The sequence below is a fragment of the Nothobranchius furzeri genome, chromosome 7 (assembly GCF_043380555.1).
Source record: "Nothobranchius furzeri strain GRZ-AD chromosome 7, NfurGRZ-RIMD1, whole genome shotgun sequence".
NCBI classification, from domain to species: domain Eukaryota; kingdom Metazoa; phylum Chordata; class Actinopteri; order Cyprinodontiformes; family Nothobranchiidae; genus Nothobranchius; species Nothobranchius furzeri.
In genome coordinates, this window is record NC_091747.1 from 44,836,772 (window position 1) to 45,413,487 (window position 576,716).

Genomic DNA, 576,716 nt, shown 5'->3' on the forward strand with positions numbered 1-576,716 from the left:
TGTATCATTAAATTCACAAAAATTACAGAGTAGGGAGAAAATCCTGATGTCCTCTAAGGACCACAGTCTGGTCATGCTGCTAAATATAATGTGCGTACATAGATACTGGGTATGTGAGATTCAGGTTTATTTGCAACCTCCAGCAAAGTTTTCCCACAAACCTATCACGCCCATTTCTATTGGTGGTCAGACTAGGATCACTCACCAGAGAATTTGTAGTGATATCACGATAACTGAGGAAATGAGAGGCAAATGTATTTCCATGGCATGATGGCAAATTTTGCCGTGCTCCCAAAGCCCCACCTTTTTTCGAAACCTGTCAATACTGGACACCAAGTGACCTCAACTTGTCTACTGCTATTTGCCAGAGATTGCTGGTGATTGGGTGAAAGGACTCCAATAGGAAGCTGTGAAAAAAAGAGTGGCATGGCGACAGGTCAAAGTTTGAGGCTTAGCCACGCCCACACCTTTCAACTTTTGAAAAATCTGACAGTGGAATTTTTTTCCCTATAGCTTAAGAGTATATAACAGAAGTTTGAAGGTGATTGGTGAAAAGGGCGACTGTGCATCATTTTCCAAACAACGTCTGCGAAAACCACTAAATCGAGCACTTCGACCAAAATAGCCGACCTCCTGTGCAACTTTACGCTTGGCTCCAAGAGACTTTTTTGTAGGTCCTGAGACACTACATTAGTGTACTACATTTCGTAATCCTCAGTCAAAGCATGGCTTGGGGCTGACAGTTTTAATGGTCCTAGGGGGCACTATTTAAGAAAATAGACCCCACCCACCAGATTTTCACATCAGATTTTTTGGGGGGCCAGACTAGTATCACTCACCAGAAGTTTCGTGGTGATATCTTTAGAAATGACGAAATTGGAGGCAAACGTATGGCCACGGTGATATCTTTAGAAATGACGAAATTGGAGGCAAACGTATGGCCACGGCGGTACGCCTGACTTCGCCGTGCTGCCACAGCCCCGCCCTCTTTTGAAAACTCCCATAAAGTGATGCCAAGAAACTCCCACTTGTCTTGAGTTAACAGCTACAAATTTGTGGTGATTAAGTGAAATGGGGCGATTTGGGACCTATCACAATAAAACTTCACTTTTCTGGTCCTGAGGGGGCGGGGCTTGTGTGATGTCATCATCCGACCATTCAGTTTAGTTTGTGGCTGTATGTCAAATGACCACAGACATTTTTTTTAACTCTACTCTATTCAAGTATGAAGTTATAACCATTTATATTTTTTGGTGAGTAGTCAAACTTTGAGGCCTGGCCACGCCCCCTCAGCATATACGAAAAGTAGTTTTATTTTTTTCTATTTGATTGCCCATCCCTTCTGAGCTATTTCCCACAACTTTCAAGACAATCGTGCGAAAAATGATCGAGTAAATCAATCAGAAGCCGACCCTAGAAATGGCAAAAACAGGGTAAAAATCACCACTTCAAACCAAAATGGCCGACCTCCTGTTTGATGTTGACCATGGTTGCAAGAGGCTTTTCTGTGCAGACTGTTCTACAAGTGTACAAAATTTCATAACTGTACAACAATTTAAGGTTTATGGAGGGGGGTATTTTTCACATTCTAGGGGGTGCTGTGGAGCTAGTTTTATTGCAATATTTTTGGGACCTTTAAAATACAAAATTTTACACCAAACCTGACATGTGTACAAAAATTCCTGAGTTTTCGGGTATTTTAAGGCCTCCAAAAAGCCAATTTACTTGGTGGAAGAAAAATAAACAGAGCAGATACAAAAGGCCTTCGCAGCGCTTTCGCTGCTCGGGCCTAATTACGTGACTGCACCAAACACATAGATGTGGTTGTTGGTTCAAATCCCTTTAGCTCTGCCCCCTTTCAGCTCTTTGGCTCTAGAAAGCACATGCAATGTCTGATTGATGCCAAACTACCACAAAACCATCTTTGACTCCCTAAGAGGACCTCAATGGGATTTTTTATGTAATTGGTCACAGCGCCCCCTAGATAAGATTAGGAGTTAATTACTTCCTAATACAAGGTCAGAATGGCATTAAACTTGGCTTGTCTCATCATATGACTGCGCCAAACACATTGATGTGATTATTGTTTCAAACCCCTGTAGCTCCACCCCCTTTCGGCTCTCTGGCTCTAGATAAAACACACATCTAATTGATGCCAAAATAACAGAAAACCATCTTTGTCAACCAAAGCTGACCTCAATGGGATTTTTCTGTAGCATTAAACTTGGTCTGTGTCATCAAACCACGAGTGTGATAAAGATAGAGTATCCCCTAGTGCAGTGGTTCCTAACCTGGGGGTCCCGACCCCCACAAGAGGGCGCTAAAGCCTCTCAGTGGGTCACCAGGACCTCTCCACTTTAAGGGGTTAAAACTTCATTTATTACTTGTTTATAGCCTACATTTTGCTCACAATTTTTTTCATGAGTGAAAAGTTTACTGATATCAAGACAGGAAATAATTAGTACAGAAAAAGTAACACACTTTTAAGAACATTTTGCTCAGCTCACTGTTTTATTTTCAAGTGTCAAAAGTTCATTAAAGATAGGACTGGTTAATTAATCACAGCCTTTACAGTAAATAATCTAGTATAAACAGTAATATACACATTTAAGTACATTTTGCTCAGTGTATTTTTTATGTGTCAAATGTTTATTGAAAGGAATGATTGATTTATCAGTGTTTACAAGAAACAATGTGTTCAGAAAAGTAATACAAACTGTCAAGCACATTATGCTCTGTTTGGTTTTGTTCATGACTTTGTTCTGTACTGGAGCCTACTATTACTGTTATCTATTGAATCAAAGCTATTAAAATGTGCTTGAACAATTTTATCATTTCTTAATACTGTTTGTACTGGAAGAGAGAATGGGAGGGGATCGTCAAAAATTTTACTGGTAAAAAAAGGGGTCCCTTGGGAAAAAGGTTGGGAACCACTGCCCTAGTGGTTAGATGTGTAATTTAATGGTGGGCTCAGAGAAAATGCTGAGTCAGAGTGAGGTGCAGACGAGGAGACCGTTCGCGGTTTCTGGTGTCGGGGTGGTCGATGTTTATGTTCAGCAGACGTGCTTGGGTGCACCAGCCTGCCGGCCAGGCCAGAGCAGCGCGGAGCTGCCAGGGCCGAACGACGCTGCTTGCAGCTTTAATTCTATTTAGCATTGAAAGTCTGGATGGAAATCTGAGCTTAAAGATACATAAAGGAAGAATGGCAACTTGTGGTCAGATTAGGGTACTGCAGTCCATGTTTCAAAACAAACAAGTCCACCAAGGGTAACTATTGCCAGTTACGGCTCAGCACCAGAAGATTCAAGTCATACACTGAAAGGAGATAAGATATTACTTTTTGGTGACTGAAAAGTAGTGTGAGATATTTTTAGAGCCAGCTATTTTATTCTAATTCAATGTTAGCATTGTTAGCTCAACACTGGCCTCTAGTCTTCTTTACCAGATGTAAGAGTAAAACAAACTTTGTTTTACTTTCTTTTGCTTATAGTTTTTGCTTCTGTACTACCATTTTTCTTAGCTTCCATTTTTTCCACAAAGCTATACTCTTTGCTGGTCGGTGTCAAACTACAAATGCTGGTGCGGTGTTTGCCGACACAGACTTGGCAACCCTGCAGGCTCACATTTGATTGGCTCTGGAATCAGGAAGTTTGGAGGCAGGACAAAATGTGGGTGTTTCTCAATGCCAAGGAACCTTGCCTTGATGTCTTGGCCCCGCCCTGGTTGCCTAGGAGATACGTAATCGGGAGCCGCCAAGACGTTCTAATGTTCATGTTCTACCGAGGCGTGTGTTCTCCGTTTGTTAGCCGTTTAGCTAGCTGAGCAAGGATACATGGGAGGTGTCTTGTAGCCTAGCCTAGGTCAAAAATTACCCAGAATACACTGCGGTAATTCCAAAAGGATGGCAAATCAAAAGCCAGCAACCACTTTGGGGCAAATTTCAAGTTTAAAAGTAAGTCAACATATTTTAAATGTTTTTTTTTTAGATCCAAAGAAGTTATCTATGGTTGGTTAATTGCTTAGTAGTTGCAGCTTCGGTGGCTAGCGGGTAGTAACTCGCATATATATTTAATTTAACAAATATATAAACAATTTAAATATATTTATATTGAAACTAATAATTTATAAAATATAACGTTATCTCCCGTGTCACGTGACGTTACGTTACCGCTGTGGAAGCCGCCGTCACGTGATACGAGTCTGTTCCATTCAACCGTTTTCTTTGACCAAGGAAGGACAGTGTCCTCGTAAGTAAGGCGCCTGGCCTCGCAAGACATCGCCTCGCAAGACCAGGCGCCTTGACAATGAGAAACACCCTATGTAGCTTTTCAGCCTTTTTAACCCTCCCACTGTCCACATGGGTGACTCCGCCAGGAAAGTTGACCATTGAAAAGGATTGATGGTTTATCCCTTGGGTCCATGTGGCAGGGGTGAGGAGTGAGCACCACCTCACACCTGCCATATTGACCTCAAGGGATAAACCATCAATCCTGTTCAATGGTCAACTTTCCTGGCGGGGTCACCCATGTGGACAGTGGGAGGGTTAAAAGGAGAAAAAATGACAACCCTCCAGCTGGCTAAGAAGGAAATCTGTTTCAATGTAACCTTCCTTCCTGATTGAGACTTTAGACTGTTTTGGGATTATTTCACTGTAAAATTCTTACTCAGTACACCTTTAAACTAACTTTATATAATGCTTTAGTCTTAATTGCAGGTTCTTCATTCTCACTAGGGTAATGGGGAGCTAGCGTCTAACTCCAGTGGTCCTCAGGTGAGAGGTGGGGGACACCCCGGACAGGTCTCTAGTCCATCGCAGGGACACACAGAGACACTTAACACACCCACTCATACTTGAGACAATTTAGAGTCACCAATTAACCCACCATGCATGTTTTTGGTCTGTGGGAGGAAACGAGACTACCCAGAAAATAACTCACACGTGCATGAGGAGAACCTACCAACTCTGCGCAGAAAGTGTGTAATTCAAACCTGCAGCCTTTTCAGTGTGAGGTAACAAAGCCACCCCCTTTATTGATCCATTAGTTAATAATAAATTAACCTTTATTGATCCTCTTTGTGACATTTTTTCTCTGTATCTGACCCGTCCACGAAGAGCAGTGGGCTGCCACTGGTATGGATCTGCCAAGGTTCTGTTTGTTGCCTAAAGCCCCATTCCCACCTGTACCGGGTCGGCCCGGGCCGGGTAGCCCCAGTCGGCCCCAGCCTGGCCCGGTTGATTCCACACATCCTTGCCTTAAGCCCATGTGGGCTGATTCTACCCACCAATCAGAGGCTTGCTCTAATGGAAGGTGTGAATGGGCTGATTCTACCCACCAATCAGAGGCTTGCTCTAATGGAAGGTGTGAATTTACTGTCAGCAGTGGGCGTGTTGGCCCTGGTCGGCCTGAAGCAGTACCCCTCGGGAAGAGGGCCGAGAATGAGCCTTGGTTGGCCCGGGAAAATTCCAGGCCACCCAGATATGTAAACAACCTACGCTACCCGGCCCGGGCCGACCCGGTACAGATGGGAATGGCCCATAAGGATACTCGGGCACATGGGTTTCCGGGGCCTGGGACTGAAGCGCTCACCTTCTGATCAGTGAAAACCACTCTAACTGTTCAGCCACAACTACAGAGAATGTGTTAGAGATAAAAATAATCATTTTGATCAAACCTTGAGCCTTAAACCTTGAACTTTATTGTGTTGCATTTTTAAAGCATACATCATGACAGCACTAAGGATTAATATCGTTTCCATGAGTTTTATCAGAAAGGTCCCGTCTCCTCATGTGTAATAACAGGATCTGTAAGTTTGACCCAGAGTTTTAGTCTGTGGTTGGACCACATTCACCCAGTCAGCACATTCTGCCTCCGTAACTCATTCCAATATCATTCACTGGGAAAAGTACATTTTATGGAAAAACAGATTTCTGCCTGCTCATCTTAAAAACCCACTTTTTTATATTAGAGCAAAGCAAATGCAAAACCAGTGGGGTGAAAAGGGGGATTGCCACTGTGACAGGGCCTAGTTTGGACAACTTTAATTATCTTCTCAATTATTTGGTGGTAAACCCTTAGAAGTCAGGACTTGCTGCAGTAGTGAAGAAAAATAAGGAAAATATGATATTTTACTCAGATATTTAACACTCCTTTCAGACTGATTCAAGATAACAAAAGAGCATCAGTGTTTGAGTGTTTCCAAATTTTGATAAAAGATGATTTTTTTTTGTTCGCCTAAGCAAACTAAATCATAATAACCAGTCTACCACTGGACTAACGACTAGCTGGAGATAGGAAAATTGGAGGAAATTACACAAGTTATCATATGGAATCACAGCAAATTGTGATCTTTGACATTTTTGTGACAAGTCGTCACTGAAAATAAATTGAGAACGTTTTGAGACTTGCAACAGCTATTTTTGAAGAAACTGGTGACCCAAAATTTTATGAATATGCCGCAAAAGGATCTGAGACCCTGTCAAAAACTTTGTGAACATTTCAATATTAACCCTAACCCTAATGCTACCCACTAACCCGGCCTTTCAAAACTTTGTGAACATTTCCAGACATTTTATAATTTCTCTGACAATTGCCATTTGCAATTGGTCACCAACATTTGTAGCCCACAAAGATTCTGGTTAAATTATTTCAGATTTCAACTGTTTTGAGCTTGTAGTTATTACTAAAGTTTAAAAAATGTGTTCAATGCTATTTTCAGACACTTTTAAACACTTGATTGTCTCACACAGCCAGTTAACTCCATGCTTTGACTTTTTACTACAGAAAAGTCATCACTGACCTTAGAAGAGGAACAGATAAAAATGTGCTTGTTCATCCCTTTTCATGAACCAGACTGTGACAAGACCATATGTTTGGTCGTACTTTTAATCTCTATTCTTTACTCTAACAAACTGTGTCAGCACGATTGTTTCAGAAAACCAAACAACAGAGTCTCTAAAAAGTGAAACAACAAAAACAAAGACAGTCACATCTGTCGAGGAAACAAAGAACATCTGCGTTTATGGTGGTGGGCCTTCTCTTTTCACTAAGGAAGGGCTGGCGCAGCTTTGCTTAGAGGAAACCACTCCAAGTCATAACTCTCAAGTTGTCCACACCCCAGCAGAAAGAACCCACTGAAGAGTGCAGGGGCTGGGGTGACGGGGTTAGCAAACTGCCTGAGTGTCTATAACAGGCTCCATAATGGACTGTGGTTGACTCCACTGAGCATCTGTGGACTTGGTGTTTTATAGCCCGATCCTTATTGTGTCTGCAGTGAAACTCGGAGAGCGGGGGCCTGATGAGCTGAAGCAGAACCTAATGTCTGTCGCATTATTCCCTCTGTAAGAAAATATAAGATCCAGCTGAAGAAATAAAGCTGATGTGTAGGTTTGTTGCATTAAGAAATGCCTAAAGATTCTCATCCATGAAATGCTCTATTTGGGAAGACCAGAAAGCAGGGCATTACAGTCTATTCTACTGGTGAATAAAGCATGCATCGTCTCCGTATTAACCCGAAGGAGGATGGAGTGGGTTCTGGCAATGTTCTTTATATGATAAAAACATATCTAAGTAATATTTTTAATAAGAAGAATAAAAGTCGGCTCAGAATCAATAATTACAGGTTCTTCACTTGCTTAGATGGATTAAAAGACAGAGATTGTAGTTTTGGTAAAAGTTTCTTTCTCTGGGCCTTGGGACCAATAACTAAAACTTCAGTTTTGTCCTGGCTGAGCTGGAGAAAGTTTTCTGCCATCCAGGATTTGATGTCCACGATGCTGTTAAAAAGTGCATCTATTGGCTGTGTATCATAAGGAGACACGGAGATGTACAACCGTGTATCATCAGCATAACTGTGAAAGTTCACTCCATGTCTCCTGTTTCCTGATGACACCACCAAGAGGGAGCATATAGAGGTTAAAAAGCATTGGGCCTAACATTGAACCCTGGGGCACACCATGTGATCCCATGGACCCTAGAGGAACAGGTATCAATACTCACCATAAAAGTCCTGTCTGTGAGGTAAGATGTGAACCATCAGTGAACAGCATTTGAGAGGCTGGTCTGTTTTAAACGGGTTAAAAGAATAGTTGGTCTACTGTATCGAAGGCAGCACTGTAGATCCAGTAGAACCAACACAGTCGCCTTCTGGGCATCATAGTTTACTCTAAAATCATTTTAAATCTTTAAAAGAAATTTGTGCTATGGTTCACCCTAAAACCAGACTGAAATTTCTCTAGGACATTATGAATGTTAATAAAAATCATTTAAAACAAGCTTTTCTAAACTTTTGCTTAAAACTGGTAAGTTAGATACCGGTCGGAAATTGTTTGGATTGTTAAAATTTAAATTGCTTTTCTTCTGTGAATAGTGCTATATAAATAAAGTTGATTTGATTTGATTTGATTCTAAAGGGGCATCACCACCGCTCCTTAAAAGGCAGCAGGAAAGACCCCCCGTCTTTCATCAGAATTAAAATCTCATCTCTAAAAGAGTCATAAAATTGCTTAAGAAATCTAGTGGGAAATGGGTCCAACACACATGTGGTGGGCCTCACTGAGGAGAAAACTTTATCAAGACTTCACCAGTAAACATCCAGGGAGCAGACACTGAGGTGGTGGATTAAGTACCTGGGTGTTGTAGAGTTAACTGCATGCTGAATCACCTCTGTTGCTATTCAGTGGAGATTCTGAAAAATGACCAATCAGATTAACCTATGAAGCTTACATCATACATATAAATATCCCGGATACTTATATATCGATCTAAGTTTATACATCAACCTGTTTGATCTAATTTTAATCCAAATATTAATGTTTAATTTAGATAATTAAATTTAATAGCAAAAGTTATTTTGAATCAGAAGCTAGGATCTTTGCTTTCAAATAACCCCAGAAATATTAAACCTTTTCTGTGTTTCGTTTAAATAATGAGGCAAGTTTAAAAATGAAGAAATGTATTACTAACAATTTTAAACTGAAAGATTTGAAACGACAATCATAAACGACAATTCAAGGATGACAATTTAACGACAATTTTTAACAGCTTTGATATTAAACTTGTTTTAAAAGCAAACCTGTGGCTGAATGGAAGCTAAATGAAAAATACGAGTTTGGATGTGTGAGTGAGGTTATTAGAAGGTTTCTTTCACAGAGAGTTGGAAGCGTTCTGTATGAAAATGATGTTTTGAGGCTAACTGAGTTATTTAGAGAGAAAACAGCATCAAACACATTCTGTCGAGGTTTACCTCATCCAATCAGAAGACCCCCGTTTTGGATCCGAAGTGTCCAGGTGGAGATGGGTTTCCTCCAGGCACGAGGTTGGTAGAAAAACCTCTAGCACGACCAAATCGGTCCTGAGATGTCTTCTTGGGTCACTCGACTGGTGGAACTATTTGCTTCTCAAAGTCCGTAACTCTGAAGGAGTTTTTTGTCTTAACTCAGAAATCAGCAACTCTGGGTAGAGTCTTCGTTAGCTGGTTACAGTTCGTTTATTCTTGAGCTATTCTGGCCGGCGTGACTGAACAGCAGGTGGAGATTCAGGGACGGCCGTTCCCCTTTCCTCCGTGGTGTTGGTTCAAGAACTGACTCTGAAGCTGGTGATGGTTAGTTTTACCAAGCTCCAGGACACGTCCACTCTCTCAGGAATAAAGCTTTGATCATGCGTCAAAACCATGTGTGAAGTTATGTTTATCTGGACTCTGTGTTAGCTGGATAAGGTGAACTGACCTTCTGATATGCTGAACACATCTTTTACTGTCATCATAATCATTATTATACTTATTATTATTATTATTATTATTATTATTATTATTATTATACCCAAAGCATAAATTCATTTCATGTAATTAAAATACCTTTATACTGAACCAAGTGATCATTTATGAGATTGTGTTAAACAGTAATCAAATCAATGAGTTTTATTAATTATTATCTAATTATTATCATCGTTACTTGAAGTGTCCTCTTCCTGGGATGGAACAGCAGCAGATATGGTGATAGGTTCTTGCAGACATTGTGGCTCCTTGGGTTAATCTGTGGATTTAAAAGTACTGTTTGACCCAGCTTGACCCAGCTGGGTAAAAGTGACCTTTGCCACAAATTAGAGAACCTTCATCACGGTACAGTGTTTACCTCAACAGTAAGCTGAACTGGTCCAACAACCCAAATGCTCTGTATAAGAAGGGCCAAGGCTGCCTCCTGAGGAGGCTGAGGTCCTTTGGACTTAATTCCCAGCTGCTAAAATAATTTCATCACTTGGTTGTTGGCTCTGTTATCTACTCTGCTGTGGTCTGTTGAGGTGTAGGCAGCTCTGACCGAGACTTGAAGTGACTGAATAAACTAGTTAACAAAGCTAGCTTGGTTCTGACCTTCCCACTGGATTCAGTTGAGGAGACGTGTGAAAGGAGGATATTGGGGAAGATGACCTCCATCTTTAAAAACCCCTCCCACCCACTGTGTTCCACTGTGGAGACCATGGACAGCTCCTTCAGAGGTAGACTGAGACATCCCAGATGTAAAACAGAACGCTACCGTAGGTCATTCACCCCCTCTGCAGTAAGAGTGTACAACACCTCAGTTTAACTAGTACTAGCAGTATCCTGGTACACAATAACACCAATGCAATACTCAGAATGTTCAATACTTGTTTTTTGTTTGTTTGCTTGGTTGTTTTTTTTTTTGTGGTCGAAAGTTATAATACTAGCTTACTGCCTATGTATATACAAGTACCTTTGTTATTATTTCTCTTCACATTATTCTCTTAAGTGTTGGTGCTGCTGTAACAAATGAATTTATCCACTGTGGGATCAACAAAGTCTATTCTATTCTATTCTATTCTGTTCTAAAGAGCAATAAATACCCAACTACATCTAATAAACCAGGGCTGCCAACATTTGAACATTTCAATGTGGGGAATGTATAAATAACAAACAAATGAAACAGGGAAAAAAAGGTCAACAGGCTACAATATTCAACCCTGAAACTAATGTTGGCAAAATATTTTTTCTGGTACGAATTAGCCACCTACATGCTATATGCTTGAAATACTGTTCTTTTGTGAAAATAGACAGCTTTTTCCACATTTTATCAATTTTTTTATATGTTTTATTTACAATTAATTAACATTGTGGGGTTTTTACATAAACGTGATCACAGCATCCATTTTGCCTCAAAAAAGGGAATTAAATTATTTTCCTCTGCCAGGCAAAACCTAATAACCCCCCCCCCCCCCCCCACACACACACACACACACAGGGGAATAAAATAATATAAAGAAAATCTCACTCCAAGACTTGTCTGTTAAAGTTATAGACCAAAGCAGAATTATTCCTGTGATTTAAGCCAAAAGTCGTTCAAACACATAACAATAAAGGCAATGTCTGCAGATCCATCAGCTGCCAGAAAATCTCCCCCATCTGCCAGCCTGTCAGCATGAATGCTTCCATACCTTCCTTTACTTTCTTACCACTGTGAATAAGCAGGCAAAGGTGTCTCACAATATCACAATTTACTGCTTCAAATAAAACTGTCAAGAGGGGACAATAACACCCCATTAATGCTTCTGCATCCTAGGAAGTCACATGACTTCAAAAAACACACAAAAAGCATCATCTGTGCAGCTTTTTGCACTGAACCGAGCAGAGAGAGAGAGAGAGAGAGAGAGAGAGAGAGAGAGAGAGAGAGAGAGAGAGAGAGAGAGAGAAGAGAGAGAGAGAGAGAGAGAGAGAGACTCATATGATCGTTTTATGAATGTTTGAAATCTTGAATATAATACTAATTTAAGTTACTGTCTGTAATGTCTGTGTATCAGTGTTATTATCAAATCATAATGCAAATTAAAATTATTTAATATAATGCAATAAAGTGAAGTTATTGTGCATTTGTCCATAAAGTTACAATGTTTTTTTTATCAAAGTGCATCAACAAATACTGTGAAAACATTCAAAGATTTGTTTTTACGAAGCAGAAAATTGATCTAAACCAATAATCTTTGGAATATTTATGTTATGCATACCAATGCTCGACATAAAGAATCAAACCAGATGGTTATCCCACAGTGTCGTAAACTCAATAGCCTCTCGTAGTTGTTTTTATGTCCTTTTGTTGCCTTTTCTGTCATTTTTTTTCTAAGATTCCGCCCCCAGATTCATGCTGTGCTTGTTGGGTGGTTAGCATCATCTTACAAACAAAAACTTAGCTACGACTCACGCAGGATGCGGTCACAGGAGGAAATCTGTAATGGACACATGTAAGCCAGAAGCCACAGCGTAGCTGTAATCAACTGATGTGTCTTATAGAAGGTCAAAGCGGCAGGGGAAAAAATTAATGCTGAGCACAGGGTGAAGTGTGCTGTATGTGTGTCATTACCCCATCAGCACCTTTTCTAATATGTTATATTCATTAATACTTTATTGAAATCAATATTTTTACAGGTTTTTAGCTATAAAATGCACTCGCTAGTTGCCTCGTATGTTTAAAATATACGTTATAGTATAAATTATTAGTAGATCAATGTAGGGTGTGATTTCAAGTTAGAAAATTACGCCTCCTGGTGGTGCAAAATTCTTTGTGGGAAAACCAGTTTGCACAGCATCGCCCAAACACCAGGGGACGCGGTACAATCATAGCGGCAGTGCTCCCTCTAATTATTCGAAGAAGAAGAGAAGGCTTCTCAGCTGAGGAAAATGGCAGACGTTGAGCTGGACATCATGTCCAGCAGAATGAATAATGGAAACGAACACATGTAAGTTCTGTAATTCGGAGACAACTGAGGCTGGTGGCTGTGAGACTTAAATGCATTTCGGTGTCCGTTTTAAATGGAAATCGCTACATGTGCGGAGGATGAAAGAGTCGCAGTCTCACGTTGTTTCACGAGCGAGCTGAGATGCTAACGACAGGCTAACGCTTTCGGCTAAGTGTAATTTAGCTCTGCTAGCTTAAGTTTTCTTTAACGCGTAGCAAATACAGCGGCCAGGTTGTTTTGTTCATTCTAATTTGCTCATATACACAATGTACGCCTGAACACATTAGAAAAGCTTATAGTTTTATCGAGTTTGAATGTGAGTTAGCGAACAGGATATAGCCTGCTAAGTTTGCTAAAGACATTTAGCGTATCTGTGCTAATAGCCGAGCCATCAGTCTTGGCGGTTTGAGCTAACAAGTAGATCTGGCATGGCGTTAAGTGAGTGTATGATATGAATTATAGGATTTCTGTTATTAGTAACTCCTATGCTGTAAACAACTGTTAACCCCGGTTTAAAGTGAATTAAAAACATTACGTAACCTTGATCCTCATAATGTATGTGTTCTCACTGTCGAGTGGGTTAGCTTGAACTTTATTTACCTTACAGTTGTTAGATCAACAATGCTCGTGGTCCTGAATGTTCTGTTTTTGTTTGGAAAAATGCAATCAAACCAAGTTCTGCTTAATGTGGATCCAGAAAAACGTTTAACTAATGAAATTGAAGCTATTTGACCTTCTGTTAAATAGCTACTATGGCTTAAGCGTTCAATTAAATCCTTCAATCTAGAAAACATTTATTTTTCTGTAAATTACAGATAATGGTCACCACTGTCATAACCCTCTTATTATTTTTTTTTCTTTTTTTTATTCCTGAACAGAAAGCAAGATCTGGAGAGCCATGAAAGAAGTGGAAATGAAGACAGCGGGGACATATCTGAGGAAGAGGAGGAGGAAGAGGTAGGGATGAACAAGAGCAAGACCTAAAAATCACCAGTGGTGGTAATTAAGATCTTAACCATTCACTCTGATTCACTTGAGTGTTTACCGGTATCAATCAATCAGGGTTGTTTATTTGGTTATTTTAAAGTTAAGAATGGGAGAAAAAAAACATGAAACATATCTGACACATTAGTGTTTCTTATGTGGGTGGATGTTGTTTGGTGATTTGGGTGTTTTACGGTTTGAACCCATTTTTCTTCTAAGAAGTGTCGTCCTTGTTCCTTGGAGGAACGATAACATAAAAAAATGTAAAAATCCAGTATTACACAGTAATTAACTAATTTTATTATGAACACAGTAACTAAAACATTCTTTACTCTACTGATTTAAATTTACTTATAAATAATTCAGAATGACATCTAAAATATTCTTTTTTTTTTGTTCCAGGAGGAAGCTGTAAATACTGAGAAGGTCGATGAAGGGTCCAAACATCACAGCGGTAGTGGTAAACGCAAGAGGAAAAAACACAAGCATCGCAGCAAGCACAAAAAACACAAACATGTATCTGATGAAGACAAGGACCGTAAGCGAAAGCATCGTCATAAACACAGGAAACACAAACGCAAAGAGGACACCTCCCCGTCTGCTGCCGCCCTCTTTGGTTCCTCCACCCACAAGAAGGTGGAGTCGTCTCCCTCTTCTGGGAATCCCAGTCTGGATGACAGGGCCGTGCTGGAGGACCTGGAGAAACAGAGGGCCATGATTAAAGCTGAACTGGACAGTCAGCTGATGGAGGGCAAGGTTCAGTCTGGCATGGGTTTGATTCTTCAGGGCTACAACTCTGGGTCTGAAGAGGATGGAGACGCCAGGTTCAGGAATGGAGAGCAGCGTCTGAGGGGCAGCTCAGGTAAACCCATCTCTCCAAGAGGGGGGAAAAGTGGGAAATCGAGGCGAGACTCAACAGAGGTCAGTAAGTCCAGCTCCAAGCGTCGTAGCAAGTCTGCAGAGAAACCCGCCAAGGAGTCTAAGCAGGACAAAGGGACCAAAAGCAGTAAGGACGCGGGCGTTAAGGACAGAGGGCGTGGCAGGAGCAGGTCTAAGGACAAAAAACGCTCGGGCAGCACTGATCGGCCCAAGGAGAGACGGAAGTCTAGTTCTCCTTCCAACTTAAAGAACGAGAAGAAAGCCGATCGTGTTGATAAGCGTTCCTCTCCACAGCGAGATGACAGGCCAAACCAGGACAGAGCAAGTCGACGGTCCAGGTCACCAGTACGAGAACGGCCAAGCCGCTCAGATGCAGATCGGGACAAACGGGTCGCCAAGTCTCCGTCTAAGGACGCCTCGCTGGGGAAAGAGAACCGCTCCCCTCACAGACGAGGGCCTCACAGCCCTCCACGGAAACGCAGTGCTTCTCCTCGTCACCGAGACAGTCGCCATGTGTCGACTGGCGCCTCCGAGCGGACGTCAAAACAGAACCACTCTCCGTCCAGAACCAAGTCTCCCCCCAGAAGGGGCCGCAGCCGCTCACCGGACCTCAGGAGGAGGGAGTCAGACAGGCAGGACTCACCCCTCAGGTTCGTCACTCGCTGCTTCATCGTTAGGTGGTTATCTGTTTACCCACAAAGCATTTGTGTTCGGTTTAATGCCTAGGGTCAGAATACTGCTTCGTGGGACCAATCTGTGTTGAAACGAGTCGTTAAAATACAAATTAAAAAGTGAGGAAGACACAAAATAAATATTCTGACGACATTGGATGAAAGAGTTCTCCTCTGATCCTGCAGGAAGCGGCCTCGACCTGACGCTGGGCCCGCCAGAGACCGGTCTCGGGAAAGGAGTCCTAGGCCCGCCATTCGCCGCCGTGTCAGTCGCTCCCCTCTGAGGAGGAGGTCCCCATCACCACGGCGACGCTCCCGCTCCTCCCCCCGCAGACGAAGCCGGTCTCTGCTCAGACACAGGTGATGGTGACGCTGTTATGTGGCTTTAGACTGGAACTGATGACATAATCTTTAGTGTTCTGATGAGATTATTCATCCGCGTTGAAATGAACGACTTACAGATCAGGAGAGAGAGACCGGTACGGTCGGCTCCGCCAGTACCGACGCTCCACGTCTCGTGACCGGGAGAGGAGGAGGAGGCGCAGCAGAGATGAAGATAAGTTTAAGGGCAGCCTGTCGGAAGGGATGAAGGTGGACCAGGAGTCCTCAGAAGAAGACGTGTGCGTAAAAAGCGATCAAATCAGATATTTTATCACTTATAAAAGCTGTGTGAATGTTTTCATCCAGACCAGATATCATTTCTCTTCCGTGACTTTGGCTCTTTTCAGGTTGGAGGACTTTGAAGGTGAGGAGATAGATGAAGAAGCCCTCATCGAGCAGCGGCGCCAGCAGCGCATGGCTATCGTCCAGGTCTGGTCTCCATCTTGGTTACAACCACAGATAAAGATGGAGTCCCCTCTCTGAACCTTTCCTCCCTAACCCAGAAATACAAGGTCCTGAACGAAGACACCAACATGGTGTCGGAGCCCAGCAGCCCTCAGAGCAGCACGCGGAGCCGCTCTCCTTCGCCCGACGACATCCTGGAGCGAGTGGCCGCAGATGTGAAGGAGTATGAACGCGAGAACGTCAACACCTTCGAGGCTAGCATCAAAGCCAAGCACAACCTCATCGCCCAGGAGAAAGACGGTAACGTCCCCGTTAAATAACGAGTCCTGTTGGCATACAAGGCCAACTGAATGAACCGCGCCGTCACCTGTAAGCGAGCAAGGACGCAGCTACAAACGGTTCTGTTTATAGACCGTGACACGAGTCACCACAGCTGCCGCTGATGAGCACGTGCATCTGTGTTCAGCTCAAAGCTCCAGATGGGCTCCTCTCCTTTTATCAACCACAAATTTTACCTTCAATCTGAAAATTTCCAGATTATTTTTTCCGGCCACCAGAGCAGATCAAGTTTCATCCGATCGCTGAATGAACAATAAATGAGTTCATTTCCCTGCAGCCTGTGACACCAGAGCGGCGTTGAAGTAGAGGACTGTGTGAGAAATGCACTTTTGTCATGCAGGGGTTATAATTTTGTTTTTTCTTCTGTCATGTGTTCATTCAGTTGCTGGCTTGTATTCCAAAGCCTGGTTGTGTCTGCCTCCTGCAGCATGTTTTGATCTCTGCACAGTATGTGAATCAAACACATGTTCCAGATTTACTGTTCTAGGATGACGTGTGTGAGCCCCGGATCTCATCCTGTCTCTCTGGTTGCTGTTTGTTGTTTTTTTCCAGGAGCCAACCCAAAGAAGCCCTCGGCCCCCGACATGTTTACGGAGTCAGACGACATGTTTGCTGCTCATTTTGATGTAAGTAAGGACCCGTGTGGCATCCTGGTGCTATTTTGTTCTATTATAATGTTAATTAACCCAAAAGGGTGCGATTGAAACACTGGACGATAAGGAACATGTCCTTTTTTTCTGTTGCCTCTGCAGAGTGCCAGGATGCGAGCAGCCGGCGTGGGAAAGGACTTCAAGGAGAACCCAAACCTCAGGGACAACTGGACCGATGCAGAAGGATACTACAGTAAATCCTCCCTGGTGGTTCCAGTGCTTTACATTCTACTCCCATAGTAACCCTGTGGTTTGTTTGTGTTGTTGTTCAGGAGTAAACATCGGCGAGACTTTAGATAAGCGCTACGACGTGTACGGCTACACGGGGCAGGGTGTGTTCAGTAACGTGATCCGAGCCAGAGACACGGCCAGAGCCGGCCAGGAGGTGGCAGTCAAGATCATCCGAAACAACGAGCTCATGTGGGTCCAGCCATCCACACGGCCTGTATAAATGTTTGTCAGATCTTGTTAATTCTCTAACGCTCATGTTTGTGGTAAACAGGCAGAAGACGGGATTGAAGGAGTTAGAATTTCTCCGGAAGCTAAACGATGCCGATCCTGACGATAAGTTCCACTGCCTTCGCCTCTTCCGACACTTCTACCACAAGCAGCATCTCTGTCTGGTGTTTGAGCCGCTCAGGTACCCAGGAGAAACCGTCTTTGTTTACATCTCTCACCGCAGCTTTTATCTGATGACCACCTGCCCGTCTCACCCGTAGTATGAATCTGCGAGAGGTGCTGAAGAAGTACGGTAAAGACGTTGGACTCCACATCAAAGCTGTGCGTTCCTACAGCCAGCAGCTCTTCTTGGCGCTCAAGCTGCTGAAGCGATGCAACATCCTCCACGCTGACATCAAGCCAGACAACATCCTGGTGCGGTCTAACACAAGTCAACCTTCCAGAGTGCTCAGAACAACAGCCGCGTGTGTTTAACATCATTATGTTTGGTCCTCTTTCAAGGTGAACGAGTCTAAAACCATTCTGAAGCTTTGTGACTTTGGCTCAGCCTCACATGTGGCTGATAATGACATCACACCGTATCTTGTCAGTAGATTTTACAGAGCTCCAGAAATCAGTAAGTTTAAATTTTCTCCTTTTGTTCGGTTTCTGTTTCGCCTGAGCTTCACTCCGAGCGTGTTTCCCTCAGTCATAGGAAAGCTTTACGACTACGGGATCGACATGTGGTCGGTGGGGTGCACGTTGTATGAGCTGTACACCGGGAAGATCCTGCTCCCCGGATCTTCCAACAATCACATGCTGAAGCTGGCGATGGACCTGAAGGGCAAGATGCCCAACAAGGTAAGCTCGCATCATTTCACATCGTGTTTGCTGTTCAGCGCGTGATGCAACTTCCTGTCGTGTTTCTTCAGATGATTCGTAAAGGTTTGTTCAAAGACCAGCACTTCGACCAGAACTTGAATTTCCTCTACATTGAAGTAGACAAAGTGACTGAAAGGGTGAGAAGGTCTTCTAAATTCTGTTTCCCTGATATTAAAGTGATTTTTTATTAACTTTGACTTTTTTTTTTTTTTTTTGGTTCACCAGGAAAAGGTGACGGTAATGAGCACCATCAACCCCACCAAAGACCTGCTGTCTGAACTCATCGGCGGCCAGCGGCTGCCCGAGGACCAGAGGAAGAAGGTGATGCAGCTGAAGGACCTGCTGGAGGGCACGCTGATGCTGGACCCGGCTAAACGCATCAGCATAAACCAGGCTCTGCAGCACCCCTTTATACAGGAGAAGATCTGAGACCCTCCCAGAGCGGACAGGACAGCAGCGACCACTAAACCAGCTCTGGAGCGAAGCAGCAAACCTCTGAACTCTTGTTTCAGAATCTCACCCAGTTTTGTTCTTTCAGCAGGACTCTAATGGATTCTTTATTGTGTTTTATTGTAAATAGATCATTGAGATAGTAGCCATTCTGAGTTACACGCTTTGATTTTGTTTTTCATTGTATACTTCCCCTCATACCATCAAATGCAGTTACTTTTTAATTTAAATGGCACTGGAGTGATTAAAAGAAACTATGATTCCTGTAAATACTGACGAGTCTGTTGCATCAACTAAATCAAGCAGCAGACGAGGAAAGGTCAGAGTGCAGCATTTTTTTCTGACCACATTGCTCATAGTGGGATGATGCATGCTTTTGAATGTGGTGCAGCCCTGTGTTGAAGCTCCATAACTGCAGTCACAACCTGATCTGAAAGAAAAACGTGCATTTCTGATTAAGATTTTTAAAACTGGTAGAATTATTGTTTTTTTTTTTTTTTTCATTTTTTAACCCCTCGTCCAATTCTCTGGCTCTAAAGGCTCTCAGATTTAAGTGCCTCCTGTTTGAGCTTGGTGTGTTAAACACCAAACGATGCCACACCCGTGACTCTCCTCTAATGTTGTGTACATACAGTCTAAAGTCGCTTTCCTTCACGTATGTTTTTTTTTCTTTACATGATGTGGTAAAACCAATCTTGTGGATTACAATAAACAATAGTTGTGGAAACGCTACTGAAAGAGCACCTTCAGTATAAAACAGCTTTTTAGTAATAAATTGTTTCCTACTGTAAACAAACAGCTGTTTGCTTGTTTTTCTTTCAGACCTCATAATGAACAATATTCCCTGATCGGTCTTATTGAATAAAACACAGAGAAAGAAAAGCTTTTTAATGATTCCTAATGCCGAAATTCTAAGAATCATAATTTAATAGAGAACAGAATGTGTAAACTACATCAAGTTTGCAGAAGACAGATCAAAATAAATTGCCTCTGGTAGTAGTAGGCTTTATTTTGCAACATGGATGTTTTATCCCCACAAATAACAACCCTGGAGGAGTTCTGCTGTGTGGTGGAGTTGCTAATGCTAATGGTTAGCTTCTACTAGTCGAAATGTTATCTGCTTTTTCCTGGATGCTTAACCAACAACAGCCTTCCATCGTTGAGTCAAGATGGGTGAGTCCATGAGTGTTCACACAGTCATGCTGTCAGGCTTTTCAAGTCAGAGTGTCACCGTCTATTTTCTGTCAGAAGCTAATGCAGCAGATAGGTGTAGGAGACTATTTTCATGTTCAGCCTGTATGAAAATTGATTATAATCAGAAATAATCATTTAAAATGCTTTGATGCACACATTAAGGTCAATTGAAGTTTGGGTGAAAACTCTCAGTGCTCTGGGACCAGAAGAAGACAATGACAAAGTCCAATAGCAGTAAGGGACACGGTGGTGAAAGGAGATAAAAATGTCGACATTTTGAAGTATTTGCATTTACTGAAAATGTTGCAGGGGTAAGAAGAGTTTGCAAAAGTTGAAACAATCAGCTGCGAACGTTCTGATCAAAACCCATCAAATTCAAACTGACGGTATAAGTGAAAAATACCAGTTCGTGTCATGTAGAGGCCCACAACTTTGATCAATATTTTCCATTATGAAATGAAAAGAGCTCCAAAAGGGGGCGGGGTTTACCCCCCTGTTTCACCAAAATCCTATAGATTTCAATGGGTAAGTTTCATCATAAGAAGTAGTTACCAAATGTTACAGTTTGTGTGAAAACAGAAAAATCAGACTTCCGCTTCAATAAGTGCATAAAGATGAAAACATGTTTGATGAGGGTTCGTACTCACAGTAAAAAGGATCAAGGCTGCAAGAACTTTGCAGCATCAAAAGTGAAATCTCCATTTTCACTATTTCCCACTCTGGTGCTTCGCTCCATTACATGATTGCACTTGTGTTGAGCTCCTGAAAAGCATAATGGGAGTCTCGTTTAGAAAAAAACTCCTATTTTTCTCCCATTTGAAAGCAGAAGAGTGATGCAAGAGCTCCCTGTGCTTGAGTGGAGCAGAGTTTGGTAATAAGGCTTCTGATCGGAGCTGATGGGCTGTCAACCTCAAGGGGTTTGTAAAGACATGTAGGCTGTAGTGGGATAACCACCGGTGAAGGTGTCAGTGAGAATCATCTGGCACGCTAAAGCATGCTGGCTTTAATCTCAACATGAAGAGATGAGGACATGGCTGCCTTTAATCTGAATATGTAACCAAACAAGTCATTTATGGCCTTCAGATTCATGAGAGCAAGAGGTCAGGCTGGTGCTCTGCTACCAGCTGGGGGTATCACCGTAAAATGATCACTAGAGGGCGATAGAGGCATCTAAAAACTTTATCTGTGCGTTAGAAATATTCAAACCCCGAACCAGTGTCAAGGTATTTACTTTTACATTTAATTAAGGATTTCATATCACATTTGCAACAGATTTGATATGTTAGTGAGTTAAATGTATTGGTAACATTTTACAAAGAGTCCCCCTTTATTCGTGTTACTTAGTGCATTATTAAGCATTAATAAACAAAGGTTCCCTTTATTAACGTTCCTGGTATTGTTAACAATTAAGTGTCTTTAAGGTTAGGACAAGAGGCCAAAAGAGGTGTCTGCTAAGTAATACATTACTTAATATGGTTGAGCAGTTGTTAATACTAGGTAATTAATGCTTACTAATGCACCAAGTATCGTTAATGAGGGGCCCTCATTGTAAAGTGTATGTATTTTGTGAAAAAGAGCTCATATGACAACTTTTGGCAAATCAAAGTAATTTTCTTCTGTAAGACATTTCTGCAAACTTTATTCAGTTGATGTTTGCTGAATTTTATTTTTTTATAAAATGTTGCAGTAATTATTGTTTTTCTTTCTGCAATAGTTTTTTATGTGACAAAAGCCTCAGATGATCCCACATTGATTATTTAATACTTTGGTTTGCAGACAGGTTCATGGCTGAGTCTGAGCAAAGCAGGCCCGCTTCGTAACACGTCCACCGTTGTGCTGGTGTGTGTTTGATTTTCCACAAAGGTGACGTCTAACATCTTAGAGTGGGAGATCAGGGGTTCAATTCCTGGTCGGGTCATACCAAAGATTTTGAAATAATGGGACCCAATGCCTCCCTGCTTGACACTCAGCATTAAGGGGTTGGATTGGGGGGTTAAACCACCAAATAGTTCCCGAGCGCGGCTTGTCTGCAGCTCACCGCTTCCCCAGAGGATGGGTCAAATGCGGAGAACAAATTTCGCACACACACCTGTGTGTGAGAACTAATGGGACTTTAACTTTAAGATGGTCTTATCTACTATTCATCCAGAAGTTGTGGTTTGCAAACCTGAGCCATTCTATCATGTTTCTGTTCAGTCTTCTCAAATCCTAAAGTCGTCAACTAGTCAGAGTTAACATGCTAACTGAGTCTCTGACATGTGGATGTTGACTCTCTGAATGTTCTCTTAGGGGGACGGACTACTGTGCTGAATGAATCCCACATGTAGCGGACTGACCGACTCCTGATCATTTAAAAGGTTCCTTAAACATTGGTCGGCATCTTCCCTCCTTACTAAGGTATAGATATAGACGTATAGCAACAGTCTCATTTCTATATATTATTTTCAACGTACTTAGTTTTAATTATTCTGTTTCTGCTGTTTTAACGATATGGTGTAATGTTATATTTAAATTCTTCAGTGGTTGTTTTTACCAAATTGTAAACACTTAACCTGTTCTGACCTGTAGACCGCGGGAAAGAAAGAAGGTGTGCTTACTTTTTGTTGGCTTGCTGCAATATCTAAATATGTCAAAAAGAAGAACAGAGACTGAAAATATAATTTCCATTTTTATTAAAACCATACAAACATTTGTTGTCAGTTATAAAAGAGCGAAGCTGATCTTCTGGCGGCGGTAAAGCGCCGTGCCTTTGCCTGGGAATCTCTGCTTTCAAAGTCAATTCTTTATTGGTCCCAGGACACGCCGCACTCCCTTTACTAAGCCTACAGAAGAAGTCATTTATTTACATAATATATTTATATATATATATAAAAGGACAATAAATGTGAAAACTTGAAAAAGAAAAGCAGAATGCATGTTACAAATCTTCTGATAGTAAGACTTTTGTCATATAAATGTTCTGTTCCATTTATTTTTCACGTCTCACGAGACACTTTTACATGTTTAAGTTTGAAATTGTTTTATTTTCATTCACAATGGAAGATTGGCAGTGATCTTTCTTTTTACCGACAGGCAGATACGTTTAAGGCACATATCTCAGCAGTTCCCTCTTTCAAAGGAAACCAGCTCCACGTCTTTGAAACAACAAAACCTCATCAAAGCATGGCTACAAAATAACAAAAAGTACCAAAGAACAATAAAACGATTTGTACCTAAATTCTCTGAACGAAAGGTAAACTCCTCGATTTTCTGTGTGCAGTTACAGAAGACTGCAAGGCAATACTAACACGGCTGACAAAGTCACTGCAATACTTGATGGCAGTCCACATACTGAACTTTAAGAGCTTTGGAAAACAAAACAAATGATTTTCTATAGAACAAAACATATCATGTTGAAGCACTCAGTGAAATGCTGCAAACCTTGCCAAGTACTGGTCATTAGCACACATTAAAACCAAACAAGTACTCATATCAATTCATGTACAAATACATAAAGCACCAATTGTAGGACACAAAGTCCATTCGTGCAATCCAACAAACAGAATACAAAAAAAAGTTTTTAAAAACACTGTTACACACACTTGTGAGTACCTTACCAGACTAACTAGACCGAGCCATTTAGATATCAAGTAGACGACAATCTATGGCAGAAGACTTGGATGTCTCGTTCATTATTTTTGGACTGGCTCTTGATGAGAAATACCTCTTGGTAAAACTTGGTAGATGCACTGAAACGTTTACAGCTTCACAAAAGTAACATACAAACAAAATGACATCAAATGTAAATATAACACCCAGGAAAAGCTATGATATTTAAAGTTATCTTCAGGGCCTTTTAAATGGACGACACTGTGTCTCACCTGGAACGTCAAAGATTTAGTGTTGTTGTACCTTTGATATTAGATCGGTTGATACTTGGCACACGATCTAGTCTATGTACTTATATAGACAGTGTTTAACTTGAGTACATGCGTTTTTACAAATAGGATGTACAGCTAAAACAGTTACAATACACAGAATACTGATTTAGAGAGATGAGTTGTCCTCACCATCTTATTGTACAAAGAGAAGGGCTTCCAAAAATAGCCTTCATTCCAGAAAAGGAATATAACTCTTTATTACACATAATCTGGACACATCCCTGCTCTATGTGGGATGTCGCTTTCCTACATTAAAATCAAATGGCAATTACACAAAGTTCTCATAATTGCCATTTTTATTGTCTTAATCTTCACATACACCAATGTTTTCTCCTTCGTTTGCCATTTTTCGTTTCCATGGAAGGAGAAAGCAGAGAGAAGAAGCAGCTACTGCATGATAGCTAGGAACTTGCTTTCCTCAGCGAGGGTGGTGAGAAGGGAACTCATGTCTCCAATGGCCATGTTACTCAGGCCTGGGGCCACACTCTGGAAGGCAGCTGATGCCCGAGGGGTGGTGAGGCGTGATGAGGTCCTAGACATGCCCTGGAAGATGGAGGGACTCAAGACCCCTGAGACCAGGCTGCCTTGATCGTAACTATCCTCCAATATGGTACCAAAGTCCACATTTACCCCTACATCTAATACACTGGCCACCTGGCCATTAACTGTGCTGGTCACTTGGTCTGTACCTGGGGAGGGGAGAGCTACTGGGTTCTCACAGCCACCACCTGTATCTTCAGACACTGCCATGGAGTCCAACAAACTCTGGTCCTCCAGTACAGGGAATGAGGAGGCCTTGCAATTTGCAGGTTCGTAGGAAAGACAGTCCGCAAAGGCTTGCCCAATGTATTCAGGATCTGGATTTTCCAGTTTCAGCCCTGATACCTGATATGCAAGAGAACACTGGTCTCCACTTTGTAGTTGTTGGGATCCGTTTGGGCTTGGCTGAATTCCGCTTGAGCTCTCTGACTGCTGGGTCTTGACAAAGGACTTGGAACTGTTGATTGGTGGGTGAGGGACATGTACCAGACGATCGTGATAAGAAGCATTTCCTAGAAGCTGGCTATGGAGATTGTCCATGAAGGCCCTGCTAAGAGTTAGGTTGTTTCCAACCTGCCAAGAGGTATCGTTATTGTTCTGCTGGAAGCAGCTCTGTTTCATAGGTCCATTGGACATGTGGGGTTTCAGAATTTGGGGAAGAGGCCTGTTGCTCATCTGCAAGAAATTTGACCTGTCAAATGTGTTTGTAGAGTTGTGGCCAGTACCTCTCATCTCCATGCAGGAGTTAGGGGATGCCTCTAGCTTCACCCCAGGGTTAAGACTTTGAGACTGATTTTCCAGGGGGTAGCTGCTCTGGAAGTCAGTAGATACGTGCTGGTGAACCACCATATTTTGGAACTTGCCAAATGGTACAGATGTGGGTTCATGTTCTGTACTAGGCCACCTTCCACACTGTGGGTGGTAGCTGGGATCTTTTTGAGGAGACCTGTCAACACTTCCAGAGCTGACTTCATTCCATTGGATGGGAAGCTTACTTGGGCTGTTCCTCTCTGATATTTGCTGCTGTTGGAGACTGTGGGAACAAGGGAAGGTCCCATACAATGCTGAAGTCTGGTTTGGCTCCATTGCTGGGTGGGAGATGTCCCTTTGGGTAGAGGCTATTTGGTTCTCAATCTGAACATAAGAGCCACTGTCCATCTGAACCTGGGAGTGTAAATACTGCACTAGGTCATCGGGTAACATATCCTCATCCTCGAGCAATAGGCCTGCCTCCTCATTATCCTCCATGGCCAGAGCTTCTAAGGCTGCTTGTTCTGCAATGCTAGATGTGTTTGGTAAGTTCTGCATATTGCCCTCTGAGCGTGTGTAGTTTTGTAGGACGAAATTACGAGAGTCAGGTGTAGAATGGTGAGACAGAGGAGGAAGATGGTAGAGATTATTAAGGCTGTTGAAGCGTTGAACTGGAGGTAAACTGAACGTTTCAGGAACTTGTGTCCGAACTGGGTCGCTGGCCCTGCGGTTTCCATTTAGTGGTGCCTCTCCAGGATAGAATACCCTCCTTCTGTAACCTACGTGTCCCATGTACTCATTGTTAAAGCCACTACTGCCTTCACCACAGCGAGGTGGCCTTACAAGGGGTGGCAAACAGCGATTGCTGCCTCCGTCTTCTATCATGGCCATTCGAGTCTTCAAACTCATACGTTCCATGTTAGGTAGAGGCGTGGGAGGTGGGCCGCCAGTAGCTGCTGCATATTTGGCTTTAAGGTGGTAGTGCTGTGCTGGGGTTAAACTGAGGATCCCCCGTGACCCACCTCCTCCTCCAAAACCAACTCCCCCTACACTTCCACAACTCCCACTTGGGAGTATCCCTCCACCTCCTCCTGCTACCCCACCTCCATAGTGGCTTGCCTCGCTGGAACGGCGGGAGGCATCAGTGGAAATGGGGTCGTAAGAGCCAGTGGAGCTGAGGTTATGGATGCGGCGGTGGTGGGAAGCCAACATTGGGCCCTCGCTCTGGGAAGCCTGGCTGGAGCGTCGACTGGAGAAGCAGGGGGAGATGCCAGAGGAGCGCCTGCTACTGCTCAAATAGGCTGAACTAGTGGCACTGCCATTGCTGTCGCGCCGGTCTCTGAGCAAACTGAGTACCGTTAGCTCTGTGCTGCCCAGCTCAGCAGGAGCAGGTGGCTGAGGAGCAGACTCCCCCCACTGCCTGCCCAGGCAGGATCCTAGGGAGAGACATAGATAGAGACAGGCAAATTAGGAAAGTTAGAACAGAGATAAATAACCAAGGAAAATTAGGTGTGGTGAAAGACACATTTTAGTGGAATTAGAAAGCAACCAAAAAAGTAAAGTGGGGGAGAGATCCTTCAAACCGATGGGAACATTTGTTTGAGGGATCTGGCAGAAATCAGCCATGAAACATCACATTACATGCTATTCTCACTGATATGATGTACAGTTTGATATGCTTATGATATCATTTTCCAGAAACTTTTGTTTTGCCCGAACCCTTCAGCCAAAACTGGCTAGATAGAATTTGGGATAATTTGGTTCTGGAAAATCTGTCTACAGGTGCTTTGTAAAAAGAATCTGCAAGATGTAAGAAGGGTTATAATTTTTAAGCACATATAGAATGGCATGACAAAAGTTTTAAGTAAGTAAGTAAAAGTTTATTTATATAGCGCCCGTGATCAAGTAGATAAACTTACCCTTTCCCAGGATGCTTGGTAATGCAGAGCCTTTCGGGGGTGGTGTAGGGGACAGAGACCCCAGCCTGGGCAGTGCTCCATTCACCTGCTTCAGCCTCTCCATCTTCATGTGCTCCATCCAGCGCAGGGGGCGGCCAATGCTTCGCCTCGCCTGCAAGGTCAGCATGGCTGCAGTCGCCGTAGAGACCGTTGAGTCCATGATGGGGGACGGCTCCACCTCACACTCCTCCTCTGCCTCCTCTTCATTTTCCTCTTCCTCCTCATCCTCCTCCAGACCCTCCCCTGGCAAGCGTCCGGCACTCACAGCAAGCTGGACTCCACTGCTGGGATAGGTGCTGACGGGGGACTGGTCACTGCTGCATGTAGACTGACTGCCAGGGCTTGGCTGAGACGTCTGGGAGACCCAAACAAACAGGAAATAAGCGTATTAAACCTAACAAAAGTGTGAATATACAGTGTCAATGATGCTGTTCCAAAGCATGCTATTCCTGTATGAGGATTTCTACGGGATTCATTTCATATGTTGGGTTGAATGCCAAACATAGTTGACATCTGTTTTATTAATACTCTGGTAAGAGGTTTTGCACTATTACCATTATTGTTTTAATAAAGAAATCCATACTTGGTAACTTATAAATCTTTAGCCTGCTGCAGCACTTGAAAATAACCCCGGTTTCACACTGCAAGCATCAGCAGAACGGACCGGCAGCAAAGCGGCACCGCTTCAAATAGAATCCAATTATAGTCTATGGAGTGTTTCAAACCATCAGGCGTGTCCCAGAAGCGGCATACCGCACCGCGCCGCTAAAGATATGATCAAGTTCTATTTTGTCCGCGAGCCGCTACTGGGACACGTAAATTTCCACAGTTCACATAGTGCGAGACAAGAAACCACACACGGTTTCAGTGTAAAATCCCCGGTTATTTTCAAAATAAAATATAACGTTGCAATGTTATATATAACTTACGTAAGCACGTGTGACTGAACGGCTTTGTTTACCACCACTTTCTTTCGAGAATTGCAACGGCGTGATGCTTCGTGGGGGTTGTGATCTCTCGATGAGGAAGGATGGCGAAAATCTCGAGGAGCGGCCAAGACTCTCACGGTGTGAAAAGGACCGCTTTGAAGTTCGCGAGTGAGCCGCTCCGCTACTGTTCCATACCGCTGATGCTTGCAGTGTGAAACCGGGGTAAGAGTTTAAACAAGTTTTTCTCAAAGTTTGCTTTTTAAATTCCTGTCACTACTGTAGCCGGAGTTATGAGTGTACATACTTGATAGAACTGTTAGAATACAAATCTGAGATAGAACTTCTTTTAAAATCCTTCACAGTAAGAGCCCCAACTCAACAACAATAAAAAAATTAAAAAATAGGGATGTAAGAAAATATCGATATGGCAATATATCGTGATTTTTTTCTAGCAATATAACGTCGATATTCAAAAGCTGTGCATCTAATTTTTGGAAGAATTTACATGCAAACATTTGTGTATTTTCTTTTGGTGCAATTTAAATGCCAACTTCCAATTAGCAGCAGTGAGCAATGGGTTTTGTTTCCACCAATGAAATGTAAATCCCTCTATTATGGTTCAGATACCTCATATTATACATGTTAAGTATCAGTTTGGACGATAAAAATCGCTAATATCGTCTGACTGAATGTATCGCAATATATCGTGATACATTGCATCGTCTCCCATGTATTGTGATACATATCGTATCACCAGAATTTCACCAATACACATCCCTAATAAAGAAGGTATCTTAAAGAGTAAGCCACTTCCCTACCAGAGTCTTAGCTAAAAGGGGACATTGCCTGGCGGACCAAGAGGGAGTCTAGTCTGGAGGATTTCTCTCCACTTCCTTCACCAGAAAAAAAATTTTTTTTGGAGGAGGCGAGCAGCTCTGAGTGGTATGGGCTCTTGAGTTATTAAAACATGGGAACAAGTAAAATTAAAATATACTACCACCATAAATAATACTAATTTCAAAAATACATTTAGAAAGCTGTAAAAGCCCAATATTGCTGCAGCTTCTCTTGTTTTTGTTATAATTTCAGTTTGTAGGAGTGCATCCTGCAACATTTATCAACACTTTTTTAAAATACTGACAATTGTATTCAAGATGCATATCTTCAAATAACCATAATACATTTCCATCCCTGTGTAACAGAATGATTTTGAGTTGGTCTGACCCTGAAAGTTGTGTTTTTGTCTGAATGTTTACAAAAAGGACAGTTGTCTAATAATGTCTCATAGAACTGTCACAAGGCTTTTCAGCCTGCACAACAAAATGTATATAATCATTTCTTTATGCCAGACTGAGGCCGACAGTGGGTGAAAGTGATCAACAGGATGAGAAAACACCAGGATGTGTGATGAGAAATGGAGAAAAAAATTACACCAATTTTACAAATTCAATGTCACCTATCTCACCTGATTACCCACTGTCCTTAGAAAGGAATGGAGAGAAATGCCGAAGCATTGGATAGAGGAAAAGAGTCACTCGTTAGAAGATCTTGGAGAATTGTTAGAAGAATTCAAACAAATGAATAAAATTTTGTTTAAGCGTATAATAAAGTCTTACCATGGGTTTCTCTGTCTTGATAGACTTGACCTGCAGACATTCATCTTGTTTTGAGGTAACATGGTTGTACTCCCTTTGGTCCGTGTACCCACCCATGGGCAGTTGCCCCGGCGACCGACCGTGGCTGTTGCCCCCAGGTTCTCGCGGTTGCGTTGGCGGGCGAGGGTAGTCCCCGCGCTGTTTCTTGGTGACGTGCGCCTCTGGCCCGTGTACTGTCTTCACGTGCTTCCGTAAGGAGCTGGGATCCGTGTATCGTTTGGTGCAACCTGGGATTTTACACACGTAGGGTTTCTGAAAAACATAATAAAGCAGTTTGTTAAACAGCTGGTTAAGTTTGCAAACTGTGAAAAATGCATATGTTGATACCTCGTTGGAGTGCGTGCGATTCTGATGTTTCGCCCGATCTGAAGCATTGGAAAAAGCCTTGTTGCAGCCCTCGTGTTCACACACATAGGGCTTCTCACCAGTATGGGATCGTAAGTGAGTTTTGAGGTTTTCCAGCCGCGAGTAGGCCTTGGCACAGCCTTCAAACTGAAGAAAGAAAGACGAGAACTCACACTCTGCAGCAGCCTATTATAGTATAATATCATCTGCAAATAAATAAAGTGAACTGAACAAATATGCGGGTCCCTACTGTGCACTTGTGCGGTTTTTCCCCAGTATGGCGACGCATGTGGACCACCAGCATGTACTGTGCCTTGAAGGGCTTCTGCTCTCGAGAGCATTCCTCCCACCGGCACACGAACTCCTTCTTTTCTCCATGGATATGGTCGTTGTTTATGTGCTAATGAAAGAAAATGAGAAAGTGTTTCTGAATGCTAAGCTAATCAGTTTTTTTTTTAATTTTTTCTTTGAAAGCTAAGATGTAGTTTTTCATTTTCTTCTTTTCTCCATTTCTAATTTATTCAGCTGAGAAGTGCACAAAGGCTCGGGTGTCTCAGTGTCCAATATGAATAGGATTTCTAATAAAACCCTGTCACTTCCCTTCACTTTGGGCCCTCGTCAGTCTGTGACAACCTCTGACAGTTGTGCTGTCATAGCAACTTTCAGGCTGTGGCTTAAGAAGGAAGAAAGAAGGCAGAGAGGTGAGCAGACAAATCAAAAGTTAAGTCAAGGCTGAGATGCGAGGGCTTTACAAGTACTTTTTCCTGTGACTACCCGTTGGCCTTCCTCTGTCCATCTTTGTTATTTCTTTCACTAACGGTCTTGTAAAAATGGATGTAAAAAAGAAAAGGAGGTTGGGTGAAAGCCTACCCTCTAGGGATAAAGTCAACACCAGGCTCTCTTCAAGAGACAACAAATGTGGTGGCCTCTGAAGTGCCTTTCTGATGGTAGTTTAAACCCAGAGAAACACACAATATCCTGGCAGAAGGAAGCCAGCATTATTACGACATTCCTGAGCAGCAGAAAGGACTCTTTTGACCTGAGGGCTGGAACAGACAGCCGGACGGAAGGATGGGGAATACATACAGACCCAAATGCTTCTAAACGTCTGGGGGATTCATTATGCGTGCCTTTGTTCTGAAGACTGTTGAGCTATTGAAACAAAATGCAGGACACAACTTGACAAAGACCCCTTGCACCTCGTCATTGTGCATCGTGAGCACCCTGATCATCCGTGACCACGATATTCAACAGAAACCTCACTGGGTTCAACCTCCCAGTGAAGATAAAGGAGGATTATCAACAGGAGACACCGACAAAGTCTACAAACAAAAGTTCTATTGATGCTAATAGATCATCAAAGAGCCTCCAATATACTCAGCTGACGTTTTCCAAATCTAAAGTGACAAAACAAGACTAATTCCAGGGATGATGATTGGAAACTGGGCGATCATAGACGGTAGAGATGTTCCCTAAGATCCATCTTCTCCCCACCTTGGTCGGAGATTCGGAAAACCTGACTCTTCCCCCTCCTTGTCCCCCTCTCTGTGAGGGAATCCCTGTGGCAAGCGATCGGTCCGCTGTGACCGCCGTTCGATATCCTGAGAGCAATGGGAGAGGGCCGCAGTGTTGGATCACGCACCTACAGCTGGCACGGCACTCACACACAGTCACTGTACAAATGAAGGAGGTGGCTGACGGGTGTGATGCATTAGCCTCTGAGCTGACAGAGAGGGGGGACAGGCAGTATAGTGGGGGACGAGGAGCCTAATGGCATGATCTAATGGCAATTCTTATTGAATCAATAATCTCCATGCTGAGCAGACGGGTCCCGTTGGTCGGCCAAATCGACAAACAGGTGCTGATAACAGTGGCGCAGCAGGTTATTCATCTTCCCCCTGCCAGCTTATCGGCCAACAACTGTAAAAACGCCACCAAGATGGATTTAGGAGGGAGTTTCACGACAGGGAATGCAAGGACGCGGACACAGGGGACACTGGAGCCGCCTGTGACGCATGAATGGTGAACATCCACACAAACAGGTGCAGGTACTACCTTACTGGTTCGCGGCTTCAGCAAAACAACAAACTGGAAAGGTTTGTATGCTTTCTAAAACTTTATAAATTGCTGGTATAAAAATCCCCTCTGTGTTGGTTATGGTAACACCCTAGATCCAGCATTTCTTCTGCTATTCTCCGCCATTTGTTAACTTCAGTATCCATTTCCATGTCTCCTTATCAAATCCTCTTTGGGACGCAGCCTTCATGCATTAGGATGCAAGCGTGCATGAAAAGAGGGCCTGTTTACAAGGCAATTTCACAAAGCGATGGGACCCGCAACACCGTTTAGCTTTATCAAACATTGCCTAATAAATCATATGCTCTTTTGTGATGTCAGTTGCTGAGCTGCTTTGTGTAACGAGAGAGGGGGGGGGGGGGGGGGGGGAGAACTTAAAAAGGGAAAAGATGGGAGAGAGAGAGAGAGGGAGGGAGGGAGGAGGTATAAAAGGGGGGAACCGAGAATGGGTTAGTGAGGGATAGAGAATGAGAAGCAGGGGGCAGGGAGAAGAAATTGGCATGTGTAATTCAGCAGTCTTTTCATCTCAGAGTAAGATACTCTAGACAGATAAGAGGCCTAATCCTTCTCCTGATCAAGAAAAATCTGCATTTTACCAATTAAAGGCCTGTGCCAGCAGCCAAAGGGGAGGAGTCAGGCTGCGCCTGCGTTTATCTCCATTCAACACGGCGGAGGCGCACAACAGCAGACTCAACAAGGCTGCACACAACGAGCTCCAGCTCTCCATCGGAGAACATCACAACACCAGCTACGTGTTTGACCTGGATTGGAGGGGTTAACGGTTACGATGAGTACGCACAGACCCCCAACCACGAGACTTCAGTAACAGACTTCGTAAAGGTAAAGGAGTGGTACTTAGTAAAAGAGGTATCCCTAGAGGGAATTTAATGAAATTCTCATAAACGGTTGCATTTTCACCAAAAGTGTAAGCTACACAATATATTATTATTAGTCCGTGAGACAGACACCTTGTCTACATTTAAGATTAGGCTTAAAACATTTTTATTTGATAGGGCCTATGGCTAAAATCTGATGATAGCCCAGATCTGGACAAGTGGGGGAGTACAGGGAGGTCGAGTGTACAGTCGGTAAAGACGGCTCTTCCTTGCCCTGCCTCCAACATGCCTCCAACTAAAAGGCTAGGTTATCCAGAGTTATCTCTGTAGTTATGCTGCTATAGGCTTAGACTGCTGGAGGACACACTGACCACTTTCCACACTCTACTACTTTCTTCTACAATCTGCTCTTTAACTGTATTATTTCCTGCAATTTCAGCTGTTAACTTCATTTTCTCTCTGTTTTTCTCCCCAGAAGAAGCTACAATGGTGTTCTGCTGAGCTGTGGTGGCCTCATGGAGGGGGCCATCATCTTGAACACTGTTGCTAACCACTTAAACATTCTCCCTCTCCTGATAATAACATTTTACTTTCTTTGACTTTGGATGTGCTACTACTAGTTTACCAGTTTGATTATATATTCACTAGGATAAATACAATAAAGTTTATCTCTCACCAAATAGAATATTTACTAAGAAATCGCAATGTAGCCATAGAAACATTACTTGGTATATATGTTGTGTGTGTGTGTGTGTGTGTGTGTGTGTGTGTGTGTGTGTGTGTGTGTGTGTGTGTGTGTGTGTGTGTGTGTGTGTGTGTGTGTCTGTCTGTCTGTCTGTCTGTCTGCTCTGTCTTCTCGATCCCCAGAAAGTCGTGGTGGATGGCTGCTTATACTGAGCCAGGATTCTCTGGAGGTTTCTTCCAGTTAAAAGGGAGTTTTCCTCTCCACTGTCACTAAATGCTTGCTGTAGGACTGCCAGGGGATTGCCGTAAAGTCACTGACACCTGAGTTCCTTATATAGGAAACTTTTTTCTGATTGGCTTAATGAACTGACCTGTAATGGAATGTTTATTATGTGAAGTGCCTTGAGACGATTCTTGTCGTGATTTGGCGCTATATAAATAAACTTGAATTGAATTGAGGGCTGCGCAGTGGAGCAGTGGTTAGAGCTGTTGCCTTGCAGCAAGAAGGTGCATGCTTGGGTTCTCTCCGGGTACTCCGGCTTCCTCCCACAGTCCAAAAACATGACTGTTAGGATAATTGGTCCGTCTAAATTGTCCTTAGGTGTGAGAGTGTGATTGTTTGTCCTGTGTGTCTCGGTGTTGCCCTGCGATGGACTGGCTCCCTGTCCAGGGTGTACCCTGTCTGATTGCCCATTGACCGCTGGAGATGGGCACCAGCCCCCCCGCGACCCTATGTGGACAAAGCGGGTTCAGACAATGGATGGATGGAATTGAATTGAATATATTATCCATTAATGTTGCAGTTTGCCAAACATGAACATCAGTTGCACATTGGAAACAACGGGAAGACCGAACCAGTCAGATGTGAAACTTGCTCCCCAACAGCCCTAAAAGTCCCAGATAGATTCAAGCGTACTTCCTCATAACAGGGCCTGTTTCCGCAGCAAATGTCTACCAGAATAATCAGTTTAAGTCCTTGTTCCTGTGGTAGAAACACACACAGGTAAAGAAAATAATTAGCCCAAGGTAAGTCGAGCTACAGCAATAATCACCGTAAGACTTGGAGCCTTTATCCTAGTTTACGTGTTGGTTAGAAACGTGCATTCAACTCCGTTACTGTAGGTGGCGACATCCATCCGCATTCTTCTGGTTAGCTTATAGCAACACACAGAAAACAAACTTACAGTTTTTAATGACGGATCATTTTTGATAAACCTCTATGCAATTACATTATCATCGCTTCTTTTTTTGTGATTTATTTCAAAACCTGCTTTGCAAAAAATAAATTTACTCATGCAAAGAAAGTGAAAACATGCAGCTTCCATGTCGGTTTATCTGCAGCTGAGAATTAGTGATGGATCAATAGGAAAATAATAACGATATTAGAGAATTGTGGGAGTGTGGGGTTGGCCTCTCCGGGCGAGAAAGAAAAAAAGCCTACTTCAAGAGAGACATTAAAGAAACCACCAGGCCTTATCTGTAAAAGTGCTCCCTCTGAGGGGCTAAAGAGTGGAGGAGGGAGAAACTGGAGAAAAAATGAGAAAGAAAGAGAGAGAGAGAGAGGGGGGGGGGGTCGAGCTGAGAGGGAGAAGGAGAGGTATACAGAGTAGAAATGTAATAAATGAAATAAATATGGAAGGCTAAAATTGACACCCGCCTTGCTTTTGCTGACTGGGTAGGCCCGATAAGTGAGCCAAATTGCACAAATCTGATGTTTATCTTATCGGTAGGACCGTGAGCGCTTAAACGCACACGATAAAGGAAACGCCGTGGCGCGTCACGGTGAAGCGTGTTCAAGGGTGTAAAAATATGCATCAAGAGCACTACAGGCGAACAAGGTGGAGAGCGACAAGGGTGGTGTGACTCTTAAATCAGGCCAACCCCAAAGAAAAAGGCTTTTTAATCAGTGCACTCATTATGGGATTTGTAGGAAAAGGTGGCACAAGTGGAAATGGATCTTTGTCCAAACTTTGGTGAAAAAACAAGAGCAAACAAAACAAATGTAAGTATTCTCCTTTATGATCGCTTTTGCCCCAAAGCTATTTTAGAAAACAAGGGGGAAGGGACGTTCTATTGTTTGTTATATCGAAGCCCCCCTCTGTTCGAGATTGTGAAGAGAGCCACTGTGGTCCAAATACAGTACTGATCCTATTATTGAGGGGGTGGGGGTGTGGCGAGATAAGAGCATTTCCCCGTCCTCGCTGCTGAGTTAGAGGGCAGGGATTCTGGTGTCTCTACAAAAACTGAGAAGTGAAATGTCATAAATGAAAGAGAAGAAACAACTCCTGGTATGAAGTTAGAAATCAGGTTTTAGGGTGTGCAAAGCTTCACGCAGGAATGAGTTGCATCCCAGCAGCGACGACGGTCATGGCTGTAGTCCGTTAAAAAGCCACCCCGACCTCCCACTCCTCCTACTTTCCCTCATCCCACCTCCTGAAACAGGAGCAAGAAGTTGTCGAGATCCTCAACCTTTGAGCTGAGCCCTTCAAACACGGGAGGCAGCTCATTTTCCTGCTGAGGATATCAATTATAGATAGGGGTTACCATCGCAGCTGAGGATTGCAATGTCAAGACAGCAAACAGACATTTGTGGAGAGCTTCGGGATCTTTCTATCAGATGTGTGACGATAGGGTTTTCTTCTCCAGTGTGTATGTCAGCACTTATTGGTGTAATTTCGTCACTCGCCCAACTTCAATTTGGTCTCTCGTTTAGCTTCATGAGCAGTGTAGCTAATGGCGGTGGTGGCACCGCCGTGACGTTATTAATATTTCGCTTTAAAGCGAGCCCTCGGGGCGCGGGATGTTGAGGAGCATCCAGCTCCGGGCTTGTGTGAGAGTTCCGATAACAGACGGGGAGGGGGTCCGGTCCAGTGCTGGACACAAAGCTCCTGGAGGCTTAACCCGGCAAATCAGTTAGCACTGCCCAGCCGTGAGATGTTCACTCCAGCTTTTGAGCCCATTACCACTGTCCCTGGATCCGATCAGGAATCCGGCATTACTAACGTTCAGCGCTCGAGGCTGCCAGACGCGTGATTGGAGGCAGAGTCCAAAATAACAGCTTCTGTTGGTGCAGGGGTCAAGGTCGGAGGGAGGAAACAGCAAGAATCTTTGAGACGCTTTAAGAGCCTGCCTGTCTTGATTTATTTATTTTGATGTACTAAAATTGTGATTAAAAGGACAATTTATACTTGAACTTTTCTGATACAGGATGACCAATTTGGCTAATCACAAACCAGTATAACCCTTTGATGCATGAATTATGAAATCTTCAACCATGATTTTTTAAACAACTTTTTTCATTCATCTTTAGGTGTGAATGAAACAAATTTCAACAAATATTTTTGTAACATTTTGTTAATTTACAAATAATTTATTACATGTCCAGCTCAGTGGACAGCATGCATTCTGAACATGAAATATGTTGGCTTGACTTGCTGAAGCTCAAATGGAGGGGCTCACATGCAATAAAGTCTTCAACAGCTGTGCTTAATAGCAAAAATAAATAAATAACAATTTTGAGTACCTGTCCTCTGTAGTGACCGTTATGCATCAAAGGGATAATTATTTACAGAGCAGAAAATTAGATGATAAAGAAAGCCAATCTGTGTTTATTTCTTTATGTGATAAAATAAAGCATAATCAAACTAAATGAAACTCTAAAGGCTTTATAATGAATCACCTATTGATTTTAAACTGGAGGCATGTAGGGGTATGTTCATGCTGCCCTTTGCTTTATCTGGAACCCCTACTGCACACATGAAGCATCGGCGGCGTGGAACAGCAGCGGAAAGGTTTACTCGCGACAGTCGCTGCACTCCACCGGGGGAGTTTCTAATGTGCTCCTCGCTCGACTCGCAAGATCACAAAATCCCTCGAGTTTATGCCGTCCGCCATGAAGCCATACAGAAGGAAATCCCGTTTGACATCGCTGTTTGATGCCTTATGTGATGTTGTTCCTCTCTAAGCCGTTAAGTCACTTGTAGTGGCGTACATGACTACATATGAAATTACATCGCTGCAAAAGACTTTTATTTTGAAAATTACCAGGGGTTTGGTTTCCTGTCTAGCCCAATGTTAACTGTGGAAATTGTCGCGCCCCAGAAGCGGATGGCAGCAGAAATAGAACCCGGTCCTATCTTTCTGGGACACGCCTGAAAATTACCACGGCGCGGCTGGTTCGAGTCACCCCCATGATGGATTCTACTTTAAGCGGGGACGTTCTGCTGCTGTTCTGCGCTGCCGGTGCTTCCAGTGTGAAGTAGGCCAAAGTCTTTCAGCAGTTTTTAAGTCAAATTTCAGAACATGAGATTTTAGTTTGTTTTTTTTTAATAAGTTTTGTTTCTTTTGTCTACATTTATTGGTATTTTTGCCTTCTGCTCTTCTGGTATTGGTATCCCCCTCGTGTTTACTGGCTGTTTTCTTTGTTTACTAATGATGCGTTCGTTTTGTCCTTGCAACTCGGAAATCCTGACTTCCGAGTAGGAAAAACCAAATTAAACGCCCCGAAATTCGGGCATTTCATTTGAGACTTGGAGTGGAATCCTGACTTCTGACTATGGTGACCAGAACGCGGTTAACTTGGGTGTGATGTCATTCCCGCATGCACCATCTGCTCCTCTTCTTTTTTTGAAACCAACTTAATGGATCATTACTGCCACCTGCTGGACAGGAGTTTATTTAAATTGCAACAAAACAAAAAAAAAAAGAATCAAATAAATAATTGCTTGTTTTCAGATCAGTTCTGCATTGAGTAATGAGCTCTCCCACTATATATTATCCTCGGTTTCCTTTTCATATTATCTACGTTAGCTCCTAGCTTGTATGCTGTAGTTAAAATCCAGTGTGTCACAGGTTTCTGCCTCCCCGCTGACTATCTGACGGCATTCTCGGGTTCTACTTTGACCTCACCTCACACTTTTTTTGCCATGGTTTGTATGGTTTTCTGTAAGGTTGAACAGCTGTCCCAGTTTGACACTCAACACACCTGCTTCTGTTCTCACGCTCCCAGTTTCTGTTCATTCATTGCTGAATCAATGAACAAGTTCCCTTCAGCTCATGTCTCTAATTTCCTTGGTGAGTACCAACTTTGTGTTTAAGTTTATTTAAGTGAGATCTCTGGATTTCCTCACTTACCTGCTTCCCGTGCTTTTCCTACCTTTTTCACCTGTTTTTTTTTTCTTACAAGAAATCAGTCATTTGTTGCTCGAAGGACACTCACCTGTACCAGCTGCTCTTGGGTGTCAAACTCGCGGCAGCAGTTCTCCCAGTGGCAGTTGGTCTCGTAAACCACCTCCGGCTCCTGTTTGCTCTCATCCTTGTCCCCTTCCTCCTTCACCAGTGTCATCCCATCAGGATGGTCCTGAAAGTCCACCACGACAATGATAAACAAGGAGCAACGACCCACATATGCTATGAAACTTAAAATTGGAGAAAAATATGAACGCAAAACAGGTAAAGCTGTCATAAAATACACTTTTCACATAAAAGGCCCAGTTTAGTGGTTACAGGTCTCTGTGCTCCTGTGAATCTGGCCTTGTCTGGAAAAACCTGGAGGGAGGAAATGCAGATGTGAAAGCCCCTCTGTACACGAGGGGGGTTGTTATACGACAGGACCGGGTGCACGTTTGAGGACTCTCACCCCCCCCTCTTCCAGCTGTACGTTTCTCCATTAGCTCAGACATATTTCACTGTCACACGCTTTGGTAGAGCAGGGAGTCGGTGTGGGCTCCTACAGGAACGAATGGGGCGAGGCCTCCACCGGCGCCCGATAACTGACTCTAACGGGGGTTTCCTGCAGATGCACATGTTTACTGCTATCACTAGGTTTGTTTTTGCTTTCACTTCTCCCAGTTGCTTCAAATTTTGATTAAACAAAAGCACTTTCAATTTCCTTTTTCCGGAAGATCGATGGTTGTGTTACTTTGGAAGCTTAACCTGAATTAGGGGGGTTATCAAAAAGCAACAAACAGCCAGTAATAAAACTGGATAATTTATATGAATGCAGCATTCAGATCTGTGATTTTATCACTTCATGTCAAAAGGTGCGCGTGTGTTTGTTAGCAAGTATCTCATGAACAATAAAATGGATTTTAATCCAGCTTTGAGATAATAATCACTGGATGTACATCTGTACCTGACTAACTTTGCAGTCAGTGAGAATCAAGATGGCCACTATAGCCAATTAATATTAGAATATACAATAAAACTCTGTCAATTTTACAGATATTGAGCTAAAATATGGTGTGTAAGCTGCTGAGAGTCATATATAATGTATTTTATGAGCACCAATGGATTTCATGAGATCTGAGGTAAGATCAGTGGACTCAGTGGTCTCCTTTAAAAATCAGCTGAAAACTCACTTGTTCAAGATGGCTTTAGCGTGACCTTCACCACCACCCTCCCCTTATCCCGCTTTTCCCCGCGATCCACTCATTTCCCTCTTTCATATTCATTTTGTCTCTCCCTTTCCTTGCATTATCATTTTTCTTCTTACATTACACATTTTTTATCACAAATTTCTCTTTTTTCTCATTTTAAACAGATTTTTAACATTTTCTTGAAATCTTTTTTATACTTTAAGTTTTTTGTAATGCGCCTCATGATTTTGATCCTGAGAGGCGCTATATAACAGATTGTTTTCTTTCTTTCTTTAAAACATTGCCCATAACTGTTGTTTGTTATCAAAATTAGAACATTTAGTTGGAATTTAATGAAACTCTGGATGTAAATCCGCACCTGCTTGACTTTTGATGTATACTAGATACAAGATGACCACCAAAGGCACTAACCTAATAAAACACAAAAATGTCACAAATCCCGTCAGTTTAAAATATATATAATTATGAGCTAAAATTTGGCGTAGCAGCATCTAAAAGTCATCCACAACACATATTCTGAGTGCTAAAAGATCACGCTGGATCTTCTTAACCTTATTTTCTAAATCAACCTTAGGGGTCAGTGTGCACCAAGGATCTCTACACCTTTTCATTGATAAGTGAGATGAGCTCAACCTGTACACTGACGGCTCCTGGACTCGGCAGCTCTTCTTCAGGTTTCATTTTAGACCGTTTGTGGTGCATCGGGTCGCCGGTGCTGCTCACAGCCGATTCACTCGTGGGTTTAGTCTGCGGGAAGGATAAAAAACATTTGTGAGTTCATCACTTTTAATGACACTGTTGACTAAATAGATATCATTATCCTTTATGGTTTCATTAAAGTTTGATGCGATGCTGATGAGCAGATCCTTTATTTAGTTAATCAAGAAGACAAAACTACCAGGTTGGACTCATAATGGTTCCTTGAACAAGAGCTTGAACTGAGCTAATGGAAAACCGTGCTGTAAGTCAGAGTATCGCATTAGCTACTGTAATCAGAGCAATTAAAACCATCTCATGAACCAGTTCAACCAATGGATGGCCTGACTTTGGCCCTGGCTTAAATATACCCGTGGGGGAATTTCTGGGAGTTTAAAAAGAGGATAAAAAATGACCGTCTGGGAAAAGGAGACACCTAAAATCTTTGATATTCATTAAGATTTGCTTTAGTCTAGAAACAAACTGGATTGGCCGATTTGAATGAGGCTTAATTTTGATTAGGTGAAATTCAAGATCTTGAAAAACAGCAGGGCGGATGGGTAATAAACGCTGAATTTTTACTTTAAATATGGGCTCGCACGTAGCGTAAGGGCAGAGAAAAAAATAGAGGAAGAACCCTTTTGGATCCATCCATCCATGTCAATATTCCCTCTCTACATCCTTGTTCTCTCTCTAGTGATTAATGGATTCAACAGTGGGATTCTATGCTAACAAGCCCCTTGTTGTTTGCTGCAGGCACATTGGGGCCTGTGCTCGGTGGGCTAAAAACAAGAAACAACACAAAGTAGGAGGAAAGTCCCAGGAGAGGAGGCGTCCTGCCTGCACCGCGTCAGCTTGGCTCACGTAGCTCACATGCAACGCCGCTATCCATTAGGTGTGATGATGAATCGCAGAGATGCGGACCGCCACTCTCACCTGTGATGAATCGTTGGAGATGGCCGAGCGCTCGCTGGCACTGAGCCCGGACGGGATGCCGGGCATGGGTCGCTGGGTGGCGAAGGCTGGCGTTGGGTGAACGAGGGGCGGACTGTGACCAAAGGCTGAACCAACGATGCCCGGTTGGCGACCAATCAGCTGCTGGTGCACGTGCAAAGCCACCGGGGTTGGAGGGTAGGCGAAGCTTAACGCTGGACTGGAGACAGCAGCAAAATCATTAGTAGCAGATGAAATGAGACAAAAAAAAGGTTAACTTTAGTGCATAAAGGAATTGTTCTGGATAACTTTTCATCCCTGAGGGCGATCTGACAGGAGATGGTGTGGTAATGCTGGAACCGGGAAGACTGGCGGCAAATGAAGCTTGTTAACACACTGAATTATCAATTCGTCCGCCCATACCTCCACTGGGCAAATCATACAGATAATAAATAACTCCTAATCTAACCTGCAGTCGCATAAATAAAGCCACAGCTCTGAAGCTTATTAATTAGCAACCTGAGGTGACTTTATGAACCATGAAACTCTCAGATGCCAGCAAGTCTTTTCTTTTCTGAACCACCAGATAAACACAGAAACAGCAATGGCCTCCATTCATTCTCCTCGTTGACAATTTTCTCCACTCGCGACCCATATGTCTGCTGATCTTATTATGAGCCGAGTGGAAATCAATGGGCTGAGACACATTTGGGGGCCCATCCGCTTGTCATATCGCTCATCAGTCTGTTGGCTCTGGCTATTTGGGTCCTGTCACTTGGACAGTGGCTGAGAGTGCAGCGTGATTGATCAGGTTCTTCCTACAGATCGCTGATCAATGGCTGTGGGTGGGGCAATGGATCTTTGGCCGTCTCACTTCACCCCCCTCCCCCCCTCCCCCCACTGATCACTAGTCTTTTCTTTTGCTTCACTTTGCTTAGTTCTGGCATCGGGACGTGATGTATGTGATGGCTCCACGAGGTGTGCTGGATGAGTGACACAAGCCGCCAGGGAGGCAGGCCGACCGGCTGGCTGGGAGATTGTCACCCACACAGGGGTTTCTCTCACTCACACACACACACACACACACACACACACACACACACACACACACACACACACACACACACACACACACACACACACACACACACACACACACACACACACACACACACACACACACCTACTGGTGCCACACATTTACTTTATATATTAAGGTGTCACGCAGAAGGGAAAACTGTTGACGACACATAACTTAACAGAAAATGAATCAGTGGTATTAAAGTGTCTAAGACCGCTAAAACACTTTTCCTACGTTTCCCATAACACAGCTGGACTGAATCTTTCACAACTGAACCAAAATGAACTTTAGGACAACTTTGATGTCACCAGTTGTTTTGTTAAATACTGCTAAGAAACATTAGGTACTCTGTAGGCAGGAAACGGTTATATCTGGGCAAAAGTGATGAGCTGGGGAGTTAAAGGTGGAATATGGATCACGAACACCAAAGCGACATCTAGTGTGTAGAGGTTGTAACTGCAACAGATGAACAAGGTTCTCAGCCGTCGGGATACGGGTTCGCTGCTGATATGTCAAAGTTTTGTTGTAGGCTTCACCTAAACTCACTCTGGTTTTGGATCTTTCATGGTCGCTCCTCTCCTGAAGGATAACGTCTCCCGAGCTCAGAAGCAGCTGCTTGACTTGCCGAGTCCGCCATTTTCCACAGTGCCAGCCTCGCTGTGCCGAGCGGACTGTTTGGCAACCTGCAATGTTGCCCTCTAATGGCTGGTAGATGTAAACATAAACCCAGTGTCGTGCCCGTCAAAATAAATATTTGATTATTTTTAATTAAAATATAGCTTTGACAACAAAAGTCGTCATTTTAAATCCAACCGTTCACTGCATTTGCATTTTTTTACTGTGTGGGCGTCGGAACGAGCCCCACACAGTGAGAACAAACATCCCAGCTCTAAAGCCGATCTTCATCTACGTACATCACACATCACGTGATCAGGAAGCAGAAAATCCATGTGTTAGGAGATCGTTTTGGGCCGCTGCTGTAAAAAAAGTGAGGCGCGAACCGGAAAAGCTTCTGCCGATCACAATTCAACAACGGATTATGAAAGAATGGATAACGCTCGAAACGAGCGGATTCTTCCTGATGTAAGAGGTGAGTCTCCTCTTTGTTTTGGTTGTTTTGGTAGTTTTGGCGCTGACCTCATCCTAGCGTGCAATGTTCTGTGACTCTTAAAAAACAGTAAAAACGCTGAAAAACGCTGGCAGCGAAGAGCTTTACTGATCAGGAAGCGGCTAGCAGTGAACGAGTTAAAGGAAATACTACACCTCTAAATGCCCTGTGGAGGTTTTTTTTTTAATTTAAAATTTAGCTTTTTATTAAATTGTTCCATATTCAACCTTTAAAGCTGAAATTGAGTTTTAATCTTACGGCTCCATCTAGAGGCTGACAAAAGTATTGCCCCTTAAGCCCCTCTCCCTACTTCTAAAATTATGTCTGAAAGAAACACTTCTCATTCGTGCAACTCTAGCCCACCCACAGATTTATTATTTTCATGTTTTTCATTCATAGACTTGAATAACTCGTCAAATTGGACATGTGTTAACACAAATTAAGAAATGTCATCATCTCTGCCTCTGTCTATGTACTTCCTCAAACGCTCACACACATTCTGACATCTGTACGCAGGCAGATGTCTAACATCATGGGCTGAACGGCAGTCAAATAAATGTATCTCTTTTGTTCAGTGAGGTATATTTTTATAGATATAAGTAGAGATTACATACTGAAGGAATGTAGCATGAGCTAAGCAAAAGGTGTGTTAGGCAAGGCAAGGCAGCTTTATTTATACAGCAGTTTTAAAAGGAAAACAATGTTACTGTTGTGTTTGCTACCTGATGGCTCTGGCAGAGAGATGACCGTAGGAGCCGCTGGTGGAGGAGCTGGAGCGGGAGTTGTTGATCAGCTGGTTGACGATGGCGGTGGGTGAGTTACGGATCATGGCCTGCAGGTCGAGGCTGTGGTCGGAGAGTGGTGAGATGGGCAGTGGGCGCTTCCTGCTGGGCCGCACTGGGAGCCTTGGGCTTGGAAAACGGGAGCCTATGTGGTGAAGACAGATCAGAATTAGACTTCTGACAGCTGCAGTGAAAAGAAAGTTTAAAATATCTTGCAACGCTATTAATGTAATCCTTTTTGTTTATTCTAGACAAGCGAATCTGTTAAAATTTGAATATCTATTTAAAAAAAATCATTTTCTGTTTGACTTAGTCCAAACTCTATAACCCTAACAGATGACACTTGTGTCAATCATCAGACAAAAGGCTCGTCTCGATGAGTGTTCAGCTGTCACTTGATGCACTGCTTGCATTTCATCTATGAGAAAACATGCCTTTTATGTTGGAGAAATGCTCAAACTGTCTATGGTAATATTTAATCAAGTCCAATTTGACTCGTTATTCAAATGCAATCAGTGTTGACTGGAAAAAACTCAAAGATGGGTTTGAAAAGGTAAAAGGCGGAAACAGCACGAGCATTCTCTCTGCACATACAATGAGCCACGGGTAGAGATTAAAACATGACTTTTGTTGTCTTTTCACACAGAGATGTCACAAACAAGACAGAAAAACGGGGGGAGAACGTGCTGAGGGGATGTGGTGCTTTGTGCTTGAACTGACACAATGACTTTGTGACTCAAGACTTGGAAATAAAACATTTTGAGTTATTTCATAAAGGCAAACAAAACCAGCGTGCACAGCCCCGATACCACCCCCCCCCCCACCACCCCCCCTCCATATTTACGTCCCCCTCAATCCATCCATCTCCTAAAACGTAAATGCTCTATCCCTCGTTTGACACATCCAGCGATTACAGAGCACTCCATTCACATGGTAATCAGTGGGTGTGGATGTGAGTGTGTACCGGGGCTGCTGCTGTGGTGTTCTGGCATGCAAAAGGCCCGGGCTGCATCTGTGCCATGAACCTGTGTGCAAAGAATCACCCTCTATATGTTTACAGTGCATGGAGGATGGTATGGCTGCATAAACTGTCTTAATGAAACAAAAGTCCACCCCTTTTTAGTTTCAGGGTTTTATGTGTCAGGATATTAGGGAAATTATCCCGTTTTAAGATTATTTAAACAAATAATGAATGCAAAATGTTAAAACTGAGGTGGAAAACCCAAGTAAACACCGAATGCCTACATAAGATTTAAGAGGAAAAATTGTATCCAATAAGTACCGGTACTCTTGTTGTACTGGAGCATACAAGGGTGTGTTAACACAGTACCAACTGTTGTTGTAGCACCACTCTAGAAAGGAGTAAAAGGAGGAAGGGATATTCCAAAAAATTCTGCTCAGTCTCTGTTAGCAGTGTAGCGTTATGGATATGCTATTTCCTGCCCTTAACAGCTGCCCTTTGACACAGTGACAGTGTGCATAAATTGCCAAGGTCGTGCGCTTGCTTCTGATGTTTACATTCTAGCAAAGAAGACAGAAGAAGGACAAAGAACGCTTTTCATTAGTTAATCAAAGAACTTTATTTCTAATAAAGCTAATCAAAACAAATGTTGGTCAATAATAATCAGGTGACTGATCTGTGAAATCACAATGTTATGATTATGTGTAATAAATAACAGGACTAACTGAGCTAGACATCCTGATCCACATAAGGTAAACACATGACACATTGCTCCCTCATCCAATCAGAACTTCCTTTCTGTTGCTGGCAGAGTTATGTGGTGTTTACTTAATCTGTCCACTCTGATTTGCTAAGAATTATAAACAACTGAGTTAATAAAACAGAACAACGCCATTTTAAGTCAGTTCCAATGAAGCTCTTTAACGTAGTTCAACTTGGTTCAACGCAGTTCCAACCAAGTACTCGACCAGCTCTCAAATCCATCATCGCTAAGTGAAGTACAGACTGGCCAGCTGTATTTTCTACTTTTAAGCTGAGAACTGTCAAGCTGGAAAATTCTGTCGTTTTACCTACAAGACGACGGTTCCTTCAGAATAAAAGCTGAACTCTCTACGTGACGCTGACACCTGCCGTTGCTACCGGGAGTTATCCGTAGACTGGTTTGTCGTGCTGCAGACGCTGTGCTATCAGTTCCAGCACCAAAGGAGGGTCCGAGGACCTGGCATTCCGGATCTAACACGGGAGTCTCCAAAGGTACGTAGATCGGCATAGATGGGGTTTCATGTCTCTTCCTCCTGAAGTCCCTCGTGGTTAGTTAGTCAAAACAACATCTTACACTCAGACTCGCCTGCATCAGATGGAGATTCTGAACTGACACACACACACCAACACCTCAGCTCACATTCATCTTCATCCATCATTAGAGAGTTAGTCCTGGAGATTGTTTCGAATAATTATAAAATAAATATTCTTAAACATCCCATATTTCTCTTTTCTTGTCTCTAAGTCAATACAAATTGTTTGAATAAAATTCCCTGTGGTAAAAACAACCTCTTCTGATTCTAAGGTAAGGTTTACCTCTGTACTTTAATAAGTGTAAGAATATACCAACTATATTCCGCTAGAGCAGCTTAAAGCTAATGAAAGAGTTTATTGGAAGGATTGCAGGAGAAAAATCCTTCCCCTTAAGCTAAGGTGGTAGACTTAAGAGTTCACAAAAGCAAATCTGAACGAACAAGACTTATGAAGATAAGTAGAGATGTTCACTCATGATGCACACCACTGTGTGTTTGGAGGAAACCAAACACAGGATATCACCATAACCACCATGTATCCATTGTCAGCACCAAGGTGGAGGGTTGATGGTTTGGGCCATGATTTCCTCTGCAGACCAAAGTATTCTAAAATCAAATATAAGATCATCTTTCCAAAAGCCAAACAGGAGTCATAAGAGGTCTATGATCCCAAAATGCAGTAGAAAATCTACAACAGAACGTCTGAAAAAGAAAATAAAGTTCCAGACCTCCGGGTGACTGAATATTAAGGTGAGACCTCAATGAAGAGAAACAAGAACCTATTTAAAATCTGGTAAAGACAATTGAAAGAGGATCTACATATTTTTAACAAAACATGAGCACACAGAATATTTAAATGCACACTTGGAAGTTTTGTTTGCTTTTAGCACCCCCTAGTGTCTGTTTAGTAGAAGCAATAGTGAAACCTATCTCCTCGCTGTGCTTTAACACCTTAAGCTATCAACTGAAATGTCTCCTCAGCCTTCAATAGTGTCTACAGGAATGAATCATCACAAAATCAAACACATCAGCTGTGTTCATTTTCTAAAACATGCAGGAAACGTGCAGGAAGCAGACTGCAGCGCCAGGTATGTCAGCTCAATTTGCGTCAGTTCAACAGACCGGACCAGCACTCTGAAGTTGCAAATGTGGTATTCTGGCCACAGAGGGCAGTGGGGGTCTGAGTTACATTTCAATAACCATGTAAAAAGTCATTTTAGCACATGGTGGGTCAAGAAAATGATTTTAAAATATGAAAAAGTTGCCACATATGCCTGTAAACTAAAGTGCAGTTCATCACCAATGACTAATATTTCTGCAAAACTCCTACCAGACTTTGCTAAATGCTTTAAGCTAGCTGCATCTGTGCAAAGTGCAGCATCCACTTGTGGAAAATTGCAAGACAGTGGGTGGGAGAGAGGGGAGGAGGCTTAGCTTGGGAAAAGGGGCCCGTGTGCCATCGCTGCAAAGCCTCATGGGACCGGTGTTTATTAATGCACAGCCCAAATGATAAATCGGCCAACCCGGGAGACAGAGAGAGAAGCGTCCTGGCTCGTAGCAGGTCTGTCCCTCTAATTTCCTCTTGATTTATGGACGGGATGGCTGGTTACGTGCCGCGTCATTAATTTTGAAGGCCGGGGAGGGTTCAGATGGGCCAGACTGACGGAAATAAAAGTTGGTACCAAAAAACTGGGATTGGACCCCCAGCGACAAACCAGGGAAAGTCACAGAAGGAAAGGGCACAAATCCTCCTTCTGTGCTTACAGCCAGATTCTAAAGATGTAAAATGAACATGATAAATTATTACTCCTGTCAAGAAAAAAAGATGTAATTTTCTAACAAAAGAAGCCTATTTTTAAAACAAAATGTCCCGAGTAGCACAGGTCCCTGCTAACATGTTATTTTGTATGCACAGATGGTAAATGAATATTTAATGAACAGTTTACTAAACAACTTCATTTAATTGTAAACAGCTATAGAACACAGATGTTGTTAAAGATTTCAAACGCGTTTGATTTTTCATAATTTTACCCGATCAAGGAAAATAAAAATGTTAAATACAATAATAAGCAACCAACTGAGGCCGATTTGATGTAAATTATGGTTACATTTAGCTAATTTACAAAAAATAAATAAATAAATTAGAGTTTAAAAATGAATAAAGTAAAATAAAGGCTGTTTAGAAAAATAATTTCCTATTACCAAGGAAAACAGCACTGAGATTGGCTAATAAAGGCCACAAACAAACATAGTAGTGCAGACTTCAGTCACAGTGATCTATGAGCGCAATGGTGCTAATTAGGCAGTACCAACATAGACAATAGACCATTAAAGCACAAAAAGGAAGGACAGGCCCATTGTTTCATTAGTAGAGCTCTGGCTGACGGTAATTACGCTAATTTGGAAAATACTAAAATGGTAGTCCAGATTATCAGTGAAACCCTCCTGATAGACGTAGCTCTTTGTACAGTTTTTCTCTTCCCAAAATCCGACAAAGCTTTAAAGTGCTAATTCCTGCGGCGCAGGAACACACATTGTTGAAACGTGATGAGTTATTACCGGCAATGATCACAGGCGATTTTTAAGTGTGGAGTGCCGCATCTCTCCACTTAAATTTGTCCCTAATTGTTTTGTTTCAGTCTATTAATCTTAAAAAGTGACACAGAAGATAGGATTTCTCCAGTGATGAATGGTGGGACATTCCAATTCCCACTTAATAGCAATTAATTTTCTGATACCCGCACAAGTTTGGCTAGTTTTAATTAGTTTGTTCGGAGAAACGAGGGGAGGGGGGTTCACCCCGGATTTTCCATGAAAGCAGTGTCTGTCTCACTAAATACATTCTCATCAAAGGGAGAGGGGTGAGGCTGTCTGACCTTTCTAAGATTCAGTGTTCATTTAATTTCCTATTTACACTTGAAAATAACTCATTAGCATAAGTCCTTTGCACACAGTCCTGAGCTCAACACATTAAGACAATGGCTCATTTAAATCATGTCAAAGTAAAGTTGCGGGAGCCTCCTCGCCGCGGTTGAGGTGCAGCTTGATCTATATATAGGTGTATTGTGAAGGTGCACTTTAAGGGTTGAATTCCCGCTGGGGCCACCCACACACGAAGTGTGCAGGTATGCTCTCCGAAGACGTAAAGGTGCAATCCCAGCAGGAATAAATGTGGTGGGTGTCGTTTTTGATGTGTTTTCTGGCTTGAACCGAACATTTAACGTTTTATTCACAGACTCATTACATTTGTTCGTTTTTTGTTAATGTTATCTTGTTTTCCTGTTTTTCCTATGTTTTTTGATACATTTGTAAGTTTTTTTTTACTTAGTTTCTAGCTTTTCTGTCATAGTGCACGTTGTTGAAGGAGCTGAGGAGGCAGGCAGTTGAACTCAATCTGATCCTACAGCTGGAGAATTAACTGGAGGCTCTTATATACTGGGGGATGTGATTAGAAAACAGGGACAGGTGAGCTGATGAAACACTGGTGAGCATGATCCCTGACTGGGGAGGTGAAGGAAACAACAGAACCACAGAGACACAGATCGTTTAGTCTAGAACATTGTATCTCTGTTACATATGGAGGTGTACTGCTGCCGCCCTACAAATAATAAAACAAAACTGTCCTATTTTTGGTTTTCACTTTAGAACAAAAGGCTTTCACGTTGCTGAATTTATTGATGGGTTTTGTTAAAAATGCTCTACAAATATAACTTTTTTGTTAGAGCTTGATTGTATTGTATATTGTTCAAATGCAAAAATTAGTTTTTATGCAAACGTGATTATTTTTATGGTTCGAACAAAGTGATGTTTATTATTCGTATGTGATCATGTTTTACGTTCCAACAAGATCTTTTCTTCCCTCAATTATGATTTTTATGAATTTTAAGTCAATAATGTTCACTGTTTAAACAATAGCTCACAGCTGTGCTTTTTCATAAAGTATTCCCAAGTCTAAAATAGAGGCTGACTGATATGTTTTTTAAGGTCGATGCCGATACCGATTTTTAAAGAATGTCGTTGCAAATGGCCAATTATTAAGGCCGATATATATACATGTATATATGTATGTATGTATGTATGTATATATATATATATATATATATATATATATATATATATACACACACGTTTTAGCAGTACATTGATTGCGAAAGACAACTGAACACTCGCTGTGTGCAATATAAATTAAATAAGTCAATAAATCTCTTAATATTTATTGATCTTCAAATAAAAAACAAACTCAAAACATGAAAAAAATACTGTGTTTGGGTCTTTTCTTCAGTCTAGTTGTGGCATCAGTTGGCCACATAGGTGCCTGATTTTATTATTATTTATTTTTTTAATTGTCTTTTAAAAATAACTTCGGCCGATGGTCGATATAGAAAAAATGGAATATATTGGCCCGATATATCGGTCGGCCCTATAGTCTAAAATGGCATCTGTGAATCCTTTATGATACTAATTATTTTCACTTGCAGTCAGTCTGATTATTTAGGTCACCGAGCAGAACTGGGATCACTACTGAGTGATTTTATGGACGTTTTTAATCACGATGCTAGTTGGACCCATTCATGCTAAGCTAAAGCTAAAGGAGTACTGCCGGGTCAGGAGAATTACTGGCTACAAATAGTCCCCCCCCCCCCCCCCCCCCCCCAATTATCTAACTCTGGAAAGTATATTTGACAAAATTTCAATTTTAGGGGGAATATCTGTTTCAAACAGGATAGCTCTTTACCTTCCTACGCCCTTTTCTACTATCAGACCTTCTGAGTAATTTTATCGGACCTTTCCAGTATGCGCGTGTCTCCATTTCACTTTCAAGGTCAACCGAGTAACTGAACTAGGGTTTCTGCTCGAGAATAGTCAGGTAGTGTCGATGGGTGGTATTGTAACTTAGTGGAAAATGATATTGACACATATCGCCAAACAACCGGCATTTGTAAAACTGGAAGAGTTGCTGGTGAAGCTAAATAAATAGAAATGAAAATATGCTGTAATAATGCTGCTGTTAAATAAAAATGGTAGAAATCCCCCAACAACTCCATCATTTATAGCAATTTCTGGTCCTTGACTTTTAACCGCGGCACACTTTTAACATCACATAACTGCTCTACCCTGAATGGATTTAATTTAAGCATAATTTGACAAAAATAAACTTTTTAAAAGTTATTAATGTTTGTGGATGCCTTTTTACGCTGATTAGTGGAGTCACTCACTGCCGAAACAGTCGTGATATCCCGGCGTCTTAGCAGATTCTTGAAAGCGACGATTCTGTTTGGAAACACGACGACTGAGAGAACAGAGCTAGTCACCTTTCCCCCTTCCAGACAATTCCCAGAACTCCTTTGGTGGAAACGCAGTCCCTGACTAAGATGGAAGTGTAGTGCCCAGATCTCTTTCTCCACCTTTGTGATGATTTCCACCCATTGTCATGTGTGCTACCAGCCAAAATGTGCAATTGTAAAAAAAAAAAAGAGTAATACAATTCAGGGTGCAGCACCAAGAACAAGTCAGTTATAAAACCTTTCTGATCAGTGCAAACTAGCTAAAGTGATTTCGCAACAGAACTTTCAGCTGAACGTGTTAGCTCATATTAGGGATGTAGGGTTAGGGTATATGGCAACATATCGTGATATATTTTCTGTGATGCTATATTGATATTTTGGGAAGAATTTACCTGCAAACATTTGTGTATTTTCTTTTGGTGCAATTCAAACGCCGACCACTAATTGGCAGCAGTGTGCAATGGGTTTTGTTTCCACCATTGAAATGTAAATCCTTCTGTTATGGTTCAGACACCTCATGTTAAACATGTTAAGTATCAGTTTGGACTGTTGAACATTCCTACAATAAATTCAGACTAAAAAACTCACTAATAAAGTCTGACTGAATGTATTGCAATATATTGTGATACATTGTGTCGCCTCCCCTGTATAGTGATATGTATCGGGTCGCCAGAATTTCCCTAACACACATCCCTAGCTCATATTATTTTGATGTATTCAAATACGCAGACTTACTGTCCATTGCCTGCAGATACTCCATGTGCAGGGCGCTGCTTGCCCCGGCAGTGGACGCCACAGATGGAAGAAGGTCTGCCGTGTAAGGGCTGCGGTGGCCTGCCAGCAGAGCCATTGGGTGGTAGTATTCTGCTGTCAGACCTGTGTGAGGTGCTGGAACAGAACAAAAAAGGTCAGATTAGCACAAAAAAATACTGTAAGTACTAACACACAAAGCAGAACACAATTCCATTGATGGAAGATTTCGAGGAACTCCGGGTGCAGATGGTGGGAAACAACAGAGGAAATTTATTAGGCAGTGGTAGAAAGAGGACAGGGAGAGCACCTGCGTTGCATTAGAAAACTTGCACTCATTTACTTTGGTTGATAATCAGCTCAGCAAAACAGTAATGAGTACATTAGCAACACCATCAAGTTAACCAAAACAGCTGCACAGGGAGCATCACCTGAAGTGGAGAGCCTCACTGGGGACTACTGAATGCTTGCTCAGAGATTACAGTGAGTGTGCATTAGTGTTTGAATGATGCACTCCTGCAGAAAACAACATAAATTATCATCTTGCAACGCATTCCTTAAATAGCCTTTTCTCTCCACTTTGGTGTTCTTTGATCACCGGTGTGTGTGTGTGTGTGTGTGTGTGTGTGTGTGTGTGTGTGTGTGTGTGTGTGTGCGTGTGTGTGTGTGTGTGTGTGTGTGTGTGTGTGTGTGTGTGTGTGTGTGGTAAGCGTATGTGGGCTAACGCATCTGTTGGCAGAGACGTTTCCTGTGCATGTAGCATGCATCGGGCTGCAGTCTGCAGATATGCAGCCTGCTCCTCAACTCTGCTCTAAAGGAAAACAAAAGGCCTAAATCTTCCCCGATAGATCTGCACGCATTAAATGATACTGCAAACTATCCTGCCTCCACTCCACTATCTCCTCCTTTCTCCGAGCTTCCCTTTTCCAAGTCGTAAGTCCTTGAACCGTAGCCTAAAAATAAACATCTGGCAGGGGCCTTCCATATGCAAATACTGTAAGAAAAGAGAGAAGGAAAAGACTAACACTGAGGTTTTGGATGCAAATTTGGAATCAGACTACTGAAGCTCTTTCCCCCCATTTAATTTGTGAAATAAAGAGAGAGTAAATAAAGAAACAGTGTATGAGGAGATTTCCTCTCAAGTCTGGCCCGTATGGCTGTAATACACATCAGTGATTGGGTGAATGAAAGGGAGAAAAACATTTGTAAATTAATTCGATTTGGCTTTTATGTCTCCAGTAGAAGGGGGAGTTTCTTAATTGTCACCAGTGTTCCGCCTCAGCTTTGCTTTGCATTCAACCATAATGTGTCCCATTCAGTATCCGTGCACGGAAAGGAGCTTTGAGAATTTCCTAAATCAGAAATGTTGGCATTTGATTGTGATCCTGGGGGCAAAAGAAGGAGGAGTGGGGTGTGTGTGAGTGTGGCACTTGGAGAAGACATGCCTCAGGACCCGCTGAGCCACCGGGAACTCCTTCGGCATAACAATGGGATCAGGGGCGAGCCTACCTCTGAACTGGTTGTTGCAGAGAAAAGACAAGAATTAAAGCAGGAAGAAGAAAAAAAAGCAAATGTGTGGCGGCAGGAGGGTGGCACTAAATCCCACCCACTTTAAATCTCCATTAGATTCTGTTAATTAATTCGTCATTATTCAAATGTACTTTTTACTGGGAATGAAAAAAAAATCCAAGCATACTGAAGAAAGAGGCTTGCTGTAAGCGCAGTGATATACTAACAACACAAAAGCTGACGGGTTCATTAATCAGCGGATTGATTAAAGAAGTAATTAGGTGCCTCATTCACAATTCACAGCATTATGAATTAAAAAGAGGGGGATCGTGTGGTAGGTTGGAGGAACTATTTTGATTTAAAGCAATCTGAGCCTGGTGCACATTATGGTAATGGGAACCTGGAGGGCAGAGAGTCGGAGATCGAGTGAGCAAAGTGCAGGAGGAGGAGGAGGAGGAGTAAAGCTTCTAGTCCTCTCTTAGTGGTTAACACACCTGGATGAGAGGGAGTCGAGTGTGTGGATGTGCAGGAAATAACCCTGCAATCTGTCATTTCACAAAATACATTCCAACATCAGACGGAGAGCTAAAGAGGTGTCTGAAGAGCCAAAAGGATGATGGCTGATGATGTAGAAGCAAAAAAATAAAGGTTATTAGGCCATTCCAATAAAACGCAGCAACAGCTCAGGAGATTTTCAGGAGGAAACCAAATATTCCTGTTTTTATGCTCTCTTGAAGAAGTTTTCATTTTAAAATCTATCTTTTTTTTTTTTTGCTGTTCTATATCAGCGTGAATGTTACATCATGGTAAAAAAAATCATCAATCAAAGCTAAAGATTGGACAAAAAGTAATTCTAGTTTATAATAAAAGTGACAAAAAAAGAAATAGGTCACATTAGCAGGAATAAAGTTGATTTTGTGGATTATTCTTTCATAAAATAGGTTTTAAAAACTGATTAGCACAGCTTCTTAAAAATAAAAAAATATAAAACAAATACTTAAGAAAATGATTTATTACTGTATTTCATTTCATTTTATGCCACTTATAAATTCCATCTATTAAAAAATACAAAAAATATTTATTAAGATGTTGCAGTTGTTAGTTTTAACCCAGATGCAGCTGAGAATATTAAAGTTTAAATAAAAATAAATAAATCTAAAAGCAATCTTGATCCAGTATTTCTGTTAAAACGTAGAATAACTGATAATAAATCTAAAAAAATGAAAAAATTAAAAATTAATACAAATCTAGGGATTTTGTTATACAACATTAAATGTTCATAAACTATTTTATTAATCCCAAATAATGTTTCTTTTATCTTTAATGTAACCCTTATTGACATGAGATAATGAAATAATAACTTAAAAAAGTTCTTTACATCCTCGGTCACAAAAGTTAATCTATATCAGTGTTTTATATCCTCTACTGCATTCATTCTGAGAGCATCGCTGCCCCTGAAGCCCTGCACTTGAATCCACCCTCTGTTTGCTGCACATGACCCTGCCGCTCATTGAAGCGTCCTCCAGAGGTCTCCGACACGTCTCCGACTCGTCTCACAGATCAAAGGGATTAGCCTCGCTCCAACCTGGGAGCCCCCACCAACACGTTACGAGCCGCTCTCGTAACGGTCCGACCCTGACTCAGATACCATCTCGCCGACCCCTGGGTCTTAATAGAGATGGATCTGGTTGCCTCTCACCTGACCTCCTCTCATCTCAAACAAGAATTAAACAGAGCTGAGAGTTCTAATAACAGTCAGGGATCAATTTCAACAATTATTCTTTTTTTTAAGCCCACTGAGGTCACGCCTCTGGGTGTGTGTGGTTTTTTTTTATGTGCAAGTGTCACAGTTTACTCACCATCTGCTGGGCTCAGGCCCCGGGTGGCCGACACCACCGAGATGGAGGGGCTGCTGTGAAGGGAGCGGATGTAGTCCATGTATGGGTTAATGTAGGGGTGCGGAGGGTGGAAGGGTGACTCCGCCCCCACAGAGGGGTTCCGCTGGGGTGAGATCCGAATGAGGGAGATGTCGGAGAAAGCCGGGCTGCCCGCCAACGCCGGAGGCCTGGAGAGAAACACACAAAGGACATCGTAGGAGATGAATGACAACTCCAACAGATCTACTGAAAAATAATTTTACTTATACCAACACGTACAAGCAAATCTATGGCCACTTCCCTCCAGATCAGCATTAGATTGCTAAAACTGTAAGACCAGATCAATAATCTTTCAGATTTATTTGGTTTTTAAATTCAGTTGATATTTGACATGGATGTCTCTTCACATCTGAAGTCTTTCAGCTTTTCTGGCAACATGTGTCAAATGTAATTAACATTAAAGCTACAGTGGCAAATCTGCAAAACGAGCTAGCTTAAAACATTTTTTTCATTCACATTTGTCTAAAAACCTCAGCCAATCACACGGCTCGAACCAAAACCAATGATTGGACCATATGATTGTCATTTACCTGGGTCCTCCATTCATTACGCGCTCTCTTGTATTTTGCAACAGAACGCCACCGGTGTGAGAGGTTCGCCGCTCCATAATGTCAGAGAAGGAGAAACAGCCAGCTGTTACCACTTAACCCTAACCCTAACCAAACTACCAGAGTCCCAAAAAAAAAAAAAAAAAAAAAAAAACACCATTTGAAGATGTGGTAAACAAGACTTTTGGATGTAGAAAATAGAGATCGGTTTACTGCTGTCTCGTTTCTTTTGGCAACGCGCGTTCTCATATCAGGCGAAAGTGGCCTAGGGATAATTGTCGAAGGGAGGGGTGGGTGGTTGTTTAAAAGCTAGCTTGACCGTTGCAGCTTTAAATCCAAAGAAAGTACTAAGCTGGGTCAATACTTCTGAAAGAAATAAAATGGTTCAAGTTTTAAGTCCAGGTGGGTAGACAGGACTTTCATCCCACTCCAAAGAATACTACAAGGCTGTTCCTGGGAATGGGATCTCATATGGTGCATTTATGCTACGATCAGCTCCGTTTGGCCCTGGTAGAGTCAGCACGTTGGCGTTGTTTGTGCGGAGCCGACCACTTTTCGGGACCGTGCTTCCCTGCAGTTCATTTTGTGCTGGGCCGACCCTGCACGCCTATCTATGGACCGACTAGCCGACTGAAGTTATATTGCTACGTAGGTGTGCGTGTGAAGTTATGTCACAAAATAGTGCCCTACCAAGCCCAAATAAACAGCAACCTGGCACGTATTTACTTTGTAATGCTACTGTCAAGATGTCCGCCCACACGAATCTGTCATTGTTTTTAACCATCTTATCCCACTTGTCTAAAGTGACTGTACTGACACCAGCTTTTGTTTACGGTGGCGCTTATGAATGACACCACAGACTTTTCTGCACCACTTTAGCAGAGCCCATCATGTCCCTTGTCCACAACCGTGTTCCTGAGAAGGTTAGGTTAATCCAACCAGGCCATGCAGGGGAGGGCTGTCCCCACCTGGCCAGGCTAACCATGGTCTACATGCGACATAATGATAGAGATATTACAGCTACAGTCTTCAGTAACAAACTCAATCATCATCAGCTTGCGAAAACTGATTAGCCTTTGAGTTCAAGTAGATATAGCAAGCACACGTGACTCTTATTATGAAACGCTTTCAAATACTCCTGGGTGAATTTCTTTGGGAAATTAAAAGGCAAAACCAACTTGACTGGGAATGTTGCAGGGTTGGATCTGAAGCTTTTGGAGGGAATTTTTAACCCCCCAACCCCCGACCCAGGGAAAGGAGAATCTGGATGAAGTTTCTGGAGACCTGGAAATTTGGGAATCTTTGCTCCCTTACATATTCTGATAATAAATAAATGGGGAAATGATGTGTGTGTCTAGAAATGCAACACATTCTCACACCCCAAGCGTCGGAAACAAACGCTTGGTCAGCCACCCTCCACGTCGGACCCCTGACGCTAAAAGTGCCCTTTTTCATTACTTATGTACGAAAAGGGGTTTTTCCCTTTTGTAACTGCAGATCCCAATGCAGCGTAAAACTGACGTGATGAGATATCCGCTGATGCGGCACTGAACCAGCTCAGTTAACCGCACCTAAACCTTAACGTTTCACTATTTATAACCTTCCCCTCACCCTCATCCTAACCTTAACCCTCTTGCTACCTAAAACGTTACTCTCACTGTGATCAAGCATTTGTTTCCCATGCATTCTGACTCTGACAGTCAGAGTCTGACTGTCAATTTTCGTATTTGCCGCTCAAGGGGAACGTTAGAACATACCATCTGGCGAGGGGGAGGTTACAAACACCCTCTACTTTTAACCTCCACCGTGGTAGTTGAAACCTCCCCCTCGCGTTGGCTCGGTCCAAACTCGACCAATCACGAGGCGGCTCCCGCCGTTCACTTCATAGAGCCGGCTTTTAGAGCGATCGACACATCACTAACTTTTTCGCTAGCAAGATGGTTAAGGTTAGGATAGGGGTGAGGGGAAGGTTAAATAAGAGGATAAGGTTAAGGTGAGGTACAATGAGCTTGTTTGGTGCCCTGGCTGCGGACATCCCATCACGTCAGTGTAACGCTGCATTGGGACCTGCAGTCAAATAAGGGAAAAACCCCTTTTTGCACATAAGTAACGAAAAAGGACACTTTTGGCGTCAGGGGTCTGACGTGGAGGGTGGCTGACCAAGCGTTTGTTTTTGACGTGCTGGGAGTGAAAACGTGTTGAGAAATGTCAAAACAGTTCAAACTCAACAAAGGTGGCTAATAAAGACATTACTGTCCCAGATTAATCTGTTTGCCAGTGTGTCATTATAAGCTTGTTTGCAGACTCTCGATTGCATTCAGTCAGTTACATCGCCACATGCTACTGGTACAACTAGTCACCATCACTTCCAACCCAGTGAGAGGAAAACCTTAGTCAAGATTTAAGTCAGCACATTTAGGATTGCAGCATATTTCAATTCCACTGAGTTATTATGACGCACAGTGTTTGGAAAGTAAGCAGAATTAATTTATTTCTCCACAAATTGACCAGAAATGTCGTGTTTGTTTCGTCAGGTCTGAAGGTCAGGACTTTACGAGCATGGGTGGACCGACAGTGGCAGACAAATAAGACAGTAAGGCCGTCTTTTTCCCTCCCATGTGTAAGCAGAGAGGAGAATGCAGCATTCCAACTGCTCCCCACGCAGACATTTCCTCAGATCAAAGGCAGCTTTCACCACTGCGTCTTAATCAGAGGGAAACGTTAGACCGAGCTCACCGCCGGCCAGAGCGAGACAAGCAAAGCTGCACCACAATTCTCCATTCCTCAGATGGCTTTGAGCTGAAACCAAATTCAGAACTGCACAGGATGGATCCAAAATCCATCTGAAAGTCTCTCACTACATATTTAAATAGGAAAAATCTGCCTTGTCAGGAAATTAATTTGAATTGTCTTTTTTGAGTAAAATAAAGTTGAGAACAATCAAGAAAACTTCTTAGGAACCAAGTTCAAGACAAACTAATTTGTCTCCCTCATTATGATTGGTTAGGAGGGCCTGGAAACTCCATAATGATGGCCTTCACCACAAAGGCCTTCCCCCGAGGATCTGGTGAAATCCACATATCAGCCAGACATTAACAGGCTAAAAGATTAGACTGAATTAGCCCCTCTGCTCCTCTGCGGCTCCCCACTGGACCAGTCTGCTGCGACAAAAGACCCCAGGAGGAGGAGAGGATGGTTGGAGATGGGAGGGAGAGGAAAAGAGTGGGTTTAAGTGGGGGGGGACAGAAGGAGGGATGGAAAAGAGAAAGAGACCTGGCCCACGGTTTGTTTGGCGGAGTGACCTTGAACGAGGCCGGGGAAGTGGAACAGCCTAATTACAACCTCCGCCCTGTCCCCTGATCCCCTACCGGCCCCTTTGTCCCTCTACTTCACAGCCCCCCTAATGAAAGAGCTCAGGCCAGGGTCAATAATGAGCACCGAGGAGTGGAAACGACCGACAGACTCAGAAGCATGTAGGACACATGTGAGCTCAGCCACTCATACAAACTCATACAAGCTCCTCTGGAGCTGTTCTGTAATTAGCCCAAAGGGGGGCCGTTTTTAAGGCTTTCACTGTGTTCAGGTGTGCGATGAAGATCCCTCAGCTTGTGTAATCTTTGTTGGGAAATCTCAACTTTTCAACACATGGACGTTTTTTTCCCCTCTACCTCTATTTGATTTGTGTGCTATTTTGCACGGCAGCTGTCAAAAGAAATTCAAGATGAGTTTTTCTTTCACGCCTTTTCGACCAGGGCAACTTAAACACAAACAGGTGTGTGTGTGTGTGTGTGTGTGTGTGTGTGTTCATGATAAGCAAGTAATGTGCCTACATGCCACCATTTACACGCCTCATTTGCACAGAACACAACTCAGCAGCAGACTGAAGTTCACTTTGATGTCACACTGGTGAGTGTGTTTCTCACACATAGGTCAAAAACGTGCTTAGTCACCACGTACACTTTCTACTACAAATGGCAAAGTCACTGTCTCACTGGGTTGTGATGAACCCTTATTTGTTTGCAAACCCCTCTCGTGTTATTCACGCTCTACAACAGTGGAAATTTAGTTGGGAGTGATTCATGATGTGCTCCAGACATGCACTTCTTAACCCTACCCCAGACTTTCCATCGGAGCAGTGTGACATACTAGACGTGCATCCCACCGGGAGCGTTTCAGACGTGAACCGGCAGTAAAAAGCGCTCCACGCACCTGGCCCCAAGAGGTCACGAAATGACTAGAGAATTGAGAGATCACGGGTGATTTGGACAGTTCACGCGATAACTAGCAAGGAGAAAAATGGCAGCATGTGTCCAGAAAGGTCTGTGGTACGTTTTCTGTTTTGTTTTTTCACGGCTACAGATTTTCCCAGTTAAGCGTGTTGAAGGTTGCCAGTTGTTTTACATGGCTTCAGTGTTTGACTTCCTGTCTGACTTCATCTGAGCTGCTGGTGCGGCTTCTGTGCCGTGCTCCTCGCTGGACTCGCGAGTTTATGCAACCCGCCATTAAACCAAAACAACATTTCATATCGTTGTTTGATGTCAAATATCACGGCTATGCAATTCCAGGCCTCGAGGGCCAGTACCCAGCACGTTTTAGTGGTTTTTCTGGTCCAACACACTGGATTCAGTGGTTGAATCATCTGTGCAGCAGCTCATCAGAAGCCTGATTGAAATAAGGTGAGTTGAAGCACGGTTAAAACTAAAGCACGCTGATACCGACCCTCGAGGCCCGGAAATGAAAAGCTTTGTCATATATGATGTCTCCACTTCCAGGATTAAAGCCATGAAAAACACACCGCTGCACTTCTGGAACAACGCTGGGAGTAAATAAGCTGTTGGGTCACTTGTACTGACGTAATCTGCATAAATATGAAAATGCACGGTTGCAATAGTCTTTTATTTTGAAGATTACCAGGGGTTTTACACTGAAACCGTGTGATTTCCTGTCGAGCCACATGTTAACTGCAGAAATTGCTGTGTCTGAGATGCGACTCGTAGCAAAAACAGAACCCGAAATTTTCTTTAGCGGCACGGCGAGCCGCTTCTTTGATGTGCCTGAAAATGTCCGCGTCGCAACTAGTCTGAATCCCCCCCCATAGACTACAATGGAAGTGACGTTCTGCTGCCGTTCCGCGGCACTGATGCTTCCAGTGTGAAGTGGGGATTAGACACTTCGCGGCTGATGGAGACACGCCCATCAAGTATAATGGCGGCTATTAGCTGCGTCCTACACTTCACGGACATTATGCAATGCTTACACAGCAGGTGGAAAGCCAGGGCAATGGTTACGACTGCAAACATTTTGAAAGAAAGTTTTTCTCACATATTCTTTGAAAATGTTCTAAATGTAAGTAATCTGTCAAGGCGTTGCGGTGAAATCTCCCCGCTGATGCAGTTACTGAGATGGCTAGAAGGATGGAAGAAAAGGTGAGAGCGTAGGAAAAAGGAGACAAAACAGTTCAGCTGGAGCAGGAACAGAAGTCATGATGTGAACTACGTGTTGGGGAGGAAAGGGTGGATAAAGAAGAGTTACAGCAGAAAGGGAGCTGGACAAGGAGAGGGGAGAACAAAGATGTCTCAGGGGGTGTAGAGCCAGGTGTGAGGGGATTTGAGGAGGACAGCAGAGAGATGGATCATCTGGAGGAGTGCGGTGTGTCTCTGGAAAAAAAGAAAGTGCAAGGCCCGATCTCGGGTTTTTGAGCTGCTCTCTGCAGGGCCGTGATCATCTTAGCATCTGCCAGCATGCATTAATCAACGTGACAAATGGAAGTAATCTGACAAAGAGCAGCGTGTGTGCAGGAATGCTCACAATGTGTGTGTACGAGTGCTGTTTTAGATGCACCTGATTTGAGATTCACATCAAAGTTATACCGCAGGGTTTCTTTCCCAGAGTGAAAAATGTCGTCTTCACACCCCTCCACCTCTCCTCATGCTGCAGGTTTACAATCCCTATTAACCTGCAAAGAACACATCCGGCTAACACGGCACAAGGAAAGTCTGCACTTTCCACATATGGAAGCCATTTCCCTTCACGTGGCCTCGATTAAACCAGCCAGCACCTCTTTTTAGAGCACTGCATGTTTACACTGGGCGGTCTGCGGGTTTTAAACTGTCGCCTTACTTCACCAGATGAATACACACTTGACATCTGTAAATATGGACCCAAAAGATTTTGAGGTCTCACCGAGGGACGCGTGTTCATGCAAGCAGTCCTTGAATCTTGATTTCAAACCAGGCTAAATCAACACTGATAAATTTTTGGAAGAAAAACGTAAAACAAAACTTCTGCAGGGAAACTTCATTTGGGTAAAGACGGTATCATTGTGGCGCAGCACTTAGACATGGCGGCATTGTATGCTTTTCTGCTAAAATAGACACGATTGCGAAACAGTTTGCGGTGAAGGAAGAAATTGTAGTGGATAAAACATGCTGGAGATGTTTTAGTATGACGAGAACATGCCACTGGTTAGTGACCTGGAACTGATATATTTTCAATCACAATATAAAACGAATAGCTACATTAAAAAATAAAAACAATGACTTTATTTTGAAGGTTCTAAAAATATAATTGAAAACACTAATTGTTTCTAGAAATGTTTTCATCCACCAGTAAACCACTGAAAACCCAAAACGCTGTTGTGACTACGCTGCATCTGTTAGCCTGACCAGCCCTCCTATATGTGAGTATATAGTCTCGCCACGACCCAATGTCGACTCCCAGTCGTGGGACGGGGTCTATGGTTGCCTTTCAAACTGTCTCCACATGCTATTGGACAACAAACAATGTGATGTACTCACCTCTACGGATGTCAGACAACGGGGCAGGGCACCCTACTCTGTTGCAGAAGATGCAAATACATCCTTTTTCTAAATAAAGGACTTAAAGTTAGAATATGGAATATTTTAATAAAATGCTAACTTAAAATAAATAATACCTCCACAGGGCAATTAGAGGTGTGCAGATTGAATGTACAGTTTCTCCTTTGAAAGCTATATTTAAAAAAAAAATAATCAAATTTTTATTTTGTCGGGCATGACACTGAGTTTATGTTTACATCTACCAGCCACTAGAGGGCACTACTGTACTAAAACGTCCACGGCGAGGCTGGGGGTGTTTCTCTCTGTACACGGTGCTGGAACGAGTCAGCAGCATCGACATTAATATATGGACAATGGGTTTCCATAGACTCCAATAACAAGTTTTTCTGCTAAAATGGGAGGTGGCCACCACCACCATTTTGACCGTGTCACAGGTTCCGTCAAGCCCAGACAATTCCATAAAAGGGAAGAGAGGAGGAGCTGAGGGTGGGGCTGTAAGGCTGGGATCGACACCCGGTCGAACTAGCTACAAACTAACCTGAAGCTAACCCAAAGCTAACGCGGTGGTGGGAGGTAAGCTAACGGAGGTAGCAACCTAGCTACAACCGGAGTTAACTGTGCACAACACCAGAGCTTTTGAGTCAGAGATATGCCGGGCTGACCGCTGGGTAAAACCGGGTGGAACACAGAGGTCTCCGAGACCTCCACAAGCCAGCAGCCGCACAGCAGACAAGCGCCGCTGCGATCTGAGATGCGCAGAGGTGCCGCTGGGGAGAACCGGGTGGAAAGGTTTCCATCCCAGAGCTCCACAAGCCGTCAGCCCGCGCAGCAGACAGAAGAAGCGATCAGACAGAGATGCGCCGAGCTCCGGGGAGAAGTGGCGTATTTTGGCGGTTCTGGCTTGCCATAAGAACCAGCCGTCAGCCCGCGCAGCTAACAGAAGCCGCGATCAGACAGATGCGCCGAGCTGCTGGGAGAACCAGCCGTCAGCCCGCGCAGCGAACAGAAGCCGCGATCAGACAGAGATGGACCGGGGCAATTAATGCCACAGCAAGTCATTTTGTCCAACAATTGCACAAATAATATCCAAAAAAGAATACACAAACACACAGACTCAAAATCCCGGAACAGTTTCCAAGCCAGACCGAGGCTCGACTGAGGCCTTTCCACGGAGCTAGCTCTGCGGTCACGTGGGTCTGATGCTCATTAATTATACAGAATTTTAGGCTTTTAATACACTTAAACAGAAGAGTGAGAAAAAAATTCACCCCCCCTCAGAGTTGTCATGAGTGTAAACTAAATCATTTAAACAAAAAACATGTTTTGGTACCAGGCTGTAAACATGTTTATTTCTGCTGTGAAATTGGTATTTTTTACATGGGAGTCAATGAGGATTTGCTCGCTTCTGACACCAGCCCCCAGCGGATGAGGGTGGAACTGCAATTTATTTCACTTGCGGGTTTGACTCAGTGTCAGAGCTGCATTGTGGGGGCCTGGTCAGCAGTGAACCAACATCCCAACGGCTGTCAAATTAGTCCTGTTGTTGCAATACCACCTCTGAACACCAGAGTGCGCCAGAGTGTCCGTGTTCCATGTTCAACTTTTAAGTGCCTCTATCTGCTCTTGACTCAAAGAAAAGCCCAAATCTAAAAGTCCACAGTTGATTCCAATGTTGTTTCTAACAAGTATTCGCCATCTTAGTTTCACTTAGTCGCAGTAGCATCCCGCCCACCAAATCAATAGAGTGCTGTGATTGGCCAGCCACCAGACTGGTGGAGGTTTAAAAGGAGTGTGGCTAGACCAGCATGCAGAGCTAAATCATTTTGCTACTGAAAGTCTAGATTTCTAAGCTGGTTGTCTAACAAAATGAAGTGTAAGCAGAAAAAGGAAGATGTTATGTCTGATGTGCACAGATAGTAGGCTTGTTTAGTGGTGAGGCTATGAAATCATTGCATTTAGGACAACTATGTAAAAGTGTCGTTTTACGATTTTTTAAAACTCTGGAACCTGAAAGTTCAAAAAAAGTAATTCCTAGGTGGACGCAAGGCTGAAGTGATTTTCTTTGTATTCATAAACATTTTTACCATCTGGACAGAGCCTAATTTTAACAGAAAAACTAGTTAAAATGTAATTTTACGTAGGCCTCCAGTAAGAATCCTCTTTTTATTACAAGACCAGCAAACCTCAAAAGAAAAATTAGCCATAAACAATATTAAGCCCTAATTTTCTGAATCAAAACTGATTAGGGTTAGGATTAGGGCTAGCATGTAATAGTTATGAACCACAAATCTGCATCTGACTGCGTTGCTTTCCAAACGTTGGGGCTGAAATCAACCACTAAAACTTTTTGACCTCTAGAGGGACTAAAATGTACTGAAGTGATTGTGCACACCTGTGGCTGAGTGAGGTGGGATCAGTGAAGTGTCAGGTCCTCTCCTGGCTCAGGCTGACAGCATCTCACCACCCCATAGATACCCGCACCCCCACATCCACGTCCCAACCCACCCAGCCAACGCAGCACAATGCAGCTGCTGCTGTCGCCACCGCTCTGAGAGCCTAAACCAGTGAGAAGGAAAAGAAGGGCTCCTGACAGCGGAAACAGAAGCACTTTAAAGCTCCAAACCTTTTCACTGAGATCAAAGGGCCACAGGAACAGAGCCAGCTGAGACCCGAAGAGAGAGGAATGGGTTTGAGACGAGGAGAGGCAGACAAGACAGAGACCGAGAGACACAAACAGGGTTTCGAAGTTCTTCACTATTCAGTGGGAAAGTTTGAATTAAGTTCAAATCCCACCAGCTCTGTGCGACCTAAACTCACTGTATTTCATAAGATTATTTTAGTCTCTTAACAGTAAAACGTTATGTACCAAAAAGTGAACAAGAAAGCCAAAAATAAAACATTTCTTTCCAAGTTAACTTGTTTTACACTTTTCATGAATCACACAGTTTTAAGCATCAGATGGAGCTACATTCATAACCAGTGGTTCATCACAGGGACAACTCATTCATGATGTGTGTGTGTGTGTGTGTGTGTGTGTGTGTCCAGTACAGTGTAAATCCATCTATGAGAACTGACAAGCCATTGGTATGTAAAGATTTAATGGTAGAAGGTGGAAAACAGAACAATGTACTCAGTTTTTGTTCTGATCCTTGTTATTTAAAAAAATAAAACGATGTGTTTAGGTGGTACAAAGAAGTTTGGTGACTGGGACACTTAGCTTAGAAATCTAGACAAACCGTAGCAGTAGTCAAAGGTTTTGCTCTGTAGTTTGGTCTAGCCATGCTCCATTGGAGCCTCAGCAGGTCTCCCATTGGACTGATCAGTTTTGCGTCTTGCCAATCACAGCGCTCTGTTTGTTGGGCAGGCTTTGCACCAGAGCTGCGACAAAGAAAAACAGCAACTCAGGAAACTCATTTGAGACGACTTTGGCATCAACTTTGGATGGTTCCGACTTGGGCTTTTGATGGAGGTCCTAAAGTATTTTATTTTGACGAACTGTGTATTATCTTCTTCGATGGTGTATAACAGACTGCCCAATTGACTGATGTTCGTGACGATGACTACATCACGTTGTTGGTTGCTCTGATTGGTTGCGCTGACCAAAAGCTTGCCAAGAAGACTTCAGCTTTTTTCTCTGAGACTTACAATAAATTTCATATTATACAGTTTTTTCAGACGTCCTTTTTGGCCACTCATCTCATTCTACAATAAAATCAGTGACATCACTGCCATAAATGGTGGTGATGTGCTGACATCTTAGCAAATCCTGAAAGGTACAATTTTGTACAGAGCCAGCATATTTTCCCTGTCACCATCCCCCCTCTTAGAAATCTCCCAGAAGTCTTACTAGTGGAAAAGCATCTGGGCAAGCTTTCCTACAACAATTTAGTCATGAAGTGTCTCAATGTCTCAGTTTGTTTGCATCTTAGTAACCAACCCCTTGCAGAGCAACCCCACATTTCTGACATTTTCTGGAAACGGAATTGATTTTGTTTGCCATTTTCTACCGAAACAAAAGCAAAAGAGTGATTTAAAGTGACAGTGTGTAGATTTTACCATTCACCTCTGAAAATATCCATTGAAAATCTGTTGACAATGATTATAATAAAGGCCAATCATTGAAAAATATTGGCACCTTCGTGACATATAACCATAAAAATCTGGTATAAAATACATTGGCAAGGGTCTGACTCCTTGGGGGACGCCAGGTTGGATTCCATCTTTCCTTTGCTGTATTTATGATTTTGCTGGGGGGTTTTGACTCCTTTGAAAATTGCGCAACAACACTCTTTTTCCTTTTCTTGTGTTTTATTGGCGGATGGCAATCAACATAAAAAGATGCATTTTCTGCCATCTAATGTATTGGAGAGTGAGCAGAGTCATTAATCCCATATCCTAATTTGAGAATCACAACAATGCTCCAGAGGTTTTTTTTTTGGCTTTGTGGGCATTAGTTGGTAATGTCCTCACTTGAACTCAAAAATACAGCTTGCTTGCAATGATTTTGGCATGTACTGCCCCCTTTTGCCAGAAAACTACACACTGTCACTTTAAGGAAATTTAGAACTCCTTAAAACTTTTGAGACCTCTTGAAAACTTCCATGAGAGTCGCAACCACATGACATTCTGGCTTTATTAGCCCCGCCTGAGTCTCTGCTTTAATCTGTTTCTCCGATTAGGGAAGAGATCTGTGGAGCTGTTAGGGTCTGATGAGGTTGCCAGGCGTTCAGTGCAACTATGCTGCCCCACCACCACCAACCGGAGCTGCACGGTCTCTGTGTGTGACCCATTGACTTCAAAGGCCGGGTGGGTCCAAGGGGTCGGGCAGGCTTCCTATTCATGGACACATTAAGCAGGATTCCCTCTCGGTGGGATACCTCTAGAGGCGTGCCAGACATTCCCATACAGTGTGAAGTCCACTCTCTCTCACACACACACACACACACACACACACACACACACACACACACACACACACACACACACACACACACGCACACACACAAACACACACACACACTTTAAACCCCCTCCGTGTGTTTTGCTCACACTCACATTGTCTACATATAAGCAGCAGCGGGAACACACATGCACTCATCCTCGCCTGAATGGTGGTACATCCCCGTGGGCACATATCGCTTCCACGCCGCTGGAGTGATAACACACATTTATCAACAGGAGTCAGGGAGTGTGACAGTCTCAAGTCAAAACAACCGGGTCCAGGTGTCAGAGGCTCCACTTCTGTTTCCGTGTCCTCCAAAGGAACCCACTCAAGTTGGGTCAAACAGAAGGAGAGCTTGTCGTTTGAAATCTAGACTTTGTGTCTGCACCGATTAAACTTCATCAGACAAAAACAGAATCCCATCTTTGCTCTACTTCCAAATATCTTGCCGTTTCATTTTTTAAAATAAAGTTTGTTTGGCTTTGTCACGCAGCAGCACATTCTTATCCCCCACCCCCTACATTGCAATTAAATGTAATTTTCAGCCACTGAGATAAGAACGTCTACCAAAATGAGTACGGTGAAAGAAAACAGAAACATGAAAGTGAAATTGCACAAAATGAGATGACATTTTTTTTCTCCTGTAATTTTAAGATTTCAAGGGAACAAACACCAGCCGTAAAAAAAAGAAAGGATTTGCTTGTTCTTTTTTGGTTTCCTCCCATGCTCGATTCTGCCTTTTACAAATATGCCGATCGCTTTGAATGGAACGTTCTCCCTTCATCTCCGCTAAGCAAATATGTGCTTGATTGCTTTTCTTCTTTCAAAGCAACGCAGAGCACAGGTGGAATTAGTTCTCAGCCAGTGTTCTGAGTTCCTCTGGCATGCCTCGGGCTAGAGAGAAAACTAGAGGGGACTCCTGGGTGTTAGAGTGTTAAACTTCGGAAATCTGAGAGGAAGCACATCTATCTTTCTTTGTTTCTCCACCATTGTCTCAATGGCCCCGATGCCTGTACACAAACATCCAGCCGCCGCCTGCAGCCAAGCAGGGCTCACGTTCCACACCCCATCGCCTTTGCAGCCCATCAAGTTGGGTAATAGGCGCACGTTTCCATGGGTGAGGGTGCAACCTACTATTGAGAATGACTGTGACTGCACGATATCACCCCCCCCCCCCCCCCCCCCCAACCATCCTGAAGTGACCACTTCACAGCAAGCTGCAGAAATGAGCAGTGGCGCGAATAGGTCTGAGCAAATCCCAAACAATACATAGCACTACAAGACACACAGCTGGAGGTAGTTAATCCTTCAGACGGAGATCTGATGTACAACTAGAAGGGGAACAAAAATAAAAGGGGGCTGGGAGGAAGCGGAGGGGCTGAGACACAGAAGAAGAAGCTCAGGAGCATCAGGTACAAGACACAAGAATATATGTTGCCTTCTCAGCACTGAAAATCTCCTTCTCAAAGTGAAATCCATCACGTTTTCCTAACACATATACTTCTTCCTGCAGAAGAGGGGAAGGAGAGGAAAGCCGGACAGAAGAAAGGCAAGCGCTGGTGGGAAAGTGAACAGACACAGCCTACTTTATTCTGGCCATTTCATCCATCTTGTTGGGTTAATAAAACGTCTAGTGGAGCTCCTTGATATTTAATCATGAAGGGGGCCGCTGGTTGGTGCCACGCTCGGGCTTGATGAAGCTTTGGGAGGCTTAAACACAGACCTGTGGATGTTTTTCAGACAGACCCAGAGGAGAACATGTAGCGCTCAGTCCACTAAACTCAACTTTTATTCCGAATTTAGTAAAGAAAACCAATAAATTTAAACAAATTCCCGTAGGAGAGACGTCAAGGAAATGATGGACATGCAAAAACAACCGAATGCACGAGTGCACGGCTCCACTCAGCTCCCGCCGGACGATCTGGATGTCAAACACTTCACAAGATGATGCCCTCTCAAAGAAACACGCGGCATCATGGGAGACGGACACAGCGAGGGGGCTTTTTTATGGTCCGCACTTCAAATAGCATCATAAGATTAAACCATCGGCGATCACGCTATCAGCCCTAATGGACACCACATGTGATAAGCAAGTTAACAGATGGCTGAGGAGGGAATCGTCTCACATGATGCGAGTTTATATTTACTGATGCAGAGGGAACAAAAACAACGAGCCTTGGCTGCGTTATAAAGCATCCGGGTGATTTTTAACACGGTTGTTTTGGGTTTACTTCAATCATTCACGGAAGGTTGGAGCAGCAGCGAAGGAGAGAGGTAGGGAAGACGTGGAGGGATGGAAGGAAAAGAAGAGGATGGAAAATGAGTAGTGCTGGAGAGGATTTATGACCTTGCTCCCTTGTTCTCGTTACTTGCTGTAACTGGCCCCCAGAGTGGGATCGTAAGGTCTGGAGCCCGAAGATCAGAGTAATGGAAATTTCACATTTCTACACGGCTGCAGCGTGACGTCCGCTGGGAAAAAGTTCAACTTAAAATCTTTTAAAACACTCACAACATAACTAAGTTTGTATTGGGTGACATCTTTTAAATTTGTCGTTTAGATTTGTTTGATGAGTGGGAGGCGACGTGACGCAGCAGTTTGGTTCCCTCCTAAAAGCGGAGATCCCATCTGAGACAGGCAAGGTGCCACACCCACCAAAAACTCTCTTCTTTATGAAGAAATCATTACAGGATTTTCTGGAGCGCATCTTTTAATTTGGTTAATTAACTAGTTGACTGACTCTTTTAAATAACTGATCGTCTTTTGAGTTTGAATTCAATTTACAGAACACTTTTGGCTTTTTAAAAAAATAACATTTTACATGAAATAATTGGAGGAAAATGAACAGATACTGGAAAGAATGAGTAGGGTTGTACAAGATAAAGAACATCTGGTCTAATGTTTAAAAAGTCACTTTGGACCAACCAGACGTGAGAAATTTGCATAGGCATTTAAAAAGAGTCCTCAGACACTTAGAAAGCTTATTTTATTCAATATATGAGGTAAATAGATAGTCATTAGTTAATATACTGATACTAACATGTGACATAACTGATAATGAATCATTTATGTTGATTCATTAATTACTGTGACGCAGTGAAGACATTACTAAATCACTTTAGATAACATGGGTAAAATTCAGAGAGAAATGTCTGAATAGCAATAATTTTATACATGTATGTTTTTATTTTTTTAAACCTGGATATTTAACATAAAACAAAAACTGAGTATTACATTTCCAACAAAAAGACAAAGATTCTCTGAGAGTTATGTCAAATAACTTTTTAATAAAAAATAAAAGGGATAAAAATCCAAATCACCTCAGAAAAGCCTCGTGGTTTTCTGGTGAGACTCTTTCAAAATAAAAGCAGCCTTTCCAGTGATTCATGTTGGGGAAAAAGACAAGAAAATAAGCTGCAATAGTTTATTTTAACATTATGTGCGTTTTAAATTCTACCTTTAGTCAATTTTGTGATTTTATTTGATAAAAAGACAACCTAAATTTTTGAGAATTTCAAGTCTTTTAAATAAACCTACAACTTTAGTCTTGTTTATTTAGTAAACATTTTTATTACTGAACATTTTGTCTTTTTCCTCAAAATTCCAATACGGGAATTTCCAAATTCAGAGACAAATCAGGTTTATTCTCCTAAACGTATGACAATCATTTAGGAAATTTCTGAGATTTGTCTTTGAATTACACCCCTCCCCCCAAATCAGCCGCCACCATAGAAACACGACAAACTGATAAATGATTTTTTTTTTATTTTTAAGTGGGGAAATAAAAAGACAAACAATTGCAAACAAATGAAAAGATAAAACAAAAGGCTTAAAGATTAAGTTATTTCTAAATCATGTGTTTGAGCATGGCTGCGCGCGCACGCACGCACACACACACACACACACACACACACACACACACACACACACACACACACACATACACACACACACACACACACACACACACACACACACACACACACACACATGCTGGCACCTGCCTGTTATCTCTTCCCTTCAGACCTAGTTTTCCATTGTGCTCCTTGGGAGAGCTACAAATTGAGATCTCAAACATGAAGAGGGGGGCGAATGACTCGCGTGTAGAAAATCAAATCCACTAATGTGTAACATGTGCAAATTTGCAGGCCTCGTATTAGAGATTAATGTGCTCCTCTTTTATCAAAATGTACCCAATTTAAAGCGATTTTTCAAATTGCACTTGAATTTAACTCAACCAAAGACTAATTCTTAGGAAGAAAATATATTTACTGAAGAATCAATCAGACAGAAATTGATTTACCTACATAAGTTCTTATGTCAGGTTGGAATTAATTCAATAGATACTAAAAGCATTTAGAAATGCTTAAAAGGCATTAGTTATTTAATAACAGGCAGAGTTTTAGAGCTCCACATGCAAAGACTAAACCCTAAAATCTTTACAGGCCTTGTCAAATATCTGTTTTTTTTTCTTGTTTCCATCTGCTGGATCCATCATTCTAAAGTACACAGGTGCCTTAAAATACCACGGTCCTGTGCACCGGCAAAAGGGATAAAATATCTACACTGGCCATTTAGGCTTTTCAAACTGGTGTATTACAAAAAATAGATATACTGTAACTTAAATCTGCCCACATTTCTGCTTAGCCATTTATCTCCTTTCTCTGTAAATCCCGAAATTGCCTCAGAAAAAAAATGGGGGGGGGGGGGGGGTACTTTCCCCTACAGAGTGGTGCACAACTTTCTTTCTTCTGGTTTCTTTTTTTTTCCTTCTTTCCTGTGAAAATTGAAGAGGCTTTATGTTAAATGTGGCTAAAGTCAGCCTCTCCATATCAAACAACGCAGCGCGAAAATTACTGTGGCGATGATAAGGCTGCCAGATAGAGTGGAAGAGGAGAAGAGAGGAGGAGGGGGGAGCGAAGAAGGGAGGGAAAACTGAAAGGAAGTGACTCTACTCAATTATGCTGCAAAATTGGTATGACTGAATATTTTTCATTCAGGTGACTGATAGTATCGGTGAAGCTGCAATGCAGATAAATAAAGGAGGCTTCTGTCAAGAATAAACACCATTAATCATGAAGCAAGGGGCTGCGTGACCGCCTGTCCCCCCCACTCCCCCATCCCTACCCCCGACTTGCATAGAGGAAGTTAAAGGGGGAGGGAGGGGAAGTGCTACAGAGGGGTGACCCGTGAAGTCACAGCGAATGGGTTTTGGACAGTTATAGAGAGGAAGATGAAAAAGCGGCCTTCGCCTTTCTGCCTCTGCGTTTTGGTGACATGAGCCATATCTGGACAGAGATTATCAGATGTGATTAAGGAATAATCCAGGATTCTTGGTGTAATTTATGGCTTCACTTTGTATTCTGTTGTTGGGCGAGACATAATTTAAATGGGATATTACAAAAGGAGATGCAGAAAAATCACATTTTATAGAAAAAAAGGGAGATATGCCGTAACATTAGATAAAAACCAAAAACTAATTTATCGACCTAAATTGATTAATTTTTTATTTGAGAATAAAAACAACTAAATGTTACTAAATGGACAAAAACATCTATATGAATTGACAATTGCGTTCTAAGAGTATATAAAATTAACTTTTAATTGTTTAATTGATATGTGAAAATAAATGTTTTAATATTCTGTAAAATGTTAATGTCAAATATGCCCACGTGTTCAGAAATAGTAAAAAATAAGGTTTGGTGTATTTACCGTAAATAATATTGGTTTATATGGATATGTTTCATTTAGATGTTTTACATTTAACTATTAACTATTTCTACTGTACAATAAAATGGGCATAGTTACATTTATCACCATCAGTGTGTGTGAATGTGTGTGTGAATGGATGAATGATACACTGTAGTGTAAAGCGCTTTGGAGTCCTTACTCTGAGAGGCGCTATACGAGTGCGGGTCATAGTTGCTCATTCTGAGTTGACTCCAGTTGGGTTTAGAGATTGAGGAGACCCACCCAATATGGTGGCGACGCTGTTACACTCTCCGGGTGCAGTATGTAAGAATATAGTTAGAATTTTACAGTGAGAAAATCCCAAAAGAGTCTAAAGTTTCATTTTGGAGGGAAGGTTATACTGAAACATGTTTCATATCCAGCTGGCTACGGGGATTGTCAGGTTTTCTCCTTCCAAAACAAAGGAAGGAGGGACGTAACTACTGTTTACCATCAGTGAGTGTGGGGTTGCCGTGTCTCCTGCGAGCTAATGCTGCAGCGCCAACTATTGTAACTTGATGATGGATGGCAAAAGGTTGCAGTTGTAAAACCACAGATGCCCCCGTGGACCGGCGCTGACTATTTGAGCTGCCGTAGTGGCCGGTCGCCATCTTGGATGGGTCTCCATTCGCCCCAGTGCGTTCATTTCTACTGAGGAATGTGTTTAGCCAACTAAAAAAGACATCAGTCATGTGGTATGGCATGATAGTTCAAATATGAATATAATTATGTATAAAAAATGTTAATATTAAATCCCAACAGGTAGCCATAAAAGTCCATTGTGATCTGTTTTCAAAAGTGCACCGGTTGTTGCAACCGTTAACCGTACAATAAAATGGACATAGTTGCTCATTCTGGGTTGACTCCAGTTGGATTTAGAGATTGAGGAGACCCACCCAATACGGCGTCGACGCTGTTACACTCTCCAGGTGCAGAAACGGTAAAATAAAAGATGGAATGTGATTCTGAAAGACAAAACTCCGTTAACATTTCCCCTTTAGCCACAATAAATGCTCCTTTTGTCTCCCTATTGTGTGTGTGTGTGTGTGTGTGTGTGTGTGTGTGTGTGTGTGTGTGTGTGTGTGTGTGTGTGTGTGTGTGCATTGCAATGCTCGGCCTCATCCCATATGGAAGAAGGTGTTAAGATAAGACCGTGGTCTTTATGCTAAGCAACGCGCCGCTGCTCCATGCTTTAGATTGGGCGCTCTGACAACAATTTATGTAAATAACAGAAAGAAGACAGCACTTGGGAGGACAGCACATTTATTCTCAGAAGCTCACTAAAAGTAAAACTAAAGGGGAACAAGTCAGAGACCCTAAAACATCTAAACTCCTTCCTGTTTCTTCGTTCCTGAGCTGGATTTTGCACCGTGATGACAGAAGCATACAGCAGCTCTCCCCTGGCACCTGCAGGATACCTTTCAGTCAGGAGTGAGCCTGCAGCTGAACAAACACACCCCTGAATAAAATAACCACACAGACCAGGAACCTGGACACACTCTCTCCAAATCACCAACATATTTTAAGAAGTATGGAGCTTCTAAATTGACTAAAATATTACAAACGTGTTAATGATGCCGGCAGTCCCAAGTGGACTGAAATGTCCCTTTCCATGTAAGGACAAAACTTCAGAGAACTTTTTTCCTTTACATCTTCACCCGTGCTTACATTGACTCAGCTTCCTCTAATTCTTTTGCAAATTTGCATTCAGCAAGTGATCAAAAGGTTGCAAGTCAATTGCTTATCCCGTAAGAGTGTTTTGTGGTTTCAGCGGCCCCCATTCAAAGCACGAGGGCCTGGGACTCCAGAGTAAACTCCGCAGCCGATAATTGACTCGTGACGAATACCTCTGTTTGTTCTGAGTGGTCTCCGGGTGACCGGGAGCTGCTGTTGAGCTGCATGAGAGGGCTGTTTGGTTTTTCTGCACTGTGGTCAGCCAATAAAGCTGGAATGAAAGGAGCGGTCTTTACTCTCACCCCCCTCCAATAACAACAACAAAAAAAAAAACATCCAGCCCAGTTCTGCACAATGGTGGTGGCAGAGGGGACCAGAGCTCCCGTGGAGAGCCTACTCTTCACTGATCAATGTGTTTATTTAAGCAGGAAGCGTCTTCTTCTGGGGCGCTTTCTCTCTCCAGGAAAGTTGTCTCCAGGCCAGAGGGAAAACCGAGGGAAAACTTCTGGTTGGATTTGGATCAGAGCAGGACTGTGAGGCTTTAGCTAAACCGGATTCTTGTGGAAAGTCAGAAGAAGCTTGTTGTTGGGATTACCGTGAGTTGTTGAGACTCTTAACTGCTTTTCTCTCATGCAAACAAGTACGTTTTACAGAACAGCCCAAGATGGGACCCTTCTCCCCCCTCTTCTGAACCTGAGGCTTTAATATTTGCACATTGGTGCCTTCATCACAAGAATTCATAAACTAAGCGATTAACTTCTGTCTATAATTGTGCCTAGCAGGGGAGGTGAGGTAAAGAAGGAGGGGGAAAAAACAAAGGACAGTTAATTTGTGATTTCCGCTGCTCATTTGAAGGCAAATTAAGTGTCAAACAGCTAATACAGAGCATATTTCATTTTATGAGCTTTTAATTTAATTCCACCGCCTCATATCACTGGAGCCCGTTAGCAGCGCTGCTAACGCACGTCCTCGTCTGAAAACGAGGACCATAAATAAACATGTTTCAATTAGGCCCTTCACCATAATAGGATGTGATTCTGCTCATTTGCCACGTTCGGATGGTGGATGTGTCGTTGCGTTGGTGAGGAAACAAGCTGCTGGGCGTTCGTGGTGTTTTTCTCCAGCTTCGGACGCCCGGTGGTGGCTGGCTCGTGCGCACGGCGGGGTAAGCTGACTGGATTGATGGAACTGCCGCAGGGCCGACCCAACTGTAATTACAGGCCGTAATGAGAGGTTGCATGGGGAAGTACTGCAATAATGGTCCCTGTGTACTTAGGCATATCTTTGAGAAGGCTAATAACGATTAATTCTGCACACGGAGGAGAACTTGTCTTAAAACAATTCAATATTTCTCCATAAGCCGCCTCTTGTCCTCTGTTTTCCCTGGAACGACAGCTACACATTGACTGCCTTTATTTGCCGGGGCCAGGCAACATTACAGAGTGGAACGCATCGTTTAAGTCCTGGCAGAGGTTTGTTTTTCGGCTGCTCATAAACTTCAGCCACAGCTACCACTTATGTAAAAACCTGGGCGTGCAATTAACTCCCAATTTGCCATCAGGTGGTTGGCGCGCCTTCTCACTGAGGAATTCAAAGCTGCTTTTTTAATCAGGTGAACAATATTGCCTCTTCGCTTTGCAAGGGCTCAAACGTACGCTCCCAGATAAAGTGTATGACACTCAGCTCACAGAGTCAATTTAAACAGGTCTGGCTACGCAACAGCCGCCTTGTAATCGTGACAAATAGTTTCCCTCAACATGTCATATTAAAGAGGTCTAAGCTTTAATGGATTGGATAAAAAGGCCTTAAGTAGTGTGGCAAAGCACGACCGTATCTCCAATGACAGCAAAGTGAGCGTGCAGGTAACTCCTGTCCAAACAGAGTGACTGACGACACCGCCGCTGTGTAATTTCTTTCCCTTAATTCAATTCCCTGGTTCAGAGTTGTCCCCCACTTCTCATTTTTCTCCCCACCCCCCCACCCACACTCCCCGCTCTAACCTGTGCTCCATGTCGTTCCAAAGCGCTCCTGACGGATAACAAGCCCCGGTTGTTTGTTCGAGCCTGTGTTGCCTGTGCGTGTTCGCCCCATTATCTCTGCATAAGCTAAATGCTAAATTATATTTGCCATTTTGTTTGCAGTGACACGGGGCATCAATCACCTCCCTCTGTTTTTTTCCCCTTCCTTTTTTATTTCCTCCCTTTCTTCCCCTGCTGCAGCAGGAGACGAGAGGTTGAGAGGTGGGGTGGGCCGGAGGTGGAGGGGTGGTGGACATAAAAAATTCATTACGCTTAGTGGCACATCAGCAAGGGAGAGATATGACTCCTGGAGTTGGAGAAAGAGGGAGGGAGTTGATAATGATGAAGAATATCAAACATAATGCGGCCCAAGTAGCTGCCCCATCCAATTTGTCCTCGTCGTACGGTGATCGCTTCCTCCATGTACGCTGGTAGGAAACAAGGACAATGAAGCATCTCCTTGTAGTACTCGGTGTTTGGATGCAAAGAATACAAATGATTTAGGTTGGAAGGGAGGAAGTAGGAGTTAAAGATGTTGAGCAAAGTAAGCCGAAGAGCTTTGAAGTTTTCCGCTGACCTGGTGAGCACCGCTAGAAGAACTCCTGGGAAATACGAGACAGTAATTGTAAGAATTGTCAAGTCAGACCCGCCAAGTTCTCTTAAGCCAGGATCCCTCTGGGTTACTCCTGCTGGAGATTCATTGCAAATGTCATTTTGAGAAGGGATTTCTAAAATATCTAGAAATGTTTGTGTGGGTTTTCTCAAGTCAGTTGCAAGACATCTGTATGGGTTTACTGGTACGATGATTCTCTGTGAGCATCTGGAATCTGTCTGGAACCCTTCGTAATTTGATTTTCAAGAGTCATATAGTGCACATAACATGAGACCAATTTGGGAGAGATTGGTGACCAAATTGTGAATAAAACTAAACATATTTTAGACATTTGGTGACTGAAGGAAATCTATCACTGTGCAGCAAGTGTTGAGACATGTATACAATGTTCAAAGATGTTTGCAAGGGTTCTCAATTTCCTCTCAAGTCTAAAACCTGGGGCACACCGGAGGCGGACACGTAGGCGTCGCACCTGCGCCGTCATTTTAAATAGAAGCCATTATAGTGTTGCAGCTGTTTACGACGTTGGGGAGTACTTTACAACAGACATTACGACACGGAACTACTTGTCATCCCAGCAAAACCATCCATACAGCACAATATCTCAATCCAAAATGATTTCCTATCTCTGGCTCCTTCAAAGGCAGTTCAAAATCTGGGTGTTGTGATTGATGAACACCTGGCCTTTAAAGATCATGTTGCCTCTGTTGCTCGTTCATGCCGCTTTGCGCTGTATAACATATGAAAGATCAGACCATACCTAACACAACATGCCACCCAGCTCCTGGTGCAATCTACTGTCATCTCCCGCCTCAATTACTGCAATGCCCTTCTAACTGGTCTTCCAGCCTGTACTGTGAGACCTCTTCAAATGGTCCAGAACGCAGCAGCGCGTCTGGTCTTCAATCAGCCAAAAAGAGCACACGTCACCCCTCTGTTCATTGAGTTCCACTGGCTACCGCTAGCTGCACGCATCAAATTCAAATTGCTAACACTAGCATACAAAGTCCGAGATGGTATGGCTCCCATCTACCTGAATCCTCTTGCAAAGGCTTACGCCTCGGCCCGGCCGCTCCGGTCATCACAGCATCGTCGGCTAACAGTGCCTACACCACGCTCAGGACAATCCAGACTCTTCTCAGGCATCGTTCCACAAATGTGGAATGACCTACCAAGCACTACCAGAACAGGGGCTTCCTTTTCAATTTTCAAGAAACTCCTGACGACCCTGATCTTCAGAGAGCATCTCCTAAACTAGCACCCTCCCTGGACCCGTCCCCCTCTCTACCGTCCACTCCTTGTTCTCTCCTCTCTATGATTCATCATGCTGCCTCACTGCCACCTACGACTGATTGGAAATTGTTGTTGTTCTTGTTGTTATTGTTGGTGTTAGCCTCAAGGGCAACATGCCGATTTTCACTTGTAAGTCGCTTTGGACAAAGCGTCTGCTAAATACATAAACAAACAGAACGACTTTACAGAACAAACTCAACGCCCGCCGCAAACCCAGCCACAGTTTTGATAACTTTAAAGCACTATTGATCTTAAAATATTCTAGTAAATCGTGTACTTACCCAGTTTTAATGAATTCGAGTCTCACAAAACACGACGGCAAGTATGATCACGTATAAGCAATAAGCTCTCTGTTCTCAAGTCCCGTGCGATGTTGCGACTATTGCACGACTTTCCAAGAAGCGCTCAGCGGTGCGGCACGTCCTGCATGACCACTTGATATCCCCAAATCTCCGGTGTGCCCCAGACTTTGGGGTCCCGATTTCACATTGCCAGAAATGCTGAACAAGTTCAAAAAATTTGCAAGACAATTTTTTTGTCAAGTCAAAGCAGACATCTGTAACCCATCTATAAACCTTCTCGGTTTAGTTTCCCGGAGTCAAAAAGTGCAACAAATGTGACACAACTTTGAGAACACTTGGAGACCAAATTGCCAAGAAGACACAAGACATGATTGACGAAGTTTGCGACAATTTGTGAGTTTTCAAAAAGAGGTTCACTAAGAAACTTTATGAAAACACTGAAAACAAAATGGATCAATGTTGCTTCTTATATGATTGTTAGTAGTATATGCTCCTATGACCCATCCATATATTAAACCTGACGGCCAACACGGAGACACAGTTGGTAGAACTGTTGCCTCGCAACCTTTCTGAGTGGAGTTGGTGTGTTCCCCCCATATATTCCGGTTTCCTTCCACAGGGCCAGAAAAAATTCATTCAAATGGACATTTGTACTAATTCAGAGTGTTTTTAAGTTAAATTGATGTATTTTCTTCCAAGTTGCAGCCCAGTGAGATAATGGCCTTACTGGTGATTCTGTTTTTACCTGATTCGCTGAACAAGCATGTGACTGGATGTTTTGTTACAGGAGCCCATCTGTGTCTGTCAGAGATGGGTAGATGTCAGCAGGCACATTGCTTCCTTCTCTTGACAGGGCTTGATCACTGCTCTTATGAGAATCGTGCGCTCCCAGGCTCCCTCTCGCCCTGCTCTCATTTTCATGTCTCTGACACATGTTCATTTGCGTGTCTCTGACATTCGGATCATGTTGCGTATGCACAGGGCCGCGGCCTTTGATCCTGAAAGGCAAAGAGAGGGGCGCCGAAAGGAGGATGCTCCGCACCCAGAGGCAGAAGGAGGTTCTGGAGCTCCATTTGTATCGCTGAATGCTGTTGTGATCAGCAATAATTTTACTCGTGAGGCTGCTGGAGGAGTGAGTGTGACCAGTTCGAGAGACTTACACGTGAAGAGGGGGCATGGGGGATGGCTCGTAGATGTAACGTCCCTGGGTATGTCTGTCATCAATTGGCACCGGGGGATGGAAGGTAGGGAAGAACTGTGGAGCAGCTGTGTAGAAAGAAAAAAAAAGACTTTTCTTTATAATTTGCAGACCTTTTGGATCTTAAAAGACATTTCCATGTGAATTCTCTCCTTAGCTAATCTAAACAGCAGCTATAATGAAAGGCAGTGGTTGATAGCTATCTTTAAGCAGTCCCACCCAAATGAGACCTCATTAACCCTACCAAACTAAAAGCCACATAGCTCCAAACGGTTCGCTGAGGAAGTCTTTGTAAATGTCTCAAGGCTGAGGGAACTCAAAATAAACAGCAGTAAATAACCAAAAGAAAGGCAGCCAAATGGCACATTTCTCACCATGCCAAGCATAATATGGTTTTATACAAAGGATAACATTTACGCACAACCAATGAAACGTACGAAACTAGAACAAAAACATCCTTTTTCATTTGTGCGTTTTGTCGCGAGAGCCAGAGAGACTCCAGAGGCTTCTTCTACACCCCTGGATAAAACCTATTTGCATAATATGTGCTTTCAAGCTTTTCTCCGTTTTTTACTCAACTGCACTCCCATCAGACTGTGCACTCGTCGTCTAACCTTAGCTGCACTCCACAAACCCTTAAAACTAAAACCAAACACTCCACTGTTGAACAAGTCCAAACAAGCAAACCACGAGCGGGGATCTTGACTCAATTCTGAGTAGAAAAACAAAAAAGTGTAAAAGTGATCACATCTCATTCAGAAAGCACGTGTGGCTTTATTGCCTGTTTCTGAGGCCAGGCTGTGCCTCACCACCCCGAGGCAAAGCATATGTCAACATCTGTCGAGCTTCACGCTACAAGTCTAATGCTGCTAGATATGTTTTTATTTCTTGATTTCCTTGTAAACATTTGAGCCAAGTGGGCAGACGGCCAAGCGGCGGGGTGCCAGGCAGCTCTACGAGTGTTGGGCAATGACAAACGCAGCTGCATTGCCAGGCAGCGCAGCAGGTGTTGATACAGGCCCTCTTACCTCATCACTCACTCATTTACGGGGAAGTTTACAGCTGAAATAAAACTACAATGTAAAGGTGACTGGGTTTGTGTTGGTTGTAAGCTTGTGGAATTACAGGAGGCAAACTGATCATTTAAAATAAGCTAGTCTGAGCGTGTTGAATAAATGTACTGACTAAAAGAAATGCCTTAGAAAAAAAAATCAGAGTTGAACCATTCAAATCAGATTTTAAACACCAACTTAATGTTTTTTAGTTAATGCTCTTATTCACTCATTTAGTTTTTATAAATCTGCTGTGGTCTATTTTATGAATGAGTGCCTTGTAAGTTGTTCTCTAAACTCTGGTGCTCCTGTTTCAGGAAGTAAAAGTTACCTGGAGGAGTGGAGAGGAGGTACTTATTAGTATTCATGATATTTAGACATCTCTTCTGTTATTGGCTAACAGCAACACAACTCTTTTGCTGCCTCCGTTCGCTCTGTAACTTCGATGCTTTATCTCCATAGATAACGCAAGCTTGCAGGAGTTGCTAATGCTAACAGTTAGCTTCTGCTAGCTGAGACTAGGATGACCAGATTCTAACTTGCCAAATGTGGGACAGAGACTACTCCATGTGGGACAATGTGAAGTTCCAATGTAATGAGAAAAAAAACAAATATATATATATATATATATATATATATATATATATATATATATATATATTCTGCCTTTCAGCCCTAACATCACTTTAACATATACATAAAATTATTATTCTTATTATCATCATATATTTCTTGTACATATTTTATTTGAATTCAACATGAACAAGCATACAGCAAAAGCTTTACTATTCCACAGTTCCTCTCAAGTTACCACAACATAACTCAGGCTCTTTGGGCCTTCTGTAGTGGCTCTGATCATTTTAATAATATAGATAGGCCCACAATAATAAAAACATGCAGGTTTAAGCAGCTTTTCAGAGTTTTCATTGAATGTTTTCCACAACAGAATGACAGTAAAAGTACCGGTAATATTTTTTAGATCTATTTATGTTTGTTTTTAATTAATTTTCCACTAAAACCAGCATCTCATTGAAAAAAAAATCCATACTTTTGTGCTATTTTTTTCCTTAATTAAGAAACAAAACGATTTTTTTTAACTTAACAAATCTCTTCTAATTTTAGGTGAAAGAATAAATATCAGATTCTAATCTCTAAAAATTCGGGTCGAATCTAATTATAGTTTCTCAGAGTTACTTTTTGCCTCAAATGTCTGAGAATAAGTGATCAAAGCTTCCACTTATTCTCATTATTTCTTCACTGTGCTTTAAGGGGCTCAGCATGTACGTTGGTATCTGTAGCGCGATGAAGGGACTCTAATTTGTGACAAAGGTCACACTTTCCCAGCTGGGTCAGACTGTAACTTTTAGTTCCACAGATTGACCCAGGAGCCCTGATGTCTAAAGAATCATCCTTTATCTGCTGCTGTTCCGTCCCAGAAGAAGGACACCTCAAGTTCACGATAATAATTAAATAATAATATTAATAAACTCTTTGACTTTATTACTGTTTATTATAATCATCATAATTAATAATCACTTGGTTCAGTATAAATGTATTTTAATTACTGAAATTAATTATTATGCTTTGGGTATAATAATGATTACTGTGATTATGGTTTATAATGTGTGTTCAGTAACCCGAAGGTCAACTTCCACTTATCCATCTAACACAGAGTTTATCCAGAGTAAAGGGTAACTGCCATCACGTTTTTTGACTCATGACCAAAGCTTTCCTGCTCTGAGAGGGCGTGTTCTGAGGACTTTGTTAAACTAACTTCCAGCAGCTTTCACTTCAGTTCGTGAACCAACCACCATCACAGGAGGATAAGGGACGGCCGCCCTAACTCCACCTGCTGTTCTGTCACGCTGATAGAATAAGCTTTGAATAAACTGTAACCAGCTGACGCAAAAACTCCTCCAGAGTTATTGATTTTTGAGTTAAGTAAGACGAAACTCCTTCAGAGTAAGCCAGACGCTCGACACTGTGTACCCGGCGACATCTTCGGACCAGAGAGTCGGTTCCTCGAGTCTCCTCTACCGGACCGAGTACCCGGAGGAAGAAACCATCCTCCCTTGACCTCCGGATCCTCACGAAGGGTCGTCCTTGCTGGGTGAGGTAGCACACAGATTGTGTCTGATGCTGATTTCTCTAAGTAAACAACAGTTAGCTGCAAAACCATCATTTCCAACCCAGAACGTGTTCCTCTCTCTGAAGGAAACCTTCTGAGAACATCCACACGTCCAAAACTCGCATTTCATTTTAGCTTTCCATCCAGACACAGGTAAAGCTTTTAAACAAGCTTTAATATCAAGGCTGGTAAATTGTCATCCATGAATTGTCAATTTTAATTGTCATAAATTGTCATTTCAAATCGTCAAGTTTAAAATTGTTAGTAATAAATTCTTCATTTTTAAACTAGCCTCATTCCTTGAAATGGAACACAGAAAGGTATAAATATTTCTGGTTATTGAAAAAGCAAAGATTCCTAACTTCTGATTCAAAAATAAACTTTTGCTATTAAATTTAATTATCTTAAATTAAACATTAATCTTTGGATTAAAAATAGACCAAAAAATTGGTGTATGAACTTAAATCGGTTGTATAAGTATCCTGGATATTTATACATGATATAAGCTTCTTATGCTAATCTGCTCGGTCATTCTCAGAATCTACAACTGATAGCAAACAGTGTTGATTCTAGTATGTAGTGAAACCCTACAGTATCTGAAACTGCAGCACCTTGTCTGCGTTAGAACCTCCATTGTGTTAATCATGGACCTGTCTAATTACTGGAAAACCTGCATTTGGCCTCTTCATATCAGCCGAGACATGAAAAAATGACTCAAAAACAACAAAGACTGTCAAGTGTCTCTGAACACGTCTAATTCATGAGTTTACAGCATTTTCTCCTCCGTGCTCACGCACGCTTGTTTTGGTGGTTCGGGTGTGCTCCACACACGCTCCGATCTGCGATAAAGTCCCGCCTCCGTTTGATTGACAGCAACAGGCAGATTTCTCCACAGTTTCTTTTATGAAATTGAAACTCGAAACGGGAAACTGTCAACAATGCGGGACATGAGTCTAAATTTGCGGGACATGTGAAAAGTAATGAAAATGCGGCACTGTCCCACACAAAGCAGGACATCTGGTCCTCCTAGCTGGGACGTGCTCTGCTGTCACACTGCCTTCCCTGGCGCAAGCCAAGAATACTAATTTACAGTGTGACATAGATCTGTGTGGCATTTTTTCTACCAGCGGCTTATGCAGGAAATAGGGGTAGAAGACAATTTTCACATGCATGTAAATTTCAGAGCGGCTGGTGGTATTTCAAGAATAACAAGTAAAAAAATGTTTCTCGGGGAACCTGCTCTTTAAAAATATGTCATCAGATGACAAAGGTCTTTTTCCTAGAAAATCTGATATTTCCTGGATCTGGCTAACAGCTAGTCCTAGCAAAGCCATCTTACAACTGATCTAATTTTCAGAGCAGTCCATTTTTTTAAACGTTTGACATCACAGAGATTTTAGTACAACATTTTGTAACATAAATAATAGGATGTTCCAGCCGGAAATGCCCCATGTTGCACCAAAAACACTACATGTCTAAAAAACAAGATTCTATTCAAATAACCATGCAGCATCAAACTAAAAGGGATTTATGAGTATTTAAAACAGAACTCATATGAACTGTGATTCATTTTTGGATCACTTTAAGAAATCTTACTTTGGTTTTAGCTAGGGCTGCACAATATATCGAAAAATTATCGTCATCGCGATAACAGGACGTGCGATGGGCCCATCGCAAAGCATGTCAAAAATGGCGATAAATGTTTGGTTCAAACATTTCCATCCATGTCATACATCAACTTTTTGTAAACCAGCTCTGTTTTTTACGCGAAAGTATTGTTTGACCAATCAAATGTTGCCCTTCTGATATGCAGCCAATCAGATGGGTCCGTTCACGTAATACGCCCGCCCCCTACGTAGACCCTTAGGATGGGTGGAACGCAACATCCGAACTGAGTTAGCGGTGCCGTTCCCTTGTTTGTCATGCTGGCTCAGGTTAACGAACACACTTTGTGCTGAGGTTTCTGGAATCAGCGCTGCTTTCAAACGTGAACGTGAGTCCGCTCGGTGTCGTTAAGCAGCTGATAATAACCGGGCTGACTCCGACACGTGCCGGTGAACCAACCCACCTACCTCCATGTCGCTAGTGTTCCACCGGGTGGTGATGTTAGCCCCAGGCTCCGGTTAGCTTCCTGCTAAAAGGCTACAGCACTCTCCTCCCAGTCCCACCCTGCTAAAGAGGGCCTGGAAAAGTTCCCCCACACATCAAAGTGATTTTTCATTTATGAGCTTTTATAACCTTGTTCATCAGGATAGTTGATTTGCTGCTGCACATAAACTGTCAGTCAGAAGCTCTGCTAGCCGATTATCTTAGTTCAGTTTGTTAGCTTGTTATCAGAATCATAGTTGCAGTTTCATCATCTGAGCTGCTTTTTAAGATCTAGGTAAACTTGTTCAATTTGGGGTTAAAAACAAACGTTTTCACATATTTTCCATGTAGTTTTTTGCCAGTTCCTCTTCTGAAAGGTAGACAATTGTTTTTCTCTTTCCCTCAAAAAATCTGAATATTCTCCTAGTTTGGCCCAGCACAGTTCACTTCCCAATTACAGCAACAGCTTTATATCATAACCACATAAGTGGAGAAAATGTTCAGTAGCAATGAGAGAATTTGCTGTTGCATGTAAGTGATGTTAACTATTAATTAACATTTAAACTTACTTTCTGATTTTTTTTATTTATTCAGAAACCCTGGTAAGGGATCTTTTTCTGTATTTGAAGCATCAGAAAAAGTTTTATGGTGGAGGTGATGTTTTAAAGTCACTGAGAAACTGCATGCATGCAGTTTGTTGTTTTGCTGCTAATACAGTAGCAGGTGCAGCTGCATATTTTAGCAATAAAAATGTTATGTTGTAATGGAATTCATGCATTAGTTTTTGTTTGCTTTGAACCCAGAGCAGACGTCACACGCAGACGACATCGACACTGCATACTTTAGTATTTGTTCATTTATCGTGAGTAATATCGATATTGCAATATTAAGCACTGTCATTGAATATCGCAGGTTTTCCTAATATCGTGCAGCCCTAGTTTTAGCCCTTAGCTAGTGTGTTACCTCTGTTTGTAAAAGTTAAAGTCCCATTAGACATCACACACTGGTGCGGAGCAGTGAGCGGCAGCTGTGGCTGCGCTCGGGAACTATTTGGTGGTTTAACCCCCCCAATCCAAACCCTTTAAGCTGAGTGTTAAGCAGGGGGCCATTTTTAATGGTCTACTGGGATTTGAACCCTGATCTCCCAGTCCCCAGGTGGACACTCTACTACTAGGCCACTGAGAAGGTGTAAAGGGTTGTATCCTAACTTTGCCACAACTCGTTCAGTCGCTTTTTGCTTGAAAAATCTTTAAAAATAGATAAATAACAAAAGATGCAGAAAAATGTAAATGCTAATCTTTGACTCGTAGCTTTTAAAAATAAGTAATATAAAATGTGTACTTTTGTTTCTTACATTGCAATGATTCAATGTTGTGGTTGGATTATGGGTATTTTTTTAAATATCTTGTTCATACATAAGATGATGTATACTTTTATGACAAAAGAAAAAGAAATAAACCAGAGCTACGTTCTCCTGCCTTTAGAATGTAGAATCAACCAAAACACCAGATCTATTGCTTCACATGATGCAATTTCTAAATAATTTGCCCCTTTTCTGTTAAATGTCATCTTTCAATTATTATGGCCCCATTTTTTAACACAGACTTCCCGCCAAAACACCTGAGGGACGCAGCTTGAGTACTTTTACCTATATTTTTTAATTCTCCACAGGGCGTCGGGCAAAATTGTAAAGTTGTTTTAACAGGCGTCTGTGATTCCCTCGAGTAATAAACTGACTCTGACATGATGAATTGTTGGATAAAATAGCACATACAATATGACGCACATCAAGGTGGCCAACACTCGTAAACAATTGTGTTTTCTTGAGTGGATGCGTGAAAAAAAATGTGTCAGATGATCAACTACATGAGGACAAAATCTCAAGGGTTATTTGTTCCCTTCTTCTTTATAGAATTGTTCTAATTCAACCACGTTGGAGCGTTTTTCTGCATGGACGGCCTGTTTAAGTTCAAAGGAATGCTGTGGAGTAAACAACTACTCTGACTGCAGCTAGGGCCTACCGCGAGGACAGACTGCTGCACAACGCCACCTCTCAGTAAGACAGTAAGAAGCTGTGTGCTTCTTGTCAGTGTCCAAACCAACAAGCAACACTGCTCACGGCCATTTGCTAACACAAGGACGACACCACAGACCTTGCTTTTGCTCCGCCCACATGCTTGGAGACATCCGCGTTCCTGAGAAGGCTGTGTGAACCACAGACATCATGACGTGAACAAAACCTGAAGCGAGCCGAGCCAGCCAAAACTGGCCAGAAGTGAAAATGCGGCAAGTCATCCAGGTACTAAAGGGAAGCGGCCCCAGACCATCACACTACCACCACCATGTTTGACTGCTGATTAGGGTTGGGCATTGTTTGATTTTGAACGGTTCCGATTCCAATTTCTCGTTTCGATTCCGGTTCCTGTCGATTCCCAATTCTGATTCTTTCAAGACATGACATGCTTTACATGAACCAGCTAACCACAGGTCCTACTTGATGAAATAATCTTAACTTCAACATGAATTTTAATTCTACGAACAATAACATTCATTTAGACAAAAACATGTTTTGGAGAAAAACAGAAAAAGACTTGCAGCACCACCAAGTGTGTTTGTTTCTGACCACAACCAAAGTCTGGAAGCAGCCTCTGGGATGAGAGGCTAAATGTCTCCAACATGTCCAGACACGTCCAGCTGTCTTCAGCTAAAATGCTCAGGATGATCATGTCCAGGATGACTGAGAACTACACCTCCATGCTGCAGCAGCGTTCAGTCACAACAGGAAGTGAAACAAACGTAGCTGCTGTCAGTAACAAACTAACAGATTTTAAACATTAAAACTCTCAACAGTTCAGAAAGGAAATGAAAATGTTTACAACGTTGGGTGTGAATGATTTATTATTATTATTATTATTATTATTATTATTATTATTATTATTTAATGTGGCAGAAGCTGGTGTGGTCCACCACAGAGAAAGCTGCATAGCATGATGACTTTAATTATTCTACAGGTTATTGTTCAGCCTTCTGACGCTCCGTGTGTGTTTATTTCTGCAGTGAGACAAACTCACCTCACACCGTCCAGAGTTTGTTCTTTAAAGCTTCTATTGAATCCACCGTGTTGACGTATATTAACAAGTTTCCTCTACGCTGCAGGAATTAAAGTTTACATTACGGAGTAAAAGTTCGGCAGACGCGTTTGGTTTATATCTGGCCGCTGCATGCGGGTTGGGGGGGAGGGGGGCTCAGTGCTGCACAGACAGCTGGTGTGATCAGCTCTGAAAAACCTTGATCACAATTTGCAGATCACGTTTATTTTTCACGGAGATTGGCCGCGGATTCCTTTTCCGTCGGCGCACTAGGAATCAAAACTAGGAATCGAAATAAAAAACTTTTGAGTGATTCTGAGAAAAATGAACAGTTGGAACAATCGATGTTCGATTCTCGATGCCCAACCCTACGCTGATAACTTCAATCTCTCCCATGGATGCTTTTTGCCTCATTTCTTTTCTTTTGGATGGAACTGGAACTGAATCTAGTCAGTTCTTTTTTCGTATGCGGGTTGGTTTGTGCATATTTTCTCAAAAATATTTCCCCATCTCATCTCCAATCCACGGAAATATTGTCTTAAAAATCTGCATTGCTCATTTATGCCCGGAATTATCATGTGTAGCTACTCACAAGCGAAAAATAAACTCAGACAAACTTTTAGGAACCAAGCAGGGGTTTTAATCCCATGCTCACAGTAACAGAGATAAAAAAACCCTACTCCATACAGCTCTGGCAAGTATCTGACCACTCCAACTCTGTCTGTTTGATAGTTTTCTCCTGATGTTTTTTTGGCTCGGCAAACGTTGGCTGATTCCAGAGCTGTGGAGGGAGGGAGGGAGGGAGGGAGGGATGAGGGGATGCTGGGATGAGCTTGTAGCAGACGAGGGCAGAATCTGATCTGTTTACTCTTCACAGCTCCACTCCTGGGCATTCGGCCCTCGGCTGTCAGACTCGGAAATGAACCTTTCAGGTTTTACACCATGTGTTGTATACCAGCTCAGTGCTGGTAAAAAATTCATGTTCTCTAATCTAACGCATCCCTGCCCACATAGCACGAACTTTGTACTAGCCTCTGTCTTTCCCTGTGATTAGGGATGACTGCAAAGAATTAAAGCTGGGATAACTTTAAAGACTCCACCCATTCACCTTTTGCAAACCTTCTTTCCCACATCCACCACTCCTCGCGGAATTACCCAGACCCTTTTTGTTTATGTCTCTGGAGGTACTCACTCAGCGCAGCCCAGCTCATGAACTGCACTCGTTTTTTTTCCTCCCTCACTTCTCCAAATGGCTCTGCCGCACGGCGGACCATTCCGCTGAGGTTTATTTAAATCAATCTCACAAGTTTACTTTACCGTAGCCCTATCTAAATACAGCCTGCCACCTCTTTTACACCAGCGCAGCTCTCCATTAGCAAGGCAAACAGCCTGGTGTCACTAGAGGGAATGTATACAGTCACAAAGAACAGAGAGAGAGAGGAAAGTGGGAGAGAGGCTCCATCCTGCAATCCATCTCCAGTGTTTCCTGCAGGGACTCCTTACTGTTTACTCCTAGACTAAATTGCCCCTGCTCTTCTGGATGTTCAGGGGCATTCACGTCCTCTGATACGGAATGCAGCTGGAAGGCAAACGGGAAGCCAAAAGGCACACTGCGGCTTTTGCCTCTGGCCACACACCACAACGACTGAAGCGTTTCCAGAGGGTAAACTTTGGTTTTCTCTTGGAACAAATTCTTGCAGCAATTCCAAATTCTTCTAAACTATTTTAGTTGCATCAGAACAAAATTTTTAGTTTGACAATGTCCTTTCTTTCTTGGTCTTTTATGGGGAGGGATAGAAGCCATAAGGAAGTGACGACAGACGGGTCTTAATGAAAGGGCAATTAGAAGCAAACTTTGACTAAACTCATTAATTCTGATTCAACACCGGCTCTCCATGTTTGGGACCAAAAGCCAGCTTCATTAAACGGAGGACGGTAATTGCCTCGTCCTTTATTAGACGCCTGAAACAAAGGGAGGGAAATGAAACCTAAAACGCGGCATTCTCTCGGCGGTGAAGTATACCTTTTAGTTGTCACTTGCAATTCAGGTGTAGGTTTTGATAATACAAACAATTCATTTTCTCCCCTTTTTGTTGTCAAGTCAGCACTGTAAGTTAATCGTCTCGATGACTAAACCTGAGCTTCCTTCTCTCCTCCAGTTCACTGACTCTGCTCTAACAGAGCGTCACCCGCGACCGAGGATGAAACTCTTGACTATAAACAGAGCACTTCTCGTCGATGCTCTGCTGCAAGAGCACAAAGAGCCAGTGACAGATTGTCATAAGTGACAAAGGCGGAGTGAGAAAAGGGTTGCCGGGGCCTGCTCCAGAGGTTTGTGAATTGCTAATGTGGAACATATGAAGGCTGCTCCAGAGCCGTGACTGCCAGATTTCATTATGCCACCTCTCTCCGCGGCTCATGATCTCACCGCTTAGGCATGCTCGTCTGCTGCGAGGCCTGCGCTCTTCGCTGCGGCACTGCAACAGTTTGCGGAACGTCTAAACGACAGATACCTGCTGTTTGCACGTCTAAAAACGTAAAAGAGTCTGACTCCTCGTGTGCCTAAAAGGTTGTACTTTATTGCAATGAACATCAGGAACTTTTCCTTTTCCCTAATCCTGATATTTAGAGAAGTAGCACCCCACCTTTTTAAATTATATGTTCTTTTCCAGACTCAGATTTTTCATTTGAATGATTTTGCAGGTCTGGGCAAGTGAATGTAGCCGTTATTTAAAAATAAAACAAAAATAAATACATGTCAGTTAGTATTAGCCACATCTGGTGTGATTATTCTGGTAATGTTCGCTAAGTCTGAACGTTTTCCCTGAAGCTGTTTTTGTTTCCTTTTGAGTCAATTAAATAAACTAAAACAGACAATCTAAGAAGGAGGTTCCACAGACCTTATTGTGTACCTCTACGTCATTTTGAAGTATTGTGTAAAAGGTTTAAATAATATATATATATATAAATATATATATATATATATATATATATATATATATATATATATATATATATATATATATATATATATATATATATATATATATATATATATATATATAATATTGGCTACATCTGTTAAGTCCTTCTTGGCTCATGAGCTGATGGCTAATCCGAGCACAGCCACGATTTTTAATGAGCAAAAATATATTATTATGCACAAAATGTATTTCTGCCTTCTTAAAACTATCCAAATTTTCTAAATTCCACAAAAGTTGTTTACTCTCTCGGCCCGCCAGATGACACCTCCTTTGGGTGCATTTTTCTGACGGGAAGTATGGTGAAGTAAGAAGGGGGAGAGGTTTTCCACTTCTCTTTCTACTGGTTGAAAGTGGAATTACAAATGTCAAAAACAACCCTGCTGCAGCCTGATATAGGCAGGGGGCTACAGAGTGTGGTCCAATGAGAAGTTGCTCAAGTTTCTGGCTCAAGAACCACTGGAACCTGTTTGAAAGCAATAGTTTAAAGGGTAAAAAACTTGCACCAGTGGCAGACAGTTAAGTGACCACCCCGTAACCGGATGGTTGCAGCTTTGAGCCCTGTTTGCCACAATCGTTTAGTTCCCTTTGGCACGACACTTCACCCTCCTTGCCTGCAGGTAGTGGTCAGAAGAACCAGTGGTGCCTTGCCTCTGTCAGTGTGCCTCATGGCATCACCACCAGCGTGTGAATGTGTGTGTCCGTGGGTGAATGACTGCATTATAAAGTGCCTTGGGGGGTTGTAAAACCTTAAAAGGCGCTCTATCAAATACAGGCCATTTGCCATTTCAGTGTTGCTTTAAAAGTTGTTTTTGTTTGCTTCAACAAACAAAAAAAAAACTGATTACATCAAAATTTTACAGCTACAGATGTTTTTAAATGAAAATGTGTCACATCTGCCAAGAATCATGACTGTGAGAACGTAGCATGTAACTAAAACTGCACGAGTTTTGATTCCACTCATTTCCTCCACAAATGCAACACTGAAACTCTGATCACTATCAGGCTGGAGGAAGATGAGGCTGAAGATCAGTAAAAGTAGACTGGAAGCCGCCTCTCTCGTGATGCCAAAATCCCTCCTCTGATCAATGCCTTCGCACCCCGCCTCTCTGCACGTTTGCTTACACTGAGACCTCAAGCTGTTTGGACATGTAAATAACACTTTAGGAGACTGTTTAGCTAAGCTCAATGGGAGTTGCTGTTGACTTTCGGGGCGCTTTGCCTAATTACAGGTCCCAGATTGTTTCAGGTCTAATGGCCTAATTACCACTGTATAAATTAGCCTAATGTTCATGCTGTGCAGAGCTTTCTCTACTGTACCGCAAAGCAACACAGATAAAAACCGGCTTTTTTTCTGCAAGACGAAGGAAAATCAGCCGAGAGGTTAAACAGCAGAGGACTGCGAAGTGTTAGCTTGCCAGTCTGTCTGCCGTTCATCATACGCACCAGACTGGCAGATCACACTCTGCCCTTCCTCCTCGTAAATCAATAACTTTTTCCTCTCTTCCGCTGTGCTCTTCACGGCCCTTTGCTTTCCGAGTGTCTCACACCCTTAAACACAAACAGCCTCTGTGGGCAAAAGTAATTAACGTGGTGCAACAGAGACAAGAAAACGAGCGGCAAAAAGAGGAACCATAACAGGATTTTTGCTCAAATATGCATTCCTTGGCTACTCGCTGTCACAAGCAATTTGTAGGTCTCGACTGAACAAGAGGCCCAAACTTTCGCTTTGTGGTTTCTACGAGTTGATGCATACTCTTGCTGCTCAGGCTGATTATCTACACAATTTTTTCCCTTTTCCTTTGAGAACGTTGAGCTGTTCTCTGCCTCACCGATCAAAAATTTAAACAAATTCTTAAAGTTTTACGGAAGATGTTTTATTAGCAATCCGGCATCTGCAAAACATTTACCACCAAGTTCATCCCGGCTAACTGCACACCCGTACAAGGATTTCTAGATGAAGTGGAAGTAAGCATGCAAACTATTCTTCCAGGGGCTCCCAGAACCATCCAGTTCCCATCCATGCCCTAATTTTTCTCCTCTCTACAACTGTCTCCCATATGGATCGGGGAGTGAAGGTTATTTCAGAGGGCCTCTGTGGAGCACCGATCTATCTCCTGCATTTGCAGAATTTCCTCCAGATTGGGATAAGCTGGGGAGCAGAACAAAGAGCTATGCGTTGGCCCTCACCTCCCCTCTCAAACGCTCCTCTCCAGCCTCCTCTTCCCCACCCAGCTGGGGAAAGGCGCAGCAGTTTAGTAGCTGAAGCACTCCACTACCTCGTATCCTTATCTCTTACATCTGTCTATCTCCTTTTCTTCAAACTGTGATCACTCCTCGACAGGAGGGAGTTGATTTAAACCTCGAGTCGACGCAGGAGGACAGCATCACAGTTCTTTTGCTTCCACTACCCTTGTGTGAGTTATTCTGGTGGAAAACAGTCATCTCCAGGTTTTGATCTTCTTTGATAACTTTATTCGGCAAACTGGGATTGCAGAAAACAGTCTGTGAGTCTGCTCTATAATGATTTTTGGTACAAATGCATTAAGCAGTCATGACAGAAAATCCTGTAAAATCCCATATCGCATCTTCTTTTTGAGATGAACAAAGATGTGTGGTTGTTACTTATTTAGACAAAGCACATTAACTCAAAATAAGTCTCATTTTGAATTATGCATGCAGACCACTGACCACAGCAGATAGTTTTGTTTATAAAATGACATTTTAGGTTTGCCAGTGTTCCTCTGGAGATTTTCTAGTCTTGATTAAAGGAGGTAATCCATCACATCCAACTTTTTATAATGCTTTTTTTGGCTTAAATTATGTACAAGTTCTTGGTAATGTTATCAAGAGTTGGGTATAGTTCAAAAGTCTCCTCTGTGGTGCGTTCAAGGTCAGTCAGACATTCGATACTAGAGAAGCCTTTAAAGCAGGACACTGAAATCGAATAAAGGGAGTGATATAACGCTCTTAATGATGACGGTCCAAAAAAAGTGGCATTTGGTAAAAAAAAACTTAACAAATGCATAAAGTTCATAGAATTCCTATTTTGACACCAGATTATTGCAATGATATCTTCAAAAAGACAGAATATGATAAATTCCCAAGATTGGCAAACAATGAAGAAAACCTTGCCCCCAAACTTTGCAGCAAAAACATAATTTACAGTTTAAATATGGCTCAGAAAGTTTGAATTGACATGACATACCTGACTTTTTGATACCCTTTTCAATCAACATTTAAAGTGACAATGTGTAGTTTTTACTGTTAATTTCTGTAAAAATCAGCCAAAATGTTGTTGAAAATGTATTCAATGACACCCAGTTGTTGAAAAACAAATGGCAGCTTTGTAACATATAACCATAACAATCAGGTCTAAATGACATGAGAGTGGGCTTAAGTCTCCATGTTAGATGCCATGTTTCCTTCTACGGGAGCTCATGAGGACCAAACTCATTTATTGATTTGAAACAAATGGTTACAAAACTTGCATCATTAATAAACATTGTTGTTTTACACATTTACCTCTTCACTCGTGGCCAGTGATGGAAGGGAGTCTGGAGTGCTTTTTATTTTGCTTAAGTTTGCACTCCCCTGGGCTTTTTGACCCTCATGGACATCGGTTGGCAAAGTCGTACTCTAACACAAAAATACAATTTGCATGTAACGACTTAGGTATCTACTGCCCCCTATTGGCAGAAAAAAACACACAATGTTGCTTTAAGGTTCATGATTTTAAAGTAACAGTGTGTATTTTCCCTGGCAATAGGGGGCAGTAGATACCTAAATCATTGCAAGCAAGCATTATTTTTGTGTTCAAATAAGACGTCACCAACGGATGGCCATTACAGTCAAAAAACCCTGGGAGTGCAACCTCCAGCTAAATAACGAGCACATCAGACTCCCTTTCATCACTGTCAACAAGTGAAGAGGTAAATGTGTCAAACAACAATGTTTATGAATGGTGACAGTTTTGTAACCATTAGTTACAAATCAGTAAATGTGGTTTGTCCTCATGGGCTTCCGTAGAAGGAAACATGGCATCGCCCAGAGACTTAGACCAGCTCCCATGTATTTTAGAATAGATTTTTATGGTTATATGTTATGAAGCTGTAAATTATTTTTCAACAACAGGGCGTCTTTTAATTAATTTTCAACAACATTTTGATTGATATTTCCAGTGATTAATGGTAAAAACAACACATTGTCACTTTAAGAGTTATTACAACAAAATGTTCAAAAAATACTTACTTTTATACTTAAAAATTCAAATCCTGATCAACTCTTCTCACTCCCTCTCTTTTGTACAGCATATAAAAACCACACATCTAAATGTAGATATCTGTACCTTTGTGACTCTCCCCACTGTAGGACCCATGTTTTTTCTCAAATTTCCTCAAAGATGGAACAATCATGCTTCCAATGACTTAAGTTACATTTAAGCTCAAAATAGTCTTTCCTAAACCAGAAGTTAAGGGTCATAACTCCAACCAAAACGCGGTAGAAAAATTAAAATTGATATGATGACCGTCGAGAGCCACCGAAGGGTCCTATGGTGACTCTGACACGGCAGTGGCAACAGCAGCTTAGACATTTCTTTGGAGTGTTGTTTTCTTTACTCGTCCTATACATTTTGTTTCATACATGAAAAAAACGATTCCTCTTTTTTCCGTCAAGACCTCAAGGACTTTAGAAAAAGTCTGCTCAGAAAATACACGGCCATTATTTGGTGTGGCTAATAAAGCCATATGTCACAGAGAAAAGAGACCAGTGTCACAGCAGGAAGAAAAATGGCTCCTGGGCTCTGCAGGGTCAGATATGGTTTGACGCTCCTTGAACCAATTACCTCTAATAAATACCACAACATCTGGAACTCTCTGATTCTCCTCCTTTTGTCGTCTCTGCGGTACTTCGGTCGGTGTCACCTCACCCTCTCTTTCACCCTCTTCCTAACTCGCCTTGTCCTCTCGCTTCTTTAAGTTAATCCAGCTCTCTATTTAAAGCACATCCTCCTGATCTTTTTGCCTTTCCCTCCTCACAGCATCCCCAAAACAAGGACTAAGTTGTAATCCATTTACTGCACCCTTGTCAACAGATTCTAACCAAATAATCCTGAAAGACGTATAACGAGGCCTAGGCACTATCAAGGGAATGAGAGGCAAGAGGAAGCTGAATGAGCAGGAGAAGGGCAACGGCAAGAGGAGAGGGAGAGGGACAGGATAAGAACAGGAGCGTGAATGCAGAGAACTTGTGTCACGGCGATTTGAGTCTTCGTCACGCAGGTGGCGCCCAGGGGTTCCCTCCGTCTGGGCAGAGACAAACTGGGGCCCGTGTAAACCTTAAAGAGGATTAACCCTTCCGGAGGGCTTTAATGAGACCTGAAAGTGCCGAGCACCGGAGAGTCTTGCCGATTGAGCCGTACTCAAGTCGTGTCCCAATGGCCAGTCAGCCCAGTGGCCCAGCAGCGCTCACGCAGTCGTGCAGCTTCCCTGCTCACACACATCAAAGCAGCCCAGGAGAACCCCGAGATGGGAGGAGGAAAAGGTGGGAGGGTGGAAGGAGAGCGTGTTAGAAAGGGAGAGGCGGGAGCGGAGTGAGCTTGGATGGAGGAATCCCTTATCTCCTCCTGAGAGGATGCTGCTCTGTGGTGCGAGATTGTCTAGAGCTGCCACCTGTCCCAGGCATCTTTGAAGGCAACACTAAAGCCTGTGATGGCCCTGACCTCCTTGAGCTTCCATTCTTTTATGTCTCTCTTCATTTTCTGCTTTGTTACCCCCCCTCCTCCTGTTACTTCCCCTCACTCCTCTGCCTCCCCACAGCCGTGAGTCCCTTTCACTTTTCTCTGGGGATATCTTACATTTCACCAGGCTGGTAGAAACATTTTAATTAAACTGTTCATCAGCCTCTTGTCGGTGTTGAACAATAAGCACTTGTGACCCTCCAGAGAAAGGAGTCAGATACGAGATGTTGGCTGCAGAAATAAGGGTGCTTATCTGCATCACTGTGGGAATGCAAATACAGAGAGGAGTGATGAGCTTCGGATACACGAGAAACAAACACAGAGAGGTGATTATCCTACTGGAGACTAGAAGGTAAACTTTTGCAGAAAGCCCCAGTGGGCATTTATTCTTGTAATGTTATCTTTGCAAGCAGAGTTAGCTGTACTTTATTCTCTTTATGGTGGACAAATCTTCATTTCAGGCTATAACATCAATAAAGTACCATTGTTCTTACATCTCTGCAACTTGACTGATTAAGCATTCACACTGGCAGATGTTGGGGCAGTCACACAAAGACATGTGGAACTGCCTTCTGGAAATTCGTCTTAAATCTTCTCAGCCCCTTCACATTTAATCTTGTCATTGTTAACGAGGACTGTCGTTCTTCTGTATATTAAGTTCACACTTGCGAGCCCCGTGGTAAGAGCAGCACATGACCCTAAGATGGTATGAAAGTGCATTCCCGATGCACTTCAAACTCTGCTTAACCCTCTTAAATCGTCAAGCACTACAAAGCACAAGCATGTGAGAATATTGCCTATCTTAGAGCATAAGATGCCTCTAATAAGCTGTATAAAAGGGGATCATCTGATTATCCCTGGTGCGCTGGACCAAGGGGCCACAGCAGAGCAGAGGCCTGTGTTGTTCTTTCTTGATGAAAGGAGGTGGATGGAAGGGATCCCTCTCCGTTGCCTGCAGTGTGCCTCAGGCTTCTCTGTGCCGGCGCACCGCTGGGGGACTGCACCGAGCCACCACGCTCAAAAACCCAATATTGAAACAATCACAAAGACAAACACTTACCCTTGAAACAGGCACGTGTCCTCACACCCCGGGCTCCTCAACAGTTCTTTGGGGGAGGGTGTTTGAACCTGCTTCCCAGAGACTTGTTACATTTAAACTAACAAGAGACCGGGAAGTTTGTTCGCAGAATGCAAATTCACAAGAGCCTTGAAACTTTTTTTTAAACATACAGAGATTTCCGCCGTTCTGACACATACAAAGCTCGTAAGTGGTCAGTTTGATCTGAGCTACAAAGAGCTGTGAATAACTGTGGAGTCTGGAGTTATATTTGAGTGGATCACGTTGAGTTTGGTGACAGCTCACTCACTCAGTTCAGTGGTCAGCAGCATTATGATACAGAGGCTGATACACCCACGGCCGAGCAGACCCGAGATCAGCTCAGCACAGCAGTTTAGAGTTCACCATCGGACTCCGAACGCTCCCCACCACACTTGGAAACCCTGAGAACAGGATTCACACCACACCCGAGAATTCCCAGCAATTTTTCCCAGAACACATGACCTGTACGATCCGTGTAACACCCCCTCTTTGGACATACTCGTAGATAAGGGTTACTTTCACTGCCTCCAGCTTAGTTACTGAGATCAGTCAAGGACAGCGAGGCTTTGGTATGGGGATTATTGAGCCCTGGAAGCAAGATATGGGGCTACATCTGTTAAGGAGCTAAACTGAGCTGATAGGCAGCAAGTCATCACAGTTTGAACACACTTAATGTGCCCAGTCTACCCCAATCAGTGACCGACTGTATCAGCGATAAGGTCTATACAGTTCCAGAAGAACTTTCTCTCTACTTTCATCTACTTGCCATTGTTCTGTTAAACATTCTCTGGTGCTTTTAGTAGAGTTAAAATGTTGCCACGAGAAATAAGAAGTCTTTAGTGCCACCATGGATTTGCTTAGCCTAGCAAAGAGAGGAAGAAAGGAAAACACTTTAAAGAAGAGGATCTCCTTGGAGGAAACAGCGATGCTCCGCCAGCAAGTGGGCCGACTGTTGCTGCGTGACCACTGGTCGGCTAATCGGAAAACAATGTAAACAGATGTTAGTGCTGCGTGTCCCATTCATGCTTCCAAACAATTAAGATTTTAAAAAGACTTCACTCTCATTAATCCTAATCTCAATCCTTTTCTTCTTATCCCGCAGCAAAGCTGTATGTATTAGCGTTGTGGTAAGAAGGATATGGACTCTTATCCAGTGTTTGCCCAAGAAAAGCAGCTAAGACTCAGGCATTGCCACGATTAGCTAGTGCTAACAATAGGAGTAATGTTTCCTTGGTGCCTCCTCTTTGCTGTGGTGAAGTGGGTGTAAAAACCAGAGTAAACACAGTCTTGGGCCAAGGACATAAGAGGAGTAGGAGATTGCAAGTCTGGGTGAATAGAAGATTTACCCAGAGTGCAGACCCCTGAGGATAAACCCCCTTTGCTCTCTTCTCGTTTCTCAACTCCCACACCTCCCAGAGCTTCGCCTCTACGTTAACGACCCAGTGGCCAGGTGTGGGGAGGCTGCAGGTGCCATCACATTTAGGAACATTAAGCACTGACACACACCAGTGCTAAGAGTAATCGGATTTACCTGGCTGCGTGCTGCCTGGCGTGGCGCTCTGTGCAAGCACAGCACAAAGGCTTACTGCCCACTCTCAATCACACACATGCGCACACACACCTGGGATGAATTTAGGAGGTGACAAAGCCCTCATAGAGAGTGGCTGGTGGAGTAAGGGCTGTGTGTGCGTGCTTGAGTGTGTACGGAAGCAGAAAGCAAAGAAGCCAACAGCTTTTTACACCTTGTGGAGCAGGAGTGGTGACAGATGCTAGAGGCCTCTGGTTCAAAGCTGCTGAAAGAGGTGGGGAGAGCCGAGGTTTAAGGAGACCCCCCTTTTGTTCTGCTGACCCTCAGACCGCTGAAGCCCATTGGGACTGAGCTCCAGTACTGGGTTCAATCAGACAGAATGGGACTGCCACGGGACTCCTCGTGTCCTCAACACCTGGGGCTGGTAGGTGTTTTACACAGCTCATCTCAGATCATAAGTCTTCCTGAGCACAGGAAAAGATCTGAGACGTAACAGAGAAGCATCAATGAAAGGCACAGCCAGACGCCAGCCAGACTTTGTGAATTTTATTGCGATTTCATATCTGTGTAGAATAAGCCAATACAAGTGACCTAACAGCTTATTTACTCACAGGATTGTTCCAGAAGTGCAGCGGTGGGTTTTTCACGACTTTAATCCTGGCAGTCGAGAGGTACATCATATGGCTGAGATACTCTAGTGTGTACTGGCACGCAGCGATGGTCACGAGTAAACTGTTACGCTCCGCTGTTGCCTCCAGTGTGAAGTAGGGGTCAGAATTGGTTTGAGATTTGACACTGGCTCCAAAACAATACCAGTTCATGTACCGTAAATCCTCTACTATCGGCATGTATTCCATTACATTAGCCGGTCTCGCCGTCAGCGGGGTAAATAAAGGCCGGCTTTATGGCACAAAACCAGCTGCAGTTTTGACAACATTAAGTACTATTGATCTTAAAATATTTTAATAAATAGCGTACTTACCCACTGTTTAATGAATTACAGTGTCACAAAACACGACGGCAAGTCTGATCACATATAAACATTAGAGTAATTTCCCACTTTCTGTTCTCAAGTCCCGCGTGATGTTGTGACTATCACGCAACTTTCCAAGACGCGCTCAGCGGCACGTGCTGTGTGAGCACTTGACTTCTCAAAATCGTGGTTGTGACGCGGCGCGTCCGTCTCTGGTGTGCCCCAGGCTTCACTTACTTTGTTGACTGGGTGTAAAAATGCCCAAATTCCGTGCGATCGGGACAAAAACAAACGTGTTTTTTTTTTGTGTCCCAAAAGTAGTGCGCCACAAAGGACTTAACTTACTGAGCAAAGACGGAATGGTGGATCATAATCTCCGGCTGCAAGATAAGCAGAAATGGAATGGAAAATGCTCCAGTTTGCAGTGATCACTTCACCACGTTTTTTATGGCGTTTTATTGAACAGCTTAGAAGAGCAGCTACAAAAACAGCAGGTAAACAGTTTGATACTGTTTTCACGTGTCCTCACCGCAAATAGCTTGTAGAGTGCTAATGTTTTTAGCAGTTAGCTTAGTGTTGTAACGTGGAACTGCGGAGGAAGAGGATTAAACTGTTGGAGGATTTGTTTTAATTTTTTTTACTTCAAACCAAACGAGACACGAACGGTTAAATTTGGAGCGGTAAGGCATCTGTTGCCTTTTATTGTGAATCAATAACCTAATTATCACCAAGTGTTTACAATGCACTACCGGCATGTTTGCTACCATGCTGGGATTTAGCCTGAAACAACGTGTTTGTTGTAAATGTTCTATATGCATATGCACGTACAATGTTAACTGTACATTTTCAATAAACAAACCTAGTGCTTTCTAGGTTCAAACAGACAGAAAATATTGTTTTTATTCATTCTACTGGTAGTTTGTTTTGGTCAAATTCGAATTGAAGTCTGCCTCTAATTCTGGCCTCCTTCCAATAAAGGCCTGAACCAGGTTGCGCTTGAGTAAATAAAGGCCCGGGCCTGTATTAAAGGATTTATGGTATTTATTTAAAGTTGTTCTGCAGCTAGCAAACAATTACAAGCATTTTTAAAAAGTGTGCAAGTCAAACCAAACTCACACTGGCAATAGTTGCAACCCCAAACTTGTGTTGACTGAGTAAAATCAAAGAAAAACTAGAAATTTGTGTTTCTAAAGAGAAAACTAGAAACCAAATCTACGTGGCACTTCCCTGTTCTGTCTCATATGACTCCTGTCACCAAGCCGTTCAGTCTCAGTATACAAAGAAATCCTCTTAAAGCTTTTGGCCCCTTTGACGTTTTATGCTGCTTTTGAACTCTCCATTTCAACTGACTTTTCTGCATGACCCCAAGCCTCGGGGTGACCTTCACCCCTCCTCTTTTCTCCCCCCCCTGTGGCTGCAGTGGTCTGGAACCACCAGAGCTCCTTCACACATCCCCACACACCAACACAAAATGAGAAGTGGCAGTGTTGCTGAGTTAGGTCAGGATGTAATGCGCGGTAATGTCCTGGCCTCGAGGCTCCTGTCCACAGCACCATGGCCTGGTTTTAAGTAACCATTCCCTTAAAGAGGCACCTTGGTGACGCTCAGGCACCCAAGCACAAGGGAGCTGTGGCTAATGAAGTGGCTAAATAAATAGAGTTACAGTACAAGTCCGGGGTCCGCTGGAGTTTTCATTACTGCCGGTGCTTTCAAATGCTCCTGTCCAACTCTAATTCAACAGCAAAATACCCAAAATAAACAAGCTATCACATCAAATTCTCGTCTCAAGGCAAGGTCCTGACTACACTGGCTGCTAAATTAACCTCCAAACCAGCCTCTGAAAGCATCTTTCCTCTGTTCTTTCTTCCAACAAGCACACACAGCTTCGCTTTTACCCAACAACTGTTTACCTCAAATCATCTCCACCACCTCAATAGAGCCACAGCTCTACCCTCAACTCGCTCACCAGAGCTTCATCTGCGCTATAGTCTTCTCTTTCTCTCACACAGCTTCCGAGTCCCAGAGAGAGAGAGAGAGAGAGAGAGAGAGAGAGAGAGAGAGAGAGAGAGAAGGAGGCAGAGTAGGGGGTGGTGAGGTTTGACTCTGCGCTGCTTTTGGGCTTTGAAGTGTGTGTTGATGAGAGAAAGTGGAGAACTGTGTTCAGACAGGCCCCTAATGAGGGAATTAAGAAGCTACGCCGGCCATTCCCCATACTAACTTCCCAGGCACCAACCAAGACAAGCATGTGTGCGTGTGTTCACAAGTGTGCGTGTGTGCACATGCAGAGGCGAGTCTAAGAGAAGGGCTAATCTGTCAGACTTAATCAAGCATCTAAAAGTCGTGCCTCTCACCTACAGTACAGAAGCAAAGCTGGCCTCAGCATTCGAGGTGCTACAAACACGTCCTTGAGCTGTGAACTTTCTCAACTTCGTAGATTTAAGTTACAGTTTCTAGATAATGGTGGGATAGTGAGTTATTGTTGAAGCGACTTATATCTTACCTGGAGGAGATAGCTCTCACAGCCGTTAGCCAAGATCAAAGTGAGTAACTGCTGTCTTTAAACAACTCCACATTCACTGCCCTGCTTTTTCCAATACATTTACTTTGGACTCTGGTAGAAATTAATGTCTTGTGAGTGATTTTCTGCAGGAAAAACCCTCTGGTACTTCTGTTGCAGGAAGTAGAAGTAAGTCTGAGGAGTTAGGGGAAGAAAATGGCAGATTTTGAAATCTTTCTCATTAATAATCATGAATTGCAAACAGCAACACAACTGTTCCACTGTCTCCGTCGGCTTTGCAACGTTGATGTTTAATCTCCACAATTAACACAACCCTGAATATTTACCACCATGTTGTAGAGTTGCTAATGCTAACAGTTAGCTTCTGTGAGCTGAGGCATGCTCTGCTGGTGATGGGCGAAATGCATGAGACGCTGAGACGTTCTGGACCACCCTTCACCTACAGCTGCTTTTAGAAGACATACCCTGCTGGCAAATCAGCGTAGCTAACACTGCCACCATGGTGTGTCTTACGAAAGCGCCATGGCGGCACGGCCATGCCAGACTTGGGAATGCGTATTATGCCTTGGCGCAACAAAGAGTGGTGTCATGATCACATGCCGGCAACAATATTGAAAATGAAAGTAAACACGGACAGTAAGTTTTGCTTTTTCAAACTGAGTCAACTGAGACGGCAAACTGGAGCAATGCAGAGATGTGGGAGCTTTTCTTTGTTAGATCTGGAGCTCAGATTTCTAGACAGTTCACAGGGACTCTGGAGGACACCTTAAGGAGCCACTTGTTAAAAAAACTTAAGGAGTGCAGCTTCAATCGCAATAAAAAGGAAGTCAGGTTCTAGCTAAAGGGAAGTCCGTGACAGCGCAGAGAACCATGCCTCCTTTTTACCACCAGAGCATAACCATTTGCGAATAGCACACGATTGCGCCACTTAAACAATGACCAAAGGATCCCAGGTGCCGGCTCAGCTTTGTGGAAAATTGGAGGTATTTTTTAATGAAAGAGGCCTGTTGCTTTGGGAAGATGCCAATCAAAGGTTTGAAGCTAACGTTTGGATGCTAACATGAGAGACGCGTCTGAGTGAAATTTGAATGTAAATTATTTCGGATTGTTAATGCAATACTTGTTGTGGACCAAATGTCCTGGATGTAAAAAGACCATTCTTGTAGGAGATGGCTCTACACGGTTTATTATATGAGGCTTTGAACAGTGACGTGGAATTCTTTTTCATTTCTGAGTAAGTTGAAAAAGGTGTTTACGATGTCTACACTGGCTGAATCCTTGATTGTAATACATCATTGGAATCACAAGAATCATAGCTTTCAAATGATGTGTAATATCTATGTATGATTAACAAGTGTTGCAAAAAAGATGCAGATTTGACATATAAGCATGATGATAAAAAAATAATTGCAGAAGGGCTTGGCTTATCAAGTTAGAAACGATTTTAAATAATCTATTTCAGTCTTGACCTGGCATCCTAGGACCAGCCGACAGCTCAGGTTACGTCACAAGTGAACTGTTTCTCTAAACAGGGGTGATTCAAAGAGCCATCCAAAACAAGTAAGACATAAATTTTTCAGAGGCTACCAATAAATGCACACATCGAGTTGAAGAGAAGTCAGTTTGTGAGTGGGGAATCCGTTTGCTCCATGAAGTTTGGCTAGTAATTTGATCTGACAGCAAATCTTGATTTTGAGACTGAAAAATGGAGGTGTGAAACTACAGAGGACAGAGAAACTCAAAAACACACGGAATTAAAAAACGGATGACAATAAAGGCTCTAATGGGCTAAACCACAAGAAAATCAAAGTCAGCTAACTTGTAAGATGAGTGTGAGTTGTACCTCTAAATATTACCTGAGTCTAAGAAGATTATTGCCATGGAAATACAAGGTGACTTGAAAAGAAGAATTAATAATGCTTTAACTTTAGTTGCCCGTTCACTTACGATAGTGTGAGTCTAGGTAGCCGTTACGAGGGTCCATGGCGAACAGTGTTCCCCTGTAGGGCAGGGCATGGTCGGTCAGGTGGGGCAGGGAGCCGTGGAGCTCCTTCTTGAGCAGGGATGGGCGCTCCTCTGTGGAGGTGGAGGGCTCCTCGTTTATGCTCCTGTCATGGGCGCTGGGCGTCTGGGTCTGGGAAGTGATGGCATTGCGCCTCTCACGGTGGTACGGCGTGCCTGAACTCTCGTCTTCTGCACATGCAAGAAAACAGAAAGAGAGGGAAGAAGTCAGATTCTGGAATATAGTGTGGCCTGGAGATCAACTCTCCACACCTGACATCTACAAATCATGATAAGTGTAAATCTGACAGGGTTTTGCTTTTCACAGATGTGTAAGTTCAGCAAATGACCATCATGAAACTAAAACTCCACATTTTTTATCTCACACAGCAGAGAATTGGTGTTCCTGCTCTAAAATCACCGGAGCCTGTCTAATTGTTTCAGAGTTTGCATCTTAAGCATTATTCTTTCTTTTGTCAAACAATTTCTTTCTTTTTCCATCTAAAGGGGAATAAAAGAATTGGTGTTTCTGAACTCCACCAAAAAATCTCACCCTTTGACCTCAGGCACGACCTATGAACTGACATGCACAAAGGTCAGCTAGCCTACTAGTCTTCCCAGCAGTTTGATGGCACCGAGACTGTCTCTGGAAGCAGCATGGAAAGTTTAGGAATCTTTTTTTTCTTCCAAATTTGATTAAAACTCATTGAAAAGCATGTCAATTTAAATAAGATCATAGTTTATTCTAAGGTTTGTGTGGGTTACATTGTAGTTGCTCCTCTGTTAGGTATCGTTTTGGCAACATGAGGGACAAAAGGAACAAGGACAGGAAAAAGAGCACAATGGTATGGGCTATAACCCCCACAAGGGCCACAAAGAAAACAGAGAACATGACATTTCACAAAATACAACAAAATCAGAGCATAGCCTAAATAAAACACCAAACAGGAACTACAGAAAAGGTGAGCTCGTAAAAGGCATTTTTTACTTTTATTTTTGTTTTGTCAAATGTATTTTTTATTTTTTCAGTTTCGACATAGTTTCTGAATTTTTTCTAAATATGTTGAGGCAGATTGAGGTGGTTTTTTACTGGTCAGATATTTGCTTACGGTTAGGAATAATAATTTATTTTGAAATACTTATCTGAATTTATGTTTTCATATAATTTTAACTAAATGTTTTTTTATGAAACGTAGGTTAAATAATGTTACCTGTTCTGAAAGGTTTCATTCAATTAAATGTTTGATATATATTTTTAAATATTTTTTTCTTTTTTGTTGCATTTTGCTCCTCATGACATCCTATCCAGTAAAAATTTTAAGAGTCGTTCATTGCGACAACGAGAACTACAAATGTACTTTTTAATGAAAAAAATAACATTTCATTATTTTAAGTATTAATTTCAGACCAAAAAAACTCTGAGAACGGATTATTTAACTTTTTGTTGTATTATAAAGACTCATTCTAGAAAAAGTACTATTAATTGCTCTTGAAAGTTTTGATTCAAAGTGCAACAAGTTCAGAACAGTACAGACTTGTTCTCTTTATAAATATATACAAATGTCCAATTGATCCTATAATTTTTACCCTAAACCGGCTCCAACCTGCCCTCATTTTTATTTTCTATGACTTCACCATTAGGAGTCTTGGTCATGAGTCCAATGTTCCTTCCTGAATTAATACTCCTCACTGAAACCTGGCAAAATGCCTTTGCACTGGCGCCAGAGGTTCTGTTGTATTAGCAGCCTGACGATGTGAGGTGCCCCCCCCCCCCCCCCATCCAACAGCATTGAACTACCAATTAGAAACAGAGCAGAGGGCCAGATTAAAGAGCACCACCTTAAGCACTAAAAAGGGCCGCCATAGCGCTGCCACTTCACCGAAAAACAGAAGCGATCAGAAAGAAGAAGAGATTGAGCCTGAAAGACGCAGTGAGAGTGCAGGGGGAGCAGCTTGAGGGTTCCCACTTTTATTCCCCTCACTCTCCCACATCTATTACCTGCGTCTGGGCCAGCCGTGCCCCGCCGCATCACTGGCAGTGGATTCAAGGATGCTTAAAGCGGAACTGACAGCCGGAGAGGCAAGTCACTCTCATCCGCAGGAAATGACAGTGTCAGTTATGATATAAGTATTTAATCCTATACTGCACAGCCAGTGATCTTATTAAGGGAATAATGCAACTTATACGGTTAAAGCTGGATTAATAGGTCTGCGCTTGCAATGTGCAATATTAACATGAAGGGATTTTGGAATTGGGTTCATCTCCTGACATGGTTTGAGGAAGTTGAGGCTGTAAACTCTGCAGAGAGCAGGCTGCAAAGGGTAAAGCATGTGTGTAGCACAGACGCCTGCTGCTCTTCCACTCTCACAAAATAAATCTGTCCAGAAAAGTCTACAGGCTACAGATTTCTGAGCTTGCTTTTTTCCCCAATTTTAAAAATATACTAAATGTTTAATGAATGGAATCCATACAGTGCTTTGAGATTAAAATGGCTTGAACTGCTTGGAAAAACTACAGGAGTTCAATAGATAATCCACACATCACAGTTTGTTTGCTGTTTTAATTTCCTCCGGTCACAACTTTTGTCCCTTTCGACCCACACGGCTACTCAGACATGGCTCTCCGCTAAGAGAGGTCAAGCGGCAAATGGTTCAATCACAGCACTGTCAAAGTCCCACCATCCCCCTCCAGCTGCCGTGGCAAGCCCCAAGGAGGAGGTGGGGGTCATCACACTACCATATACCACTTTCAGGGGCTTCATTACTTCAGTTCATAGGATCTTAAATGGTTAAACAAACACTCTGCAGCACAAGGGTCAATTGAGCTTTTCTCCAGCAGGTTTTTCTTTTTCGCCACTCGTGGAAACGTTTTTGTACCGTGTTGAACTTCTGTCAAAAACTGAGCTAATGAAGACAGAGCTGAGGTAAAAACATGCAACTCTGAAAAGTTCAAGCCCGTTATGCTTAATTTTTACAACTCCTGACCATCTGCCCAACCAATCCTTTCCCTTTTCCCTTCCTTCATTTTTGATTCCTCTTTTATTTCCCTCTTTCTTTTCCCAAGGTTGCCGCATCCAGTCCTCCTCCAGTTTGCAGGTCTATTCAGCCCACAACACAAAAGCAGCAGGCCGGTCCTCTGTGGACCAGAGGAAAGCATGCCTTAAAAAAAACTGAAAAAAAGAACTATCCCGCTCTCTCTCTATGGTGATTGAATTTCTTAACATCTTTTCAAAAAGCGCTTAAATGCCTGGAGGCGAGAGGAAGAAACAAGCTAATGGTGGATGGGGAGCACTGAACAAATTTCAGAGCCCTTTCCTGCTCGCGTTTGAGGTTGAAAGCGAGCTCTTGCCTTTCAAGTTTCAAAGTCCTCCTTCCTCCCGCAGTGTCACTGAAGGATTTGAAAAGAAGGTAATTGTGCTCACTGCCGTCCTGATCAGAGCACACGCCCCAGCTCTAGTATTTCAGGAGCTTTCTCCGCCACTATAATGGTACCTGGTACTTCATTCCTGCATTCTTTCTCCCTTACGACTCTTTCGCCTGTTCCCTTTAACCCCTCTACAAATGCACCCTCTATTGCTCCCACTCTTTGGTTTCTATCCCTCTTTTACCCCCAGCAGGGCAGGCCACTCATTAAAACCTAAAACGCAGGTTTCTCCCCTCTTGTCTTCAGTCTCTATTGTATGATTCTGGATAAAATTTCTTTGGAGAAACTTCCTTAAAATGAAAGTATAAAAGAGTGTGTATGCAATGGCAAAGTGAAATGTCGAAAGCGATAATGAGATACGAAGTGGGGCCAATAACCGTGGAGTTGGGCTCTGGGATAAGAGGGGCTAAAGTTAAGGGGTCCAGCCAATTTTCAGAAATCAAAAGTGAAGAAAACTGTCGGTGATGTTGTTTTGAAAGAATGTTCAAGAGGCAGGTTAAGAACTGGGATTGGTGTCCTCGAGTTAAACATCCAGTTGGCCAAAAGGCTCATTGGATGCTACAATTCTCCCCAGCAGCCCTGAAAACCAGAGGAGGTGTTGTAGTCTCATCCAAAGCCAAGACATAATTTGTATTCCACCCTCTAACTTCTGAAAGCTCTGTGGCACAAACAGGTTTTGGCCGGGGAGCACATGTAGAAGCAGCAGAGGGGATATACAGTGAAATCACAAAACACTCCTTCAAAGCCCCTCTCCTCCCGTGCAATAATCTCTTGCTCCTTTTTTTTCTTTCTCTTGCAAATCAACTCCAGGGAAAGACTGAAGACTCCCCAATTAACAATGAGAAGGGGGGAAGAAAAATTCCAGCAGCTGGCTGGAGTTTAATAAGAGCACCTCTCCAAGCGGCTTAGGCTTACGTACCTGATTCTCCGGCCCTGGCACGGACGTTAAAGACAGAGGAAATCATTCACGATTAGCACAGGCTGATACAAGAGGGACTCTACCAAATCAAAAACAAGAGCGCGGGGGATTAGCGCAATTGTGTGAGGTATTTTTCTGATCAACTCCTTGGCTGATCTGTGCTACAAGGAGCTTTTACTGCCTTCCTCTTAACTGGGTTTAGTCATGTGGAGGTTACTGGGCCTTTCTGTACCTTTCCTTAAAAACTTCTTGAAAACTACACCTAAATGTGACAGCACAGAGTACTTTGCGTCCCCCCAGTCATCACGTCTTTTGGAGCTCTAGCAAATACAAAGTTCATTTTCTCTAAACTTTGCAGTCGTGTTTGATTCTGCCTCTGCAGAGAGAATTCATAGAGGTTGGCATTTTTTTACACGCCATTTGTGATTGATGTTTGGCAAAATTGTACAGAGAGGTCTGGATGGTCCCTTTACTGGTTAGCCATCTATTGTCAGCTAGCGTTCACAAATACCGTCCTCAATAATCATCCAGGCAAATTTGATGACTCCCATGTCTCAATTTGGCTCTTGGTACACCAACCCCCAGCTCCAAAACCTGCAGTCCCAGCTTGTTCTCATTGCCGCTGGGGGTCTTCAGGGACGCACCCGGAGCTCAGCATCTTGCAGTCCCAGGCCCCAGGCCCTGAGGCTGGGGAGGGGCAAATCAAAGCCTGCTTGACTCCTTCCTTCTTCCCTGCGCTCACCTCAAATCAGCCTCACAGCGGGGTTGTGTCTTTCCCAAGCCTCTGCCTGGCCCTTATTCACCCATTAGGGGGGACAGGCCCACCATAGAGCAGTCCGAAACCCCACGACCATTTCATCAGGGCCACATTGTGAGGGAGCAATGAGCATGGCAGTGAGAGGGCTGAAAGCCTTGACTCTAAAATGCACACTGATGCATTTTTGACCACTGATAGTTACAGCTTTTAGGGTTTTTTCCACTCAAAGGGCATCTTGGCCTGCATTCTTTGATGAATCAAACGCTAAGAGATGCATTTGATCAAGCCTTCAAAGCAAAAGATGCGATTCAGTGCTCTGATTGGCTTATGAGCTGCATTAGCATCACCACTGAAGGTCACAAGCCAGCTATCATCAGCTGTGACCTGTCAGACATTCATAACGTCCACTGTAACAATATGAAATGATTGTTTGCTGGGGCACAGTTGTTTCTGAGTGGGGACCGCGAGTCTTGTAGGGTGAATCTGGGCATGACGCCTATGAGACCAGAGCGAGACAGCTTTCCATTGGGCCTTGGTACTGGAATCCTGCTCCTGACACCACAGTGAATCGGACCAAGCCTGTAGCACTCAGATTAGGAACGCCTCGCCAAGAGAAATGGATTTCCAGCCAATGCAAAGCAGCGCCGCGCCAACCGTTTGGATGGAATAGAAAAAATACAGTAATTTCAAACCCATGATTCATACAATTTGATCTTCCCATCTGCCATTGGAGGGTGATTTAAACTTTTAAAAGTTCTAAATAGATCTGAACATTTGTTAAATACATATTTCTCATTAAATAAACATAGTTGCAAATGTTTAAGTGTGTTTCCTGCACCGAATTGAGACATAAATTCCCCTATTAGGATGGTTTGCCTGCACTTAGTAGGAGTTGGATAATTAGACACTTCAAAGGCACCTGCCCACCATCCCAGAGGAGGCAGGAAACACCGCCCCTCGCCCCGTTTAAAAGCATGTTAACTCGTATCTGAGGCTAGCAGGCTAATTTAACTTTTGACATTTGATATCTGAGGAATGAGAGGGATCAGCCATTTAGCTGGAACAGGATTACCCTCCCGCACACCCCCTTCCCTCCCACCTCATCAACCCCCTCTAAACCCCACCACCACCACCACCATCACCCCACCCTCAACCAGTCAGACCGGATTCATTAATTTTCCTGCAGCTAAGCAATTTATCAATGACTAGTGAGCGTCTAAGTCCGAAGTGGACTCTCTCTCTCTCTCTTTCTCTCTGACTTTCATGGTGATTAAGCCTGTGGATGTTCACATCTGTCAGTCTAATTTACAGCCAGATCCTGCTGCCGGTGATTGCTTCTCATACCTGCTGCAACTCAGTATACCAAGGTAAAGCTTAAAAAACAAAAATATTTGAGGTTTGCTCAGATAAGAACTAGACCCATTTGTTACAAAAGGGTCAAAGAAAAAAAAATCCCTCAGGATGGAAATCAAATATCTTAGCCAATATCTAAGGTACAACATATTCCTTCACACTGAATGCAGGAGAACTGTCTGGACTTCGTACGGCTTCCACGAAGATCAAAAATTATTATTATTATTTTATCTGGATGCGGAGCTCTGGAAAGTTTTTTTTTTAATTCAAGTTCAAGCCGTATGACTTATTGTTCCATTTTGAATTTTAACAACATTTTAAATTTATTCAGGAATTTTTTTTTTACATTTAATCAAAGCATTTAGACTTTTGAAAATAACATTAAAAAATGTAAGTAATGTTTGACTTTTTTCCGAACATTTCTGCTTTATTATAAAAATATGTCAAAATTTTTCAGGAAATTGTGAGTTTGTTCATGAAATAATGTCTAATGGTTTTGAAATTCAATTTGGAAAAAAATATTTAGAGTTTTTAGACACTTGATTTTGACCTTTTGTGAATGTTGTGACTTTTTCTCTAAAGAACATTTATGTGTAAATAAAACTTTTATTTTTCAAAATTTCAACTTTAATCTCAACATTTTGACTTCATTCTCAAAACTGAAAAAATAGTCTCTTACTTTTTCCCATCTGAATAACCTTAAAATTCCACCACGCTAGTGTTTTAAAAAGGATATATTACGCAAAACTCACCTTTTGAATATTTTTGTGCTGCCATACAGGCCGCATCTAAACACTCCAAACATGAATAAAAATGGTCCATCTATTTTCTGTCAGTGTTTGGTTTTAGGAATTATGTGCCTAAAACAAGAAGTTTCAAATTTTCCCCATCTGTGATGTCACAAATGGGACAATAGAATAGAACTCCTTCTCACATGGAGGAGAGAGCTGCTGCTGGAGGTACAGCAGCTGTACTCTGAGCCCCTCCTCGATATCATAGCTTCTCAGCTTGTAGTAGCCTGAATGAGTAGGCGTGGCCAGCCCAAGCTTGTTTTCGTAAAGTGATAAAGCCCTGAAATCGCTCATTCTGGAAGGTACTGAAAATATTTTAAAAAACTGCCAAAATCCCTTCATGTGAGAGATTTTGTACATATTTTGCATCGATCATGGAGTATACCTGTAAAGAAAAATTCCCCTTTTTGGTTAAACTGCTGTTTTATTTGCTGAAATCATTCTTTTCAAAGTAAATTTGTATGAAATTTTAACACTAAATTGAACATATTTAAACACAGTCAGTGATCTTTGACTTGTCACACAGGTAGAGAGGCACTGGGAGTTAACTCACGCACATAAATTTACGTTTGTCTCAGTTTAACGCCTTCTGTTGGATGTCTACATTACAGGTCAAACCAGAGGCTGCACATGAGTGTGACGGATCTGGGTTAAATGAACAGCACGCCTGGAGCTTTGATGCTGCAGCTGGTAACGCTTACAGTTACTAACCCGTCACATTTGGACATCAGGCCTTTTTACCATAGAGCATGACAATAAGAATTCCAAACTACAAGCCAAATGCTATAAAAATAACAGGACACAAATGATTCCTTCATTCTCTTCCCACGGCGAGGGCTTGTTCCAGCCATATATTAGGTTACTTAGAGGGAAAAAGATCCTTCAGAGCTGCTCAAATCAATGCTTAGCTCTAAAACCTGACTCAGTCATTATATAAAATAACACAAGATCATTTCAGGGGGTTTGTTTAAAACACGGATTTTCCTCGTAGAGAATCTTTTTATGAAGTATTCATGCTCTAATATGTTACACCTGACCGTTACAGGAAGTGGAAGTCTCTGATGGCATCAAGTTTATGTCACTTTGCCTTAAAATTTATAAGAATAAATAAGTGTTGAATTTCTAAAATGTTGTGGGACTTAATAAAACATTGGAGCTTTTTTGATCAATCAAAAATTGCATTAGAGATCATAAGTAAACAAAAGTTCACCAGATAAGAAAACTTTATCAAATTTTTACCCATTTTGATAGTAATTTTAAAAAGCAGTGGAAGGAGAAAAAGGGGTGAAAGGATTAAGAAGGTATATGGTTCTTCTGAATCATAAATACAGAAGAACTACAAAACAACAAAGTTACATAAAGTCATGCAAGAACCAGAACTGTACTGAAAAAACATCTCAAAACTTCCGTTTCCAACGCCAATAAACTGTAAAGTCCATCCGTTGTCTGTCAGTGTTTGTTTTAGGAATTAAATGTCCGAGCCTTCCTAAAAGTCCCCATTGTGACATCACAATCAGGGAAATGAGCATAGAAACCACCCTCACCTGTCGTGCCCCAACTAACAAAATATTTGAGGACCTGAGATGGGGATCGAGGTATATGCTGCATTTTTACTAATCAGTGCGGCTCAACACGTGGGTAGTACTTCCGAAACGGGCCGGGTTTAATACATGACCTGTAGCCATAAACATCTGACTAGGTTGGTGACCCTTTGTAAGACTCTGAGCCTGGAAAAGTATGCGGGTAGCATACTCCACCCCCTAGCCGGTCAGTGGACATCAGCCTCTGATGATGCATCTTCAGCGACCAAGGGCCAGTAACTAACGAAAACGACTTTCAGCTATGCTGAGATGAGTCGAGCTGCACTGAGTAAGTACCATCTTTCTCCGCTGGCTGGGAATGCCTAGGATTTTCCCCGGAGGAGCTGGCTCAGGAGACGGAAGTTTGGGCTCTCTGTTTCCTCTGCAACTCAACTCCGGATAGGCAGAAGACAACAAATGGACGAATGGATGGAGAGGCAACACAGAGCAATCCCAATACTACTAATTCATGTTCAACGCCCACATCCAAGCAAATATGGAAATAAATCTTTGGGAGTGTGTGACCCACTTTGAGACAGAAAGCCTTTACCTCGTTTCCACTGAGTTATTTAATGTTGGTTGGTTTGGTCCAGAATGCTATGGAGAACCTCAGACAATACACTCTGGGTGTCTGAGGGTCCTTTCATTGATCTTTGGACTGCTTTTCCACTCTTCTTCAGTCCATACCACCTCATTGGACAGACCTTAAAGGATGAATATGGAACAACTGAAAAAAAAGCTATATAATTTTTTTAAGTGACAGTGTGTATTTTTCCTGGCAATAGGCAGTGGTAGATACCTAAATCATTGAAAGCAAGCAGTATTTTTGTATTGGAGTAAGACCTTACCAAGAGATGCCCATTAGGGTCAAAAAGCCCTGTGGAGTGCCAACTTTAGCTAAATAACAAGCAGATCAGACTCCCTTCCATCACTGGCAACAAGTGAAGAGGTAAATGTGTAAAACAACATTTAAGAATTATGAAAGTTTTGTAACCGTTTGTTACAAATCAGTAAATGCATTTTGTCCTCATGGGCTCCCGTAGAAGGTAACATGGCATCTAATATGGCGTATTTTAAACCTGATTTTCATGGTTATATGTTACGAACCCACCAATATTTTTCAATGATATTTTGATGGATATTTCCAGAAATTAACAGTAAAAGCTACACATTGTCTCTTTAAATAATACCTCCACAGGGCACTTAGAGGTGTGAAGAATGAAGGTACACTATTTTCTTTCAAAGCTATATTTTAATGAAAAAAATTATCAAAAATTTCATTTGACGGGCACGACACTGGGTTTATGCTTACAACTACCGGCCAATAAAGGGCACCACTGCAGGTTTCCAAACAGTCCGCTCGGCACAGTGAGGCTGGCACTGTGGAAAATGGCGGACTCGGAAAGTCAAACAGCTGCTTCTGAGCCCAGAAGATGTTGTTCTCAGAAGAGGAGCGACCATGAAAGATCTACAATCAGAGTGAGTTTAGGTGAAGCCTACAACAGATGGACCCAAATGAAAATGTTCACGTATCAACAGGGAACTTGGTATCCTGACGACTGAAATCCTTCTTCTGTTGTTGCAGCCACAACCTCTACACACTAGATGTTGCTGTGGTGTTCGTGTTTTATACTCATAGCCTGGCCAGCCATACTCGGCCTCTGCAGAGAGCAACATGAGGGGCGGGACTAGCCAGCTCAAAATAACCAATCACAAAAATGGCAGAAAAGATGACTGTATCGCGCGACGTTTTAGTTTTATTAGCTGTAGTCAAAGATGGCGTCTGGTGACTGCACAAACGTCTTTCTTTAGAAGAAAGACTTTTAGATCTTCCTGTTGCGGTTTTAAAGACAAGTCCAAGTCATTTAGAACAGAGAAAGAGCGCAGCGAACTCCTCTTCAGATGCCGTCTTTGTTGTTTATGAGATACTGAGTGTTGCTGTGTGTGACGTACGCTGCTCAGTGCTGATTGGCTCGGTTAGAGTTCCCAGGGGGTGGGGTTATTTGAATGGGAGCGTTACCGGGCCCTTTGCTTCACATAAGGAAGCGTTGTCATGGCTGGCCAGGCTACCATATTCACCTTTAAATGTTAACAAATACTGTCTGAAAGTCATTTATTTATAACCAAATGTTAATTAAGTCCAGCACAAACCTAAAGCCAGACCCAATAAATGCATCATCCTTCAAATGACCATCCACCAAATATAATACGTACTATTTTATGTAACAAACTGTTTTTTTTAGGTTCAAACAAATAAGTTTCTGTGGAAGCAGAGAGCCTAAAGAGCTGTTTGTTTTGTGTTTAAGCAACCCTGGCTCATCCTTTGAGTTGGGTGCCTTTTATGCCTGATTAATTCACAGGTTAAAGTTAAACAAAGAAATGATTGATTGATTGATTGATGATTGATTGAAAACAAAAAATAACAAGCCAAAGTTCCTTACAATTCTTTTAAAAGAGGCCAATTTCTCAGCAGAATGAATGAAAAAGAAGCTGTTATAATTATTTTTAAATAAAATTTACAAAATTTGTGTAAAATGAAGATTTTTTTTTTTTGCTTTAGAGGATCATTTTGTCAGCATCTCGTGTCTCTGGTCGTCTATAAAACCTTCTATTTAATGCTCCTTACCTTTTCATCCCTGTTTTTTACTTGTCATACCTCATGTTTCAACACTCTCCCTGTGGCTGTCCCTGCCTCTGTAATAAGCTCCCTTCACGTGTGACCTCTCCCGTCACCCTGACCCTGATCTGTAGATGTACGCTCGCCTCTCACTAATCTCTGCATGACTTTTTCATTCAGCTTGGCTGACTTGATGCCTTCTTGACCTGAACCGGAGCGATGGATGGGATTCACCTGTTGTCTCCATCATTACACCCAACTTCCTGCATCATCTTGTCTTTTTATCCTCCTGCTAATTTATGTTAACTCATTTCTCACAGCTCTTCTTCTCTCCGGTCTTCTCCCATTTCCCATGCATTTCCCAAATCTCCTCAATCTCCCTCTATCTGCCCTTATCCGTCTCCCACAAATTCCCCTTTCCTATCTCATTCCACTGCCTCCCTACCTCTTCTACCTCTCCCTCCCACTTGAGCCGCGGTGGGACAGTTGGACTCACGCAGCTCCATGCCGAGTTGCTCCAGAGCCAAGCCAGAACAAAGGGCCCATTGAGCCGAGCAGAGACATAATGTGGGCCGCCTCTGACTGCGCCGAAGATGAAGTCATGAGGTCGCTGAACAGTTAATAACACCGGTCCATCCTGCAGCTGCACCGAATGTGTGCAGGAAGAGTTTGAGGAGCTTGAGAGAAGAAGAAAGCATCTGCATGTTTGCATGAGTCAAAGTGTTCCTATCTCAGCTTTTAGGACAGTAATGAAATACGCCACAATGCTGAGAAATGCCCTCAATCGTTTTTTAAATACCACAGAGGAAAAACAAAACCCAGTTGGAGAATTGCACTTCTCGTCCTGGATTCGCTCCAGCTCTGGTGAAGAACTCCCACCCTTCCACCCCTCCCTTTTTTCTTTCCTCATTGGAGTCTGTCTGGCGCGAAGTCTGACATGAGACACATCTTCCCGGCACTGGAGCTGTCGCTGCGAGGCCCACACTCCGAACATCATTAGGCTCACGGCTCCAGGTGAAACCAGGCAAAAGCTGACAGAGGTAGAGGAGAGGCTGAGGAAGAGTCGGTTTAATCTCGACACCGCCGAGCGGCCGCGGACCGTTAAAATGCCTCGACAGGACCACTCGCTCGTCGAGAGGCCTCGGGGATAAGTTCTGCTTCGGACAAGAGGGGGGAGGGGGACAGGATAATGAAAGACAACTATGCAATTAACATTAGCAGGGCTTGCTCAAGTTTGGATTGCTCAGCAGCCCCCTCCCCACACACACACACACACACACACACAGACGCACGCCTTCCTATCTCGCTGTAAGCAACAGACATTCGTCTCCCCGCGAGTTTCTTTGCTACACATCTGAGTTCAATTCTCTGCCTGCCCTCGCTCTGAAAATCAATTCCCCCCTTTCCTCCTTCTGCTCTTTTCCTTCAGGTCTACGCACAGACCAGGGCAAGGGGATTAGGCTGTCCCTCCCCACGTCCGACCAAGAGAACAAATGCTTCTTATCAACTGCAACCCCACTCTCCCGCCCGTCCTCTGCCATCGAGGAAGAAGAGGCCGCGGATGCGTTTCTGGGGCCTTTCACACTTAGAGCCAGAGCTATTTACGAAAAGCCCCGGGAGGATTCGTGCTCAGCACCAGCGGGTGGGAAGAGCAGAGAGGAGAGAGTTGCTCCCTCTCAACCTCTGCTTCTAATCAATCACCAGAAATCACTGGCATGGTTTACGGCCTTTGATCCTAGCTCCTCTTTCTCACTGCGAGGGAGAGAGAGAGAGAGGGAAAGGGGAGAGGGAAAAGGGTGAGAGTCAAGGCCCTGGGGGGGGGGGGTCTCGGGGTCAGGGGAGCGAGGTTAGGAGGTACGGGGCCTTTTACTCTCTCAAATATGAAAGCCTGTGAAGTTCAGCCTGAAACATAACGTCTGTTTTAGATCATTTTAATTAATTCTGATGCATCTGGATAATTTACTGGATATTAGGCAAAGACACATGATTTAATTTCTAACTTATAGTTTCCTAAATTAATTTGAAAAGAAACAGAACAAAATGAATCTAAGTAGCTTTACTTTGACACCTCTGAGTCGTGTCTCAAGGTGAACATAGACATCTGATATTGATCAGCACTCCTTTGTTTCTGATCAAGCTCAGCTGCATTTGCTGCTTATTCAGTCAGATTCATACATCTTCTGAGGTGCATCCATAACCTCTCGACATAATTTCCAATTACACAACATTGGTATTCGTATGTGATCATAAGATTTGTTTTGCATTTAAATGTAAAGTGTAATACTCGGACTTGGGATGTTCTTCTTTAGTGATGTCTGATAGTCTAACTCTTAATTTCCGATATGGAATAAACCAGTACCATATGTGGTACTCCTTCCATTACAATAATAACTAATAAGAATATTAATAATACCACAGATCACCTATTGTGCATATTTAAACTTGAACCTATATCTGTGCAAAATACGACAGCTACTTCATTTAAGTTTGGTCCGGTGTACCAAACAGACACAAACATCTCAGAAACTCTGTCATATTTTCACATTTTTATTGACAGAAGTTGCAGAAGAGTTTGCTCTATAACATGTGCATGACATGTAAAAGTTGTTATTAAAATAGTAAAAAAAAACAAAACAGATCACCTCCAAAATTTTAATGCAAATAAAGTCAGATAATATCAGACATTTAGGATGTAACTCCGATTAGGACTTGACTGTTTTGGGACCTGGTTTAATTAGATACTTGCATTTTTTGGCATATTTCCCAATTTAAATGACTTGAAATGTGCATGTTGTGGGACTTGAATTGACTCACGACTTTTTAGGGACTTGACTTAACTTGGGGCTTGCATATTTTAAAAAACTGATAGCATGCATGCCTCCTGCTGGCAGGAGGCCCCCGGGTCGACCCAGAACACATTGGAGAGGTTACATCTCCAATCTGGTCCGGGAACGCCTTGGGGTCCTGCCGGAGGAACTGGTGGAGGTGGCTGGGGAGAGGACGGTCTGGAGCTCCCTAGTTGGGATGCTGCCCCCGCGACCCGGACCCAGATAAGCGGAGGAAGACGACAACAACGACGACGATTTGACTCTGGACTCAAAAAAAACTTGAAACTTCCTTGTGACTTGCAAAACACCAGTCTAATAGCAGGGAATCTACGGTAGACTAGAAATATTTTCAACAAATAAATGAGGCCCAGCAAGTAACTTCCCAATAAAATATATTGTCTAACTAAAAATGAAGTTACGTTTTAGTTCTTAGTACTATAATGTAATGACATAGTGTTCTTTTAAATTTTTCCTTATTTGTCCTTGCAGATGACTTACTTGCACCAAATGTTCACCTTCATGTAAAAGGGCAACTGGGCATTTTTGGCTTGCTTGTAGCACCCCTAGTGTCCGTTTGTAGAACTGAAACCAAAATCTATCTCCTTGCTGTGCGTTTGTCTTTCTAACGCCATAATCTGATGTCTCCCCAGCCTTCATTAGTGTCTACAGGAGTGATTCATCACTAAATTAAACACATCAGCTGTGTTCATGATCTAAAACATGCAGAAAACGTGCTGGAACCAGACTGCAGCGCCAGGTATGTCAGCTCAAGTCCCAGAAGAGTGGCCCGCCAGTCTGAAGTTGCAAATGGAATATTCTGGCCACAGGAGGCGATAGGGGCTGGGTGGGCTTTCATTAACCTTGTAAAGGGTCCTTTTAGCACATACTGGCTCAAGAAAATTAGTTAAAATATTAAAAAGTTGCAAAGTATCAATTTAAAGCAGAAATCCAGAGTCTTTCTCAGAAGGCATCATCTAGAGGCAGAGACATGTATTGCATTCCTATTTCCATAACTACTGAACGCTTCTCGTTCGTGAATGTGCATCTCTAGCAGGCCAGCTGAGCAAAACACACATTATTTCACATCATCCTGTTTATTTGTATACGTATGTTTTTAAGACTTTGTCCATAAGAAATGCCGGCAACTCTGCAGCTATCAAGGCACGTCTGCAAACGTTCGCACACGCTCTGTGACTGACATCTGTAGGTAAACAAATGTCTATTGGCCAATGCTGAGCGCTCAATTCAAGTTGCATGGGGCAAGGACAGGGGGCGGGCTTAACAAAAAAACAATTGTCATATTGCCTACATTATATCACAGTGCAGGGTAAGACTATTACTGATTTCTAAAAGAATCCAACATATCTCATGAAAGGGAGAAAATCTTCATTGTAGTTTTAATATCGACAGAATTCACAAAAGCAAATTATGCTGTAAAGTTGTCTCTGCAGACTATTGGTAGAAAATCCACACCTGGTACAAATTTCCACTTCATCTACTCAGCAAATCTCCAGCACTGGTAAAAAATGTGAGGGTGAGTGAAGACAACAGGGAGGGCGCACAACAAAAGACAACACTGTAAATCCTCCCGGCAGGATCAGGACACTTGCTTTGTGCCTCCTGGCAGGTGGGAGGCTACTGATGCCTGCCGACAAATGGACAGAATGGTAGAATAATGAACTGGTGTTTCCCTGCTTTACTGGTTTATGAGTTTATGGGGGGCTCTGGTCACCACTAAGCCTCTCTGAGGCAGCAAGATCCAACAGAGCAGCAGATTCAGCAGGATGAAGACAGCAGACTCAGATGGTCTCACTCACAGTGAGCTGTGTGGTTAACAGGCCGGTCACGGCTTCTGACCTGACGACCCTAGACTCTCAGGCATCTTTTTTAGCTCTATAAAATGATCCTGGGTTCCTTTGAAAACACCAGAGTGATGGTCAGAATGAACCCTCGGAGCTCGTTAAATTTAAAACTTAGACTGAAATGTCCATTTGAGATTTATATCCTGCTTTTATGTCAAATAATAATATTAACAAGGACTTATTAGACCAGGAAATGGGTAAATTATCAATCACATCCCTCTGTTTCTCTTTTATATAAATCCCTTGATCAGAAAACTCCCCAAACCCCTAGAATAACAACCTGCATCATCAAACCCTGGTATTTTTGTAAAGATGCTATCTCTTTTATACTGTATGCTAACAAGTAGGATGAGCACTGCCCAAACAGAGCAGACTCAATTCCACTGCAGCTAAGCTCTGCCGGCATCTTGTGTGCCTATTCCAGCAGCGAGGGAGCAGAGGGGGCCCAGCAGGCAGATCTGGCAGTGCCAGACATGAGGAGGCCAGAGTGGGATGGACAGGGGCCGGGCAGCTGAGGTTCCCCTCCGCCCCGCGTAGCAGCGAGGCTAGGCTAATCCAGAGCCTCGGGCCCCGGAGAGGTGGCTCTGCCAAAGTCCATCTCCCTGCTGCTGCAGGAAATTGCCTTCAGTGCAGAGGTCCATGAAATACTTACGGCTCACCACTGTCTGTGTGCACGTGGTGGTTTTACTAATCCACAGGTAGAACGTGCAAAATTACACCCTCTTCAGAATGTTCTATAATATATAAAAAGGGGTTTTGTCTCTAAAAGCCTGCAAGCCTCCGTCATGGTACTGTTTGACCCACAGGGCCAACCAGAGCTCCCACGAGGTCCCTTATACCTCCATCAGTTCTCATTAGTCCCAACACAAAATAAATAAAGCACAAATACCGATGATGACACAGACCACCCTTAAGTAGTTTCAAACTGATTATTAAAAAATGCACAAAGTGTGTTTTCTGTACATGTGTCCAATCCAGTTAGCTGCTGTGGATTCATGCTTTTAAATGACATTTATTTATATATTTGTATTTTTCAGAGGTCAAAGGGCAGCGGGAGCTAAAAGGTAGAGAACAGAGGTGGCAGCAGGAGGATGGAAGAGGAGGAGGAGGAGGACATGAAGCAGGACATAGTAGAGAAACAGTTGATTATGAGCCCCATCAAGTGATCAATGATTTCATTAATAAGACGGATCATGCGGCTGTCACAGCTGTGACACGGGCTGAGGGATGATCCGATTTCCCCCCCTCAAGCCTCCCTCCTCTCCTCTCCCTCTCTGTTTGTCCAATACTGCCACCGACAAGGGAAGGGGGAGAAGGGGGGATGGAGCAAGGTGCTGGTGAGGAGGGTGGGGGGAAGAGGAGGGAAGGAAGAAAAGTGAAAATCCATTTTGAAACCCATTTTCAATTAGGGGTCCACAAGCTGTTATCACAGGTGTCCCAGAATGGGGGCCCGTAAGTGAAAATGTCTCCTATCCGTTTCTGAAATGAAACCTTATCTGGGAGGCACAAAGATGGCGGGGACAGCGTATCTGTAAATTACTTTCCATCCCTGCTGTTAACGGGAACTTTATTTCTGTCAGATGACATTCCCCTCTATTTACTGTTGATCATTTAAATGGGTGCCTAAAAAGACGGTGGCCCCTCACTCATCCTCTATCTCTCCACCCTCTCTGCCCATCAGAGCGTATTCGTGTGCTCTTTTCTGCCTTAAACACTTTAGTCAGGCTTTCCATTTGCTTTGGGATTTCTCTGCTCACATAAGTCGCCCTTTAAGGCTTAACTTGTTTGCTTCTGTGACCCTTACCGTTGCCCTTTTTAACCATCAACACTTAAGAGCGTCCTAACTCACCCACTTCACAACACGCTTCACAAAGAATCTGTGTAAGAACAACACTCCCCGACAGTTTTCTGGACTAAATCAAGTTTATGTCCTCCACTTGTTTTTTGATCTCCCTCCAACCAACTCCAGAATCCTCTACCATTTTTCACTCTACGTCACAAATCACCAGTCCTGTTTTAGCACCAAACTGTCCCATGACGACAGTATTTATTCAGCCAAGAGGCAGGGAAATCTACAACACAACAAAAGATTCAGGGGACTTAGTGGTCCACCTGCTTTCTGAATGATGAGGATTGGTGGAGGGGAGGAGAGAAGTCCTCCTTCCCTCCCTCCCTTTCCACCGATTCAACCAAAACTCCTCCTAAGGAGCACCGATCGCAGCATTGCCGCGACCCAGTCGGCTCTTTTGAGCTGTCACAGCAAGAGGAGGGGCCATGGAGATGAATGTAAGAACTCTAAATCAGGTTTCAATAATTACTCAAGTTCGGAATAAGAAGCAGGAAAACAGGGAATCAGAGATTTACTCGGCTGCTTTCAAAAGACTAGCGAAACGTCCACCACTCCACTTGCCCTTCCTGATTATTTTCCGTTTTCACAGCTTATCGTACACCACGGGGGCTTCTTGCTTTGAGATTTTGCTTGACGGGGGGGCATATTTCACCAAGTCTTTCTGAGGAGAACCAGTCGCCGGGGTTCCACAGCTGCTCACAATTACCTTTTGTTTGGACGGAGGCAGCAGGGCCGGGGCTATGGGGGTTAAAGTTGAGGGGAGTGTAGGGTTACACCTGAAAAGAGGTTAAGAGTTCTGGGGGTGATTTGGGAACGTGCTGTAATTATAACCACACAAAGAATGTGTAAGCAATATTATGAATAAGATCTGAAAAGGAGACTTGATCTACCGATTGTTCTCTTTCGTTGTGGGACTACTGTCATTTTTTGGGATGTTGTCCTTCTGGCACGGCTGATTCGGTGTAGCAGACAAGGTTTTCAAGACAAACGGCATGCTGTTCAGAGCCATAATTACAAGGACATTACTAAGAAAAATCCACAGTCACCGAGCCAAATTACATCCATGCTTTTTCCACAACAAACTTTTCTTCCTTTCTGCACCTTTAATGAATAAAACAGCGCTGGCCATCTGGGAATGAGTTAGAGTGAGTGTGCTCCCAAGACGCTTCAGGATGCATTACCTTACCCACTTCCTGAGATAACTCCCATCTGGAGGCCAAGTCACAGCAGCTTATTTACCATTTCCCGGACTGTTTGTTTCCCGTTCACACATGGGGATGATGGTGTTTGACATCAGCGGAGTCAGAAAACACTCGGTCAAGTCAACAGCCCCGGCTCCTACAGCAAACTCTCCACATCCAAAACCTTCCAAATCCTCTCACAGCTAATGAGCACAGCTGCAGCTTAGGATGTGATGATCTCAACACTGGTTTTGTTATGACTTGAGCTTGATCCTCGAAGGCTTTTGAGAAAAAGAAAAAAATTGCCATCTAATATTTCCCTTTCCAGCCACAGATTTGAGAATAAAGGGCCGATTGATGTTACGCTTAATGGACTGCAAGCTCTGTGCCACTTTTAATGGCATGTGTTGAAGACGTCGCTGTGTAAACATGCCAAAGTTGCTAACCAGTGAGCGTTGTACGAGACCCACGATGATTTGTTAGAATTTATAAAATGTGCATGTGTAAATCTTCTAATCACGCTTTTGTAAGTTGGCCGCGGTTACATAATGAGAACACAGACAATAAAAAGATTCTTTGAGCCCAGTGAGAACAGCTTGAATGTGTTGAGTGAGTAACTGGGACCTGTTGAAGACAACTGTGCCTACAGAGGTCAGGATATTCCAGGGAGAAAATTATTCAATCCTTTAAACCTTTGACTTAAAGAGCAAGTCACCCCCTACAAGAAACTTACTTCACTCCCACTTCATGTTTGAAAAATGCAACAAATGCTGTTGCTTGGCAGACCGAGAGGGCGGAGCTGCTAACAAATACACACACAGGCTCACAATGGCATTATGACATCATGATGTACCAGATGACATCATAGCATACCTCTTAGCCAATAGCGGTGGCAGATTTAAATTCAAATACAGTGCAGAGTTTTTCCCTGATGACGGCACAACACTGACAGTTTTAGGCAGAATACTTGAATTTTAACCAAGAAGCACTGAAGTGCCAAATTATTGACTACACGTGTCTGCAGCATGATTAGACACTCCTTTATATAGTTTATCAGCAAAAAAAGTGATTTGGGGGTGACTTGCTCTTTAAATAAAGATGACTGGTTATTTTTATTATATTTCTTCTCCACGATTTCCACAGGATTTCAGATGCAAAATGGCAGCAACAACGATCCAAACAGCTGGTCCCACAAGGTTTAAAAAAATCACTGTAGAACTCCAATATCTTGCAAGATTTCAGTAGTTTACAAGATAAGCAAGGAGAAGGATGACAGCATCGGACGGTTCACAGGTAATGCTGCTATTTATTTTACTAGTTAAGCAACTGGAAAAATGCAAGTGTCTTTTATTTTGAAAGTTCCTGGATGGTTATTATCTGGGTACCCTGAAGGTTACGTGATGCTTAAGCATCCAGTGGAAAACCAGGGTTTTGTTTACTCAAATCTCCTTTTTTTTTGTACACACAGTAACTAGTTTTATGCAAATGCTTCTAATGATCTAAGGAGAATAAATATCAAAGTATCATCAGCGTATGGTGATAATGTTTGTTTATAATGTCCAATAATCTGAATAAAATGATGGGTTGAGGGATGATGGGTACCATTCGATGTGGTGCTGGAGGCCACTGCTTTCTCGCTGACATCCGTGCGGGCTGATGAGCCCTTCGTAGCGACGATTGTCTCCACCCTCTTCTTCTTCTCAGCTGCTGAACTGGCCTGGGACTGAGTTTCCATGGCGATGGTTCATTCCTCAATACCTCATGGAGACTGGGCAACTGGTGAAGAATATGAACAATGAGGTTAATATCACAAAATTTTAACACAAACACTGTGGAGTTTTCTTTTCAGGCCCAGTCCTATCCACTCCACCAACGTATTCATCAGCATACACAGACACACTGATAAAACTGCCCTCACTAAAATAATATCCAGGTTCTTATTATGATTTGCCCCTTGGGAAACACGGTGCTAGTAATGCTAGCGTTAAGCCACAGCCGGATAGTGACCTAACAGTTAAGTTGCAGTAGTAAATGAAAGCTGAAGATCATCATAAAATAAAATACATCTTCCGTGTTCTTTACTTTATTTTGACAAATACCCATGACAGCGATCGGGCTCAGAGTGTGTCACATCTAAAATGGTCCGGGTTGACACAAGGCTCTGTTCTCAATCATTCTGTTAGATGAAATGTGATGATTCTACAATATCTCTGCGTTGGCTGATTGCCTACACATTCAATTCCTTCACTATTTTATATCAAGATAAAATAAACAACTTAATGTACACTTTTAATTGCATTCATTTCAAATGCCCCGCTTAGAGTTGAGCACTTTATCAATAAAGGCCTTCTAGACAAGACTTCTGCTCTGTAAATATTGCGAGGTAAACTTCAAATCCCTTTTTCACGATGCCCAAAGCAGAGCACGGGTCAGTCCAGCAGCTCACCCTGATATATTTTCATTCAGACCTGCTGGGCTCTGTTCTGCTCACCATGGCACTGATCTCCTGCAGCACTAACCATGGTTAAATACCCAGAACTTAGCTTGTCTTATTTTCAACTAAACTTTTGACTTTTCGTCAAAAACCAACAACAGCTCAATAAAAAGAGTAAGGCCAGGACATCCTGACAAGGTTTTATATCTCAGAATAAACGTGAAGGCAGCTTGTGGATAAACTGATAATCCTACTCTGGTACTCGTTTTCCAGAGAGAAAGAAGAAACCTTAAGGGGATGCCACAGAGAGAGAAAAATTCACAGTCTGGGAAAAAAAAAAAAAAAAAACAACGGTTGTTTGAAGGCCCCTTTGGGAATATCATGGTGCCGGGCAATTTTTCTTTCAAAGAATAAAGGTGGTTCAAGTTAATACTGTCTGTGGGTTTAGAAGGGGTTCAGCCAAAAGTCTAGCAGACATGTTGCTCAGTTCAGCACCTGAGAGGCCGTCTACGAGCTCAAATCCATCTAGGTCATGTAGGTCTTCTGATTACGGATGGTGATCCAACACAACCACTCATTTACACAAAGTACAGGACAGACACGGTGATTCATGGATAACTAGTGGAAATATTTAGTCTGACAAGAATTTTCATTATAATAAACACCAGCTAATTACCCAGCTGTGCTGTTTAACTGTCCTCCACTCTATAAACATGCACGGATACAAAGGCAGTAAAGTTAGCTAAAATGCTAAAAGATTTGCGCTACAGAGACTAGAAGTAGGGGGGATGTTTTTTTTTTTTTTTTACCAACTCCCAAAGGAAGGAAGGCAAGGGGGAAGTGTTGAGGGGTAAACTTCAGACAAACACTGTGGGCTTTGTTTGTTTTTTCCCAAACCCCTGAAAAACCACAGTCTGTCATCCATTCTGACCCGACAACAACATCTGTAAGCAATTGCTTACAAAAGAGAGGGAGAGAAGAGGAAAAAATAACAACGAAGCAATTACACCCCGACCAATCAAAAGAGAATTAAACAAGAGCTTGTCCTGTAATCACTCCCGCATGAATACATATGTAGCAGTCGTCCCCAACCAAAGACATTTTTGTCCTGCGTGCACAGATATAATCTTAAATCACTTCTGCATGTGTTTGATAAAGTGACGGCTTTCATTTCTGTGCTTTTTATGCTGTTAATGGTCTGAATGTGTGTGTTGCGTGTGAGTCTGCAGGTCTGTTGGTGAGCTCCTGATGCTTGGCGCTATTTAGAGACTCCATCATTGGCAGACCTATAAACCTGATGTAGTGTGACTTTGAATAATAGCTCAGATCTTTTAAAGAAAGGATTCTTCAAGATTATGGACCATTAATAACCTATTTGTTGTAAATACAACTCAGAGAAACCTAAGAAGAATTTAAGACATAAACTGCACAATCCTTATTAAAGTTAAAGTCCCACAGTCATCATCACACACTGGTGAAATTACATCTCCCTATGGGGAGCAGTGAGCTGCAGCAATGGCTGTGCTTGGGAATTATTTGCTGGTTTAACCCCCCAATACAACCCATTAAAGCTGAGTGTCAAGCAGGCAGGCATTGGGTCCTGTTTTTTTAAACCTTTGGTATGACCCAACTGGGATTTTAACCCTGACCTTCCACATCTCCCAACAGTATGAAGCCTAATTTATCTTCTCCATCTGTGTCGGAATGGACACACGCAACGCCATTATGCGTCAAAACAAGAGCCTTTGACAGGCTTGCGGAAGAAGACAGAGACACACCCCAAAAACTATCCGTCGAGCAAGCTTGTGATTGGTCAGGATGCTGCTTCCTGTTTCATTCGTCAACAGCACTGTCTTTACTGCGTCAAAAAGTAAAGAGATATTTAGCGGCATACACGGAACAGATTGAATAATGCATCGCGGAAAAAGTCTGTAAATATGAAAGTTTATTCACCCGTGAATGAAGAAGTTCAAAGACATGCAGCAAGCGTTTTACTCGTGCAAAAGACGAGAAACGTGAGTTTAGACGTGCCGATCGCGTGGAGAGGTGGAGGGGAATGAGGGACAAATTGGTCTGTGATAAAAAGTCTCTGAAATACATTAAAACACTCATGGACCGCATACGTGACTGTAATGGTGGCAGGATACCTCAGAATAGCGCAATGCCCTCTGTTGTCCTGGCGGGGAATTATTTTGTAACACTCCCCAGCTGACTGAGAAATCTGAAAGCAAAATGTCTGTCAATGTGTGTGAGTCTCTCCCTCACTGAGCTGATGGAGAAGTACAAATCAGGCTTTAGTGTTGCTGTGTTCACTTCCAAGCCACTAGCCAGATCAGCTAGTGCCCTACCCGCATGGGCGGAGCGCCGGCTCTGCACTAGTTACCTTTTGTGGTTTTATTCACATCTGCCATCACAAAGCTGAAGCTCGTTTGTCTTTTAAATCCTTTTTTTGTTTGTTTTTACATAATTTTCTGAATGCTGTGACCATTTCATTGCTCATTTGGCTGTTTATATCAGCGTGTGCAGCACAAACATTTGCTTGAACTAACTTTCAAGCATGCTATAACGTTCAAAAAAACAGATAAACTATTTTATTTAGCTTAGCATCAATCATTACTAACTTCTCTAATGGCTGTGTTTTGGAGATGGCCTGAAAAAGTACATAAAATGAACAAGGATTGCTAATTTTCTATTAACATCTCATGAACTTTGAACCCTCAAAATTGTTTTTGGTTGGCACTAGAGGTGGACAATGTGGCCCACCCCTAGTTGGCACCAGCTGCATTGCAAGGTTGTAAAGGGGCTTGTTCGGAAAGCGTGCTACAGTTTCTACATGGGGGGAGGGGGGTACAAAAGTAAGATGAACAACAAAGCTGTCAAATGACAACTTTACATTGTCTCACTACTGTTGTGGTTTTGTCTTCAAAGTTTATCAGCCCCTTGTGGCCTGGGGCCCCAAGTGGTATCCTGCCTTGCCCGGCGGCACACGGCGCCTCTTCTTGGAGCACTTCCATTTCTGACCAAATATCATTTTTCTGACTAAAAAAACAGTGCTTTGTACAACTGGTGGATTTTTTTTTTTTACTATAAATTGGTTTTAGAAAGCAGTGCCACGGGATTTTTGAAATACTCAGTATGGGTTCAATGTTTGTGCAACAGCAGATTTACATAGTATGTCTGTGTCCATTACTGTGTGCTGTGTTGTGTTCGAACCCAATTATGTTATTTTTTATTTGTGGTTTTTAGTGGTCGAAGGTTACAATACTAGTTTACTGCCTATGTGTATCTACATGTATCTTGTTCTTATTTTTCTTCAAATTAATATTTTAAGTGTTGGTGCTGCTGTAACATGTGAATTTACCCACTGTGGGATCAATAAATCCTATTCTATTCTATTCTATTCTGTTTTCCCTGCCTAGACTAGCTATTAGATCCATTCAGAACTGAAATCTTTCTCTCCTAACTGGAGGTTCCTCAAAGAGTTTTTCCAACAGTTAACATATTAATTGTTTATAGTTGTTTTTCGCAGAACCCCCTGGAATAACGCTTTCAGCAAAAACAGTGAAGAAGGAAGAATTAAGGGTTGCGTGTGGAGCACGTGTCTCCTTGCCGCCCCCCAGGTGAGTCAGGCCAGAGAAGAAAAAAAAAAAGAAGAAATGTAAATCCGAGGGTGAGCATTGGGGTTTGAGTTGAGGGGGGAGGTTGAAGAGAAAAGCGGGGCATTCCACTGGTCGGGCAAACATTCAGGAGTCCAAGCCACTAAAGCGTGTCTGACGGGCCTTTTGTGCTCCACAAGGCAGGCCACAGTTCCAAAGCAGCAATTAAAAGCTGGACCTTTTCACCCATAATCCCTCTGACCTGGACGCCTAAACCCATTTCTGCAGATGTTCCCGTCTCTGTTTTCACCTGTCAAGTTGCTCATTTCTGTCTGAAATTTACCAACACACAGATGCATCAATGAAGACTTTAGTAGACAGGAGGATTCTTCTCCCTCGCAAAAGTCCCTTTTACTCTAAATTCCAACCCAAGCAGGTAGAGTGCTGTTGTTATTCAACATAAGGCTAAATTTTATATTAATGTATTTTCTATAGCACATCTGCCCTACAGAAGTGAAAAAGAGGGTGTATCTTTATTTGTGTTCAACTGTAATCCTTCCACGCAGACAAGGGAGCCAATTAAACAGGTTTAAACACCACAATTTAGACTGTTCCCTTAGAAAAAATACTTATTTCATAAGCACATTAAGCAAATCAATTTAACATAAATTACACGCCTTGGTGACAAAGGCACTGAGTTGAAAGTCATCTGCAAATTGTAGACATCAAAGTGAAACACAAAAATAAACTTTTCCCTTTGAAACAAGAAAAAAAACCTTTCCTAATGTAATCCTAAAGAAGTGTTATCAAAGAAATAATCACAATTTTAGTAATTTGAAGCTTTATTTTACGGCACCAACACAGTCTGAAACTGCTGGACATTTCAACATAAACTATTCAAGTGTCTTTTTAGATTTGGCAAGCCCCCCTCACAGGCGGGGTACTGTATTTGTGTTCATTTCATTAGGGTGACTGTTCAGTGTCGAGGGCCCCCTGAGGGGGAGACTGGCAGCGCTGCAGCATTCATCATCATTACATCAGCGACCACCGAGATCCGCTATCTTAGGCTTATCAACGCTGCACAAACGCACCGCAGAGCTGTGAGTTAGAGGGGAGGGGAGAGATGGGAGATGTAGACGATTGAGGAGCAAAAAGAAGTGGGATAAGGGATAAAATGAATGGAGAAAAGGGAGGTGTGTGTGTGTGTGTGTGTGTGTGTGTGTGTGTGTGTGTGTGTGTGTGTGTGTGTGTGTGTGTGTGTGTGTGTGTGTGTGTGTGTGTGTGTGTGTGTGTGTGTGTGTGCACGTGTGTGTGTGTGTGTGTACGCGTGAATGAATCTGCGTGCACCTCGCCGTGCCCCTGCGTGCCTGCACATGTTTCCCTGTGTGTCCAATGTGTGTTTTGCACAATTTGCAGCTACGCCAACAATATTAAGGGCTCCTTCACAGCTGGAATGACTAAAACACTGTGAGGCCAAGAAGGAGAAGAAGAAGGGGAAGGAGGAGTCAAAGCCCTTCAGCAAGATTAGCTGAATCTAGCAATAAAACACAAAATGCTTCCATTGAGTATGTTTGCATTGGGTGAAACGTGAAGAGATGAGACCACTTAAACGGGACATATGAACATTTTCTTAAGTTATAACAGCTCTATGATCAATACTATGATGTACATAGTCAACCGGTTAACCGGTTATTTGCTGTTAATGTTGTAACCGTGTTTAACAGTTTTGCCCGGTTAACTGCTTTAAGTCTTGCTGCTGCGCTGGGGAGTGATATATTTTGTGCCACTAGAGGGTGCAAGAGCATCACCATCAAAATATGTTTACTGGGTAACCACAGAAGAAGAAATGAGCTCGTCACATGATCTGACAAATGTGCTCAAACATGAAGCGGTTAGCAAAGAGCACAGCGTGGGAGCAGTGTATTCTTAGGTATTTCATTCTTGGAACACAATAGGCCTCACATCAAAACCCTGAGCTTGGCAGGACGTGGTGCAGCAATCTGAACCGAGGCCAGCAACAGGTCAGTCGGCCATGACGCTCCTGCTTGCGTCTGACTTCTAATTTGTCCAGTAAAATGAAGACATGTCAGTGTAATTATTTAGTTCAATGTAAGGAAACTTTTGTTTAGTTTAAAGCGTTATTATTTATAGACTGGCGGCAAATGTTTGTGTGCGTCGGGGGGAGGTTGGTTCCGGTTAACCAGCTATTAACCGTGAAGGGGTGTCAATATCCGATTAAGGAAATTTTGGAAAACGTGCATCCCTAGTCAATACACAACATTTTCATGAAGATCGTTGCACTAAATCTCACGCACATAAAGCCATTTCAGCAGCTTTGTTTACATTTTCAGTACCTTCCAGAATGAGCCGTTACAGGGCTCTGTCACAAGGTGGTGTTGGCTACACCCATCCATCCCCCACTCAGCTCGGAATAGAACAGCTGCTCCTCCAACTGCAGCTCTCTTTGTTGCATGTGAGAGGTCATTCTATTTAAATTCTCCATTTGTGACATCACAAAAGGGGACACTTTGAAACAGCTTGTTTCAGGCACATCATTTCTAAAACCAAACACTGGGAAAAAAACAGATGGACTGGTTTTTTTTTTGTTTGTTTGTTTGTTTCAAGTTTGTTTATAAAGGCAGTAGAGCCCTACATGGCAGAACAGATACAAAAGGTGCATTTTGGATAATGTGTTCTTTTGAAGAGACGGTGACAGTGTGCTCTGGTTCTACAATCTCCATGCAGGTCTTTTTCCCAAACTCTATACGATAAAATGAAACACTTGCTAAAGCCAGTTTGCTACTGGGTTGTGACTGTTTAAGGCATGAATTAGTCAGATTTTCAGGAACCACAATGATTCAGTAGCCGTTTTTACAAACCTATGCCATCTATTTACCGCAACGCCATGGTGGCATCAGGGAGTCTTAAGTTATTTATAATTGGTCAAGACCGTGGCGGTAATGTGGCAAAATCGTGTCCTCTTTACAAAAGATTACATGATGGTGGTACAAAGGGGGTATGGGGGCGGTCTCTGCAACTGCTGCAGACTTCCTTTTATCTTGGACATAACTTGCTTTTTATTGCAATCAAAGCCGCAATTGTTACTTTTTTTTTTGGACAAGCTGCTCCTAAAGGTGTCTGTCCTCCACAGTCCCCGTGCAATTTCCTTTGATCTGAGCTCCAGCTCTAACGGCGAGAAGCTCCTGGAGCGCTGCATCGCTTCAGATCATCTCTGCTGGTTTTGTTTACCAAGGCAGAACTTACAGACTGTTTTTACTTTCATTTTCAATATAGTTACCGGCCAGAGCTCGGCAGTAACTCCCCATGTGATCATGACACCTCCCTCTGTTGCACCAAGGCGCAATCGCTATTTATGTGACAGACGATTGCTGCAATGTTACCACCAAGTGAGGCAGAACGAAAGCCGCAAAATTCGCGCAACGCCATGCTCGCATGTCGAGTTTATACAATACACCTTTGGGGTAATATTACACTTTATACGTTGTGTAAAAAGGAATAGTATGTAAAACATGTTTGCAACAAGCTTTACATTCTGGTCAGGTCAAATGGGGTATATGAGGTGAAAGACTGTGATAGTCAAGCTAAGTGTCTTAAATTTGTTGCAATTCACCCAAATTTTATTTCCTAAGTTGTTTTACATATTTCTCACTTTTGCACCTACAGACTATAAAGATGGTAACCGACTGAGCTGCAACTGTTACAAAAAGTAGCTGCAAAGGAAACTCCAAAAATGGTTCCCTTGCAAGTTGCACGTCCCCGTTTCCAATCCCTACCAAATTTGGCTCAAATTTCTCACCCTTTCTGACTCAGAAACTAAATCGAGAACAGTTCCAGATTGATTCCAGATGTGCAACAACTCTGAAACAGTTTCGAGAGAACGTTTATCTTGCCATTTTTTAATGTGGTCAAAATTTCAGCAACATGAGAATAAAAATGTATGCAACTTATGCAAGGAAATCAAGAATCCTTGCGAGTAAGGTTTGAAACTCCTTCACAAATGCTGTTCGCAACTTATTGCCAACAGTCGCAGGCGAGTGAGACGCTGAGTTAATCTTGACCCCAGAATGAAAAGTGGAAAGCAGCAGAATAGAGACTTAGTGGCTGATGTTTACCATTCACCAGATGGCTCTAAGTTTGGCGTTAGCTTGTTGAGACAAACCTCTCAAAAAGAACCATTTAGGAGAAATTAGTCACAGCTAGCCACACACACTCACACATAAAAAAATCATCAGTTACACACGTAAAAATTGGTTTATGGCAAGCTTTCTGCATGGTACGAAACTGCTACTTTTCTGATTCTAAATCTATTACGTGCCTTTAAATTATCCTCAACCATGCATAACTTCAAAAGTTGATATATTCGCTGTTGAATCAATGAAAAGTCCTTTCAATCTAGCAGAGGTACTCATCTTTGTTTTCAAGAGCACCGTTCAAACAAGAAGGTGCACTATATGAGATTTTAAAATTGAAAGCCTTTTCAGTGCTTTTATTTTTTCCCAAGGACAAACAGCGCAACAACACAGACCGCTTCAGCGCAGCTAATGAGATTATCCTCCTATGCGCTTTGGTCCCCGAGACCTCTCCACTTCGGATGCTTTGGAGGGCTGGTGAGGGACCCTGTGCATCACACAGCAAAATGAGATGAGTGCATCTTACATTCCCGTGAAACAGACCCACACGATGTAATCATAATGCTTACACGATGCCCTGTTTGCACTCCCTAACCAGTAGATAAAGACCAAATAAAGCACACTCCACAATAGAAGTCTTGCTCCTTTTCCCCACAGCTTTCTGCTCATTAGCTTGTTTATTTATATAATTCAAATTTGCATTTGTTTGTGAGCCACTTGCACGTTGCGAGTGGGGCTGTGACGGCTGAGACAATGGGTAATACCAGCAGCTTTGTGGCTGTGGTGGCCCAGTTATCGGTTTCTCCCCTGCTCCTATTTCTCTTCCAAACGCTAAAACGTAGAGGCTTTTGGTGGATCAGACACTTTTCCTGACTGTTGAGAAGAAGAAAAAGATGCTTGTTCAGCCACTTACTGAAGGCCAACGTAAACAAAGCAACCGATTACATCAGCAAATTTAGGAAAGGTCCTCAAGAGGAAAAATTATTTATCCAAAGATTTTTTTTCTTGTGTGTGTTCCTAGAACTTTTTAAGTTTTCCTAATATCGACTTGAATCTAAGGCTTTTCTTGAATTTCACTTCTTGGTATCTTTTTTGTATCCGACTTGCAAACTGCAGCAGCCTCGCGTAGCTAAGTTTTCCATCTGAGTAGCCCCTGCACATGGTAGATCCAGGATAATGGGATCTGTATCCTGTCACAGGGCCTCTCAACTGCAAAGAAAACAGTTCTGTGTTTGCGGAGGCATTCTTCATGCGAGGCTTTCGCTCTGCACGATGCCACAACCGCGAGCATGACAGCAACATCCTTCGGCGCGCTCTCACAGCAAAAGAGTACATGGTACACCGTGGGCTGCATTGCTTGAAAGCACTGTTTCTGTGTAATGTGTGTGTGCATGTGTGAAAATGGCACAGTGTGTATAGGAGTATCAGCCGCTCCATACACTCCACCGTATGCAACTGCAATCACTGCGTGCAGGAGATAAATAAGAGAAGGGACCCGAGGGAGGGGATGAGCGGGAAAAGAGAAATTCCTGTAGTGATGAAAACCTCACACACGCATATTTCTCTCTGCCTCCTCCTCACACGTGCGCTCAGAAAGGGATCAAGCAGATGGATGGTCCTGTGTAAGCGTGGTGGCAGCAGGTACGGCTGACAAAAGGCCTTCTGCTTTGCCCAGGAGACTAAAGACTGCACCACTCTTATTCTCGAGGCCTTAGACGGAGTTTTTCTGAAGTAGCTGAACACAAACCAGAAGCAACACAGGCTACAGGTTGCGCCAGATTCTCTAATAAGTAACACAAAACTGCTAAATTTAAGTAGTGTTAACTTAAACATGTACATAAGACACGTTAGTCTTTGGATATGGCTGGGTCCCTTAATTGGAAACAAAATGTTTTTTTTTTTTGTTGTTGTTGTTGCAGTTCAAGACTTACAAGAGAGTTTGTAAATGTCTCAAAATGTTTGCGAGGTGTCTCAGTTTCCTCACATAAATTGCAGGACCTTGCTGTTGTGTCACTTAAATTTTTAAATATGGTATAAAAAGAAATTTCAACATAAATACTCTCAAAATATGAGCAGATCTGGGGAACTCCTCTTGATTCCTTGATTAGTTTTGTCTCTAAAGGTGAAAATGTGAGACAGCTTTGTAAAGGGTTGATGAGCAAATTCTAAACAAAACAAGCCATCACTGCAAACAACACTGACATTTTTGTGACTGAATAGGGTTTATGCCATGGGCCCCTGGTTTGTGTCCTGGCTTTTAAGCCAGCTGAATCCCGTCCAGGTCACAGTAATAGTTACGGCATGTTGCAGGTGACCGCTGCAGGGTCTGCCGAGGATAACGGTCACTAATGTACACAGGCTAATTCAGGCCACATCTAAACACTGAAATAAAAGAAAGACAAAGGTTTTCAATCCTATGTGACCACCTACATTTAAAGGTAAGTTAACAAGCATAAATGATGATTCATGCTAGCTTTTTAATAGCCAACGTTAGCTTAAAGAGGAAGCAACAAAACTAGCTATCAGTTGTGTTAGTGTTTGTTATCATGGCATCTGCCCTACCTGCCCAGACCTTACAAGATAACTTTCACAAAGGTTTCTTATGCAACCAAGTGTTTTTTTTTTGTCTCCAATGAGTCGCTGACCGTCTAATCCCAGTGAGATGGTGGCTTTAATTGATAAGACAAGTTCGCCATGCATTTGTCTTTCCAATATTTTGTTTGTACTTCTTCAAACTTTGAGTGACACGAGAACAAGGCCTTGCAACTCATAGGAGAGAACAAGGAACCTTTGTGTATGTTTTAGTGCATTTGCAGCCCACAGAGGTAGACTTCACAAAGGTGTTGTGAAACTGAACTCCTCACTTTGTTCTTCCCTTTTGCTCGCTCCGCCTCCCCTCCTCCTTTCTATCTCTCTTTCCTTTCCTTCATTCCACTGTGTCACTGGAATAAGTGTTGAAGCGGAATGAGTCAGTGCCGCTATGTGATTAATGAGAGGCTCCAGCGTCTCCGGGGCCGAACACTGAAAACAGCCAGGGGGCAGCGCGATAATGCACAATAATAAAGCCAGCAGACAATCAGCCAGGCAAAGCAAGGCCTATTAGCTAGCCCCATCAGGACGGCTAAGTGAGAAATTAGCCCTTCCCAAGCTCCGCCACAATTCATCAAGTGCTGCCCCTGAATCCTCCCTCAAGAAGTCATAATGTTTACTTAAAGACTGGCCTTGATGCCCCAGCGGCAAGGTTTATTGGCTCTTATTAATTCCCGACCCGGTCTTTGCAGCCGTGCCATTTAAAGCGAATTAAAGGGGTGAAAATTGGATGAGATGGAGTCGTCTTGGTGTTTTGCTCTAGCGTGATAACACCGGACCTAAACAGAAGGAGAAAAGAGGGAAAAGAACGAGGAGAGAGGGCAAATAAATCAGGATGTAAAGGAATGCTGAATGAAGCGGTCCTGAAATGTGCCACAGTCAGTCAGAGGAATGTGTGGAGAGAAAGAAGGGTGTTGGGGAGGGTGGAGGAAGAAACGATGGGTTTTTCTTTAATGCTAGACTTCCTGTGTGGATGGGAGAGGATCCAAAAGGGTAGAGCTGGGTCACACATTCCAGAGATGCAGATATGAATGATGTTGTTTTATCTGTGCTTTCTCATTATCTCCCATCAGATGGCATTAAAAAGTACCTAAAAATAAAGTTAGCACCATAACTCAGTCAGTGAGTGACAGATTCAGGAGTTATCTTGTGCTGAACTGAAAATGTAGCAGCTAAACTACTTTTAAACAATGCAAAAAAATACTGGTTAGTCATGCAAACTACTGAAAAAGTCACGTTGATGCTTTAATATCAAATCAAATAATTGGAGTTTTTGACTTGGGACAAAATGAGCGGTTTATTCAAGAAGCTTTATCATCATACCTGTAACACTAACTGTTTCTATACTGTAAATAACCAGCATTAGAGCCTCTAATAGTTGCCGTGCTGTTGATGTTTCCAAAGTTGTATCCCTAAGTTGATCAGGAAGAGCTTTATGCCACGGTGCATTGGAGCGCTGAACCTTGCACTGGTCTGTAAGTGGAGTAAGGAGTCTCATCTGTGTGAAGTCTGAGTCTGTGTTGTGGGATTGACAGCAGGTGAGTGTGTTCTATAGAGTAATATGGAGTGTACCGCGGCGGAGGAGTGAGATCAAAGACAGCGGGAGCTCAGAGGGAGTCCTAGAAACTTCCAGCTCCCTGACGGCTCTCCCCACGGCGGCGCAGGGGAGACAACTCTCTACCTTCACTTTCATATCAGCCACAGAGCCCCCCCATTCATCTGCACAGGCTTCGAAAGCCTCACACACACACACACAGACACACACACACACACACACACACACACACACACACACACACACACACACACACACGCACACACGCACATACACAAGTAGTCTCAGAGGACTCGGAAGTGCTGCCAAACCTGAATCCCACCTACAGCAACACTCCTACACATGGAAACACCACACACACACACGTACCTGCACACTGTTGCTCATCAGAAACAGAAAACACACAGCACAGTTTTTCTGCTTTTGAAAAGCTTGAATTTAGAAGAAGACACGTGCGAGACAGGCAACTGAAACCTGACTGATTAGGCCATTTTTTTAGAACTCACAGTGATGATTTATGAAGCTGATTTTGGCCGCTAATATAGAAGTTATGTGATGCAGGGATTTAGCCCTGAGGCTCAATGCAGATGAGTATATTTTTACTCATGTTACAATTTGTTAGGGGTTTGTTATGAGTCCAGATCAAAGAATAAAGAAAAACACTTTGCATGGCTCTAAAATGTAAGGTTTGGGCAGATTTCGCCCAGGAAGAGGATCCATTTGAGAAGTGTCCTTGGACAAAGCACTGATTCTCAGTGTGAGAGTGTGTGCGTTAATGGGAGTCGAGTGTCGTACCAATAAATTCAACCATCTTTGAAATTTGCTGGTGTTGTACTGAAAAAAGCACCTCTGTTGTAGGAAGTGCATGGGCAGCAGGTGCGTCACGTTTAGCACTTATTGACATAAATGCAATAATAGATCTGAAAGTGGAATCCAAAACTAAATAAGAGCCATCTAGTGGCCGGTTTCTGTACGCGTTTTAAGTCCCGCCCCCTCCATGGAAATGAATTAGACATTTTTCAACATTAAACATAAAAATACAACTCATGTCATGCATTCCAGGTGTGCTGATGGTTAACGTAGTCCTCGTCTTGCAGCATAATGTTCAAACATTAGGTTACTTAATAGATTTAGCTCTAATTTTGACCATGATTGAGTGCATGTGTACCGTTGCTTCACTTTGCAACAAATATTGGCCTGCGTCTTAAAATGTTTTGACACCACTGCTCTTTGGTCACTATACGTTATACGCTTTGCAATATAAGGTGCGACTGATCCTGGTTATTTTAGAGATGGCCAACCAATTTACCTCTACTTATTACAATATCGTGCCACACAGCATAAGCTGCAGATGGTTCAAAAGGAATTTTAAAAGATGGAAAATAAACTATATAAACTTCAATAAAGCCTAAAACAAAAAGGCCCCCTGAAAGTCGCTCTTGTAAGGAGTTGCGTACCAGACTGTCATTAGACAGGCAGCCCCCTCAGGCCGAGCCAAACATCTGGGTGTGTTTACTCATTTCAGCTGTTAGCAAGGCCACTTCAAATAAATCCGGGAAGCATAACGCCACTGCTAAGCAAACAGGCTCAACACTCGCTGCCTCACACACTCGCCTCCTCGTGCCATCTCAACCAGAGCCTGGTTGGAAAATAAACTAACGAGAAAGAGGAGGAGGCCTTAATTGGAGTGTTTGACGGGTGCCTGGGGTTAATTGGGAAGCATAGAGAGCAGCTGGCTACGCGGTGGAAGTTGAGACAGGGATAATAAGTTCACCCTTTGCAGGAGAGACAGTTAGTGATGAATCAGATCAGAGGAACAGTGTACCATAATCATCTTCGCATCTCCCGTGCACCACCGCCTGACAAGCAGAGACAGCCTGGCTCCAAGCTACGCAATCTGGTACCTTTCACTTGAGACTGGCAGTCACCCCGCGACACTTCACACACACCTTTTCTAACTCACTCCGTTAATCACTTCCAGTAATTCTTACCTCCAGCACACAGGACCTAGTTTATCAGTTAACCGGTCGATGTATGTAAATCTCCCCAACAATGTGTACTAATGGCTTATTACCCTGCGTTAGCCAGTTTGCATTGATCTGTACGCCGGAGGGAGATGAAAAACTGGAGCAGTTCATTGCTTATTTGTAGCAAGAAGGAATCACATTCCAGCTTGTTTCAATAAAAGACAAACATTAACATAAACCATCTAAAACTTTCACCTCCGCTTCTTCCGTGCAAGAAAAAGGAGGGAAAAAAACTTTCCTGGATTACGAGCTAATCAGGCCCAGACGGGATGGGTCTGAATAACTCTCCGAAGTGCATCTGTCTCTGCTGATTCTTTACCCGAGAAAACTACTTTTCAGGAGGAAAAACTGTTAAGTCCGTGTCTATAAAGTAAAAGAAAGTGATTCTGGTAGCAGTAAAGGCTTTAGATGTAACTTTAAACCTTGTTCTTTCTGCGTTGAGGGTGGCTGAGGGAGCGTTTGGGGGCTGAAGGAAGCCCAGGTAGAGTCGTAAGCAGTAATGGGAGGAGACAGGGACTTAGGGCGCCACACAAAAGCCGGGCTTTATAAATAATTCCAAAAGCTAAAAGGATCCCTTGTATGTGAAAATCTGTGAAATACATTCACACATGAATGCGCGCACACACCCACAGACTGCCACCAGGGGGGAATAGGTTGTTCACACCCCTCCGCTGGGGCTGTTGTGGGTCTAACCTGCCTGAATTGGCAAATTTGTGGGTAATATCCTTTCTTGCATAGGTGATGCAAGAAGGAAATCAAGTGCAGAAAGGTCCATTCCTGCAAGACACACATTTACACACTCAATCACTCATAATGCGGGGCTGTGCAGCGCACCGAAAACCTGTCTTGTAAATCTCTTTGTGAAAGCAGCTTTTGGGGGTAGACAGGGGCTTACACCGCTGAGCCCTGAGGTAGAGCTGCAGACTCCACTCCCTCTAACCCCCTCCATGGTCTCCTTCCCTCTCCCACACACATACTCTGTGCCCTCATGTTCTCACTTTTCCTCTACCCCACATTTCCTTCTCTTACTTAATGCCCTTCCCTCACCTTTTTTTTCCCCCAGTTACTCCCCCCTCCTTTTCCTCCCCTCTGTCCAAACCAGGCTCTCGAAGCGCGGGTCCTTAGCCCCTCAGGCTCCCGTTGTGTTGTGGTGACTAATGTCCTGCCTTTGCTCAGACAATGAGTTTGAGGCTGAGCCGGGAAAGTGTTGAGGAGGGAAAAAGACTCTCGCACCTTTGACAAATGGAACCCTTCGCACTCCCGGGCCCACTGAGGGAGGCTTTACAATGTTGCGCGCCACGCTCCACGTCCTCTGAGGGACGGCTGCAGCCCGCAAAGCCGCATCTGGGGGAACATAATGAATTCTCTGGGAAGTCTAACCTGGCTTTCTTCATGAATAAGATATATTTCCAAAGCATGTCGACCCCTCTTAATAAAAACACCAGCCTGGCAGGAATGGCCAAAGCCGTTTTAGGGCCTTGTGTACACGTTAATATTTCTGTTTCTCTATAAATTTTTCTCGGGCCCACTTCTTTCCAGGACTGTCACGGCAAGGGCAGGCCTTGCATTTTTCCTGGAAGGTAAAGCAGCAGCGATGACAAACTCTCATCAAAAACATCTCGAGTCCCTCTCTTTCAAAGAACTCCAACTCTTGGATGCTCCCTCCTCTTCCACCCGGGCCCCCCTCCACTTCCACCCCATGCAACCCTGAAAGGAGCCGGGCTTTGTCTGATGAGCAAAGAAGAGAAGAGAAGAGAAGAACCCCCTCCTCCCTTAAAACTCAACCCCAAAGCCCACCGCCCCTCTACAAACCCCATTTCTCACTCCCCGCGGAGTATTGTTAAAACACAGCCCCCCTCTCTTTCCGTGTTCCGGGCTCTTAAAACAGCGTACTTTGCATGAGAAAAAACGATTAGTCTTCAAATGCTGCGCTGTCAATGGAGGGCTCTCTTAGGCTGGGGCTGAAATTTGCTCAGATAGTAGAGTTGCCCTTTTGTTTTTCCAAGATGAGGCATTATTAGAGGCAGAGTCTGTTAGCATTCATTACTGAAACGAACACACTAAAGGGGATTTATACGGGATACATAGTCCCCCCTCTCCTCCTCCTTTTCCAGATTGCTTCGAGAACACAGAAAACAGAAATAAAAGGGCCAAAGAGGGGGGGGGGGTGGAAGAGGTAGCCATCTACAACATGTTTGGAGAGTAAATAGATTGTCTGGGCTTCTTTCAGGTATTAACCTTGGGATTTACTTTTGGCATTCAAACAATGGACACCTCCTTGACCTCCACTCCGGGATGCAGCAAGGCTCGAGGATAAAGCCAGTATCTCCCTGGGCTGCAACTGTTGGGGACTAGTTGAAGGCAAGAATGAATTGGTGCACACCGTACTTCTGCAGGATCTATGTCCTGTGGGACATATGATGTAACTGCAAGCAGATTTCAAATATCACACTAATTTTGGGGGACACAAAGTGTCTCGATTTGTTTGGGAACTACCTTCGTTTACGTGAAATTTAGTCTCCAACCCCTCCCAGAGTTGTCTCGAATATCTCAGAACTTGTGGAAACTAAACTGAGAAGAAATTGAGAAGTGTTCACGAAGGGTTTCAGACTCAGACAAGGAATTTTTTTCAAATGTGTTCAAAACTCCAACGATGGAAAGCTAAGGCCCCAAGCTGAGACTCGAGTGATAAATTTGAGATTACTCAAGTACGTTTTTAGATATTTCAGAGTCCCTTTCTCATTTTGTCACCAAAAGTCGCAGCCTAGTAAGACGCTGGCATACCTTCTAATAAAAGATAACCAGCAAACACATTCTCCATTACTGTGAGGACATAATTTGGGTTTAGATTAGTACAGAAAGTACATTTCTCTTGCTCAACTGAGCCAGTTGGGGTAAAAAGAAGAAAAAAGCGTGGCCTGGTGTCACACATCAAGAAAAGGGGTGGATGACAGATCATTGTTCACAGCAAGCGGCCAGTGTTTGAAAAAAAAGCCCAGACCTCCTCACGGATGCCACAACCGGCTCTTATCAAAGCTGACACAATACCACATCTGCAAAAGCAGCCACGGACCCAGGGAAGCCCAGGAAACTTGTCCGTTTGGGCGCTCAACTTTTTTTCCTTCACACACAAGCAGATGGGCCTCAAACCGAAGCACTTCACCTCGTGCTGCTACACTTCACACCACAGATTTAAAGACATTTTTACAGCGTCCAAAGCAAACAGAGGAGGGGATGAGTGGCGGCCACATGCAGGCTCGACCAGCCCCGCTTGCTATTCGCCGGTTTGAGGGGAGAAAAAAGGAAAGGCGGAAAAGCTTACGGGTTCTCTGGATATTGGGAATAAAATGTACCACCCTCACAACGGTCCTTGTGTTACGCTGTCAAGCGCAGTCATGAATTTAAATTATTTAATAAAACCCTTTCCTTTTTTTCTACTTTTATGACCATTTTATGTGTCTCGCTCAACGAGAGCAGGATAATTGTCACCAACAGTTTCCGAAGTTCACCAGAAAAATAACTGCAATCAGCTCCGGCTTTTAAAAAATCCATTTCAATTTTATAAGCAAAATTGTAAAAAGTTGTTTTGAATTGAATGAAAAAAGGAGAGAAAAAGAAAGCCAGCATGCATTTCCAGAGTTGGTGACAGCAGGGACCGCTAGTTGCAGAGCCCCAGAGTGTATTAAAATTCCTGAATGTGAGTAATATACATATCTAAAATTGCAGTTTGTTATCTCGAGTCTCATACCCCCTTCGTCCCACTCTCCCCCCTTATCCAAAGACATCACCGTGGCTTGAAAGGTGCCTTTAGCAGGCTCCTTGAAACAGGCGGCGAGGGTCCCGCTCAGGGACAATGATAGCCGAGGTGGAGGGGAGTCAGGGGAAGTGGGAACACATAGCATATTAAATCTGCTGGCGGAGCTGGCTGGTCCACGCACAGAGCCAGAGTCAGATCTGAGGCATGCCCTGAAGGGATGGCTGGGCCTGGGGATTAGGAGGCCAAGGAGAAGCCCTCGTACACCCGGAGACCCCTGCACGTCTACGCTCGTACGCAAATGCATCCAGACATCTTGACGTGCCTCAGGTTTGCCCCAAGTTTTCACACACACTGACACACACTTGTCCCCCCTCCCAATCACTACCTCTGTCTGACTTGTCCTCTCTCTCTCTCTCTCTCCCTACTGTGTCTGTTTCATTTGATGTCAGCATATCAAAGTACCCAATCATCAAAGGAGGAGATTTCTTTTGGGGGCCATCTATTCAACTAAATGCAAAGGGAAGCAACAGCTAATCACACACATTACACAGAATTACACCAAACTTTCACTGGTCAGGTGGGTTCGAACATACTCCCTCACTCATAATTGTCTCCGTTTACACATCTTCTCAAAAACTCACACACCAAACTCCTCTTCTGTCCTCATTATCCTAACCAACTTTCCTTTCATTGCACTTGTTTTAACAAAACATTTGCCACCTCTTTGAGAGCCTCAGATTGCAAAGTTAACACAACAAGACAGCTCATTAGAGCCTCATGCATACAAACCAGATAACAGGTATTCTTCTGGCAGGGTTTTGGGGAAGAAGACAAAAAGGCCCGAGGATAGATGCTCCATTCAGCTGTGAAAGCAAGGTAAATAAAGCAAAGGGCCATGCCTCAAAAGCTAATTGCATGTCATCTCCGTGCATTAACATGACAGCCTCTATTCCGCCAGGTCATAAGGTCACAGGTGGCCTGGGCCAGTGTCACTCTATATGCATAATGCTGCTGAGCAGAGAGGGCTTAGATAAAAAATAGAAAAGGAAAAGCATGCAGCCGCTATCAGACAGGCTGATTCCTGCAGAGGGAACGTTATCCGCGAGCTCCCCGTTCCAGGCAGCAGTGATACATCTCATTCCTTCAGATCAGCATCCTGGAACAGCTTTGCATGTATCCTCCAAGAACAAAAACGCCCCTTTTGAGTAAAAGTGCATCAGTACGGATCCATTCTTCTGTTAGTTTTGTAATTGCATAATTAATTATAGATGCGACTAAAATTCTAATTTATTTTGTTATCATTTCTAAAACAATAAGATGCTTTTAAATATCCTTGTGTTGGAATGCATTAACATTGGGGTAATTTAGCAGTAAATTAAAGAAAAATCAATTGTGTAATATTTTCAGTATTTGTAAAATTATCAGTCAGGCATCTTTAAATAATCTGTCAGCACTGTAAAAAATATATGTATATAGACATTTTATTATTGTAATAGTGGATTTTTGATTTTTAAATATATTTAATTACTTGTATAATCAGCAACAATGTAAAATTAGGGAGGGAAATTAAAATTTGCTTTAATTTAAATTACTGAAAATTTTATGAATTATAGATCAGCCCAGTTTTTTTTTAATGATTTAAGGCCAGACTCTTTTCCTTATTTGTTTCCATGTTAGCTGAAGCCAATAATTATGGCAGCAATAAATCCAAGTGAATTGTTTGGCTACTTTAAATAAGAAATTAAAAAATCATTTGATTACAGTTTATTTGTTGCTTTTTAAAAAATTGCTGCAATTAAGATTTAAAAGGAAAGGTCAAACTGCAACGCCGAATGGTGGAACCTCCTCATAAAATATATTCAAAAATCATATTTCCATCTCTCAGTTATTCCATTCGTCCACTTCTTCTGGAGGATTCATTAATAAGTCTTCAAGAAAAGGGGACAGGATTTATTTGAGCCGTACCGCATGGCTGAGCACTTCGGACCCTCATAGTTTTTGAAACCCGAGAGCAGACAAGCAGATAAAATGTGGAACAGCTGGCGAGGACAGGAGGGAAAGTTGCAAACAAATATCTGCACATGTGGAGAAGTTTTTCAGGGGGGATCACAAACGTTCTAGGATCCACGACACAAACTTCTCTTCTCAAAATGTAATGCTTTTAAGCTGCAAACGTCACTATAGCTGTTTAATTTTGTGTGCTTTAATTATTTTTAAACTGATCATAACATTTTTTATAATCACAAACATCCCAGCTAATTAAACTAAGATACAGTAGAATGATGGTATTTTGCGTGGGAACCCAAACCCTAAATCAGTGCCCACATTGACCCCTGAGGGGCCACAGGTCCCGCCTCCTTAAATGTCTCAGAACCTGTAACGTGTCCTTTAACATGCCACTTTGTTCATTTTCAAAAATATTTTCTTTAAGCTAAATGACCAAAACAAAATGTAAGGACACGTTATATTAGATCATTTGTGGAGCAAATAGATCCATTTAAACACATTTTAGTGTCAAATGTTTGCTCTTCATTTTAAATTCATGACTACATTTTTTTAAATGCTCGAATTATTTCTGTTCTATAAACCAACATTAAAATCCTTTTTTCTTTTTTTTTTTTCTTTTTTTAGAATTAAGTGTAAATCATGAAGGTCAGGAGACATTCAGAGTAAAATATTGTCTGAACACACTCCTGTATCCTCCCACTAACTGTTCCTGTGTGTGTGCCGCACTCCTGCGGGATCAAACAAATCAATAACAGCCGCTGAAATTTGATCACACATGAATATGCCCCCCCCCCCCCCCACCCCCCCCCACCCCCAAAATCATGCGCCTTTCTGGAGGTAAAACTCCAAAAATTTTCACGCCTGGACAAAGTTTTAATTCAAAACTTTGCACAAGATAGTAACTTTTCAATGTGCTCCACTGTGTTATAAAACATACACGTTTAAAAACACAGCACAAAGAAAGTTTTGGCACTTTTGCGCAAGTTTAAATACTTTTTGGAGACACATGCAGCCACATTCCGGACAAGTGTCTATTATGCGCTCGAGTTTAAGACTTTCATTGTTGCTTAAAGCTCTAAAAGTTCCTGCTTTGAAGCTAAACTCCATCATTTTGAAATATGAAACCTCTGCATGTTTCACAAAGTCTCTGGCTCGCAAAAGTTAAAAAAAAACGCACTAAAATTCTGCTCCATTACGCGTTTGCGCCTTGAAAACTTACTTCTTCCTGGATGGTTCCTCCTCTAATTCTTCACTTTTTATCTTCTTTTGGAAAACAAATCTGCGTTCTTCTGTCCTCCTCTGCTCTTCTTGAGTTGCAGACGTGCCTCTGGAAGTTGTCTTGGACTTTTCTCTCTCTCTCCCTCCCTCTCTCTCTCTCTCTCCCTCTCTCTCTCTCACTTGCTTTTTTTTACGCAGCAACTCCAAAGCGGCGCAGCCAGAGTTCTTCCTCTTGTCTGTGTTTCTCCTCCTTCTCACAGTTTGCTGTGTTCAGACAGCAGACTAACACGCTTCTATCTGCCGACAGATGTGCGTAAAAACAACAGAAGCGTCAGAGAAGCGCGTGCAGAGTTCTTATTACATTTAGTGCATTTTTCCGAGAGGAGAAAGGGCGAAGAAGTGTGGGACTCCAGCTGCTCCTTCCCCCCACTTGACTCCTCCCTTCGGATTGCTCCCTCCTTTACTCGCTGCCTCCCTCCTTTTTACTTTGTGAACCCCTTTCTTTCTTTCAGCCTTTTCTCCGAGGCACAAAAAAAGTGTTGTAGTCACAAACCATAAGATTTTATTCCTGATTATATGACTGATTTTAAGTTCTGTAAAAGTCATTTGATAGAAGTAAATCAAAAGTTCCAATAACGTCAACAAAAGTGTTTGTTTTATGCAAAACAGGTCAGAAACAAAGTTTAGATATAAGGACTTATCTTTTTGTTTTGCAAGCGTGATTTCAGCAGTTCATGCAATAACAAGCTAGACAGACATGTATTCACAGGGTCTGGTTTATTTTTCTGTTTTGTTAACTTCGGCTAAAATGTCACTGAGTGCATAGACGTAATTTTGGGGGGGAACGGGGGGACATGCCCCCCCCCCCCCCCCCCACTCCTTCCAAAGTCAAGTTTTGACCCCTGCACTTTTTACCATCCAAAAACAATATTACGCTATATTAAATCGACACTGGTTGAGCTCTAGGACCAAGCAGAAAACAACCGTTAGTGTTGAAACCTGTTTCCCATTAGAGCATACAGTAAAGATCCCCCCCCCCCCCGTGCCCCCCCCCACCACCACCACCACCACCACCTCCACTTCTAAAGTGAAAATTACGTCCATGACTGAGTGTCTTATACTTTTAAAGTTTGCAGATGTTTTAACTGCTTTTGTGTTAGACTTCCTGTCTGGCTCCATCTGAACTGCTGAAGTTGATGCGTTCTGGGAGCGTAGCGCGTCCAAAAATAGACTCGAAGTGTACCTCTAGCAGAGCGACGTACGTAAGCTTATGGTCTGCGTACAAAACGCGCCGCTTTGCTTTCGGTGGAAATGCACCCGTCTACTCTAATGGCTGCTAATAGAGCTTGGGATTGTGTCATCATCACTGATGCAGCTGCCATGTTGGCGGGCTCTGAGTCCTTGCTTATTGCTTGTTTCTCCAGACTACAGCACAATTTGTCTAGGTCTAATAAGATATCTTTCATTTGATCAGTTATATTACGCAACCACGGTAAATCGTTGCTGTGTTTTGGGGTGCAACACGTGGTCGTCAGGAGAATAAAGGTGGAAAATTAGTTAACTTTCACTGTGCTCCTGCTTGTGATCGGAGACCACGTATCTAGCGTAACAATGTCTCGTCGGCTCGCTTGGATCGCAACTGTAAGGCAACCAAACATCGCCTTCGGAGTATTTTCATTGTGGCAAGTCTTTGGTGTTTGTTTTTTTAACATAATTTATTTGCTTAAACCACGGCGTACACACACAATACACACATACCGGTACGTATCGGCGCTTACACATTAGCGTTGACATGGTCGGGTTTTGGTCGTGCTGGATGGCGCGAGTTCGGTCTTGAACGAGCGGTGTAGCATTCACATATAAATCCCCAAGCCTATGAGAGGGGTTTATTATGCGCGGGACAGTCTGCGGTGTCCTCCATAATAAGGTAAACAAAGGCGGACATGAGCTGTGTTGCTTTTGGAGACTCCGAACCACAATATTTTATTAAATTGCTGTGTGTGTCCTCACAATCTTGTGCCACACACACACACACACGCACTGTTTTCTCCCATGAGCAGCTGTCTGCTCGCCAGGGCAAGCACTCCGTTGCGGAGAACAGGAGCGTACATATACACACACACACAGTTATTCTCCTCCGGTTCCCACACTGATCGGCAGCTTCGGAACGGCAGCTCCTTGCTACAGACAGTTTACTCAACAGCATCCAGCATGAAAATGAATCGCGCATGCAGGAACCCCCCCCCCCCCCCCCCCCCCAGCTCATTTTTCTCAAAGATCGGAGGTGGTAGACATAATTTCAGCCAGCCAATCAGTCTGTAGTGTCGCCTCGGTCTCAGTCTGACAGCTGGGCAGAAGGTCTGAGAAAAAGAGTCACCTCAGCCCCCAAAACACAAATGTGACCTGTGTGTGAAACCGAATTCCGGTGCCATTCCGTACCATTTGGGGCCGTGCTAACGCTAATGTGTAAGCGCCAATATGTATATGTGTGTATGCAGGCACACTGACACACAACACGTCTCCTGCTACACTTATTCTGTGGGATGACACTTTGGTTGTTTTCCTAGAAAAACCAACAAATGAAACATTTACCTCTCAACCTGACTTTTACATACCCAAACCCTAACATTAGCCCTCACACCACAAACAAGATAGCCAAAAATGCACATTATGTAGAGCTGCAGCAGCAAAAAGTTGTTGTCAGTGCTCCAGTCTTGTTTTTTTTTTTATATGGATCCAAACCGTATAAAATGCTGATTTTGTCCACATACCGGTCCCCTGGCTTCTCTCGGTATGTTCCGACATACTGTTTGTTTTGCCCTCGTAAAGCCATCGACATGCCTGTGCACATCCCAGAATGCAACGCATAATCACATGTGAACCCGAGACCTATTGCTTCGCACTAATCTTTGCGCGAGGTTACTTGGCGCTTATACGTCTAGTGAAAGGCCCAGTTATAAGCAAGGCAACTTTTCCATAGGTGGGGGTGGGATTTAAAACCTATAGAAATATTTTCTTCTTCTTCTTTTTACACTGAAACTGGCCAGTAGGGGGCGCTTGATTTTATTTATTCTTCAGCTCTTGCATTCAGTTCAAATATTTTTATTTTTTGATAGTCAAAATGAAGAATAATTGTAAAATTGGAGCTGGAAGACGTGCCAGTTTAAGTGGCAGCAACAGCCAGTAGTGCCTGTATGGAAAGCCACATTTTTTGTAACATTTGAAATAGGGCAGGAAAACAAGTATTTATCATTTTTAAAATCTCTGACTCTGACCGATATAAATGTTCCCATGTCAATAAATTTGGTAATAAAAAATGAAAAGATGTGTAGGTTTGTGAAATTCATGTTCCTTTTAACACTTTTGTGACAAGTTTAGAATGTGTGTAATGTACAGCATTTTCCACTCAATAATTGTTATATTCACCAACATTTTCTTGTAACAATTTATTCACAGTGAATCCTAATCATGTCTCAATTTGTTTACAAGTTATTCTAACTTTTTAAATGCAATTTAGTCACTAAACTCTTGTGACTTTTGTCACAACTTTTGATTCACAGAAGATGGGTTCTAGATCGGTTCTTTGATGACTGTTAGGAAATTTGCAAGACGGTAACTGACAAGGAAGCTAAAGTCTAGTTTAATACTTGCCCGTCCACAGCAATGCAGATATATGCAACGTCATCATCCGTCAATGCATGCGTGGGAAGATGACGGAGACATGCCCAACTTTTCCACTCTGTTGAAGGATTTAGAAAGCGCAAGCCTGTAAATGGTCATCAGCACGCCACTTCCTTTAATATCATCAACAGCAGTGAGTCAAAAATATAAAAACGAGTGCCAAAGATATCTTGCAGTAGACATGCGGCAGATGAAAGAGCGTCTAGCGGAAGAAACAACAATACAAACATTTATACAGCCTTAAATGAAAGAGTTCAAAGATGTGCAGTAAAATTTTATAAAATGTCTGAAATACAAAATACAATACAAATACATTCTAGTAAATATGCAACACCCGTTTGCACAATGACAATTGGAGATAGGAATCAGACCCCCGCAACTCTGCACGGACAAGTGTGTGATTTTGCATGGGAGCTGTCAGAGCTTAAAGCTGCTTTAGCAAATTAGGAAAAATTAGCTTCAAATCTTTTTTCATGCATTCAAAACCTAGCTTGTTTGCAGATTTGCTATAGCAGCTTTAATGGTGTGTTTCAGTTGTCCTCGGAACTAATTTTTCCAAGATGTTAGCTGGAAATGACGCAAGGAACTCAGAATTCCAAGCTGCAAGCTCATCGGTTTCAGAGTACCCCGAGATCCCAGATTTAAAGATGGCTGCGCCCGGTGCTACCAGGAAGTAGTTTTTGTCTTCATTTTTTTCTCACTTATTTTGTTCTGTTTTCTGTCTTTTTGCTATTTAACAGCTCCGGTAAGTTGTTTATTGTTGTTATCAATAGTTACATTGTTGAAAAAATTGACCGGTGTTTATGGTTTTTACTTTTCCTGGCGTTTATATTTTTTACATTTGATTTGTAATGTTTACCTGGTTGTGTGTGGCAACTGTCGAAGGATGTGTGTGCCACTATTATTTAGATGCGGAGGATACTTGGTTATTTAATTCTTTTGGTTTAGTACACAACAACACTAGTGACATCCATTTTTTCCGAGTTGGAAGCTGGAACGCAAAACGAGCCCGTTACGTAATTTCCTGCTTGGAAATTCCGAGTTGCAAAGAACACTGGAACACACAACAAGTCCTCACATATATTTTTAGACCATTTGAAACTTTATCGTGAGTTCTGTTCTCTATTTTTCTCCTGTAGTCCAGTGAGACACTGGTATAGCTTATCTCATATACTCCTGAGCAAATAATCTGATTACTTTATCGTTTATTAACAATTTAAAAGTCTGGACCAAATTCTAAGATCTCAAGGGCCAGATTAGGCACACTAGCCACCAATTTATAATTCATGGCATTGAATTATAAAAGCACGTTTTGTATTATATTGACTAAACACAAGTCCCGGTGCTTTTTTTACAGACATCATCCTCTGAACATTAACAAAATTTAACTCCTGTAATCTATTTATGAGGCCTGAAACGCTCTCCTGCGGCTCACCCTTTAAGGAAAGCCGTTCCAGTAGGGTTAGGTGTAATCAATATACATAATCAATACACAGGGAAATTATGTGATAAGAGAGGTCTTTAGGGTGTTCATCCAATCAATGAGGAGGTGGGAAGGAAAATCGCCCGGTTAATCCTTTAACCAGGATTTGAATGGGTGTGGCACGGGTCAAGTCTATCAAGTCGCAGTAAGTCTATTCATCTCTATTCTGACACGTAACCAATTAGACACTGTCGCAAATAAAGAGTTTAACTTTATTTAATTTGAATTGAGTTTAGTAACTGATTACCTGATTAAAGTGTTGTCTGAATAACAATCACTCATTCATCTTTGTCAGCATTCATGTCTCTACATGTGGTGATGGATTTGTTGAGGAACAGTTCTTATAAATATCCCAATGCATCATGGGAGGTGTAGTGTCAGGTGTCATCTCAGTTCAATAAAAAAATCCACTCATTGAGACAGCTTGGTACCCAAGAAAAATAGATTTATGTTTTTTATGGGTGTTCTCATAGATAGGTGGCCAAATGAGAATGTGTGCGTACAGGAAGTGGAGCAGAAAGAGGAGACGGTGAGGTGTTCTGTAAGGCACAGCTAATACTCCTGTCAGTTTGTCAGGCGGTGCTCATCTGGCCCGGACTACACAGAGATAAAGTCCTTGTTATGAATCTCTCAAAGAGAATCCAAGGAACGTGGTGTGGAGCTGGGGGGGAAGGAGGAGAATAGAGCGTTTGAGGAAAGGGGTGAGGGGGGTGAGGTGGGAGAGAACAAGAGGGTAAAGGAGGAGGAGGGAGGAGGCGCACATGGGCATCAGTAGGGTTAGCGGCTCCCGAAAGTATTTCATCAAAGAGGGCCAGGATCCTGGGGATTGAGATTCTGCCTGGAGGCAAGTAACCATTGGTCTCCCAAGAACATATTCCAAAGTAGGACTCGCAGAGCCAAAGCACACATCAAAAGCACCTCTGCAGCCAAAGTGATTCTGGAGGAGAAAGAAAGGAGTTCAGGTCCCGTCCCGGCCCCCTTTAAGCCCCAGATCTCACCCCAATTAAGAAGGAACTACTGTTTGTTCCAGACCCTGAGATCTGCAGACAGGGAGGTGAAACACACTCACACGTGAACACATCTCTCTCATGTTGTCACCTCTCCTCCTCACACACCAAAATCAGAAAAAAAAAGGAATCCAGGATCCACATCTGAGCTGGTTTCCTTTAACGTGACCAGCTGATGGAGCGCGTTTCCAGTTTCAGATGATCTCACTGAAATTATATGTTTGGTTCGTGTGTTACAAGAGCAACAGTAAATCAATAGCTGGCAGAATGTTGTGTAGGCATTTGGATTCTTGCCTTTAATTTTTCGCCATTGGACAGATGTCACAGTGAAATGGATACAGCAGAATGAGCACACGATATCCACACAGATGTGGCCCAGAGACAGACGCAGGCTGCATGAAGGAGCACAATGAAAGAGGCTGCTGGTGTTCACATCAGGGAGGAACACACACTGCAGCGAATCAGGAACTTTGTCATGTAAAAGTGATAAATACAACTTTTCATTGTTGTTTTGCTTAAAATCAACCCAATTCAAAAGACAGAACACAACAATTGGTGACATTTTTGATAATATTCTAAACATTTTTATTTCAAATTTGAAAAGATGAATCTGCAAAATTCATTTGCAACTTTTTGACATCTGGACAAAGCACCAAATGAACATCATGTTCATGATTAAATCTGATCCATTTAGTGTTGAAATGCTTTGAGTGTCACTCCTAAAATCTTCTTATTCTGTTTAATGGGTTTTGAAAGAATAAAACATATAATAATAACCAGAAAGGTGGTTTCTGGTTTAGTAAAAAATTCTTTCAGGGTCCAAAGCGTCTCTTTTCACTACAGAACAATATAATATAAAATGTCTCCAACAGACAAATATCTAAAAACATAAAGAATTACCAAGCGGGTAGATGACAATAACCATCTGTATCTTAGAGTGATAGGATTTTAAATGATCCAACCCTTTAAATTGTTAAAGAAATTCTAAATATTCATGGTCGAGATTTACTATATACCGTATATATATATATATATATATATATATATATATATATATATTTACACAACAAACATTGCTTGCATGTGGGGGTTGCCAGTCACCCAGTGCGTTTACATGTGCATCAGAAAATCAAAGTTACTTCTTTTTTTTTTTTTTTTTTTTTTTTTTTTTTTTTGCTGCATGTAAACGTGTCAATGTGGCTGAAGGCGAACTGGTTCCAATTTGGCTGAAGCACCCAGATAATGCAGTAGCAATCTGAAGTCATTCTGCTTGTAAACGGGTCAGCCGAAGTGAACCAATTGGCTGCTCGCGTTCCGGAAGTTACAGAAGTACCACAAAGTAACACGCGTAACACCATCAAACAGTGATCTGTGCTGCAGCGTTGTTGTTGTTCTCTATTCCTTCAGCCATTGTGCATATTCTGTTTCAACTCCATCTGCTTCGCTCCCGCTTTTGTTTATTATGGGGTGGGGTGGGGTCCAAATGCATGTGTCTCACACTCAGTGAGTGAGAGTTGGCAGCCCTGTTATTTTTTAAATGCAATCATTAACTCTGAAATTCACGTCCACGCTGAACATGAACAAAGCTTTCGACCCGTTTCCTGCATTAGCTGCCAGTCGGAAGTAGACAGGATACACTCAGGTCAAAAAAGCCACGCGGCTCTACGTCACACTGTTAGCATTCATGGAACCGTCCACCTTGGCATGCAACTGCCAGGGGCGGATTTAGGACTGAAGAAGATCCGGGGCTTAACACACACGCGCGCGCACACACACGCGCGCGCACGCGCACACACACGCATGCGCGCACACACGTGACACGCACTAGTCAACATCATATATATTTGTCTTGTACCACATAATGTTTAATCTGAAGCTACATATTCAGCATATTCAGGGCAGAGTATTGTTCCTGTTAGTGTTTAGTGTGAGATGATAGTGAATATTCCCTTTCTTTCTCCAACAACTTTACCTGATAGTAAGCTAACTTTAGGCAAACCAGCAGCACAACAAATATTTTCAAATAAGACTCACAAACCTGAGTCAACACCAGTCTCATCAGAGCTGGGGTTCTGTCGTTGTACTTTTGGTCTAAAAAAACGTCCTTATATCCATCTTCACTCATGCGTTTCAGACAGAGACTGCAGAAGCCAGCTGCTGAAGGGCTTCTCTTCAGTCTCAGGTAAACTGTATACTGACTAAGTAGCCTAGTGGTAGAGTGTCTGCCCTGAGATCGGGAGATCAGGGGTTCGACTCCTGGTCGGGTCATACCAAAGATTTTGAGAAAAATGGGACCCAATGCCTCCCTGCTTGACACTCAGCATTGGATTGGGGTTGGATTGGGGGGTTAAACCACCAAATAGTTCCCGAGCGCGGCGTGTCTGCAACTCAGGGGATGGGTCAAAATCGGAGAATAAATTTCACCACACACCTGTGTGTGTGACGACTAAATGGGACTTTACAAACTACTGCCAGCTGCGCCCTCTCTGTGTGACTTTGGTACTGCATGTTACTTCCGCGATTTAGATCCGGGGCTTCAGCCCAAGTAGCCGGGCCTAACGCCGCCCCTGGCAACTGCAGAAGGCTGTCTTGATTTAGCATCCAGGAGAAAGCAGAGAGCATCTCGGCTAGTAGAAGCTAACCGTTAGCATTAGCAACTGCACAACACGACTGAACACATTTGGTTTGTGTTATTTGTGGAGATAAAACACCAACGTTGCATTTACCCAAGAAAGTAGAGCAAACAGAGGCAGCGGAATAGTTGAATTGCTGTTAGTCAGTCAGTGGCAAGAAGATCACATGAATGACATTAAGACCCCAAATTCTGCCGTTTTCCACACACTCCTCCAACTTACTTCTATGCAAAATATTTATTTTTCTCACACAAAATGACTCACAATACATTAATTTATACTAGAGACCACAGCATTGAGATTATAATTAATGCTGTTTTAAAATGGCAGCAACCTACTTTTGTCTTGGCCGTTAGCTTGTCAACACAGGGCGCGTGTTAGTTGTTTGTAACTTTTCCAGAGAATCTCACTTCAAAATTCCTGAACTTTGACATCTAGGGAGTTAGTTCAAGTGTTTACATTCCCTTGATCTTACAACTGCAACTTAGCTAAACCGCACGTGACCCAAACAACCTGAAATTCTGGGCTGTTTTCTCGGATTTTAGAGGCCAAAAAACCACGCCACAAGGGAGCGCTTCAGCAAACAGCAATCTACTGTCAAGAGTCTGTTTCACATCCTTCAAAAGGTTGTTTTCCAACTCGCCTGATGTTACTTTCTCCCTGTTCTGTCTCACATGTACTTCACCTGTGCATGCGCTCTGAAAACCTCACCCGTTCTCTCCTTCCTCCCCCACGGCGGAGGTATCGGGTGGCTTGAGTGGGCCATTAGTGTGAGTGACTGATAAGACTCTTAGCTCCCAACAATCAGTGGAAGGGGGGGGGACTAGGAGGATATTTGCAGTTATTTTGAATCCGTCAGAAATAATAAACGCAAAACTATTTCCACTTGGGCTACTTAAGCAATTTTGCCGTGATATTGTCCCACAGGGATTTCATGTGGATTCCAAATGACAACATAATAAAACCACGACGCCCGCGCCCCCTTATCAGACTGGATTAAAAGGGAATAATGAAACAGAGAGGGGTTTTGAGCCTTGTGTGGTATGAATATGATTATCTAATGGACTCCAATGGAAAGGCATGTTAATTCGACTTTAACGTGAGACCTTTCCCAGACTATCTGCTGCCCCTGGCTCCTTCTAAGACCCCCTCCCTCGCCCATTTCTCTGCCTTTTCTTCCTTTGAGTTCAAATAATCATTCTGCCTTCTCTTCTGAAGTCATTATGCCCGTCGTCTATCTGTGTGCGAACATGGGAGGATGATAAATCCTCCCGTTTTTCCACACTGTTATTTTTTTTAAATTTGAGACAGATTGGACTGTGTTGGCCTCATAGCTCTCAAGGCAATTTATCAATATTCAGATTGTATTTTTTCATTGGAGAATGTGGGTCACTTTCATACAAACTTAGACCAAACTTTCTGAGGACGCACTTCAATTCATTTTACACGGTCTGATATTATAACTGGGATTCACAAATCACATTTTAATATATGGAAGGGATTCCCTACCTTTTAAATTTTTCATTTATTTAGTCTTTACATTCTTTATTCATTGAGGTTTTTATTTTTATTTTTTTCATCTTCAAAATTTGAAGCACAATTAATGCAGTTTTAAAGCCGTTGTAGCTTTCTTTTCGACACAGAATAAAGATTTAAGTCGTGCAAGCCTTGCTGTCAATATTCTGTTAAGATGTCAGAAACATATCACTCGTGTGTGTTTTTTGGAATAGATTCTGACTGATTAAACCCACCGTTTCTTTTGATCAGCTAAAAAAGAAGGTCCCTGACCAGTTCAGGCCCAGACTGGGGGGTCATCATTAGCCCCATTAGCGCCGATAACACTCCTTGAGCAACATTGTTGAAATCTATTCTTATCTACTGAAGCACAGAGCTGTATTGTGGATCAGCGCAAACATCCTGAGAGCAGACCGAGCTCCCACAGGACTCAGTTAAAAAAAAATAGAAGAAGAAGAAGCATCAATATTTCATCAAACTACTCTTTCTTTCTGGTCCAGATCAAAGCCTCGACTCCCACAGTCCTACAGGTAGAGATGGCTCTTTTGTTTTTGCTCCTCAGGTAGAGCAGCAGTCAGACTCGTTTGGAAACGCTCAGCCCATCCATCTCCTGGCTCGCTGTCTTGGAAGAGGAGGTAAAAGGCAGGGTTGAGACCATGAGGGTGAAAACATGTTCCAGAGATGTCCAGAGATTGAACTTTTTAGCCTCTCAGTGCTGGGTTATTTCCTGTTTTCTCCCAGTTTTAACCACAGAGACAATAAAGAAGCATGGTGTTGCATTTTTTTTTCTTGACAAGGACTGAAAGCTTTAAAAAAACACATTTTTACCATTATTTCAACATTAGTACAAAAATTAACTCAGTGCATTTTCTAAAAAAAATCATAAAAGTTCTTCAATTAAATCCTGTAAATTCTTTGGGATTTTAATGCTTTTGTGAAAAGGATGTAAACTATTCTACATATGATGTATTTAATGCTTTAAATATGCAGTGTGTAACAAATGAATGCTAATGCTTTATTATTCATTCACACCACCATGATGTCGCATTTTTAAGTCATTATGGGAAATTTAATAAATTTAAATTAAAATGAAAATAGGAAATTAAAGATTTCCTATCAGATTTGACCTTTGAAAGTGAAAATTGTACATTTTGCTGCTGATAGTGAAATTTAAAGTGACAGTGTGTATTTTTCCTGGCAATAGGGGGCAGTAGATACCTAAATCATTGCAAGCAAGCAGTATTTTTGTGTTGGAGTAAGACCTTACCAATGAATGCCCATTAGGGCCAAAAAGCCCCGGGCAGTGCAAACCTTAGCAAAATGACAAGCACATCAGACTCCCTTTCATCACTGGAAACGAGTGAGGAGGTAAATGTGTAAAACAACAATGTTTATGAATGGTGAAAGTTTTATAATCGTTTGTTACAAATCAGTAAATGCACTTTGTCCTCATGGGCACCGCCGGATTGCTAGTTGGCATCGTTTATGGTCGGAACTACAACGGTATCTGATCGTCTTTGAACCTCCGACATTCATTCTTGATTACTGAAAAAATTCTTGGCAAATTCTTTCGCTTTCATCCGTCTTGCGCCGGTCCAAGAATTTCACCTCTAGCAGCACAATACGAATGCCCCTGGCGTCCGCGACGGACGAAGGAAACATGGCGTCTAATATGGCGCCTGATTTAGACTCGCTCCCATGTATTTTAGACCTGATTTTCATGGTGATGTGGCAGTGTGAGCGTCCTGTCAGTGTCCCGATTGATCATGCTCCAAGGCTACTTGGCCATGTGGATGTCCCTTTGGCAGTCTGTTTAGTGCGCGTGACTCTCACCTGGGAGTCTGGGGATCAAATCCCACCCGGGCCCTCGTTTCTCCACCTTGCCACAGTTATATTGTAATGACCCCGACTCGTTCTCTGGTTCTTTCGGTTATTTATTCTGGGTTACTGTCGGCCATAACCCATGCCTTACAGCTTAACCCCCCTCAAAAGTCACAAGAAACTCAACAATAACTCTGTTGTTCCCTCCAGAACTCCCGCACTCTCAACCGGAAGTGGAACTTCCCCCCAAGAACACTCACTTCAAAATAAAAGTCCAACATCAACAAAACGTAACCCGTTACAATATGCTACAAATTTGCCAACATTTTTCAACACCTGGGCATCATTTAATTCATTTTCAACAACATTTGATGGATATTTCCATAGGTTGGTAATAAAAACTACACACTGGCACTTTAAACATTTGAATGGCAAAAACATTAATCACCATTAAAAGGGGAACATAATGACAGTGTTAAATTTTATAGAATATTATTTTATCAGGTGTTTTACGATGAAAGCAATATACCGTATTGACCCGAATATAGGACGACCCCCCCCCCCCTTCTAAAAAGCTGGCGCCCTCTGCTTTTGCAGTCGTGTAACGATCCCAGACAACTATCAGCATGTGTCAATGGTTAGACCCTGATTATAAAATGACACCATATTCTTACATTATTTTCAACGAAGAAAACCTCATCCTATATTCGAGTCAATACAGTAGTTTAGTCTAGACACGCATTATCAGTTAGCTCGCCAGTCCTGTAAAAGGGAGACACTATTTCTCTGAGCAGGCAAGGTAGTAACTATTTAAACCTTTTGCACAGAAACGCAGATCAGAATGGACAAAAAAACAAAATAAACAGCAGAAATCCTCGCTGGAACTAGCTTCACTTGGACTAGCTGTTAGCTTGTCAGTTCAGTCAAAACTAATCTGTATTTCTCCAAACTGAGGTCATTCAACGAGCTTTCGTGACAGGAATTGTTCATCATGTGATTCTTTTGACGTAAAGCTGTTACTTTATGCTTGATTGACCCTGCTTTAAGTGGTAAAGGTTTGCACCTGCGGAAATACTGAGCAAAACTGAGACGGGCTACTGATTCAGTTCCTAAATTTTACATTTTCTCTCTCAGGTTTTAAAGACAAGTAGTTTTCTTTCCAGCATGTACAGAGGCATGGCCGTGAATAAAGTAAACTATATTTTGAAAAATAATCCCAAAAAAAGCACAAAAGAACACGTTAGTGTGTACAGGGATTTTTATGAAAAATCTCAACGCTACATTGTGTCTTTAGCCTAATAACTTATAATGAAAGCATCAACAGAATAAATTAAAAGCAAAGATTACTATTCCTTTTATGACATTAGAGTATCACACAGATTGTGTTTTGGTTTCTGATGATGCATTCGTCCAACAGGAAGTTCTTCAGAACCAGGAAAATGAGTCCTGTTGTCTTTAATAAAACTCTATGGACTATTTTGAGGTGTGTTTTGAGTAAGAGAGCAGATAGCTTCCTGAATACCTTACCTCTCATGGGACTGATAAGCTAATGGCTAGTTAGACTGCATCATAGAAATTCAGAATTTCAGAGTGGCTGATTTAGTTTTAGTTGTTTTAAACCTTAACACAGCTTTACTTGACTATTGACAGTTAATTGTTTATGCTAACTAACCATTGTCTTGTCAAGGCTGTAATGTTTTAATAATGTTTACACTGAAACATGTGAGGATGGACAAAAATCAACACTTAGATAAAATGTTAATTTATGATTGAGTTTAGATGTCCTCAAACAAAAATACTTGCTCAGTTTTTCTTAATCTGTTCATTTAAAAAATGCTTTTGTTTATTGGTACAATGATGTTTGGGATTTTGATGCTTGTAATTTATGGTTTATGCTCAATTTAACTGATAGATGCTGGTTTTGTATTGTGTGCAGTAGCTTTTATATCCAGAAATCCTCAAACTGGGCCATGCTCTCCAGGCCCGATACAATCAGATCCCAACCAATTCCATGTTTGTTTGATCTGGACCTTTGGTCCTGCCAGTTTTTAATAAATATTGAAGTCAAACGAATATAGGATCATATTTTCTTTGCTGTTGTTGTAAAGAAATCTGTAAAGAAATGCAGAAAAAATGAAAACAGGATGTTTGAGCTCAAAATGATAAATGGCTGATGCATCGCTGGAGTGTGTTGTGGGAATAAACAGCTGCACAAAACCAAACTCACTCTTCTGCTTTTCTTGTAGATGTGATTTATGTCCGGGTGAGTAGATTTATGAAGGATGCTTCTGAAAGAGTTCTTTTAAAAGGATGTTTTTCACGAATTAGCATTAAAACTCTTTGCTTTTCATTACAGGGGTGTTTCCTCCTCCCTCCATCAGCTGTGCTTTTCTGTTTTCCTCCTCGTCTTCTTCATCCTCTCATCATCACCGTCAATCTGTGGCTGTCACTCGGAGCTGGACAGTGACTAACGACACTCCCAGTCAGTCAAACACTTATCACCACACAGGTAACACACAGGCCTGGAAATGACTGACATGAAATGGAAACGTCTCTCATTCTGTGGGCCCGGCAGCTGAAGTGAAATATTAGCTGTGGGAGAGATGGCAGGAGATAAGGAGCTCTCCGTTTGGGCTGGGATTGTGGAGGTCCAAGTTCTATTACGTTTCTTTTCTGCTCTGCCTCTTTTATACTGTTTTTTCTTACTCAAACTCATAAAAGCTGCAGCTTTAATGAGTAAAAGGCACCCTGAGCCAGTGGGTCACTGTTGACACACAAACCAGCACCCCTACGGCTTTTTATTGTCCACCAGAACCAGGCTGTATGCCGTCTAAAACCAGCCTGCTCTGTGTCACTGGGTCACACAATCTTACCAGCTCACTTCTGTTAGTCAAAAGTCCTACCTTGATCCAATGGCGGTTTTAAACGGGGGCCCACAGGGGCCTGGGCCCCTGTAGAACCGGCCCTGGCCCCTGTTATGGCCCCTGTGCTGAAGAGATCGGATTTTTTTTTTCGCGCGCTGCCTCGGAGATGGGAACTAATGCGCTGCAGCGTTTCACACGGAGCCTTTAGAGCGCAGCACACTCTGTGGACAGAACTGTTTACCCGGTGGATTTTTGAATAAAAGATTAAAAATAGTTTAAATGGGACCCGAAGAAGTTCTTGAGGACGCCAAACGGAAAAGACGCTAAGAGAAGAAGGTAAGCAATACAGTTTATTTTCCTGACATCAGTGTTTTGATCGTGGTCGCGCGTTTCTGTCATTTACTTTTAAGTTCCTAACTGAGTCTATCCACAGTTAATACTGATTTGTTGTTCCTTTGTAACATTAACTGTAAAATAAAAATGAAGTTGCTGCATTTTAAGCCTTAGACACGTTGAGATTAGGTCACAGTATTCACTTATCTATGACTTTCTCGCAGCACTGACTGGAAGCATCAGCGGGACGTTTTGTCCTTTTTTTACCGCTGTTAATAAAGAACAGCGTAGACAGAGAGAGGATGAAAGTCACGAGGGAGCTGAGAAGCAGGATGAAAGAGAGAAGGAGGAGTTGGCTGGAAAGGAAACAGAGAGGTCAGAGGCTGTCCAACCTGAGAGTGAGGAGGAAGATGTAGGCTGTGAGGGAGAGAGTGAGGAGCAAAAAGAGGGACATCTTCTGTCATGTGCACCGTGTACACTACCGTCAGGTTTGTGGGTGTTGAACAACCCCTCTGTGATTGCAGCTCATATTGTGTGTAAAATGCATTTGAGGCATGCTGACTCTGGACCAACATTTCTGTTGTTTATATTTAATAAATATATAAAATAAGACTCTGAATTAACTAATTATGACTTTTATCCTCATGCTAACATTTATTTTCTTTCAGATATCAGCAAGTGCAAGGATGACCCACCTACTCAGCATCATTTGAGGACATTTCCAGTGACATTAATAGGAGACAGAAGACGCAGCTTTCAGCCAAGCTGGTATGAAAGTCATCCTTGGGTTGAATATTCTGTTACTATGGACTCTACTTATTGTCATGCATGCAGACATTTTAGCCCACCAAGTAGCGCAGGAAGTGTGTTTGACTCTCAGTGTGGATTTAGGAACTGGAAAAAAGCAACAGAGAGGAGGGGGTTTTCAGTACATGCAAAGTCTGAAAGGCATAAGGATTCAATGATAGCGTGGAGGGACTACCGGAGGGCTGTGAAAGCTAACACAACATTGGCTAATATACTCGACAAGGAACACAGTAAAAAGGTTAAAGAAAATCGTGAGTATATCAAAACAATTGGTGAAGTGATTATGCTTACGTGTGTGTGTGTGTGTGTGTGTGTGTGTGTGTGTGTGTGTGTTGACTACAAAAAGCAAATTGTATTGTGCAGATATTTAATTTGTTTGAATGTTTATTTTTCATATGTACATTTCATATAATCTTCAAATAAAGTCACAAACTATAATAATCAACTAGAATTTTTTTTTATAATTTATTTAAGTCTCGTGTTGTGGTGAAGCATTCAGAATTGTTATCTGAGTACCATAAAAACATGCCAGTTTTACTTTCACAAGTAAACCATTACTGCATTCACTGTAATAGTTTACTTGTTCATTGTCTTTAATTATGATTTTTTTTTCTTGCGCCCCCATGAAAAAATACTGGCCCCACTGTGGCCCCCCTGGAAAATTTGGTCTAGAACCGCCCCTGCCTTGATCCAAATTCTTCCTTTGTTTCACACACCTCCTTTATGCACAAGCAGACTATTCCCCCTGTGCAGAAAGATAGATGGGATGTTCCTGAACCACAGGTGCTGCTCCACTTGTGAGTCTCCTGCATTCATCTCTGCACAGCTCAGATCTGCACACACTTTTTAGGTGACTTCCACCACACCACACCTCAGGATGGATCTTAGGAATGAGAATATGTTGCAGAAACAAGACGAGAATCAGAACTTTATGAACAAGCATGCTCGATTTGAAGTTTGAACGCCACTAGATGGAGATATAGTTTCTTTCCTAACCTGACTGGGGACTGCAGGTGAAACAGCTCTGCTGTGCAAACTCCGCCATCTTGTGGCTGAAATACTGGAAAACCAGGACAAAAACAGGAAATCCTGCTGAATTCCCAATAAGTTGAAATTTGTGGTCATTTTAGGACAAAATTCCACTTATTTTAACAGTTTTCTAGACTTTAAACACTTCATGACTTGTGATTTTTTTTTCCGTCCGGTATTTGTTCCTGATCATCTTCAAGGAAAAAATTTAAACTCTCATCCATAATTCTTCATTCAAACTCATTTGTCTGCATTTATTTGGCTGAATCTATATTAAAAATCCACAGTACAGCATTGACACTAAGAGCTGAATTTAAAAACAATACAGCTTTCCTGAAAAAAGGCATAAGGAGAGTCTTGAAATCAGGTTTTGGGCAAAAACAATAAGAAATCTTTTATTTATTTATTTTGTCACAAAAAATTAAGCATGTCAAACTGAACAAATAATGAAATGTGTCTAAAAGGCATTTTTTGTCATCATAAATTATGATAATAATAAAAAATAATAAATAATGTTTTTATTATTTTTCATTTCTTCAAATAAAGCAAACATAAGTTATTATAACAAATAATGTATTTATTGTTCCAGTTAAAAATAAAATAGTGTATTATACTTGTAAATTTTAAAAATATTATTTGGGACATTTTCAGCATATTTACACTTTTAATTCCTTTAAATAAGAAGAGAAAAACTTTAAAATTAGTTTTTAAACCTTTTTTATATATCTTAAGCAACAATTACTTATTTGATTTACTTTTACATTCAAAATGTAGTTAGCTAATAGTTATCTTTCAGACCTATTAGTCATAATTATTTATATATATATATATATATATATATATATATATATATATATATATATATATATATATATATATATATATTAATAGTATATATCCTTAATAGACTGATTTGCTTATTTAAATGACTTCAAATTATTAGAATCATCAACTCAAGTTTGTCTTTTTTATTAACCATCACCTGGAACCTAAATTAGTTCAAACAATCTAATAAATCTGAATTCATGTTTGGAACAAATCACCTCAGACCCCACTATATCAGTTGCAAATACGTCCATCGGGACAGAAAAGGACCGTCTAATGCGTGTTCTTCTATAAAAGAAAAACCTCCAATGACTGAATAAATACACATTATGAATTTCTTCTTTTAACATCTTGCAGATTATCACGGTCTTACACAACAAAAAGCACATTACTTTGAATTATTTTGAAACAACAGCAGTAAATGATGCAATCCAACATGTCACATTTTTGCTTTTTCCTCTTTCGTGAAAGGACTATGAGTTACACTTCTCCCTTGCATGCATGACATCTCCATGTGACTGATCACCTGGAATATTTTGGAGAATCTGTGATGTTGTAATGCATATTCATCACATGGAGGCTTAACAAGCTCAATGGCTAATGTTTCCCTCAGTTTCTAGATACTGATATGTTCGGCGGGAACATGTTGACTTGACTGATGGTTTCCTGTCGTGTGAGAGAGAAGCATGGAGGAGGAAAGTAAATAAATGTGTCTGTGGTCTCACCTGAATTTAGCAGGTTGGAACAGCCTGTCTGGTCACAACCTCAGGGACCACAATAACACCTCAGCTTTTGTTTTTTGTTCCTTTCTGCCTGCCACCTGCCTGTTTGGTTGCCTGTCAGTGTGTGATAAAAATGCATTTTGTTATGATAAAATCAGTTTGAGCATAGATTTTTTTTCATGTTACTGCTGAAAATGGAAAAGGCTGATGCTCGTTGCTTGTGTGAGCGTTTATCTGTTGCAAAGATCGATTTGCAGGAAATTCAAAGAATGCACACACATCTACAGCTGATCAACTTTTTTTAGTCAACCCACCACTAATCAGCCTTAGCAAACACAAACGTTGCTACAACTCAGTCAATATTAAACATATTGAGCACACACACACACACACACACACACACACACACACACACACACACACACACACACGCACGCACGCACGCACACACACACACACCAAGAAGTTTGTTTTCTGACTTTGTGTTGACTTCCATTCATTTTAGTAACTGCATTTATGCCTAACCCTAACCAGTGTATTCCAAAGCCTAACCGTAACAAAACCTCAAATCACATCTTACCACTAAACCTCATTCATCCATCCATCCATTTTTTTCCGCTTATCCGGAGTCGGGTCGCGGGGCAGGAGCCTAAGTCGAGAGACCCAGACTTCCCTCTCCCCAGCCACTTGGGCCAGCCCTTCCGGGGGAATCCCAAGGCCTTCTCTGGCCAGGTGAGAGACATAGTCCCTCCACCGTGTCCTGGGTCTTCCTTTAGGCCTCCTCCCGGTTGGATGAGCCTGGAAAACCTCACCAGGGAGGCGTCCAGGAGGCATCCTGACCAGATACCTAAACCTCACCCCTAAGCCTAAAACATGGGGTCCACCATATTAGGACCACGTTTTGGTCCCAATAAGGCCCATCGTTCTTCAGAAAATTAGTAAATATGGTCCTAAGTGGGATACTTCAACAAGTACACACACACACACACACACACACACACACACACACACACACACACACACAGGTACATTTCATCATAATTATGGACAATACCATCTAATAGTCACCATTTCACTGTTCTTGTAGATTTCTATTCCTTTTCTCTTTCTTTTCCTTATTTTATGTCGACCCAACTGTCTTTTCTGTGAATTGGTTGTCTGTTTGTTGTGTACTGTTGTCCCTCCATTCCCCTACCTCCGTCTCTTTTCTCCTTGCCTGTCCGCTCCGGTGCGTAAGCAGATGCGATCTAACACGCCACAAACATATTAATGCTACTGAGCAACAAGAGGAATATCCGACATCGCTCTTGCTGAAGAGTAAAACTGCTCTGGCATGTTATGGCACCCAGGTCAACCATTCTGACTGCTTCAACCGCCAGGACAGGACAGGTATTAAAAAAAACATACTGAGCTGAAATTTGATTTGCAAGCAGCTGAGAGTCATTTGCATCACATGCTCTGATCGCTAACAGCTCACTCAAGATCTTGCAATTTTGCATGAGATTAGACAAGACATTGTTTTAAATATTCAACCAAAACGCAAAATAAGATCTCAAAGTTCTGGTATGATAGGAGGTGGATTCTTTGCATTGTTTTAGACAATGCTAAGCCCTAAAAAGTCTCTTAGAAAAGTTGTTTTTGCAATTGTAAACTGTTCTTTGAGACTCTATATAGCATATGCAGTTTTGTTGGGGCTCATGATGACATTGGAGCCCTTATAACTGGCTAAACACAACCCCATAATTAAGGCCTACCACAAAGAGACCCTGCTCACTCAGCCAGCACATGAGTATTAAAGGAGCTGCATGCTGGTGAAAGAACAGGAGTGTGGACAGTGAAATGAGCGAGTGATGAAGTGACAAGTACCACAACGTATGAGTCTATCAGGTATTCATTCATAGTCTGAATATTCCCAGTGTATGCAAGAACGTGAGTAGTGCTTCAACGTTCTTCTTCGTTCCTCTTTTCCAACAGAAACGTAGCAGCTCCTGCTAGCATTAGCAGTTGTCCGAGCTAGCGTTAGCAGGGCTGCCAACTCTTACGCATTGAGTGTGAGACACATGCATCTCTTCACACGCTCTCATGCCACACCTGCGAGCTCGTGCTGAAGAATCACTCCCCCAACAGCCAATGCACAGAAGAACAATGATTTATGCGCACCACCGCTCTCGTGGACAACATGGGGGGGGGGCGGCGGCGGTCCGCAACCCCACCTCCTCCTGCTCTCACACATGGAAATGTTCAAACGTTGGCAGCCCTGTGTTAGCAGTAGCGTAGTTTAGCATTGCTCTGCAGTTAGCATAACTGCAACCAATGTTTATACGTTGTTGACGCCGAAGTGGGCTGCAAAGTTAAGCTGTTCTCAGAATGAACCTTTTCTCTGTGGTCATTACAACATTGAAAGAAGGTCAGAGACAGCACAGACTTTAGGAATGCTACATTACACACCCCAAGCTACATCAACAACAACAAGGAAAATATGCTTTTAAATTTTGGGTTCCCTTTAAATATCAGTTTTACATTTTGAGGATAACAAAAAACTCCACCACACCAGTTTAAACATCCGGCTGTGAATATTTAGCATTTTCTCATTTTCATCAGATATTTATGCAGTTTTGCAAGATTTCATGAACAACTTTCATTCGAGAAAGAAAAGAGCTCATCATAAACCCAGCAAATTCTCATCATTTCTGTTTCAAACAGCAGTCTCCCTTCTGAACAGCGTTGTGTTGATTTGCATGCACTCACCTGTGGATGTAAGCATTAAAGCGTGCCACTTTTCCTCAAGTTGGCGAAACTGAAATCAACCTAAAGTTGCCCCAGTCTGTCTGCCGTTTGTCTGCGCTACAGCCGTTAAGAGGGGACGTGTGTGAAACCTCTCTCATGTCAGTTTAAATGAACCGCTGCCAGCCTTTACTCTGAAACTGCCAAGTCATAACCAGACAAACACTCAACAAGTAAGAGTGTCAGCAGGTAGCATGGCACAGACGGACGGCGGGAAGGACGTCTAGTCAGACTGAAAGCGTTGTGGACTGGAGCAGCCACAGTCGAGCGTATTTCCCACCACACGGAGTACGTTACATCAGTGAAAGCAGACGTTCTCTAAATTAAACTGTCAGTCTACATTCATTAAAATCTCATGTTTGAGTCAACCTTTTTCCTTCCTGTTAGTGTTTTGCTACTGAGGACAGGACAAAGGTGTAAGCCACGGCAAGTTTTTTTCTCTCTCTTTATTGATTGTTTCAAACAGGAACATCAAAAGTTTTTCTTTTTATTTATTTATTCACTCTACAGTCGCACACGATGAAACAAATGTAAAAAAAAAAGCACAGTATTTACATTTTTTACACTTTGTACAGAGATTCCTGAGGATTATTGTGACTGTGAGGGTGTGAATGAAAAGAGTCTTCAGAGAGTTTTTGCCTCCAGGGATGTAAACATGACCGTAGCAATTAATGCATGAGAAAGGAAATTTAAAACATGACTAGTAGGTTCAGGTCTCAGGTGTAGTATTATAGAAAATGGGCCGCTATATGGAAAGGGCAGGAGTAGTGTCAGTATCTGACATGACAGAGGGACGTTTGGGAACTGAGTGTATTTTACTGAACCCTCCTTTGCTCAGACCACCAGCGCACATCTTCACTATCCTCAGGAGGTCCTCTCTGAACCGAACTCCAATGAAGACGTACAAGAACGGGTTTAGGCAGGCGTGAGTGAAGGCCAAGCTCTTGGCAACCTGTCCGGCTACATCAAAACCAATCACAGTTGGGCAATCGGTGATGGTGGTGTTGGCCGCCTGTGTGGCCTCCACAATCAGCAGGGCATTGTGAGGCAGCTGGGAGAGCACAAACACAAACACCACGGCGAAGATGACGCGCAAAGCCTTGTGCTTTTCAAAGTTCTTGGCCTGTAGAAGAGTGCGAATGATGACTGAGTAACAGAAGATCATGACTAGCAGAGGAAAGCAGAAGCCCATGCAAATCTGCAGGGACAGGACCAGGATCTTTGTATGGTTAAAGGCATTGTTCCAGTAGACCAGCGTGCAGGAGGATTGCTGTTCCTGCTCCTCTTTCACCTGCGCAAAGATAAACTCAGGAAGGGCCAGCAGGGTGGAAACCAACCAGACACCAAGGCACGCAAGTTTGCTGTAGAACAACCTCTTTTTCTTTAAGTTCTGAGCCTTGGTCACTTGTACGATTGCGATGTAGCGGTCCACACTGATGCAAGTGAGCAGCAGCATGCTGCTGAAGAAGTTGATCTTATAGATGGCCGACACGGTTTTGCAAAGACTGACCCCAAAGTCCCAGCCCTTAGTGGCATCAACAGCCCAGAAGGGCAGCATGCACAGGAAGAGGAGGTCAGCCACAGCCAGGTTCAGCAGGTACACGTCGGTCATCGTTTTCAGGCGATTGCGGACTGTGGTGTATATCGTAACCACCATCAGGTTACCCACAGAGCCGAGGATGAAGATGATCCAATAGAGAGGCGGTTCGTACTGGCCACGAAACTCCCTGACCCAGCTTCTGTCGCACAGACCTGAGTCTTCAAGTGGTTCATAATCTGAGTAGTTAGGGTCCTGCAATGAAAACACAAATATGTTAAAGAAGACATGTGCAACAAGCTTTTCACCTGACATGAATTCTGTTGTATTTTCCTCCCTTTCCTCTTTTAGTACATCAACGTTTTTCGCAAGTTTCATGAGAACCTGCTTCTGGTGGGAATATCGTGAAGTGACATCAAACGTTGTCTGCCTGTGACGCACAAGCTAACCAGAGTGCTGTCAGGTGCAGCTGTTGTGTCTGTGTAGGAGAAACCGCACAACTGCACAGCTTCCTGCTGCGATCCAAGCTTGAGGGGGTGAAGGATCCTGAGGGGCTCCAGAAAGGGGCCCGCTGTAGAGCTCAGTACCCCAGCAGCACTACCTTTAGATGTAGGGCAGAGATAAATGAGGGGGGGGGGCCTTTGGTTTTTACAAACAATGGAAAACTTGATGCTGATGCAGCTGAGACTCCAACTATGACATTTAAATGTTCTGCAGATGTCTTCTGTCAAATGAATGTCAAGTTTAAACCGGAGAAAGTATTTCTGCACATATTTTTATCTGCTTCACTGCGCTGAAACATCCATCCATCCATTTTCTGAACCTGCTTGTCCACGTAGGGTCACGAGGGCTGGTGCCTATCTCCAGCGGTCAATGGGCAATCAGGCGGGGTACACCCTGGACAGAGAGCCAGTCCATCGCAGGGCAACACAGAGACACACAGGACAAACAACCACACACACACACACACACACACACACACACACACACACACACACACACACACACCTAAGGACAATGTAGACAGACCAATCAACCTAACAGTCATGTTTTTGGACTGTGGGAGGAAGCCGGAGTACCCGGAGAGAACCCACGCATGCACAGGGAGAACATGCAGACTCCATGCAGAAAGATCCCAGGCCGGGAAGCGAACCCAGGACCTTCTTGCTGCAAGGCAACAGCTCTAACCACTGCGCACTGAAACATTTTAAACTTAATTTTTCCTAATGAATCTTGTATTTTAGCCTTTTCACTCAATGAGAAAAATCAACTGTTTCTTTTTGCACGAACGTTGTCATCATTTTCAACACAACTAAAAATACTTTAAGAGTCATACTTACAGTTGTAAGAGAAGAAGTGGATAGGAAATAGGTAGATTCCTCCATTTGACCTAAAAAGAACCAGAGACTGATTAAATGAGACAACTAGCAATACATGAAAATGAAAACAAATCAGCACAAGCGTGAGTGAAATCTTACTTTAGAGAAGAGTTATTTACCTTGTTTGCAGGAATGTGAGAATGAGGAACCTTGCAGTGTGAGTGTGACTTCTTTGTCTGACTCCAACAGCTGTGAACTTTACTCATCTTCACTGGCTTATATGGTTTCCCTTTGACCAGAAAAAAAAAAAAAAAAAAAAAAAAAAGAAATCACGTGCTAACACATCGCCTCATCTAAGCCTGAAGAGAATAATAGCACATTTGTGGCTACTGGCTACTGTTAAAGCAGTCAAAGTTTGGAAAAGCAGCAAAAACGTGTTTGAACTGGACCTGTTTACCTCAGCTATGCTGCTGCTTCTATGAAAACATGAAATGACTTTCAGACATCCCTCTGTGAATCATGAGGCATCAGCTACGGGGTAACGCAGGTTTTCAACACATGAGTGAAGCACTTAACTTCACAGATGATTGACTTGTGAAACTAAAAACCAGGACGTGTGATTAAAGCCTTGAAATAGAGGTGAAGATGTTGTCATCTTCTGAGTTTCTCACTCCATACATCAGTAACGGCTCTAGGAAGGGGTACTTAGCACACCTTACCGGAAAATAAGAATTTAAGCATGATTTAGGGTTTATTTAATTGTTTTGTCGCTATAAAAACATTTGATGAATGCAATGTTGAAGTCAGTTTGGTAAGATTAGAAAAAGACTCTTAAAATAAAATCTTATTTATTTTATTATTGCTAATCTAAAAGTAATTACAAATTAAAAGTGGTTTGATTTGATTAGAATGATTGGTAACGCTTCCTTTTGCAGTCCCCTAATAACTAAGTACTTACATAGTAATTACATAGTAAGTTAAACTGTATTATTGTTTCTGAGTTCTTAGTTATTACCATGTAACACAGGTTCAATTAGTTTTACTTTTATTAATCCTTCCCAGTAAATACTGTGTTACACAATAATTAAACTTTATTACAATTACACACTTTAATTATAATACACTTTAAATTACTATGTAATTACCAAGTACTTAATAAGTAATAAGTAGTAAGTACTTAGTAATTAGGGGACTGTAAAAGGAAGGGTTACTGAACTATTTTCCATTTCTAGAAGGATTTGTAAGTAAGTAAATTTTATTTATATAGCACTTATCACAGACATAGAATCACAAAGTGCTTCACATAGATCAAAACAAAATAAAACAAAGTCATAAAATCATAAATAGATTAACATCATAAAATCAAAATGATCTCAAAACAGAAATAGATTAACATCAGAAAAAATAAAGTCATAAATTAAAAAATTTCATAAACAGATGAAAGATTAAAAATATGAGTTAAAAATAAGAAAATAAAACATTTAGGTAAAAGCAGCTTTAAATAAAAGGGTCTTTAGCTGTTTTTTAAAAGTGTCCAGACTGTCAGTGCTGCGTAAGGATGAAGGAAGATCATTCCAGAGTCGGGGTGCAACAGTCTGGAAGGAACAATCACCTCGACTTTTGTATCTGGTCTTTGGAACTTCTAGAAGGTTCTGGTGTGTGGACCTGAGGGCTCGGGTTGGAGTATAAAGGCTTTAGCAGTTCAGTAATGTAGGGGAGGAGCTTGACCATGTAGAGCATTGAAAGTTGTAATCAGGATTCTAAAGTTAGCGGGTAACCAGTGTAGCTCCTACTGTTGATGAAACATCAAGTGGAGGGACTAGAAGTCCGCTTAAGCTCTCATCCTAGAGGGAGAGTTAACTGTATTAAAAATGGTATAATTTAATAATAGGAAAAGGTCATTATACATATTTCTCCAAAAGCAATGTCCTATGGTTTGAACTTATGGCCGAATCTAAAATTCACAAACACATGCTGTCACAGACCTTTGAGAGCTTTTCTGTGGAGGTTTGTTTGGTAATCTCAGTAATAAAGGGAAATAAATAACAGAATCATGTCATCAGGCTGACCACAACCGAATGAAAACAGCCTAAAAGAAAGTCCCTGTTTTACCAACAGTGTAGTGAAATCTGTTTCAAAAGATAAAACAAACAAATACAATAAAAGTTTGAGATGAAAGCTTTTCGTGTGATTTTTCTGACTGCAGATTGTTTTAGGACTGATTTGACACCCGTAAAAGGCCTGAGTAGGTTTGTACTCTCTCAGTTTCACTTCCCGACCTCACGCTCTCTGTCGTGAGGATTAGATTCAACAGGATGAGAACGTGGGACATCACCTCTTCAGATTTCTACCAATTTCGGGTTGCGTTTCTCGGTTTTGATCTCAGTGACAGTCAAGGAAACGGCTGTGTCATGAACAGATCTCTGTTTACATTCTGGGAAAAGATCTGAACAATGAGAAGTTTAATTCACAGCCGACTGCTGATTTTCCAACGTGTGGGATTACAAACAACATTTAAAAAGCAGAATAACAAACTGAAAAACCTTCAAATGCAAGTTTCACCTGTAAAAAGAAGATTACAGAGTCATGTTTGGTCAGTCCTGAAGTCAGCTAACGTCTTAATGGCCTCGGGGGCTGCTTGTCTCTTTACTGCTCCCTGCTGGAAAATCCAGCAAAGACCAGCAGGGTTGGTTAACAGTTGTTTCAGGGTTGGTATGCTGGTCCAGCACACAATGCCGGTTCAGCATGGGATGCTGGACCGGCCTTTCATGCTGGACCAGCATACTAGATTGTTTCCACCTGAGCTTCAGTGACCAATGCTCCCTGCAGCCACAGCTCTTGTGCCAGATTATCTTCTAGCTTCAAGCAGAACTGACCACACTCAGTCACCCATTCACACACTGGTGATGATGAGCTACAGTGCAGCTACAGCTGCCCCAGGGTGCACTGATGCAGCATTCTCTGGAAGGAGCCGGGATCAAACCTGCAGCCTTCTGGTTGCTGGACAACCCACGGAACCTCCTGAGCTACTGTTGTCCCTTTGTCAAGTCTAGAAAAGTCAGGTTTTCTGTGCTTAATCAAGTATGTCAAGCCTTGCCAAGTCAGGCATGCTGTTTTGGAGACAAGTTAAGCTAAGAAAGCAAAGCCAAGCTAAGTTAAAGTTAAATCAAGCCAAGTCCTGTTAATCCAAGTCAGGTTGAGTTGAGCCCCATCACGCTAATCCATCCTGTTTTTCCTGCAATAAATAAACATTTATTAATTGCTCCATTCTGTGTGTCTGCTGAATCCTTCAGTCAAATGTCCAAAACTTAAAAAAACAAATTTGTCATGACTTATACTTGTCAAAGCCATTTTTGGGTTGGTTGGCCATCTTGGATTGGATTGAATCTAATGGAAAATCAGTTGTAGACGTACACCCAGTGATTATCTTTTGAGACTTTCTATTTAAAGTGTATCCAGAGGTTCATGAGACATTTTATTAACAGACATAAAGGATTGACTCCATCAGGTAATGCCAACGCATTAAACAAACATCTCATTGTGACAAGGACTTCTTCGACGTGTATGTTTGGCCCGGTTCACACAGCTAGATATTTAAGTTACCGGACAACCTTAAAAAGATGAGAGACCACACAGGTGGAAGAAGATCAGAGATATCTGTGTCAGTTGTGTGGCGTGCAGCCTCACGGCAAGAACGACACAACACATATGAACCGATTTCACTCTCCAACATTCTCAGTTCAAATAGGAAATCTTGCAAAACCTATGGGAATCTGAGGAAATCAAACTAGAATTCAGAGTGAACAAACATGTGGAGGACGGAGAGGAGTTGGAGTCCCCTCACATTTTGTTGCATGCTTCAGTTCGCTCTGATTGGCTAGACATCACAATCAACATGCAGCACACTCCTTAGTCCTTGAAATCAGGCTACGTATGATCATTTGAAACCATGAATATCCCTGATTTGTGATCGATTTGGTCCCAATGTGCTTAAGGGCGGACCAGAACACCTAACAAATAGTAGGAATATCTGACGGGATTATCTTTAGAGCCCTTACAATAAACGGGAACGTCCTGAAGATTATCAGAAGGGAAGAATTGGGTCAAAAATGGTCATCCTGCAGTGTGAACCAGGCCTTAGCTGCTACAACAGCAAAGTAGTCATCACTGTGTCGCCTACAGGTTGTGCAGAACAGCGCAGCCAGGTTCCTGACTGGGACCAGGAAACGGGACCACATCAGTCCGGTTCTGGCCTCCATGCACTGGCTTCCGGTTTGCTATCGTTCACACTTCAAACTCCTCGTCTTTGTTTTTAATTTCTTCCAGGGTGGTGTTCTCCCCTATCTGGCCACGCTCCTGAACAGACATTCCCATCACGCGCTCTGCACTCCTCTGACCAAGGCCTGCTCATTGTTCCTCGTTCTAGGTGTCGTACTCGTGGGGACCGTGCTTTCTCAGTCCTAGCACCGTCACTCTGGAACCAGTTGCCACCCTCAGTTAAGCTGTCCCCATCTCTGCCAGTCTTCAAGAGTTGCCTAAAAACCCACCTCCTCTGCTTGGCGTTTCCTGATTGTGTTTGAATTTGGCCCTCTTTTATGTTGATTTTATTTCACAGTTTTCATTGGTTCACTCTATCCCGTGTTTTACACATTTGTCCTGTACTAGAATGTTTCACCTTTTTTTGTAATTTGTAATCTGTAATTTGAATTGCTTTTATTTTCTGATTTATTCACTATATTTAACTTTCTACTGCACCATGTTCAGCGCCTTGGGCTTCCTGACAGGGTTGCGGAAGGTGCTTTATAAATAAAGCATTGATTGATTGATTGAAGTATTAAGCAAAGATCTCAATCAGTTAGTGCTCAGAGTATTTTTTGGATGAGTCTTACACATTAAGCCAACTTGGTGCTCGATAGCAGTAAACTTTACTGAGCTGAAGTCATTTTTTAGTTTGCTAATGTCAGTTAGCTGTGACAGCCATCTTGAATCTTGATGTTTGTCCAATGATTACCAGAAGCGACTAACACCTTTTTGCTCGAGAACACAAAATGTGTCAAAAAGGTTAAACTTACCAACCCATTTTGTTACCATCATCACTTCTGGCAGACACATAACCTCAAATTATATTTTTAACAAGGGAGATTAGGAATGAAAAGCAAAAGCAATAATGTTCAAAAGTCCCACAGAGCCCGTAGACACACGGAGAGACGTATCAGAGTTTGAAGACCTGAGTTTTATAACAAATGGAATTTCACAGTATTCTTCCTGAACATTTTCTCTTTTACTGAATAGCAGATGAAGCATTATAAAGCCATCAATCTGTTCCTCAGAGATCTGATAGTTGCTGACTGTATTTTTCAGTCATTATCACGCTGATGTGCAGGGGAATACCTGTCTCACAATCAGATGGTTATCAGTGGAGTGGACGTATCGTTCTCGGTTCCAGAAACCCAGACTGGCAAAATCACTATCATTCCAGTAGCAGTTACTGCCTCTTCTTTGGAATTCTGTAACAGGATGTTGAATAATTGAATCTTTTTTCTTTATCATGGGAGTGGGAGTTGGTAGAGAACTAAAGCCTAAGAAAATCCCAGATCTTGTCTCGAATTCAGCTCATTTAGAAACTCTGGTTTTAATGTGCCGTTAGTGATTGTTCATTCAGCTCCGAATGTGGTTTTGAAAGCACTGAGATTCCTTTGAAAACCTCAGCACTGATCACAGAAGCTGTGAGAACATCAGACCATGAACAATTCTCAGAGGTGACAACGGGTGAAAGGCTTTAGATTAGTCACCAGCATGAGGGGAGAAAGGCTGCCTGCCTCGATCAAACAGGGTACAAACAGAAATTTCAGGCATTAAGAATATACCGTCGGTCATTTTCCTCTATTTCTTTTTAGTGAGTGAATTACTGGTTTTGCTGTAAAGCGCCTTGGGGGGTTGTAGAACCCTAGAAGGAGCCCTTTAATCAGAGATGTTTAGACCCCACCCCCTTTTGTCAGTCCTTATACCAAAGTCTTTCTTGGTTTACAATGATGCATTTAAAGAAAAAGATTTCAAAATAAAACCCACATTTTTATTTTGTCAGTAGGGTAAAGAGCCAGAAACAAAGACAAACATCAAATCGCAAACAGCAAGTGATTTTGAATCAAATTTATATGAACAAATCAGTGGATTTTGGTGATGTTTGTTAAACCTATCCATAGTTCTTAAGGATGAATTGGCTTTACAGTGCAGGGCATCCTTTGCTCTTACTTGTAGCTCTCTGTTATTCCTCTTGGTTTGTTTTCATTTGATTTTAAGTCACCCTGGTTGTTACTTAGTATTGCAAAACTTTGCAGAAACTCCTGGCAACCAGGACAACATCTGCTTTTTGAATCTGAAGAAAAGCCAAACAACGCAAGCTTCTGTCCTGCAAGTGAAACTGAGAAAACCCCTTTGATGCCTGCTCTGAGAGCAGAGAGCTGCTCTGGATTGAGTACGATACGCTCACACGTATTAACTGGCGCCCCATATTGTGGGAAAGTACTGTTAGTGTCACAGCTTTCAGAACGCCAGAGAAAGCGTTTGGCTCTGAGAGAAGGCTGTCACCACTTCCTGTACCTTCTCGCTGTGATTTATTTCATGCAAAGAGAGAAAAACTGCTAAGCTGTTGCGTGCAATCTCACGTTCTCATCAGCGCCCCCCTCCCCGCCACCTGCCCTGCTGCACACACACATGCAGATATTAATTCATGCAAACAAACACAAGACGCCATGATTCTACCGCACTCCACTAATGTATTTCTGTAGAGGTTTTGTGCATTAATTTGGTTCTTTGCTCATCTTTTTCACTAGTAAATCATGCATGCGTCTCCTCAGCATCATGCAAATCTATCACAAGTTTGAGCCAGAGCGTTGTGGCTTTTCTGAGTTTCACTGAAAACAACCCAGGCTCAACGGCTGCCTGACTATTGACCACTTTGTACTTTAATCTGTCGCAGTCTCAGTTCACATGTTGTCTTTGTGAAGCTGTTCTCATGCAACAAGTGAGATGTTAAACTGTACAGCACGTGATCTGCAGGTTGAGAGTTTCACTCCGATCGGTTTTACCTCATCTAGCTAACTAATGAAACAAAAACAGCTCATAAATGAGGGAAATACTCTGGCCTATTTGCGTAATTTCCTCTCAGATTTAGTATTAGATTACAAAAAGAAATGTCACAACATCTCTGCTTGTAAAAATAAAACTACATACAGGTTTGAAGTTTTATAGGTTGGAATTTAAAAACGTTTTATCTGTAAAGTAGCAGCATGAATGAAGATTTAGGGCCAGCTTGTTGTGATGCAATCAGCTGATTTGAGAATTCTGTGTACTTTTGCAGCATGGCGCCCCCTTGTTGAATCCGTCAATTATCTAAAAAGTCTAATTGAGCTTACTCTTTATTGTTTAAGCGTTTAAAAAGTCTTTCTGGTTTGTTTAAAGCTCAAAGAAGAGCCGAGACATTTCTGATGAAGGACACCAAAGCTGCTACTGGCAGACAATCTAACACCGGCTCAGACTAATTTGTTTACATTTTGATGCTTATGTTTTTTTTAACATGCTTAAAGAGAACCAAGACCAATAGAAGATGCTCATTTGGGCCACCATGGCAACCACACTGACGAGGCTCAGACAGGAACACAACCTCAGATAAACAGCTGCTGTGAGAAAACTAGAAGTTATTTTGAAACAGTTTCTGAACAAAGAGCAGCAGGAGGGTTTGTTACAAATGCGTTTTTTATGCTTTGGTGTTTTTAAGTTGTTGATATGATGATTTAAAATTTCCCATTTCCCATCTTAAGTTTCTTAGACCTCTAACAGAATTAGTACATTCCTCAAATTTCCGCTCAATTGAATTCTTTCAAAATCTTCCGCCACCCTGTGGGAGATCTGAGCACTGCAGGACATAGATTACAGGGAGCTGTTATAGCTCAATGAGGTGCAATAAGTCAGAATTTTACTGTGAAATAATCACAAAACAGTCTGTTTCAATCATGATGGAGGAAAGGTTACACTGAAACAGATTTCCTTCTCAGCTGGCTGAGTGGCTGCCAGTTATTCTCCTTAAAAAAGGCCCAAGAGGGATGTAGTTTTTGTTTACAATCTGTAAAGCCGGGCATACACTGTGCGATTTTTTCACTTGTAGCATTCGGCTTCAGCTCAAACTGTACGACTTCCTTGCAGGGCTGATCTCACGAGTCATGTGCTCACACTGTACGACCCAGTTCTCGGATGCGACCTGACTGCTCACACTGTACGTCTGGTAGCAACACGTTGAACCTATGCTAAAAATAGTAGTTTTTACTCAACACGTCAGACTTTTTTGTCTTGTTTTGCCTGTTGTCCTTCAGGAGTGCTGCAGGAGGACACACAGGGATTTATGGGGGTTGGATGAGGAAAACGAAATAAAGAAAGTAAATCTGTGTTTTGTGATCAGTTTAATTTGACATGAACACGACAAACATGCTTTCTTGACAATCTTTGTGAGTAAAAAAACGTGTAAAAACAAAAACGAACAACGTGTGTTATTAGGGAAATAGCGGGCGAGCGGTGTTGATGCAGGATTGCGCATGCGCCGTGAACGGTTCTGATACTTTTTGGGTCGCATCTGCTTGCAGCGCTGCTTCAACAGTGCGATACCCTCACGAGGGACGAGCGAAATATTAAACACGCCAGAAGTCCGTGCGACCTCACGATTGCTGATCGGTAGCTGGTCACGTGGTGTTAATCGCCTCTCGTAACCCCCTGTACACTACACGGCGCTCGGCGCAAAACTCGCCCCGATCTCGTGGATTCTCGCAAGAGTGGAACATTGGCTCAAAAAAGTGAAAAAGTCGCACAGTGTGCGCCCGGCTTAATCCCGCCTCCATACTTCCTGGTTCCAGAGACAAGTATGTGAGTGCGTGGGGTTGTTAAGTCTGTGCCTGCATACACTGCTGCGCCAGTATTTGTAATTTGACACCAACCAGCAAAAACAAGAAGCTTTGAGGAAAGAGTGGACGCTAGGTAAAGGAGTGATCCAGAATTTATTTCAGCAGTAGCTTGTCCAACAATCAGAGGCTTTTAGAGAATGCTGCTGTTGTGTCCTTGGGCAAGACACTTAACCCACCTTATCTGCTGGTGTTGATCGGAGGGACGGGTGTTCATCAGCCTCCGTCAGCTGTGGCTACAATGTCATCATCACAAGTGAGTGTATGTGTGTGGGTGAATGACTATGGGGAGTTGGAGAACCCTAGAGGGCCCTATACAAATACAGGCCATTTACCATTTATCATAACCCTCAGCACCGTTTGGTTGTACTCTAATATCGAATACAGAAAGCTAGAGGCAAACATTGAACTAACAGTGAATTAGAAACAGTCGACTCTTAAAACTCTCAAGCAAATTTTTCGATTACCAACAACTCGATTCTGTTCATAACTTTTATGGACAGGATTTCTAGGTGCAGCCAAGGTGTTGAGATGATCCGTTTTGGTGGCCTGAGGATCAGGTCTCTGTTTTTTGCAAATGATGTTGTCCCGTTGACTTCATCAGAACGTGATCTCCGGCTTTTGTTGGAGTGGTTCACAGCCAAGTGTGAAGCAGCTGGGATGACAATCAGCTCCTCTAAATCCGAGACAATGGTCTTGAGTCGGAAAAGGGTAGAATGCCTTCTCCAGTTCAGGAATGAGGTCCTGCCTCAAGTGGAGGAGTTAAGTACCTCAGGGTCTTGTTCACAAGTGAGGGAAAGCTGGAGCACGAGATCGACAGGCAGATTGGTGCTGCGTCTGCAGTGATGCGGGCGTTGTACCGGTCTGTCGTGGTGAAGAGAGAACTGAGTCAGAAGGCGAAGCTCTCAATTTACCGGTTGATCTACATTCCTACCCTCACCTATGTCCACAAGCTTTGGGTAGTGACCGAAAGAACAAGATCTTGGATACAAGAATGAGTTTTCTCCGCAGAGTGGCTGGGCTCTCCCTTAGAGATAGGGTGAGAACTTCGGTCTTCCGGGAGGGGCTCGGAGTAGACCCACTGCTCCTCCACATCAAGAGGAGCCAGTTGAGGTGGCTCGGGCATCTGATTAGGATGTCTCCTGGACGCCTCCCTGGTGAGGTTTTCCGGGCACATCCAACCGGGAGAAGACCTAAGTGAAGACCCAGGATACGCTGGAGGGACTATGCAGCAATTGGCATTTTTTGAAATTGGGAGTTTAAAATTTACAATTTTGAAGCATCATTGATGCTGATTCATGTATTTCCCTTCCATTCTTCTTCACCAGCAACTCTTCCAATTTTACAAGTGCTGTTTGTTGAGTTACAACCAATCAGCATTAACCACAAGACCCGCCAAGAGACTCTACCAGACCATTTCCGACTACAAACAGTTCAGATGGTCGGTTGGTCCCCGAAATGACCTGGAAAATGGTCCTTTCTCGCCCCCCCGATGACACGAAGACACATGCATGTTTTTATACTCTAGAATGAAAACACACTATAAGCATCAAGAGTGCTTTAATTCTTACGTACTAGCACCAATCAAGAGGAAATTCACTCTGAGCAAAACTATTTTCAGCCACACTTTTTATTACCCCATATTTTACGCAATCCAAATAAACACATCTCGTGTAACAGTAGATGTGCCACACTCTACAAGAGCATTTCTGTCATGAAAGTCATGTATATACAGCAATACAAAAAATACACAGATTCCACACAGAAAATATCCTATGCCCTGTAGATCTACATGTAAGAGCAGGAAGAAAATAGAATAATTAATGCATTATACTTTACGCTCTGACTTCCAAAGTCATCACAGATAGAAATTAAATGTGAAATATTACCAAATGTTTAGTCAGCAGAATAAAGCTAAAGTGACATCAAACGGCCAAATAGACTACGGTGGTTTAGATTTTGATGACATGTCGCTAAAATAAATCAGTGATTAATTTTATAATGCTGATTAACACTTCACAGTTCAGCAAAAGGAAAAGGCCCCATTAAACAGGAAATACTGGCAATTGCATAGAGCACTGAGGGAATCTGGTAGCTACTGAAGGTGAGTTCAATGTTCAAACGGAAAAAAGCTAAATGTCCTGTATCCAGTTCTGTGTGACGCCGGGCTTCCTGCTTCTGCTCATAAAGCCAATAAGCACAGAAAACTCCAGATAAAGCAAACATAAATGTTGTCTTCACAACACCGGAACTGATGGTTTCTTGTCCACAACACAGATCTGGTCCCATCTCACTTGATGATATGTGGAGAACTCATTCGTCAGGCTCATACCTGAAACAAAAAGCATTTCGTCTGACCAATCATGTCTATGAAATACGATTGTAATCCTGCATGGATATTTTTCTAATGCTACACACACTCACTCCTGATTGTTACTGATGAAAACTCACTTTTGCAACCGTTTCCTAATTTCTTTGATCTGCTCGTTCTTCTTGCTTAGAATCTCCTTCATGTTGCGGTACGCTGCAGTTTGCTGGAACTTCTTGTCCAACTCCTGCGCACAAAACGCGCAACCATGAAGAAAAACGTGAAGAACTGGACCGAGCGTATCAACGTTAATATCATAACTGGGGAGTGTAGCAGATAACCTCGACATTTAATGTTAGCTGTGTGGCTGTTACAACATGAGAACACCGTGTGTTCTTTCAGGCAATAAAGTATTTACTGTAGTCAGCCTCCAATTGTGCAGGTTCTCCCGCTTAAAAAGTTGAGAGAGGCCTGTGATTTTCATGATAAGTATACCTCAACTATGAGAGACAAAATGAGAAAAATAATCCAGAAAATCACATTGTCTGAATTTTAAAAGATTTCTTTGAAAGTTATGGTGGAAAATAAATATTTGGTCTTCTACAAACAAGCATTATTTCTGGCTCTCACAGACCTGCAACTTCTTCTGTAAGAGGCTTCTGCACTTGTCACCTATACTAAGGGCACCTGTTGGAACTCGTCATCAGTATAAAAGACACCTGCCACACGCCCAACTCCAGAAACAAAATTATAGACCTGCACCAGGCTGGGAAGACTGAAAGTGAAAGACATACAAGACCACTGACAATCTCCCTCCATCAGGGGATTCATGCAAGATCTCACCCTGTGGGGTCAAAATGATCACGAACGGTGAGCAAAAATTTCAGAACTACACGGAAGACCTAGTGAATGACCTGCAGAGAGCTGGGACCAAAGTTACGAAGGCTACCATCAGTAGTGGAGTCCTGCCATGTTCCAGCCTGCTTTAAGCTGTCCACCATTGTTCCTGTGCCTAAGAAACCCCATGTCACTGGACTGAATGATTACAGGCCTTTGGCGCTGACGTCTGTAGTCATGAAGTCTTTTGAGCGCCTGGTCCTCCCTCATCTCAAGTCCTTCACCTCCCCCCTCCTGGACCCTCTGCAGTTCGCATACAGAGCTAATAGGTCTGTAGACGACGCCATCAACCTGGCCCTCCACTTCATCCTGCAGCACCTGGACTCCCCGGGAACCTACGCTAGGATCCTGTTTGTGGACTTCAGCTCTGCGTTCAATACCATCCTCCCCGCTCTGCTCCAGGACAAGCTCTCCATGCTTAACGTACCCAATTCCACCTGCAGGTGGATCACTGACTTCCTGACGGACCGAAGGCAGTGCGTGCGGCTGGGGAAGAATGTCTCCACCATTCAGACAATTAGCACAGGATCTCCACAGGGCTGTGTACTGTCTCCTCTGCTCTTCTCCCTGTACACAAACTGCTGCACCTCGAGCCATGACTCCGTTAAACTGATCAAGTTTGCGGACGACACCACCCTCGTTGGGCTCATCTCTGACGGTGATGAGTCCGCCTACAGGAGGGAGGTGGAACGGCTGGCGTACTGGTGCAGAAGCAACAACCTGGAGCTCAATGCTCAGAAGACAGTGGAGATGATTGTGGACTTCAGGAAAGTCACAGCCCCATCTCTCCCCCTCGTCCTGACGGACACCCCCGTCACCACTGTGGACTCCGTCCGCTTCCTCGGAACCACCATCACACATGACCTTAGGTGGGAGCCATCCATCAGCTCCCTGATCAAAAAGGCCCAGCAGAGGATGTACTTTCTGCGGCAGTTGAAAAAGGCCAAGCTGCCGACCCAGATGATGGTGCAGTTTTACACGGCCATCATTGAGTCCATCCTCACCTCCTCCATCGCTGTGTGGTACGCTGGAGCCACGGTGAGGGACAAACATAGACTGCAGCGCATTGTGCGCTCCGCTGAGAAGGTGATTGGCTGCAGCCTTCCATCTCTCCAGGACCTGTACGTCTCCAGAACTCGGGGGCGTGCAGGTCGGATTGCAGCTGACCCTTCTCACCCGGGACACAGACTTTTCGAGCCGCTTCCCTCAGGCAGGAGGTTACGGTCCATCCAGACCAGAACCTCCCGCCATAAGAACAGCTTCTTTCCATCTGCCGTTAGACTTGTAAATAGCTTATAATCACACAACCATGCTCGTCTTCTGTACTCGACACTACGTCACGTTATCGGCCATGTTACCACTACCTGCCTTTTTTTATAGCTGAATGTTTTATGCTAGTTTTATTATATTTTATTCTACTTATTCTATTTCTGAAATTTATTATTCATGTTATATGTGGCACATTAGTACCGAAACAAGTTCCTAGTTTGTGAACTGCTTGTTCATTGACAATGGCAATAAACCTTTTCTGATTCTGATCAGAAACACACCACGCCGCGAGGGACTCCATACCTCCCCTGCCAGATGTGTCCACCTGCTTAAGCCAACAAGTGCAGGCCTGTCTGAAGTTTGCTGGAAAGCATTTGGATGATTCGGTAGAGGAGTGGGGGAAAGTCATATGGTGAGATGAAACCAAAATAGAACCATTTTGGTAAAAACTCTACTTGTTGTGTTTGGAGAAGAAAGAATGCTGAGTTGCATCTAAAGAACACCATACCTACCTAAAAGCATGGGGGTGGAAACATCATGTTTTGGGGCTGTTTTTCTGCAAAGGGATTAGGATGACTGGTCCGTGTAAGGAAAAGAATTAATGTGGCCATGTATCTTTAGATTTTGAGGGAAATCCTCCCTCCATCAGCAAGAGCAGTGAAGATGAAATGTGGCTGGGTGGCTGAGTCGATGATCCCAAACACACTGCCTGGGCAACAAAGGAGTGACTTTGTAAGAAGCATTCAAGACCCTGGAGTGGCCTAGCCAGTCTCAGCTCTCAACCCCGTTGAAAATCTTTGGAGAGAGTTGAAAGTCCGTGTCGCCCAGCGGCAGCCCCAAAACATCCCGGCTCTAGACATCTGCATGGAGGAATGGGCCAAAATACCCGCAACAGTGTGTGCAAACCTGATGAAGACTTACAGAAAACATTTGACATCTGTCATTGCAAACAAAAGGTATTTCACAAAGTATTGAGATGGAGTTTCGTCAATGACCAAATGTTTATTTTCCACCATAATTTGCAAAGAAATTCTTTAAAAATCAGACTATGTGATTTTCTGGATTTGTCTTCTCATGAGGAGTACCTGTGATGAAACTACCAGGCCTCTCTCATCTTTTTAAGTGGAAGAACTTGCACATTTGGAGGCTGACTAAATATGCTTTTGCCCCACTGTATCTGTCTGAGTCACTATGATTAGTTTGTTGACTGGTTAATAAGACATATTGTCATTTGTTTAACGTTAGTCATTAAAGCAGGAATCCAGATGTTTTTCTTCCTCAGAAGGCACTATCTATAAGCCAAAAAATGTATTGCACCATAAGCCCTGTTTCCTAAACCCATGGCTACAGCTGGAAGCAACGCCTCTCGTTCATGAATTCCTGAAATGGGTGAAACCCTGGATTGCTGCTTTAAGCAGGAATTACATATGTACGTGTGTTTCATGATGACTCTGGCTAGCAAAGGACAAACACTGATGAAGTTTGTCTGATTGTTTGAGGAAAGTGAGCTCCGTGGGAGGAAATAACCTTTCTAAATGTGGACTTTGGTGAACTATTCAAAACACAAAACCACAGAATGTAAGGGGGAACCCCAAAGAATAAACAAAATGACCTCTCGAAGAACTGTCAGCTGTCTGATCTTATGATGTGAGTGATCGCTTGAAGTTCCCTCATTTCTGTGGTAAAAAGAGGAAGGCTATTGTGTGCTTTGGCATGATGTACAAACAACTTCATGACACCCATGCTGTTGCATCCAGTCTGCAACAACCTGGCAGACCAGCTAATTTATTTCCAAGGAGCCAGATTGTGTTGAGCTAATTTACCTTCTCTGCTAAGGCCAGCTGCTCCTGCACTCGCAGAAGCTCGTGTTTGGCCGAGATCAGGTTCTCCTGAAGATCCTTCTGGGATGCAGCACTGGCGCTCAGAGATCTTTCATAGTCCTCTTTCAGAGCTGCTACCGTGCTCTCGAGGCTGTTGATCTCCTGGGATTGAGTGGAAAACTGGAAAGGCAGAAAAAAATAAACTTGGGTCTGAATCTCAGCTGAAACAACCCGATGGTACAGAATCTACGGCAGTAACGGTAAAACCAGGTGGATACATACCAGTTAGGCCAAAGTTAGAAGATTGGAGCAAAAAGCAGCAAGTTTGAATGAGATAATTTTTAAGGAAGTTCAAATAATATGAATTAAACTGAACTGGAACATAGGCGTGTTTTGGAACAGTACCTTCTGTTCACCTTGCACCTTCTGGAGGTCTTTCAGAGCTCTCGCTGCCTTTGTTTTCTCTTCTAGAGCACTCGTGGCCTGATAAATGACACCACAAAGGAAATAAACAAAACTGAGAAACCACACAGCTGGTTTATACATTTATACGTCCACTTTTATACCTGGGACTCCAGCGTCCGGAGCCGGGATTTCAGTTTGTCATTTTCTTCTTGTAGTCTTGTTATTTCCTAACAAGACAATAAAAACAGTGATTCTACTCAAGGATTTTAATACAGCTTTAATCAGTCTGTGCTGCTTTTACTTGCCTTATTAAGGAGTTCGGACACCCCACCTTCATTAAGCGGCGCCAGCTTGGGTTTAATCGTTTCCTGGTTAATCTGAGACTGAAATGAAGAACGGAAAGCTGAGCAGAGTACTCCTTGTTTATTTCTCTTACTGTATCATAAAACCTCACGTTAACCTCAGTGACGTGCAATTCTAAACCACACTTGTACAGATGAAGCCCAGGTAGCCCGACACAAAAACCAGCCCAGAATGCAACAGGGTTGCTGCACGCATGCCGATATGCTAGAGTAGTTTGATTACCGACCACAGCTGGGTGTTAAGCGCACCTTGTTGATGGTTTTAAAATCCGTCTTCTCAAATTCAGCCACTTGCTCTAACAATTCCCTAAAAATACAAGAAAAAAAACAATCAGACAAGAAAATAAACATTAAAAGTGACTTTATTGTGTATATTGTGAGTAAAACTGAACAATAAATCAATAAGTGATTTCTGCGACCTGAGCGTCGATGTTTATCTTTGCAAACTACAATTCGGTGGTCATGAATGTTTGGAAAACAGAAACTGTGAACGCCCTTTCTTTTCCTTGATGGCAGTTAGGCTCTTGTTATAAGATACAAGACTGTGGTGAGCAGAAGTGTTCCAGCAAAGCTCGTGTGTGGTTTTAAAAAACCAGCTGAAGACACGTAGATTGTGACACAGGGCGTATTCTTAGCTTTAGACACCTATTCAGTCACGTACAGCTGTGTGAGAGGAGAGAAAAAGGGCTTTTAGGTTGCTTATCCGCCCACCACATGCATAAAATAAACAAAGTACCGGTACCTTTTTTCATAACGCGCTGTTTTAAAAGGTGGAGGGTGACGGAGGTCAGATGTTATACAGAGTTCAGAAATGAGGGGAGAATGTTTTTTTTGCACTTGTACTGAAGAAGTTTCCAGTAATACAAGAAGCCAGAAGTTAAATGATGTTATGAACAGAACAAAAGGGTATGACCTTTTGTGCAAGATGCACATGAAAAGTATTTATAATTTTATATATTCTTCAAATCTCTAGAAAGCTAGCATGCGGTTTGGATATCAAGATGGCCTTTTTTAATCAAATCTAATATTTGGTCTTATTTATTTCTCTGTTACGTGTTCTTGAGTATATTTTTAAACCTGAAGCACGAATATAAAGAAATGTTGTTGCAAAAATGTCAAGATTTTGCCAAGAATCCAAAAGCGATTAATGGTAAATGGTAAATGGCCTGTATTTGATATAGCGCCTTCTAGAGTCCTGGAACCCCCCAAGGTGCTTTACAACACAATCAGTCATTCATCCATTCACACACACACATTCACACACTGGTGGGGATGAGCTACGATGTAACCACAGCTGCCCTGGGACGCACTGACAGAGGCGAGGCTGCCGAGCACTGACGCCACCGGTCCATCCGACCACCACCAGCAGGCCCAAGGACACAACGACAGCGACAGACTGAGCGGGGCTCGAACCTGCAACCTTCCGATTACGGGGCGAGCACTTAACTCCTGTGCCACCGTCGCCCCATGGAGATGCACATGTACATCTCCACGTTGCTCAATGAGCTGACTGAGGGAAAAATGCGTTCGTGTTTGGGAATAACGAATAAAAATAATCAATTTACCAAAAAAACTATAAATAATAAGTAAAGATTGAAGAAATAACTTAAATTTAGACGTGGCATTTTGCCTGCAAGATTATCTTATGAGAAATTAGGAAGTTACTGTTGTTTTAATTCAGATCTTTTAAAAGAAATAACATTTGGTGTGATCTTGTAACATTACAATCTCAGCTATCATGAAATTTTTGTTCAGTATCTGTAAAAATGTGATGAGTTATAGCAATTTTTTTTAGCATTTAACTGAGTATTTTTAAGCTGAAATTAATAGTTTTTGCTTTTTCTTTTTTAATGGACACGCAGCTTGATTTAGTCCCAAATTTACAAATGTGTTATTTTATTCAACATTCAGAACTATTTGCTTTGCTAAAAAATGGCCTCAAGCCACCGGGTGAAGATGTTCACCTACTCGCATGAGTATCTATAGAAATTCACAAATGAAACTATAATTTTAATTTGCTGGAAAGCTTTTATAAACAGATTTGTTGTAATAAGATTTATTTCTAATAACGGATCACTAAAGATTCTTTGAGAGCCTTTTATTCGCACAATCCTGGCTTTTAGTTTTTTTTTTATCACAGCATGCTAATAAATCTTATAGAAAAAAAGTAATTTAAGAAAAACTAAAAGCATTCTACCAAAAGTCTGAAGATTTTACCTCAACACCCCAAAACAATAAAATTAGAAATCACAGCAGGAGTCTGCATGAACTAAAAGATAACATGTTTCTATTGTAACCTAAAGCACGGGAATTGTGACAGCTTGTGGTTATTACACAATCTAATCTAAAAAAGTCCTGTTGTATAAGTGTAATGGAAGAAGTGTTAGTGCAATGGAAACTTGAGTTAAACACAGGTGGATGAGTGACCTTTCTACCTGGCAAATGGCATGTTGGAGATCTGAATCTAAAGAGGAAGTCAAATACAGTATGGTACAAAGTGGGGCAGCTTTTTTGTTCTTGTAAACATAAAGAGTTCTTGCATTATAGTATTTTTTTCTTGCATTAGACTGAATTATTTCAGAAAATAAGTACAGCTAGTATGAGAAATACAAAAAAGCCACTAGATACAGTTTCATTGAAAAAAAGAACAATTATCGCCTTTTCAGACTTGTTGGTTTAATATGATGCATTAAGAAAAGTAAAATCTTATACTTTAGGATGACTATTAAACTTCCGATTCCCAAACCTGTTCTCCAGTTCTGAGATGTCACTCTGGAGTCGGAGGTAAAACTTCTCAGCCTGGGAGAAAAGTTGCCTGAGCAACAGCACGTTAGTGTGGGCTGTGTTGATGAGCTCCATCTCCACCTCTCCACGCACCACCATCTGCAGCCCGTCCATCATCTCTCTAACCTCATCCACTGTGAATGTCTCTTCCACCAACCTTCAGACGCATTAAGAAATGCTAATAACTGAAAAGGCATCACATCTTATTTCTATTTACACAAAATCAGATTAAAGGACGTTTACACAATGACAGAAAAAGTTACACAAAATCAGATTAAAGGACGTTTACACAATGACAGAAAAAGTGATCATCACTCACCTGCTATCTTTGAGTTCCTCAAAACATGAGTCAATAGTCTTGAGCCTAAGGACCCTCTTTGAACGGGCAAATCGCATGTAATTAATAATTTCATTCTGGTGATGTTCATTGAATCCAAAGTCAGCCTGCATGGAGACAAGAAAAACATTTGGACCCATAAAAAATGTTTCAGAAATAGAAGATACACCAAAACAATCGATGTAATAGTAGCCACAGTTAGCTTATCAGCTAACTTGAAGAGGATTTTCTCTTGCCGAGATGCCACAAGGCCTTATCAAGAGAGCTGGCACGGATGGAAGTGCTCGCTAACTTTAGCTCAGAGGGAACATAACATAACATAACATAACAGCATTTTGACATCTACAAGCAAATCAGGTAGCCAACACCGCGATGCCCGGCAGTAGCTAATTACCATGATGGCTGTGTAGCTTGTAGACCGAGCTTTTCCAAAGGAAATATTGGTTTTCTGACTCTAATTTAGACAACTCTAGGAACAAACTAAAAGCTTTAGACAAAATATGTTGACTCGGGATGTAGGAAACCCTTTTCTGTGTATTTTCAGCTCGTTAAAGATGCTAAATTGTCGCTATATCATAGCTATAAGATTATCTTGCAGATCTGTTAGCTTAGCTTTTTAGCTAAGTTTGCCTTGAGAATGCCTTGGTAACGAAACACAGCGTCATTGCCTTGGTTACGAGAGGTGCATTCAAAGGCGCTACGTAAATCACGTGAAAAATGTAGAAATGACTAAAAACGGAAATTCTGCATCGAAAATGTTAGATATTCGTGATGGCTACGTTTGCAATACGTTTATACCGGCATTTAATCATAAAATGAAGCTTTAAGTTATCCTTTGTCAAATGTGCAGCTTTTCCAGCTAAAACAATCGTATGATTTGTTTTTCGAGCATTAAATGTCTCATAAAAATGTGCTAATTTCAACCAGATCTGGTTGTTTTATTGTCTTATTCACTACGCTTTCTGTTTTCCTGGGTGCAAACAATGATTTCCACAATAAAGTCATGTTTGTTGTATTAAAGATCGATATTTTCTAATTCTGCCTCTTGCCGTGTTCTTAAATCGTAAATGCAAATGTGTTCTGAAACATTGTATGTCAAAACCTCCGATATTTTTTTATGGGAGGTTTGTTGAATTGTTTTATTACAAAGAAAAAAATTCAACTTTTCAATAGTTTTTCTCCCTTAGTTCATTTTAGTTTTTCAGAAATCACATATTTCTTCTGTTCGAATTTATTTATTTATTTATTTATTTTTTATTTTTTCATTTATTTTTTTATTTCCAAAGTTAAAACACGTTTGACAACAGGTTGTTATAACACTGCTGCACAGAGTAGCACTGACCAGAGGAAGGCAGTATAGAACCAGAAAAATTGGAGCTACAAAGCTCGTTATTCATAGGGCACGTTTGAAAACTTTCATATGCTGTGATAACAACTATTGGCAGATAATGCCAGTGACAGCTCATGGAGAACAATTTCTGCAAATCATTAGCCCAATTTTAACATTTATGATCCCATTCAAGGTCTGTTTAGAGTCTTTCCTGCAAAAATTCAATTGAAATCATGTGAACCTGATCAAACCTTGAAAAATCTTTTCATCCTTGCTGAAACCTAAGGAACTTCCTTCTCTATCTTGTTAGGAGAAACCCTGGGGGGGGGGGGGGGGGGGTAAATGGAAAGTTTTCTTTTCCACATTTCTCTCTAGCTGTAATCAAATTAGACTAACAGGCAGCGCATGGTTTGTCACCCAATCAGACAAATGCCTTATGACCATTCTGAGCTCTTCCACTCAAGTTTAGTGTACAACATTAGTGAGTAACAGGGGCCAAGATGTTTCCTCTTTACCTTCAGTCGCGGTAAGTCATTTACATTTTGAGAAAAAGGCTCAATGCCATCATTTAAATCTATATTTGGAAAAGTTGCAACTAAAATTACTGCTGCATATATAGGTGAACTTTATGAACTTTATCTTAGACTGTGATTGTTACATTTCAATTAAAACACCAATAGGACATTTGGGAAGAGGGCATGATGGAATTGGTTAATACAGGTTATTTTCAAGAAACCAGTTTTGATATTTGTTCCAAAGTGAAAAATATTCTATTTCTTCTAGTGTCCCAATCAGCTGTGTGAAAAGGAAGGAATGTGTTCATGGGCAATGAATAATTTGTATCTGACAATTTGGCTTAAGGTTGTTCATACATCTGCCCACATGAAATGGTGCATGTGGTCAGAATTTTAATCTTATTAGACACGCATTTTTATAGCATGAATGTTGTGTTTTGTGCTTTACAAAATTGGATACAAAAATTGGGGAGGAAATGCAATACATTATTAAACCCTTTACAGGCCTGGTTGGGTCTTTCATTCTCATTTTAGCTAAGTGACTGCCACAGTTAGGTTAATATTGACAATATATGGTGTATTTTCAATTCCATAATAATAAATAAATGTTACTGTTTATTTGTTTCCTTAATTTGTAATTTATTTGATTTGGCTCAAACTAAACCCCAAAAATATATGTTTCTTATTATTAAACCAGCTTTGATCTAAAAACAGTGGTGTTGTTTGTGTATTATCATATTTACTTTATCATAAAATAAAACATATGTTTATTTTACTAAAGGGGACATATTGTTGGGCAGCAGTAGCTCAGGAGGTAGAGTGGGTTGTCCAGTAATCAGAGGTTTGCAGGGCCAATCTCTGTTCTGCCAGAGAATACTGCTGTTGTGTCCTTGGGCAAGACAATTAACCCGCCTTGCCTGCTGGTGGTGGTTAGAAGGACTGGTGGTGTCTCAGCTTGGAAAGCCTTGCCTCTGTCAGCGTGACCCAGGGCAGATGTGGCCATCAAGCTCATCACCACTAGGGTGTAAATGTGTGCGTGAATGGATTCTTCCGGAATTGCGCTGCTCTGGGCGGCTTCATGTTGGAGAAGCTGTTGACTATATGGACGTTTTGCCTTTTCTTTGGCATTTTTTCTTCTAGTTTCTTAAGAAAAACTGTATTTTTTCCGGACACTTTACTTTTCTGTTTCTGGTGCTGTGAAGCTTGGAGGATTTTTACTGCTTTTTTTAAAGCTTTTTTCACTTTTTGAGCATTTGTTATGATGCGTAACCATGGCAACAGTCTGGTTTACAATCGGGAACAGCTGATTAACATGGGAAAGGCTGAAATAATACCTCAACTGAAGCCACAAATCCCAAATGAGCTAAAACGCAAGAAGCGTGGGTGCAGAGCGGGAGCAAAACGGAGACAGAGAAAGAGGAAATTCAAACCATCTCTTCCATCGATCATAACGGGCAATGTGAGATCACTGGCCAACAAGATGGAGGAACTCCAAGCCCTTTCAAGGACTCAGCCAGAGTTTCGGCAGTTTCGGAACCACTGGAGGAGATAATGCAAAGAAGGATTTTCCAGAGAATCAAGAAAATTATGGACAACCCTGAGCATTCTCTTCACAAGACTGTCCGACAACGGAAGAGTGTCTTCAGTCAGAGGCTTCTTCAGTTTGGCTGCAACACTGACCGCTACTGGAGATCCTTCCTGCCAACAGCCATTGTAATGTACAATAACTCTTTGATGACTTGATTATTATTATTATTCTGAGCTACTACAACAATCAATTTCCCTCTGGGATTAATAAAGTATTTTTGAATTGAATTTGAATTGAATTAATGATGCTCTGTTGTGTAAAGTACTTTGGAGTCCTCTGACTCACAAATGCTCTATAACAGTGTAGGTCATTTATCATTTATATTATGCAAACTTCTGCTTTTGCATTCTTTGTGCTGCCATGTGGGTCTCTACATCCTCTATAAACACTTCAAAACATGAAAATAATCTGTTTTCTGTTAGTGTTTGGTTTAAGGAAAAAGGAGCCTGAAACAAATCATTTTAAAAAGTCCCCATTTGTGACTTAACAAACTGGGACAGTAGACTAGAACTACCTCTTATGCAAGAGGGAGCTGCTGCTGAAGAAGCAGCGGCTCTACTCCAAGCCCATCCCAGATATAGGAGCTTCTCAGCTTATAACATCCTGAGTAGGGATTTGAGTGGGCGTGGCCAGCTTTATCTGGTTTTCTGAAAGTGACAGAGAAATTTTGGAAGGTACTGGAACTGTCAAAAATAAAACTACTGAAATGACTTTATGTTAGAGGGATTTTGTGCAAAGAACCAAATTAACATATTTTGGATCGTAAGTTAGGATAAAAGGTCCCACCCAATGCGGTCTCTTTCAGTCATTTTTAAACAATATAAGCCTCATAAATATGGGTTTATTTACAAATATTAACTAAATATTAGTGCTTGAAACTTAAGAGCAGAAAGGGTTAAAGAGCTGAGGCCAAAAGAACCGTCTTTTATCTGAACTGAGCCAAATGAACCAGGTCCCAAAGATAAGACGTAAATCCCCAACATTACGACTGAGCTGTTCTTGGATCAGATTTGACAGTAACCGCCCATTCAAACACAGGAAGTAACAAAACGAATACTGATCTCGGGTCAGCTCTCAGGGTAATCCCACCTCCATACAAACCAATCAGCTGACAGCCGCATGACAGGCAGGCCTTGCGGTTGCTCAGTTGAGCGCTTTTGGTATCGGGAATATGGCAGCGTCCTGAGTCCCGTAGAGGGGGGGAGACGGAGGAACCGAAGCGCTGGCCGAGCCTAGAGCACGGTGGGGGGGCTGAGGGTCGACCAGGATTACCACCCATTAGCGATTTCACAGGTAAATAGCACGTGCCACTTTTTGTCTTCTTCGTGTTTGCTTGATTGAACTCTTATGCTAATACCTAATTGATGTGCTAGTTAGCCGCTAATTTGTGGCTAACCCAGTATTGGCCTGCCACAGCCTCTTAAAATAGCATTTAGCAAACAAACGCTGATAACAAAGGCGTTTGGAGTGTCACTGTAGTTGTAGTGAGGTCGCGCTTAAGTGTCGACATCACAAGAGAGCGCTTGTGTTGGTTTTTAGCTAGCCTGTTCACCGTTAAGGCCTGCTGCAATGAAACAGAATTGGGCTAGCCTCCTGTTTGCCAGGTAACGTTCATGCTGGATTTACTTGACAGCGCGCGTCCACACATGGGTTACGTTTTTATTCTCACCACGATTTGAATTTGTAGCTTGTTGTGTGAACTGCTTGTTGTCGGCTGTAGTGTTCACGAAATCTAGACTGATGAAAGTAGGGTTCCTGTGTGGGTGAATGGTTGCTGCATGTAATCGACAATGAGTAAAATAACTTAGTGGCTGCTTTTCCACATATAGGAATTAATGTTATGTTTTGTCATTTTAATTTTGTACGATTCCGGCAGCTTTAATTCACTCCCACAGGTGCTTGTTTTGTGTGTTTGTTGTACCTTTACACCAGCCCAGGTATCATGAGTGTAAATGTGTTCACTGGACATATAAATACATTTTAGGGCCTTATACTGATGCAAAAGCACATGATAGTCTGATCCTTGCCCCCACACTAAAGCTGAAGGAGTTTCCAGTTATCTTTAATTGTTTTTTAACAATGTTTAGATGCTTTCTCATTAGTTTACATTTGTATGATTATACAATTTTAGTAACTAGTCTGGGATTCTAATCACATTTATCCACATTTAATACTTTAAAATGTTCTCTCTTCTGTAGCATGGTTTGTCAATTTTTTATGATTTTGCAAGAATACTTTGAATTCAGGGGGAAATATATAGAAAGGGTAGTCACGTGGTAATCCTGGTATCTAACTTGGATTTTTTTTTCAAAGTCATCAAGGCTATTTGGTTGCAGTAATAACACTTTTTCAGCTGTTGCTTCAAAAGCATTGAGTCACAGTCCCTACCTTACTGAATTGCATTGCATGTTGTTGTTGAAAGCTTTATTTTTAATAAAGACTCCCTTTTTTTTAAACATTTTAAAACATGTATAATTTTTAAAGGCTCTGTTGCAAATGTGTTTTTTTAAGTACCCAATACACCTTGGTATGTTTAAAAAGGTGAGTAAAAGACGATTGTCATGCTGCAATTTATTGCTTCGTTTGCACACTGGTATGGAGAGGAAGGAAAACCGCTGTTGGATTTTTCCAGGATCCTGGCTCTAAATGCTGACACACAGGTTCCCCATGTCACTATGCAGCTGCCAGCAAAATACTAGATGTCAAATAGAAGTGACAGTTATTTCCCACCATTCCTTCAATTTAAGCGTATTACATTAAAGAAATGGTTCAGAATGTTTATACTGGGTTTCTGTTCAAAGGTTATGAATAAGTAATGTTACATCTTGTCAACAGCTCTTTGAAGAGCCTCAGTTTGGAGGAACAAAGAGTAAAGAGCAGTCACTTTGGACCTGGAAATTAATTAAAATATATTGTGTATTAAAACATTTTAACCTCAGTGCTATATTGCTGTCTTTTTTTCTACAATCATTCCAGCATAAAAATTATTTTCTAACCAGAATTGAAAATGATAACTAGCTTGATACTGTATAAATAAGAAAGTAGAGTAAAGTTTTATAAACTAGTACAAATCGTGCAAGATCAAACAGGACTTCACAGTAAACAAACATGGCAGAGAAGGAGCGTGCTGCATGCTTCCGTCACCTTGCTTTCTGATTGGCTACACGTCACATTCAACAGGCAGCACGTTTGATTGTCCCCCGTAGGGCTGGATAATATAGAAAAATAGTATATCGACAAATTTATTTGAAATTTTGATCAATTTCGACAATTATTAAAAAATATTGTAAAAATTATATAAAATATATTTTACGTGCAGCCCTTGCCATTTTTTATTTTTGGTATTTTCATTTTTTTCTCCACCTCTTCTCGCTGCAACATCTTGCTGCCTCATGCTCTGTTTTGGTTTGAGAGGGGAGGGCCTGGTGACATAGCGTGCCCAAGTCTGTGGTTTTGATTGGCTAGGAGTGAGTCTAGTATGCTGCTACCTGATAGGTTATTTTGAAAAAAGGAAACTTTTTTTATTGAAGCTTTATCTACCCTTTTTTTTCTATCGCACCACATGTCTATCGATAAATATATTGAACTATTGAATTATCGTCCTGAGCTAGTCCCCCAAAATCTGACCAAGACAATCCAACACTTTTGATAGCCCGAATCATCTTTAGTCATTATGGCAGTTGTAGGGATGTCCCGTTTCGATATCGATATTGGAAGTAATTTGATATTGGCCCAAAAACACTGCATTGGATTATATTGGACTGCATCAAAAATCTCCGATACAAGCATTTTTTTAAGGTTCACAATTTTGCAACCAAAGATTTTTTTTTCATGCTTACTGTTGCTGGCACTTGTTCTCCTATTGAGTAATATCACTTGATGAAGCCTTTCATAAATTCCACACTACGAAATTTGTGCTGATACTGTATCGGATTGATATTGGGATCGGTCAGTACTGAAGGCAGCAATATCGGTATCATATCAGAAGTGGATATAATTGTATCGGGAGTCGGGACATCCCTGTAGGCACTTGTGTGCATCCTTAAGGATTGGGGCAAAAATCAGCATAATTTACATGCAGTGTGAACCGGGCCTACGGCACCACCAATCCACTTTAGAGCTGGTCCCATTTTAGCTAGCCTTCAAACAGTTTTTCCATCAGAAACCTGTTTCAGATTACCTGAATTATCCCTTTAGAGGCCTAGTTTGTTTGTTTGCCGGATCGATTTGTCCCAAGCTGCATTGCCGCTGGACTGTGGCATGTTGTTGTTTATTTTTAAACTAAAATTAGAAACCCAAACAAACAACCAAGACATTGTCAAACATATTATCTAGAGCTGATACTTAACCAGTGTCTTGATTGACACACGCTCATCAGGTTGACTGTTGTACTGTTTTATTTTTGATTGTTTCTATTTCGACAGGTCGTGCCAATTTTTCGTCCTAAAAGTAGAAAATGTCTTTGACTATAATTGTGTACAGAGTTTTGTGGCTTAGTATTTGGATGGGAAACTCTCCCTCAGAGCAGAAAAATGTAGAATGACCATGTGAAGTGTGTGCCACCATGCGTTAGAATGTATACGATAAAAAAATCATCTAGTAATGACTTGAAAAAATCTGGTTGCATGCTTCTTGTGGTAACTAATGATATAGTACTCTCCTTTAACAAAGGTGTTACCGATAATCCCTATTTAAAAATCTGATTCTGTGCTTTAGGTCCAGGGAGAAGATGAATGTCGTCAAAGACAACAGAGACCTGGCCTGCTTCTACACCACCAAACACTCCTGGAGGGGAAAGTAAGAGCCCAACTTCATTATTTTTAAATAGGGTTATTATTTTTTGCACATTTGGTAATAATTTACATGGTAAAATTAACCACAATTCTTATATCAGGTTGGAAAATTCCTGAAACCCTGACTCAGTGCTTCCATTGTGATGCCTTCCTTATCTTAGCTGAGGATAAGAGCTTCTCAGACTGCTGTCTGCAGCTACGGGATCAATGTGTTTTGCTGCACTTTTTGGTGAAATGTAACTCAAAGAAACCGATATGGTGGATAAAAGCAAACCTTTTGTAAGACATAATCTGTTTTACCCAAAAATTAAATTGCAAGCATCTGTTTTAACTAGTGTTGGATATTTTCTCATCATAAAATAATGGCAAGGCTGATGTATGTTGAGTATAAATATGCAGTGTGTTGTATGATTTCTCTGCAGATACTTGGAGGCACTGGGTGCTTTTAGAATGAACAATATTCAGTTTGAGCATTGAGTCAGTCGGATCAGATTACCAATACCTGCTTTCTAAATGTCTTTGACCCATTAAGGGCTCACATTGACTTCAGTTACTGAAGCGGGGCTGCCGAGCATTAGCGATCATCACTGGTTCACCGTGCTAATGCGTCCTGATGCATGTGGCAGGAGCGAGCGTTGATACATGACGTGTGTCTGAGCTGCTCAGGGATGCTGTTTCAGACCCTCTTGGTGGGTTATCTGAGTTGTTGTGATCATTTACCTGCTAGTAGTAGGTAATGTAGCTCTGGTGAACTGCTGGTTTGAAGAAGAATTCATTAAATTCAGTCATAAAGTTGAATCTTATTACAAAGCTGTTGGAGAGGACAAGAGTTTATGGCCATAAAGAGAGTTCTACTGGATAAACCACCCACATCATGGAAGCCAAAATCTCATGGCAGAATAAAGTAAAGTATATGCCACAAATGTCCAGAGACAAACAAGGTATTGTCTTTATTTTTATTTTTAAATAATTATGCGTGGCTGTGGGGCACGAGTAGCCAGGGGAGAAGCACTGAATGAGCGGAGGCAGCAGTGAGGAGAACTGTGCCGCAGATCAGTTCTACTGAGAAATAAACACGTGTGAAACAGATAAAATTCCAGTGTAGTGTGTGGTTCTGTGTGTGACCCTTGTTAACTGTCTTGTTACAATAATTATACAGAATGCATTGTATAATTGGAATGGGCAGCCTTTGTCGTTCGTTTGTGTTTCGGGTTAGCGTGCTCGTCGGAAGAAACCGAATCTGTTCATCTCCAAAGACGAACTGTCATGGCGATCCTTAAACATTAACCCACACAACACAGAAGACATACTGTTACTTCTTCGTTGCGTCAGCTGTGTGAAGTCCAGGCAACCATTTCTGAGGACTGTCATCCTCCACAGCTCATTAGCTATTTCAAACAGATCTGGTAACTTTGCGCTAAACCCCGTTAACTTTGAGATGTTATTTGTTTTAATCATCTGCACATAGATGTGTTAGATGATCTAAAGTAATAATATCTAAATTGCTAGGTTTTATTTTGTTAACTTAAACCATGGAGATGCAGATCCAGATAATGGCTGAAGATGAAGTTTTTGCCGTCCAGCGTTGCATGGATATGCGCCGTTACCCAGATGTAAACAGGTGACCCTTAGCACCTACGTCACCAAATCACATGGGTCTACTATGAAGAACGGCAAAAGCATAGTAAACGGTGAACAAAATGATTATTGATCAAAGCAAAAAGTAGCACCTGAGAGATAGTATATATACACACAAAAAAAAAAAAAAAAAAAAAAAATATATATATATATATATATATATACTATTTTTATTTATTTTTTTGTCATCGCTTTTTTGCTATGTTAAGCATGGCTTAATATTAAAAATAATAATAATAATACATCGAACTTATATAGCACGTTTTAGGACACTCAAAGATGCTTTCATACACTCACATTCACACACTGCTAGTGATGGTAAGCTACTTGAAGCCACAGCCGCCCTGGGGCGGTCTGACAGAGGCGAGGCTACCATTTGACGCCGTCGACCCCTCTGACCACCACAAACACAGGGAAGTTGGGTGAAGTGTCTTGCCCAAAGACACAACAGCAGAATACACCTGGCGAGAGCGTTAATTGAGCCCATGACTTCGATCATGAGGCAACCCGCTCTACCACCTGAGCTACTGCTGCCCCCAACTAGTTCAAGCCCAGTTCAGTTATTGGAAGAAGTTGCAAACCTAGGTGGGGCAACAGTGAAGAAAAGTGGCAACTGAGTTTATTTTTTTGCCAGTTTAGCCTGGTCTCTATTAGTTTAGTAGTAGTAGTTCACAGGTTTTAAGTCCTACCCCATTATTGGCCCTAATGACCAAATTCTTGCTGTGCAAAGTTTGGTCTAGGAACGCTCCATTGGAGCCTCTGCAGCCCCAGCAGTGTTCTGGCTGGCCAATCACAGCTCTTTAGAGGGGTTTCAAACACAGAGAGCTGTGATTGGTCCATAATGGTGGGCCAATCATAGCGCTCAATCTGCTTTGCGAACTGATCACAGTGCTTTATCTGCTTTGTGGGCCAATCAGGGCCCTCTATTCGTTTGGTGGGTGGGATGATGCAACATAGTGGAACAAGATGGCAACAGCTCGTTTGAAATTACTTTTATATCAATTTTGGACTATTTGGACTTGGGCTTTATAAGAATCAGGAGCAGAAAGATGTATTTCAGTTTTTTTTTTTAGAAAAAAGGATGTATTTTTGCCTTCTTCAACAGCTGACCGCCTCAATTACCGACAGCCGTTGTGGAGAGTATGTCACTTTGTTCATTGTCCAGTAGCATGCAGAGATCATCTGAAAGACAACGTTAGAACCCGCCCCACAACCGAGAGCCATCAATGGAGCGTTGCTAGGCTACAGTTTTTCCTGTCAGCATGCGAAACAATCTACGTGACTCAGACTTCAGCCTCTGATTGGAGCATTGACAGAAAATCTCATGTGTTTTATAAACAGTACTGTGAAGCAGAAGTAATAGCATTTTCAATTTATTTTTGTCATTGTAATTTCCTATAGGCTTGAACTAAGTGTTGTTTAGAGTCGTTTTGGTGACTTGAACAAAGTTGTGAACACAGCTGGATGTCTGAAAGACCTAATTACATCCTCTTAGTGCTGTTTGAGTGTTGTTTATGGGTTCTGTCCTAATGGCGTGTTTACATTCATTTCTGCAAAAAGACATGTTGACATTTTGCTTGCATCAAGTCTTTTCTCCATTCTTATTCTGGTAAAGTGATATATTTAACTCTCATCTTCTCTGTTTGTGTTGTGTTGGATTATGTTGATTTTCCAACATAATCTTGTGTTGCGGTCATGCACTCCAAATAAAAAAGAAGCTTGGGGTATTGGTGAGGAATAAGGAGTCATTTTCTGAAAAAGGAGAGGTGGTTTTGAGGAGTTCCGTCCAGGAAGTTACCCAATCTGATATGTTATGACACCACGGAAGGAAAGAAGAGCTCTAAAGATGTGGCGTGCTATATGACCAAGTCGAGAATAAAGTGCTCCTTATCAGCAGCACTTTTAGTCTGTAAAGCTTCTTAATTTAGATTTTGGTTTTTAGAGTTATTTTATTTTTTATAACGATATCCCTCAAACAGTCCCCTTTAAGTCAGGATGGATGTGCCTTATTTTATGTTTGGTGTGCACGTTGTAGAAGGTGATTTTCTGCTCATAAATGTTTCCACTGGGCTCAGATGGACAGTAAACCAGAAGCATGCATCCTCGGTACTCTACATTAGTTGTTTTGTGATGTCTGATTCTACGTCTAAAACAACAGCAGTACCCATGTTTATCTCTGTTATGCAGATCTAGCAGCGTCTGATGAAGCTATCACGGGTTTCTGCGGGCTGATTTACATTTCTTGGCGAAAATGCAAATCTGAATCACTGCAGTGTGGTTTGTGAAATATTCACTACTGTGACTTGAACAAGTTTGCTTGTAACTCAGTGAGTTATTAGCACATTCTCAAACCAAACAGATGTTTCTAAAGAGGATTTTGAGGATTTATTCACATCCTGGTTAAGTTTGAATGACAAACTCTGCATCCAGTAAGTGCATGAGACGAAAGCACGGTTCGAGAACAGCCTTGCAAACTCACCAGTTATGGACATTAAGATTGTGTGTGTGCACTAAAATAGATTGAAACAAAGTCAGCCCAGAGTGAATGAATAATTAACTAGCTTGGTGCTGACAGTCGATTTCAATCAGCCTTTTGGAACCAAGGTCAAGACACGAAGAGGGCTCAGGGTCCCTGGCCCAACATATCTGTTTGGTAGAGAAGCAGAACTGATGCTGAGAGGAGTTGATCTTAAAGAATGGGATGTATTAAAGGGATACTATGCACCTTTGTCATATTTTTAAATCATTTTCTTGAGCCAGTATGTGCTAAAATGACCCTTTTCGGGGTTGATGAAATGTCACTCAGAGCCCTGCTGCCCTCTGTGGCCAGAATACTGCACTTGCAACTTCAGACTGGCGGACCACCACCTGTGGACTTACCTGGCTTGGCAATCTGCTTCCATCATGTTTCCTGCATGTTTTCTATTACTTTTGTGATGAGTCACTCTTCTAGACACGAATGAAGGCTGGGAAGACATTTCAGAAGTTAGAGTAAGATGTTAAAAAAAACAAACGCACAGCTAGGAGATAAGTTTCACTTTTGCTTTGACCATAGATTATTAATAATGGACATTAGGGGGTGCTAAAAGCAATCAAAACTGCTTAATGTACTTTTAAACAGCCTTGTGCTCTAGCTTTATTTGTATATTTAGCTGTGTGAGTCCCTGCTGCACTAAAGTGCTAGTTAAAGGCCTTGGATTTTTTTTAGGAAGGCATATCGACCACCTCTTTTACTGCCACAGTTTTGAACTAAGATTGTCTTATGTTGAGAAATCATGTAGTTGGAGTTTTTCCTTTCAGTCCATGAGTGCACCACGACCCATCAGCAATGAAAAACCCCAACAATCTCATACTGTAAACGACATGCTAATTAAGGCTAGCAATAACAGATTATCGATGTAATTTTCTTGTTATTCAGAAAATTTAAAAATTAAATTCTGAATATTTGCCTGAGAATGACCCCTTATTTCTACTGGATTCAAAGGCATCACGTAACATCTGCAAAGTGTAAAAGCAACCAGTAGCCACCGTTCGAGTCAATGGGTGTGTTTCCAAGATGGGGGAGCAGTCATGAATCCTACTTATTCTAATTGCTTACAAAACATCCTGTAAGTGCCATTAAATAGACCAAACTGATGCATCAGCCAATGTGTCATTTCTGCCGTCAGTTCATTAGTGATGGTTCCTAAAAAGGAAATGGCATTTGGTGTAATTGTAGAGAACAGAAGAGCTTGAACTTCACGCTTCATCTGCGAACGCTGCTTGTCCTGTCTATGCTTCACTCAACTGCAAATGTGCATTATGTGTGAAAATGGTTCAATTATATATTCTTACACTTTGCATCTCAATAGTGTTACGAGTTCGAGCGCGTTGTTACCCGAGCTTATTGAGGATGTGCTACAAGGAAAGCAGTAAAGTCGGTGTGTTTTATGTGCAGCACTGATTTATAGAATTAGAACGTTACAATAAAATAAGCCTGGATAAATCTAGCTTGTTTTGTCCTTTTTTCTGCTTTACCAAAACCCTCAAATGACTATTTTTTTTTAGAAACTGCAGATTGTTAGAAACTGGGATAAAATGCCAGCTGGAACTGCTGCCAAACCACAACCTGCCTGTTAGCTCACAAGCAAACGTACACATCTTTCACGCTTCCTTCCTACATCGCGTGAAGCCCCACTTTCACAAGTTTTTCATTTAATTAGCGGCTGTTGTATTTAAGTGATTCTGCTCATGCAGCCTATCAAACTGCTTTTGTTTACCAAATCTCCATTAAGCATAAAGAAGACAGTAACAGATATATATTTTTTAGAATGAACGATGAAAGTAAGAGTCAGGTTTGTGAGATTTGACTATTATCTTGTGCCTCATCTCATTTGTTGGCTTAAAAATCCAGAGCTATGTGTGTTTATATAACCCAAAGGAGGTTTGAAGTTCGTGATGTTGCAATGATGAAAGGACCCTGCTTTCCATATTCACGGCTAATATTGTGTGAGTGGCTGTTCTGCTGTAGGTGTTGCTTCTGTACAGCTGGTGGGCTGTGTTTCTGACTCATCCCGTCTTTGTGTTGCAGATACAAGCGAGTCTTCTCAGTGGGGACACATGGCATTACCACTTACAACCCTACCACACTAGAAGTAACAAATCAGGTCAGTTTGTACAAAACATTCCCCACAAGAAGCTCTGATACACCTCCTTAGCCTTAGTGCCTCATGTAGGGTTGGGCATCGTTTGATTTTGAACGATTCCGATTCCAATTCCTCATTTCGATTCCGGTTCCTATCGATTTCTGATTCTTTCGAGACATTCCATGTTTTAAATGAGCCAGCTAACCACAGGTCCTACTTGATGAAATAATCTTAACTTCAACATGAATTTTAATTTTATGAACAACAGCATCACCTTCATTTAGACAAAAACACGTTTTGGAGAAAAACAGAAAAAGACTTGCAGCACCACCAAGTGTGTTTGTTTCTGACCACAACCAAAGTCTGGAAGAAGCCTCTGGGATGAGAGGCTAAATGTCTCCAACATGTCCAGAAACGTCCAGCTGTTTTCTTACCTGCAGCAGCATTCAGTCAGAACAGAAAGTGAAACTTAAACGTAGCTGCTGTCAGTAACAATCTAACAGATTTTAAACATTAAAACTCAACAGAAATGGTTCAAAAGGAAATAAAAAATGTTATTTATTATAATTATTATTATTTATTGTGGCAGAAGTTGCTGTGGTCCACCACAGAGAAGCTTCTCGAGCATGATGACTAACTATTCTACAGGTTCAGCCTTCTGACACTCACGCGCGCGCACACAAACACACACGAGTGTTGGTGAGTGGCTGCGTCTGACTGCTGACGCTCCGTGTGTGTTTTTATTTCTGCAGTGAGGCAAACTCACCTCACACCGTCTAGAGTTTGTTCTTTAAAGCTTCTATGAAATCCACCGTGTTGACGTATATTAACAAGTTTCCTCTACAGCGCATTTTTCGCTGCAGAAGTTAAAAGTTTACATTACGGAGTAAAAGTCTGGCAGACGCGTTTGTTTATATTTGGCCGCTGCGCACCGGATGGAGAGGGAGCGGGGACTCTGTGCTGCACACAGACAGCTGGTGTGATCAGCTCTGAAAAGTGTTGATCACAATTTGCAGATCTTGTTTATTTTTCACGGAGATCGGCCGCGGATTCCTTTTCCGTCGGCATTCTAGGAATCTAAACTAGGAATCGAAGAAAAAAAAACCTTTGAACGATTCCGGGAAAAACTAACAGTTGGAACCGGTTCCAGTCGCTGCTCGATGCCCAAGCCTACTCCTTAGCCTTAAAAAGTGTTAATTGGCCTTAAAAAAGTGTTTATTTCTAAAAATCATAATTTTTTATGTTGTAAAATAGCTCCAGTCTCCTAGATTTTACAGCACTTCCTTCTAACACCATTTCAGAAGTCCCCACACAGCTGTTAGTTTCATTTTAGACTTTTATTTTGGCTGAAATACTTGCTGGACTTGATTTTTGGAATTTGCTGGTGACGTTTGCACTAGTAAATAACACATAGATCCATGTAAAGAACCTTCTGGAGTGGGGGCACACTTATGTCTTCACTGCTTCTTCATCAGCCTTTAGTTCATCTGTCTCGTTTCTCTGAACGGAAACTGTTCAGGGAACCGTTTACTGTAGACAATGGTGATTATTTATAACTAACACACAAACACACTTCTGAATAACTGAAATATCACCTTAAGGGGTTTAGAACGTTACTCAGTGCATGCTAAAAATTAGCTTTAAGCTATTAGAACATAACAACAAATACAAAGAATTATAACAGTTATTGGTTTGTAGATATGGACGACCTTAACTTCTAAAACCTTTTACTCACGTGTGATTGTTTCTGTTTCCAGTGGCCTTATGGAGACATCTGTGGTATCGGCCCCGTAGGAAGAGGTCAGGGGACAGAATTCAGCCTCACATTCCGCAAAGGCAGCGGCAAGAAGTCCGAAACACTGAAGTTCTCTACAGAGCACCGGACAGAGCTGCTCACAGAAGCACTGGTCAGGAATAAAACTCCCCGTAGCTGCACCTCTGGCAGCAACATTCACCTTAAGTGCACGATTTTAAATGATTTCAGATGTTTATTTTTACACTATTTTATGGTCCCATGTCTGTGGTGTTTGCTGTGGTCACTTATTATTCAAATCTGTTTCATTTATTTAGATAATTTGTTGTTCTGAGAAAATTAGGTCAGTTTATTTGTTTATAGATCTAGATGTAGCTCTGAAATCCGTTCTGATGATTGCATAGAAATGATGAACGAGCCGACCGATCTTTCATGGTTTTATGTTTTTGTGATTTATTTACAGAGATTCAGAACAGAGTTTTCAGAGGGAAAGATAACTGGTAGGGTAAGTACTGACGTCATAAAATTGAAGAAAATTGCTTTAATGTTGTATATCGGTGTAATGTATGCAGTCAAAAATCATCTTTTTAGGACTTAAACTGGTCTGGTCTTTTCAAGGGCTTCAAATTAAATAATTGAAATTAAATAAATTAAGTTTCTTATAAATTCATTTTTTTTTAAATACTTGCCAACGTTTTGTTAATTTATAGACCAACTGAAGACCAGATTGTTTCCTTAATTAGATAAATAAAATCTTTTCTATGCTCAAGTGTTCTAATGTGTGTATCGTGTGTATCGTGTGTATCGTGTGTCACAGCGTTACAACTGCTACAAGCATCACTGGAGTGACACACGGAAGCCCGTGAGCTTAGAGGTAACGCCTGGTGGCATTGACCAAATTGACCCCCACACCAACAGAGTGGTGTGTTCCTATGACTACCGGAATATCGAGGGCTTTGTGGAGGTCTCTGATTACCAGGGAGGATTTAGCATCCTCTACGGTGGCTTCAGCAGGCTGGTACGTTTGCATGGATTCTGCATTTATTCACCCGTACGTTACAAAATGAAAACATTTTCTTCATTTTTACTTTAAAGCACCTGTTTGCCTCTGAGAATCGAGATGACATCATCCGCAGCGCTATAGAGCACGCTGGAAACTTCATCGGCATCACGCTACGTTTGAGGAAGGAGGCGCTGTCATTTGAGGGTTTTGTAACGGATCGCCTGGGGAAGTACAGCTCCGACGATAGCATCACTTCTCTGGCTGAGTTCGTGGTGCAGAAGATCACGACTCGACACCCGGTCAGAACCCGCTCCGCTTCGTTCTTCTTCCATCCAGTTATTTTTTATATTTGGTGCAACAATTTAATTCAATTCATGTTTGGATTTTTTCCAGTTTTAGACATGAAGTTCAGTTAGATGTTCCAAACACATTTTGATAACTACGTTGTGTACCCTTGATAGGTCAGTGTTTAGGAATTAAAAGCTCAACTCAAATAAGTTTCCAGCTTCTCCCTCCTACTGGTTGAAAGCAGAATTACAACAGTCATAAACAGCCCTGCCACAGCCGGCTGTAGCTAGGGCTAACAATAAGCTAATGCTAACACAATCCAATGTGCTGTGCAACATTGTTTTTGTAATGTTTCAGTTTTTTTTTACTTATTAGTTAAATATTCAGGATACTCAACAACATTTGATGCCTAAGAAGGTACTTTTGTGCTTTGAAAGGTTTAGATGTGACCTAATTGTGTGTTTGCCGTTTCAGCACAAGCACACATCTTTGGAATCGGCCGTTTTACCTTTAGTAGTTGTGTGTTCTGTGTTTTTAATCATGATTAACATCTTGGTCCTGGTGTGTTCTTTTCCAGGAGCCAGTAAAACGAATTTTTGCCTTAACAGAAACATGTCTGGTGGAGAGAGATCCAGCTTCGTACAACATCGTCACAATCAAACCCTTCGGAGAGGTGAGTTGGAGTTCTAATATAAAGTCACAGTGGTGTCAGACACTCTACTCTGGTTGTGTTTGAATGAACAGATCCAATCTGTGCTTTAGTTGTTGTTTACCTTCATCTCATCTGCTTTCAGGTGTTTGCTCTCATCTGTGATGTAGACAACCCTCAGGTGTTTACAGTGGAATTCATCCGAGGTCAGATCAGGAAGTACTCATCTACTGAAAGGTACACAAGCATTCATCTTTCTTTCTTTGCACTAGCTCTGTCATTTACAATGTATACCAGATAGGTTTACTTGTGTAAAAAATTAGCTTTGTATTTTTAATTCTGTTAGTTACACATCGTCCTCTTCCTTTAACGCAAGTCATCCGTGATGGGTTTGGCTGAATTTATTTATCTGCATGTCTGCAGGGACTCTCTGTTGGCCAGTCTGCTCGATGGAGTCCGAGCTTCAGGTAACAGGGATGTGTGCGTAAAGATGGCCTCCACGCAGAGAGGGCAGCGGTGGGGTTTACTGAGCATGCCCGTTGATGAGGAGGTGGAGAGTTTGCATCTCAGATTCCTGGCAGCACCTCCCAGTGAGTTGCAGCCTTTCATCTGATCAAATTCTACTCATGTGCATCACTAAGCAAAGGTCACTTTTTATTTTGTTGAATGAATAGAAAGTAATGCAGCCTGTAAGGCAAAAAGTGAGTCTGAACTGCTGTACTGGACTTAAACCAACACTTAATAAGTTTCCCGCTTCTCCTTCCTGCTGGTTGAAAGTGGAACTACAAATGTAAACAACCCTTCTGCAACAATGCCATCTGATACTAAACAAGCCACAAGGGCTACAGAGCCGAGTCCCATGTGAAGCTACTCAAGCTTCTGTCTCAAGAACCTCGGAAACCAGTTGGAAAGCAATAGTATAAAGTGTTAACGACTCTTTAGTGTTACTTTAAAGTCAGTATCTGGTCTGACCACCTTGATATTTTTGATCAGAGCTTGAACCATCTAAAGCGGGGGAGTTTCCAAAATGGCATAATCCATTTTTAGAGGTTCTTGAGTTTCCTAATGAGGGTCCCAGAGGTTACGAGAGGTTCTGACTAGATATAATCGGACTCACCTCGACGCATGGCTCTGGTTCCGTAAGCAGTTTCCTTGAGAGGGGTTGGACTTTCTACCACTCTGGAGTTGCTCCCACTGAGAGGTGCCGAGCAGGAGTGGGCATACTGGTTGCCCTCCATCTCAAACGAGAGGGTAGCCTCCCTCTGTCTATGTGTGGGGGGAAAGGTCCTGATGCTTGTCTGTGCTTATGCACCAAACTACAGTGCAGACTACCCACGCTTTTAGGAGTCCTTGGAGGAGGTGCTGGAGAGCGCTCTTTCCGGTGACTCCTTCGTTCTGCTGGGGGACTGTAACGCTCACCTGGGAAAAGACAGTGAGGCCTGGAGTGGTGTGGTGGGGAGGAACAGCCCCGCTGAAATCAAGCTGTGTTTTGTTATTGGACTTGTGTGTTCGTCATGGATTGTCCATAATGAACACCATGTTCAGACATAAGTGTCCATATGTGCTCTTGACACCAGGATACCTTAGGCCAGAGTTTTCCAACCCTGATCCTCAGGGCACACTGACTTGAATGTTTTCCTTGCCTCTGCTTCATCACACCTGATTTACATTGTCTCTTCAGGAGGATCTCAAGTGCTGCAGATACCTGTTAATCATCCATTCATTTAAGTCAGGTGTGTGGCAGCAGGAAAACACTGGTGTTTAAAAGGCCAACATGGAAAACATGCAGGACAGTGCACCTTTAGGACCAGGGTTGAGAAACGCTGCCTTAGGCCGCAGCTCGATGATAAACTTTGCAGTTGTTTCATCTGATCTGTGACCGCATGTCTTGGACACTCGGGCGAAGAGAGGGGCAGAGCTGTCAACTGACCACTGGTGAGTTGGCTTCGATGTAGGGGGAGGATGCCGGTCAGACCTGGCCTGCCCAAACATATTGTGAGGGTCTGCTGGGAACATTTGGCAGAGTCTCCTGTGACATAATCTACATGTTTTTTGTAGATTTTGAGAAGGCGTTCGACCGCTTCCCTCAGGAGGCCTTTTGGGGGGTACTCAGGAGTGTGGGGTACCAGGCCCTCTGATACGGGCTGTTGGGTCCCTCTGTGACCGGTGTCAGAGCTTGGTCCGCATTTCTGGCAGTAAGACAAGCTCGTTTCCGGTGAGAGTTGGACTCCACCAAGGCTGCCCTTTATCACTGATTCTGTTCATAACTTTTATGGACTGGATTTGTTGGCACAGCCGAGGTTGAGGGGATCCGTTTTGGTGGCTTAAGGATTGAGACTCTGCTTTTTACAGATGATGTGATTCTGTTGACATCATCAGACCGTGATCTCCGGCTCTCACTGGAGAGCTTCACAGCTGAGTGTGAAGCAGCTGGAATGAGTATCAGCTCCTCTAAAGTCGAGACCATGTTCTTGAGTTGGAAAAGGGTAGGTCAAAGGTAGGGATGGGTACCTTTGACATTTGAATCAATCCGGTACTAATTCCCGGTACCTACGAATCGATACCGGTACTTAACGGTACCAATTTTCGATACTTTTGAGTGTTTATTATTTTAATTCTCTTTAATAATTAAATATATTTTTTTCTCAATATATAACCATATTTGATATATATCACGATAAATAACATACAACTGTTTGTATTTTAACATCGTCCTTGTAGTTTTATAAGCTGATAATTAAACTGAAGCAAACATCTTTACTGTGAACTAAATTTACTGTGTATCTTCGTCTTTTTTCATTTGATTTTTCCTACTGGGAAGTTAGAATTTCCGAGGAGAAAGCGAACGCACCATTAGCTGATAACAATGGTAGCAATGGAAGCTAACATATCAAGCTAACGTTATCTTAAACAGTTTATTTAGCTGCTGGAGCAGATTAAAACGATGATGCCTCACACTTAGATCGTTGTCACTGGTTTCGTCTTCACCCAATCACCTGTCACATTTAGTAAAGTGAAGCCAAACTTTAGAGCGTGTTCATGTTCTTCTAGTCGGGAATTCGGAGTTCCGAGGAGAAAGCGAACGCACCATTAGCGAAACGGAAGCTAACATATCAAGCTAATTATAATTACCTACCGGAGCAGATTAAGATGAGGATGTCTCACTTAGATCGTTGTCGCTGGTTTCATCATCACCCAGTTGCCCATCACATTTAGTGAAGTGGACCCAAGCTTTAGCCTGCATTCTTTCTACCATGCTACTCTGTTTACAACTGGTTCGCAGCGAGCGATGACATAACGCTCTTGCGCATGCGCAGCTGTCTTGGCAAGTTCTTGTTATGATGGACGGGTACCGAAACAAGGCACCGTTTGAAATGACGTGAATCGGTGCTCAGTCGGTACTATGGAATTCGGTCGGTACCTTAAAAAGTACCGAATTCGGTACCCATCCCTAGTCAAAGGTGAGGTCTTGCCTCAAGTGGAGGAGTTTAAGTATCCCGGGGTCTTGTTCACGAGTGACGAAAAGATGGAACGTGAGATCGACAGGCGGATTGGTGCTGCGTCTGCAGTGATTCAGGTGCTGTACCGATCTGTTGTGGTGAAGAGAGAGCTGAGCCGGAAGAAACGGCTCTCAATTTACCGGTTGATCTACGCTCCTGCCCTCACCTATGGTCACAAGCTTTGGGTAGTGACCAGAAGAATGAGATTGCGATTACAAGCGGCCAAAATGAGTTTTCTCCACAGGGTGGCTAGGCTCTCCCTTAGAGATGGGGTGAGAAGCTCGGTCATCCTGGAGGGGCTTGGAGTAGACCCGCTGCTCCTCCACATCGAGTGAAGCCAGTTGAGGTGGCTCGGGCATCTAGTTAGGTTGCCTCCTGGATGCCTCCCTGGTGAGGTTTTCTGGGCACGTCCAACTGGGAGACCTAAAGGAAGACCCAGGACATGCTGGAGGGACTATATCTCACAGCTGGCTAGGGAATACTTTAGGATTCCTCTGGAGGAGCTGGCCCAGGCGGCTGGGGAGAGGTCTGGGTCTGCATGTTTAGGCTGCTTCCCCCGCGATCAGACTCCGGATAAGCAGCCAAAAATGGGTGGATAGGTCTCAGAGCTTTTGAAAACAGCCAAAGAATCTTTGCAGGTGTCAGGAGTTTGTTGGTAATGAATAGCCAGGAAAACTAGGATTAGTTGCAATTAAATGGACACATAATTGGAACACTTTGTGACTCTCCAGTTTGCATGCAGCTGTGTCATACTCCCGGCGTGACCTGGTCATGTATAAACATACTTACTGATTCGATATCATTCCAAGTGAACCATTGCATGTTTTGTTGCATTTTTGTCTCCAGCTGATTACAACTTGGTGAGAAACCAGCTTTCATAGTCCTGTCTTTCCTGAAGCACAATCTAGAGCCCATGTTTGGATGTTGGCCCTTTTTTGTTTTCTTCTGTCAGAAATAATTCCCCACTTCCTCAGTGATGTTGAAGTTTGGCCTCTGTAGAGGTTAATCTATGACTCGCAGCGTTGCATTGTGTGACTTCCCCGTTGAGTATGCTGGTACTGTATTAGAATCATGAATGAATAGAAATCCACTTGGTTTCTGTGTGGAGAGATGAGCAGAAATGAAGCAGATGATTCATAAAGATTCCTACAGTCCAGGTGCTAATCTCTTGGGTTGTGTTTTCTGCTTCATGCAGGTGGAAACTTTGCTGACGCGGTGTTCCGATTCAACGCCAACATATCCTACAGCGGAGTGTTACACGCTGTAACCCAAGATGTGAGTGTGTTTGGCGTCTTTAGAAAAATCCATCTGACCAGTTTGAGCACGAGTAAATTCTCATGTCTTCTTATTTAATTTGTTAAAATGTAGGGCCTTTTCTCAGAAAACAAAGAGAAGCTCATCAACAACGCCATCCTGTCTCTGTTATCACAAGAAGGCGAGCTGCCATCTTCAAACTCTGAGCTGGAAAGCCATTTTCAGGCCATTCGGCGCTTGGTGGCCTCCAAGGCTGGCTTCCAGGCCTTCACCCAGCTGCCTAAGTACATAAAACATGTCATAACACTTTTATTTCTCTTAATAAGGTGTAGTTTACCCGAGCTGCTGGTAACAGGCATGCTCTGTCATTCCAAGGTCTGGTCATGGGTCTGGACTCATAGATGCAACGTAAATATTAATCCATACATCTCAGTCTGCCCTCTGTCCGTCTGCTTTTCATCTTCACCTCTTTCATCTTTGTGCTGTTTCATCTCTGAGCCGAGGTTACGTCGCTTCACTTTAACTGTCTGCCTCAGTTTAGGCTCGACTCTAAACGTTTTATCTTTTCATTTCGTCTTCAGGCCTTCGGGGTCACTGAGATGTATGAGAGGATCTGTTATTTACTCTTTACTCCTTGTAGTTTGTGAAGTTAAAGAGTCAAAATTGTTTGTTCCCGAAGGATTCATTGCACGTGCAGCTTGCTGTTTCTCTTACAGAATCAACTTAAACGCTTTTGAAATAAAAGAAACATCAAGTTACTTTTGAAGCAGTGAATAATTTGTGTTTCCAACCCCAGACCTCCTTTTTACGTTAGTCTTTTGTTGTCTTTGTTGATGCTAGAGCAAGGTTTTCTTCATGTTTAATTAGTATTCATTTGTGTTTTAGGTTTAGGGAAAAATTGGGAGTAAAAACGGTCAAAGCTTTAAAAAGGAACAACAACGGTGTGACTCACGCTGCTATAGACACACTGTGTGCCCTTATGTGTGTAAGTATCACCTAAGTCATCTCCTACTGGTATCTGTTCTTGGACTGAGATGATTCCCTCTTCTTCACCTCCAGCCGATGCACGATGATTATGACCTCCGACAGGAGCAACTGAACAAAGCCTCTCTTCTGTCTTCCAAGAAGTTTCTGGAAAACCTTCTTGAAAAATTCATCACCAATGTGGTAAATCTCACTTTTTGTTTCTGTTGGAAAGTAAAACAAGCTCAACTTTGTTTTGAAGAAGTAGTTTTAACATTTTTCTGACGGTTTTTATTTAATCTGATTGCTTCCCAGGATCATGGAACGGGAGCTTTGGTCATCAGCTCCTTGTTGGACTTCTTAACGTTTGCTCTCTGCGCGCCCTACAGCGAGACCACTGATGGGCAGCAGTTTGACATGCTGCTGGAGATGGTCGCCGCCAATGGGCGGACATTATTTAAACTGTTCCAGGTAAGAAGGTTAGGAGTAGGGGTGTAACGGTACGCTAAACTCGTATTCAGTTCGGTTCAGTGTTTTGAAGGGCTCTGTTTGATTAATTTCCTGTCAATTATGATAATATGTTTATTTATTTAATATCTGACGCATCTTCTATAGTGAGCAGAACCGGGTGTCATCACAGGCTGCTAATATAAATGGTGTCTTTAATTATTTCACAAAGTATTTGCGCCACAGACATATCTACGTAGATGCCCGTGGACTGGCGCTGTCTATTGGAGATGCCGTGCAGAAACTCGCCAATGGTCTTTTATCTGCTGCACTTAAATCACGCAAGTGTGTGAAAAATTCATTATTTAATGAAACAAATAAACCGAAATGGTATGCAAGTGGGCCGAACCGAACAACCCCCGTGAACCGTTACACCCCTGGTTAGGAGTAAAGAGATGGACAGTCACGATTACAAACCACAGATTACTATCGATTTGATTCTTCCTTCCTTTAGCATCCCTCTATGGCAATAGTGAAGGGAGCAGGTCTGGTGATGAAAGCCATCATTGAGGTTAGTGTCTGACTGGGATCTCATTTCTTAACCTTCCCACTGTCGTTATGGGTGACCCTGCGAGGAAAGTTGGCCATTGAGCAGGATTGATGGTTTATCCTTAAAGGTCCACATGGCAGGGGTGAGTTGGTGCTCACTCCTCACCCCTGCCACGTGGACCCAAGGGATAAACCATCAACCCTGCCCAATAATCAACTTTCCTCGCGGGGTCACACCCATTAGGACAGTGGGAGGGTTAAAGCTCTTGATTTTTGATGGAAATGAATGGATCTTTGTTTAAATTCAGGAAGGAGAAAAGGAAATAGCCACTAAGATGCAGGAGCTGGCTTTAAGTGAGGGGGCTCTGCCGAGACATCTCCACACATCTCTGTTCACCATCAGTGCCGACCAGCGGATGCTCACCAACAGGTACGGCTCAGTACTTTTAGACCGTTAACTCATTCACTGCCAGCCGTTTCCTGATCAGAAAAAGCCTTTCGCTGCCGACGTTTTCAGTGTTTTTCCTTTTTTTTTTTAAGAGTCAAAGAACGTTGTGCGCTCTATGATGATGTAAACGCCAAAACTACAAAACAAAGAGTAGACCCACCTCTTACATCAGGAAGAATCCACGAGTTTCGAGCTTAATTCAATCTTTCATAAGCCGTTGTCGAATTCTGATCAGCAGAAGCTTTTCTTGTTCACGCCTCACTTCTTTTTACAGCAGCGGCCCAAAACGATCTCCTAACACGTGGATTGTCTGCTTCCTGATCACGTGACGTCTGTGGAGATCAGCTTTAGAGCTGAGATGTTTGTTCTCACGGTGTGGGGGCTCGTTCCGACACCCACACAGTAAAAAAATGCAAATGACGACTTTAGTCATCATTGGCAGTGAATGGGTTAATGAGTTGTTGCTGTGCTTTCGGACGTAACTATGCTTCGACTATACGAGGAGTTGTGGAAACTGCAGCTTTTCAGATGGCATCACATTAAGCCAGCACCATGTCACATGACTCTTTTGCAACCAGTTTTTGGTTGATTGGTGCATAAAACATAATTACAAAGCAGTCAGATCATTGTGCAAATTCTTTTTTAGTTGAGTCACACAGTGTCCTAATTAAATTTGTTTCCTCCTACAGTTGCATTCTGACTCTCAGAAACAAAATACAAAATGTTTGAGGTGTGTGTGTGTGTGTGTGTGTGTGTGTGTGTGTGTGTGTGTGTGTGTGTGTGTGTGTGTGTGTGTGTGTGTGTGTGTGTGTGTGTGTGTGTGTGTGTGTGTGACAACTATCTCCATTCACAACGATCAAAACCTGTTCAGAAATCCTGCAATGTGAAATTGATGCCCTGCGATGCACACTAGCAGCTTAAGAACCTTCATTGATGTTTTGAGATCATTCGTTTCAGTCACACTTAGTAGGGAAGGGTAATGTGTCCTGAAAGCTATATTACGATACAATCTGTGCTGTAATATTTACGATGATACATTAATTTCTTCTGTTTATATCTTCTGGAGCATTCTCACAGCAAATACACTACCTACCTGGTCAGAAAACAAAGTCGCCACCTGGATTTCATTAAGCAAATAGGGCTGAGCCTCCGATTGGATAATTACTACATCAGCTGGTAACAAGTCATTTAACCACAACTGGTGCAATGATCTGCTTCTTATTTCTTAAACCATGTGGAAAGACACATCTGGTGGTCGTGGAAAAGATGTTGGTCTGTGTGAGAATGGTCAGATCATTGGCATCAAGCAGAGAAAACATCTAAGGAAATTGCAGAAACAACTAAAACTGAACTGTCCAAACTGGAAACGAATAGTGGGGAGGAACAAATGTGGCTGGAAAAATGTCCTGAATTACCATGTTCGCTTACACATCTGGTCAAATCAAATGGAAGAAAAACAGTAGACCTCAGGGCAATGTTTAATGGTGAAAGTTAGCCACTGTGCTACAGGTACAGCCAATGTGCCATGAGCATAGCAGTCGACTGCTAGGACCACAGCTACTGTGCTACGTGCAGCCACGTTAGCATAATATGATCGAGCACGAGTTCAAAGTACACCAAAGACATTCGTTAAACATAAAATATGAATAAAGTTTCTAACTACTTAGAAATTACCAAAACAATGTTTCTCAGTTGAGCATTGACCTATTGCAAAACCACAACGTAAAGGAGTCCGGCGTCCGGGCAGTGGGTGCTGTCACAGCAACTCGCAGCTAAAGCCATTGGCTGTTCTCGTATACGGGATAACAGTCACAGACATTAGTGGCTACGGGCACACGCTGGTGGCTGTGGCTACAATCAGCCCTACTACTTATTTTTTTGGTGGCGACCTTATTTTTGGCCTGGCGTTGTACATTGGAGTAGACGTAAGAAAGAACATTTGTATGCGCAAATCTTATTTTAAAAAAGCAAAACCTTTCAAGCATTTTTTGTTTTATGATCTTTTTTCAAAACATGTAACAGAAAAATTCTGATAAAATGAATAAAGATGAAGAGGTTCTAAATAAAATATAAGTTAAATGTGATGAGAGCACAAAATTATTTAAAGTGAAAAATGCAAAAGCAGAAATATAATTTCTTCCTGATTCATTTTGTTTTATTATCGTTTGCTCATAGAAGTTGAGTGTTGCTTCAGTGGTGAATACCTGCAGGTAAAACGATGCTCTGCTGTGGTTTTTGTCTACAATATTAAAATAAGGTTGGAGGTTTATCCTTTTTCTCTCCCTTTTGTTGAACCGTGCTCAGATCAGCTGTGCTCATGGGCAGCGCTGAGTTAGAGTGGAGTCAACCATTTTAATAGATGACAAGCAACTAAAACTGGATGGAAAGCCGTTCAGACTAAATCGAAGGCGAATCCAAAAAGTGCAGACAGAAGTTTTTAGAGGATGTTTTTCTGCTCAACTCCTTAAACCCCCTTGAGCCTCGTCTCTAATAGCACCTTCCTCCTCCACCCGCTCCACGTCTGCAGCTCCAGCTGCCATGCTTTCATCTAAAGTAGATGCAGCTTGACAACATTCATCTACATGTGTAGCGGTAGGCTGATGGAGTCAAACTCTCTACCGTGAACTGTTTATAATGCCCGTTACAAACAGTGAGCTACTGATTTTACATGTATATAACCCGGGGGTCGGCAACCCGCGGCTCTGGAGCCGCATGCGGCTCTTCCATCCATCTGATGCAGCTCTCTGTGCTTGTAAAATAATGAATGGATATTTAAATAAAAAGCTTTATATTTTACTGCATTAATTTTACATCTGTATGCCAATTCTAAATGTAAAGATTGTCTGCGTAAGCCTGAACAGTTCCAACCCGGTCTTACTGTGAGACACGCTTGTGCGTAATTATATGCGCTTTCTGAGCTGAAGAGGATGTGAGATTCTGGGATTCTCCTCAGACAGCTCCTGGATTCGTCGCCACATTGGAGACAGGAACAAGCACTATTCAGCCAAAGTTTCATAATCAGGGAACATTTTCTAAGTGACACGTCTCGCTTCAGCCGGAGGAATCTTCCCGCATGGTTCTGCGACGTGCTCCAAGCCCCTCTCCACATCTTCAGCTCGCTGTGGACCTTATGTAGAGCACGCTGAGCAGTGTCCAACTCAGATGTTCAGATGGGAATCTTTTCTTGAGTGATTTAGCTACATCTGCGATGTGCGTAGAATAAAGTGTCAGTTCGTCTGCATGCGTCGGGGTAATTCTTTCTATTCTTTCTCCGTCAAAATAAACGGTCAAATACGGGAACTGTCCGGTCAACCCAAGCCCTGCTTTTAACTGTTCTGTTTTCTTGTGAAAATTGTTGCAAAGAGATAAAATTTAACTTGATTAACACCAGAGCCATATATCCGTCACTGTAAATGAGGGAAAAACAAAATGATCGGATCCTTTTCTGACCTTCCCCACCTACAAAGTTTAATTACAACTATCAAATGTGACAGAGCCTGGATTTGGATTCTGAACAGTCTAAACATGTTTTAAAAAGAAACGTATGACAAAAGTGGCACCTGCTCAGTAAAACCACCAACAGGGTGAAAAATATCAAAATATTGTAGGCAGAGACGGGCTACAACTTCTGGATCCACGTTATATAAATCGTTTTATTGATTATTGTCTTATGAAAGATAACTTTGACGTACACGAGCGACCGGTACCGGCTGCTGTCACCTGTTGTGATTGGTTAAATCAGCTCTCTGCTGTCTGAGGGTAGGCCATGCCGTGGCTGCTGTGGCTCCCAGTGTTTTCTTTACTGTGGGAAACGGGTAATAATGGCTCTTTGATGGGAACAGAGGACATGCATCAACTCGGTAGCTCACTTGTGCTGTTTTTGTATCAGACAACTGAGTCGTCACCTGGTGGGACTGTGGACAGCAGAGAACCCTGTGGCCACCAACCTCCTAAAAAGGATCCTGGTGAGTTTCTGTCAGCTGAAAGTTATCTGATGATTCTCTAAAAGCTCTTGAAAGAAGTGACACTGATGTGTTTATTTTAAGTTAAGTCTCTTTCTTATTCTAATGTCTTGTTTTCCTTCATGCTTGCAGCCAACAGGTTTGTTGGCGTACTTGGACAGTTCCGATCCTGTCCCAGAAAGAGATGTGGACAGGATGCACATCCGTGACAACCTGAAAATCGCTTCGGTACTCGAGCAAACATCTGTGCGTTTCTGCAGAGTAGCATCGTGAAACTTGACTTTGTGTCTTTGCTGTTGCGTCCTGCAGGACCAGCTGAATCGCAACAAGGTGCCTGAGTGGCAGCGGATCGCAGGTAAAGCAGCCAAAGAGGTGGAGAAGTTTGCCAAGGAGAAGGCTGATCTGGTGCTGATGCACTGGAGGGATAAGATGGGCATTGCTCAGAAGGAGGTGAGGACTTATTTTTTCATGCTAGATCTGATTAACTTGATCTTTAAGCCAACAAACGGCTGCTTCTGCTGGGTTTGTCTGCTCAGGTGTGACTGTTGCAGCTCCAGCTGTTGTTGGGATTTTTCTGCATGGAAATCATTGTCTGCTCTGACACCGACTGAGAGTTTCACTTGATTTTGCTTTTGCAATATGTTTCTACTTGGATTTCTCTCTGCAGCCCTTTGTGTGCAAGTGCAAACTGCAGCAAAGTGTTTCGATTTTAAAGTTCCGCTTTGTCTTTTTGTGTGTGTGTGTGTGGGGGGGGGGGGGGGTCTATTTATATTTATATTTTTGATCATTTTTTGCAGAAAAAATTAGTGGTTTGAGTTTTTTCATAAAGCTTTGGCTCACTGTTTGCCGTTTCTGCAACTTTATTCTTTTATCCATAAAAATCTGATCTAAAATCTTAATTCCACGTGAATGTTCTCTGTCCGTCCTGCTTTTCTTTTCAATACCTTCACTTGTTGTGATTTGCTTTGCTTTCTTGAATGTTCCTCAATCATTTTTGTTTGCTTGTTCCAATCACAAACTGCGTTTTTGTTAGCTAATTATGGTAAAGATATCAACCTGTTTTATTGTAAAGGACTTTAATGTAGTAGTGTACATGTTTATTCCCACGTTAGTGATCTGTGACCCTTGTTGTGATAGATGAGGAACAGTAATGTCTCTGTCTCTGCTCCACTCTCCCCTTCTCCTGTCTGCTCTCTCTGCTGTCAAACAATGCAGCAGGACAGAAACAACTTGGTAAGTAGGACTAACTGGTGGGATTCCTCCTTTTTCTCATTTCTTTCCCCCCCAACAAACTATTTTCAATCTTCACGTCACATCTTGGGTGGTTTTTTTTTCTTTTTCTTTCTTTATAATCATGATTTAACATCCTCAAAGAGCTGGTTTTACATATTATTCAAATCCGAGGTTGATTCCAGGAAGCATCAGTAACCAAACTGGATATTTGTAAGTTCCTGATGCAACCTGTTAGTGAATAAATGACCGTGTTCAGTCTGGGGCGTCTACTGTAAGCAGAGATCTATTTACTAGTGTTGATGCTTTTGACCTGGAAGCGTAAATAATAGTTGAGGAGCAGCAAGACAGTTAAAGGCATTTAAAGTATTTTGATTTCTATCTTGTCTGCAACATTTTTGGGGTGTTGTTCCGTTTTTGTACTTTTCCTGTCCAGAAAAGTTTTTGGGTTTTGTGTTCATGTTTTCTAATGAAGCCATCTGTTTGCCCTTTCTTTACGTCGCTCATGTTGTCATCGTTTTAACTTCACATCTCCTCTTCATGTCCTAATCTGGGAACAAAGAAGGATGGTAACAAAACTTTAACCAGCTCGAGGGTTTGTGTTTGATTTCAGAATCCAAACCAAAAGCCCGTCATCCTGAGAAAGAGAAGGCAGAGGATTAAGATCGAATCCAACTGGGAGCTTTTCTATTACAGGTAGAAGGTTCAGGAGGACATTTGGCTGTTTTGATGACAAATGAAATGAGCACAAACCTGAACTTTTAGTCCTAAAACATTCATTTTGCTTCACTACTCTCCTTTTGCAGATTTCAGCTGGACCATGCACGCTCCAACCTCATCTGGAACCTTAAAACTAGGGAGGAGCTGCGGGATGCCCTGGAGGGGGAGATGCGTGCTTTCAGTGTGAACCGTGAGCTCGGGAACGCCACCGTCATCTCCTGGAACCATCAGGAATTTGAGGTTTGTCCTCAGAACATACAATAATCTTCACAATCACTGGAAGCCCACAGAAACATAAAGATTTAGTGTGTTTTCTTGCTGCAGGTGAAATACGAGTGCCTTTCCGATGAGATAAAAATAGGAGATTATTACCTGCGCCTGCTGCTGGAGGAGGATGAGAACACAGAATCCAGCGCCATCAAGAGATCGTAAGATTACAGCGAAGCTACGCCGGCGTTTTTGTTCTGCACCAGATCCAAAACAGACTTCTTCTTCTTCTCTGTGCTCGTAGATACGAGTTCTTCAACGAGCTCTACCACCGCTTTCTGCTCACACCCAAAGTCTCGATGAAGTGCCTGTGCCTGCAAGCGCTCGCCATCGTTTACAGCAAGTGCTATGAGGAGATCGGTCCCTTCACAGACACAAAATACGTTGTGGGCATGCTGGATCGGGTACGTGCAGGCACGCTGTCAATGCACACGCGTTTGTTTAGATCCGTAAAATCTAACCTATGTTACAGTGTACAGACAAGCTGGAGCGGGACAGACTCATCCTGTTCCTCAACAAGCTCATTCTTCATAAGGTATGCTCTAAAATGAAGGAAACGTGCATAATGTTGTTATCTAGACCACATTTTTTACTCTTTAGTTTTTTATTTGTGCAGAAAAATGTGAAGGAAGTAATGGATTCAAACGGAGTTCGTATCATGGTCGACTTGCTCACTTTGGCCCATCTGCACACCAGCAGAGCTACTGTTCCACTTCAGGTATTAACTACAGCTTGTTACAAATCAAACACAATCAGTAGTATTCAATAATCCAGAAAATGAGAACATCTTATATCTCGGGTCTTTAACGGGACAGACGACCTACACTGCTTTGTGTTTTTCTGCAGAGCAACGTGCTGGAGGCGTCCCCGGACATGAAGAGGGAGGGGGAGAAGGAGTGGTACTTTGGGAATGCGGACAAAGAAAGACGAGGACCGTTTAGTTTTGAGGAGGTTTGCTACACTTTCTTGATTTATTGTTGGTTTTGTTTTTGTAAAACCACCTAAAGGTGTGAAGAAGTGTCTTCAACAACATCTGATCATGTCTGAGCTTATATAGTCCAGTACAGATGGTAATCTGAGGAGATATTTTTAGTCATAATCTGGAGTGTTCCCGTTTGTTTTCTCCTCTCCAGATGCAGGAGTTTTGGAACACGGGTGTCCTGAATGCTAAAACGCGCTGCTGGGCTCAAGGGATGGATGGGTGGCGCCCCCTGCAGGCCATCCCTCAGCTGAAGTGGTGCCTGCTGGCAACGGGACAGTCGGTGATGAACGAATCGGATCTGGCCACGATGATCCTCAACATGCTCATCACCATGTGCTCCTACTACCCCAGCAGGTGGACGCCACGGCTGCTATTTTTGTTGTTTTTCTCGTGTGACTCATACTTACAGCTCTTTATTTACACCCAGGGACCAGGACAATGCCATCATCCGACCTCTACCTAAGATCAAGAGGATGATCAGCGATAATGCCTGCCTCCCACACATCGTTCAGGTAAGTCTGTTGTACTCCAGTGGTTTTCTGGGTAGAATGATGGGGGATTTAATAGTTTCCCTTGTTTTTCTGCATTTCCTCCAGCTGCTGTTAACCTTTGACCCCATCCTGGTGGAAAAAGTTGCCAACCTTTTGTTCCTGGTGATGCAGGACAACCCCAATCTGCAGCGCCTCTATCTGACAGGAGTCTTCTTCTTCATCATGATGTACACCGGCTCCAATGTGCTTCCTGTAGCGAGGTACCTGTTGAGCGCTGACACGGGCATTTATGTCATTAACATCAGTTTCACCTTTTTGTGATGGCGTGACATAATGAAGGCTTTTAAAATATTTGGTCTCAGACGTGGATTAGAGCTGATCTAGATGATAAAATAACGGGAGGAAGTTCAGATGTGGAGATATAAGAATCGTGGAAAATCTTGGATTTTTTATTTATTTATTTTTAACTTTATTTTCACTTATTGACATCAAAATAAAAACACAACTAAATTGCCAAAAGCCAAAATGAAAAAGGGGACAGAAAGAAGAAAAGCGTATGTTATCTGCCCCTTCTAACTAAAATAACATTAATACAAATGAAACAATCATGATTCTTAAAAAATTTGAACAATATAGTCTCTGGACTGGTTGGCTGACACAACATCAACCCATGAATTGATAAAAAGAGAGAAAACAAGTTACACAGAAAGAAGCATCAAGTTATATATACACATATGCATACATAGACTTGTTCCCTTTTCCCCTTTTTTTTCTGATATTCACTAGTTTGTAAGAAGACGGTGAAAACTTTGAGAGTAAAAGACCTAAAATAAACAGAACTAAACAAAAAATTATCTTGGATTAAAGTCATAAATTCACGAGGACATCTGGATACTCTGTAAACTGCAAAGGGTGAATTTAGACATTTAACCCTCCCACTGTCCTAATGGGTGTGACCCCGCGAGGAAAGTGTACCATTGAGCAGGGTTGATGGTTTATCCCTTGGGCCCACGTGGCAGGGGTGAGGAGGGAGCACCACCTCACCCCTGCCACGTCAATCCTGCTCAGTGGTCAACTTTCCTCGCGGGGTCTCCCGTAAAGACAGTGGGAGAGTTAAGAAACCCTTTCAAAGTAAAAGCATGTGCTAATTTATTATAGTTGGTGAAGGTTAATAAAAATACTTTGTTCAACAAAGTAAAAGCATGCTTCTTCTGGATTGTTGGAGCTAAAATGAGAAGCAATAGATTGTGACTCCACCAGAAACTTGTTGAAGGATTAAACCATTTTTAATCTCATGATTTATCTTCCTGATATTTTAAACATCAAAAAGCAACTCTTTTTCTTTTGTTTTAAAAAAAATTCCCCTGAATTCAACTAGGGTTGTCACGGTATGAAAATTTAACCTCACGGTTATTGTGACCAAAATTATCACGGTTTTCGGTATTATCGCGGTATTTTTTAAACGGTGTTGCATATGTTCAGAAAGCATTGATAGTCCTGTTCTACACAAACTGAAATAGTTTTGAAAAGGTGTAACAGTGTTTATTAAACCTAAAATAACACAAAGCCTTAGCAAAAGTGCAACTTTTCACAAGTAAAGGAACAAATAGCTTTTTTTTCTTGAACATGTTACAGTAGTCAGTGCAGGTTTAAATTATACAAATCCAAACATTCAAAACATAAACAATATGTAAACAAATCAAAGAAACACCACTTGTTTTCTCATTTACTTGTTTTCTTCATTATCAAAATGAAAATCTAAAACTCCAGTCCACGCTTGACTTGAGCGCTGTACAAGTCAACCTTAAAAAAATATGTATTTAAAATAAATAGCCACTTTAAACAAATTACTAAAATAACTACTACACTATGTAATCAAATCCAAATGTCCAAGTATAAATGGCATTGAATAAGTAAACAAATCAATGACAAGGAACTAATTGTATATTTCTCTTCACCATCAACAAATAAGATGCTTCATCCAGCAACAGGGTGTCCGTGACACGGTTTAAATGCTGGCAGAGGACGCTGCGGCTGCAGTATATAGTGACTCGTTGCATTCTCCCTCAACCAAAAGTCCTCACGTCATGCATTTCAGCTAAAATGCTAACGTTAACTTACCTTGCACTGGCTGTGGAGACGTGGGTGATGGTCACGCAGATGTGCCATGAGATTCGAAGTGTTGCTGCCTTCTGCAGACACTTGTTTCCTGCACGTTCTGCAAACGGGATAGCAGTCTTCTATTAACTGTCCCTCAGCATTTTTCAGAAATCCAAAATATGCCCATACTTCCGATTTAGTCTTCTTTGAGGGCTGATGGATGTCCTGGGCGCTGCCGTCTCCTCCTTCGGCCATTATTTCAGCTTCAAAGTTTTGGTGCCGTTGCAAACTAAAAAGTGCGTGTGCGCGCCGCGGGAACTTCAGCTGAAGCGACGGTGGCTGGTAAGGGTCACCGCGCCGAAACCGCGGCCACGGTAAACCCACCGAGATAATTTAGTTTTTTAAAAACTGGACGGTTATTTTTATTGTCAACTTTTTTACCGGGGTTTACCGCCATACCGGTTACCGTGACAACCCTAAATTCAACCTTATCGATAATTTCCGGAAATCCTTACTCGATGCAACAGTCGCATCAAACATTCTGGCAAATTTAAGACTTTTTGTTTTTATTTGTTTTTTAGTAAATTCATGAAATTAAAACTTAAGAAATTACAATTTAATTCCAGTAAATTAGTTTCTTTTATTGGTAAGCTTGACCTTTTTCTTACAAATACATAATTTTCAATCTTCAAATAATAACGTTATTTTTTTTTTTCTGTTTTGTTTTACAAACATTTCCAGCTCCATTTCTGTTCCTTGATGTTTTTCTATCTGACCAGCCTGGACACATCATACCTGATGTAACACTTAATATTTTTGTGTTCTCCTCAGGTTCCTGAAGTACACTCACTTAAAACAAGCCTTCAAATCGGAGGAGGTGAAGCTCATTTCAAACCCACTCCGAACAAATAAAAGCCTTCTGAGTCCAAAGAGATAACTATCTGTTGTGTCTCCAGTCCAAGGGGCAGGACATTGTGCAGCGCAGCATTCTGGGACCCGTGTTGCCTGAAGCCATGGTTTGTTATCTGGAGAACTACGAGGCTGAGGGCTTCTCTGAGATCTTCCTTGGTGAATTTGACACGCCTGAGGCCATTTGGAGCAGTGAGATGAGGTGTGAAGTGGCCTCAGTTCTGTAACATCACAATGCTTTTGAAGCTAAAAACGTTCCTGCTTAAACTGTTTCAGGCGGATGATGATAGAGAAGATAGCAGCTCATATAGCTGACTTCAGCCCCAGACTGCAGAGCAACACGCGAGCGCTGTACCAGTACTGTCCTATCCCCGTCATCAGCTTCCCTCAGCTGGATAACGAGCTCTTCTGCAACATCTACTACCTCAGACACCTGTGTGACACCATCCACTTCCCCAACTGGCCCATTCGAGATGCTGTAGGGTTTTCTTGACCTTTTTCTGCTACACCTTTGATTTCTCGAACAGTTTTCCTGATGGGAGGTTTTTCTCTCACAGGTGAAGCTGCTGAAAGACACTCTTGAAGCCTGGAAGAAGGAGGTGGAGAAGAAGCCACCGTCCATGTCTGTGGACGACGCTTACGAAGTCCTGAACCTCCCGAAAGGACAGGGCCAGTGAGTAAAGAAGCTGCTGTTTAACCTCCAGACTGAAAGTGCTGCTGCCACTGAGTGCTTCTTTTTAATGACTTCAGGCACGAGGAAAGTAAAATCAGGAAGGCTTACTTCAGACTGGCTCAGAAGTATCATCCTGACAAAAACCCAGAGGGCAGGGTGCGTATTTGACCCGTTGCTGCAGGAAGCGCTTGTTTAGGGTTAGAGTGTTCTTTAATTTGCTTTCTGATGTCTTTCAGGACATGTTTGAGAAAGTCAACAAAGCTTATGAGTTCCTTTGCACTAAATCGGCCCGAATCGTGGACGGTCCGGACCCGGAAAACATCATCCTCATTCTCAAAGCCCAAAGCATCCTTTTCAATCGACACAAACAAGGTGGGTTTAAAGAATCTACTCCTGGCGTCGCATATTCAGCCAATCGTGAGCTTTCCTATGACGTTTCCACAGAACTGGAGCCGTACAAATACGCCGGTTACCCCATGCTGATCAAAACCATCAAGATGGAGACCGACGATGAGCAGCTGTTCTCTAAAGCCTCGCCTCTCCTCCCGGCTGCCGCCGAGCTGGCGTTCCACACGGTCAACTGCTCGGCCCTTAACGCTGAGGAGCTGCGCCGTGAGAGCGGCATCGAGGTACGCACCGTCGAACCAGCCCTGAAATATTTTAAAAGAATGAAGATGTGAGTTAACAAGTGAAAAAACTTGTTTTAGATCTTACTGGAGGCTCTTTCTCGGTGTGTGGCTGTATTAACTGCATCCAGCCGGCCTGAAGACATGGCTGTACAGGTACAAATACTCCCGCTATGACCTTACGTTTGCGTTTCTTGTTGGCAACACTTTCTTCACTTTTCTTCATTCCAGGTGTGCGGGCACATCTGTAGGTGCTACAGCGTAGCGGCTCAGTTTGAGGAATGCAGGGAAAAGATCATCGAGCTTCCCAACATCATCCGAGACCTCTGTCACATCCTGTACTACGGAAAGGTGGGGATCTTCTTGTCTGTCGGCACAGTCGTGATTTTAGTTTGGTCAAGTGTTTGTGCACAGCTGTGACTCATTTTCTCACACTCCTCTCCTCCCAGGGTCTCCCGAAGACGGCGGCTCTGGCAGTTCAGTGCGTTAGCTCCTTTGCGGTGGACTTCTTCCTGCAGACCCATCTGTTCCACGCCGGTGTGCTTTGGCACCTGTTGGTCCACCTGTTCAACTACGACTACACGCTGGAGGAGAGCGGCGTGCAGGCCAGCCAGGACACCAACCAGCAGGAGGTCGCCAACAGCCTCGCCAAACTCAGCCTGGTGGCTGTCAGCCGCCTGGGAGGCTACGCTCCAATGCCGGGCACCCCCGATGCGCCCCAGACCAACGGCATGGACGGCACCCCTCCAGAAAACCCAACTGTACGCAAGAGTTTAGCCGCGATGCTAACGCCGTACATCTCCAGGAAGCTGGGATTGGGATCTCCCGCTGAGGTCAGCTGATCAGACGTCTGCATGTTCTGTAAAATGCAAACGCAGCTTGACCTGTTTGGTGTTGCGTTCAGGTCCTGAAGCTGCTGAACAGCAACTCCGAGAATCCGTACCTGATCTGGAACAACGCGACTCGAGCCGAGCTGCTGGAGTTCCTGGAGGGTCAGCAGGAAGGAAACATCAAGAGAGTGAGAACAAAGACCCGGTGCTGTTTTGAAAACCGCTCGTGTTCGGCTTTTCACCTCCTGTCGTTTCTCCTCAGGGTGAAAACGATAAAAGCTTTGGAGCAAATTTTGTGTTTGATGATCACGGCAAAGAGCTGATAGTCGGGGAGATTTTTGTCCGAGTTTACAACGAGCAGCCTTCCTTCCCTCTGGAGGTGAGCTCCACAGACCTGCTCTTTATCCGTTTTGTCTATAAATGTGGTGACCGTGATGTCTCTGTTCAGTTCCCCAAAGCGTTCGCTGCTAGTCTGCTGGACTACGTCGGCTCCCAGGCTCAGTACCTCCACACTCTGCTGGCCATGAGTCACAGCAACAAGGTGGAGTCCCAGCAGCACGCCGAGAGGCTCAACTTTGCTGAGATGGCTTTAGAAGCTCTCCGTAACGTGATCAAGAACAACCCGGGTGAGGCGCCACGTTGATGGACACCTCGTTTTATTTAAACTTCCTCGTTTTTATTTTCTAATCAGACTTTTGGTTTAACTCCAGGCTCGGAGTCGGAGTGCATCGGCCACTTTAAGCTGCTCTTCTCCCTGCTGCGTGTTCACGGAGCCGGCAGAGTGCAGCAGCTGGTTCTGGAGGTAAGGATGACTAAATCTCAGCTGTGAATACTGGTGTTCCTGGATTATAATCCCACTTGTTTCTCTCTCAGGTCGTCAACACGGTGACGTCCAACCAGGAATGTGTGAGCAACATTGCCGATTCCCTGGTGTTGTCCAACCTCTTGTTGCTGCTCCATTCACTTCCCTCCAGTAAGAAAATCCAAAAGTATCTGAGCTGACGCCTCTGAGCTGTGATTTACCTCTGAGCTGTGATTTAGACGATCTTTTGTTTTCTCTAGGCAGGCAGATTGTGCTGGAAACCCTCCACGCACTGACTTCTAACACAAAGATCGTTAAAGAGGCGATGGCCAAAGGTCAGTCGTTCTTTCAGCTCCTGAAACATTCACACCTGTCATGAACTTGATGAGATCTCTCTGTCCCCCAGGTGCTCTGATCTATTTGCTGGACTTGTTTTGTAACTGCACACACCCCCAGGTCCGCACACAGACCGCTGAGCTGTTCTCCAAGATGACCTCCGACAAGCTGGTTGGACCGAAGGTCAGCCTGGATGCGCGTCCTCGAAGCCTCTGAGAGCGTCACACCTTCACTAAATGACCCTCGTCTTTGATTTCTGACTCACTTAGGTGCGTTTGACTCTGATGCGTTTCCTCCCGGGCGTATTCATGGACGCCATGCGAGATAACGCTGAGGCTGCAGTGCAGATCTTTGAGGGAACGCACGAGAACCCTGAGCTCATCTGGAACGACACCTCCAGGGAGAAAGTGTCCACCACCGTCAGAGAGATGATGCTGGAGTGAGTCACACAAGCTGAGACGGTTTAACCAGCTGTTGAGAGCAGGAGGTGATTAAAACGTGTTTGTTTTATTATTTAGGCACTTTAAGCAGCAGAAGGATAATCCTGACGTCAGCTGGAAGGTACGTGTGACATCACTGTAGTTTATTGTCGGTGTTTAGTGTTGCTCTGCGTTACAATGACCTTGCGTGTCTCTGTGCAGCTGCCAGAGGACTTCACAGTGGAGTATGGATCTGGGCAGGGCGAGCTCGAGGTCGGTGGAGTTTTCCTACGGATCTTCATCGCCCAGCCTGGCTGGGTGCTGCGAAAACCTCGGGAATTCCTGGTTTCCCTCTTGGAGACTTTGAGTGAGCTGCTGGAGAAAAATAACCCCAACGTGAGCCTCAGCGACACAAATCATTCTTGTTTTTCTGAGTTTGTTTACTCATGTATCTGCTACGTGGCCTTCTACAGGGTGAGGCTCTGGAGACCATCACCACAGCAGCAGTTTGCCTGTTCAGCACTCACAGCCACCTGGCGGATCAGGTTCCTCCTCTGGGTCACCTGCCCCGCGTCCTGGCAGCGCTCAACCACAAGAACAACACCGTGCCCAAGAGCTCCATCCGCCTGATCCACGTCCTGTCGGAGAACGAGGTGAGGCCATAAAAACCATGTTTGCTGTGCAGCTTTGGCCAGACACTCATTTTGAACCTGACTTGCAGCTGTGTGTGCGTTCCATGGCGTCTTTGGAGACGATCGGCCCTCTGATGGCTGGGATGAGAGTCCGCGCCGACATGGCCGGACTGGCGTGTGAGGCTCTCAACCGAATGTTCCAGAAGGAACAAACGGAGCTAGTGGCTCAGGTAAATCTGTCAGGTTTGGGTTATGCTTCCATTTTGTTGGACTTTCCCTTCAATAACACATCTAGTACCTGATCCACAGGCTCTGAGGGTGGAGCTGGTCCCATACCTGCTGAGGCTACTGGAAGGAATCGGCCTGGAGACGTTGGAAAACCCTTCAGCTACCAAGGCTCAGATCGTAAAAGCTCTCAAGTCCATGACTCGCAGTCTCCAGTATGGAGAGCAGGTCTGGATAAACGACCTCGTGTCATCGCAGCAACAAAACAAAACAACGTCTGTTACTGATTAGAAAACTTTTTCTTTTCTCTCTTTTGCAGGTAAACGAAATTCTTGCAAAGTCTTCAGTCTGGAGTGCCTTCAAAGACCAGAAACATGACCTTTTCATCTCAGAGTCCCAGACTGCAGGCTACCTGACGGGTAACTAACCAAAACATCACGAGTGTGGCTGAGAGCTGAATCCTAACGCTTTGCTCATAAAACCCTCGGCTGTCCTTCTCTGTCTTTAACTTCCTGGCTCTGCGCTTCCCTTCCTCCTTGCCCTCTCCATTTCCTCCTCAGGGGTTTCCACTCCGTCTCTCCTGGCTGCCAGCAGCCCTCTGCGAGGCGGGCTCTAGACTCCAGAGCCGGGGCCTCACAGCCCTTCTCTCTCTTGCTCTGATGCAGGTAGACTCTCACCTGACTCCTAGTCCCTCCTTCTTTACGTCCTTCATTCCATTTTCCATTTCTCCCTCTTCATCTCACCGTGCCGAGCAGATCATAACCACCTGAAACTCTCGTTTACATCCCAGTCGTGGGAATTTAGTGTTTACCGCTAACGCAAAGCAAAATCTTAACAGAAAAATTCCGTGTCTGGATTATTTTTTGTGTTTATTTTGATTAATTTAGTAATTTTTTTGTCTTGGTTTGGGGTGATGCTTTCTCGTGCTTTCTGAAAATTCAACAGATTTTTAACCCAAAAGGTCCTCAACAGCCTTGTTTCCTAGCGTTCCACCCGTCTGGCCTCTGTCTCACGTGTCTCTGTTTGGCCTGCAGGTCCAGGAGTTGCGGGTTACCTCACAGCAGGAACTGGAACCACAGTATTGTCCAGCGTCCCACCCCCTGTGGACAACAACGTCGGAGATCAAGGCTGAAGGACACCCCTCACACAGTCCCGCTACAGCTCCCAGACTGCCCTGCAGTTTCACCGCCACAGCTCGGAGAAGGACTGATCTGCTCCCCAGAAGAGAGGCAGGGGGACGACCAGTGAGAGCAGTCCATCCCAGACTGTCACCAAATTCTCCACAACACCACCTGCAGCATCACTCTTCTTTCCTCTGCTTAGAAATGACACTCAAGTCTTCATTGATGCTTTCTTTTAACAGATGACCATGTTTTTGTGCTTTTTCTTTGTTTTTGTTTTTTTGACAGAAAAAGGTTTACTTTTTGTATGAATATATTTTTTCTCTAGAATTTTTTTCCGTCATGAGAAAGAAAAGAGAAGACCAAGACTTGTGATGGAAGCTGTTGTCTCCTCTCCATTCATATCCTGACTAAAACACCTGGTCTGAGGAGAATGGGCCTAGTTTGTGCACTTGACATTGCTGATCTCTTAGATAAACATTTCCATGTCTGTGTTAAAGAATTCCATCATGAAAACAAAAGAAATGAGAAAATGAATCCCTAACGTGTCTCATTCCTTCCCTCTGACTGAAGCTGGTTGTTCTGGTTTTGTCGCACAAACCTGCTCTAACATTTCAGCCTTTCATTCCTCCCACCGGCTCTGCTCACTCTGTGAAAGATCGTCTTATTCGCTGCCTAAATCGTTTTAAGTAATTCTTTCCCCAGAATGCAAAAAGCACTAGATTATTTATAAGTCAGAATATTAAATGAATAAAATAACTGAAGGAAAGGAGAGTCTTCTGACACGAAGAATGACTTTGATTTTGAATCTATGTGAAAAACTAGTGCAATTTGTGAAATGTTCAATGTAATATTGCATATATAAACTTTCTATATTGAATGTACATTAAAAAAATCAGTCACAGTTGTACATAAAATTTTAAGAATAAAAGGGAATCCAAAGTGGTGATCTGTTTGTTCTTCATGGTGATTGATTTCACGTTCACTCGTGATGACAAAGATAGGTACGATATAAGATAAAATATTATAAACACTGCAGAGACGTCATTATTTATGAAATATACGTTATTTTCCTGAGCCATTACTTCAGCCAAGAAATAAGATGCATGGATTTGATGAAACCATGCTGTCTCATGCAGTCCCAAATGTGAAACACACACACACTGCAGCATGTTAGAATCTTTTGATTGGCTAATTTAACTACATTGAACTGCTTTTGTAAAAATGTAATCTCTTATTCTGGAGTAAAATAAAGAAACAAACTAAATCATCACATCTCTGTGGCATCAATAAGCATCTTCTGAGTTCAAACAGGGATGGAGCACAGTGTTTACATTTGAACAATATCAGGATGTTTTAACCCACGGAGGCCTGCAGGTCTTCTGTTTTATGAGCAAAGCGCTGAGAATCCGCTTGTTATGAGCGCTGAACGTTATTTTGGTGCTTCCGTGCGGAGCGGTAGGGAAACATTTCAAACACGGAACCGAGCCTGGTTACCGAACCGAGCAGAATTCGGATGACGTCACACCGGTGCGCGAAGGTGCGGGTTCCAACCCACAGGAGAGGAGGGATAGAAGAGGTAAACAGCGAGTGGATCACAGGGACAGAACTGATGTTTTAGAGCAAAACTGCGGTAAAAATGGCTGTTTGTCTTCATTATCTAGATTGCCCCCCCCCCCCCCCCCCCCCAACCCCTGAGACGCGGTGCTCATGCAGGCGTCCCTTTCTGTTCCGACGCTGCTACACGTAATATTTTTAATTTATTAAGCCTACAGTTTATTTTTACTCAGTAACGGATATGATTTAAAATGTAGCTAATTAAAATTATTTTTTAAAAACTTACTCAAGTAAAAGTACAGATTTTGAAAACGACTTAAAAAGTATAAATACACAAAAAACCTACTCAATTACAGTAACGTGAGTAAATTGTAATTCGTTACATTCCACCTCTGCCTTTGTGTTTGTCCCTTTAATGACGTCATAAAGGGCGTTGTTGTGTCGTGATCGCTTCAGCTCCATTACCAGTGACGTCAGACTCGTCGCTCAGTCCACACGTTTACAGCGGGACGAACAGATCTACTCTTTACTTTCAACATGTTATCGCCTTTTAGAATGGATTTAGTTCATCTGAACAGAAAATTAAAGATGGAGAGGTTTAAAATACAAAAGAAATATGAAGATTTAGGAAAGCAAATTCTGAGAGAGCAAGAAGACATTTCTGCAGAGAAACTCAGGTTAAAAGAGAAGCATTCTGCGGAACAGAAAAAGCAACATCTTGATCTAATTCTTGCATTAAGACAAGAAAAAGATGCGGTTTCTGCTAATGATAAAACAATTTCTGAACAGGGCTTTTTAATTACAGAGCTCCAAGATGAGATCAAACCCCTAAAGGATTATAAATTAGGGTGTGATACGCAGGTAGTCCATATGTACCGAGCAATTAAACATTTTTCACCCCGTACCATAGACAATGAAGAACTGCAGTTCAATTCACCGGGTCCATCGAGTAAGATAAACACGTTTACTGGTCTTGAGAAGAAAAAATATATTTCAGGTCATTTAATAAAAAATCAAAGAAAAATTCAGGAACTTGAGGACACGCTAGAAACCTTGAAAAGTCAAAGGCGTATAGAAAACCTTTTGTTAAATGGAGAAGAGAAAGATATACAGGCTTGGTTGGATGCGGACATAACCTTCGATGATTGGAGGTTAAAAAGGTTAAAGCAACAAAGACGGTTGATTCCCCAGGTGACTTCGATGGAACAGAACACGTTGGCTCAGATGGAAAAATATAACCAGTCAATTTGTGAAAAACTGGCACAAAGTGAAGCTTTCTGTGAACGATTAACAGATAAGCTAGAACAGCTCAATACAGCTTTAGCAGAAACAAAACAATTATTATCTGATTATAAGCAGGAAGATCCAAATCAGGACAAGGATGAGAAAATGGCAGCCTTATTGGAGGGGCTAAGTATAAAACGTTCTCAGCATCCATTTCCCTGGGATCAAAAGTCTGAAGAAAGTAATGAGCCAGAAATTAGTCAAGACATAGAAACAGCAGGGGAAACCTTAGAAACAGCAGGGGAAACCTAACTCAATAGGTATAGTGGAGTGGAGCCTAAAATCAAAGGCACACATTGAATTTATACTAACTAGTGGGAGGAGCCGGGGAGGCATATTTACCGAGTGGGTGGAGCCTACATCACCCTAATATTATGATTTCAGCTTAGTGTTAGCGTCGTTCTTAAGCAGGTTTAGCAATCAGTTTCAGCAAACATCATTCAGACAGCATTTCTGTAAACATGATATTTGTCTAGTCCTAGTAACATTACATTAAAGTGAGAGTCAAGGCATGGGTGGAGACATATCTCATGCACACTTCCAGTTAGGAAACGCTTCTGATAGAGGCGTTGGCTGGTGGATGGAGAGCAGCGCTGAGGCAGTGGTAGACGCACTGTCGGAGTTTCTCAGTCTAAAAACAAGTTGCGAGCACGCGCTCACACAAGACTTACCACTCAGGAGAAAAGCAGACAGATTCTGCAGCATTCATTTCCTGTTAACCGTGATCATTAGATGAAAAAGGGGAGAAGGGCATTTTTTTCAAGGGTTTAAGCAGCTAGAAGATATAATCTTATTTACATTTTACATGAATCGTAGCGTGCCAGAACAGAGCGTGGAGTCTCTGACATAATCTGATGGCACTGTTGGAATTGTCTTGCTCTTTATAATAGAAGATACAATCTTATTTACATTTTGAGAGACTTCTTTATCCAGGACTCCCTTCAAAGTCATACCACTGCTGGACTTTTCATACGGCATCCCTAAAACAAGTGCCATGCACTCACTTACGTCTTCCACCCTAGCAGACACGACACACTTATAATCTCCCATGGTCTGCATATATGTACAAATTTAAGGCAGCATAATGCATAAAACCTGTGCTGAGGCTACCCGATACATTTCAGTAGCCATTTCTTTAAAGATGCCTTCAAATTCTGTGCCTGCCATACCAGAAATCTGTATTTGCCACTGATCTGCTCTGATGTCAGATATATATTTTAGCAGTGTTGGTATGAAAACATTCCTCCCGAGGGAAACTGTATTTTCAAAAATAACTTTCTTCAATGAGTTCATTTTCGGTTTTTAAAAAAGGTCGTAGGCTCTTAAGGTGTTGCTGGCTTTACCGCTTGCTGTTTATGCCCTCTGACTTCTGACTTGACTAATTAGCTATGATGATGTCACAAAGGAACGCATTCCAGATGAAGTGAAGCACTTGTCGTGTTAGTGTTGTGGGCGTTATTATTATTATTATAATTATTATTATTCGATTATTATCTCACGCACGCAGGCACTGTACGTAGCACCGCACATCTCACGTGAGAGTGTATGTATGCATATGTCTAAATACATGTTTGTATGTATGTATGTACGTATGTGTTTGTAGTCATGTAAATATTCTCCTTTTGTGTTAATTTGGTATACATTTTTTCTCCTTTCTTGCTTTACGTTATTGTCACGTTTAGGAGAGAAGGTTGGACCCAGGATGCGGGGTCATGAAAGTCTCGGGGGCCGGGGCGAGGAGGGAACAGGAGGCAGGGTCATGAAAGTCTCGGGGACCGGCGACGGGGAACCAGGAGGCGGGACCATGAAAGTCTCGGGGGACGGGGAACCAGGAGGCGGGACCACGAAAGTCTCGGGGGATGGGGAACCAGGAGGCGGGACCACGAAAGTCTCGGGGGACGGGGAACCAGGAGGCGGGACCACGAAAGTCTCGGGGGCCGGCGACGGGGAACCAGGAGGCAGGGCCATGAAAGTCTCGGGGGCCGGCAACGGGGAACCAGGAGGCGGGACCATGAAGGCCTAGGGGGCCGGCGACGGGGAACCAGGAGGCGGGAGCAGGGAAGTCTAGGGGGCCGGCGACGGGGAACCAGGAGGCAAGGCTATGAAAGTCTCGGGGGCCGGCAACAGGGAACCAGGAGGCGGGACCATGAAGGCCTAGGGGGCCGGCAACGGGGAACCAGGAGGCGGGACCATGAAGGCCTAGGGGGCCGGCGACGGGGAACCAGGAGGCAGGGCCATGAAAGTCTCGGGGGCCGGCAACGGGGAACCAGGAGGCGGGACCATGAAGGCCTAGGGGGCCGGCGACGGGGAACCAGGAGGCGGGAGCAGGGAAGTCTAGGGGGCCGGCAACGGGGAACCAGGAGGCGGGACCATGAAGGCCTAGGGGGCCGGCGACGGGGAACCAGGAGGCGGGACCAGGGGAAGTCTAGGAGGCCGGCGAAGGGAAACCAGGAGGCGGGAACAGGAAACCCTGGGGATCGGGGGCTTTGGAGGGGGAGGCCGAGGAAGGGACTTCAGCGGACGAGGAAGGGTCTCTGTAGACAGGGACAGAGACTGGAACACGTGAGACAGGGACAGGGACTGGAACACGTGAGACAGGGACAGGGACTGGAACACGTGAAACTGGGACAGGGACAGGGACTGGAACACGTGAAACTGGGACAGGGACTGGAACACTTGAGACTTGGGAGACTGAAACGCTTGAGACTTGGGACGTAGACCTTGAGATAGGAGACAGGTAGACGTCGACTTCAGAGCTGGAGCTGTTAACATCTACTTCTGTCGACTTCGAGACAGGAGGCGGGGAGACAGCGACTTCAGAGCTGAAGGCGGGGAGACGTCGACTTCAGAGCTGGAGCCGGAAACGTCTACCCCAGAGCTGGAAACGTCTACCTCAGAGGCGTCGACCCTTGGACAGGAGGCGTCAACCCTTGGACAGGAGGCGTCGACCGGAGCCTCTTGGATGGACTGGACCGGAGCCCCTTGGACGGGCTGGACTGGGGGCTCGTGGACGAGCTGGACTGGATGCGCAGTGTCCTACGGGACCTCCGCTGAAGCAGGATGCGATGCGTCCTCCGGGACCACCGCTGGAGCAGGATGTGATGCGTCCTTCGGGACCACCGCTGGAGCAGGATGCGATGCGTCCTTCGGGACCACCGCTGGAGCAGGATGAAGCTCAGACGCGGGTCGCAGAGCAGGGGCCTCTTGGGTAGGCCGCACAGCTCTGGCGTCTGATGGATTCATGAGTCTTGGCTTGGGCTGTAGAGCAGGGGCCTCTTGGTTCGGCGGCACAACTCTAACTTAAGATGGCTTTATGAGCTCAGGTTTGGGTTGCAGAGCAGGGGCCTCTGAGATAGGGGGCACAACTCTGGCTGTAGATGAGTTCAGGAGTTCTGGCTCGGGCTGCAGAGCAGGGGCCTCTTGGTCAGGCAGCACAGCTCTGGCTTCAGACGACTGGATGAGTTCAGATTTGGGTTGCAGAGCAGGGGCCTCTGGGTTAGGCGGCACAACTCTGGTCTCAGGAGACTGCTGGTGATGGCGATGACATCTGCGACGAGCACGGCTCCTCGGAGGTGCGGGGATAACGCCGTAAACGCCCACTGGACCTGGTGGAGGTGTGGTGGCTTGGCCCATTGGAGGTTCCGCGATGGCGCCGGTCGAAACAGACGGAAAAGAGGAGTGACAGCCCACCGGAGGTGGAGAGGTGGCGCTGTCAGGACCAGGTGAAGGTGAGGTGGCTCGGCCCATTGGAGATATTTTGTAAGATAGGACTTTTTAATGCCTCATTTACTAAAGTACTCTACTGCATTGTTATTTTTATATTGTAATCAGTGCAAAAGGTCTGTTTATTGTGTATAAATTTGTAACACGGCCATAGACATGATTAGCACACTGCTGTTTGATTTTTGCAACAAAAAAAAAAGTATTAGCAAAAAAACTCCGATATTTTTTTTTCATTTTGATTGTGTGCCACTGTAAAATTGCATGACATTTGAATAATAAGCAATTAAATATGTACAGGTTCTCTAAAGAGTCCCTTTTTTTTTACATATGCATGATCATTTTATTGTGCCAGGTGGCAGGTCCCAAATTTCTTCAGGAATGTTATAGTTATTATTATTATTAGCCACAGAGGCGATGTTCTACTCGGACAGATTAGCAAGTAGGACCGGAAGTTCCGTGAAAGGCGCGAACTGTCAACAATTAGCTTAAATTTTCGTACTATAAATTATTTGTATATTTATTTAATGTTGTGGCGATTTTATGCCGGTTTGTCCTAAAAAAACGAGTTTTACATTTTTTCTAAACATTTTCACGTTGTAACCGGCTAAGTTAGCAGCAGCCATTTAAAACTCAACATCGTTTGTTATAAAAAGTTAGTTTTTACCGAATTTAAGTAGAAACGGAAATGTCTTTATATTCACTACCAGCCGGAGTCCAACCATAGGAGGTGAGTATAGTCCATGTTTTTAGTTATTAGGCTGATATGATCAGGCTAAAAGTGAACATTAGCTAGTAACTTAAGACTTATTACAGCTGAAGCTTTAGTCTATAAATAAATTCCTGTAATTTTAGATACTGCTTCCATCAAGTGGCAACTGTAACATACTGTGTTTATTCCAAGTTCAACATGCTTAAAGGAAACAAGGAATGCCTCTTAGTGAAGTTTGTGGAAAGTGAAGGATCTCTGACAGATCATGCCACCAAAGCGTATGAGGTAAATCTCACTGCCTTGCTTAATGTTTGTTTATTTATTTGCATTTAGTGATTCTAATTCTGTCGTATTTTATTCAGGCCATTTTGGAGCTGCAGTCTGAAAAGTATTTACAAACCATTAAGGAAGAAGATGTGCTGCAGATGAAGCAGAAGGACAGGTCTCTGTTTGTGTTGAGCAGCTTCACCTCTCCAGCTTTCCTGCACTGTATGCAGGTCTGATTCCGTTTGTCACACTCTGAAATTATAAGTCCTGTTGGGATTATTGAAACTCTTTGAGGAAAACTCTTCTTTTGCCTCCGTTTGTCCTGCAGCTTGGCTGCAGAATCGTGAGTCCACTGGTGGTGCTGTACTGCTTACAGAATCAGCGCTGTGTCCCCAAAGCAGAGAAACCTGTGTATAATATGGCAATGGCTGATGTGACCATTTCCTGCACCAGCCTGGACAAAGCAACACGGGTTAGTTAGTTAGTTAGTTAGTTAGTTAGTCTTCTTAATGTAATTTGAAGACTGTTGCTTTTATTTTCTAATTTGTGTTTCTGCAGACAGAAGTGATGGATCTGGTGCAACTGATGGGTGGACGGGCCAGTCTTGATCTCAATGTGTTTGTCACGCACCTGATTGCAGGAGAGGTTGGAAGTAAAAAATACCTGGTGGCTGCCAACCTGGGTAAACCCATCCTTCTGCCCTCGTGGGTCAAAGCCTGCTGGGAGAAGACCCAGGATAGGTGTTCAGCTTGATTAAACTAAAAAATAAAAACGGCTAATTCTAAAGGTTTTGTTCTAAAACCACCTCTTTACACCATTTTGTTCCCAGTCTTTTAAGGTATACAGACTTGCCAGTGGAGGATTATCTGTGTCCCGTGTTGCTTGGCTGTACAGTTTGTGTGACGGGCCTCTCCAGCCTGGAGCGTAAGGAGGTGCAGCGGCTCTGTGAGCAGCACGGAGCTAAATACACTGGCCAGCTCAAAATGAACGACTGCACACACCTGATTGTTAGTGAACCAACTGGTAAGTCACTAACGGCTTTGGGGAACTTGTTGATTTATTACAAACCCTCTAAGAATCCGTTTTATCGGTGCTCCAGGTCAGAAGTACGAATGCGCCAAGAAGTGGAATGTTTACTGCGTGTCTGTAAACTGGCTCTTTGACAGCATAGAGAAGGGTTTCTGTCAAGATGAGAGCAGGTACGCCGTGGACCGCCGTTCATCAAAAACCTCCGCACCGCACACCTCTACTCCTACTGGCACCAGCAAGCGGCAAGGTCGGCTGCTTGCCACGCGTCTTTTAGTTATTTAAAAATTGAGCATCTTTAATAATCACATCTGCATTTTGTCTCTAGATGGTCCGTCTCTGCTGGGCTTGAGCAACATTTCTGTCAGTGCTAGCGTTGGGGTAAATGACACTGCCCTCACCAACTCCACCGTGAGTCGTGTGGAGACGTCGGACCCCGTAGATTGCCTTGATCTCACCGTTTGTCCTGTCGATGATGTTTTGGATGGCTGTAAGGTAAAAACATAAACTTTTTTATTCTCTATAGTTATTTTAGTCAATTTGAGGTGATATTATTGTTGTTCTATTGCTGCACAGCTGTATCTCTGTGGCTTTCCGGTGAAGAAGTTGGAGAAGCTGCGGCGACTTGTAAACGCTGGCGGAGGTCTGCGCTTCAACCAACCCTGTGAGGAACTGACTCATGTGGTGATGGGAGAGCTGGACCAGGAGCTCCACAAGTTTCTCTCTAAAGCCACTTATAGGTAGAAATAATAATGTCTGGCTGTGAAACAAACAGAATGAACGTGTGAATGCTGGTGGTGACAAGCCTTACAGATTTACTGTAATTTACAAATAATTCTTATTTAAACAATAAAAATGTGCTTTAAACTTTTAAAATGTCTTGTTTTGATCTTTTAAACAATCAAGGTATTAAAAAATGTATTCCTAAATAAATCAGTATGCTTTTTAGGGTTAATAAAACATTTGATCTTTTGTTTGATCTGCAAAAACCGGAACATAAAATAAACAATTCTAGAAACGTGAAACTGACCTGAAATAAACTAGGTGTGTTTTTGTGATTCTCCAGGCCTCATGTGGTAACAGTGCAGTGGCTGCTGGATAGTTTCTCTAGAGGCGCTCTGCTCCCAGAGGAAGGATACCTCCACCCTGACTGCCTTCCTCCTGCTGCAGCTGCAGCATCCGTGCCACCTCCCAGATCATCAGCCGGACCGCTTGTTCCCAGTCCAACCACTCCCAGGTTAAAGACGGCAGATGAGGATCTGCTCTCACAGTACATGGACGGCGACCCAACAGTTGGTGGGAGTGTGCTTTTGCAGGATTTATTCTGCATTAGATGTGGGGGTTTTTAAACAAAGTACATTTTTGTGTTTTAAGTTGACGTGCCACCACCAGGAGGAGAGAACAGGGAGTCCATAAGCACCGCTGCAGAGCCCCAACCCGAGTCGTGGGAACCCAATCATACCAGAGCAACGCAAGACTCGACCCAGCAGGAAGGCCTGTTTGCCGGCAGGTCCTTCCTCCTTGTGGGTTTCGATCCTGAAGCCGAGGCGCAGTTCTCCGTGCTGGTTTCAGAACGAGGAGGCAAGGTACTGCCGGCCCGCACTCGAGCGGTGGCGGACTACGCCGTGGTTCCGCTGCTGGGCCGCTCGGTGGAGGCCACGGTGGACGAGGTCGTCACGGATACATGGCTGGTAGCAAAGGAACAAAAACTTTTATTTCTTTTGAGACTTTGGCATTTTTTATATTAAAGTTTTCCTGTTGTTGATTTCAGGCCATGTGTGTGGAGAAGGAGTGTGTTCTACGTCTGTCCGCCAACCCTTTGTTTGTCCCCGTCCCTGTGAGGGAGGGACATTTTCCTCTAAAGGACTGCGTCCTCTCCGTCAGCCAGTTTACTGGAGCAGAGAGGGAGTCCCTGGTGGAGCTCGCCAAGTACCTCGGAGCAAAGTACGACCACTACCTGCTCGTTGTTTTCTGAGTTTAACCTGATGCATCATAGATCTGAAATGGGACATTTGCCTCATTGCTTCATAAACGAATCACTGATGACCCCCCCCCCCCCCCCCCCCCCCCCCCCGCTGTAGTGTGCAGGATTATTTTGTGCGCCTGGCCAACCAGAAGAAAGGGATGCTGGCCAGCACTCACCTGGTGTTGCAGACTCCTGAAGGCACAAAGTACCAGGCAGCAAAGAAGTGGGGGCTCCCTGCTGTCACCATGCACTGGATTCTGGAATCCGCTCGTACGGGCAAGAGGGCGGCGGAGGAGAAGTACCTGGTTGACCTACCTCCTTCTCCAGGTTTTTCTCTTATTTATTTATTTTTTTGGTTCGTTTGAGAACAAAACCTGTCTTTGCTTTCCCAACACCTCAAATGTCCCTCGTTTGTAGAGAGAGATGAAGAGAGCTTTGTGGGCGGCTCCCAGAAACCCATCCTGCCTCCGCCGCGTCCACGTTCCCCTGAAATCCCTCTGCTGGGTCCGCAGGGCGGGAAAGCCGTCACCCCGCTAGACCTGGGCCGCTTCCAAAGCAAAGTGTTTCGCTCCGTGCTGGATGAGATGAAACCCGAACAAAACCAGGAGGACAGTAGAAGGAGGCGGCCTCAGAAGGAGCCTCCTCTGCAGCTGGACACGCCATCTCGGTTCCTGAGCAGAGATCAGCTCTTCAGACCGTCGTTTAACGTCGCGGTCAGACAGCAGCAGACATCCACACCGAACATTCCAAACTACAACATGTCATAGGCTGGGTTTTATTTTTGTAGGATGCACTGGGAGCTTTGGAAACGCCTGGTGGGCGATCAAAGCCAGGAGAGAAGGTGGAGACGCCGCTGACTGATGTCATCAACCGGAATCTGAAGGTGGCTCTGGCCAACAGCTCACGTGGGAACATGTCAGACCTCCAGGCCGTCACCGCCAGCCCACAGCTGGCCAAGACGACAGAGAAGGAGGTAAATATGTCCTAAACCTGCTTTTGGTTCTGCTCTTGAAAAGGTTGGAGTTTCTCTTTCAGCACCTGTAACTAATATAAATGTGATTCATCATCATTTTATCCCAAAGGCTCCAGAAGCAGCAGCCAGACCTCTGACTGGTGTTGTGATCTGTGTGGCGAAGAAGCTCAGCAAAATGCAGAGCGAACTAAACGCTGTTGCTGCCTCGCTGGGAGCTGACTTCAGGTGCTCGGCCTTCTGGGAGTTTTTAGTTACTAACCTGATGGATGTTTCTGTTTTAAACAATATAAACAAATGGGGCTACACTGGGACTATTACTGGGATAACCAGATCGTTCAAAAACACCTTTGTTTTTCAGATGGGCTTGTGATGACACGGTGACCCACTACATCTACCAGGGTCGAGTGGGGGACAGCTCCAGGGAGTACAGAGGGGTGAAGGAGAGAGGGCTGCATGTGGTATCTCAGTACTGGCTGCACGCTGTGAGTCTCAAAAATGTTTAAAGTCGGCTTTATTCAGTAAAGTTTTGTAAAAGTCTAATTTCTGTGTACAGATTTTTGATTTTGACACAAATAAAACACTCGTGTGTGTGCGTGTGTGTGCGTGTTTGCGTGCGTTCAGTGTGCCGAGGAGCAGAAGCACGTCTCAGAGTCTCTGTATCCGTTCACCTACAACCCCAAGATGAGCCTAAACCTGAGCCAGGTGCCCAGCAGCTCCCAGAAGTCTCCGCCTTTCCCACGAACACGGCTCCGAGACAAACTTGACAAGGTAGCATTGGTCTAGTGTTGCAACTGATGTTTTCCATCTCATGTCTGACGGTTCTGTTTGTCCCGTCAGTCTGAGCTCCCCGCTGCAGGAGCAACCTCAGCTGTGAGTAACGGAGGCGACGATCACGATGAGAAGAGAGGTGACGTGTGTCCGTCTTCTAGCTGCTTCTGCGTTTATGACGAACCACGAGGTAACAGAGGCCGTTTCACGTTTCAGACATGCTGGAAATGGGGGAGACCCTGCAACGACAGCTGCAGGAGATCATGTCCGCCACCAAGATAACGACGGGCAGACGCACGTCTGTGAGACTGGCTAGAATGGGATCAGGAGGTGCTGATTCTGGTCCGAACACACCCGACGTGAGCCGAGCCAGCCGCGGCGGGAGCAGACGGACCCTGGAAGCTCTCAGGTGGCTTTCTGTTGAAGCTAATTAAGATATTTCTATGTGAAACTTTAGTGTTTACATATTTTCCCCCCAGAGTTTCCAGAGAAGCAGCCCTGGACATCAACACGGAGCCGTCTCAGAGCGAGCAGATCGTCTGGGATGACCCAACGGCCCGGGAGGAGCGGGCGAAGCTGGCGGATAACTTCCAGTGGCCTGGAAGTCCGTCGCAACACTCCGAACCTCTCACGGCTGCTGCTGCACCTGCACCCCCTCCCTCCGCAGAGACCAGATCACAGTTGAAGGACTCCATGACGGACTCGGAGCTGGTGGAGATCGGTAAGATCCGTGAGACATACACAGAACTAAAGAACTGAGTGTTTCATTAGTTTTCCAGCTTATTGAAGCTTCATGTAATGTTTGATACGAAGCAACGTTTTCACGTTTTACCGGTTTCTAAAAGCTGAGGTCTTGTTTACAGTAATGCAGCTTAAAGATGCATCTCACTGTTCTCACACAGCTGCTTGTGAGGTTATTAACCAGCAGCTGGGTCAGAAGGTCATGACCCCTCCACCAGAGGAACCAGAGGAAGACATCCTCACTCCTAGAGCTCCTAGCATCGCCTTTCCCCTCACTAAACCAGCAGGAGCTCCGGAGCATCAGGACGAGACAAGAGAAGAAAAGCAGCCTCCCAGATTCCAGCTGTCCTCCCTCAGTCCTCAGGAGCGCATCGATTACAGCCAGCTGATAGAGGAGCTGGGTGAGTCCCTCAGAGCTCCAACCTGGTCACAGAAACCAAAAGCAGGAGATGGAATATGATTTTTATTTTAGCTTGGTCTAGTTCGTGTCTCCTGACCAGGTCCAGTGTGTCTTAGTCTCTCTGTTCTTTGTCCTACTTTAGGTGGTGTTGTCCTGGACAAGCAGTCCTTCGACCCCAGCTGCTCCCACATCATCGTAGGGACTCCGCTGCGCAACGAGAAGTATCTTGCAGCGATGGCTGCCGGTAAATGGATCCTGCATCGTTCCTACCTGGAAGTCTGTCGCTCCCTGGGACACTTTGTCCAGGTGAGAGTCCGCCTCAGTCCTTCACCAGTAAAACTTATGCTAAGCACAGCACTCACTCTCCTTTGGTCTCCTGCTGTGGGGCAGGAGGAGGAGTATGAATGGGGCAGCAGCTCCATCCTGGAGGCTTTACCCTCCATCACCTCTCAGCAAAGGAGGCTGGCCTCGTCGGCCATGCGCTGGAGAAAAGCTCTGCAGGGAAGCTCTGAACAGAAGGTACATCCAGACCGGTTCGCTGTGTCCTCGCGGTGCTAGACACGGTGTCTCACCTGGAGAAAAATGTGTTTTCCAGGGAGCTTTCAGCGGCTGGAGCGTGATGCTGAACATCGACCAGAGTAGAGAGTCCGGATTCAGGAGGTTACTGCAGTCAGGCGGGGCCAAGGTCGGTCATGGCGTTTACATCCCAGACACAGAAGATGCTGCTTATTGGAGGCAGCACTGATTTAATAACACTCTTATTCTTTCAGCAGTATTAAAAATGTTTAAGTAATAAGCCACAAAACAACTAATTACATTTTTACAGTAAAGAAAATCATTAATATGAACATCCTGAACTGGGAACCTCTGTTTCTTTATGTTTCCGGACCTCTGGGCTCAGTTTTTTGACGTGGAGTTTCTCTGCAGGTGCTGCCAAGTCCCTCCTCATCTCTATACAAAGAGGCCACTCACCTGTTTGCAGACTTCAGTCGTCTGAAACCTGCAGATTTCAGGGTGGACGTAGCAGAGGCGACGGCTCAAGGGGTGACATGCTTGAAACCAGAGTACATCGCAGATTACCTGATGCAGGTCCGCTCCGCTCCCCAGTTCGGGTCACGTGTAGTTACTGTTACAAGTTTTTGCAAAGAAACTTCTAATTCTTGCTGTGGTTTTAGTACACGTACAAATTATACATCAACATGTAGGTGTTTGTCTCATCGCTGCAGGATCTATGGTTTTCTCTCACATCCCTTCAGAGAGCACACACCCTTATTTCCACGGACTTTGTTCATATTGTAACTCAAAATTTCTTTCTAAACAAAAGGTGAAGGGTTGATTCAATGCATCACGTCTCCTACAGAAAACAAAAAATAGACGTGACCATCAGCGCCTTGGAAGTTCAGGAATTATTCCAATTCAACGTTACGTTTTCCTGCGGAGATCGCTTGAGGCTGACTTGGCCAGATATGTAAGCATTGCGTAATGTAATTAGCTGCCATTTAAATAGATGGGTGCTGTCTACTTTTTAATAATAATAATAATAATACACACGCTTTCATACACTCACATTCACACACTGCTAGTGTAGCCACAGCCGCCCTGGGGAGGTCTGACAGAGGCGAGGCTGCCATTTGGCGCCGTCGGCCCCTCTGACCACCACCAACACAGGCAAGTTGGGTGAAGTGTCTTGCCCAAGGACACAACAGCAGAATACCCCTGGCGGGAGCTGGAATCAGACCCATGACCTATGATCATGAGGCAACCCGCTGTACCACCTGAGCTACTGCTGCCCTAACTTTACGCATTAAGCATCCAGAAAAGCCGCCAAGCTACGCAGTTCAGACCGGACAGGAAGTCGAACATGAAAGCCTTGCAAAACATTAGGACAAGTAAAAATGAAGCAAAGTCACATGCAGCTTTCCAGTTTCCTGTGAAACCTCCGTAGCTGAGGTAAACGGAGCCAACAGAAAATAAACAACAGATCTTCGATACGCGATGCAGTCTCCGTGCAAAGTAAGGCTGCACAATATACTGCAAATATATCGTTATCGCGATATCAGCATGCGCAATATGCATATTGCAAAGAACAGATGAGTATTGCAATGAATGGTCAGCTCACATATTTGCTACACATAATAAATTATGTCAATCAAACGAAAGCATGATGTTTTTTTAACAAATCAAATGGAGCTCTTCACCCATTGGGCCAATTGGGTGGGTTCTCATAGGTTAGATGCCCGCCCCCGAGGCGGACGGCACTTAATTTTGATGGTTAGCAAACTCCTGAGTTAGCTTTGTTCTGCTCTTCCTGCTGATTCTGCTTTTCCCGGGATCCACTGATCGCCTTTTCTTGTTATTTTCTTTTCCTCACATCTTTTGCTTTTCTCATTTTTATGAATTTTTTGTCTTTTTTTTTATTTCTTTGTTTTTGATTATTTTTGTTCCTGAGTTAAGTTTTTATTTATCGCAAGTAATATCGCCATCGCAATATTAATCACTGTTATCGCATATGGCAGGTTTTCCTAATATCGTGCAGCCCTAGTGCAAAGGCAGCTCAGTGGCCTAGTGGTACGAGAGTCTGCCCTGACCCTGTCTTTGGTACGAGTCTGCATACCAAAGACTTATACCTTCCCATATGACACTCGGCATCAAGGGTTGGATTGGGGGATAGTTCCCGAGCATGGCCGTGTCTGCAGCTCACCGCTCCCCACATAGATGGGTCAATGCAGAGACAACTAATGGGGCTTTAACTTTTAACTTTACCACAAAATCGTGTGTTGCGTTGCAATTCTCTGTTGGATTCGTGACCTCGTGGGACCAGCTGAGCTGAACGCTTTTGCTACTGTTTCAGGTCTTAAACGCTCCCCTCCATGGGGATGGAGCTCACTCTAATTTCCCTCTGGGATTAATAAAGTATCTTTGAATTGAATTGAAATGCGTCTGTTACGTTACGCACCGCTTACGTATCCAGTGGAAAGCGGGGGTTACTTTTTTGTTCCTGTCTGCCTCTTGTTAAATTGTCCACTTGGGAGCAAACGCCACAGGAGTGTGGTTTCCATGGTTACCCTAATGAATCAGTGGCAGCAACATTAATATTTTTACTTGGGGTTAGGTCAGAATTTCTCCAGAAATATTCTAGTTTCTTAATTAATAAACAGTAAATCAACCAAATGTGAGCAAATGTGCTGACTGCTCAGCAACTATAGAAAACATTTTGAGATTAGCATCAGTAGTTGAGATTATCTGAGCACAAATTATGTCTAAAGTGTATTTATTTAATTCAGAACAAGGGAAGGTCAGAATAACCACATTTTGAAGCTTACTTCCCAGGCAAAAGCTTAGTTATTGTTACAATTCATGGGATTTAAATTTCTTAATCACTTTTACATAAATGTAAAGAAACTTGTTTTATTTGTTTTTATTGTTTCCCCTTTAAGGAGCCGACTCCACCTCTTGAGCTGTACCTCCTGAGTGCACCTCCCTCTGAAGAAGCATCATCTACTCCGTCATGTAAACGCAAAGCATCATCCGACACCTCCAGGCTGAAAAAGAGCCGTGTGAACTGAAACACGTCGACTGTAAAAAGAAATTGTTATTGTCTTGTATAAAATAAAAAACATTCAGCATCTGTTTTTGTCATTTTAGATTAAAGTACTGCATCTGCTGCTGACAGAGACCAGTGGTGATGTGGGGCTGGAAAATGATGAGTCATGGTTTGTAACAGGCTGCAGGGTGGTTTTATGGCCTGTAGGGGGAAGACAAGCATAAATTATCTAACAGGGTGTAAACATCTTTTTTAAGTGTTATTTAAAAAGTTTTGGCTGTGTAAGTTTCAAAATAAAGAAGACAAGTGCATCATAAATAGAATTCATCCCCCTTTAACATTTTCAAAATAAAATCCTAGCCTACACATATTAGAGCTGTTAGACATTTTTAACTGAGTGCACAAATGTAAACATTTTTTGTGATCATCACCCACTTATTAGTCAGACGATGTCCATGCAGTAAACAGCAGATGTTTGCCCCACCTGTGTTGTTCTGTGGTTTTAACAATGTGCCGTTTCATGTCAGCGTGCCGGCTGAGGTTAGCTATTCCTGTTCCCTCCCATATGGACGGATAAGTCTGCTCAACCCTCCGTCTCCACCTCCTACCAACAATCTATCAGCTGACACCTTTGCCTCATTCTTCACTGGCAAAGTGGCAGCTATAAGCAAACAGTTTATTCAACTGGCCACTCCTGAACATTTACTACCACAAACTCCTAGCCCAACCATCTCAAGCCCTACTGCTTCATTTTCCTCTTTTTCCCCTCTCACTGAGAACTGTGTGTCCAAGCTTCTCACATGCAGCTGCCCTACCACATGCCCACTTGACCCCATTCCAACTAAGCTGCTCCAAGCTATTGCTCCCACAGTAGTCGCAGCAGTCACACGTGATCAACGCTTCACTGACATCCGGTACATTTCCCACCTTTCTCAAGCATGCTCAGGTTAACCCACTGCTTAAAAAAAACATCTCTTCCTCCAAATCATGTGGAGAACTACCGACCTATCTCTCTCCTCCCTTTTCTGTCCAAAATCATTGAAAGGGTGGCCTTCAAGCAGATCACAGAATACCTCTCACAAAACTGTCTGATTGACCCTTACCAATCTGGGTTCAAAAAGGGACACTCCACTGAAACTGCTCTGTTAGCAGTGACTGAATCCTTAAAAGAAGCTAGAGCGACAGGCAAATCCTCAGTGCTTATCCTGCTCAACTTATCGGCAGCATTTGACACTGTCAACCATGGCTTCCTTTTGTCCACACTCTCTACCATGGGCATCACAGAGAAAGCACACGCCTGGTTTGAATTGTACCTCACAGGACGATTATTCAGTGTATCTTGGCTTGGACAATCCTCTACCGTGCACCATCTTGCCACAGGAGTCCCCCAAGGTTCTGTACTAGGACCTCTTCTCTTTGCCATATACACCACCTCACTGGGCGAGATCATTCGATCACATGGCTTCTCCTACCACTGCTATGCAGACGACACAGGTAGCAGAAAATCCATGTGTTAGGAGATCGTTTTGGGCCGCTGCTGTAAAAAAAAAGCGAGGCGCAAACCGGAAAAGCTTCTGCCGATCACAATTCAACAATGGATTATGAAAGAACGGATAAAGTAGAAACATGCGGATTCTTCCTGATGTAAGACGTGAGTCTAGCCGCTGTTTTGGCATTGACATCATCATAGAGCACAATATTCTGTCACTCTTCAAAAAACAGTAGAAACGCTAGCAGCAGAGGGCTTTTCTGATCAGGAAACGGCTGATAGTGAATGTTTTAACGAGCTTCTGGATACCATGGTGACTAATGGAACACTGGCAGCAGCTTTAACATTTCTATCATCACACTTCAAATATAGTTTTTGTTTTAGTTCATTTGGATATTTCTTTTCACAATTCTAGTTCCACACATTAAACCAATCAAATAGAATTACGAGCACTGATCAACTATTGGGGTTATTTTGAGATTAGGATCAGTATTGAAGGTTTTTGAGCACAAATTATGCCTAAAATGTAATTTTTGTTTTAGTGTTTTGTGAACCAAAGCAAGAAAATATCAGAATAACTACATTTAGAGGGTTTCCTCTCAGGTAAAACAGTTTTTATTAGGTCAGGGTGTGAGGAGAGATTTCTGTCTAATTATTTATCAACAGGTGTCCCATTCAGGTGAGCTAATTTGCCCTCAGTGCTGTCTGGCAGGAGTCCAGGAGCTGACTTTTATTGACTCTTCAGCGTTACATCACTCCCGTGTGAGACACCTGAAAGGCTTGAGTTTCACCACGACCAGGGAGGGAGGAAACTCTGCTGCAGCCCTGATTAAAATTCCGTACACTCACCACTTTAGTCCTGTTTGTGGGTGGCACTGGCGTCCTGCGCACCGTGCGTGCGTAACGGAGCCACCGCGGATCAGCGTTTCATCACCGGCGGCCGCGGGATCACGGGGGAGGGAAGGAAGAGTTGCTTCATGTCCGGCTGGTTGTGGCGTCAGCGATGTGGGGGATGAAAAGGGGGGCTCACATGATGTCCAGAAGCCCGACGAGGGGAGGCGCCATGCGCATTTAGTGCAGGTCTCACCCGAGCCAGCAGCTCGTCTCCGGGGCTCAGCTCGCGTCTCCAACCGGCGGATGATTGTGACGTTTCTCGGCAGGGATCCGGGCAACATGTGCGCCTGGATGGTGTGAAGTCCGTCCCCGCAGCTCCAGGACTGAGTTTGTCTCGGATACGCCAAGTACCCGACGTTACAGAGCACCTTGTGTCATAGGTGGGTACCTACTTCATCCTCAGCTTACTGATCCCTTTTTTATTGATCATGTAGAGGCTTTTCCAGGAAATTGTCAGTGACTGAGTCAGCCAGGAGAGGTTTGAGCATTAAATCATGAAGCTGCAGAAAATGTATCTGCATCAAATTCAGACCCTATCAACGGAGAGTATCCCAGTGTTGTCCTGGACAACCTGGATGTTGGAAATGGAGGAAAAAAAAATCCGAAGTTGGGATGCTGATCTGGAAGATGATGGGTCTTTTTTACGTTATTGTGGGATTTCACAAATCATGTCTTGACTTTTGATTCCTGTTAAAAGTTTTTAAGAAATTTAATGATTATCCTCAAGCGTCTTTCAGAAAACATCATCAAATCAGACAAAATGCGAACATCTTAAATCACCAAACATCCCAGTGTGGGACCTGCAGCCCAGAGTTTTTTTTTAAAGTGGACTAATTGAACCTGCCAGCCACCATCAGGAATGTTTGGTCCCTGGTTCGCCTCTCAAACCCCCCACTCCTTTGTTCTGTTGGGGGGGAAATCCTCCAGTGCCATGTGTGCTGTGGTGGGGGAGGGAGTGGGGTCATCTGTAACTGACAGCTTCCACAGGGCTATGAGCTGCCATGCTGTTATACCATGAATGGGTATTAGAGAACATATGAGGGACGCTCTCAACACTAATGGAGACATTTATGTTCATGCTCAGTGACCATTAGACCAAAGGACTTACAGAAGAATGTATTTATATGTTGCATCCAAAGATTCAGACTTGCATGTAGATCTATATTTCCACAGACTTTAGCAAAGTTATAGAACTGGCTGTTTGGTTCCATTATTAATAAACAGTAGAAAACACACCTGGTTACAATGCTAATTGCTGGAGCTAAAATATTAGTTTATGCTTGCTAAATTGAGTTATGTTTGACATTTATTTAGGTTTAACTAAAGAAATGGGAACAAATGGTCATTTTGAGAAATAGGCTTAAGTTGTTGGAAGATGGGCTGTCACTTGGCTAAAAATTTGTCAAAAAATATCAAATTCTAAATAAAATGGAGAATCATTGCTTGAGAACAAATGGCCGCTTGCATGCAAAACATAAAGAAATGTCTCTTGGTTTTTGTGCTGCTAATGATGTTATTCAGGAATGAGGTGATTTTTTTTTTACATAATTACAAACATTTGTATTTTTTAATGCTTTATTGGATTGTTGAACCTCGGATTCAGGAGGAACAGTGTGATTTTTGTCCTGGCCGTGGAACACTGGACCAGCTCTATACCTTTAGGAGGGTCCTGGAGGTTGCGTGGGAGTTCACCCAACCAGTCTACATGTGTTTTGTGGATTTGGAGATGACGGTCGACCGCATCCCATGGGGGGTCCCTGTGGGGGGTACTCCGGGAGTATGGGGTACCAGGCCCTTTGAAACGAGCTGTTATGTCCCTGTATGACCGGTGTCAGAGCATTGCTGGCAGTAAGTCAAGCTCATTTCCAGTGAGAGTTGGACTCCACCAAGGCTGCATGTTGTCACCATTTCTGTTCATAACTTTTATGGACAGGATTTCTAGCCACAGCCAAGGTGTGGAGGAGATCTGAATTGGTGGCTTGAGGATCAGGTTTCTGCTTTTTGCAGATGATGTGGTCCAGTTGGCTTAATCAGAACGTGATCTTCAGCTTTCGCTGGAGCAGTTCGCAGCCGAGTGTGAAGCAGCTGGGATGAGAATCAGCTCCTCTATATCTGAGACCATGGTCTTGAGTCGGAAACGGGTAGAATGCCTTCTCCGGGTCAGGGATGAGGTCCTGCCCCAAGTGGAGGAATTTAAGTATCTCGGGGTCTTGTTCACATGTGAAGGAAAACTGTAGCGTGAGATCAATAGGCAGATTGGTGCTGCATCTGCAGTGTACCGATCTGTCGTGGTGAAGAGAGAGCTGAGTCAGAAGGCGAAGCTTTTGATTTACCGTTCGATCTACGTTCCTACCCTCACCTATGATCATGAGCTTTGGGTAGTGGCCCAAAGAATGAGATCGTGGATACAAGCGGCCAAAATGAGTTTTCTCCGAAGAGTGGCTGGGCTCTCCCTTAGAGATAGGGTGAGAAGCTCGGTCATCCGGAAGGGGCGCGGAGTAGATCTGCTGCTCCTCCACATCGAAAGAAGCCAGATGAGGTGGCTCGGGCATCTGGTCAGGATGCCTCCTGGACGCCTCCCTGGTGAGGTTTTCTGGGCACGTCCAACTGGGAGAAGACCTAAGAGAAGACCCAGGACACGCCGAAGTTTCTCGGATGATGAGAGAACGCCTTGGGATTCCCCAGGAGGAGCTGGCCCAAGTGGCAGGGAGAGGGAAGTCTGGGCCTCCCTGCTTAGGCTGCTGCCCCCGCAACCTGCCTCCGGATAAGCGGCTGAAAATGGATGAAAGGATCTCTGTAAGGAGCTTCCTAAAAATGCAGCCGGAAAGTTTAAATCATTTGGAAGTGTTTTGGGGTGAAAATCATAACTTTCACTGTGGGTTCGTCAGCCTGAAGACTAGTTTATGCCTCTGCATCAGCTCCACGAGGGAGAGACACACGTGCATTGACAGAGAAGTTTTGCCCTCATACTTCTCCGTCTCCTGGGGAGTGTTGCAAAGCAATTTCCCACTAGAACAACAGAGGGCGTGGCGCTGTTCTGGGGTATCCTGTCATGCAACCGGTCCAAGATAGTTGTGTTTATAATGTGTGTGTTTTTTTTTTTTGTATTTCAGAGATTTTTTAACAGACTAATTTGTCCCTCATCCTCTTCATACGCTCACCACCTCTGAACCCACATTTCCCATCATTTTCATCCACAAATAAAACACTTGCTGCGTATCTTCATACTCCTCCAGTCACGAGTGAATAAAATGTTCATATTTTAGAGTCTTTCCACGAGGTATTGTTCAAGCTGCTCCGTGTGTGCCGCTAGATATCGGCTCTATATTTTTTTGAGGGTGCAATGGCAAATTTAAAGGAAGCGGTGTCCTGATCAATCTTAAGCTTGCATTCTCCATCTCGTTCAACAGATGTTTAGAAAAGTGGGTTTGACTCCATCTATCCTTGCGAGCCTGTTGGAGTGCCCTCTCAATGGCGAATAAAGATGTTGCATGTCTCTGTACCGACGCAGAAGCAGAAGCATAGTCTTAACTGTTAGCACAACAATCCTAAACTCTCTTTCTTCCAACTGAGGCTATTCAGGAAACAGTAAGGTGGTCATTTTTGCAGAAAAATACTCCTCAAGGTGACTAAAATATCTCTTTAACAATCTTAGCCTCAGTGACTAACATTAAAATTATTTACCTTGTAGGAATTTCCCCTTTCCTACTACAAATTGCTAGCCTGGCAAGCCAGACTAAATGAATGTAAATAAATGTATGCAAAGCAAGAATTTGGTCTAGTTCACTAGGCTAACAAATTGCAACATTTCCCACAAAATATGGAAGCTAACTTCTGTTTGAACACGTCCCTTGGTTTGATATCTGTTGCCAGCTTTGGGAGGAATCTGTGGAGTGTGTAGTCGGTAAGCCTTCTCCCCAGCTACTCTGCTATCAGGAAAAGTCCACACTAACAATGGAAAAACACCCGGAAAGTATCAGCGATCCCATCCAGAGGGGCGGACCTCTCTTTACAAGGACTTATCTTGGAATTTGCAGGAAAAGGGGAAACTGTGGTTTGCGACTCTTGTGGCTGAAAGTCCAAGCTGATGGGAAAGTGTGAAGATGGAATGTGGCTGGGACGGTAAGCTGGTTTTATTGGTGTACGCAGGCGTCCCTCATGACTGGTGGAGAGTGGTACACCAGGAGGTGAGATGCTGCCCCCGTGGGCCTCTCACGCTTCACACTGTGTGCTCAGGATGGACTTTGTGCTTTCTTTTCCTGAGCCTGGCAAAACAGCAAGTGGCCAAAGCGGGATTTTTACCTAAGCAACCACAGGGAAAGCCAGCTTGTGCTTGTTTTGTTTCCCGTGTATTAATGCAGCGGGGTGTTAACGAAGGCCCTCATCTTTTTTAATCCCCAGAATGGGCTCAAGCTGCAAAACAAGAAAAAGCTCCTTAAACGGATCATTTAGATCATTTAAATGGGAATTCTGTGGAAATATTTTGACAAATTATTACTGTATCCGTTGTGTGGCAGTTAGAACAACCTCAAATTGGAGAAATAATTTAATTCTGACTGTATTTAACTTTACATCTAGTCCCAGTAGGGTCAGGTCTATTCAGTTCAATTAAAAAAAAAAGGTTTTTTTTTATCCTGGAAAGAAACATGTAGAACCTCAATTTTAATGAATCATTTTAAAAAGCAGAAATCACAGTTTCTTCTCAGATGGCAGCATCTAGGTGGAAAAGCGTATAGCACTTGAAGTCCCTCTCCCTACTTCCAACACCTCCAATTCGTGAACACACAGCTCAAGCGTGCTAAAACACATTGTTTAATGATTATTATTCCCACTTTATGCTGTTTATTCTATATATAATTTTTTTACAGTATGGTTTACTCATTTATTCAATAGATTTGCACTGTCAATCCCCGTTAAAAAGAAGAAAACTTATGATGCTTCTGTTCTGAGATGCAGAAGTGGGCTGAAAACAGCAGGATTGTTCATTACTATTAATGATATGCAGTAGGGAGGAGCGAGTATCTGTATCTGTACTCAGAACGGGCGGGGCCTAAACCAGAACTGGGCGTGGTTTAACCGGACGTAGGTGGGGCTTCAATTGGCACGTTACTTTAAGTCTGAAATTGATATGGATTGATCAGAAGTTACTTTATATATTGAGTGTCTAATATGCACCTACCTCACTTCTGATTGGCTAACAGGTCGCGTTCAGCCATGTTTCAAAGTCACTATCACTGCTCTCTCTCCTCGCTGCATAAACGTGCCCTTTTGTGGGCGAGCACCAGCCAAGATGGGCGAGGCCATGAATGTAAATTTACAGTGTGACATAGAAATGTGAGGATTTTCAACAGCTAGCATTTCACCATCTATTTTCTATCAGAAGTTAATGCAGGCGATAGCTGCATGTTCAGCTGCATGAAAACACAGAGTGACCGATTTATAATCGGAAATAATAGTTAAAAAAGTTTTTTCTCTGGATTGCCGCTTTAATTAAGTGACAAAAAATAAACGAGGAGGCAATGTCAAAATTAAAGTCAAAAGAAATGTTTTCTGGATTTATTGCAGAAAAACAAAACAAAATACCCTTTCCAGAATAAAGCGTTGCTATTTCAATTCCTATTTCTGTGTTTTTGAAAAAAAAAAGTGTAACTTGACCAGTTTAATCCAAACCTTTCTTCCTTATTTTTAATCTCCTTGGTGTCTCTAATCCATCTCTGAGATTTAATCAGAACTTCTTAGATGTTTTATATTTCATTGTTTTTAATTTGTTATAAAGAGTTGAAAAAGCCGCCATAAATGGCTGTAAACCCACCTCCCTACACCAAGCAGTGGCCACAGGAAGTGCAGTTAGAAGAAGAGAAGGGGTGTTGTAATGAATCATTATGGTGATTAAAGAGGGCGATGGGCACGGGGAGATAAAAGCGTGGAGGCCATCGGACCATGAGGTGTTTACAAGGGGAATTCCTGACATTCCCCCACTGCAGCCATGCCACTCTGATCTGCATCTCCACCCGCTGATGGTCAGGAAGGACCCAAAAGGAAAGAGTCCTGAGGGGAGCTGGTGTAGAGGTGTTATGTAAGGTTATAATGTTAGGTTGGCTGGGAGTAAGGGAAAGATCAGAGAGGATAAGGGCTCAGCTTAGACCTAAATGCATTTTTATTGTATTTTATTTATTTGGGGATTTATGTCATATTTATTATTATTATTATTATTATTATTGAAAGTAATTTTAAAGTAAGGTGAAATAAATGTAGCATCTTGATCCATAATCTCTAAAACTTTTAGAATTGTTTTATTTTACTATTTTTATTAAACGGAATGCGCACGTAAAACTTCACAAACAATAAAATAATAAAAGCAAATAGAGGTGTTTTCATTAGAATAACTTGGTTGTTTTATTATAGGAAACAAGCAAAAAATATAGTTTAAAAAAAACACAAGAATCCTCATCTAAACACGTAAAAAAGATATTTTAATAAAATCTAAAGTATTGCCTTTTTCTGGTGTGTTCTTCATTTAAATGTTCTATTCCAGTTGTGCTGTTTTATTAAAACCGCATTTAAAGTTGATAAAATCATTCTAGCAGGTTCTTTTCCTTCTGTGGTCTTGCAGCTTTTGTACGTTTAACTGCAGATATTCCCCCGTTTAGTGCCAGCATGAGGTCGTTCTGATAGAAAGGCTTGTGGATGAAGTCGGTGAGATCATGCTCGTTTAAGGATGAGCTGATCTACTGAGCTGTAGGAGTGAATCATAGAAACCAGTTGAATTTCAGATATTTTAACAAACGCATTGTGATTTTTTTTAAACGGCTGTGTACAAAAGAGTCTTCTGTAGGTCATAAGGCTTGGCTTAACTTCACTCTTTGATGGTTATTAGCTGTCCGTCACGTTTCTCCTTTACAGCGAAGATAATTAGTGATGTGAGAGCTCCTTTTATCCAGTTTTTATATAATACTTCCAGCATATCCAGGTAGAAATGTCATAAAAAATGTGCCTTTACTAGACAGGCTTTAGGTCTTGCATCGATTGGTTCATGTATTGTTATCAGATGACCATCTAGGAGGATTATGGGGAGGCCTGGTGGGAGGAGAAGATGTAATCCTGGGGGGGATCACCCATATAAACCCTAGAAAATGGGGGTTGGGGCTTCTGCGATGGAGAGCAACACTAGCAGGTGTCTGCTTGACGATTACAGGGTCTCAGGCTGGGCTCACCTACAAGGATTACTCAGAGCCTCTAATGGATGTCAGAATGATGCCAAAACAAAACCAGCATCCTCAGAAAAGCTCTGGTTTCCTTGGCAACTTCATCCATTTGAAATTCTGTAATATCACCCAAAAAAAAGCACAAAGATCTCTTCATTTAGGCTGTTTTGTTCCCACAGGTGCCTCTAAGTGGATGCATAGGTGTTTTGCTTTCAAGCGTTTTTGCAGATGGATCAAACCAGACCTGTCTGATGGAGGCTGCAGATTAAGGTGGCACCATATGCTGAGGAACTCCATGCTGGAGCTGATTATTGGGCTCTTATGTCACCAGCAGCAGCTAATTAATGTGGTGGTCCGACGTGACAGCTCGGCTTAAATGCAATTTCATCTTCACTTTACCCCTCCTGCTCAGCAAATCCAAGAATTCTTGCAGTTAAGAAAATGTTTTAATCATCCTGCAAAGCCAGAGTTTTGATATTGCGAGTCACTTTATATCCAGAGGAAGAGTGTCACGAATGGAAACGGAGTTTATAAACCTTCTCTTGTCTTTCTGCTCTGTGCTCCTGACACATGGCTCATTTCATGGCTGCTGGAGAGCCGGATTGATGAGGCAAAGAGTAGCGCAGCTGAGGCTTTGCTTGTAGTCCTCAGCCGGTTCATGTGAGGTAAAAGAAAGTGCAGCAGGCGAGGGAGAAAGCCGGAGGATTTAAGACCAGAGAAGTCCTACTGCAAAAATGCTCATTGTCCAACTGTAAAACACTGAAAATGTACAGTTTTTATTTGATATGAATCAATTTCATTTAAATTTTCCTTGATTTTTTAACTATTTCGGTAGGACTCACCTTTAGTTACGGACACAAAGTGAGACTTTTGTGTCTTTGCTCAACATCTTCCTGCTGGTGATGGACAGATTCTGGTTTTGGGGGCCAATACCAATTTTTGATTCTTGCACGGTGAACTGCAGATACCGATCATGGATGAGTTTGATTGATCTCACAGAACTATAGATTTCCTCATTTCTGGTTAAAGGAGTCATTCACTCATTATTTCTATACATTTGCTGTGTGTGTCCTAGCAAGAATAAATGCCTTGTGAATTGTTCTCTGTGGGGGAAAATGTGTGGCACTCCAGTTTTAGCAAGTAGAATTTAGTGTGTGTGTGTGTGTGTGTGTGTGTGTGTGTGTGTGTGTGTGTGTGTGTGTGTGTGTGTGTGTGTGTGTGTGTGTGTGTGTGTGTGTGTGTGTGTGTGTGTGTGTGTGTGTGTGTGTGTGTGTGTGTGTGTGTGTGTGTGTGTGTGTGTGTGTGTGTGTGTGTGTGTGTGTGTGTGTGTGTGTGTGTGTGTGTGTGTGTGTGTGTGTGTGTGTGTGTGTGTGTGTGTGTGTGTGTGTGTGTGTGTGTGTGTGTGTGTGTGTGTGTGTGTGTGTGTGTGTGTGTGTGTGTGTGTGTGTGTGTGTGTGTGTGTGTGTGTGTGTGTGTGTGTGTGTGTGTGCGCGTGCGCGTGTGTGTGTGCGCGTGTGTGTGTGCGCGTGTGCGTGTGTGCGTGTGTGTGTGTGTGTGTGTGCGTGCGACCACTCCACCTACATTACATCTCTGCTTCAATTGAACACCCTCACAATCCTGCTACTACCGCTACACGCTGAAGCAAAAATCCCACACTTGCGCACACACACGCACCGCTCCTGAGACACACATACAAGCTCAAGATGAAAATAAACATTGTTTGCTAATATTGGCACAGTTTTTTTTATTGGCCCGATACCCATACATTAAAGAGCAAGTCACCCTCTACCAGAGTCTTAAGCCTGGGGCACACCAGAGGTGTCGCGCTTGAGAGTTTGAGGAGTCAAGTGGTCACACAGGATGCGCCGCGCTGCTGAGCGCTTCTTGAAGGTCACGCGATAGTCACAACATCACGCGGGACTTGAGAACAGAAAGCGGGAAGTGACTCTACCGTTTCTACATGATCAGACTTGCTGTCATGTTTTGTGAGACTCCATTTCATTAACAGTGGGTAAGTTTGCTATTTATTTGAATATTTCAAGATCAATAGTACTTTAAAGTTATCAAAACTGCAGCTGGGTTTGTGCCGGCGGTCGAGATTGTGCCGTAAAGCCGTTCCACGCCGTAATGTCTGGTGTAAAGTACTCCACAATGTTGCAAACAGTTGCGGCGCTTGAGATAGAACTGGCGCCTATCTTCAGTGCCTCGGCGCTTCTGGGACGCGGCACGGCGCTCCCCGTGTGCCCACTCTCATTAACTATACTGACTTCTATTTAAAATGACGGTGCGGCGCGTCCACCTCCGATGTGCCACAGGCTTTACTCTACTCCCACTTCCTGTCTGAAAAATGCAACAAATGCTGTTGCCAAGAGGGCGGAGCCACCAACACACACACACACACACACACACACACACACACACACACACACACACACACACACACACACACAGACACACACACACACACGACATTGTGACATCATAATGTTCCAGCTAACATCATAGTGTACCTCTTAGCCAATAGCGATGACAGATTTAAATTCAAATGCAGTGCAGAGTTTTTACCTGAAGAGGGCGCAACACTGACAGTTTTAGGCAGAACATTTACATTTTAACTAAGATGCACTGAAGTGCCAAATTATCGACTGCACGTGTCTTAAGCACGATTAGACACTCATTTATAGTTTATCAGCAAATAAAGTTGATTTGGGGGTGACTTGCTCTTTAAACAATGACTCATCAGCCAGTATCGATATCGATGCTGATATAGTGTGCAACCTTAATCGTAAATGTTGAATTAACCCCTAACTCCTCATGCACTTTCAAAGAAACCGCCAGTGCTTTTCTGTGTGAAATCAATGTCTCAGACTCGAAGAGATACAGGAATTTAGATTGTGTTTGTGTTTTGATGTATTTTTGTCATCTGCTTGTGAAAAATGAGCAATAATGTCTGTGAAGGTTCTCAGTCATCCAGGTCATTGTAGTCTAAGGAGTTTTGAAAGAAAAGCACCTGTTAGTGTGTGTGTTTATCTATCTGTAGTGTTGCCTAAATATATTTATAAATGCAGAAGCGCAGTAGCTTGCTTGCGCGTCACGACCCAGGCACAGTGAACTTGTTTGCCTGCATGAGAACCAGAATGAAGACGTACTTCTGATAAACTCAGCTGCTGATATTTCACCGTTGCTTCAACCACCTCTGGGAGATTCCCTCAAAGATGAACCCATCAACAGTTTTTATTCCCAATCCGAGGACGTTTCCCCCCATTCATCTCCTCTGTTGTCTTGCGGGTTTGCGTCCCCTGAGAGCTGTTTGGTAATCTGAGACAGCCTCACTCCTGAATTAATTTGGAAATACACAAAAAAAAGAGTAAAATTTAGAGAAAAATAAGCTAAGAAGTGAGATTTTGCAAATGTGTTTCTGGTGCTGCTGGTTAGTAGTTTTGGCAGCCTCGTCACCATGGAGACGGTGACATTATTGTGTAGGGAGGATCTCGTAGTGAAAAAAGGAGCAAGAATTTGACAACAAAATTCAGCTGGACGGGTCGTCCGGCCTTGTTAACGATGTTTTCATGGCCTGAGATCATCGTGCCTCCCGAGTCGTGTTCACACCAAATTCATCGTGTTTGATGGGAAAAGGGATCTGCTGTGATGAGCTAGATTAGGTCACTGCTGAGGTTGGCATAGAGACAAACTTTTTTTCCTCTCCATACTGCTGCTATTTTCACATTTGCAGTTTTATTTTTCAATTAAACTTTTAATCTCAAACATAATTTCCTCAAGGTTTTTATGATGCGCTAAATTAAAGGAAATAATGCAAACTTTGTTAAAACTATAGAGCTGATAAACTAAATGATCTAATGAATAGTTTGAAATGTCTTAGTAATGTGCAACTAACCAAATAGAAAAAATGTGTCATGTTTTAATTAAGATGACTCAATAACATCATGTACATCATGAGCTGCAATGTGATTCCAATAAAGGGATGTATTTCTATTTTCAATATAAGGTTGCAAAAGCAGAATTCAAAGGCAAGAGCCAGCTCAAATCATGATACGATCAACACCGTGTTTGACAGATAAGATGAAGCTTTAACATTTGATTTTTGTGGAGTTTTCCCTTAGAGTTACACAAAAAATTCTCATTAAAATGTATTATCTAACAAAACTATTTCAACAAATCTTCCTGGTTTTGCCTCCTTTTTTTCAGAAGTTGAAAAACGAAAGGAGAGGGTATTTAGGAGGGGTTCTGAGATAACCCTTTTTGAGTGTGATGCCAGTAATGCAAGTAATTTTTATTTGATTTCTAATCATTCTCGAACACACACACACACACACACACACACACACACACACACACACACACACACACACACACACACACACACACACACACACACACACACACACACACACACACACACACACAGTATTTAGTGTTTAAAAAATGATTCAGATTCAAAAATTTTGTTTACCAATTGATGGTATTGGTGACATTTTAGCATGCAGATAAGGTGAAAAACATTTAGATATGGGCCATGAAAATCAACACCAAAATTTGGCAGCACATATCAACCATCAGCTGACCATGACCTCTAGATGTTGTCATCGGTATCGGCAATAGAAAAACCAATATCGGTTGACCTCTAATCCCTATATGGGCTGGTTGAGATCCACAGTTTGGTTGAAATGGTTTCACAACAAATAGCTGTGTTCTAACAATAAAATACAGTCAACAAGAGCATACAGGAACGGCTTTCTTTAAAACAATTCATGCACAGTTTTCATATTTGTGGTAAGGACCTACTCTGTCACCACAGCAGCTTCCTTTGCCCTCCCCTGGGTGCTTTACTTCATTTCTGACTCTTCCACTGATGATAGCTCCTGCAGCTCTGTAGAACATGTTGCATCATGTCCAGCATCAGAGAGAGAAGCTGCAGAGGGACAAGGGTAGAAAGACCTGCTGATTCTTCCCCAGCCAGATCCACCTCCCCTCTGAGTCGAGCGGTTGACATTTAACAGCTAGAGCTGTAAAAAGGCCACCAGAATGTCATCAACACTCATTTAGTGCGGTGCCTCCCAGAGGTGGTTTTTTCACAGCTGACCAAATGTAAAGTCCAACAAGATGCCAAGGCTCAAATGAGGTGTCAACAGATGCATTTGTGGTAAAGTCTCTTGTTTGTTGTTAAATCCATGAGGAGGAGAACACAAACAGACTCGAGAATCAGCTGTAATTCAGACATGTGAAGTGAAAAGTTTGAATCCTATTGTATTTAGACCCTTTGCTCAGTACTTAGTACACACTTTGTTGAGCTAATGCAGCCACGAGTCTTCTTGGTAAAGATGCAACAAGTTTCTTACACCTGGATTTGGGGCTCTTCCTTTACTCCTCACAGATCTTCTCCAGTTTTGTCAGGTTGGACAGTGAACATTGGTGGACAGCCATTTTTAGGTCTCTCCAGAGATACCCACTGGGTTTTAGTCAGGGCTCTGGCTGGGCCATTCAAGAACAACCACAAAGTTGCTGTGAAGCCACTCCTTTGTTATTTTAGCTGTGTGCTTAAGTCTGGGACAGATGCACGCAACGCCATTATCTGTTCTTGCGAGCCTGCTGGAGAGCCCTAGCAAGGTCGGACGGAGTCGAGCACTCTTTTCTAAACATCCAGCCGCTTGTGATTGGTCAGGACGCCGCTGTCGTCTCCAGTGCCACCATTGCTCCCTCAAAAACATGAGAGCCGAGGATATCTAGCGGCAGACATGGAGAAGCTTGAAGAATACCTTGCGGAAATACTCTAAAATATGAAAGTTTTACTCCCCCGTGACTGGAGGAGTGAAAAGTTACGCAGCAAGCGTTTTATTCGTGGAAGGAAATGACGGGGATTGTGGGTTTAGAGGTGGCGAGCGCATGAAGAGGTGGAGGAGAATGAGGGACAAATTTGTCCATGTTAAAAAGTCTCTTAAATACAGAAAAACACAATATAAACACGTTAACTTGGATCAGATACATGACAGGATACCGCAGAACAGCGCTACGCCCTCTGTTGTCATGGCAGGGAATTGCTTTGCGACACTCCTGAGGAGACGGAGAAGTATGAGTGGGAATTGTCTTCGTTCCTGCGTGTCTCTCCCTGTTGGAGTTGACTGAGAAGGATAAATAAGCCTTTAGGGTCATTGTCATGTTGGAAGGTGAACCTTCAGCCCAGTCTGAGGTCCTGAGTACTCTGGAGAAGGTTCTTGTCCAGAATATTCTTGAACTTGGCCGCATTCATTCGTTGCAACCAGTCCTCCTGTCCCTGCAACTAAAAACACCCCTGCAGCATGATGCTGCCACCGCCATGCTTCACTATGGGAACTGTATTGGACAAGTGATGAGCAGTGCCTGGCTCTCCACACATACCTCTTAAAATTAAGGCCAAAGAGTTCTGTCTTGGTCTCATCAGACCAGAGAATCTTATTTCTCATCATCTCAGGGTCCTTCAGGTGTCTGTCAGCAAACTTCATGCAGGCTTTCGTGTCTCTTGCACGGAAGAGAGGCTTCTGACGGGCCACTCTGCCATAACACCCTGACTGGTGGAGGGCTGCAGTGATGGTTGACTTTCTACAACTTTCTCCCATCTCCTGACTGCATCTCTGGAGCACAGCCACAGTGATCTTTGGGTTCTTCTTTACCTCTTTCACCAAGGCTCTTCTCCCCCGTAGCTCAGTTTGGCCGGACGGCCTGCTCTAGGAATGGTTCAGGTTGTCCCAAACGTCTTCCATTTCAGGATTATGGCAGCCACTGTGCTCTTAGGAACCTTAAGTGCTGAGATGTTTTTGTGACTTTGGTCAGATCTGTGCAAATTCACAATTCTGTCTGAGCTCCTCAAGAAGTTCCTTTATGAGTGTCACAGCAAAGGGTCTAGTTAGGTCCATGTGATTTTTCAGGTTGTCTTTTTAATAACTAAGCAAAACTTACTAAAATTCTGTGTTTTTCTGTCCATATGGGGTGCTGTGTGTATGTTAATGAGGAAAAATTTAATTTAATTGATTTTAGAATATGGCTGCAAAATAGAGTGAAAAATTGACGGGGTTCTGAATAGTTTCCGTTGCCACTGTACTTCCTGCATTAGCCGCTGATAGACGAGGAAACATTCGGGTCAGAAAAAGCCACACAGATCTACATCACTCTAAAATTTGCATTAATGGCTCTTGACGGGGAAGGCTGTGTTAAATTTTGTAACCAGGAGAGAGCGGATCACTTCTCGGCAAGTACAAAGCTAACCGTTAGCATTAGAATGAGTTCTCGCTTGTGTTTTTTGTAGAGGGAAAATATCAACACTGCATTTTTTTAAGAAAGAAAAGAGAATGAAGGCAGTGGAAGAGTCGTATTGCTGTGAGCCAATCAGAAGCGAGATGTTTGCATATCATGAATAATGATTAAGACTAAATAGTTTTCTGCCCCCCAGTCGTGACTCACCTTTGCACACAAACCTCAACCACTGAATCCCCTAGCTCAATATCTGCATAATGTCCTGAGTTGTAGCCACTTTTGTGTTTAATAATTATGGTCAGTTGTGGCGGCCATCTTGAATCAGGTTGACCCCAAAAGTTAATCAGTTACAGAATAATGTGTATTCACTCCTTTCTGAGAGTTTCATTAAAATCTGATAAGTGGTTTATGATATATTTTAACACGCACACACACGCACACACACACACACACCTTTTGCCTTTTAGCTGAAGGTTAACACAGCTCATTTATTTGGCTCTTTTACTGCAGAATTTAGAATAAACTAGTTTATTGAATCTTTAAAAATGTTTTTTAAACATAAAACAGTGTCCAGATATTTATATTCTGAGTCGATCAGCTTATTTTTTGTTATTACCCCTGATGGGCTGATGGGTATAGACATGATGATGCTGTGTACTTTTACGCTGAAATGGAGCAACCTTTGCGTGTTTTGCTTTCTTACCTGTTTGAGGCGAGACCAGGTGGGCGTGGATCATCATAGATCATTTTAGCTTCATCTAAGATGTTAACCTCTTGTGTGTGTGTGTGTGTGTGTGTGTGTGTGTGTGTGTGTGTGTGTGTGTGTGTGTGTGTGTGTGTGTGTGTGTGTGTGTGTGTGTGTGTGTGTGTGTGTGTGTGTGTGTGTGTGTGTGTGTGTGTGTGTGTGTGTGTGTGTGTGTGTGTGTGTGTGTGCGTCATCCAAACCATGCTGAGTCAGATTTTTTTCCTCTGCTGTTGAATTATATATTAATTCATCTATGAGTGATGAATCAAAGCTCCTCGTACTCTGGTAATTAAGCTTTTGTTTTTCCCTGGAAGGCATTTTAAATAGTTGCACACAAACGTCTCACAACGGCCCGCCGATGACGTCCAGAACGGCGTTGATAATTAGCAAGCTCAGTGGTTGCACTGATTCCTTTATTATGCCTCCACCAGGCATCTAGTAGACACATTTGATGGATGTTTGAAACTAATCCTTGCAAAATCTACTCTTGTTTGTGTGTTGCTGCCCAACACCTATACGTTCATCGTTAAGGAGCTTACAGCTCCAGCTTAATCCACTTACATCACACCAAACATCAGTACCAATAACCAGCGTCTTTGTGCAGCTCAACGGGAATCCTGTTATGAAGAAACAAATATTCTTCAGCAGGTTTCGGATACTTTTCAGCTTCCCTAAAGTGAGTCAGAGTCATTTGCTTGGATTGTTCATAGCAACTCAGCCAGATGCTGCAAGCAGGGCAACAATTATCCACCCAGATTAGTTTCAAAATGATTATTTTTGTGCTCAAAGATTTCAGAGGTTTGAGTCACAGACGACGTGTTTAATCAGGCTCTTTCAAACTGCGAGCAGTTTCAATGGCTTTATGTTGTTTTTAGGAAGTGCTGCTAAAATTAGAACTGAATCTGGTCATACTTTAATAGATCTGATAATTGGGCAAAGATTTGACACTTTAACTTTTCTTCTTGGGTGTTCTTTTGAGAAAATTAGCAAAAAAAAGATTGTCATAAAATACCAAATTTTGCCACCACTTTCATCAGTAAGTGTGTTGAGTAATGACATGAGGTGTATTCATGGCTGTGGTGAGCGGGCAGAGCAGGCATCGTCTGGCCTACGCAGCTGATGCCACCACACCACCCCTCTTCCCCCCACAGGCCTCTGTGTCTAGGTGCAGTTTAAAATTGGAAGTGGGCACCGGCACCTGGGATGAGGCTGAAAGATCCCCTTGCCAAATGCTGTTGTATGTGCTTACTCCCAAGGCCCTAAGTGTGTGTTTGCATGGAATGTCATTGGTGGAAGTGTTTAATGTGCAAATAAAATTGGGGGCAGGCACACACACACACACACACACACACACACACACACACACACACACACACACACACACACACACACACACACACACACACACACACACACACACACACACACACACACACACACACACACAAATTAACACTATTATACACGTGTTTGAAGCCATTGTGCAACAAAGCTCTGCCTGATCAATACTATCCAAATCAGTCATTTGTTATTCTCTCAATCAATTACTAACCAAAACCTCATGCTTTATGTAAAACATGTTTTATTTAAACATCAACTGATTTTCAGAGTACCAATCTTTTAAGGATGGGCAATGAATCAATAATGTATTGTTATTAAAATTTCTGACCCTTATCGAGATAATTTTTCCCATGTCAATAAATTTGATCATAAAAAAATGAATAGGTGTGTGTAGGTTGGTATTGTTCGTGTCCCTTTAAGAAGCTGTAGCACCTTGACGTAACATGTGACAGCCGTATCTAGTGGATAAATCTTGTTTATGAGCATACCTGTAGTTATCGTCCATTTATCGTTATCAAGGTGAAATCCTCAATATATCGTGATGTATATTTTAGGCCGTGTCGCCCAGCCCTGCAATCTTTACAGAAAACATAAAAAGCCCTATAAAAAACTGCACATAAAATATAATAAAAAACGATCTTCACTTATCACTTAGCAGTGGTTCCCAAACTTTTCAGCCTCTGACCAACAGATCTTCCTTCTTATTTTGACATTATTTAGAAATTTTTAATTATATTTGGAAAGTTTTAATTTATATATACATAAATAAAGCTCTTTTTAAATGTCATATTTTACTTTTTATTTTTATGATTATGTGGCTCACTTTGACTTCCATACAAAACGCATCGGCATCTGCCCCTTTTACGGCTATTTTTTTACATTGTCGCTAAGTCTGTCAAGTTTGCGGTGTTTTTACCATCATTGCTACATCCATCACGTCCCAAAGAAGGTTAATCAAACATTAAACCAGACGTTTGGAGCTTGTAAGCTCCACCTCTCGTGCAGCACCAGCTGTCTGATGCTGCACGCTGCAGCAGCATCAACCTTTCCAGCTGGATGAGTGAATTTCTTCATCAGAGTCAATATTCTGCTTCATAATCTGAGTCAGTCATTACCAGATAAAGAGGTCAGTCAACAACGACCAGACCTGGATGGATGGTATACTGTCATATCTTCATGATCAGACAACATCAGCCCCATGGCCGCAGAGGGGCTGGAGTCATTACAGCAGTGCCTGCCACTGCTCCCTTTCCATCAAACTTTACATGTCTTGCTCCAAACCAAACAGCACCTCTTTAATCACTGTGGTGACTAAAGAAGAGGTCACCCCTGTGTGGATAAAAGACTCTGAAACAGTCCCAGCCACAAACTCATGGTATTTATTCTTGCTGCGAGTGGCTTATTAAGCCTTGTGTTTTTGGAGGGCTGCTCACACAGGAATAATTCCTCCCGTTCTTGTTTTGTTTGTGTCGAGTGCTTCCGTCCTTGTCTGTTATCCTGATTAAAACGGAGACTCGGCGTGTGATTGTGTCAGCAAGCAGCAGCTCCTGACATTAATCCTCCTCAGAAAAGGTGGGGGATGGAGTCAGAGTAGAACAGTACAACATCATTGGGCTCATGGTCAGACATCTTGGATGTTCAGGACGGATGTTGCTCTTCTTGTTCGCCACCTGGGGCCCATCCTCCCCTGCTTCACTGCTAAAGGAAGCAAGGTACAATACTGCCTCCAAAAAACATCCTTCGTTCCTGCCATTGTCATCTAAAAGGGGGTTGTTTCTAGAGGTTAAGAGAGGGATATGAGTAGTCGGAAGAGACACGTCATGGAGTTTCTGTTGTTTTCAAGCCGTAAACTGAAGCAGGAAACGCCACAGTGGAAACAATACGTGTTTCCTGCTCTGCTTTATGGTACAGTATGAGCTTGCTGCATGTCCTCTATGGACATTCCTGAAGGTGACATGGGGCTGTACTTCCTGTCCAACTCCAAGCAAACAGCACTTGTTGCATGTTTCTTAGATTACAAGATGGTACGTGTACAGGAAAGCATTAATTCCACTCCCATTTGTCAAATATTTGCTCGCTTACGTCTTTCATTTGCAAAATGTTGATATTGTTGTGCAGCGATGTGATTATTTCTGTCATGGTCAGCTTTCCTTTTCAGACTCAAAGGATAATCCCATATTAAAAAATAAATAAATAATAAAAAAATTATATATATGTAAAAAAATATAAAATATATATATAATGATATATATTATTATACATATATTAGTATATATATAATAAATGTATATGTATATGTATATATATATATATATATATATATATATATATATATATATATATATATATATATATATATATATATATATATATATATATATATGTACACTCAACAAAAATATAAACGCAACACCTTTGTTTCTGCTCCAATTTTTCATGAGATGGACTTAAAGATCTAAAATTCATTCCAGATACACAATATTACCATTTCTCTCAAGCATTGTTCACAAATCAGTCTAAATGTGTGACAGTGAGCACTTCTGCTTTGCTGAGTTAATCCATCCCACCTCACAGGTGTGCCACATTAAGATGCTGATCTGACATCATGAGCAGTGCACAGGTGTACCTTATACTGCCCACAATAAAAGTCCACCCTGGAATGTGCAGTTTTTTGCTATACTGGGGGTCTGGGGACTCAGAACCGGTCAAGATCTGGTGTGACCACCATTTGCCTCATGCAGTGCAACACATCTTCTTCACAGAGTTTATCAGATTGTGAATTGTGGCCAGTGGAATGTTGGTCCACTCCTCTTCAATGGCTGTGCGAAGTTGTTGGGATATTAGTGGGAACTGGTACACGTTGTCGTATACGTCGGTCAAGCACATCCCAAACATGCTCAACGGGTGACATGTCCGGTGAGTATGCTGGCCATGCAAGAACTGGGACATTTTCAGCTTCCAAGAATTGTGTACAGATCCTTGCAACATGGGGCCGTGCATTATCTTGCTGAAACATGAGGTGATGTTCATGGATGTACGGCACAGCAATGGGCCTCACGATCTCATCACGGTATCTCTGTGCATTCAAAATGCCATCAATAAAATGCACCTGTGTTCTTCGTCCATAACAGATGCCTGCCCATACCATAACCCCACCACCACCATGGGCCACTCCATCCACAACATTGACATCAGCAAAGCGCTCACCCACACGACGCCACACAAGCTGTCTGCCATCTGCCCTGAACAATGTAAACCGAGATTTATCCGTGAAGAGAGCACCTCTCCAACGTGCCAGACGCCATCGAATGTGAGCATTTGCCCACTCGTCTGTTATGGCGACGAGCTGGAGTCAGGTCAAGACCCCGATGAAGATGACGAGCATACAGTTGAGCTTCCCTGAGACGGTTTCTGACAGTTTGTGCAGAAATTGTTTGGTTATGCAAACCAATAGTTTCACCAGCTGTCTGAGTGGCTGGTTTCAGACAATCTTGCAAGTGAACCTGCTGGATGTGGAGGTCCTGGGCTGGTGTGGTTACACGTCGTCTGTGGTTGTGAGGCCGGTTGGATGTACTGCCATATTCTCTGAAACGCCTTTGAAGACTGCTTATGGTGGAGAAATGAACATTCAATGCAAGAGCAACAGATCTGGTTGACATTCCTGCTGTCAGCATGCCAATTGCACTCTCCCTCAATGCTTGTGGCATCTGTGGCAAATGGCCTGTATTTGATATAGCGCCTTCTAGTCAGTCATTCATCCATTCACACACACATTCACACACTGGTGGGGATGAGCTACGATGTAGCCACAGCTGCCCTGGGGCGCACTGACAGAGGCAAGGCTGCCGAGCGCTGGTGCCACCGGTCCCTCCGACCACCACCATCAGGCAAAGGTGGGTTAAGTGTCTTGCCCAATGACACAACAACAGCGACAGACTAAGCGGGGCTCGAACCTGCAACCTTCTGATTACGGGGCGAGCACTTAACTCCTGTGCCACCATCGCCCCGGTGGTCTAAGTGATGGATGGATACCTATATATATATATATATATATATATATATATATATATATATATATATATATATATATATATATATAAATATAGGTAATGCGGTAGCATTCTGCATGTAAACGGGTCAGCCAAACTGTACTGATGTTCAAACGCTCGTGTTTCGGAAGTGACGAGTCCATGAAAGCGATCATCTGAAAACACGCGTAACTCACAGAACAGTACGTAATAAGCTCTGCTGCAACATTGTTGTTCATTCCTTCAGGCACTGCGCATATCCTTTTTCAGTTCCTTCTGCTTCCTTCACGTTTGTTTACCGCTTGTGTTGCTATAAGCTACCTGGAAAAATGCTGACATGAAAGGGTGCATGTCGCCACCTACTGTACTGGAGTGGAACGAACATTATTTGAGAGGTCATTCTTCTAATGTGCATATAAACTAGGATAAATTCTCCCAGCTTATTACCATAAGATCAACCTGATCAACTTAGATATCAGTCAGTGTGCATGTAACTGCACTGACTGTAGTGATGATCTTATTAGATGTCCACGTCTATTGGCTTTTCACTTCAGGAAGAGGCATCCGTGTGCCATAGCTTGATTAGGAATAGTCCAGTTCAATTTGACTTCAGTCAGACAATAATTTGGTTTTTTGACACTGCATTTAAATGCACTAACTCCTCAACAAGACCCCGAGATACAGCAGCTGAGGTAGGACGTACTAACCCAACCCAGAGTTGCCAATCCACTCTTTTCTGTTAGCGAACCATGGCCTCAGATCTGGAGATGCTGCTTCTCAACCAGCGTAAGAGGAAGAAATCCTCACAACCAGCCACGCAGTTGTCCCTCAGATTCAGGACTATAAATAAAAGTCTCCAATTATTCACAGTTCTAGCTGAAATCAGCTCCATTCACTTTTAATCCCAGACTAGTTTGTCGCTAATGAACACAGAAACACCCTGAAGGTTGCCAACCTTCAAATTAATAACTATTATTTCCCTGGATTACATTATCACAGATTGAAATTGAGTGCCACGAGATTTCAAACAACCATTACACAATACTCTGAAATGCTCCTTTGTCTTTCTCCATCCAGCGTGATGAAATAACGTTCCACCCTGTTGGGTTGATTTAAAGGGATTACCAATGTTTTTATTTAGTAAAACCTAGACGAGGACTGTCTCTGTCTCAGAAATGTTGGTTTATGATCTTGCAACACCCTTTTTTAATACCTCACCTTCACAGCGCATTCGATTAATTCCATGTCCGTGCACAACATTTTAATGATGTGCATCACCCAGACATGAAGCTGATTGCTTTAAACTGTCCTTCTCTTCACATCCATCTCTTCAGGGCAGCTCATCTGGATGAGAGGGCAGCTGAGTTCAGTCCGTGTCACAGTTTCCTCTAGTGGGAAGCATTTTGACAAATGGTGCCCCTCCACTTTAATGTTGCAGCAGCACTCTGCAGTGCACTAATAGAGCTTCAGCCAAAAGTTTATATCAAAGCCTGGGCTGGTGTTGTTGCTCGCTGTGATTTAGCGACTTCTTCTTCTTCCTCTTCTTTTGGTGTCAGAAGGTAACTGTGCTTTCTGTTGGGAAGCCAGAGGACAGATATTGGCTGACGGCACCCTTGGCATTTGCAGTTCTGTTGCTGTGTCACGTTATTTTGCTTTTCTGTCTCGATTAGAAATCTCAAGGAAAGAATCTGCTTTTATTAAATATCTAAAGCTCAAAACACCTGCTGGTTTGGCAATCAAAGGAGAAACAGATTGAAAAGAGATTTCCTGCTGTGAGCTCACATGATTTTATTTCAGGGATGTTTTTGCACATTTCTGCTGGTGGAAAAGCAAAAAAATAAATAAAAATAAAAACAAACTTTCATCTTTTATTCTTTCTTTTGTGCTCTGATTCAAAGAAAGGTTCAAAATGAATGTAACGTGTAATTTAAGTAGAGTGATGGCATTCAAACTCTGGTGCAGCTTGCATGAATTAATAATAAGACTTGGTGCAAAAATGAGCTGAAACTTCAACAAATTCAATATTTAGCCTTTGAGAACAAAAGAAAAAGGCCCAGAAAGAACTTTGGTGTAACTCACGTTGAGCATTATTTTTCTCCTGCTCATTTAAACCTTCCCCAAAAAAAACACATTTTTTTCCACCATCACCTTTTTTGACAGACAGTAGGACGTTTTAACTGCTGCAGACGAGCTGTTGGAGAGAGGACGTCTCCTTTCCTGCTCTAACAGGAAATCTGATGTTGTACTAACCTCCACCCACGCCAGCGGATTTGCTCTGCCAATCAAAAGGTTTTCTGCGCCGTGTCTTCAACGTTCACTCTCGTAAAATACCAATAAGAACAAAAATGATTGTTGGGGTTGTTGAAGGACTTGGAAGGAGCTGGATCCTGCCGTAGTGGCTTCCTGTGGGAAATCAGGTTGAAAGAAGATTCATTTAATTTCAGCGGTTTGTTAATAAGTCAGGCTCTTGATGTCAAATGAGCCATATAATCTACATTTAGGTGTTCGAAACCACATGCAATGAGCTCTGGTGTTTTTATTAGAGGATTCTGACATTAATCTGCTCTGTGATTGGATTTCATTGGTAATTAGGTGCTCATTGGTTTATATTCATGTAAATATTTGTTGCTGAACACGCTTAAAGGAAGTTAGCTTAACTGTAACGTTTGGTTTTGCAAACAAAAGATCTTAGACCCTATACACATGTTGCCGGGTTTCCCACAAAAGGCAGATATTTTTCTACAGTGTAGCGGTCATCCACATGAAAGTGAAGATAAACGGCACAACAAACATTTATTTTCCAAACCTCTGACCAAAGTGGAAATTTGCCAGTTTTGTTGAGTTAATGTAGTTTTAATTGGTCTGAGCGATGGATGGATATTTTCAGAACACCTTCAGGAAATGATTAATATTACGGTTATTGAAAAGCAAAAATAACATCGTCAGCATGAATTCCTTGTTGTTTCTGCCAATATAATCAAGCAATTCAAAAAATTATGCAATTTTGTGAATTAGAGCTGCTTTTAGATGGCAGTGTTCCCTAACCATTAGCCTATCAATCCTGTAGCTGGTAAATTACAAACTACAGCAAAATAATGTTGTTCAGGATGGTAGAAATAGTAATTATTTAAACATTTACACTGAAACATGCTTTGGAATGTCTTGGAAAAACTAGCATAGACCAGTGCTGGTCACCAGTTGTGTTTTAGTGCTGGTTTAGCTGCTGGACCAACATGTGATGCTGGTGATTGGATCCTGGACCAGCAAGCTTGACCAGGGTATAACAATAATTATTGTTATTTCTACATAACAGTACAACACAGTGTGTTATTCAGAAAAGTGTATATTATTGTACACACTCACTGACATTAAGACGAGTGTGGCGATGAGAGGAAAAGGCGCTGCAGCTCAAGGTTTTCCTCCAACCTCGAGTCTCTTGTGGTAGAACTTTGCAGAACATGAAGAACCGCTCTTCATGACATCTTCCAGCCTCAAGGAATCAAAGTAGCACAGAAACTGTATCATCCAGCTAATGCATAACACAGAGATCGCCTCAGTCTGCAGAAATCAGCAGCAATAATCGGGTATGAATCTGAGCGTGAGTGAAGCGATCATTTCTTCTGCGATTGATTAGGTCACTGACTTCATCAAAGCTCTTTCACCTGTTTTCCTGGTGTAGGGCCAGAACTTTGACTCCCATTACATGGAGGATTATGTGCTTGTTATTGGTTTCTGTGGTTTTATTGAGCGGTGCTGGTCAGATAATCAATGAGGGCAAAGCAGAATAAACCAACTTTACGTATCAATTACCCTTTTGGTCCAACAATGCTACATGGAAAAGGCCCCTGAAGATCAGCCCTTCAGGAAGAATTAGATCTTTCCCCCTCAGGTGTTCCAAATGTCAGACTTCTTCATTTCTTTTCAAGGCTGATGATCATTACACCTTGTCACCCGTTTTCTGATTCTTTTCTTTTTGCTTTTCCTCAATCATTTGTCATGTTCTGGGGGAGGTGTGTAAGCCAAGACGAGCAGAATCAAACCCGAACACAGATGGATGGGGACAAATAATGTTTTATTTTGGAACAACAATAACTAAAGGCGCACTGGGAAGTCCAGTGGACTGGGGACGGGAATGCAGTGTCTGGAGGGGAGAGCAGAGATAGGTGAGTCCTGGGAAGTAAGTCTAAACTGAATAGTGCAGAGTGAAGGGGTGGAATGGAATTGGGGAGGGAGGGGAGGTAGTGAGCCGAGGTAGATCCAAGAGGGGAGTGCTCTGAGCTGGAGAGGGAGCGTGGGGTCGAGAGAGAGCGGGTCGGTCAGGACGGATGGATGGATGATGAACGCTGCAGAGCAAGACGGTCCGGAGTCCCATGGAGTTGGGTGAGTAATCCTGATGTAATCGAGAACCTGAGGAGGGTGAGCCAAAAATACACTAGAGTAATCTGAGAAAACCTGGAGACTAGAACAAGGGCTGGAAACTACCAAGCAGTAGCAATCATCCGGCGTCGAGCTGTGTTCATCGTCGATCTGCTGATTAGCAGATCAGGTGCAGCTGCCGCTCCCTCTCCTGCAAACACAATCAGAGATATGTTGATGAAGAGAGAGTACTCACCCCGGCTCACGACGTCATTTACTCTGTGTTATAATATTTTTATATTAATTTCCTTGAAATTTTTTTATTCAAAAGCTGCATTCTGAATGTATCACCCTGAGCCATTTTCACCTAGTTTGGAGCAATGCTGCCTTTAGATTCTGTTTCTGGAGGAGACATGTTGTGGTTTTATGTTACTCTGAGCAGCAGTCACTCACTCAGTCAGAGGGTCACATCAGAATGAAGGAGAGACACGGTGGGAGTGGGAGATGGAGAAAGAGGGAAGGAAATTTACGACTCAGACAACAGCGAGGGTGAGCTGCATCCCAATGCCCGCTCTTCCTCTTGCCATAAACTCTCAGGAGAAGGAATAAGGGTTGTGCAGAGATTTGCAGGTATACTCCAGGTACGTGACTCTGCACCGTAAATATCACGTCAAAGATCATCCCCTCGGGTGGGTTTGGACATAAACGCACTCAAGTGCAAAACGGGGAAAGAAATCAAAAAGCAAGAAAACTTAGGAAAACTTAAAGAGCAAGTCACCCCCTACAAGAAACTTACTTCACTCCCTCTTCATATTTGAAAAATGCAACAAATGCTGTTGCCTAGCAGACCGAGACGGCGGAGCCGCTAACAAATATACACACAGGCTCACAACGACATTGTGACATCATAATATACTAGTTTACATCATAGCATACCTCTTAGCCAATAGCGGTGGCAGATTTAAATTCAAATACAGTGCAGAGTTTTTACCTGACGACGGCACAACACTGACAGTTTTAGGCAGAATATTTAAATTTTAACTAAGATGCACTGAAGTACCAAATTATTGACGACACGTGTCTGCAGCACAATTAGACACACATTTATATAGTTTATCAGCAAAAAAAAGTTGATTTGGGGGTGACTTGCTCTTTAAGGAAGCTTCCTGTGAGGGTGAAATGAAGACAAAAATATTTGAGAAAAGGACTGTTGCTTGCAAAAGAAATAATCAGAAAATGCAGTAAAGCCTCAAGAAAAAGGATTTGAGTAGGAAAATCTGTAAATGAATATCTGACAGTTTAGAAAGCTTTTTAGTGATGGCGAAAACTCAGCATAGTCTTCAATAGCCTTTGTGAGAAAGTGAAACAATAAAAATATGTATTAAAAACACTATTTCAGAAATCGAATCATCAGGCATGCACAGCACGTCTGAACTAGCTCAATTTGCCAGACTGCAGAACGCCCTAGTGTGAAAACTGTATAAACAGCCAAGTCATGCTTTCTTGATGACTCTTTTCACGTTTGACAAACCCATGTCGTTTGACTCAGTGGGATTTTTTACTGACTAGGGCGAGTTTTACACCAGGAAGGACCTGCACACTTTTACTGACTCTGCTACAATTTGCAACAGTCGTGCTATTTTTCTTATCTTTTTTTTTTTCACTAAACCTCTTTTTCAGTTGCAATTGAGCCTCAATTTAGCTCCACAGTTGCTTCACTTCTCACACTTTCTACCTGTCCAAAACCAAATTGAGATCCAACTGAGAAAGGTTCGAGACGGCTCGCTGATGTGGATGACATGACTTTTAGAGAGGAGTTTGTCCTGCAGATCATTGTAAACTTCAGTGACTTGACAGCAAGGGCCTGTGGCTCGTGAGAGGAAATCGAGAACAGTTTGAGACAATTTGGGAACTCTTTTGTGAATGCCTTGTACAGTTTTCAGCCCCAGTTAGAGACAGACTTTCTTTTCTTTCTGGACTTGGCTTTTTTGTCTGCTGGACTTCATTTTGAGCCTAAACCACTGAAATAGTAAACTTTTCTTTTCACTTGACATCTTTACTGACTTCCAACATCTTGACCTCTACTGACCCTAAAGAAGTGCTGACGTTTCTCCTCATGGAGCTGATATCTGGCGTAATTCCATCACCGAGGCTGGTGTGCACAGGAATACTAATAGTTTTGCTTGTAAATGGACTGAAGCAGCTGTGTGATCAGCAGGACTTCTTGCTATCTCCATGCTGGTTCACGTTCTTTTGCTGAATCGCTTATTCACTGGTTTGTGTCGATCTGCTCAGTAATAAAGGAACCGGTAGTGTGGCTCTGCTCCCTCTCCACTCCACTGCTGAATTCTCTGAGCAGGTTTCATTCTTCTAGAGCCACAGCAACATCGCTGCTATGAAGTAAAGCTGTTAGGAAAGCCTTACACAATCTGCATATTCCCATGTATCCCAAAATGATGACACTAAAAAGCAGCTTAACTTCAGAGGTAACACCGTGACAAACCCACACATCTGTGGCGCTGCCTTCTCTGTCACCAACTATTGCAAAGTGCATCCTTTTCATTGCAAAACTGTCCTGTTTTTTTTCAGCGCAGGCACATGTAATATGTGAACCTGCAGGGAATAAAGCTAAGATGTGGATTAGAGCTGACAGCTCGCTCCCTGAACGCATAAATCGATCCGCGTAACGCTGGAATCTGAGACATTTGAGTGGAATTCAGCAAACGTTTCTCCAGTCAGAAATATATTTATTTATTTTCTCTTGTTTACACAAGAAAGTTAGTCAGTTATTAGGAATCTTTTCATTCAAAAGCTTCAGGTGCAAGATGAGTTTTAACCTAATGACCAGATTCCAGTGTGCAAAACCACTCTGAAGAACTCTGATTGCATCATTTTCAGCCAACAAAAGAAGCACTTTGAAGTTGTTGCATTGGTGAAAATAATGTACATTTTAGGATTTTGTTTCATGAATATGTCTTCAATTTCCACTCTTTTATAACTCTTTGAACTCTGGTGTTCCTGCGTTCGTCTCGGTGGACGCAGAATGACTTCTGTGCAGTGTTTTGATCCTTTTCTAACCATTCTGCCACTGGAAGGAGACGGTGCGCCCCAGGGCTGCTGTGGCTAACTCCAGCAGTGTGTGAATGTGTGTTTATGGTGCATGATTAGATGTGTAGTGAAGCACCTTGGGGGGTTGTAGAAACCTAGAAGGTTCTATACAAATACAAACCGTTTTCCAAAGAGTCTGAAAACTCCTCATGCTTCTCCGAGATCAGAAAAAGGAGACAAAATCATCGACATAATGCATGAAAGTAGTCTCAATATTTATTTGGAGGGCTTGATGTGTCCTTCCAGTTCCGAGCAACTTTATAGTTCAAGTCTTTTCGTAATCTGTCTTGTAAGTTACGTATTTGAGATAAAACGGGTTCCATGGCAGGGTGTCCTCACGGAGAGGAGGAGGTTTTTAAATTTGAAGCTACAGGGAGCCCCTTCCGGTCGGCTCATGAGTCCTCTGGATGAAAACAAAAAAGAATGTAAGTGAACGGGGCTTTAAAAGTGATTTTCTGGTCCAATTTGCCCTACGCCCTGAACCACACATATGTTGAGCTTCAATGTAAAGCTTCAATGTAAAGGGAGACTAGGCAATATTTGATTGCTTTTAGCACCCCCTAGTGTCTGTGTAGTATAACCGAAAGTAAAACTTTCCTCCTCGCTGTGCGTTCGTCTTTTTAACACCTTAATCTAACTGCTGAAATGTCTCCTCATTAGTGTCCAGAGGGGTCACTAAATTAAACAAATCCGCTGTGTTCCTGTAAACCCTGTAAAGGGTGATTTTTTTTTCATATTTAAAAATATGAAAAAGTTGAATAGTGTCTCTTTAGATGGAAAAATAATTATTTGTGTTTCAACTATGTCTGTAACGTACTTTGAGATTTCTTTGCTTGTAAAAATTCATAATTAAAAAGATTACAAATGACATAAATTACGTCAGCAAACTCTGCACTTCCCCAGTGTAGCTGATATTTTCCACATGACCAGATTTATTGTGCTTTTCTCCACATTTATTGCTTCTTCTTTCATCCAGCTAGAAGGATGTAAAGCTCGCTAAACTCAGCCATTTTTCTTCTTCTCGTCTGGTTTAATGATGTAGTTTCACACAAAACCTAAAGTAGCTATTGCTGCCTGTCAAAGTTTATTTCTTGGCATCAAAATGTGTCTTTAATGTTCACGGACATCATTTGTTAAATCCATGGCACAGAAAATAAGTTATCATTCCATAGACTCCCATTCTTTTTTGGCAGTATAGGAGCAGTAGTAGGCTCCCTCCTCTGCTCCCCTTTTTCTTCTGGAAGGGCCTGAAAGTCATGCCTCATACCGCATAAGCTCTTCACCAATAACATAGCTTCAATGCACACAATATACAGATGATTAAACCCCTTTTTGTTTCCTTCCTCCTCTTCCACAGACTGACATTAATACAGTTAAGGTCTAGTTAGCTTGGTAAATACAGCATAAAACAATTATCTGCACTAAAACAATTATCTGCACTATTATTTTTTTATATTTAAATGAAAGTTTGGTTACAATTTTCTAAAATGTAAGAAACGATTTAGTATTTACCTTTCCAAAAGAAACTTCATCAGTTTTGAGCCCTTATAGATCACCAAGCATTAATCTTTTAACTTCTACTGAGTTTTGTAAACATTTCATGGCAAGTTTTGCAGAAAGATTTTTAAAATGTTAAACTTAAGATGGCGGTCTTAGAAGAAATATAAATTATGAATGACTGCCTACTTAAGAATGTAGTACAGAGTCAGATTGTCACATTCAAGCACTTTAAGTTTCTTTAAACTACGTACCCCAGCTTTAATAAAACGTTTTTCTTGCCATTTCTTAATTATATAAATTAATTGTGTTTCAGAGGGGATTTTAAGTGCGGTAGGTGCAGAAAAAATGTTAAAATCATTACAAATAGCAGTACTCACTGTAATTGAGATAAAAACAACAAAAGGATAATTAATAAGGATGTTTGTGTTGTCATACTGTCCTTGTTCAATTGTGCGTGGGTAAGTATTGTGTAATTTTACGGAACAATTGATGGAGGTAAAATCAGATCTAGTGATGGAATAAATCTTCATGTTGTGACAGCATTTGGTACCAGCCACGTGACAGCTAGGGTGCCTCTGCTTTAACAACAAGCTGGGAGCCTAATGTTCTTTTAATGGCCGGTGTGTTGCTGTAGTGCGATTAGGGCCTGATGGGAGGCGAGCGTGCTGATTGATAACCTGCACAGCTCCTGCCAGCCTCCGTGACACAGCAGTAGTCAGGTTCACCATCCTCAGATATGCAGTGCAGCACGGTTACTTCTCTTTGGCTCGGAGAAACGGCGCTAGCTCCTGCTTTAATTTGGGCCTGTTGTTGCATCCAATCGATACTTGTAATCATGCAGTTGTTGTCTGTATCCCGGCTGAATAATTAAGCTATCAAAGCCCCTCGGGTCTGGTGGTCTTTGTGCTCACCCTGCTAGTATTCCTGCTTCCTTTTGAGGAAAATGGCTTTTATTCAAGATTTAACGAGTCATTTTACCAGCATTCATGTTGCACAGTGCAGCACTGTCTCGTGATTGATGCCAAGCAGTTTTGCAAGTTCACCTGCATCAATAAAATCCCAGTCTGCACCACCAAGTGGGGCGTCTTTGGGACTTTTAGCACAGGAAACATGACGAGAACCTGCAGACCAAGCGCTATGAGGGAATGTTTGCTGATATCCATTAAAGGATGAAACTACATCAAAGGGAGCACGGACTCAGTCTGGCTCTGTATGTCCACTGGGACTGCTGTGGAAGGGCCGAGCAAAGATATTTCAAATAGAGCTAAACTCTGTGAGATCCCACACATTCATTGCTGGGACACGATTAATTCAGCAGCAGGTTTGTACAGGGTCAAAAACATAACTTTAAAAAGATAGTTTGGATCTTTCGAAGTGAGATTCTTTGGAAAGGTTTGGAAAAATGTATGTTTTCTCTGTTGAACTGGCTGAAAGAGGAAAATTCGTACCAAATTAAAAAGCTAACTGCTAGGCCACTAGGTGATCCTAATTCTATCATCACTCGCCGTTAGCTTGTTAAAAACGAACTACAGTATATCAGAATTTAAGGGGATTACAGCGGACCTTGTGCGTGTCTCCATTTCACCAGGCTGTCCCAAAAGGAACACGTTCCGGATTTCAGGAACCAACCTTGTACCTGAACTGGGATATGTACTCAGAAATGTCTCCGCAGAGTTGTTGGGTGGAATTTGCGTTTAGCTCATTCTGATTGGTTGTAACTGAAATGATATTAGCACACGTTGCTAAACGACCAACGTTCGTAAAATTGGACGAATATTAAGTGTAATGGAAGGAAAATAAAATTTTTAAAAGTCTGTTTCTAAACTCCAGACTCCCCCAAAAAAAAATCCCACGTAATTCACAGCACTTTTTGGTTTCCTGCAGAGCGTAATAAACACTGGCGCTTCTTCTAATCACTGAACGCCGCTTTCCCGGTTCCTCGGATGAATTAAATTATAGCATGTATTTGGGCAGGATAAAACTGTCTTGTATTTTGTTATCAATGTCCATCAACACCTTTTGACGCTGATCAGTGATGTCACTCACTGCCAAAACAGTCGCGATATGCTGACGTCTTATCAACGTCCCGAAAGAGTGACTAAGAGGACCGAGCCATCGTGTTTTCCCTCTCACCTTCTCCACCTTCCAGAACTCCTAGCGGAAACACGAATATATTATACATATTATAATAACCACTCACAACATTCTCCACAGAAAGTAATTAGAAAAGGTCTCAGTTTGTTAAAACAGAGCCTTTTCTAAAGGATTTGCGGCTTCATTTGCAGTTTTTTAGTTGTTTTTTTCCATCTGTAATTTGCTTAATGTGTCCACTTATCTCCAAGGCCCAGCTGTCACACCTGTCTTCATTCTGCTGTGGAAAGGTCCCACCGTACAAGAGAAAGATAAAGCAACATGTGAGAACGCAGCATCCAAACCAGATATGGGGGGGGGGGGGGGGGATACTCAGAGGAGTTGATATCAGAGGTCCAGTTATCAGTCGACACTGAGAGAAAAACATTGTGGTTCACACCGTCATCATCGACTCCTACACTCCCTCTTTTCCTCCTCCCTTTCTTTCTGTCAGGCTGCAACCACAATGGGCAAGCAGCCAGCCTCCTGGCACCCCCGCCCCCCACCTCCGTACACGACAGCAGAATTGAGGGAAATCCTAAATTAAAAGCATTGTTGTCCCTGTAGCTGGTGGCCACAGAGCAAATCCAGTGACAGGCTTATTTCTTTCTGCCTTATCGGACGACCTTGGCTGTGGCCTCTAGCCTGCACCCCCACCCCCTCCCTAGACACACTACACAGAACAGCGGTCCGTGAACTACCAGAACTGGGGACCTGTCAGCAGGAAGGCAAACACAAAGCACCCTCTGACAAGCCGATTGTCCCTGGATTTCTTATTCAGTCTGCTGGGAGAGAGAATTTGTCTGCCCCCCCCCCCCCTCCAAAAATCGCTTTGAGCCCTAAAACGTCCTTGTGAATGAATCTGAATTTACTGTAATGTACCATTAAGGTTGCCATGGTAATGGCTGTCGTCTGCATGCATGCATGCCAGTTGCCATGCAACTTTTTCCCTCTTCTGCGTTTAGAAAGTGTTTCACAACACGTACTCATTGTTTTGTCGGTTTTATTGTTTTTGATTGGCCAAGGGCTGAGACAGACGATTCCCCTTGTTGTTGTTGTTTTCATCTTTTATTCTAATTTCACGCGGCTTTAGTTTCATGCACATTGCGGACTCCCATCTGTCTTCTCTGAAGCACACGGTCATGCTTCATTCTCACTTTTCACAAGAAGTTTCAGCAGCTCAAAAAATATTTTAGCAAATGGTTTTTCTTTTTTACTTTGAGCCAAACGGTCAGACCAGAAGTTTGTTTGACATTCATGCTCTGAAGTTTAACCTTTTAAAACAATTGTTGCCAATCTTTATGGGTTTTGACCCTGCCCCCTTTTTGGGAACCCCTTCTTTAGAAGATGTTTGAAACTCCTGAGACCCTAAAGTTTTAGCCTACTGGGTGTGATTTATTTTCCTAACTGAGATTATTTGGCACTCATAAGCATGAAAATAACATTTATAATTTTAATATTAAATAAAAAGATGATCACATATGTCCTAAAACATAAAACTAAATGTTTTAAAAGTTAAAATTCAATATTAAGTGTCTTTAAATAATAAAAACGGGTCTAAGTTGGTGAGAATATCCTACTATAGTGTAAAAAGACTATGTCCCTGTTGCATCTTCAAAAAATAAAATAACTGAGCCTTACTCCGGAGTGTCGTTGAAACTTGTTTACTGAACCGGCTATTCAGAACATGTACAGAACATCAGCATCCATTTGTTACTTACTACTCCCGGACACACTCTTCTTCTACTGTTCTTCCAACATCATGTAACACAGAGCCTCTACTGCCTCTCCTTGCCTCACCATTGTAACAACACCTCTTCTATTTCTTGGAGATGAATAACAGGAACCTGATATGTAGGCATCTGTGAATAAGAACTATTATGCGTACTCAGATATTTATATGAGCAACTAATTCCTCACGATACCACATCTCCTCCCCCTTTAAGTCCAACTCCACCGTGATCTACAAAATAATGATTTATCTAAAGAATGCTTAACAAACAAGCAACACGTAATCATGGTAACCATCCAACCTAACATATATTCACTGATATCAGAACACTGTGTTGCTCTATTCCTGGAAGATCTCACACTATCTAACAAAGTCCTTTAAAGTCTCTGGTGGACGTCTCTCTCGCTGAGAACGTCGCAACACGGGTGACACGGAGGGGTCTCCAGGAGCCGGAGTCTCCGGAGCATCAGGCAACTCCGATGCCGTAGGTTGTGGCGATGTCCCGGTTGGCCAAAAGCACTCAGGCACTGCTTCTTGGTCCTGCAATGGCTCCACCTCCCCGTCCACTGTACTGGGCACAGTGTCACTGTACTGGGCCACTCTTGCTCTCACCTGATCCACGTGCCGCTTCATAGTTTGACCTGATCCAATGGTAACAATGTAAGACACTGGACCCGATGCTCTCACAATGACTGCAGGAATCCACTTCGGGCCATAGGAGTAGTTTCTGATGAAGACCTGGTCTCCTGGTGTGAAACTCCTCAGTCTTTTCTTGGTGTCATGATTTTCTTTCTGTTTCAATTGTTTGTGCTGCACTTTATTTTTTACATCAGGCATGAGCAGGTCCAAAACTGATCTGAGTCTCCGTGACATCATCAACTCTGCTGGTGATAAACCAGTAGTGGCGTGCGGCGTGATGCGATAACTGAACAGAAATCGAGACAGTCTGGTTTGCAAGGTATCACCTTTGACTTTCTTCATCCCCTCTTTAAAGGTCTGTACCGCCCTCTCAGCCAGCCCATTTGAAGAAGGGTGGAAAGGAGCAGATCTCACATGGTCAATTCCATTCTGTTTCATGAATGACTCAAATTCAGCACTGGTGAAACATGTTCCGTTGTCTGAAACTAACATTTTAGGTAGCCCAAACACACTGAAACTCTGGCGCAGTTTCTCTACAGTCACCTGCGATGTCGAGGATTTCACAGGGTACACGTCCATCCACTTGGAATGAGCATCCACAATGATTAGAAACATCTCCCCGAGGAAAGGCCCTGCATAGTCCACATGGATTCTGGACCATGGGGACTCCGGCCACTCCCACGGGTGCAATGGTGCGGTCGGTGGTGACTTATGGTGTTTCTGACACTCTTCACATGCCTGCACTTCTCTTTCAATGCTCTCATCCATCCCTGGCCACCATACATAAGACCTAGCCAAGCCTTTCATCTTCGACATACCTGTATGAGTCTGGTGCAGGAGTTTCAATATTTTGTCTCTGCCTTTGGTGGGAATAATTACTCTGGCTCCCCAGAGCACGCAACCATCCCTCACACTCAGTTCCAGCTTCCTCTGTCGATACGGTTTTAAACCAGCATCGGTCTGAACGGGCCAACCTTTTAAGGTGTACTCGTGTACTTGTGACAACACTACATCCTTTCGCTGTCCATCGTTTGATCTGTGTAGTGTCCACCAATGTGTCATCCAGTACATCCATCATTAAAACCTGCTCAGCCATTTCTTGCTCAGATGTTGAGTCAGGTACCGGCAACCGGCTGAGCGCATCCGCGTTTTCATGGTGTTTACCTGGCTTGTACTTGATGTTGTACTCGTAAGCACTCAATGTCACGGCCCATCGTTGTACTCTTGGTGAGCCCATCTGAGGTATAGGCTTCTTTTCATTAAACAGTGAGATTAGAGGCTTATGATCTGTGTAAATCGTGAAAACTCGGCCATACAAGTATTTGTGAAATTTCTTGATGCCAAATATCACCGCTAAGCCTTCTTTGTCCAGCTGAGAAGACTTCCTTTCAGCAGGAGAGAGTGTGCGTGACATGAACCCCAAAGGTCTCTCACTTCCATCCTCCATCTTATGTGACAATACGGCACCTACGCCGTATGGGGATGCATCACAGGAGAGAACCAACTCCCGGTCAGCAGAATAATGAACTAACACCTCTGCTGAGTTCAACAGGTTCTTGGATTTCTGAAAGGCTTCCTCTTGTCTCTTTTGCCATGTCCACCGTACCTCGTGTCTCAAAAGTTTATGTAAGGGTGCCAGTAGGGTTGCCAGGTTTGGAAGGAACTTGTTATAGTAATTTAGCAACCCTAAGTATGCTTTCAGTTCAGTGACATTTGTGGGGGTAGGTGCATCCCTGATGGCTTTAACTTTCTTTTCCACTGGGTGGAGCCCCTGAGCATCCACTATGTGCCCCAAGTACTCCACTTCCTCTTGCATGAAAACACACTTGCACCTCTTTAACCTCAACCCAGCCTCCTCCAACCGGGTCAACACCTCATCCAGGTTTTTTAGATGGCTTTTCTCATCCACTCCAGTCACTAAGATGTCATCTAAATACACAGCTACCTGAGGTATCCCCTTCAAGAGACTTTCCATGGTCCTCTGGAATATTGCTGGAGCAGAGGCCACTCCAAAAGGCAATCTGTTATACGTGAACAGCCCCCTAGGTGTGTTTACTCTCACGTACTTTTTTGATTCGTCATCCAAGAGGATTTGCTGGTAAGCGTGGCTCATGTCTAATTTTGAGAACTGCTTACCCCCGGACAGTGTGGCAAACAAGTCCTCCATTCTGGGTAGGGGATACTGCTCCAGGGAAGCCACTGTATTTACAGTAAGCTTGTAATCTCCACACAGTCTTATTTTCCCCGTGGGCTTCAGAATTGGCACTACTGGTGCCGCCCATTCAGCATATTTAACTGGCGAGATGATGCCTTCTTTCAAAAGTCGATCTATTTCCTCGTTGACTTTTGCTCGCATAGCATAGGGAACAGAACGTGGACGGAAAAAACGTGGAGTGGCATCACCTTTCACATGAATCACAGCTTTCATGCCTTTCAGGGTGCCCAGCTCCTCTTTGAATACAGCCTCATGTTCATTTAACACCTGCTGAAGTGTTTTTTCCGTTGTTTGGACTCGGTGCAGCTTCCTGTGGTTACGACTGTTTTTTACTTCATTCCAGTCCAATTTAATTTCCTCAAGCCAAGCGCGACCTAGCAAGTTGGGGCCGTCGCCTTCGACCACCACCAGAGGCAGATGTTTTTTCTGCTGCTTGTAATTTACACTGACTCGTGTTGCACCAATTACCTTAACAGGATCCCCTGTATAAGTTTCCAGCTTGATTTTGATGGGCTGCAGTCTAAGGGGCTTAGTGTTTTTTCCCGTTTCTCTGAATGTTGCTTCGTTAATGACTGTTAGGCAACACCCGGTGTCTATTTCAAAGTTCACCCTTTTTCCATCAATTTGCATATCTACAGTGTAGGGGTCTACTTTCCTCAAGTGTACCACACTGCCACGCCCTAGCTTGTACACTTTTCTTTTGTGCTCTTGACTGCACTTAACACAGTTCATCGTGAACGAGTCATCTTCAGAGCTGTCAGTTTGGCCGTTATCTTTTTCCTCGCACACTTTGTGAGTACTGTAGTGTGAACTCTGCTTTCTGTCTTTCTTTACATATGTCGATGCATACTTTTTCTGGTTCAGTTTAGTCTTGCTTCTACAAGCTCTGGCTATGTGTCCCACTTTACCACAAGCATGGCATTTTTCTTGTTTGTACTTACAGTCTGCCGCTGTGTGCTTAGTTCCTGTGCAACGATAACACTCCTTGCGTTCTCCTGTAAAGGTACGACTCTCCTGTTGTCCTTTGCTGAGGTTAAAACATTTTGCTGTCGCCCCTGAGGTTTGCAGATCCTGTGCATTTTTATTTGCAGTCTCCATGGCTACTGCAATTGACAGGGCCTTGTCAAACGTAAGATCTACTTCTGACAAGAGACGTCTCTGAATTCTGTCATCTTTAATTCCGCACACGATCCTGTCTCTCAACATCTGTTGTAACGTGTTGCCATAGTTACAATCCTGCGCCAGGCGACGCAGCTCCGCTACGTATTCCATGACCGTTTCATCCGGCTTGCGGGAGCGAGAGTCAAATTTGTACCTTTGCACAATTTCACTGGGCTTCGGGTCAAAGTGATTTTTCATCAGCAGTACCAGCTCTTGGAAGGTCTTGTCTTTGGGTTTGGCCGGACTGAGAAGGTTTCGCATCAAGCTGTACGTCGCTGCTCCGACGACACTTATTAAGATCGCTCTTTGTTTTTCTCCATCGTCGATCTCGTTAGCTGCGAAAAACTGCTCGAGTATTTCCGTATACTCATCCCAAGTCTGACTCTTTGGGTCGAACGCTACTAGCGTACCAATTGTAGCCATTTCTGCTTCGAGGTTACTGGCTTCTATTACCAGCCGACAAACTTTTGCATTCTTTGAAAAGCTAGCCAAACCTGTAGCGGGCTCCGTCACTTTTTTTTCTTCAGACCGGTCGAACCAAACTCCTTCCCCCTAAGCGTCCTCGTCGCCAAAAAGATGTTGCATCTTCAAAAAATAAAATAACTGAGCCTTACTCCGGAGTGTCGTTGAAACTTGTTTACTGAACCGGCTATTCAGAACATGTACAGAACATCAGCATCCATTTGTTACTTACTACTCCCGGACACACTCTTCTTCTACTGTTCTTCCAACATCATGTAACACAGAGCCTCTACTGCCTCTCCTTGCCTCACCATTGTAACAACACCTCTTCTATTTCTTGGAGATGAATAACAGGAACCTGATATGTAGGCATCTGTGAATAAGAACTATTATGCGTACTCAGATATTTATATGAACAACTAATTCCTCACGATACCACAGTCCCCCTACAGGGTCAGCTCAGCCGAGTATTTTTTTTCGTCTCATGAGTCTGTTTTCCTGTCATCTGTAAAGTAGAGGTTGCATCTTTCCTTAGTCTGAATGCAGAGCCCACTTCCTGGAGGAATCCTCCTGTTTCCTTCCTGTTTCCCAGAACTGAACAAAACTCTGCGTTTGTGACTCTACTGTCAATGTGCATGAGGCGGGACTTTAACAGTGACTCAGCCATCCGATTATTATCATCCTTAAAGGGAGAATAGGCAGTTTAACTTGCTTTTAGCACCCCCTAGTGACCGTTTGTAGAAGCAAAACCAAAACCCATCTCCTCGCTTTGTGTTCGTCTTAACACCTTAATCTAACAGCTGAAATGTCTCCCAGCATTCCTAAGTGTCTAGAAAAGTGAATCATCACTAAATTAAACAAATCAGCTGTGTTTATGATCTAAAACATACAGGAAACATGCTGAAGCAGACTGTAGCACCGGGTAGGTCAGCTTGATTTTTAAGTCCCCAACAGAGCGAACCGGCAACTGTGAAGTTGCAAGTGGAATGTTCTGGCCACAGGAGGCGATAGGGGCTGGGTGACCTTTCATTAACCATCTAAAGGGTCATTTTAGCACAAACTGGCTCAAGAAAATGATTTAAAAATACCTAAAAGTTGCAAAGTATGGCTTTAACTTGCACTGCTGCTCAGAGCTGAAGTGGTATTCAGCCACTCAGCAGGAGTCTTTCATGCCCCGCTCTGCTCTGTGATAACAAGTCTAACACTCCTCCGTCTGTGTGTCATCTTTCTGCTGAATCCATCTAACCTGCTGGTTTAAAGACAAGCAGACAAGCTTGCACTGATGAGATGTAATAAAGGCCAAAAAAAAAATTATATACATATATATATATATATATATATATATATATATATATATATAGAGAGAGAGAGAGAGAGAGAGAGAGAGTATATATATATATAGAGAGAGAGAGAGAGAGTGTATATATAGAGAGAGAGAGAGTGTATATATATATATAGAGAGAGAGAGAGAGAGAGAGAGAGAGAGTATATATATATAGAGAGAGAGAGAGAGAGAGAGAGAGAGAGAGAGAGAGAGAGAGAGAGAGAGAGAGAGAGAGAGAGAGAGAGAGAGAGAGAGAGAGAGAGAGAGAGAGAGAGAGAGAGAGAGAGAGAGAGAGAGAGAGAGAGAGAGAGAGAGAGAGAGAGAGAGAGAGAGAGAGAGAGAGAGAGAGAGAGAGAGAGAGAGAGAGAGAGAGAGAGAGAGAGAGAGAGAGAGAGAGAGAGAGAGAGAGAGAGAGAGAGAGAGAGAGAGAGAGAGAGAGAGAATATATATAGAGTATATATATATATAGAGTATATGTATATACTCTAACGCCCCTTTAATGTTGACCTTCAACTCATTGCAGTAAAGAAAAGAAACAAAGGGAAGCAGTGAAGCTCTATAGGTAAGAGGGTGATTTGAGGCTGAAACAATTATCTATATAAATGTTAAAACAGACAATAATGTTATGTTTGCTCAAGCTGCATTCTGCAGCTTTGTCATGTTCACGGTGCTACAACCGACCCTTAATGTCAGAGCTGTACACATAGGACCCCCTGTACTTTACTACTCATCCTTTTGTTACAACTCAAACCACTACTAGTTAATACGTTTTTATTTACTGTGGAATAGTTATCACAATGTGCTTTATTGTCCTAATGGTTTTGGTGAAGTACTGCACTTAATTATCTCCTATTTTTTACTGTTTATTCAATACTTTTACCAAAACGTTGCTGTTTTATGTTTTATAATGCAATTTATATAAAAGGATAATTTTACTAACTTAGAGGCTCAGTCTCCCTTTTCTGTTGAGACTCAATAAATTTAGTCAAAAATATATTTATTTTTGACTAAAAATGATCTATCTATAAATGATCATTTTTTATTTAAACGTTTATTCGCTAATAGGGATGTTTATTGGTGAAATTCTGGTGATCCAGTACGTATCACGATACAGGGGAGACGATACGATATATTGCGATCCATTTAGTCAGACGATAGTAGCGATTTTTTTTCGACTGAATTTATTGTAGGAAAATTCAATAAACAGTCCAAACTAATACGTAACATGTTTAACATGAGGTATCTGAACCATGATAGAGGGATTTACATTTCAGTGGTGAAAACAAAACCCATTGCACACTGCTGCCAACTAGTGTTTGGCGTTTGATTTGCACCAACGAAAAGAAAATACACAAATGTTTGCATGTAAATTCTTCCCAAAATTAGATGCATGGCTTTTGAATATCAATATAATGTCACAGGAATTAAAATATCACGATATACTGCCATATCGATATTTTACATTCCTGTTTGCTAAATATATATATGTTATTATTTAGTAGTTTTTTTTTTATCAGTTGCATTTTTGTTTTCTTCAGTTTAATGTAGTTGTATTTGTTGGATCGGAAAGTCCTCTGTGCCTATACTCTTACATTAGTTGCTTCACATATTTCCAGCCATTAAAATCGTGTCACAATGAATAAACTCAGATGTGGTGTGTTGTGTTCTTGTTGATTTTATGAGACAAACAGCTTTATGAAAAGATCGGTGCTTTTGCCATCCATCCTTGAACGTCTCCAGACAGACAGATCTGCCTGGAAATGAAGCAAATTATTATTATTATTATTTTTTACATTCATGGCAGATCTTTCAGACAGGTGGAATGAGAGGTGTTAAGGTCTGTGTGGCATTTACATTTTCTTTATTAGTTTGTGTTTGTTGATGTTGGACCCAGGTGCTTTTTGGGGTGAAACAAGGTTTGCGTGACCTTTAATTTAGCAGAAGGCCGCCAGTGAATCATTCTCTGCTGGTATTGGTACTTCATGACAAAAATGCAGTGGTTGTCTCTGAAAAACACTCACGGGTTAATGTTTGATGAACCATAAGTGGTTTTACAGAACCACGTCTGAATGTAGAAGCCGGGTAACGCTGCGTCATTCATCTCTTCTTCTGTGAGGTGTGTCGTTTTTCAGTCTTTTCTGTGGAAAGGTGTCTAGATCTAATCATGGTGCATCACCCGTAACCATGACAATTTTAGATTTTGATATTGGAGTAATTAGTTTAATCACACCTCCCTTTTTATTCTGCAGAGAACCATGAGCACTGTGGAGGAGGAACCGGATCACATGATACCATGAAGACACGTCTGCAGGTCCTGCGCTGCCAGCTGCTGAGTGAGTTGATTTGTGGGGAAGTGACTGACGCAGTGGTGGGAGCACTGAGATAGCCAACGTAGTAGTTCATATTTTATATTTTAAAAAATTTACATATTAGTTCAGACTTTTGCCTCTTTCCTAAGTCTGTCAAACATCCAGGCATTTTCTTTAAATAGTCATATTCCCTAATCAAATTTAATGAAGCTAATATCACACATGAGGCTGCAAACATGCCCCGTGTAGGTTTCAGCAATTTCCAATTGTTTAGAATTTGATTGTAGTTGCAAACATTGTTAATAATTGGGCCATTTTTAGACTCGCTCCTTTTTTTCCTGAGTACCATAAAGACTCTAAATATGATCTTATCACATAGTCCTACTGTGTGTGGTGTGTTAAGAGTGCTCTGGTCTTCTCTGAAGCCATTCCTTCCCTTCCAACAATCTTAAGGATGCTGCCGGTTACCGTATTGGCTCTAAGGATAATCTTATTATATATTCCTGCTGTGTGTGGTGGGTTAAGAGTGCTCTGGTCTTCTTGGAATCCACTCCTCCCCTTCTGACAATCTTGAGGATGCTGCCATAATGGCTATAAAGATAATCTTATCAGATATTCCTAATATGTGTGGTGTGTTAAGACAACTTTCAAATGTGTTGGATTGTCTTGGTCCAATTTTTAAGGACAAGAGAGAATGCTACTTGTTGAAATTGACATGTAGCTGGTAATAAAACAATGTGGTTGAAGGATGCTGCATGCTCCTCCTCCACCATGTTTGTTTATGCCAAGTCCTGTTTCATCTTGTGAGATATCCTGCCTGACAGGGGAGTGTTTGTGTGAAACAGTTTTTTGTGTAGTGACCCATGACAGAGAAGGCAGTTTTTGGTTTAGCATCCAGCAAACAGCAGAAAGCATCTCTACTAGTAGAAGCTAACCATTAGCATTAGCGACTCCACCACATAGCAGAACTCCTTCAGGCTTGTGTTGTTTGTGGAGATAAAACATCAACTTTGCAAAGTCAACCGAATAAATGGTGGAGTCGCATTTCTGTTGGCCAATCAGAGGCAACATCTCCAAAAATCAAGAAATAATAATCAAACAGGAGCACTGGAGCCTTTTGCCCACAGTACGACAAGGCATTCATTCCTTCTAGAGACTGCTGCAAATGTATTAAAAAATGAGTAAAGATGAACTTTTATGTAAAATTTGTGACTCCGGGGCCATTTGTGGCCCCCCAGTTGCTTTTCTGGAATGGTTGAATTTTATTTTTCCAGCAACCTGTTGATGTAGATTGACACTTAATTAAAATAATTTGTCTAAATATTATTGATATGAGGCCTATTTGTAGCAGTACAAATTTAAAAATCATCATAAAACAATGTTTGCATTTACTAAAATTAATAAATCAATCACAATTTACTTGATGACCTTTGTCCTCATCTTAAATAGCTTGGACGCCACTGCTTAAAATGCTTGTATAACAAGTTTAACACGCTTGAATCACCCTCAATATTGATGCAAAATACTATTCCTGAACATTTTACAGTCTGTGAAAAGATCTCCAGACTCTGCAGTTTGTAGACTAGATATGTAAACCTCTTACCAGTTGTCAGCTTGTGTTTAAAATTCACAAGCTCTGGAAGGAGATGCACGAATCTCTGGCAGACTACCAGAGAAGAATGTCGCATGAATATGGAAGCTGGAGGTCAGACTGAGAGCCACCTCACTCCAGGACAGTTAGCTAAAACGTCTGATGGTAGCTGGTGTTCACCCCTGAACACCACCTGGGGCAGAGGCGCCACAGGCGGTCCCTGACAAATCTGCCTCAGTCCCTCTGAGGAAATCAGCCTGGACTGCTGTGAGCTGAGCGCTCTAAGCTTCTGCAGAGGTGAGGCGAAGTCACGTTGAAGGAGTTCGGAAAGTATAAACCGTGGATTAGCCTGGTTTAAAGTTAATATCGCAGCCTGAAAAAGCCCCAAAAGTTCTTTGTCCCTTTCATGTGTTCATTTCAGCTGTTTTTTGGGTTTTCCTCAGGTTCATTACACTTTTATTAAGTTTTCCTTTTTACACAATGTGAAGCTGAAGACCCACCTGAGACCCTGTTCTCCTTTCTCCCCCGTGTGACTGCATGTCTTCAGGCTGCAGTAAGACTAGAGATGGAAGAGCGGAGACCTGATCATTTATCATGTCACGTGGCAGGATGAAACAATCCTGTCATTTCTTTACTTGTGTTTTTATTTTACATTTTTTCTGTACTAATACAATCTTTCAACCTTTTCTTCAAAGTGTGTTTTTATTCAGCTCTTAAATATTAAAGAAACCTTTGTAAAGTGTGTCAGTGAGAAGAAAATACATCAAACTTTTTAGTCAACAGAACGTTGACATTCTTTGTAAGTAGAGAACTAGCGTAGCTCGGTGCCTGAGTATTTCCCCCAGATTCCAGACAACTTCCTGTTTAATGTCTCCCCTTCCTGTCAGATCTGTAGCTGCTTTGACAGCAGCTAAATCGCGACCAAAGTAAACACTGTACGGACACTTTGTTGTTCTCGTTTTGGTATTCTGATTCCCAGATAAACACGTTCAAAGCCACTGTAACCTGACAAACAGTTTCTGAAGCATTTAAACAGGAAGCCATTATCCTGCTTTGCCCTCTTATCTCCAGGCTTACATCTGTAGATGTTTCCCCGCCTCTCTCGGCTTCTACTCCGCCTTTCAGTCACCACACCCGTCCAGGCCTCCTCCAGAAGTCCCAGACGTCCACAGGATGTGCCGTATCTGTCTGTATCCACCCACGGGGGCAGATGATTTACCAGAATGGTTCACACCCAGGAGCAAACCAAAGGAATCTTACCGTTTGTGTCCTAGCTTACATGATAATGTTTGGGAGCTTGACTGAAACAGATACAGTGGGTACAGAGAGTATTCAGACCCCTGTAAAATGTTCACTCTTTGTTTTATTGCAGTAAATTATTTTTCCCTCATTATTACACACAGCTCCCCATATTTACAGAAAAACACAGAATTTTTTAAATGTCTGCAGATTCATTAAAAAAGACAACGTGAAATATCACATGGTCCTAAGTATTCAGACCCTTTGCTGTGACACTCATATCTAACTCAGGTGCTTTCCATTTCTTCTGATCATCATTGGAGAATGCGATGAAGTACAAAGATGAATGCGGACAAGTACATGGATATTCTGGACAAGAACCTTCTTCAGAGTGCTCCGGACTTCAGACTGGGCCAAAGGCTTACCTTCCAACATGACAATGACCCTAAGAGCACAGCTAAAATAATGGAATGGCTTCAGGGTAACGCCGTGAATGCTAATAGACAGTGTGACATAGATCTGTCAGGCTTTTCTGAACAGATGTTTTTCTATCTATTTTCCATCAGAAGCTAATGCAGGAAATGGGGGTAGAAGACTATTTTCACATTCAGCCTGCATGAAAAACTTCATTTTCTAATGTAATAAGTAAAAACTTGTTGGTCTTTAATAAACCTGATCTTTAAATGTTAAACATTAGGTATACTGAGAAACCGTTTTTACATAAAACATGAAGCGTCTTGGTGGCTTAGAATTAACAATTAGCAATAACAACTCCACGCTTGTGTTATTTGTGGAGATAAAATGACACCGTTGCGTTTTTTAGCCAAGAAAGAAGTGCAAACAGAGGCAGTGGAATTGTTGTGTTGCTGTTAGCCAATCAGAGGCGAGATGTCCGCATATCATGAATATTAATAAATAAAAATGCAGATTCTGCTGTTTTCCTTCTTTTACTCCTCTGACTTACTTCTGCTTTCTGAAACAGGAGCCCCAGAGCTTTTTTTCCACTGAAAATGACTCACAAGGCATTCATTCATATTAGAGACCACAGCAAATGTATTGAAAAAAAAGAGTGAATGTCCTCTTTAATGCTTAATACCACTCTAAATACAGAAATGCTTTAGCGTTTTGTTAGAGAAATGGTTGCTTTTTTATGCTTGATCATTAAATCGTGAGACAGAAGAGCCTGCTAATTCATTTAATCAGGTCTTGAGTTGAATTCCTCCCACTCTAATCACAGTTTGATCTACTGCTGCTGAAGGATGAACGGGTAGCAAAAGAGCATTAAGATTATTTCCTGTTTTTGTTATCTTCATAGAAAAGTCAGGGACCATACCAGACAGCATTGTGCTAATTGGAATGAGTTTACTGAATGGAACTTTGTCTGCCCATCTTTAAATCAAAATGTGATGTAAACAAGTTGACCCTAAATGCCCAGAGCCCTTTATAACTCCTTGATGATTGTTTATTATTTATCCATTCACACAAATTCATTGGGAGCCTATTATTGCGTGCAACATGCAACACTTGTGCTACGTTGTCGCCACACCCGCCCTTTCACATTGTAGAGGGGTCAGTGATTGAGCAGCTGACCTTCTGTTTGGTGGATAATCACTCCATGTGCATCAGTTAGGCTCAAATGTGACAGAAAATATTTGTTTTTGTTGGATAAATAGTTTCGAAACATTCAAAGAGTAAGTTACCCCCCATACCAGAGCCTTACTTCGCCCACATTTCCTGGGAATGAGGAAAGCGAGCGACCCTGAGCCATATCGTTTTGTATTGGCACATTAGTTGCCCAAAGCCACCAGTGCCGAGCTGTAAACGCTTCCAACTTCAAGGCCCTTTGGTGGAGTGGCTGAGACTCTGTTGCTTTTATATCCCACAGAGGCAGTGCAGTCAACATCAACAATCACAGTTAGGCAAATAGCAATGGCCGACAAAAATTCAAATGTAGTACTGTTAACCTGAAGAGGGGCCCACACTGAATGTTTTAGGCACAAGATTTATCTTTTAATTATGATGCATTAAAATGCCAAAATAATGACTACACATGTCTACAAACACCAATTTATACTGTTTATTGGCAAATATGTAAATCTGGGGGTGACTTGCTTTTTAAGTCAAGTCAAGTCAACTTTATTTTATTTAGCTCTTTACAGAGCATAAAAGCTGACCAAAGTGCTTAACAAGCCAAAATGAACAGAAGTTTCCTATAATGCTAAAAATAAGATAAAAGTTAATCAAAAAGTAAAAACATGACAAAAACAAACATATCAAACTGACATAAAAGCGAATAAAAACAGATGAGTCTTTAAAAGTGATTTAAAACCCGGCAGTGAGGAAACCATCCTAATCTGGATTGGGAGTGCATTCCACAACTTTGGAGCTGCTACTGAGAAAGCTCTATCACCCCTGAGCTTTCTCTTCATTATCGGCACCTTCAGGAGAAACTGGTCGGCTGACCTCAGTGACCGAGACGGGGAGTGAGCAACTTAAAGTTCACACAGATGCTGCGGAGCAAGGCCATGTTCAGCTTTATAAGCCAATAAAAGAACCTTGTACTGGACCCTAAAATCGACAGGCAGCCAATGCAGCGAAGCTAAAATTGGGGTGATGTGTTCCCTCTTTCTCGAACCCAATGATGACTATGTTTAAACAGCCTAATCTACTTGATTGAACAGTCATATGAACAGAACATGGACTAATAACTGCTACAAAAGCCTAGATGTCCAAGAGGAGAGTTAGTGCGTATTAAAACACATTTTCTTTGTTTGTTTGTTTGTTTGTTTTTATGAAGTAATGATTCTTGGATAAAAAAGGTCCAAATGGAAAACTATTGCCGGATTTCTTAATGCAAGTGGGGGTCATAGCTACAAATTAATGGGGGGTGTTTTCTGACGCTTCATATACCACCACTGTGTTTTGCCGTCATTCTACAATGTTTACTTGCACTGACCAGCTAGGCCTTCAGAAGGCAAAGCAGCTTTATTTATGTAGCACATTTCATACACAAGGGCAATTCAGTGTGCATTCCAACAAGCAAATACATACAAATCAATGTGACAGTACAATTAAAACACACACAAATGAAATTTTGATTTCAAAAATTAATAAAAAAAGACAAAGCTAAAGAATGGGCAGTTACAGTGCAGAACGAGGATAAGAACATTCATTCGAAGGCTGATGAAAACATGAGGGTTTTCAATTTTCATGTAAAAGTTACTAGAGTTAGGGCACATTTGAGGTCATAGGGAAGCTGATTCCATCTGTGTGCAGCATGATGGAGAAAAGCAGCTTCACCCTGTTTGGTTCTGACCCAGGGTTCTACAAGCTGATTGTTTCCTAAGGATCACAGAGCCCTGCTGGGCGTATATACAGGAAGGAGATCTGGCATTTGGCCCTATGTCATTGAGTGACTTATAAACTAGTAGAAGCACTTTGAAATCGATTCTGTTGAAGGGTTGAGAAGCGTGCGTCATTAAGAAGGCGTAACAAGTGCGTACAAAATGTGATAAAATAATTTTAATAACTTGTTTTTTCTTGATTATGTTGTGATTGTGTGTTTGAACTCAACATACAAATGTGATTAATTGCACAGATCTAAGCGGTAGTGAGTTATTTTGTATGTATCTATTTAGTTATTCACAGTAAAAGATGATAGATTAGATAAAAATGGACAATCAGATGGGCTGGTAGATTATATATTACTAATCATTAGGTAATGATTAGTTCATGAACACTTGTGCATTTATCAAATGGACGGATTAATCAGTCTATGATTGGTACCGACTGTAATTTTGCATGAGCTCATAAAAAGCACAAAATGTAAAAAGACATTCATCACTAATGTGTTGATTACTGAAGGCACTCGTGCATGACATCACACTATTACTCACTAGTTATCAGTACTTCTAATCCCTTTGAGCGAAGGATGCATTACACTGAATACCAACGTATAACTTCATTATTTGTTCAGTAGACTCATAGAGAAATAAAAGGTTTACAGAATCGTGCAATAATCAAAATTAATGTTTGGAATCAAAAAGTTGAAATAGATCCAGATTCTGCGGTTGTGTGAGAGACCGCTCACCTGCTGTAATCTTCTGTGAAGCAGTTTGCAGTCACGTCTCCTGTCAGCCTACTGATAAAAGGTTCTGTCTGCCTAAAGCTGATGGATCCGGTCCGTTTCTGCTTGTCAAAGCCTCAAATTAAACACTCCAAATACCTTCAACTAATCTCCACGTTTATGGTCTGTGATTACTTTGATTTAAGCTTGTCAGGCTTTATTCCTCAAAGCGTGATCACAGAGGTGGTGTGTCCTGGTACGATGGGCTCATTGGTATTCTGATGAGCTGTGTAGATGGTCATATTCTTTTGCCCTGGGGGATTTGTTGGATATCCCAAAGAGGTTTCTTTGATATTGAGAAGTGGTTATGAGCAGCATTAATGAGGCTAAATGTGGTCCGTAGAGGTTTAGCTGAGTGGTGACAAGGACGTCTTTAATTACTGCCTGTGGTTCAGGGCCCTCGGCTTCCAGACCAGCAGGTCTGCAACTTTTTTTATGAGATTAAGCAACATTATGGACAAAACTGTCTTTTTTTTAATTTAAAAGTGTATTTATTCATTTTTTTCAATCAAATTTACAGCCAGAGCACCGGCATGGGGTTACATCTTCCTCATGCGAAATTTTACTTTAATACATTAAATCATTTGCACTTATACTTTTGAAATATGCTAAAAAATAAAAATAAAAAGGAAAAATAGGACTTCAGTTTCAGTATACAAGATGTAAAGGTGAATTACATATAGGGATGTTCGAAATCGCCATTTTTAATGATATCTGATGTTCTGATTGGTTTTCGATGTCAATATGAACCAACAACCCGCAAGCATGAACGAAAAAAGGTCAGCTAAAGAAATTTACGTAACTAACACTGCAAGAGCATACTAGAGACAATGTGTAGTTTTTACCATTAATCTGAAAATATCCACCAAAATGTTGTTGAAAATGAAATACATGATGTCCAGTTGTTGAAATATATTGGTAGCTTTGCAACAAATAACCATAAAAATCGGGTCAAAGAACATGGGAGCGGGTCGATCTGTAGGCAACGCCATATTAGATGCCATGTTTTTATATACGGGAGCCCACGAGGACAAAATGCATTTACCGATTTGTAACAAACTGTTGCAAAACTTTCTCCTTTCATAAACATTGTAGTTTCACACATTTACGTCTTCACTTGTCGCCAGTGTGGAGTCTGATGTGCTTGTCAATTTCCTGGAGGTTGCGCTCCCAGGGATTTTTTACCCTAATGGCCGTCCATTGATGAAGGTCTTAGTCGAACACAAAAATACTGCTTGTCTGCAATGATTTAGGTTTGCACTCCTCCTTATCACCAGGGAAAATGCACATTGTCACTTTAAGTATTGATTTAACAAATGCATACATATTTATAGTGACTATTGAATAAAAAATAACAAAGATCTGTTTAAATAAACAAAAAGGTAAAGCTAGACTAAAACATTTAGTTAGGGCATGTCACCTTGGTCACTCTCTCGCCAGATCTGTGTGTTGTTTCCTTCACATACAGTAATGCTTTTTCCCGTCATGCTGCAGAGTAGAGAAGACCGAGCAGCAGCAGTTCGAAAACAAAGATGAACCATCACATTGATGGATGAGTTTCCAGCTCCTGTCTTTGGCTTTTTGTCTCAATTTTGAACTGAGCCAGCTTTTCACCGACCATGCTCAGTGCAAAGCTTGCTTCATAGACAGGTTGTTGGGACACACGGTGGGTGTACCGTGAGGTGACCCTTGGGAGGAACGAATATCTCATGTTCTTTAGCGAGTTGCCCTCCCCTCAGGAATGAACATGCTGCTGGGAAACTGCAGAAGCACTGATAACCTGCATACCTCACACAATGAGCTAAAGCATGATTGATTAAGCTGGAGGACTCGTGACTCACAGCACCTGAACATTATAGAAAATGCAGTCACAGCTTGAGAGTGGGGACAAAAAGTACGGCAGAATTTAATCATCATCAGTAAATATGCTGGTTACCATTCCAGCAGTGTGCGTTTAGATGGAGTGACCACCAGTCTGGCTCATGACATTGAGTCTAATGTTGAATGATGTGTGGGACAAAGCCTTGTCTTCCGGCTCTTGGAGAGTACAGATGCTTTTTTCTCCTCTCTCTCCCTCCTTATCCCAAGGCTCTTTGTCCTGTCTTGTGCTCTGCACTTTCTGCATTTTTTCTGGAAACTGGACATTATTAGAAATGGATCTGGTCAGTTGGTCTCTCAACGCAATTGATACAATTTTTTCAGTGATGAGAACGGGAGAAGAGGCTCCCGGATGCCCCTCTGGGACAGAGCCAGCTGGGTATATCATGGACTCCTGGAAACTGTGGAACCTGATATGCCTCTCTCCACTGTCTGTAGAGGATTCTGAAGATGTCTGGATATTCGTGGTTTTGGTGTCTGGGTTCCTGCTGTTTGGCCTGAGCGGTTACCTGGCTTACCGGAAAATTAACAAGCTTTCGAGGAATATTGCCTCAATCCCGGAGCTCAGGGATGGAATGCATCGCGCTGTGAACGCACAAACTCATATAATTGTCGAGATGAGTCGTAAGCTTGGAACTCTGGCTGAGAGTCAGGCTCTGGCACAGAAGGTGGATTCCATCAAAGACAGAGTTGTTGACGGATCAGCACGGATTGGGATAGATTAATTATGCCATTATTGGATCTAGAGGGGATGATGACCAACAGAACACTAAGGCAGAGGGGAAGTTATCTCTGTCTGTCCCAAAACAATCCTTATCTGAATCTGGTGCCCTTGGAGCCTGTGAGGCTGAAGTAAAAACTCCCCCGTCAGAAGAAATGAGGAATGCGGCTGTCGCTATGGTAACTCTTTCTCCCTATCCCAGCCTGGGCGGTACTGTGACCGGTGAAGGCCGTGGAACCATTTCTAGTAGTCACCGTGCTCTCTAACCCATTATCTCCCTCCCCGTCCAAACGGAGGTGAAACACGCTGCTCTTGCGGCTGCAGGCACTGAAGTGAGGAGAGTCCCAACCCTACGTCCCCACCTAGTGGACACTTATTCTCACAGACTTCAGTTGTTACACAACATATCTGTCTGAGGTGTTTTTTTTGCATAGCAAAGCTCCCCTCTCTGTCGAGGGTAACTCTGAAGTGCCTTTTTTGTTCCCTCCCCTGACTCTATCCTCATATATACCCTCTTGATCTGTTATGGTAGCGCGACTCGTGTTGCGAATGACCACAGTCACCAATTCTTGTCATGTGTCTATGTATGTATGTCTGATCTCAGAATTGTGTGTACTGAAACTCTAATATCCCTCTGGGATTAATAAAGTATTATTGTATTGTATCAGTGCACAGGATCCTGCTTTTCAACAAGATTTTTTGATGTCCCAGAAATCATCATGGAGGACTCCAATGAATGTCACTGACTTTCCATTTATCCAAAATAGTCTAATTCAGCAGGTTTCTCTCATAAATTGCTCCTTACTCCATTCATCTTGTGCAAAATACAACCAATTGAAGTCATTAGTCAGATAAATGAGGGTGTATCTCACAGTACTAGAACTTTGTTTTTCTCTGTGGTTTTAGCGTTTGCTATTCTTAGGTGATCAGCTGGGTGGTAGAGATAGCAGGAAACAGGCTGGCTGGTGTATAGCAGCTGTTTTATTCTCCCTTTCCTGTAAACGATATATAGGAGAAGGACAAAGACGGCGCTTCAGGTCAATGTCACCAATAAATTTGCTTCTTCATACGTGTAGAAGGGCGATCCAGCCTTAGCTTGCCTGTTTGCTCCTTGCATCATCAACAACTTTTGTAGGTTTTGTGGAAAAAATGGCACGTAGGACTACAAACCAACCCGCTTGCTGCTTGCTGACCAAGACAAATACTGTACCTCCTTCATTCTCAGCTCCTATTTCCCTCAAATGTCCTAATTTTGTGTTTTCACTATTTCTTCCCTTCTGTCTATGCCTGATGAAACACCTCTGGCCTCCTCCACACATTTCCCACCCTTGCCATTCTTCCCATTTCCCATTATTTTTATCATATTTTGTAATTGCTTCAGCTAAAGATGTCTATCATTCTCTTTGACTGTTGCAAACATTTGCTGTGGTTCTGTTTTAATGCAAGTTAACCACAGATTTTACACTGATTGGAAAATCTGCATTCACCATCTGTCATATGAAATAATTTTGTTGTAGTGTTTATGTGCTCTGGCTTGTTTTTGGCATTACCTTAAAATCAACATACTGCACTTTGCTGAGAATACTGCTCATGAAGCTGCAAGAGCACAGCTCTAGTCGTCACAGGTCATCTGTGGAAGTAACAAACTGCCCAAAGCAACATTTTAAAATGCATTCTTGCAAAGTAGTCTTCTTTGTGGATGCAAATCAATAAGTCATCCCTTTAGTTTTGTGCATTGTTTGTGCTTTAAAGGTATCCTAAACTTTAAAACCACATTTACCTTGTTGTAGAATAGGCAGCTAATGTAGTATACCAAAGGGTCTGTGCCATGTTTGATCTGTTTTCCTGTGATGTAATGGTAACGGAGAAACGGTTCGTTCTGAGAAAAGCTGGATAAACACACCATAAGCATAGACAGACACTCTCTTCATATAAACTTTATTAGTTAAAAAACAATAATCAGTTTATATCTTTGACCTCTCAGTAATTTATCTTCTAACATTTTCATATGTGTCACTGATAAGCTGAAATATTGTTCCGTGACCCATCATGATAAGATAGCTGGATCCTCCAGAAGACACTGAAAGCCTGATAAACAACATTTACAGGCCGGTAGTACTTTGGTTGGGCCGTCTGTCGGTGCCGGCAAACCTAAAAGTCAGCATTTCCCCTTTTCTGATATGATCTTTAATAAAACATGATTCCACTAAACTGCAAAGTCCCATATGAATATTAAGCTCTATTTCGGCTGCATATCAGAGTGAACCCACATGATTTATGCATAACTTCTGATCACCTGGACCAATCAGGTGAGCAAGTTCCAAGAAGATTTAGCTGGTTAGGTTCTTGACTCATCGGTGACAGCAGGCATGACAGCCGACTCGGATGTCCTGTACCATAAAGCATCATATACATCAGAAATCCAAGACCCTTGTGTGTCTTATACTTGGATTATCTTTTCATCTATATTTTTATCTCTTCATTCCACAATCACTTTTTAAAATCTCAACAGGCAATATCCTCCACATTTGATCCAATGTGACTATGATTCATGTCATCCAGGATCAACCAAAGCTTTAGCGCCTTTGAAAGGTTTGTTTTTCCTCCTTTATTCCCCTCTTGCCTGAAAGGAACATGTCATAAAGGAACGAGAAATCGTAAATCGACAAGGATTTTGTCCCCGCAGACACAGCTTTGCCATTGGTTCCGTGGATTAGACATACGACAGACTTTGTTAATAGAAGACCAATCCCTGACCCTGCGTCACAAGTCTGTGTGATGGAGGAAAAACCATTAATGATTCAGAGGTTGAGTTTGCTTTGAGCTGTAATATTTGCTATAATAAACACAAAAACAGTGCGAGAGGCTAATGTGTATACATATCTGTATACATACACTGCCCGGCCAAATTAAAGGTCACACACTAATATTTCATCAGACCGCCTTTAGCTTTGATTACGGCACACATTCACTGTGGCGTTGTTTCGATAAGCTTCTGCGATGTCACCAGATGTATTTCCCTTCAATGTTGGATGAATGTGTCACCAAGATCTTGCGTTGATGATGGTAGAGTCTGACCGCTGCACAAAGCCTTCTCCAGCACATCTCAAAGATTCTCAATGAGGTTAAGGTCTGGACTCTGTGGTGGCCAATCCATGTGTGGAAATGATGTCTCACGCTCCCTGAACCACTGTTTCACTATTTGAGCCTCATGAATCCTGGCATTGTCAACTTGGAAAATGCCGGTGCCATCAGGGAAGATAGAATAACCTGGTGATTCAGGATATTCAGGTAGTCAGCTGACCTCATTCTTGGAGCACATCCTATTGCTGAACCTAGACCTGACCAACTGAAGCAACCCCAGATCATAGCCCTGCCCAGGAGCGCAGATAGGGTGGGGAACGGGGGGGATCTGCCCCCCCCCCCCCCCCCCCCAATTCAGATCGACCCCAATTCGTCCCCCCAACTAAAGCCAGAAAGAAAACAAAATCGGAGTTTAAGCGCTTGAAGCTCCCTTTTCAATTACATTGAATGCAGCATGACGTAAACAAACACTGACTCCAGAGGCGCCAAAGTGGTTGCTGCTAGGATGCAGGATGAAGCGAAAAAGGCAAGCAACGATTACTGCATATTTAAAAAAGACCAACAATGTAAGTAGGCGGGACCGATCTGTTTATGCATGTTGGTTATAGATTCAGTACGTTGTTGTCAGTGTTGGGACTTACTTGTTATAAGTGCCAAAGCCTCAGTGCTGACTTTAACAAGTCTCATCCACAAATATGATCCCTCGTGAAGTTACTACTTTACACCAGAAGATAGTGGAGATGTGTAACCTTCAGGCTGAGCAAAGTTTGGGAGTTTTGAGAGCTTGAAAAACGCCTCCCGCTGAGAGGCTCCCAGTCGGGGAGAGGAGGAGATACGCACAGCATGAAGAGTGCAAATGCAGGTCTGGTCTTTGTTGGCTGATCACTTTGTCTGGTCATGACTGACTCCGATTATGAAGCAGAATATTGACTCTGATGAAGAAATTCTCTCATCCAGCCGGGACGATTGACACTGCTGCAGCATCAGACAGCTGGTGCTACACGAGGTGTGTGGAGTTTACAAGCTCCAAACGTTGGGTTTGATGTTTGTTTAACCTTCTCTGGGACGTGATGGATGTAGAAATGATGGTAAAAACACCACAAACGTGATAGACGTAGCGACAATGTAAAAAAAAAGCCGTAAAAAGGGGCAGATGCCGATGTGTTACATATGGAAGTCAAAGTGTGCCACATCATCATAAAAAAAGTAAAATATAAAATTTAAAAAGAGATTTATATATTTATATATAAATTAAAACTTTCCAAATATAATGAAAATTTCTAAATATCGTAAAAATACGAAGGAACATCTGTTGGTCAGGCTGAAAAGTTTGGGAACTACTGCTCTACGTGATAAGTGAATATTGTTTTTTTTATATATTTTATGTGCAGTGTTTTAGGGCTTTTATGTTTTCTGTAAAGATTGGTATGCTGAAAATCATTTAATGTTTTGCATAAAGCATGAGGTTTTGGTTAGTAATTGATTGGAAGAATAACAAATGACTGAATTACATAGTGGGGCGCCTCTGTCAGTGCGCCCCAGGGCAGCTGTGGCTACATCGTAGCTTATCACCATCAGTGTGTGAATGTGTGTGTGAATGGATGAATGATACACTGTAGTATAAAGCACTTTGGAGTCCTTACTCTGAGAGGCGCTATACAAGTGCGGATCATTTATCATTTATAGTGTTCATCAGGCAGAGCTTTGTTGCCAGCGTTCCACTGCATAACGGCTTCAAACACGTATGTAAAAGTGTTAGTTTTTACATAAACCATCGGATGAAATTACACAAACTGCCTGAGCTCTAGTTAAGGCGCTTGCAATAGTTTGTGCATGTGTGTGTGTGTGTGTGTGTGTGTGTGTGTGTGTGTGTGTGTGTGTGTGTGTGTGTGTGTGTGTGTGTGTGTGTGTGTGTGTGTGTGTGTATATTTGGGGGAGGGTACATTGGAACTTTGTCCCCCCCCCCACCCCAGTTTGAAAATCCTATCTGCGCCCCTGGCCCTGCCCCCACCGGCTTGCACAGTAGGCACTAGGCAGGATGGGTGCATCACTTCATCTGCCTCTCTTCTTACCCTGATGCACCATCACACTGGAACAGGGTCCATCTGGACTCATCAGATCAGTTTTATTTATGCGTTGGACAGTTTTTTTACCCAGTTTTATTTGTTTCTGTATCTCCTTAGATGTTTCCTCTGCTTGATGCCAATAATCTGACTTTCCTCACACAGACTAACATCTTTTCCACGACCACCAGGTGTGTCTTTCCACATGGTTGTTTAAGAAACGAGAAGCAGCTCATTGCACCAGTTGGGGTTAAATAACTTGTTGAAAGATAATCACCCATGCAGTAATTATCCAATAGGAGGCTCATACCTGTTTGCTTAGTTAAATCCAGATGGTGACTTTTTTGGGGGGCTGGGCATTATATATTTTTTGTCCCCTTCAGATTAATCCTCTCACCTCTTTCTTCTTTCTTCTTTTGAGAATAGAAACTTGGTTTCCATGGTAACATTCAGATATGGTAAGCTGAGGTCAGTAGCTGGAGACTCTTTTTTTTCTGCCTATTTTGATTTGGAAAACTTTGAGCAAAATCATATTAAAAGCAAAAATCACAATTTTTTAATACTGTAACGAAGCCTTCAATCAGTAGTGGTTAAAACCAATTACAGAATCTCTGTAGCCAATATCTAGATGTCATGTTTTTCAGAATATCTAAAAGATGACCCACTGTGTGACATAGTCATAATGTTATGAGCCATCAGAGAGATGTGACGTACTTCAGCACCTTTTAACAGAAAGACATCTTCCTCATTCAAAGATGGCAGCTGTGTGCTTAATGCACGTTTTAATCTCAGTGGCAGACTTGCTAATGTGTCGCGAGCTGCATTTGACCGTGTCAATAAATGATCGGAGCAGAGGGAAAATGAATAAGCTCTTCCATGCTCATCCCTCCTCCAGCTTTCATGCTGTCTGGAGAACCAATAATCCTTATAGGCAGCTGCTAATAGCTTGTCACTATGCTGCCTCTTTATGCGATTGATCTCCCCAAAGCAAAAGTGCCGCATGGCTTTAGCATGTTAAGTAGGCCATGTTGACACGATTGGTGTAATAAATGTAATAAATGTGCATGTAACTCTTCTTGAGTGGCTATTGATAAAACTAAAATGAGCAAAAGTATTGTTCATTATTATTCATTCATGAAGTGAAATGTCTTAGTTGCTTTTTACTTTATTATCTTGCAGAGTCAATAGCGCTTCAAGGATTTTTAATGCCTTTCTGCACAAAAAATATGGTATGTTTTTATTTTTTATATCTGCATCCAAAGTCATTTGTTGTGTCCCTGCTGACACTTCATGCACCCACAAGTTCACACAATGGAGCTTGTTGAGTAAAGTAAGTAAAATTTTAATTAAAGCAGGTGGGTGATTACAATTATCCCCACGAAGGAATGCAGACAGATGCTGTGAAAACCCGACCCCCCCCCCCCCCCCCCCCCCCCCGCCTTCGGATTGGTGGACTTCAGCCTGGCGAGGTCATCAGCTGGAGGAATGTGCTCTTCGCTTCTCCCAAGATCTCCCTCCCACCTGTGACTGTACAGTAGATGAGTGCCTTAAGCCGGGCGTACACAGTGCGACTTTTTCACTCGTAGCACTCGGCTTCAGCTCAAACTGTACGACTTCCTCGCAGGGCAGATCTCACGAGTCCTGTGCTCACACTGTACGACCCAGTTTTCGGATGCGATCTGACTGCTCACACTGTACGTCTGGTAGCAACACGTCGGCCCTAAAAATATGCTAAAAATAGCAGTTTTTACTCAACACGTCAGACTTTTTTGTCTTGTTTTGCCTGTTGTCCTTTGGGAGTGCTGCAGGAGGGCACACAGGGATTTATGGGGGTTGGATGAGGAAAACAAAATAAAGTATATCTGTGTTTTGTGATCAGTTTAATTTGACATGAACACGACAAACACGCTTTCTTGACAATCTTTGTGAGTAAAAAAACATGTAGGAATTAAAACGAACAACATGTGTTATTAGGGAAATAGCGGGCGAGCGGTGTTGGTGCAGGATTGCGCATGCGCCATGAGCGGTTCTGATACTTTTTGGGTCGCAGCTGCTCGCAGCGCCGCTTCAACAGTGCGATACCCTCACGAGGGACGAGCAAAATATTAAACACGCCAGAAGTCAAGAAGATTGCTGATCGGTAGCTGGTCACGTGGTGTTAATCGCCTCTCGTTACCCCCTGTACACTACACGACGCTCAGCACAAAACTCGCCCCGATCTCGTGGATTCTCGCACGAGTGGAAAATCGGCTCAAAAAAGTGAAAAAATTGCACAGTGTACGCCCGGCTTTAGATGGCATCTCTCGCTGGGGGAAACAGGATCCCAGCCACCCAACCCCCAGCCCCCACCCCCCATGTTCGTGCTTATACCTATATATGTTTGAGGTGTTTTTTTGGAGAGCAAAGCTGCCCTCCCGGTGGAGGGTAATGCTGAAGTGCCTTTTTTTCCCTCCACCTGAACCAATCCTCATGTAACCCTCTTATCTCTATTAAGGTAGTGCGATTCAGGGTTGTGAATGACCACAGTCACCAATTCTTGTCATGTGTCTTGCCCATGTATGTCTGATCTCTGAATTGTGTGTACTGAAACTCCAATTTCCCTCTGGGATTAATAAAGTATCTTTGATTTGATCTTTGATTAAATGCTGAGGAAAATAATGAATACAAGACGCAGCTTTGCGACTATTTTGGACACCTGAGGGGATCTGAATCAGCTGTTGTGTTGCACTCATGTTCAAAATAATGGGCCATTCCCATCTGTACCGGGTCGGCCCGGGCCGGGTAGCCCCAGTCGGCCCCAGCCTGTCCCGGTTGATTCCACACATCCTTGCCTTAAGCCCATGTGGGCTGATTCTACCCACCAATCAGAGGCTTGCTCTAATGGAAGGTGTGAATTTGCTGTCAGCAGTGGGTGTGTTGGCCCTGGTCGGCCTGAAGCAGACCCCCTCGAGAAGAGGGCTGAGAATGAGCCTTGGTTGGCCCGGAAAAATACCAGGCCACCCAGATATGTAAACAACCTACGCTACCCGGCCCGGGCCGACCCGGTACAGATGGGAATGGCTCATATGATGCTGGAGGGACTTAGTGAATATCTAATGGAAACATGCATTTAAAGGAGTCATACACTCATTACTCAATTAATCTGCTTTGGTCAAGTATGAATTAAGTCCTTGAGAGTTGTTGTCTCTATGTAAAAAAAATAGCTCTGGCACTCTGGTTTTAGGAAGTAGAAGTTAGTTGGAGGAGCTGGGGGCAGATAACAGCTGTTCATATTCATGATACGTAAACATCTTGCCTCTGATTGGCTAACAGCAACACAAGTCTTCTGCTGCCTTCATTGGCCTTTCTTGTTCAGGTAAAAACTGCAACATTGATGTTTTATCTCCACTAATAACACAAGCATACACTAGGAGTTCTGCCATGTTGCGGAGTTGCTAATGCTAACAGTTAGCTTCTACTAGCCAAGACGAGCTTTCCTCTCTCCTGGCTGCTAAATCAACACAGCCTCCCGCAGTTATGAGCCAAGATGCATAAATCCATGAATGTTCATTTTAAAGTGACTCTGCGGCTTTTTCTGACCCAAACATTTCCTTGTCTGTTTTCCTTCTGTGGCTAATGCAGAAAACGGGTGTAGAAAACTATTTTCACATTCAGCATGCATCATGTGAAACTCCGAGTGACCAATCGTATTTCAAAAAGGACACGCATGCGTTTCTCAATGAAAGTGCCCCCATGTTTAATTTACTTAAAGGAGTGTAATTAACTCATACAACTTTTGTTTGTTCACCACATTTTATGCTATAGACACTAATGACTCCTACAATTCTCATACAATCCTGAAGATCTGGAAAGGCAGATTTATTTATTGTCTATGTAAAAGTGCATGTTGTGTTAATGACAGAAGTGCCCAAAGGGTAATAGTGAAAAACAATTGGGCCCAACATGGATCCTTGAGGAACTCCATGGATCACAAAAGCTGCTGAAAACTAGTTCTATTCCAATAAAGAAAGATCTATTTGTTTTAATGTTTTCAGAACTGAAAACAGAAATGTAGTCTTGCTCTAAATATGTCAACGCTCTTTCTGCAGGTGTTCTGGCATTTTTAGCCCTGCCAGGAGGAGTGGTGGTGTCAGCACAGGAGCTGTTCTTCGGCCAGACATCCCAGGGTTCTGTTAACATGGCAGCCACCCACAAGAGCCTCCTCTCCCCACCCAAACCTTCCCCAGTTTACTGGCACCAGGAAGGCTCCAGCAGTGGGGAATGGTCATCCAAAGGCACACAGCCATCGGACATCATTCTTCCTTCTGCAGGTCTCCCTTTGCTTCACACAGCCCTGGCTCCTCACATCCATGACATAGAAACTGTCACCCCAAACAGCGATAGCCATGTGACTCACCCACAGGGGCCCAGGTGGAATACTGTGAACCAAGGCCTTGTTCATGCATTTTTCAGGGTACCTCAAATCCAAAATCCAGTTTCTGTTAGCATTAACCAGGCCAGTGGCAGACCTAAACTTTCCAGCACAGTATTGCCAAATATGTCTGTTTTATCCAACTCCGGATCAGACCGAGGGGAAACACTCATCGCAGATCACAAAAAGCCGCAGAAACAACCAGGTGATCCCAAGAAGCCTTCCTCTCTCGCTTCCCGCTCCTCCTCTTCAGTTGATGTGTATTCTGCACGAGGCCTGAAACTCAGGGAGCATGCTGTAGGGTCCCCAGAGCTGCCTGTACACCACACCATCTCTCTGCGGGAGGTGCATGCTGTGAACGAAACCCCCACTGCGCAGCTGCTGATAGAGTCGAAGGACGGGTCTGTTTCTCTGGTTGCCAGCCCATCGGAAAATTTTACTTCCACTGTTCCCAACATGGTCCTATCAACTGAACCTGACCTCAGTTCACAGAATTCAACTGACAACCTAACCAACCAAACCGCAGCCACTGAGGAGGGTGGTGGCACTGGCACTGCGTCGGCAGGGACCCAAAAGGTGAACGTAACCATTCCTGCAGGGTTGACCTCTAATAGCAGCCCATTTGAGGAGACACCTGCTCAGGGGAATGGCTCTGAGACCCTCTCCACAGCCAGTGGGAATATCCAGGACCCAGTCACAACCAACGAGCCCTGGACGTCTGGGAACAGCTCTGGCTCTGCTGGCGACTCCCCACCATCCCGAGTAACCATCTGCTTGAGTCGGATGGACATCGTTTGGATTGTTCTGGCCATAAGTGTGCCTGTGTCCTCCATCTGTAAGTCATAAACAAGATCAAACACACAAATCCTTAATAATAACTCCTGTTATTCTTTGTATTTAGTTGAGTTTAGACACTTTTGAGGATGAAATCTACAATCTAATTCCCTTTTTTTTTGCTATATTTAACAAATATCCAGTGATTTATGATCATATCTTACACTTTCCTGGCCGCCTTTGTTAGTTATCTTTCATGATGCGCTTTGACAGCAGACACTTCCTCTTCTGGATGTCATCTCAACACTGGGATGAGTTTTGGCTGAGAGTAGAGGTCGCACCTGAGGCAAAACACTTCTGTGCATTCCTGATCTGTTTCTGTTTCTTACCCTCTGCTGTTCTTTCGTAGCCGTCCTGTTGACTGTGCTTTGCATGAGGAAGAAGAAGAAGTCGACGAGTCAGGAGAACAACCTGAGCTACTGGAACAACGCCATCACCATGGACTACTTCAGTAGACATGCTGTGGAGCTTCCCAGAGAGATCCATACTCTGGAGAGCGAGGTACAAACACCCCAAGACCCTATCACACGCTGACGCGGCGGGACTTGTTTCAGTATCCGTCAGCAGAATGCTGCTAATGAGTCTGGGATCAAGAGGATCCAGGTCCAGTCCTCCCTGTCAGCAAGCCCCGAGGCCTGCTGAGAACACCAGCATGAACTGTTTCTTAGACGAGTGTTAATTTTTGGTCTCACTGTGAAAAAATTATTTATTATTGACTTTGATTCAAGATCCATTTTAGGGTTTAGTTCAGCTTTTTTTATTTACTCAACACTGATGTATTAGTTTATTCAACAAGACTGTTAAATTTTATATTCCTGCTCTTAATGTGAAAAAAACTAAATGATTCAACTGAAAATTATCCTAAATCCATCCATCATTTTAATTATTTATATACCCATCATGTGTTCTAGTTTATTATTTCCATTTACTTTTTTTGTCAGTTTATTATTTCTATTATTTGCAATGAGGTGCAAATGACTATAATTATGCACAAAATCAAATTTAAATACACAAGCAGCTTGTGAGAATAAAGTTTCAACATTGAATTACAGTCACGTGAGTTTATGTTGATAAGTCTCCAAACTTTGCTTTTATTTTGAAGGGTCAGTCAGGGGCTACATCCTTGTTTTGGTGCATTGCAGCGCCATCTGCTGGAGGAGAGATGGATTTTCTGTTTGCATGCTGTTCCGTTTTTTTTTTATAATCCTCTTTCTTGGAATTGTTTTGTTTTGTTTCCTGTCTCATTCTTCTGCTGTTGCTCACTGTCCGCTCACTGCTGCCTGCGAGGTGTCAGGAGAGAGAAGATGAGGTTGGATCTTGTGTGGGATGCTGCTGGTGACAACCAGGTGTTGTTTCTCCTCTCTGTAGAGCTGAGCTCTCTTCCCGTAGCCCCCTCTGGTGTTGTGGGTTGATGACAGCTCTCTCTAGACGGGTCCTGCTCGTAAATCCAAACATGGGCATCGGTTTGATTTGATTAGACCTCGCAGTAAAACAAATCCTTTTAGTTTCTCACACCTCCTTCGCCCAGCTCATTGACTCACCAACAGCCCCCTGCTTCACTTCTGCTGCTGCTTTCTTCTGAGTCATCTTTTGTTTCTGCTTGAAAAGCTTTTGTTTTTCTCTTCACAATCAAGCTTTATCCTATATCTTAATAGAAAAACACAGGAGTATCAAAAGTACGTCTTTCATCCTGCTCTCTTCCCACCTCCTCGTAGCTCCTAGAGATAGTAGACCACTGCAGCAAGATTTTACTGTTTTGCCTCATGCACTGATTTAATTCAGTTATTTTCTGATTCACAGGAGCATGAAACTTGTCTACCCCCTAATGGAGACTACAGTGGCAGCAGTGTGGTCCTGGTTAACCCCTTCTGCCAGGAGACCCTCTTCATCAACAGAGACAAAGCTTCTGTCATATAAAACCACTGCTCTCCTCCTGCTGTTGTCTTATTTTATAAATATAAATATATATATATGAAGTAAATGTGCAGAGAGCTGGACTTTATACTGTATACTACAGACACAAATCGGAACAAAGAGCGACACAAAGACACTATTTGCAACAAGGATGCACCTGCGTATTTTTCTGATGTACATTTTCTACAAAAGGCTTAATTGTGATAAAGGTTTCTATTTTGTCTTTATATAAAATGGAGTATATGTGGTTTTCGTTGCATTACAGTGGCTCAATGGTAATTGCACTCTAGATGTTGCCACATGAAATCTGCTTTAGAAAAAAGAAAACTGTGCTTTAAAACCCTTACAACTGTCTTTTTGTAATTTTGTTTTATTTTGAAATTAAACCCCAAATACAAAAAGCCTGATGAACTTGAATTTAGCACCAACATATTTAAAGGGGGTAAGAGAAATGTGTGTAAATATGTTTGTAACATCAGGGCCTGTGTTTATCAGACGGGAAATGTGTTTAAAATGTTGTAAAACATCAAGTTTTTCAAACAAATTAAATTAAATGTGAATATGTAAAAAAATGAATCTTCTAAGAGCAATTCGTTAACTTGTACATTTGCTAGGAAAATTAATGATTAGACATAATTTCTCAAATCAGCCCAGTTGTTCCTTGAATAATAGTTTTAAAAACATCTAATTTTATGATTTAATTGTAATGATTTTAAGCTTTTGAAATGTGGTTTTACTCAGGAAATTGTGATTATCTATATAAAAATGTGAAAAAAGATTGTGTAATAAGCTTATTTTAATCTTATCAAATATTTTAATAGAAAGATTTAGGAGATTTCTGGAACATATTTAGTGCAAATTTTGTATAAAATTTGAGAAAATCAGAAATAGTTAGATTTAAATGACAAAATAAAATATTTATTAGAAATTAGGTTTTAAAATTTATAAGCAAAAAAATCTGCCTTTGGAAAATAATGACTTAAAATAAATAAACTAACTTTTTGGCAAAAGCATGAATCAAATAAAAATGAGAAAAATTAAAATTTTTATGCTTATTTTACTCTTAATCATCCAAATAAAACAAACAATGCCTGTAATGTGTATTTATTTTTGTTTAATTCATCTAGAAAATGGAGTTGATCAAATTTCTGACTAGAATTTTGTTTTATAAAAGCTTGAACTAATTGGAAGTGATGGATCAGTTTGATAAATACAGGCCCAGTTTATGTTGATTAATCTGACCTGAATATTGGAGTCATTTCTCAATAGTCTGAGTGAAATGTCTGATCTAAAATAATTTCCACCCCGATGCGTCACCAGCTTCTCTGAGGGACCACATAGATGTCTTAATTCCTTATGTTGGTTGGCCGTGTGTGTGTGTGTGTGTGTGTGTGTGTGTGTGTGTGTGTGTGTGTGTGTGTGTGTGTGTGTGTGTGTGTGTGTGTGTGTGTGTGTGTGTGTGTGTGTGTGTGAGAGAGAGAGAGAGAGAGAGAGAGCCCCCCCCCCCCCCCCCCAGCCAAAAGTCATGGTTGATTTAGGTCAGTTTGGTCGTGTTGTGATTGTGCGTCCTCTTCTTGTACGTGCCTCTGATTGTCTGTCTTCTATGTGGAGTGGCTTCTGGTTCTGTCCCAGTGTGAGATGGTTTCTCACCACTGTAAGAAACAAGTAGAGCAACCTTGCTTCTGTAACGGTCTCTCTCCATAAATGTGCTGAATAGCTGTAGATTAGTCTGTTAGGCTGTGTTGACCAGTAAAATGCCAAGACAAATAATGTCTGCTGAATAATTGCTGTGAGCACATGAGGTGGTTGAATTTTTAAAAAGTGTGTTTGATCATCTAGTTTCATTATTTATCCTGTGGTCCTACTATCATCTGATTCACTTTCTGTAGTTTCATTCAATAATCAATGCTGCCTGCCTCTGTTGTTGCATTTTCTGCATTGCAACGTGTTCTGAAAGCTTCGAGCCAAAACAGTGACACTGAACAGGATCGCTCGTGCGTTGGATGCTCACAGCTGGGCTTGTTGTTTTGCATGCTCAAAGCGTGAATATTTTACAAAATGTTCAGCGGAGCAGTGTTTAACATGGCGTTATTTTTTGTACTGTAGTATTACACTGTACTTTTTACTGCTGAGCAATAAAAGAAAAATATCTTTGACTTTTTTCTTCTATTTTGAGAATGTAGTCATCTTCATATCATTGCAGAGAAATTGATATAAAATCCTAAACACTCAAATTAAGCAGACTGAGTTACAGTGAGGAACTTAAGTATTTGAATTCACTCTGATGTTGAAAGTTTTCCCAATTAGAAATCATGGAGAGGTCTGAAATTCACATTGTAGGTGCATGACCACTGTGAGAGACAGCATTTTAACAAAACTCAGGAAATCCCATTTTATGATTTTCAAAGAAAGTATTTGTTGCACTGCTGCACCAAAGTATTTGAACACCTGAGTAAATCAGTGTTTGGTACAGAAGCATTTCTTTGTAATTACAGAGGTCAAACATTTCCTGTAGTTGTTGATCAGGTTTGCACACACTGCAACAGGTATTTTTGCCCACTCTACCACACATATCTCCTCTAGATCTGTCAGGTTTCGGGGCTGTGGCTGAGCAAAACTGAGTTTAAGCTTCCTTTAAATATTTTCTATCAGATTGAGGTCTGGAGACTGGCTAGGCCACTCTAGAACCCTGATATGCTTCTAACAGAGCCACTTCTTGGTTATCCTGGCTTTGTGCTTCAAGTCATTGTTATGTTGGAAGACCCATGGTGTTTCTCAATGTCAAGGCACCTGGTGGTTCCTGATGACATATCTCCTAGGCAACTGGGACGGGACCAAGACATCAAGGCGAGGTTCCTTGGCATTGAGAAACACCACCAGTCATGACCCATCTTCGATGCTCTGACTAAGGGAAGGAGGTTGTTGTTCAAAATCTCACAGCCCCATTCATTTTCTTAATACGGTGCAGTCGTCCTGTCCCTTTTGCAGAAAAGCAACCCGGAAGCATGATATTTTCACCCCTATGCTTTACAGTAGGGATGGTGTTCTTGGGATGCAACTCATCATTCTTTTTCATCCAAACACAACGAGTAGAGTTTAGACCAAAAAGTTATATTTTGGTCTCATCTGACCACATGACTTTGTCCTATGCCGCCTCTGGATCATCCATGGTCATTAACAAACCAGATGGGCCTGGACATGTGATGACTTGAGCAAGGGAACCTCTCGTGCTATGCATGACTTGAAACCAGACGGCGTAGACTTCTACCAACACCAACTTTTGAACTGTGGTCCCAGTTTGCTTCATGTCACTGACCAGCTCCTCTTGTGTAGTTCTGGGCTTATTCCTCACCTTTCTTATTGTGACAGTGTGAGCGTCCTGTCACTGGATCTCAATTGATCATGCGCCCTGGCTACTTGGTCAAGGGGATGGCCCTTTGGCAGACTGGTTAGCGCACGTGACTCTCACCAGAGAGTTTAGGGATCGAATCCTGCCCGGGCCCTCGTTTCTCCACATTTGGCATTGTTGGCAGGATCCATGTAGTACAGTCAAGTAGGTCCATGGATTTGAAGTTTGTGGTACCCTGCGTGGGAGCACGGGGACATGTTCGTGTAAAGAGGAGGGAAGATGTGATAGTGTGAGTGTTCTGTCACTGTATCTTGATTGATCATGCGCCCTGGCTACTTGGCCAAGGGGATGTTCCTTTGGCTAACTGGTTAGCGCATGTGACTCTCACCCGGGAGCCTGGGAATTGAATCCCACCCAGGTCATTGTTTCTCCACCTTGCCACATTATCATCAGTGATACCCCACCAGGTGAGATCTTGCATGGAGGAAGACCGAAAAATTGCGCTAACAGTTGATCTATTTTCTTCGTCTTCGTCTTCCTCCGCTTATCCGGGTCCGGGTCGCGGGGGCAGCATCCCAATTAGGGAGCTCCAGGCCGTCCTCTCCCCGGCCTTGTCCACCAGCTCCTCCGGCAGGACCCGAAGGCGTTCCCGGACCAGATTGGAGATGTAACCTCTCCAACGTGTCCTGGGTCGACCCGGGGGCCTTCTGCCGGCAGGACATGCCCGAAACACCTCCCCGGGGAGGCGTCCAGGAGGCATCCTGACCAGATGCCCAAACCACCTCAACTGGCACCTTTCGATCCGGAGGAGCAGCGGTTCTACTCCGAGTCCCTCCCGAATGTCCGAGCTCCTCACCCTATCTCTAAGGCTGAGCCCGGCCACCCTACGGAGGAAACTCATTTCGGCCGCTTGTATCCGCGATCTCGTTCTTTCGGTCATTACCCAAAGCTCATGACCATAGGTGAGGATTGGGACGTAGATCGACCGGTAAATCGAGAGCCTGGCTTTCTGGCTCAGCTCCCTCTTCCCCACGACAGATCGGCTCAGCGTCCGCATCACTGCAGACGCCGAACCAATCCGCCTGTCGATCTCCCGATCTCTCCTACCATCACTCGTGAACAAGACCCCGAGATACTTAAACTCCTCCACTTGAGGTAGGACCTCTCCCCCGACCCGGAGGTGGCAAGCCACCCTTTTCCGGTCAAGAACCATGGCCTCAGATTTGGAGGTGCTGATCCTCATCCCAGCCGCTTCACATTCGGCCGCGAACCTACCCAGCAAGAGCTGAAGGTCAGAGCTGGATGAAGCTAGGAGGACCACATCATCCGCAAACAGCAGAGACGAGATTCTCCTGTCACCAAACTCGACACACTCCACACCACGGCTGCGTCTAGAAATTCTGTCCATAAAAGTGATGAACAGAACCGGTGACAAAGGGCAGCCCTGGCGGAGTCCAACCCTCACTGGGAACAGGTCCGACTTACTACCGGCTATGCGGACGAAACTCACGCTCCTCTGGTAAAGGGACTGAATGGCCCTTAACAGAAAGCCACCCACCCCATACTCCTGGAGCGTCCCCCACAGGGTGCCCCTGGGGACACGGTCATAAGCCTTCTCCAAATCCACAAAGCACATGTGGATTGGTTGGGCAAACTCCCATGCCCCCTCCATCACCCTTGCAAGGGTATAGAGCTGGTCCACAGTTCCACGGCCAGGACGAAAACCACATTGCTCCTCCTCTATCTGAGATTCAACTATCGATCGGACCCTCCTCTCCAGTACCTTGGCGTAGACCTTTCCAGGGAGGCTGAGGAGTGTGATCCCCCTATAGTTGGAACACACCCTCAGGTCACCCTTCTTAAAGATGGGGACCACCACCCCGGTCTGCCACTCCCTAGGAACTGCCCCCGATGACCACGCAATGTTGTAGAGACGTGTCAACCATGACAGCCCTACAACATCCATAGCCTTGAGATACCCAGGACGAACCTCATCCGCCCCCGGGGCTCCGCCAGTGTGTAGTTGTTTGACTACCTCAGCAACTTCTGCCCCCGAGATCGGACAGTCCATCCCCAGGCCTCCCAACTCTGGTTCCTCCTCGGAATGCGCATTGGTGGGATTGAGGAGCTCCTCAAAGTATTCCTTCCACCGTCCGACTATAGCCTCAGTTGACGTCAGCAGCTCCCCATCCCCACTGTAAACAGTGTGAGCGAGTTGCTGCCTTCCTCTCCTGAGGCGCCGGACAGTTTGCCAGAACCTCTTTGGAGCCGATCGATAGTCTTTCTCCATGGCCTCACCAAACTCCTCCCACGCCCGAGATTTTGCCTCGGCAACTGCCACTGTTGCACCCCGCTTGGCTATCCGGTACCTGTCTGCTGCCTCCGGAGACCCACAGACCAGCCACGCCCTGTAGGCCTCCTTCTTCAGCCTGACGGCTCCCCGAACCTCTAGTGTCCACCAGCGGGTACGGGGGTTGCCACCACGACTGGCACCGGCCACCTTACGACCACAGCTAGCAACAGCCGCCTCGACAATCGCAGAGTGGAACAAGGCCCACTCGGACTCAATGTCCCCCACTGCTCTCGGGACGTGGTCAAAGCTCTGCCGGAGGTGGGAGTTGAAGACCGTCTTGACAGGTTCTTCTGCCAGGCGTTCCCAGCAGACCCTCACTATGCGTTTGGGTCTGCCAGGTCTACGCGGCATGTTCCCTTGCCATCTGATCCAACTCACCACCAGGTGGTGATCAGTTGACAGCTCCGCCCCTCTCTTCACTCGGGTGTCCAAAACATACGGCCGCAGGTCAGATGATACGACTACAAAATCTATCATCGACCTGTGACCTAGGCTGCCCTGGTACCAAGTGTACCGGTGGGCATCCTTATGTTCGAACATGGTGTTCGTTATGGCCAAACTGCGGCTTGCACAGAAGTCCAATAACAAAACACCGCTCGAGTTCAGATTAGGTGGGCCGTTCCTCCCAATCACACCCCTCCAGGTCAAGCTGTCATTGCCCATGTGAGCATTGAAGTCCCCCAGCAGGACAATGGAGTCCCCTGATGGAGCACTATCTAGCACTCGTCCCAGGGACTCCAAAAAGGGTGGGTACTCTGAACTGATATTTGGCCCATAAGCACAAACAACAGTCAGGACCCGTTCCCCGACCCGAAGGCGCAAGGAAGCTACCCTCTTGTCCCCCGGGGTAAACCCCAACACACAGGCAGAGAGTCTCGGGGCTAACAAAAAGCCAACCCCAGCCCTCCGCCTCTCACCCGGAGCAACTCCAGCAAAGTAGAGTGTCCAACCCCTCTCCAGGTCTCGGGTTCCAGAGCCAATGCAATGTGTCGAGGTGAGTCTGACTATATCTAGCCGGTACCGCTCAACCTCTGCCACAAGCTCCGGCTCCTTCCCCGCCAGCGAGGTGACGTTCCATGTCCCAAAAACTAGTTTTCTTGTCCGGGGATTGGACCGCCAAGGCTCCCGCCTTGGTCTGCCACCCGATTCGCATTGCACCGGACCCTTCATGTTCCTCCTGCGGGTGGTGGGTCCACAGTTGGACGAGCCCATGTATCCGGTTCGGGCTGGGCCCGGCCGGGCCCCATGGGCGAAAGCCCGGCCACCAGGCGCTCGCTCACGGGCCTCAACCCCAGGCCTGGCTCCAGGGTGGGACCCCGGTAACCCTCCGGGCCGGGTACTCCGACTCTTCGTTTTTACCGCCATGAAAGATCCTTCGAACCGTTCTTTGTCTCACCCTTCACCTAAGACCAATTTGTCATGGGAGACCCTACCAGGGGCACTAAGTGCCCCAGACAACATAGCTCCTAGGATCATTAGGGCACTCAAACTCCTCCACCACGATAAGGTGACGGTTCAAGGAGGAGTGATCTATTTTCACCAAGCTAATTTGAAATTACCCAGTAGCCCTTTCCAGCCTTTTGGAGGTCCACAATTTTGTCTCTGATGTCTTTTGACAGCTCTTTGGTCTTGCCCATGGTAGTGGGTGGACAGGTGACTTCAACAAGCTCAGACAGGTGCTAATAATTTAAATTAATAAGAGGAGTAGAGGTATGCTTTTAAAGGAAGAGTATGTTACCCTTCCTTTAAAAAGTTTCTTTGTAAAGAGCCAGAGCCCGAAGTCTTGCTGATTGCCAGTGTTAATGTGCAGAAGTGTTACTTGCAGGAGTGATGATAAATAAGGCGGTACAGTCCCTGCTAGTGATTGGAATGTGAATACAAGAAACTTGACCTAAATGCAATGCTTTACCGGTAGCCACTGCAGTCTGTGTAACACTGGAGTGATGCTCTCCCGTATTGACATACAGAGAGCTGCAGTAGTCGAGTCTGGAATGCAGACACGACAATTTCAAGGTTCTTTTTGGACAGCTTAGGCTTAATCCATGCAAGGTGCCAGAGCTACAAAAAAAGCAGGATCTCACTACAAAGTTCACCTGTGCATCAAAGGTCAATCCAAATCCAATCTCACACCAAGACCAGTTACCACATTTTGTTCAAATGGAGCCATTGATAAGAGATCTAGGCCCCCATGGTTGAGGGCCATTAGAAAAAATGATAACTTCAGTTTGGCTCTCATTGCAGCTTAAAAAGTTGGCCGACAACCATGAATGCACATCTTTTACGCACTCCACCAAAGACTCAGTTGAGCTAGACAACCCCTTTTTTTTAATAAATCTGGCAGTAGTCGGCATACAAATTAAAGTCAATACCAAACCTGTGAAAGAACATGCCGAGTGGGAGTAGATAGATTGAGAAAGGTAGGGGACCCAGAACACATCCCTGAGGAGCCCCCCTTTCACCTGTTTCTGAGACATATCTGTCAAGTCTCCCGTTTTGGCCGGGAAACTACCGTATTTTACTTTGCTTTCCTGCTGCCTTCCCAAATTATTATTTTCCCGTAATTCTCCCGCATTTTTAAAATTCCTCTGCCTCTCTAAAATTATCTGTAGCCTCGCGAGAACTGGTTGTCGCGAGATTTGTGCAGACAGCGGGAACATAACAGGAACAACAAAGGAGAGCGAAGATGGATGGAAGTGAAGAAGGCATTCTTGCCAAAAAATCAAAGAAATCGTGTAAATATCTAGAAAAATGGGACAGCAAATTTACTTTTCTAAAGAAGAGCAGGATGGGACAAAGTCACACTTTTTGTAAGATTTGCAGTTGCGACTTTAGTGTCTCCCACGGGGGAAGGAATGATGTCAGTCAGCATGAGAAATCAACCAAGCACAAGCGCTGGCTACAAGCACAGAAACATGCCCAGGCGATGTCGGCATTTGTGACTAGGAATACCACAGAGGCTGACCAGGTCATAAATGCGGGGGTTAAAATGGCAATGCTGTGTGCCAAAAACAATGTTTCTTTCACCTTCTGTGACGACTTCAACAAGTGTGTAGCTGAGATGTTCCCGGACTCTGCTATTGCATGAAAATATTCTGCGGGAAAAACCAAATCTACGCAACTCATCAAAGGTAAGTTGATTCAAATTAAGTATAAATATTATAAAAGCGTATACATGTTCATAATCATGTCCAGCAGGCATATTGGTGGCAAATTGTTAGCTAACGTTACTGGGCACTCACTCAACAGGTGCCATAGCAGCAGAGCTAGATGATGAGTTGGCTAGAACATGCCGATCGCAGCCCTTTTCATTGATGTGTGACGAGTCGAACAAAAGAAAAACGGACAAAGAATTCGTCATCCTGACCAGACTCTACGATGAGGCCACTCTGCAGGTCGCTACAAAATTTATGGAGATGCCCATATGCAATGTGGGAAATGCAGAAAATCTGTATGAAAAGCTGAGTGAAGCATTAAGGTTGGGGAGCTACACTGTGTTGTTGACGTGTGTAGTAATTTGCATTTAATTATAACCTTACGTTTAGTGTAAGACATTTTATGGCATTTTTTTCCTGTTTCCAATAGAAAAAGAGGAATTCCATGGGAGAACCTGATAGCCTTTAACTCTGATAATGCCAGTGTCATGAAAGGCAGACACAACTCTGTTATCAGCAGACTGAAGACCAGCCAGCCCCGCGTCCAGGACCTTGGCTGCATCTGCCACCTAACACAACTGGCCACTGGCTGTGCCATCAAAGCAGCACAGGTACCAGTGGAAGACATCCTGGTTGGGATATACACTCACTTTGATAAAAGGTAAATTCATACAAATAAATAGGCCTGCAGTTGATACTCTTCAGACATACACATACATTTCCAGCCACTAACTAAATAATTGTCTATATTACAGTGCAAAAAGATGTGAAATATATAAAGAACTTGTAGATTTTACCGATTCAGACCACCGGAAGCTCCTCAGGTACTGCAGCACCCGATGGCTGAGTCTGTTAACCTGTGTCCAGAGAGTGTTGAACCAGTGGGACGCACTGCAGGTAAGGATGGTAACTCCAGCAGATACATACAGTTTACTATTCTATGTTTTCCTTTTATTTAACTATTGCCACCCTGTTTCCCTATGTACTCTAGGCCTACTTTAACAGTCATGAGGAGGTGGAGAGGCCAAAATACATGATTTAGCCAGCCATCTGCGTGACCCAGTCATGAAGATCTACTTCATGTTCCTCACTGCTGTCCTTAAACCTTTATCTGATTTTAATATTGCCTTCCAGGTGGGTGTCAATGTTATTGAATGTATGTGTAAATAATAATTATAATTAAATGTGATTTTGCTAATTGTAGCATTCTTAATTCACTGTTATTTTATTGTGACCCATGATATTTTCTACAGTCAGAGGGAGTAAAAATTGACAGACTTGAAGAGGAAATGTGCAGGCTGATCAGGAGGATCCTGGGCTACCTCATACCAGCCAGGGCCATCGTAGATATTCCTCTCAGGGAGGTGGAGTATGGACAAGGACATCAGTTGGCTGATGAAGAGTTCTTTATTGGAGCAGACACAAAGGCCTTCATGAAAAGCGTAGAGCTTCCCATGTCCACTGAGAAGAACATCTTTCAGTGAGTATATTACCCAGCTGTTTTATAATGGTCGTCATCAGTATGAGAGATGTGTGTACTGTGCCTAAAATGCTGCCACTAATGCAGTTTTTTACTCTTACGCTGTTGTAGATCTATGAGAAGATTCTATGAAGTAGCGCTTCAGAAGATGTTCTCCTCCTTTCCCCTTGACCATCCACTCCTGAGGGACTTGAAAGTGCTGGACCCTGCTGCTCGCCTCGACATTCCTCCAGGGACAGGTAGATGTTAGGGCAGTTCTCCATCGATAGAATGATTGAACTGATGAAATATTGCATGGTTTAGATTTGCAACACTTTCTTTATTTTACAGTGGAAAGGCTAGGGGCCATGTTCCCTCAGTTGAGCCTGAGTGAAGATGGGCTGAGAGAGGAACTCATTGACTACCAGGTGACAGATGGCAAGCAACTCCCCCAAGAAGACAACATTGACAGATTCTGGGGCCTGCTAGGGAAGGATGTGAGGTTCAGTGAGCTGCCAAGATTAATGAAGGCTTTACTCTGCATTCCCCACAGCAATGCCAGTTCTGAAAGGGTGTTTAGTATGGTGAGGAAGATTGTTACAGAGAATAGGAGTCATTAGACAACAGCACTGTTTGTGCTTTACTGTCATGTAAAATAAAATAAAACCACTCTGGCCCAGCCTACAAATACACTCCTTCCAAAAAAGTGTTAAAGAATGCAAAATCTGCAACATATTTGTATGATAAGTCATTAGTGAATGTCAGAGAGCCACATGAGTGAACATGATGCATCTAAAGAAAATGTGTAATGAAAATAAAATGTAAATGTTTCACTTAAAGACAAGCAATGTGAAATAAACAGGAAGTAATGTGTTGACTTGTATATAAACTGAAAAATGTAAAATCAATAAATATGCTTCATTTACCCTTTTGTGTTTTCATTTAGGCTGTATTATAACAGAATGTTCACAACATTTCAATGTCAACAAAGGTAGGCTGATCAGATTCTGATCACCGAATTGTAGTAAGTGGTTGAAAAGTGGTTATTATAGATTTTTTGTACACCTACCTTACAATGTAAGAGATACTAGAGCTCGGTTGTGGTGGTGGGTTGGCTCGCTGCGGGTGCTGTAAAATTTCCCTTATTTTCAAATCCAAAACTTGACTGGTATGTTCTGAGATGATGAGTGATTACCTGTAGGAACACTCCTAGTTCTACCAGTCTGGTAGGACTTCATCCAACTCAGAGCTGCTCCTGAAATCCCCACACACTGATCTAGGCACTCCAGCAGGACCTGATGGTCCACGGTATTGAAGGCTGCAGTCAGGTGAATAAGCAGTAACACTACTACTCCCCAACATCAGTTGCCAGGAACACATCATTAAGCACCTTTAAGAAGGCAGTTTCAGTGCTATGCCCAGCTCTGAATCCAGACTGATGCGGTTCTAGGATTTCATGGGTGACTGAAAATAGAGAGCTGATCATAAACCACCTTCTCCAGGATCTTAGAACAGAAAGGAAGGTGCGAGATTGACCTGTAACTGGAAATAACTCCTGGGTCCAAGGCTGCTTTCGTGAGCAGGGGCTTCACCACCACATGTTTAAAGTTGTGAGGCACAAGGCCATGATTGAAGCTGCTGTTTATGTTGGACATGGAACTAGCACAGGAGAAACCTCTTTAAAGAACCAGGCAGGCAAGATCTCATACAAGGAGCCTGAGGGTTTCGTTCTGGAGACCAGTTTCAGCACATCAAGCACAGAAACTGCTGTAAATGAGTCAAATGTTGCTGATAGATGGGATTGAGCCAGGGGGGGAGGATAGTGGATAAAATGTTAGAGAGGCTCTTGCAGTTGTGAGTTTCTTCAGAAAAAAACTGGAGAAGATCTCACAGCTGTCAACTGAGTCATCCACAGTGCTAACCTCCCCCCCTGGGGCAAGTGCTGAACTCAGAGTTATAAAGAGTACCCGCTCTTCACCTGAGGCTGAAGCGATTATAATATTAGAAAAATAATTCATCCTAGCCCTCTTAGCTGCCTCATTGTAACAAGCTAGCTTGGACCTAAACAGCTCTTTCAGCCCTCCAGCCTTCGTGTCTATTGCGTCTTGTTTCCATTAAAGTCCAACGTTCAGATTTTTTCAGAGACTTGACAATGGTGAGGGGAGCAATCTTATCCGAGACTGACGTACATAACAAGTCAAAACGATCACAGAACAACTCTGGGTCAATCGGGGCTGAATACAACAATTACCACTTGTTAGGTAAATGTAGCTAAATAATGTGTTTGAACTTTTGCTTTTGAGGAGGAGATTCATTCATATTTTTTAATATGTTCAAATGTATCATTAGCAGTTATTTCATTTAATAAAAGTAGATATGTCATTTTTAAAATGTATTTTTACATTTTAAACACTTTTTAATGTAGTTTTTTAACATCTATTTTTTTAAATATATAAAAAAAATTTAGTTAGGATTGATGGAATAACATCCATAGATTTATTTAGTTCATTTTGTTAAGTGACAATTTCACACAGGGTTTGACAGTAAATAATGCAGCTTTAGCTGTGCAAATTGGTCTTTTAGCCATTTCTAGTTTGTAGTTCTTGGAAAACATTGAACTGAATTAAGAAAATCAAATCTACTAAATGTAAAAACATATTTCAAAATGTAACAATTGATTTAAAAATACCAGTTAAAGAAATGTTTAGGCTTAATTTCAGTAGACTAGTTCATAAAACACATAGCACCTATCTGAAAATTAAAAAGGTTGAGAAAAAGTCTAAATTACAAATTAATATTCAAAAATGAGGGAATTCAAAGTAAGATAACAATATTTGTAAATGTAATCATTTCGAAATGTGATGTTATGTATTTAAATTTTTTTCATGTTTATTATTTTCTTTTGTTAGTAATAAGTTGGTTTAAGAAAACTCTGGTTAATACTGACTCATACATTTATTTATTTATCTGAAACCTGTTTAATAAAAGTTATTTTAAAAAATGGGGGGAGCAAAAATCGGTGAACACATCCGGTTCGGAGTGGAAGTGCTTCCGGGTGAAGGTAGAGGTTTGTCGACTATCCCCTGCATGGCATGGTTGACAGGATAGCCAACGATTCAGACGGAGAACCGGGGCGTACGCTTTTAATCAAGCTCTTTTAAACGTTATACAGTTAGAAATAGGAGTAATCTAATTGTTTCTTCTCGCCTGAACAGCTGTCCTGACTCACCGAGAGCGGAAATTCTTATTTGTCATTGCTCGGTTAGCCGACTAACTAACGCTCGTTAACGTTGCTCTTTGAAAATGGCGGATGTTCCTGCAGAGAAGAGTCTGGACGATTTCTTTGCCAAGCGCGACAAAAAGAAGAAGAAAGAGAAAGGGAAGGGGAAGGAACCCGCCGCCGGGACAACCACGTCGGTTGTGGTGAAGAAGACAAAGAAAGAGAAGGAGAAATCGACAAAAAGCGAAAACCAAGATGCTCAACTTGAAAAGGTAACCGATGCTAACTCTAAGGTAACTTTTTGCCTCATCAGCGTCGGTAACCTATTGCCGGTGTTGGATTTTGTTTCCTGGTTTGAATCAGTGCGTATGAGTGTATTTGTGGCGTTTTATGGTTAGATGTAACAACTTAAATTGGGTTTAAGTGAGATTAAACGCCGGTTAGAGGCTAACATATGGTTGCTAGTGGCACACAATGTGACAGGTTGCATAAATTGAAATGACACCCATTTTAAACACTGATTCATACTTGTATTTAGTACACCATCTCCTAAAGCCTCTCCATTAAAAATTCAGATGACATAATTTAGTTTTATGTATATTTATAGTAGGAACTTCCGAATCCTGGCTGTTTTGTGGCTGGCTATGAAGGCCAAGCTGTAACACTTTAAACTTGTACTTTTTCTTTTAATATTAACAACATCTAGAGGTCCACCGATATTGGTTTTTCTCTTATCGATACCAATGCCAATATGCAGAAGATATAGCCGATGTGTGCCGATTTTCATGGCCGATATCTAGACGTTTTCCACCTTGTTTTTATGCTAAAGTGTCAAAAATAACAACAGTTGATGCACAAAATTTCTGAAGCTGAATCAGTGTTTAACTTTAAGCACTCTGTTAAATTATAGACCTAAATTAATTTAATTTTGAGTATTTATTATACGTATGTTATTGGTGAATGAAAAAATACATATAAAGTAAATTCAGCAACAGGCAGCCTGTGGATGTGCCTGATTTTAAATCAGCTTTACTAGGGACAAATAGACCGATGTATTAATAAAACTGTAAATATCAGCCCGGTATATCGCTTTACCTCTAATAACAACTGTGGTTTGTATATTAAAGGAGTCAGTTATGCTTGCGTTATTAAAATGCTGAAGCAGTTTTGTTGAACATTGAAAATGTTGATGTTCCCTTCTTAAACCTACTTGTGATGTTTTACTATAGATGTGCATGGAGTAATTTATTTAACTTTCTAGGAGGATGAGGAGTGGAAGGAGTTTGAGCAGAAAGAAGTGGACTACAGTGGGCTTCGGCTCCAGGCGCTGCAGATAACGTGAGAACAAAACATTATTTTGCCTGATTTAGCCCTGCCCAGCATCTGCACCTAATGACAGCCACATGTAGTTTTACAGAAGCTGCTAGTGTGTGTAGTATTACACATAGATCATATTCCACTGTTGGAGCTTTTCATATCTGCTGTACTTAGAAACACATTGTGTATGTTATGTCCCTGACAAGGGGTGTTAAAATGTGAAGGAGGGGGCAACATAAGAAATGCGACAGTGGAGTTAAAATGGGTTTAATTGTTATAAAAGGTTAAAAAAAAAAACAAGTGCAAACAGATGGTGAGCATTGCTCTACTCCGTCTGACTACTGAAAACTGTTACTTTCTACATTTTTGCACAATTAAAGCAAAATCTGCTTTTTATTATCACAGATATTTTCAACTCATTTTTGTCAAATCCACAGATCTGAAAACTAGCTGTCTCTTGAAAAAAAAATCATAATGCGTTAAGATTACATTAAAGTGACAGTGTGTATTTTCCCTAGCAATAGGGGGCAGTAGATACCTTAATCATTGCAAGCAAGCATTATTTTTGTGTTCAAGTAAGACCTTACCAACGGATGGCCATTAGGGTCAAAAACCCCTGGGAGTGCAACCTCCAGCAAAGTGGCAAGAACAGCAGGTTCCATTTCATCACTGGTAATGAGTGAAGAGGTAAATGTGTATAACAACAATTATTAATGGTGAAAGTTTTGTAACCATTTGTTACAAATCAGCAAATAGATTTTATCCCCACGGGCTTCCGTAGAAGGAAACATGGCATCTAATATGGCGTTGCCCAGAGACTTAAGCCCATTCCTAATACTTGCACTTGCACCCTTCAATTGTGCGTTCCCGGCCAGGGTGCGAGTGCGTAGGGTCTCCCGATTCTCAAGTGCGGAAGTTGACCACGCCCCCATTGCACCCTTAATCTGCACTTCACCCAAGTCTGCAGCGATGCGGACCTCTGGCAAGTGTATTACCCACAAGTCATTGCTGCAGGAGAAAAGGCTCAAGTTTTTTTTTTCTGAAAATATGCATTTTGTAATGAAATTAATTCTAGGATGATTAGTTGATGCGCTAAAACTTTTAGACAAAGCAGCAATAAATGTAAATTGATTTCAAATTACTGTTTGGCTGTTTGTTTAAAAGTTGTTAATAAAGGTTTTTGAAAAAAGTATCACAGCGACCAGCATCCCGGCATGCGTTGCGATCGATGACGCAATGCTCCCTGTCTCAATTCGGCAATTATTTGCCCACTTGTGTACTACGCACTCGAAGCCTTTCAGCGCAATTTCTCCAAGTGCACTTTGCTGAAGTGTGCAGTGCGAGTAGAGATTGGGCCTTAGACCCACTCCCATGTATTTTAGACCAAATTTTTATGGTCAATTTTGTGAAACTGCCGATAATTTTCAACAACATTGCATCATTTAATTCATTTACAACAACATTTCGATGGATATTTCCAGAGATTAATGGGAAAAACTACACATTGTCACTTTAAAGATAGTAAAAATCAGAAGATCTACTTTGTGGTGTGATCTTAAAAATGAGCTTTGTTAGAAATAAATTAGACTGTATGTGCAAATCGGTGTTGGTACATAGGTCTCATACGATCGCTTTTTTTCCTACGAATTATGATTTTTCTCTTTTCAGAATGAACATTAAACAGAACAGAAAAGGAAGTAATCCAGACAGGAAACAAGATTTTAAAACAATTAAATTGATTTAGAAGAAGAAGAAAATATCATTTCTATAGCACCTTTCAAGATAAAAATCACGAGGCGCTTCACAAAAACAAAAAATTTAAAAAAGCATTTAGAAAATGTTTAAAAATATATTTAAAATGAGCAAAAATAGGCAATTGTGATTTAAAAATGTTAAGAAAGAGAGAGAGTGAACAGGAAAAAGGGAAATCAGTGGATCCTGAGGAATGTGGAACAGGTGGGAAGAGCAGAATAAAGAGAGAGTGGTGAAGAAGGTCATACAAAAGCCAGCCTGAACAGGTGAGTTTTCAGCTGCTTTTTAAAGGAGTCCACTGATCTCAGGCTCAGGGGGAGAGAGTTCCAGAGTCTGGGGGCCACAGCAGCAAATGATCTGTCACCTTTGGTCTTAAGCCTGGTGCGCTGCACAACCAGTAGGCTTTGATCACTGGACCTCAGGGACCTGCTGGGGGTGTAGGGACTAAGAAGATCACCAATGTAAGATGGTGCTTGTCCATGTAAGGCCCTATAGACCAGAACCAGGATCTTGAAATTAACCCTGAAGTTGACTGGCAGCCAGTGAAGCTGGAGGAGAAGCGGGGTGATGTGGGTGTGTTTGGAGGACTTGGTCAGAAGCCGAGCACAGGCGTTCTGAACCACCTGCAGACGGTTCAGGGAGGTTCTGCTCAGACACGTGAAAAAAGAGTTGCAGTAGTCTAAGAGTGAGGAGATGAAGGTGTGGAGAACAGTCTCAAGTTCAGAGCGGGACAGAATGGGACTCCGCTTAGCAATGTTCCTGAGATGGAAGAAGGAAGAGCGAACAAGAGAACTGACATGAGAATCCAGGGTGAGAGCTGGGTCAAAGGTCACACCAAGATTCTTGACAGAAGGTTTGGTGTGAGAAGCAAGCTGACCAAGAGAGTCTCTGACTTTGGGAACCAGCTTGTCTGGGGCACAGATGAGGATCTCAGTCTTATCTTCATTCAGCTGTAGAAAGCTCCCAGCCATCCAGGTTTTGATAGAGTCTAAGCAGGTGTGAGCTTGGACGGAGAAACCGCGTCTGGCGGGAATGCGGAAGTGGCGCCCAAGTCGCCAAACAAAGGAAGAGAACCTAGAAGAGCACGCCAATGTGTACTAGATAAACCACTCTTTAAGAGAAGTCTTATTCTCACCTGGATTCCTGCTCGTTTACCTCTTTTCCGCTGACGTTTTCCCTGGACCGGATAAACATCACAGGAGGCTCACAGGTTGGGATTGTTGTTTGGTTCCGGGCCAGTGCGCCACTCAGATAAACAAACAGGAAGGTACGTCCTCGGTGCATCTTGGGCGATCGTGAACGAACGGAAGGACAAAAGTGTCTGGCCATCACAGGAGATGGTAGCAGGGACACTACCGAAGAGGATCGCAGACAGGAGCAAGGTGGAAAAGAGGAGGTTAGTGGAGAAAAGGTGGCCGGTGACTGCGGCTAAGCCAAGCACAGGCGCCATCTTGTTACCGACCGGAAGCCAGCCAGCATTTAATAGCGAAACTACTCGAAACATGTGGAACAAAAGTACAAACATCTTAAAATTATAGAAATCGTCGTTTTTTTAATGACTGGATTAACCCTTTAAATCATGAAATAATGGCTAGAGCAATATTTTTATCGGTTAATCTAACAACTATAAAGTCATTTGTTGTAATTAATTATGCAACTACAACGCTGCAATTAAAAATAAATAAAATTGGCTCATGTGATCTGTAGATCCTTCACCAGAGGGCAGAAGAGGACAGATAAATCCTGGCTGGCTGCTTTAGGAGAACTGTCCTTGAGCTCTGGGTTGTGCGGAGAGAAGAAACCGATCTTTGGTTAAATGAGATGATTTCTGCTACAGTACGACGGTGTTTGAGCCTCCTCTGGAATGAGAAGCATCTCTTTGTCCTGTTATTGATTTGTAACAAAGTGCTCAGTGTTTAAATAGGCTTTTCTTTAAAAGTAAACACTTAAATAAATCTGCTGCGAATGGTTGTTGTTTGTAGGGATGAAAAGGAGGATGAGGAGTATGAGAAGGAGGAGGTAGGAGAGGACGGAGAGATTATTCTGGTTAGTGGAGACAAAATATCTGGTCCCTGGAACAAGTCTGGTGGTGCTGCGCCTCCTCCTGCTGCTTCACCTGTGGGTGAGTCGATCAGTTTCAGTACTCGGTTTATTTCTTTAACTAAATTCAGGATTTTTGATGCGGACAGGAATTAAATCATCATTTATTTTCTGTCTAATTGCCTCACAGAGGAATTAGAAGTGCCCGAGTCGAAGCCCGCTGGAGTGTATCGACCTCCAGGAGCTCGACTCACCCCCAGTAGACGAGGGCCCACCCAGGGGCCTCCTGAGATCTACAGTGACACACAGTTCCCCTCTTTACTGTCCACCGCCAAGCACGTCGAGACACGCAAGTAAGCCGACACGCAGTGGGAATACTTTGCTCGGCGTGCCTTTGAGATGTGTTCTGTTGCAGCTTTGATGTGAATCATATTTGTGTTTCAGAGACAGAGAAATAGAGAAGACCTTTGAAGTTGTAAAACACAAAAATCGTGGCAGAGAAGAGACCAGCGGTGCTTCCATGCAGCAACTGCAGCTGGACAACCAGTACGCCATCCTGGGGGACAAGTAAAGCTGCTCCCCGCCGTCCCCTGGCCCCCTCCAGCACGGTCCTGCTCGGCGCCTTTAAGGAAGTCGAACTCCAGCTGTGTGGACTGCAGTCCTAACCGAGCTCTTCCTGCCAGCATCACTCACACACACACACACATCTATCACACACAGTACCCCTGCAGTGACACTCCCTTTAATTAACACATCCAAAAAACACATCTGGTTGGCAAAAGTAGAGGACTGCATGTGAAGGGGCTGACAAAAAGAGAGGGGGGGGGGGGGGGGGCGCGCAACTGAAACGGGATCGGCAAAGTAAATACTAACCAACGACGCAGCAGCAGCAAGTGGAGGCATCGTCGTCCTGCGTGGATCGTTCTCAGAGCTGCTGTTGAGTAAATCTTCTCTCTGGACTTCAACGTGCTCCAACAAAGCCACAGAGGATCAAAGATGACTTTAGGCAAGATTATTTTACAAACTTCTGTGAGAATATCTATTTTTTTGCAAGATGGCTACAACCCAATCGCACGTGGTCGTTTTGAGGTGTGTTTTTGAGTTGCAGTTGTTGCTTTGGGGATGTGGATTGTACCTGAGCAACATAGCTGGTGGTGACCATGTGGACTGAGCTTTTCTTTTCATTTCTTGCTGTGGTGATAAAGGGGGCGGCAGCCGACCCCTTCCTCTTACATACCCATCAGCCTTCAGGCTCTTTCATTTAGACACCTGAAGCGTTGCTTTCTTTCAGACGTTGATGATGACACTGCAAAAATCCATTAACAAGCAGCACTGGGTTGTGTTTGTCATTAGTATTTCTATATAAAGTGGCCTTACTAATGGAGAGAAGCTGTCATCTGATATGTTGTCTGATTGGCTGGTGCCTGTATCTGATGTCACCAACAGAAAATCACTTAAAAGTAAAAAAAAAATAATAATCTGAGCAGGAATGGAGTTGTTGTAGTTTGCCAGATGCTTACAACTAATAACCGTCTTTCATATCCACCGTTTGATTTCTGCTGCCCATAATTTCCTCTTCATACATCTGAAAAGGAATTATTAAAGCTTATTTGTAATTAGACGCATTCTCTTTGGCTAACAGATAGATTTACTTGTGTTTGCCATCAGGTAGCCACAGATATCACAATGATGGGAAGAGGAACCACTTCTCTTGACTGCTTTCAGTTCAAAACTTAGTTTGCTGTAAAGTAGTCACGTAAATGCAGAAGTGTTTCTTCTCTTGAATCGTTGCTTTTCCTTAGAATTATCTAACTCAGCCTTTGGTGAAGTTGTGTAGAACATGAAACGTGTGCAAGCCGGCTCTGCAGAAAGTTCCAGCCTTCGCTGAATGCATACCACCACCAAACAGAGCGAAGTGTGACAAGTGATTATTAAATGGAAAGTAATGTTTGGAAATCTAAACTGGGTTTCTGTACTATGTATGCTCTCCCCATGAAACGTTTAAGGTGGACACAGATCTGTGATTATAGAGACTAGCCCCACCCAAAGCATTTGTGAAAAAACTAGGTTTTCTAGTGTCATTTTCCAGAAAAGTTCTTGTTCATTAGTGAACTCAAGGCTTGTGTCGTCCTGTTCCTCGCACTAAAATACAACATACCTGATTCCAATGTGGTCTGATGTCGTCAGAGTAGGCGGTCCTTTCCTCTTGTCTTCGCACATCGGATAAATAAATAAAGTTACAACTCTTAAGAGGAAAATGAAATCAAATGATCTTATACCAAGCTTATTAACAAATAAAAGTCTTTTCTCACACTTGTGTTTAATCTGTTTTTTTCTAGATTGACATTTTATCTGATTTTCTGCATTTGAGATGAAGAATCCCAATAAAATACTTGTAAATTCTTACACACACCCCTGTTAATATTTTGAGAATGTGTTTAATGTGAGTTTGAATCTGATTTTTTTTCCCTCTAGGGTTGCAATGATTAGAAAATCTGGTGTTATGATTATAGTCTCAGAAATAATCACGGTTTCAAAATACTGAGTTTATTTTACATAACTGATTTTACACAGCATCAACATATATATATTACACCAATGCCCAACCAAGGTACATGTATGTGTCTTATGGACTTGGAGAAGGTGTTCTTCAGGGGGCCCTCTAGGAGTATGGGGCACCAGGCCCCTTAATACAGGCTGTTGTTAGGTCCCTGCATGACCGGTGTCCGCCTGGTCCACATTGCCAGCAGTAAGACGAGCTTGGTCCCAGTGAGAGTTGAACTCCACCAAGGCTGCCCTTTGTCACCGATTCTGTTCATAACCTTTGTGGACAGGATTTCTAGGTGCAGCCAAGGTGTGGAGGGCATCCGTTTTGGAGGCCTGAGGATCAGGTCTCAGCTTTTTACAGATGATGTGGTTCTGTTGGCTTCTTCAGAACGTGGTCTCCAGCTGTCACTGGAGCAGTTTGCAACAAAGTGTGAAGCAGCTGGGAGGAGAATCAGCTCCTCTAAATCCGAGACCATGGTCATGAGTCGGAAAAGGGTAGAATGCCTTCTCCGGGTCAGGGATGAGGTCCTGCCCCAAGTGGAGGAGTTTTAAGTATCTCGGGTTCTTGTTCACAAGTGGTAGTAACTTGTTTCTTTAATCACATGGTTCAAAAGAACAATTCTCTTATGCTCACAGAGGAAGTGTTTACAGCAAACCACCTAAAAGCCTTTTTTAAGATGACTGCTTAACACTTTAGTGACGTCTTATTAAATTTACAAAGTTTAAATTCTAATTATGTGGATGTTTATTGGAACAATAAATCACACTGGATCTGTTTCATAAAAATAATTATTAGCCATTTTCCCTCCTAAAAATGAGTAAATAAACCTTATTGTAAAGCACCTTTAACATGAATCAAACCACAAAGTGCTTCACAACGCAACACAATTCAAGTACATTAAGTACAGAATAGAAAAGCAAAATAAAAATTGATATAAACATAAAATCTACTCATATTTAAACAAATAAACAAGTCAGAAGACAGAAAATAATATGAAAAACAAATGTCAGATTTTATTAGGTATTTCTATTTTTTGTCCAAAACATAAATGGCATTAGTGACAAATTTGTAAGTACTGTTTAGAATTAGAGATTTATTTAAAATCTTCTGTCAAAGATTCCCATCAGATTCTGTTTGAAACTTTCAACATCAAGAGGATTTCTCACATGTAATCCTTGATTTTATAAATGCTTCTTACCCCCGTTTCCCTTGTTGCCTCTTCATCTGGATTAAGAGGGAACAGAAGATTCCCGTAATCAAGTGGAATCACAACACCTTTCTACAGTCAGATGAATAAAAACATCACGTAAGACTGACATTTACCCTGTTCTTCTCACACACACTGAATTATCTGAATAAATCATCTTTATAAAGGTTCAAATAGTTGAAATAAACCAGGTTTATTGGGGCAGCTCAACAGGTTGAGCGGGTTGTCCAGTAATCGGAAGGTTGCAGGTTCGATCCCAGCTCCGGACAGAGAATTCTGCTGTTGTGTCCTTGGGCAAGCCACTTAACCCACCTTGCCTGCTGGTGGTGGTCGGAGGGACCGGTGGCGCCTGTGCTCGGCAGCCTCGCCTCTGTCAGTGCGCCCCAGGGCAGCTGTGGCTGCATCGTAGCTCATCACCATCAGTGTGTGTATGTGTGTGTGAATGGATGAATGATGCACTATAGTGTAAAGCGCTTTGGAGTCCTTACTCTGAGAGGTGCTATACAAGTGTGGGTCATTCATTATTAGAAGCAAATTTTAAAGAGCTGTATTAATATTTTAACACTGCTGTTTATCAGTGTCAAAGTCCAGCTGCGTTTGCCCAAAAGATCAAAATATAACTTTAAACATTTTAAATCATGTTTGTGTGGAATCTATCATATTGTTTAAGGCAGCGGGAACTCACCAACAGTTAGTTTATTGCCTACATTTTGATGTTTTAAAGGTTTCCTACCACTGGTTCAGTAGGTGCTTCGGCTGAAGGGAAGTTTCCATTTTCCTGACCAGATAAAAATAAAAATAAGCATTGCGTCACACAGATGTGAGGTTATTAAAAATAATCTTCCTATTCTTCAGTTAATTCTTACTGCATTTACCACCAGAAACACAAGTAAAACACAATTTAATGCACAAAATTCAACTAATAAAAACATTTTTTTGGGAGATGAAACTGAATAAATGAAAATCAAATGTTTAATTTCAAATACAGATCGAGGTTGATTTAAATATCTCAAAGTGTCATCAGAGGCGACTCACCATGGTTTGGTTGTTTGTAGAGTTTTGGCCTTCCATTGGAAATAAAACTCCTGAACAAACCTGAATATTTATGGTGAAAATAATTAAACACAGTTACAGTACCTAATTGGTTGTCAAATTTACCAAACCTTCTTTATCACTTTCTGAAAAAGCCCAACTTTTAAATGAACCTATAATTAGCATTGCACAGCATCAGTGATGTAGTTAATGTGATGTCAGAGAAAAATTAATTCTACATAAGATCGATAAGATTGATTAAAGATTAATATAATTTTTAATCTCAAATTAGTTTGGTACCGCATTTTGATCAAATTTTAGTGAAAAATAAAACTATGATAATAAAACATACGAAAAGCTAAACGAGACTTGATTTATAATGTTCTCTACCTGTTCGTCATAGAGCCATCCCACCAAACACAGCAGCAGAAGTCCCTTCATGTTGAGTTGCAGCTTGTTCTTCTCATCCGTAGGATCAGTTTAGCAGGCTTAATCTGATTTCTGCTTCAGTTTTAGTTTAATGTCAAAGTTAAGCTCACAGATTTTTTTTCTTCACTATTGATTTTCTTGTGACTCTCCTGAATATCAGAACATGCATTCACTAGCCGGGGCTTCTCCACAGCCATTAGGAGCCTGTGCTTTATATGGTAAATGTTGAAAATCCACGCCACCTCTACACCTGTAGGAAGAAATGTTACAAATAACTTATGTAATGAGTTAAATTTCATGTCATTTAATAAGCCATAAGACATAGGATTCCATAGGAAATATGAAATCAACCTTATGGATCTGTAGGTACTGTTTAACCAGAAGATTGGAACTTTTTATTGCAGAGATTAGATAACCGCTTCGTATTCACTCAGAGACAACAGAAGAGAGAGTCAAGTTTAGAAGTTTAAAGATTTATTACTAAACAAATTAAACTAGACTAACTTTAACACTAAATGTATGGTGTAACTAAGGTGAATGAGACGGAGAATGGTGTAGTGTGGAATGTTGCTAAGAACCAGCAAATCCGAAGAAACGATTAGTTCTGATGGGAAGTGAAGGTGATGTCTTCGCGCTAAGCTTTGGTTAGGAGATTCATAAACACATTCGACGCCATTTCGTCGGCCTACATACCCTTTTGGAAGTCCCCGTTAGATCAGGAATGTCGAGGTCCAGCTGGACCCTCTCTGGAACCGAAGCCGGTAGGAAAAGCAGCGGTTGCCGACCAGACCAGTCTTTGAGATACTTCCGGGTCACGACGGTTTTGTTGGCATCTAGTGAGACCCAAACTGGGTCGTGATGGTTCAGCTTTTATTCTGAAAGGAACCGTTGCAGCAGTTGGAGCAGCAACAGCTTTTATCCAGCTTGTCATTGGTTCTTTTAGCTGAAGAGGAAAGTTATGGATTGGCCACTCTTGATCAAGAGTCGCTTTATGGCTGATTAAAACTGTTTTATAGTGAAGTTTACATTTATTCAGTACAGTTCCCCACACAGAGAGGACCATAAACATGTGTGTGCCAGCCTGATCCCAGGCGCGTTGTAAGTAGGCTCACGGGGACATGTGCCATCTTGGTGAAATTATGGATGAGTTGGCTTTTAAGTTCCTCAGTTTAAAAAACATAATAATCATTTAAAATTTCTCAGAAAAAAATTTAGAATGGTTATAAAAGCACTTATGTGAAAGTGTTTGAGCACAACTCTGCCATAGCTGTGGTTGTAATTCAGTTCATTTAGGATGAATCAGCTGATTGGGGGTGTTACAGAGGAAGAGTTTGGGAGGATAGAAAGCAGAAAAAGATTACGTTGTTTTTAAATAACTGCTGCCCCTTTGCCCTACTTCGCCTCTGGGTGACTAAACATATGTCAACACTGTTTGTTTTCCAGTGTTCTTTCAGAAAAATTTAGCACTGTTGTTGTTACACAAAGTTGAGTTTTAGGGTTAAGGTTTTCCAGATGGGAGCGAGGATGTTTAAAAGAAAATTTAAATAATAGTAGCTCTTTTGCCTTTGAAGCCCACATCTTTGCAAAAACAAAAAAATCATGCCAAAAGAATCGAGAGCTAGTTTGACTGAGTACGACTCTAAAACTTGTTGGAAAATGAGGATTTATATTCTTGGTGTGTAATTTCACTCGATCAACACTGCGCCTCATGCTGGAACACTGAGGAAATCCCAGTAATGTGAAGAATTTTAAGATGGCCAAAACAGCTTCAAGCAAAAATGTCAGGAGCTGGTATGGTTTTCCATAATTCCTCTGGCTCAAGTGTTTTTATTTCAGCGTTCTCTGTAAAGATAAAAACGTGCACAGTAAGTTAGACCAGATTACTTTACATTGTATTCTTGTGGTAAAAACAGCAGTTTCTTACCTGGAGCTCATATTTATTTGGCGATTCAGTTGGAAAAGCAGCATCACTCTTAAAGGGAGGCCAATAGGAAAAACCTTTTACCGAAAATATTTAAAAGTATATGTTAGTTGTTACCTCCAGCTCCTGCTTTACATACTGTGGGAAGAAACATACTACAACATCACCATCAGTGTGTGTGTGTGTGTGTGTGTGTGTGTGTGTGTGTGTGTGTGTGTGTGTGTGTGTGTGTGTGTGTGTGTGTGTGTGTGTGTGTGTGTGTGTGTGTGTGTGTGTGAATGAAAGTAAAGCATTTTTTATTTATTTATATGCTGTTCAGTATCCAGAACATCGTTGCTTTAAACAGAAAACACTCAGACCATTTTAGGGTTCATTCAGATCTTTCTTTTTTCCTTACATGCCGTCTGACTTTTTGGGATGCTTCACTGTGCTTACCGACCTGAAAATGCAAAGAATGACTCTTTAACTGGCAGTGGACCTAACCAATAATACCCTCACACAGACAGTTTGGTTTAAATTGTTGAAAAACAGGGAACAGAATAAAAAGTAGTTTAATACAACAGAACAAAGCACAGTTGATAGTGTTCATGTGGATGAAGACAATTAAAACAATGTGTCTGTTTATTTTAAATATGTGATCTGAACTGCAGCTGTAAACAGATCAAACCGCCTGCTGACATTAAAAATATTTAAGATTAAAACAGGGAAATGGGTGGCGCCTCGACTCCCTCCAGTGGAGTAAAACAGCTATCGCAAGGCTGAAAATGTAAACAAAGTATGGAATTTAATCTGAGAATATAAAACATCAACTATGATGTTTTCAGTGAATATCTGCTTTAAATGGTGCGTGTATCAAAATTCATATTTGATGTACACAATCATCCATGTCGTAACAGCTCACATGGACTAATAAACTCTAATATTGTGTGGGTTTTAGGTTTTATACAAGTGAAACTTGAAAAATTAGAATATGGTGCAATAGTCAGTATACTTCAGTAATTCAGCTTAGAGCCCCCCTGATAATTTTCAAAGGGGTGGCCAGATGGAGCCAGAGAAAATTTTGGGGGTGGCACACCAGACTGGTCCAAGTGGCAACCCTAGGAGAGTTTAGCCTGTGGCGATGCATTGCATGCTCCTTTATTCATTTTCATTAAAAACATGCATCCAACACAATTACCTCAAATTTAAAGAACACAATTTTTTTCAGAAAAAGACATTTCAAACTGTTATTTGGAATGTTATTTTAACATTTATTGTAGACTTTTTAGAACACTTTCTTCAGAAAAACATCCCCAAAAACTAGGGATTCAAAATTTTGTTTTGAAAATGGTGAGCAGGAGAAACATATATACTTATTTTTTTAAAAATCAGATTATTTATTTATTCTTTAATTGTATATTTTATTGGGTTTTACATTTATGTCTGATTAAATAATATGAATTTATAATTTGTGTGAACATGTATACGATTCATTAAAGAACTTTGGTCTCCTCGGGTGTGGCCAGTGGGTTGGGTAACAATTATCTAGGCAACCCCTTGGGGGTGCCACTGACTGAGAGACCAACTAAAGCTCAGGAACCTGTTGCAGGTGTTCTGCTGCCTTTCCGCTTTGCTGATGCTTCCATCATCACCAGCACAGTTTTAAACTTGGAACTATTTTATGACAAAGCACAAACATATAATATCTAAAACCAGAGTGAGTTTAGGTGAAGTCTACAACAGAAGGACCAGATGGCTGAAACCTTCTTCTGTTGTTGCAATTACAACCTCCACACACTAGATGTCGCTTTGGTGTTCGTGTGCTATGATCCTCCTTTATGGAGTGTTTTCTTAGCAGTGTGCTGCCAACAGTAGCTGAAGATTTATGTTCATGCTTCATAAATTAAGACATTAAGAGCAGATTCCTGGCGTAGCATCACCTGGGCTGCCCCTGCTGCAGAGGGCGCTCCTCCAGCATTGAAGTGCATGGATAATATCTCTTTGAAGGATAAAGTTTCATTAAGGACAAAAGCTTTTGCTGTGCCGGCACTATGTTAGATACAAATGTTAATGTTGACAAATTTTGGGAAATACATGAACTATATATATATATATATATATATATATATATACATACATAGCATTTGGGTAGCATATGCAGCATTTGACACCATCTCTCACTCAACCCTTCTTAACTGGTTAGCTTCCCTTGGTATCACCCACACCGCTCTCGCCTGGTTCTCCTCCTATCTCACTGGCCGCTTCCAGTCTGTTCAAGTAAAATCCTTTTCGTCTCACCCTGTTGCTGTTTCCGCTGGTATCCCCCAGGGCTCTGTCCTTGGACCTCTCTTATTCATCATCTACGTTCTTCTACTTGGCCAAATCTTTCGCAAATACGCAGATTCCCTTCGGCCTCCCTGTCCAGCTGTCTCCTTGAGATAAAATCATGGTTCTCATCAAACTACCTGAAACTCAACAGCAATAAAACTGAAATTCTACTCATAGAGAAACCCTCCACTCTGAACAAATCTCACAGCATATCAATCAACATAGATAATTCCTCCATCCTTTCTTCCCTAATATAAAGAGTCTTGGTGCCATCCTTGACAACACTCTATTATTCAAGCCCACATCAACAACATCATTTGCTCAGCCTACATTCATTTATGCAACATCAACTGACTCCACCCCTCTCTCACTCCTCTTGCTACAGCCATCCTCGTACACAGCCTAGTCACTTCTAGGACTGATAACTGTAACGCTTTCCTTTTTGATCTCCCCCATAAATCCCTTCATCGGCTCCAACTTCTCCAAAATGCTGCTGCACGGATCATCACTCGTACCCCCTCCAGAGATCACATCAGCCCTGTTCTTCAGCGTCTTCACTGGTTACCTACTGAACACAGAATCTCTTTCAAAATCCTGCTTCTCACTTACAAACGTATCCACTCTCGCCCCTCCTTACCTCTCTGATCTCATCCGTGTTGCTGCCCCATCTGGCTTCCTCAGATCTTCCTCTGCCATTCACCTTGTGGTTCCTCCTGCTCGTCTCACCACCGTTGGAAACAGAGCTTTTAGTCGCTCTGCCCCTCGGCTCTGGAACTCACTTCCTCCTGACATCCGAAACACAGACTCCCTCCTCTCCTTCAAATCCAAACTCACCTGTTCAAACTGGCTTACACTGTCTAGTCCACAAACTCTCCACTCTGTAACTGATAGTATATTTTTTGTAATTCTATTGTTTAAATGATCTTATTCTTATTTTTCTGTAAGTTTTGTCATGTTTTTGTGAGGTGACCTTGGGTTTTGAAAGGTTCCAACTTCGCGTTCCAACAATGAAACACAAAACGCAGGGGCAGCGTGCTTTTGTCCATGCTGCTCCGACACTCTGGAATGCTCTTCCTCTTTCAGTGAGGCTGGCACCATCCCTCCTCCAGTTCAAGTCGCCACTTAAGGCTCACTTTTACGACCAGGCATTTTTAAATCCCTGACTTTTATTATTTTACTATGTGTCTTTTTATTGACCGTGATTATCTGCCTTGTTGTGTATTTTATTGTTGACCGTGTATTGTTTTATATTGTGTTTTTACTTTTTATTCTGTACAGCACTTTGGTCGGCTGCCATGCCGTTTTTAAATGTGCTTTATAAATAAAGTTGGTATGGTGCCTACAAATTAAATGCATTATTATTTTAACATGTGTTTAATGGAGTACATGAACACTCATTTTATTCTGGCCATTGACCTAACGCAATCCAATTTATAGTTTTGTAGTAAAGGCTGTGTTACGCAGAATTCCTTCCCCCAGCTGTTATCCTTGTAATACTCCAAGCTTCAAGCTAAACTTGAACCACAGACTCATTTCTATTTGAGAAAGCTCCTTAAATGAGAAGCTTCAAGAACAACAAACAAAAGCCCTGTGGCCTTTTTGTGCAGAAATGCACCAATAACGTCCAAATTTGAAATATTCTTCTGCGACAGAACATACTTTTTTCTAAATGTGTCTGGCAGTGAAATAACAGGTTTCACCTGGCAACAGGTTCCTGCAAGTTTGAAGCTGCATTCCTGCAACGGGAGTTTGGGATGTGGTTTGGGTGAAATGCAGATCACAACAATCTTATAACGGTAACTGAGCGATGCAATAATCTGGTATCTCTTTGAGAATTGCCTTCTGCTTCTTCTTTCTCATTCTGCTTTTCCCTTTGGGGTCCCCATGGAGAATCATCTGTGAGACTTGCCGTTTTGGAGTTAAAATAATGTTTTATAAATTGTTCTGAACCGTTTGGAATTTTTGTTGATGTGACTAAAAATGACAACTCACTGAATCTTTTCGAATGCGATAAAAGACCTAAAAAAAATGCTCGTGCAGCGTTTCAGTCTTCTTTTTCTCAACAATCTGCCCTGCAGGTTTCCTGGATTTTACTGCTTTCAAATAATTGATGTAACATGTTACTACTAGATAAAAGAATAGGAATTTACAGAGAGTCAATTATTTGAATTTTTCCAGCAAAGCTGAACATGATAGGGCGTTCCCCTCACCTCAACCTCACACACCTCCACCTTCTACAATATAAAAAGGCTCGACTCTGAAGAGCGCCACACCCTGTAGACGGACTGCTGTTGGACGATCAGAGCTGTGAGTAACAGATTGTTTTCCTACAGTTTGATTATCAACCTGCCAAGTCTATTAGATGAACTTTTGTTTCTTTTTTCAGAAAAATGAGCAGAAACTTTTTATCAAGACTGGAAGAACTCCACAGAGGAGACAGTCTCGTGTCCAACAACGGACAGTGGAAGGCAGTTTTCCAGGTAAACATGTATTTAGTCTCTTTTAAAGTGTATTGAAGCCTGTTTACCTCAGTCATCCTATCTGTAACGTTTCTATAAACAGTCAAACTATTCCACTTGTTTCTGCAGGAGGATGGGAACTTTGTCATCTATGGCTGGAAGCCTGTGTGGACCTCAGACACAGAAAAAACTGGTGCCACACAGCTGATCATGCAGGACGACTGCAACCTGGTTATGTACACCCAGCAGGACAAACCGTGTTGGCAAACCAACACCCATGACTCCAACTGCTCCAGATGCCGCCTTCAGCTGACCGATGACGGCAAATTGATCATACAAAAGAAAGATGCAACGGTCTGGAGCTCTGCCAATTCCAAAGGCATGAAGTGAGGGAAGATCACTGAATGACCAAAAGCTTTAATCTGTTTTGTATAATCTAACAGTTTGCACGTACGTTTCAAATCAGAAATAAAAAACTGTTAGTCTACTTTTTGTTTTGTGCCGATTGAATCAAATGCTATAATTATTAATAATAATGTAAATACTGTATTACATATTCAAAAGAGCAGAATGATAAATTGGGCAATACTATGCAAAGGACCATTATTGCAACTTCGTATCAAACCACTTCTGGTCTTAAAGCAAGCAGATGGAGTATTATATGGAGATAAATTAGAGTCAAAAGGTCTGTGCAACTTTTGATTTGTAACTTGTGTTTATTTTTTTGGGATCAACTTCAGCTCCTACACAAACATACCATTAAACACTCATGAATCGCTACGCACGGACAAAACTACACTTTGGCACAGATCAGTTTACAAATACACAAATGGTCTGAGACTCTTTAGGCATGCATGGTGTGTTTAACTCATTCGCTGCCAGCCGTTTCCTGATCGGTGAAGCCCTTTGCTGCCAGCGTTTCTAACCGTTTTTAAGAGTCACAGAACGTTGCGCGCTAGGATGATGCTGACGCCAAAACAACCAAAACAAAGCGTAAACTCACCTCTTACATCAGGAAGAATCTGCGCGTTTCGAGCTTTATCCATTCTTTCATAATCCGTTGTTGAATTGTGATCGGCAGAAGCTTTTCCGGTTCGCGCCTCACTTTTTTTTACAGCAGCGGCCCAAAACGATCTCCTAACACATGGATTTTCTGCTTCCTGATCACGTGACATGTGACGTATGCGGATGAAGATTGGCTTTAGAGCTTAGATGTTTGTTCTCACGGTGCGGGGGCTCGTTCCAATGCCCACACAGTAAAAAAATGCTAATGACGACTTTAGCCGTCATTGGCAGTGAACAGTTGGATTTAAAATAACAACCTTTGTCGTCAATGGCAGTGAATGAGTTAAAAGCTGGGTGAAAGCTGGGAAATTGTAGTATTTCTAAACTTAGACTTACATTTGCTTTTAATATTAAATTTTGTATTTAGACATCTGTGCTGAAATGAGCCTTGCAAATTTAATGAGGTGCATATAAAATAATAAATGGTGGAGCATTTCTTTGACTGGGAAAAGCAGCAGTGATCCTTTAGCAGGAGCTAACGTCTGTGAGCTAAGCTAACTTCCTGAATAATTTAACTAGCAGAAATCAAGCAGATGCTAACGTCAGGGAAAACAACAAAAAAGATCAAGAAAAAAGAAAATTTGTCAGAACGTGTTAAAAAAATGTGCACAGATTCTAAAAAAATCCTAAATGACCCGATTTGACTTTTTCCACTCTGTTATGACGTTGACTCGTCGTGATGATGTGGGTCCTGTTTTTGTCGTTGCTGTCATGCTGCTGCCCTATGTGGATTGTCTAGGCACCACCACTGTCTGCTCGGCTCCTCGTGCCAAGATAAATCTCATTAACAGAGAGAAAAGGCTTGGAGGAACAGGGGCTGCGCTCACAGGCTCTCTGTGAATGTAAACTGCTAAAAATAGAAAGAGAGGGTGATTACTACAAACTGGATCTGTCACTAGACCTGAACTTTTAGCCTGCACTGATTGTTTCATTCATACTCTATGGAGGTTAATTCACAAAAAATATATATTAATGTTGAATATCACATTATTTGCAGTTTGCATCTCTCCTTTTCTTTGTCGCCACTCCTCTCCTCTCATCTCCTTTTGAATTTTTTAGCCTCTCATCATCCAGATCAGCTGTGAGTATTTGAACATGATGCAGCCTTGTTCAATGCAAACAAGCTCTGAAGTTTCCTTCCTTCACTCTTTACAACCTGGTGTATTTCACATAATAACCACTAGCTGTGTTTTTAACTGGGAAGCTGCAGAATAAGAAATGCGTCGATCCAATACTTACTGTTGACTGGGTACTTTATATTTCCTGGAGAGGCTCGAACGGACACAAGCTTTAAATCTGTAACAAGTTTTAGATTTTAGCCTGTAGGTATAACCTTTGACCCCTTCACATTGCAAATTTATTTAATCTCTGTGTAGGAATTCTCTCATTTATGGAAAAGATTTAGTGAAATTGACACCAACTAAATGGTGTTTTGTGAAATGCCAATCCACTTTTTATTTCACCAACTTGCCATAATAGTCAGGATTTAAATCATTGTTTTATTTTAAGAACTTTAACCGTAAAACCAGAAGGACAAAGGCTCGGTGGAGCATGTATTAGTCCCTAAATCTTTTCGGCACATGTCCGACTTAAAAATAATTATAAAAATGCTAAACAAAAAAAAATTGGGGATATTTTAATTGAATATTAAGCGTTGTTACATTTCAGGATCAATACCATAATGGTGACATTACTTCAAATCATTATTTATGTACAGTATATGTACTAAATCTTACTGAACCAAATGAATAGAAATGCAAAAAATAAGATAATTCTCTCCATTTTGTCTTGTTGTGGACATTTTTGGTACTTAAAGAGCAAGTCACCCCCCAAAAAACTTTTTTTGCTGATAAACTAAATAAACGAGTGTCTAATCGTGCTGCAGACACGTGTAGTGAATAATTTGGCACTTCAGTGCATCTTAGTTAAAATTTAAATATTCTGCCTAAAACTGGCAGTGTTGTGCCGTTGTCAGGTAAAAACTCTGCACTGTATTTTAATTTAAATCTGCCACCGCTATTGGCTAAGAGGTATGCTATGATGTAAACTGGTACATTATGATGTCACAATAATGTCATGAGCCTGTGTGTGTGTGTGTGTATTTGTTAGCAGCTCTGCCTTCTCGGTCTGCCAGGCAACAGCATTTGTTGCATTTTTCAAACATGAATTGGGAGTGGAGTTAGACTCTGGTAGGGGTTGACTTGCTCTTTAAGGATAAGGTATCCAGTTTTATTTAATTTGTTTAGATGACATAATCTACAGGAATCCTAATGAAAGATACATTTCTGTTATATATATATATATATATATATGTGTGTGTGTGTGTGTGTGTGTGTAGTTGTATAAATCTGTGGCTTCGAATTTATTATCAAAACAGACAAAAATATCACATTTTTAAATCTTATCAACATGAAATTATTTACCATTTATATTTTAAATATTTGAAACCACAGATCTACTTTCAACTGCACAGCCTTTACAAACAGTTTCTCCCCAAAAATGGGGCCCTTTTTGTGGAGTAACTTGAGCCCACTGAAGGTAGTCAAGCAAGACCAAACAAATACAAAATACCATTCTGACATGAGCTCTGTTCTGGTTTGCAGCTTCTAGCGTTGACCTTTTACCCTTGCTTCAAGCCTGAAGTCATCTTTGACCCCCTCCCCTGATTTTTCTCCTGGGTTTAGATCTCTGATCTTGCTTCTTAACCCTCTCAGGCTCAAAATAAGTTCTGATAAAAGGACAAACGACTAAGTCCTTCAGGGGTACTTCTAAGTTAAAAAATGCTCATGAAATGCATATGTAGAGCAACCAGGTAGATGGGGTTTAATGTTGCAAATCTGCAACGCCTGCCTCCAGAGGGTTAATGTACAAAGAGTGTTTTCTGTTTTTATTCGCAGCATAGGAACCATCTGCTTCACTAATCTGATTCAGAACCAGGCTTTCTCTGTGCAGTTCTCCACCTAGAATCTTGAGTTTATTTACGAGACAAAACAGGTCAAAATGAGATGCATATGTTAACATTACATAAAATGGCTATAAATGTATGATTGTTCTAGACAAAAATGTAAAATAACAATTTTTGGACAGATGTGAAATGCAAACAGAATTCTAGTTAAAAATAAGGTTTAATTTATTATTTTTATTTTTTTATATGTGTGTGTGTGTGTGTGTGTGTGTGTGTGTGTGTGTGTGTGTGTGTGTACAATATATTATGTTAATATACTAATTGTAAGAACAATAGCAATATTTAGCTTAAAAAACACACATTTACGCTTTTTGAACATTTTTATCTTTGACTTTTGTCAACTGTTGCCACCGTGTGACTGTTTTGTGTCATTACAGCAACTGTATTAGAAAAATATAAACATAATTTTTTCCTGCTTGATAAGCACTGAGTAAGGGAAGCAAACAAATTCAGACAACAACATATTAGTGTAATAATATGAGGTAATCACATTAATTCATTTGTCACAATTAGCTAAAAGAAATAAGAATTAAAATACTGTATGAAGTAAAGAAGGAGCATCTTGATGCATAATGTCATATAACACATTTGAATCGTTTTTTTATCTCTTTCTTTAAAGTATTATCTTGTACAACCTTGCTTCTTGGTCTAAAATATTTCATAATGAAACTATGATTCTGTGGCGCTTTAACAGCATCTAATCGCAGCAGCAGATGCTGTGCGCAGACATTAGGTGTTTTACGGTACTTGGCTCAGTCCCTCTGCGCACCGCTCCTCCTGGCTGGCTCGCGCGGATTCTGCAGAATGGTGGAAGAATGCGGTCTTCTCCGTGACTACTTCGCTACCTGTGGCTGTAAATGTACGCAGTGGACGCTCGGGGGATATTTATTTTTCCTAACCCTTCGCCATCATGGGGTTTAAGTGATTTAAACAGAAAACTGCTTCGTCTTTTGCCTGCATGCTTGGATGTATTTTTTCCACAGACTTCTGAGTTACCCTCACGTGCACACTTGTAGTTTTTATTTAGAGGGCGTTTCCTGCCGATTGAAGAGCTGTGCGCGACGTTCTCAGCTTACTCATTTGTCTGCTGGACGTTTTGAGAGCCGAGGGGGGCTGTCAGAGCTGCTGGTGTAGTCTGGAGGGGGGTGGCCAGCCAGCTGCCTCTGCGCTACCGCTCGTCTCGCCTCCCCCTCCACAACACGGGACAAGAGGAAGACGAAGGGAGGCAGGAGGAACCGGAGTGGAAATCTGGACTCATACGGCGGTAAAATGACGATGTCCGTCCCGGAGAGGAAATCGGGCTCGGAAGGGAAGGAGGAGGAGAGCGAGGATGAGAGTGAGATCCTGGAGGAGAGTCCGTGTGGCCGCTGGCAGAAGCGGAAAGAGCAGGTTGGTCTGCAAATGAGATTTCTGTGGTGTCTGATTGACCGATTAATCGATCAGGCTGCACTCTGGTCATGCTGGACCCGCGATGTTATGTTATGCAATGCAGGAGGACAGGGCCGACGTGTGTTGGTGTTTTCACCATTAATCTCATACCGTGACACAGCTTAGCCCACAGAAAATCTATTTCAGACTAAATACAGAGAGGCGCTGAGCTGATCAAGGCCATAGACGGAGGAAAAACATTTCACGTGAAGCAAAAATGTCATTTATCAGCAGACTCGATCTGTTTCTGCCTCACCATGAAACCACACAAGCTTCCACTGCATCATTAAAGCGCACAGAAAAGGAGACGCAAATTAATACATACCAGGTTAATGTTGGACAACATTTTTCTATTTGAACGTCACTTTTTATAGACCTATTTTAAGCTTATTTTCCTTTTATTTATGGTGTAACTCAACTTTTACTTGTATTACCTACGTCGTCTATTTGGCATTTCATCCACAAACTATGAAACTTCTGCAGGGATTTAAGATGAGAAGAAATGTTAGAGCTCTTGACAGTGGCTCATTAGGATCACCATGGTAACCTGTGGTTCTCACTCCTGGAGCAACTCTAATGAGGCAGATAGAAACACAGAGTGGAAAGATATAAGTTCTAAAGTGTAATGAGTGAACTGCAGATGGATATTTGATAGACACAATAAGTCCTACTGGAGTGCGAGAGATTGTGTTTAAAACAAAACACATTTGTTTAAACTTAGTAAAATGTGTATATACTTAAAGTATGATGTTCTCACATTTTAGTGCATAAATTACTAAGTGACATCATTGACTGTCAGTAGAATGGTCTAAGGAGAAATCTCCTAAAATCATGAACTGCATGCTTTTATATTTAAAGAGACAATGTGTAGTTTTTACTAGAAATAAACCATCAAAGTGTTTTTGAAAATGAATTAAACTGTGCCCAGTTGTTGAAAAATAGTGACAGCTTTGTAACATTTAATCATAAACAAAATAAGAATCCGCACACTTCAATCTGCAATGTAGGAGTTTATTGGTCAAGCTTTCAGTCAGAGACCTTCATCAGGAATTGTATTTTCACAATGATTAAGGTCTCTGACCGAAAGCTTGACCAATAAACTCCTACATCGCAGATTGAAGTGTGCGGATTCTTATTTTATTTATTCCACTTTTTGATCCAGCACCTTTCCCAGACGAGCGGTGACTCCTTCTACTTTATTTAACATACAATCATAAAAATCAGGTTTAAAATACATGGGAGTAGGTCTAAGTGTCTGGGTGACGCCATGTTTCTTTCTACGGGAACCCGTGAGGACAAGATGCATTTACAGATTTGTAACAAATGGCTACAAAACCTTCGACGTTGTTTTACACATTTACCTCTGATGTGCTTGTCATTTTACTGGAGGTTGTGCTCCCAGTGATTTTTGACCCTAATGGCCACCCGTTGGTAAGGTCTCACGCAAAGACAAATCAGTACTGCTCCCTATCGCCTATCGGGAATATATACACATTGTCACTGTAAGCTGCAGTGAAAGAAAATTTACAAATAAATATGAAAAAATGCTGATAAAATACTAATAAGGCAGCCTGAATGCTGGCAACATCTACTACTGGCCATCAAAAATGCAACAAAAATCAAAATGAGCTAAATAACAGGCATTAATAGTTTTATTATCACATTAGACAAATAAATACCAACAGGGGTTCATTTTGTGGTATTTTCACTAATTGTCTGGGTGAAAATGGAGATTATGTTCTTAACTCATTCACTGCCAATGACGACTAAAGTCGTCATTTGCATTTTTTTTTTACTGTTTGAGCATCGGAACGAGCTCCCGCGCTGAGAGAACAAACATCTCAGCCCTGAAGCCGATCTTCATCCGCATACGTCACAGATCACATGATCAGGAAGCAACATATCCATGTGTTTGGAGATCGTTTTGGGCCGTTCCTGTAAAAAAAGTGAGGCGCGAACCGGAAAAGCATCTGCCGATCACAATTCGACAACGGATTATGAAAGAACGGATAACGCTCGAAACACACGGCTTCTTCCTGATGTAAGAGGTGAGTCTCCGCTTTGTTTTGGTTGTTTTGGCATCGACATCATGCAAGCGTGCAACGTTCTGTGACTCTTAAAAAAACAGTAAAAACGGTGAGAAACGCTGGCAGCGAAGGCCGTTAGTGATCAGGAAACGGCTGGCAGTGAATGAGTTAAAGAGCAAGTCACCCCCTACCAGAGTCTTACTCAACTCCCTCTTCCTGTTTGAAAAATGCAACAAATGCTGTTGCCTGGCAGACCGAGAGGGGGGAGCCGCTAACAAATACACACACACAAGCTCACAATGACATTGTGACATCATATGGTACCAGCCAACATCATAGTGTACCAATTAGCCAATAGCAAAGGCAGATTTAAATTCAAATGCAGTGCAGAGTTTTTACCTGACGAAGGCACAACAATGACAGCAGGGGTGGACCTTTAAAGCGCCCGAGCGCCAATGGCGCTAAATTTTCTCATCGGGCGGTAAATACTTGACGACTTACCGCCCGTGTGGCGCCCAACCCTTGTTCGTCATTTAAACACTGGCTTTCACCTACATCATCTCATCAGACTGAGAACAGAGACTTACTTAAACACCCTGTAAATCATCAGACAAAATATGAGCCACAAATCTGTAAATAGGTAATCATTAAACTTCTTAAACAAACAGCTGGAAACAGGAACTGCTCCTATAGTGTCCAAATCTGAAGGATAGTTTTGTTCTGTCATATATTTATGGTTTTTGAGTGTTTTTTTTTTTGACCAAATAAGTAACTGATGTAGTGACATGTAGCTTTGGGAGGTAAATAATTCCCTGATTCGTCTGTATGTATGTGTGTGTGTGGCATGTTGACCTTGGAATAAAAACCTTCCATAAATTATCCAGTAACTCCTTTATGTCAACAGCGTCTGTGCCGTTCCCAGCTGGTGGGTCCGATTGCTGCATCGATACAGATCTTAAAACACTTCGAAGCCCTCTAATGTACTCATCTGAATGTCTCAGTGTTGTGAGGTGGTGGGTGTTGTCTCCTCTAACGGTTCCAGATAAACCAGAGGATTTAGTTCTAAGATTATCTCTAACACACACACACACACACACACACACACACACACACACACACACACACACACACACACACACACACACACACACACACACACATTCAAGGCTGCTGTACTTTTCACCACCATCAGGTGCTTTCACCTTTAAATGACGACACAGACTGATGAGTTTCCACACATTGATTACTCATCTGTCGCACTTTCATTCACCCCTTGCAGAGTGCATTAGCCATGTGATTCGTAGCTGAAATAATCTATATTGGGATTAAAAAAGTGTTGTGTAAGGAAAAGACACATGTCTAAAATCAACCAAAGCATTCCATAAAGTGACCAATTAGCTCAAATTTAATCTGGTTTTTATCTTTATGGTAAGAAAACACGTTTTTTTTGACAGAAATGTATTTATTAATTATGCTTTTATTTTAGAATATTCAAAGAATTACCTTAAAATGATGCAAAACAACCACCATATTCCCATGTTTCAGGCAGATCTTTTGCTGAAACTGAGACTCTAGTTTCTCAGGTTGTAGAAATAAAACCAGGAAAGCAGACATATCAACTATTGTGTGCCGAAACCAGCGAATTAGTATCAGCTCTGCTATGTGAAAGGGCAGCAGTAGCTCAGGAGGTAGAGCGGGTTGTCCAGTTTTCAGAAGGTTGTAGGTTCAATCCCGACAGAGAATTCTGCTATTGACACTTAACCCACCTTGCCTGCTGGTGGTGGTCGGAGGGACTGAATGGGTTGTGAAGCGCCTTGGGGGGTTGTAGAACCCCAAAGCCTGATTTATACTTTTTCGTGAGCTCCGCAATGGACAGACGCACACGGAGTGTCGGAAAGGTTTTCACATGCGAACTTCTGCGCCGACAGCGAAATTCACCCGCAGGACAACGTAGCGCTTTTCTGTGGTATCCTGCCACCATAACACTCATGTATCTGGTCCACGATAGTGTATTTAACAGTGTTTATATATTTCAGAGACTTTTTAACACAGACAAGTTTTCCCTTTATTCTCCTCCACCTCTTCATGTGGTCGCCACCTTTAAACCCACGTTTCCAGCCATTGCCGTCCATGTTTGCTCATAATTTTGTACTCTATCAGTCATGGGTGAAAAAACGTTCATAATTTCTGACTTTTTCTGCGATGTGTTCTTCAACCTGTTCTGGTCTGCCGCTAAATATCTTTTTACTTTTTAACGAGGCTACGGCAGTGCTGGTGGAATTTACAGGAAGCGGCGTCCTGACCAATCCAAAAATTGCGGTCTCTGATATTTTTGACGGATGTTTAAATTTTTGGGCATGTCTCCGTGACCCTCTGTGAGCCCGTCGGAGAGCCTGTCGGAGAGCCCTTGCTTCGTCGCATAATGGCGTTGCATGTCGCAGACGGAGAAGTATAATTTAGGCTTAAGACGGCGCTATACAAAAACGGGCCATTTACCGTTAGGAATTCCACATTCTTTCCTCATTATTTTTTTACGTTTGTAGTTTCTTTATTTTCTGTTTTTTATGTCTGATATCTGGGCTTAAGTTAAATTTGACTAATCAGTTTAACCTTGTTTGGTTTATCCATAAAATAGGCATAATTCAATTAAATTCCACAAAACCATCTAATTTTCTGGTTACAGTCACACAAAAAAAGAAAAGCTGAATTGCTTTATTTTTCATTTTAAAATTGGAAATTGAGTAACTTTTTTAACATAAAGCTTTATTTCTTTGTGGGGACAGAGAGAGACAAGTAAATTTCATCAGTGACGGATCTAGTCTACCGGGGTCATCGAACCATTGAGTCAGCACTCAGGACATTTGAGTAACTTCCTCCCTAAACAGTTCGCTCAGCTGGTTTACTCTGAAAAGCTGTTCAGGCCGTATTGATTTTTACGCCGGGGGTTAAACAGCTTTGTTGTGTTGCGTAACCTGAAACTCACCAATACACAAAAGCTGTGGAGACCATCTTTAACTTTTTTTTGCTGTTGTTTTCCCTGACAGAGTACCGCAAGATGACACGATGCATAAATCAAACTAGAGTTGGTGGTTTAACACATTTTTTTCTCTCCAGGGGCCAGTTAATTCAAATGGGTGGGCAGAAGTAGCACAGTGGTGCTAAAATGTAGCTCTGCTGCACTATGTGTAGTCTAAAAAAATTTGTTTGAGTTGCAGTTCCCAGTTATGAAAAACAGCACTCATCATCTGAGTCAAACAAGATTGAAGACATTCAACATTGAGATTAAAAAAGATGCTGCTGAGACAGAACTGTGGAAGAAAACAAGTTTTTTCCTCATGTTGTTCTTTGATCGTTGCATAAACAGCTGGAATGGGAAATGTTCTGGGGTCTCATTTATCAAACATTGCGTAGAATCCTTACTAAAACCGTACTTAAGCTCAGCAAAAAAAAGTACTTACGCCAAGTAGGTTTGTGATCTATCAAACATGGAGTACGCACAGCTGCACGCAATCTCCGCTTCATAAATCGGAGACTAATGAGAATGTTTCTCAGCTGCATTTTAGTCACATCCCGCCCTCACCACGCCCACTTTCTGCCATAAATAGTCAATGCAAAGTGCCTTGTGGATCTCATGCATATACATAAGCCGGCTTGTTGCAGCATTTCGATCACGACCGCAGATCAAGGAAGCGCTATTTCACAAGCAGAAATTCAGGTACTTGTGGGTGAGGTGGAGAAATGGAAGGAAGTGCTTTTGCAAAACAAATAAGAGAAAATCTGGAGTGGCACAGCGTTGCTGAAGCCGTCAATGCTGAGTTCTTCAGAGAGATCTGTGGCGGATATAAAAAAAATGATCCGATCAGGATTCGATCCCCAGACTCCTGGGTGAAAGTCACGCGCGCTAAGCAGTCAGCCAAACGGAGATCTCCCTTGCTCAAGTAGCCAGGGCGCATGATCAATCGGGTCACAGTGACAGGACACACACTGTCACAGACGCATGCCATTCTGTCTCAATCTGTCCCCCTGCTGATATTCTGCATTCTGTATTCTGCACTTCACGCTGTGTGTGAGTGTGTGTGTGTGTGTGTGTGTGTGTGTATGTGTGTATGTGTGTGTGTGCTGCTCTAAAATAACCAGTAAGGCCATTTGCCTGCCTGTGTGAGAAATGCGTTTTAAAAACATTTTAATATTAATAAATAGAATATTAGCATTTGTAACATTACATAAAGGGGTGAGAAAATCACCATCATTAGTAGGAGTGCGTATTGGCAAGAATCTAATATATCACAATAAAGGGAGATTATACAATATATCGCGATAGTAAAAGCAAGATGATATTTGCGATTTTTAGGACTGAATTAAATTGGAAAACTCTGGCCAGACACTTTCAAGACACATCCAATGATAGAGGGAGTCTAGATCACGCCCATATACTTCTGGATCATGGGTCCCTGGAAGAATGAAAAAATTAATTCAAGTCAATGGGGCTACAAATGCTATTTTCTAAATCCGCTTGTTATGTGCCATGGATTTCACATATGATGTTGCATTTTGATACCAAGAACATGCTTATTTTCAAACAGAGGTTAACGTTATTTTAGGTTTTGTGTGAAAATAAGTTCAGGACCACAAATGCGCTTCACGAAAGTGACGTCATCGAAAAAGACACGAAGAAAAACAGAGGGAAAATGGCTGTAAGTTCAGCAAACTTTAAATTTTCAGAAGGAAAGACCACTGTAAATATGGCCATTTGGTAAGTAGCAGCTACGCAGGGGAAGAAGAGATTCTGTGGCGACATGTGCCACGTGTCAACGTCTGATTTGTAGTCAGACTAATTACGAACATTTACAAGCTGATAAATCTCAAAGTACATGACTGGCGTGGTCGACACATCCATCATTACTTTTCATTTAAATTGCAGTACAACATATGTGTGATCCAGGGTGTAAGGCAAAATGGATTAGAAAATAGCATTTTTAGCCCCCTTGACTCACATTAATTTTTTTTCGTTGTTGCGGGGACCCATGAGCCGGGTGGGGGGTGGGGGCTTAGGCTGCCTATAGCGAGATGGCCTTGTTCCATCTGAATGAATGCGGTAAAAACTACTGCCACCTAGCAGTCGGAGTTTGAATTGCACCACACACAAAAATACATTAATAATAAATGCACTGCTTTTCAATATCAACTCAGTATTGTAACAAGAAATATCATGTTTCAATGTATCAGTATTTTCTTGCATCTCTAATTACTAATGTTAATGTTACAGATGTCAGTACAAGTAAGTAGCTCGCTGTTGATGTTAGCAGCTAATTAGCTTACAGAGGCGATCCCTCTTCATCATCAGCCACAACATATTTCCTTTTAAGATGCTTGTGCATCCATGTGGTACTGCCATTAAAGGCCCCAAATACCACTACTGCACAGTTGCGTTTGGGTAGAAACGCAGATGAAGCAATGGATGGTACTGCTGCAAATTTGATTGAAAAACAAAGCTTCAAAAAATAAACAATGACGTTGAGTATTACATTTGTTATCTATTTCGGTAGATGATGTAATCTTGACAAATCTTGGCAGCACTGCTTTGTTGATCACGTAAAATAAAAAAATCACATTGGCTATATTTGCAAGTCAAAGTTGTATTTATTTTGGCCTGCAAGTCAAAGAATTTGGACGGTAAGTTTGATCTGAACACGTAAATAGTGCGTTTTGTCTTGATATGTCACATCCAGCACAAAGGATTAAATAGTAAAATTAAATCTCTGCACAAAATACCATCACTGTAATAAAAAATTACGCTTGTGCAATCATGTCAGTTTACAGCGTTCTGCCTCTGGTGAGCTGTAGAACACTCAGTTGTGTTCTTTTTATGCAAATTCAGTATCCAATGAAATGCTTAGAATAGTGGGTGGGGTCTAATCTGGAAATTTGGGATGACCAGTCAGATTCTGAGCATTCCTTCCTTTAACCTGAAGGAAAAAAACTGAAACAGATCAGGAATATATTTACGAAAAACCGTTTATTTTAATTTACAGCCATAAATGCGACAATTGGACAGCTGTAACAGTGAACTGGAAGCCGTATCCACCTGTCACACTGAGTTTGTTTCATCACAGTCCAGCCCGGACTGAAGATTATCATCGATCCCCTGCCAATTTAGTTCGATAACGCAGTTCTGCAGGCTTCCTGCGTCTCATCTAGCTCAGCGGCGCTTCTCACTACTTCTGCGAGCTCCGTCTTCTGATTCCAGGGTGTTCCTCCATCTGTTCGCAGAAAGATGAAAGTGAGTCACACCCGACTGCATTCCCTCACCCCGGTTTGAGTTCATATTTAAGTCAGTCAGGCTGAATATGATGGGGAGATATTGTTTCATGCACTTGTGTGCTGACTGACAGCATGTGTCATTGCTCACATGAATGTGCTGTTCATACTCTGGCAGTAGTAAACACTCAGCCTGCCGAGAATATTTGAACGAAAAAAGTATTTTTTATTTATTTTTTGATGATGATGCTCTGCAGCTTTCCGTTGACCAACTCACCCAGATTTTGACTTTCATATTGAAATGATTAAACTGGGCAAACAAGCCCTGAGTCAGTACAGATCCTTTCCTCCCATAAGCCCCTGTCAAGTAGCGGCTTGCGGTTAGTGCTACCTGACCCAAGGTGTCCTCTTAATCATTGACGCTCCATAACAATCCTGCAACACCGCACAGGCTGGTTTGGTAGCTGCCCTTTTTTTAATGATTCTCTCTCAGGTTTCCTTTGAGGGAAAACGAGGACAGTTGGCCTCAAAGCACCTGTTAATGCACTCGCTCTGTAAACAGCAGACCTCCTCACCCACGGCTTACAACTTCAGGGATTTATTGGTAAACCTGTCGACACCCTTTAAATACCTTAAAACAAATATGAGGATTTGTGGGGATGAACATGTTAATTCGTAGTTAATTTGAGTCATCCTGCTAGCAGGGCTTGCCTGTGCATTGCTTAAAGTGGCAGTGTGTGGTTTCTTGCCTCTAGGGGGCAGTACATATATTTCAGGTAGAGCCCTGCACTGAAGCCCTAGGCCCTCGGGCCGGGCTTCGGGCCAGTGACTGTGCAATTACCTCGGACACGGGCCGGGCACCTTTATTTTTAATCGAATTCATTTAAAAAATTGAAACAGAAATGCAGCAGTAGAGCCCTGCGCGGGACTGTTTTCTTCATCCCGCTTCTGCCCGCTCCCGCTGAATTTCTGACCATTACCGCCTGCAACTACAACGTGTGCGTTACACTCCCGCCTGCACCTGCAGCGTGCATGTCTACTCCCGCCCGCAACCGCAAAACTCAGAGAAATTATTACCTCACAATAAAAGAGATGTATCGAGTTTGTATCCTCTCTGGTCCTGGAGAAAACATGTCACAACCCGCGGCTCTTCCATCCATCTGATGCGGCTCTCTGTGCTTGTAAAATAATGAATGGATATTTAAATAAAATGCTTTATATTTTACTGAGTTAATTTTATATCTGTAAGTCAATTCTATGTAAAGATTGTCTGCGTAAACCTGAACAGGTCCAACCCGGTCTTACTGTGAGACCGGGTTGACGCGTCACGCTTGTGCGTAATCATATCGGCGCTTTCTGAGCTGAAGATGTCAGATTCTGGGCTTCTCCTCAGACGGCTCCTGGATGTGTCGCCACATTGGAGACAGGAACAAGCACTATTCAGCCAAAGTTTCATAATCAGGGAACATTTTCTAAGTGACAAGTCTCTCTGAGCGACAGGGTTTGGAAAACACTCGCTTCAGTGGGAGGAACCTTCCCGCATGCGCACTGGTTCTACGATGCGCTCCAAGCCAATCTCCACAACTTCAGCTCGCTGTGCACATATGCACTGACAGCGAGCTGCGCTGAGCAGCTCAGATCTTCAGATGGGAATCTTTTAGCTACATCTGCAATGTGCGTAACGAATAAAATGTCAGTTTGTCTGCATGCGTCGGGGTAATTCTTTCTATTCTTTCTCCGTCAAAATAAACGGTCAAATACGGGAACTGTCCGGTCAACACAAGCCCTGCTTTTGACTGTTCTGTTTTCTTGTGAAAATTGTTGGAAAGAGATCAAATTTAACTTGATTACCACCAGAGCCAGTGCGCCATCATCTCTGTGACGGTAAATGAGGGAAAAACAAATTGATCGGATCCTGCACGTCTTTTAACACATTGGTCAGGATTGACGCACTTTGTTTTCATTTAGTTGGTTAAAAAAAAGTCGGGCTCGGGCCGGGCCAGAGAATCCTGAAAACCTTTTCGGGCCGGGTCGGGCTGGGGCTCCACCCCCTCGGGCCGGGCCAGACACGGGCTCAGATTTTAGGCCCGTGCAGGGCTCTAATTTCAGGGTAGTTTTACACAGTATTGCTGTGACTGTAGCTAATTTTAAAAAAGCATTATGGTAAATGTTACTTGTGGAGCAGAGAGCATGCAAACCCGGCATCACTCCTCAGACTTTGATGGTCCTTCAGTTAATTCCGTTGAGAGAATGCTGATGCTAGTTTTCAGGAGCTGTAGTTTCTGGATCTGCTCGGTGTCCTGCGCCTGCCAATGATGTCATCATACTACGGCAATACCACTCAGCCAAAATATATTGCATCTCTTTTTCGATTCTGTTATTTGACGTGTGTTTTGGAAAGAGTTTAGCAGTTTTGTTTTGTTTGTTTCTTACTGCCTAAATGATTTTGAATGAGGTAATGTAATTTCTGTAAATTGTACGTCCAGCCATTCATCTCGTGTTACGTCATTGACAGGCACAGGACCCTGAAGCCAGCCAGAAGGAAACATGGCGTCCTCCAAAGATGCTAGACCCGCGCCCTGTGTACGTTAGACCTGATTTTTATGATTGTATGGTACAAAGCTGCCAAAATCTTTAAACAACTGGACACAATTTTATTCATTTTCGACAATGTTTTGATGGATATTTCCAGCTTTTAAAGTAGGGATGCACAATATATCGTTATCGCCATATCAGCATGTGCAATATGCATATCGCAAAGAAAAGATAAACATCACAATGAATGGTCAGCTCAAAAGTTTGCTACACATAACGCATTCTGTCAATCAAACGGAATCATGATGTTTTTTTAACAAACCAAATGGAGCTCTTCACACATTTGGCCAATTGGGTAGGTTCTCATAGGTTAGATGCCCGCCCCCGAGGCAGACGGCACTTAATTTTGATGGTTAGCAAACACCTGAGTTAGCTTTGTTCTGCCCTTTCTGCTGATTCTGCTTTTCCCGGGATCCACTGATTGCCTTTTCTAGTTCATTTTCTTTTTCCCTTTCCTCACATGTTTTCCTTTTCTCATTTTAATGAATTTTTTTTGTCATATTTTTTTATTTCTTTGTTTTTGGTCATTTTTGTTCCGGAGTTACGTTTTTATTTATTGCAAGTAATATCGTCATTGCAATATTAATCACTGTTATCGCATATGGCAGGTTCTCTTTCTTAACATTCGTTTCGATGTCTCACTATGGGATACGCCCCTCCGCGGATTCCTCAGAAGCACTTATCTCAATACGCCAATCCTGATTGGCCAGTGACCGTGACGTACGCGTCCCCCTGCTACTATAAGTAGCAAGCGTCCCAACGCACGCACTATTCAATCACCTCTTCTCGCTTCGGTGGTCGCTTATCTCTGAGGTAAGTTAGCTCAACTGTTCACAGACGGAGCCTTCTAATATTCTCTCCGTCGCCGAACGTTAACTTACCGTCCTTCTGTCCTGACCTTCACCATAGGCTCGGGGCATAACGAGCAGCTTCACACTCCAGTGCATCTGTTCGTTCTATGCTAACACACCAGTTAGCCAACATGGAAGCCGCTCCTCCCACCAGAGGAGTCGACGGTGCAGGAGCTCGCCTCTGTACCTGTGGGAACAAAATCTCAAGCAAAGACCCGCACAGGGTCTGCTCGAGCTGCCTCGGGCTGGAACACGCCCAGCTGGCATTGGAAGTCCCCGGGTCATGTGAGAGCTGCGCTTGCTTCACCCTGAAGAGCCTTCGCCGGCGGCTAGCGCGCCAAGCTAGCCTGTCGGGGAAGGACCCTTGCCTGCCGGCCCCTGGGCCACCGCCTGGGGACGCCAGCGAACATGTCCTCCCGGAGCCGGAACCGTGTGCCGAACTCAGCTGGGGCTCACAGCTCGAACTGGCCGGTCCGAGCCTCCCCGCCGAGGATGTGTTGGAGTTGGACTACGGAGACGACGAGGACACCTCGGAACTCCTCATTTCAGAGGAGGACGAGGAGGACGACGTCTTCCTCCCCATCGCTCAGGCCTCCATGCCTAGCTTTCCGTCCTCTCCCAGGGATGGAGCGGTTTCTCCAGCCGCCCACCTGGACATGCAGTCAGTCTGCCGACGCGCTGCGACCAGACTCAACATCCCTTGGCCCACCGTGGTCACTGAGGCTGTCAGATCCCGCTACAAGGGAAAGAAGCTGCCTCAGGCCACGAGGGTGGCAAAGCCCCTCCTCCCCGCCTTCCCGGAGCTACTCCAAGAAGTGGGGTCCTCCTGGGACAAACACCCGTTCAGCTCCAGGTCTCCTGTCCAAGGAGCCTCCTCGCTGGACTTCGAAGGGATGGAGACGGCTGGCATGCTTCGCATGCCGCCGATGGAACCGCTGGTTGCAGCCCACCTGCACCCACGGCTCTCGGCGACTTCCTCCAGGCCTCCCGCTCTCCCTGCGAAGGCGGACCGCTTCCAGTCGGCGCTGAACGAGAGGGCGTACAAGGCTGCCGCCATCTCGGTCCGAGCTTTGAATGTCTCCTCCATGCTCTCGGCGTACCAAGCCGAGCTCTGTGAGGACATGAATACGAAGCCGGACCCGGAGGTGCGGGAGGAAATCACCGTACTGACCGACATCTGCCTGCGTGTGCAGCGCTGCGCGGTCCATGCTACGGCTAAAGCTATGGGCATGATGGTGCTTCAAGAACGTGCACGATGGCTGAACCTCACCAACCTCTCTGAGAGAGAGAAGGAGGACATTTTGGACATGCCAATCGTGCCTGAAGGCATTTTCGGCGCTGCCCTGGCATCAATGCAGCAACGGTGTGCGGCTAAAAAGAAAGAGGATGAAGCCCTTCATCTCTGCCTTCCCCGTAAACCCTCACAGGCGCTGCCGGCTCGGCCGAACCTGCCTCAGGCAGCTGCCCGAGCCCAGCCTCAGTTCCGGATCCCAAAGCGCCCGAAGCCTCAAGCTGTCCAACCAGCTCCTTCGGGCTCAGAGCCTCGACCAGTTTGGCCTCAGGGATCCGGCAACCAAGCTGCTCCGCCACCGGGACAATCCACCAGACACGGCGGTCAGCAGGTGAGGAGGAAGAAGTGGGCAGCCTGTCGGAGTTCTTCCCTCCCGACGCTGCAGCTGGCGGTTCCCCGTTCGCCAGCTCCTCCTGTTGGATGTTGCCATGGTGCTTTCTCCCCCCCCTCACGGAACCCCTCCGGCAGAGTTCCCGAGCGGTCCAGGGTGGGGCCAGGACGTGCAGCCGGCGGTGCCGGCTCAAAGCACACGTCACAAGCACTCACATTGTTTTTCACAAACATGTCACGCTCAAGGAGCATTAAAAGGTTCGCTGTCGCATCCAGACGAGATGTCAAGGGCGCAGCAAAAATCAGTATAAATGTCACCCATGAGCGGTTCCAGGCGGGGGCGGCGCCACGGGTCGTCCCCGTAAGCCTGGGCCGTCAAAGCACAAAGCCCCCGCGCATGCGCAGTGGCTGCCACGAGCACCGCTGCCCCACAACCTCTGGAGGGAGCTGGTGCTCCGTGTGTCACGGCTGTGTCACCGCTCTCCACTCACAGGGAGGAATGGACAGCGGTTTCTGCTTCACGTTGGGTGCTGAGAACAATTTCGAGGGGTTACAGGCTCCAATTCGCTTCTGTTCCTCCTCGATTCTCCGGCGTAGTGTTCTCCCACGCCCAGGGGTCGTCAGCTCACATCCTTCAGGGAGAAATCTCCTCCCTGCTGGAGAAGGGAGCGATATGCATTGTGCCTCCCGATCGGTCTCAGAGCGGTTTCGACTCCAGGTACTTCCTGGTCCCGAAACGGGGAGGGACCGGGATTCGCCCGATCCTGGATCTGAGGGCCCTGAACCGATGCCTCAGAAAGTACAGATTCAAAATGCTCACGCTCTCATCCCTTTTGCGTCTGATTCACCAGAGCAACTGGCTCACCTCAATCGACCTGAGGGACGCATACTTTCATGTTCCCGTGTACCCTCCACACAGGACATTTCTGAGGTTTGCCTTTCAGGGAGTGTGTTACGAATACACCGTGCTCCCATTCGGCCTCTCGCTGAGCCCGAGGGTGTTTGTCAGGTGTACGGAGGCGGCGATCGCCCCTCTGAGAGGGAGGGGCATTCGGCTGGCCACGTATTTAGACGACTGGCTCCTGCTGGCACGGTCCAGAGAGGAGACAGCGTCAAACACGCTGGTTGTGATCCCTCCGTTGTGTGGTCTGGGTTTCAGAATAAACTGGCAGAAAAGCGCTTTCCTCCCCTCCCAGAAAATAACCTTTCTAGGTCTGAATCTGGACTCAGGTGCGTTCACGGCCCGTCTCTCGGCACCGCGCGTGAACGCGCTCTCGTTCTGCCTGGCGCGCTTCCGCCTACACAGTTCGGTGCGGTTTGCGTTATGCCTCAGGCTTTTGGGTCTCATGGCGTCGGCTATTTCAGTGGTACCACTCGGCCGTCTACACATGAGAGATTCTCAACGCTGGGTGGCTTCTCTGGGTCTCTCTCCAGTACGCCACAGAGCGCGCAGGGTGACGGTCTCTGCAGCGTGCGTCACGGCGCTCCGCTGTTGGCGTCACCCTTCCCTCTTGGCACAGGGGGTGCCTTTGGGGTTGGTTCTCGTGAGGAAAGTGGTCACGACAGATGCGAGCCTGTCAGGTTGGGGGGGGCTCCTGGAGGGTCGCTCTGTCAGGGGTGTGTGGAGCAGAGAGCTCTGGGGGACACACATAAATTATCTGGAACTCCTCACGGTCTTTCTAGCCCTGAGGCGCTTCCTGCCTTTTCTCTCCGGCCATCATGTCCTAGTGAGAACAGACAACACCTTGACTGTGGCTTATATAAACCACCAGGGGGGGCTGCGCTCCGTGCGGTTACACACGCTGGCACGCAGACTGATCCTATGGTGCAGCAGGCATCTCCTCTCAATCAGAGCCACCCATGTCCCGGGTGTTCTGAATCGGGGGGCGTATCTGTTGTCCAGAGGGACACCCCTGTACGGGGATTGGAGCCTGCATCTAGCAGTGTTGGAACAGATTTGGATCCGGTTCGGCACAGCCGTAGTGGATCTTTTTGCCTCCAAGGAGAATGCTCACTGTCCTCTGCGCGACCGAGACGCTCCACTCGGCGTGGACGCGCTGGCGCACGACTGGCCACGGGGACTGCTTTACGCTTTTCCCCCAGTGGCCCTGATACCACCCACCTTGCTGAGGGTACGAACCCAGCTCCACACTCTCATTCTGGTGGCCCCATACTGGCCAGCTATGCATTGGGTGGCGGACATTTTCCAACTCCTGGAGGGCCAACCTTGGAAACTTCCGCTTCGCAGGGACCTGGTGTCCCAAGCGGGAGGCTCGATCTTCCACCTTCATCCAGAACGGCTGGCCCTGTGGGCCTGGCCCCTGAGGGGTGCGGGCTAGTGTCAGCAGAGCTGCCCCAGGCGGTCATTCGAACCATTCAGAATGCTAGGGCCCCCTCCACTAGGTCCCTATATGACTGTAAATGGAGGGTGTTTGAAGCCTGGTGTCAGGGCAGAGAGGTCTCACCCTTCCAATGCCCGGTGAACATCATTCTGTCTTTCCTGCAAGACTTGTTGGATGGGAAGAAGGCTTTCTCCACCATTAAAGTGTACCTAGCAGCCATTTCCTCCCGACACTTGGGTTTTGGGAAGAAGCTGGCAGGTCAACACCCCCTGGTGTGTAGCTTCATGAGGGGCGCGCGCAGGCTTCTCCCTGTGTCTCGACCCCTGGTGCCCTCATGGGATCTGTCCTTGGTGCTGTCGGCCCTCTCCGGGCCTCCATTTGAACCTATGGACGGCCTGGACCTTAAGATCCTGTCTCTTAAGGTGGTGCTACTCCTGGCTTTGGTATCTGCAAAGCGAGTTAGTGACTTACAGGCTCTCTCTGTGCACCCATCCTGCACCCAGTTTGCACCCGGTGACATGAAGGTGTCCCTGAAGCCCAACCCTGCCTTTGTGCCTAAGGTGGTGGGCTCCTTTTCTCCTATTATCCTCACAGCTTTCTACCCGCCACCCTTCTCCTCTCCTGAGGAGGAGCGGTGGCACAAGCTGTGTCCGATTCGCGCGCTCAAGGAGTATGTGAATCGGACGGAGAACCTTCGCAGGGGGGACCAGCTTTTTGTGTCATGGGGTGGGCCTCGTAAGGGGAAACCCGTCACAAAGCAGAGGCTTTCCCACTGGATTGTGGAGGCTATTTCTATGGCTTACTCCTGTCAGGGCATTCAGGCTCCTGTTGGGCTCAGGGCCCATTCTACTAGGGGCCTGTCTGCTTCTTGGGCCCTTTTTCGGGGGCTGTCAATCCAGGAGATTTGTGCTGCAGCAAGTTGGGCTTCTCCACTTGCATTTGCACGCTTCTATAAGCTTGATGTTTCGGTCCCTGCAATGACTCACACGATTCTGAGTGTGGGGTCTTTGGCGGGCCAAGACGTATCCCTGTAGGTTGGTGATCGCTGGATAAGCTGTCTGGCAATACGGGAGTCTCCATATCCCATAGTGAGACATCGAAACGAATGTTAAGAAAGAGAACTTTAGGTTACTGTCGTAACCCCGGTTCTCTGAGTAACATGAGTGAGATGTCTCACCAGACAACCCTTCTTGCTGGGCGAAGCGAGAAGAGGTGTTTATCTTGAATAGTGCGTGCGTTGGGACGCTTGCTACTTATAGTAGCAGGGGGACGCGTACGTCACGGTCACTGGCCAATCAGGATTGGCGTATTGAGATAAGTGCTTCTGAGGAATCCGCGGAGGGGCGTATCCCATAGTGAGACATCTCACTCATGTTACTCAGAGAACCGGGGTTACGACAGTAACCTAAAGTTTTCTTAATATCGTGCAGCCCTAATTTAATGGTTAAAAACAAGCACATTGCCTCTTTAATGTTTCTGGGACTTCTAATGTCTTAAAGTTTTAAGTTTTGAATACATTTTTGCTAACTCTAGGAAAGGTATTCTGCTTAATGGGGGAACATTGTACTAAAACTCTGACTTTTCCTCCAGCAATGTTAAAACTTAAAAGTGATGGTTCAGATCTTTAGAAGAGGTTAGGGTTTTTTTAGGTTATTTTTTCTTGTAGATGTCTCTTTAGATAACAACAATTTTTGAAACTGTATTAAATGGCTAATTTGAAAATCCCATCACTTTATACAAAAGTTATTTCATAAACTTTTACGTCATTGTTTCACATGGTTGTTTTGATTAATATATTAGGTTGTTTTGATTAATATATTATGACAATCCTGCTGGAATAGCCTCAGGTTGTACTTTAGCAACTCTGTCGCTATATTGAGCCAGTTTTAACCCTCCTAGTGATCCGATTTCTAATAAACAACTTGTGTTTTTTCTGCTGTAAGATTCTGTATCATTACTAATAAGCTGAGGCAGTTGCCGTGGGCCTCAACCCCATCCCTAAACACTCACAGACAGTCCAGTCCTTGCACAACACCCTTAAGCCCTCCATGTCCAGGCTGCAAATGACCCCACCCAGGCTTGCAGCTACCTCAGCTAAAAAAAGGTGGGTAGTTCCAATAACTGGGTTACTGGTTTGTCATCCATTATATACATGGTGAGTTATGTAAATTGTTTCTCTACACTGACAAAGAGCTGTCTACAGGTGACCTTTCCACATATTCTTGCTTTAAAATACCAGAACCATCCCTCTTTAATGTATTTTGTTCAAAGTAAAACGTTAGGATGTAACTTTTCTAAAGATGCTAGTTTATTTCAGTTATGTGTCCCTGTGAGAACAACAGAAACCTGCTTCTCTGCTTCACACACACCCACTAATTTATGAATGACTCAGTGACAAAATATAATCTGCAATGTTACAAGTTACGGCCTGCTGTATTATAGTTTGTCTGTCCAGGCTGCCTGATTTCAACATAAACATGTATTTAAAGCTGTTGGTAAAAGAAGGAGGCCTGTTATAAAGCAGGAGCACTTTCACCCCTAAAGACACTTGGAAGAACGGTCGTACAGAAACAAGAATTAACCATCTCTGATCCATGTTTGGCATCATAACTATAACAGATGGATGGAGGAGGAGAAACTCAGTGTTGCTGTTCTTTTGAAAATCTTTCTAAGTAATTTTATCTTTTCTGAGAAACAAAACCAAGAAGGCCGGTGGACTGGGACAGCTTGTTTGACGTGGGGGTGTGGGTATTGAATCTTTGTGCAGGGCTGTCAGCAGTTGGTGAGCGGGCCAGCCAGCAGGAAATGTCCCAGTGCTCTCAATGGCTGCAAGTTTTTAGTTTATTGTTAGCAGTCAACGGCATCGGTTTGTTTTTAATCTTGCCAGAGACGATTAAATAAACTTTAGTGTGATTTGAAGATTGCCAGGAACAATTATTATTAATTATTCATTTTTCGGTTTGACGTTTCATTACAAAATGCCCTGCAGTGTATTGACAGATATTTCAAATCAGATCTTTCTTCAGTTAAAGAGTTTGAATCGAACCAGCAACCCACCAATCACTGAGCAAAACTATCCTCTGCACCGCCGAGGCACATGTAAGCTTACTTAGAAGAATACTCATAAAATATTAATTAGCTTACCCCGTGCCAGGCTTCAATCAACGCCACACTCCCTCACCAGAGGCGAGATGTCCATTTTTTCATGGATTCATAATAAAAACTAAATAGTTGTGGTGTCACATTAAGACCATCCTTCATGCATCTAAGAAAAAATGGGACAGATTTCCAAAAAAGCTGTGTTAAGGCAGTCCTAAACTTAAAACTAACTACAGATGACCCAGTTTTATCAGGATGGATATTAACCTTAAGTTAAGACTAGCTAAAATGCTAGCTGGTTGAATGGAACAGATTCCAGCATGCCATGCTCTTTCAGAAATGTTGAAAATTAAACTATTATTTATATTTACTGTTAAAGTTTTCTTTAAAAAACAAGATATCCATGAATTAAAGAAAAGTTTTTCACTTGGCAGTGAGTAAGAAACAATGTACTCTGCTCTCCACGGCTAAACGGCGAAGGAAGTGACGCCGCCAACAGGGGCTAGCTCTGAAGAAGATTGCAGTAGTGGTCGAAACGTCAGTGAAAAAAGTTAAAAACAACAATTTTCTGTGTTTAAAAAAGAACCAAGTAAAGCAGTGAGTAAGAAACACCATGACTGAAAAAGGTACTGTTGCAGAGGTGTTTAAATACGGGTCATTTTCTTATTAAATGGTAATTCTGCTGAGAGCACAAGATAGATCTATGCCACAAAAACTTTATAATAAAGAAACTGCTCCCAAAAATAGGGTAATGACTCAACTTTGGGTTGTAAAACACTAAGCTGTGTGTCTTGAAATGGCCTCCTGTTGTGATATCAACTAGAAATTAAGTCATTAGAACTGATTTAATGGAAAAAAGAATAATTGGAAATGATAATAATCGTTTATTTAGCTTTTTAGCTATGTATTTGCTGATTTTCCCAATGGTATATAGTAGGTTAGAAGCAAAATGTTTGGGAATTACTGTACGTAAGGAATATTTCAGTGATTTTGAAAGGGGCTTCTGCAAAAAAGTTCTAGATATCAACAAGTATTCCTCTCAGACATTGTAGATGGCGACCTTGAGAACAAGAGCTGCTGAGAAACGGCTCATTCAATTGATCCCACATTCTAAATGGATCCCTGCCGTCGTAAAACAACTAAAATCTGCAAATTTTTGGCGGAAACCTAAAAGAAATCCCACCAGGCTGGCTGCATTTAGGCTTGTAAATATCCCCGGAATTCCATGTAAATAACTAATAACTTAAGTAGGGGTCAGTGTGAAGTTTTATAAAAGAGAATTACTATGACATTTAGGAAATGAGAGCTATTTTAGGACAACAGCAGCACACCTTGGTCTTGGCTGTGCTCTGATTAGTCGTTAGCTCAATAGTCCTTTATCTATTTTTGTTAAAGCTGCAATGGCAAATTTGGAAAACAAATGAGCTTAAAACATTTTTTTCATGCCTTTTAACATCATTCTAACATAGTTTAGCTATGAATCTCTTGTGGAGATTAGGGATGTGTATTGGTGAAATTATGGTGATACGATGCGCATCACGATACTGGGGAGAAGATACAATATATCACGATATATTGTGATACATTTAGTCAGACGATATTAGCGATTTTTTTAGACTGAATTTACTATAGGAAAATTCAATAAACAGTCCAAACTGATACTTAACATGTTTCACATTAGATATCTGAACCATAATAGAGGGATTTACATTTCAGTGGTGGAGACAAAATCAATTGCACACTGCTGCCAAATAGTGGTCGGAGTTTGAAGTATTGAAAGAAAAGGAAATACACAAATGTTTGCATGTACATTCTTCCAAAAATTAGATACACGGCTTTATAATACTGCAGGGGAAAATATCACAATATTTAGCGATATCGATATTTTCGATTCACAGCTTTTGAATATCGATATATCGCTGGATATTGCCATTGAATATCACAATATATTGCCATATGAATATTTTCTTGCATCCTTAATGGAGGTAAAAACAAACAAAATTAATGAAGTGATTCAGTCACATTTGCCTGAAAACCTCCGACACTAACATTTTTCTGACTGAAAGCAACTGTTGGACCATCTGGTTGTTGGTCTTGCAGAACCGCCTCACTTTCCTGGGTCCTCCCTTCATTACACACTCGCATATTTAGCAAAAGAACACCACTGGTGTGAGAGGTTCTCGGCTCAATAATATCAGAGAAGGAGAAACAGCCGACCATTTCAAGTTTAGTTCAAACTACCAGAGTCCTAAAAGAAAAACACCAAGAAGTCATGGATGTTTGGACCTAGAAAATGCTGACTAGTGTTAAGTGTTATCTTGTTTCCTCTGGCATTGCAGGTTTCCGGTTCCCGCAGAACCGTGTCAGGGAAGATACCCGAGGGGAAGGGGGAATATTCGTGAATATTTGTGTTTGCATTCAAAACCTAGCTTGTTCTGTAGCTTTGTTATAACAGCTTTAAGTCCAAGCTGTTCAGGAAGCTGAAAACAATGAGCTTTTACAGATAAAGACATTAAAAAAGGTCTAAACATTCCTTTAAGGTCCATTTTTCCTTTAATCTGTCTCTCTGCTGCTGTTTTTGAGGTTTCTTGGTGTGCTACAGGCCAGTAAAAGGTGTGCTCCGTGTCAGGTCTACTACAGCCTATTAGACTACTCAATAATGTTAAAATAAACAAGAGGGACAGATGGTGGTCAGCACGACAAATGCCCTCTTCACTCATCATACAGAATTTGTTCATGTTAGATATTCACGGCTCGTCAATCATGTGATCCTTCCTCTGACCTGGTATTGAAAAGTTAGCCGGCGAGGCCTCTGGGGGTCATGAGGGGTTCTGACAGAATACAGAGAGGTAGTTGTCAGCATTTTCCACCCCAGCTGTCTGAAATGGAGCCACTAGATGTTCTGCCAGCTGGAGGAGGAAGCTGGGATGTAAATAAGACTTCTAGGAATTTCTCACATGTCCACGGGCTTTCAAGTAAATGTCCTGGTAGTTGGTTTCACTTTGACATGTATGAGAACACTCTTTGACTCCTTGGGCATGCTGCATACACAGGATCTTTCAGATCCAACTTTTTTATAGCTGCTGTGAGTCTGCAAATTTTAAATGTTTTTTATACGTTAGTCTCACAAAATAAGAAAGTTCTGGCATTTCTTACATGGTTTCTTGTTTAAGTCAGACTTTACAATGGCTCTATTATTCTCTGTTTATTAGCATGCTGAAGTCAGCTTTTCTGTTTGTCTCTTTCCACTCAAATACTGCACTTTGTATTATAATTTTGTCAAAATTGATGAGCTTTGTAGACGGAACATTGAAGCAAAATTATTTAAACACTTATAGTTGGTTGGATTTTAGCGTCTGACATTGAGCTGCTAAAGTCACATTTTGTTTAATCCATAAGGAAGGAAAACAGGTTGTCAGCAAGACTAAAGTACCACGAGAATCATAAAAACAGTTGCATCATTCTGTCTGAGCTAAAGTAAACATGTGAAGTTGTCGTGCGAGTGTAGTGAGCTTTGTGTTAGCTGGGACACAGAACAGAAGGTTTTGCCTTTCTGTCGCTGTTCAGCATCAAGTTTGACTGTCGTCTCTGCAATCCCCCCGCACTCATCACAAAAAACCCTTAAACCTCACAGAGAATAAGAAATGAAGATCATTAGTAAAACAACCAGAGATCACATGGTTACTGGTTTTAATGGTTACACTGGTAACATTTCCAGAAGTTAGTAGTACTGCATAATCTGCGATACCTTGTTTATGCAGATTATAAATGCCAGGGCTGCTTTTGTTGACCCAAACAAGGAGTATTAGTAACTCCAAACGAGCATTGTGCTGCTTTTGTTGAAACTTAGAGACAATGTGTAATTTTTACTGTTAATCTCTGGAAATATCCATCGAAATGTTGTTGAAAATCAATAAAATGTTGCCCAGTTGTAGTATTGGCGGCTTTGTAACATATAACTATAAAAAAATTGGTCTAAAATACATGGAAGCAGGTCTAGGGGTGTTTCTCAATGCCAAGGAACCTCGCCTTGGTGTCTTGGTCCCGCCTCGGTTGCCTAGTAGATACGTCATCAGGAACCGCCAAGGTGTGTTCCAGTGTTCATGTTCAACCGAGGCTTCTGTTCTTCGTTTGTTAGCTGTTTAGCTAGCTGAGCAAGGATACACGGGAGGTGCTTTGTAGCCTAGCCTTGGTCAAAAATAAGGCTTGTTATATATTCATATTGAAACGTATACATTTAAAGGATGGATGGAGTTGAGCCAACCTTTCTAAACATCCGTTGAAAGAAATGGAGAACGCAAGCTTGTGATTTGTCAAGACATTGTTTCTGTCACAGCACCGCAATTGTGCCCTCAAAAGCATAAAAAGACCTGAAGGTTTCACGTTGCAGACGGGGATAAGCTTGAAGAATGCCTTGCAGAAAAACTCTAAAACTATGAACGTTTTATTCACTCGTGACTGGAGGAGTATAAAGTTATACAGTAAGCGTTTTTTGTGAATGGAAATGACAGGAAATGTGGGTTTAGCAGTGACAAGCCACGAAGAGGTGGAGGAGAACAAGGGACAAATTTGTCTGAAATACAAAAAACACAATATAAACACTGGTAAATGCACAATCTTGGACCAGATACATGACAGGATACCACAGAACAGTGCTCCACCCTCTGTTGTCCTGGCGGGGAATTGCAACACTCCCCAGGATGCGGAGAAGTCTGAGAGCAAAACATCTCTGTCAATGCATGTGCGTCTTTCCCTTGTGGAGCTGATGCAAAAGCTTTTACTAGATTTTACTCAGACACAAAAATACCACTTGCTTGCAATGATTTAGGTATATCCTGCCTCTTATTGCCAGGGAAAATATGCATTATCACTTAAAAACATGCCAGTTTTTACTTCAAGTCTGATTATCATCTAAATTGTGTCTTACATATTTTTATTATTACATTCATCCAAGCACCCTGGTGCAGATATTTTCTCAGCTGTGTCAGCAAGGAGTTATTTACTGCACAGCCAACCAAGCTTAAACGAACAGAGATTTTCTGTTTTTAGTGAAGCTGTGGAGTATCTGTGTTTTCTGGTTTTCAGTTTAAAGTGTGTCAATGCTTGAAATCTCCACTTGAGTTAACTGAAAAGATGTTATTCTAGGTCATCAGTGCCCATAGGCTTTGGTGGCCATCTTGTATTGGACTGACTCCAAAAGTGCAAAAACATAAACAGAATTTTCTCTCCTTGTTACTTGCTACTACAACAAAACAAATAGATGAAAATGAAAACTGCCTTTGTTATCAGGTTAAGACCGACTCTGATTGCTTTACCTCCTTAGTTTGTGATTTTGATCAAAGAATGTGTAAATATCAGCTGTTAAAACATCTCACAGACCATACTGACTGCCCTTTAAACCCAACTTTTCTCATGAAGACATCTGTGTTTAAACTATCAACAAAAGGAGGAGCACCATATAAGGTTTAACCCAAAGGGCGTCTTGATAGAAAATCGTTACGTCCTCTCTTTCATCGGCTCATGTCTTGACCTTTGATACTAAATATCTCTATCGGCATGTCAGATATCTACTCGCTGAAGGATAGATGCTTGAATGACTTAAGTTTGACTTTTGATAATGTGATCCCAACATGAACAAAGGGCTTGCTATGTTAGGCAACTGTGGAGTTATTTTGTGCAGCAGTTTGATGAATACAAAGACCTCCCAAACCCAACTACCCTCAGGCTCTTCTGAAACTGTGTTTCCCCAGCTGAAATCGGATTCCCACACACTCTTAAATCCTTGTGTTTTGGTCACCTGAAAGCTGATTTGCATTGAGGCTTCGAATTTGCTCCTAATGCAGATCTGGAGGGCGGAATGTGAAGCAAGTTCCTGTGAATTTGCAGCTCAATTAGAAGTTTCTCAGAAACCGTAGTTGATGAATTAAATATGGAGTCAGTGTAAAGCAAAGCTCCCGTGCTCTGCTGCACATAGACGATCACGGCTTTAGTTACCTTGTTTGATTAAATGTACAAATGAACAAAAGAGCTTGAAATATAGTTTGTTAGATGATCTAACGTTGGTATTTATGGGTCATCTGAGATCAATTTTATAATTTGGGATATTCATATTTTTGAGAGTTAACTGAATAACTGAGATTGATTTTTGGAGTTCACCAAATTCAATATGGCCGCCACAGCTATTCGACATTAGCACAATTTTAAAAATGGCTGCCTGCAACTCAGCCCTTGTTTCAGATATTGAATAAAAATTTGGGGTCATGGCAGTTAAGAGTCCTCTCCAACCACTTAAACGTTTTTTAATGGAACTTCCAAGAAATCTTGATTTTATCTTACTTAATAAAATTCCCCAAGCGCAACCCCCCTCCCCCTGCTCTCTCGGACAGCGGGGGCAGCAGTAGGTCAGGTGGTAGAGCGGGTTGCCTCATGATCGTAGGGTCATGGGTTCGATTCCAGCTCCTGCCAGGGATATTCTGCTGTTGTGTCCTTGGGCAAGACACTTCACCCAACTTGCCTGTGTTGGTGGTGGTCAGAGAGGCCGACGGCGCCAAATGGCAGCCTCGCCTCTGTCAGAGGGCGGCTGTGGCTACAAAGTAGCTTACCATCTCTAATGGGCTCGACACACGGGAGGCGACAAACGACCGCGATCAGCGAAATTTGTTGCCGTCGCTTTTATTACCTGACACACGGGAGGCGATCCGCGGCAGCGGCAAAGCCATCTACGCGTTCTGTTCCATGGCGAAATCGAAACTTCCGTTGTTTTGTTTGGCTGTGTCAGGTTGGAGGGAATTAAGGTTCTTTAAACGGTTCAGAGTTAAAAAAGTGGTAGATATGATGTTTCACAAGGTGCTGCTAGAGTTATGTGAAATCTTACTTGTGATTTTATTATATAAAACATAATAATAATCAACTTCTCCTCCATGTTTGCTCGGAGATGTACGGAGCATCCTGTCCGCTCATTTGTCAGTGAATGAAACCTCCGTTGATTGGTCCTCGTCCGAGCGACAGCGATGAAAAGTTGAAAATGTTTCAGCTTTCTGGGATCACGTCGCTGGGTCGCCTGTGCACGACACGTGCACGAGCACAAAATTTCACACGCACATTTTTCGCATTTCGCTTGGTAGGAGGGAGACCCGCGATTATCGCTTTGTTGCGCATGTCTCATTGAAAATGAATGGAGGAGAGGCAATGTCGCCGCCCGTGTGTCGAGCCCATAACAGTGTGACATACCTGTCTATTTTATTATTTATATTCTTGTCCAATAAACTGGTGTTTTTATTTGTAAGGAGGGTGTGACTTTTTTTGGTTACACTGTAATAATAGTATGAAATGGAGTCATAGAAACCATTGTGTTAAATATTTTAAAGATGATTTGTAAAGTTCTTCGTGACTGTGGCAGCCCTACAAATAAACTTGAGTTTAGACTGAAACGCCGTTAAGAGTTGTCTGATGTCACATTTATCTTGGGGTTGCATCTCCGGATGAGTGGTTGCACCATTTCATTTACCATTATGACCATTCTCAGTCAACACAGCAGCTGCATTTGCACCTAGTAGAGGCTGTTTTACATCATTTTGTTTGAGTAAAACAACGAGGAAACAACCTGAACTTCGGCTCTTCTCTGAGAAGCTTCAACATTTTATCTATAGGATCATAACGGTGTTTTCGATTCTGCTGAGGAACATAATCTTGCTTTTTTAGGTATCCAATCCAGCCTATGTCCCTCCTATTCTAAATTTGGGAGGTGTCTCAATCGGAAATTAAAGGAGGTGAAAGCAGAGAAGTTTTTTGCTCTCACTGTTTTTTATTTTTTATTATTTGCTAAATGATAAAATTATTCCAGTGTTGTTCCAGGGCCAAACTGGTCATCTATAACAACATGTTTTACTGCAACAAAGTAACTATAACCCCAAACTGTTTATTATGACTGTGTTTTTTAGACGTTAGTCACAGTTTTAAGCCCTTAAATGTACTCATTTAAAACTCAAATTGCCCTGCTTTCTTCCAGTTTTGCCGCACCTCTCCACATAACAACTTTTGGCATTCTGTAATACCTGTCAGCAGCTTTTCAATGTGATGATTGACAACACACATAGTAGTTAATTTCTTGTGCAGTGTGTGTAGACAGGTAGAGGAGTTAGATAAACAAACATTAGTCCCCCACTTGGTTCATTCTCAGACACTCATATTAAATTGAGCTTTGTCTGTATTGTTGGGCAACAGCACAAGAAAAGCAGCTTGCAGTCTCATGCACGTTTTTGTTTTAACACACTCTGACATCCAGCTCAGGTTGATTCTCACTTTCTCAGTTTAATCCCGCTGGAAAACAAAAGCCACATGAAACATCAATTTTTCCTTTTTCCTGCCTATTTAGTCACATCTGCTGTCCTTCAGCACTTCATCTCCATTTCTCCACACAAGGCTTTAACAAGCACAATAAAACCTACTTGACTAATTATTGTCTGCAAACACAACAAAAGCAGCAGGGGAGAAACTTCTACTTTCTCTGCCACAGATTTTGTGTTCTTGCCGCCAGGTATGATGCTAATGTCTGCTCCAATGTGCACACACACGCTACCTCTAGTCTCAGTCCAAACATTTTAGCATTTGCTGACTGGCTACTGTGACACAGTGAGGCTTTCGATGTTTGCCAAGTCTATGGAGCTTTTACGCTGAGTCACCTCTCTTCACCGCTGGGAAGTTGTACTGCAGGAAACCACCACCGTGGTTGCAGGAGAAGGAGGTGTGGCCAGTGCGGCTCACATGTTTATCTGCTGCTGGTTTGTTGTAGTAATGAAGCAATCAGTTTCTGCTTGTGTGTCGATTTATAAGCTTGAATTGAGTAATTCAGCAGGCTTACATTAGCCTGCTTTATGGAGAGCCAGTAAGCATCTGTAGAGTGAGCTGCAGATGGTTTCTAAAGAAAAAATGCCATAAAGATGTTTAGTTTAAATGTTGCAAGAGTTTGTGAAACTGATCCAGTCTATACAATAAGGTCTTGTCCACATGGAACCCGTTTTTCCAAGATAACATTAGAAAATATCCTTATAAACATCATGACATTTAAAAAATGTCTCTATAATCATAAAAAGACACCAGAAATGACCCAAAATGCAGTAGTAAATAATCTAGGCCTTCATGCGGTACTGTAACATTACAAGAAAATACTCAAAATTTTAGTTGAAATCACAATGAATTGGTATGAATGAGATTTAGTTTTCGTCACATTGATTGACATGTTTGCACACAAATTGCTGAATGTTTTTGTTGCAATTCGTTCACAAATGTTCTCAATCATTTCTCCGTTTGAACTGGACTTTCTTTGAATGAATTCTGTCAGCCTCGCCCAAAGTTTTCTCACATGATTGGTATTTTTTGACTTGTGGAAACAATAGAGAAGCGTGCCAGACACATTCAGTGATACTGTGGCTGTTTTTAGTCAACATTTGTTTTGCAAATATTTTGAGCTGGCTTAAAAATGCTTACCTTGTTGTTGAATACAGGCAGCTTGGGGTGTTTATTAGATTGATTGTTTGCAAGTCAATATTGCCTAAATGGACAATGATTTTAAAAAGCATCTTGGGTACATCTAACATTAGTGCTGGTATACCTAAGAAAAATTGTTGCACAGGTGCAACCAGTGACAAAAGTAAGTCTAGATCCCAGTGTGATCCCTCCAAGAAAAGCGTTTCAAACATATAAGCCAAGACACGCCACCTTAAATTTGCATGTCCCAACCCACTTCATCATTGGCAATATATAAACTTTATTCGCAGTAATTCTAATCGTAGAACAACGCTAGCCCAACCTATTGCTGGCGGCGCAAACCAGGGCTACAGCTAATGCTAGTTCAAGCTAATTCTAAGGTTCTTGTTGGATGAGATGAAAACAACAAAGAACAATTTTGGAGCAAACACATTCCAGGATCTACGATGAATATCCAGACCGAATTAATGCTAGATAGATTCACATTGTGCATGAGCAAACTGAACTGTCAGTGAAGTTTATCACATCACAACTCCACACCTCCTGTTCTGACTCACTGTGTGTGACTTCTTGTCTTCTTCTGCACGTGTGGGCTGCCACCGGAGACTACTTGATATCTCATTTCAGTTATAACATCAACAACCACACAAAAAATATCAAAACGAATAGTGATGGTTCTATGTGTCGTGGAAAGCTTGGAAAAACATTGGTGAGCAGATTCTTACTACACTGTAATGTGATAACACCTCTAGATCTTGCAGACATCGGCAAGTTTTTTGCACAAAAAGCACAAACCCGCATAACATTTCTGTTACTTACTTTTCGGGAGCCCGTATTGTGATTAGGTTAATTCTGCATTGTGTGAGAAATGTGGTTGGGTCCCTGATGGAAACAAAAAGACTTTCGTTTCTTCTAAATGTTTGACCTAATTTTAGAACGTAAACGGATTTACTAAACTAATTCCTGAATCATCTTAAAGGGGCGGTTCTTTTGAATGGGTTACTGTGGAAACATGAATAATATCGTAGAAGAAACGGGGACAAGTTCTTCTAGTGTTAGTGAGCTTAACGGAAAGTCAGAGCAGGGCCAAGACCAAAATGTCGTCGTCGTCGTCTTCCTCCGCTTATCCGGGTCCGGGTCGCGGGGGCAGCATCCCAACTAGGGAGCTCCAGGCCGTCCTCTCCCCGGCCTTGTCCACCAGCTCCTCCGGCAGGACCCCAAGGCGTTCCCGGACCAGATTGGAGATGTAACTTCTCCAACGTGTCCTGGGTCGACCCGGGGGCCTTCTGCCGGCAGGACATGCCCGAAACACCTCCCCGGGGAGGCGTCCAGGAGGCATCCTGACCAGATGCCCAAACCACCTCAACTGGCTCCTTTCGATCCGGAGGAGCAGCGGTTCTACTCCGAGTCCCTCCCGAATGTCCGAGCTCCTCACCCTATCTCTAAGGCTGAGCCCGGCCACCCTACGGAGGAAACTCATTTCGGCCGCTTGTATCCGCGATCTCGTTCTTTCGGTCATTACCCAAAGCTCATGACCATAGGTGAGGATTGGGACGTAGATCGACCGGTAAATCGAGAGCCTGGCTTTCTGGCTCAGCTCCCTCTTCCCCACGACAGATCGGCTCAGCGTCCGCATCACTGCAGACGCCGAACCAATCCGCCTGTCGATCTCCCGATCCCTCCTACCCTCACTCGTGAACAAGACCCCGAGATACTTAAACTCCTCCACTTGAGGTAGGACCTCTCCCCCGACCCGGAGGTGGCAAGCCACCCTTTTCCGGTCGAGAACCATGGTCTCAGATTTGGAGGTGCTGATCCTCATCCCAGCCGCTTCACATTCGGCCGCGAACCTACCCAGCAAGAGCTGAAGGTCAGAGCTGGATGAAGCTAGGAGGACCACATCATCCGCAAAAAGCAGAGACGAGATTCTCCTGCCACCAAACTCGACACACTCCACACCACGGCTGCGTCTAGAAATTCTGTCCATAAAAGTGATGAACAGAACCGGTGACAAAGGGCAGCCCTGGCGGAGTCCAACCCTCACTGGGAACAGGTCCGACTTACTACCGGCTATGCGGACCAAACTCACGCTCCTCTGGTAAAGGGACTGAATGGCCCTCAACAGAAAGCCACCCACCCCATACTCCTGGAGCGTCCCCCACAGGGTGCCCCTGGGGACACGGTCATAAGCCTTCTCCAAATCCACAAAGCACATGTGGATTGGTTGGGCAAACTCCCATGCCCCCTCCATCACCCTTGCAAGGGTATAGAGCTGGTCCACAGTTCCACGGCCAGGACGAAAACCACATTGCTCCTCCTCTATCTGAGATTCAACTATCGATCGGACCCTCCTCTCCAGTACCTTGGCGTAGACCTTTCCAGGGAGGCTGAGGAGTGTGATCCCCCTATAGTTGGAACACACCCTCAGGTCACCCTTCTTAAAGATGGGGACCACCACCCCGGTCTGCCACTCCCTAGGAACTGCCCCCGATGACCACGCAATGTTGTAGAGACGTGTCAACCATGACAGCCCTACAACATCCATAGCCTTGAGATACCCAGGACGAACCTCATCCGCCCCCGGGGCTCCGCCGCTGTGTAGTTGTTTGACTACCTCAGCAACTTCTGCCCCCGAGATCGGACAGTCCATCCCCAGGCCTCCCAGCTCTGGTTCCTCCTCGGAATGCGCATTGGTGGGATTGAGGAGCTCCTCAAAGTATTCCTTCCACCGTCCGACTATAGCCTCAGTTGACGTCAGCAGCTCCCCCTCCCCACTGTAAACAGTGTGAGCGAGTTGCTGCCTTCCTCTCCTGAGGCGCCGGACAGTTTGCCAGAACCTCTTTGGAGCCGATCGATAGTCTTTCTCCATGGCCTCACCAAACTCCTCCCACGCCCGAGATTTTGCCTCGGCAACTGCCACTGCTGCACCCCGCTTGGCTATCCGGTACCTGTCTGCTGCCTCCGGAGACCCACAGACCAGCCACGCCCTGTAGGCCTCCTTCTTCAGCCTGACGGCTCCCCGAACCTCTGGTGTCCACCAGCGGGTACGGGGGTTGCCACCACGACTGGCACCGGCCACCTTACGACCACAGCTAGCAACAGCCGCCTCGACAATCGCAGAGTGGAACAAGGCCCACTCGGACTCAATGTCCCCCACTGCTCTCGGGACGTGGTCAAAGCTCTGCCGGAGGTGGGAGTTGAAGACCGTCTTGACAGGTTCTTCTGCCAGGCGTTCCCAGCAGACCCTCACTATGCGTTTGGGTCTGCCAGGTCTACGCGGCATGTTCCCTTGCCATCTGATCCAACTCACCACCAGGTGGTGATCAGTTGACAGCTCCGCCCCTCTCTTCACTCGGGTGTCCAAAACATACGGCCGCAGGTCAGATGATACGACTACAAAATCTATCATCGACCTGTGACCTAGGCTGCCCTGGTACCAAGTGTACCGGTGGGCATCCTTATGTTCGAACATGGTGTTCGTTATGGCCAAACTGCGGCTTGCACAGAAGTCCAATAACAAAACACCGCTCGAGTTCTGATCAGGTGGGCCGTTCCTCCCAATCACACCCCTCCAGGTCAAGCTGTCATTGCCCACGTGAGCATTGAAGTCCCCCAGCAGGACAATGGAGTCCCCTGATGGAGCACTATCTAGCACTCGTCCCAGGGACTCCAAAAAGGGTGGGTACTCTGAACTGATATTTGGCCCATAAGCACAAACAACAGTCAGGACCCGTTCCCCGACCCGAAGGCGCAAGGAAGCTACCCTCTTGTCCCCCGGGGTAAACCCCAACACACAGGCAGAGAGTCTCGGGGCTAACAAAAAGCCAACCCCAGCCCTCCGCCTCTCACCCGGAGCAACTCCAGCAAAGTAGAGTGTCCAACCCCTCTCCAGGTCTCGGGTTCCAGAGCCAATGCAATGTGTCGAGGTGAGTCCGACTATATCTAGCCGGTACCGCTCAACCTCTGCCACAAGCTCCGGCTCCTTCCCCGCCAGCGAGGTGACGTTCCATGTCCCAAAAACTAGTTTTCTTGTCCGGGGATTGGACCGCCAAGGCTCCCGCCTTGGTCTGCCACCCGATTCACATTGCACCGGACCCTTCATGTTCCTCCTGCGGGTGGTGGGTCCACAGTTGGACGAGCCCATGTATCCGGTTCGGGCTGGGCCCGGCCGGGCCCCATGGGCGAAAGCCCGGCCACCAGGCGCTCGCTCACGGGCCCCAACCCCAGGCCTGGCTCCAGGGTGGGACCCCGGTAACCCTCCGGGCCGGGTACTCCGACTCTTCGTTTTCACCGCCATGAAAGATCCTTCGAACCGTTCTTTGTCTCACCCTTCACCTAAGACCAATTTGTCATGGGAGACCCTACCAGGGGCACTAAGTGCCCCAGACAACATAGCTCCTAGGATCATTAGGGCACTCAAACTCCTCCACCACGATAAGGTGACGGTTCAAGGAGGAGACCAAAATGAAATGTATTAATACAGCTCCAACTTAGGGCTGGGCAATTAATCAAAAATGTTTTGTTATCAAAATTTCTGACTCTTATCGAATTTTTCTCATATCAATAAATTTGATAATAAAAAATGAAAAGATATGTGTAGGTTGGCAACGTTCATGTCCCTTTAAGAAGCTGTAGCACCTTGAGTCACGTAAAAATGTGACTCAACGTAATACGTGTGACAGCTCCATCTAGTGGACAACTTTTGTTTCTTTGCCTACCTCTAGTTATCGTCCATTTATCATTATCGAGGTGAAATCCTCAATATATCGTAGTGATGCACCGATATGAAATTTTTGGGCTGATACCGATATCCGATATTAAGATCACTGTTCTGACCGATAACTGATATTTGCCGATACCGATATTCTGACATTATTGCTTCTAAAATGAGCAGATTTTGTATAGAATGAAAATTATTAAAGCTGAATTTATGTTATTATGTGCACTCAGACACACACACGCACACACATACATTTACGGTTCTAAAGATGATTTCATTCACTGTGACATGACTAAACAATACACATCACCCAAACAAATGGAGATGAGATGGAAAAAGATATTGGTTATTAATATCGGCCCAGTTTTATTTATCGAACCGATACCAATATGTAAAATAATTACTAACATCGGCCGATACCGATATTGATGCAGATGTATTGACCATCCCTAATATATTGTGATATTGATTTTAGGCCATATCGCCCAGCCCTACTGCAAATCTGGAATATTTAGAAATGCATTGATTCTAATTAGGACCAATGTCGATTTTTCAATATTTTAAATCAGTTTTTATACAGCTCTCAATGACTTTGCCTGATTTATCTCAAATAACTATTAACAACATACTTTTAAAATTTCCAAACTCCCATTGATCAGTTGTTTTGCAGGTAAAATGATGATTCCTTTTTTTGGGGGGGTCAAATATTACAAAAATGTGTTTAGATTGGCCGATAGTCATATGGGCAGATCATTTTGAAAATCAGACTATTCAAATCACCAGATGGTTAATTAATCTTTGAGAATTTCTTTAAAATAACTCATAGTGAAGTGCTTTTTTAAAAAAATTCATTCAGCGGAAAGAAGCAACAGCTTATCCAGTCCTGTCCCAATTTCTCATTTAACTTCCTAATCACAATGAAAGAGACATTTTTCCAAATAATCATCAATACAAATACCAATGCCTGCCTACCCAGTTCCTTCCATTTATATCCTTTATGTGTACATGTGTAAGTGTGCATGCATATGCGTGCCAACGTAATTGACTTAGTTACAATATCACACACACCCCAATTTAGCAATTTTTTAAAATCTTTTTTCACCTTAATTTTTTTACTCTTTTCAAGCACTTCTTCAATTTTACTTTGCATTAGGGCTGGGCAATATGGTCTAAAATCATTATGACGATGTATTAAGGAGTTCAGCCCAATAACGATAAATGGACAATAACTAAAGATATGTGCAGAAACAAAAGTTGTCCACTAGATGGGGCTGTCACGTTTTTACGTGACTCAAGGTGGTACAGAAGTTTAAAGGGACATGAATGTTTCGAACCTACACACATCTTTTATTTATTATAAAATTTATTGACATGGGAAAAATTATCTCGATAAGAGTCAAAATTTTCAATAACGATACATTTTCAATTTATTGCCCAGCCCTACTTAACATAATTTCTTAATCCAGGCCATTCCACAAAGTTCCTCCGCGCATTGATATGCACATTTTCTTAAACAAATCCTGAATGTTTTTGAGCAGTATGTTGTTTCTCGCCTTAAACATTTTGCTTTAAACGGTTTTGGATTGAACGAAATCCATGAATTTCACAAGTTGAGATTTTATTCATATTATTGTATGGTGAAGTGCCAGTAGAATCAGCAGCTATCTTTAGCACTTTGGGGGTATGGAAATATGGCTGGAATATCATATTTCTCTCCAAATATCAGTGACATAAAAAACGGATTAAAATGTTATGGTTTTTAAAATCGTGTTAGAATGAAGTGCTACAGAACTTTTGAGATTAGAGTTCATTTGAGAGAAGAAATCCACATTGAGTACTAGCTGTTAGCTCATCAGTCCACTCAGAGCTAATCTGTTTCCTGAAAGACCAGCAAGAGCTGGAGTTGTCAGAGTTTGAAATGGTAAATAACATCTTACTAAAAGACATTTATTTATATTTATTTAAAACCCTGGGACAGCAGTGTGCATGTTTTCTGGGAAGACTTCATTTGTCTCTCGGGATTGCGGCATGAAAGGTGAGTAAGCAAAAGGAGATGGAGCATCAATCTGGCAATCCCTGTGAGACAAAGAGTGGAAAGAAGCTGCTGCTCACTCAGAGATTTTCCACAATTATGATTTTGTATGAATCTACAACTCAGCAGGAGTTTCACGGATTCAGGTTACAAACCACAGGGATAGGTGGAGCTCAGCTGCCTGCATGCTGCTGTTGCATAACTCATCTCTCAGATAGAAACTTTACCTCCAACTTTATTGAAGGGTTTGAAAATGTTGCAATGTGAATATTTGTCCCAACATCGTGCAGCCCTAGTGGCCATGCACACAAAGATCATCAGTATAAAGCTGCAGAGAAGTGTCTTTGGGCTGCAACGATGTGGCAACAAAGATGATCTAGATGATAAATGACTCCAATATCTTCCAACGCTGAAGAAAACCAGGATAGTGAGCAGTGACGGAGATACATTAAAGGTTATACTTTTATTTCCTCAATGCAGGCTTTTGCTATCTTCTCTGAGCTGTCAGCACCTGGTAGTTAAATCTCTGTGAGCCGAGACGCTGGCTTACCGTTATCAGATTATAGCCGAAGCACATATTCATCTTGAGAAAATGGAGATGTATGTTTTTTTTTTCTCACAGCACAGCAAGTAAGAAAGTAAATGTTATTTATACAGCATTTATCACAGACATAGAATCACAAAGTGCTTCACATAGATCAGAACAAAATGAAACAAAGTCACAAAATCATAAATAGATTAACATCATAAAATCAAAATGCTCTCAAAACAGAATCAGATTAACATCAGAAATATTCAGTCATAAAATTATAAATTTTCTTAAACAGATGAAAGATTAAAAAATTGAGTTAAAAATAAGAAAATAAAAGTTTTAGGTAAAACACAGCATCTCTGTAACATTTCACTGGCTGCATGGATGTAATTTTCACTTTAGAAGTGGAGGGGGGGGGGGGGTTGTATTTTTACAGTATGTTCTAATGGGAAACAGGCTTCAACACGAACGGTTGTTTTCCGCCTGGTCCTAGAGCTCGATCAGTGTCCATTTAATATAGCGTAAAATTGTTTTTGGATGGTAAAAAGTGCAGGGGTCAAAACTTGACTATGGAAAAAGTGTGTGTGTGTGGTTGGGGGGGGGGGACATGCCCCCCCGCCCCCCCCCCGCCCCCCCCCCGCCCCCCCAACAAAATTTACGTCCATGACTGGCTGACATGTGTTGTTTGGAGGGAAGTGTGCCTTTTGCAGCTCACTGACTTTATGGGTTTGTGAAGAACAAAGTTGTTTTCAGGGTTGCAGGGTTTGTACGTGAAGCTTTGGTAGAGTCGGATCTGAAATTAGCTCTCTTGGGTATTTTAAATCACAGCGTAACACTCCTACCCTTACCCCACACCTGGCTTTGCTTAAAGAGTTATTGTTTGACTCGCCAGGTTCAGAGTCCAGCTTTGCTTTTTTTAAAATCATTTCATCCAAACTCATATGTTTATGTTTATGTATTTAGCAGACGCTTTTGTCCAAAGCGACTTACAAGTGATAATCGGCATGTTGCCCTTGAGGCTAACAACAACAATAACAACAACTTGACATCAGTCATGGAGAGTAGGGAACAAGGAGTGGACAGTAGAGAGAGGGGACAGGTGCAGGGAGGGTGGAACGATGCATGAGAGGAGTCTGGATTGTCCTGAGCGTGGTGTAGGCACTGCTAGCGACGATCCTGTGATGACCGGAGCGGCCGGGCCGAGATATACGTATCAGTCCCCCGTTACTTTAATCGTAACATGACTCTACTTGAATGTAGAGGCAGTACAGAGTGCAAAACGATGCAAAACGTCAGATTTGCTTAACCACGTCCTTGTTAAATGTTTTTTCTAAAGTCTGGGTTAATACGCTCTTTTCTCCAAGTGTTGGGGACTTTGGGGATTGTGATCATGTTTTGGGATGTCCTGAAACTGAAACCAGCATTGGGTGTTGCTCTGAAACTGTGGCTCTGTATTTTTATCTGCAAAAGTACTCCCATACAGCAGAGCTGCTGCCACGTTACGTATCGTGCTGCAACAACAAAAGCTAACTAAAACGCTAAACGAGATTTAAGTTTGAGTAGCACAACAAAGCAGGAGAGGTTATTTAGGTCCACGCCACACTGCGTCACACAGGACTGCAACATGTCACACTGAGAGGACTCCAGAGAGGTGGCACAATGGTACAGTCTAAGATTTCAATGAGCCAGGCTGCCCTACCCCCAGCAGGACACGCTAACGTCACGATCATACTCGCTGATACGCATACATCACTAAAGATGAAAGATACCCAATTGAGTAGCAGTGAAAGCTGTGATGGACTGGCAATCTATCCAGAGTGTACCCCACCTGTGTGCCTGGAGACTGCTGGAGATGGGCACCAGCCCCCCGTGACCCTGCATAGACAAGCAGGTATAGACAACTAATGGATGGACAATGGTGAAAAAGGAAAACGCACCAGTGTTAACACTTCTTTTATTAAACAAACCAAACTCCAAAAAGGAGTGGTCCACATCTTATTGTGTGTAGCCTCCACTGATGCTAATGTTGCTAATGCTACTCTCAGTAGCTTTTCCTGTCACTCCTTGGGTGTGTTTTCATTGGTCGATTACAGACTGGAGTGGTAGGTTTTCGGGCTCTCTTTGAAGACTGATCGATGCCGACTTTGGTCATGAGAGTGGTCAATGCGCTGTCGCTGGGCCGGCCACACTGGACGGCCACAGACTTGCTTATCACCCTCACGTTCTGTGACAGTTAGGCCCGAGCTTAACATTGGTCGATGGCCTTTATTAGTACTCTGGAAAAATGTGGCATTGTTGCAACCTTAATTATGTTGTTAAAACACTTGTAAGAATCCAGAAAACCACAGAAACGATGTTTTATTATGTATTTATTAGTAGAAGACCCTGCCTAATCTCCCTAAAGCTCTAAAACCAACTCACAAACATTTGAGCCTTCCCCTTGATAACTTTCATATTAGCTCCTCACCCAATTCTCCCTTAACCCTCTCCCAAAATAGTTTAGAGTGATAAAAGCCTGAAACAATTAGGCCTTCCAGCTCTTCCTATGCCCAGCACGTCTTAGCCAGGGCTGCTTCTCGCATCCTGAATGTTGCTTTGGTTTGCCATCTCTCCTCCCTCCGGCTTTTATAAATCTGAGCTCTGCCACTGAAACAAAAGGAAAATTGGCTATTTCATTCAAATTCAACTTTTTAAAAACAGATTATGTTGTCCAGCTCTACTTCTACATGCTTTTCTGTGTTGTGTTGCTGCAGCGGTCCCCCGTCTGCATTTCCCTCGGAGGAAGGCCCTCAGAAAATAAAGAAGCGAGACATGATGCGAGTTAGTCTGACCTTATGTGGCTCTAAAACACACATCAAACCATTTTAAGCTTTGATGAATCAAGATTGTTGCAGCAGTTTAAAGGATGTGATTCTGTCAGATTAGAGACCTTCACACAGGTTATCTGAGTTGATTGGCTCAGTATATGAGACGACGACCAGTTTATGAGTTCACATGTGGCATCCTGCGGCAAAAGAGGCAGATTTGTGAAGACAGTCTGCATGGCGGGTGAAGGTCAGCAGATGGTCACCGCTTGAAGCAACAGCCGTGACGAGGGATTTGGATTTGGTCTTCGTTACTTCACAGCAGTTTTAAAGTCAAAGCCTTTAATTAAAATTGCACTATTACAGTTTTTTTTAACGCCAATTACTTTACTGACCTGCCGATTCATGTTTTTCTCTGAGGACTATAATAACAACATGGAAATGTTTAGTTTAGCTTCTGTGTTGACGTATTTACATCCAGAAAAATAGTTTGGAAGTCATTAGATTGTTTTTTATTGTATATTTAAATTAGTGATGCACCAATATGAAATTTTTGGGCCGATACCTATATCCAATATTAATATCACTGTTGTGGCTGACCGATATTTGCCGGTGCCGATATATTGACATTAATGCTTCTAAAATCAGCAGATTTATCATAGAATGACAATTATTGAAGCTGAATTTACGTTATTATGTACGCACACCACACACATTTACACTTTTGAAATTATTACAGTCACTGTCACATGACTAAACAAATACACATCACCCCCCACCCCCGCCCTCTGAAACAGGTAAACAAATGGAAGCAAGATTAAAAAAATATCGGTTGTTAATATCGGCCAAGTTTTATTTATCGGACCGATACCGATATGTTTAAAAATGACTGACATCGGCTGATATCGATGCAGATTTATTGTGCATTCCTAATTTAAATTAATCAATGTTGACCAAACTCAAAATTGGAAGGCCTGAGCTGTAAAATAATTAGAAATCTGTATCAGCCCTCAAAACCAGAATAATTTCATTTTCTTCTCTTGTTATAATTAATTAATACACATTGGTTATGCTCAGGTGAGTTTGTGGGACTTTCTTCTAGGGATGCACTAATGTGAATTTTTTAGGGCCGAATCTGATATATGAATAAATAAATGTGTGTGTGTGTGTGTGTGTGTGTGTGTGTGTGTGTGTGTGTGTGTGTGTGTGTGTGTGTGTGTGTGTGTGTGTGTAGTTACGTTAATACCTACACAATACACACATTTATGCTTCTGAGATGATTACCATCACTGTCACATGACTAAGTCACACATCATTTTTACTCATCAGACATGTTAAAAAATGACAAACATCGGCCAATACCAATACTGATGCCGATATATCGCACATTCCTACTTTCATCCCAAATTCGGTGTGTGTAAATACTTAATTCAACAGCACAACAAAGCAGCACATTTGAAGAAGATATAAATCAAAACCCACTGATTCGAGTTTCCCACCGGTCAGTTTTTGCACCCTCAATTTGAAATTGTGATTTTCCCATGAAGGTATTTTTCAGGTTTTTTCACAAAGTTCACGTCACTAATCACTTAATTTTGTCTGTGATCGTTTTATTGTGGTTTGGAGTTGAGGACGCCCCTAACAATGAGTGAAATTGGTGATTTTTGACTTTCTCTACGATTTTACAGCTGGTGCCAGCGTTGCCCCGAGGCGCTCATGTTTCCATGGGGAATACAGACTCATGCCTTTCTAGATTTTTAAATTTCTTTGGTTCAGATTTCAGTTTATAAACATTCTTTTTCTCTTTGATTTGGTTGTTCAATCATAATCTGTTCATAATGACCGGAAATAAACTATTCTGGTTTCTAATAACAAACAGGATGCTTTAACCAAAACAAGAATGACTTTTCCCATCTTTTCCCAGTGTTTTCACAACCTGCAGACTCTGCCCCCCCGCATTTGTCACAACATTTCAGTCCGTCTCTTTGATCCCCCTCGTCTTTGATGCCACAGAAATCACTGCAGGCGAGAGCACAAAGCAGCAGAACGGAAAATCCTCTGCTAATTTAAATACAGTTCTCCTGCACTGCACAGTGATATTACTCCGGCGTAGCCGTCGCTGCTCCTGATGTAGTTATTAAAGATTAATACGGTGCAGCGAATCAGCTCATCATGGAGGTATGAGGTGTGGGAAGAAGAATACTTAGTGTCTGAAACAAAGCTCTTTGTTGTGGTAAAGGTTGAACCCACAGTTTTGTGTTTGAGATGCCAGACAGAAGGAGCTGCGACTTAACCCTCTCTTCCTTTTGATTCCTGCTAAACAAATATATACACCTGTACAAAGAATTACCCGTGAAAACGCTTAAAATATGTGGTAATTATGTTGTAAAGTAAAAGCTACTATTTTAGCAAACCCTGAAGATTATTAAGTAATTGTGACTTTGTTATTTACTTTGTTTTTTTGCTGTTTTGTAGCTGTAATAGTTGTGACTAGATGTTTAAAGATCACTTAGAGACCACTGCAAATGTATTGATTAAATGAGTGTAACACCTTTAAATGTTGTTTTCTGAAGGACTGGACTTCCCAAAATTATCAAATGGAACAGATACATGTATATGCCTATTAACTCATTCACTGCCAGCCGTTTCCCGACCAGAAAAGCCGTTCGCTGCCAGCGCTTTTCAGCGTTTTTACTGTTTTTTTAAGAGTCACGGAATGTTGCGCGCTAGGATGATGTCAACGCCAAAACTACCAAACAAAAAGTAGCCTCGCCTCTTACGTTTGCTCGCACGTTTTGAGCGTTATCCGTTCTTTCATAATCCGTTGTAGAATTGTGGTCTGCAGAAGCTTTTCCGGTTCGTGCCTCACTTTTTTACAGCTGCGGCCCAAAACTATCTCCTAACACAAGAATTTTCTGCCTCCTGATCACGTGACGTGTGACGTACGCAGATGAAGATCGGCTTTAGAGCTGGGGTGTTTGTTCTCACGGTGCCGGGGCTCGTGCCGATGCCCACATAGTAAAAAAAATGCAGACGACATCTTTAGTCGTCAATGGCAGTTAATGAGTTAAGTTCAAATAAAAAATAACATTTTTTTTAGAAAACAAATCTAAAGGAACTTATGTTACTTTAAGTAGTCATGTTGTAAAATAAATCATATTCTGTAGTTTAAAAACTCTGTTATGAATACAGAAACAGTTGCATCAGATGATGTCTGTCCCATCTCGGTCTCTTCGTTCGGCGGACCAGGGTCTGTTGACTGCCCCATGCGCGTGTTAGGCGTCGTAGCAGAGGTGATTGGGTTGTTGGTTCTGGCTGCTACACGTTGGAATGGTTTACTGCTGGCTGTAAAACAGTCACCATCACTGCAAGTTTTTAAAAGTCGCTTGAAGAATCCCTTTTATCGTTTAGCTTTTATGTGACTTTTACTGTCTTTTAACCCCTATTTTGATGTGCTATTTTATGTGCTCTGATGATTTTATTGTATGTTTATGTTCAGTGACCTGGTGTAGGGTTTAGGAAATTGAGTGCTTTAAGAGCCCAATAAATGTATTACCTCTACTTATGACCAGTAAGCTGTGATACTCTATCTAAATATAGAATCTCAGCTCTGCTTGGTCTTTACTGTGTTTATCAGAAGATCTAGGATTCTTTCTTTCTTAAGGGATTGTACACACTTCGTTTTGATCCAGAAAAGTCAGGTTTATAAAAGTAAGAATTTATTTTACTAACAACTAAAGCATGACAAGTTAACTAACATTTACTGTGATGGATGAAACTAGATGTGATGTATGAAACCTATGTGTGAATGCGGCGTTAGTCAGAACTTCTTTATCTAGGAGAGCTGAGTTTTGGATGTAAAACAATTTGGTTTGCTTAAAGCTATGAAGGTGGTTGTTATCAAAACACATCAGATGCAATCTGTTATGTCTACTTCACCCGTTCTCGGAGACCCTAGTGATAGATCTGGAATGTCGAAGTCCTCGGACTTCCAGGCACCGAGGTCTGTAGAAGAAGCTGCGGCCCCACTAAACCCGTCTTAGAGTTATCTTCAGGTCACGGACTCTCAAGGAGTCTAAACAATATCAGCTTGTTCTGCAGGAACTGTTGTATCAGCTTCGCTGGTACAAAAAGATTTTGACGTGTCAAAAGCTTTAATGTTAAAGAGGGTTTTGCTTCAGGTGGCCAGTCTGAAGCTTTCTCAAGAACTGAGAGATCACCCGAGAGTGATCCAGTTTTGATGTTCTCGTGTTATGATTTGTGTAGCCAACCAAAGGTTGACAGGTTTGAGAAATGTTACCAAGAAACTCAGAAACACGCCTTCTTTGATACGGAGGCTCTGACTGGGGTAAAATACTATTTATGTGTCAGAGTTTAACTTAACCTTATTTTGTTCTTGTGTGAGTGCAAGTGGTGATGACCTTGTCATATCAACATGCTGAAACATATTTCAATCACTGTATTCATAACATAACATTCATTTCAAACTTCAATCATTGAGCACAGATTAATGAAACATTTAATTATATCAGAATTATTAGAAGTAGCAATAAACAAAGGCTTATTTAATAATTATCTAGCTTATAAGTTGTAGAAGTTCATATTGATTTAGGAAATCATTCTTGATTTAGCAACTGATCCGAGCTGGAGTGTTCCTTATATGGAGGCATGAAGACCTGAAAGATTGGACCTTGAGGAGAAACCGTTATTGTTGACATTTCGTTATCTGTTCAGAGCTGCAGGCTCTGAGCTCCAGCTGGTGGGATGGAGGCAGGCTGATTTAAGGGGAACACATGCAGTCTCGTGTCTCTTTTTTGACCAGATGTTGAATAGATGTTGAATGGTCAAACTGTACCTAAAAACTGACCATTGCTGGACGTTACACTGGGCTCTCATAAAAGGTTAGGGTTAGAAAATGTTGAGGAAATGGAATAATTTTTTAGGGGTAATCTAATCCTGAAACCAGCTGAACGGGAAACCGATCTTGACTTATTCACTGATGCAAACATTATAGCTGTTCACAACCCAATTTACTTCTACACACATTTTATCAGACCCTCATGAAAATGCCATCAATTCTCTTTATGTGAGTGCACACACACACACACACACACACACACACACACATTCTCTCTCTGATTTACAGTCTGAGACGGGATCTTGTTTCAGTCATTGCAGGCAGAGACGAGCACAAGTACAGACTTGACTTCTATTAATCATATTTGTAGTTTGTAAATTCAAATTGAGAAAAAAATAAAAAGTCAGTAGTTGTAAATCAAGTTAATTAACCTGCCACAAATTCCTATTGTGTCCAATTTAAAGAAAGAAAGAAAACAATCTTTTATATCGCGCCTCTCAAGATAAAAATCATGAGACGCTTCACAAGAACAAACATTTTTTATTAAAATAAAATCTTTTTTAAATGCTAAAAAAAATGGTTAAAATGTCATTAAAAATGTAAGGAAAGGGAAAGAGAACATGACTAGGAAAGAGGGAAGTCCATGAACTTTGAGAAAGGTGTTAGCGTGTTCTGTGCCCCTTTGGTCCCTAGCCCCCTCCAGGTTTTCCTCATGTTCTCTTAGTCTCCCCACTGTAGTTTCTATAGGTTTATTATTTCAGTTCCTTATTCTCCTTTAGTGTGTGTGTGGGTGTGTTCCCTTCCCCAGTTAGGTCTGGTTTCCTCCCCTGCTCCGTTCTGCTCCTCCTCTCTGTTATTATTTTCACCTGTACCCAATTCCCCACACACCTGCTCCTCGTCTCCTATCACCCCAGCCCTGTGTATATAACCCTGTCTGTGTCTCCAGTGTTTGTCGGTTCATTGTCTTTTGTCAGCGTTGTTTTTGTCCCCCTCTAGTAACTATAGATTCTGGCTCATGAGTGAGCTTTTGTTTTTGACTTTTGGAACTTTAGAACTTTAGCTTAGAGTCCTGCAGTTTTTGCTTTTTATTTCTTACCCTAAATAAAAGGATTCTTTATTTATACAACCTCTCCAGCCTTGAGATGTGGTGTTCTGCGTTTTGGGTCCAATCCTCTTGCGCCCGCAGTGTGACAGGTGGAATTGGTAGAAAAGTAGAAAAAGGAGAGGGTGGTGATGAATGTCATGCAAAATCCATCTTGAACAGGTGAGTTTTCAGCTGCTTTTTAAAGGAGACCACTGAGTCCACTGAGCTCAGGCTCAGGAGGAGAGAGGTCCAGAGTCTGGGGGCCACAGCAGCAAATGATCTGTCACCTTTAGTCTTGAGGTGATGGTGCTCGTCCTGTAACCAGAAGGTTGCAGGTTCGAGTCCCGCTCAGTCTGTCGCTGTGTCCTTGGGCAAGACACATAACCTACCTTGCCTGCTGGTGGTGTTCGGAGGGACCAGTGGTGCCTGTATATGGCAGGCTCACCTCTGCCAGATTATACAGTAGGGTATATTTGACATTTCCACTGTTTTACATGATACTTTAAATGGTATTTTCCCTCCAGGCGATGAATCGAGCTTGTCAAATCAAGCTGAGAGCATGTCAGCAAGAATTGCATGGGAATAAATAATGTTGGGACATAATGAGAGGCTTGTGGGACAGCCTTCGGGTTCCAGTTTTATCCAGAAGAGATGTAGATTCAACAAACCTCAGAATAGACGTATTTGTGTTGACATGAACACATGATTTCTAAATCCTCACCCTCCACCCAACCCTGAGCCCACCTCCCTCCCCAACAGCCAATCAGAGCCCTGCATCGTTGGTGCTGTTTGTGAATGTCACAATACCACGACCAAACAGCATATCCCACTGGGACACAATGGCAGGGACAGTGTCTTTCACAATATCCACACAAAAGTGTTGACGCCATAAAGAAATGGACAAAATTCCTTCATTGCTACAAAGGACTTCTCTCTGCTGTCAACAAGTCAGCATTGTGTTCCAGCGCTTTAATACCACTAATCAGATTATCATCTCTCCATGAGTGGGAGGACAAAGATTATATGTCATTTTTTCTTTGCTGTCTAGAATGTGTGTAAAGAAACCCTACAGAGAGCTACACTGAGCTAAAAACAAACCGAAATGGTCAAAAATGATTTAAACAGCTGCGGCTGGCAGGCCATGAAGATATTTCAATGCATGAAAAGAAGCCTCGATAACAGATTTAGCTTTAATTGTTTAGTTATCTGATTCTTGTGCAATGCAGAAGCTTGTTTTCATTGTGTTAGTGGTGATGAAGCCAGGAAGAGTTGCACAAGTGAATCTCATGTCATAAGAAAAAATCACCCAGATGGAGATAGAGGGCAAAGCCCAAATAATAACTGATGATGTGAGATTACTGTTAGAAATGTATGTTAAATACCTAAAGATGAAAAACATGGTGTTAATAAAACAAGAGTGTCATTTGAGTCCTCATATAAAGTGTTCTACCAAATTTACTCACTTCAATTGTACGTTGTTATGAAGTTTTCTAAATTAGACTAAATCAAAGACCTAGCATTCCCAGACAGAAGAAATTACCTAACTTATTGCCAATTTTGTGTTTCCTTACAATGATTAGCTGTGTCAGCCATCTTGATGCACATCCATTTATTTATACATTGTTGTTGTGGAGACTCTAGTATAGCCTGGCCAGCCATGCCAATGCTTCCTTATGGCAAGCAAAGGGCCTGGTAACGCTGCATAACCCCACCCCCTGAGAATTCTAACCGAGCCGATCAGCGCTGAGCAGAGTACGTCACACACGCTCAGTTTCTCATAAACACCCAAGATGGTGTCTGAAGCGGAATTCATTGCATCTCTTTCCTCTTTTCAAAATGACTTGGACATGTCTTCAAAACCACAACAAGAAGAAGAGCTAAAAGCCTTTCTTCTAAAGAATAATGTTTGTGCTGTCACCAAACGCCATCTTTGACTATAGTAAAAGTACAGCGATGTAGTATGTATGTATGTATGTGCAATTGGTTATTTTTGAGCTGGCTAGTCCTCTGCCTCTGAGTATCCAGACTCGTCCTCGGTGTAATGGACAGAGGGAGTGTCTAGCAGGCCAGGCGAACTCTAGTAGGCTCAGAGAGAAGACACTTGGCAGTTTTGCTTGCTTTTAGCACCCCCTAGTGTCCGTTATTATCTGTGGTCGAAGAAAAAATTAAACTAATCTCCTCGCTATGCGTTCGTCTTTTAACACTTTAATCTAACTGCTGAAATGTCTCCTCAGCCTTCATTAGTGTCTATAGGAGCGATTCAAATTAGCTGTGTTCATGCAAGAAACCTGCTGGAAGCAGACTGCCAGGTATGTCAGCTTCATTTTTTTCTAAGTCCTTCAGTCCAGACTGGCACTCTGAATAATCTGTGGTATTCTGGCCACAGAAGGCAGTTCATTAGCTCTGTAAAGGGTAATTTTAGCACATACTGGCTCAAGAAAAGCATTCAAAAATACAAACAAGGTGCATAGTATCCCTTTAATGTTCCTGAACACATTTTTCTTCTTGGTTAAGGAGCTTGGTCAAATTAAGCTAAAAGTGTGAAGAACCAGTCTTTTATACTGTTACAATGCCCATTCGTGTCCCAAGCCTGCTCCGCTAATATTTAAGTGAGCAAAACCGCACAACATCATATTCCATTGCTTGGTTCTTAATTAAGTAAACGAAGCATAGCAAAGATTTGTTTTTAGCTTTTAAGCGGACAAATTTCAGCCAGCTAAAACGCTGTGTTTAGATAAGAACAAGCAATTGGATTTGACGGATTACACAGAACGAACGTACAAAAGATGCACGTCATCCTCTAGCAGGACACTCTTATGCCACAACCGTACACGCCAAAAAACATTCATCACTGAAAGTCGACAGCTACCCAGAACACGAAAAAGAAAAGAGCACCAGTGTTAACAATTCTTTTATTAGACTCCTAACCAAACTCCAAAAGGAGTTCCTGCGTGTAGCTTCTACTGTTATTAATGTTGCTTACGCCACTCGCTTTGTACACTCATCATAAGTTTTTCACGTCACTCCCTGGGTCTATAGGGAGCCTATAGACCCAGGGAGTGCAGGTGGGAGTCGTAGGTTTTCTGACTCTGCTTGAAGACTGACAGAAGCCAAATCATGAGTGCTCAGTAAGCTGTTGAGCACTTTCATGTTCACCGATTTTTTTTTTTATCACGATTCTGTTTCCGATGAAGGATTTGTCAAGGACAGCCGAAAAACGGTGTGGCTTGGGTTCACACACATGCTGGATAGTGGTCATCAAGGACCAGGGTTGAACCCTACTGAGGTGTAAAAACCTCTTTCCCTTACAGGAGTTTTGTTAGCCTGGACTTACGTCAATCACATTTGGGATCATGGAGGCATCTGATCAGTCTCAAACATGGTTTATAAAACAGTTTTCCTCCTGCTGACGCATCCAGCTAACCCTAACCCTAAAGCTTGGTTTACGCTTGACACATTTACGTTCCGCTTGGTGATGCGGCTCGCGGATGGAACGCGCTTCACAACTTGCAGCGTTTATGGTTCATGCGCCTTGTCTCTGCGGTGAGCCAATATTCTCCCAAACTGTAGGGGGCAGCATGGAGCTCTACGGCATGCATCCAACACTACACCATAGTAGAAGTAAAAATTACTGTTGTTTACAACATGGCATTCCAGCATTTTTTAACAGCGTCCTCGTCTTTTCCGACAGTGCGAGCTATTTCTCTCCAAGAATTATTAACAACATGTTGATCACGGTGATCTCTGAGAGCTGAATCATACAAATGTCTGTATTTACGAACCTCTGCCATACTAGTTCTTGCCAGTCCGCCATGTTTTTCTGCGTCCGACCGTCTGCGTGGTTAGAAAATTTCCTAGGTGCGCGGTGCGGAAATTGAGCCGTGCGTAGGCGCGGTGGAGGGGCGTGATTGTTAAAATGACGCAATTCCGCCACGCGAACCTCGCGGACGCGTCAAGCATAAACCAACCTTTACCCTAAGCCATAATCACTCAAGGATGAGTCACAGTAAGGTAGTTCCTCGGTTCTGTTCTGGAAGCAACACTTCCTGATTCTCAGCAGAAAAACAGCATAGAGGATTATTGCATCTCCAACCTCTTGACTCATTGCACCACTGCTGTTTCATTAGAGCAGGAGGTTATATCAGGCCTACCGAGCTGAGACGGTCATTTCCTGTGATGGCTCGTCTTTTAGCTTTTAGCTGCGACAGTGCCACGGGCCGTCTACCAGATTACAGACCCTTCTATTCTCTTCACTCTGTTCCTTTGCAGTTCTTGGTGCCACCTCCTCTATCGCTCCAAATCCCTCGTTCACGATCCCTTTCCTTCTCCCTCCATGACGGCCACCTGCTAATACTTTTTTCCCTTCTTTACAAAGGCTGCTGCTCATTCCCTCGCCTCTCTTCACTGTTCTGCAGCCCAGTGGCATTTGATATCTCCCATCTGTCCACATGTGATAAAAACCTAAATTTGATCTGACAGTTTTTCACTGTCCTCACTTTTTTCTTCACCCAAGAATGAAGCCATATGAGCTTTTTTCAGTAGTAGAACAATGTTATGTTTCCACAATGCAGAAATTAGTCAGATTTGTCACAGTAAGAGACTAGAAAATACCATCTAACAGTGTTTATTTTTGCAAACACAATACATGTCTCAGTCTAGAGACACAGAAGTGTAGTGTGTAAAACAGGAAAACGTTAAACTTGTCATTTTAGAAAATGTTTTATTTAATTTCCTCTAATATTTAAAAAAACTAAACTATATTAAATATAGTTTAAAGGGACAATTAACAACTTTTTCATATTTTTAAATCATTTTCTTGAGCCAGTATGTGCTAAAATTACCCTTCACAGAGTTAATGAGAGGCCTCCCATCCCCCATCGCCCCCTGTGGCCAGGATATTGCAACATCATAGTTGCCAGTCCGGTCCGGTCTGTTGGGACTTAGAAAAATTGAGCCGCTGTCTGGCTCCAGCATGTTTCCTGCATGTTTTAGATCACGAACACAGCTGATTTGTTTAATGTAGTGATGAATCGCTCATCTAGACACTTAGGAATGCTTGGAGACGTTTCAGCTGTTAGATTAAAGTATTAAGAAGACGAAAGCACAGTGAGGCAATAGTTTTGCTTCTACAAACGGACACTAGGGTGTGCTAAAAGCAAGCAAATTGCTTAGTATCCCTTTAATACTAAACAAGTACCATGCTTTAATATAATTTTTAATAATTTTAATAATGGTTTATATTTTACTTTGGAAAAAACACATAAATGTACATTTTTCTTTATACTGACAATAATTGTGTCCTAAATTGTAATACTAGCATGATGCTAAGCGCTACATCTCTGTTTCTCTGCCCCCTGCAGGTCAGTCAAGGTAATGTTCCAGGAGTGGAGAGTGCGTCTCTGGCCATGGACACTGAGGAAGGGGTGGAGGTGGTGTGGAATGAAGTGCTCTTCTCCGACAAGAAGGTCTTCAAAGCACAGGAGGTACTGGAACACCTGTAGCTTAGCGTAGCCCTAGGTGTCTTTAGCATTAGCTGTCTGGTTGTCAAAACATGTAGAAAATAGTTTTATTTAAAGCTGTTAAATGTGCTTAATCAAGACACATTATGAATAATTCTGCCCTAAATTTTCAATAAAGGGTGGACAATAAGGGCTTTCTATATAAATTAGAGGATTTTTAATATTAGTTTTGGTTAACGTGAAACTTATGATGAAATAGAAAAACTTCCACTTGTCAGATCTCTTATTCCTAATGTAAGTTAGCACTTTAATTATATTAATCTTCTTTATATCTGCTTAGCTGATGCTCTCCAATAAAGACTAGAGGAAATCTTATTCTTGAGTTTCAGGCTTACACATTTTTTTAAATGACAAATCAAGAGTTGCCCCCTGGTGGCCGTGAGAGATAATGCACTTCTACTCTAGCTTTACTTTTCAGAGTTGGAGGATACGTTCTTTTTTATGACTTTTAATTCTAAGATGACAAGAAAGCTAATTTGACATTTCCACAAAATATTGTAATGTATTTGTAATTTTGTATTTCATTAACATGAAATACATTTTTAAGTTTCAAAATAGGTAACACTTTACAATGAGGGTCTCTTTATTAACATTACTTAGTGTGTTATTAAGCATTAATAAACAAAGGGTCCCTTTATTAATGTTACTGTCATTGTTAACTTTCAATAGAAATTGAGGTTAAGACAAAGCTGTATTACATGTTATGGTTAAGTAGTTCTTAATACTTTATTAAATAGTTTATTAATGCATAGTATTGCACTAACATTAAGAAAAGGACCCTTATTGTAAAGTATTACCTCATAGTACTTTTTTTCTTGCAAAAAGTAATTAGAAATAATTATATTTAACCATAAATTATCCTGATTGTTTTATAAATAAATGCTTTGCAGACCTTTTATTCTGTAATGTTTGTTGGGAATTTGTACCACTTTTACCTGTTTTGTAGGAGAAGATCAAGGAGATGTTTGAGAACTTGATGCAGGTCGAACACCCCAACATCGTCAAGTTCCACAAGTACTGGTTAGACATGAAAGAGACCCAGGCTCGGGTAGGAATGCTTGTTTTTCCTGTTCTTTTATTTCATACTCAGAATTCTGAGGTAACGGCTTGTTTTGACCCATGTGTGGCACACAGGTCATCTTCATCACTGAATACATGTCGTCAGGCAGCCTGAAGCAGTTCCTGAAGAAGACTAAGAAGAACCACAAGACCATGAATGTGAAGGTGAGTATTTTAGAGTTTGCTCAGTGGAAGCTCCATATTTCCTGCAGGATTAGAGATTACGTAACACGCTGGTGGCTCAGTCTGCGCAGACATATGTCTTTTTATGTAACGTGAAAATGAAACTCATTCATTATTTCTTCTTCGTTGAGTTCCGTCATTTCATTGTATCATAAAGTTCTTGTTACTTTTTTATTTCAGGCCTGGAAAAGATGGTGCACCCAGATTCTGTCGGCGCTCAGGTACGGACAGATTCCCTCAGAGGAGATCTGGCAATGAAAGGAATCTTAAAATAGGATGTTTTGTTGTTTACCGGCAGTTATCTGCACTCCTGTGACCCGCCAATAATCCATGGCAACCTGACCTGTGACACGATCTTCATCCAGCACAATGGCCTCATCAAGATTGGCTCAGGTCTGCCCCCATCAGGGCTTTCTCTAATACTACAGCTAGTTCAGTTCTGTAATTACTCTCATGGTTACAGGTTCAAAATCACAAGTAACATCTCGGTTTTGTATTTTCTTTCTCTAGTGTGGCACCGGCTGTTTGTTAATGGTGAGATGGATTTATAATTTTATTTGGCACATTTGTTTTTTCTCTATCGATGTGTTGAATGCTCTTTGTGCTTTCTCTAATCAGTGTTCCCAGACGCAAGCGTCCACAATAAAGGACGGCAACACCGGGACGAGCAGAGGAACCTTCACTTTTTTGCTCCAGAATATGGAGGTGAGGGGCTTTCTTCTGCAGGCTGCGCAGTGGCGCAGTGGTGCAGTGGTTAGAGCTGTTGCCTTGCAGCGAGAAGGTCCTGGGTTCTCTTCCCGGCCTGGGATCTTTCTGCATGGAGTCTGCATGTTCTCCATGTGCATGCGTGGGTTCTCTCCGGGTACTCCGGCTTCCTCCCACAGTCCAAAAACTTGACTGTTAGGTTAATTGGTCTGTCTAAATTGTCCTTAGGTGTGTGTGTGTGTGTGTGTGTGTGTGTGTGTGTGTGTGTGTGTGTGTGTGTGTGTGCAAGATTGTTTGTCCTGTGTGTCTCTGTGTTGCCCTGCGATGGACTGGCTCTCTGTCCAGGGTGTACCCTGCCTGATCGCCCGTTGACCGCTGGAGATGGGCACCAGCCCCCCCGCGACCCTACATGGACAAAGCGGGTTCTGAAAATGAATAAGCGGGTTCAGAAAAGAGGGAGGGAGGGAGGGAGGGATGGATCCAAGATTTTATACTTAAATTGCTAAAATCAAAGTGTAAAATAGAGTAAAATAAAGGTTGTATTATGATGCCATACGGTAAAGGCTAAGTGTCAAGAAACAATATTTTAATCATGGTCCAGTTGTTAGAATTAGACTGTACCATTAATAAATAGCCTAGGGGAAAATAAAGAGTCCATTTTTATTTCATATAAACGGGGAACGGGTTAGGCTTTGCCAAGTTGCCCTCAGTAGGTTGTTTACAAAGATTGTGCTTCAGCTTCTGCCAATTTTCTCTCTAATTGTTGTTTTTCTGCAAACACATTCCCTGATGCTCCTTTATATTCAGGTTAATAAGATTATATTTAAGTTGCACTAAGAAAAACACCAGTTGTCACTTATAATGCGGCAGGACTCGCTGCCAAGAGCAGCTCAGACAACCTATGATATGATGCATGTAAATATTACATAATGGGACAGGACAGAAAAAGCCAGTTGGTCATTACAGGGTCTTAAAATAAAGTAAATGCAACCATGGAAATGCAGCGATATGTGGTATTTTTTTAACACATTCTAAACCAGACAGAAAATCGTGGAAAAACAAATGACACCCTCACTGCATCAATAAGAATGCTTGTTAAAAAAAAACACCAAGAAAACCGCTGTAAAAATCTTTGTTTTTGCATATTTTAATTCATTTGGGACAATAAAGGTTATATAATAATACAGTGCACGTTTTATAATAAGGTAATATTTATAAGTGTGAGCATCTTGTTAAAGGCATGAGTTTGCTTTTCTGGAGCATACGTGTGTGTGTTTACGCAATAATGCTCAGTCAAGACATCAGCGGTGATCTCTGAAATCTACAGAAGTTTAACCCTTTGATGCATGAATTATGAAATCCTCAACCATGATTTTTTTAAACTATTTTTTTCATTCATCTTTAGGTGTGAATGAAACAAATTTCAACAAATATTTTGTATAACATATAATAATTTACAAATAATTTATTACATGTCCACCTCAGGAGACAGCGTGCATTCTGAACATGAAATATGTTGGCTTGACTTACTGAAGTCCAAATGGAGGGGCTCACGTGCAATAAAGTCTTCACCAGCTGTGCTTAATAGACAAAATAAATAAATAACAATTTTGAGTACCTGTCCTCTGTAGTGACCATTATGCATCAAAGGGTTTAAATGCACTTTTCAAGCCTGTTTGGTCCATCCCAGTAAGTTCAGAGACTCGGCAGTTCAGACGCTTCAAGACCAAGTTGGCAGGTTAAAGGTTAAAGGTTACGACAGGAGAATTAGGAAAAGACTGAGTAATGCAAACCCCAGGGTTTCAGATTAATTATTTGCTTGTAAAATAAAATCACCTCAAATGGTTAGACAGACCAGATGGACATCATTAATTGTCTAACTAGATTAAAAGACTTAGGTATGAACCACAAACAAAATCCTAAATATGGCCGCTTAAGTTCGTAAAGCTGCATTGTCTGACACAGAGCTTCCCAATGTAAGGGCCAGGGTCCCACTTTGGGTCATGAAACACCAAGTTTGGGGCCCAAAGTTTTTGGTAAATAAATAATCAAATATTTAATGAGACAGAATCCATCAACATCTCATAACTATAATTACACTTCTGGTTCAAAGGATTTTTTTTTTTTAATGATGTGATTCTGGTTTCCTCCCCAGCTGGTGAAGATGACTACTCTATAGACATCTTCTCTTTTGGCATCTGCGCTCTAGAGGTGAGAGAAGACGATTCGCCTGAGATGTCCATCTGTCTGAGTGTGAATTTGTGTGTTAAAGATTTTTTTTTTTACCCACAGATGGCGGTGCTGGAAATCCAGGCCAATGGAGACATCGCAGTGTCCAAAGAGGCCATTGTCAATGCGGGCCAATCTCTGGAAGACCCTCTCATGAGGGTGAGATTGAAGTTACAGGAAGCAGAGACAAAAAGACAAACTGTCCCACTGACATATGCTGTATTTGCTCTCTACAGGAGTTCACACAGTCCTGTTTACGCCACGACCCCAAGCACCGTCCTACAGCGCACGACCTCCTGTTCCACAGAGTCTTATTCGAGGTCCACTCCCTCAAACTGCTCGCCGCCCACTGCCTCATCAACAACCAGTGTGAGTTCCCACCTCCGAACGCCGGCCGAGCTGCCAACATCTCCACACGACATCTCCGTCTGCTCGCCACAGCAGAGCGAATACATTCTAGACCTTAAACTTAAGTGGATTTTATTTTCCCCAGCTTTTTCGGATAATTTGCTGATTTCTTTTGTGCTGAATGTGTGTTTGATCTCCAGACTTGCTTCCAGAGAACTGCGTGGAAGAGAAAACCAAGTCTTTCGACCCCAACGCCGTCATGGCAGAGATCAAACACGACAACAGGCCAGGAGTTCAGCTCAAGTAAAAATCTAATCACATCTTTGTGAGTTTAGCTGTTTGTGCCCATCAGATGAGGCTCAACGCTCCCTGTTTTCTCCTCGTTGTCCCGCTGTCTTCCAGGTATTCCCATGTTTCTCCTTTGGAACTTGACAAATTTCTGGAGGATGTCAAGTAAGTTTCAGCTGCAGTCCTGTGGTCCATTTCATATCGGTAGTTTCCCAGCGTGACGTCCCTTCTCCTCAGAAACGGGATTTACCCGCTGATGAACTTCGCCTCGTCCCGGCCTCATCCCGTCCCTCGAGCTCTGTCCTTGTCTCAGGAGCAGGTTGAGACTGTGAAGACACCGACTCCTGAACCTCAGGAGACAGAGACAAGAAAGGTTAGACTCTCAGTCTTCAAAGAACAACAAATGACACTGCTCATTATTGCAGGAAGGATAAAGACTCACCCCAGCTTTCCACCAGAGTCGTCAGCAGCACGTTACTGCAGCAGCACGTCATAGCTGCTGATGGGAACCGCTGTGGTCAACAGAACCTTTTCCACCGGAGCCGTCAGCAGCGCGAGTCGGCCGCGTCTCAGGAGCAGCATGTCGCGGCCGTTACGCGCCGGTTCTATTTTCTACGCGCAACGCCTCTGAAACGGGTCAAGTTCGACATTTTTGGGGAAGGAAAGACAGGAAATCGGACGCGGAAATGGAGCGAAGCTCCCGAGATTTTCAGAATAAAGAAACGTACTGCCTTCCGGTTGCTTTACTTTTAAAAAGTTACTAACTGTGCGGCCCCGTGAGAAGTTATCACCTAGCTAGCGGTCTCCTTTGTTTTTCAGGTCCGTATTGGCGATTATAAAACGGACAGAACATAAAACACAAACCATGTTGTAATTTTCTCCTGCTTGTTGTTGTGTTTACTGATGAAGTCACTCGTGTGACTTCGTGCTCTGTCGGTGACAGCTGCTCCCCTGCTGCTTCACGTCTCGTGGGAAGGGCCAAGCAGCAGCTTACGCGAGCAAGACGTGCTGCTGCAGTAACGTGCTGCTGACGGCTCCGGTGGAAAGTAGGGGTCAGCCTAAATTTTAAACTTTACTTGTTTGCATTTGCAAAATCAGCAGTGCTCATTGGTACTTTGGTGCAGCATTTCTGCTGCAAGCATGCATCTGTTGACTGTTCTCATCGGTGTGTTGCAGGTCGTTCAGATGCACTGTAGTTTGGAGTCGAATGAAGATGGAACCAAAACTCATGTGAGTCACATTGTCCTCCAGGTACTGTCTCCCAGTTTTGGCCCAAAGCTGTTCATCTGGTCTCCTCTGTGACAAATGATGTTGAGCTACAGCGACCCTCTGAGGTTTAGTTCTGATGGATGAATAGAAATCACTTTACTTGACCGTTGGTCTTATTTTCCTCCCAGCTCTCATTGTTCCTGAAGATGGATGACAAACTTCACAAGCAGCTTAGCTGTGACATCCTTCCAAGTAGGTTCAGCCTGTGAACGTGAAAGCTAAATTTGATTAGTGCCTTCATGAAGCCGCAAGTTTACAAAAAGTACATTTCTTAGTAAGTTTTTTCAGCTGTGTGTTTGATGCTCCCACATAAAAGCAAGTAAAATAATCAATATAAAAAAAACACAAATTTGCAGTATTGTTTAGTTATGTTTTTGCATTTTTAGACAGAGTTTAAGCTTTGCTTTCTCACTAATCCGTTTAGTTAGCATCTAAATACAAAAAAAACATTTTATTATTTTGGTAAATTAGATCAGAATTAGCCAAAATTTAGCAGGATTAGCTTCATAATCGACTAATCTGAAACATAAGGTATACTTTTTGTGATTTTTTTTGTGAGGACACCATTGTCAAACAGCAGTAAGAAAATCAGACCATTAATCAATGTAATCTGTAAGAGGGACATGTGGAACGTCGAGTTAATTTGATTTTCTAAGTAAGAATTAAACAAGAATCAGAAATCGGTATCGGCCCTCCAAACCCAGAATCGGTGCATCAGAACAATCTTTTTTATTTAAAAGAGCTCTCCATTGTATTTTATTTATTTATTGTTTATTATTTATTAGTTTTTATTTTGTTTTTAAAGGGACTGAAATTTGCTCAAACAAATTATTAATCTGTCAAAATGGAAAAAGCAATTGGTTATGACGTTCTGTGGCAATTTTTAAACAATAATATCTTGTTGGGTAAAGATAAAATAGCTCTTCATCTGTTAATAAAAAGATCAGTTCTGACCAGATTGATGACCCAACGGCTAGTCCAAACATTAAAGTAGACCGCTTTTGTCTTCAAAACTAACTTCAGTCCAAACAAATTTTTGAGAATCTGTGTTACTTTCATTCTGTGTTTTTTATTCAATTGGGTTTTTTATGGTTCTTCATCACACACAGAGCAAATAGAGCTTGTTTTTGCCTTCACTGACATGATTTGGCGTCCACCGCCGCCTTCGTCAGAGCAACCGCCGATATTTGTGGCGTCACTTCTGTTTATCTGCGGGCAGCAGAGGATGAAGTAGTGTACACGCTGGACCACACGTGGGACATGGTGATCGACAGAGAAGACGACCGCAGATAAACAAAAGTGACGCCACCATCATCAGCGGTTGCTCTGATGAAGGCAGCAGTGGATGCCAAAACATGTCAGCGAAGGTGAAAACAAGCTCTATGACGAACCACAACAAATATTTTTGAAGTGTTCACATGAAAGCTGTTTTTAGTACTTTAATGCCACATGTTTATTCCAGCAGATGTGTAAGGAAAGTTCAGTCATGCAAAGATTTATTTAATAGCCTGTGTGCTGTGACTAGCTGTTAGCCCATCAATCTGGTTAGAATTAAACTTTCTGTCTGATTCAGAAATGTAAAAAGATCAAATGTCAGTTAATTTTATTATGCACTAAAAACATTTTATGGGGAACTTTCAGCGGACACACCAAAAGACCTTGCTGGTGAACTTGTTCATTACGCCTTCATAAATGAGGTAAAATCTTAATTTGTCTTTTATTTTGACCTAAGCACCAAACACAGCATGTTTCTATTTAATTGACCTTCAAAGCTGAATTTGATTATTTTTTTCTTATAGGATGACAGTGAGAGGGTGGCGGGGTTCCTGGAGGACGCCATTAACCGACATCGGGTCCAAGCACTCGCCTCTGAGAGCACACAGTGAAGACGGGTCACGATGGCAGCTGGCCCAGACTGAAGGGCCTCGGGCTGAGGACCACAAAGGTGGAGAAAGAGGGGGGGAGGGGGGGGCAGCAAGTAGGGTCACAAAGCTGCTAGATCAGGAGCAGAAGACCCAGCTGGGGAGACAAAACAGGACAGATGCTGAGCTTTGAGCCTCGGTAAAATTTCCCAGTTTGATGGAGAAACTGAAGGTGCCTCTGATTGGAGGATTGGAAGCTTCACGGCGGACCCCAGCAACCCCACGGAGTGGTGTAAGATCCACAAGGTCCCCGTCTTAAAGGGCTAGCACGCCTTAAGATATCCTGAAACGTCTCTGCTTTGCCACTATTGAGAACAGATTTGTTTTACCTACAGCAGCTAACGTTTCAGATGGACGTTCTATTAATTCATGCCTCATTTGCACTCCCAACGCCCGTTTTTAATGATTCACACTGAATTGTACTCTAAATGATTTCTCTCTGTCTCCTTTAAAAGCCTTCAATTCCGTCACCGTTTTAGGAATTCAATATTTCATCCATCATGCACTGTTAATACTCATTCAGCCGACTTATTTATTTCTGTTTGTAACTGTGAACAATAGAAGCATTGCACACGTCTCTTTGCTACTTCCTTTATCTCTCTGATGTGCAGAATAACCCCTCTCTTCTGGTACATGCACCCCTGGGTTAAAGGCTACTTCTCACACACTAAATGCACGTAAACGAGCTCAGAGGCGATGCCGCTCTTACAGCCGGTAGTGCTCTTAAGGGTTTTCCCTGTGAAAGTGTTCTGAAAGCCAAAGACCTGCAAAGTGCCTAATATGGCAATGTGCTTAGAAGAAAATCTACTCATGAAACTACTTTGTACCCAACGTTACAATTTGGAGATTAAAGTCATCTTTCAGATTTGCTCCCATTTCTCAATCTGGAATCCATAAGATCAGCCTGACCTGAAACCGATCCTGATTAAAGAGCTTAAAGAGAAGTTATTGATGCAGTTTGTCAATAAAATTAGGATTGAGGCACAAAAAATGACATGAAGAGCGTTGGGTACATCAACATAGTAAAAAATTGCCATATTTTTGTTAAATATCACTGATATTTTAGTAAAGTTGACTTGTAAATATATATATAGGAATATCGGAAAGGCAAAATCAACCCAAATATTTTGGAATTTTATTGTATTTTTACAATTTTTTGCTTCATCTGCACTATATGATTGTGTTTCTTTTTTTTCTTATCAGAATAAAGTAGCTATTTTCTTTAGGACATTGAAAATCTGGGTTTTGAGCATTCACAGCTCTTAACCTCACAGCTACTGTGCTTTTATTCCTGACAATATTCATGTGAAATACAAAACTAGTTGCATTGCAGGCAGAAAATTAAAAGTATTGTAAATTTCTGCCTGATTTTCAAACATCTGGGTGGATTTTGCCTCGACACAAAAGAAAAAAGATAAAAATGCACAAAAATTTTAATTTTTGGATCAATCTTTAGTAACTGTTATGTTTTTCTCAGACTAAATTAGCTCTACTGTGTTTGCCTACTGGATCTAGAAGGTTGCAACTTCAGAATTTAGCTTCTGTACAGTCATTGCTTACAGTTCTCCTTATACTCCTCAAGCCCACTTATCAGTGTGTCTGTAATGACGGGAATCCTCCCAGACAGCAGGACTGTGGTGTTAATAAATACATACATACATACATACATTCATACATACATACTTACATGTGTTAAAAACAGGGTTCCTTTGAACTAAACCTGAACACAACTGGTAAAACTGCATGTCTTAATAACCTGAAACCATTCAGAACTTTACATTCTGCCTTTTGTCCGTCACAGTGGAGTTCCAGAGCGAAGCGGACCAACAACATGAATGTTCACACAGTACAAGAATATAAAACATGTCATGCATATCAGTCTAATTTCTTTTTCTCGTGTATTAGTTAAATGCTCTTTTCTTTTGCCTTTGGATGTGTTAAATCTTTGTTAAATATTGTAGCATCTGCATTTAAAAATATAATAAACATGATGTGACATGTTGATTCATGTCTGAGATTATAGAGTGGTTGATTTACAATAATAGAACTATTGTGAACAGCTTTAATCTGTAGTCAAGCCATGCTGCAGTTTTAAAGTGTTGTTGGTGAACACAGGAATACAGATTATAAATAATTGTTTAAAGATTTACTTTTGTCCAACATCTTTTATGCCAGTTTTAAACTAAGATCGCCTTATGTAGAGAAACTATAGAGTTGCTTTGGACAAGTTGATGTAAACGCTGTTTCAAACAAGCCATCTTGTTCCTCTCTGTCGCATCATCCCGCCCACCAGACGAATAGAGGACCCTGATTTGCCCACAAAGCGGCTAGGGCGCTGTGATTGGTCCACAAAGCAGATAGAGCGCTGTGATTGGCCCAGAGCTGTAGAAAGAGAGTTGCGACACTCCAATAAACGTCTACGGAAAGAATGGAATGCGGAAGTCACGTGGTTCATCGAGCTCCAAACAACTCCAGATGCTGCATTGACCGCAGTTCATTTTCGGTGTTTCGGAAGGATTTTCTCCGGTAAGTTTATGAAATGTCTTTTTTTTTTGCATTGTGAAAGGTTAGCTAACCGCTTCGTACCAAATAAGCCAACGATGATATTTTACGTTGCCAATTTTAGCTAGATAACCTTTAATGAGCTAATTGTGTGCAGCTTGTTGATTGTGAGCAGGAGGGTTTAGGTTCAGACGTTTTGCTTCAACTATAAACACAAATTTCTGTAATTATTGAATAGGAAGTTGATTAAAATACAGCTAAACACGACGTACTAGCGGCATGAGCTGCCCTGTAAGACATCTTTTTAGTGACGTATGACAAACAGCTCTTCACTGTTTAGAGGAAGTTAGATTTTTATGATGATTTATGACAAAATTCCTTAAAATGAATAACTGAACCTAGTTTATCTTTATGTAGATGGTAAAGTGTAGTGAAACAGCGTTAGTCTCAGTCGGCATAAGCAGCAGGGCCCTGCAGGGAATCGAACCTCGTCTCATTACTGAGAGTTCCGTTACCAGAGCCTTTTGCTTTGGGCGACCGGAGACGGTAAAGCAAAACCTGCATCAACACAGCATTTAATGTTGGAACATAAATTCTGTCTTGAAGCAGGGAAAAAGAAACCGTCAAAATAAAAAATTATTTCTAATTAAATTAATTTTAGTATTTTATAAACGTTTTACAGATTTAGAGCCTCCTTTGACTTTTATGCTTTTCGTTAACTTCTCGTTCTTTTACGATGTTTATCCGTTCTTCAGTCGCGGTCAAACGCATCGTAATTTTGTTCTGCGGTGAATCTTAAAGTTATGTTGAATGTAAATAATCTGAGTCTTTATTGCTTTAGTTTAACAGCACAGTAACTTGTTAAAATATTCAAGTTAATTTGAATCATTTACATGTTTAGACTATATTTTATTAGCCTTTAATATTTTACTATTTATTGTTTAACTTTTGTAAAGAGTTATTTTTAAACGCGTGCACATTTAAACACTAAAACCTTTGTTTGCTCCGTCTGTGTCAGAGCTCTGCTGTTCAGCTCCTTCCTGGTTCCTGCAGGACCACAAAGCCCAGAGAAGCTCAGTCCAGCAGGACGTGAAGACACAAACAGACACGGAGAGCTCCTCCTAAACCTGGAATCAAACTTTTCTACAGATTATTTAGAACAGTTTCTTGTGACAGAACAGTTAGTGAAACAGAAAGGACATGATGAAGATGATGTTATCGTCCTTGTCTTTCATACGGATCAAAGATCACCCCAGCTTATGCTCACGTCACCAAGTAAACGTCCCATTTCTCACTAAGACCTGCTCTATCTGCTCTACCAGATTATCAGAAGCATCACTGTAGTTGTAGTTTTGCCTCCATCTTCCTGCCCTCCTTGGTCTCTTGTTTATCTTCTACCACCTCTCACCATCCATCTCAGGTGGGATCTTGTTTGCTCCGATGGCCTCTTGTGTTCCAGGCTTACATCTTTTAGTGAACGTTAGAATATCATGTACTAATATATATGCATGTGTGTGTGTGTGTGTGTGTGTGTGTGTGTGTGTGATGCTAAGCCAGACTGCCTGCTCCATCAGATGAAAGGAAATCCTCTCAGGACCCAAATAAAATAGAAGATTTAGCAACCAGACACAGAAGCCCAGGTGAAACGTCCACATCAGCATCTCCAGTTCTACCAGCTCTAAAAACACACTTCTTAAATAATAAAACAATAAACTCAGCCAACGGATGAAGACGTCCTGGTGCCAGACGCTACCTAAGACATCACCAGTTCAGCTGACTTGATAAAACACTTGGTGACTAAAACAAACATCTGGTGACCTGGTAAAAAAACAGTCCTGGTGCAACAAGCTACCTGAGACAAACGTTTCCAGTCGACCAGTTCAAGAAAGAAAGACAGAAATGATAATCAGTGGTGCTGCACTGGAAGAAAAAGATATCTCTAGTCCGAGTCGGAGTCGTCCGAATCGTCCCATCTTGGTCTCTTCGGTGGGATGTACGGGAAGCGCTCTCCAGTCCTCTTCTGGCTGGATCCAAGGACCGAGGTAGAAGGAGTGGGTTCTTCTACATCCTCGACCTCTTCAGCGCTCCCGTGGGCAGGCCTGGGATCTTCTGGAAGCTCTCCCGGCGGGGCCGGAGGAGCTACCGCCAGCCAGAAGTCTGGTGGTGGAAGCTGCTGGTCTTCATCGCTATCCAGAACTGAGCTACCATAACCAGAGTCCTCACTAGAAGCCATAACAACATCTAAAGCTGACCAATCTGAGCTAATGTCAGTCTCCGACTCCTCATCACTACTCAGACCCTCAAAAGCAAACTCTGCCTCTACTGGAGGAGCCTGACCATGACCCACAAACACCACATCATCATCAGGAATGTGAAGGGCTGGGTACCTACCTTCATCTTCATCGAGAATCCGGATGACCTCAGGGACCCCTGCAGTCACGGGACGCTCCACGATGAAGATGCCTGTGAGGACAAAACAAGACACATTAAATCCACTTGTGTCATAAAACAGTTATGAAAAAGCTACAATGACTTGTTTACAATACAAGAGATGTGTGTCTGCATCTGCATGTGTGCACAAGACACACTTTACTAATCTGGTTGTTTTTGGGGTTTAACAGGTTATAACCGAGTTCTGCTTTTACTGAAAAAGTTTCCATTTTTAATTTATGTGATTGTTTATTATTTATGCTTCATGTTTATAGCTGATGTATTTCTAAAAAGATGTCATGTTTTACAGCTTGTAGACACAACACTGCTCAAATAAAGTTGTTTTAAAATGGGCTCTATAAAAATAAACAGAAGACTCATTAAACTGGTGAAAGTGTTTAAAATATATTCAAACGGACAGAAATGCATTTATAAACCTGAGAACCAACTCAGAGAACACATCAAACTTTCTACTTGGATAAAACAGATGAAGTCCTTAAAGATCAAAGGTCTCTAGTTCACTCAGATTTATGGAAACAACTCATGTTCACCGATGCTAACAGGCCGAAGCTAAAGCTAGCTGTACGTTCTAGCATGTTCTACGTCATGAGTTTCATACCTGGTTCATCCGTTGCTATGGTCACAAAAACAACATGTTTTTGTTTGAATACAAAACATCTGATGTATTCAAACTGGAGATTACAAAAGCACAAAGGCACTAAAATCCTCACTGCTATTACATAATTAGCTAAGTGACGGTTCAAAACAGCTGCAGTAATAGCTTCTGTCCACCAGAGGGCTGAGAGACCCCTCGGGTGCACCTGCTGCAAAGAGACAGGTTAGGAATCTGTTGCACGCATGTGCGTGTATACGTCATAGAATTAGAACGTTGCTCGTCTATAAAAGCTCGTCGAATTTTCGAAAGTCTTTCTTTTCTTTCGAACTTGCAGCTAGAGCAGCACTTGGTCGAGAGAGCCTCTGGAGATTTGTTTCAAAAGTAGACCTTGGACGAGCTTGGAGAGCCTCTGCAGAGCAGAAATCGCTGAAGAAGTTTGTGGCTAGCTGAAGAAGACCCGAGAACCAACCTACCAGAGAGATGTTTGTCTTCCGGGAGGAGCACGGTAAGCTAACATCAGTTAAATTCTCCATCTGACTTATTTCATGTTTCCTAAAGGACAAGCTACTGAAACATTATTATGATGTTAAATTCGTGTATTTGAGAGACCGAATGTGTGTTTAAAATCACATTTGGTGTTTTACTCGTGAACAAGACCCCGAGATACTTGATCTCTTCCACTTGAGGCAGGGCCTCTCCACCGACCTGGAGTTGACAAACGCTCTTTTCCGATCGAGAACCATGGTCAGACTTGGAGGTGCTGATCCTCATCCCAGCCTCCTCACAGTCGGCTGCGAACCTCCCCAGCAAGAGCTGTAGGTCGGAGCCTGATGAAGCTGCGAGGACCACATCGTCCGCATAAAGCAGAGATGAGGGTGCGAGATCGACAGGCGGATTGGGGCAGCGTCTGCAGTGATGCGGCCGCTGAACCGGTCAGTTGTGGGGAAGAAGGAGCTGAGCCGGAGAGCAAGGCTCTCGGTTTACCGGCCAGTCCTCCCTTGTGGTCATGAGCTTTGTGTAAGGACCGAAAGGACACGATCGCGGATACAAGCGTCCGAAATGAGTTTTCTCCGCGGGGTGGCTGGGTCAGCCTTAGGGATAGGGTAGAGCCGCTGCTCCTCCATATCGAGGAGTCAGTTGAGGTGTTTTGGGCATCTTGTTAGAAGGCCTCCTGAACGCCTCCCTGGTGAGGTGTTTTGGGCATGTCCTGCTGGCAGGAGGCCCCCTGGACGACCCAGGACACGTTGGAGAAAGTACATATCCGAACTGGCCCAGGAACGCCTTGGGGTCCTGCCGGAGGAGCTGGTGGAGGTGGCCGGAGAGAGGACGGTGTGGAGCTCCCTAGTTGGGATGCTGCCCTCGCGACCCGGACACGGATAGGCGGAAGAAGACGAGACGAGATTTGGTGTTTTATGGAGGTGAAACATGTTTTCTGTGGACAAGTGAGGCTCAAATCCCCCTGGAACAGTTTGAACATCAAATGTTTTTACTAGTTTTGTTCTGACATGTCGGTTTCTTTTGTATTATTGATATAAAAGAGGATGGACAGCAGTGAGGTGAGAGTGAGCGTGAGGAGCGCCTGTTGGTTTTTGTCAGCTGGGCAAGCAAAATAAAAGCTGAATATGTGGTTCTTTTAGCGGGATAGAGACAAAAGGTTTCTCACATTAGCACCGACCTGTGACTCAACCTCATCACACAGCCTCAGCATTTTGAGGGTCCCAGCAGGTCGGTGGGATGACGATATCAGACTAGAGAGAACCGTTAAAAGAAAACCACCTATTTGGTTTCAGCAAACCCATTTAGTTCAATTTTACATCGAAAATTTTAAAACTAATAAAATGACATGTACGATTCTAAAGAAGAATGATTCAAACATAAACATGTTGTTTTCGTGACCATAGCAACGGACGAACCAGGTATGAAACGTCATGACGTAGAACATGCTAGAACGTACAGCTAGCTTTAGCTTCAGCCTGTTAGCATCGGTGAACATGAGTTGTTTCCATAAATCTGAGTGAACTAGAGACCTTTGATCTTTAAGGACTTCATCTGTTTTATCCAAGTAGAAAGTTTGATGTTTTCTCTGAGTTGGTTCTCAGGTTTATAAATGCATTTCTGTCCGTTTGAATATATTTAAAACACTTTTCACCAGTTTAATGAGTCTTCTGTTTATTTTTATAGAGCCCATTTTAAAACAACTTTATTTGAGCAGTGTTGTGTCTACAAGCTGTAAAACATTACATCTTTTTAGAAATACATCAGCTATAAACATGAAACATAAAGAATAAACAATCACATAAATTAAAAATGGAAACTTTCAGTAAAAGCAGAACTCTGTTTTAACCTGTTAAACCCCAAAAACAACCAGATTAGTAAAGTGTGTCTTGTGCACACATGCAGATGCAGACACACATCTCTTGTATTGTAAACAAGTCATTGTAGCTTTTTCATAACTGTTTTATGACACAAGTGGATTCAATGTGTGTTGTTTTGTCCTCACAGGCATCTTCATCGTGGAGCGTCCCGTGACTGCAGGGGCCCCTGAGGTCATCCGGATTCTCGATGAAGATGAAGGTAGGTACCCAGCCCTTCACATTCCCGATGATGATGTGGTGTTTGTGGGTCATGGTCAGGCTCCTCCAGTAGAGGCAGAGTTTGCTTTTGAGGGTCTGAGTAGCGATGAGGAGTCGGAGATTGACATTAGCTCAGATTGGTCAGCTTTAGATGTTGTTATGGCTTCTAGTGAGGACTCTGGTTATGGTAGCTCAGTTCTGGATAGCGATGAAGACCAGCAGCTTCCACCACCAGACTTCTGGCTGGCTGTAGCTCCTCCGGCCCCGCCGGGAGAGCTTCCAGAAGATCCCAGGCCTGCCCACGGGAGCGCTGAAGAGGTCCAGGAGGTAGAAGAACCCACTCCTTCTACCTCGGTCCTTGGATCCAGCCAGAAGAGGACTGGAGAGCGCTTCCCGTACATCCCACCGAAGAGACCAAGATGGGACGACTCGGACTCAGACTAGAGATAGCTTTTTTTTTCAGTGCAGTGAAGATAATTTCTTTCTTTCTTTCTTTATTGAACTGGTTGACTGGAAACGTTTGTCTCAGGTAGCTTGTTGCACCAGGACTGTTTTTTTTACCAGGTCACCAGATGTTTGTTTTAGTCACCAAGTGTTTTATCAAGTCAGCTGAACTGGTGATGTCTTAGGTAGTGTCTGGCACCAGGACGTCTTCATCCGTTGGCTGAGTTTATTGTTTTATTATTTAAGAAGTGTGTTTTTAGAGCTGGTAGAACTGGAGATGCTGATGTGGACGTTTCACCTGGGCTTCTGTGTCTGGTTTCTAAATCTTCTATTTTATTTGGGTCCTGAGAGGATTTCCTTTCATCTGATGGAGCAGGCAGTCTGGCTTAGCATCACACACACACACACACACACACACACACACACACACATGCATATATATTAGTACATGATATTCTAACGTTCACTAAACGATGTAAGCCTGGAACACAAGAGGCCATCGGAGCAAACAAGATCCCACCTGAGATGGATGGTGAGAGGTGGTAGAAGATAAACAAGAGACCAAGGAGGGCAGGAAGATGGAGGCAAAACTACAACTACAGTGATGCTTCTGATAATCTGGTAGAGCAGATAGAGCAGGTCTTAGTGAGAAATGGGACGTTTACTTGGTGACGTGAGCATAAGCTGGGGTGATCTTTGATCCGTATGAAAGACAAGGACGATAACATCATCTTCATCATGTCCTTTCTGTTTCACTAACTGTTCTGTCACAAGAAACTGTTCTAAATAATCTGTAGAAAAGTTTGATTCCAGGTTTAGGAGGACCTCTCCGTGTCTGTCTGTGTCTTCACGTCCTGCTGGACTGAGCTTCTCTGGGCTTTGTGGTCCTGCAGGAACCAGGAAGGAGCTGAACAGCAGAGCTCTGACACAGACGGAGCAAACAAAGGTTTTAGTGTTTAAATGTGCACGCGTTTAAAAATAACTCTTTACAAAAGTTAAACAATAAATACTAAAATATTAAAGGCTAATAAAATATGGTCTAAACATGTAAATGATTCAAATTAACTTGAATATTTTAACAAGTTACTGTGCTGTTAAACTAAAGCAATAAAGACTCAGATTATTTACATTCAACATAACTTTAAGATTCACCGCAGAACAAAATTACGATGCGTTTGACCGCGACTAAAGAACGGATAAACATCGTAAAAGAACGAGAAGTTAACGAAAAGCATAAAAGTCATTGGAGGCTCTAAACCTGTAAAACGTTTATAAAATACTAAAATGAATTTAATTAGAAATAATTTTTTATTTTGACGGTTTCTTTTTCCCTGCTTCAAGACAGAATTTATGTTCCAACATTAAATGCTGTGTTGATGCAGGTTTTGCTTTACCGTCTCCGGTCGCCCAAAGCAAAAGGCTCTGGTAACGGAACTCTCAGTAATGAGACGGGGTTCGATTCCCTGCAGGGCCCTGCTGCTTATGCCGACTGAGACTAACGCTGTTTCACTACACTTTACCATCTACATAAAGATAAACTAGGTTCAGTTATTCATTTTAAGGAATTTTGTCATAAATCATCATAAAAATCTAACTTCCTCTAAACAGTGAAGAGCTGTTTGTCATACGTCACTAAAAAGATGTCTTACAGGGCAGCTCATGCCGCTAGTACGTCATGTTTAGCTGTATTTTAATCAACTTCCTATTCAATAATTACAGAAATTTGTGTTTATAGTTGAAGCAAAACGTCTGAACCAAGCCCCCACAATGCCGCTCTAAAAATGGTCCCATCCCGGAAGTAAGAAAAATTGCAGTTCCACCCTCATCCGCTGGGGGCTGGTACCAGAAGCGAGCAAATCCTCATTGACTCCCATGTTAAAAATGCCGATTTCACAGCAGAAATAAACATGTTTACAGCCTGGTACCAGAACATGTTTTTTGTCTAAATTATCTAGTTTATACTCATGACAACTCTGAGGGGGGTGAATTTTTTTCTCACTCTTCTGTTTAAGTGTATTGAAAGCCTAAAATTCTGTATAATTAATGAGCATCCGACACACGTGCCCGCCGCCTCAGACCCACGTGACCACAGAGCTAGCTCCGTGGAAAGGCCTCAGTACAGCCTCGGTCTGGCCTGGAAACTGTTTCGGGATTTTGAGTCTCTGTGCTTGTGAATTCTGTTTTGGATATTATTGGTGCAATTGTTGGACAAAATGACTTGCAGTGGTATTAATTGCACTAATAGAGCGTCCAAGGAGTCTCCACTTTTTTTCGGTAAGTTAAAATCTATATTCGTATTTTATGTCACTGCCACCTTTAAACTAGCTGAGTTTACCGAAGTAGCTAGCTAACTATCAGTTTAACATGTAGCATGTACTGTTTAACCATGAAATTTAAATGTAAAATACGGTAAAATAATTAATAGGGCATATTTAGATGGGTAATAGGGTAAAACCCAGTGCATTTAAGATAAAAATGGGTTGAAATATGACGGGGCGCGCCGCTTGGGGGGACACTTCTGTGCTCCATTCTTTCATCCGGTAATCCTCAGCGGTCAGGCCGGGCAGGCTGACCGATGCGGCGCCTCGCTGCTGCGGGCTGACGGCTCGTGGAACTCGGAGACAGATCTGACCGGAGAAATACTGCAGCTCGTTGAGAAGTCTATCGGGCATACAGCGTTTCCCTTATATCCCACCGCCACGCCAACAAGATCCCAAGTTTCTTTGTTTTTGTTGGCGCTGTTTACCGAAGAAGCAGCGGGAACACCAGCAAGTTTCATCAGACTCGTAAAGTTAGTTTTTGCAGGGGACCCCCTGTATTTTACTGCTCCCTCCTGCAGTCTTCCCCTATTAAAATTTAAAATGTGTAACTTCATGTATTGGGATGAATGACTGATATTCATGTTAAACTCAAACGTTAGGTATTTAGGTGGAAAAAACAAAATAATAAACATTATACAGATGTCAAATAAATCAAACTGTAATTAAACTATATATTTTCAAAGTCTCGATTCTGGATAAAATCCAACAACATATGCTTTATAAATAAACACTACACATGGCTTTTACACACACACACACACACACACACACACGTTACATTGTGATTTCTTAGTAAATATTCTATTTGGCGAGAGATAAACTTTATTGTATTTATCCTAGTGAATCTATAATTAAACGGGTAAACTAGCAGTAGTACATCCAACATCAAAGAAAGTAAAATGTTATTATCAGGAGAGGGAGAATGATTAAGTGGTTAGCAGCAGTGTGCTAGACGATGGCCCCCTCCATGAGGCCACCACAGCTCAGCAGAACATCGTTGTAGCTTCTTCTGGGGAGAAAAACACTTACAGAAAAAATAAAGTTAACAGCTGAAATAGCAGGAAATAATACAGTTAAAGAGCAGATTGTAGAAGAAAGAAACCCCTGGGTTAAACTGGTCTGTCTACTGCATAATGCTGAACTCTAACATGTGTCCTCAGGGAAGGACCTGATTGGTGTCCAGAACCTGCTGAAGAAGCACCAGGCTCTGCAGGCTGAGATAACAGGTCATGAACCTCGCATCAAGGCTGTCACCCAGAAAGGAGAGACCACAGTGGAGGAAGGTAGAGCAGGTCTGGTCCTGACATGTTTCTGAGGTGTCTGCAGGTTCTGGCTCACTTTGTTTGGGTCCAGGTCACTTCGCTGGTGAGGAAGTGAAGACTAAACTGTGGGAGCTTCATGGACGTTGGGACAAGCGAACATCTCCACACCTGCTTTGTGTTTGTGTGACTTTAGGTTGTTTTACTTGAACTCGCGTCTTTAGCTGAATGAGGATGGAGAGACGGGTCGGACCTGGAGCAGGTCGAGGTCTTGCAGAAGAAGTTTGACGACTTCCAGAAGGTCAGACTTTTCCTCCTCTCCGTCTTCCAGCAGCAGCTGTCAGATCAGCTCAGGTGATAATCAGCAGGTGCTTTTGTCCTGCAGGACCTGAAGGCCAACGAGTCCCGCCTGAGTGACATCAACAAGGTGGCATCTGAACTGGAGTCAGAAGGTCTGATGGCTGAGGAGGCTCCTATGGTTCAGGCTCAGGTGAGCGTCACCTGTCTGCAGCAGCTGGTCCCTCTCACTTCCTGGTTTGTTAACTCTGCTCGTCTCTGTTTGTAGCAACAAGAACATCTGGGTTCTGCTCCTGGAAAGGTGCGTGTTGTCCTCCGCCTCCACCAGAACCAGACGTGGTGTTTTTGTTACCACTCATTTGTTTGTTTACAGGATGAAGCCGACTAACCCCGGCTTTCCACAGGAGTCGTCAGCAGCACGTTACTGCAGCAGCACGTCATAGCTGCTGATAGGAACCGCTGTGGTCAACAGAACCTTTTCCACTGGAGCCGTCAGCAGCGCGAGTCGGCCGCGTCTCAGGAGCAGCATGTCGCAGCCTTTACGCGCCGGTTCTATTTTCTACGCGCGACGCCTCTGAAACGGGTCAAGTTCGACATTTTTGGGGAAGGAAAGACAGGAAATCGGATGCGGAAATTGAGAGAAGCTACCGAGATTTTCAGAATAAAGAACGTACTGCCTTCCGGTTGCTTTACTTTTAAAAAAGGTTACTAACTGCAGCCCCGTTAGAAGTTATCACCTAGCTAGCGGTCTCCTTTGTTTTTCAGGTCCGTATTGGCGATTATAAAACGGACAGAACATAAAACGCAAACCATGTTGTAGTTTTCTCCTGCTTGTTGTTGTGTTTACTGACGAAGTCACTCGTGTGACTTCGTGCTCGGTCGGTGACAGCTGCTCCCCTGCTGCTTCGCGTCTCGTGGGAAGGGCCAAGCAGCAGCTTACGCAAGCAAGACGTGCTGCTGCAGTAACGTGCTGCTGACGGCTCCCGTGGAAACCCGGGGTAAGACGGCGTCACCCTAGAAGGTGAGTTCATTCAGCTGATCAGAGGTCACCTCTGATGGCCGCAGTCACGGCCGACCGTGCTGACATCACACAGGAATTCAGGTGACCCGGCAGGCACCAGGTGCTGGTGAAAGTGGGGACATGTCAGCTGGTTGCCATGGCTACAGTTATCTTTATGCATCTGTATGACTGCTGACTGGTGTGTGTTTCCTGTGACCTTTGACCTCAGACCGTACGGTTGGGCGTTCAGACGACGGCTAACTTTAATTCCATCAAGGTAAGAGGAAGCTCTTCCCTTCCTGTCTGAGCGATCCGTCTCCAGGTTTCCTTGTCCGGCGTCCAGCCCGCTGGCGTCCACCTTCATCTCACTGGGTTTGGTTTCTCTCCAGGAGCTGAACAACCGCTGGCGCTCGCTGCAACAGCTGGCTGAAGACCGGAGCAACATGCTGGGCAGCGCCCATGAGGTGCAGCGCTTCCACAGGTACCCCGCACACTTATGCGCCGCTTACGGGTCAGTAGAGTTTGGACCCACACTCAGACGGAGTTCTGATGTCTTCTCAGAGACGCTGATGAGACCAAAGAGTGGATCGAGGAGAAGAACCAGGCCCTGAACACAGACAACTACGGCCACGACCTGGCCAGCGTTCAGGCTCTGCAGCGTGAACATGAAGGCTTTGAGTGTGACCTGGCAGCTCTGGGTGATAAGGTCCGCTTCCTGATCGGTACCAGGACCCGGGTTGTCTCTGGAGACACGTTCTTCATGGTTCTGGTGACTCCACCCCAGCCGTTCCTGATCAGCAATCAGCGGGGTGCTTTCCTATTTAAGGTGGATGGAGGACACAATTTGACGCCAGAAGATTGCCTCAGTTTTGGTAGTAACCAGCCACTCGTGTTACCTCTAGTGTTCCTAGGATTAATGTTATTTCGTAGTGTTTTTGCTCTTATATTGGATTTACCATTCTTCAGGATTCCTGTCGACCTCATTGGATACTGACCTCTACTCCAGGATTTGGATATTCAACACACGGACCTTATCACCACCCTCCATAACCCACCTCTCATCTCACCCAGTGCCCCATCCACCAGGACGCCCCGCTTCTCTCCACCTCTGCTCCCTCTCCTGCGCTTCCCCCGGCTCTCTACCTCTCCCTCCTCCAGCCAACACATACACCCACCACAGTAAGTCTGCTGAACACCTCTGCCTGCCTACAATGGATTTTGAAACCAGAACCTAAGCTCACCTGTGTTCTCCCTCCTCCAGACGCTGAGCTGTTGTTGCAGTTCCAACCACAGACTTATCTGTGCACCTTAAGTTCCTCCTTATAAATAAATAATTTTTTCCATCAGTTTTTGGTCAGTGTTGTATTCTGCATGTCTTGGGTTAAGTACCTTCCTCCAAACATGACACTCCTCTTCAAAGAGCAAATCTGTTCAGCACATTCTGACAGACAGACCACCATTCTTCTGTCGTGATGCTGTACAGGACATTTTTAGAGTTTTTCTTTTTAAAGATAAATAGGATTACATTTAAAGAGCAATACTTTCACATTATCATTTTCCCACACTTCTGTATAATTGTATTTTGTTGTTTTTCAATAAAGAATGACAAATTATTTAAGTTTGGTTTTTGTTGCACACAAATATATATCTAAAAAATATCTACAAAGCTAATGTTTACATAAGTATGATTGGGTTTTGCAATACGGCACTATTTTAGTAAGATTTTTAAACCAAGTAAAGTTAGTAAAGAACACATTTCTATTGTCTGCTAAGAAACTGTTGGGATTTAAAATGGGCCTGTTGTACAAATAACTTGTAAATGATTATTCCTCACTTTTGTCTTAACCAAAGAAATTCCAGTAATTGAGCAAAAACATTTATTTTTAACACTACAGTTTATAAAACAGGGCGCAAAGTGTCGGCACATGTATGTATGTCGATGGTCCGCCCCAACCGAACCAGGAGACACAGACGTCAGGGAGGCCAAGGTTGTCTCCGGTCTCTGCAGCTCTCTGGGCACCACGCCTCACTCAGCTGTCTCCAATGATCCAAATGGCTATGGAGAAAAAATAACAGGTTTGTCATAATTGTTTAAAGTACAAAACCATACATGAAGTGGTGAGACAGGTATGTGGAACTTACACTTGCTGCTTTGTGTAGCTGATGTTGGAGACACACAGGCTGCCATGGTGACATTTAAACAGATCTAAGAAAAAAATGAAAATTAAAAACTCCCAGACCTCATGTCATATTTACTAATCAGCTATGGCTGATTTATTGTTTGGATCACAGTGAGTTACACTAATTCTAATATATTTTTATTTCTATTATACATACATACTTTTTAACTTATTTTCACATGACTGTTATCAGGCTCTCTTGTTCTGGTTCTGATGATAATTCCGTGTCTTCCAGTAAGTTATCTTGTGCTTACTTCATCTGTAGAATGTCTCTTTACTTTTGGTAAATTGTACTGAGTCCAGAATAAAGACTAGTTGGCTGTACAAGATACAAACAAGTATCACATTTTGGAAATATATGAAATGTATTTAGGCTGCATATTTAGCTCGAATACTAATAACTGCCATATTTTCCGGACTATAACTCGCACTTTTTTTACATATTCTGGCTGGTCCTGCTACTTATACTCCGGAGCGACTTATATAACAAAATATGTAGGCTACACCACGCTGCTGCGGGCCGACTCCGACCCGCCCAAGAATGAGTTCCCCTGTCCCGCTGGAAGGGTTTCAAACACCGCCAGCATCTGTTAGAGCCTGTGGCGGGGTGCTGAGGGCCGGTGTCGGTACAGGATCTGCTCGGGTGCAAGATCGGCTCGGGGTCCGTCGACTGCCGATGACGTCTAAGTAGTTGATTGGCTGAACATGAAACTCACTGAATTACGTAATCACGTTACGTTGTTATCACGTTACGTTGGTCCAGGCAAATCTGTCTATTGGAAAGATGGACAACTTTTACAAAGAAATCCATCATTACCTCTTTGAAAATACACTTTTAGCATAGAGCTGCATGTATATTAGGGCTGAACGATTAACTGCATGTGCAATTAAATTGCGATGTGACAAAAGGAGATTTTCTAATCTCAAAGGCTGCAATTTGGCAGCGAGTGGTTAGCGCAATGCTAATATACATGGGAAAACCCATAGGAATGCTAATGCTAATATCGCCGATTACAGTCTTACAAATTATGAAATAGAAACGTGCCAAATGATTACATTTGGAGTCTAATAGAAAGTAAAAATACCATCAATCAAATAAGTACAGACAGATATTTTAGTAAAGCCAGGAGATTTTCTAATCTCAAAGGCTGCAATTTGGCAGCGAGTGGTTAGCGCAATGCTAATATACATGGAAAAACCCATAGGAATGCTAATGCTAATATCGCCGATTACATTATTGCAAATAATGAATTACAAACGTGCCAAATGATTACATTTGGAGTCTAATAGAAAGTAAAAATACCATCAATCAAATAAGTACAGACAGGTTTTTTTAGTAAAGCCAGAAAACTTTTAACTCCAGAGTTTTGGCTAGCAGCTACAGTCTATGACAAGATGTCAAAAACTCTAAACACAAAATACTTAAATAAACGGGACACACTTCTTTCCTGCAAATAAAATTTCACAGGTGTTGCTAATACCTATGATTCTTCAAGGGATGTGCTCAAAGAGGAGTTCAACATTATGAATAAGATATAGTGTTTTATTTTACAAATACCATTATAAACACAAACTTACGTCTTAAGAAACGTTATTTAAATAACGAAAGTGCTAAATTCTTTCCAACAGTATAGACGTGTAGTGTATTTTGTCCGAGTCGGTTTGCCGTACTTTGACGTCATCGGCAGTCGAAGGACCCCGAGCCGATCTTGCACCCGAGCAGATCTTGTACCGACACCGGCTCCAACCCAGGAATGAGCTCTCCTCGCCGGCCGGGAGGGTTTGAAACACTGCCATCCTCTCCTCTGCTGGCTGTTGTTCATTCTGTTATGGTTACCGGTGCTTGTGTTGCAATGTGAAACGCTTGGTCTCAGATTTTGTAAGAAAGATAATAAAATGTCCCCCCAAAATACGACTTAAATATATTTTCTCTTCTTCATTATACATTTAATGGCTGGTGCGACTCAGGAGCGATAGCCCGGAAGCTACGGTACTGAAAACTTGCTCACAGCAAAATGTTTTCATTACGGAAATAAATTATAAACTTACCGATTCAATACTTTTTTAATCCAGGTACTTGTCACTAACAGGCGCCGAAAACCTCCACCTAAACTCCGTGTGAGGTTCAGGTCGATGGGTGTTCCAGTTAGCTCCGGTTGGGTTGAAGCTAGGTGGCTACATCCGTTAGCTCGGCTCCCACCTCCGCGTTAGCTTTGGGTTAGCCAGGGTTAGCTTCAGGTTAGCTCGTAGCTAGTTCGCACGGGTGTCGTCACTCGAGCCCAGCCTTACAGCCCCACCCTCAGCTCCTCCTCTCTTCCCTTTTATGGAATTGTCTGGGCTGGACGGAACCTGTGACACGGTCAAAATGGCGGTGGTGGCCACCTCCCATTATAGACAAAAAACGTGTTATTGGAGTCTATCGAATCCGTTTGTCCAGTATGTACAGTCTATGGTCTGAACCCTATGTCGGAGTCCTGCACACATTTTAAAGCCATGATATGAAATTTTTTCATATTTTTAATTTAAATTTTCTTGAGCCAGCCAGTATGTGCTAAAATGACCGTTAACAGCAGTGGTATGAAGTTCCCAGCCTGGAGGGCCGGTATCACGCACGTTTTAGTTTCAACTGTTTCAACACACCTGATTTCAACCAGCAGGTGATTAACTCCTTAGCATTCAAGCATCCCGCCGAGGGACAAATTCCCATTGCGCTGGAAATTTACGGGGTTAAGCTTCTGCAGAGCCTGAACTGCTGCACACGTGCTTAAACAACTGAATCAAGCATATTGGAGCAGAGAAACCACTAAAATGTGCTGGATACCGGCCCTCCAGGACCGCAATCGAACACTCCTGTTTTAGAAGGTTAATGGACAGCTACCTAGCCCATATCGCACCCCTATGGCCAGAATATTCTACTTTCAACTTCAGACTGGCAGTTCACTCTGTTGGGACTTAAAAAATATTGAGCTGACATACCTGGAGCTGCAGTCTGCTTCCAGCACATTTCCTGCATGTTTTAAATCAGGGATTCCTTGAGTGTGGTGCACGCGAGCTGCCGCTAGGGGGTGCGCGAGCTGCCGCTAGGGGGTGCGCGAGGTGAAAAGTGTAATGGCTGCGGAGCTCAGAGAAGTCTGTCATATGTCACCATTAGCGTAGCCAGAAACTCATTTGTGGGTGGGCCTAAGAAAAAGTAAGTGGGTACAATAAATGCAATTGAAAACAAGTATATTTTGTGAGTGTGTGTGTGTGTCCTCCGCATGTGCCCTAGCTTCATAATAATGCGCTCCGAGCTTCAGCACTCTGGCCTGCGCACGCTGTCAATAGCAAGATATGTTCCGTATTTGATCATTTTTAACGGTGTTGGAGGAATCTGAAGGTGGTGAGTCATTCTGGCAGATTGTAATTAACACCTGTCTCATGCAGGTGTTCTGACATTGTAAACCTCACACACAGAACATTGTGGATGTAACTAAATAAATCAAGAAATGATTCCCATCTGAGCATTTTAGCATTATTATATTATTATATTAGCACACTGACTGTGGGACAGCATTCTAAACGTGTCAGGCTATTAACAGCACGCTGAAGATCTGAAGTTCAGAGTGCGTCTGTCAGAGGTCAGACGCGTTCCAGCGGAACCACGGCTCACGGGTGCACAAGTGAGCATATCTGGGCTGGGCAGAAGTAATTTTACAACATTGGTTTAAATAGCACCAATAACGAGACGCGGTGACTGGAGCGGCTCATGGAGCTGTGCCGCGCGCGCACACACACACACACACACACACTGATTCAACAAGCGCACGCTGCGCTGTGCCGTCAGACTGATGGCAGAAATGAGCGCTGACTCCTCCGTGATAAAAACTTTTAAGAGGTTTTATAACATTTTTCATTCAAGGTCAAATTAAGATATTAGCTTCTATTTTGGGATGACGTATAAAAGTCGGGTCCGCTCCAGCCAGTGACTCCTCATGAACCTGACTACAACTCCTGTTACTGCAGCATTTGTTATTCCAGTCCGCGTGGCAGCGGATCGCAGATTCAGCCACACCATAAAACAGCAATAAGTCGGTCTGAGGCAAAAGTGAACCTCATGTCTATATCTTTTCCATCTTTTCCCCTATAGACATTTGATTACGCACAAGTAGGTGATCAGCTCAGGTTTACGTAGAGCAGAAGGAAGGAGAGAGCTCTGGTTAAACGTTCCTGCTTTAAGAAAACCGTTAAATTGCATTGTTTATGTGCTACTTGGGCACTCTAAATATTTATTTAAAATTATATAAAAGGAATTTGTAATGGTATCGAATGTTTACTAATGACTATTTAAAAAATACCTAATACATGAACATAAAAATGAAAGTGATGGGGAAAAAGGTCGATCATATTCTTTTAACCCTGTCTGTCGAGTGACTGTTTAGCGTGACGTCTGATATAAATATTTATATATATATATATATATGTATATATATATATATATATATATATATATATATAAAATATCTGAGACTGCACCCACAGACTCATCGACTCCTGAGAATAACGAGTGGTCAGAAGACCTCTCTGGACGCCCAGAGCTGATTATAGAAGGAATGTTACTCAAGTCCGTCTGTGGAAAAACAACAACCTTTTTTTTAGAGAGTGACAGAACCTACACTGTAGAAATCAAAGTCCCGACATTGCTTGCAGGACCTCACATGTCAGAGATTTAGACAGAGATCCTCTTATGATGAAAAGTGATGGAATTGCATCCATTTGGTCCAACCTTGAAGATGTTAAACAACTAGCACTCACACCATCTGTTGTGCATGGCTTTCAGCTGCTAATGTAAATATTTAGCTCTATGGTAGTCACTGTTTGAGGAACTTTTGCGCAGTACGAATGTCACAAATCACCATAAATTAAATTAAGCATTTTTAATTAAACAAAACCACGTTTTTGAAGCCCATAGGGAACAGGAAAAACGGGCTCACTGGTTTTTATTCCCCTTTATGTCTCATTTGAATATTCGGTGTGTGTTTCGGTGCATAGAGGTTTGTTTATACACTGGATGTAATCATTCAGCTGCATTTATCTGGCAACACATAATTTGTTTCCGTGTTTTGTGATTTATTACATTCACCAACATGTCTAAAAATAATTTAAAAGTGAGAGATAAAAGCACCCCTTTGCAGAAACCCCTTCCGTGTTCTCTCGCCATCTGGTGGTGATTCAGTATCATTACAGCAACAATAAAAAAAACTGTGGTTGTATACTTGTTGGAAAAATTATGCAAATAAAATAAACTTTTTTTGAACTTGGAAAATTGATTTTTAGCTTTTTAAAAAGCACCACTATGACGGAAAATGTCGCCCTCTGGTAGCAATCTAGTGATATTTCACAAATCATCTTTTAAAATTATTTATTTTCTAAGATTTGGGTTAAACTTTTTCACTGCGTAAATAAGTCTGAGCTTTGGCTCTAAACAATTAACGCTATTTGATTTATAAAACATAATGCTAGCTTACAGTAAGAACTGTTTGATGAATGAAGAACATTTTTAAAGGGAAAAATGGTACGTTAGGCAACCTGTCCTCGCCTAGATCACCATATTACCTTAGAATTAGTTTGATTATTTTAATTGCAGTAAAATCGTGAGGAAAGGAGTTTTTAAGAGTCAAACAACAGACCAAACTTGATTTTGTCTGTTGTTTATTATTTCAGCTCAATTTATTCCAGTTGTGAACTTTAAAAACACTTTTATTTCCTTTTTAGGCAGACGAGGCTTTTTCCTACTAGCCTGCTTAACAAGATAAACATGTTTGTTTTTTCAATTGTCTGGTCATGACTAACCTTACCTTTAACCTGATAACTGAGGTTTGTTAACTAAAATTAAGCAATTGGGTTTTTCTAGTTTTTCTTCAGCAGTAAAAGTAACACTTTATGCTGTCTCTCACAGACTGAATGATAAAGTAACACCACTAATATGTCATACATGTATAAATATTTAATGTGTGGTGATTTGGATAGTTTCTGACAAATCCTGACAAATTTATTCACACGGTTTTAATAAGTTGAGGGAACAGAATCTTTTGACTTTAAAACCCTTTCACTGCCTGCTCAACCATTTGGTATAGCATATTTTGAGACACCATATTTAATGGACAGGATTATTTAACTTAACCTTATTGAGCCATCTCTACCACTTGGTTGAGTTATGTTGTACTAAAAAATCCACTAGATGGCACTGTGTCAGGAAATTGCAGGCCTCATCTGCAGTGCTCCCACTAGGAAATCAGAAACAAAAAAATCACTCTGGACACATGGACTGTTTTGGCAAAAAAATTGTGAAGGTAAGTACATTTTTCCACTGTTAAATCATGTCATAGTATTTGCAGAACGTTATTATGTCATTTGAAACCAGAAAATAACTGTAATCAATTCAGAATACATTTTCTAAAACATGCTAAACCAAACGGTTGAGTTATCAATTGATGGTAAGGTTAGCAACACTAAGCTAATGTTTAGAAATTTAGTTTTGACATGTTAAATTGACTATTTTCCATGAAATAAAATGATTTAATGATCTATACATTTAAGTATTAGGTGTTTTAATTGTTTTACATGACAAAGTAAAAAAGATTTACTCTGTCATTGTTTTCAAAATGTTGTTTTAAATGATAGGTAAAACAAAAATAAAACCATTGCAGTTATTTGAATTTTACAAAACCATCTATAACACCTACAATTTCCTTTTCTTTTACATTTAATAGATGGATTGCAAATCCTTTTATGGAACAAGGCTCGACTTTGTTTTTAAATAATTAACAGTGTTTAATTTTGCAAGAATGGTTCTGGTTTATAAATGCGTAATGAAGACAAAAAACCTGCCACAAGCATGAACACACCAACATAAGACTTCTTCTTTGGTCTTTGTACACCGTCTAGTGGCAATTTAGTAACATTACAACACCAAACCCTAAAAAATAACTTTTATAATGGTTACGTGATGGAAGAAACTAATAATTATTTATTATAATTTTGTAATCGTGCAAAAAAATTTTATTCAATTGCTTACTTTCAGCAAGCAAAAATTATTCTTTGCTAGTAGACACCATGGTGAAGGGCAAATGTCGCCGCCATGTGGTAATTTAATGATATTACACAAAGCATTTTATAAAATTCATTATACATATTACCAAAATTTGGTAAAATATTATCTGTAAATATAGAAGTCTTAACTTTTGCTCTATATAATTAACGTTTATTGTTTTATTCTGGTCTATATTAAATACTATCTGATGAATGAAAATTTTCCAAATGAAAACTGTTGTGAATGTGAACATGCTAAGGTTTCATCTTACCTTGCTGCAGCTGCAGCCACTACAAAACACACCCCCATGTGCTTGTTGAGCTCCCCTGGTGGTCAGAAAAGGGAAATATATCAATAATGGCAGCCCTCCCAACGAGCGGGGAGAGCTTAAACCTGGGTCGGATTCTGTTGCGCGGTATGGGGGCCAAAATTAAGACTACTGCCCAGCAGCAGGAGGCTATATAAATTCTGAAGCAAACTACCGACCTGATTAATGATAAGCTGGCGCCGGTAACTGAGAGGCTGGCGCTGCTTACTGAGAAATAGCACCTTTACCGGCGTTACTAATAGATACGCTAGGGACTAGCAGCCCTCGGCTGGTCATTGACTGTTTCACACACTCCCTCTGCTGTCTATTAGCATTGAGAGGCTGGCATTAGCATCGGAGAGGCTAGCCATTAGCGTGCCTAGGCTGGCTACTAGCTGACTAGTGACTCTCCAAGACATGCTAATGGCTAGCCTCTCCTATGCTAATGCCAGCCTATCCATGCTTAAGGTCCGTCAAGGGCGTAGGAAATCCAGCTAGTGGCATGCCTAGGCACGCTAATGGCTAGCCTCTCCATTGCTAATGCCAGCCTATCCATGCTAATGGTCCATCGAGGAGGTAGGAAATCCATCTCGTGGCCAGCCTAGGCACGCTAATGGCAAGCCTCTCCAATGCTAACACCCAGGCTAACATTAGCCCCATAGGTGGTTTGAGATGGACGGATGCAGCACCACTCTTACTCCACTGACATCACAATGTAACAAAAATGTCAGGAAATAAACTCCTGGTGCGTTTATTTTTTATTAAAATAATTTATACATTTATTGTTACATCAAAACACAGTAATGTTTTCCCTGTCTAAAACACAAATGTTGATAAAAATTAGGGCTGCACAATATATCGTAAATATATCGTTATCGTGATGTCAGCATATCGCGAAGAACAGATGAATATCGCAATAAATGGTCAGCTCAAATGTTTGCTAAACATAATGCATTCTGTCAATCAAACGGAAGTATTATGTTTTTTAACAAATCAAATAGAGCTCTTCATCCATTTGGCCAAATTGGTGGGTTCTCATAGGTTAGATGCCCGCCCCCGAGGCAGGCAGCACTTCATTTTGATGGTTAGCAAACACCTGAGTTAGCTTTGTTCTGCTCTTTTTGCTGATTCTACTTTTCCTGGGATCCACTGATCGTCTTTTTTTCTTCATTTTATTTTTCCCTTTCCTCACATCTGTTGCTTTTCTCATTTTTACAATTTTTTTATTTCTTTGATTTTGATCATTTTTGTTCCTGAGTTAAGTTTTTATTCATCGCAAGTAATATCGCCATCGCAATATTAATCACTGTTATCGAATATCGCAGGTTTTCCTTTTATCGTGCAGCCCTAATAAAAATGTAAATGACTGTGTGTGTGTGTGTGTGTGTGTGTGTGTGTGTGTGTGTGTGTGTGTGTGTGTGTCATTGCTGTGGAGTTGTACCTATCAAATTATGCCACTGTAACTCAACACCAACCTGTGCTGCACATGCATACTGCACGCTAGTGGGGGATCTACAGATCAGTAAATGAGATTTTTATACACTCACCTAAAGGATTATTAGGAACACCTGTTCAACTTCTCCTTAATGCAATTATCTAATCAACCAATCACATGACAGTTGCTTCAATGCATTTAGGGGTGTGGTCCTGGTCAAGACAATCTCCTGAACTCCAAACTGAATGTCAGAATGAGAAAGAAAGGTGATTTAAGCTATTTTCAGCGTGGCATGGTTGTTGGTGCCAGACGGGCCGGTCTGAGTATTTCACTATCTGCTCAGTTACTGGGATTTTCACGCACAACCATTTCTAGGGTTTACAAAGAATGGTGTGAAAAGGGAAAAACATCCAGTATGTGGCAGTCATGTGGGTGAAAATGCCTTGTTGATGCTAGAGGTCAGCGAAGGGGCCGACTGGTTCAAGCTGATAGAAGAGCAACATTGACTGAAATAACCACTCGTTACAACAGAGGAATGCAGCAAGGCATTTGTGAAGCCAACACGCACAACCTAGAGGTGGATGGGCTACAAGACCCCACCGGGTACCACTCATCTCCACTACTAACAGGAAAAAGATGCTACAATTTGCACCAGCTCACCAAAACTGGACAGTTGAAGACTGGAGAAATGTTGCCTGATCTGACGAGTCTCGATTTCTGTTGAGAGAATTTAAACGGTAGAGTCAGAATTTTGGCGTAAACAGAATGAGAACATGGATCCATCATGCCTTGTTACCACTGTGCAGGCTGGTGGTGGTGGTGGTGTAATGGTGTGGGGGATGTTTTCTTTGCACACTTTAGGCCCCTTAGTGCCAACTGGGCATGGTTTAAATGCCTTGGGCTACCTGAGCATTGTTTCTGACCATGTCCATTCCTTCAGGACCACCATGTACCCATCCTCTGATGGCTACTTCCAGCAGGACGATGCACCATGTCATAAAGTTCAAATCATTTCACATTGGCTTCTTGAACATGACAAGATCGGTCAGATCTGGGATACGGCGAGAAGACCCGTGAGCCTGATCTGGACTCCAGGGAGGATGCTGAACATCTTCAGAACCAAAATCAGTTAAGTTTGTTTACTTTAGATGAATATTTCATTTCTAAGCTTGTAGCCCTCAGCTGACGAGTTGTTAGCTGACCATTAGCCCCATCATACCGTCCCAATATAATTCACTAATCTATAGATAAAACAATGTGCTGCCAGTTGAACCGCTGCGTGTTTATATTGAAATAACTCCAGAACAAATTTAATCGATAGATCAGCAGAATAATTCCTCCTGACTGGGATGCTGCAGTAGCTCGCTAGCTTGTGTTTGTAGTAATCCAGGATGGTTCTGAGGTTCTACCGGTCTCTGGAGGATCTATTGTTGAAATATGTGGATCCTCTTTTAGATCTTATCTGTGTGAGTGTGTCGTGGCTTTCCAAATCACTTTTCCCCTTGCTAACACAGTTAGCTGTGTTGCTGCAGTCATGCTAACGGGACTCGTCTGGAGTGCAGAAGGACCGGTAGCGGTTCCAGATAGATTTAGGTTATCATGTTAGGTCAAACCGTTTGTTACAATGTGTGCAGGACTCCGACATAGGGTTCAGACGTTTTGCTGCAACAGTAAACACAAATTTCTGTAATTATTGAATAGGAAGTTGATTAAAATACAGCTAAACATGACGTACTAGCGGCATGAGCTGCCCTGTAAGACATCTTTTTAGTGACGTATGACAAACAGCTCTTCACTGTTTAGAGGAAGTTAGATTTTTATGATGATTTATGACAAAATTCCTTAAAATGAATAACTGAACCTAGTTTATCTTTATGTAGATGGTAAAGTGTAGTGAAACAGCGTTAGTCTCAGTCGGCATAAGCAGCAGGGCCCTGCAGGGAATCGAACCCCGTCTCATTACTGAGAGTTCCGTTACCAGAGCCTTTTGCTTTGGGCGACCGGAGACGGTAAAGCAAAACCTGCATCAACACAGCATTTAATGTTGGAACATAAATTCTGTCTTGAAGCAGGGAAAAAGAAACCGTCAAAATAAAAAATTATTTCTAATTAAATTCATTTTAGTATTTTATAAACGTTTTACAGATTTAGAGCCTCCTTTGACTTTTATGCTTTTCGTTAACTTCTCGTTCTTTTACGATGTTTATCCGTTCTTTAGTCGCGGTCAAACGCATCGTAATTTTGTTCTGCGGTGAATCTTAAAGTTATGTTGAATGTAAATAATCTGAGTCTTTATTGCTTTAGTTTAACAGCACAGTAACTTGTTAAAATATTCAAGTTAATTTGAATCATTTACATGTTTAGACTATATTTTATTAGCCTTTAATATTTTAGTATTTATTGTTTAACTTTTGTAAAGAGTTATTTTTAAACGCGTGCACATTTAAACACTAAAACCTTTGTTTGCTCCGTCTGTGTCAGAGCTCTGCTGTTCAGCTCCTTCCTGGTTCCTGCAGGACCACAAAGCCCAGAGAAGCTCAGTCCAGCAGGACGTGAGGACACAAACAGACACGGAGAGCTCCTCCTAAACCTGGAATCAAACTTTTCTACACATTATTTAGAACAGTTTCTTGTGACAGAACAGTTAGTGAAACAGAAAGGACATGATGAAGATGATGTTATCGTCCTTGTCTTTCATACGGATCAAAGATCACCCCAGCTTATGCTCATGTCACCAAGTAAACGTCCCATTTCTCACTAAGACCTGCTCTATCTGCTCTACCAGATTATCAGAAGCATCACTGTAGTTGTAGTTTTGCCTCCATCTTCCTGCCCTCCTTGGTCTCTTGTTTATCTTCTACCACCTCTCACCATCCATCTCAGGTGGGATCTTGTTTGCTCCGATGGCCTCTTGTGTTCCAGGCTTACATCTTTTAGTGAACGTTAGAATATCATGTACTAATATATATGCATGTGTGTGTGTGTGTGTGTGTGTGTGTGTGTGTGTGTGTCTGTGTGTGTGTGTGTGTGTGTGTGTGTGTGTGTGTGTGTGTGTGTGTGTGTGTGTGTGTGTGTGTGTGATGCTAAACCAGACTGCCTGCTCCATCAGATGAAAGGAAATCCTCTCAGGACCCAAATAAAATAGAAGATTTAGCAACCAGACACAGAAGCCCAGGTGAAACGTCCACATCAGCATCTCCAGTTCTACCAGCTCTTCCTGGTGCCAGACGCTACCTAAGACATCACCAGTTCAGCTGACTTGACAAAACACTTGGTGACTAAAACAAACATCTGGTGACCTGGTAAAAAACAGTCCTGGTGCAACAAGCTACCTGAGACAAACGTTTCCAGTCGACCAGTTCAAGAAAGAAAGACAGAAATGATAATCAGTGGTGCTGCACTGGAAGAAAAAGATATCTCTAGTCCGAGTCGGAGTCGTCCGAATCGTCCCATCTTGGTCTCTTCGGTGGGATGTACGGGAAGCGCTCTCCAGTCCTCTTCTGGCTGGATCCAAGGACCGAGGTAGAAGGAGTGGGTTCTTCTACATCCTCGACCTCTTCAGCGCTCCCGTGGGCAGGCCTGGGATCTTCTGGAAGCTCTCCCGGCGGGGCCGGAGGAGCTACCGCCAGCCAGAAGTTTGGTGGTGGAAGCTGCTGGTCTTCATCTCTATCCAGAACTGAGCTACCATAACCAGAGTCCTCACTAGAAGCCATAACAACATCTAAAGCTGATCAAACTGAGCTAATGTCAGTCTCCGACTCCTCATCGCTACTCAGACCCTCAAAAGCAAACTCTGCCTCTACTGGAGGAGCCTGACCATGACCCACAAACACCACATCATCATCAGGAATGTGAAGGGCTGGGTACCTACCTTCATCTTCATCAAGAATCCGGATGACCTCAGGGACCCCTGCAGTCACGGGACGCTCCACGATGAAGATGCCTGTGAGGACAAAACAAGACACATTAAATCCACTTGTGTCATAAAACAGTTATGAAAAAGCTACAATGACTTGTTTACAATACAAGAGATGTGTGTCTGCATCTGCATGTGTGCACAAGACACACTTTACTAATCTGGTTGTTTTTGGGGTTTAACAGGTTAAAACCGAGTTCTGCTTTTACTGAAAAAGTTTCCATTTTTAATTTATGTGATTGTTTATTATTTATGCTTCATGTTTATAGCTGATGTATTTCTAAAAAGATGTCATGTTTTACAGCTTGTAGACACAACACTGCTCAAATAAAGTTGTTTTAAAATGGGCTCTATAAAAATAAACAGAAGACTCATTAAACTGGTGAAAGTGTTTAAAATATATTCAAACGGACAGAAATGCATTTATAAACCTGAGAACCAACTCAGAGAACACATCAAACTTTCTACTTGGATAAAACAGATGAAGTCCTTAAAGATCAAAGGTCTCTAGTTCACTCAGATTTATGGAAACAACTCATGTTCACCGATGCTAACAGGCCGAAGCTAAAGCTAGCTGTACGTTCTAGCATGTTCTACGTCATGAGTTTCATACCTGGTTCATCTGTTGCTATGGTCACAAAAACAACATGTTTTTGTTTGAATACAAAACATCTGATGTATTCAAACTGGAGATTACAAAAGCACAAAGGCACTAAAATCCTCACTGCTATTACATAATTAGCTAAGTGACGGTTCAAAACAGCTGCAGTAATAGCTTCTGTCCACCAGAGGGCTGAGAGACCCCTCGGGTGCACCTGCTGCAAAGAGACAGGTTAGGAATCTGTTGCACGCATGTGCGTGTATACGTCATAGAATTAGAACGTTGCTCGTCTATAAAAGCTCGTCGAATTTTCGAAAGTCTTTCTTTTCTTTCGAACTTGCAGCTAGAGCAGCACTTGGTCGAGAGAGCCTCTGGAGATTTGTTTCAAAAGTAGACCTTGGAGAGCTTGGAGAGCCTCTGCAGAGCAGAAATCGCTGAAGAAGTTTGTGGCTAGCTGAAGAAGACCCGAGAACCAACCTACCAGAGAGATGTTTGTCTTCCGGGAGGAGCACGGTAAGCTAACATCAGTTAAATTCTCCATCTGACTTATTTCATGTTTCCTAAAGGACAAGCTACTGAAACATTATTATGATGTTAAATTCGTGTATTTGAGAGACCGAATGTGTGTTTAAAATCACATTTGGTGTTTTACTCGTGAACAAGACCCCGAGATACTTGATCTCTTCCACTTGAGGCAGGGCCTCTCCACCGACCTGGAGTTGACAAACGCTCTTTTCCGATCGAGAACCATGGTCAGACTTGGAGGTGCTGATCCTCATCCCAGCCTCCTCACAGTCGGCTGCGAACCTCCCCAGCAAGAGCTGTAGGTCGGAGCCTGATGAAGCTGGGAGGACCACATCGTCCGCATAAAGCAGAGATGAGGGTGCGAGATCGACAGGCGGATTGGGGCAGCGTCTGCAGTGATGCGGCCGCTGAACCGGTCAGTTGTGGGGAAGAAGGAGCTGAGCCGGAGAGCAAGGCTCTCGGTTTACCGGTCAGTCCTCCCCTGTGGTCATGAGCTTTGTGTAAGGACCGAAAGGACACGATCGCGGATACAAGCGTCCGAAATGAGTTTTCTCCGCGGGGTGGCTGGGTCAGCCTTAGGGATAGGGTAGAGCCGCTGCTCCTCCATATCGAGGAGTCAGTTGAGGTGTTTTGGGCATCTTGTTAGAAGGCCTCCTGGACGCCTCCCTGGTGAGGTGTTTTGGGCATGTCCTGCTGGCAGGAGGCCCCCTGGACGACCCAGGACACGTTGGAGAAAGTACATATCCGAACTGGCCCAGGAACGCCTTGGGGTCCTGCCGGAGGAGCTGGTGGAGGTGGCCGGAGAGAGGACGGTGTGGAGCTCCCTAGTTGGGATGCTGCCCTCGCGACCCGGACACGGATAGCGGAAGAAGACGAGACGAGATTTGGTGTTTTATGGAGGTGAAACATGTTTTCTGTGGACAAGTGAGGCTCAAATCCCCCTGGAACAGTTTGAACATCAAATGTTTTTACTAGTTTTATTCTGACATGTCGGTTTCTTTTGTATTATTGATATAAAAGAGGATGGACAGCAGTGAGGTGAGAGTGAGCGTGAGGAGCGCCTGTTGGTTTTTGTCAGCTGGGCAAGCAAAATAAAAGCTGAATATGTGGTTCGTTTAGCGGGATAGAGACAAAAGGTTTCTCACATTAGCACCGACCTGTGACTCAACCTCATCACACAGCCTCAGCATTTTGAGGGTCCCAGCAGGTCGGTGGGATGACGATATCAGACTAGAGAGAACCGTTAAAAGAAAACCACCTATTTGGTTTCAGCAAACCCATTTAGTTCAATTTTACATCGAAAATTTTAAAACTAATAAAATGACATGTACGATTCTAAAGAAGAATGATTCAAACATAAACATGTTGTTTTCGTGACCATAGCAACGGACGAACCAGGTATGAAACGTCATGACGTAGAACATGCTAGAACGTACAGCTAGCTTTAGCTTCAGCCTGTTAGCATCGGTGAACATGAGTTGTTTCCATAAATCTGAGTGAACTAGAGACCTTTGTTCTTAAAGGACTTCATCTGTTTTATCCAAGTAGAAAGTTTGATGTGTTCTCTGAGTTGGTTCTCAGGTTTATAAATGCATTTCTGTCCGTTTGAATATATTTAAAACACTTTTCACCAGTTTAATGAGTCTTCTGTTTATTTTTATAGAGCCCATTTTAAAACAACTTTATTTGAGCAGTGTTGTGTCTACAAGCTGTAAAACATGACATCTTTTTAGGAATACATCAGCTATAAACATGAAACATAAAGAATAAACAATCACATAAATTAAAAATGGAAACTTTTTCAGTAAAAGCAGAACTCGGTTTTAACCTGTTAAACCCCAAAAACAACCAGATTAGTAAAGTGTGTCTTGTGCACACATGCAGATGCAGACACACATCTCTTGTATTGTAAACAAGTCATTGTAGCTTTTTCATAACTGTTTTATGACACAAGTGGATTCAATGTGTGTTTTGTCCTCACAGGCATCTTCATCGTGGAGCGTCCCGTGACTGCAGGGGCCCCTGAGGTCATCCGGATTCTCGATGAAGATGAAGGTAGGTACCCAGCCCTTCACATTCCCGATGATGATGTGGTGTTTGTGGGTCATGGTCAGGCTCCTCCAGTAGAGGCAGAGTTTGCTTTTGAGGGTCTGAGTAGCGATGAGGAGTCGGAGACTGACATTAGCTCAGATTGGTCAGCTTTAGATGTTGTTATGGCTTCTAGTGAGGACTCTGGTTATGGTAGCTCAGTTCTGGATAGCGATGAAGACCAGCAGCTTCCACCACCAGACTTCTGGCTGGCTGTAGCTCCTCCGGCCCCGCCGGGAGAGCTTCCAGAAGATCCCAGGCCTGCCCACGGGAGCGCTGAAGAGGTCCAGGAGGTAGAAGAACCCACTCCTTCTACCTCGGTCCTTGGATCCAGCCAGAAGAGGACTGGAGAGCGCTTCCCGTACATCCCACCGAAGAGACCAAGATGGGACGACTCGGACTCAGACTAGAGATGGCTTTTTTTTTTTTCAGTGCAGTGAAGATAATTTCTTTCTTTCTTTCTTTATTGAACTGGTTGACTGGAAACGTTTGTCTCAGGTAGCTTGTTGCACCAGGACTGTTTTTTACCAGGTCACCAGATGTTTGTTTTAGTCACCAAGTGTTTTATCAAGTCAGCTGAACTGGTGATGTCTTAGGTAGCGTCTGGCACCAGGACGGCTTCATCCGTTGGCTGAGTTTATCGTTTTATTATTTAAGAAGTGTGTTTTTAGAGCTGGTAGAACTGGAGATGCTGATGTGGACGTTTCACCTGGGCTTCTGTGTCTGGTTGCTAAATCTTCTATTTTATTTGGGTCCTGAGAGGATTTCCTTTCATCTGATGGAGCAGGCAGTCTGGTTTAGCATCACACACACACACACACACACACACACACACATGCATATATATTAGTACATGATATTCTAACGTTCACTAAAAGATGTAAGCCTGGAACACAAGAGGCCATCGGAGCAAACAAGATCCCACCTGAGATGGATGGTGAGAGGTGGTAGAAGATAAACAAGAGACCAAGGAGGGCAGGAAGATGGAGGCAAAACTACAACTACAGTGATGCTTCTGATAATCTGGTAGAGCAGATAGAGCAGGTCTTAGTGAGAAATGGGACGTTTACTTGGTGACGTGAGCATAAGCTGGGGTGATCTTTGATCCGTATCAAAGACAAGGACGATAACATCATCTTCATCATGTCCTTTCTGTTTCACTAACTGTTCTGTCACAAGAAACTGTTCTAAATAATCTGTAGAAAAGTTTGATTCCAGGTTTAGGAGGAGCTCTCCGTGTCTGTTTGTGTCTTCACGTCCTGCTGGACTGAGCTTCTCTGGGCTTTGTGGTCCTGCAGGAACCAGGATGGAGCTGAACAGCAGAGCTCTGACACAGACGGAGCAAACAAAGGTTTTAGTGTTTAAATGTGCACGCGTTTAAAAATAGCTCTTTACAAAAGTTAAACAATAAATATTAAAATATTAAAGGCTAATAAAATATAGTCCAAACATGTAAATGATTCAAATTAACTTGAATATTTTAACAAGTTACTGTGCTGTTAAACTAAAGCAATAAAGACTCAGATTATTTACATTCAACATAACTTTAAGATTCACCGCAGAACAAAATTACGATGCGTTTGACCGCGACTAAAGAACGGATAAACATCGTAAAAGAACGAGAAGTTAACGAAAAGCGTAAAAGTCAAAGGAGGCTCTAAATCTGTAAAACGTTTATAAAATACTAAAATGAATTTAATTAGAAATAATTTTTTATTTTGACGGTTTCTTTTTCCCTGCTTCAAGACAGAATTTATGTTCCAACATTAAATGCTGTGTTGATGCAGGTTTTGCTTTACCGTCTCCGGTCGCCCAAAGCAAAAGGCTCTGGTAACGGAACTCTCAGTAATGAGACGGGGTTCGATTCCCTGCAGGGCCCTGCTGCTTATGCCGACTGAGACTAACGCTGTTTCACTACACTTTACCATCTACATAAAGATAAACTAGGTTCAGTTATTCATTTTAAGGAATTTTGTCATAAATCATCATAAAAATCTAACTTCCTCTAAACAGTGAAGAGCTGTTTGTCATACGTCACTAAAAAGATGTCTTACAGGGCAGCTCATGCCGCTAGTACGTCGTGTTTAGCTGTATTTTAATCAACTTCCTATTCAATAATTACAGAAATTTGTGTTTATAGTTGAAGCAAAACGTCTGGTTTAGACAAGCTTGACGAGCTGTAGACGGGTTTATTTCAGTTTGTTTGATTCTACGTTTTAATAATATTCCACACAGTTTGAAATAGGTTATAAAACTTTTACATTATTAGTTTTATTTGGGAATATTTGTACAATACATTGCTGGTTGCTGTATCAACACGAACATGCATCAGAATTGGAAGCACAAATGGAGAGACCATTAATAAAGAAAATGTGATTGTGAAGACAAGTAATTATTTAATATTTTTTAGTTAATAACACTGACTGCAACGAACTGCTGAAGCATGAGACATTCAGGATTACGAACGTATGTTGTTCTATTTTGTGTACTCAAGTAACAAGAATAGAACTACGATATTTCAAGAACAGTAGTCGAACACAATAACTTAAAAATTAGACATTTTCCATAAAACTGCTCATTTCCATTTGCTTTATAATATTAGCATTTGCAATTTTGTTAAGTAAGGAGTGACAAGAAAAAATAACATAACTATCAATACATGTCAAAGAGTAACTAAAACAAATCTTATGTAACCATTAAAGGTTAAACTGTGTTGTGTGTCCATCTTCATGTTTTCATAGTGGCTGAGTGGAGAGCTGACCAGAAACAACGGTGGCGGCAAAACCCAGTTGGGTCTGTGATGGAGTGATGCGTGCCTGGAGTGATTGCCATCTCATCCACAGTAAGCACAAACTCTTTCCATTTCTGTCAGATTTTTAACCTTCAAACTGAGCATGTCACACACCTCTCCTAACACACCTGGTTCCAGTTAATGGGCTGCATTTGTCTTTGCAGGGTTCTAACATCAGGCAGAGGGATACTCATGTCCTGAAGAAACCTGTAGCTTGTTGAACCCACTGATAAACGGAGCTGTACGGCCTTTTTGATTGTCTGTTTACTCCATTTAATGCCTCTTGTGTTTTTCATAACTTTTTGACTTTCTATTCCCTCCCTTAGGTTTTCCAGCTGGATTCCCTGGTTGCATAGCCTGTTCCTTTCTCCTCCTGGCCCTAACGCCGGCTCCTCATGGCTTCCTGGGATGTCCCTCTCTCCTGATACCATCTCATGTGCCCCCCTCACTTTCCCTCATCTCATTTGCCTCACTGCTGCTGCTGCTTTCCTCTTTCTCTGAAATTATAATGGCATTGTTAGAATAAAGAATCATTTTTAAATAAAATAAATACAAATGTCTAATATTTTTGAAAGATTCATACCACAGTTTACTCTAGTACAATATGTGTGGTGACTGGTCAGTGGATCAACATGCAGTGGTTCTGCTGTACTTCTCACTGCGGGATCCTTCCTCCTCCTTGGTTCAGGGCGACGAACAAACAGGTTTGGAACAGCATCAGCCCTGAGTCTCACCTTGCCTTGCCTAGTCTTAGTAAAATGTCCGTCCTCAAAATGTGCCTGTAGAGTGGTGTATTAGTTTATTTCCTGCCACATTTAACAGTTTAATTGCAGCCTTGTGCAGTTGAGAGCAGAACATGTAGAGCCTTGATAGAAAACATTTGAGTGCACATTAAACTCACTGCACACAGCTTTTTGTTATGGTGATCTCTGGTCGTGGTGAGGTTGCTCCTGCTGACTTGAGCCAACCATTTTCTTCTTCTCTCTGTGTCTTTGGGGAAGCCGTAATTCTGATTCCTCCCTCAGACCGTTTGCTATATGCAGCGCAGCCAACCATGTAAGATAATCAACCTATAAAGGGATTATTAAAATACTATTTTTGTACATATAGAAATATTGAACAAGGCCAAAAATATAGATGTAAAATTACATTTCAAAAATTTATCTTACCCTAAAATTTATAATTTCAAATTTTAACCCACGGACACATTTTATTTTAATAATCAAAATAGTTATTCAAAAGAGTTTCATTAGGTCTTGAGTACATTGCTCATGATTAATGATTCAGCTTATTTGTGCATATGTAATGACTAAACATAATGTTGGTAAAATGCTTTATTAAAAATGCTATTATACATGTTGTACGAGTTTGGTGTTCATTTTTTCACAATTAACACACTTTTTATCTACTGTGTTTGAACAAAATAAGAATCCGCACACTTCAATCTGCGATGTAGGAGTTTATTGGTCAATCTTTGGGTCCGAAACCTTCATCAGGAATTGCGGAGGTTCACACCAAACAATCCTTAGTTAAACAGGTCATTTGATTTAAAACGCCTGTGTGGCTGAATATAGCAAAGTATCATGGGAAATGTAGTCTCAGACTATGAAAACGTTCCACTTAATATTAAAAACATTCTAAATCAGCTCAGGAATTAAGAGTTTTGTACATTGCAAACATCAAGCTAAAAAGCCATCATACAGCAAGGCAGAGAAGTATAAAAACAGCAGTGTATGCTATCTTTAAAGAAACAGACATCTCAAAGTCCTAATTTTAACCTAGTGGTTGAAATGTTTTCAATGTGTAAATCCAGAACAGTTCCCTTTGGCAGAGTTTTTTATGTATATCACCTCCTCTATGTAGTGAAATATGTTCAATCCCTTGGAATCTGAAGGCACTGGGTGTGAAAAGTCATTGAAATGGCGTGCTACTGGATAGGTCAAGTCTTTTCTCCTAATTGAACTCTTGTGTTCACTGATCCTCTGTTTGAGCGGCCTTGTTGTTTTTCCAATATAGGTTTGTTGCAGGGGCATTTTAACAAATAAATTACATTCTTTGAATTACAAGTAATTATGCCCTTAATCAAAAATCTTTTTCCTGTTTTCGGATGCAGAAACTCAGATGTTTGGATTGGCCCTCCACTGTGGACCAACCACAGTGATCTATGGGAGCTGTGACTGGCCAGCCAGAAAGCTGTAGGGTTTGCTCAGGTTCCTAAAATTTTGTAAGGCAATAATTTGGTCTAGTTCCCTGGGCTAGCTTGGAGTATGTTTTGTGGTTTTAAATCACTCTCAGAGCTCAATATCTATATAATTTTTCAAATTACATTTATGTTTTAGGTCTAAGGTTAATGAGCCGCGGTGAGCGTTCTCAAATTGCTCCTCTGTAGAAGTTGGGAAAACGCTATAATTTTGGGTTTTCATTTGGTTATGCATGCATTTTCACCATCGACATGCATATAGGTTTTCACTGAAGTGTATTGCAAATACGCTTCCATACAATTTACAGAAAAAGATTACTTTCTTGTTATGTTCATGTTTTAGTAATCTAGAAATGAAGACACTGTCTCTTTAAGAGCAGCGCTTTAGATGTCCCTGGTCTATATGTTAATCGAGTAAAAAAAAAAATAGAGTCCCTAAAGCAGAACATACAATCTCTCTGGAAAACAAATGTAACCAAATCTAGTTTTTTGGAACAAAAACGACCTTCGTTTTCTTTCCACCACGAGTTCGTGAGTTCTCGCGATATATTTTATTGAAAATCAGGAAGTCTCGCGAGCGTTGCGGCGTGTGGGCCTTGTGTGAAAGGTGTGCTTGATGGCGGTTACGAAGACTGCGGTAAATACACTTCGCGTTTAAAAAACACATAAGTTTTCATGTAGTCATGTCGTTTGCTGCGTAATTAAAACGGAAATGTCTTGTGGAATGTAATTGCACTTAATAGTTTGTTAGTATACTTGAGGAGAACGCAGCTCGTTTTACGCGCCATAGTGATGAATGCCTAACGTGAGCTAATATCTGTTAGCATCAAGCACCGTGAGATGAATAGAAAACCAGGCCCTGTTAGTCAGATTGCGGTGTTTATAGCGTATTCAAACTTGTTGGATTTGATAATTAAGGCTGTTGTGTTAGTGTTTAACATTGTGAGACTCATTTTCAAACAAAGACTTACACATGAGCACGCTACTGTTCACCGAATGGCTGAAAGTCATTAATATTCGGGCGCATCGCAGCTACCATAGCTGACCAAAGCTAAGCAGAACGGGTTGGCCAAGTGTACGTTTTACTGTAAAGCGATGGAAGCAACCTTTTGTGTTCGATATTAGTCTGAAGGCATTTTTTATTTCCCCCTAGAAAGTGTTGAATTGTTAAAGCTTCCCCATCAGTGCTCTTCCCCTTGGGGGCTTTCCCGTCTCAGTCTGGTGGACCCAACGATTAGAGTTGCGTAAGTAAGGAGTTCATCTGAGCCCACTTGGGTTAAATCCGGGTTCATATCCTCAATATCAGTGTTATTAAAGATCATTTGTGATGTGATTTCTGTTTACCTTGTTATTCGTGTGAAAACTTAGTTGTGGTAGTACGGGACACAAACACGTTTGTTCTCAGCACTATTATCAGTTAATTTAGTCATTTCTGAATTGCAGGGAGGTGAAGCTCTGACGATGGAGAATGGACAGGGCACAGGCTCCAAGCTTGGCCTACCGCCTCTCACTCCAGAGCAGCAGGAGGCACTTCAGAGGGTGAGAATCTAACATGATGCATCCCAATGGGACACGGTGCAGAGGTCTGGAGTTGGGCCTCGTGTTGCTTCCCAGAAAGAGCCAGGCTTATTTTTTTATGTATCACAATTAGCATTTCACCAGGCTTTCTGGTGATCTTCGATTTTTTTCTATAGATATTGGCTGCTTTTTGACATATTTTAATTCATTGTCTTCTAAACCACTTATTTCTAAAGAGCAAGGGACCCCTAACAGAGTCTAACTCCACTCCCATTTCCTCTTTGAAAAATTAGTCACGAGGGGGCATTGCCTGGCAGACCGAGAGGGTGGAGCCACTAACAAACACACACAGGCTCCTAGCGACATCGTGACATCATATGGTACCAGCTAACGTCATAGGGTACCTCTTAGCCAGTTGCGATGGCAGATTTTATTTAAATGTAGTAGAGTTTTTACCAGAAAGGGGTGTAACATTGACAGTTTTTGGCTGAATATTTAAATTTTAACAAATATGCATTAAAGGCCCAATGTGTGATATTTTTACCAGTTTACTATAAATCATCTGTTTCCAGTTCACAAACTTGTCCTTTTTCACTAATATTTCTCCATCCATCCATTTTCATCCGCTTATCCGGAGTCGGGTCGCGGGGGCAGTAGCCTAAGGCGAGAGGCTCAGACTTCCCTCTCCCCAGGCACTTGGGCCAGCTCCTCCGGGGGAATCCCAAGGCGTTCCCTGGCCAGGGGAGAGAAATAGTCCCTCCACCGTGTCCTGGGTCTACCTTTGGGTCTCCTCCCGGTTGGACGTGCCCGGAAAACCTCACCAGGGAGGCGTCCAGGAGGGATCCTGACCAGATGCCCGAGTCACCTCAACTGGCTCCTCTTGATGTGGAGGCGCAACGGGTCTACTCCGAGCCCCTCCCGAATGACCGAGGTTCTCACCCTATCTCTAAGGGAGAGCCCAGCCACTCTTCGGTGGAAACTCATTTCGGCCGCTTGTATCCGCAATCTCGTTCTTTCGGCCACTACCCAAAGCTCATGACCATAGGTGAGGGTAGGAACGTAGATCGACCGGTAAATCGAGAGCTTTGCCTTCTGACTCAGCTCTCTCTTCACCACGACAGACCGGTACAACGCCCGCGTCACTGCAGATGCAGCACCAATCCGCCTATTGATCTCACGCTCCAGTTTTCCCTCACTCGTGAACAAAACCCCGAGATATTTAAATTCTGCCACTTGGGGCAGGACCTCATCCCTGACCCGGAGAATGCATTCTACCCTTTTCCGAATCAAGACCATGGTCTCAGATTTAGAGGAGCTGATTCTAATATTGGTGAGTTAGTGTTTCCCGTACATAGGCGTAGCCGTGGCGGCCTGCCACGGCTGAAATCCCAGCGCCACGCCTACAAGATCCCTAGTTTTATTTATTTATTTGTTCCCTTTTGCGCCGTTTCCCAAAGAAGCAGCGGGAACAACTCTGTTGTTGCTTGTGATCACAGCCGGCAGGCAGCAAGGAGGAGGCGGCAGGGCAGGGTGGTTACAGCTAGGGATGAGCCGGATACTCATTTCAGACGAGTATCCGGTACGGATAAAGCATTTTTGACAAAAACGAGTAAAACTCGTAAGTATCTGTAATCGTGCTGAAGGAAAATCCTTATTGGGTTACTGACTGTCTTTACACACTGTGATTGGCCAGTCACATAGAGCGCACGCCCCTCTCTACACACAAAACTGCAGCCGGGATCTCAGTCCTCCGGCCCATCCACACACACACACACACACACACTGTAACGGATCTCTTGGTGCTTGCGTCACTGTTGCTCACGTTTCTTCAGTACTCCCTAGGTTTTCTTCAGCTCTCCTCTTTTTTGGTAGAATATTTAAAGTTACTTTTTCGTAACGTACGTGGTGCATTTGACAAGACAGAGCTGAAATCGACTCGTGCATTCGTCAGTCACTGCCTCCGCTCCGGTCGGGTTTTTTTATTATTATTTTAACTCTCCCTCTCTCTCTCTCTCTCTCTCTCTCTCTCTCTCACACACACACCTCAATCAACATTGTTTTGTTTAACTGTGTGTGGGAAAAATGCCAACAACGTTAGGAAAAAATCAGTTTAATCAAATTAAATAAAATGGTTCTAGTATTTCATATTTTCTAGTTCCTACTGCATGAGTTCAGATGCATTAATTCATGCACTTAAATATTAATGTTCTGATTTTACTGAAAAACTTGTTCTGTAATAGTTCCTTTACTATTGTGATCAAAAATATTTACTCTCAACTCTGAGGCTGCTCTGTAAATATTTTTTCAAATAAACAATACACATAGCAACTTCTGATCATTCCATATCAATTTCAGATTTAAAATAATGTATTGATGTAAACCACACCCAATCATTTCCAAATAATAAATAAGAGGTGCATTCATCTGTGTATCTCCTTTGATCCACATTAGTGTTTTCGGCACCAGAACAATGAAGCAAAGAAACTGATTCCTGAGTTTGTTACTAATTTTATTTATTAGATGCATCTGACCTGTTCTATTTTTCTCTGAAATGAGATCAAATCAGTGCTTCTTTGAGTTGTCTCCTCTCTGCACTAGAAAAATGCACTTTATTATAATGTTCACTGTAATGCATCTTGATGTTCTTAACACATAAATTAAATCTAAGATATTGGTCAGTAATGCCAAATATGTAAATTTGTGTTTCAGTCATTTTTATACTAGCTTAAAAATACTTCATTAAGTCTACTAAGCAGGGGTGTAGAATGTTTTTAATAGGGCCAGCCCAGTAATGATCTTGGACCAAAATAAAGGGGGCAGAAGGAGATGTTTTTCCAGATGCCAAGAAAAATTAAATACCAATCCCCCCTGCAAAGTGTCACTGAGAGTTTAAAACAAAAATTATTTTTGTGCAATTACTGGTGTATTCACCTTTAATACTAGTTATTAAAATGCAGCAGTTGCTAGATTGGTGCAGTTCAAAGTAGAGTGCATCAAATAAAACAATTAGGGATGCACCGATCAGGTTTTTTGCTGCCGATCACGATACCGATATCAAAGAATGCTGATCACCGATACCGATCACGTGGATTGGCCAGAAATTTTCTACAACATTATAATGAGTGCTACAAACTACATAATCTGGGAATAAAGGAAATGTAACCTAATCTAAAATGGTCTGTATTAGGGTTGTCACGGTGTGAAAATTTAACCTCACGGTTATTGTGACCAAAATTACCACGGTTTTCGCATTATCGCGGTATTTTTTTTAAACGTGCTACATTTTCACACAATTAAATAAACTCTGTATGTCAGGAAATATTGTCCTCAGTTTTTGTCTAAATTTAGCCTAAAATGTGTTATTTTGTAATTATGTTGTTTATTTGTTTACATTTTTTCCCTTTAGTCTTTAAAATACCAATATTTGCCCATAACTTCTTATTTTATGTCTGTTTGATGTCATCATTTAAAAATATTAGATCAGATGATACTCAGTACTCAAGTAGCCTTCTAATCATATACTTTTTTACCCTTACTTGAGTAATAAACCCTATATCAGGAAAATATCGTCCTCGGTTTGTGTCCTTCCAGTGAGCTTTGCAGATGTGGGAAAATGTCATCAGGCAGTAATCATTGTTAAATTCATAATTATTCTCGGAGAGAGACCAACTCTTATCTGCCCCTGGGAGCCCCATAATGCATAGCGTCATTTCAACATGGGGGTGTCCGCGACACGGTTTATATGCAGGTAGCGGCGCTGCGGCTGCTTTATATAGCGACTCGTTGCATTCTCCCTCAACCCAAATCCTCGGATCACGCATTTTTAGCTAAAACACTAACGTTAGCTTGCCTTGCGTTGACTGCAGAGTTGTGGGTGATGGTCACGCAGATGTGTCATGAGATTTGAAGCGTTGCTGCCTTTCACAGACACTTTTTCTGCTCGTGCTGCAAACAGGATAGCCGTCCGTCTTCTATAAACTCCCTCGGCATTCTTCAAATATCTAAAATATGCCCATACTTCCGACTTTGTCTTCTTTGAGGGATAATAAATTTCCTCCTGAGCGCTGCCGTCTCCTCCTTTGACCATTATTTCAGCTTTAGCTTCAAGAAAGTTTTGTTGTAAACAAAGCGTGCGTGTGCCGCCGGCAACTTCAGCCGATGACACGGTGGCTGGTAAGGGTCACCGCGCCTACACCGCAGCCACGGTAAACCCACCAAGATAATATAGTTTTTTAAAAAACAAGACGGTTATTATTATTGTCAACTTTTTTTTTTTTACCGGGGTTTACCGCTACACTGGTTACCGTGACAACCCTACCTGATCGGTTTGCTTTGATCTATTTTGAAAATTCCGATCAAAACCGATAGGGGCGCTATCGGCCGATTACGATCAAATGCCGATCCATCGGTGCATCCCTAAAAACAATATTGACATAGGGCTGCTCAATCGAATTTTACAATTACGATCTGCGTTTTGAACGATTATACAAACAAAACAAGCCGATTATTTGCTCCTCCCACTTGCGCTGCCCTGAGTTGCAAATGAAGCGCTCCTCTAACAGTGTTGCCAACTTGGCAACTTTGACGCTATTTCCAACAGCTTTTCAGACCCCCTTCTTCACTTTTTAACTTAAAAGTACCTAGCGAACACCTCAGAAACATCTCTGGTAACCCTTAGCTACTTTCTGGATAACTGTCGTTGACATTTCCTGCAGGTTAGCTAAACACTCCGCCTGCGCTCCAGACCGTTCTTCAGGACATTAGGAAAGGGAATGATGTAGTGATGTGTCAGTCGCTAAAGAAACTGCTCTCGGAGCAGACTCCTTGTTGGATTCACCAGAGTGAGTGACACACACCGCACCTGTGGACTCCTGAGCCACTAAAAATGGCTAAATGTGTGTGTGCGGCATGCTAAACACACGTGCAGCGTGCCCCTGATTGCTGTGAGACCGGGTTGGGGGTGGGGGTGCAGCTGTGGTTGGGACAATTATTACATTAACTGATGGACTTGTAAATAAATAGTTTATAAATAAGGTAGAAATAACTTCCTCACGCTGATAACTAATAACTAATCTCTCTGAGGACACAGTGCTAGTGCACTCTCCTACAGCATCTTGACACTAGGGCTGTCGCAGTTGAGGAATTCCCCCTGCGGTGATTCAGGGTGACTTAATATTGCGGTGTGCGATATTATTGCAGTACTTTTTATTGCAGTACTATCTAAACATAATGTTTACACATTTAAAAAAGGTTAAAAATTGCCATGCCTTCTTTTACAACACTTTACTGAATGCAGATCAAAGGGCAGTAACAACACAGATCGCAGTAACATTTGTTTCTCCGACAGTCGGAGTCCGACTGAACTTAAAAACAACAAAATTCAGGAGAAGGTTAAACTTTTAAATGCAAATTTGGCTGCAGCATCTAACAAATAAGAAACAAGTCCCCATTTTGTTTAGTTGTTTAAAATCAAGCATAAAAAATTACATGTACCGGGCACGGGGCACTATCATTTCACTTTCACTTTCACACACACGAATGATGGTGCTTTATAGCTCGGTCACGTCCTTGTTACCCACAAGCAAAACCAGCATGTTAACTATATACGGTTTGAGAGAGGATCTGAGAGGGGTGGCAACATTTCCAGCAACACTGAAAACCCTCTCGGATGGTGCGCTCGTTGCACTAACGCACACGTACTTGCGTGCGACTCTGGCGAGCAAAGGGAATCTCTCCCGGTTGTTGCTCCACCATGTCAGGGGGGTTTCTTTAGGATGGATGCATTCCTCTTGCAGGTAGCGAGTGAACTCCAGCTCAGCTCAAACTCTCTTCAGGACGGTTGCAGAAGCAGTGCTTGTCCGGGACTTCAGCAGGTCTCCGAGCGTTTATTATTATTTTTTTGCCGCAGGTGGCAGCTCTGTCTCGGCCAAGGACTCTGGCTGCGCAGCAGCTGACGTACTGAAAACCAAAGTGCTCCCAAAGGAGCGAAGTATAGAGGTGTGAATCTTCACTTGTCTCCCGATTCGATTCGATTACGATTATTGGGTCAACGATTCAATTCGATTCGATATCCCGATGCATCACGATGCATCACGATTATTTCATATTGATTTGTTTTCATCGATAAATAGAAGATGTCAGATAACTGCTTTTTATTTTTTTTTTATCTAAAACGTAATTGACACAACCTGCCATCCCTCAAAAGCTCTCCATTCACAACAGGTTAGGACAAAACATTTTAAACATTTAAGAAGATTTAACAAAGTAAAACATCTGTTTCCTGGTTCAACACCACGCCTCAGGCTGAGAAAAACACGCTTTGCAAAAACTCACAAAATCTAAAAAGTACTGAAAACCTACAGGACACATAATGTAATAATAAAATCCATAATGTGTTCATATATGAGTGTTTAATGTCTCTGAGCAGCTCTAGATTCAAATATTTATGCCACAGTTGAAGGGTGTCAGAAATAACACCAAATGAAATGTTTGACTTAGTTTGTTATTTTATTTGAACCCAGCGGTTCGTTTCTGAAATGTTGGAGAATGAATCAAGTTCTGTTTGATGCAGAAAATAATAAAACGCAAAACAAATTCTACACTTCCAATAATATTTAAGATGTGTGTTTTATTCTTTCTGATAATAACACCAGCAGAAGGCTGTGGGCTGGATTAGGATTAAATTACCCAGCTGATGGATCTCCTTCACTAACCAGCTAACTACAAACCTTTCCACTAACCTGTCCTGTGGGACCCTCACCATGTAACCCTCATGTCCATGCTGTCTCTGGAGGAGCAGATAGGAGACAGATCTCCTGTAACTTAAAATGAACCAAAGCTTCCTCCCAGTTTCTCTTTAAGATGAGTTTAACATCAGTTTATCTTCATGACACAAAATAATAAAGTGGAACAAGAACTTCTATTTCTCTCTCCTTTTAACTTCTCCGTGTCCCTAAATAAAAGAGACAGACGATCACGCTGCAGCCGCTGTCACTGACCCCGCCCCCTCCCCAAGACCGGCTCTCCCTACATTACAACAAGCAGTCTGACTGAGCCCTTCCAGGAGAAATAATTAAATTATGAAAATAATAACGCGTGTTTGGAGGAGCGTCCTCCGATCGTCTCTCTGAGCAGACAGTGTCTCTCTCTCTGTCGCTGATCGAGCGAGCGGAGCGCGCCGCACGACAACCCGCTCAATTAACATAATTCACGGCCCAAATCCAACAGAACCGGTCGGGCTGATTCGGTTCCGGTTTGGTCTCGGGTGACAACTCTAGCGCTCAGCCCTGCAGTACCACATTAAGGCGGAGGTAAATGTGGAGGACGCTCACTCTGACAGATTTGGATCTGCGCTGGTGCCGCCATTAAAAAAACAAAACTACATTCCACTATAATCGATTATGGCGTACTCTTCTATGATGCAGAATCATTTATGTCCGCATCCCGATGCATCGATTATTTGATTATTTTCCTCAGCTCTAGCGAAGTAACGTTTCGTTTTGATACCAGTGCAGCCATCCTTCTCAACATGCATCATTGAGTTGAACCAAGTTCAGTAATCGCGGTGGCCCATGATGCAGCGCAGTGGGTTTCTTCATATTGCGATATTTCATTTTTGCTGTTACCGTGACAGCCCTACTTAACACGACTAAATAAATGTTATGCAACATTTTGTGAACATCTGTTCATTTGCATTTATTTGTTATAAATGCCACTGTATAATTCTTGCTGTCAGCATTTGCAAGATATTGGTATTAGGGTCTGTACTGGTTAGACTTAAATGAGTTAAACCAAGGTCTATAGCCCTTGGGTCATAAACTATGAGCTATAAGTATATTGGTCTTTTTATACTGGGAATCAGGAGTTATTTTAGTGATCATCTTGTTTCTTATATTTGTCCTGATTGTGCCCTGAGCAATTTTATGACTGAATAAAAACAAATAAAATCAACATAAATTGAAAAATCGTCCTAAATAATCGTGATCTCAATTTCAGTCACCATAATCGTGATTGTTTTTGCCATAATCGAGCAGCCCTATATTGACATAAAGGTGAGACATGTCATAATCCCCCCCACCACCACCACAGCTGGAAAAATTCCTAGGGGAAACACTGTGAGCTAATATTTCTCACCAGCATCAATTCTAAATATTCCTCTCAACTTGAAATTATACATTTTTATATACATAAACTGTAGTTGATATTCCATGGTCATCCACCATCTTAAAATACAGTAGCTGTTTAGGGACAGACAAGCTCCACGTTACTCGTTTGGTCTACGACTGTAACCTGAAAGAACCAGTAGAGGGCAGCAGTGCGCCCTGGAAGCATGGAGTCTGCTAATTCAACTAAGAAATAGAAAAGTATAGCTACACCGTTCCTGTACTTGTTAGTTTGAGTAAAAAAAAAACATTAAATCAAAAGACACAAAATTTGTCAGTTCGTCATCATTTCCAACACAAGGAAGCCGCATATGTTCAGATCCCCGCCTGCTATTAGCTGGCCGCCAACCTCCGATTAGTGTCTCTGACTCCCAAACTCACCTCAAGTTGTTCTACCGTCTTTTCCTAGTACCATTACTCCCGATCCAGTCCCAACATATCAATTCCAAAGTACTTCTACTCAAGTCTCCTCTCTTCCTGCAGCCTGCCGTCTCGCCCAATACGCTCATGCGCTTGCCAGTGGCTAAATCAGCGTTGTTTACTTGATTTCCACAACACTTTACTAACAGCGATGTAGTTCTCCACGCGTTTCTGAGATGCTCCGACACAGAGGGCTTCTTAAACATTATCTTTAGACTTTGGCCTCCTTTTGCTGGTAATCCGTGGGAATTAACACACAACGTCTCCCCAGCTCTAGCCATGGCTAACTAGTAGCTCGGTGAAAGTAATAATAATTATACATTTTATTTAAAAGTGCATTTCAGGACACCCAAGGTCACTTGACAGGAAAATACAATCAGTAAAATACATTAAAACAACAATAAAGCACAAAGAAGAAAAAAACACAGAAAAATAAACAATTCTAATAAAATCACAGGTCATAGACAGATTTGAACAGGTGTGTCTTGAGTCTGAATTTGAAAAGGGTGAAACTGTCTATTTCTGATAGGGATGTCCCGATGAGGTTTTTTGCTCCGAGTCCGAGTCATTAGATTTTGAGAATCGGCCGATACCGAGTCCCGATCCGATACTTTTGATACGTAAAAAAAGAAAAGAAAAGGAAGAACCCGTTCCAGAAAGTTCCTTATTTTTTATTTAAATACCTTTTTATTTTTATTTTTAAGAACAGATCATTTCTGTGAGGTAGCTTAAACAATCAAGTAATAAATAACAGAACTTCTTCACTTTTGGACTTTATTGCAAGTATAAAAAGTCTAATATAAAAACAGATAGCACTTCAACTTAAAATACCTGGCAGGGGTTTATTTTGCCTCGGCCCCCAAAATGCTTAGATACGTCCCTGGGCATGGGACGGAGTATTGAAGATGATCTGAATTGTATCAACTATATAAATACTACATGCTGATAAATTATTGCTTTATACAGGTACAAACGTGTAGTGGGATCAATCTACCTACATTTTATTTTTTAAGAACTTTGTTTTGTTTTCTTGGTTTTTATTTTTCTATCTTCCTGTCCTGTCTGTCTCTGATCTTCCTGCATCTCCCAGTCCTCCAGAAAAACTCCAGTCTGCTCCCTTCTTTTTCACCTCACAAGTAACTTTTTAACTAGCAGATCAAAATTATCTATTGACCGCAAAAAAAGCGGAGTCTGCGCTGCGCTGCCCGGCTGCGCCAGTGACGAGTGCTGCAGCGTGTGCGCGTCCACACGTCATGCTCAAATACAGACAGAACTTACCAGAGAGAAAATGAACGGACACGAATGACTGTGTGTTAATTATATGTTTTTTGGTAACGCCACTTAGTAGGGATGTGAGTCTTACCCCTCCTTTCCACCGGAGTCGTCAGCAGCACGTTACTGCAGCAGCACGTCTTGCTCGCGTATTCTGCTGCTTGGCCCTTCTCACGAGACGCAAAGCAGCAGGGGAACAGCTGTCACCGACAGAGCACGAAGTCACGCGACATTAGCAAAATCACGCGTGACTTTGTCAGTAAACACAACAGCAAGCAGGAGAAAGCTACAAAAGAAATCACGTTAATAATTACCATAAACTCTCCATCTTGCCCCAAACCCGCAGATACGTCACTCCATGCGTTATCCTTCTTGACGTTGTCTTTATAAAAACTGTGACTGGGATCAAACAGGATTGGGTACTTCTCCACTTTAGTAATCAACCTTTCGTCGTCCGTTATGGAAAAGCAAAGGAGACCGCTAGCTAGGTGATAACTTTTTTTTAAAGTAAAGCAACCAGAAGGCAGTACGTTTCTTTATTCTGAAAATCTCGGGAAGCTTCGCTCCGTTTCCGCGTCCGATTTCCTGTCTTTCCTTCCCCAAAAATGTTGAACTTGACCCGTTTCAAAGGCGTAGCGCATAGAAAATAGAACCGGCGCGTAAGGGCTGCGACATGCTGCTCCTGAGACGCGGCCGACTCGCGCTGCTGACGGCTCCGGTGGAAAAGGTTCTGTTGACCACAGCGGTTCCTATCAGCAGCTATGACGTGCTGCTGATGGCTCCGTCACAGCTCCAGTGGAAAGGAGGGGTTAGAGCAAGTCACGATTTGATCGATTTCGATTCTTGGGGTGCCGATTCGATTCTGAATCGATTCTCGATAAAGCTATGGGACATTTTTATTTGACTTTAAACTGGTCATGCTCCAAAAATGCAAATTTACAATGTAAAATAAAGTGATTCTAAAACTAAACAGAAGTAATCTTTTGACCAAAAGGCAACATTTGTTTTTGCTTACCTTGTAAAATATAACAAATCTGTAGTTACCTAACAGTAGCTTTGAAAGTAATATGGTCAAATACTTTTCAAGTGTGTGTAGAAACAAGTTACATGAGTAATCCTGAGTACTCATTTATCAACTCAGAAAATAAATATGAGAATATCTCAGATTTCTGAGTATGGAAAAATTACATTCAAGTGCCCTTTTATCAGCAGATTCAAACATAAATCATCTCAATTTATGGGACCACAAAAATAAACTGCGTACTGACTCTCCTAACAAAGATCAAAAAAGTGCGTCTCAAACCTATAACATGCCAAATATTTGAGTTCTTGGAATCGATTCTGAACCTTTGTGAATCGATTCTGAATCTTTATAAATAAGAATCCTGATTGTGACTTTAATCGATTTTTTTTCAGCACCTCTACCATTTAGAAAGTTAGACAATGTTACTGTGCCCGTTTGCAGAACGCAGCTGGAGTTCATGAATAATCAGCGGTCTGCCTGCCGCTTTCTGCATCTCTGCTCAAAAGAATCCCCACTGTGCTGAGTCCATATAAATAATATAATGTAGGTAGAAATTGGATCTCTTTTGTGCTCAGGCATGCTCCAGGACAGAGCCCTAGGGCATGCCTGACTTGACTGGGGAGGGTTTTGAGATGAGGTAGAAATGGTAGCTAGTGACGTCCATCTCCAACACACCAGCTGTGAGCCACGATTAGCTGGTGACAAGTTAAATCACACTGCCTTCATATATGGTTTCAGATTAAATATTGTCTGACGCGCCACAGCAGCTTGTATTGGCAGCGCATACTGCCTACTGTGCAGTATGAGTGCACCTGCAAAAACAGATCACTCCACCTTAATCCATGACTACGTTTACATGCAGCCAATATCCGAGTTATGATCGGGTTAAGGTCGGTATTCGGGTTTCTGAGTTGATCAGCATAACCCGTTTACAAGCATAAATAGAAAGAGTTACCCCTAACCTGCATAACCCGATATAAATGCGGACGTTGGGGTAGCATCAGGACGTATGGACTACGTCCAGACGCAGTATGTGTCATTTCCGGTTCTTCTTGTTCCGGTATACGTGAAAACAACAACATGTTTCCCAGTTCGGAAGAGATAACGACCTCGTTTGTTTGCGCTTTAGTTTCCTCGTCACTCCAAAAGTGTGGTGCTGTGCCGCGACTCGCCATTTTGCTCCCAACTTGTTGTTTACTTCCGGTGTTCTGGCGCATACAAGACGTCTCGCTACTCAAAAGACCAAGATTCCTTGCGAACAGAGCATGCGCAGAACACACGCTTTGATGGGGATATCCCGGTATGCGTTTACACGACCAAACATTCGGGTTAGAAAAGGGTTACCCCAGGTGTAGTAACCGGGTTTTTAAAAACCCGGTTATGAGCATATCCGGGTGTTTGGCGGTGTTTACATGGACCTGCGGAACCGGGTTATTGTGAATATTTGGGTTTTAAAAGGGTTACTGGCTGCATGTAAATGCACTCCATGATGCAGTTGAGACATTTTTGAAATGCAAATTTTGCATTCACAGGAAAACTCTAATCACATCCCATCTCTGCAGCACACCTGTTCACCTCACCTGTCCTTTCTACTGCAATGGAAACCCGCACGCAGAAACAATAACGTTAAAGATTAAATATTAGATGAATGCAACATAAAACACTACATTTGGCTAATTGATTGCCGGTTACACAATAATTTGATCCCCCACCTTGCTATTATCAATCACAAATGTTCCTGAAGCATTTACGTTCAGTGGAAAGCTAAAAGTGAAGGCCTAACACAGTTTATGCAGTAGAATGCAAATTAAATTTGTTTGTTTTTTTTAGTTTGTCGCTTCAGTAGCTGATCCACTCAAAGGTTAGGTAAGGTTTCAGATGCTGTTGGTATTTGTTTGTCATCCTTTTGTGATGGCTCTCTTTTGGTATTTACAAAGAGCAGAGAAAGAATGATGGCACAGATTAAAGCGCCCCTATGATGGCGACGTTTTTGCAGCAATGCGACACAACCAATACACGAGCAGCGCTACAAAACAGAACAGATGTTTGTGACAGAAAGCATTGCGCAATGACATGTGCCTGATTTTAATAAGCAATTAACCTAGGTTGATTAACGTAGATTATTATTACAAATTTTTGTCAAAAATGCAGTTAAACATGGTTTTCTTTCTTTTAGGCAAAGAAGTATGCCATGGAACAAAGCATTAAGAGTGTGTTGGTGAAGCAGACGATTGCCCATCAGCAACAGCAGCTAACCAACCTGCAGGTGAGATGTAGAAAACTTGTGTTTCTGTGCCAAACTTTGTAATGTGACATATCTCCTGTGACAGAATATCCTAATCTGTCCGTGCTCTAGAAACTCGGCGTCTCTTAATACCAGAAGTCGGAGTTGCGTTAGTTCTCTTGGAAGTCTTCCTCCCTTTTCTCCCCCGGTGCTGTGACAACGAACACATGTGTAGACCATGTGCCTCTGCTCTTTTTCAGATGGAGATGATCATCCTGAAGGCTTTGGTTATCGTGTTAAATGCTTTGCACTTTTTAAAAGGGGACGTGGTTTTCTGATTTGCTGTGTGGTGATTTATGAAGTAGTGATGAGGTAAATCCTCAGAATGTTTGCTGTTTAAAGGGAGGGTCTGAATATAGTGTTAGCTTAACCGCCTGTGTCTGTCTTGCAAAGCATTGACCTTTCTTTAAAAAGCAAAGCAAATAGGTATCTAACCTACTTTTCAGCACTTTTTTCATCTTTACTGTCTTTCAGATGGCAGCAGTGACAATGGGCTTTGGAGATCCTCTCTCACCTTTACAATCGGTCAATAGATTATTAAATTATTTTTCTTGTGCGCATTTCCAATGGAAAAGGGCTGTTACCCTTCTTTTACTGGTTGCATTGGCAACAGTCCCTGCCTTTGACTTGACAAAAGAATGCATATTTTATAAAGAAACGTTGCTTTATGCAGCGAGTGTCCTTGCAGCCACGTCTGCAAGGTTTGAGATGACTGACTTAATTGTGGAAACTTGTATTTGTGCTTTTTCATTTATTTTTTCCTAACATGGTATTTTTTAAACAATATGATCCTTTGAAACAGGCTTTTTATTTGTTGAAGAGTTCCAAAAAGGGAGGAAAGGCACGTCTTTTTGAAAAATATGCATCTGCTTGTTTTAAAACCAACAGCTTCTGGCATGGGACAAAAGAGGGATAGCAATCCCTTTGTGGACCAAAATGAGAGAACTTGTGTGACAGGGATCTTTTTTGCCATCTCAGTCAAGTTTGTTTTTTTTTGTCGGTGAACAAGTCATCCGAGTTAGGGAACTGTAGCGTAAAACTGAATCTAGGAGAAGCAGCCTAGACGCTAAAGGCTTTAGTAAAACATCTCCTTTTGCTGATAAAAGCATCCCTCAACGTAAACTTGAGAAGAGTTTGAATGCTTTCATCAAGACTTTGTTTGGATTTCGTTTGAGCGCCACGATTACTTTTGTTACCTTACTTGCATCCCTGGATTACAGGTCAGTTACTGAAGCCAAATCTTTGAGGGCTGTGCATGTTGATCACTTCAGTGTGTTTTCCTCCATAAGAAAGGAGGCTGTACTTTAAGCCCACTGACGACATCAGTGTTAGAAAGCAGCTACACATGCTAGTAGAGCTTATCTGTTGATTAAATCATCCCTTTACTGCTCCAATCACCTGTCCAGACTTCCCAAATTCTGGAATTGGCTTTTTGGAAAAATAAGCCCAATTAAAAATACACATTAATGTGTGTGTGTGTGAGTGTTTAGCTGTCTTTATTTTACTTTTTAATGCTTATTGCGTTTTTTTTTTTTCCCCCTCCGAACTGTCAGGTGGCAGCTCAGCGGCAACGTGCGCTGGCTATCATGTGTCGCGTGTACGTGGGCTCCATATACTACGAGCTGGGCGAGGACACCATCAGACAGGCCTTTGCCCCCTTCGGCCCGATCAAGAGCATTGACATGTCTTGGGATTCGGTTACAATGAAGCACAAGGTCTGTAGTTTTCTATAAAGTGTAATTTAGGATTACATTGAATGGTTGTGGATGAATTTTTTTTATGGTTTTTTACTTCAGGGCTTTGCTTTTGTGGAGTACGACGTGCCAGAGGCTGCTCAGCTGGCCCTGGAACAGATGAACTCGGTCATGCTGGGGGGAAGAAACATTAAGGTACTTTTGATTTCTCTTACTCTTGCTGTATTTTAAGGATAATTAAAATATGCTGATGTATAATATCTTTCTTTTTTTTTTTTCTAGGTGCGTGTTTGTACGTGTGTGTGTGTGTGTGTTTAACGTATGAGTGCTATGTTCTTGTAGCTTGTTTTAAGTGATGATTTCCAGTGGGATGGCCGTCAGCGCTTGAAATCACTCTGATACCAAGGTGTGCTGATGATGGATTGCGCCTGGGTGGTGTTACTCGGCCGCCTCAGCTCTAGTACAGATGTCAATATCACCTAGATGCTCGTCTTAGACAGGGACCTTGTGCTTTTTTGCAAAGACAGAGGCGATCAGACAGAAACTGTAACACAGCACATTCAGCAGAATCTACTGGAAGGTTTGTCACCAGTTCATCAGGTCACTCACTCACTCACTCACACACACACACACACACACACACACACACACACACACACACACACACACACACACACACACACACACACACACACACACACATTTCATAATAGTGGCTTTTCTTAACTGGGAAAGCTGTCGTTTTAGCTACTGAATGTTAGGGCTGCAGGAATACAGAGCTTTACACACAGAGCTTTACATCGGTGCATTCTCCCTTGCTGTTATACACACACCCCCATTCAGAAGCCCCTCGTACTTTAATCTGTACTATAGGTTGGGCGGCCAAGTAACATCGGTCAGGCGCAACCCATCATCGACCAGCTGGCAGAGGAGGCGCGCGCCTATAACCGGATCTACGTAGCATCTGTCCACCCCGACCTGTCGGACGATGACATCAAGAGTGTGTTTGAGGCCTTTGGGAGGATCAAATCTTGCACGTTAGCCAGAGACCCCACATCTGGGCGGCACAGAGGCTTTGGTTTCATTGGTGAGCGTGGGGGGGGTTATTCTCCCATGCTCTTGTGTGACTGATGCTCTGCTACTAACCATGTTTTTAATTAATCACCCAACAGAGTATGAAAAACCTCAGTCAGCCCTGGATGCTGTGTCCTCTATGAACCTCTTTGACCTGGGGGGTCAATACTTAAGGGTTGGCAAAGCAGTGACTCCACCGATGCCCTTACTGACCCCCACAACCCCAGGTGGGCTGCCACCTGCTGCAGCTGTTGCTGCAGCGGCAGCTACCGCTAAGATAACGGCCCAGGCAAGTATGAATCCCTTCCAAAGGGATTTAATGGCCTTCCAGGTAAATATGACTCAGATCTAGCTAGATATGAGCGCAGATGGAATGAGAGTAGAACTTTTTCTGGTGTGACTGGGAGAAGGCCTCTTTTTACAAAGATGTAAATGAAACCTGCTCAGTTAGCTCCTAAATATAAGACTGTTTGGTCAGTATCCCTATTTTCTACATGAAAGTCTTTGTGTGTTTTTATGGAGTCTGATCGTTGAGCTCCTTATCCAGAGCCAAAGTCTTGTTACTAACCTGCAGTAATGCTGATCTTGACTGAATACACCTGAGGTTGCGCTCACACTTTGTCTTGTTGTGTGATTGTTGACTGTGTTGCCTTGTGCTGTGCTCTGTGTGTTTCCCATACCTAATGTCTCCGGCCCCCCTCTCTTAAGGAGGCTGTAGCTGGTGCGTCAGTCTTAGGGGCGTTGGCTGCGCCTCAGCTTCTCGGTCAGCAGATGGGATTACCGCAGGCTGTAATGGCCGCCCAGGCACCAGGTGTAATCACAGGTATGTACTGCACGGGTGAGTTTGTTCTTATCAAACCAGAGTTTAGGCGAATCATCATGGTAATTTTCTTTTACAGCAGCTGATTATGGGTGCTTGAACTCCTTGAAATGCTTGAGTTTCAAGGCGGTCTAACTTGGATCCAATGCTTGAGGGTGAAACTAAAATTGTTTACAACACAGAAACGTTGGAAGTGAAATCCTGTTTATGTATTTCTAAACAATAAATAAAAATTCTCTTTTGTTGACACTGTTCAAAACACGTTGAACAGATTAGCCTGGCTTCTCGTTTCCGTGGCAATGATTAGGTTGATTGTTTACACTTTAAATCTCATGGCCAGCTGGTGTCAAACTGTACGTCACCATTACTGCACACCCCTGAGCTGCAAAGCCGGCTTACCCTTCCACATGTCAGCCATCACTGTGCTGCCGCCTCGCTTGGCGGTAAGATTGTGTAACAATGGCAACGCATGATGCCTCGTTCTTCTCAGAATTCACACCGAGATGACATCACAGGCCTGAGCGCCCCGTGCACTCAATACATCTCTCATTCATAGATGTTCTTTTAAGGATGCGTTCAAATGGATTGAAGGGTTTGAATTGATGGTTAAAGAAAATTGCTCAATTATATCTCAAATGTCTTAGTAGACACGGGGTGTTTTCTGGACTGGGTTTAATGCTTCACTTATTTTGTAATCGGTGTTAAATGGTTAAACTACTTGCTTCTTAAAGCGAGTGTGTTTGCATTGTGCCCTGTGCCCCTTCTCTAAACAGGCGTGACCCCAGTGCGTCCTCCCATTCCGGTGATTCCCCAAGTCGGTCTTGTGAACCCTGTTCTTGCATCACCACCGGTCCTGTCTAACCAAGCTGGTGGCTCCATGCAATTAGAGAAGAAAGAAGAGAAAGAGGAGGGCCTCCAGGATGGTACGGGGCAGGAGATGTTGAGTGACCAAGAGCACATGAGCATCTCAGGCAGCAGTGCCAGACACATGGTGATGCAGAAGTTACTCAGAAAATCGGAGGTGACATGTTCATGTGTTCGTAAAAGCTCTTATTCGGTCCTGTTTTATTGAGAGAGAAGCTCTAATGTGTAATGCTGTGTTTCAGTCCACAGTGATGGTGCTTCGAAACATGGTTGGACCGGAGGACATCGACGACGACCTGGAAGGTGAGGTGACGGAGGAGTGTGGGAAGTTTGGCACCGTCAACCGAGTCATCATCTACCAGGAGAAGCAAGGAGAAGAAGAAGATGCCGATATCATTGTTAAAATCTTTGTAGAGTTTTCCGCGGCCTCAGAGATGAACAAAGCTATCCAAGCCCTGAATGACCGCTGGTTCGGGGGTCGCAAAGTGGTAGCAGAAGTGTATGACCAAGATCGTTTCAACAGCAGTGACTTGTCTGCATAACGTGATTTACCAGCACCCGTATGATACCCATCACCAAGTCATCTGGGTTATTCTCACTGCAGCTAAAGATGCAGGCCTCTGAAACCTGTAATTACGTTTTTATTGTCACCCCTTTTTTTTTTATGGATGTTCATATTGAAAGCTCTTCTGGGAGAATTCATTCAAATTCATATTTTGTTTTTGCTTTGTGATCTGTGAAGACTCTTTGTGTGCAAGGTTTAAACTTTTGTAATCCAATATTGTAAAATGTTTATCATTTTTATTCCCCTGCTTTAGCTCTTTAGTTTTCTGTTAATTGCCAGGACATGTAAACAGTTTGTTCCTTTCTACGATTAAAGGTTATTTGTCCACAAAAACAAAACTAGTTGTATTTTTTTAATAGCAAAGAAGAAAGCAAATAAGCAATCATAATGATGCATGTGTAATAACTGAAAGCCGTTTATAGATTATAGACAGTTTGTAACGAGTCCTATTGTGATTCTGGTAATTGTAGATGTCTATAAAGTTACCAATACTATACCAGATATTCATGACAAAGTGGATGCTGGTAAATTTGTTCTGGATCTAAAAAGCTAACTTTTATGAGCTACATTTTAAAAATATGTTCAAATTTAATCTTGATAAATTGTCAGAAGAAATTATTTTAACATTTGATCCACTAAATTGCTTTTAAATTACATACCTCCCTCTTAATCACCATTAAGAGTATCCCTGTTGATTTGGACAAATGTAGCTCCAAATGAATTATGTGAAAACTGCATTTTAAATAAAATGTAGAAACTGAATTTTTAAATGTTGCTTCACTTCAAATTTTTACTGTTAACACCTGATTTGAGTTTTACCATTTAACGTATTTTAATGTTATTCTAAAGTAATTTCATCAACTGATATAGTTTTTAATATATTATTTTATCAAAATTGTCATATATTTATATATTTATCATATTTTCCGAGTTGTTGGTTTTCGAGTTTTGTAGACATTCTCAGTTGAAATACCCCCAAAAGCCGCTAGGTGGGGCTAAAGTAATGCGTGGCCTCTGCCACAGAGGAGCTAACCGGCGGTACTCAAGCTGGAGCCTAGCCCAGCCCCCCACACGATGAACCGGCCTGCCTCGGCTCAACAGGGGTGGTAAGCGCGGCTGTTGCCGAAGCTCGTGCGCTCTCTATTGGGATTTTACCAGGACTGGATGAAGCGAACTCTCCCTAGTTTGTTTTTAAACTTATTTTGGGATGTTGCTACTGCATATAATTTGAGTGTTTCTAAATAGTTATTAATCCCTTGTTTGCTAACGGCAGCTTGGCACAAAGACGAGTGAGCCGATACTGGCTAACTATAACTAGCCTGCTAACACGCCCGCTGAGGACTAGCACATCACTACGCTTCTCCACTTGGATAATCTCTGCTGACTCGTACCGTGTAAGGTGTAAGCTACTCAGTCATAGCTGTTTACGTGTCACAAAGAATTAAGTTGTCGTTTAAGTCACCACGTTTGTCTTCGTAAGTTTAATTATTCTTTTATGCCTAGCTGTTTTTTTATTTCATGATTTTTGAGCTAGCCTCTGCGGAGCCTCGGACCGATTCAAGGATGGTGCTACAACAAGCTAACGCTGCTCTGGGTGAAAAAGTGAGCGCAAGAAAGTGAGGTAGCACTTGAGTCCAGTGGGAGTGCTCAGTTTTGTTTACGTTCATTTTAAATCCGGGCTGGATGACGCCGGGACAAAACGGACAACCATTAAACAAATCAAATGGACTGACACGGGGAATTTATCGCTAACAGATCAAAAGGATTATTTTGTGTCTTAAGTGGATTTCGGCCTCCTGTTCCGGATCTTCGTGGGAACACAACAGTCTGTGTTTTGACGTTGGGTGAGCCCACTCCTGCAAGATACCACCTCTCCCAGCGACCTTCTTCCTCTTGTCTGCACCCTCTAATGCGGAGATTTCAGTAGTACCGGCAACCAAACCCCCCTCTGCGGCCGGACATGCTGAAGTGTATCCCCCTGTGGCGCTGCAACCGCCACGTCGAGTCAGTGGACAAGCGGCACTGCAACCTGAAGGCTGTCCCTGATGAAATCTTCCGCTACAGCCGCAGCCTGGAGGAACTTCTGCTCGATTCCAACCAACTCAAAGAGCTGCCAAAGGTATGGTTAGCGTATCTTACGTGACGAAAAGCGAGTAGGTTTGAACTGAACGGTCATTTACAACAAAGCTAGGTCAAGTTCACCCCGCATCACTTGGGTGTTTCTGGTTTTGTTCACCCGAGCAAAGGTCCATTTCCAGGTAAAGTAAGTAGTAAAACACACCAGCAGCATATCACCTGACCAACACCTCCTCGGATCAGATCACTATATCCTTGAATGGTGTAAAATGATGAATGAATGATGTAAAAGTTAGGTCATTCTCCCCTACTAGGTCAAGATATTGACATAAAATAAGGTTTTCACTAGATAAGCTGCACAACTGATTATTCCCATTAACTCAGACCAAGACCGCTGCTTCACAACATGCAGCTTGTGTCAGTTAGCTTGGATGCTTCGTAGGAAGGCATGTGTGGAATGACATGCAAAGCTGTCCACACCCACACTACAGTCTGAAACGTGACAAAAGTCCGCTGCCTGTTTATTTTAAGAGGAGGATAGTTTTTCTGGTTCCCCTCTGGAACGAAACCATTGTGTTTTTTCTAGGACAATGCCCTGGCTGTGACTGGGATCTGGCAGGTAGTTTAAATGAACAGACTAGGGTAGTCGTAGACACCAGCAGTCTCTCTCACATTTCATGGCTTTAGCTTTGTGGTGAAAGGGACAAGTGGCACAGTGGCTAATGAAGAGTGTTAACTCTTTAAGGTCAGCAGAAACCTATAGAAGTGTTGGCCTTATTTAGTTTGTTTATTGTTTACTATACTTGTGTCTAATTTGAGGTGTTTTTGATCAACTGATCAAAGTTACTTGATGCCAAGTTTTGTTTTTTAATATTCATTTACATAATTTTGTCTTTATTTGGTAAAATATTCACCCCTTTTTCTTTTAAATGCATAAAACCAACCACCACCAGACTTGCCTGCAGGGTTTTTCATAAATTAATTGGGAGAAGCTTTAGAAACACCTAAGAGTTTCCCTGCTGCTCAGAAGTAAAAGAACACAGTATCCTCTGTGGGGTTGTTGGTGAAATACCTCATGAACCACTGGATAAATTAAACTTTCAGAAAGAGACATGTTCAATATGGCCACCACAGACCTCAGGAAACACAAAATTTGGTATAACTGTCAATTTACAGATATTGTGCTAAAATTTTATCTAATGTAAATCTGCAGAATGCATCCCTTTAAAGACCCAAGTTCACTGAGAACGTTTTTTACAATTTAATTTTTTTTATATGATCAATCACTCTGAGTTTAACGTGAAAGTGGTCTTCTACTCGTATTTCCTTCATTAGCCACTGCTAGAAAATAGACGGGAAACGCTTGGATTAGAAAAGCCAGTCAGATCTACGTCACATTGAAAATTTTCATTCATGGACTAGCCCATCTTAGCTTGCAACGGGGACAGCTGGTGTTGGTTTAGAGTCCAAGAGAGAGCAGAGGATGTCGCAGTCAGTGGTAGTCATGTTGCTGTTAGCCAATCAGAGGGGAGGTGTCTGAATATCAGGAAGTAAGACTCCAAATCTTGCCATCTTCTGCTCCGGCTAATTTCTAGTTCCTGAAAAAGGAGCGTTGGAATGTGTGTGGGTGGGTGGGGGGTGAACTTGGTCTTTAAGGAATTTCTTAAGCCCTAGTATACATTGTTTCTCAGTTGTCCTTGCTTCATCCAGAAGACATGAATGCATGCCGACAGAACGTCTTGTGTGGTCACATTAAACGCGTAGCGAGCAGACACAAAGCATAAGGATCCTCTCTGGTCCTCAGAGGCAGTAGGGCTTTAGCGAGGAAGCGGTGTGAAGGGTCAGACCCGCAGAGTTCAGAGGAAGAGCCTTGACTGTACAATGAGTGGCATTACCATTTCAAGCTCAAAGCTAAGCACCTGGATGCTTCTTCACGTTTGCGTGCCCCATTCCTGTCGCTGTGTATTCCACTCAGGGATGGGTCTGTGGACAGACTTTTCAGTCTTGGGCTATTTTTAGCTTCCATTGTAAGAGCTCAGTTTGGTTTTGCTCATCTGATTATTCAGTGCGTCTGAATGGAGCATTTGTCATTGTCACAGGTGTTACCTCTGTCGCTGTTCTGGGACACGTTCACCAGCAAGGTGACCAGTCAAGCAGGCCCAGTTGAGGTGTCATAAAATGTTGGAACAACATTGTCTTACATTAACATGAGACAACCAAACATGTCTGACATTTACTTAACAAATGGTGGAACTGTCTGATGGTGAATCGGCATGCTGCTGTTAGTGGATTGGTCTAGATTGTGCTGGTAGGGGTTTAACATCGCAGACAGATGGAGATTTAGTCGTCCTGATAGTTTCTTAAGTTTGCTGTGACTCACCCCCTCTGCTCTGCTTATCCACCGCAGATTATGCTTCCCGTTGATGCATTTGACTGAATCAGGAATGTTTTAGGACAAGAAAATAATTGTCTTTAGTAGATCGGTCTTAAATAGGGAGTGATTATTTTATAAATAATAGCAACAGATTAAGGTGGGACTTTTTGTTTAGATTTTATGAAGTATTCTAAGTAGGCAGCTGGTACGTAGTTTCATACCAGCTCATACACCCCGCTAATACTGCTAATGCTGTGTCACAGCTCAGTTTAGTCGTTCTGTGCAAACTAATCTCAGGAAAGCCTTATGGTGTCTTTTCTGTAGCCGTGTGGCTGACCTTCTGAATAATTGTATTTAAAACTATTCTGTGCCCTGATCATTAAACACAGGGACTGAGTTTTAACATAAGATCCTCTTAAATTAAGAGTTAGTAATTTTGGTCAACTCTTGTAACATAATTATCTCAGAATGTGTTTTTGAAGCACCCCCTCTGCTGCAGAAACATCAAATTGTAAAACTGACCTGACTTATTGACAAACTTGAGTTGGATGAGGATTGGCTGTCTATCCTCAGTGAGGTTTACTTCAAAACTTTATCGTAATAGGCATATTTTGAGAGATTTTTGAATATCAGTTCAGTTGTTTATGGGATTCAGGAACTCACACACACACACACACACACACACACACACACACACACACACACACACACACACACACACACACACACACACACACACACACACACACACACACACACACACACACACACACACACACACACACACACACACACACACACACACACACTAACATAATTTAAGCTGATGAAACGTAAACAAACAAATGTAGTTGTAATTTTTTGTCATCTGGGATTTTATTTTTTGTGTCTTCAGATAATCTGATTAATCTGAGAAGCTTTTGTTAAGGAATCTGTTCTGATTATTAAAACTTTAAACCAGCTGAGGGAGTTAAAAAGGGCATTTGATTATTCAAGTGGGTATCCAGACACTTTCAGTCACTGATTGGTGTAGTTTGGGATTTTAGAGTAGAAAGGTAAATATCTTTTTGTCCTGCTTTTATTTTCTGTGTATTTTAGCCATTTATAAATCTAGTGATCATGTTTGAGAAGAGTATTGTATTCTTTGGTCCTACTGAAGTCCCATGATGGGTTACAAAGAGATCCATTCAATGGTCTGATCGCCCCCCTCTCTCTCCCCCCTCATATCCAGTGTCCCAGCTCCTCGTGTTGTCTGTGTATTCTGCTCTGGTCTTACTTGGGCTCAAATATTTATTCATTTTCTACCTTTTTTGCAGTTACAGCAGAATCAAGTGTTTTTCACAGGACTCTGGTTGAGTGCAGGTGCAGCAGCCTGCAGCCAATACATTGCCTTGACTCATCGACCTGTTTCTGGGTTTTCTTTTGTTGATCAAGGAGCAAATACTTGATGGGTGTGTCCCCATGTGACGTTGCCAAACAGGTTTTATGTATGTTTACCCAATTCTATTACCCAACAGAAACTTCTAGGTTTGTTTGACGTCAAATCTAGCATTCAAAATTATTTTTAATGTAAAAAGGGGCATTTGAGAGTTTCTATGACTATACAAACATTCTTATTCAATCAAGAGACTTGCATGGTTTTGTCTTAATTTGCAAAGATGCAAAAATGTATTGCGTTAAATTCAGCAGATTGTTATGTGGCCATTGAATAGGAAGGGTGACTGTGCATCATTTTTAATCGTCAGCTGTCACCATTCTGTCTGTGTGTGTTTTCTGACAGACCTGTGACTAAAGGGCAGATTAAGACGTCACCCAGCCATGAAATCACCCCTCAGTGCCACACGTTTTACCCCAGCCTGTACTAGTGCACCTCATGCATCGTTTTTAACACATAAATTAGAAATCTGAGTGATTTCTCTTTATTTAGAAATTGGCCTCTTCACCCTTAGCTTAACAAAGTTGTTTTTTATCTTTACTAGCATTGAAAAATAGCTTGTGTATCATTGTTGCTCTAAGTTCTTGTAAAGGTAAAGGAGTTCTACACACACACACACTGTGTGTGTGTGTGTGTGTGTGTGTGAGAAGGGTGTTTGCTATAATTTAGAGCATACATATGTAACTATGTCCTCATGCTGTACTCTCTCCCCGGTGACTAGCTGATCTAGGCTAATGCCAAAGATAAATTGCACCTGACGCTGCCTGCTCTGCAGTGGAAAACATAATTTTTCAGGCTCGTCCCCTTTTTATCTGCTTCAATACATTTAGAAATCGATGTACTGCTGTTCACAAGCACAAGACTTTTAAAAACATGCTTTCCCTGTGCTGTTTTAGCACAAGGTGGCCCCCGTTCTCATAGTGAATGGAGAAAACCAAACCGATGTAATCACCTCCTCAGCTTACTGGTGAAGGTTGTCAGTCACCCAGGTCATAGTAATCCTAGTAGGTTTGAAAGAGTCAAACCTACTAGGATCCACTCGGCTTGTTCAAAATAAAAATGGTAGGAAATGAAGAGCTGGCGAGTCTCTGAACAAACTGCTGCATGAGAGATCAGTTTCTTTTGGGTGCCAGAGCACATTCAGCAGGTTTCTTTGTCTGAGCTGATGACCAGCTGGTCTCACATCCTGCCTGTCCCCTCCTCCTCCAAACTGGTGGGACAAAGGGGTAATGGGAAGTGTATTTGTGAATAAGAGATTTTCTAGAGCTGTAATGTAATGGAGTTGGATTTTATTCTGGAGGTGGATAAACAGAACGTTTAGTTCCTTCATGGAGAAAGTAACCTAATTTGGGTTTACGTCTGCTAATCTTCAGTTTCTAGGGTTGATGGTTGATATTGTCTTTATCTATTCATCATTCCACCCATGACATGCTTGTGTCCCACCTGTCCCAAACGTGGTCCTCTGAAAGAGGACAGCAAAGACCCAATGGCTGGTATGCATACATTGATCATTCTATGTTTTTCTGTCACATTTTAGGAAATCCATCATTCTTTTTTAAAGATGTAGGAATCTCATTTAATCAATACATTTGCAGCGGCCTTGAAATTAATGTCTTTCAAGCTCTACTCTGGGCAAAAAACCCACAAGTGCTTGAATCAGCAAGGACAAGTCTGCTGCAGCAGAGAGTGGCAGCAGACAGCAGGATTTGCTGTCTTATTTCCTGTTATTTGTACATCTTGCCTTTGAATGGAAAACCGCAATGGGTCTCTACCGCTGACTTGTGATGATGTTTAGGAGTGGGAATCAAAAACCGGTTCTTATTGAGAACCATTTTCTACTGTTTCAATTCCTAGGAATCATTTGCCCTTATTGCAAACAATTCTCTTGTCAATTCCAGTCGGCACTGGCGACGTCACCATGCTCGTTGCGTAGCTTACGCATTTACTCAGCAGGAAACATGGCGCCTAAGTGGCACAAACGGTCAAAAGTTTGGTTATACTTACGAGGAAGGATGGCAACAGGGCATCTTTGCAAAGTAGATATTTCATCAAAGAGAGGAAACACTATGGATATGCAGAAGCATTTGCTTACAAAATACGCGATCATTTAAAGTTAATGTCGTGTTTTTGACCCGTGAATTTCAACGCAATAGCAGTAATGTCCTCACGCCCTCTCCTGCTAATACTGCAGGTAACTAATCAACTAGCACTGCCTATCATTTCATTTGCCTCATACACCTCCACACTAGCATAATCCAATGGCAAAAGACCAACCTGGTGAGATTTTGCCCATTTTACAAAAGCTACAGCAACACTACACCATACGAGAAGTAGGGATGGGTACCTTTGACATTTGAATCGATCCGGTACTAATTCCCGGTACCTACGAATCGATACCGGTACTTAACGGTACCAATTTTCGATACTTTTGAGTGTTTATTATTTTAATTCTCTTTTATAATTAAATATATATTTTTCTCAATATATAACAATATTTGATAAATATCACGATAAATAACATACAACTGTTTGTATTTTAACATCGTCCTTGTAGTTTTATAAGCTGATAATTAAACTGAAGCAAACATCTTTACTGTGAACTAAATTTACTGTGTATCTTCATTCCTTTTACCGTCCTTTTTCATTTGATTTTTCCTACTGGGAAGTTAGAATTTCCGAGGAGAAAGCGAACACACCATTAGCTGATAACAATGGTAGCAATGGAAGCTAACATATTAAGCTAACAATATCTTGAACAGTTTATTTAGCTGCTGGAGCAGATTAAAACGATGCCTCACACTTAGATCGTCACTGGTTTCGTCTTCACCCGTCACATTTAGTAAAGTGAAGCCAAACTTTAGAGCGTGTTCATGTTCTAGTTGGAAATTCGGAGTTCTGAGGAGAAAGCGAACGCACCATTAGCGAAACGGAAGCTAACATATCAAGCTAATTATATTTACCTATCGGAGCAGATTAAGATGAGGATGTCTCACTTAGATAGTTGTCGCTGGTTTCATCACCCAGTTACCCATCACATTTAGTGAAGTGGACCCAAGCTTTAGCCTGCGTTCTTTCTACCATGCTGCTCTGTTTACAACTGGTTCACAGCAAGCGACGACAAAACGCTCTTGCGCATGCGCAGCTGTCTTGGCAAGTTCTCGTTATGAAGGACGGGTACCGAAACGAGGCACCGTTTGAAATGACGTGAATCGGTGCTCGGTCGGTACTATGGAATTCGGTCGGTACCTTAAAAAGTACCGAATTCGGTACCCATCCCTAACGAGAAGACTCTACCTTTAAAATGAGCATAAAAGAAAACAGTTGGAAAGAATTTTCCAAAGGATACCAAGTACAACTGATTATTTATCATAAATAAACGGACAGTTATAATGCAGGAGACTATGTGCAATACATTTTTTGCCACCTATTGAACTTCTTGGGAATTGATAAGGAATTGGACTGATGGACAGAATCAACAGCGTTGATATTGATCAATTCCCACCTCTTTTGGTGTTTTATCTCTACAAATAACGCAAGCCTGGAGTAGTTTTTCTGTGTTTTGGAGTTGCTAATGCTAACAGTTAGCTTTTGCTTGTCGGGACGCTCTCTGCAGTTTCCTGGGTGCTAGAACAACAGCCGTCCTCGTTGCGAGTTAAAAAAAGTTTTCTGTAGTCAACCACACCTTTAAGCATTTTTTTCAGCAGACCTTAAGACCATCTTGAGTGGCCATGCTTTAGTTTTATTTATTTATTTTTTTGCCTTTCTTGATTGAATTAATCTAGATTCAAACAACTCTAGTAACTAAAGTTTAGGGATCTGCTGTGATGTTCTGTTTTTAACCTACAACACAGAATGATGGTGATTATGTAGTGACATCATATCTCCAGTGTGATTTTTACTGGCCCATGTGCAGCCGTATCGCACCTCTCTCTGGCCTGGGACTAAAACCTCAAAGGTTAACATGGAAGCGAAGCAGTTGTGAATAATTGATGTCTGGTTTGGCTATGCCAGCTGTTTGCAGTGAGGTCGAGTTTGTGGCTGCTGGAACATTGTGATGAATGTGGGATCTTTCTGCTGTGTTATGTACACACGACAAGATGTGCAAGGGGAGTTTTGGATACTTCACAAGTGTTGGAGCTCACCGTGCTTGTCTCAGTAAAATGCTATCATGACTCCATCCATGTAAGATTAAGAAGCACATTTAGTTAACTGGACGTTTGGAGCTGTTGGTTGTAGCCATTAGGGGTGGGCAATATAAACGATATAAGGTAGAAACGATATAAAATTGGGTAGTGATGGAGTTTTTGGCTATATCGCAATACCACAATATCGCGATAACACATGACGTCACTAAGATGTGCACCCTGCTGACATTGGGGCAACAGAATGGCAGTGACTGCAAGCATGGAGTGGGCGGAGGAGGAGGCCTATATGCCTCAAGTGGCATATATTTGCCACATGAGGATATTTAAAAGCATGTCATTTTGACATATATATAAACAGAGGAAAGAATATATTGCAATATATATCGTTACCGCACATGCTTCAGATTATATCACAATATAGATTTGAGGCCATATCGCCCAGCCCTAGTAGCCATGACATTACTTTTGGGACATAAGGATACTTTTCTGGAGCTTTTGATCAAACAGTAGCTCAGATCTACACACAGTCACACAGTCAGTCATTTGAGGCTAATCTGTTGGGGTAACGATGTCTCTGCACAGGAATAGGTCATCCTGGATGACGTTAAAACCAACCACAAACAAATACTGCCCTTTATCTGCAGGCCACATGCAATCAGTGAAGCCCTTTATCACCCTGAAACACGATAACCTTCCGTTCCTCAGCCTGGTGCACATTATGTGCCGGTGACTTTTGGATGTGTCACTTTCTGTTTCATCTCCAGCCAGTCAAAGCTACCTTATAGATGTGAAAACAAAAGAAACTGTTTCTAATGGGCTGTTTGTAATGATGGCAGCTGTATCAGCTGGAGTTTAATCATTTAGGAGGAACTGTACAGCAGCAGACTTGTGTCAGGACATTGTTTGTTTGGTTTCCTCTGTAGGAGCATCTCATCACTCAGTCAGCGCCAAAGTTTAGGCCGCTCTGATTTGCTGACGCCAGTTTATTTCTTGTTGATTCTTTTCAGTTGGGAACGTCTATGAGAGCAGGAAGCAGGAATAATCAAGTGAGGCGTGGAATGCCCTGTTTTTGAGCTCTAAATCTGGTTTTCTAGAGCTTTTGAGGAACTTTATTTCGAAGTTTGATAAAATGGCGTTTGAGAAAAAAGTGTTACATTTTCTTTGTGCCAGAGTTTTATCTGTTCTCTTTTCTGCCCTCCAGCCTTCTTTTTCCCGTCATATGTCCTCAGATGCTCACAACGTTTCATAACTGATGTAAAACAACTAATTTCTTAGTGATCTTTAAGATTTGGGACCAACTTTGCTGGAATGTTGCAATGTTTTAGGATTAATGGTTAAAATCTTTATAGGATTCTTTATTGGAGGCTTTTTGTTTCTTTTTGGGGAATATTTTTTCTCGGACAGTTTTTGTGGTACGTTTCTAAATTACAAGAATGCTTGTGCTTTATAGTATGATTGTGGCTGTGTTGAAATTGACTTGTTTCTATGCAGCTTTTCATACTTTCCTGCTTATATTTCTAAATTAAATGCATTTATATGGATGTAACATGCTTATTATCCGGTAATAAGACACACATGTTTACAGTATGTGTTAGAAATACATGAAATACATAAAACTGTGAAGCTTATTGATAAGTTTCACCAGATCTTTAAGGCTGCCATTGAGAAATAATTTATAACTTATCTAAATTGATGTTTTGTCTCATTTCACTTCATTATTGATCACACTATTGATTTGCTCCACCACTATCTCCCAGTATCACTAATGGTGTTGAAACATTTATAAGATAGGAAACAGCTGTGTTATTGTTGTAGTGTTGATGCTCTAAACTGGAGTTTCAGCTGCCGGCACTGACTGCCCTTTTCAACAGGGTTATGAGTGTCTGACACGTACATAAGCAAACTCATTCGCGGGGTTTTCAAAACAAAAGTTAAAAATATGTTTTCTCATTTATCACATATTTAAAAAAGAAACAGAAAATGGCCTTCCTTGTTGCTAGACTTGGAATATTTGAACAATTAAATTAAGTCTTTTCCTGTTGAAAGCAGAGAAGAAAAGAAAATCTGTATTCCAAATCATTGTTTTGTGTGGTGGAAGTATCGGTATCTGTAATCGGCATCGGCGAGTACTCAGATCCAAGTATCGGTATCATATCGGTTTGGAAAAAAGAGGTATCGGTGCATCCCTAATCATGAATCCGGTTGATCCCAAAAGTTAACCAGTTAATGTACATCCAGTGATTACTTTGATAGCGTTTAATTAAAATTCACCCTGTGGTTCGTGAGATGTTATGACATACAAGCAACAGCAGGTGCTAATTATTAATCTTTGATGTTTCAGGGATTAGTGAGTTGATGCGTTTCTGCCTCAGTCACAAACTGATTCATTCTTTGAAGCACAGGGTTTATGTGTGATTTTCTTTTTCTGGTCTAATAGAAGATAAACAGAATTGTTTTTAGTAGTTGAGGACCACCTGCATGGAAACGGTCCTCAAAGTTGTGCTTTAGGGTCGTTGTTCTTTTAGGACTCAACATTCAACAATGAGTCACGGCCATGGTTGGTTAATTGGTTTTTGAACAAACACAATATGACACAGGCTGAATGTAAGGGTTGTGCCTCATGAGCAGTCTCGGACGTCTAATAGAGAGGTGCTGATGGGTGAATGTTTGCGTGCATGACGGTGAGGTTAGTGGACAGCTACAGCAGGAGGTACTGGAGATGACAAAAGGAGCATACACGCGTGTTTGTCTCATTCTCATGCAAGCAATGAATAACTAACAGGTTTAAATGGAAGGAGACGCATGGGTTGAGGACCCCCCCACCCCCCCCTCCCAGGACACATCTTTTCATCTGCTGTACAGTCACAATGCCCTATATTTCCCCTTTTTATTAGAGTTTGGCCTCAGCACTTAACCTTTTTTTCTGGTGTTGATGTTTTCAGCCTTTTACTAAGCCGAAGTGACAACAGATGACTGATTAAACTTGTTGACTGATGAGGACTTGTGTACTAAAGGTCTGGTTATTTGAATTTTATAATTTTAATCCTTGTTAAGATTTTTGAAAGAGATTTTTTTTGTGGGTAAGGAGTTCTTTAACAGCATTAATTTTATTGAATTCCGTCAGATTAAGCAATTTTGAGAATTTTGTGACATTAATGAAAATTTAATTGTTTAATCCAACTTATACCTTGACCTTATAATTTATAAAATTTAAAAAATGGGGGTTTACCTGTTTTGTAAAATTTCTGTTAAAATACAAATAATTCAGAGCTTTTAATTAATAAAGGTTCAGCTTTTGTGAAACTTCTAGTGCTCGGTCCTGCATTTCTGTTTGCACTGAAACGAGTGACATCCAAGGAAATTCAGGCATGTCTGGAATCCCCAGGATTTTACCCTGCCCTTTTGAATCTAAAGTCACTCCTCTCTCTTACACACGCACGCGCGCGCCTAATGTCTTTCCACATTCTTGTCGGAAAAGCCCACTCATAGCTAGGTACTTCCCACTAATGGCTTGCTTGATTCTCACATGCCAGCTGAATTTTCCAGATATCGAGACTCCTCTTGTTAAATATGAGTCTCTTCTCATTCTGATTGCTGTAATTAAGCTAGCTCGTGTTCCTCTGGGGCATGGAGCAGCATGAAGCAGGTCAGCTGAAAGACTAAGCTGAAATTATTAATTTTAGCTCATTCTTCAGTTACTGTTTACAACCTTTCAATACAAACTGCTGTCATTAACTTCATACGTCAGTCTGATGCTTTATTTTTTTGTTTTTGTTCGGTGTGAGAAAGCAGTCCTTTTAAGTTTTAATGAGTATTTTTACGAGAGTGACTGATATATTGCTTGGCCCATAAATGCAACTTTTTCATTTACATTTTCTAACTTTTGCATCAATAATAGTAAAAATGTTATATCTGGAATTGTATCTGAGTTTTATTTGAAATCTGGAGGTCATGTCAGGACACCAAAGTTAATGTTTCCAACTTTGAACTCACTCCTTCAGCTCTCATGGCCTGTTTTTAGAGCTCTTTCACTGTATTCTGAATTTTCAAAGTTGTTTTAGTTTCAGATTGCTGACAATAATTTCAAAGGCAATCATTTACAGCATTCCAGCTAAACCTATATTTCCTGTCAAAGTTGTTGGTGATGGTAAGAAAAGTCAATTACTTTGTCATTTGGTTCATTTTTTGCATTTACAAAACCACTTGAGTAAATTTTTCTAGTTTGTGTGTAGCTATGACTGATATAACATGGGTTTGGATCATAAATAAATGATAATGGACAGCTAAAACCATTTTGGTGACCAACTCAAAAGTCCTTTCAGTTTCTGCTCCTTCTTACACGATCTGTATTTTCCCTAGCCTAGTGAACTAGACCAAATTCTTGCTTTGCAAAGTTTGGTCTAGGCATGCTCCATTGGAACCTCAGCAGCTCCTACCAGGACTCTGGCTAGCCAATCACAGCTCTCTAGAGGGGTTTCAAACACATAAAGAGCTGTGATTGGTCCATAATGGTGAGCCAATCATAGTGCTCTATCTGCTTAGTGAACAAATCACAGAGCTTTATCCGCTTTGTGGGCCAATCAGGGCACTCTATATGCCTTGTGGGTGGGATGATGCAACAGAGTGAAACAAGAGTATGTCACATTCATTGTCCAGTAGAATGCGGAGATCATTTGAAAGACAACGGTAGAACCCGCCCCACAACCGAGAGCCGTCAATGGAGCATGGCCAGACTAAATAATACATTTATTTAGTCTGGCTTGCCAGGCTAATTTTTCCCCACATGATAGTTTTGTAGCTTTATGTTGAACATAGAAAATATAGATTTGACAATTCATGTGTTAATCAGAGGCTTTTAATATCAAATCCAAACAAGTGGAGAACTTGAACTATGAGCCAGAGAACGGGGAGTCTTTAGAAGTTGAAACGTTATCCCTGTAGCTTTATTTAAATCCTGGTGCTTTCCTGAGGAAATGGCCCCCAAGGGAGCTTTATGCACTGCTTGTTACTCAGGATTGTGTTTGTATGGGAGAAACTTTGTGCACTTTTTAAATCTAATGAGGTCCCCTGAGACGTGTTGTCTAAGTAACGCGTACCTATTGATACATGCATAATTTTAGATTTGATTGTGTCACCTTATGATGAGTTATTCCACATAATGGTCAGGCTGCATCATCAGTTTCCACTCTTGTGAGCTTAGGTGTGAAACCAGGTTCCTGGCTTGTAGCAGAGAGATGGGGCAGCCTCTGGAGAACCCGCCTGTGCTTGTCTATGTGCTTAGCGTTTTGGTCGATCCTACCACTGATCCTCTCTGGAGTCATGTGGGAGGGAAGTGTAGGCAACTCTGTAATTATTCTGTCTCTGTGACATACTGCCTCTGAGCCCATTGTATTTTAGCTTGTACAGAAGATGAGCACCCTCTGGCCTAAAGTAAAATCATCAGTGAAACATATAAATCAGTGTTTGATCACACCTGCAGATATTCATGTTTGATAGTTTTCAGCAGCCCGTGTGCTTGAATGAAGTGATTTTCTTCTCTCTCTTCTTTCTTATTTATTTATTTATTGAGTCAGTTGAGCATCACCGTGGAGGTTTCTGCTTCCATGCTGAACAGAGGCTGGTCTCCAAGGTGATGGATCTCCCAGGGCCGGTGGTTTGCCTGATGCGTGGGCACGTCCACCCTGTGTTGTCAGAGAGAGACAGTCGGTGGGCTGGGGCTTCCCCATCACTTCAGACCTTCTGTAGATTTGTACGCATGGATGTCACTGCTGTTGAACGTCAGCCTGCTGCAGAGCGACCGTTCGCCTCGGCTCGAGCCAAAGCTGTCAAACACAAGCAGAGAGAGAGAGGAGCTGGTCTTTGAGTCACACTTTGTCCTTGGACTTTGAAAAACGCGACAGCAGAGAGACTGAAACACTTTACAACAACCTAAAGTGGAGCAGTTACTTTTCCACCGGGGCGAGACGTTAGACAAGTGAACTACTTAGAGACGACCTTCTGCAGAAGCACTTTCATCAACTTTGATAGTTTTCATCTTACTCTGAAGACCTGCATTATAAGTAGTTTGTCAAAAGTAGGTGAGTGATGTACTTTGAGTGTTTGTCTTTATAAATAAACTAAATCACGCTGTTTAAATGTGGTTTGTGTTGACAATTTTACAAACCAACTGTTAGCCATGACCTACAGGCCATAATCACAGCCTAGGGCATGCAGGGCTGGAGGCCATCACTGCAGTACGTTTCCACGCTGAGCCTCAGTGAGAGGCAGGCGCTCCAGATCCGGCCCATCCAGGAAAGGGCTCTGTATGTGATAAACAATAGGACTTCTAACTTTGTGTCCTGTTTATGGAAACGCATAAAGTGAATGAGTGCATGTGATGAAATCAGAAGAAGAGGTGGAGCCGGGGCACCTCCGCTACGGTTTCTTATCTGTGGCTGACTTTATTCATTCCTGCAGTGTGAGAGCATCGCTGTGGAATTACAAACATTAGCATCAGCTCAACAGCAGTGACTTAACAGCTGCAGTGTGAGCTCCGTTGTTCATGTCAGAAAATAAGTGTTAACAGTTGTGTAGCCATCTCTGTGTTCACTCTGATCACTCGACCAGCTACACACTTCAGGCAGCTTTTATATTTATATGCTGCTTTGGAGGAGTTTGTACATTTCCTCTTGCATAAAACACTGTTATTTCACTGTTTCCTGCTAAAGCTATAACCCAGGTGGAGAATCAACTTGTCTTACTTTGGTTCAAGACCCACTTTATGAAACCTGAAGCGAAGGGCAAACTGTAATGCAGTTGTATGAACTCTGAAAAGACCAGAGTAGGAGGTTTTCACCCTGAGTGCTGCTTTGAATTTGGTTTGGTTTGCAAATCTGCACAGTGACTCTTCACCAGCTCTTCTTGCTCTCTGCGTTTCTTGGATTGATTGTAGTTGTAGTGTCCTGGAGGTGTTCACAGAATACGTTCTAAAGCTGTTGCACATTTTTAGCATAAATTTGTCTAGTGATAGGATAATCTGGGTGTAATTTTAAAATTAGAAATTGAATAAGCTATTTGAATTAGTTATGCTACCGCCTATTGCACATTGTTTATATTCATAACTAATGTCCACCTGTTCTTCCTCCATCTTTGGAGCTATGTTTTGTTTATTTTAGTGACAAGCAGATGCAGCTGTCAAATAGGAATGCAAAAGTGGATCATTCCTCACCAGCTGAATGCAGACAAATTCACAACAACAAAATTGTGTTGTGTGGGAAAAAAGCATACCCAGGAGGCACGGAGGGAAATCGCATTACCTCTGTTCAGTAATCATGTTGACTCTTAGAAAGCTTCAAAACCAACAAAAGCAAAAAGCTGACACGATCAAATGGCAGAGTAATAGTTTATCACAGTTTATTCTGTGACACAGCCAGCATTAACACACAGGTGCACCTTCATGAAACATTTATAACGTGTGTACATGCACTCTGACCTGATTCATCTGCATGAGGCACACAGGGCAGAGACTTTTAAAGGTGTTAGTTAGAACAGCAGCATGAGGTGTATAAATGTAACATGCAGAGAAGTCAAACTGATGCTTATTGAAATAAAAATTTCAATATTTTTTTCCACACTGCATTTTGGTGGTCTTTAAGTTACTAAGTCTTAAAGACTGACAAGTTCCAGTAACTAGTCATTAGGCTTTCATCTCTTCCTCGTCTCCCGACCTGATCTTCAGCTTGAACGCTCAGACATTTTCTAGCCTGACTTTTGGCGGTCTTCATGCTCCTCACAGATCAAAGTCATCCTGAACAGGTGGAAGCCATGTAGATGGGAGTTAGGCTGTCAGTCACAGCAGCCGCACCACGCCCTCCTCCTGTGTGGCCTCTCTAGCCCCAGGGACTGAAGGCTGATGAGGATAGGAACAGCTGATCATCTGTGTTGTTTTAGAATGACGCAGAACTCTCTTAATGACTTATGAAGACTTGTCTACTTACTCTGTAGTGTCTGTGTAAATATATTCTATTTAGTGTAACAGAGCTGTTGTCCTACAGGAAACGTGTATAAGTAGGATGCTTGTTTCCTACCTGATCTGAGAGCAGCAAAGGGAAAATGTGGGGGACGGAGAGCGGAGGAAGTGTGATGTATGTTTATAGTTGTGAGTAGGTGGACTGTGTGTGTGTGTGTGTGTGTGTGTGTGTGGGGGGGGGGGGGGCAGAATAATACTGAGGCGAACCACTGTGTTGCTATTAGTTTTTGGTTGGTGGTTTTAAGCTCACTCCTGCGTTGAGAACTTGGTGGAAATTCTCCCGTCTTTGTTAATAATCCTCCGTCCCTCCCCTTCTCTCAGCTCTGTCCTCTTCCCTCCACTCCCACTTCTCCGTCGTCTTTACTCTTCTTATTCATTCTTGCCTTTTGTTATGCCTTGCCACTTTCCTCTTTCATCTTTTCATCTTTCCCATCCGAGCCCCAGTGTCTCTTCTCTGTGGTGCCCTTTTGGACAATAAAGTGGTTCGCTGGCTGGGCTGCAGGGAGAAAGGTGGGGGGGCTTCTGGAACTGGCCTGACTGACAGCCCTGTGTGGGACTGGCTGCTCAGCCTTTTGTCCTCCTAACAAGGAAAATGGAGGGAACTCCGAGAGCTGGAACAGTGGAGGAGAGGAGGGGAAGAAGACCCGTTAGGGTATAATTCCTGTTCTTCAGAGGGAAGTAGTATTACAATCATTTCATTTGTAGCTCCTAGTCGGTAAATCATTCTCCACTTCTGCTTCTATTTGTTCCTACAAGAGTTTAGATTCACTCAGAGGATGAAGACATTATCTGTGGCGGAGTTTACATCACAATTGTTCTTATTATCCATCTGCAGAATCTACAGTAATGAGTCTATTCTCAGTTGATCAAATCTTAGTTTTTAATCAGGTTTTTTATTTGACACGAAAAGGGTCGTGATCAGTACAAAAGCATGTGCTCTCCCCTCCCCTCTGTTTAAGCCCCTCATCAACAAGTGGGCTGTGTGTGTGTGTGTGTGTGTGTGTGTGTAGTTTGTGAGGGAATGAATGTTTAGAAGAGAGGATGTATTAAGGACTGGGCCAAAGGAGCAGATTTAGGAAAAGATTAGAAGAAACAGGAATGTGAGAATCAGAATTTAATGAATGTATCATTGTACAATTATCTTTGCTGCAAAACTCAGATTGACTAGCAAGTCGGCACATTTAAGAAATTATTGTTGGGAAGCAGAGATTTGAGCTAAATTATTTAGCATAGTTGGTTTTGTTTTACTATGTGTATTTGTGCCTTAGCTTCTTTGTGTGTGTGTGTGTGTGTGTGTGTGTGTGTGTGTGTGTGTGTGTGTGTGTGTGTGTGTGTGTGTGTGTGTGTGTGTGTGTGTGTGTGTGTGTTGTGAGAGAAGCTTGCTCAGTTTGCAGTCAGATGGTATAATTGCAGGGGAATTAAAAGCTAAATGAAATCACTTGACTGGAACACTGCAGCCTCTGTAAATATCCAGTTTCGTCCCGCTGCCCCTACTCGTACAGGGAAAACACACAAAAACACACGCATATGCACTTTGCCTCTTGGGACCTGTTCATTACTGTGTCTCCATTACTGTGTCTCCATTATACGTCCCGAGGACCCATGTGTGATTAGACCACAATTAATCACTTTATATGAAACTATAGTTCAGCTGAGCAGTTTATCAACAAACCTACTTCTGCCTCTGTCAGAGTACAAAAACAATCAGTTGTTCAGTCTTTGTACAAGTCAGGGCACTCACGATGTTGCCTTGCGTTTCACATTAAAACATTTGCCTTGACTTTTCTTGAAAAGACACGAGGTTCTTCTCCTACATTAACAACCCACCAGATGAGTTTACAGACTCTCTAATGCACATAAACACTCACACCAACTGCTGCTAATGCACATTAATACTTCACAATTCACCTTAGCATCCTGCAGTGTTCCTGTGACGTGTACATACAATAACATAAATGAGTAATGCTTGTAAACGGTAATGTGTTCTGACTGAAAGACCTACAGCGCAGAAGTAGTGCACTAACTTACACACACATACACACACACGCTGCCTGATTGGACACCACAGACCACACAAAGCATCTTCTGGCTATCTGAGCACATGCACTGAAGAGCAGCTCGTCTTCTGCTGAACTTTTTCTGTCGCGTCACACTCACTGCTCTATTTCACAGATTGCTCATGGGTGACCAGGCTTCATTCTCAATATGATAATGAGGGATTTTCTCAAAGAATTACTCCCGCAACAAAACTCAGTCCGCACTAGCTGGAGTTGGATTACACTGAAAATCTGTGCAGCTGTGTAGCTTCCTACTGCTTCTCTGACCACTCTGATCCTTTTAATTCTTCTATGCAAGTCTGGCAATACATGCGTAACTAAACTTATTTTAGTTCAATAAAACCCCAAATACTTTTGAAATAGCCAGAGCTTTGAGAAGGCTCGTCTATGTCCATCCTGTCTTGAATAACAAACTAGTTCCCATTTCTTTTTATCACCGTCCACCTCCTTTAGGCAAAGAGAAAACAGGATAATCGTCATCAGTAACTGTTGTCCAACTCTGTGTACATCACTGAGACCTTACACCACCCTCTGCTGACGCCCACCATTCACTCACCTCCCCTTTAACTTCTCTGTTTTAGAATGAAACATCCTCCTGCTACTCCTTCTTACTTATACAAACAACTTTTTTAAAGGCCTCATATGAGCATCATGGTTGCAAAGTTATAAATAAAAAGATCAACGTTAATCCTACGAGTGTGCTATCTGTCTCTGAGAAGTTTATACAACAGTCCTGGAATTGTAATGTTTGATTTAAAAATACAGCATTCTGTGGAAAACTTCAGGAACACTAGATCCAGTGTTAACTGGATTTTGTTGCTACTAGTCGCTTGAAAGTACAAGTGTTAACGAACATGTGCCATGTGTGACTTAAGTACTGCGGTATTGTTTGGCTGTTATACTTTTCAGAAAATATTCCTACAAGGCTGCACCACAGAGTAAAAGACTGTCTCTGTTAGCTGTTTCAATTACTTGTTCTCATGCATGATTGCATTATTGTTGCCGTTTTCTGCTCGTTGCTGTCTAAACTCTTGGTGATGTCAGTAGGGCAGAAGAATGCACAGATGCAGAAGCTCTGGCTGGGAGAACTGACTGTCAGGAGCATTAGCTCAGGTGGTTCATACTGTCTCACCTTGGAAGCTAGAAGCACCTGAAAGGATATCAAATACTTTTAATTAAGTTGTTGAATCCACTACATTGTTGTGTCATCCATTCTGTTGTTTGTTTCGGTTCCCATCTGGGCTTGGCTGTGGTCACATGGTTGCCCTCAGCTCCCATTTCCTGTTCCTGCCATCCAATTCCTCTCACCTGCTTCTTAGTGAGTTGACACCCGCTTTCTTTATTGCTAAAAAGAAAGTTCATCTTTTGATTGGAAGGCTTCATATTTGATCCTATTCCATCTTTCAGTTCTTTTTAAAACACAGAAAAGGTTTATTTACCTGCAACGTTTCGTTTGCAGTTGCAAACATCATTAGGCTGACGCCGATGGTGGCGTCACTTCCTTCGTTTATCCGCGGGCAGCAGAGGACGTTGTCGCCCTCTGCTGCCCGCTCTCCTCTCTCTGATGATGCAGTCCCATGTGCGATCAAACTCCATCGTCCCTGTTCATGGTCTGACATCCACGTCTCCTTATCTCTATAGCTTCTTTCATCCATCTTTTGTATTTTTGTTGTTCGGTGTTTATGATCCTTGTGTTGTCCCAGTCCATTACATGGTTTTCTCTTATGCAGTGATCTGTTACAGCTGACTTCTTTATTGTGCTTTCTGCTTCTTGTTTTGCTGCTCTTGTGTGTTTTCGACTTGCCTCTTTCTCGCACTCCTTTCTATGTTCTATTGTTCGTGTGTTGAGTTGGCGTCCGGTTTCTCCTATGTATGTTTTATTTCAGAGTTTGCATGGGATTTTGTAAACGACTCCACATTTAAATCCAGCTGGTATCTTGTCTTTTGGGTGTACTAGTCTGTTTCTAACTGTTGTGTATGGTTTTGTTGGTGTGTTTATGTTGTGTTTTTTCATTGTTGCTCTTATTTTTTCTGTTATGCCTTTGATGCATGGTAGGGTTATCACTGGTTTTGGTTCTTGTCTTTCTGGGTTTCTGGTTCTTTGCTTTGGTTGTTTTTTTCTTTCTGTTTTTGTTTGTTGTTTTCCTTTGTTTATTGCCCATGTCGGGTATCCGCAGGTCTTTAAAGCGTGTTGTATGTGTTTGTCCTCTTGTTTACGGACTCTTTCTTCTGTTATTATGTTTGCTCTGTGATATAATGTTCTGATTACTGACATTTTGTGTATGGTAGGGTGTTCTGATGTCCATAATATATATTGTTCTGTGTGTGTTTGTTTCCTGTATGTGTTTATGTTTAGGGTCCCGTCGGTCTGCCTGGTGATTTTCATGTCCATAAATGCTAAACTGCCTTCTGTTTCTGACTCATATGTGAACTTTATGCTGCCTGTGTCGTCAGTGTTATTTAAGTGTTGTGTTAGTGTTTCTGTTTGTCCTTTTGGTATGATTTCCAGTATGTCGTCTACGTAGCGTTTCCATAGTTTTATTTTGCAGTTTGTGGGGGGGGAGTGGCTATGGCTTTTTGTTCTAGGTCTTCCATGAAAAACTTGCACAGGGTGGCTGATAACAGGTTACCCATGGCGAAGCCTTCCACTTGTTTGTATATTGTGTTATCATATGTGAAGTAAGCAGAGTTTGCTACCAGTCCTATCAGTTGGGCTATGTCATCTGCTGTGAGGTTTGTTCTTTTGTGTAAAGTCTTGTTCTGTCTGATTCTGTTAACTACTATGTCTATGGTTTTTTGGGTTGGTGTTTTTGTGAACAGGGATGTGACGTCATGTGAGATGAGTATATCATTGTCTTCTATTGTAATAGTTCTATACTATTTTTGCAGTGCTGATCTGTCTTACCTAATAACGGGCTGATGATTCTGCTGATATCTCTTGCCATACTGTATGTTGGTGTACCTATGCTGTCTACTATTGGTCTAAGTGGGGTGTTTGGTTTGTGTATTTTTGGTGTTCCATAGATTCTTGGTGTTATGTTTGCTGTAGTAATCCAGTGTTTAGCCATTTTCTTGTAGTGGCTTCAGTAATTTTTTCATGTTTTTCTTAATGCTTTCTGTTGGGTCTTTTTGAAGTATTTTGTATGTATTTTTGTCTTCTAACATCTGTTTTATCTGTTGCTTATACTTTTCTTTGTCCATTACCACTGTAGTTCTTCCTTTGTCTGCCGGTAGAATAATTATCTGTTCATTTTTGGATAAAGCTGTCATGGCTGATTGTTCTTCTTTTGTAATATTGCTGTGTTGAATTTGGCTGTTTTTTAATATCCCAACAACATTATTTCTAAGTTCTGCTTTCTTTCCCTCATCTGTGATCTGTTGACATGCTAGTTCTGTCGCTACGATAAATTCATCATATGGTATTTTCTTTGGTGTTACTGCAACGTTTAAACCTTTTTTTTAATATGCTTTCTTCTGCTTCTGTTGGTTCGTATTGTGAAATGTTACATACCCATGAGCTTTGTGTGGTGTTATCTTGTATTTTTTCCCTCTTTTTCTTGTTAATGGATTTGTTTAACTTCTGTGTGTCTTTCTTTTACTTTTATGAACTCTTTTTCCTGTTTTTCCATCATGTGTCCTTTAATTAGTTCCTCCGTTTGTTCATCAAGTTTGTAATTCCTTTTTATGTCCAGGTGTCTTCTTTCCAGTTCATTATCCACTTGCTTCTGTTTGGTTATGACATTCCTTATCCTTTCTTTGAGTAGTGCGCTCTGTGCTCTTTCCATTATGTTCTGTGCTGTAGGGCTGCAACAAACGATTATTTGGATAATCGATTAATCGGATGGGGTCTCGACACGATTAATCGATTAATCGGATTACATGGGGAAATTTTTAAAAACTGCTAGGGAAACGTTATTTCTCTCCTTCCTTCACTTTATTTAACACAACATTATTAGAAAACAGTTCAATAGCAAAAAAACAACATGCCATCACCTAAATTGTCTTATAAGGTGTATAGACAGAGACCCTAAGCTACATCTATCTGTGACCTAAAATGCTTGGTCCAAGTTAAACAGCTTAAGGGCAATTCTCATCTGTTTTGTTTGATCTCATCTGTTGACATTTATTTTAAATGTAATTAAACATAGGCTGTGAATAGGGTTGTCACGGTAACCGGTATAGCGGTAAACCCCGGTAAAAAAGTTGACAATAAAAATAACCGTCCAGTTTTTAAAAAACTATATTATCTCGGTGGGTTTACCGTGGCCGCGGTTTCGGCGCGATGACCCTTACCAGCCACCGTCGCTTCAGCTGAAGTTCCCGCTGCGCGCACACGCACTTTTTAATTTGCAACGGCACCAAAACTTTGAAGCTGAAATAATGGCCGAAGGAGGCGACGGCAGCGCCCAGGACATCCATCAGCCCTCAAAGAAGACTAAATCAGAAGTATGGGCATATTTGGGATTTCTGAAAAATGCTGAGGGACAGTTAATAGAAGACGGCTATCCCGTTTGCAGAACGTGCAGGAAACAAGTGTCTGCAAAAGGCAGCAACACTTCGAATCTAATGGCACATCTGCGTGACGATCACCCACGTCTCCACAGCCAGTGCAAGGTAAGATAACATTAGCATTTTAGCTGAAATGCATGACGTGAGGACTTTTGGTTGAGGGAGAATGCAACGAGTCACTATATACTGCAGCCGCAGCGCCCTCTGCCAGCATTTAAACCGTGTCACGGACACCCTGTTGCTGGATGAAGCATCTTATTTGTTGATGATGAAGAGAAATATACAATTAGTTCCTTGTCATGGATTTGTTTACTTATTCAATGCCATTTATACTTGAACATTTGGATTTGATTACATAGTGTAGTAGTTATTTTAGTAATTTGTTTAAAGTGGATATTTATTTTAAATACATATTTTTTAAGGTTGACTTGTACAGTGCTCAAGTCAAGTGTGGACTGGAGTTTTAGATTTTCATTTTGATAATGAAGAAAACAAGTATATGAGAAAACAAGTGGTGTTTCTTTGATTTGTTTACATATTGTTTATGTTTTGAATGTTTGGATTTGTATAATTTAAACCTGCACTGACTACTGTAACATGTTCCAGAAAAATAAGCTATTTGTTCCTTTACTTGTGAAAAGTTGCACTTTTGCTAAGGCTTTGTGTTATTTTAGGTTTAATAAACACTGTTAAACCTTTTCAGAACTATTTCAGTTTGTGTAGAACAGGACTATCAATGCTTTCTGAACATATGCAACACCGTTTAAAAAATACCGCGATAATACCGAAAACCGTGATAATTTTGGTCACAATAACCGTGAGGTTAAATTTTCATACCGTGACAACCCTAGCTGTGAATTAATCAAAATTGATCACTATTTCCAAAAATGACTGAAAAAATACCAAATAAAACAAAAGTAAATGAATGCCATCCTCCTTGCGATGATGCCCTGGGCAACTGCCTAGGGCTGCAACAAACGATTATTTGGATAATCGATTAATCAGATGGGGTCTCGACACGATTAATCGATTAATCGGATTACATAGGGACATTTTTTAAAACTGCTAGGGAAACGTTATTTTTCTCCTTCCTTCACTTTATTAAACACAACATTATTAGAAAACAGTTCAATAGCAGAAAACCAACATGCCATCACCTAAATTGTCTTATAAGGTGTTTAGACAGAGACCTTAAGCTACATCTATCTGTGACCTAAAATGCTTGGTCCAAGTTAAACAGCTTAAAGAGCAAGTCAACCCCTACCAGAGTCTAACTCCACTCCTGCTTCATGTTTGAAAAATGCAACACATGCTGTTGCCTGGCAGACCGAGAGGGCGGAGCCGCTAACAAATACACACACACTCAGGCTCACGACAGCATTGTGACATCATAATGTACCAGTTTACATCATAGCATACTTCTTAGCCAATAGCGGTGGCAGATTTAAATTAAAATACAGTGCAGAGTTTTTACCTGACAACGGCACAACACTGCCAGTTTTAGGCAGAATATTTAAATTTTAACTAAGATGCACTGAAGTGCCAAATTATTGACGACACGTGTCTGCAGCACGATTAGACACTCGTTTATTTAGTTTATCAGCAAAAAAAAGTTTATTTGGGGGTGACTTGCTCTTTAAGGGCAATTCTCATCTGTTTGGTTTGATCTCATCTGTAGACATTTATTATAATTGGGGATGTCAAACAACTAATTTTTAAATGTAATTAAACATAGGCTGTGAATTAATCACTATTTCCAAAAATGACTGAAAAATACCAAATAAAACAAAAGTAAATGAATGCCATTCTCCTTGTGATGATGCCCTGGGCAACTGCCATAAAGTCACATCAAGAGATGCTGCTGATCATTCCAATGATCCCAAATAGACTCACATTAGGACACATGAAAGCAACTGAACCCAAAAATATATTAACCAGTATAACTACACGCACACAACACGCCTGCAGCAACAGTTAGGACTCCTCCCTCCCTTTTAAAAGCGTTTTCGCTTGTGAGGACACTGTGGTTGTAAAGCCACATGTTAGTAGTCTGGCCCCGGTGTGATCAACCAGTTTCTGCGGGAATGTGACGGCGGAACCGGTTCGCAGCGGCGCGAGTTGTCCCCCCCCCCCCCCGCCTATCTAATAGCGTCGCGCTTACAATTTTATAGACTTTTTTTTACGAGCTTAGGGCATGTCTAGCCTGTGTAATAATCCGGGGCTTGGGTAAATCACTTTTGAAAAGTTTTTTTACTTACCCGGACACCGAGCTCTCTCCTTCCTCGCTGATGATTCTGACATGCTTGCGTTTAAGATGCTGCATCATCACCGTAGTATCCCCGTGCCATGCTAAGTCTGACCTACAAACGTTGCATGTCTTCGCCTGATTTAACTGAAAATGCTCCCAAACTTTAGAAGTTTTTACTTTTTTGGGGTCTCGCTGCTTCTGCCATGTTCCTCTTACAAACACCTGCCGGCTCTCCACCGGTCTGCGCGCAACGGCGGGCAGGAGGGGAGGGGGCTTTTGGAAGAGTTGCGCAACACAACGAATCGATGACGCAATTCGTTGCCAACGCTTTTAGTAATCGATTTTCATCGAATTTATCGATTCGTTGTTGCAGCCCTACAACTGCCATAAAGTCACATCAAGAAATGCTGCTGATCATTCCAATGATCCCAAATAGACTCACATTAGGCCACATGAAAGCAACTGAACCCAAAAATATATTAACCAGTATATAACTGCACTCTCACACAACATGCCTGCAGCAACAGTTAGGACTCCTCCCTCCCTTTTAAAAGCGTTTTTGCTTCTGAGGACATTGTGGTTGTAAAACCACATGCTAGTAGTCTGGCCCCGGTGTGATCAACCAGTTTCTGCGGGAATGTGACGGCGGAACCAGGGCCAGATTAACACTTTGTTGTACCCTGGGCAACAATATTCAAGGGCTCCATCATCACGACCCAAGGATCACCATTAGGGTTGTCACGGTATGAAAATTTAACCTCACGGTTATTGTGACCAAAATTATCACGGTTTTCGGTATTATCGCGGTATTTTTTAAACGGTGTTGCATATGTTCAGAAAGCATTGATAGTCCTGTTCTACACAAACTGAAATAGTTTTGAAAAGGTTTAACAGTGTTTATTAAACCTAAAATAACACAAAGCCTTAGCAAAAGTGCAACTTTTCACAAGTAAAGGAACAAATATCTTCTTTTTCTGGAACGTGTTACAGTAGTCAGTGCAGGTTTAAATGATACAAATCCAAACATTCGAAACATAAACAATATGTAAACAAATCAAAGAAACACCACTTGTTTTCTCATATACTTGTTTTCTTCATTATCAAAATGAAAATCTAAAACTCCAGTCCACACTTGACTTGAGCACTGTACAAGTCAACCTTAAAAAATATGTATTTAAAATAAATATCCACTTTAAACAAATTACTAAAATAACTACTACACTATGTAATCAAATCCAAATGTTCAAGTATAAATGGCATTGAACAAGTAAACAAATCAATGACAAGGAACTAATTGTATATTTCTCTTCATCATCAACAAATAAGATGCTTCATCCAGCAACAGGGTGTCCGTGACACGGTTTAAATGCTGGCAGAGGGCGCTGCGGCTGCAGTATATAGTGACTCGTTGCATTCTCCCTCAGCCAAAAGTCCTCGCTTCATGCATTTAAGCTAAAATGCTCATGTTGACTTACCTTGCACTGGCTGTGGAGACGTGGGTGATGGTCACTCAGATGTGCCATGAGATTCGAAGTGTTGCTGCCTTTTGCAGACACTTGTTTCCTGCACGTTCTGCAAACGGGATACCAGTCTTCTATTAACTGTCCCTCAGCATTTTTCAGAAATCCAAAATATGCCCATACTTCCGATTTAGTCTTCTTTGAGGGCTGATGGATGTCCTGGGCGCTGCCGTCTCCTCCTTCGGCCATTATTTCAGCTTCAAAGTTTTGGTGCCGTTGCAAACTAAAAAGTGCGTGTGCGCGCCGCGGGAACTTCAGCTGAAGCGACGGTGGCTGGTAAGGGTCACAGCGCTGAAACCGCGGCCACGGTAAACCCACCGAGATAATATAGTTTTTTAAAAACTGGACGGTTATTTTTATTGTCAACTTTTTTACCGGGGTTTACCGCTATACCGGTTACCGTGACAACCCTAATCACCATAATGTGGTCACATACAGAATATTTTACTGTAATATGCAGTAAATATACTCAATACTTGAATGCCTGACAACACGTAACCCACCCAGAGTAACCTTTGACCCACCTTGTGTGGACTGACCAATGAGGAGAGGGTCTTAACTTGAGGCCCTCTCTTCATTGGTCAGTCTGCATGAGACTGACTCTCAACTGACGTTCAGTCGTAGGCAGCGAAGCGTCTCTGTGCAGCGCAAAAGCCCGGGTGGACAGTTTGTTTAATGTAGGGTGACCATATTTCCATTTCCAAACAAGAGGACAGGGGATCTGTGCCTATGATGTCACACTATGGCAACACCACACAAACCATGTTGGGACCCATTTTTTGTAAGAACTAAATTAATATCAGATTCTGCCAATTAAAGGGCTCTAAAACAATTCATATGTAAATATTTTGCATATTTAATGCAAAATCTAATTTTTCTGCTTTAGTGCTGCAACAAGGTTTTATTAATAATAAATTATTATACCTTTTGTTTTACTACAGCATCGGTAAGCTTCCTGTGCACAGATTATTAAGGATGCTTGTTTCAGCTGTGAGATTAGACGATAGGATCAATGAAAAAATAAGTTGTCACACACTCCATGGAAACTTTCAGAGAATCCACAAATAGTGGCTTTCAAATGGTTTTGTTACTTTTAGCAGGTTTAGAAAAGCAGCAGATGAGACAGCATGTCTGATAATTTAGTTTTTCATCTGATAATATTAGAACATGTCAGTAATGTCTGAGGGGCTTTTATAAACACCATATAACTAACACTACTGGAGAGGGCATGAATTACACAGAGGCTTCTGGGGAGCCCAGTTATTTGGGGGGGGGGGGGGGGCATTTTGCCTTGGCCCCCAAAATGTCTTGAAACGGCCCTGGGTGTGTGACTGAGTTTTGAAGGTGATCTGAATTGTATCAGATGTATAAATATGACATGTGTAGAACGTATTGTTTTTTACTGGTAAAAACGTGTAGTGGAGATAAATCTACCTACATTTTACTTTTCAACACTTTGTTTTGTTTTCTTGTTTTTATTGAACTATTTTCCTGTCCTGTCTGTCTCTCATCTTCCTGCATCTCCTCTTAATTCTCCAGAAAATCTGTTGCCTGGATTCTTACCTTTTCACCTCATCTGTTACTTTTGAGCAGATCAAAGGGATCTCCTGACCGAAAAGCGCAGAGCGCGTTTTCGATGCTGCGTCAGTGAGGTGACATCACCACAGCACAGGTGATGAGCTCCGCAGTAGCTAGCTTCAGGCACAAATAAGACAGAAAATAGAGAACATGTGCGGACATGAACGATCGTGTGCTAATTATAGTTTTTTGGTTGCGCCACTTTGAGAATGGACCGTGCGCTGGAAGCAGCTGCCTGGATCGCTGTGCAACAATGCGGAACCGGTTCGCAGCAGTGCAAGTCTGCAGGCTCTCCCTTGCGCTGATCTGCCGGTACCGGCTCTCCCTCACGCTGATCTGCGGCTCTCCCTCGCGCTGATCTGCCGGTACCGGCTCTCCCTCGCGCTGATCTGCCGGCTCTCCCTTGCGCTGATCTGCGGCTCTCCCTCGCGCTGATCTGCCGGCTCTCCCTCGCGCTGATCTGCGGCTCTCCCTCGCGCTGATCTGCGGCTCTCCCTCGCGCTGATCTGCGGCTCTCCCTCGCGCTGATCTGACTTGCTCTGGTCTGCGCGCAACGGCCGGCGGGATGGGGGGGCGCTTTTGGAAGAGTTGTGCAACACAACGAATCGATGACGCAATTCGTTGCCAACGCTTTTAGTAATCGATTTTCATCGAATTTATCGATTCGTTGTTGCAGCCCTACTGTGCTGTCTTGGTCCGGATCGGTGTTTTCAGCTGTAGGCTTGTGGGTGTGATATTTTTGTCCCGGCATCTTAAATTGAAGCGAAGGTGGTTCCTAAGACGCGCGTGTTTTTGATGTAATCATTCCAAACGGCGGAAGTCCTTTTTTCCTTCTTGTCCGTATTTTTCTTTAAACATCTTTGATGTGTTCTTGCTGTGTTTAGTTTCAAATTCCATCTTTCAGTTCTTTTTAAAACACGGAAAAGGTTTATTTACCTGCAACGTTTCGTTTGCGGCTGCAAACCTCATCAGACTGACACCGATGGTGGCGTCACTTCCTTCGTTTATCCGCGGGCAGCAGAGGACGTTGTCGCCCTCTGCTGCCCGCTCTCCGAATGACACCTTTTCTGTGTTTTAAAAAGAACTGAAAGATGGAATTTGAAACTAAACAGCAACATTCAAAATTGTTATTTGTTTAACAAACATTAAGACAACATTAGCATGCTAAATTGTACTTGAAAGAGCTAGCTCTTAAACGAGTATGCAAAAATATATTGGGTTTTAATTTGGAACCTGAAATAAACCAAGACTTCTAGGACAAGTTATTTTAGATTGATTAGACTGATTGACGTAAGTAACATATCTCAGTTCCTTAAGGTCAAACCCTCCACACCAACAGTCAAGCACACTGGTGAAAGGGTTATGATTTATTTTTCAGACCAGGACCTGTACCTTGCAGTCAATTAGGTCTGTTTCCACTATCATAACTTCTGGGTAAGTTTTTATCGGCCCACCGTAGTATGTGCATGCCTAAAATTCACTGGGCCGTCACGACCCAAAAAGACCAACCAAGAACCTGCACTGGGATATGTACTCAGAAATGACCTGGTAGAGTTGCTGGGTGGGACTTGTAGACTAACTCATGCTGATTGGTTGTAAGTCAGTCAGTGCATTTTCATGCACATCAGAAAACCAAAGTATTGCCCTAAAAATGTCTCTGCACACAATATGACAGTGCTTGGACCAATCGGATCAACAAACAATGTGACTTATTGCTGCAGATGTCCATCGGTGGAGCAGTCTGCGAAACATTGTCAGAAAAGAAGCAAATGCATCATTTTTCAAAACAAAGGACGTAAGTGCCTCCTGTCTTCTTAAACCTCAAAGAAAGCCCAAGTCTAAATCATCCAAAGTTGATGCCAAAGCCGTTTTAAATGGTGACTGTTTCCTGAGCTGACGCTAATGAATGTTGATCCTGAGCCCGCGCCATCTTTGTAGTTTTTCCTCCATCGCAGCTGTAGCGTTAAACCTGCCCAACAAATGTAGATCATGGTGATTGAAAAGACCCAAAACTGCTCAGGCCAATGTTGGACCTGCTGAGGCTACATTGGAGCATGGCTAGACCGACCTACAGAGGAAAACTTTTTGCTAATGCTACAGTTGGTCTCCTACAGAACGCCATATAAACAGTTTCTCTGGTCATTGAACAACCCCTTTTACATCACAGAGCTGCTCTCATAACATGACTCCTTCATGGTGTAAAACACAGGCATACTTCAACAGAATAAAATGTCTTTAATGTTATTAATATCTATAGCTGTGGACACCCTTTTAGTGCTGATCAGTGACATCACTTACTGTCAAAAAGGTCACGATATGTGACATCTTTTTTTTCCAACAATATCTTTATTATTTTTTTTTGTTACATTTTAGCAACTAGCAAACATTCCAACACACTAAACACTACATGAACATATTCTCCTCTCAGACATCTAAAAGAAAAGAAAGAAAAAAAAACAGTCGATTTATCACTCCGTTAAAGGCCTAAATTTGACATTATCTCAAAACAAATGTCATTGTCCTCAGTCCTCATCCTCCTCAGCTAATACAAATCCTTCTACAAAGTTCACAAACGGTCTCCATACCTTCTCAAAAACATCCAATTTCTTTTTCAGTATACATGTTATCCGCTCCATTGGCAAAACCACCATCATTTGTTTTATCCACTGTGTGATACTCGGCTCCCTTGTTCTTTTCCATTTTAAAGCAATTAATCTTTTTGCTTGTAACAGACCCATATCAATAAACATTCTGTCGCTTTTTGTGTACCTCATGTTTTCAGGATACAATCCCAAAATAAGAAAGCAGGGATCCAAAACAATCTCTTTGGATAGTATTTGTTTCATAGTTTGTGCTACTGCAATCCAAAAGGATCCTATCTTCCTGCAACCCCAAATGCAATGCCAAAAATCACCTTTCCCTTCATTGCATTTATTACAAATGTCTGGTATATTAGGGTTATACTTATTCAACTTTTCGGGAGTAACATATATTCGCATCAACCATTTGTATTGCAACAACCTTAGTCTAGAATTGATTGTTTGTTTATGAGCTTTTGTACAAACCAATTCCCATTGATCCCTGGTTATGTCCTTTTTTAAATCATTTTTCCAGGCGTTCATTCTTCCTAACGAATTTTCAGATGTTTTGGACCTAAGTAATTTATATATTTCTGATATTGCCCCTTGTTTCAAACTGCTTTTACTTATTATTTCTTCCAGTTCTGATTTTGGTGGTTTGGTGCAGGTATTATTTTGATTTGCTCGAATGTAACTTCTAATTTGGAGATATTTGAAAAATTGCTTTCTATCAATATTATATTTATGTCTAAGCATATCAAAGGACATCATTTCTTGAGAGTCTGTTGGATATAAATCTTGGATTTTTTGAAGTCCTTTAATTGACCATTGTTTAAAAACTGTATCTTCTCTTCCTGGTCTGAAATTCTGATTTCCCCACATTGGTGTAAACTGTGACAATACAACAGGTTCATTCATATATCTTTTTACACCATACAATACTTTGACCATGTTCTTCACCATTGGGTTTTTTGCCTTTCTAATCAAGTTTACTGCTGTGTCTGAGAAAAAATATAATGGTAATGGTGGATGCAAATTCATACTTTCCATCTCTGACCATTGCGGGGCGTTATTTAAGTCAAAATAGTATCTTATAGACCTTATTTGACATGCCCAGTAGTACCACTCAATATTTGGACACATGACACCACCCTCATTGTATGGTAGATGTAACAATGACAATCTTATCCTTGGTCTCCCATTTTGCCATAAAAAACCGAGAACAAGCTTTTTGATCCTGCTAAACCAATCCACAGGAGGTGGCAAGGGGATGTTCTGATACACATAAAGCACCTTTGGCAGTATACTCATTTTGTATATATTAATCCGACCCATTAAAGAAATTGGTAGAGATATACATCTGTCCACTATCTCTGTTATTTCTTTAGAAAGTCTTTCATAATTATTTTCCACAATCTCACTTAGTTTAGACGAAATCCGTATCCCTAAATACATAAAGTCCCTTACTGTCTTAAAATGGGATGTTACTGTGGGTGGGTTGTCCCTTTCTTCCTCATTTAGCAACATAACGGATGATTTAGATTTATTAATGACATATCCTGATATTTGACCAAACTCCCCTATCAATCTAAGCAGAGCAGGTATTGATTCCTTTATTTTTGAGAGATATACTATTACATCATCAGCGTACAACGAGATCCTATGTTCTACTTCATTCACCATAATTCCTGTCACCGATAAACTCGAACGTACGGCTATAGCAAAGGGTTCCATAGCTAATACAAACAACAATGGACTTATCGGTGAGCCTTGTGGACATCCCCGTTTCACCCTTATTGGTTCAGAGACATTTTTGTTTGTCAAGATTTCAGCAGTTGGATTTGAATGTAATAATTGTATCCATCTTCGAAACACATCTCCATACCCAAATCTAGTCAGAACATCAAAAAGATAGGGCCACTCGACCCTATCGAATGCTTTTTCGGCATCCGGCGAGAGTAAGGCACTCTCTGACGAATTGTTTATTCCGTCTATAATGTTAAAGACTCTTCTTACGTTATGCAGACCTTGGCGTCCCAATATAAAGCCATTTTGATCTCTATGAATTACTGAGGGGAGAGTACCTTGCAAACGTGTAGCTAATATTTTACCTAACACCTTAATATCGGAATTGAGTAAACTTATCGGCCTCAAATTTTCACATTTATTACTCGGCTTTCCCGGCTTAGGTAGCAAAATGATTTGCGAACCCGTTACTGATTTAGGAAGACTTCCTTTGTGTAATGATTCCTGATACATTTCCAATAATGGCTTCACTAATTTACTTTTAAATTTTTTATAAAAATCAATTGGAAATCCATCTGGTCCCGCTTTTTTACCTGAACTCATACTGTTAATTGCCCTGCTTATTTCCCCTTCGGTGATTTCTGCATCTAATTGTTGTTTTAAGTCATCTGCAATAGTAGGAATATTTATTTTATCCAGAAACGCATTTCTGGAGGTTTGATCTGATCTATCCTGAGATTCATAAAGTTTTTCATAATAGTTTCTAAACGCCTTATTTATTTCCATCGGGTCTATTATCATTTCCCCTTTGCTGCTTACAATCGATGTTATATTTTTCTGCACTTCCAATTGTTTAATTTGCCATGCCAATATTTTTCCAGGTTTTTCTCCTTGTTCATAAAAAGACTGATTTAATCTCAAAATGTTCGAAGCCGCTCTATCTGCCGATTCTTTATTGTATTGTGCTTTTAGTATTAGCAATTTTTTCTCTGTTACTGGGTCTCTACTTTTGAATACTAGTTCCTCTAGAGTTTTAATTTCCTTTTCCATTTGCTGTCTTGTTTTACATGTTTCTTTAGATTTCGATGAAGTATATGCAATTATAACTCCCCGTAAACATGCCTTAAATGCCTCCCACCTAATACTAGCTGATGTTTGTGAACCATTTATAGTAAAATATTCATCTATTTCTTTTTCTACAAAAGTGAGGAATTCTTCATCATTCAGCCATTTCTGGTGTAAACACCATCTACGTTCCATTATTAAGTTTTTATGTGTATATATGATATTGCAGGGAGCATGGTCCGATAGTAATATACTGTCATATGAGCATGTCCTTATGTTTGATAGTAGGCTTGCTGATACTAAAAAATAATCTATTCTGGAATATGTATTAAATGTTTTTGAATGGCAGGAAAAAATTATATCGTCAGGTTTTAACTGTCTCCAGATGTCAATCAACTGAAGTTCCTTCATGAAGTTAAGAATTGTTTTTCGGCTTTTGTTATGGGCCTGGTCAGTCCCAGTTGGTCTATCCTTACAGGGATCCAGTACACAATTCCAATCCCCTCCTATGATGCATTTTCCTTGGAGTAATGAAATTGTGAGAAAAAGATTAGTAAAAAATGCATCATCATCTGTATTTGGTCCATATACATTAATTAAGTTAATGGTTTCTTGTATAAGTAATCCCTGGATGATCAAATACCTACCAAATTTATCTTTGATTACATCCTTAACCTGAAAAGGTACTGATTTATGTATTAATGTGATTACTCCCCGAGCATTGGATCTAAATGGTGCTGCATACAACGAACCTTGCCACCTCCTGCCAACCTTAATATGTTCCTCCTCCAGCAAGTGCGTCTCCTGAAGAAAAATTATTTTAGCTTCCAGATCTTTCATTTTGGTCATTACTTGCTTAATCTTTTTAGTACTTTTTAAGCCTCTACAATTCCTAGAGGTACATTTAACTTCCAGTTCCCGAGTCATCACACCTCACATGCACTTCTAAATGCTTAAACTTGTCTGAGAGTACGAACAAAACGGAACACAAAACACGAACTTTAAGTGAACAAACCATACTTAAGAAAAAACACAAAAAACCCCACCCACCCATTTTCTGGGTAACCCACTCAAATGTTCCACTTCCAACTTTAACCATGTACAGATCCCCGTTTTAAGATCTGCTAACTTAAATGACTGGCATTATGCCTAGCTCTTCCCTGCTCCCTGTGTCCTTAATGAATCCTTAAGCTTTGCTAATATTCCACTGCCCCTTAATAATTAACTACTTTTTTACTGTCTTTAAACAAAATTGAATAAATTCAATAATTAAAAAAATAATAATCGTAATTAATAACTAAATAAATAAAAATGAAATGTAAAAAAAGTAGTATAATATAAAAGATTGAAAATTATCATTCTTCCTATCTAGTTAACTGTGCAGATAAAAAAAAAAAAAAAAAACAGAAAATCGCTTTATTCTTAATTACCTTCTACTTTGATGAAGTTATCTATATCTTTTTCCAAATGAATCATTACCCCAAAATGTTAGACCTTATATTATCGTCCTCATCTCTTGTTCTCCTGGACCTTCTTTATGAAACCTTGGACTTCTTCTGGCGTGTCAAATCTGTAGACTTTTTCCTTGTATGTTACTATCAATTTAGCTGGTGTTACGATGCCACTCCTCAGTCCCATCTTCCAGAGTTGTTGTCGTACTACCCCAAACTTCTTCTGTAGTTTGTGCACCTCTGTGGCGACGTCCTCGTAGAATCTCACCCTTTTGTTCTTGTACAAAATATCTTTTTTCAGTCTTGCTGCTCTGATCACCATATCTTTCTGTTTATAGTTAAGAAAGCACATAATTAATGTTCTTGGAGGTTCCTCAGGCTTTCTTTTTGGGCCAATGCGGTGTGCTCTCTCAATGACCAGAGGGCTCCTTGTTGTATTCAACTCCAATACATCCGTTATCCAGCTTTCCAGGAATCCACAGGCGTCCGCACCCTCTTCTCCCTCTGGAACTCCGACCAACCTGAGATTATTGCGTCGGGATCTGGTTTCCAAATCCACTAATTTATCCATCAACACTTTATTTTCTTTCTCTAATCTTGAAATGGTGGTCCCCATCACCACATGCTCATCTTCTACATTTGAAATGCGTTTCTCCGTTTCCTCCACTCTCCCCACACATTCAGACACTTTTTTTTGCATTTCATTCATGGCTGCCACAACCTCATCTGCCTTACTGGAAAACTTGGCCACTGCGCCCTCCAGCTTGTCCCAAAGTGCAGTTTGCGTGTTTGCAAGCTTGCTTTCAATACCTGCAAACTCCTCTCGTATGGCACGCTGCAGCCTCTCCTCCATTTTGTCATTATCCGCGGGGCCGTGTTCACTCGTGCTGGCTGGCTTGTCAGCTGCGCAGGCCTCGGACACGTTAGCTTCACCGCTAAACCCCGATAACTTGGTTTGTGTGGTTGACTTAGTCCTCTCCTTGGTAGTTTTACCAGGTCCAGGCATCGTGGGTCTAACGCTTATTACGTTGTCGTATTTTGGGGCGTTTCTTCTTAATTTAAAGGATTTAGCTGAGTTACCAACAGGAGCAGGTCAAAGCTCGACCGGTTGCTACGGTGACGTCATCGGAAGTCGATATGTGACATCTTAGTAAAGTCTAAAGGACCATGTCAGCATATTTTTCCTGTCACATTTCCCACCTCCCAGACATTTCCCAGACCTAATCTAATAGAAACACTGCTATCAAGTTGGTTCAATGAACTCCTCTCTACACCCAAAGTCAAATGTAACACTTTTAGTCCAATCTTCCTTTGGCATTACAACTGGGTAATGAACAATCCCAAACACAGAAATAAACAATATGGATTTACAGAAAATGATTAGTTTCATTAGCATGGAAAACCAAAATTAATAAATATATTATTTAGCATTGACGGGTCTCAGTTGTGGGGCGGATTCTACCGTTGTCTTTCAAATGATCTCTGCATGCTACTGGGCAACGAACAACATGACATACTCACTGCAATGGATGTCTGTAAACGAGGTGATCCACTGTTGAAGATGGGGAAAATACATCTTTTTTCTAAATTAATGACTTTAATACATCTATCTGCTCACATTTCTGATAAAGCCCAAGTCCAAATACAGGTCCTTCTAAAAAAATTTGCATATTTTGATAAAGTTCATTGTCTGTAATGTACTGATGAACATTAGATTTTCATATACATTAGATTCATTACACACAACTGAAGTAGTTCAAGCCTTTTATTGTTTCTAATATTGATGATTTTGGCATACAGCTCATGAAAATCCAAAATTCCTATCTCAAGAAATTAGCATATTTCATCCGACCAATAAAAGAAAAGTGTTTTTAATGCAAAAAAAGTCAACGTTCAAAAAAGTATGTTCAGTTATGCACTCAATACTTGGTCGGGAATCCTTTTGCAGAAAAGACTGCTTCAATGTGGCGTGGCATGGAGGCAATCAGCCGGTGGCACTGCTGAGGTGTTATGGAGGCCCAGGATGCTTCGGTAGCAGCCTTAAGCTCATCCAGAGTGTTGGGTCTTGCGTCTCTCAACTTTCTCTTCACAATATCCCACAGATTCTCTCTGGGGTTCAGGTCAGGAGAGTTGGCAGGCCAATTGAGCACAGTAATACCATGGCCAGTAGACCATTTACCAGTGGTTTTGGCTTTGTGAGCAGGTGCCAGGTCGTGCTGAAAAATGAAATCTTCATCTCCATAAAGCTTTTCAGCAGATGGAAGCATGAAGTGCTCCAAAATCTCCTGATAGCTAGCTGCATTGACCCTGCCCTTGATAAAACACAGTGGACCAACACCAGCAGCTGACATGGCACCCCAGACCATCACTGACTGTGGGTACTTGAAACTGGACTTCAGGCATTATAGCATTTCCCTCTGCTCAGTCTTCCTCCAGACTCTGGCACCTTGATTTCCGAATGACATGCAAAATTTGCTTTCATCCGAAAAAAGTACTTTGGACCACTGAGCAACAGTCCAGTGCTGCTTCTCTGTAGCCCAGGTCAGGCGCTTCTGCCGCCGTTTCTGGTTCAAAAGTGTCTTGACCTGGGGAATGCGGCACCTGTAGCCCATTTCCTGCACACGCCTGTACACGGTGGCTCTGGATGTTTCTAGTCCAGACTCAGTCCACTGCATCCGCAGGTCCCCCAACGTCTGGAATCGGTCCTTCTCCACAATCTTCCTCAGGGTCCGGTCGCCTTTTCTCGTTGTGCAGCGTTTTCTGCCGTACTTTTTCCTTCCCACAGACTTCCCACTGAGGTGCCTTGATACAGCACCCTGGGAACAGCCTATTCGTTCAGAAATTTCTTTCTGTGTCTTACCCTCTTGCTTGAGGGTGTCAATGATGGCCTTCTGGACAGCAGTTAGGTCGGCAGTCTTACCCATGACTGCGGTTTTGAGTAATGAACCAGGCTGGGAGTTTTTAAAAGCCTCAGGAATCTTTAGCAGGTCTTTAGAGTGAATTAGTTGATTCAGAAGATTAGGTTAATAGCTCGTTTAGAGAACCTTTTCATGATATGCTAATTTTTTGAGATAGGAAATTTTGGTTTTCATGAGCTGTATGCCAAAATCATCAATATTAGAAACAGTAAAAGGCTTGAACTACTTCAGTTGTGTGTAATGAATCTAATATATATGAAAGTCTAATGTTTATCAGTACATTACAGAAAAAATTAACTTTGTCCTTATATGCTAATTTTTTGAGAAGGACCTGTAGTCCAAAATCGATGTGAAAGCCGTTTCAAATGAGCCGTTGCCATCTTGTTCTACTCCGTCGCATCATCTCACCCACCAGACAAATACAGTAGAGCGCCTTGACTGGCCCACAAAGTGGCACAAGTGCTGTGATTGGCCCACCATTGTGGACCCATTGATTTGAAACCCCCTATAGAGAGCCGTGATTGGCCAGCCAGAGTGCTGCTAGGGCCGCGGTTGTAACTCTTACATCTGTTAAGAGCAAGACATATTTTTTGCTTTGTATCCCAAAATGTAAGCTGGGCTGAACTGATAACATGTTTATATATTTTACTGTAAAGAAGTGGAAAAGTGAACCTATTTTAAGAAGAACTGTTGTGCCCCTTCCGCCTAAACACATGAATAGTTAAAAACAGGAAACGTCAGTCATCGAAGAACAGGGTGGAGCTGAACTACAGTCGTCTTATCTTTGGCAGCGTGATTGTGAAGCTGTCGCCCACCGTTCTACGTTGTGTTTTTATGTTTCTGTCAGACAGAACATGTACAGCACAAATCAGAAGATTTTGTGTTTTTATGTTTATGTATCTAGCAGGCATTTTTGTAACAATTTAGTACATAATGCAACAGTTCTCTGTTTTCGTACTAATCTTGATGGAGGGAAAGATTAGGCATTTTATTAATTTTTGTGTGTGAGAGTAATAAATGAATCTCTGGTTACTGAAAGAAGCAGTGTTTTTTCAGCAGAATGTTTTGCTGATAGCCTGAGGAATTGAGAATGAAGATATCTGCTCCAGGCTTGTAGGCAGAAACAGTTCATTGGTTTGATAAAGCCCGAAGTTTTGATAACTCAGACAGTAGATCCTCTGTGGGCCACAGAGCCAGCTCTGATTGAGGGGTTAATAACAACATCGTTTCAGCGTGTTGTTCCTGCTGTTCTTTGGTCCATCTGAACAGCACAGACCCACATGGCTGCATCAGCTAGTGGAGGAATGTTGCTGAGTGCTGTCCTGTCCAACAACCGAGCTCTTGTGAAACACTTGGCAGAGCTGCAGCCACACAACGCTCTCCTCAGATTCAACGAAAGCCACTGTGTTTGGCAGCCGTTGCCATAGTGGGAAAGAGTTTTTTAAAATGGGAATATGTGGATGGAATGTTTTCAGAACCACTTGTAGATAAAGCCCTCCAGAATATACAGGATGTTTTGTGTCTTTGCTCTACAGTTGGTGTAAAAGAGGAACATATGCACTTCGATCTAATCTCATTCCCTTGAGATTAAAAAACAAGTTGTCCATTAATTAAGCAGAAAGTTGGTGAGATGTTTGGTGTTGTTGCCTAATGACCACTGTGTGACACATGCTAACAAACAGCATCAGGGACCAGAATAAACCAGTTAACACAAAGACCAAATTCCTCAACATGAATCAACAAATGTCCATCCTACAAACCTTTTATTTCTTAATAATCATTTTGGAAATGACGTTGAGCCCTGGCAGTCATTATACCAGTGGTAGCATGTATTAGCATGCTTAATAGTCGCTGGTGAGTCTGAGCCTAACTACAACTGTTCCATCTCTGTTCAAAATGTAACTAATTGTAGTTAAAACACGTTTGTACAAGAAAACATCTAGTCCACACCTGAATGGTATATCCAGTAGTTATTATCATGATGGAAACAAGCTGCTTGACTTTTATTTGCTGTCTTTAAATGCTTATTAACTTCTGTTGTACTGTTGATTCTGTCTTCTGCCCCTGCACCTTTCTCCTGATAAACATCAAATCTGCTGGAGAATTTTCCAGAGGGTGAAGAAACGTTACATTTTATTTAAAAATGCACCTTCTTGTATCTCCACAGGCTTTCTTCAGACTACTGAACCTACGGAAGCTCGGCCTGAGTGACAATGAGATCCAGAGACTCCCTCCTGAGGTGGCCAACTTCATGCAGCTGGTGGAGCTGGACATCTCCAGAAATGGTACTTTTCTTTCTAATCATCCTTTCCTTCTTTTGAGCACCCCGAACTCTTGTTTATCCCATTAGTTAATAAGTAATTGGAATACTTTGAGGAGGAAACATGCTGCTTGAGTTGACCCATCTAAAGAACGTTCAGTGCCTTGAAGAAAAGAAAAGTGGCTCAGCACTTGATACGAACCAGATTTTCGCTGTGACATGCACAGACACCATGCCCTTTCTGTGTCCTTGCTCATAAATACAGATACTGGGTTGCAGGGATGTTTTAAGGCAAATATGAGACATCTGCTGAGCTCCACACTGGAGCAGTGTGCAGCGGCCTGTAAGAGCCTTTCCCATCTGTCTGCCTGTATGCCTCCCTGCTCCTGCTGCAGTGCAACTCAGAGCCGGATCAGTGTGGAGGGCTGCTTTGCTCTGTAGGGATTTCTAAACATGCACCTGCAAAATCCAGCGCTGAACGTTCCTCTGATCAGGAAGCTTGGATTGCTTCCTGTGTCCTTTTTATTATGGCATGCATGAAACTAACCAGGAAAACACTGAAGTATTTATGGGTCTTTGTTACAGTTTAATCTCAGGGGTCATCTTATCTGTTCTGGAATTTTAATAAATTTGAGGATTGCATGAAAAATGACGTTTTTTGTTTTGTAGCAAAGTTTTTGAACTAAACGTAGCATGTTAATTGTTTTTGCAAGTGTGTGTTTTATGACAGTTATGCTTTTTGCTATGAACAGAACATGATGGATGCTTTTAGACAAAGAGGTAGGGATTAACCAGGCTTAATCTGGCTTTAGATGGGAAAATTCAATTACCTGTACAAATGTAGTTGCATAGTGCTGCAAAATATGAAATGATACCATGCATTGACCACATTATTTGTAGTGAAGCTTGCTGATAACATTTTTTTCTGTGTTTTCTTTGTTTGTAACCATCTGGGGATGATTACAAGCAACTTAAAATGATATAATACCGCTTTCTCACCATGTGTCTGTATCACGGGCCCCAGCACTACAAAACCCTCTCCCCTTTTCTGTGTAGACATTCCTGAGATCCCCGAGAGCATTAAGTTCTGCCGGGCATTGGAGATTGCTGATTTCAGTGGAAACCCCCTCACCAGGTAAATGAATTGCTGCACACCAGCACTTTCTCAGAATGCAAATAGTCTGCCTTGCCAGCTCAAGCAGCAGTAGTATTTGCAGGATGCCTTGTTGTTGTGCTTGTCTAGAATAAGAATGTAGGGTGTGATGCTGGACGTAGTTTGGATTGTAAGAAAATATTGTGCCTGGAGCAGATGTTCCCATGTTGCTTCCCAAAACAAACATGGATCTGTAGCAGTTTCACAACTAGAATCCTCTTAAATCTCCTGGATAAAGTCACTGTTGCACCGTTCTGCAACATCTAAGATTTGTTTGTGTTTGCCAGAGGAAAAACATCAACGTGATTAGCAAGTAGACTTAAAGAACATCTAGATGGGAACGATTCAACAAAAGCTCAAGAATGTCTCCTATCTCTCTGCCACAGATTACCGGAGGGTTTCACTCAGCTCCGAACGCTGGCGCACCTCTCACTCAACGACGTGTCGTTACAAACGTTACCCAACGACATCGGAAAGTACGTATGTAAATATAAACACAGGGTTTATGGTCACTTATTCATCCTGCTGCTGAAAGTTAAAACAAGGATAACACCTTCTCGTTGGCCTCGTGGTATTAGTGACTGGGAGATCTGGATTCAAATCCCAGTCAGGTCATACCAAAGACTTTAAAAATGGAACCCAATACCTCCATGCTTGACACTCAGCTTTAAAGGGGTTGGATTGGGGGTTAAACCACCAAATGGTCCCCGAGCACAGCCACTGCTGCAGCCTACCACTCCCAACAGGGATGGGTCAAATGTGGAGATGTAATTTCACCGGTGTGTGATGATGACGACTTTATCTGTTATGTTTTTGCCTGTGACAGTTTAAATATCTTATGAAGATCTAGATGTATTTTACTGAATGCCCCAGAAAATAATGACTGGATGTAAATCTGCTAAACTTTTGGAGTCCAGTCCAATCAGCCCTCAGACAGATGGAGGAGCCCCTCACCATGCCAGACCAACAGACTTGCCATCTGACTAACCAACATGTCTTTCCTTTGTCTTCATCTCCTGCCAACTCCTCCTCCTCCTTTCCTCTGCCACTCCCACAACAGTCTAGCTAACTTGGTGACATTGGAGCTGAGAGAGAACCTGCTGAAGTCTTTGCCCACGTAAGTGTTGAACATGCTTACGGTTCTTGTGAGGACACGGTACTACTGTTGCTTTTAAAATCTGCTTTCTGTCTTTTTGATCAGTGAAATATAATTCAGTTAGCTTCAGCAGGATAGGTTTTAAAGACGCGTGTCATCACTTTTGAATAAGTGAAATCAGATTAGTTGTTCATGTGATGTAATCACTTGTGTTATTTCATTTTGTAGGTCACTGTCCTTCCTGGTGAAACTGGAACAGCTGGACCTCGGCAGCAATGAACTGGAACTTTTGGTTTGTGCTCATATCCTTGTTTCATCTCTTCACTTCCCAGAAGACAAGCCACTGTGTCACAAGTTCATGTTTGTGCAGCCAGAGTGGCACGCACGCGTATGATGAGTTTCCAACTATAGTAATTATAACCCAATCCATACGTTTACTTCATCAAACCAGCAGAGGAGGTTTATCATAACTGAGAACTGCTTTTATCCCGGGAACGCCCTCTTATCCGTGCAGGACAGTAAACAATTCCTCATGAACCCATTGGAGAGCAGATGCAGAACAAACTTTTGATAATGCAACAAAACTTTGTCTGCACTTTTGACAGTTTAGCCAGGAGAGTTATCTGATATTTTTGACTTTTGATTAATAGGATTAGGGTTTAATGGACTAAACACATTTACTGATTTGTAACAAGTAATTAAAAAACCTTCACCATTCATAAACATTGTTTTACACATTTACCTTTTCACTCAATGACAGCAATGAAAGAGAGTCGGATGTGCTTGTCATTTTCCCGTTCAAAAATTGTGCTTCCAGGGATTTTTGACCCTAATTGCCATCTGTTGGTAAGGTCTTAGTCGAACACAAAAATCCTGCTTGCTTGCAACGATTTTGGTATGTATTGCTCCCTATCGCCAGTTTTTAATGATTATTTCTGATTATAAACAGTTTTTCATACAGGCTGAACATGAAAATAGTCTCCTACACCTATCTCCTGCATTAGCTTCTGATAGAAAATGGACGGTGAAACTCTAGGATTAGAAAAGCCTGACAGATCTACGTCACACTGTCACTTAACATTCATGGACTCACCCATCTTGACTCACAACGGGGAAGGCTGTTGTTGGTTTAGCGTCCAGGAAACAGCAGAGACCGTCTCAACTAGCAGAAGTTAACTGTTAGCATTAGCAACTCCACCACACAGCAGAACTCCTCCAGGCTTATGTAATTTGTGGAGATAAAACATCAACATTGGAGTCAGTGGTAGAGTCTCATTGCTGTTATCCAATCCGAGGCGCGATGTCTAAATATCAGGAAATGAGTCAAAATCCTGCCGTGTTTAGCTCAGCTTTGATCTGGCTCGTTTCTAGTTCCTGAAAACACTGGTGCTTTTTTCCCCCTAGAGTACAAGTTACCAGACACCACTGCAGATGTATTTGTTTCAGTTTGTCTTAAAGAATTTTCTATGGAGTAGATTCTTTTAACTTTTAGACCTGATTTTCTTAACTCTGCACCAAAATAGCCCACATATTCCTTTTTTAATTTAAATGTTTTCTTCTGCTTGATTTTATCTGTAGCCTGACACACTCGGTGCTCTACCCAATCTAAGGGAGCTTTGGTTAGACCGTAACCAGCTGTCTTCACTACCACCAGTAAGTGGAGTTTCCAGTAAAAACCCTTCAATAGACATTCATTTTAATTATTCATAATAAAGTGTTGATTTATTGTGTGTCTGTAGGAGCTGGGGAACCTTCGGCGGTTGGTGTGTCTGGACGTCTCTGAGAACCGCCTGGTGGAGCTTCCCTCAGAGCTGAGCGGCCTGCTGGCTCTCACCGACCTGCTGCTCACACAGAACATGTTAAAAATCATTCCAGACGGCATTGGTGAGAAATAGCTGAATTAGATGCTGAACTATAATAATATGTTTAATAAAAGCTGGATAAATGGATCACCGCAGCTTCAGCTGTACAAATTAAACCTGTGAAAATACCATTCTGTAGTGTTGCTGGAGGAATCTCTGTGCCGAGGCTCTTGGTTCTGTTTAAATCAGCACTGCCCTCTACTGGAAAGAAAATAGAAGTGAAGAAAATGTCTGATTCATCTCACATGAACAAACAGTGTTGAGATCAAATTTACGTTCGGTTAGATTTAAGATGTTTTGTTTCTTTCCAGGCTGTCTGAAACAACTTTCTATCCTGAAGGTGGACCAGAACCAACTAACCCACCTGACTGACTCAGTAGGGGAGTGTGAAAACCTCACAGAACTTATTCTGACGGAGAATCTTTTACAGGTACAGCACCAAACACCCACCCAGCTGGGATTCACTCACTAACGTTCAATAAGTTTATTTAAAGCGTTTGTCCTCCTCACAGTCACTTCCTCGCTCGCTGGGCAAGCTGAAGAAGCTGACAAACTTGAATGTAGACCGAAATCGCCTGAACAGCGTTCCCAAAGAGCTGGGTGGCTGCACCAGCCTCAGTGTCCTCTCCCTGAGGGACAACTGCCTGGGCAAACTGCCTGCTGAGCTCGCAGATGCCACTGAGCTGCATGTGCTGGATGTGGTCGGAAACCGGTACCCTTCCTTCTAATAGGCCAGAAGCTTTAATATAAACGTGTTTCACATTTTATTCCTGTTCTGTTCCTCAAAAAGGAAACCTGGTTCATCCATTCTACTCCCTGTTCTTGTGCAGATTACAAAACTTGCCTTTCACCCTGACCAACCTCAACCTGAAGGCCATGTGGCTTGCAGAGAACCAGTCGCAGCCGATGCTCAAGTTCCAGACAGAAGATGACCAGAAAACTGGAGAGAAAGTGTTAACCTGCTATTTACTACCACAGCAGCCTTCACCAAGCCTAGGTGAACATTAGGCCTCATTATTCTCAAATAATATAGGACTTTCTCTGTTTAATTTTATTTTGAAATTATATTTTAATCACATTCTTGTCCAGTTTACCTTCTGTTGTGACTTGTAGGAACCAGAGATGAATTGAGAAGTTTATGGAATCACTTTTTAAACATAAATGACAACCTTCCCTCTTGTTTTCTTCTCAGAGAACCTGCTGCAGAACAATGTGGACGACGTTTCTACAGACAGCAATCTGAACCGGGTGTCGGTCATTCAGTTCCAGGAAGAGACCAAGGCTGCAGAGGAGGAAGATAAGCGCAGAGTGAGCAAACATTTTAATGTAGATGTTTTTAGATGCTAGTAAGTCCAAACTGTTTTATCTCGTCTTGATAAAGGTTGTGATTTTAGTCCGATGGTGTTTTGAAATGATCTTTTCCATTCTTAAGGGCCTCCAGCGCATGGGAACACCACATCCCAGTGAGCTGAAGATGATGAAGAAGGTGATAGAGGAGAGGAGGAATGAAGCCTACCCATCCAGACCTGATGGAGAAGACGAGTCGCCTGACTCACCGGTACTTAAACTTGCTTCAGATGTTTTTACCTGGTAAAAGGCGAACATCGTTGCTGTTTTTGATTTTGGGTCCTTCTTACGGCTCACAGCAAAAGCTTTTGTTTGTGTATCTGCTGGTTTGTTCCACATGTTAAAGATTTCCTTGTTTCCAGAAGAAGCGACTCAGTGACGTTTCCAATCAGAGCCACGACTCCCAGGCTTCCAACAGCACTCTGTCAGCCACCTCCCACGAAGACGGGCAAAATGCAGCCTTGCAAAAGGAGGACTTTGTGGACGGCCAGTCCCCTCAGGAAGAGGAGGACCCGGATGAGATGGAGGTGGAGTACATTGAGGTAAAATACAAGCAGGAGTATTAAAATGCAACGGGAGCCACTGTTGAAGCAAAACCTTAATGAGAGGTTGCTCTGTCTCCAGCCAACTGTGCACTTTGCAGAAGAGCCCATCATCCGTGGTGGGGATGAGGAGGATGGGGAGAACGATGAAGAGAGCGATGAGGAAGATGAGAGGCCGATTGTTCCAATGGAGAGACAGAGGCTGATCAGAAAGGACACGCCGCACTACAAAAAGCACTTCAAAATCACCAAGCTGCCCAAACCCGAGGCCGTGGCTGCTCTGCTGCAGGGCTTCAGCCCAGACGGGCTCAACTCTTCGACACAGACTGCCGAGGACGAGGAGAATGAAGAGGAAGAGGAAGAGGAAGAGCAGAGTGTCAGTGCACTTCAACTCCATCATAGACTAGAACAACTGGAGGACCTTCGGCATCAAGGCAACTCCAGTCAAGTGAAGGTAACCCCGTTTCAGACTCCGACAGAAGTCTTTAAATGACTTAAATCTGCATTACAGAATACTGGAAATTATAAGATTTTATACTTTTTGGGATTTTTTATTTAGGTGTTAATATTTTAAACTGAATTCCACCAACTTTATCTCATTCAATAACAACACATTCTCAGAAAGATTAGCAAAAAATCTCATTTAAGTAATTTATGGAGAAAACTTCCCAACGAACAGTTCTTCAGTGGGCCTTTTTTCCTACAACACAGTTTAGAACTGAACTTCTCACCAACCACCCGCTGGTTTCATCAAATAATGGGAGTTTCACATTCTGCTTTTCAAACGCTGATCTCACGCTTTTATGTATGAATGATGAGAGTGAAGTCTGCTCATACGCTGCTTATGTTGATCTTTATGTTAGGACTTCATGTTGATTTGTCATGCCAATTATAAAAAAACCTTTAACACAAAGATCATCTCACCAAATCTGTCGTGGTTGTGGTTGTGTGTGTGTGGGTGGATCTGTTGGTGCGGCTGAACTCAGACCAGCCTGAGCGTTTATTGGCAGAGCTGGAATATGAGATCCAACGAGCTCCATGTAGTCCTAATACTTTATGAACTGTTTATGTTGGAGAGAAAGGTTCAAGTTACCATTTTATTTATGTTTCTGTAAATGACGGAAAGGACATCCCTTCATATGTGATCTTTAACCATTGGTGCTGAAAGCAAACAGATGTCAACTTCAGGGTTCATTTCAAGATCCTGGTTCTGGTCTATAGGGCCTTACATGGACAAGCACCATCTTACATTGGTGATCTTCTTAGTCCCTACACCCCCAGCAGGTCCCTGAGGTCCGGTGATCAAAGCCTACTGGTTGTGCAGCACCAGGCTAAAGACTAAAGGTGACAGATCATTTGCTGCTGTGGCCTCCAGACTCTGGACCTCTCTCCCCCTGAGCCTGAGATCAGTGGACTCAGTGGTCTCCTTTAAAAAGCAGCTGAAACCTCACCTGTTCAAGATGGTTTTGGTGTGATCTTCATCACCCTCTCCTTGTTCTGCTCTCCCCACCTTCCTCAGGATCCACTGATTTCCCTCTTATCTATTCACTCTCTCTCTTTCTTTACATTTTTTATCACAATTGTCTATTTTTTGCTCATTTTAAATATATTTTTAATCATTTTCCAAATTCTTTTTTATAGTTTACATTTTTTGTTATTGTGAAGCGCCTCGTGATTTTTATCTTGAGAGGCGCTATAGAAAAGATCTTTTCTTCTTCTCTTCTTTAATCGGCCTTATTTTATTAGATAAACTACCAGCACCAGCTTATCGATGTGAATTAGGGAATTATTCTAACCTACAGATATTCTCTGCTGTTCCCCTTTAAATGGAAATTCCACTCCTAAGTGAGTGGAAAAAGCTTTACATAACCAGCCCAGTCATTCTCCTAATCTGACAGTGTTCTGCTAGCTTTAGCTTAGCATAAACAATGTAGATTAATGGTAACAGCTAGCATAAAGTGTGAAAAAGTCATGAAAACGATTCAATAATGATACCTTTTTTCCTCTGTGACCTCAGTAATCATACCAACTGCAAATAAAAATAATAACAGGACTAGATCACGACAAAGCACCGCTGTAAGCCGCTGCTGCAAGGTGCAAGAACTGCAGCCCCCAAACTCACCGTTTACGGTCATTACAGTGAATGTTGTCAGTGTTTAAGAGTTAACTTAGTGATGGTTAACGACGTCATGTTCTGGCACCTTGCAGCAGCAGCTTACGGCGGTGCTTTGTAGTAATACTCTCTGATTAGGAGAATGACTGGGCTGGTTACAAAATACGGTGCTTTTTCCTACCTATCTAAATCTGGGGAACATGGCAACAGACTACATTTCACTTTGGGGTGGAATTTCCCTTTAACTAGTGGTTTATCTAGAAATGTGCTTCCTCTGTTTGCTCAATTCTCTTGGTCTCTCTCTCTCTCTCTCTCTCTCTCTCTCTCTCTCTCTCTCTCTCTCTCTCTCTCTCTCTCTCTTTCCCTTTCACTCTCTTTCCCTTTCACTCTTTCTTTCACTCTCAACACCAAGCCTGCTGGACAATTTTCCAGACGTGAAGAGAAACTTTGGCATTAAAATAAATTTTTCCTAGTTGTAATATAAAAAATCAACATATCATGTGAGTAAATCAGACCTATTGCCCACCCCTAACCTAACCCAGCTGTGGTCTTTAGCATCTTCACATAAGGACTATAGATCTGTGTGGACTTCCTTCTGGAGTAAATCTTTATATTTTGGGAGCTTTTGCTTTTCTTTGGATGCTCTCACCACTACACACTCGTGTGTGTTTGTGTTTTCTGGCTCAGCTCCTTGGTCTTGTCTTTCCACCTCTGCCTGTATTTGCTTTTGGTGGCTGGGGAGTGAATGTAGGGTCCCTTCTGCTTCAGGGCGGTCCTGCAAGCAGATGGTGTGTGTGTGTGTGTGGTTAATGGAGTGAGTGAAGAAAGATGTGTGTGAGTGGGATTTTATTTTGGCCTGACTAATACGCATGCTTCTCGCTGGTTCCTGTCCTAACAGGGGGTGTCATTTGATCAAGTCAATAATCTGCTGATTGAACCTGCTCGAATTGAGGAGGAAGAGGTCTGTACCTTCTCTTTCCCATCCAGTGTGTCTTTCTGTCCCTCTCTCACCAAACTCACGTCAACCAGGGCTTTAAAAAGTGGAGAAAACCCAAATCTACACCCATCACAAGGAAAAGAAGTTTGAAATATTTTAGTGTGGTTTTAAATAAGGAGAAGATTACATGTACTGAAATTCAGTCATTTTCTTTGTTGTGTTTAAAAATTCCATTTATAGCGATCATTTTTGTTATCAAAGGAACATTTTGGTCTTAATCCCCTGCCTCTTCTCTTATTTACCATCTACATCATTTTAAATTAAAAGCATAAACTTAGTTTTGCGTATAAACACTGTTAATGAGAAGCTCAAGCAGCATCTCTGTCTTTGATCGTAGCTTTATCTGTGTTTGAATGATGATAAATGTAAGTACATGTTGGATTTTAGACAACACGTTTGAAAAGCATCCCTATGGTACGTTATTAAAGGTGTGGTTGACTGAAACAAACACATTTTAATGATTATTTCTGATTATAATCGGTCACTCTGAGTTTTTCATGCAGGCTAAACATAAAAATAGTCTTCTACCCCTTAATCAATTTCCCTCTGGGATTAATAAAGTATTTTTGAATTTGAATTGAATTGAATCTCCTGTGTTAACTTCTGATAGGTTATAGACGGTAAAACGCTAGGATTTGAATATCCTCACATATCTATGTCACACTGGCATTCGTGGCCCCGCCCATTTTGGCACGTGCCCCCCCGCAGAAAGGCTTGTACAGTGAGGAAAGAGAGTGGAGTGTCTCTTTGATGGTGACTTTGCACCATGGACGAACGTATTCTGTTAGCTCATCAGAAGCGAGGTGTGTGCATATCATTAATAATATTGAGCAGTCCTGCTGTTTTCAGCCCATCTGTGCACAAACTAACTTCTGCATCTCAAAACAAGAGCATCATAGTTTTATTTTATTTATGACTCATAAGGCATTGATTAACACCAGAGAACACTACAAACGTATTGAATAAATGAGTAACCACACCTTTAAATGGTCAGAATGGTGCCGCTGCAGTAATAACCACGATCTTATGGGTTAGATTGGTGGAAATGCTACTCATGACAGATAGTAGCAGTAGGAAACTAATAAAGTTTAGGACATGAACAGCTGTTGTTTACAAAAAGTGCAGCTGCTTACTTCAGAAAACCCCACAAAATAAAGTAAAGGCCAGTCTGTTGAAGCTTAGCTAGGGTAGGAAGACGTATATTAAACTGTTCCACAAAATTAGAAGTTCATCACTGAGCTGGGAGTGGACAGCTCGGGAAATTCACACTGAGATCAGGACATGTAGCGATCAGAGAAATGGCCAAACACAAAAGGTCACAATGCAGATTTTTACCCCACTCTGGCAGGTTGTTCTGGAAGTTGTGCAGAAAAATGTCCCCAAACTTAAATAAACTGGAATATTATAAAAAGAGGAGGTTTGAAATTCTTCCACGTCACTGAACTCAATCAGCTGGTTTTTAACGCAGTGCCTTTTTATTTTGGACCAGTTTTGGTTAAATACACAGTTTTATTCCTGTGAAGTATTTCCATAACAACCCATTAAACCCAGGAAGGACTGTGGTTGTTTTGCAGGAATAAAAAAAGATGTTATTATTTTAGTTGAATTTTCTCCACCTTGGACTGTAGAGGTTCCATCAGGTTCTGACGCACCGCACCGTTCTGGTCGTTTGTCTGCATCTAATGCCTCACTCTGATTTAATCCTCCTGAATAAATGCTCATTTTGTGCTACGAAGCCAATCGGTTGTACCAACTTCCTCCACTTCGTTTTCCATTTGCACAAAGAGACGCGGTCCTTAACCTGAAGCTACGCCACACATGGGTGACGCCTCATTAAACAGTCGACTTTAAAACGTTAGATTTTTCCTCCGATGTATCTTATCATCACTATTTTTAGCAGTTCTTTTCCAGCTCCTTTTGTTGCGTGATAGATCTTGAATATAATTTCACACATTTACTGTCTGTAGACGGAAGAAACTGAACTTTTTATTTCCAGATAAATGATCCATATGAATGATCTATGAAGATACGCTGAGAGGGTTCTCTCTACAAAACTGTTCTTACGCACAAAACATCCCTCTTTGGTTTCTGTTGGCTTTCTGTCTCCTCTCCATCCATCTGTTTACAGTCTGAGTGCAAGACTGACTGGCGCCACCTACTGGCACACACAGGGAGGTCACTTACCTAAAAAAATAACAGATATCAGGGTTTTGAGCAAAGCAGTGTTATTGTAGACATATTTTTTCCTGAATTCATGTTTTTGACACCCTTCTGTCCAATTTTCAGCACTCGCTGACCATCGTGAGACAAACTGGTGGTCTGGGTATCAGCATCGCTGGAGGGAAAGGATCTACGCCTTACAAGGGAGATGATGAGGTGAGACCACGTATCTGATCTGCTTGAAGTCAAACTTGGTTCTAGATGTTAAAGTTGTTACTTGTGTTTTCAGGGAATCTTCATCTCCAGAGTATCTGAAGAGGGTCCTGCAGCAAGAGCAGGGGTGAAAGTTGGAGATAAACTCCTAGAGGTAAAAATCAGTTTGAGTAGAAAATATTTCTGTAAATGAAAAAAGATCAGAACACGAAGGCTCTGTGTTTGTTCTTTAGGTAAATGGGGTAGACCTCCATGAAGCCGAGCATCACACTGCGGTGGAAGCTCTCCGTAACTCCGGTGCTACCGTCTCCATGACCGTACTTCGAGAACGCATGGTGGAGCCGGAGAACGCCATCACCACCACGCCGCTGAGGCCTGAGGATGACTACTTCCCACGAGAGAGGCGGAGCAGCGGCATCGCCTTTAACTTGGAGACCTGTCCCAGCGGGCCGCGGCAGCGACTGTCCACCTGCCTGATCCGCAACGACAAGGGTCTGGGATTCAGCATCGCAGGGGGAAAAGCCTCTACGCCCTACCGCACCGGAGACACGGTGAGACGCGAAACAAGAAATAAAGTTTTGGATGTCAGAAAATCGGCAGACTGATTTAATTTACTTTAAGGAAAAGGTGGCGCTGATGGAAGAAATGGCCATGGAGTAATTAAAGGAATGTTTTATTGGGTCGGGAACGGGAAACTTTTGGAAGCTGGGAATTGATGTCACAACACAGTCACCGTCTCAGAGAAAGATGTCCGTCTTTTAGCACCGTGTATTCTCATCGTGGCGTTTAGAGTCGTCACCGGGGCGACAGAGATATGAATAGCAGGTCCTGAAACTGGATAGCTGTGCTGTAATTGGACATGGTGAGGTGTCTACTTGGACCGGCGCTCTGCTGCAGCTCAAGGAAAAGCAAAGAAGTCAGAAAGGTTTTATTTAGGTGGGAAGTCTCTTTATTGGATGCAGCGACATTTGTTTTCCAGTCTGGTAATCAGAAGTGGTGCAGCAGCAGACTTAGCTCCTGCTTGTGTTCACGTGTGTTGATTGTTCTGGTTTTAGGCCAGTGGTTCAGCTCGGGTTTGAGTCCTGGAACAAGTCTGTCTCGATACTGAAGTGTTTTCCGTAGAGTTGGTCATCCCAGCGCGGCAGCAAGTTGCTCTAGACAAACGGATACCTACCGTTCATTACCTGGACCTCTTTTTGTGTTCCTGTTGCATACAAAGCTTTTTAAATGTTTTTATTTTTTAACTGAGTAAAATCTTGTCTTGTGTCTGTTTTTAGGGAATCTACATCTCTCGAATTGCAGAGGGTGGAGCGGCACACAGAGACGGCACGCTGCGTGTTGGGGACAGGGTGATCTCTGTGAGTACCGTCCTTCCTTTATCAGGCTCTTCAGTTTATTATTATTATTATTAATATCACGACTGATGTAGGAAACAAAATGCTCTGATTAGAGGTCGCCCTCAAACATCTCATTCATAAATTCCTTAGTCAGAAAATGTTTCCATAACATGTCGGTGGTTTTGTTCAGGCGTCCCTGCTCCAGGGTTCCTGCATGGCGTTTGGCTCTGTTCTCCTGTATCTTGCTGCGTCTTAGTAACGCTTGTGCCTTTCTTCCATCATAACCACGATGAATTTGATGCTGCTCCTTCACAAACGTTTCTGCTTCAGACCCTTTGTGGCAATCTGTCTTGGTTTCACCTTCTTCTCTCCTTGTGGCAGTTTGCCTCCTGCTTCTGTTTATGTTTCTGTCTTCCTGCATGCTCTCTAACGTGTTGGGTGCACCTCTTCACCTGCTTGGTGGTGGGTGTGGTGTTGCCTGAGTGTTGTCATGCTGCTGCGGTAGCCGGGCGCTACCACAGCAGCAGTAACTGGCAGCGCTTTACGCTGTGGTAAGAGCTGGTACTGTCGGGTCAGTGCTGACCTCTGCTTGTCATCCCCGTGTAGTCTTCAGATGTAAATATGAACAAAACTTTGACTGCCTTTGTTGACCTAAGGACAAACATTTTGGAGAATCTTATGTTTTTAAGTAAACAAAGGCAAGCAAAAGTAGGAAAGTGCGAGTGGTTAGATGGAAAAGGTAACTGCATAATGATTTCATTAATATTATTAGGGAGTTTGATTAAAGCATTCTTTCTTGCTTACTGCTTTTCTCCCTCGGTGAATCTCTACCAGCTTAACCCGCCTGCAGCCCCCCCCCCCCCCTCCCCCCCCATTACAGCTCTTTTCTTGTCCTTCTGGTGGTGTTGGGTCTTCAGGGATTTTTAAAAACTGGCCTTTAGTTTTGAGAGATGAGATGCAGAGTCGGGTGACAACATGCATTTGTTCTGATTAAATGATCACTGGGAGCATCCTGGTGGGCTGACCCCTTCCGCGGTTGGTTCTGCTGTCGATCCAGATCAATGGTGTAGACATGACAGAGGCCAAGCACGACCAGGCAGTAGCTCTTCTTACCGGCACCTCTCCCACCATCGCGCTGCTGGTGGAGCGAGACCCGACTGCACCGGGAGGCTCTCCAAGTCAGAGCCGGAGACGAGCACACTCCCCTCCACCCCCAGAACCCTCGGATTCTCCGGACCAGGAGGAGGAAGGCCTTCAGGGGAACCACCTGGGTCGGATGGAGGATGAGTATCCTATTGAGGTGAGAGCCCGAGGAGTTCACAGTTACAAAAAGTCAGAATCTTTCTGGCTTGAGACTGTTGGTGACAGAAAAGTGTGGTTTTTCTGTTATACACCCTCTGAATTGGTGCTTGTGACACGTTAGCAACATGTGTTAAACGTGGTTGGATCGCATGGCACAAATTATGTCATTGTCACATAAAATGTCTCCTTTTTCGCCTGAGTTTTGTTACAATCTGGTCTCTGACCCAAAGCTGCATCCCTTATTATGTGAAAAGGTTTGAGATGAGCCCAGGCAGCTTTGGCGCTTTCACATCTGGACCAGCACGGACCGAACTGGGTAGCTTTTACAGCGTTCATATCTAGGCAGCCTTGGATTTTTCCGCACTCAACCAGTCGGTTTTTGGCACCCGGACCGACGCCAGCCAGTCCAGTCCGTGCTGGTCCAGATGTGAAACCGCAGTTTGCCTCCAACAGTCACATCCAGTGAGACGCTGGTTTTATGTTCTGGAAGTTTCAGTGAGTCGGACCTCATCTAAGCTTAACCGTTTGGCTCCTGCCTTGTTTTTAATGCTGTCCAGTTCCAACGAAGATGGTGTATGGTATGGAGGCTTCATGTGATATAAGGGTGTCCTCTAGGTGTGTGCATGTGCTTGCGTGTGCTTGCGTGTGCGTGTGTGTTAGAACTCCACAAGTGTTTATTGTAGGTAATTCTGTGATGTTCAGTAGATTTGTTTTTGTTAGATTCAGATTGAAATTATGAATAAATCCAAACAGGAAGTGGTCCTGGTGAAGTCAGGTGGTCCTCTTGGACTGAGCATCGTTGGAGGTAGCGACCATGCTAGTCACCCTTTTGGCATCAATGAACCCGGGGTGTTTATCTCAAAGGTACCGTGATGAAACAGTTGTCGATCTTCTTCTCCCCTCCCAGATGTTTGGTCGAGTCTCTCAGGTGTTGTTCCTCGTTTTTTCAGGTGATTCCTCAAGGTCTAGCATGTCAGAGTGGCCTTCGTGTGGGAGACCGGATATTAGAGGTGAACACCATCGACTTGCGACACGCCACACACCAGGAAGCTGTCCGCGCCCTGCTGGCCAACAAGCAAGAGATCCGTATGTTGGTGCGGAGGGACCCTTCGCCACCTGGGATGCAGGAAGTTTTGATCCAAAAGCAGCCGGGGGAGAAACTTGGCATCAGCATCCGTGGAGGGGCCAAAGGTCATGCTGGGAACCCCTTTGATCCCACAGATGAGGGCATCTTCATCTCTAAGGTCCTTAAACCACCTGAAGGTCAGATTTATTTGAAGGCCTCAATCCATTTAAACTTAACCTGTTTGGTGTTTGCTGCCTTCAGGTGAGTTCGACTGGAGCTGCAGCACGAGATGGACGGCTGCAGGTTGGCATGCGTATCCTTGAGGTGAACAACCACAGCCTCCTGGGAATGACCCACACAGAGGCGGTACGAGTGCTGCGCGCCATTGGAGACTCCCTGGTCCTGCTAGTGTGCGACGGCTTTGACCCATCCAAAGTTACAGCCGTGGAGGTGAGCCCTGAGATAACCAGCATCCAGGCTTTAAGAAAACACTAAGTTGCACTAACCTTCATTTGCATGCCCTCTGGTGGAGGATTCAGGTGCTGCAAGTGGAAAGGGTTAGAAGTCTGAACACTGGACCTATTTCAGCATAAATCTGGCTAAATGTGAAGCTATCCGGCTTAGATCAATTAGTATTAATTACCTGTGCATCACATGTGAAGACATCACTAAACCAAAGTAATAATTGACTCATTCGCTGCCAGCCGATCGGTACAGCCCCTCGCTGCCAGCGTTTCTCACCGTTTTTACTGTTGTTTTTTTTAGAGTCACAGAATGTTGCGCGCTAGGATGATGTCGACGCCAAAACAAAGCGGAGACTCACCTCTTACATCAGGAAGAATCGGCGCGTTTCGAGCGTTATCCGTTCTTTTATAATCCGTTGTTGAATTGTGATCGGCAGAAGCTTTTCCGGTTCGCACCTCGCTTTTTTTACAGCAGCGGCCCAAAACGATCTCCTAACACATGGATTTTCTGCTTCCTGATCACGTGACGTGTGACATACGCGGATGAAGATCGGCTTTAAGGCCGAGATGTTTGTTCTCACGGTGCGGGGGCTTGTTCCGACGCCTTCACAGTGAAAAAATGCAAATGACGACTTTATTTTCAGGCATCTCCTGGGATTATCGCCAACCCATTTGCATCTGGAATTGTACGCAAGAACAGCATGGAGAGCATCTCCTCCATAGACCGAGACCTGAGCCCAGAGGAGATGGATATAATACAGAAGGTGAGACGGTTTCCTTTAAACGTCAGCCTGTGGAGGGGAGTCCAGGTCTCCGAGCTCACTGATTGTAAAAGCTCTGAGATCCACAGAATGTGTTAAGTTTTGTTTTGACCATCAGCAGCTGCTGTGAAGCCTGGTGTTGTCCAGTGTGAGCCACTCTGCTTTCACATGAATCAGATGTTTTGTTCAGAGTTCTGCTGCAGCAGCAGCTCCAGTCACCACAATGCACTAGCACAGTTGTTTACTTTGTGAAGTTTAGCTTTTGGGAGACTGCCCATAGTGAAGGAATGTGTGTGTGTGTGTGTGTGGGAGGGGGTGGGGGGGTAGCTTTGATCTGGTGATGCTTCTGTTGACTTTTTGCTCATTAAATTTCTAAAATGTCGCCTTTTTTCCCAGGAATCGGAGATGGTGAGAGAAAGCTCACAGTGGGAACGAGAAGAGATGGAGAAAGTGGTGAGTGAAACTAAAACTTGGGTTGGGGAAGGAAAAGAGTGAGAAAGAAGTGGAGATGGAGAAGAATGAATGGATGAAGCTTTTCTGCACCTTTTGTTGGGTTTGTTTGTTTGACAGAACTGTTCTTCCAGGGTCTCACCTTGCATGCTGTCTCTGCTCCCATAGCGATATACATAGTTACTTTCTAACGTGTGTGACTTCTATCCTTTCTTTCCCTTTTTCTTTTGTTGTTCTCTCACCCATCCTGGTGTGTTTGGTGTGATATGTCATCATCCAACCTCCTCTGCTGTTGTTTCTTCCACCTCTCCAACGTGAATCCTCTCTTTTCCTTTCAACTCCTCCACGCATTACTGTGTGGCTGTGTGTGGTTGGCTGTCTCCCTCTCTGCACTCTCCTCTTCCTCTCATGGTGAAGGAGCGAATGCGTTTGGAGCGTGAGGAGGCAACTCGCCTGCTAGAAGAGGAGACGGAGGTGAGACAGATGCTCAGACGAACTCGCTGTCTGTGCAAAACTCAGTTTAGCCGCCAGCTATTTTTCTTTAGGATGCTAACTAATTAGTTTAATTCAGGAAAGTCCTGTAACTTCAAATTGTCGGTTGGAATCACGCTGAAAATAACACAAATGGCACATTTGTGTTAACTTTTATAAATGGCTGGGTCGTGTAGGGCATGGTAGCAAAAAACTGCAAAAGTTGTGCAGATTTTCTTGTTGCAATTTAGTCACCAAGTGCTCACTTGAGCTTCAGATATCTATGATGGCTAAACCCGGCGGACACTGTGCAACTTTTTCACTCACAGCATTCAGCTTCAGCTCAAACTTCTACGCAGAGCAAATCTCTCGAGTCATGTGCTCACAATGGACCTCTGGTAGAAACACGTCAAACCTACAAATACGCTAAAAGTAGCAGTTTTTTGTTATGATGTCTGTTGTCATTCGGATAGCTTTAGGAGGAGGACACGGAGATTTATGGGGGCTGGAGGAGGAAGACAAAAGAAAGAAAATCAGTGTTTAATCAGTTTAATTTGACAAACATGGAAAACACGCTTTCTTGATAATCCTTGTCATTGTGTGTGGAAAAAAAGTGTATCAACAAAAACGAACAACGTGTGCTAATGGGGAAATAGCTGACAAGCCGCAAGTGGTTCTGATACTTTTTAGGTCGCAGCGCCGCTCACGAAGAATGAGCAAACATCAAACACGGGATTAATCTGTGCGAGCTCACGATTGCTGATCGGGAGCTCGTGCGTTGTGTAAGATGCTTCTCGTTACCCCCGTATACTACAAAACGCTCAGTGCAAAACTTGTCCTGATCTCGTAGTTTCTCGCACGAGGGGAAAATCAGCTAAAAAAAGTCATACAGTGTACGCTCGGCTTAAGTGGTCATCCAGTGAAGTGACTCGATCTGCTAGCCTGGCAAGCCACCCTATAGATGTGATAGGGAAAGTTCGGTCAAGGGGCGGAATCTACGGTTGTCTTTCAAACTGTCTCTGCATGCTATTGGACAACGAACAATGTGACGTACCTCTACGGATTTGGTTAACGGGACAGTCTCCCATAGTCTCTAAGAAGACACAAACACACCTTATTTCTAAATAAAGGACCCGTATCTGCTCTTAAGCCCTAGACTAAATAGTCTAAAGTTAATTCCAAAACTATTTCAAGCGAGCCGTTGATGTCTTGGTTGTTCTGCTCCATTGTATCGTCCTGCCCACCAAACTGATAAAGCGTTGAGATTGGCCCACTAATAATAATGATATGGCCTGTTATGATATGGTGACTTCTAGAGTCCTGGAACCCCCAAGGCACTGTACAACACAATTAGTCATTCACACCCTGGTGGTGAGCTACAATGTAGTCACAGCTGCCCTGGGGCACACTGACAAAGGCGAGTCTGCCGTAAACTGGCTCCACCGGTCCCTCCGACCGCCAGCAGCAGGCAAGGTGGGTTAAATGTCAAGGACACAACTACAGCAACACTAAGCGGGGCTCGAACCTGCAACCTTCCGATTACAGGGCGAGCACTTGTGCTACTGTCGCTCCACTAAACCGACAAAGCACTGTGATTGGCCCACTAAACTGATGGAGCACTGTGATTGGCAAGCCACCATACTGGTCAGGGATGCAGAGGTTCCAGTAGAGTGTGGCTAGACCGACATGCAGAACAAAATCATTCTGCTACTGTCTGTCTAAAGTTCCAGGACATCGATCTGCAGGAACACAGGCTTCTTGTAAAATAAACTACTTTTTATAGTTTTCCTCATTTTGATTTTCTTTTCTTTCCTATCAGAACCTCGGCACTGGACCTTTAAAACTTGACTACAAAACCCTGGCAGCGCTGCCCACCACCAGTCTGCAGAAAGTCAACAGGGTAGGTCCTGCTGTGTGTTCAGATCCCACCAGACTGGAGGAGCATTTATACAGGTTTCATATGGGCGGGGGGTGTCATTCTCCCAGGTCATATATGTGTGTTATTTTATGTTTGGTCGTGACCCTCATGGACCCTGAGAACACCAGCTTCACCTTGAAGAGATCCTCAGATCCCTAAAGAGCATAAAGCTGAGTAGATGCTGCTTTAATGGTTCAGAGACCAAACTCACCTGGACGAGAACTGGAGGAAGAGTCCTCTGGGATGAAGAACGGATAAAAGAACACCGGGAGGATTAATGAGGCTGGTCCTGGGAATGAGTGGTGGTGCGATGGGGGAGGGGAGCAGCTGCTCACTATCTACTGGCCTTGGTGATATTTTAAACCTGCATCTGGCTCTGAGCGGGGCGGAGTCTCTTGGGTGGGTGGGGTCTAAGAGCTTTGAGTTCCTGAAGTCCTGAGCTGGTGCAGACATACAGCCCTGCTCTGAGATCATCCTGCTGTGAGTCGCCTGTTTCATCTTCACTTGGTCAGATTTTATTTATTTTGCTCCAGCTCAGATATTTTAGTCAGTTTAATGTTTATTAATTCTGTTAATTTCACTTTATAACTCCGTGACTTTGTGACTTTCTTAGATGTAAACGTTTCTTTGGCCTGCTAGTGAAAACTGCAGCAAACTACATATCAGCTGCAGCTGTTGGTGCTCAGCAGGTTCCACGTGGTTCTGCTACGTCTGTGATAGAAAACTGCTGACGGACACAAAAAACTGTCTAAAAATTGGTTTGTGGTTCAGTAATAGATCAGCACGAGGTTCTTTAGCAGTTACTTAAATCATTTTGTTGTATTTTAAAAATTCTGACTGAATATTGGTGATAAGAGTGACTTTACTTTTGAGACGATTAATGAAAGGGCCTTAAAACGGCACCTTTTAGGAGGATATTTAACGTTACTGTCACCTCAGGTTGTGTCCAAACTGTTTTAATTTTGAGCTATTAAATAGAAAAAATGAGCTGTAACATGATTCATCTTGAATCACCTTTAATGCTAAATGTGTGTTTTTATATTTAACCAGCAAATATAGAAACTACCGTCATAAACCGTTGAGGGTCTGCTCTTCCCACACCGATGCGGAGAGCTCAGCCGGCAGCCTGACTTTACTCTCTCACACCTAAACCCCAGCTGTCCCTCGTGGTCCCAAAAGGACACGGTTCACATTCCTTCCCTCTGACCCCCACATTACTCACTATTATAGTCAGCGTGTAGGCGCATCATCGCCACTTCACAGTACCTGATTTATTCTTCTGATCGGGTTACATAAACCCTTCAGAGGTGTGACGTAGCTCAGAACAATCCAGCTGGATTCTGTTTAACAGCTGCATATTTTTAGTATCTAGAACCAGCTGCACTGATGAGCTTTAATGAGCTGCAGTAAGGAGCCTGCTGGACCACCTTGATGGGTCCTGAAAAGCTTATCTGAAAGGCTTCAGTGGAGGTTTAGTGAAGTGAGTTCCTCCTAATAGCAGCGAGAGGTTTCTGTGTCAGGTTTCCAAGTATAGATCCACAAAGCCAGACAGGAATTCCTTCTGCTCGTATTTAAGTCGTGCTTTAGTTTGTAGATGTGAAGAGTTCAGCTCTTATTCTCACTCAGACCCAACACCAAACAGACCGCATCAGAACAAAACCAGAAAGCTTAACGATGGTGGATTATCGGAGAGTTCGGGAGCAATGTTTTCCCTTTTTGTTACTTCTGTTTGCGTTTATGTTTTAGCCAGTTAAGCTTCACTCATCAGTTTTTAGGACATGTCCTCCCTCTCTCCTTTGCTCCTGTTCAGTTCTCGACCTCTGTCGCTCCCATGGAGGTCCCCCTGCAGGCCCCTTTAGAGCCCCTGGGCTTTGGGTTGAGCCAACCCAACAAACCCCTCACAGAGGACGATAATCATCTGGTAACTCCGTTTTCCCCAAATGGAGCGTCCCCCGGCGCTGACAGCTGCGGCTCAGCAGCCGCGTTAACATTTACTCCTGAGGAGGAAGAGGAGTGCCTGGTGGATTCTCAGCCCATGTGCTTCAAAGAGAATCCTTTCTTGGTGGCTAATCGGAAAGGAAGAGGTCTTCCTCCTGGAGAGCAGATTCTGTCGGGGCCTCCGGTGGGCTACGGCACGCAGGGAAAACTGCAGCCGTGGTTGTTCAGCAAGGCAAGCCGCCTGAGTGGAGTGTGGAGGCAGCATGCTGTGTTACTCTGGTTTGTGCGTTTTACAGAGTGAATGAAGCTACCCGTAATATCTTATTTGTTCTAAACATCAAGTCTTTAGTCAGTGCGGAGCGTTTTTGGATGCTCCAAGTAAAGTAAACCCTGAAATGATTCAGTAACGACTCACAACCACACAAACGGCTCCTGTCTGTGAGCAAACGGAGAAACTTCCCTCTGCTGCTGGCTGAGTCATGCATATTAATCTGTTTAACAACCAGGTGAACTGCTGCATGCTTTGGCTTTGAGCACAGCCTGGACCCGACTATTGTGAGGAAGGTCAGAAGTCATGAAGGAATGTAGACTCCAGCGTGCACAGAAAAGTGCATGTTCATCTGTTATGGATAAATTCACACGACTAACCTGTACGTTTTACTGAAGCTGGTGTTTAAAAGTGTTTTTTCTTCCAGGCACCTTCCTCTGATTACACCCGGACAGACAGCCCCATCAGAGAAGCACCTTACTCCCCCACCATCCAACCGGTGAGCTGCACCAACACTCAGCCCGCCCGGCATCATTCCATCTTTTAATTTCCGTTTCCCATGAGTCACGTCTAGCTCTTTAGAGGAGGCCTTTCACAGCTGACCCTCTTCCTTCCCACATTTAGCCCAGCCACCCCCCCTCTGACAGCTCTATGTGTGCAGGCAGGGAGACCCGCTTTGTAAGTGGGGTTTGCTGCTCTGAGCTCTGAAAAGCATGTGGCTGCTCCTCTGTGGCCCGCTGATTACTGATGCTTCATGCAGACTGGATGTGTGTTGATTGGAGAGGAAGTCCAACCCTAAAACCCCCACTGACCAGCAGTCGCTTGACTTTTTCTCAGAGGACGACAGCAGGGATCTTTAAACACTCCAGAACCCGAGTGTCCTCATTTGGCCCTGCATCATCCTAAAAAAGCTTCATGAGCTAACGCTCCGATCGGCTGCACCCTTGGTAGAAGTCGAGGATTGGTTCAGCATCCCATTTCAATTTTGATTGGATTTTTCTTTTTTACAGGCAAACATTCATTACACCTCCACTCCCACAGTCAAGGACAGCCCTTCATCAGTGAGTGTCTGAAAGTCGGAGGAAACTTTGTGTGTTTACCAGAGAAGAACACCTTCAGTACATCAGAACTAAAAGTCATGCTGTTTATTTTTTAATCTTCCTTAAAGTTCTCAGGATTTAATTGGTTAATTTGGCCATCACTACCAATAAATACAATGAATTAGTTCCCATCATACGTGTTTATTCTGCATTTCATCATCTCATTTGAGTTGTCAGTCAGTCTGAAGCTCAGCATCGTTGCCCTTTCACCTTTAAAATACACCATTTGTTTCCTTTGCAGACACGACCTGGTGCTATCCAGCCCGTTGGGCGCGTGCAGCCCCGGACTTCCCCTGGCACTCCGGAGGGCCGCAGTCCTAACCCCTTTCAGCATGGTCCCTCCCCATTCAACTCCCAGACCTCTGTAAGACCCCTCACCACCACGTAGGGCTGCTCTTTGACCCCACTGTGCTGCTCGCTGAGGCTGCACAACCAAATATAATTAAAGTGTGTAACAGCAGCGAGGCGGTTCCTAATGATCATGGAACGATTCGGAAAATGTAAACATTAGAGGTGTGTCTGAACGATCAGAGGAGCCGCACCTGTTTAGGTGTGGGTGTGCATGCCGTCAGATTCTGAATCAGAACTAAAATAATCATGACTTTATTCTGTGTAAGCAGTAGAACTGGACTGGTTATTGATAAAGCTCTAATTTAAATTAGCTCCGCCTCCCCGAGCCCTACTGTCTGTCTCACTTTGCATTCCTCGTCCTCCTTCACCTGAAACCAGCCGTCATGCTGCTCACCTGTTCTCCACAGTCGTCCAAAACTCTGCTGGTTTTTATTTCATTGTCTTCCCTCTGCTCCATGTCTCTGTTTGTCCTCTCCTCTTCCTCTTTACCATACGGACCCACCCTCCATGACTCCTCATCACCCCCCCACCCCGCAGCCTCGCGCCCCCTCCCCCTCTTCGCCCGACGAGCTTCCGTTGAATGTCAAACAGGCATACAAGGCGTTTGCCGCCGTGCCTCGATCACTGGCCGTGCTGGAGCCGCCGCAGGTAGGACCGGACTCTACCGGGTCACAACACAAGCATGCTGTGCTGACTGGTTCATCAGGCTCCAGCCCCCCCTTCCCCTGTCTGAAGCAGGCTGTCCTAAACAAAGCCTGTTTGTTGTCATGGGGGCCTGTGACGTGTTGTGACTTGTGGAATGTGTCCATCGTTGGTTTTTGTGCTTCACGTCCATCGTTACTGTACTGGTGTTGAACCGGGACCATTCATCCATCTGTGTGGTTCTGGCACCACGTTTAACAGCTGCTAATCGGTCTGTGTTTAGTGTCTCCTTATTCTACCAATTACCATGTTGTGCTCTGCCAACAGGAGCTGTTTGGCGGGAGGAACAATTTATACCCTAGACATCCTTCACCAGAGGTAAATATGCTCGTGTGTGGAACATTAGTCACAGCTCTGCTGCTTTGGTCTAAACAGGTTTACAGTTTAATTTCTAAGGTTAAAGTGTTGATGCTCGTTAGGATTGGGTTCATTTATGCCTCCGCAGCGTAGTCTGACGTGTTTTTGACCCAGTCTGACATTTAAGAACCAGCTACAGATGCTGCTGCTGTCTGCTTGGACCCCACATGTAAACGCTGATGTATTTGGCCTTTTCAGCCTGAAGTGCTCGATGAGGTGTTTGATGATAAAAATGACAGTCAGGAGAGAGCTGGTAAGGGTTTGGCTAGCAAGGTCTCGCCCCGGTCCTCCCTCTCATCTGATCGCCAAGGCTATATGAGCCTGGCAGCAGTGCCTCGACTCTCCAGGCTCTCCGTGGACCTGCAGGTATCCATCGCCTTTGCCGCGGTTTAGAGGAGCCTCGTTGGCCGTCTGGGCTGGGATATGCTTGGCTTGATTGGTGGTGGTTTCTCTACTCCCAGGTCCTCCCAGGTGCTCCTGTCAGTAATTGGGCAGCCAGAGTTAACCGAAGAGCCAGAACGGTGCTGGGTTCTAACTCAATTTAGTTTTATGCTTTCCTCTTGGTCTGATAATCTGGCGTCTGTAGCTGCAGCTCCACACCAACGCTGCCATTTTCTACTGGTCTCACAGGAATCCAGATCTCAGATCATTCCTTAATGTTGTCTGTCCTTGTGTCCCCTCAGAGTCCTTCTCCTGGTGGGAGGGGAAGCCCAGAGCAGCGCTCGTTCAGGGACAGGCAGAAATACTTTGAGATTGATGTGAAGCAGCAGACGCCAGAAAAGCCCAAGCCCCGAGTCTCCCTCGTGGGGGAGGACGATCTGAAGAAAATGAGGGAGGAGGAAGGTCTGTTCCAGTGTTCCCATCAACTCCATCTAAATAAAAGCTGGCTGTGTCTGTGAGCTGACACACTTGTCGTTTCTTCCAGAGAGGAAGTTTGAACAGCGGGCACGGGAGTACCTTATGGACGACGATGAGGAGGATGAGGAGGAGGACCTGGCTAAGCAGGTGGCACAGATGAAGGCAACAGGAAAGGTGCTGTTGGACGGAGTAGAGTACAAGGTGGAGCCGATATCCTCCCCATCCCAGCACTGCTCCACCCCACCCAACTACAGCTTCACGCCTCCAAGCCACGGAGGCAGCTCAGGGTAGGAAGACTATCTTTTTATCATCTGTTTGAATTTCTTCAACTATTTCACAAACGTTTCTGCGTGCAGGCCGTCATCGGTGGACGGGAAAGGAGACTCCCAAAGGAATTCCCTGGAGGACGGTTTCAGGCTGGAGCAGAGGCCTAACTCCATGACGGGGTGATTACAAACTTCAGTCTAACACACGTGGCGAACGTCGACGTGCTCTTCCTCACCGCTTCGGGTGTCTCATCAGTCTGGTTTCAGCGTACCCCGGAGAATCGGCAGCTCCCATCCGCACGGCCAAAGCGGAACGACGGCATCAGGAGAGGCTTCGGATGCAGAGTCCTGAGCTGGCTGTGGCCCCCGACAAGGACCTGTCCCCCGCAGAGAAACGAGCTCTGGAGGCTGAGAAGAGGGCCATGTGGAGGGCGGCACGGTAACGACATCAGGGTCACACACACACACACACACACACACACACACACACACACACACACACCTTTAAAACATCAAAGAATTACCAACAGATCACAAATCGGGAATGAGCCTAAACCTGCACCTGTTCATGAACAGGAAGTACACCGCTGTAACGTCTAATAACAAGTAGTTGTTTGTATTGTTGTGTTAAAGGGAAGAGTTATACACATCCTAAAATAAATATCCCAGAGGAAAAGATCTGTTTTTAAATCCTGAACCACTTCAGACATCAAGTAAATGTCTCACAGAAACCGTCCTCTCTCTCGTGTGTCTCCTTGTCCTTAATGTCATGTCTTAAACTTGTCTTTTTATTAAACCTGGATCTAATTTTTCAGTGTTTTACCTTCCATTCTTGGGTTTTCTTCTCTTTTTGTCTGTGTGCCTTTCTTTCCCCTCTTTATCATACCTGGAATTCCCTCCATCCCTCCCCCTCCCCTCTGCGTGGCCTTGTGGGGCACAGGCCCTATGGCCTCGAGGAGGATGTTAGACAGTATGAGCAGGACCTGGCTAAGAGGCTGTACCGGGCCCGTGTGAGGGCCTCTCAGGGCGCAGATGCAGCCCCCCAGCCCCAATCCTCTACCTCCTCCTCTGCAGCCTCGCAGCTCAGGTCTGCTCCTTGGCCCCAGCCACTAGGGCCAGACGCACGGCATCATGGGGGTGTGCTTTGATGTTGGGGTTTTAGCTAGACGGCCACGTTCAGAAAGGTCCGAGCAAGCACTCGCAGCAACACTAACAGTGCTTCTAGCACCTTTCTCGTTCTGTTCTGCTTCTGCACGTCCTTTTGCCTTTTCCATCTGTAGCTGCTGTTGGTTCCTTCTCTGTCCTTCCGTCTTGTCCTTCCTCTGCACCACTCTTTTGTTTGTGCCTTGCTGCTCTCTCCTGTAGTGCTACTCATACTAACACAGCCCGCAGTGTTTGCAAGCTGTAGTGAGTTGAGGGTAAACCTACTAGCAGTAGGTAGTCCTTTTCCTGGAATGCCTCCTCTCCTCTTTTTCTTTTGAATCCTATAATGAATTAAAACCGCCACAGCAGACCAGGACAAGGAGCGCCCAAACTTAGCCGTTATTCTGCAGACGTGATCCTTCTTCGTTCCTCAGCTCGTTGTTCTGATCACGGCTGTTTCCTGTGTAGAATGAAGTCTCTGGAACAAGACGCTCTGAAGGCTCAGATGGTCATTGCCAAGTCTCGGGATGGGAAGAAGCGTGGGACACTAGACCAGCTGACGGAGTCACCCTCGCCTGCTCCTACACCTTCTCCCACTCCCATGGAAGGTGAGACACTCGTATTCTACATCTCTTATTAATGGAGCTGATCTCCATGTGACCATCTCAATCTAACGTGAAGACTTTTGTTTTTTCTGACAGAGCTCAGTCCTCGAGCGTTAACCTCGCCAGGCCGGCTGGTAAGCACCTGACCTTTAACCTCTGAGGACAAACTCTGCTCTAACCGTATAAACCTGGAGCTTGTATCAGAAGAACCAGATGTTTGGTTTTAGGAGGTTTTTTTGATACAGAAACAAACGGTGCCATGAGTCCGTGGCTCTCCATCAGCTGCTTCACCCATTAGCCTCTCTGCTTTCCGCCCCTTTTTTCCTTCTGAATTCACTCTTCCACCATTTTCTCCTCCTCGTTTTACGTCACCCCACCCTTCTGTGTTCTCTCTCTCCTTGTTTTCACCCCACCCCCCTCGCTCATTCCTATTTGGTATCCTTCTAGTCCCTGTCATCAAAGAAGTTTGACTACCGACAGTTTGCCGCCATTCCTTCTTCCAAACCCGTATACGACATTCAGGTATTGGCTGCATGCAAAGCTGTGGAGGCTCCGCCCCCTCCTCCCTACACTTCCCCAGCTTTCCCTGCTGCCTCTTCCCCCCTCTGGTTTCTAAGAGGCATCGGTGTGACTGCGGTCTGGGTTGCAGCTCTGTGGTTGATCAGAGCTTCCTGTGAACTAACTTTCATAATAAAGGGTCAGAAGCATATTTATTAGTAACCAGCCAACTAATCAGTCTGGAACAGTAACTCACTCGCTCGGTTTATTCCACTAACTATCCATTTTTCTGGTTTCATGCATGGGTCTGACGATGCCAGACTGAAGAGTAACCTCCATTACTTCTCGTTTCCTGGCTTTTGAAACGTTTGTGTCCTCCTCTGCCTTCATCGGTGTTTTCTAAAACGTGAGCTTCTGTGTGGAGGAAGAGTTAGGACGTGGGACAGGGGGGCAGCAATACTTTTATGTGTTGGATCATCTTTGTGGCTGCACCCCTCAGATGTTTGGTGATGTCATAATGCAGTTGTGTGTACACAGGGTGGTGACATACAGGGCGAGAGGGTGCTCGCTGCAGAACCACAGAGGCGGAGCTGCACCAGAAGTCAGCCCCGCCCATTCACACAAACAGCCTAGCCCACTGACTTCTTCTGTTTTTTTGTTTTTTTTAATTATCGCAAACTAATCTGACCCACATGAATTACGGCTGTTACTAGTTTACAAACGTTAATGCTATGTTCTATGCTCCAATTAAACAAGATAAATATAACTTGCTACATGACAAAGCCTGAATATATCCCGAAATTAAAAGGTTTCTTTTAGCGAATATCTGTCCATAGCCGCTCCAACAGAACCGGCATAAAACAGCATTTAAGGACAATTTTTAGTGTGTTCTGGTGGTCCAGTGGCAAGAGCGTCAATTTTAAGTTTTGCTTTCCCCTCAGCTGATGCTGGTTCGACTCTCGTTGGGGTCGGCAGCAATCTATTTAGCCAGCTGAAACATTTAATTTGTTTATATTTTAGTTGTAATGTTTATTTTCTGCAAAATATTTATGTCTCTAAAAGTTCTTTGAATTTGGTCGTTCCTAAACAGCATTTTAGTTGAAACTCTGCTCACAGATGGACTCACACTGTCTAAATAAACAAATAAATAAAAAACAAACAAACACATTAGTCATTACATTTTAAACGGTAAACCAATAAATGGTTAAAAACATAGTACTGGCAAGTGTAGCTGGGAAAGGAGAAAAAAGTTTGCGCCACTAGCGGGAGGCGAACCTGCGCAAAACTACGTGTAAATCTGACTCCATAACCACTTCACCACTACATCTGATAACAAGCAAGTGGCGTCACATGTTATTGTGCCATCCAGTGTGTCTTTGTAGATGGGATGTATGGTTGTTCTAGCGGTGTCTCAGTAGAAGTCATTTCAGAAATAATTTGTCAGAAAATTCACAGAATATCCAGATTTGAGAACCAAGACCAGACCCGCTTCAGAGGAGAGGACCAAATTGAAGCTGAGATGGGAAGAAAATGTGTGAATGAGGCAAAAAATGGCTTTGGTGTGTTTCTTATGAGGAAATGACAATATAACATGGTAAAAAGTTCCAAAAGTTAGATTTTAAGTTAGATTTTTAATTATATGGAACCTTTACAAAAACGGTTCAATTAACTTCTCAACTCCATCCTCAATCTTGCATTTTAGATGATACTAGCTATAACATCCTCTATGGTTCCAGAATGCTATCAAGTCTGACAACTGGAAGGAATTGGACTGACTCTGATGGAATGGGCGGGGCTGACTCTGGAATGGGCGGGGCTGACTCTGGTGCAGCTCCGCCTTTGTGGTTCTGCAGCGAGCACCACTTGTACAGAGCTGCAGAGCCCCACCCCCAGCCTCGTATTTAATGATCACCTAAACCAGCTTTAGTGCATGACTCACCGACCCACTGTTGGAAACACAAACATTTTCAGACATTCTGCAAATATGCCACCAAGTTCTGGAAACCCAGTGAGATGCTGACTCCACTTTTCTCACGTTTTATCTCTCAGGCACTAAATCCAGCAGTGATGTAGATAAGATTAGACACCCACATCAGTTTAAAGACCAAGTTCACTGACAAACCGTTTTTGTACTTACTTTTTAAATACGATCGGTCACTGAGTTTCTCATGCAGGCTGAGCGTGAAAATAGTCTTCAACCCCTACTTCCTGCATTAGCCTCCGATAGAAAATAGACGGGGGATGCTAGGATTAGAAAAGCCAGTCAGGTCTGCGTCACTTTGTAAATTAGCAATCATGGGCTCGTCATCTTGGCTCGTGATCGGGAAAGCTGTTTGATTTGGTGTGCAGAAGAGAGGAGAACATGTCTCAGCTAGTAGAAGCTAATTGTTAGCATTAGCGACTCCACCACACAGTAGAACTCCTTCAGGCTTGTGTTATTTGTGGAGATGAAACCTCCACGTTGCAGAGCAAACGGAGTCAGTGGTAGTCACGTTGCTGTTAGCCAATCAGAGGGCAGTATGTCAGAACATCAGGAAATAAGACTCCAAAACCTGCCATCCTGTACTCACCTCTGCCCTGGCTGTGAAGCAGGAGCACCAGAGCTCTTTTCTTACTGCAGATGTGACAACAATGTATGAACTTGGTCTCTAAGTAAAAAATGGATGAACATTTTTTCTAACTTATTTCTGTGTTTCAAAGGTGAGCCCCCCGTAACTCCTACTAGTAATCTGAGAACCCTCACATGTGTTTAAAAACCTCTGATATTACTAAATATCTACAGCCTTCAGTTTTCTGATGTTAAGCTAATAAACTAAATGATGTTTAGTGGTGCAACAGACATCTGAACCTGCTTGGTTTTACCTGTTTCCTGACTAAACCCACTTCCTGTTTACCTGCTGAGATCTTCTGTGGGAGAGGGGAGTGTAGTAGAGTAGTGGCTGATGGACTGGGAGTAAGCGGTCGAGCCGCTGCAGCTCTTCTACTGGCATGGTGACGGCTTCCTGTGGGATTCAGGTCACTCAGACACGTAAAGTCTTCTGTTCTTCACCACCTCTTGTTTGTTTCCAGTCTCCTGAAACCACTGAGGATGTGCGGTACATCGATGCCTCCAGCGATCCAGGTGTGTGCCTCTGTTTTTTAGCCCTGATTCACTTTGTAACAAGCAGAGAAAAGCAGCAACTCAGACAAACGGTGTGTGTATATTTTATTCCCTTTAATTCAGGTGACTACCAGGGATAAGCAGCTCCTATTGGTAGGCTTCTGTGTTCACGTGTGTGTGTCTCTCTGTAGGGCTGATGTGTGACGGGTTTGCTTTGCTCTCTGCTTTTGTAATAAGATCAGATGCTGGAGTAACCCAGCGGACCCTGAGACGCTTTTTGTACTCCTACAGGATGTTTCTGCCTCCACTCTCTTACTGGTGCTCTGAAATCTGTTAAACGACGAGATTCACGTTTATGAGTGTGATCAGAGCTGTTAGTCACCGCTGAGCTTGGTGTTTCTCAGATCAGTCCCAATCTCCCAAAACATTACCACTAGTCCTTTTGGGGGTGCTGGAATTTCTATCCCAGAAGTGGGCGGAGACTCTGGGAAGGGGAAATTGTTCCTGTGGTCAGAATCAGGATGAAAATAGTGCATGGGTTTGTTTTCTGGTGTAACTAATGATTAGGACCTCTAGGTGGTTCCTACAGGCTCATGAGAACATCCAGAGGAAAACATAACCAGGAAGTTAAAATGTAGAGGACAAAAAGGTCAAAGTTCAACGTGGTCAAAAGGAGAACAGAACCACACTGTTCTCCAGAAAACAGACTAGACCAGCTTCAATCCTTCACAATAAGAGTCATCCACACACTTCAAAACCTCTGAAGATTATAAAAGATGTTTCTACTGTTTTCCAGTAAAACTCATGCTGCAGCTTAACCCACGGGTACCTCTGAGTGCCTTTATTCATGAGAAAAGCTTTTAATAAAGTGAACACAAGGCATTGTGGGTGTTGGAGGCCTTCGTGCTGATGCTGCTTTCGTTTTTCATTTCCTGTTTTCTCTCAGAATTTGCAGCAAATTTCCTAAAGAACGATAATTATTTCCCTAAGCTTCAGATGCTTACATGAAGGAGTGTAATTCACCAAAAAGCTGCATCATGTTTTTTACAGTTTACTCAGCAATTAATACCAGCTGATGGCATGTTGGAATAAACATATTAACATGCACATTTGAAGGAATTAGTTTCAGATAACATGTCTGCATGCTGTACAGGTCCTCTGGTCCCCTAAGGGCAAGGGTGGGCAATCCTAGTCCTCGAGGGTCACCGCTATCCTGCAGGTTGTAGGTGTTAACCTGTTTCCTGAACGAATCACCTGTGTACAGCTCACCGGGCTCTGCAGCAGCCTGTTAATCACCAGCAGATTTAAACCAGGTGTGTTTAAACAGAGAAGCAACTAAACCCTGCTGGAAAGCGGCCCTCGAGGACCAGGATCGCCCACCCCTGCCTTAGGGGCAGGAACACTGAAGACAGCCTGAATCCTGGTAAACGGGACCGATTGTTTCCATCATAGTTTATTGAGTGCATGTAAAGACTGAAAAATAAGCAAGGATGGGGTGTCTGGTGCTTCATCATTAACTTTACAAGCTTCTGCTTCGGTTTCACCACCTCTGCTCCTGCTCGTCTCCAGCTGCTGCTCTGATTGGGGGACGTCTCTTGCAGGTTTATGGGAACCTTCTGTCTTCTCAGCAGCTGTAGTCTTTCTGCTCACATTGTTAAAACAACAAAATGAATGCTTTCGGTTTGGCTGTGTTGACCTCTCGTTGACCTTTGTGTGTTGCAGTGCACATCGTGAGTCCAGAAGTGGAGATACCTACCCCGCTGCCCGCCACCTCGGCCTTGGAGGAAATGGCCTTGTACAGCAACAGACGCAAGCTGAGACAGGGCCGCCGCAGCCTGGAAACCGCCGTGCCCACATAGCACCTCCCCGACTGGAGAAACCGAAAATGATATGCAGATGTTCAGACATGACCAGCCGAGTCAGAGCGAGGCTCAACATATAACCACTGCAGAGACGATGAAGCCGATAGCCGTAGACTCTCCTATATCGCGTGCCAGTCTTGCCTTTCTAGTTTGTGGGTTAGTGTGCGAGCTACGTAACCCCCCACCCACCCACCCACCCTCCCCCACATGGGTAAGCCAGAGCTAATGCTACTTACAGGTGATGGGTATTAGTTCTTAAATGTTCTGTTTGCCTGGTAGAGTCGGAGTGTTTTTAGTTTATTCTCATCGCATTAAAAAAACAAAACTAAAATAGAAATGAACGTTGTAGCTAACGAGTGTTTTACTGCTAAAATCTTAGACCTTGGAGATCTGGTTGTAAATAATAATTGCGGAGACAACTTGCTACCTTCATAATCACAACGTGTGGAAGACGATTTTTAAGTGCACATCACATCTTTCCACTGCCACTGTTTTGCTCTTTTAGCTCCTTTTTTATAATTTATTGTTTTTACTGTTTTACTCAGATTAAAGTTTTAATCCATTCAGGCTGTTTGGGCTCCAGATTAGGATCGAGTTATCCTAAAATCAATTAACCAAATATAATTGAGATTACATCACATATCACTACTAAAGTCCACCTTTTCCATTCAGCTGGGTCATTAGATGGCACATGACTAACGGGTCGTATCAGAAATGCTGGTTTCTCACCTCAGCAGGTTTCTACACTGGAGGCAGCCGCCCTGAGCAGGATCAGTGGAGAACATCTAACATTGTTTATTAATGGTACTTACCCTCATTAGGGTAATTATAAATATGTGTGTATGTTTTAATCAATGTGAATCACTAATGTTGCATTAATAGAAGGGTGTGCCGCAGTGATGTGAAGGTAGCAGGCCTTTTATTTTTCTGTTCTAGGGTAATTTAAAGCTGATGCCACTGAAAATCATTTAATGTGTGAATAATGTACAAATACTGAAAGGAAAAGAAGAGTTGGGTTAGAAACTGAGCCTGTGTGGACTGTTGAAGCCGTAGGCGGGGCTTGGTGCTGGGATGCTCTCTTGTATATTGGTTTGTTACTGGGAGAAGCGGAACCAGTGAAGAAATCCCCACATTCAGCTCTTGGGTTGGCAGACCGTCAGCTTATGCATCTCATGGGTGTTTTTACAGAATCACAGCAGTTTAGTGTTTTATGTTGATTTAATAATGCAGGTTTGACTTCTAACTTTTCATGTTGCTCTGACTGAAATTCAGTTCTATAACATATGCAGTTTTTTTTAACTTCCTGTAGTTATTTTCTTCCTTCAGATGGGTTTCACTACATTATTGATGCTGTGTTTCAGATTTTTTTAAATCTTATATTTGGGGGCTTTTACTTGCAAATAGGCCAGAGGGTAAGGGTCAGAAGTCCTAGGGTCAAGGGTTATAGCTCACACAAGACTGTAACTAGTGAATTTGTACAACCAAAGAAGTCTATTTTGTGGTTCAGGAATAATAAAATGTACTTTTCATTTAAGAAGCTATTTCTGTGTGTTGTGTGTTTTGTCCTAAATAAACAGAAAAAAAAACATGTTTGCTGCAGACTGGTATGTGGCTAACTGGTACTCTGAATATGGTCAAAGGGAGAACTAAATTTACCATCCAACCATTCCACCGTGTTTACTCGTGTGGGATGAACTGGGAATAAAACACTAGCATCAATGGAAGTTTGACACCAAATGAAACTTTAATATTTGGAGCCTAAATAAGTGCCCTCTAGTGTCTGAGTACAAATTCACTCATCTAATTAAAGGGGACATTTTCCTGATTTAAAAATAAACATCTGAGCTTTCTTCAAAAACATCTGCAAAAGCCTTTAAATGGTCTCAGTCTAATTCTGTAGGCTACACAATCATGGGGAAAACTTTGACACGTTGCTTAAACCCTTGAAAAAATGCCCTCCCCCTTTTCATCTAATGATCACGGTTAACAGGAAATGAATGCTGTAGAATCTGTCTGCTTTTCTCCTGAGCGGTAAGTCTTGTGTGAGCGCGTGCTCGCAACTTGTTTTTAGACTGAGAAACTCCGACAGTGCGTCTAACACTGCCTCAGCGCTGCTCTCCATCCACCAGCCAACGCCTCTATCAGAAGCGTTTCCTAACTGGAAGTGTGCATGAGATATGTCTCCACCCATGCCTTGACTCTCACTTTAATGTAATGTTACTAGGACTAGACAAATATCATGTTTACAGAAATGCTGTCTGAATGATGTTTGCTGAAACTGATTGCTAAACCTGCTTAAGAACGACGCTAACACTAAGCTGAAATCATAATATTAGGGTGATGTAGGCTCCACCCACTCAGTAAATATGCCTCCCCGGCTCCTCCCACTAGTTGGTATTAATTCAATGTGTGTCTTTGATTTTAGGCTCCACTCCACTATACCTATTGAGTTAGGTTTCCCCTGCTGTTTCTATGTCTTGACTAATTTCTGGCTCATAACTTTCTTCAGACTTTTGATCCCAGGGAAATGGATGCTGAGAACGTTTTATACTTAGCCCCTCCAATAAGGCTGCCATTCTCTCATCCTTGTCCTGATTTGGATCTTCCTGCTTATAATCAGATAATTGTTTTGTTTCTGCTAAAGCTGTATTGAGCTGTTCTAGCTTATCTGTTAATCGTTCACAGAAAGCTTCACTTTGTGCCAGTTTTTCACAAATTGACTGGTTATATTTTTCCATCTGAGCCAACGTGTTCTGTTCCATCGAAGTCACCTGGGGAATCAACCGTCTTTGTTGCTTTAACCTTTTTAACCTCCAATCATTCGAATTGGAGGTTATGTCCGCATCCAACCAAGCCTGTATATCTTTCTCTTCTCCGTTTAACAAAAGGTCTTCTATATGCCTTTGACTTTTCAAGGCATCTAGCTTGTCCTCAAGTTCCTGAATCGTTCTTTGATTTTCCAATAAATGACCTGAAATATATTTTTTCTGCCCAAGACCAGTAAACGTGTTTATCTTACTACACACTTAAAACTGCTGGGTTAAAAATAACCCAATTTGGGTTGTTTTGTAACCCAGCACTGGGTCAAAAAGGGACCGACCCAGTGCTGGTTGTTTTAACCAAGCAGGGTTGGGTTATGAGTTTGACCCAGCTTATTGGGTTATGCTTTCTACCCAATCAATGGGTTAAAATGACCCAACTGTATAGTTAGGACTACCCAAAACTGGGTTAAAAATAAAACCCAACTTCTGGGTTATTAAATTACTAAAACTTGGGTTAAAGTGACCCAATTTTATAGTAAATACAATACAATAAATAAAACACAAATTGAATAATTCAGTAAAACAAAATGAACATGTCTCAGTCAAATCTTTATCACAAAATTATGTTAATTTTCAAAATACAAAGATAACAAATAAAGTTGCATTTTCTACTTTCTCTAAACGCATTCATATTCAAACTTGTTTTGTAAATGACTACTAATTGCATTTTTTAATGACAAATATTAAACATTTTGTAACTTGTAATGTCTTAAACATGTTAAACAACTTTAATGGAAGAACTGTAGAGAAGTAAATGTCCATATACACCCAACACTCACCTTAATGCTTTGGCCAGCAGAACATCAACCTTACATCATAGCAACATGAGCCCTCAGAGCTTCACAGCATTAGATTCATGATGCAAAGATAAATGTCTGAATAAACCCCCAAATCTGTGCACGTGGTTTTGGATAGTTGACATCAACACAAAAAATGTTTAAGAACAGATGGGTATTCCAGTTCCATTGATGATCAAAAATTCTTGGGAACATTGATGGTCTTCTGCAGCCACAAGGACATGTGGTGCTCCACTGTGGTCCCATTCAGGTTCTTCACCAGGCTGGTTCCAGTCTAAGTTGAGGGGGATAGAGGAAAAAAAGAACAGATTTAGGCATAAAGGTTATGATTTCACAAACAGCTGTTGAAACATATTTGGAGTGGGCTGTGAATGATAACTGAAGTAAAAAATAACAGAACTTACAGGTTGGAAGTCAGTGAAGGCCTGCTGAACCTCTGCTTGGCCGCAACGCTCTCCTTCAACTTGTATGGTGCAGTTTGGAGAAGCACTGGCAGCAACAACAAAGCCACATCCACCCATTTGTCTGTAAAATTGAAATGTGTAACATTATTCATATGACTGTAGCATAAAGGCCCTCTGCTGTTAGCAGGGATGCTACCACTGGTATGAAATAGCCAGAAAGCCTAACGTCCCCCAGTAGAGCCCCACTATGTCAGGGAGTGTGGGCAGAAGATCACAACATTTTCCAGAGCACTTGTGCTGTGGATTCTGTGTTACATTCTATCTAAATATATATATATATATATATATATATATATATATATATATATATATATATATATCGATGCTAGGAAGCTAAGTAGCCAGCTACCTAATCAAAACTATGAGTCGATTGTCCTTGCTGGTGTGGAGCTCCATTAATGTCCGTGTCATCCTCTGGTTTAAAATGGTGAAGCGGGTTCACAGACAAAGGGGAGGATCTTACTATTTCCCGCATTTTTTAACCCAATACGCTGGGTCAGAATTTTTAACCCAATGATGTGTTAAATTGACCCAACCTCTAAAATTTCAGCCTTAACCCAGCAGTTGGGTTAGAAAAATAACCCAGCATTTTTAAGAGTGTAAATGGACCCGGTGAATTGAACTGCAGTTCTTCATTGTCTATGGTACTGGGTGAAAAATGTTTAATTGCTCGGTACATATGGACTACCTGAGTATCACACCCTAATTTATAATCCTTTAGGGGTTTGATCTCATCTTGGAGCTCCGTAATTAAAAAGCCCTGTTCAGAAATTGTTTTATCATTAGCAGAAACTGCATCTTTTTCGTGTCTTAATGCAAGAATTAGATCAAAATGTTGCTTTTTCTGTTCTGCAGAATGCTTCTCTTTTAACCTGAGTTTCTCTGCAGAAATGTCTTCTTGCTCTCTCAGAATTTGCTTTCCTAAATCTTCATATTTCTTTTGTATTTTAAACCTCTCCATCTTTAATTTTCTGTTCAGATGAACTAAATCCATTCTAAAAGGCGGTACATGTTGAAAGTAAAGAGTAGATCTGTTCGTCCCGCTGTAAACGTGTGGACTGAGCGGCGAGTCTGATGTCAATGGCACTAGAGCTGAAGAGGTCTTCTTCACGACGCAACAACGCCCTTCATGACGTCATACTGACGTGCGTTCTAAGGGTAGGGTAGTTTTTTTTTTTCATTATTATTATTTTTCTTACTCCTGTCTGGATCCGGATCCAGACCGTTTTTTTTTTATTATTATTCCATCAATCAAACAGTCAAAGACATACAAATATGGAAAATAAAACAAAAAAAGATGTAATACATACACAAGAGATTAAAAAGAAGATAAACAAAATAAATAAACAGAAATGAAGTAAACACAAGAGTAATTAAACAAGTACATTAAACAGCGTACAAGTATTCAGAGTTCTAACTGCTTTTTTGTTCTGTACACAAGAAATGGTGGATATATACTGTTTTAGTTCTGTTCTTGGCACAGGAAAAAGGGTTTTTTTATTACAGAGTTTAGATTTATGGATATGGAATTTAGCAACAAATAAAATCAAGTTTATCAGAAAGAGTGCATCATTATTTTTACCACTGCCTCCAAAACAACCAAAAATGACATTTTTATAGTACAGGGAGAAATCAGGAAGAATGTTGTGAATAAAGAATGAATTGACGTCTTTCCAAAACTTGTAAGTAAATTCTTACGTCCAGAATAAATGTGAAGTAGTTTCAGGGTGTAAGTTGCAAAATGAACACTTTACATCAATATCCTTCTTAAACCTACTCAAACATACCTCCGTGGGGTAAAACCTGTGTAGAATCTTAAAAGAGATTTCTTTAATTTTGTTGGTTAAAAGAAACTTCTGTGGTAGGGACCAGACTTTTCCCCAGTCTACGTTATGTCCAAACTTGTCCCAATAGACAGTTGCAGATGAAACAGAGACCAAGTCAGCCTGAAATAAAGATCTAATTTTGGAGTTCGATGTTTTATAGGTAGAAAAACAGACTTTGCCTAGTGGAAGCTGAGTTAGATCCGAAGGTGATGCTGATAACGGAGGACAGACACAAGCCGTCTTAAATAACATGCAAAGACCTGAGGGCACAGCATCAAATACTATAGAAAATTCTTTTGGGCTCATTGGAATTTTATATTTGGCAAGAAAATCTGAATAACTATATAGCAGTCCATTCTCATTAAATAGCTGTCTGACTAGTATAATACCTTTGTTGAACCATTTTTCATAAAAAAGAGACTTGTTCTTATAGACAATATTATAGTTGTTCCAGATATAACATCTCTGTGGAGAGAAGTTGTGCTTGTAAAGCATTGCCCACGCAAAAAAAAACCTGTTGGTGAAAGTTGGAGAGTTTAACTGTAATTTTCTGTATTTTGTAATTAGAGAGCAGAATAAATTTTAGGCCACCTAATTGTGAAAAGACATGATGAGGAATGAAATTCCATATGGAAGTAGGATTTTTGAGATATTGCTTGATCCAGTTTATTTTAAATGTATTATTGAGGGAGCTAAAGTCTATAAAATTTAAGCCCCCTTTGTTGTATGAATTTAAAACTACAGACTTACGGATGTAATGAGTTTTTTTTTCCAGAGAAAATTAAATAACATCTTGTCAACAGATTTACAGAAGGAGTTATCTACGTGTAACGATTGAGCAGCATAAGTTAAACGAGAAATGCCTTCCGCTTTGGTGATCAGAACTCTGCCTTTTAGAGAAAGATCTCTTTGCGTCCACCGGTTGAAAACCTTCTGAGTTTTTTCAATGAGGGGAAGAAAGTTTAACTTCTCTCTGGCTTCTCTATCTTTAGTGATATGAAAGCCGAGATAAGTGACTGAGACTTTTACAGGAATATTACAGATTACAGGAGCAGAGCAATTATGCACTGGCAGCAGTTCACATTTGTTCAGATTAAGGATGAGGCCAGAAGCTTTGGAAAAACTACAAATAAAGTTAAGTGCAACTGAAACCTGTGAGGCATCTGCCAGAAACAGCTGTGTCATCTGCCAACTGACTAATTAAAATATGATCATTAGCGATACTAATGCCTTTAATGTTACTGTGTTTAATGTGCAGATTAAGAAGTTGGGCAGCAAGAAGAAACAGATAAACAGAGAGGGGGCACCCTTGCCGTACTCCCCGCTTTAAATCAAACCTGGGGGATGTGCCATTGCTTAATTTGATAGAACTATTTCTATTATTGTACAAAGTTTGGACAGATTTACAAAAGAACTGACCAAAACCAAACTTTTTTAGGGCTTCCATTATAAAATCATGCTCCAGGGAGTCAAAGGCCTTATAGAAGTCCAAGAAAAGGACGAAGCTGTCATCATGAACTAACTCAGAATAATCTAATAAATCTAATATCAATCTAACATTGTTTGAAATATGTCTATTACGCATAAACCCAGACTGACTTTCATCAATAATAGAGTCAAGCACTGATTTCAATCTCTTAGCAAGTATCGTCGCAAAGATCTTATAGTCATTGTTTAGTAAAGAAATAGTTCGTCAGTTGTCCAGTAGGAGGCAGTCTTTCTTTGGTTTAGGAATGAGAGCAATTAATCCTTGAGTTAATGTGGGAGGTAAGGAGCCTTTGAAAACACTTTCAGCAAAAACTTCCTTTAAAAATGGAGCTAGGCTCTGAGAAAATTGCTTGTAAAATTCTGCAGTAAAGCCATCCGTTCCAGGTGATTTGTTTGTTTTTAGCTGGTTAATAGCATTAGTAATTTCCTTCAGTGAAATAGAGGCATCACAAAAATCGGAGTCAGCTTCAGAAATCTGATTAATATTAGGGATAGAATTAAAAAAGGTAGAAGCTTCTTGAGAGCAATATCTTGAGCTGTAAAGATCACTATAAAACTTGGCGCAATACTCAGAAATTTTCTTTGGGTCATCAATGATTGTTCCATCAATTCTTAATTGCTGAATGGAGTTAATTTTAGATTGCTGCTTTTCTAGGCTAAAGAAATATGCAGAGTTCTGCTCGCCCTCTTCGAGCCGCTTGCGGCGAGATCTAACAAAGGCACCTTGCGCTTTTCGTTTATATGTCTAATCTAACTTGAGCTGCTGATTGGTAAGCTCCAACTGTTTTGACTCAGTGAGTGCATCTAATGACTTAGAAGTTAGGAATTTTAAGTATAGTGTCGTTTTCCTCTAATCTCCTTTTTTTAGCTAAATCACTACTATATTTTCTAAGGAATTTCGCAATTTCGTACTTCAATAACTCCCAGTTAGTGCTAAAGAGATTTTCATTTTGAGCTTTGTCCCAATATAGTCGAATGAAACTCTCAATCTTAGAGGTCACTTCCTTGTGTTTAAGGACTGTACTGTTTAATTTCCAATAAGAGGTTTTAGGAGGACCAGGAGAAAGAGAAGGAATGATAATTTGAATAGTCTTATGGGGTGCTGGTAAAATATTTGTAATCACATTTTTTAAATCCTTGGATATAAGCCAGAGATCAATGCGAGACTGCTTTGATAAAGTTTTGTTGCTCCATGTATATGACTTCTGTCGCGGGTGAGTATCTCTCCATGTATCAGTTAAATCAAAGCTTTGTAAGAACGTCTTCACATACATATTAGAGGAGTCTTCATTCCTTGAAGGCAGCCTATCCAGGCGATCACTTAACACAGAATTAAAATCCCCGCCTAAAACCATAGAAGCTTTTGGGTATTTAGATAACCAGTAAAGGAAACGTTCTTCCAGATGATAAAAAAAAAACAATGTTCTCTGCTTGCGAATTGAAGCCATAAGCATTAACTATAATATAACTTACACCGGCAACCTCTAGGACTAGCAATATGTAACGACCGGTTTTGTCACGTTCAGAATTTAAAACTTTTCCACTAAAGCGGTTTTTCAAAATACAAACACTGGCTGAACGCTCTGACCCATGAGACAGCCACAGGTCGCCCCCCCCCCACCCCCACCCCACTGTGATTTCCAGAAGTTGGTGTCCTGTTCAATTGAATGTGTTTCCTGAACTAAACAAAAGTCAGTAGTAAGTTGTTTGCAGTATAAGAATATAGCTTTTCGTTTTAGATGGTTTCTCAAACCTCTTGTGTTTAAAGAGATACTAGACAAAGACATAAGGAAAATAAACAAAGTACAATAACAAGACCAGAAAAACTAGCATGTATGCGAAAATAGATAAAGGTCTCAACAAAGCACCAACATGGGTCTGAGAACAGCAAACCTTATAAAAAATTGTGAACATGTGCTACCAAATTCAAACAGGCTGTAAACATTACAAAAATGTCGCTTAGATAGGAAAGTCTATTCAGTGTCTCAGGGACGAAGAATTTCCTTTCCACCCAAAAAGCTTGCCATCTTTCCGCGCCTGGTCAACAAGGGGCCACAGTTTCTTCCTTTTCTCTCTGTCCTCTTCTGACAAGTCCTCCGCCAGTTTCAAGCTCTTGTTCTTCAGGAAAGTGGAGTTTTTGGCGGAGCGCCACACAGCATCACGGTAGTACCTGGAGATAAAACGTATGACAACTCCTCTTGGTTGATTAGCACCGGGCTTCCTAGGGCCAAGGCGGTGAACGACATTGATGGCAGAAAGATATGACAGTTATATTAGTTTATTATCTGCCTCAATGAAAGAAAAAAGCAGAATAAAAAATTAATTATTCTCCTCCTTGAACCGTCACGTTATCGTGGTGGAGGAGTTTGAGTGCCCTAATGATCCTAGGAGCTATGTTGTCTTGGGCACTTTGTGCCCCTGGTAGGGTCTTCCATGATAAATGGATCTTAGGTGAAAGGCGAGACAAAGAACAGTTCAGAAGAACTTTCATGGAAGTAAAAACAAAGAGTCGGAGTACCCAGCCCGGAGGGCTAACGGGGTCCCACCCTGGAGCCAGGCCTAGGGTTCGGGACCGTAAGCGAGCGCCTGGTGGCCGGGCTTTTGTCCATGGGGCCCAGACGGGCCCAGCCCAAACCGGATACAAGGGCTCATCCAACTGTGGACCCACCACCCGCAGGAGGAACATGAAGGGTCCGGTGCAGTGTGCATCGGGTGGCAGACCGAGGCGGGAGCCTTGGTGGTCCGATCCCCGGACAAGGAAACTGGTTATTGGGACATGGAACGTCACCTCTCTGGCGGGGAAGGAGCAGGAGCTTGTGGCAGAGGTTGAGCGGTACCGGCTAGATATAGTCGGACTCACCTCGACACATAGCATTGGCTCTGAAACCCAAGTCCTTGAGAGGGGTTGGACACTCTCCTTTGCTGGAGTTGCTCCGGGTGAGAGGCGGAGGGCTGGGGTTGGCTTTTTGTTAGCCCCAAGACTCTCTGCCTGTGTGTTGGGGTTTAGCCCGGGGGATGAGAGGGTAGCTTTCCTGCGCCTTTGGGTCGGGGAACGGGTCCTGACTGTTGTTTGTGCTTATGCGCCAAATATCAGTTCAGATTACCCACCCTTTTTGGAGTCCCTGGGATGAGTGCTAGATAGTGTTCCATCAGGGGACTCCATTGTCCTGCTGGGGGATGTCATTGCTCACGTGGGCAATGACAGCATGACCTTGAGAGGTGTGATTGGCAGGAACGGCCCGCCTGATCTGAACTCGAGTGGTGTTTCATTATTGGACTTCTGTGCAAGCCGCAGTTTGGCCATAACGAACACCATGTTCGAACATAAGGATGCCCATCGGTACACTTGGTACCAGGGCAGCCTAGGTCGCAGGTCGATGATAGACTTTGTAGTCGTATCATCTGACCTGCGGCCGTATGTTTTGGACACCCAAGTGAAGAGAGGAGCGGAACTGTCAACTGATCACCACCTGGTGGTGAATTGGATCAGATGGCAGGGGAAGATGCCACGTAGACCTGGCAGACCCAAACGCATAGTGATGGTCTGCTGGGAACACTTGGCAGAAGAACCTGTCAAGACGAGCTTCAACTCCCACCTCTGGCAGAGCTTTGACCGCGTCCCGAGAGCAGTGGGGGACATTGACTCCGAGTGGGCCTTGTTCCACTCTGCGATTGTTGAGGTGGCTGTTGCTAGCTGTGGTCACAAGGTGGCCGGTGCCAGTCGTGGTTGCAACCTCCGTACCCGCTGGTGGACACCAGAGGTTTGGGAAGCCGTCAGGCTGAAAAAGGAGGGCTACAGGGCGTGGTCTGTGGGTCTCCAGAGGCAGCAGACGGGTACCGGATAGCCAAGCGGAGTGCAGCAGTGGCAGTGTCCGATGCAAAATCTCGGGTGTGGGAGGAGTTTGGTGAGGCCATGGAGAAAGACTATCGATTGGCGCCAAAGAGGTTCTGGCAAACTGTCCGGCGCCTCAGGAGAGGGAGGCAGCAACTCGCTCACACTGTTTACAGTGGGGATGGGGAGCTGCTGACGTCAACTGGGGCTATAGTCGGGCGGTGGAAGGAATACTTTGAGGAGCTCCTCAATCCCACCTACGTGCATTCTGAGGAGGAGCCAGAGCCGGGAGACATGGGGATGGACTGTCCAATCTCTGGGGCAGAAGTTGCTGAGGTAGTCAAATAACTACACAGCGGCGGAGCCCCGAGGGTGGATGAGATTCGTCCTTGGTATCTCAAGGCTATGGATGTGGTAGGGCTGTAGTGGTAGACACGTCTCTGCAACATTGCGTGGTCATCGGGGGCAGTTCCTGTGGAGTGGCAGACCAGGGTGGTGGTCCCCATCTTTAAGAAGGGTGACTGGAGGGTGTTTTCCAACTATAGGGTGGTCACACTCCTCAGCCTCCCTGGAAAAGTCTACTCCAAGGTACTGTAGAGGAGGGTCAGATCGATAGTTGAATCTCAGATTGAGGAGGAGCAATGTGGTTTTTGTCCTGGCCGTGGAACTGTGGACCAGCTCTATACCCTTGCAAGTGGGGTATAGCTCTCCGGCTAGGTCTAGCTTTTCGTCTGTAGCGACCAGACTTAAATTTTCCCGATTAACAAGCAGGCATCTCGCTTCGCTCTGCTAAAACGGACTTTAAAGCGTACGCAATCTGGATGCAGTAACGTGCAACGGCCATAGCCCGACTTACGGCGTTTACCTAGCAAGTTAAGCTACGGTAGGTGCCTACGAGCATTCCGGTTAGATTCGGCTTCGAACAGTCGCCTAGGTAATGGAAATATCTTCCACAATAGCTCGCCCACAGTGTCAACACACTGAGACGAAGGTGTCCGAGAATGGATACGCTCGCCATATTGTAAAGAAATTTGGCTGGCTCAGACATATTTGTAAAGAAAATATTGACTGGCTCAGTTATATTGTAAGGAGAAACTGTCTTTACTCAGTTATATTGTTAAGAAGACTCAAAGGTTGTTTTCATCGATAAACTGACGATAATATCTGTGTGTCTGTGTTTCAGTTCAATGAAGAAACCAGTTTGACAATTAAAAGTTTTAATTCTTCAAAGTAAACTAAGGATTTTGAAATTGACAAACAGGAAATAACAATCAACATTGGCAACTTGTAGGACAATCTTTAACAGTTGATATGTTGTTCTTGCTCAAATAGACCTTCTGTCGGTGAATGAAGATTGAGAGTGATATGATGTGATTATGGATGCGTGTGTGTGCAAAGTGTAGTGAGAATTGAACATGAGGTGAGATGGATGCGTGTGTGTATCCGATTTTGCTTCAGGAAGAAACAGGTGTCTGAGTGAAGTGATGGTTTGGATAAACTTAGGTCTTATCAGAGAACAGCATCAAACGCTAAACACCGTGCTCTGTCTCACCGAACTCTTGTGGACCCTCTTTCGGATCCGGGCCGTGGAGGATGTTGTGGTTCATCCAGATGACACCGGCGGCTGACAGGAGACGTAGGTGTCGAACGGAACCGGTCCAGAGTTGCCCTCGGTACACGTGGATGGTAGAGCGTTTTGTCGATGCGCTTTCTTAAGTTAATTCACTCAGAAATCAAAAGACTCGGTAATGAGTCTGCGTTAGAAGTCGCGATTCAGCTATTCTGCCTGGCTTGGCAGGAACAGCGTGGGGGGGGAAACGAGCCAACCGGCTCCCCCCTTTCAGCGGTTGTTCACACGTCCTCTCTCTTTCGTTGTCAAGCACGAACTGAAATCATAAGACTGAAACTTACCAAAAGCCTTTCTCTTCTCAAAGCAAACGTGTGCGTCAGCAAATGTGTTTTGGAGTTTAACTGTGAGAATCTGTGTGTGGGTGTGTGTGCTTGAGTGTGTGTGAAGGTCAGCAACAAACACTCTCAACATTATCTAATTATGGATTCATTAAATCTCTTATAATTACCCCAAAGCATAATAGTCATTCATTTGATTAAAACACATTTATAATGAGCAAATTGATGATTAAACTTTTAACATTCAAAACAAGAAAAGGAAGTTTAAACTTTATGTTTTGACTTGTTATGACTACTTGTCCATGAGAACTCCTTCTTCTGGTACTGCAGGTGGCAGATGTTATGGTTTCCTCGCAGACTCGCTGGCGTTCAGGTCTTAATCTGTGGGTGAAAGTTCTCAATGACCCAGCTTTGACCCAGCTGAGTCCAACACCACCTTTGTGACAGAAAACCCATATTTCCTCACGTTACACAAGGGTGATGGAGGCAGCATGGGAGTTTGCCCAACCAATCCACATGTGTTTTGTGGCTTTGGAGAAGGCTTATGATCGTGTCCCCAGGGGCTCCCTGTGGGGGACGCTCCAGGAGTATGGGGTGGGTGGCTTTCTGTTAAGGGCCATTCAGTCCCTTTACCAGAAGAGCATGAGTTTGGTCCGCATAGCCGGTAGTAAGTCGGACCTGTTCCCAGTGAGGGTTGGATCCGCCAGGGCTGCCCTTTGTCACCGGTTCTGTTCATTACCTTTATGGACAGAATTTCTAGGCGCAGCCGTGGTGTGGAGTGTGTCGAGTTTGGTGGCAGGAGAATCTCGTCTCTGCTTTTTGCGGATGATTTGGTCCTCCTAGCTTCATCCAGCTCTGACCTTCAGCTCTTGCTGGGTAGGTTCACGGCCGAGTGTGAAGCGGCTGGTATGAGGATCAGTACCTCCAAATCTGAGACCATGGTTCTCGACCTGGAAAGGGTGGCTTGCCAACTCCGGGTCGGGAGAGAGGTCCTACCTCAAGTGGAGGAGTTTAAGTAACTCGAGGTCTTGTTCACAAGTGAGGGTAGGAGGGATGGGAAGATCGACAGGCGGATTGGTTCGACGTCTGCAGTGATGCGGACGCTGAGCCAATCTGTCGTGGTGAAGAAGGAGCTGATTCAGAAAGCCAGGCCCTCAATTTACCGGTCGATCTATGTCCCAATCCTCACCTATGGTCATGAGCTTTGGGTAATGACCGAAAGAACGAGGTCACGAATACAATCGGCCGAAATTAGTTTCCTCTGTAGGGTGGCCGGGCTCAGCCTTAGAGATAGGGTGAGGAGCTCGGACATTCGGGAGGGACTCGGAGTAGAACTGCTGCTCCTCCGGATTGAAAGGAGTCAGTAGAGGTGGTTTGGGCATCTGGTCAGGACGCCTCCCAAACGCCTCCATGGGGAGGTGTTTTGGGCATGTTCTGCCGGCAAGAGGCCCCGGGTCGACCCAGGACACGTTGGAGGTTGCATCTCCAATCTGGTCCGGGAAAGCCTTGGGGTCCTGCCGGAGGAGCTGGTGGAGGTGGCTGGGGAGAGGACGGTCTGGAGCTCCCTAGTTGGGATGCTGCCCCTGCAACCTGGACCCGGATAAGTGGAGGAAGACGACAACGACGATTATTCTCCAAAGAAACTAATAAAGACTGAAATTAAGAAAAGTCAATTTATAACAAACTGTCTGTGTGAGATTTCTGTTTGGCTAAGAGGCTTATTTAGCTCAATGCAACATGTCAATGTCATGATCCACGAGCTGAGGTGAGTGCTCCTCCTCACTAAACCATCTTTGAGGTTCTCTTTCCACAGGTGAGGAGCGGAGGGGACACCTGCGGCGCTGCATTCGTAATCAGAGGCTCTGGTATAAAAGGAGGACAGAGACATCACTCGAAGCCAGATGATTGCTACAGTTTTGGTTAGCTCCAGCCTCTTGTATTTCGCTTGTTTGTTTGTTTGACTTGTCGTGTTTGGATTATTGTATTTTTGACCTTGGACTGTTTTCTTGGATTACGACTTTGGATCCGCCTCTGAACCCGTCTGCTTGCCCTGTTTAGGAATACCATCATCTCCTTCACCTGATCTTCAGGATCACGTCCCATCCTCCTCCACAGCTCCTGCTCCTCTCCTCTCTGCTTCCTCACCATCCCCGCTCTGCTGGACCCTTGCCCTCGCTCACCTCGGCTCATCACCTGCCCCACTGCTCGCTGAGCTCAAACTCTGGACTAACGCCTTACGGCACCCTGCTCACTGGACTTCCAGTGCACCTTTAGTTCCCGTTCTCCAAATAAAATACTTTATTTTCACTTACCTCCTGAGTCCAATGTTGATTCTGCATGTCTTGGGTTAGACGCCTCCCGCAAATCATGACATTCAAATTATTATTAGTTATTAAAATTTGTAGAATTTATCTTTGAACACCTTTGAGTTCATTCTTTTTTGTTTTGTGTGAAGATAAGAACTCAAAAAATGGATTTGTAGAATTTAAAATCAAACATTCTCTCAGATTAAATTTAATCCGTCTTTATAATAAATTTCCAGTCTTGTCCTGGATGTTTTTTTCCAGTGGACGGAGTTATGGCACCAACCAACTCAACATAGATGAGAAAATAATTTTTCTGTTTTAATCTGAAATCTTTTAATGACAATCAGAAGCTGTGATTTCTACGTCAACAGAATTACATCAAATGTGGAAAACAGCAAAAGTAAAAGAGGAACAAACCAGTTCAGGACTTCTGATGTTTTTATCTCATCTTTGCAGAAATAAAGACGGAACACCTGAAGAACGATGGAGAAATGTGTAAAACAAGCGACCTTCATGCAGCTCTTCTGGCTCTTTAAATAAATTCTAAAAGTCCTAAAATGTGTAAGAGGAGAGTTTTCTTTTCCTTTTATTTTTATTCTATGAAATGACCCAGTCTCCATATTTCTGCTGATTTTACCATGAACATGGTGAAGCTTCAGCAAAACCAAGTTTTGACGATACTCACATCTGTAATTATATGAAGGTTCAAAGATGTACAAACAATGTATAATAAAGAAAATAATAATTCTTTCTTTGTTTGTTCATAACTTCTCTACCAACAGCACCGCCTGCTGGCCGCAGGTTGTCTTGACCCTACTGGCTAACCTTTACTATTTCTAGGTTTTGCAGTAACACCTCTGTCCCCAGTAACAATGATCTCTGTTTGTGCAACAACTTCATTTCAGTTATTAAATAAAATGTAAATATTTTAAATGAGCTGCAGTCAAGAACCGCTGGTTTGAAGCTGAAGGGGTTTTATAATCAATACACGAACTTTCATCCACAAATGAGAAAAGGTAGAACAAACACAGGGAGTGAGCTGGACTTTGGTGTTAAACTACATCTGAATCAGATGTAACCTGCTACAATGATCCTACAGATCAGAAGAACGAGCAGACAGGAGGACAGTCAGGACTCATCATGAGGGGACTTCTGCTGCTCTGTCTGCTGGGATGTGTCGCTGGAGCACCGAGCCAAACGGCGACGAAGGAAAATACTCAACAACCAATTGATTTAGCAGCGGTAAAGGTTATTTTGTTTTTATCTATACACAGAGTCTGTGTGTAGAGAAGTCCTAAAACAATTAATTTGTAGAATTTAAAATCAAACGTTCTCCCAGATTAAATTGAATCCTTCTTTATAATACATTTCCAGCCTTGTCCTGGATGTTTTAGCCCAATGGACGGAGCTATGGCACCAACCAACTCATCACTGGTGAAGAAATATTTCCTCTGTTTTAATCTGAAATCTTTTGACGACAGTTTGAGCTGCAGTTTAAATCACAACGATTATTTTTAAGATAAAGAAATTATTTGTTATTTGTCTTCCATATAAAACCATATAAAAACATCAGGGTTTATTTTATGAGCTGTGATTTGTTCTGTTGTGTCTTGTATTAAACTCGTTTTTCTCTTTTTAAAACTATTTAAATTTTTTACAAGTCAGGGCTGGATTTGACTGAAGTTAAACAGCAAAAACAGAAAACTCGTTTAACATTATTAAATAATTATCACAATGATTTACATCAATAATTATGTTTATTTACCCTGCAGGGAAATGAAACCTTAAATTCAACTGCAAGTCCTGTAAAACCTGCAGCAGCGACAGAAATAAAGGTAAGAAACTGTTAAAAACTCACAATGTAATGTTGACAAAGGAGAAAAACTAAATGTTCCCTGTGATTTAGCAGAAAGATGTGACAGTTACATTAGTTTATTACCAGCCTCATTGTTGGTGAAAGAGAACAAAAAAATGGATTGTTCTCTAAAGTTGTTTCTACAGGAATCAGGGCTGTTTTTGAAACCCAACAAGGTTTTACATGAATCTAATTTTAATCTGTTTGACCCGCAGGATTAGAGGAACTTTACAAACAAAGATGCTTTTTGAAACGTCTCAAGAGGTTTTGATTTTTAAATCACATCACGTTTACATCTGTTTTATGAACCGGGTCTGTGTAAAAAACATCACTGGCGTGTGTGTGTGTGTGTGTGTGTGTGCGTGTGCGTGTGTGTGTGTGTGTGTGTGTGCGTGTGCGTGTGCGTGTGTGTGTGTGTGTGTGTGTGTGTGTGTGTGTGTGTGTGTGTGCGTGTGCGTGTAGGGGGGGGGGGTTGTGCTGTCAATCACTGCCTCAGTGCCTCTCTCTCAATCCTCCTGGCAAAGGAAGTCTGGTTGAAATAAGTCTCCGCCTATGGTGTTACTCCCACTTCATTAAATAATTTTCTTGAGCCAGTTTGTGCTAAAATGACCCTTTACAGGGTCAATGAAAGGCCACCCAGCCCCTATCGCCCATGTGGTTGGAATATTCCACCTGCAACTTCAGACTGGTGGGATTTAGAAAAGATGGAGCTGACATACCTGGTGCTGCAGTCTGCTTCCAGCACGTTTCCTGCATGTTTTACATCATGAACCCCACTGATTAGTTTGATTTGGTGATGAATCACTCCTGTAGACACCAATGAAGGCTGGGGAGACGTTTCAGCTGTCAGATTGTGTTAAAAAGATGAACGCACAGCGAGGAGATAGATTTAGCTTTTTATTCTAAAAACAGTCACTAGAGGGTGCTAAAAGCAAGCCAAAACAGCCTAGTTCCCCTTTAACATTTGAAGCCATAATAAGTGCCCTCTAGTGGCTGATTTAAGTTCAAATTCTGTCAGTGTAAACAAAAGATTAAAAGGCAAAAACACATCTGAGCTTTTTTCTACATTCTAACTTAATCCAACTTCAATCTGATTACCCAGCAGGATTAAAACTTTGCATGAATGCTTTAAAAAGCTTCCTGAGGGTTTTAGACCCTTCAGCTGATGTGAAGAAAACGGTTCTAGATTTAAGACCAACCTTTGATTTTACATGTGTGATAGCCCATGTAGGAGAAACTGGCTTGGCTCAGTTATATTGTAGCGTTGTGGTTTCAGGCTCTTTTATGAAAGAGGAACCATGCTACGTATTAATTCGGAATATTAATTTTTAATAAATCAATAACCAAATTTTATATTGTTAAGAAGACTCAAAGGTTGTTTTCATCGATAAACTGACGATAATATCTGTGTGTCTGTGTTTCAGTTCAATGAGGAAACCAGTTTGACAATTAAAAGTTTTAATTCTTCAAATTAAACTAATGATTTTGAAATTGACAAACAGGAAATAACAATCAACATTGGCAACTTGTGGGACAATCTTTAACAGTTGATATGATCAAATAGACCTTGTGGTGAATTTATGAAGATTGAGAATGTTGTGATATGAATGCGTGTGTGAGTCTGATTTTGCTTCAGGAAGAAACAGGTGTCTGAGTGAAGTGATGGTTTGGATAAACTTAGGTCTTATCAGAGAACTGCATCAAATGCTAAACACCGTGCTCTGTCTCACCGAACTCTTGTGGACCCTCTTTCGGATCCGGGCCGTGGAGGATGGTGGTGGTTCATCCAGATGACACCAGCGGCTGACAGGGGAGACGTAGGTGTCGAACGGAACCGGTCCAGAGTTGCCCTCGGTACACGTTGATGGTAAAGCGTTTTGTTGATGCGCTTTCTTAAGTTAAGTTCACTCAGAAATCAAAAGACTCGGTAATGAGTCTGCGTTAGAAGTTGCGATTCAGCTATTCTGCCTGGCTTGGCAGGAACAGCGTGAGGGGGGGGGGGGGGGGGGGGAGAAATGAGCCAACCGGCTCCCCCCTTTTAGTGTTTACTCAGGTCCTCTCTCTTTCGTTGTCAAGCACGAACTGAAATCATAAGACTGAAACTTACCAAAAACCTTTCTCTTCTCAAAGCAAAACGTGTGCGTCAGCAAATGTGTTTTGGAGTTTACTGTGAGCAGATGTGCGTGGGCGTGTTTGGGTGTGTGAAGAAGCAGGAGTGTGAAGGTCGTTAACAAACATCCTCAAACATTATTTAAGAATGGATTCATTATTCCATTATAATTACCCAAAGCATAAGAACCATTCATTTGATTAAAACACATTTATAATGAGCAAATTGATGATTAAACTTTTAACATTCAAAACAAGAAAAGGAAGTTTAAACTTTATGTTTTGACTTGTTCTGGGTACAACTCATGGAAACACGTCTTCTGGACGCTGCAGGTGGCTGATGTTATGGCTGCTTCCAGTCTCTCGCAGACTTCATGTCTGCAAAGGTCCAATCTGTGTGTTAAAGTTCTGAGCGACCCAGTCGGGTCAAACACCAGCTTTGTGACAGAAAACCCATATTTCCTCACGTTACACCCATATTATATTTAACATTGGTGCTGAAACTAAGAAAAGCAAAATCCATAAAAAGACAAACAGTCTGTGTGAGGGTTCTATTTGGGATCAACGTCCAGCTTTGATACCAAACTGAACCCAGAAGCAAGACAGAACATAAGAGTTCAGCACTCTAAACTTCATCAATGTCTCCTTTTCTGATTTTCAACATTAAGCTGCGGACTTTTGCAAAATGTAAAAGCCGTCTTGGACAAAATTCTGTCTGTTTTTCTGAAGATCATTTACGTTTTTTTCATCAAATGTAGGACTAAAGCACATTTAGTTCTAGTGAATGACCTTATTAGTACAGAACATTTACTATTATTCACCAATTACAGATTGCTCTATAACCATATGGACGAGGTTTGGTCTGTTCTGTGTCTGTTAGGCTGATTTATAGTGCGGCTTTCTTTGAAATCTAATGTTGAAACTCCAGCAAAACTCAGCCTGATTGTCAGAGTTAAAAGTTTAACTCAAAAATAATTCATCCATTGCAGGATGAGAAACTTCACCTAGAGCCAACATCTAAACCTCCTGCAGACAAACTAAGGGTAGATGATAAAGACTATAAATTGATTGGAGGGGTTCGTAATATTTGTTTGATTTTAACACGAAGATGAAACTCTGTTTCAGAACCCTGAAAGCTCCTGGCAGCCTGGATTTGGAGATCCACCAAAGGAGAAGGTGGATCAGGAAAGAGACTGTCAGCCCAGCTGTCATTTAAACGTCACAACAGGATTTTATCAAATGTTGAAAACAGCAAAAAGTTCAGAGTAACAAAACCAGCTCCGAACTTCTGATTGGTTTGCAGAAATAAAGGAGGAACACCTGAAGGATGATGGAGAAACAAGCGACCTTCATGCAGCTGTTCTCGTTCTTTGAATAAATCCTGAAAGTCCTAACATGTATAAGATGAGCGTTTTCTTTCCCTGTTCATTTTTAAATGAGCATTTTTCCTTTTCTATTAAATGACACCATCTCTATGTTTCTGCTGATTTGAGCAACTTGGTGTGAACAAGATCTGTAATTATACGAAGGTTCAAAGGCAAACAATGTTTAATAAAGAAAATAATAACAATTTGTTTGTTCACTCATCCATCCATCCATTTTCATCCGCTTATCTGGGGTCGGGTCGCAGGAACAGCAGCCTAATTCGAGAGGCCCAGACTTTCTTCTTTCCAGCCACGTGGACCAGCTCCTCCAGAGAAATTCCAAGGCGTTCCCTGACCATCTGAGACATAGTCCCTCCAGCGTGTCCTGGGTCTTCCTTTAGGTCTTCTCATGGTTGGACGTGCTCAGAAAACCCCACCAGGAAGGCGTCCAAGAGGCAACCTGACCAGGTGCCTGAGCCACCTCAACTGGCTCCTCTCCATGTGGAGGAGCAGCGGCTCTACTTCGAGCACCTCCCGGATGACCGAACTTCTTACCCTATCTCTAAGGGAGAGCCAAGACACCCTGCAGAGAAAGCTCACTTCGGGCTGCTTGTACCCGCGATCTCATTCTTTTGGTCACTACCCAAAGCTTGTGACCATAGGTGAAGGTAGCAACGTAGATTGACCGGTTAATCGAGAGCTTTTCTCTCCGGCTCAGCTCTCTCTTCACCAAGACAAACCAGCATTGGTACCAGATCTGCTCGAGGTCCTGCATCCGCAAATTACGTCACAGATGATTGGCTGAACGTAAGACTTACAGAAGTTATGATACCACGTTCGTAAAAGTTACGTTGGCATGTTGACTATGATGGTTTTGATTGGTCAGAGGGAATTTACGGTTGTAGTCCTGTAGTCCAAAAATCAACACTTTCGGAGAAAATATGTTTGAATTTCCAAAGAAAATGTAAAATGAAAGCAAAGATATCAATTGATAAACGGTGACCCTCAAAAGCTCTTGATTTTGATTAAATGGGGCAAAATTAAATATGAGAATTTTATTGAAAAGACACCAAGCACCATTCTGAATGAATGAATGTATTTATGTAACAACTAAGGAAAAACGAAATAACATTAATACTGTAGCATCCAGAAAGGGTCAGTTTTTCATCTACAGTTTGACCTCTACAGCATCCGGTCATATCCGGTCTACATCTGGGGCTTTAATCCACAAAAAAGATACCGTTGCTTGACCAAGGTCCCTCTCAAGCTTCCTCTTATCTTTATCTGCTTTGCTTCACAGAACAAAAAGAATTAACTTTTATAATGTGGCAGTGTGAGCATCCTGTCAGTGTCCCGACTGATCATACGCCCTGGCTACTGTCATGGTCTGTGTCTGCGTCTCCCCTCATGTGTCTCCTTGTGTTCTCCATACCTCTCTAGGTTCTCCTTTTGTGTCTCCTAGCACCTTCATGTGTCCTTGTCTGCATCTCTTTTATGTGTCTCTTTGTGTTCCTTATGTGTCTCCTGTTTTGCAGTGCTCTAGATCATCCCTCCCAGGTCCCGTGTTCCTTCAGTCTTCCCCAGTCACCCCTCTGCAGTTTTTTATAGGGTCAGCTTCTCATTTTATTAGTCTCTTTAGTATGTTTTCCCACAGGTTTTTGTAGTTTCCCTTCCCTACAGGGATTCCCTAAGTGTGGTGCGCGCACCCCCAGGGGTGCGCGAGCTGCCGCTAGGGGGTGCGCGAGGTGAAAAATGTAATGGCTGCGGAGCTCAGAGAAGTCTGTCATGTGTCACCATTAGCGTAGCCAGAAACTCATTTGTGGGTGGGCCTAAGAAAAAGTAAGTGGGCACAATAAATGCAATTGAAAACAAGTATATTTTGAGTGCGTGAGTGTGTGTGTCCTCCGCATGTGCCCTAGCTTCATAATAATGCGCCGAGCTTCAGCGCTCTGGCCTGCGCACGCCGTTATGTTCCGTATAATTTTTAACGGTGTTGGAGAAATCTGGAGGTGGTGAGTCATTCTGGCAGATTGTAATTAACACCCTGTCTCATGCAGGTGTTCTGACATTGCAAACCTCACACACAGAACATTGTGGATGTAACTAAATAAATCAAGAAATTATTCCCATATGAGCATTTTAGCATTATTATATTAGCACACTGACTGTGGGGCAGCATTCTAACAGCGCGCTGAAGATCTGAAGTTCAGAGTGCGTCTGTCAGAGGTCAGACGCGTTCCAGCGGAACCACGGCTCACGGGTGCACATGTGAGCACATCTGGGCTGGGCAGAAGTAATTTTAAAACATTGGTTTACATAGCGCCAATAACGAGACGCGGTGACTTGAGCGGCTCATAGAGCTGTGCCACACACACACACACACACACACATACGCACACACACACACACACACACACACACACACACACACACACACACACACACACACACACACACACACACACACACACACACACACACACACACAAACACACACACACACAGTTTCAATAAGCAGACACCCCGCACCGTCAGACTGAAGGCAGAAATGAGCGCTGCATCCTCCGTGATAAAAAAAAACTTTTAAGAAGTTTTATAACAGCATTTTTCATTCAAGGTCAAATTAACCCTTTGGTGCATAATGGTCACTATAGCGGACAGGTACTCAAAATTGTTATTTATTTGTTTTTGCTATTAAGTACAGCTGTTGAAGACTTTATTGCATTTGAGCCCCTCCATTTGGACTTCAGTAAGCCAAGCCAACACAGTTCATGCTCAGAATGCACGCTGTCCACTGAGGTGGACATGTAATAAATTATTTGTAAATTATAAAATTTTACAAAAAATGTTTTTTGAAATTTATTTAATTCACACCTAAAGACAAATGAAAAAAATTGTTAAAAAATCATGGTTGAAGATTTCATAATTCATGCATCAAAGGGTTAAGATGTAGCTTCAATTTTTGGGATGACCTATGAAATTCGAGTCCGCTCCAGCCAGTGGAGCCAGTCATGAACCTGACCACAACTCATGTCGCTGCAGCATTTGTTATTCCAGTCCGCGTGGCAGCGGATCGCAGATTCAGCCACACCATAAAACAGCGATAAGTCGGTCTGAGGCAAAAGTGAACCTCATGGCTATATCTTTTCCATCTTTTCCCCTATAGACATTTGATTAAGCACAAGTAGGTGGCCAGTTCAGGTTTATGTAGAGCAGAAGGAAGGAGAGCGCTCTGGCCACGGGTTAAACGTTCCATGCGAAAACCGTTAAATTGCATTGTTGATGTGCTACGTGGGCACTCTAAATATTTATTTAAAATTAAATCAAAAGGAATTGTAATGGTATTGAATGTTTCTTAATTAGGGCCTACTATTTAAAAAATGAAAGTGATGGGGGAAAAGGTCGATCATATTTTTTTTAACCCTGTCTGTCGAGTGACTGTTTAGCTTGACGTCTGATATATATATATATATATATATATATATATGCTATATATGCTCCCCCCGTCTCCTGCGCATCTTTGGGGGGCGGATCTGTGGTCCCTCACACTCTCTGTTGGACGCTCCTATAGAGAAACCTTAAATATAAAAGCGTGTGTACACACACAAGTGCTCACATGGTGCTCTCAAAAGTATGGGCTTGGGCACGTTAAACACAGGTCTTAAGACTATGGTAGGCACTTAATGCACTGTGATTTATTATCGTGATTCTTCAGTTAAGCAATGTTGATTATATATTTTTTCATCAAGTTGACGCAGTGATAGCTAGATCTTGTTGTATTGTTGTTGTGTCCCTTTTTTTTGTCCTTTTGCTTTTTTTTGTCTTTTTCTGCAGGTCTAGAAGCAGACTCTTGTTCATTGTTTATTTTTGTGGACCCCCCCCCCCCCCCCTTTCTTTTCCTTTCTCTTTCACCTCTGTCTCCGTGTCTGGTCGGAATTACCAAGCATTCAACAACAGTAACAATAAAGTTTTAAGTATCAGGTGTGACATTAAAAGCAAACGCTTTGATGCTCCACCTGAGAGTAGATCTGTAAGGCTTGTCACCAGCATTCAGACATCAATTCTGCTTGCTTCACAGCCAGACAGGACACGGTAAAAAAAAAAAAAAAAGAATATACCTTTTTCCCTCGAGGCTTGATCGCAGCACACCCTAGTGGCCAGTGGTGACCTCTGCATCCCCCCCAGTCCAGGAAGCCGTGTGACACACCGGTGCAGTGGACTCATGACCTAACCCACTGGCCAGTTTCAGGTACATACCACTTGGGTGGCCGCCTTACCCTACCGGAGCTCGCTGACTGGGAGAAGGGGGATGATGGGCACTGTTCCGGGGTCTGTGCCACTGGGGCAGCGTCCCCGTTGGCTACGTCTGGAGGATTCGGTACCGGCTGGGTGGTGCCGGGGTTTGTGCCTTGGGGCTCGGGTGGTGTGTGTGACTGATCTGACAGGGGACCCGCTGACCCCGGGTTGGTGGGACCTAAGTCGTGTGTCTCGTCGTTGGACGCAGGCAGGGGCGCAGCACTCTCTGGGTGAGTGCGAGGGGTGGCCGGGGTGAAGGCGCAGAGAAAGCGCCGGTTGCACAGGGTGAGGCGGCCAGACCCATCAACCCTGACATGGTTATGGTCGTGTCCTAGTGACTCTACTACCACCCCAGATCTGTCCCATGCCCGCGGGCTACAGCCAACTAGGTTCTGGAGGAACACCGCCTCCCCGACTATGAGAGGGCGGAGCGGTCGTACGTCTTCTCTCAGACTCTCTCAGTGGTACGGGCCATCCGAGTCCGGAGGGCCTCTTCTTTCGCCGCCCATGCCTGATGCCAGAGCGGACGGATGTGAGGGTTAGAGAACTTCTCCAGCCTATTAACAAATGACAGCGAGTCCCTGAGGGGGCGACCAAAGATGATTTGCGCGGGCGACAGGTCGCAGTCGGGGTCAGGCGTATTACGCAGTTGCAACATCGCACGCAGAAAGCGGTCATGGTCGAGGCTCCCGGTCGGGCCGGTGTTTGAGACTAGTAGGCGCTTTGCCGTCTTGACAGCCACCTCCACCCTTCCATTAGACTGGGTGAACCCAACCGAGGACACGCGGTGCTTGACCTGCCATAAGCGGAGGAAATTCGCTGTGCGCCCTGCCGAGAACTCCGGGCCTCCGTCACTTGACAACTCCTCGGGCACACCAAACGTGGCGAAGAAAGCCCTTAAGTGAGGGATAAGCTCAATGGAGCCCCCGAGATTGGTGCCCGTGGGAGAACTCATGACTTCCACCCAGCCGGAGAGGCGATCGCCAACGACCAGATAGTGGTGACCCCTGTAGTCGAAGAAGTCTGCGAACACCTCCTCAAATGGCGTGGATGGCGGTGATGCCAGCATGGGAGGTGTGGCCGCCTGCGAGGGGGCATTGCGGTTACAGTCTGTGCATCGCTCCCTGGTCAACTGGATGTCGTTAGACATCCCAGGCCAGTATACGATGGAGCAGGCCCGTCGTTCCATTGCCGACTTGCCCTAATGTGCGGCATGGAGGTGCTGAAGTACCGCACAACGAAGGGACGTGGGGACAACGACGCCGTCACAGTACAGCAGGACCCCATCTTGCACATACACTGACTCACAGACCTTAGACAGGTCGGCCAGCGCCGGGTCCTTTGGGTCAATGCTGCCCCCATCTTCAATGAGGTGCAGGAGGTGGGAGAGGCATGCGTCCGTGGCCGTCTCCTGTGCGAGGAGTGGCCATGCAATGGCAGCAGACTCCAGTGCGTCGCTGCAAATGGACGCCATATGCACGGACTCCTCGCTATCGGTCACATTCCATGCGCCCATGCCGCGGCCCTCATCAGAGCCAGAGGGCGAGGGATACCTGGAGGCTGCGTCGGAAGCGCAGTTGCTCTTGCCAGGCAAGTGTACAATGTCAAAGCGCCATGGGAGTGTGCGCTGTTTGAGCCTGAACAGGCGAGAGTTAGTTATCTCATCTAATGTCCGGTCCCCAAGGATCTTCACCAGGGGCTTAGTGTCGGTGACCACGACCAGGTTGTCGCACCCCTGCATGAAGTATCTGGTCTGCTCCAGACCCCATGCTACAGCCAAGGCCTCCCCTCAATAGCGGCGTATTGCTGCTCAGCGGAGGAGAGAAAGCATGAGCCGGCCAGAGTAATTTTCCATCCATCCGGACAGCAGCCAGGGACACCGGAGCTGCAGGTGCAGTGCTGCTGGAGGAGGAAGTATCCAATGGCGCGCCTGGACCAGTCTGGGCGGAGGCAAGTGCGCCTCTCCATGTTGTAGATCTCTACGCCTGCCCGGATAGAGTCCACGATGGCCAGCTTGGAAGTCTGAAATGCTGCCTTTAACTCGGGTGACCACACAAATTTGCATCGAGGGCTCAGAAAGGGTTTAAATGATGCCATTATGTCACGCAGCTGCACGTAGTTGGCCACCTGATTGACCAGACCAAACCAGCTCCTGATGGTCGAGGTAGGCGTGGGGAAGTCCCTGATGGCTGTCAGGTACTTCGGGAGGGGCTCGATTGTAGCATCAGAGACCCTGAAACCAGCAAAATCAACGTCCCTCTCAGCAAATTGAAACTTTGATGGGTTCAGCACAATGCCGGATCGGCCAACGTGCGTCAGGAAGTCGATGGTTCTCCACCAATGAGTGTTAAGGTCGGTGTCATAGTGGATGGTGTCATCCACGCACCTTTCCGTCTGTTCAAAGTCAGAGAGGATCGCATCAAAGCGGCAATTGTAGCCATCGCCAGATGACAGAAAGCCCTGTGGGGCTCTGGTGTAACGCCAGCGGCCAAAGGGAGTGATGAAGGTAGTGAGATGACGGTCTGACTTGCGCAGGGGCACGCTGTGATACCCATTCCAGGCGTCAGTGACAGTCTTCCAGGTCCCTTTCGGGATCCGGCGCGCCAGGTGGAATGGTGACTCGGTTGCGAAAGTCTCACGTTTGCAGAATTTGTTAAGAGGTGAGATATCGACGGTTCTGCGGGGGGTTCCATCGTGCTTCTGGGTGACCACCATCCGGTGGCACCAGGTCACTGGTTCGCCATACGGGACACGTTCGATGACGCCCAGAGACTCGTCTAAAAGTAGGTCGTCATGCACCCTCTGTTGCCAATGCAAAGGCAAGGCCGCCGTGGTGTGGCACGTCTTTGGCGTTGCCGCCGGGTCAACGTGTATTTCTATGGGTGGACCTTCCATGCATGGTAGTGGCCGATGGGGGCAAGTGTTGAATGTTGACGATGCGTACCTGCCAAGCAGCCATGCCTTCATCCGGTGATTATTCTCTGGGGAGCATGGGAACGGCAGCTCCGCGGGACGCGGAGGCGGTGCGCTGCATTGTGGACATGAGCAACAAGCCACATAATGGGAAGCCATGCGTCCGTCGCAGACTTCTCCCAGGCATGAGACTTTGGTGAGCCCACCGCAACGGCTGGCGGCTTCAAGGTCACGGCCCACTGCCGAGTTGCCTTCACCTGTGCAGGATGGAAACCCGCTAGGCAGAAGGCCGAGGCTGAGCAGGGAGTCATACGAGAGGTACATCGCGTGAACTGACCTGCTAACATATATCACTGTGCGGCAGGACACCACCTCACCGCCAGGGGCAGCAGTGGATAGTTTGACAAAGAAAGCGCCCTCGATGTCAATGAGGGAGCTGTTCGCCGCTGATAGGTTTAGGACCACCGGGTGGAGGGCGCTGCACGCAAAACCGCATGCCAGAAACTCCTCCAGGGACCACAGGTCTGCAATGGCGGACATGGTGGCCTCTGCAGCCGGGCATCTGGCACCGGCTCTACTAGTGAACCTCACCTTATCATCAATCTGGATGGAGATGGGCACTCGGGGGTGGTCCCTGAGCTTTGTGCGCCGCCATTCGCCCTTGGAGTAGATGTGATGACTGAGCCTGATCAGCGTGGGCCCATCACTGCAGCTATGCATCCCCAAGGTGCGGGGTCGGTGCCTGTCTCTGCGGCATCCATTAGAGCAGACGCCTGACGTGACGGATGAGACCTGCGATATCACGTCATGGCCTACAGCAGCCTGTTGTCCGTCAAGGTGTGGCTGGTGCCGTGCCCGTCACTTCTGGGCCCGGAAGCAGTCTGCACACATTCAATGAGGCGTGGTGTTCCAACCCCGAGATCCCTCAGAAAAGACACAGAAAGACACTTTACAATCAGGGCATATAGCCCTAGCAGACCTGTCTGGTGGGGCCGGAGAGGTAGCAGGCTCAGATGGTGGCATAGCTTGTCTGCGCATGAACGAGAACATAGCTGGCAGGCTGGAGGAGGGGAGGGCGTTGCGAGCCATTTCTCTGATCTCCACCAGTGCTATAATATTATTCACAGACTTACACAGAACATCATGAGTCCCAAACATGTCCCTCCATATATCAGAGTCATTAATCCCATAAGACGTTTTACAGCCTCCTCCTCTCCAGCAGAAAACCCTTTATCTCCTACGCCAAACTGTCCTGCCAGCGTATCCACTGTCCCACATTATTTAAAAAAAAATCACCCTGCCCTCCAACCTCCTCCCCCACCTCAATATCCTTAGACAGGGTACCAACTTTCATACCACTCCTCAACACTAGAGAGAGACTCATTAGTAATGTTCATTACCCATACAGGGAGCTGCCCTTGGTTGACCCTACACACTATTCTTGCGACCAATAGGTTGCAGTGTTTTGACAAAGAACTCACAGTCTCCAACATTCCAGTTGGACAATCACCCCATTTACTCTGGACCTGCCCTGCAATTATGGTCTCGCTGCATGGAGGAACCACGGTTTCTGATTGCACCACTACCACTTGTGGGTCCGTCGTTGGTACTAAACTACAGAGGGGAAGTACCTTTCCCATGACCCGACAGGTTTTCATACCAAAATCAACCACAGCCCCGTACTTTGATAGAAAATCAAAGCCCAACAATATTTCCTCCGAAGGGATATCAGAAACCAAAAATACCACCACCAGGACAAGAGTGTCAAACTGGCATACTGTCTGCCAGCATCCTATAATGCGCATTCCACTCCCATTGGCTGCTATGGCCTTCCCATCATAGGCTTTTGGTTTCTCTCTCCCTTCTGTGAAAGCAAGCCACACACTTCTTGGGATTACTGAGCAGGATGCCCCTGTATCCACCTAAACATAGCAGTCACACCCACCTATTTTAGCTTTAAGATATCCAGATTTATCCTTTGGCACAACCTGGGCCTTCATGGACAGAGAAAAGGGGGCGGGCATTTGGCCCTCTGTACATGCCCCCTCTAGTTTTCCCTGAACATACGGGCAATCACGTCATAGGTGACGATCACACCCACACTCCCAACAGCCTCCCTGTCCGCCGCGACGGTCCCTAGTGGGCAAATTTCTACCACTGGACTTTGCACTCCTATTGGGGCCAATAGACAAAACACCAGGCATCATTGGAGCCGAAAGGGCTCGCACCGCACCTTGCAAAGATTGTACCTCCTGCCTCAAACCCTCCACCAATCCAAGCAGAACATCCTCTTGCTCCTCTTTAACTACCCGCCCAGCAACCCTGCACACTTTAGCGTCAACTAAGGAGTTGTCCTCTAATCCCCTGATAAGCTCCAGTTCTGCAGCCAAGTTAATAACGGCATCAAGTGTGTTGGTTTTGGCGCTCCGCAAACTGACCCTTAGGTCCCCACAGCCCACGTGTGTTATAAAATGATCCTTAGTCAAGAGTTCTCGGGTTTCAGGGTCTGGTGACGGATAAGCTTTAAGAGCTAAACGCCAAAGCACCAACCCAAACTCTCGGATATGTTCATTATGCAACCTCCTATGGGCGGCGAAAGTATCTCTATTCCAGTCTTTGCTATCACATGGGTTTAGACACTTACTCATAGCTGCTTTCAGTAAAGCATAATCCTTTTCTATCGCATCTGACAGCCCGCTATAAACTACTCGAGCACTACCAGAGAAGAGCAAACACATAAACTTTAGTCTTGGTGGCTCGTCCCAGTTATTAACATCAGCTGCCATTTCAAATTGCTCCGCCCAATCAGCCCATTCACGCCCTATGCCAGAAAAACTTTCGGGGGTTAAAACTGGCCGAGCTGATGTTGGCTGACTAACAGCCTGTACCGAGGGGGCAGGTAAGTTATTTTCAGGCTCTGACATTTCTAGCAGATCCCACTTCTGACACCAGTGCAATATTATTGTGGGTCTGCTATGGACAGAAGTCTTGTCCTTGTCAGAACCTTCCAATAACCACCAGACACTAGTGCACAATAGTGATTCTTTATTTAAAGACACACAATTATCATGCTGCAACAAGCACCAAAAACTATCCCTCCCTGCTAAAACACCCCATATAAAATAAGCAGCACACTTATCTAGTCAGTTTGTTGCGACCCTCTCCCGGGGTCAAAGCTCCAATGCCGTCCAATGCCCTGGGATCTAACGTCGTTGGCTGCGGTTGAATCCTTCGACCTGGTGATCGCTGGACAGTAAACGTCTGGGGAGTCGTCGCTGCTGGCTGCGGCGCCCTCTATGTCCCGGTCCTGGCTAACTACAGGAGGCGGCTGGCCTCCCCTCCTCTCACCGGAACGCCTCTCCTCTCACTGGCTGTCTTTGCAGCTGGTAGCCCTAAACAGCTGCGATCAGCACCCACCCCCCGTCACCAGGGCTCCGCGTCCGCTCAGGCAGTCCGACTGTTCTCCCAACCACGAGCCTTCCCCTCCCCAGTCTCTTTATCTCTTCCCGTGTCCTCATCAGTGCGCTAATACATCACACCTGGCCCTCGAAGGTTAACTCCGCCCTCTTCACACCATATTACTTTGCATTATTTTACCATCTTTGTAGCCCCTAGAGATAGCCAAAGCTAATGCTAGCTGAGCAGAAGCCAAAGAGCCAAACACCAATTTGCTGCTTTAGTTTAGTTCTGAAAATTGACTAAGTCATTGCACTCAATATAAAACATCATCATAATATGAGAAGAAAAATAAATGGTTCTTACATTGTTATACCACTGTGTAGCTTTTCCTGCAAGGTCTGGAGTGGGAAGATCCGCACGATAAAAACCAATCTACCTACCTGTCGTTCGAAATTCCTCATGGGTATTGAAGTTTCTTCCGGCTCTTGTTTAGAGGAACTTCCGGTTCTTTCTCAATAAAACATTATGCGATCAGATTTGTGTTTACTGAAAAAAGGTATATCTTTAAGCGATCTCAAAGCGATTTCCCACACGTTACTTCTTTATTTAAAATAATCACTTTGTTTTAAACTTGATGGTAAAATCACAGCATTAATTTAGGGAAGCGGGACAAAATATAATTGAAGTCCATAACTAAATAAATATTACATAATCATAATTAAAACCAATAAAACAGCCAAGTTGCGCTTAAAAGATGAAGCAAAATAAAAACTAAGGATAAAGTCGTTTGTTGATTTAATGGTTAAAGGCTAGGCACGGCAGTTCTAAATGTAAAAAAAAGACGTGCTGGGGTGACACTTTATAGACCCGTGCATTTCAATGAAACCGAAATGCGTTTTGAGATGCACGAAAAAAGAGGTATGCGTGTCCACAAGCACAAAATGTTTGATTACAGAACATGAATATGTCACGTAATTCCGACCAACACAACCCTACTACATCCAGAACCTTAAGGAACTCTGGGTGGAACTTATCCACCCCTGGAGCCCTGTCACCGGGATTTCTGAGCACCTCAGTGACCTTAGCAACAGAGATTGGCGAGCCCAACCCAAAGTCCACAGACTCTGCTTCCTTACTGGAAGAAGTGCTGGTGGAACTGAGGAAGTCTTCGAAGTTCTCTGCCCACCGATCCACAACGTCCCAAGTAGAGGTCAGCAGCACACCATCCCCACTAGTGTTGGTAGCGCACTGCTTTCTCCTCCTGAGGCATTGGATGGTGGACCAGAATCTCCTCAAAGCCTACTTGCTCTATGGTCTCACTGAACTCCTCCCATGCCCGCGTATCTGCCTCTGTGACCACCCGGGCTGCATTCCACTTGGACAGCCGGTACCTATCAGCTGCCTCTGGAGTCCCACAGGCCATAAAGACCCAATTGGACTCCTTCAGCTTGACAACATCCCTAACTGTCACTGTCGGGTTGAGGGATTGACACCACGACAGGCACCAACGACCCTGCGGCCGCAGCTTCAGTTGGCCGCATTGAAAATGGTAACATGGAACATGGCTAACTCTAACTCAATGTCCCCCTCTCAGAACATTTTGGAAGTGCTGTCTGTCAGAGGTGGGATTTGAAACTTCTTCTGACAGAAGACTCTGCCAGACATTCCTAGCAGACAATGCATTTGGGCCTGCCAGGTCTGACGGGTATCCTCGTCCACCATTGAAGCCAACTCACCACCAGGTGAGTTATTCACAGTCATAACTTCTCTACCAACAGCACCGCCTGCTGGCCACAGGTTGTCATGACCCTGCTGGCTAACCTTTACTATTTCTAGGTTTTGCAGTAACACCTCTGTCCCCAGTAACAATGATCGCTGTTTGTGCATCAACTTCACTTCAGTTATTCAATAAAATGTAAATATTTTAAATGAGCTGCAGTCAAGAACCGCTGGTTTGAAGCTGAAGGGATTTTATAATCAATACACGAACTTTCATCCACAAATGAGAAAAGGTAGAACAAACACAGGGAGTGAGCTGGACTTTGGTGTTAAACTACATCTGAATCAGATGTAACCTGCTACAATGATCCTACATATCAGAAGAACGAGCAGACAGGAGGACAGTCAGGACTCATCATGAGGGGAATTCTGCTGCTCTGTCTGCTGGGATGTGTCGCTGCAGCACCGAGCCAAATTAACTGTGTTGACCTGGCAAAGGTAAAGAAATGACAAAATAAAGTGGTTCTGTAGCGTTAACAAATACAATGCGTTATAAAGCATTCATTACTTCATTTATTTTCTGTTTTCAAAATAATCAAATGATTAAGATGCTGTAACAGGTTTGTGTTTAGGTCTTAAAATTCTACAGATTCTTCCTGATAAAATTGTTTTACTTCATTTTGTCCAGCTTTTATTGGTTTAATCATTTTCCTTGATTTTTTGTTTTGTCTTAAAGGGGCATTATGGAAGTTTGACAGCCAAAACATGTTTATGTTTATGTTTATGTATTTAGCAGACGCTTTTGTCCAAAGCGACTTACAAGTGATAATCGGCATGTTGCCCTTGAGGCTAACAACAACAATAACAACAATTTGACATCAATCATGGAGAGGAGGGAACAAGGAGTGGACAGTAGAGAGGGGGGGCGGGTGCAGGGAAGGTGCTAGTTAAGAAGATGCTCTGAAGAGCAGGGTCTTCAGGAGTTTCTTGAAAATTGAAAAGGAAGCCGCAGTTCTGGTAGTGCTTGGTAGGTCATTCCACATTTGTGGAACGATGCATCAGAAGAGTCTGGATTGTCCTGAGCGTGGTGTTGGCACTGCTAGCCGACGATCCTGGGATGACCGGAGCGGCCGGGCCGAGACGTAAGCCTTTGCAAGAGGATTCAGGTAGATGGGAGCCGTACCATCTCAGACTCTGTATGCTAGTGTTAGCAATTTGAATTTAATGCGTGCTGCTAGCGGTAGCCAGTGGAGCTCAATGAACAGAGGGGTGACGTGTGCTCTATTTGGCTGATTGAAGACCAGACGCGCCGCTGCGTTCTGGGCCATTTGAGGAGGTCTCACAGTACAGGCTGGAAGACCAGTTAGAAGGGCATTGCAGTAATCGAGGCGGGAGATGACAGTAGATTGCACCAGGAGCTAGGTGGCACATTGTGTTAGATATGGTCTGATCTTTCGTATGTTATACATACAGATACATTATACTGTATATACATAGATATTATATAAAACATGTAGAGAAATAATAAATGTCTTCTTCATACATTCTCCTGCAATGCCCTGGTCCTGTAGAATGAGCCCTGGCATTTTTACTGTGATTGCCTGTTTTTCTGTAAAATCACATAAAAAGAGAGATGCTCGGGTCGAGCAGGCTGCTTCATGCGCGTTCACGCTCAGGCATAGCCCGTAGCATTTGCTATCTGTAGCTTTAGCAGCAGTGCCAACTCAGTGACTTTGTCGCTGTTCCTAACGCCTAGTGATGAACGTAGCTACATATCTGAGGACCCTTAGCTACTTTCTGTAGAACTTTCTTCTAGATATTTCCTGCAAATTAGCAACAAACTAGCCATTTTTGCTCCGAACCGTTCTTTGGTTTGGCGTTGTTTCAGGTGTTATTAAGGATATAAAAATTACAGATGCTATGAATGTTACTATTGTGTAGCTCACCTTGAGAGATGTCTGACTCTCATGCAGAAGACCTGGGTTTGATTCTGGATGTGAACATAGTTCATTTAGAGTTTCTTTTTTACATTAATGGTTTATGTTTTTTACAGTAAGATGCCCAAATTTTTATTTGAGACTCGCCGAACGGCATTTAATTCACAGATAAAAAAGATGTGGGTTCAACTTTCATTTTGGAACAATTTTTCAAGCAAGGG

General features: G+C 42.7%; 15 protein-coding genes across 49 annotated transcripts in view; 11 read left to right on the plus strand and 4 right to left on the minus strand.

Moving 5' to 3' along the window:
* Nucleotides 1-12,607: 12,607 nt before the first annotated feature.
* prpf4bb (pre-mRNA processing factor 4Bb) lies at nt 12,608-19,018 on the plus strand. The gene is made up of 16 exons (XM_015954778.3): nt 12,608-12,740; nt 13,619-13,697; nt 14,127-15,253; nt 15,461-15,634; nt 15,736-15,894; nt 16,003-16,084; nt 16,159-16,360; nt 16,952-17,025; nt 17,152-17,242; nt 17,322-17,469; nt 17,552-17,689; nt 17,769-17,922; nt 18,010-18,124; nt 18,197-18,348; nt 18,420-18,506; nt 18,595-19,018. The coding sequence occupies exons 1-16, from the start codon at nt 12,682-12,684 to the stop codon at nt 18,796-18,798; spliced, it is 3,045 nt and encodes a 1,014-aa protein (XP_015810264.3). The 5' UTR covers nt 12,608-12,681; the 3' UTR covers nt 18,799-19,018.
* Nucleotides 19,019-24,132: 5,114 nt separating this feature from the next.
* Nucleotides 24,133-149,394, minus strand: gli3 (GLI family zinc finger 3). The gene is made up of 15 exons (XM_015954757.3): nt 149,248-149,394; nt 127,515-127,688; nt 106,698-106,943; nt 81,517-81,622; nt 56,343-56,548; nt 52,960-53,112; nt 44,624-44,828; nt 41,716-41,932; nt 40,717-40,830; nt 38,925-39,065; nt 30,361-30,510; nt 30,093-30,257; nt 29,727-30,017; nt 27,143-27,536; nt 24,133-26,659 (listed from the first exon to the last, which is right to left on the minus strand). Exons 2-15 carry the CDS (start codon nt 127,645-127,647, stop codon nt 24,321-24,323), a joined length of 4,860 nt encoding a protein of 1,619 aa, XP_015810243.3. The 5' UTR covers nt 127,648-127,688; nt 149,248-149,394; the 3' UTR covers nt 24,133-24,320.
* A 21,433-nt stretch (nt 149,395-170,827) lies between these two features.
* On the minus strand, nt 170,828-173,895 carry ccr9b (chemokine (C-C motif) receptor 9b). Its single transcript, XM_015954772.3, has 3 exons — nt 173,786-173,895; nt 173,628-173,677; nt 170,828-172,542 (listed from the first exon to the last, which is right to left on the minus strand). The coding sequence occupies exons 2-3, from the start codon at nt 173,670-173,672 to the stop codon at nt 171,496-171,498; spliced, it is 1,092 nt and encodes a 363-aa protein (XP_015810258.3). The 5' UTR covers nt 173,673-173,677; nt 173,786-173,895; the 3' UTR covers nt 170,828-171,495.
* Nucleotides 173,896-184,099: 10,204 nt separating this feature from the next.
* Nucleotides 184,100-193,269, minus strand: lztfl1 (leucine zipper transcription factor-like 1). Of its 2 annotated transcripts, none has more exons than XM_015954774.3 (10): nt 193,131-193,269; nt 192,719-192,843; nt 192,362-192,556; nt 189,865-189,922; nt 189,559-189,636; nt 189,415-189,480; nt 189,254-189,331; nt 188,852-189,010; nt 185,006-185,109; nt 184,100-184,886 (listed from the first exon to the last, which is right to left on the minus strand). In XM_015954774.3, exons 1-10 carry the CDS (start codon nt 193,131-193,133, stop codon nt 184,868-184,870), a joined length of 885 nt encoding a protein of 294 aa, XP_015810260.1. In that variant the 5' UTR covers nt 193,134-193,269; the 3' UTR covers nt 184,100-184,867. The 2 variants fall into 2 exon arrangements, with proteins under 2 accessions (XP_015810260.1, XP_015810259.1); XM_015954773.3 differs by having other exon boundaries at nt 188,852-189,028.
* A 4,055-nt stretch (nt 193,270-197,324) lies between these two features.
* Nucleotides 197,325-234,937, plus strand: LOC107382559 (dnaJ homolog subfamily C member 13). Of its 4 annotated transcripts, XM_070553352.1 has the most exons (57): nt 197,325-197,462; nt 200,886-200,966; nt 207,171-207,246; nt 208,983-209,132; nt 209,442-209,483; nt 209,796-209,996; nt 210,074-210,280; nt 210,847-210,942; nt 211,064-211,155; nt 211,342-211,508; nt 215,614-215,693; nt 215,787-215,956; nt 216,558-216,657; nt 216,732-216,839; nt 216,951-217,106; nt 217,597-217,653; nt 217,940-218,061; nt 221,969-222,044; nt 222,174-222,269; nt 222,351-222,491; nt 223,257-223,274; nt 223,885-223,967; nt 224,078-224,231; nt 224,316-224,419; nt 224,503-224,662; nt 224,731-224,793; nt 224,875-224,976; nt 225,105-225,209; nt 225,392-225,594; nt 225,668-225,752; nt 225,837-225,991; nt 228,663-228,708; nt 228,788-228,942; nt 229,017-229,218; nt 229,298-229,413; nt 229,491-229,569; nt 229,650-229,785; nt 229,858-230,042; nt 230,121-230,195; nt 230,271-230,390; nt 230,489-230,872; nt 230,944-231,057; nt 231,132-231,248; nt 231,318-231,495; nt 231,580-231,671; nt 231,743-231,842; nt 231,932-232,006; nt 232,078-232,190; nt 232,277-232,446; nt 232,526-232,568; nt 232,649-232,822; nt 232,900-233,079; nt 233,148-233,288; nt 233,368-233,511; nt 233,603-233,702; nt 233,844-233,948; nt 234,318-234,445. In XM_070553352.1, the coding sequence occupies exons 2-56, from the start codon at nt 200,899-200,901 to the stop codon at nt 233,897-233,899; spliced, it is 6,732 nt and encodes a 2,243-aa protein (XP_070409453.1). In that variant the 5' UTR covers nt 197,325-197,462; nt 200,886-200,898; the 3' UTR covers nt 233,900-233,948; nt 234,318-234,445. The 4 variants fall into 4 exon arrangements, with proteins under 4 accessions (XP_070409453.1, XP_015810224.3, XP_070409451.1 ...); XM_015954738.3 differs by lacking the exon at nt 233,844-233,948 and having other exon boundaries at nt 234,318-234,937; XM_070553350.1 differs by lacking the exon at nt 233,844-233,948 and having other exon boundaries at nt 223,260-223,274; nt 234,318-234,937.
* Nucleotides 234,938-241,501: 6,564 nt separating this feature from the next.
* topbp1 (DNA topoisomerase II binding protein 1) lies at nt 241,502-251,446 on the plus strand. The gene is made up of 27 exons (XM_015954758.3): nt 241,502-241,695; nt 241,870-241,962; nt 242,040-242,174; nt 242,273-242,416; nt 242,503-242,684; nt 242,774-242,967; nt 243,044-243,220; nt 243,299-243,465; nt 243,547-243,710; nt 244,037-244,266; nt 244,345-244,661; nt 244,742-244,914; nt 245,052-245,263; nt 245,354-245,649; nt 245,724-245,909; nt 246,019-246,134; nt 246,268-246,391; nt 246,531-246,677; nt 246,747-246,816; nt 246,894-247,086; nt 247,157-247,398; nt 247,580-247,819; nt 247,961-248,124; nt 248,209-248,337; nt 248,414-248,503; nt 248,746-248,907; nt 251,256-251,446. The coding sequence occupies exons 2-27, from the start codon at nt 241,876-241,878 to the stop codon at nt 251,382-251,384; spliced, it is 4,470 nt and encodes a 1,489-aa protein (XP_015810244.3). The 5' UTR covers nt 241,502-241,695; nt 241,870-241,875; the 3' UTR covers nt 251,385-251,446.
* Nucleotides 251,447-253,977: 2,531 nt separating this feature from the next.
* Nucleotides 253,978-317,125, plus strand: tmem108 (transmembrane protein 108). Of its 4 annotated transcripts, none has more exons than XM_015954769.3 (5): nt 253,978-254,125; nt 295,186-295,269; nt 314,036-315,193; nt 315,542-315,693; nt 316,993-317,125. In XM_015954769.3, the coding sequence occupies exons 2-5, from the start codon at nt 295,230-295,232 to the stop codon at nt 317,107-317,109; spliced, it is 1,467 nt and encodes a 488-aa protein (XP_015810255.3). In that variant the 5' UTR covers nt 253,978-254,125; nt 295,186-295,229; the 3' UTR covers nt 317,110-317,125. The 4 variants fall into 4 exon arrangements, with proteins under 4 accessions (XP_015810255.3, XP_015810254.3, XP_054607395.2 ...); XM_015954768.3 differs by lacking the exon at nt 253,978-254,125 and adding an exon at nt 257,728-257,867; XM_054751420.2 differs by lacking the exons at nt 253,978-254,125; nt 295,186-295,269 and adding exons at nt 297,978-298,097; nt 298,367-298,556.
* A 13,367-nt stretch (nt 317,126-330,492) lies between these two features.
* cdv3 (carnitine deficiency-associated gene expressed in ventricle 3) lies at nt 330,493-336,590 on the plus strand. The gene is made up of 5 exons (XM_015954776.3): nt 330,493-330,911; nt 331,901-331,977; nt 335,691-335,830; nt 335,939-336,101; nt 336,193-336,590. The coding sequence occupies exons 1-5, from the start codon at nt 330,723-330,725 to the stop codon at nt 336,317-336,319; spliced, it is 696 nt and encodes a 231-aa protein (XP_015810262.1). The 5' UTR covers nt 330,493-330,722; the 3' UTR covers nt 336,320-336,590.
* A 10,779-nt stretch (nt 336,591-347,369) lies between these two features.
* Nucleotides 347,370-348,138, plus strand: LOC107382572 (B-type lectin plumieribetin-like). The gene is made up of 3 exons (XM_015954777.3): nt 347,370-347,499; nt 347,579-347,672; nt 347,781-348,138. Exons 2-3 carry the CDS (start codon nt 347,583-347,585, stop codon nt 348,039-348,041), a joined length of 351 nt encoding a protein of 116 aa, XP_015810263.1. The 5' UTR covers nt 347,370-347,499; nt 347,579-347,582; the 3' UTR covers nt 348,042-348,138.
* Nucleotides 348,139-352,726: 4,588 nt separating this feature from the next.
* nrbp2b (nuclear receptor binding protein 2b) lies at nt 352,727-411,016 on the plus strand. 2 transcript variants are annotated; one of them, XM_015954770.3, is made up of 18 exons: nt 352,727-353,070; nt 402,779-402,901; nt 403,884-403,985; nt 404,072-404,161; nt 404,360-404,400; nt 404,478-404,572; nt 404,690-404,713; nt 404,798-404,884; nt 407,040-407,095; nt 407,177-407,272; nt 407,350-407,482; nt 407,662-407,764; nt 407,864-407,914; nt 407,987-408,122; nt 408,926-409,000; nt 409,147-409,210; nt 410,660-410,715; nt 410,818-411,016. In XM_015954770.3, the coding sequence occupies exons 1-18, from the start codon at nt 352,951-352,953 to the stop codon at nt 410,902-410,904; spliced, it is 1,539 nt and encodes a 512-aa protein (XP_015810256.1). In that variant the 5' UTR covers nt 352,727-352,950; the 3' UTR covers nt 410,905-411,016. The 2 variants fall into 2 exon arrangements, with proteins under 2 accessions (XP_015810256.1, XP_015810257.1); XM_015954771.3 differs by having other exon boundaries at nt 408,926-408,979; nt 410,818-411,015.
* Nucleotides 411,017-415,238: 4,222 nt separating this feature from the next.
* On the minus strand, nt 415,239-416,749 carry LOC139070709 (uncharacterized). Its single transcript, XM_070553435.1, has 3 exons — nt 416,745-416,749; nt 416,492-416,682; nt 415,239-415,905 (listed from the first exon to the last, which is right to left on the minus strand). The coding sequence occupies exons 1-3, from the start codon at nt 416,747-416,749 to the stop codon at nt 415,382-415,384; spliced, it is 720 nt and encodes a 239-aa protein (XP_070409536.1). The 3' UTR covers nt 415,239-415,381.
* A 6,321-nt stretch (nt 416,750-423,070) lies between these two features.
* LOC129167174 (uncharacterized) lies at nt 423,071-425,845 on the plus strand. Of its 2 annotated transcripts, none has more exons than XR_008566013.2 (9): nt 423,071-423,191; nt 423,282-423,386; nt 423,471-423,575; nt 423,651-423,683; nt 424,612-424,659; nt 424,772-424,863; nt 424,944-425,208; nt 425,349-425,561; nt 425,644-425,726. XR_008566013.2 is itself a non-coding variant. In XM_070553353.1 (9 exons), the coding sequence occupies exons 3-9, from the start codon at nt 423,543-423,545 to the stop codon at nt 425,706-425,708; spliced, it is 795 nt and encodes a 264-aa protein (XP_070409454.1). In that variant the 5' UTR covers nt 423,074-423,191; nt 423,282-423,386; nt 423,471-423,542; the 3' UTR covers nt 425,709-425,845. The 2 variants fall into 2 exon arrangements, 1 of the variants encoding a protein (XP_070409454.1); XM_070553353.1 differs by having other exon boundaries at nt 423,074-423,191; nt 424,944-425,254; nt 425,644-425,845.
* A 22,182-nt stretch (nt 425,846-448,027) lies between these two features.
* LOC107382565 (poly(U)-binding-splicing factor PUF60) lies at nt 448,028-467,529 on the plus strand. 7 transcript variants are annotated; one of them, XM_015954760.3, is made up of 12 exons: nt 448,028-448,131; nt 448,648-448,738; nt 448,938-449,033; nt 462,067-462,156; nt 462,649-462,699; nt 463,728-463,889; nt 463,971-464,063; nt 464,742-464,955; nt 465,041-465,273; nt 465,651-465,765; nt 466,536-466,783; nt 466,869-467,529. In XM_015954760.3, exons 3-12 carry the CDS (start codon nt 448,956-448,958, stop codon nt 467,166-467,168), a joined length of 1,584 nt encoding a protein of 527 aa, XP_015810246.1. In that variant the 5' UTR covers nt 448,028-448,131; nt 448,648-448,738; nt 448,938-448,955; the 3' UTR covers nt 467,169-467,529. The 7 variants fall into 7 exon arrangements, with proteins under 7 accessions (XP_015810246.1, XP_015810248.1, XP_015810251.1 ...); XM_015954762.3 differs by having other exon boundaries at nt 448,648-448,733; XM_015954765.3 differs by lacking the exon at nt 462,649-462,699.
* Nucleotides 467,530-468,918: 1,389 nt separating this feature from the next.
* Nucleotides 468,919-541,688, plus strand: scrib (scribble planar cell polarity protein). Of its 20 annotated transcripts, XM_054751434.2 has the most exons (47): nt 468,919-469,310; nt 509,068-509,185; nt 510,217-510,295; nt 510,700-510,789; nt 511,374-511,430; nt 511,638-511,701; nt 512,988-513,062; nt 513,149-513,293; nt 513,583-513,701; nt 513,784-513,983; nt 514,102-514,268; nt 514,464-514,579; nt 514,704-514,829; nt 514,981-515,160; nt 515,243-515,614; nt 518,172-518,234; nt 520,557-520,646; nt 520,720-520,797; nt 520,877-521,194; nt 521,921-522,001; nt 523,038-523,280; nt 524,036-524,146; nt 524,233-524,526; nt 524,610-524,798; nt 525,457-525,576; nt 525,970-526,026; nt 526,441-526,497; nt 528,314-528,394; nt 530,223-530,582; nt 531,046-531,117; nt 531,243-531,296; nt 531,629-531,679; nt 531,960-532,082; nt 532,607-532,717; nt 533,039-533,089; nt 533,327-533,494; nt 533,812-533,971; nt 534,054-534,273; nt 534,343-534,432; nt 534,509-534,691; nt 535,193-535,339; nt 535,864-536,003; nt 536,097-536,134; nt 536,448-536,522; nt 539,568-539,619; nt 539,722-539,751; nt 541,321-541,544. In XM_054751434.2, the coding sequence occupies exons 1-46, from the start codon at nt 469,152-469,154 to the stop codon at nt 539,736-539,738; spliced, it is 5,961 nt and encodes a 1,986-aa protein (XP_054607409.2). In that variant the 5' UTR covers nt 468,919-469,151; the 3' UTR covers nt 539,739-539,751; nt 541,321-541,544. The 20 variants fall into 20 exon arrangements, with proteins under 20 accessions (XP_054607409.2, XP_054607402.2, XP_054607403.2 ...); XM_054751427.2 differs by lacking the exon at nt 539,722-539,751 and having other exon boundaries at nt 541,321-541,688; XM_054751428.2 differs by lacking the exon at nt 539,722-539,751 and having other exon boundaries at nt 514,984-515,160; nt 541,321-541,688.
* A 33,208-nt stretch (nt 541,689-574,896) lies between these two features.
* LOC107382557 (uncharacterized) overlaps nt 574,897-576,716 on the plus strand; it is a 3,567-nt gene continuing 1,747 nt past the window's right edge. Inside the window, exon 1 of the mRNA XM_015954730.3 lies at nt 574,897-575,056. Within this exon, the coding sequence (XP_015810216.3) occupies nt 574,976-575,056 (81 nt within the window). The 5' untranslated portion in view covers nt 574,897-574,975. The remainder of the gene's footprint in view (nt 575,057-576,716) is intronic.

Excerpts from the sequence above, each read along its gene's own strand:
- prpf4bb (XM_015954778.3), top strand. The coding sequence starts at position 12,682 with ATGGCAGACGTTGAGCTGGACATCATGTCCAGCAGAATGAATAATGGA. Across the intron at positions 17,243-17,321 it reads CGATGCAGAAGGATACTACA|GAGTAAACATCGGCGAGACT; the intron begins GTAAATCCTCCC and ends GTTGTTGTTCAG. Across the intron at positions 18,349-18,419 it reads AGGGCAAGATGCCCAACAAG|ATGATTCGTAAAGGTTTGTT; the intron begins GTAAGCTCGCAT and ends GTGTTTCTTCAG.
- gli3 (XM_015954757.3), bottom strand. The coding sequence starts at position 127,647 with ATGGAAACTCAGTCCCAGGCCAGTTCAGCAGCTGAGAAGAAGAAGAGG. Across the intron at positions 106,944-127,514 it reads CTCCAGCACCACATCGAATG|AAGACGAGAGTTCAGGCACG; the intron begins GTACCCATCATC and ends TTGCATGTGCAG. Across the intron at positions 53,113-56,342 it reads GGGCCTGAGCCCAGCAGATG|CACCTCACACAGGTCTGACA; the intron begins GTGAGTAAACTG and ends GTTCTGTTCCAG.
- ccr9b (XM_015954772.3), bottom strand. The coding sequence starts at position 173,672 with ATGGAGGAATCTACCTATTTCCTATCCACTTCTTCTCTTACAACT. Across the intron at positions 172,543-173,627 it reads CCACTTCTTCTCTTACAACT|GACCCTAACTACTCAGATTA; the intron begins GTAAGTATGACT and ends TTTTCATTGCAG.
- lztfl1 (XM_015954773.3), bottom strand. Across the intron at positions 192,557-192,718 it reads GAGGAACTCAAAGATAGCAG|GTTGGTGGAAGAGACATTCA; the intron begins GTGAGTGATGAT and ends ATGCGTCTGAAG. Across the intron at positions 189,481-189,558 it reads TGTCCGAACTCCTTAATAAG|GAAATAACAAGACTACAAGA; the intron begins GCAAGTAAAAGC and ends TTGTCTTGTTAG.
- LOC107382559 (XM_015954738.3), top strand. The coding sequence starts at position 200,899 with ATGAATGTCGTCAAAGACAACAGAGACCTGGCCTGCTTCTACACCACC. Across the intron at positions 217,107-217,596 it reads CATTATTTAAACTGTTCCAG|CATCCCTCTATGGCAATAGT; the intron begins GTAAGAAGGTTA and ends TCCTTCCTTTAG. Across the intron at positions 224,420-224,502 it reads TCCAGCGCCATCAAGAGATC|ATACGAGTTCTTCAACGAGC; the intron begins GTAAGATTACAG and ends CTGTGCTCGTAG.
- topbp1 (XM_015954758.3), top strand. The coding sequence starts at position 241,876 with ATGCTTAAAGGAAACAAGGAATGCCTCTTAGTGAAGTTTGTGGAAAGT. Across the intron at positions 248,338-248,413 it reads AGGGAAGCTCTGAACAGAAG|GGAGCTTTCAGCGGCTGGAG; the intron begins GTACATCCAGAC and ends TGTGTTTTCCAG. Across the intron at positions 248,908-251,255 it reads TCGCAGATTACCTGATGCAG|GAGCCGACTCCACCTCTTGA; the intron begins GTCCGCTCCGCT and ends TTCCCCTTTAAG.
- tmem108 (XM_054751420.2), top strand. The coding sequence starts at position 298,418 with ATGAATGCGGACAAGTACATGGATATTCTGGACAAGAACCTTCTTCAG. Across the intron at positions 298,557-314,035 it reads AATAATGGAATGGCTTCAGG|GTGTTCTGGCATTTTTAGCC; the intron begins GTAACGCCGTGA and ends CTCTTTCTGCAG. Across the intron at positions 315,194-315,541 it reads TGTGCCTGTGTCCTCCATCT|CCGTCCTGTTGACTGTGCTT; the intron begins GTAAGTCATAAA and ends GTTCTTTCGTAG.
- cdv3 (XM_015954776.3), top strand. The coding sequence starts at position 330,723 with ATGGCGGATGTTCCTGCAGAGAAGAGTCTGGACGATTTCTTTGCCAAG. Across the intron at positions 330,912-331,900 it reads AAGATGCTCAACTTGAAAAG|GAGGATGAGGAGTGGAAGGA; the intron begins GTAACCGATGCT and ends TTAACTTTCTAG. Across the intron at positions 331,978-335,690 it reads CTCCAGGCGCTGCAGATAAC|GGATGAAAAGGAGGATGAGG; the intron begins GTGAGAACAAAA and ends TGTTGTTTGTAG.
- LOC107382572 (XM_015954777.3), top strand. The coding sequence starts at position 347,583 with ATGAGCAGAAACTTTTTATCAAGACTGGAAGAACTCCACAGAGGAGAC. Across the intron at positions 347,673-347,780 it reads AGTGGAAGGCAGTTTTCCAG|GAGGATGGGAACTTTGTCAT; the intron begins GTAAACATGTAT and ends TTGTTTCTGCAG.
- nrbp2b (XM_015954770.3), top strand. The coding sequence starts at position 352,951 with ATGACGATGTCCGTCCCGGAGAGGAAATCGGGCTCGGAAGGGAAGGAG. Across the intron at positions 404,573-404,689 it reads CCTCATCAAGATTGGCTCAG|TGTGGCACCGGCTGTTTGTT; the intron begins GTCTGCCCCCAT and ends TTCTTTCTCTAG. Across the intron at positions 407,765-407,863 it reads AGGCCAGGAGTTCAGCTCAA|GTATTCCCATGTTTCTCCTT; the intron begins GTAAAAATCTAA and ends GCTGTCTTCCAG.
- LOC139070709 (XM_070553435.1), bottom strand. Across the intron at positions 415,906-416,491 it reads CATAGCAACGGATGAACCAG|GCATCTTCATCGTGGAGCGT; the intron begins GTATGAAACTCA and ends TTGTCCTCACAG.
- LOC129167174 (XM_070553353.1), top strand. The coding sequence starts at position 423,543 with ATGGCTGAGGAGGCTCCTATGGTTCAGGCTCAG. Across the intron at positions 423,576-423,650 it reads CTCCTATGGTTCAGGCTCAG|CAACAAGAACATCTGGGTTC; the intron begins GTGAGCGTCACC and ends CTCTGTTTGTAG. Across the intron at positions 423,684-424,611 it reads TGGGTTCTGCTCCTGGAAAG|ACCGTACGGTTGGGCGTTCA; the intron begins GTGCGTGTTGTC and ends CTTTGACCTCAG.
- LOC107382565 (XM_015954759.3), top strand. The coding sequence starts at position 448,111 with ATGGCGGTTACGAAGACTGCG. Across the intron at positions 462,700-463,727 it reads CTCTCTCACCTTTACAATCG|GTGGCAGCTCAGCGGCAACG; the intron begins GTCAATAGATTA and ends CCGAACTGTCAG. Across the intron at positions 463,890-463,970 it reads CGGTTACAATGAAGCACAAG|GGCTTTGCTTTTGTGGAGTA; the intron begins GTCTGTAGTTTT and ends TTTTTACTTCAG.
- scrib (XM_054751427.2), top strand. The coding sequence starts at position 469,152 with ATGCTGAAGTGTATCCCCCTGTGGCGCTGCAACCGCCACGTCGAGTCA. Across the intron at positions 534,274-534,342 it reads AGCCACGGAGGCAGCTCAGG|GCCGTCATCGGTGGACGGGA; the intron begins GTAGGAAGACTA and ends TTCTGCGTGCAG. Across the intron at positions 536,004-536,096 it reads TTCTCCCACTCCCATGGAAG|AGCTCAGTCCTCGAGCGTTA; the intron begins GTGAGACACTCG and ends TTTTTCTGACAG.